This window comes from Prionailurus viverrinus, chromosome D4, assembly GCF_022837055.1.
Source record: "Prionailurus viverrinus isolate Anna chromosome D4, UM_Priviv_1.0, whole genome shotgun sequence".
NCBI lineage: Eukaryota > Metazoa > Chordata > Mammalia > Carnivora > Felidae > Prionailurus > Prionailurus viverrinus.
In genome coordinates this window covers 58,846,754-59,422,443 of record NC_062573.1, presented here as the reverse complement: position 1 = coordinate 59,422,443, position 575,690 = coordinate 58,846,754, and the positions used below count along the sequence as shown (strand labels likewise).

The 575,690-nt window shown below is 42.6% G+C and overlaps 5 protein-coding genes, 1 long non-coding RNA gene and 2 other non-coding genes across 16 annotated transcripts; 4 read left to right on the top strand and 4 right to left on the bottom strand.

The window, feature by feature from the left end:
* Window positions 1–1,587: 1,587 nt before the first annotated feature.
* On the bottom strand, window positions 1,588–5,060 carry LOC125150425 (procathepsin L). Of its 4 annotated transcripts, XM_047830367.1 has the most exons (8): window positions 4,935–5,060; window positions 4,894–4,896; window positions 4,514–4,633; window positions 4,217–4,363; window positions 3,586–3,810; window positions 2,963–3,125; window positions 2,175–2,292; window positions 1,588–1,687 (listed from the first exon to the last, which is right to left on the bottom strand). In XM_047830367.1, exons 1-8 carry the CDS (start codon window positions 5,058–5,060, stop codon window positions 1,588–1,590), a joined length of 1,002 nt encoding a protein of 333 aa, XP_047686323.1. The 4 variants fall into 4 exon arrangements, with proteins under 4 accessions (XP_047686323.1, XP_047686321.1, XP_047686322.1 ...); XM_047830365.1 differs by lacking the exon at window positions 4,894–4,896; XM_047830366.1 differs by lacking the exon at window positions 4,894–4,896 and having other exon boundaries at window positions 4,229–4,363.
* A 49,724-nt stretch (window positions 5,061–54,784) lies between these two features.
* Window positions 54,785–58,908, top strand: LOC125150348 (procathepsin L-like). The gene is made up of 8 exons (XM_047830147.1): window positions 54,785–54,959; window positions 55,268–55,403; window positions 55,700–55,822; window positions 55,924–56,070; window positions 56,247–56,471; window positions 57,156–57,318; window positions 57,955–58,072; window positions 58,548–58,908. The coding sequence occupies exons 2-8, from the start codon at window positions 55,278–55,280 to the stop codon at window positions 58,645–58,647; spliced, it is 1,002 nt and encodes a 333-aa protein (XP_047686103.1). The 5' UTR covers window positions 54,785–54,959; window positions 55,268–55,277; the 3' UTR covers window positions 58,648–58,908.
* Window positions 58,909–63,079: 4,171 nt separating this feature from the next.
* Window positions 63,080–91,357, bottom strand: FBP2 (fructose-bisphosphatase 2). Its single transcript, XM_047828919.1, has 7 exons — window positions 91,110–91,357; window positions 86,079–86,241; window positions 83,915–84,007; window positions 73,878–74,018; window positions 71,604–71,741; window positions 64,958–65,077; window positions 63,080–63,495 (listed from the first exon to the last, which is right to left on the bottom strand). The coding sequence occupies exons 1-7, from the start codon at window positions 91,277–91,279 to the stop codon at window positions 63,301–63,303; spliced, it is 1,020 nt and encodes a 339-aa protein (XP_047684875.1). The 5' UTR covers window positions 91,280–91,357; the 3' UTR covers window positions 63,080–63,300.
* A 9,272-nt stretch (window positions 91,358–100,629) lies between these two features.
* On the bottom strand, window positions 100,630–128,037 carry FBP1 (fructose-bisphosphatase 1). The gene is made up of 7 exons (XM_047830106.1): window positions 127,593–128,037; window positions 115,601–115,763; window positions 113,177–113,269; window positions 107,483–107,623; window positions 103,874–104,011; window positions 102,692–102,811; window positions 100,630–101,065 (listed from the first exon to the last, which is right to left on the bottom strand). The coding sequence occupies exons 1-7, from the start codon at window positions 127,760–127,762 to the stop codon at window positions 100,874–100,876; spliced, it is 1,017 nt and encodes a 338-aa protein (XP_047686062.1). The 5' UTR covers window positions 127,763–128,037; the 3' UTR covers window positions 100,630–100,873.
* Window positions 128,038–221,493: 93,456 nt separating this feature from the next.
* AOPEP (aminopeptidase O (putative)) lies at window positions 221,494–571,339 on the top strand. 6 transcript variants are annotated; one of them, XM_047829006.1, is made up of 20 exons: window positions 221,517–221,550; window positions 238,699–238,773; window positions 257,589–258,508; window positions 273,675–273,841; window positions 293,627–293,780; window positions 301,175–301,420; window positions 412,313–412,502; window positions 416,508–416,614; window positions 438,871–438,975; window positions 440,351–440,453; window positions 441,087–441,194; window positions 452,187–452,230; window positions 452,679–452,765; window positions 462,866–462,926; window positions 494,900–494,962; window positions 495,382–495,456; window positions 547,169–547,285; window positions 565,124–565,210; window positions 567,340–567,484; window positions 570,158–571,339. In XM_047829006.1, the coding sequence occupies exons 3-19, from the start codon at window positions 257,721–257,723 to the stop codon at window positions 567,478–567,480; spliced, it is 2,643 nt and encodes an 880-aa protein (XP_047684962.1). In that variant the 5' UTR covers window positions 221,517–221,550; window positions 238,699–238,773; window positions 257,589–257,720; the 3' UTR covers window positions 567,481–567,484; window positions 570,158–571,339. The 6 variants fall into 6 exon arrangements, with proteins under 6 accessions (XP_047684966.1, XP_047684967.1, XP_047684965.1 ...); XM_047829007.1 differs by lacking the exon at window positions 452,679–452,765 and having other exon boundaries at window positions 221,518–221,550; XM_047829008.1 differs by lacking the exons at window positions 438,871–438,975; window positions 452,679–452,765 and having other exon boundaries at window positions 221,520–221,550.
* LOC125151068 (U4 spliceosomal RNA) lies at window positions 230,766–230,910 on the top strand. Its single transcript, XR_007146619.1, has one exon. It is a non-coding gene; the product is annotated as a U4 spliceosomal RNA (small nuclear RNA).
* On the top strand, window positions 272,359–272,465 carry LOC125151077 (U6 spliceosomal RNA). The gene has a single exon (XR_007146624.1). It is a non-coding gene; the product is annotated as a U6 spliceosomal RNA (small nuclear RNA).
* On the bottom strand, window positions 358,964–364,159 carry LOC125149851 (uncharacterized). The gene is made up of 3 exons (XR_007146089.1): window positions 364,038–364,159; window positions 361,853–361,949; window positions 358,964–359,511 (listed from the first exon to the last, which is right to left on the bottom strand). It is a non-coding gene; the product is annotated as an uncharacterized LOC125149851 (long non-coding RNA).
* Window positions 571,340–575,690: the final 4,351 nt, after the last annotated feature.

Genomic DNA, 575,690 nt, shown 5'->3' with positions numbered 1-575,690 from the left:
TGTGGTATATATACAATGGAATATTACTCAGGCACAAAAAAGAATGAAATCTTGCCATTTGCAACCACATAGATGGAGCTAGAGACTATTATGCTAAGCAAAATAAGTCAGAGAAAGACCATATGATTTCAGTCTTATGTGGAATTTAAGAAACTAAACAAACAAAGGAAAAAAAGAGATACAGGGAAGGGGAGAGAGAGAGAGAGAGAGAGAGAGAGAGAGGAATCAAGAAACAGGGGGTCTTGTAGGCTTGAGACTGTCCTCCACCTCACGCACCCCTGAGGGCTTATGGGGTCTCTTAACTTCCACCTTCTCCTTATACTTCCTGAGTGGGAACTTGATACTTTTGAACACTCAGAGAGCAAATTAAACTATGTGCTTCTTTAGCCTGCAGACTGTAAGCAATTTGTCTTCTTTTAATAAATTCTGAGGTTAGGTAAATTCAACCTCAGATGATTACTTTGATGCCGTCACCTTTCTGCCACCTCTGAAACCCCAGAATTATTTCTGAATCCACCCCTCATGTCTAGGGGCTTACCCTCAATCCTTGTGGACCCACAACACAAATTCCTGGCAATCCGCTGTGTTCGGTCCTTCCTCACCTGCAAAGTACTGACGTAGTCTTCACTAGCAAGTGGGGACGATGTACCCAAAACTGACTCTATGACATCTGTCCTGTAACTTAGCTGGGTTGTAACCATCTAAGGTCAAATGACCATGATATCTAGTGCACTTTTTTATTTTGGAAATCCTATGTGTGTATTTACTTTTCTAAAATGTGAAGTTTTTTCCTTATTAAAATACTGTACCTTTGTCTTTATAGATCATTGGTCACGTTTTGTTCCATTTAAGGGTTGAATCAAACAGTGAAAGAGCAACTGACATGAGATGTGCATATTTACAACTGTAAGAGCCAGAGGCCACCCAGCCTTTCCCCTAGTGGACCCCTGGAAAGTTCAGTTATATCCCTAGAGCCCAATCACATTTTTGACTTTACAAAAAGTTATTAGAAACTTCCCCACTACCACTTTATTTTTAATTTTGCCTCAAAAGGTGACATTTATTCAAAGGAAAATAAAAAAGAAGAAATGATAAGATGTCCATCACTTGGCTCCCTTCCCTCCCCCCCTCCTCACTACTACTCAAGTGTCTGACTTCGGGTCCAGTCATGATCTCAAAGTTCATGAGTTCAAGCCCCATGTTGGGCTCTGTGCTAACACCTGCTTCCAGTTCTGTGTCTCCCTCTCTCTCTGCCCCTCCCCCACCCTTGCTCACGCTCTCTTTCTCTCTCTCTCAAAAATAAAGAAAGAAAAATTTTAATTGCTTTATTTTAAAAGGTAAAACTTTATACATCCTTTTAAAACAATAAAATTTCAACATATTAGACAAGTCAATCATACAAAGCTGTTTACGGCAGTAATAAGCAAAGTAGTAACATTTTACCAGTATAAAATACCACAGAATCAAATCACAACTTGTATCCTCAAAGGTTCAAGTGTTTTATCCCACATAATAAAGTGTGGTCAGCTTTAAAATTCATTTTCTGGATGTTTTGTTGCCAATCAAGGTCTTCTTCCCACCATCATCTCACACAGTAGGAAAGCTGGCCAAAGAGGCGATTCCACAATGGTTGTCCCGGTCTTTGGCCATCTTTATGTAGCCATCCATGCCCCAGTCTGTACCCCAGCTGAAAGAAGACAGCATTTGCCATTTTATTCAAATAAATCAAATACATTTGTCTTTATTAACAATGGGACTTGACACTGAGCAGTGCACCAGAGGCCAAGACAGATTCAGAAAGTATCAGGAGAGGCTGTTCTTGTTCATGGTTTACGTTCCAAACCTGCACAGAAAGCTATTCCCCCAACCTTTCACGAAACTGCAAAATGAGAGACAGGAAAAAGAAACTCTCAGGGCACGATGTATTTCAGAAATAAGAAAATTTTCAAGTTTAGAAATGCAGTGGTACCAAAACTATAGCAAGGACCTTAGCAAACTTGAGACAGTACCTTATTAGTATCATCCAATGAATATGTCTGTGTTCTCCCGTGTGGGGTAAAGACTTCTGCGACTTCAGCAGTGTGCTCAAGGGTTTGAGGACCTGCATCCAGACACTAATTCCAAAAAGGATTCCCTTTTCAATTTCAAAGATAAGTATTTTTGGCTTTTTATACCTATTTTTGATCATCCAGTATTTTTTGTTCTCTGTCTCTGTTCCATCAGCACCATAGCCAACCACCAGAACACCGTGATCCACGTCTTCACTGCTACAGCTTGGATCATAATAAATGCCTGGAAAAGTAAAATTCAATGCTGGGGTGACATGTGGCTTATCAACCATGCTGGTAGGCATATCAAACTTCATTAAATATTTAATATTTAAATTACATATTACATAAATTACATTAAATATTGAAATAACATAAATCCAGAGAGATTTTAAAAACAAGATTTTTTAATATGCTAGAGATTTAGGCCCTCATCTAATGCCACCAGAAATACAAGTTGGCACAAACTCTTTTCCAAATAACTTGCCAAGAAGCATAAATGACCGCTTATTGACCCCTTGTCATTCTACTTTTAGGATGTCAGCCTGGGGATACAGCACAAAATACAAAATTATGTGAGCCAAGAGTTTTTTTTTTTCTAGTTTCAATTATATTAATACAATTCCTTAGAAATTTCAAAAGGTCTGATAACTAAAAAAATGTAAATTGAGCTATACCAAATCAAATTCTGTAGCCATTTAAATATATTTATGACAAGCTTAAAATCATGAAGATATGATTCAAGTAATGTCACATAGAAACAACAGGCACAAATACTACATGTACAGAATGAACAACCATGTTAATCAACACACTCAAAATTCTACATTGTATTCTAAATACCTACTAGTCAATTATATGGTACGTCATGGTACCATTTTTCTACCTAAATTTCCATATGAACAAATGCTTACCTTCTTTATAGAAGCGGAAGGTATCCAGGCTTGCATCTATAGCAGCAGAGATGGGCCCCACAGCTGCCAATGTGATCATAAGTTCATTCTCCTTACTAGGGATGTCCCAGTAGTCAGTGACATTGGCAACAGAGTTCTCAGGCCTGTATTTGCAGGAGTCTCCCTTTCAAAGGTAAAGGGGAAGAGACTTGATTACTACCATCCACCTCCTGGGGAACATGAGTTCAAAACAGTTTGAAACTTACTGAATTCAAGACAAATTTGTTATAATGCATCCCAGGAGCTGAAATGCTATTTATTGGTTGTTTTGAAATTGAAAAATCGGCAGGTGTCTATTCAATGACACACTCTCGGTCTCCTTGTCCATAAGAAATTTTTCAATCTGGAGAAATCCATACCAGTATACAAAATGGTATACTGTACTTACCTCCACTTAACATAGAAGTAGGAGCAACTATATGGTAACCATCAAGGCAGAAAACTATGCCGGACTAATAAATTTTAATGACAGTTCTGACAGTCTGCAGATACAAAGTCTACAATCTAAAATGTGAATATAAATATGGTAGCTGTTGTCTTTGAACCTGTTCAACTTGGATAACAAGACAAGAAGCTCTCTTTACCTGTGCATGATATGGATAGGATTCCTCTGAGTCCAGGCCACCATTGTCCTTAACATACTGGAAGGCATTATTCATTAGGCCACCATTGCAACCCTCATTGCCTTCAGCCTGAGAGCAGTCCACCAGGTTCTGCTCACTCAATGAAACAAGTTTGCCAGTTTTCCGGAACATCTGTCCTTCAAGGGCACCAGTTGCACTAAAAGCCCAACAACAAAGACAATAACCCTGAAAACAAAATTGAAAAGCTCTTAGTCTACAAAATAAACAGTAAGAGTTTGACAACAGCCCATAGATCTAAAACTTCCTAAAACAACAAACTGCATATTCTTCCCCAACATCCATAGCAAGGACACTAATTCCTTTTGTCTTCTATTCTTTTTTTTTAATGTTGTGTTTAATTTTTGAGAGCGAGAGAGACAGAGACAGAGTACAAGCAGGGGAGGGGCAGAGAGGGAGGGAGACATAGAATCTGAAGCAAGCTCCAGGCTCTGATCTGTCAGCCCCATTGTGGGCCTCAAACTCACAAACCACGAGATCATGATCTCAGTCGAAGTTGGACGCTTAACCAACCGAGCCACCCAGGTGCCCCTGTCTTCTATTCTTGAGAGGGACCTGCTGAATATTGTCACACCTGATCCTTCACAGGAGTTACATAGCCTTTCTCTCTCCAGTCCACAGATGAGGGGATCTCAACAAAGAAAGGTGCTTGGAACACTTTCCACTTCTTGCGCTTCTGGATTTTAAGGCCATTCATCACCTGCCTGAATTCTTCATTGGTCTTCAAGGAAAAGGAAATAGAATGTTGACAAGCGTGAGATTCTTTTTTTTAAGTACTGTGAGGAAAATAAAAAATAAATAAATAAATAAATAAATAAATAATATTGTGAGGAGGACACACATAACATTCAGCAATCCATGCCACACTCACCATGTCACCAAAGGCATTCATTGCCATTGTGAAGGTGTGTTTCCCTTGACTGTGTTCCTGATTGTGCTGTTCAATCATTTTCATATTCCTCTCCCACACTGCTCTCCTCCATACTTCATCCTGGAGAAAAACAAGTATCTTATCATCTTGATTTCTATTTGAAAGCAAATCACCTGCACCAAGTGGATGTGCTCCCAGCAAGGAAGAGGAACCACAGCCAGGGATGGCCTGATGCTTCTGTGAGCTGTTCTCCAGCAACCACACAGCAGGACATATGCCCACGTTGTGTACAGTCAAGGTGCCCTGCTTACTGCCTTGGTAAGAGCTGGTAAGAGCAGACTCAAGCTACTCTGTGTTATGAACTCCCACCAGCGTGGAACATTCTCTGCAAGTTTCACTGGGCAGTTTAGATGTTACCAACCATGCCATATAGTTTCCCATGTGTTGCCTTCCACTGGGACCATCGTGCATCTAAGCTCTGATAGAGCTGTGGAGCAGCTGAGGCTACCCCCAAGCAAAGGCCAGCCAGGAAGAGTAAAGGATGCATGTTTCAAAAACCTGGGAAGGGAAAAGAAATGAGTATCTGATCAGGCCAAGCTGTCTGAAAAGCCAACCTCCTTTTTTCTGAGATGTAAAAGCCACCCCGGTGAAGTAAAAACATTGAATTTATCCTCCCGAGTATTTCCACAGAGCTGTGGAAGGAGGAAGGCTGAGGATGTGGGATGTGCGGGACACTGCCCTGCGACCTCCGCTTCTTCCGGGGGACTTGGATCTCAGGGCAGGGAGGGAGGGGGGAGGGCCCCGCAGCAAAACCTGCGGGGATCAGGGGGCCGCGGCTGGAGGGGCCAGACCTGCAGATAGAGCTTCCTGGGAGCCCCAAACTCCCGACTCCCAAGGCTGGAGGCCGCGCTGGTTCCGAGAGTGTCCCTCCCGACCCCCTGCTCAGGTCTTGCGCTGGAAAATCACCTGTGACAGGTGCAACTGTGCAGGTGCAGTCACAGGTGTGGGTCCGGGGGCTTCCCACCCTCCCCAGGGAGAAGAGTGCATCCTAGGTGCATTTAAGGCCTGGGACTCTGCCTGGAGGGCCCAGCCCCCACCACCTGCTCCCACCGCGATTGGTTGAGCCGATATGTGGGCGGGACCTCCGTGCTCTGGGACTCCAGTCTTGCTAGTGGCTGGGTTCATGCTTGACCTGCCTAGGGAGGTCTTAACGGTCTCAGTGGTATCCTGGCCAGGAGAGCTGGGGGACCAGGAACAGGACTGAGGAGGGAGGGCGGAGTGGTGGTGTATGGCGCCTGCCTGGGGACCCGAATGAACTAATTACACTGAATCCATGAGCTGGCTAGTGGCTCACGAAAAGTAGTTCATAAGGAAGCCTAAATGGGTTTTCAGCGTCACGCTGCATGTCCTTTAGTCACCGAATTTTTGGTAAAAATCTCCCAGAGGACTGAGAACAGGATAATCTAGTCTAGTGGTTCCTGTTTACTCCAGGCAAATGTGGGGCAGGTAGACGAAGTGGCTAATGCCCACCTTCGGATGTGTTATCACTGTTACAGGAAGGGATGCTCTTGAGTTTGGGAAGACTCTGGAGTGGACTGGAAATGAAAACTCGGGACGCAATTGGACAAGGCTCAAATCCTTGGACGAAAAAGGGGCAGACGGGAGGGGTGTCCAGGGAAGGCGTGGCATTTTGTAATGCTCCTGTCCTACCTCTGACTGTCAAGAATTCTTCTTCCCTCTCAAACCTTTCTCCAAACCAACAGTAACGTATTATTTATTAGGGGGGGAAATGGTTTAAAGAAATGGAGGAAAAGTAGAATCTAGAAACTACATTTACCTCTTCAGTATCCAACCTGGTTTCTTGAGATTTAAGAACTTTAAGAAAAATTAGCAAAACAGCGTTTATCAGGAAACCATGAATTTGCTGTCTGACGACCGGTTTTGCTCTCCTTAGAAACACGCTTCCGTAGGTCTACACTGCCTACTTCTCTGGACCTATGTCAATGATACACCCTAGTGACCTTCCTCACACATCTTCAGGACTTCTCTGCTCCCGGACAGCCATGGTCAAAGGGATTCTGAACACCACCTGGAGTCAGGGTTGGGCCAGCATGGCCATTCTGCAGCTCTCTCCGTGTGGGCCCCTCAGGCCCTGCAACACCCTCAGCCTGTTTCTTCAGTGAGGACATGAGGCAATAACTACATTTTACTCAGAGGATTAAATGAGATAATACATGTCAGGCATGAGCATAGAGTAGGGCTAATTTAATACTGCTTCCTTGTGAGGGCTGTTAAACAGAAATCCACAGGCCCAAAATGGTGTCACTTAGGTTAAGGGCCCAAGTCAGGAAACCAAGACTTAATACCTGACCCAACTGCAGGTTCAACCCCTAGCAAGGAAACCCTGAAAGAGTCAATTTCCTGGTCCACACTGGGGAATTTACTGAGAGCCTTTCTGCTGTCATTAGCAGGGCTACCTTGTCCAAACAATGAATTCTTTGCTAATAAATTCCATTCTTCTCTTTTGGCTATTCCCCTGCTTCTTATTTATTTTTAAGATTTTATTCTTAAGTAATCTCTGCACCCAATGTGGGCTCGAACTCACAACCTCGAGATCAAGAGTGGCATACTCTACTGACTGAGCCAGCCAGACTCCCCTGCCCTGTCTTTTAAAATCTTTCTTTGGTTTAGCTCAGCTGAGTTCCCTTCTACTTGCCAGATGGGATACTGCCTGATTTATGGGTTGTCTAATAAAGCCAATTACTTCTTCAGGTTTACTTGGCTGAATTGTGCAATTTAACAGATTTGGTGGCAGGAACAAGCTCTGGAGTAAACTTCTAGCAGCATTCAGGAAAAGGAGAAATACAAGGCATGGTTTCAAGGTCTTCCTTCTTTCCTAACACTATGGGTAAGCTCCTCTGGGTCAAAGGTCCATTCTGTTTGTCTCTAACTTTGCCTTGAAGCTCCTGATCCCATTAACCATCCATTACAGGTCAGGTCAGCTTGAGCTCCAGATGGTTATGCCAGGAGCCCAATGGTGCTGGTGTGTTTGCCAGGACTTCCACTGAGCTGACAGAAGGGTCTCCCTGAGGCAACCCCTGCCTTTCATGCCACATTCCTCAGCAAGAGGTTCCCAAGGGAATGGATGGTGGTGCTCATAGGGCCTTCCTAGTGACGAGACACAGTGCTGCTGATATATGAAGGAACAGGTTTGTCCTGTTTGTGTAAATAAAGGCTATTGCTAGCAAGATCTTGGAGGCCAAAAAGCCACAAACATTGGTAGGCAAGGGTCTAGCATTTAAAGGCTGCTAGAGCTCTGGCCACCTCAAGAAGGCTGCCATGATAGAATAAGTTGGTCATAGAATAGGTTAGATGGACACTAGGCCACCCTCCAGCTCAAGAAAACTTCCATGCAATAAAAATACACTGTAAAACACACACTATCCCCAGTCCTGTGGCACTTCCCTCTTAGGTATTAGTTCCCCTCTGAGAAAGCCAAATTGAAGGGATCCTTCAATTCTAAAGAGTCAGGTGTGCTAGCTTCCAGCACACCTGCTTATTTTGTGCCTAAAAACTATGGTCCCAGAAGTTATATCAGCAAGATATATAGCTTTCTAGATATCAGTAGATAGCAACAGATATCTAACAAAATGGAAAAAAAATTTTAAAAATAACCTAGAATTACAGTGGCCACCATGAGGAACCTTCCAGTTAGGCCAGATTGTTCATTTAAGAAGTGTACATGAAAGTCAGGCATCCCAATCTAAATAAACAGAGTGGGGTGCCTACTTTAATTCATATGCAGAAGCCTCCAAAAGGCTTCAAGATTATAAAATAGTTCCAGTGAAAGATTCACTACAAAAGGCTACTGAACAATTAGAAACACGAGAGGTGCTTAAGACCAAAGACTGTAAAACTGACTTATGTCCTCCACCTCCTCAGCCCTCCTTTCCCTGAATTCTGTGTCTGCCATTTTCCCATCCCAGGTGCCTTTCCACCTGAAGAGACACCCACCTTTTTTACAGGACACCACCTGAGGTTACAGGTGGTCCTCCTGAGAAGCCTTTCATCCTTGGTCAAAGACTGAACTAAGGCCCACAGTAAAACATTTCATAAACACAGCCAGGGTCCTCAAGAGTTTTCATTTGTTTGTTTATTTGTTTTATTCTTTTTTTTTTTTAATTTTTTTTTCAACATTTATTTTTGGGGCAGAGAGAGACAGAGCATGAACGGGGGAGGGGCAGAGAGAGAGGGAGACACAGAATTGGAAACAGGCTCCAGGCTCTGAGCCATCAGCCCAGAGCCCGACGCGGGGCTCGAACTCACGGACCGTGAGATCGTGACCTGGCTGAAGTCGGACGCTTAACCGACTGCGCCACCCAGGCGCCCCTATTTGTTTTATTCTTAAATAGATTCCCCCTGAGCCCAGGTGAGAGAAGGAAATAAAAATTCACATCATCCCTTCCTTTCCAACTCCAGACCTGTTGGCTATGAATCCTTCTTTCCTGGGAAAAACTATTTCCTTATTGTTCCTTTTGTTTTACATCGTAAGAACATGGTTTGGCTTTCCACTTGCCTCAGCTCTCTCTTTGGCCGTCTTTGGGAGTGGGTCTAGATTTTGTAAAAATAGTATCTTTTACACCCTCTTTGAGGATACCTCTTGGCTCCATGAAATCATTTAATACAATCAGAAATCTTTACTGTGTTTTGGCTAAAACCCAACAAAATACTTATTTTTAATTTAATAGCTTTATAATCAGAAATCTGGCCCAATTAAAAGCTGATATTCAGAGACTGGTAGATTTTTGTTTTTTAGCTTCTCCCTTAAGCAAAATGCACTCAGAGGAAAAAGAAGGCTTTCTACAGGCAGATGGGTGTGTCAGTCCTTTGATATTATTTAGGCAACAACCAATTGTTTGAGAAACTAAACACTGCTGTCCCTGTGAAACTGGGAAAAATACTAGCAGAGAATGGAACAGAAGGCAGATTTGTTAAGCTACACGTAAGTCACTATTGATCACTGTGGCAGAATTTTAGCTATGTGTTGTTTAAAATAATTGTAGTTATAAATAGAGAACACTTCCACAATCACGTAAGGTAACAAAATACTATCGATAAGATCACAGGACATATTGCCCCAGTACACTACATTTTATTAACTCACTGACGTACAATAGAGACGTTTTGCAGAGTTACAGTCTTTGAAGTAGAACAGACCCCCTCCCGATCAGACAGGGAAGCAAAGAATAGAAGACAGCATCTTAAGAATGTGATTTCATTCTCCAACAGTCCTTGAATGCCACTCCACCCGGAGACCCTGGCTGTAATTCTTGCCCTTAAAAATCCTCATTTGTAAACCAGGGGACAATTTGAGACCTTGAGCATTAGCTCCCTGCTCTCCTGGGTGACAACACACCAATAAATAGCCTATCTTTCTTCACTGCAACAGCTGGGTGTTCGTTTCTTTACTGGCTCGCAGTGCATTAGGCGGACAAACACTCTTTAGTTCCATTATACTTCTTTTATGAACCCAGGCTTTACAGGACCAGAGGTGTGCTTTCAAAAACAATTCAAAGACCACCAATCCTTTTTACCAATCCCAACACCTCCCTTATTTATTTTAAAAGGCTTATAAGTACTGTAAAGAAGAAACGTCCTTCTAGAAAGTGTTTGTATTTTTTTCCCAGTGCCTTTACAATGTAAATACTTAGCTTTCAGCCTGGTCTTCTCCAGGAACTCCTTATGGCCCATATCTTTAAGATAAAAATTCCAAGAAGATATTTCTTCTCAAGTAAAAACAAGGAGGAAAGGCCAATGAAAATTTGACCCTCCAAATAAAAATACAATTTTAAGTTTCTTCTCCACAAATTTTTTTCAAAAAATAGCTTTAGCCATCTAGACCAATAACCTTAACTTATTCCATCCACTAAAAAACCCAAACCCAGATCCAGCTTTTATAACTAGTAAATTTTGTACCTATTTTATGGCAGTAATTTTTAAACAGAAGGTGTAAGGTCTGTGTCTATATATTCAAGAAGCTGAGTGAAACTCAGACAAGATGAACTCTCTGTGCTCAGAGACTCACTCTTAGCCTCCCAGAATGGCAATGCATACCTACACGTCACCTCTTCTTGATGTATTCATCTACCAACTGACACTTAGGCTGCTTCCAAAATTTGGCTACTGTAAATAATGCTGCAATAAACACAGAGGTGAATATATCCTTTTGAATTAGTGTTTTTGTATGCTTTGGGTAAATACCGAGTAGTGCAATCACTTGGTCATATGGCAGTTTTATTTTTAATTTTTTGAGGAACCTCCATACTATTTTTCACAATGGCTATACCAGTTTGTATTCCCACCAACAGTGCATGCACTAGACTTCCTTTTTCTTCACATCTTCATCAATGCTTATCATTTTTTGTATTTTTTATTTTAGCCATTATGACAAGTGTGAAGAGATATCTCATTGTAGTTTTGATTTGCATTTCCTCCATGATGACTGATGTTAAGCATCTTTTCATGTGTCTGTTGGCCATCTGAATGTCCTTTTTGGAAAAATGTCTCTTTGCGTCTTCTTCCCTTCTCCCCCCCCCCTCCCTTTTTTAATTGGATTATTTGGGTTTCTAGGTGCTAAGTTTATCAGTTCTTTTTACATTTTGGATATTAATGTTTTATTGGATATGTCATTTACAAATATCTTCTCCTATTCAGTAGATTGTCTTTTAATTTTGTTGATTGTTTCTTTTTTTTATTTCTTTTTTTTAATATCTTCTCTCTGCCTTTTAAAATGTTTCTTTTGCTTAGTTCAGTGGAATTTCCCTCTATTTGCTAGGTGGAATGCTGCCCAATTCATGACTCATTTAATAAAGCCAACATAGATCTTCCAATTTACTTGGTTGAATTGTTATTTAAGAGGTCAAAGACAAAATCTTTCCAGAGGCCTTGCTTATTTCAGAAAACAGTTATTCAAGAATTTCATACACAGGCAATTCCTACTTACTTTTTACTTTCCACGAGCCAGGTCACAAGATTGGTGAAATGAACCATAAATTATAGTGGTAAGCAAGCTTATATGTTACAAGCCAAGATACAGGTAGTAATATTCTTAAATTTGGCTTCCGAAATGATATATTACTCATACATGTCTTAGGACTACACTCACAGAACCTAAAATAAAATTCATTGTCTTCTGTTTTACCCATCATGCTAGAGATAATGTTCTATTGTAAATTACAGATAGCTTTTCTTGCCTATTTGAATTTAGGAGGTCATTTGAGGGTGCTTAGGTGGCTCAAGTTTCCTTAAAAATGATGAGATTACAAGGAGATGACATTTCATACCCAGCAGAATGGATGAAATTGACAAGGGTGCAATACTAAGTGTGGGTGGAGATGTGGGACTGTAACTGAAATAACATGAGTTTGCTCCCTAGTGAATTACAGGTAGAGACTACAACAAGTGGAGTTGTTACCACAAAGAAAACTGTGCATCAAATACAGAGATCACAGGAAGTCTTTTTGTGAAGCCATGAGTCCCTAGGTGGGGATAAAAGGGTTTCTTTTATATAGGGTTAGGATGAGCATTCAGAAAAGAGAGTTTTGTTTTCCATGTAAAGGCAGGCAGATGGTTGCACAGGTGTACTTAAAATACCTATACATGTTATGTTAATGAAGCTTGGGTGGATATTTTAACATTATAATGAGGTAGAGGTAACTGCTGGACACCCCAAGGTCCATCCACACAGATATGAGTCTGCCATTGATCAAGCCCAAAGTGGTCTAGGCCAGCTAAAGCTCTTTCTGTTGTTTGCCTATAAAAGATTAACATGCCTGTGAAGAATGAGGGTGAGTGGGTGTCTGCAGGTGACAGTTTTAACTTTATAAACACTATGGGGCACAGTTTCAGAACCACAGGAACTCTCAGACATTACTAGTGAGCATAAAAGGTAAACCACTCTGGACAGGGGCTCATCAGCTTCTTATAAGGGTAATTATACACCTGCCCACCGGCTCAACAATTCCAGTGTTAGGATCTGCCCAAGTGAGAATGTTCACAGAAGGTTTACTCATAATAACTTCCAACTGGAAACACATGGAGAGGTGTCCATCCAAGGAGAGTGGGTAAACACATGGTAGTATATTAATACTCAACAATTTAAAAAGAACAAAGTATCTCTATGTGCAGCAACAAACATGAATCTCAAAAATACTATGTCAAGTAAAAGAAGGCACATATGAAAAGAACATAGTATATGAAGTTTGAGCAGGCAAAACCAATCTATGGTGATAGATATCAGAACAACAGTTACCTGCAAGGGAAATATTGACTGGAAAGGGGCACAAGAGAAGTTTCTAGAAGGATGGAGATTTCTATATTGTGATCCTGGGGATAGTTAACATGGGTGTAGATACTGGTCAAGATTGACCAGGCTATTCACTTAAGATATGTTAATTTTAATCTGTGTTAAATTCTACCTCAATAGAAACTGCATTACCATAAAATTCGTGAGATCAGGGCAAAAAAGGAAAGTTACATTGTAAAAAATAGAAATCTGTATCAGGATATTGAGCAGATTCCCACCTTTTCTATGAAAAAAAAAAAAAACTATGAAAAAGTAGCCAAGATCTTTCTATTGGCCCTAGAGCTATGCCCCAAGTAAGATTACTGTGCTTGTTGATGTGGTAGAAATAAGAGGTGACAGTAAGCCTCCCTCAGAAAAGCAGTTGGGAAAGGAAAGCCTGACCTCCAGCCTCTCCGGTCACCAGTGCCTGCAGCCTGGGTTCACCAGAAGCCACAGGGCAGCTGTCAGCAGACCCAGTGGTCCAAACTCAGGGTGAGCTCCTGGGAAGTCTGTCCACCCATCAGGCCTTTCTTCTTCTGTAAATTATTCTAAAATACTCAGCTGACACAGGATTTAAATACCATTCTTTCATCTTTAAAGCTGCAAGAGAACAATTAGTTACTGATTTCACATTTATTTGTAAAACAATAAAAATTTCCTCCAGATCCTTAGTCTGTGTTTCTAAAGTAGAGCATTAGAACATTTCCCAGGGAAGGATGCCTGGGTGGCTCAGTTAGTTGCGTGTCTGACTTTGGCTCAGGTCATGATCTCGCAGTTTGTGGGTTCAAGCCCTGCATTGGGCTCTGTGCTGCCAGCTCAGAGCCTGGAGCCTGCTTTGGATTCTGTGTCTCCCTCTCTCTCTGCCCCTCCCCTGCTCATGCTCTGTCTCTCAATAATAAATGAATGTTAAAAAAATTTTTAAAAAAAGAAAAAAAGAACATCTCCCAGGGAAACTAAGATGTGTGCACCTGCTGGGAAAGAGCAGAAGAGGGGGAGACACGGGAACTGACTTTCCTTCAGGGGGAAAGCTGTTTTTTCTTCTGTATTTGACTTTTCTGTTTGAAAAGTTTGTTTTTCTGCTCTGCTATGAGGGACCTCATCTCTACTAAGCTATATGCTCTAAATCATTCTATAGAAAATAAAAACTCTGCAATAGTGCTTGCTTTCAAAGATTTACAATATGTTTATGCATCTTGGGAAAAAATTTATTAGTCTAGCCAACCATTTATTGAGGGTAGTTGTCCAGTTCACTATTCCAAATTATTGGAAATTACAAGGCCTTTAAGCATTCACACTATTATTTTATATCACATCCATTATAGTTTCCAAATATTTCATATCTTTCTAGTAGCACCAGAATGATCCATTAATAGGGGGAAAAAATCACTTCCAGACAATTTAACAGTAACTGAAAAAGATATTCACAGTGAGCATTTGTGACTTTACTCTAGCAGGCGACTTCCCCCCAACCTCCGTAAGATATGGGCAGGAAATGTATTTTGACTGGTGTAAAGTCATAGCAGCTGGTTTTTCATTAATTGTTACTATCTGCATTCCAATGACCAGAAAATTACAAGTGTATCATTGACTTACTAAAATAACCACTTCACATTGGTTTCACTTTATCAGCAACAAGAACAAGTTACTTGCAACTTTTAATTCAGATATTCTACAATCATCATTATCATCACCACCTTGGTAGCATTTGTCAACACTTATGATATTCTAAGTATTGTTAAATAGTTAAAATATATCACTGCATTTGTTTCCATAGTAACTTCTCTGTGAGAGAGCCTCTGAACACTTGCTCCCTTTCCCAATAATCTAAATTTGGAGGGTGGTGGGGGGTATTCTAATTTAGTGTATGCAAAGAACAAAAAATCTTTGAGTTTGAGTTAGTGCTGAGTGAAACCTGAGTAACAGCTCAAGTGGTTGTGAGATCTCCTTGAAGACCACATGAAAGGTAAGCCGAACCAATTGAACTTCTTCTAAAAGGCATTTGGGAAGAGATATTGGGATGTTCACAGAATTGACCTTAGGCTGGAAAAACAGATGTCAGGACCAAAACAACCAGAATCCAGGGCAACAATGGCATCTGAGTTGCAGGAAATATTCAGCAGCGTTGTTAGGGCTCAGCTGTTGGAATGAATAGATTCACACTGTTTCTTCCATCCTGCATAACTGTGCTCAAGATTCAAGATCTGGAAGACATCCCATCTGCGTCTAGAGAAAGGCATGCCACCTTGATTATAGCCCTAGCAAGACTGCTTATAATGGAGAAATCATATAATGATTTCTCAAAAAGAAATTAGAAGAAGAGAAGAGAGGAGAGGAGAGGAGAAGAAGAGAAGAGAAGAGAAGAGAAGAGAAGAGAAGAGAAGAGAAGAGAGAAGAAATTGCATTGCTCCTACCAGGACAAGAGGAAATGGATGCTGGTGCCTAAGAAATAGCCTTTGTTCAACACAGCAACTGCTCCTTAGCTTTCCCAACATACAGAGAAACTTTTTCTTTCATTATTTTTCTTTTGAGATAATTATAGAGTCACATGGACTTGTAAAAATAATATAGAGAAATCCCATGTCCCTTTTGTTGGCATAAAAATAGACACAGATCAAGGGAAATAGAAATGGAATAGAAAGATGGAATGGAATAGATCAATGGAATAGAAGGCCTAGAAATAAACCCACGAATATATGGCCAATTAATTTACAACAAAGAAGGTGAGAATATACAATGGGGAAAGAATAATCTCCTCATAAATGCTGTTGGGAAAACTGGGCCACCACACCAGAAGAATGATACTGAACCACTTTCTTATACCATTAAAAAAATCTAACTCGAATGTAAGACCTAAGAGCATAAAACTTCCAGAAGAAAGCAGAGGCAGCAAGCTCTTTGACATAGGTGTCGGTGATGATTTTTTGAATCTGACTCCAAAAGCAGCAAAAGCAAAAACAAACAAGTGGGAAAACTATAGAAAACTAAAAAGCTTCCACTCAGCAGAGAAAACCATTAACAAAATGAAAAGCCAGCCTACCAAATGGGAGAAAATATTTACAAACCACACATCTGATAAGGGTTTAATATCCAAAATATACAGAGAACACATACAATTTAATAGCAAAAAAAAAAAAAAGGTTAAAAAATAGTCAGAAGATATGGACAGACATTTCTCCAAAGAAGACACACAGATGGCCAACAGACACATGAAAAGATGCTCATAATCATTAATTATCAGGAAATGCAAATGAAAACCACAATGAGCTATCACCTACACCTGTTAGAACAACTATTTTCAAAAGGACAATAATTAAGAATCATGGCAAGGATGTTGAGAAAAGGGAACTCTTGTGCATTGTTGGTGGCAAAGTAAACTGGTGCAGCCACTTTGGACCTGTGGAACACAGGGTGAGTTTTATAGTGTCAGGGGATAGAATCCACATGACCATGAAATATTTCATGGGAAGGGGCCTGTGGGGCTTTCTCCACACTTCTATACACAGTATAGAGCTTTGCCAGGACAAACAAAACAATAATAAACTTGAAAGCCATACTGCCCACAACTAAGTGGTCATTACTGCAGTGAAATATACAAATAATGACAAATGGATAGGTTTTTTTCTCAGATTAAACTATTCCTTTGAAAGAAATGTCCATTATCCTAAGACTCTAACTTTTCTATTTTTTCTTTTAAACTTTCTTTCTTTCTTTCCTTCTTTCTTTCTTTCTTTCTTTCTTTTCTCTTTTCTTTTCTTTTCTTTTCTTTTCTTTTCTTTTCTTTTCTTTTCTTTTCTTTATATTTAGAGAGAACATACCTCAATATAATAAAGGCCATATGTGACATACCCACAGCTAACATCACACTCAATGGTGAAAAGCTGAGGGCTTGTGCCTTGAGGTCATGAACAAGACAAGGATGTCCAATCTTGCCACTTTTATTCAGCATAGTTCTAGAAGTCCTAGCCACAGCAATCAGAGAAGAAAAATAAAAGACATTCAAATTGGAAAAGAAGAAATAAAACTCACTATTTTCAGATGACATGATACTATATATAGGTAACTCTAAAGACTCCACCAAAAAACCATTAGAACTAATACACAGATTCAGTCAAATTTCAAGATACAAAATTAATATACAGAAATTTGTCGCATTTCTATATACTAATAATGAAGTGCATTTCTATACACTAAAAATGAAAATTTTTAAGAAAAAATTCTATTTATAATTGCACTCCCCAAAAAATAAAATAAAATAAAATAAAATAAAATAAAATAAAATACCTAGGAATAAATTTAACCAAGGAGGTAAAAGACCTATACTCTAAAAACTATAAGACATTGATAAAGAAATTGAAGACAATACAAACAAATGGAAAGATATTCCATGCTCATGGGCTGGAAGAACAAATATTATTTAAATGTCCCTACTACCCAAACAAATCTACAGATTTAATACAATCCTTATCAAAATCTCAATAGTATTTTTCAGAGAACTAGAACAAATAATCCTAAACTTTATATGGAACCACAAGAACCTTAAATAGCCAAAGCAATATTGTAAAACAACAGAGCTAGAGGTATCATAATCCCAGATTTCAAGGTACACTACAAATGTAGAGTAATGAGAACAATATGGTACTGGCACAAATATAGACACAGAATTCAGTGGAACTGGATAGAAAGCCCAGAAATGCATATAGGGTCAATTAATCTATGACAAAAAAAGGCAAGAATATGCAATGAAGAAAGACAATCTCTTCAATAAATGGTGCTGGGAAAACTGGATAGCTACCTGAAAAAGAATGAAACTAGACCACTTTCATACACCATACACAAAAATAAACTCAAAATGAATTAAAGAACTAAATAGCTTTAAAGACGTGAAATCATAAAACTCCTGAAAGAAAACATAGGCAGTAATCTCTTGGACATCAGCCTTAGCAACACGTCTCTGGATATGTCTTTTCAGGCAAGGAAAACAAAAGCAAAAAGAAATTATTGTGACCACACCAAAATAAAAAGCTTTTTCACAGTGAATGAAACCATAAATAAAATGAAAAGGCAACCTACTTAATGTGAAAAAAAAGATTTGCAAATTAGATATCTGGTAAGAAGTTGGTACCCAAAACATGTAATGAATTCATACAACTGAACACCAAAAAACACACAAATAATCAGAATTAAAAAAGGACACAGGAACTGAATACACATTTTTGCAAGGAAGATACACAGATGGGCAACAGATACATGAAAAGGTGTTCAACATCTCTGATCATCAAGGAAATGCAAATCAAACCCACAATGAGATATGACCCCATACCAATCAAAATAGCTAATATCAAAAAGACAAGAAAGTATTGGTAAGAAAAGAAAACCCTCATGCACTGTTGGTGGCAATGAAAACTGGTGCAGCCGCTGTAGAAAACAGTATGGATGTTCCTCAAAAAATTAAAAATAGAAATATCATATGATCCAATAATTCCACTACTCGGTATTTACCCAAAGAAGATGAAAACATTAATTTAAAAAGATATATACACCCTTATGTTTATGGCAGCCTTATTTACAATAGCCAAGGTATGGAAGCAGCCCAAGTATCCACTGATGGATGAATGGAGAAAGAAGATGTGACATATACACAATGGAATATTAGTCAGCTATAAAAAGGAATAAGATATTGCCATTTGCAACAACATAGATGGACTTAGAAGGTATTATGCTAAGTGAAATCAGTCAGGCAGAGAAAGACAAATACCATATGATTTCATTTACGTGTGGAATCTAAAAAACAAAACAAATGAACAAACAAGCAAACCAAAAACCAAAACAGGCCCATAAATACAGAAAACAAGTCAGCCGTTGCTACAAAGGAGGAGGTGGGGGATGGGAAAAATAGATGAAAAGGATTAAGAGGCACAAACTCCCACTTACAAAATAAATACCTCACCACAACGGAAAGTACAGCACAGGAAATATAGCAATAATGTCGTATTAACTTTGTGTAGTGATAGGTGAAGTACACGTCCGATGGTGAGCATTGTATAATGTACAGTATGGTCAAATCACTATGTTACACACCTGAAACGAATATAACATTGTGTGTTAAAATTATAAATTTTTAAAAAACTGGATAGAGTTTCCCTAGATCGAAAAATAATCTTAAATATTTATATGGCACTACCAATAATGAGCTTTGGAGCTGAATGTTTTCAAAACTATCACTATATATTAACAATGATGATGGTGGAATAGTGATATTCTCAAAGTTGTTATATGTAGCAAAAAACTGTAGTGAGAGTATTATAAAGTGGGTCAACAGCTAATAAAATAATGTTTTTCCAGGGGGAAAAAAAACAGATCTAGAGAAACACACATGTAATTTTGTGCTGCTTCTCTCCTTGAATTTTAACTGTCTTGCGACAACCCATACACACAAAAAGAGTTCCATGTCCAATCAAAAATACAAAAAAGGAAATTGTGCAGATGGATGTTGATCCCATCTTTATTTATAACAGGGAAATATGCCTCAGTGTTTCCTGGTGGGGAACAGTTACGTGAATTGAGATAAGAAAACACCATTATCCTATGTGCCATAAAAACTGGTGTTTCTGGAGAGCTTCCAATAACATTGAAAAGTAGCTGTCATGGTGTCAGGTTTTAAAAAAAAGCGGTATATATAATCGTACATTTTGCATGATTTCAGTTATATGAAAATATGTCAGAAAAAAAAAGATAAAACTTTTTTTTATCTTGGATAAAACTTTCATTGCATCAAAGGGCCCCGAAAGACAAGGGTGTTGCCTGAGCTTCAGAGACGGCCAGTACTGAAAGACTTTGGTTTGCTGACTTGCAGAGGCGGGACTGTCACCAAAAATGCCTGGCCTCTCCTTTCCACGAGAGTACAGTCACGGATTCACATGATTCATCGGAGTCAGCACTGGCCTCGTTCTCGGGTGACTGGCCTTCCCTTCTTGGAAGACAGAAAGATTATCATCAGCACTGGATGTGATGCAACCCGAGGGCTCTGCAGGACCCCGTGGGGCTCACACAGGGGTGGGGATGCTGGGGAGCTGGGGGGAAGAAGACAGTCCTCACCTGCTCTGTGAGTCTCCCTAACTGTGGGGAACAGGCACTCGTGGATGGATCGGTGAGGGTCATGGCTCTTGGCCGGGAGAACAGGTCTTTAGGGACAGAGAATCCTTTACCTCATGAAAACACACACACACACACACACACACACACACACATTTATACACAGTACACACATCACACACATACATACACAAAAACACAAACATATATATATATATATAGGCACACATACCCTTACCTATAGGGACACACACACACAGTTCACATATGCACATGTGCATACACACATACACACACATACACATACTTAAGCACATAAGACACACATGCACACGTATGCATACTCAACTTTCACAGTATACACATATAAGTGTACACCCGTGACACACACATGCACACACACACTACTTTACCATATAAATACTTAGCACAGGAGAATAACAGGCCCCCAGGTGTGGGCAGATGGCCCGATACTTGGTGTGAATTGTTAGCAACTGATGGTACAGTTTTGTCTAAATCTCTTAAACCCTTTGTCTCCAGACCCCAAGACTGAGGTTGAAGCAAACCATCTGTAAGTCTCTTTCAGTTGTAAATTCTGTGATTTCAGGGGGACAAGGAACATCACCTACCCAGAGCTGGCCTCAGGCCTTTCACTGTGCCCCTGACAGGAGCATCACAGGCTGGAGTCACAGCCTTGGGCACCCAGCCAGGCCCCCTCACCAAATGTCAGCCCTGAGAGGGAGGGCACATCACAGCCCCATCTCAGGGGAACCTTTGCTGTAGAAACTTGTGCAACTTCTTTCCTGCCCCTCCTCCCTACGCCCACACTCTTCTTCATCCTTTCCATGCAAAGACTTGGCCCTGTGAACAATAGTCATGACCAGCAAGCATCTGAGGCTGGGGTTCTGGGAGATTAGCAGCTGTCCCCTGGGCCATTTCCCACTTCTGCTACATGGAGGTGCCCATGACAGGGGGCTGACCATTCCTTAAAATCCCCTACCAGGGGCTCCTCCCTGGCCCTCCTTTCCAGGATGTTCAGCAGGGACCTGTGCTCCCATCCTGGTCCTGACCCTTGTCTGGAAGCTGCTGAGTCCAGAGGGGTTTGAGGGGGTTGAGGCCCCAGCCTCTCAGAAGCACGTGACCTTTGGTTGCAAAGATGAAGTCTAATCTAACTCACCCAAAATATAGCTCCAATCTTGAAAATAACCCCCCAGAGCCAATTTTTCAGGTACTGTTGACTTGAGCCCAACGATGGGCCTGGGTAAACAGCCATATGGTTACCTGGCTTTGTACCCCTGTGCTCAGCAAAGGTCTGGGGGATAATGAATCAGATAACCTCACTCCTCATAAACAATTTGGCCTGATTAAGCCCTCAAGAATCTAAAGTCATGAAAGGACTATGGCATCATCTCATATATGGATTAAAACTGAAAAATAGAAAATTAAACAGCAAACAAAAGAGAAAAGAGCCAAACCTCGTCTCCCTATGATAACCACTTTAAATATTTTTTGAAATAACAAAATATCATGAAGATGCTTCCAGTTGCCATTTTCTGAATGCCTCCACTATGCCACTCTACCAAGTGCTTGAATAAACAAGGACTCATACAGTCTTCACAGATGAGTCTCAAAGAAATTTATTGATCCCTTCCCTAAACTGCATCTCAACAGGGCAGAAGCTGGTGTTCAAGTGACATGGGCCCAACTGCGGTTCCTGGGAGCTCGGAAGGTGCAGCACCAAGGATTCAGTGGTTGATGGCGATAGTAAACCTTCCCTGGTTAACATTTAAAGCTTCACCCCCTTGGAAATGATTGAGAGCACTTGAAATTTTGCCTGTGGAAAAAAACTGCCTGTGACTGTATCATAGCATCAGCCATGAGTGGAGATGTATTCAAGAATCACTCTTCTCATACTTGCATTTGTCAAACTTCTAATGGGATTATATTTTATAAGTTTTCTCATCCAAGTGGATGTTTGGCTCTGCCTAGAAAATGTATTGATTTACTCAGCAGTCATTTATTAAGCACCTCCTGTGTGCCTGGGGCTTTGCTAGGTGCCCAGGACAGCAGGGTGTCTGGTTTCACTAGGGGTATTGACCAGCCACGCTTCACTGGGTCATCGCAAGGTCATTTTGTGCCGCTCTTCCTCTGTCCTTCGTGGGGCTGTGACACATGCTGCGGGAGAGGCCCCCGGCGGGGGGGGGGGGGGGTGATTTACAGTCCGGGCAAAGGGACTCTGGGCGCGCTCCCCGGTGCGGTGGGTGGGCTACTGTACCGTTCAGATAGGCGTTCTGGATGTCGATGGCCTTGGTGGACTGGTCACCAGCCACGCAGTGCGGGTGTTGGGGCGGGGCCACCACCACCTCTAGGGTCCCCCTGGTGAGACCCGGCCCGAACATCATGCTGCAGCTCCTGATGGTCACATGCTCCCAGCCCGGGTACAGGTTGCTGACGCTCAAGGAGCCTGCAGGCGGAGAGGACACAGTGAGACCCCGCCCCACGGCGGCGTGTGTGTGTGTGTGTGTGTGTGTGTGCCCCTCCCACCTTGCCATGCCCTGTCCCTTCCCAGGACACTCTTGTCCCCACCCCTGCTACTTGGGGCTGGGCCTTGTGGACCCGTCACGTGTGCTGTCCAGAGTAGACTTCATCCTCAACAGAATCTTCTGTCACTGAGCCCCATGACCAAGTCTCCTTCAGCACTGCCTGAAGGACGCTGCTATACACCGTGACCCTGGCTGATAATCTGGCCTTCCTGAGCCTCATTTTATCAAGAATCTACTTCCAGATTCTTCCATATGTGGAAGATGAATACAGAGGATAAAATCTCACCCTCCTGGGAACCCACGTATCACTTGATGTGTAGCTGATTCAGTGTAACTCCTAGGCTTCTGGGGCATAATCTTCATACCCAATGAGGACTTAGAAAAAGTCCAGATCATAGATCTAAATAGATCTCTCTCCCTCTCCCCCACCTTCTGTGTGTGTGTGTGTGTGTGTGTGTGTGTATGTGACATACACACACACACACACACACACCATCTCATAACTGCCCCCCACCCCCACCTGTGGTTGGGCCTGGAGTTAACTTCAAAATTGACATTGTGTGAGAAACACTCTGAAGGCCTCTATTCTTATCTTTACAAAATGGAATTCCCTCACTAGGGGGATTCAGGAAAAATAACTTCCCAGGTGGCACAATTCCCTCTTGGTCCCTGTGGATGTTTCTTAGGCATCCATGGGCAACCCTGCAGTTCTGGATGTGAATCCACCCATAATTGTGTCTGCAGAAGGAGGGGAAGACAGCAAAGCCAGCCTCCCAGGCAGGCTCCATGCATGTGCATGGACCATTTGTGAAATCATTAAGGAGCCTTTCAAAACCACCAACCAATTTTGAGACGCCCAGGAACGTGCTTCCACAGGAACCCAACTGTGCTGCTCTCTGCTCTCAAGTCACCGGATGTGCCCAGAATTCCAAGAAGAAAGCCTAAGGGGAGGACCCATCCTGGGGCCAATATTGGGGATCTGTGCAATCTGGAAACTGTGCTGTCCAAGTTTGTTGTGTCTTCTGGGGGCCGAATCCCCAAGAAGAACCCAACACCATCTGCGATTGGCAACATTGCAATTTGGACCCTTGCGACTATGACCGTGATTTTGGTGAGGACTTGTCCTTGCTATTGCAGAGGCATCTTCGATTACAGGCCAAGAAGGGCCCGCTGTGGGGCTGACCACACCTAAGGCCACCAACGTATTGGGACCCAGGTGACATGAGCCAAGCAACCAACACAAAGCCAGCACTCCTCCCAGACTGTGCCAGGAGACAGCACAAAAACAAGCATGGAGTAGAGAGAAAGGAGCCAGGGAGGAGGCCCCTACTCGCCAGCTTGGATGATAGGGGTGAGGGCGGGAACCTTGTAGAGCTGGTAGAGGAGAGTCTGGGCCAGCATCTTCTGAAGAAGGTTTTCAGCAGCCCACACTTGAGAGATCCTCCCAGAGTGGTCTTCCCAGACCCCTAAGGGCCCAGCAGCTTCACTATGACTCAAGATTGGAGGTTCTATGTGGGTCTCAGCTGCTGGACGAAGGGTCCTCAGTATGTATCTTAAACACAGGTGACAGAGGGTGTATTACTCACAGAAAAAGAGAAGGCCCTTAGCAGATTGTCATTGCTGATTCTCATGTTTGGAATCCCTGGCTGCTTCCTTCCTGGTCTATAATTCTTTTTGTCTTTTTTTAAAGGTATTATTGACATATAACATTTTGTTTCAAATATGCAATATAATGATTCATAATTTGTATATATTGTGGAATTATCATCATAATAAGTCTAGTTTACATCTTTCACCACACATACTTAGAAACGTTTCTTCTCTTGTGATGAGAACTTTGGTGGTTTATGCTCTTAGCAACTTTCAAACGCGCGGCACAGTATTACCTGTAGTTCCCATGCTGTACATCACATCTCTAGACTTACTTGTTGTATTTATGAAGGTTTATACCCTGGTCTGCGATTATTACCCATGTTGCAGATATGTTCTATTCTGTCCCATTGCATCAAAAACAATTCATGCAAAGTGCACATAACAGGTAATTGACCATTTTAGCCATTTCAGGGTGGACGGAAGCTCTGAGGCTTTACTACACGCACAGTGTGTACACACAACACTGACTGGGTTCCAGAGCATTTCCATCCTCTAAGGAAGCTCCGTAGTATAACCAGTCATCCCCTCTCCCTGCCTGGCCCCTGGCAACCACCAATGTGCTCTCTGTCACCAGGGATGTGCCTGCGTCCAAAGTATTTTGATACACCAGGAATGGGCTGGAGGAACTCCCATGAAGCCCTCAATTTAAAAGGCACCCAGGGTCAGCCTGTCAGGGTAGCCCAGGGACACCTGCTCCTCTGTGTGGAGGGGTCCTGTTCTGTCATGACACCGTGATGGCACCAGATGCTCAGAAGAGGCATCAGGAAATACAAACACGAATGCTGTGGTGGGGCCAGGGACCCCATAAACTTCCCACTGTTTTCTCTCAGCCCTACAGGGAGAAGCAGGATAATTCATAGATTCACTTACTCACTCATTCTGTTCATAAGAGGCTCATGAGAATTATAGAGAGACTTGGAGAATCTGAACGCAATAGATTTTGATGCAGAAGTACAACAGAAGGTTCTGAAATCTCTTTCCCACTGCAGGTGGTGGCACAGGGACTGGTGGGGGCCCAGACCAGTGACCCAGGAAAGGTAACTGCCATCCACCTGACAGGTGTGCTCTCCAAGGTAGACTGTGGTTCTGATACAGAGAGGGCCTGAGGAAGACAGTGAAGTGCTCCCAGCTAACTCTGAAGGTGAGAGGCACCGATTTCTCTGGAGGGAGCACAAGTCCCTCTGTGGTCTCTACCTACCAGGAGATCCAAGACCACCTGTACCCTGGTGGCCAAAAAGCCCCTCCTGGTCAGACCTTCCTACAGTAAACCCAGAGAATGAGGAGCTGGGACTATGATGTTTCCTAAATTCTGCCTCTTGCCTTGAAATATTCCTCTGTGTGTCCCTGCTCCTCAAGGAGGCTGGTGTGACTGGAGGCAGACATGAGGCCTGGTGTGTCCATGGCTGTCCATGTTTAAAAGTGTACTTTTAAAATCCATAAATTTTAACCTTAGTCCGTCCTGACCACACATAAAATTCCTTTCCAAAGATTTCCCTTCACAAACATTCTACAACTTTCCTTTGTTGCATCCACACGACTCCTGAAACAGAATGCTATGGGCACCAGTGACAGTCACAATAAAGTTTATTACAATGAGAGGCAAGGCCGACCGATCGGGACCAACACTCTTGATAAGAGTGCAGCCTCGAACAGCCGGGGTACAGAGTTTTTAAAGCCAATCACATTGTTTTATCGTTATCTGGGAACAGAACAGAGAAACAATTCCCAGATGAGTCAGAAACAGTTACCAAATGAGTCAGAAACAGTTATCGAATGAGGTGATTATTTTAGACTTTCTGCCGCTAAGTTGCAACCAGTGGATCTCCTTGACCTTGTCTCTGATGCTCTTTTTTGAGCTTTTGTTTCCTTCATTGGTAAAGCCTGATTCACAAAAGTATGAAGCATGATTTACAAGAGTAAAAGCAAGGTTGTTATCTTTTGACCTTCAGTGTCAGAACAAAGTTGTTATCTTTCAAGCTAAGCGTTAGCCCTACAGTACAATTTAACCCTTACACCTTTGCATTTAGATCATGTCTCCAGCCATTCCTCTTCAAACAACCAGTCTCATTTAGCACAAAATTTTCTTTTACCTCCAATAAAAATGTATTTCCATTATATATGTACATATATGAACATATTTTTACATATCTACTTTTACATACAAAGTTGCTATTCTTATTTCCATTGTTATGCCCAGAATTCGTGATCCCCAAGGACCACCAGGGAGCCAAGTCTGATGCAAAAGCAAAGAGCCTTTATTCGAGCTAGCTCAAGCTCAATCCCCTACCTGCACCGACACAGCGGTGAGATACTGGAGAGAGAGAGTGAGTTTCAAAAGCACAAAGGTTTTATAGGGGTCTAGGGGTAGTCAGTGAGGTAGGTAATGGTGGTGGCCTTAGCCGATTGGCTGGGGAAGGGTCAGAGTCCCATAACACAGGTGCCGGGTGTGGTTTGATCGGGAAGTTACTCAAGGGGAGGAGGCATGGTCTGAGGTTTGAGCGGGAATTTCTTTCTGTGGCCATGTCGGGGACATAGTCACTCAAGATGGAGGACACAGAACAAAATGGAGTCGGCCGGCCTAGGTCTGCTCTTTCACCATCGGTCTTAACTGCATTTAGCAGAATTTTAATTCTTAGAAACCTTAGTCTCCAGTGAAAACTAAGTGGTTACCAATTGTGAACTATTACATCAGCGTTTTTTAAATGGCAAATTTATGGATCTATTAAGCACAAAGCATATTTACCAACAGACCCAAATGGCCTTAGTTTCTTTGCAATAAGAAATTAAAAACAAATCTATATTTGGTCATCAATGCTTTAGCATTTATCTCATTAGATATCCAATGAATTTAATCCCATTTATCATGCAAGCAAAACTTTAAAGTTTCAGACTATCAAAGACTTTGAAAGCGATCTTACAATTACTCATCCATAAAAATTTCGAGAAGCCATCATTTTAAGTCATCATTTTGCTAACAAATTGCAACAGAGATAACATGAGCTTATTTGACCTTCAGAAAACCTAGGTAATAAAACAAAAACATTAAGGCACCAAGGCAGCCATGAGTTCCTCAAGGAAGGTCACGTTCTGCATGTTTTCAGGTGTCTATCAGTGGGCTGCAAGCTATAATGAGACTTATTTAAGCTACATTTCTCCTGCCTTTGTTTTCCTCATCATTTTTCTCCCCAAGGGGGTCCTCTACTTCCCCCTTTCCTTTCAGTCATCTTCTCCACAGTAGTTACCATAATCTTTGCTTTCTGTTTTTGTCTCTCTTCATCCCTTTTATCTTTTGTGCCTCCCTGAGCAGTTCTTCTATCTGCTTCTCATTCCATCCATCCATCTTCTATAAATTTCTGGCAATATCAGGCCAACTTCTAGTGGCAAAATTAACCTTCAGGAGACCCTGCCCCATTGGACTTTCTGGATATGGACCTGAATATTTCCTCATGTGATCCATAAGCCTCTCTAAGAAAACATTTGGGGTTTCTTCCTTCTCTTGCTATATCTCAAAAAGCTTGCCAACATTCTGATATCTTGGAGCCGATTCCCTGATTTCTTTGATTATTAGCTCTCTTACATCCTGTATCTTAATCCTGTCCCCAGGATCATTATTGTCCTAATTAGGGTCTACATTGGGAAACTTTTATTCAGCTGGCTGACCAACCTAGCCAGGAAAGTAAGTCTCATATTTAATGCTGGTAACTCTAAATACATGTTTATCTTAATTAAACCAACAAACTTAAGTTAGTTTAAACATTGAATATATTCCACTTGCATCCACTTAAAAGTTAATCACTTGTTCCCCATTGTCAGTTTTTCCTGGGACACCCTTGGGGGAATCTGAAGTAGGCGGTCCAACTGGGTGCTCTTCCCTCCTTGACATCCAGGATGAGAGGAGCAGCCAATGGTGCCTGAGGCACAGAGGAGGGTATGGAATCAGTTATGCATGGCCACACCCTACGTGGTGCAGAAACAGGAGGAGGGGGAAGGGAAGGCAGAAGAGGTGAGGTGCTAGCAGAAAGCAGAGAAAGAAGATTCCCAGTTCTAAATCTTGTTAGCTCAGACAGAGGAGCAGACGCCATGTTTTTTACCTACCAAAGTGGAAATATGGCGTCTATGTCAGGCCAGAGAAGACAGGGAATTTCCCCAAAACAAAAGGAAGGAGTTTGGAAGCTGCTTGGGAATATTCCTTAAAGTCTCCCTCCTGAAGTAGACTAACTAGAGACAGTTGGCTCCAATTATCATAGTCATTAACCCAGGAAATGAATGAGGGAGAAGCCCCCACATACAGCTAGAATAACTTGAGTCTATCAGGAAGGAGGAACAGTGAGAGTATCAGAGTCCCCTTCATAAGGGATGCCCTGTGTTTACTCCAGCAACCTGGGTTTATTCAGAGGAGGCCTGTTTAGACAATCATAACCAGCAGAGAGCCCCTTTCCTCCAGTGTACTAGAACTTTTGTCATTCACATAAAGAACTAGAGCCTGATAGAATCAGTCTTCCTCTGAGCCAAAAAGCAGACTGCCCTTTAATTGGGTCTTTAGTCCAAACAAAGCAACAGAATTTGATTATTTTATGTTTGTTCTTGTTCCTTGTACAAGAAGCATCCTCCCAGTACTGTAACAATTGCCCCAGAGGACTCTCTGGGAGAATCTAAAGAGACCTGACCTCTTTCCATGTATCTCTTCCCTTACCCCTAGGCCTAGAATTTTTGTTCCCCATCTTCCACCAGGCTAGTTCCTGCTCCTGAGTTTCCCTCAACCCACCTTAATGGAGGTTTCTTGCATTCTCCAGAACCTGCTTCATCTGTCTCCAGCCATTTCCCTTGCAGGAGAAGGGAACTGCAAATCGAGACACTGCATTCCCTTCGTATCTAGGATACATCTCAGTCACACACACTCAGCCTGAGGATTTCCTGACCACAAAGGCACTACTTAGAGGCCAATTTTCCTACTTTGGTCTATGCACAGAGTTACCAGGTCGCTGCAGTGCCTGTCTTTTACCCTTTCCGCAGTGTCACTTATTCTGTCTCCAAAGGAAAAAAATCTCAAGCTCCACAGACCCCACAGAGGACAGGGCCCTCCCACGAAAGAACACCCAAACCGGGGTGGGATGTGTCTCTCCTCTAACAAGAGGACCTGGACACTGCAGGTCAAGGTCCATCCTGGTCAAGCCCCCAAATGTGAGAAATAAGCCCACTGACCCAATCAAAGGAGGGACACGAAGACCCAGAGCACAATGAAGCAAAGCTTTAATCAACATCTTGCAAGAGTGGGTGCCTCCTAGACAGGCACACTCAAGGCAGTTACAGCAGACAATTTATCTCCTAGCATGTAAGTCCCTCCCCTGGTTCCTCATTGGCTAAGGACTACAGAGGTTACAGCATTACCCAGACCTTGCCTATGCCCACGCAAGGCAAAAAGTAGTCTGATGAGAACAAATATACATTCCTTGAAGTGATGCAGAGACATCAGTTTTCTGGCGCATATTCATTGCAAAGCCTGAAAAATAAGCCCCTGAATTGGAGAGGGGAAGAACCAGGAAGTGAAGTGTCTAAGGGTTTGGGACTCCATTGTGGGGGAGTTCTGGGCAGGTTTGGGCAGCTGCATTGGCCTGGTCAGTTGAGGGGATGGTGGGGAGGCACAGGGCAGAGTTGGAGGGGCCGCTCCTTTTGTAAGAAGGTGGTTCCCACAACCCAAGGTGTGGCTGTGGGGCTCCTGAGCCCCCAGAGCAGCGGTGGGCTGCTTCGCCAGCTCACTAGGGGTGAACAAGCCTTGATTTGCAGCACCGGCTGCTTCCTGGGATGCAAATACTGCCACCACGGCTGATTCCAAGCCCCTAGTGTGAGGGCACTGAACACCCAGGTGGGAAGAGACGCGTGTGGTGGGCTCTGCAGGGGGCACCAGAGGCTCCCGCACACGGCTGCCCCCCAATCACTTCGTGGTGAACTGGGTCACAGCACACCTCGCCCAGCTCAGGCCTGTCCCGGCTTCTTCCTTCCCCCACAAGCTCTGGCCTGGCCACCCCCACCCCCAGCCCCACCCTGCCCAGATGCACTGGCTGCAAGGTCTCATCTCCCCAGGGTCAGCCCCCCTGAGCTGTCTCAGGACCCAAGTAGCCTCTCCCTGTGCTCTGGCCAGTCCTCTGCTGCCCCCTGCAGGTCAAGAAGAAGGGGTGTTTCTGTTGCTAATTTAGCCCACTTGGAAACCTATGTTATTAGCCACCCCCCTGCTTTGCAGATATAGACTTCTAGCATGAATGTGTTTAGGATCCACAAGAGGGGGTCTTACAGAGAGTAGCTCCCCCAAGGGGTGTCAGGAAATGTGTATAATCAGTTTTTGATTTCACAGTGAATGGCGGGGGGCTCTATGATTGGAGCTGCTTGGGGTCCTCATGTCTTATAAGGACAGAAAGCCCCACCCACCCCAAAATGCCCACTGCACCCTGGTGAGAAACACTGGGAATATCAAGAAAAAGTGACATGGAAAGGAAATAAGTATAAATTGCCCTCTGCCTTTCCCTTATCCGTGGTTACTGATTGTGATCACTCTCCTCTTCCAGATGGTCTGAGTTATAGCTGCAAATACATCTATTGTCTTGGCCTCTCTGCAGGTATGGTCTGCTCCTCATGACAAACTACCAGGGAGTTAGCACCTGGCCCAGGGGCACACAGTAGAGCAAGGCCAGAATGCAAACATTCAGCTCCTACTCTTTTTCTTCTTGGACAGAAAGCCAGGGAATTTGGGGGGAAATCTCAGCCCTCTTTTTCTATGTCTGACACTTTGCTGGTTCTTTCCACTCGGTTTTCTCTAATCTGCTCAAGTATGTGTGTTGTGAGGGTGTCTGTTTCCATCTTATGGGTGAAGAAGCCCAGGAGGCCGAGTGACTGCCACACAGCTGGTGAGGGGTACATTCAGGAGTTTGACCTACTCCTTCTGACTCCAAAATTCAAACTTTCCACTACACTGACCGGCCTTTCTTTTGGGAGCCTGAGTAGTGTCTCTTAGGGCACAGTGTTTTGCAAACTATAAAATGCTGGGCAAGTGGAGGTCATTTGGCTGATGTTGGCTTTCTTGTCATTGCAGAGGCTCCATGAAGGACCTTTGTCACTGAAGTTCCTCTGCCTGTGTACCATGCAGATCTTGGGTCTCCAAGAGAAATGTTATCACCAAAAACACCAAAAGACAACTTTAGTCAAGGCTCAGATTTTTTCAATGGGGACAGTGGTTCCCAAACTTTGCTGCACGATGGAATCACTTGGGAACACTTACAACCGCAGTGTCCAGGTGGCAACCAGACATAGAGAAGCAGAGTGTCCAGAGGGAGTGGACATGTGCAGGCACCAGGAGGTGCTAAGGACCCCAGCGATTCCAGTGTGCGGTCAGATTTGGGAACCACTAACCTGAAGCCTTTTCTTATGTCAGTAAGGATCTGGGCAGTTGGGCATGAATTCCTGGTTGGGCTGTGGTGTCCGACAAGATCCCTAATTGCCCCCAAAGCAAATGAGAAGCCCTCACCTGTCCGTTGGAGACACCTGGGGACTTTAAGGGAGAGAGAGAGATGGGTGGGAGACTGCCTCCCTGGAGCACCCATGTGAGCTTCCAGCTTCGGCCCAAGGCAGTGGTTCTCAACCGGGGCCATCTCGCACCACCCATGGAACGCTTGGCAATGTCTGAATGTTGTTACTGGACCCCCAAGACCAGGTTTTTGAGTCTCAACCCTAAACTTGAGAGAAAGTAGGCAGGCAGAACTTATTAGAGATAGCCTGTGTACGAGGGAGCCAACAAGCAGGAGGCATGTTGCTCCCAGAAGGGACAGCATGCAAGGCTTATAAAGGCACGTTTCCAAAGGGTGAGAGCAAGCAGTGGGGAAGCATCCTTCAGTCCCACAGTCATTATCTTGTGGTTGTTACTTTTTAGTGGATACAAGACAATCACAGGATGCCTTTCCCCATGTTCAACGTTCCTTTAGAACTCCTGGAAAACAGAAATACTTGTGCAAGGAGGCTTTAAATTGCTACTTCTAATTTTGCCCAGACCACCTTTACTCCCTAATGGCTCTTATCTCTCCCTTGTTCTCCCTTCCAGAAGGAGATTTTTGTCTCTAAGCCTATGGAAACATTTAACCCTTGCCTTAGACCAGTGGCTTTATAGTAGTTAGTCCCTTTTGCTTTCCCTATATTGTCTCATGAAGACACTGGGTTGTCACGTGTTTGGGAAGGCGATGCTGCTGGCATCTGATGCGGAAGCCAGAGATGCGCTAAGCATCCGGCATGCGCAGGACAGCCCCGCCCACACAGTAGAGATTGATCTGGTCCCAGAAGTCAACAGTGCTGAGGCTGAGAAACGCTGGTCTCATGAAACCCCACGCATGGCTCAGATTATGACTCGAGTTGAGAAATTCAAAGATGCGCTGTTAATCAGATTCGGGCGTCCGTGAGCTTCCGTGGGAATGGAACTTTAACTGTTAGTGATAAACATTGAGAGAGGGGCCGAGATGCTTCTAACTCTTGTTGAAAAGATACTGCTTGTATTTGCATGGAAATTGCAATTTCCTACTTTCGAATTTGTAATGACTTTAAAACTGCAGTCCCTAAGCCTCCATTTCCTCCTTGGGGGCACGTGAACAGCCTCCGTCCCTGCCTCCCCCAGGGCGACTCCGAGGGTCAGTGCAGGCACAGCCCCGAGAGCTGGACCAGGCGCATGATACCGGGAGGTGCTCCGTACATGTTAGCTGGTGTCGTGCTTATTCATGGCACAGAAATGGAAGTGAATTTGCTCGCTACGAAACTGCAGCCCTATGAAAATTCTCTAATTGAAAGGTGCTGCAGACTCTGATGTCCTCCTTTTATGTTCACTGAAACTCTTTAGGTCAAAATGGTCCGTAAAACTAAGCCTTTTCTTTGAAGTGCACAGTTATTACCAGTAACTAGCCTCAAATGAGTGCTGAGGTTTGTGAATACACAGAATCTAGGTGGGTCCTGGCTGGCTCAGGCTGTAGAGCGAGCGATTCTTGATCTCGAGGCTGTGCGATCAAGCCCCATGTTGGGTGTAGACACTACTTAAAAATAAAATCTTAAAAGAAAAAAAAAAAGCAGGTGGCTCAGTCGGTTAAGTGGCCAACTTCCCTCAAGTCATGATTTTGCTCTTCATGAGTTCGAGCCCCACATGGGACTCTGTGCTGACAGCTCAGAGCCTGGAGCCTGCTTCAGATTCTGTGTGTGTTCCTCTCTCTCTCTCTCTCTCTCTCTGCTCCTCCCCAACTCGTGCTCTGTCTCTGTCTCAAAAATAAATAAACATTAAGAAAAATTTTTTAAAAATCCAGGACACGCTCTGTCCACCTTCTTTGTTTCCAGCCCCCATTGCACTTGTTTCTGCCTCTGAAGGCAGAACTAGTGTGTGGAACAAGCAGCCCTTGTGCGAAGGAAAGAAACAAATCCTCTTTCTCCAAGAGAATGGGAAGACAGCGGAAGAGCTGGCTAAATCAGAACAGTATGAGCACGTAGCAGGTCTGCTTGCAAGGCAGAAATTCTGTTTATTGGTCTGAAATTGTTTTTACGTGAAAAATTCTTTTTCCTTGTAAACGATGAGATGAACAAAGTGAGGCATTGGACCCCCACCCCCACCCCTGTCCTGTGGTTTGCATACAGTTAGCGTCAACACATCAGCTACCTATCAGTTTCCTCTTCTATGTTTGGACATGGAAATCATGTGACCTCCTTACAGTTGCTATGCCTGGTTTCCCTCCTCCCACCCTCTCTGTAATAACCGTCCCCACAAAGTAGACAGGAAATGAGAAGGCTGACTGCTTCTTTCCTTCTTAATGTGTTGAGCTCCCAGATATCACATGATACACTCCAGTAGAGGAAACACTGTGACTCTAAGGTTTAAGGATACAGGACAGAAGTTAGTAAATGCAGGTGTGTCTTTCCCGCCCACATCATAGGAATGTGTATCAAGAGTCTTTAAAATAGTCACACCCTTTAAGCTAGGAACTCCATGTCTGGGACTCTTTCCTAAAGAAATGTAGGGGGAAAAAGTTTTATGTGCAAAGATATTCATTGCAGTGTTATTTATAATACGGTAACAAAAATTAAAAACATCAGATGACCAACAATAATGCCTAGTAAATTGTTATGCAGCTACAGGATAGAATGGTTTGGGAACATTAAAATATTGTTGAAGAGGTTTTAGCAGCAGGACTTTAATGCTTAGGTTGTTCCTGGCTTCAAAGCAGAAGATAATATTAAGGGCACATTATAATCCCACCTATGTTTTTTAAATAAGCATAGGGGGAGCCTGGGTGGCTCAGTCGGTTGAGCGTCAGACTTCCGCTCAGGTCATGATCTCGTGGTTTGTGAGTTCGAGCCCCGTGTTGGGCTCTGTGCTGACAGCTTGGAGCCTGGAGCCTGCTTCAGATTCTGTGTCTCCTCCTCTCTCTGCCCCTCCCTTGCTCATGCTCTGTCTCTCAGTAATAAATAAACGTTAAAAAAATTTTTTAAATAAGCATAGGAACAAAATGTTAACAGTGGTGTTTTGGGACTTTACTACTGTGATTAACACCTTCTTCTTTAAGTGGTAATGTATTTTTCCCAAATTTTCTCTAATACAGTTGACAGTTAAACAACATAGGTTTGACTGTGAGGACACACTTCCATGCGGGTTGATTTGTCTCTCAGTGCCCTTCAGTGGGCTCAGTGCTGATTCCTCGCCAGCCTTCCCCCGTGCTGAGCTCACATGCTGTGTGGTGAGCCACAGTCTCCTTCCAGGGGTCACCAGGTCCTGTTCCCTTTAGCAGAGTCTCCTGGACTCCGTGCTCACTGAGACCCATGATTTGTTTGCTACAGTCATTCCCTCAGAAGGTTCTAGACTCAGCTTCCTGATGAGCCGGAAAGGGAGGAGTTGGCTGCCACATTCTTAGTTTTTTTTAGTAAATAAGTCCCCAAATAAGTAAATGCTTGGGGCTTGGGGACACCCGGTCCAGGAATCTGGTTCTTGAAAGTGGTTGAGGGTCACAGGAGCGACCCTGGAGAATACGTCAGCAAGGACTTGTGGTAGATTGTCAGGAGGAGCAGGCAATAGAAGCCAAGGCAGAGAAGCCAAGACAGTAGATGAATTTGCAGTAAGTCTGGTCATCTGGAGGGGGAGAGTAATCACACTAGGAACCACGGATAAGGGAAAGGAAGAGGATAATTTCTACATAGGAGCATCTTGTCACCAATTTCCTTTCTTTTTTTTTTAATGTTTATTTATTATTGAGAGACAGAGACAGAGCACAAACATGGGAGGGACAGAGAGAGGAGGAGACACAGAACCCGAAGCAGGCTCCAGTCTCTGAGCTTTCAGCACAGAGTCTCACACGGGGCTCGAACTCACAACCGCGAGATCATGACCTGAGTTGAAGTCAGATGTTCAACCGACAGAACCACACAGGCGCCCCACAAATTTCCTTTCCGTGTCATTTCTTCCCAGTGTTTCTCACCAGGGTGCAGTGGGCATTTTGGGGTGAGTGGGACTCCCTGTCCTTGTAAGACATGAGGACCCCAAGAAGCTCCAGTCATAGTCCCCGCACCCATTCATTGAACTCAAAAACTGATTTTACACATTTCCTCTGTCAAGACCCCCTCCTGTGGATCCTAAACATATTCATGGGGAGAAGTCTGTATCTGCACAGCGGGTTTGTGGGGGGGTGGCCTTAAATTGCCTGACCATTCCATAGGTTTCCAAGTGGGCCAAATTAGCAACAGAAACACCCCCTTGTTTTCGCCTCTAATCACGTAGAAGAGCCAGGATTGTATCTTGTAAAAACATGGTTAAAGAAGCCATGGGCTTCCTGTTCCAGAAATACAACCTAAGTCATCTTGTTGACCTGCAGGGGGCAGCAGAGGACTGGCCAGAGCACAGGGAGAGGCTACTTGGGTCCTGAGACAGCTCAGGGGGGCTGACCCTGGGGAGATGAGACCTTGCAGCCAGTGCATCTGGGCAGGGTGGGGCTGGGGGTGGGGGTGGCCAGGCCAGAGCTTGTGGGGGAAGGAAGAAGCCGGGACAGGCCTGAGCTGGGCGAGGTGTGCTGTGACCCAGTTCACCACGAAGTGATTGGGGGGCAGCCGTGTGCGGGAGCCTCTGGTGCCCCCTGCAGAGCCCACCACACGCGTCTCTTCCCACCTGGGTGTTCAGTGCCCTCACACTAGGGGCTTGGAATCAGCCGTGGTGGCAGTATTTGCATCCCAGGAAGCAGCCGGTGCTGCAAATCAAGGCTTGTTCACCCCTAGTGAGCTGGCGAAGCAGCCCACCGCTGCTCTGGGGGCTCAGGAGCCCCACAGCCACACCTTGGGTTGTGGGAACCACCTTCTTACAAAAGGAGCGGCCCCTCCGACTCTGCCCTATGCCCCCCCCACAACTGACCAGGCCAATGCAGCTGCCCAGACCTGCCCAGAAGTGTGCTGTTGCTTAGACCAATTCTGCCTCCCAGGAAGACAAGGGGTGCTTATTAGGATGGCAAGGAGGGAGTACAGGTAGATGTCATGAGTGCATGTACTTTTACTATCACCACAGGTGCCCTTCCGATCTGATTTTAACATCCTAGTCTGAGGGATGGCTAGGAAGTTACCTTATTTTTATTTTTATTATTAGCCTCCTAATCAGATTGTTTGCAAGCTGATATTAGAGTAGTTACTTTCTCTAAGCCTAAGACAACACAGTGAAGAAAGGTGCCCAGGAAAATTTTGGAAAATGAGACAAGGTGTAGAGTTTGCCCCAAATTTAAAATTCAGCACAAATAAGCAGCATTTGCATCACTAAGAGTTGCTGCTCCTTCCATGCTGGGACCCATTGCATCCTGCCTTGTGGGGAAAGCAATGTAAGCTCTCCATGCTGTCCTCTGGCTTTCCCAGATACTGATGTCCATCTGCTGAGGTTCAGTCATCTTTGCTAATGAGAAAGTGGAGCTAAGTTGCCAGTGAGAAAAAGCACTGAAAGAAAAGAAAAGTAGAAGAAACAGATTCACCAGGGTTTCAAAGATAACCACAGTGTCTGCTATACGCCAACAACTGTTCCAGGCACAGGAGAGACCGTGGTGAGCACAGAGCACAGTGTCCACAGTGTGCAAGACTCAACTTGTAAACAAATAAGAAAACTGCCCAATGGGGGAAGTCAGGGGTGGGCAAAGAGTGGCCTATGAACCAAAGCTGGCCCACCACCTGTTTTTGTAAATAAGGTTTTATTGGAACAAAAACACCTGTTTCATTTCCTATTGTTTATGAGAGGTTTGGGAGATATGGCATTCACAATTGAGAACACCAGTCACTTTACAGAGAGGATTGCTGGCCTGGTGTAAGTGCACGGATTCAAACAGGGTGAAATAAGAGAAAGAGTTTGGGGCCATGGCTACTTTCCACTGACTGCCCATGGGACCCCTCTCCAAATGTGACATTTAAACCAACATGTGAAGGACAAGAAAGAAGAGGCACCCAGAGGAGGGGTTGGGGAAGGCAGAGAGATCAGTGAGTGCAAAGGGCCTGGGGCAGTAGGGAGTTGGGTGTCACCCAGGAAACAAACCAAAAGGAGGGTTGATGGGGGCTGGCACCAGGGCTTGAGCATGGTGGTCTGGGAGAAAGGTGCCTGAGGGGATCTAATCAGAAAGGTAGGGGGCCTTACATACCTAGGTAAGGAGATTGGGTTTGGTCCAGGAGGGTTTAGCAGATGGGCACAAGATCTGACTCTGGTTTTAAGAATTTCCCTTCCACTGCCCAGAGAGGCCAGGTAGAAGGTGATCTTGGAGGCCAGTGAGATATGAGGGCACTTGGATGGGGTTATCCAGGCTCAGATACTTTGTGAGCCGTGAGCAGGAGTGCAAAGGAAGCCCCCATCCCTGGGTAAATACGTAAAATACAAGGTTAGAGTGAACAAACAGGGAAATAGCTCATACTTTGACTCCCACTTACATAAATACACTATCTGACCACCTGGAAGGCAGGACTGGTTCAGAATTCTGATTCCTCGAGTTCCCTGCTGCTTCTTCCCTCACCCCCCAACTCTCCAGCTCTTCACAAGCCTGGCATCCTCCCCTGCAAGATGCCAACAGCCATGCACACCCCAGCCTCACCTCTGCATCTAGCCACACCTGCCTGCCTGGGGAAGGCAGTGGGGGAACACACAGGAGAATATTTCAAGGCAGGAGCCAGAATTTAGGAATAAAGACAATTTTCAATTTTTAAACTTTGTGGACCCTGCTTCTGGGCTCACAGAGAAGCTATACTGAGATTTACCAAGTCAAAGTGACTTAGCAAAACCTCAAAGCATAGGCTCTATTTCTGCCCCAAGCACACACCTGCCCCGAGCATATATCCTCTTTGCTAGCAAAATGACCAAAAAGAAGCATTCCGAACATGAAAATAAGAAAAAGAATAAAAATCCTGGTTCCCATAAGATTAAAATCATGCAGATTGGCATATGCTAAAAACATAAGATAAAGTCTGTAACTTTCTGGAATATCCTTCATCATGATAATTTGTAACTCTTTATGTAAATATATTTTATTATATGTATTTAACATATAAATATATATATTATTTTTATATATTATATATATAACCATATATATATGACCCTACACTAAATGTTCCTTTCTGGGAGCATTCTCTTCTTTGAGAAGATTGTGTCTCCTAGCAGTTGTCCTATCTTGGGCTCCAATAAAACTTGCTTTTTTTCCTTTAGAAATTCTAAAAGATTTGCTCATTTTGCGTAGACAACCATAGTCCCAGCTCCTCCCTTCCCAGGCGTTACTTCAGGAAGGTCTGACCAGACAAGGTTTTGTGACCACCAGGACACAGGTGGTCTTGGGGTTCCCGGGAGGTAGAGAGCACAGAGGAACTTGTGTTCTCCCTCCAAAAATCGGTGTTCTCCCACCTTCAGAGCTAGATGGGAGCAACTCGCACTCGCTTCTTCCTCAGACCCTCTCTGTATCAGAAACACAGCCAACCTTGGAGAGCACCCCTGTCGGGTGGATGGCAGCTGCCTTCCCTGGGACACTGCTCTGGGCCTGCCACTTGCCTTTGCATCATCATTTGGTGGTGACAAGTGAAAATGCACCCATCAGCCAGGGGGGAGAGATTTCAGAAACCTCCATGTGTACTTCTATATTAAAATTGGTCTCCGTGGAGACCCCACAGGCCCTGCACCCTTACTGTCGCCGCCACACCATGGAGGATGTTCAACACCTGGTGCCTGACAGCCACGTGGAGTAGCTGCTGCCGATCCTAGATGCCGTGGACATTTGTGCCTGGGACCTGAGAAGCAGGACCATGAGGGGCATCCCTAACCTGATCAAAACAGACAAACTACACCATTCCTGGATGGTGAAGGAGGATGAAGAGAGGGTCTACGGGTAAACAACTGCAAGACTGCCAATCGCAGGGCCGAGCTGCTGGTGCTCCTGGTCAACCACGGCCAGGGCATGGAGGTGCAGGAGCGAGGGCTGGAGACAGAAAAGATAAAGTGCTGCCTCCTCCTGGACTCTGTGTGCAGCACCATGGAGAACGTCATGGCCACCACTCTCCCAGGGTTGCTGACAGTGAAGCATTACCTGAGCCCCCAGCAGCTGAGGGAGCACCATGAGCCCGTCATGATCTACCAGCCATGGGACTTCTTCCGGGCGCAGACCTTGAAGGAGACCTCGCTGACTAACACCATGGGCGGGTACAAGGAAAGCTTCAGCAGCATCATGTGCTTTGGGTGTCACGACGTGTACTCACAGGCCAGCCTAGGGATGGACATCCATGCATCAGATCTGAATCTCCTGACCCGGAGGAAACTGTGTCGTCTGCTGGACCCGCCCGACCCCATGGGGAAGGACTGGTGCCTTCTGGCCATGAACTTGGGTCTCCCTGACCTTGTGGCAAAGTACAACACCAATAACGGGGCTTCCAAGGAGTTCCTCCCAAGCCCGGTCCACGCTCTGCTCCAGGAATGGGCCTCCTACCCTGAGAGCACAGTCGGCATCCTCATGTCCAAACTGCGGGAGCTGGGGCGTCGGGACGCAGCAGACTTTCTACTGAAGGCATCCTCAGTGTTCAAAATCAACCTCGATGGCAATGGCCAGGAGGCCTATGACTCCAGCTGTAACAGTGGCACATCTTATAATTCCATCAGCTCCGTCGTGTCCCGGTGAGGGCAGCCTTTGGCTTGGGCAGGGTGTCTTCGGACTGCAGAGCAGGGGGTGCAGCCCATAGTCCCGGCAGAAATTCCAGCATCCCTCCCTGTGCCCACATCCTGAAGGTCCCCGCCCTCCTTCCTGCTTCACCAGTTTCTCTGCCACTACCTCCCTCCTCCCACACATTCCACTGTGTGTGGACGGTCTTTGTAGTTGCAGGGCAGACCACAGCCTGTCCTTTGGCCAATTGAGAAGCCAGTATCCCTCCTCCCTGTGTCCTAGATCATCTCTCATCCACCAGCACCTTGCTTCTTACTGATAATTTTACTGGAATTCCTAACTTTCCAATGAGTTTTTTTTTTAACTACTGTATGAGTTGTCAAAAAAAAAAAAAAAAAAAAAAAAAGCACACTTATCCCAAATGTGTTTCTTATAGTCTTTTCCTTGTCAGGCCATGTCCTCGTCTTATCCCTTTGATATTTGTAGGACAGACTCCCATGTGTGGAATCCCACTGTCTGACTGACAAACAGACAACATGTGAGGCCTTTACAGAAGAGGCTGTGCCTGAGACCATCCAGGGAACGCTCCCTCTCTGTCCCTTGCTGTCTGCTGATCACCGCCTGAGGTGCTCCCCCCTGAGTTGTGGTTTTTCCAGAAATTTTTGTGTTTCATTTCACACGGAAAGGGGAGGAAGGAATCCTCTTCTAGAGTGATTTCACACACAGTGTTGTTTTCATGGTAAGACACGTCCTTGCTGCTCTTGTGTAAACGTCAACGTTGCACGTCCACGCGGAACCCGCAGAGTGTCCGCTGATCATTCCCGCTCATCTCAGGTAGAAGGTGACACAGCTGCAGGAAAGGAAGGTCTGCGGGAGGACTCAGCAGACCCCTGACTCCTGCTCGGTGGCAGTCTGCTGTCATTTGCGCGGAGCAGATGGTTTTCACATGTAGATCCTGGTTCCATGACTTCCTGTCTGTGAAGTCCGACAAAGAAGGAGAGGAAGCAAGATTTCCTGCAGTGGTTTTAAGTAGTGATGGAGTTTTAGGTTGAAGTGAGGGAACACGTCCTAATTCTTCTGTCCTGAGAAGCTTGTAATTTTAATGTTATAGCATCTATCACTTATCTATCTACATGCAGTATGTGTATATACATGTATTAATAAAGTTAAGTTTACTTAATCTATAAGATGTAGTCAATAAGTTGCTGATTTTTCTTTTTTGTTCTTTTTCCTTTTATTTCATTTTTTTATAAATAAAATGTCCCTTGTTTCATTAGTTTGTTGGAGTTTCATTCAAAAGGAATCCTTTTTCTCTCTTTTTTCTTCAATTGCCAAAACCCCACATGGCAGGGCAAACCAAACTGAAGTCCAGGAAGTCAGTTAACCTAAACTCCCATGTGGAAACACCAGGCTTATTTGGGGGGGGGGGGGGCATTAGTACTAAAACTGGGGATGGTAGGGGGAAGCGGGAAGAGCCCGGATGGTTTTCACACTGTTGTCACTTGAAGAAGGGAGTCCCTTCCGTTGTCCTTGGGTGACCCAACACCACTGGAGTCCTTGAGTGCCGGCCAGGCACATGGGGAGCTTTTTCTGCCTGTACAGAGGTGCGGGGACCAACCCACAGGAGCAAGAGAAAACCTACTGCCAAAGATTCGTATCTCCTGCCCTTCTTTCCAGACAGAGCCCGCGGCCCAGGCCATGTGCTGGAAATGCCAGCTTTGACTTGCATGGAAACGCTCAATGACAAAACCTGCATTTAGTAAAACCTAAAGACTGTTTAAAGAAAGGAAAAAGGATTGGAAGGAAAAATAAGATGGTAACGATGATTTTCTCCGTGGGGCTGGGAATACTGTTTATTTCTGTCTTGCCCAAATTGTCTGCAATAAAAATGGTCTGTCTATGTTATAATGAAAAAAAAAAACAAAAACGAATGAAATGATACTAAAAGCTGCACATTGACATGCCCGGCACTGAGATAGAAGCTTTGGTCACTCTAGAAGAGTGGACGATCTTTTTTTGTGTCGCCTCCAACCTGAAAGGTCACATCACTCTCTCCTCCTTCAAAAAGAGTGTCACAGGGGAGGAACATGGCACAAGGCCACTGGAACCCAGAGGCAAGGGGTTGGTCTCTGCCTTCATCTGTATGTAAAATCCCAGAGAAGGATCTGGTCCCACATGGGTCCTGGAGTAGCCTTGTGCAAAATGTGATGGCCTAGCCCTGGGACCATGGGTTGAGTTTGGGAAAGAAACCCAAGAAGGAATTTCTGTTAACAGGAAAAAGGGGACAGAGGGAGGATGCTGGGCAAATAAAAGCAAAAGAAAGCAAGAGTTTTTATACTTCTCTTTCATGCAGGTGCCTGGATTGGCAAGTGTTCACAAGGATGCAGAACCACTGGGATGCCTGAAGTGTTGAAGCCATAATAGGAATCATTACAACCCAATCCAAAGGTCTTAAAGACCACTGACCTCACTGTCCCATCCTGGGAAAGGCCATGAAGGCAGGCCAGGGAGCCTTTTGACATCTTTAGTGCATGAACTCAGGTGAAGCTGGAACTGTCTGGCAAAGTCTCACCATGGGAAGCCGGCTCCACCCCCTACAGGAGGGAAGAAACCAGAACACATCTCATTTCCTTCAGCCACAGTGAGACTCATAGGGTGCAAGTTCTTAGGAGCCAGAAAGCAAAGCCTCCTAGGATCTTTTTCTTAGTGTTGCCGTGAAATGCACTTGGGAACCTGCTCCTTGTCTCCTATGGGCGGTGCTGACCGTTGGCACAAAGTCCACCCTTAGGCTGCTCTCTGGTTCCTGTGGTCTCCTTTTGGACAGGAGATTCCCAGGGACCACAGCAGCTAGAGGACACTGTGGGAGTTCTGACTAGTTCCAAATCTGGATGGCACTGTAGGTGGAGATTCTGGTGGACAGTTTGCAGAAAGGGGGTTTTAATTTCAACTACAGGATTCCCTGAAATGTTGAAATTGACCGGCTCCCCTCGTGTGCTGAGTCCACACAGGTCTTACGAAACCCTGATGGGGTGACCCTGACAAGCCGCTCCAAAGCGAAGGGCTGACTTAGGTCTTCCTACATAAACAGCGGCTACATGCCTGTGAGGCAGTAAAATTGAGAGGGTGGTCAGAAGATCCGAGCTTGACAAGTGGAAGGCCTTCACAAAGGGTCAAACAGTAGATCCAGTTCTGAAGACGAAAAGAGTTCTGGGGACAGATGCTAGTGATGGTGCATGGCAATGTGCATGTGCTTGTAAATGTGGTTAAAATGAACAATTTTATATTCTATTTTACTACAATTTTTTTTAAATAGAGAAAATATATAAAGGTAGAACATTAAAAAAAAATCCAGGTAACAATAAGGCTTGCAGAGGGATGCAGAAGATTATCTGCTGTGTTTAGACCATCCAGCAAAGCAGGACTCCCAAAAAGAGGGATATAGAAAAAAAAAAAAAAGATAGATTTTGTTTTGGAAGAATTTCATGTGTGCTATTTCAAAAAAAATTCTTTAAGGGATGTCTGGGTGGCTCAGTCAATTAAGCATCTCACTCTTGATCTCAGCTCAGGTCTTGATCTCAGGGTCATGAGCTCAGGCCCAGCTCTGCACTGGGTGTGGAGCCTACTTAAAAAAAAAAAATTCTTTAAAGTGGTATCATGGGAAGAAGAAGTAAGAATTTAGTTTGGCTTCTTTTCTCTTTTTCTTTACTACTCAATTTTTTTTTCCTCAGTTTCAATTCATACATGGGATAATGCCATAGTCTTTTCAGGACATTGGGTTCTGGCCAAACTTTATGGGGAGTAATGTTGTCTGATTCATTATACCCCAGACCTTTGCTGAGCACCTACTATGGGTGCCAGCCCCGGGCTCACAACAGGGCACAGAGACAGGTGACCATGTGCCTGCTCACCCAGGCTCATCACAGGGATCCACTCCAAAGCTGCCTGAAAAGGTGGCTCTGAGGGGCTATTTCCAGAGACTGTAGCTATGCTTTGGGTGGCCACCTAAGGGTAGATCAGACTTCATCTTTGCAACCAAAGATTGTGCATTTCTGAGAGGCTGGAGCCTCAGACCCCTCTGAACTCAGCCGCTTCCAGACACGGGTCAGGATAGGGTTGGGAGTGCAGGTCCCTGCTGAACACCCTGGAGGAGGGAGCACCAGGGAGGAGTCCCTGGAAGGGGATTTTAAGGAGGTCAGTCCCCTGTCATGGGCACCTCTGGAAATATGTGTGGCAGGAGCAGGAAATGACCCAGCGGACAGCTGCTAATCTCCCAGAACCCCAGCCTTGGATGCTTGCTGGTCGTGACTATTGCTCACAGGGCCAAGTCTTTGCTTGGAAAAGATGACGAAGAGTGTAGGTGTAGGGAGGAGGGGCAGGAAAAAAGTTGCACAGGTTTCTACAGCAGAGGTTCCCCCGAGATGGGGCTGTGATGTGCCCTCCCTCTCAGGGCTGATGCTTGGTGAGCGGGCCTGGCCGGGTGCCCAAGGTTGTCACTCCAACCTGCGGGGCTCCTGTCAGGGCACAGAGAAGGTCCTGAGGCCAGCTCTGGGTAGATGATGTGTCTTGTCCCCCTTAAATCATGGAATTTTATAACTGAAAGAAATTTACAGATGGTTTTATTCAGCCACACTCTGTGGGGTCTAGAAACAAAGAGCTTAAGAGATTTAGACAAAATTGTACCATCAGTTATTAACAATTCAGACTAAGCATCAGGACATCTGACCACACCTGGGGATTCACTTTTCTCCTGTGCTAAATATTTATATTGTAATGAAGTATGTGTGTATTGTGCTGAGTGCATGTGTATATGTGTCTATTGTGTAACTGTCTATGCATATGTGTGCATCTGTATATATGTGCATAAGTGTATGTGCATAAGTATATGTGTCATGCATATCTGCAGGTGCATATGTGTAACTGTGTATTGTGCCTATAGGTAAATTGTATGTGGGTACATACATGCATAATGTGCGTGTGAGAGAGTATGCCTGTGTATATATGTGCATAAGTGTGTTTTCATGTGTGTGTACCTGTATAGTGTGTGTATTTTATATATGCTTGTGTATATGTGAGTGTGTGTTTCACAAATTAAAGGATTCTCTGTCCCTAAAGACCTGTTCTCCCGGCCAAGAGTCATGACCCTCACCAATCCATCCATGAGTGCCTGTTCCCCACAGTTAGGGAGGCTCACAGAGCAGGTGAGGACTGTCTTCTTCCCCCCAGCTCCCCACCATCCCCACCCCTGTGTGAGCCCCACAGGGTCCTGCAGAGCCCTCAGGTTGCATCACAGCCAGTACTGATAATCTTTCTGTCTTCCAAGAAGAGAAGGCCAGTCATCTTATAGTCATCTTATAGGGAGACAGGTGCTGACTCCTGTGAATCATGTGATTCTGTGACCAGCCCTCACATGGTACAGAGAAACGTGGAATTTATTGCTGACAATCCAGTGTACTAGAAGTCAGCGAAACAAAGTCCTTTGGTGCTGGCTCTCCCTGGAACTCAGGCAACAACCCTCTGGGATTTGAGGACAATTTGATGCAATGAAAGTTTTTATTCCCTTCAATTTTTTTCCTAGACATATTTTAATGTAACTGAAATCAGAAAATGTACAGTTTTACATCCTGCCTTTTTAAAATTATTTTTTAATGTTTATTTATTCATCTTAGAGAGAGAGAGAGAGCATAAGTGGGGGAGAGGCACAGAGAAGGAGAGGCAGAATCCCAAGCAGGCTCTCCACATTAGAACAGAGCCCGATGTGGGGCTGGAACTCACGACCTGAGATATCATGACGTGAGATCATGACGTGAGCCAAGATCAGGAGTCAGATGCTTAACTAACTGCGCCACCCAGGCGCCCCTACATCCTGCCTTTTTTCACCTAATGTGTCATAACAGCAATAATTCAATGTTATTAGAAGCTCTTCAGAAAGTACAGTGTTAATGGCTGCATACACTTACATGTTCCCTACCATGAAACACACATTTTTCCCTATTAGAAATAAAGCTGAGAGGGGTGCCTGAGTGGCTCAGGCAGTTAAGTGTCTAACTTTAGTTTTTGGCTCATGTCATGATCTCACAGTTCGTGGGTTTGAGCCCAACATTGGGCTCTGGGCTGACAGTGCAGAGCCTGCTTGAGATTCTCTTGTCTCCCTCTCTCTTTGCCCCTCCCCCACTCGCTCTTTATCTTTTCCTCTCAAAAATAAATAAATGAACATGAAAGAAAGAAAGAAAGAAAGAAAGAAAGAAAGAAAGAAAGCTGGGATAACCAAGTTCCTGAACTTTTCTTCTGTATTTTGGATTAGATATGAATTTTTTTTTTTTTTGCTTTGTCACATGACAATTAAAGTCCAAGGAGAGAAGCACTTCTTACTGAGGAGAGAAGCACTTCTTGTATTTATATGGCTGTTTCTCCGGTTTCCTTTTTCCCCAGAATGCATTACTATATGGATAGACTGTTGACACACCTCATTATGCTTTTAATACAGTTTTTGCTACATTTAACAGATTTCATAACAGCACTCTGACCAAAACAGAAAGATGATTCAAGCATTCCAACATGAGAAATGAAAATGATTTGTCAGTAATTATAGTTACTGATAGTTTAGAAAACTTTCAGTTTCAAAATGTATTCTTGGTACTACCATGCACATTTTTAGGATTATTTTCAAATCTGGGGAACCTCTATCATGTTGTATTTTTTTCTTATTGAAAGCTGTAGGCTTTTCTGATGAGGAGTTTTTTTTATCTAGTGACCTATTTTGAATGTTTCTTGACATTGAACTCTGGTTAACTAGTCTGTGGGGGTCATCGTCCTTCTCCGTCTGGTTTAAGGGGTTGAGTTCCTCTGCAGGCTCCCCTTGTTGGGGACACAGCCTTACTAGTGCTCTGGGTTCTTCTCTGTGAGAGTCTTCCCCTGCCACCTGGCCCAGGTCCCCACTTCTCCAGCCTCCTCACATCCCTGCTCCTGGAGGCCTGCCATCCAGCTGGGGGCCCTGCCCCCCTCCCATTGGGAAAGGACTGGGGGACCTTATCACTGTAAATGGTGAAGATGCCAAGAAAGACTCTTCTTTCATGTGGAGAACACTCAGCCCCAGGGCCAACATGCAAAAACGGTTATCTTCTAGAATGTTCTGATTTGTGGTCTTATCTGATTGCTTTCTCCTGCTGACACCTAACTTATCCTCCATAGTCGGGACAAAGGTGGACTTCAGGCCCGGTTAGGTTCTCATTCATCATTTTGGCAAGAATGCTGTCCTAAAAATAAGAAATAAAAATTAATTGTACTATTCTGTGTCCTCAAAGAGTGTAGCCTGAAGCTGTTTTCCAATGAAGGTAAGAAACTGTTTTCTCATCTACCGACTCCTCAACCCTGAGAAGCCCTACTGTGTGCCAGTGGTTCCCATACTTTGGGATTTTCATGAAATAGTAAAATTTCACGAAGAACATAGGGGCTGACACTTTCTTATACAAAGTAAGACCACTTAGAAACTGTTGTCACCAGTCATCACAAAAAATATATATTTTTTAAAGATTTTATTTTTAGGTAATCTCTACATGAGGTTCGAACTTACAACCCTGAGATTAAGAGTCACATGCTCCACTGGCTGAGCCAAACCAACCAAGCAACCCACTAAAATTTGTCTTTCATATGTAAAGACATCATAAAAGAAAGAGTAGATTTCAAAAATCAAAAAAGGTACAGTCTTGGAATATTGGATATTTATTTCAATTAAATAATTTAACCTTAAGAAAAAAATCACCCAGTGGTCCTTATTTCTCTACTTCACTAAACTATTGGACACATTGTTGTGGTTTTAAAAGGTTTACTGTATGGTTTGTTCTGTATTGTGTGTAGAAATGCAGGGAAAGCCCACAGGCCCCTTTCCATGTAATATTTCGTGGCCGCGTGGATCCCATCCCCTGACACTGTAAAACTCACCCTGTGTTCCACAGGCAGGGCCTCACTTTGGGAAGACCAGTGATTCTGGCTGCTCTTGAAACATGTAACAGATCTCAGTGTTAGGAGAAAACCTGGAGTCACACACATGTCAGACCATGGCCCTGTCATAAAACACAAGGGTTGACAGGTCTCTGCTCCAAAAAAGCCCAGGATAAGGAAAGGGAAAGTAGTTTTTAATTCATAAGTGTGCTGACACTTGCCTCCTGAATTTCCCATCCCTGTTCTGCCTCCAGGTTACATAGAAACCTTGATATCTGGGGCACTTGGGTGGCTCAGTCTGTTAATCGTCAGACTTTGGCTCAGGTCATGATCTCGAGGTTGTGAGTTGGAACACGGCCTCAGGCTTTGTGCTGACAGCTCAGAGCCTGGAGCCCGTTTGGGATTCTGTGTCTCCCTCTCTCTCTGCCCCTCCCCTGCTCACACTCTGTCTCTCTTTCAAATATAAGTAAATGTTAAGAAAAAAACTTTTTTAAATAGAAGAAACCTGGGTTCCACGTCTACAATAGCCACATAAATATTTGTTAAAATAGTGATTATGCTGCTTGCTATTGTTTTCAATCTCCTAAAGACATATATAGTGGAAGACAAAATGATCTTGAGTCAGGACAGCATAGGGTGCACAGCCTTTCATGAGTTTTTTTTTTTTTTTTGGCAATTGGTAGCACAGTGTCTCTCTCTTTATAAAGCCTGGGTTTATGTTGAAAGCCATGAGCTCAAAAATCTTGTTTTGAAAGTTAAAGACTGAACATGTGACTCTTTTTCCTATCATTTCATTTTAATAATCCTAAGACTTTCCAAGGCAATGCATAGCTCTGGCTGAATGAGGGGCGGGTTGCACACAAGAAAGTCAACAAGAAGTGAACGTTACCCTTTCAACCTTACCACCTGGGAGACTCAGGGGAGAGCAGGGCGTGCCTAGCTCCCTGGTGCTGTCCTGTGAGTGTGACCAGCCAGCCGGGACCCTGTGCTTCCCCCACCTGTCTAGATCATGAGCTCTGAGCAAGCAGGGGTTCAGCAGGCTGTGCATCTTCCCTAAGGCAGCGTATTTCCTGTCTGGCCCCTGCAAATGCTTGCACTCTTTGTAGACTGCTGCAGGGTGCCTGCAGGAGGGCGCAGTGGGGTCACATTTCACCTGTATTCAACCCAAGCCGCGTGCGCGCCTGGGGCGGGATCTCTTCCTGTGCAGGTGATCCTTAGCAGCACACCCTGACCTTTCTAGTATATCCATTTGGCACAGCCTGAATCTTGTTTGTGCCCGGACTGCCTGGAGCTCACCAAACACTCCAGTATGGAAATCATGGGGCATCAACTGAGGACAATTCCCTTTGCAACAGAAAAACACACAACTCAGGTGGAGGAGACTCAACTGGGAAGGAGTTCACCAGCCAGGAGGCACAGGCTGAGCGCACATGGCTGATGCGGCAAAAATGTCCTAACCCATTAGAGAGACTGTGGCATTTTCTCTGTTTGTCAACCTTCACCCTGTTAGTGGCTGAGTGGGACTAGAAGTTAGTGATTCCACTGCAATGATAGGAATGGCCTAAGAAGAAGCGGTAACCTTAATCCCCCACATTCCAGCAACCCTGTGCATTTCCTTTCATTTTTGGGGAAATGAGTCCCTTTCAGCTTTAACATGACTCCAACACTGCCCTTGGGGATAATCACTGTCCACACTGTCGAGAACTATCATATTCCTTTATTATTCTTAAAATGAATCTGACTTGGAACCATTCATGCAAAATCTAGCCTCTTTCATTCTTCAACAAGTGTCTCCTCATGGAGAGTGCAAAGGTCCTGGGGTCTTATGGGCAGTCTGTGTTTCCTACTCTTGGTCATTTCAAATATGTGACCTGTACCCCTCCTTGCCAAAGGCTGTGTTGGGAATCTTCCAGAGCCCACCAGCCACACATGAGTGTAAGCATGAGTGTAGGCAAGTGGTTCCCTTCAGAGCAGCCTCCTGCCCCTCTCCCAGTGTTAGGGAGACACCTCTCCCCTCTCCCACTCAATAGGCAAAGGACACTTATTCCTCCCTGCGATGACATTATGGGAGGTTTTCAGACTGGGCCTTAGGATTAGAAAATCTTTTTCTCTCTCTTTAAAGCCTGGCTTTCAGGCCCCTCCTGGGCTCAGGAATTCTAATTGGAATGTCAAGTGCTGAACAGTGACCCTTCTTTGCATTCCTGTTGTTAAAATTCTGATTGTCTATGAGACAAGGATGTCCCTGGTTGTAGAGTAGACCTGTCCCTAGAAATGGAACACAAACTGGAAAAGAATACAGACATTTCAGGCTGTATCACTCCCTGTGTCACACATGACACAGGTCTGCAGGCTACTACAGGGCCCCTCTGCATCTGATACAGTCTCCCTCAGCCCTGACAACTGTACCCTAAGACCTACTCTAGAAGAAATAACTCAGGGGTGGAGGATCTTCTTCTAGGAGAAGAGGGTGATGGTTCCTGCAGGGAGAAGGGAGGTTTCCCCATACACAGTCACAGACACAGGAGGCACTTTCCAGAAATATTGAGTGGACACAGTGACAGTGGTTAGTGACTGTGCCTGGGGTAATGATGTGGGGGCCCAGGGAAGACTGTGGTCCCTTGGTTGCTGTCCCCACACTGCAGCATAAAGTATTAGCCGTTGTCCTCTGCAATTCTCTTTAATGATCTTTATTGATGTCCAGCCTTCAATCCCGGGTCTGGTACAGCCCTGTGTGTTGCCTTGTCTGGAGTTACAGCTCCTGAGATCAAACCCTGACTCCCTGCTCACCAGCTGAGGAAGCTGCCAAGCCCCTCCAAGCTTCAGTTCATTCATCTGTAAGGTACGATAAGGGGTATTATGGTGAACAAAGGCCATCATCCAAACCAGAGCATTGGTGAGTGAGCCATACATCCCAGTTGTCTACTGGCTTTAAGAAGCCACAAAGACCAGAATTTTGGATGCATTTTTTCCCCTTTTTTTGCTTATCTTTACTTTTAAAGTTTTTCGTAATGACTGTTTTGTTTTTTTAGCAAAGAAAGGGGGGGAGGGGGGAAAGAAAAAGAAGAAGAAACAGAAGGAACCAAAGAAAAAAACAGAAAAAACTCCCAGAAGGACAATGGCCAAGGTCCCTCTGAGAGTCCCTGAAAACAGCCACTGCCAAGTTGTTCATAAAAACTCTAATGGGACGAGACAAGCCAGGGTGACAATGCACTTACTGTCCCATCCCTAGGGGCACAATATAAGGAATGTGTGACATTGTGGTTCATGAGCCAGGTAACTGGTTGGTTAATTGTTCCTCTTGGGAATAAAACAGCCACATACTCTATATTTACAAAAAAACCACTGCCTTTTCCATTAGATTACAAATAGGTCAGGACCTAGAGACTGAAATTTTAAGGCAACTGTTCACTCATATTTGTTGGCAAGTTCAGTTTGCCAGGACCAATTGGAGAGTGGATCCACTAGACATCTACAAAGTCATTTTTCACTTGCCTGTTATTTTTCTGAGAACATGCAAGAGAAGAGGGGGAAGAACACCAGATTCCCAGATGGATCACCGATGACCAAGGTTCACCAAGACGAGGCCTGGACTGAGCATTGCATTTTGCCAACAGTCTGCCCACAGTTAAACTATTTCAGTGCATCGTGCACATTTGGGGGCTCCACAAGCAGGGAAATGCTGGGGGGGAAGCCATGATGATGGAAGCTGGTTTGGTTGAGAGTGTCCAAGGTCACCTTAGTCCTTCACTCTCCATCCAGCCTTGAGCACAGAGCACACCGGAGGCAGCATGTTGGCATGGCTCCAGCTGAGACTTGTGGCCTCGTGTCCCTAATCCTCTGTCCACCTCTGCTGGGTCTGGTGACCTCAGGTGTTCGCCCCCTGCCCCACAGCCCTCAAGGGCTTATCATGTGTCCTATTATATCTGGACTGTCTGATATTCTAAAACTTTCAGTGATATATCTTAAGATATGACACCAACAAGGATGTTTTGATAAGAGCTCTCTTAAATTCCAGAACATCATTTAGCATAATAATAGTAGCTACATTCTAGGGATTGTATGCTGACCACCATATCCTCTATAATCCTTAGAAATAGACATTTTTTATTCCCTTTGACAGGTGAGAATATAGACCCTCCAAGGTGAAGTGTCTTACCAAAGTTACATGACTGTTGAGAAGCAGAATCAAAACTTGAAACTAAAACTGTTTTGCTTTAAAATCAATGGCCTGAATTAGTAAATATTTATTTACATATCATGTCTCTTGCCTGCCAACCACCATGTTCACCACTCACCTGATATATGATTGGCCTAAAATAAATATTTGTTGAATGAATGAATGCTATCTCCCCTCCAGACCTAGGGAATGGAGGCATAATCGTGGAATGACAGATCATTGTTTTGTTTTGCAGTTCATTGAACTATTAGGGCCAGTTGCCTATGGCTCCAAGGAGTCCAGCCAACTCCATGGTGCCTATAAAAGGGGGGATGCCTTGTTGCATTGCAGAAGTACTTTAGTTCAAAACTTCTGTAAGATTTCTTTTTTCTTTCTCTGCACTCTGCACGTTAGATTCATTAGCTCTAGCTGTTATAAATCCAAAAAATTCTGAATTAAGTAGAAAACATGAACAAAGAGGCGCCTGGGTGGCTCAGTGGGTCGAGCATCCGAGTTCAGCTTAGGTCATGATCTTGCAGTTCCTGAGTTTAAGCCCCGCGTCAGGATCTGTGCTGACATCTCAGAGCCTAGAGCCTGCTTCGGATTCTGTGTCTCCCTCTCTCTCTGCCCCTCCCCTGCTCACGCTCTCTCTTAAAAATAAACTTTAGGGGCGCCTGGGTGGCGCAGTCGGTTAAGCGTCCGACTTCAGCCAGGTCACGATCTCGCGGCCCGTGAGTTCGAGCCCCGCGTCAGGCTCTGGGCTGATGGCTCAGAGCCTGGAGCCTGTTTCGGATTCTGTGTCTCCCTCTCTCTCTGCCCCTCCCCCGTTCATGCTCTGTCTCTCTCTGTCCCAAAAATAAAATAAAAAACGTTGAAAAAAAAATTTAAAAAAAAAAATAAATAAACTTTAAAAAAAAATAAAAAGAAACCATAAACAAAATGATTTTCAAAAGGGAAAAAACTAACTCTAGCTCAAATGGAAATTCCTTGCCCAAAATATCACTTCCTCTAAAAAATATGGCTAGCTTTGTTTAAGGTCATCCGTGGATTGCTGACAACTTTCTAGAAAGGTTTTTGAATGTTTCTTTTGGCCACTGGGGACAGAACTGCTGAAGCACCAGGGAGCATAAAGGAAATGGTCAGATGGAGGAGGCTGAGGGAAGCGGAGGGCCCAGCGGTGACCCCTCAGGGCTGTGTCAGCATGATGAGAAGGCGGGACCCACATGCCCCAGGCAGCAGGGCCTGTCCCTCCGACCCCACGTCATGGGAGAAGGACTTGACTTTCTCCCACAGATGAGAGTCATTATTAATTACATTGGAAGTGCAGGATGCACTTCTGCCCCTTTCTCCACCCAACCTCCCACAAATAGAAGCCTCCGGTAATAGTAGCTTGCCCTGATACCAGGAGCTAGTTCAGTCAAATGTATTTTTAATTTCAACATCTCCTGAAAATCCTGGCACATTCCCCAGCTAGTTACGTTTCCAGTTGTGTTTCTTAAACGCTTAGTTACATAAATTAATATTCATATATAAACATATTTTCCTCCATTGAAAATATTCTTACAAACTGCCATGGAAATCCTGGCATTACATGTAAATTAAAGTAATAACCACCGAAGTAAAACTCATTCAAGCAAATTTCTTAAATCTAAAGAAAAACATGTCGGATACTGAGGAACATAATACTCCATAACACAGAGAGTGGGAAAGAAAAAGCAGTTTCTACATTTTGCCTTTCTTTTATTAAGCCAAATTTTTCTGTAAATGACACGTTTCTGTCAGTTCTGAGAAAGACTTAAGAGGGAAGTAGAATCCCTGCCTGGGGGAGGCAGGACAGGAGCCTTACCAAATGCCACGCCTTCCCCGGACACCCCTCCCCGTCTGCCCCTTTCCCTGAAAGGACTTGAGCCTTGCCCAGCGCATGCCCCGTGTGGGGCATTGTCAGCCCTCTCCAGATTCTTCCATAACCCAGGGGCATCCCATCCTGACACAATGATAACACCTCCTCCTGTGGGCTCTGCATCCTCCGCCAGCCCTCCAGGAGATTTTAACCCAAAACGCTAGAACTAAAGGACCGGAAGGGTGACGCTGAAAATCCACTTGGGGCTCCCTGTGAGGTTCTTTACGTGAAACACCTGCCAACACATAAATTCGTGGTAATTAGCTGATCCGGGTCCCCAGGGAGACGCCGGACCCTTCCACGGGGCTGTCACTGGTCCTCCGGCTCACCTCCCCCGGGGCCACTGAAGCAGGTATGGCCTCCTCTCTGGGACAATTGATCCTGGCAACTTACTCCCCGGGCGCGCAGAGCTCCAGGGCACAGAGGCCCCGCCCACAGGCTGGCTCAGCCACTCGCAGCCTGAGCAAGGCGAGCAGGGCGGGGCTGGCCGGGCCGAATCCTAGGTCTTAAACGGGCGGCTGCGGGCCCAGTGCAGGGCCTTCTGGACCCCCCGACCTGCACCTGTGACTGAGATTGCTCAGCTGCACCTACCACAGCTGGTCTGCCCCCGCCAAACCTGAGCAGGGGGGCCATCCGAGGAACCAGCGAGGCCACCTGCCTTGGGGGTCGGAGGTTCGTGGCTCCCAGGAGGCGCTGTCCCCGGGCCTGACCTCTCCTTACGCGGCAGCCTGAGCCTCCGACGCCGCGCTGCGAGGCCCTCCCCTCCCTGCGCCAAGATCGAAATCCCTTGCAAAGTGGGAGGCGGGTCTCAGGGAGGGGAGCAGGGCAGCAGGCCCCCAGCACATCCCACATCCTCAGGCTTCCTTCCCAGCCCTGTGCAAACACTCGGGAGGATAAATTCAATTCCACCTTAGTGGCTCTAACATCTCAGAAGAAAGGAGGATGGCTTGGTCTAATTAGAAACTCATTTCCCTTTCTAGGTTTTGAAGCATGCATCCTTCTCTCTTCCTGGCTGCCCTTTGCTTGGGAATAGCCTCAGCTGTTCCGCAACTCAACCAGAGCTTAGATGAACTATGGTCCCAGTGGAAAGCAACACACGGGAAGCTATATGGCATGGTTGGTAACATTTAAGCTGCACAGAGGGACCCCCGCAGAGAACAGTCTGTGCTGGTGGGAGTTCGTAGCAGGGAGTAGCTTCTTGAGGCTGCTCTTACCAAGGCAGTAAGCGGGGCACCTTGACTGTACACAACGTGGGCATATGTCCTGCTGTGTGGTTGCTGGAGAACAGCTCGCAGAAGCATCAGGCCATTCCTGGCTGTGGTTTATCCTCCTGTCTGTGAGCACACCCGCTTGGTGCAGGTGAGTTGGTTTTAAATAGAAATAAAGATGATGAATTATATGTTTGTCTCCAGGATGAAGAAGGATGGAGGAGAGAGGTGTGGAAGAAGAATATGAAAATGATCAGACAGCACAATTGGGAACACAGCCAAGGGAAACACAGCTTCACGGTGGCAATGAATGGCTTTGGTGACATGGTGAGTGTGGCATGGATTGCTGACTTTTTGTGCTTCCTCTCCCCAATACTTTACCAAAACATCTCATGTTTGTCAAACATTGTATTCCCTTTTCCTTGAAGACCAATGAAGAATTCAAGCAGGTGATGAATGGCCTTCAAATGCAGAAGCACAAGAAGGGGAAAGTGTTCCAAGCACCTCTCTTTGCTAAGATCCCTTCATCTGTGGACTGGAGAGAGAAAGGCTATGTAACTCCCGTGAAGGATCAGGTGGGACAATGTTCAGCAGGTCCCTCTCAAGAGTAAAGGCTAAAGGAATCAGTATCCTTGCTGTGGTAGACTGAGAATGTGCAGTTCGCCATGTTTTAAGAGTTTTCAAATCTGTGGGCTGTTGTCAAATCTTGATATTTGTTTTGTAGACTGAGAGCTTTATGATTTGTTTTCAGGGTCCGTGTGGTTCTTGTTGGGCTTTTAGTGCAACTGGTGCTCTTGAAGGACAGATGTTCCGGAAAACTGGCAAACTTGTTTCACTGAGTGAGCAGAACCTGGTGGACTGCTCTCAGGCTGAAGGCAATGAGGGTTGCAATGGTGGCCTAATGAATAATGCCTTCCAGTATGTTAAGGACAACGGAGGCCTGGACTCAGAGGAATCCTATCCATATCATGCACAGGTAAGTGGAGCTCTTTACCTGTCATTCCAGTTCTGTTTTTTAGAGTTAAATACATTTGAAGAAAACAGATACCACATTTAATATGTGCATTTCATTTTTAACGTTTATTTATTTTTGAGAAAGAGAGAGAGAGAAAGTAGAGGAGAGGCAGAGAGAGAAGGAGACACAGAATCTGAAGCAGGCTCCAGGCTCTGAGCTCTCAGCACAGAACCCAATGCGGGGCTCGAACTCACGAATCATGAGGTCATGACCCGAGCTGAAGTCAGACGCTTTAACCGCTTAACCGACTAAGCCACCCAGGCATCGCTTAATATGAATATGCACATTTTAAATTGTAGACTCTAGATCTGCAAACTGTCAGATCTGTTGTTAAATTGTATCGGCTGGGCACATTTCTCTGCTTAGATCGTTACCATATAGCTGTTCCTATTTCTATGTTATGTGGTGATATACATACCGTTCTATATATATTGCAAATTTCTTCAGAGCAACAAAATTCTTATGGACAGGTAGACTGAGAGTGTCTCATTAAATACACAGCAGCGAATATTTTCATTTCAAAACAACCAATAGCATTTCAGCGTTAACAAACCTGACTTGGAAATCTTTTACCTGTAAGCTGTCTTGAAGTCATGTTCCCAGTGGATGGTAGTAATCAAGTCTTTTCCCCTTCACCTTTGAAAGGATGAATCCTGCAAATACAAGCCCCAGGATTCTGCTGCCAATGACACTGGCTTCTTTGACATCCCTCAGCAGGAGAAGACCCTCATGGTGGCTGTAGCAACCAAGGGTCCCATCTCTGTTGGTATAGATGCAAGCCATTTTACCTTCCAGTTCTATCATGAAGGTAAGCTCTATGTAGAAATTTAGGCAGAAAAATGGGGAAACCACCATAAGGTACGGCAAGATTGACTCTTTGTTATGTAGAAGTCGATGTAGAATTTTGGAGGGTGTAGATTTAACATCATTCTGTACATGTAATTTTTGTGCCTGTTGTTTGTTTCACATGACTTGAACCACATCCCCACAATTTTAAGTACGCCATAAATATATTTAAATGGCTATATAGTTCAATTGGCATACTTTAATTTACTTTTTTCCAATTGTTAGACTATGAAACATTCCAAAGAATTTTACCACTGTTGTTGAGATGGGACAGAATCCCTTGGCTCAAGTAATTTAGTGTTCTGTGCTGTTTCCTTAAGCTGACATCCTAAAAGTCAAATCACAAGGTTTCAATGAGTGCTCTTTTAAGCCTCTTGACAGGTTGTTTTATGCTTCTTGCCAAATTGTCTTTCTGCCGGTACTAGATGAGAGCCTCAATCCCTAGCCTAGCTCAGAAAAGATCTGCTTTTAACTCTTATCTGGTGTGATGTCATTTCGCTGAAGGTTGAAATGCCTCCCTTACTCTGGTTGATAGGCTGGGTTGCTATCACATGTCACATGGGAATCCTCACCCTAGCATTGAGTTTCACTTTTCCAGGCATTTATTATGATCCAGACTGCAGCAGTGAAGACCTGGACCATGGTGTTCTGGTGATTGGCTATGGCACTGAAATAGGACAATCGATAAACAAAACATATTGGATTGTCAAGAACAGGTATAAGAAGCCAAAAATACTTATCTTTAAAATTGAAAAGGGAATCCTTTCCGAAATCAGTGTTTGGAGGCATGTTCTCAAACCCTTGAGCACACTTCTGAAATCACAGAAGTCTTTACCCTACGTAGGGGAAACACAGACATATTCATTTCATGATAACATGAAGACACTGTCTCAAGCTTGCTGAGGTAGTGCTATAGTTTTGGTACCACTGCATTTCTAAATTGGAAATGTTTCGTTATTTCAGAAACACATCTGATCCCAAGTGCTTTGGGGTCTCTCATTTTGCAGTCTGTGAAAGGTCTGGGGATAGAATTCTGTGCTGGGTTAGAATCCAATCATGAACAAGAATGGCCTCTCCTGATTCTTCCTGAATCTGCCGTAGCCTCTGGTGCACTGCTCAGTATCGGGTATTGTTGTTCATAAAGATAAATGTGTTTGTTTGTAATAAATGGAAAATGCTGTCTTCTTTCAGCTGGGGTGCAAATTGGGGCATAGATGGCTACATAAAGATGGCCAAAGACCGGAAAAACCACTGTGGAATCGCCACCATGGCCAGCTTTCCTGTTGTATGAGATGATCTCTGTAGAAGACCTTGATTGGGAACAGAATACTACGAAAAAGAATTTTATCTTACAACTGACCACACCTTATTGTGTGAAACAAAACACTTGGAGCTCGAACTTGTGATTTGATTCTGTGACATTTTATACCAGTAAAATGTCACTTCTTTAAATACTGCTTTGAACAGCTTTGTATGATTGATTTTCCTAATGACTTCTGAATTTTTATATTTTGTACTGATGTATAAAGTTTTACCTTTTAAAATAAAACCATTTCGAAGTAGAAGTGGGGTCATTTTTCAATATATTAACTTTCTGTAGAATAAGGCTGTTAAATAACAAAAACTCAACCAAGTAAATTATAAAGAGCTAATTGGTTCAATGAAGGATTTATGGTTCATGAAGGATTCATGAAGGATTTATGAATCAGGCAGCTTCTCATCTATCTAGCAAGTAGAAGACAGCTCCAAGAGCTACAGAAAAAGAAAGGTTTGTAAAGGTAGAGAGGGAACAGAAAAAAGGAAATTATTAGCAAAGAATCTTATTTTAGGCAAGATCACTTTCCTAAGAAGAGAAAGAGTCTATTGATGTATTTCCTAGTGCTGACCAGGACATTCCCATTACTGGTTAAAGGTTATATTTCAGTGGGAAGGGAGTTGAAACTGCAGTTAGGTTAGATATTGAGTCTTCATTTGCTGATTTGCTTCATTTACCTAAGTGCTACCACATTGGGCCTGTAGCTCAAAAGACCTAACAATGTGCCCATGGTCCACTAGGAGAATGCTGGATGGGGTCTGGCTCTTGTAGTTGTAAATAGGCACATGTCATCTCAGCTGCCCTTTGGCTGTGTCTGTCCCAACCCTTGAATGGAGCAAATAGGAAATACTTTTGAGGGCAGGAGGCAAAACTAGTGGAAGATGAGGGTTATTTAGGAATTGTGTCTGCACAGAGATGTGTTCAGTGCTGACTTCCAGCCTCCAGTGATCAGGATGTTCTCTTGCTGGAAACTTTCTCAGGGGAGAACACCTTTCTCAGGGAAATTTTATGACCTGCTTCTGGAAAGGGGATGTCAGAGATCCCTTCCTGCATCTATCTGCTGCTTCTCAAGTGCCTTCATCTCAAAATAACCAATATGCCACTGTGGCTTATTTTGGAGTAGCGTGTCCTGAACCCCTACATCCTTGTTGGGTCATTTGAAAGTCTTAGGAGCAAAACTGAGGTCTCCAAGGGAAGAAGGAATTCAGCCTCAAGACTGTGGCATAGGGTGTGTGTCTGTGTGTCTGTGTGTCTGTGTGTGTGTGTCAGGGCAGGAAGGCTTGAATCCTATTGGTTGTGTTTCTCTGGAGAACCCAGACTGGTACACAGACCCATCTTATAGACCCACCCACCATGTCCTACTTTCCTGCATATCTTTCTCATGCCTTTTCCCCTTCTTTGCAAATAATAATAATGATGATAGAAGGTGGTTAGATTTCATTACAGGAAGTAAATACAGAGAGTAAAGATGGTGTTGTCATCAGGTTAGGTGGAGCAAAAGGGCTTAGCATGGTGCCAATATATTTATTTCTTTCCACATTTGTCTATTGTGATGTCCCTTGAACTAGGGAAGGGATTTATTTCCATGTTCATAAAAGCTGGAGCGGGTTTCTAAGTAATTCGCAACTTTCTCAAACCACTGAAGAGCTTTCCACAGTCAACCATCTCCCTACTGCTGGACACTTCGATCCTTCCCATCTTTTTGCTCTTACAGACAATATGTAACTTTAGAAAGGCTCATCTAGGTTTTCCTGCTGACCCGCAGGTCAGAGGGCCTGCTTATCTAAACTTCTCAACGTCCACAGAGCTGCCACATTGCCATCCCGTGGCCGTCCTGTGATCTGTCTCTCCAGCAGACAGAAGAGGGCCGTGTCCCAGCACCTGAGGACATCTGAAAGGATCAGTCACTGCTGTTTATTGTGCATCTGCTAAGTGAGAACAGATGGGCCATGTTTTCTCATTTCCTGATCCTTAGGGAGTCTCACCATCTTCCCACTAGTTTATAGACTATTTGTATTTTTCTCTTCACAAACTGCAGTTTTATATCCTTAGTTTATCTCTCTGGGAGGGTGGTTTATCTTTTTTCTCTTAATATGTATGATCCTTAATGTACCTTTTATTACCTGTCACAAACATTTTCTCCTGCACTTTGGAGTGGCTTAACTTTGTGTGGGGGATGTTGTTAAATCGCATCTCTTTCCTTTACACATTTTTCTTGCTGTCTTTTGGTCCCGTTTAGGGTCATAAATATATCCCTTTCATACTTCCGTTTTTTATGTTTAATTCTGGAATCCATCTGTAATATGTTTTGCGAATCCACTTCTATTTTTTTCCCAGACGACTAGCTAATTATTCACCATTCTCTTCCCACTGATTTGAAACAGCATGCCTTTTTCTTATTTTTAAAAAACATCTATTAAAATAATCATATGGCTTTTCTCCTTGTGTTAATGGCTCTGCTTTCCAGTTGCTGAAGCCCATTTGCCCAGAGTACAATGCAAACCAGTGAATAGTCCCACCTTCCCCAAGTGGGGCCAGACCCATAAAGAGTACTTTGGGAAATGCTAGAGAATGGAAAGCAAACCAAGGGGCGCCTGGGTGGCTGAGTTGGTTAAGTGTCCAATGTCGGCACAGGTTATGATCTCATGGCTTGTGGGTTCGAGCCCTACATTGGGCTCTGTACTGACAGCTCAGAGCCTGGAGTCTGCTTCAGATTCTGTCTACAACTCTCTCTGCCCCTTCCTCTCTCTCTCTCTTACTCTCTCTCTCAAAAATAAACATTATTATTTTTTTTTTTTTAGAAAATGGAAAGAACACCTGGATTCCCCCTGAGACAGGCCCAAACATTTAACCTGGGAAGGCAATCAGGAGAGAATGAGAAACCAAGAAGAAAGGGATCCTCAGATCACTTAGACCAGAGATCCCACCAATAATTCTTCTGTCCCCTGCCTATGGAAGGACAGTCACTCAGGCACCATTCCACCAATTCCCTCCAATCTTTGATATGTGGCCTCTGAGAATGGACTGAGGGAGTCCCAAGCTCTTCCCAGCTCCTTGTTTCAGGATTTCACTTACAGGGACCCATGGTCTCAGCCTGAAGAAGGAGGCGTATGAATCGTGCATGGATCTTCTGAGCGTCCGCCACACTTATCAAAGCAACACACACCATGACCGAAGGTGCTGTCTCTCACCTCTGTTTCCAGCAAAACCTTCTCCTCATGGCTGTGCAGTCTTTAGACCAAGTGCTGTACGCTCACCAAATCAAAGTATTCCTAAGAGATTTTGAAGTGAAGACTTCAGTTGGGATCTTTGAGATATACATTTCAGATGAAGTCTATAATAAAGTAGCCCATTGCTTAAAATCAGAATGTTTCTTTAAAAAAGAAAATTGATGTGTCCTTTGGAGAGGCTGAAAGCATTTCAATTACACATTAAAATTTTGCCACTATTGTTACTGCTGCCAAGCCAAATTTAGCTGAGGAACAACGCTGAGTCCTGAATTATACACATGCTGACATCTGCACTGGGTTGTATGAACCACCCACCCAAAGCCACAGTGAGAAAGGAGAGCCTTGCTTCCGCCCATGGCTCCTCCTAGTCCCCACCTCCCCACCACCATTACCTAATGCATTACTTTAGTGGATTTTCTAATGTTGAGTCACTCTTGAATCCCTGGGTTAAGCCTGATGTTGTCCTGATGCACCTTTGTTTTAAGTACTTCTGGACTTGATTTGTCAATATTTCATTAAGGATTTTTGTCCTCTGGATCCATATACATATATAGTAATTCTTGTGAAAACAAGCTGAGGTTCCTGATGTATATGCCACCCCAATCCCAATGCTGACATAATTTTGAAAAATGATTGATATTTAACTATGCACTCTGGTCAGGCCCTAGGATAAATTAAAATCTTCTCCCCAAAATGAAAATTCAAAGTTAAGGGGTTGAGAAAAGTAGATATTAATTTTTAAATCTTAACTCTGTTTCATATGTGGCTTAGTCAACAGGTGACCACACCTTTCTGTTCAAACAATTATTGGTCATCCAAATCATCGCTCCCGAAAAAGGCTCAATCTGAAGCTTCAGAATTTAATAGACATAAGATTTCTAACTCAAAACTTATCCAAAGTAAGACAAAAGCTCTTCCGTAACTGCCAGCCATTTAAGTACATGTAAATATACATTTAAATATAGAATATATATTAAATACGTCTATCTCTTTCACAAGAAAGGAAATGAATCACTACAGGATAATACATTAGGTTCAAATTATAAGCCAACCAAGACAAATTCTTAGCTATCTCTGGACTTTTTGCCGCAAGTCGGTAGTTGCCAATTCCCTGGCTGGCAGACTTATAACTATATCTCTACTAGCTGCCGTCCATGAAAGAAGACAAATCAAAGTTGTTCTTTTCACACGTGGATTTTTATTTTGAGCCCTTTACACTGAGCACAGAACCGCCTCTAGCGTCTGGATCTGTGACAAGCAGTTCACTGCTGTTCTTCTGGATGTGACTCAGGAGCTTTGCCTTTTGTTACTCATCACCATTGTTTCCACTTATCGTTCATTTAGGGCCCTTAATAGAAGGGACAAGGCAAAGAGAAGACAGCTTGCAGGGTCAAACCCACTACCTGCCTGCCTGGCTTTTCTGTACACAGGTGAGGTATTCCTGCACATCATCCGGGGACCCTAGAATGAGGGGAACTCGTTGGTGAATGGACTCTGGCTTCACATCCAGCACAGGCTGGGTGCCTGTGGTCGCCATGCCTCCCGCCTGCTCTATGATGTAGGACACGGGATTGCACTCGTACAGGAGCCGGAGCTGTGGAGAAACAGAGTTAGGTGGACAAGCTTGGCAAGCTGCCAAAAGTCCCATGCCACACCCTTAAAGCTCAGTGAAGGAATTACAACTGCTGAACTTCTGTCTCATTAGCATGAGCACACTGGGCACCCCAGCAGAGTGGGCTTCCTGAGGTCAGGGCCCTCCAGAAGGCTGGGTGCATCAGACGTTGTTCATCATCACATCTTTGGGGCACTGCTGGTCAGTATCTACCCATCTTGTGACCTTTGTGTTCATAGGAGACCTGCCTCCTTGTCTGGAAGTATGAGATCTAGATACTAGTTTCTTACAGTTTGGCAATGAGACAAATTGACACTGAGGCCTGGTCAGGAGCCTCTGTACGTGAGGCCTTATGACTAGGAAGGAGTCCCACTTGGGTGGGATGGGAGGTCACCTGGAGAATACTAGGTAGCCTCTCAGGATAACCTCAGTGTCCAAGATCATATGGAGGAATTCCACATCTCAAGCATCAACTTGACGAGGTAGATTGCTAGTATTTAAATGGTCTTTTCTCTTAGCCCCCGAGACTGAATTAACTTCTACTGCTTGCACTCCAATAGCACGTCCCTCTTCATATATTTGTCACACTGAGCTCTGTTTAGTAACTGCCTTCCTCCTTATATGCTCGCCCTTGAAGGCAGGAACAGAGTCTGTCTTGGTTGGTCATTGGCTTTGAATCCAGCATTCCAAAATTCAAATTGCACACACTGGGAGACATATATACATGTGGCTAGTTGTTGCTGTGCCCCAAGAATACAGTAGACCTGTGTTTTGATGTGTCTACTTACCTATGATTTCTGTGATTGGCTAAAAAAGACATGTTTCCATGGGAGGGTCTATTCAAGACAGATGCACTTGGATCATAAGATTCCCACCTAATAATACAAGTATTTTGGGGTTTGTGTCATAAAGTAGCAGTAAGATCTTCCAGGAGCTATCTTTGTAGAAATATTGAATAAGTTCTGACCAGTTCTTATTCTCGAGTTTGGGAACTCTCTAGGGGCTTCATAGGTAGACTTCAGGTCATCTGTGAACCCCCTAAAAACCTATATAGTGTGTATGTTTATGTGCATTTTTTTTCTGGAAAGTGAGTCCATACTCTTCATTAGATTTTTAAAGGATCCTTAATCTAGAATCAGGTGGTGCTGAAGCTACAGTTCAGGCACAATATGTAGAAAGTGGTAGATGAACACAGTTGACTCATGGTGAGTTATGGGCATGAGGAAAAGGGGAAGTGAAGGCCAGTGAAAATTGACAACAACAACAATTTTCATCTCTCCCACAGCCTCAAATTCATTAATGGGAAATAACCCTCATTTCTCTTCCACATGCCCACTCACAAATGGACGTGAAAAGGACAGAGCAGTAACTAAAAAGCACACATGAAGAGAAAGGGAACTCCAACTGGCTTACTGACCAGAGCCAGTGGACAAAAGAGAATTACCTTGCCCTTAGGACTTTTCTGGTTCGCTGGGTATAGGAAGATCCCTCCATACACCAGGGTGCGGTGCACATCAGCCACCATGGAGCCCACGTATCTGGCCCCATAGGGAGCACTGCCATCCTAAAAGGCAGAGAGAGGAGATAAGATGCTCATCTGAATTACATACTCCGTTACCCAAGTATCCTGGTTTAGGAAGTGTGCAACGCACGGGAAATTAACTATTAAAGGCTTCTAAGGAAAGAGGGAGACCCCAAAAGCATTTAGGCTTGGATTAGACAGCAAGAGAAATTCACCCAACAAAACAAATTGAAATGCAATAAAAACAGGCACTGTAGGTGATTCCAAACCCTGAGTATTAGATCCAATGCAAAATCTGCAATATGCTCTCCTAGGTGACAACATGAGTAGCCATGTTCAGAAATCTTGTATAAACTCAGCTCAATAAATAATTTTCAGGGGCACCTGGGCAGCTCAGTCAGTTAAGTGCCCAAATCTTTATTTTGGCTCAAGTCATTATCTCACGGTTTATTAGACTGAGCCCCATGCTAACATGGGGCCTGCTTGGGATTTTCTCTCTCTCTCTCTCTCTCTCTCTCTCTCAAAATAAATAAATAAACATTAAAACAATTTTTTTTCAGCATCTTCTTTATGCCAGGCACCACACTGGGCCCCGAGGAGGCCAAAATTGGGAAGACAGTCCCAAGGAAATCACCAACTAAAGGGGGAGACTAGCATACATAAATGAATAAAAATAAATGAATTTACAATTCAATGGTAAGAAGGTGAATAATCCAATGTTACATAAAAACGAAAAGCTTACCTTATACCATATGACAAATTAACTCAAAGTGGATAGATGACCTAAACATAGGAACTAAGACTCTAAAACTCTTAGAAAATATCAAGACTTTTTGGGGAAGAAACTCGAAAGAAATGGCATTAAAATTATCTGCCAAAGTAAACCTGAACATTTATGAAAATGACGAACAAGAGAAACATATGTATTTCTACCAAATCTAAGAACATATAGTGAACTAACAATGCTTACATATTCAAAGAAGAAATGCAAACACCAAACAGTAGATCAGAATAGAGCGTGGTCCTGGGCCTAAAGATAGACAAGAAATTCATTTATGGTAAACATGACCTTCCAATCAACATGGAAGAACACTATATAGAGAGCAGCACTGGGCTAGCTGCTTAGAAAACAGGTGTGTAAGACTCCTACCCTCATTCTTGACAACCAAATTACTTCAAGATGGAGAGACACTTAAAAGGAGAAACTCACAAATAATTTAGAATAAGGCTGTCCAATGAAATTCTCTGTGATGATGAAAATACTTTTTATTACCACTGTTCAACATAGCAGCCCCTGACCACATGTGGCTGTTGAGCTCTGGCAATGAGACTAGTATAGATGAAAATGGAATTTTACATGTTATTTAATGGTAATTAATTTAAATTTAAATAGCCACATGTGGGTAGTAGCTATGTATTGGACAGCACAGAAAAAGGAAACATGAATACATTAATTTATAATTTGGTACACAAAATCCATTAGATATAACAAAAAATAAATATATAGAAAAGACCCTGAATAGCCAAAGCAATCTTGAAAAAGAAAACCAAAGCAGGAGGCATCACAATCCCAGACTTCAAGCTATACTACAAAGCTGTAACCATCAAGAAAGTATGGTACTGGCACAAGAACAGACACTCAGATCGATGGAACAGAACAGAGAACCCAGAAATGGACCCACAAATGTGTGGCCAACTAATCTTTGACAAAGCAGGAAAGAATATCCAACAGAATAAAGACAGTCTCTTCAGCAAATGGTGCTGGGAAAACTGGACAGCGACATGCAGAAGAATGAACCTGGACCACTTTGTTACACCATACACAAAAATAAACTCAAAATGGATGAAAGACCTCAATGTAAGACAGGAAGCCATCAAAATCCTTGAGGAGAAAGCAGGCAAAAACCTCTTTGATCTTGGCCGCAGCAACTTCTTACTCAACACATCTCTGGAGGCAAGGGAAACAAAAGCAAAATGAACTACTGGGACCTCATCAAAATAAAAAGCTTCTGCACAGCGAAGGAAACAATCAGCAAAACTAAAAGGCAACTGACAGAATGGGAGAAGATATTTTCAGATGACATATCAGATAAAGGATTAGTATCCAAAATCTATAAAGAACTTATCAAACTCAACACCCAAAAAACAAATAATCCAGTGAAGAAATGGGCAAAAGACATGAATAGACACTTCTCCAAAGAAGACATCCAGATGGCCAACTGACACATGAAAAAATGCTCAACATCACTCATCATCAGGGAAATACAAATCAAAACCACAATGAGATGCCACCTTACACCTGTCAGAATGGCTAACATTAACAACTCAGGCAACAACAGATATTGGTGAGGATGCGAAGAAAGAGGATCTCTTTTGCATTGTTGGTGGCAATGCAAGCTGGTGCAGCCAATCTGGAAAATAGTATGGACGTTCCTCAAAAAACTAAAAATAGAACTACCCTATACCCAGCAATTGCACTACCAGGCATTTATCCACAGGATACAGGTGTGCTGTTTCGAAGGGACACATGCACCCCCATGTTTATAACAGCACTATCAACAATAGCCAAAGTATGGAAAGAGCCCAAATGTCCATTAACGGATGAATGGATAAAGAAGATGTGGTATATATATACAATGGAGTATTACTCAGCAATCAAAAAGAATGAAATCTTGCCATTTGCAAGTATGTGGATGGAAGTGGAGGGTATTATGCTAAGTGAAATTAGTCAGAGAAGGACAAATATCATATGACTTCACTCATATGAGGACTTTAAGAGACAAAACAGATGAACCTAAGGGAAGGGAAACAAAAATAATATAAAAACAGGGAGGGGTACAAAACATAAGAGACTCATAAATATGGAGAACAAACTCAGGGTTACTGGAGGGATTGTGGGAGGGGAGATGGGCTAAATGGGTAAGGAGCACTAAGGAATCTACTCCTGAAATCATTCACTATATGATAACTAATTTGGATGTAAATTTTAAAAAATAAAAAATCAATAAATAAAATAAAAAATAAATAAATATAACATGAAATTGTAAGCATCTCTATAGGATCAAAAGTTGAAAGTCCCGATACATTTCTAATATGAATAACACACAAAGGCTATTTTCTTTCATTTACTAAGAGCTTATACAAAGCAACAAGAAAAAAATAATACTAATTAAATATTTGAAAAGATAGAAATAGGCAATTTACCAAGACAAAAGTAGATGCTCAATAAATACAAGGAAACATGTATGACATAAATCATAATTAATTACACACTAGTCAAGCCACAAGGTTCATTGTTTACCATCAGATGGACAGAAAGTTTTAAAGATTCACCATATCTAGCACCATCAGGGATGCAGGGAAACGGGTACTCTTTCATATGGCACCAGAGACTAAATTGATGCAATTTTTGTGGAAGAGTATTTGATAACATTAACATGTTAAGTGCTCATATACTTTGATCCAGTAACCCCAGTAAGCAATGTGCTGTGCACATCTACTTGCACAAGGTCATGAGTGGACACATTTGGGCATCTCCATTGCAGCTCTGGGTCTCCTGGTGGAAAATCAGAGGCAAGCAAAGCTTTTCTCCATAAGGAATTCGCTCATTCTGTCCTCTTAACACAAGGCTGGGCAGCCTCTTCAGTCAATGCCACAAATCTGTCTGTGCTTGTGTAGAACAATCTTCAAGTCATGAAAGAGAAAATCAGATGAGATTAATATGCTCTATCTGATCTTCTGAAGGGGTGAAGGGGTAGATATGGAGATGGATGTGCATAATCCCTCCTGCCATCCCAGCTCAAAGAATAGAAGCAACACTGAACAGTGGTCATCCCTGGAAAGAACAACTTGGCTGGGGGTATGGGAGGGGGGAGACTTTTGCTTTTAATTTTGTATATTTCTGTAAGTTTTACATTTCCTCATCTTAGATCACATTTTAAAATTGAAGTAAAATGCACATCAGATAAAATTAACAACTTTAAAGTGCATAATTCAGTGGTATTTAGTACACATTCATAATGTTGTGCAACAATGACTGTCAGGTTACAGAACATTTCCATCACCCAAAGGAAAACCCTACACCCATTAAGTAGTCCCTGCCATCCCCTCCCTCAGCCCCTGGCAACCACTAATCTGACTCTATACATTAACCTTGTCCTTGCATCTGGCTCCTTCTGCTCAGCATAAATGTTTCTGAGATTCACCCATGCTGTGGTATGCAACAGTACTTCACTCCTTTTTGTGACTGAATAATATTACCGTGTATGGATGTACCATCACTTATTCATCCATTCTTCAGTGGATGGACATTGAATTGTTTCCACCTTTGGTTATTATAAATAACGTTGCTATGAACATTTGTGTATAAGGTGGGGCTTTGTGTGTGTGTGTGTGTGTGTGTGTGTGTGTGTGTGTTTAAATACCTGTGTTCAGTTATCCGGGGTATATACATAAGAGCACAATTGTTGGGTCAAACCGCAATTCTATGTTTAACTTTTGAGATATATTACTTTTTAAATTTTGTTAACAAGAATAGAAATCAGAGTTTCAGTCAAGTAGAAACATTGCAAACTATTTATTGCCTTCTTCTTTGGACCTTTCTTTTTTGTTTTTGTTTTTGTTTTGTTTTTAATTTTTATTTCTTTACTTGGGGGGGGCATGAATGAGAGAGGGGCAGAGAGAGAGAGAATCCCACGAGGGGCAGAGAGAGAAAGAGAGCAGGAGAGAGAAGAAAATCCCATGCTGACAGCACAGAGCCCAAAGCGGGGCTTGAGCTCACCTGATGAGGGGCTGTAGCTCATGAGATCATGACCTGAGATGAAGTTGGATGCTTAACTGACTGAGCCACTCAGGTAACCCTGGGCCTTCCTTTATTTAAAAATAGTGAGAAGTACTTAATAAAATAAAGCAACAGCTTCAAGCCGACGCCCATCAGGCCAACCTCTCCTGCTTTCATCTCTGCCCCTCTCTCTTCACAGAGAATTTTTGAGGAAGGGGGCACAGATTATTTTCCCTAATTTTCTTTTAATTTCTTTAAGGGATCACTGCAAACCTCCACTACAGCCAGGAGGATGCCCACCACCCTGTTGAGTGTATTCCCATTTGTCCAAAGTCAAAATTCCTTTTTGTATATTTAGGTAGAAATTCTGGGATCCAACTCTAGGTTTCATTCTGTTCTTCTGATCAGTCAGAATTGGACGCTCCCAACACCATCCGGCACTTGAGTCAAAATGATCATTGTTTTTACATCCAGAAGAAAGTACCTCCCTGGACTCTCAAGCATTGCCTGAGAAAATTATCAAGCATTCACACTAGTTTCCAGCCATTGCATGTAGACCAAACTTTCTGAAGCCAGAAAGCGACTTTCCCTAACAACTAATCCCTAGTCTTCAGTTTATGGAACTTGTAAGGGATTTTATGTAAAAGTAAGCAAGCAAAACCAAAACTTCCTATAGGCAAAACAATGCCTTTTATGCTAAGAACAGATACATAGTAAATCTCAGGTTTCACATTAAAGGGCAACTGGAGGATTCTGGAGATTTGCTTTATATTGGGGAATAGGTACCTTCCTTTGTTGTTTAAAAGGGTCTCATCTTTGAATCCGTATAGAAATATTGGTTAATATGTTGGGCTCAGCAGTCTACCATTTCTGTGATAAGTGAACACTGACTTTTTAATTCCAATGACATGCCCTAGAGTTTGGTGAGAGAGGGTTCCACTTGTAAACAAGCTTGAGCCCCTCTTCCAACTTAGACCAGAATTTACACTTCTGGTCTAGAAATTCTTTGACTCTGCTCCCATGCCTGTCTTAAAAGCTCTCTTAGTATGGTGGACATACTGACTGGAGTGTTTGGGCTGCATTAACAGCCACATGAAGTCTAGAACGTGGTAATCCCTTTGAGAGCAAAAAACGTCCTAAAGCTTGCAGTAAACACAAGGCCCTGATATTAGGGCATATGAATGGGACTTTCAAATAGAATTAATTATTCCATCTAAAATGGAATGACCTTGGGGCGCCTGGGTGGCGCAGTCGGTTAAGCGTCCGACTTCAACCAGGTCACGATCTTGCGGTCTGTGGGTTCGAGCCCCGCATCAGGCTCTGGGCTGATGGCTCAGAGCCTGGAGCCTGTTTCCAATTCTGTGTCTCCCTCTCTCTCTGCCCCTCCCCCGTTCATGCTCTGTCTCTCTCTGTCCCAAAAAAATAAATAAACGTTGAAAAAAAAAATTTTAAATGGAATGACCAGAATCTACATAGGTGGTAGCTCAGTAAACAAATGACTTGAGAAGTTCAGGCCTGAATCCTGAATTTTGAAAATGTAGTCTGTCCTCTTCATAAACAATGTCTCCTTAAAAAACTAACTGGGGAATATTATCTTGAGTAGGTAACTTTAGCTGTAAAAGACTTTGGTCATTTATGAAGAAAGGCAGAGTCAGTCATTCTCATACCAACCAGAGCCATAATCAGTGGCACCAGCCTCTGTCAGCCAGGCTCCCAAAGCCACCACCCAAACAGGGATCCAGTGAGGCAGCATTCTCCCTGCTACTGTGTTAGGCTTCCTTCACTCACCTCTGGAAATTTCTTCTTCTGCACATATTCCGAAGTGGCAGCATCAAAATACTTGGCATAGCCCTCATTGAGACTGAAAATCTTTCCTTTCTTTTTTATCTTGACATCTTTTTCCACCAGGATAAATTCACCGAGAGCCTAGAAAGATGAAGAGAAACACCTGGAAGAAGAGAGAAACCAGGAAACAGAAGCCCACAGCACACTGCCGAACAATCAGAGAGCATCAGAAAATGTGGGACTGCTGGAGAAAATGTGGGACTGCTGGAGAACATTCCTTGGTAATGTTCACTGCCTGCCCAGTTACTCATTTATAGGGAAGCTTGCAGTATTTATCCCCCCAAGTTCTCATCCCCAGTTAATTCCTAATGTTTCAAGGGAGTTTTGGGCCATAGACAATGAGAGGAAGAAGTTTCATGGATTGGGTTTGTCATAAGGGTGGGCGATGCAGTTCCCCTACCAATGGGTGGTCCATTTATGTAAATGACTCAGTCTTAGAAACCATTAAAAGTTCCTGATATCCCAGTGACTCTTACACAAGTTAAGGAGGAAATCCTTCCATCAGAAACTGTATTCACTTGGCATAAGGAGTAAAATGGATAAAAAATTTTAAAATCTTCAGAATCATTAATAAAAATGTGGCAGTGCCCCCACTGTGGTTGCTCTGCGGGATATCCCCAGTGTACCCCTTTATCTGAGTGCTGGTATTATAAGGACATCCCTCAGGTACCTGTTTATCTGAGTACTTATGGATGTGATTAGGTGGTTGCAGGTATCACTTTGAAAGGCTAGATATCTCTCTAAGTCACTAAGAGGAAAACCAGGCTTGGAAATGTAATCAGCTTTAATGAACTTCAAAGACTAAGAAAGTGAAAATCCCCCACGATGACAGCTCACAGCTGGCAGCTAGATTAGAAGGTTCCTAATAAACATAGGAATTTACCTTCCAAGAGTATAAAGAGGCAAGACCATGTTGACCATGTCTGAAATAAGACAATGATAAGAATACTCAACAGCCACAAAAGTAACTAAGCATCCCTCTCTTCTGTATGTGATGACTGCTTTCCCAATGAATCTCTACCCTCACTTTAATCTTCCCACCTCCTAGATAAAAATTATTGATATACAATCATTAATTGTGCACACTTCTAGACAACTCCCAAACCAGAACTAACCCTCTCTTTCTTGAATCCTCCTGAGATCAAGCAAAAGCCCACTTGCTATATAGTTAAGTCCATCCCAACTCCCTCCTACCACAACACTCTACTGTTCCTCTAGAACACATCCTCCCTTGTTCAGTAAACCCAACTTCTTTTTATTAGAGGAAAGTTCTTGGTGGTTTTTAGTTCATGAAATTTAGTAACTTGCTGTGGACATTTGTTGCTTTGGAACAGCCCAGTGTGGAGTAATACTTCCTAAAAGCAGCCTGACTCCCTTTGAAGAACTAACTCTCCTCAGTGGATGCCAGTCTAGGAAGACTAGACTGAGCCTCCTCTAGCTCAGTTCATGCATTTGACTTATCTTGGCAAATTAAATTCTCCTCCCTGGCAAGTGAACCTGGAGTGAGAGACACAGAATCAGAGATGGTGTCCAAAACAGACTGGCCAAGCTGCAAGCCCATTCCTGTGACTCCTGCTTCCTGGTCCTCAAGACCTGCCCATTTAAGCTTGCGTTTTGAGCTTTACCATTAATGCAGTAACATCCTTTACTTAATTGGGAAGAACATGTATGTTAGAGGCAGTCCTACAAACCCAGCTGTCCAATAGGGAAGTCACTTAAGTTAATTAAAATAAAATAAAATTTAAAACCTAGTTTCTTAATCACACTAATCACGTTACAAGTATTCAATAGCCACATGGGGCCAGTGGCTGCCAAATTGGAGAGCACAGATTATAGAACATATCCATGGTCACAGAAAGTTCTATTGGATGGTGCTGCTCTAAAAAGTCCATGTTACTGTCCAGACATTGGCAACATTATGATTTTTTAAATCATTGTATTCCCATAAGCCAAAAAGGTTTAACACATTTTTAGATTAGAAACTCCTTAAGGACAGGGTCTGGGTTGATAGGACACACCCCTAAGAACCCTTCAAATGCCCTCCATTACACAAAAGTCTTTAACGTTTTTTGATGTTGGTGTTGGCTCACCAACTAGACTCTCTGGCCCCAAAAAGCAAGTATTAAGAATGACCAGAAAATTATCCCAGGGGACTGGAATTAAAGCACAGAGGCACATGGAGTCCTAAGTACTGATGCTGCCATATTGGGTACCTACAGGGTCAAGCATGAAGAGGTCCACTCCCTGCCCAGTGGAAAGAGCCACGAGGGTTGCACTGCCATAGAGGGCATAGCCCGCAGCCACAATATTTCGGCCTGGCTGCAAAGCATCCTTTTCGGAAGGCTCGTCGTCTGAGGTCTGCAGAAGAGAAAAGAGGAACATGGTGTGTTATTGTCTCTGGACAGAACCCTTTGCCAGAGGCCGCTGGCACTGAAGGAAGCGCAGTTCTCAGCATTTTGAGCTGAAGCACATGCACCTGGAGGGAATGAGCTGCCATATTAATGAACGGTTCTACCTGAGTCATTTTGCAAAGGCCATTCTTGGACTTCTCCCTGGTTTCTGAACACATTCGTCTACATCCTGCCAAGAAATCACTCAAGATGCTAAAACCACAGCCTCTCATCATAGTCATAAGCAAGAGGGAAAAATCTTTATCAACTCCATTGTGTAAATGAAGCACTCAGAATCTAAATGTTTGGATAACTCACCTGACATCAAGAAGCCTCAGAGGTGGAGTCAAACCCAGGCAGCCTGGCCCAGGGCTCTTCCCTGTTCCATGTGCTGTACCTTGAAGGCCTAGTCCTTGCCTGCCCCCCACCTCCATCCCCACACCACAATGAGCCCATGTCTATAGTTCGGAACATTTTCTTCAGGAAGCCTCCCCCTTTGCCATGGCAGCAATGCAGGTGTGAGTGAGAATTCAGAGACAGGACAGGTGGGGATGCCAAGGAAGAAGCAACAAATATTCTTGATGGAGGGACAGAGCTGCAGCTGAGACTCTATTTCATAACCCAGTTTCCCCCATACCTCTCGAAGGTTCCTTCCCTCCCCACGTCCTTATGCTCTAAAAGGCAAGTTTATCAAAACTTATGAGTTTGGTGGGGCATCTGGGTGGCTCAGTCGGTTAAGTGTCCAACTTCAGCTCAGGTCATGATCTCATGGTTGGTAAGTTTAGGCCCTGCATTGGGCTCTGTGCTGACAGCTCAGAGCCTGGAGCCTGCTTCAGATTCTCTCTCTCTCTCTCTCTCTCTCTCTCTTTCTCTCTCTCTCTCTCTCAAAAATAAACATTTAAAAAATATCTTAAAAATAAAATAAAAGAGAAGAGATGGAGGTCAAGAGAGGTACCCACACAACATCTTGAAACCAGTGAGTGATAAAGCTGGGACAGACCCACATCTCCCAATGCTAAGCCAGCATCCTTCATCCTTCAACACTGTCACAGAACATGGGGCTAGTCTGACCTTTACAAACAATATCCTAACAACTTGATTATAATTACCAAACCTTACCCTTCTTTAAAAATGGCATGTTCCTTTTAATAATTTTTCCTTTTCCCATCTTACATTCTTTCAAATAACTTTTTTTTTTTTTGCAAATAATTACATTTCCATCTGACTGGGACACATATTCAATAAATTGGCCTTACTTCCAGATTTACTGGTCACATACAGATTCTGAGAACCAGACCCCAGAGCAGATTCTCAAAGTGGAACAGCAGCATCAGTATCCCCAGGGATCTTGTTAGGAGAGCAAATATTTGTCCCCCTCCTCCCCCAATCTGGCTAGGCCCACAGAATCAGAAACTCTGGGCCTCCAGAGTCAAGCTTCCAGGTGATTCTGAAACATGCTAGTTTGGGAACCACAGCTTTAAAGAATGAGCTCTAAAGACTTTCCAGAAAATTGAAAGGTTTTTAATTAAAACTTTTAGTCTTCACAATTGATGCTCCTAAAACACCTCCATTCGGCCATCAGAAGGACCACATTTTCTGTGTATGAAACTAGGGTTCCTTCCCACTGATTTTTCCCTGACCAGAGGCTGTTCTATCTTTGAGCTGTGATCCTGTAGCCCCTGCACAGGGTAGCACCCTCTCCGTGGCCCTCTGGCCTCTTCCCCATGGCTGGAGGAGAACCACTCCTTCCCCCTGGCTTCACTAGCTTTTAATAACAGGCAGAACTCTCTGGTCTAAAGAAATAACAAAAAAGGGACGCCTGGGTGGCTTGGTCGGTTAAGTGTCCGACTTCGGCTCAGGTCATGATCTCACGGTCCATGGGTTCAAGCCCTGCGTCGGGCTCTGTGCTGACAGCTCAGAGCCTGGAGCCTGTTTCAGATTCTGTGTCTCCCCCTCTCTCTGACCCTCCCCTGTTCATGCTCTGTCTCTCTCTGTCTCAAAAATAAATAAACGTTAAAAAAAAATTTAAGAAATAACAAAAAATACATTCCAGATCCCAAAACTTCCCTCTAGCCATTGCCCTATCTCTGTCTTCATGTAGATCCTGGAGTCTGAAATGCCTGTCTACAGTAGCTGTCGTTCTTCTGCTACCACCGCAGGCTACCAGCTGTCCACTCTATCAGGAGCACACTGTCCAGTCCTCCTGACCCTACCCCTGGGCAATGTTGGGTCCCTTGACTACTGTCACCTTCTTAGGTGAGAGACATGGGTCTCTCCTAAGCATCTGTCCACTTCCCTCTTTTCTGGACTGCAATATTGTGATTTATAAGAAATATGTATTTGCTCCTTCAGATGACCAAAATGCATTTCTCCTATATATTTGGTTTTTGCCCACAGTCCCTGGCTCACAACTTCCAAAACACTCAGACTTTCCTAAGTGTTGAGAGTGATGAAGGTGTCTTTGTCATGATGATGAGTGACTTTGGGACAGCACCTAAGGAGGAGGGCTGGTTGCCCAGAGAATCAACCACGTGATCACGTGATTAGAAGGCTGGAACTTTCTTCTTCACCCTCTGACCTCCTGGAGAGGTGAGGAGATGGAGATTGAATCAATTGCCAATGGCCAGTGATTTAATCAACCATGCCTATGTAACGAAGCCTCCATAAAACCTGAAAAGGACAAGGTTTGAAGAACTTCTGGATTGGTAAACATCTGGAGATACAAGGAAAGTGGTGTACCTGGAGAGGACAGGGAAGTTCTGTACCCTTTCCCGCTTACCCTGCCCTAGGGATCTCTTCCATCTGGCTGTTCCTGAGTTATATCCTTTAATAATAAACTGGTGATCTAACATGTTTCTCTGAGTTCTGTGGGCTGCTCTAGCAAATTAATCAAACCTGAGGAAGGGGTCTTGGGAACCTCTGATTTGTAACCAGTCAGAAGCACAGGAAAAACCTGGGCTCTCGACTGGTGTCTGAATTGAGTTGCCGGCAGGGGCGGCGGGGAGAGTCATTGGAACTTTCAATCTATAGCATGTTGGTCAGAAGTACAGGCTTGCCTTGTAGGACTGAGCCCTTAAACCCTGGAATCTGATGCTATCTCCGGATAGATAGTGTCAGAATCGAGTTGATTTCTTGGGCACCTGCTGGTGTCTGAGAATTGCTTGATGGTATGTGGGGACCCCATGGCATCCCCATGTTGGAATTGGGTCCAGGAACCTTTCATGGACTTCTTTTGAACTCTCTAGCTGTGCCTTCTCATTTGTTTTTGCCATCCCCTATTCTTCCAATCCCTTAATGCAGGTACTCCTCCTGGTTCTCCGCAGTGCAAAATGGACTTTCTTAACTGCCACCCTATCCAATGTGGAGACTCTGAATTGCTGTGAGACAGAAAAATTTAATGAGGTCTGGGGTAGATGCCTGACCCAAACTGCCCCAATCACAGTCTACCCAGAAATCCAGATTTGGGGCTAGAACACTCTGGTTTATGTCAACTTGGGAGCTGTGGGATGGCACCTTTCTTCTGCCATTGGCCAAAGAAGCAGAGAAAACTTGGTCCACAGAGAGAAGGAGTGAACTGGCCACGTGGCAGGAAGGCAAGATAAGAGACTCTTTTCTGGTCCTAGCTTTCCCTGAGGCTGGCCATATTCCTACCTTGGAGTTTCCTAATCCATTCCTGCCATTCCTGCCATTCCTGCCATTTACACCAGAGCCCTAACTAATAAAGCTCTCTTCTTAGTCTACACACTGCTCGGTAATCTCACCCACAACCAGAGTTCAAAGCCCTACACACACTCCCAGTCCTCCATCTTCATCTCCCCTGAGAGCCCAGCCTTGGAGTCACCTGCCCACCAGATATCCCTAGTCAGGTATCCCACAGGTACCCCAAACTCAGTATCATCTAAGATGGAATTTGTCTGCCCCATCTCAACCCCAAAATCCCTGCTCTTCTGCCATTGCTTCCTGTATCAGCAAATGGCACTGTCATTTGCCCAGTAGAAACCTCAGGGTCACCTGCCCCTCCCGTTCACTGACCACCCTCCTTGCCATTACCCCATGTCCTCCACTCAGTCACTGAGCCCAGTCTCTCCTTGCACCTACTCTTCACAACTCCATGGCCTCCTCTCCATCCTTACCATCACCGCTTGGCCCCAAGTAACCTTTACCTCCTTCCTGATCCCCCAACTCCACCCTTGCCCCACTCTGATCCATGTCACTTCTCGCTTAAAACACGTTATTGACTTCCCACTGCCTCAACGTCTGATATTCTTAACTCATTTTACCAGGTCTTCCATGATCTGTCCCCCATTGGTTGACCAGCCTTGTCCAACACCATCCTCCACCCCACACCCAGGCCCCCACCGCAAAAATACCGAGCTTCTGAGCTCCAAGAATCTGTATATGACCTTCTTTCTAGCCAGCATGGCCCAATCTTTTCTCCTCACACCTTCTGCCTGAGGAACTCATAGTTAACCTTCACATCCCAGGTGAAGCATCATCTTTCCATGGAGGCCTTCTCTGACCTCTTGGTTAGTCTTCCAGGTACTTAGTGCTTCTCCTGGGAAGCTCCCAACACACCTTCACTAGTGCTGTTTAATGTCTGCCTTCCTAAATAGACTGTAAGCTGCATGGTGGCAGGTGCCAATTGTCTTGTTCAGGCCTGTTTTCCCACCATGACGTGCAATCTGGCACATGGTTATGGCATTCAGTTGATTCACACATGCAAACATCCATGCAAGTTAATACATGTGCATATATATGCATGCATACATACATTTTCAGGAGCATGCTGGACAGGCAATTGCAAGGCATTCCCAAATTTCATCAACCTCTTATATAAATTTAGATTTTCCTGAATTTTAACCTTTTATTTTAAAATAATTAAAGATTCACTGGAAGTTGCACAGATAGTACAGAGATCCCATGTACCTTTCATCCAACTTCCTTCAATAGTTGCACTGTAAATATTTTGCTACAGTACAATATCAAAACCAGGAAATTGGCATTGGTATTAAGTCTGTGTACCACTCTGTGCCATCTTGTCACATGTGTAGACACCATATAAAGACACAGAACTATACCATCAGGCACAGAAGTCTCCCTCATGCTACCCCTTTATGGTCATTCCCACACTCCGCCCCTCCCTGCTATCCCTAACCCCTGCGACCACTGATCTTTCAACAGCTCTATAAGTATGCTTTTTAGAGAATATCACATAAATGGGATCATAAAGTTTGTGAACTTCTTAAATTTTTTACTCAGCGTGAAACCCATGAGATCCATCAAAGTTGTTACATGTATTGATAGTTTATTCCATCTTATTGCTGAGTGGTTCCCCATGGTATGAATGTATCACTATTCAACCATTCATCTGTTGTAGGACATTTGGGTTATTTTCAGCTGTGGGCTATTACAAATAAAGCTGCCATGAGCAATCACGTGCAGGTTTTTGTGTGGACATAAATCTTCAATTCTCTGGGAAAAATGCAAAAACTGCCAAACTTTTCCTGAGTGGCTGTGTCACTTCACATTTCCACTAACAATGCATGCCCTTGTAGCAGTTGGTATTGTCACTGTTTTCTATTTCAGGTGTTCTATTAGGTATGTAGTGATGACTCATCATGGTCTTACTTTGCATTTCCCTAATGGCTAGTGATGTTGAACATCTTTTATGTGCTTCTTTGCCAAGGAACTTCTTTTCACCTGTTTGGTGACATGTCTCTTTATGTTTTATGTTCTAATTGGATTGTTTTGAGTTTTTTACTGTTGAGTTTTGAGTCCTTTGTCAAACTCTCATTCTGTAGCTTGTGCGCTCATCCTCTTTACAGAGTGTGCTTTTTGAGGAATTGCTCATCTAACTTGTCCAATTTATGCAGGTAGAGGTAAAGTTAGTGACAATTGCAAAGACTCAATGTGTTGGTGGTAGAGGGTATGGAAAAGTAGACTATTTTTCTTTTTGTTGAGGTATAACTTAAACATAGCAAAGCACACAAATCTGAATTGTTCAGTTCAATGAATTTTTATATATGTGTAGTATATATTCATGTAACTACTGAGATTAGCTTGCAGAATATTTCCAGGGCACCTGGGTGGCTCAGTCGGTTACACATCTGGCTCTTAACTTCAGCTCAGGTCATGATCTCACAGTTTGTGGGTTTGAGCCCTATATTGGCTCTGCATTGACAGTACAGAGCCTGCTTGGCATTCTCTCTCTCTTCCTCTCTCTCTGCCCCTCCCCTGCTCTTGTCACTGTCCCTCTCTCTCTCTCTTTCAAAATAAATACACTTTAATTAAAAAAAAAAATTACAGAACATCTCCAACAACCTAGCAGTCTCTGGGTACCTCTTCAGTCATTATCACAGCCTCCAAAGGTATCATGTGGACATCAAAAGGATAATTACCTTTGCCTGTTTTCATATAAATGAAATTACAAAGCATGTGTTCTTTTGTATCTGCTTATGTTTCACAACATTACGTCTTTGCAATTTTATCTATGTCTTTGCATTCAGAAACTTCTTGTTCTTTTTCATTGCTATGTAGTTTTCTGTTATATGAATATATCACAATTATTTATCCATTCTAATGTTGATACACACTTGGGCTTTGTTTTCTAGTTAGGGGCTAGTATGAATAATTTGTGCATGTCTTTGGGCAGTCACAAGTGCTCGCTTATCCTGGGTGCGTACCAGCAGTAGACTTGCTGGGCCACAATGTATTACTACATGTTTATCATCACAGGTTCCATGCCAACTTTTCCAAAGTATTTGTATTACTTTTTACTGCCGTCAACAATGTACAATTCCAGTTTCTTCATCAACACTTGGTATACATTTTTCATTTGAGCCATTCTTGTGGGGATGAATGATGTCTCATTGTTTAACATCCATTTCCCAGATGACTAACGACTTCGAGCATCTTCCTTGTGCTTATTAACCAGTTGTGTGGAAAATATCTCTTTAGTGAAGTGCTTATTCAAGCTTTTGCCCATCCCTTTGATTATACTGATGGTATTTTTTTATTGATTTGTAGAAGTCCTTGATTTATTCTGCATAGGCGTTCCTTGTTGGAAATATGTATTGAAAATCTTTTCTGCCAGTCTTTTCACTTATCTTGTCTTATGATGAATGAAAGTTCTTAATCTTAATGAACTACAGTTTATTAGCCTTTTTTTTCATGGTTAGTGCTTTCTGTGTCCTATTTAAGAAATATTTACCTTCCCCAAAGTCAGGAAGATATTGTCCTATGTTTTTTTCTAGAAACATATTGGTAGTTGCCAGAAGCAGGGGTGGAAGGGTGAGGGGGAAATGAGTGAAGGTAGTCAAAGGGTACAAACTTCCAGTTAATAGATGAATAAATCCTAAGGATGTAATGTACAGTGTGGCGACTATAGTTAACAATACTGATTGTATGCTTGAAAGTTGCTATGACAGTAGATATTAAAAGCTCTCATCACCAGACAAAAATTTTGTTTAACTATGGTGATGGATGTTCACCAAACTTACTGTGGTTATCATATATATATATTATATATATATATATATAATATATATCAAATCATTATGTTGTTCACCTATTCTAATACAATGCTATACATCAATTAGATCTCAGTAAAATTGGGAGTGGGGGCAAGGAGCTATTAAGAGCCATGATGGCAGAGTTGGAGAGCCTGTTTGAATTCTTGTCCTTCACGTACCAACTGGTGATTTTAGTTGAGTTACTTAACTTCTCTGTGCTTCAATTTGTTCCCCAGTTAAAAAAAAAAAAATTGGTAGCAGTGTGTGCACCTGCTTCATGGGCTGAGGTGATGAGTGACCCAGGAGCACTGTGCTTGTAGGTGGGCAGAAGAGTTCCTGACTCATGCTCAGCAGTTAACAGTATTGGCCACAATGAAAAAGCCAATGTTGAAAGCCACCTCAAAGATACAACTGGTGTCTTTTTTCAGAATCTCATAAAGATCATACCACCTATCTCTTTATTTTTATTTCCAAGCTTTACTTCAAAAAGAGAAGTAACGTTCCTTTATACACCTATCTCATTTTGGCTTAACCTTCAAACATCATATTAGTCTTTCACTTTCTCAAACACCAGAGAAAGTGTCTTGGGTCATTCTCTCCTGCTCCCTCAGCAAAATTCTCCTTTTCTCTCTTCACAAGAAAAAAAGAAAGAGAGAGAGAGAGAGAGAGAGAAACACCAATTGGGAAACATTCTCAGAGTATTCCTCTAGCCTGGGCTGGCTTGGCTTACATTTGGTTCTCCAAAACAGAAGTAACAGAGCCCCCATCCTGCTCCTTGATTTTCTTCACAGAAAGAAAGCTTAGGCTAATTCACATATTCTGCTAAGGTTAGGTTTCTGCTAAGCTTTTGCCCCTGAAAATCAAATTCTGGCCTCTTTCTTTGGACAACCATCAGCCAAGCACAAATAATCTTGCAATATCAATATCTACAGACAACACACTGGGTGACATGGGATGTACCCAATCCTCCCCCACATTTATAATCTAAGAGCATGAAGGAAAACACTCATAGAAAGTTAATTACATACACATTACATGATTAGTGCCAAATTGGTAGCATAGAAATCAGTGATGCCTGTGTGTGTTTGATCATAGTTTAGTGGAAAGAATGTGTGCTGTGGAGCCAGAGGTATGGGCCTCTAAGACCAGCCCAGAGGGCAGATTACCCAACCGAACAATCCTTAAGACCATCCAGAGCCTGTAGTGTCCCTTCGGCCTGACAGCCCCCCTGGGGAAAAGGCCCAGCCATTCTGATTAGAGTGAGGACTGATCTCAAACTGAGATATACTGTGGACTATGTTGTGTGACATGAAGTTTCTGGTAATACTGGGTGGTCGCAAACCCACCCATAAAATCCTCTGTTGGCAGGTATGTGGTGTATACACGAAATGGCCCCAAACAGGTCCTAATGCCCAGAGTCTGTGACTAGGTTGCATTACATGGCACAAGGGACTTTGCAGATGCAATTAGGGTCACTAATTTAAAATAGAGAGGTATCATTGTGGATTTTCCAGATGGGCCCAATCTAATCAAACGAGCCCTTAAAAGCAGAGAACTTTCTGTGGCTGAGGGCAGGGGAGACAAGGCAAAGTGGGGATATCAGAGAGATTAGAAGCCTGAACAAGACTTGGCCTGCCTTCACTGCCTTGGAGGAGAAAGGAAGCACAAGCCTGGGAATATAGGAAGCCTCTAGAAGCTGAGAATGACCCCAGTACCAGCCAGAAAAAAAAAAAAAAAAACAAAAAAACCCAAGGACCTCCATCCTGCAACAGAATGGAACTGAATTCTGCCAACAACCTAAAAGAGCCTGGAAGCTAATTCCCCACCCCCCAGCCTTTCGATAGGAAGCCAGGCTGGCTGACACCCAGATTTTGGCCTTATGAGACCCTGAGCAGAGAACTCAGTCATGCCTTTCAGACTTCTGACCTACAGAATGGTAGATACTAAATGGGGGTTATTTTAAGCCTCCAAATGTGTGGTTAATTGTTACAGCAGCAATAGAAAACTAATGCAATAAGATTTGAGAAACATAAAGAAGAAACAGAGGAGTCCTCAAATGCCACCTGGAACCTAATACTCTATCTGATATTTGTGTCACTCCCATTTTCTTAAAACCAAGACTCATCTGTCCTCTTATTTTACCTTCCCATCCATGCAGTGAAGAAGGCAGATGGAAAATTACCATATCAGCTCTTCCAATGAGGAGCCCGAGGCCAGAGTGAGTTATGGTTTGCTTACAATGGTGGGTCTGGTCAGTGGGAAGATAGAGGCTAGAACTCCAAACTTGTGGCTCCCAGGCCAGGAACCTTCCAGAAGCCACCAAGAGGGAAAAGGCATTAAAGATCAGACTCACCTTTCTGTAGATGGCAAAGATGGTTCCAATGGAGGCCAGGCAGTCGATGTTAGAAGATCCATCCAGTGGGTCAAAGCAGACCACGTACTTCCCCTAAATGCACAGAGAGAAGAACCACCTGATTGGTGCCCTTCCAACCAATACACTCTGTGAAGTGGCAGTGCATGGTCGGTACCACTACATCAAAAGTGACCTAGAGCAAAGGGATATCCTTACCAAAAACTGCAATTACTTAAGGAGGGCAAAGTATCCCTTAAGGAGGGATTCAGCATCTATGAATCCTGAGCTCGGGGCCAATGTGCCCATAGACAGATGAGTCAATGCCCACATGGGGCGACGGAAATCCCATCCACCTCCGTGCCTCCTCTGGCTCTGCCCTTCCCTCCAGGGTGGGCCCATGGGGGCCTCATAGCAGTGGAGGGTGTGAGAGGAAACCATGTCTGAAACTGGCACCTGGCCGGGAAGAGGTAGAGGAGCCGAAGATAAACCTGAGCGAGCTCTACCCATATCCACAGTAAAGTCAGTAAAGTCAGTTATGGATTTATTCATGATTCTTTCTGAACCTCTATGCAGACAGGCTTTTCTCACTGGGGAGCAATTTTGCCAAAAGACTTCAGAAAATCTCAGAACAATGTCCCAGGGCCTCTGGATCTGTCTTATTAAGAGAGCTGGCATGTATACATACATCAGGAGAATAAAAATACTGTCCCAGGTTTTGCTGCATCCAACCCACCTGTCCTGTGTGAAGGCCAGAAGACAGATCTGGATCTTTCCAGCCCACACACACCGCTCTCACAGGCTGCTCCAGCCAACATTCCATGGGAAGAAATCATCAGATACTTTTTACAGACCTCCTATGTGCAAGGTTCTGGGAGAGCTGTAGTGATGGGGACCAGAGTTTCCTGGCTAATTAGGCTAATTAAATACTGGTAATATAACATCAAGTAAGATGGAAGTCATTTCTCCCACCACTAAAATTACTTTTCCCTGAGTTTCTGGTGACTTAATGCCCTAGCTTAAGCTGTTTTTTTTTTTTTCCCTCTCTCACTGGGGGTGGAGATGGGCTAAAAAATGGGATAATCCATAAGTTTGGAAATTTCCCATTCTCCCTGTGGATAATTCAACTGAACCCATTCAATCATTCATGCATTCATTCAACAGATATCTTTTGAACATCTAGCATATGCTGGAAAATATTCAAAGAACTGGTGTGGAAGTAGGCATAGAATATTCAAGAACCAGCACTAAGACCTGTATAGATCAGGCCAGATGGGGAAGAAAACAATAGATTAGATAGGAGAGATGATTGAGAGGCATGTAACAGTGGGAACTGAAAGTTGAAAATAATAAGTATGATTTAGCTTAAATTGTGTGAGACAACAAGAGTAAAGTGCTTTGCACAGTCTCTGGTATAAGGTAGATGTTTCATACATTTGCTTTTACCTTTTTCATCCTCTCAGCTAATTATGAAGAAATGGTCTCCAACACCCAATATATAAAACAAGGCCCAGTCCCAGTATTTACTTTGTATCACAGCTGGACATGGGTTGAATTTTTGGCCACTAGCAAACCTCTGGCTTTAATGAACTGTTTTTGTGAAACCAGAGTAGCTACAGACCCTGCCTGGTCATGCCCTGCACTAACCAAGTTTGCCATTGTATTAAGGCAAGAGAGCACGATCTTTACGGTTTCTTTTCTATATTGGCTAACAGTTTGTCAGGAATGAAGAAATCTCTGATGAAACCAGAGCCCCTTGGAGAAGTGTGTGTTGGGGAGAGGGAGAATAGAAGTGGGGATGGGAAGAGTACAGGTCTGCTCTTCCCAGGAGCTCTAGTTTTTACTGGACTCGATGGTTTTGAAACCACAAAAAATGCAGCACTTGTTCCTGGCAAATGAAGACAAAACCCCACCCACTGAGGCATTTTCAGGAAATTACTCTTTACCCTGAATGAATCACCCCCCTGTTGTGGATTTTTTTTCCACTAGACAGCATAAGACTTCTAACTAAAAAAGTATGCAATCTTCCCCCCCCCTCCCCAAAAATAAAAGTTAAGGAATAGGAATATCCCAGGAACTAAAGAAAAGTAAAGCAACCAGATTCTTCCCAACTCAGTAGCACCATCTACTGGTGTCTAGGGGAACTGCATCCCGTCCCCACACGCACCCTCTTCTCCTTGGGGGTGATAATCGCGTCTTTATTCTCCTCAGAGACCAGGACACAGGTGCCGTAGGAGGACTGGAGCATGTTGATCACCAGAGAATTGGATAACACGTCCAATTTCTTCACCTCATCCCCGGTCACGTTCACGCTTCCCGCAATTCCATACCTAAGAAGACGAAAGACTGAATGAAATGGTTAAGGGAATCCAAAACTCCACCAGAGAAGCCCAGATTGGGGGGGGGGGGGGGGGGGGGGGGAGGGGGCGCACCAGGGTGGCTCAGTTGGTTAAGCATCCCACTTCTGCTCAGGTCATGATCTCACGGTTTGTGCGTTCGAGCCCCACATCAGGCTCTTTGCTCTCAGCACAGAGCCTGCTTCATTCAGATCCTCTGTCCCCCCTCTCTCTGCCCCACCCCTGCTTGCACTTTCTTTCTCTCTCCCTCTCTCTCTCTCTCAATCTCTCTCTCTCAAAATAAATAAACTTTAAAAAAAAAAGGCCCAGACACCATTATTATAAGCCACTTTTCCCTTCATTGCTGCCAAATCTCCAATTTATACAGACCAAGTGCAACATTTCTCAAAGCTGTGATTCTCAACCTTGCTTCCTTTACACCGTGAGGATATTGTCATAGCCCCGTATTCTCCCAACAACGCTAACTGGAATTCAATCTTATAAAAACACAAACCTGCAATGGGCAGTGGGAGGTGAAGGGAAAGAGCCAATTCATAAAGTCAGACATGTCGCCATCATTACTAACCCCAAAACTAAAGGACCATGGCTTCCCAGCACAGGAATTTCAAGTATTTGTTGATCACCCTCAAATAATGGCCTGGTGGACTGAATGAGAAATTTGCCCTGTGGTGGCTTTGCATTACTTAAGATGGAAATTTGGGGACAGACTTAACTAATTTAATTTTGTTCTTCATTACCATTTCAAGCGACGTAAGAAAAATTCTATCTAGCTTTATGTTTTAGAATATCAGTATGCAAAGGTCTCCTAACTTCCACCATCATGGGCAGGGTCCTTCTAAAATACCAACAAGATCACTCTGGTCTCACCCAGAATCTCCAAGTTCCCCATGGTGGACTTCAGGCCTCACCAAGGAAGCCCTGTTCCCATGCTGGCATTGCCTCTTGTCCCACTGACCTCACTCAGCCAGTCTCAGCCTCTGGAATCCACTAGGCACACACTTGTCTTACACGGACCCCTCGGTTGGCTGCCCCATCCCCGCACTCTTCCCGCCAAGAGTGGCATGGCTATACCCACTCAAGCCTTTTTTTTTTTTTTAATTTTTTTTTTCAACGTTTATTTTTGGGACAGAGAGACACAGAGCATGAAGGGGGGAGGGTCAGAGAGAGAGGGAGACACAGAATTGGAAACAGGCTCCAGGCTCTGAGCCATCAGCCCAGAGCCTGACGCGGGGCTCGAACTCACGGACCGCGAGATCGTGACCTGGCTGAAGTCGGACGCTTAACCGACTGCGCCACCCAGGCGCCCCAAGCCTTTTTCATCTCAACAGCCACAAAAGTCCTGTGGCCACCAGCACCCAGCAAGATGCTCCTCTCTTTTTCACCCTCACTTATGGTGTTCACTCCACAGGAATGCTGTCTGCCTACCATGAGCTTCTCCCTACTCTCCCTCCTGATCCATTCCAAAGGCTTCCTTGGCCCCAACACCACCAGGCACACCCCTGTCATCCTTCCACAGCAGTTTGTGATCTGTTCATGGGAATACCTTTCCTGGTAGATTATCTGCTCACTGAAGGCTAGAACGGTGGCTTATTGTACTGGTTTCCACAGCACCCAAGGATGTGGTAAATGCTCAATATACGTTCACTGAATTATGAAGAAAGCATGGCAGGAAAATAATTTCTCTACATCCCCACCCCTTTTTTAAAGCCATGTATTTGCTGAAGGAATCCTCAGGTGGCTCTAACAGGTAGCCCAGTTGAGAACCACTGATGTACCCTAAGCAGGGGACAATTCACTTCCCACCCTCTTCCTTGACTGACAACCTTCCTCCAGGTGCCATTTGCCCTTAACCCCCATTAGCACCCCTCCTTCCAGAAAGAATGGAAGCACATTCATAATGAGATCTGTCTGACACCTGCTCCAAGTTAGATCATGGATACAGCAGAGCTTTATAATCCACAGGACAATATCTTTTACTATTTTTTGAAAGCTTTACTGATAATTTTTGAATGGGATGTTCTACCACTTTGGCAGAAACCCATGAAGATGCTTCCAGGAGAAGGATTCTAGCATTCCCTTCTTCCTACAGCAATGAACAGACAAAAGAGAAGAAAAAGCATGAACATTTTTTTATCACGTTTGCATTCATTGAGCTTGTGCCTAAAATGTCTTCCCCAAAAAAGGAAGCAAAGAATGAGGGGCTTGAGGCTCCCTAGATGAGAAAAGGGGCAGGAGCATGTGAAAATCCTATTTTCAGGAGAATTGTTCCAGGACAGAGAATGACCTTTTAGCAATATGAGAAGCAATTCCAGGGTCCTCTTAAAATAACCTCAGCATTTTGTTACAAAGAAGGAATTTCCAGGCAATGGGCATCTCACACTGCCACTTTGGTGTTTCAGTGAGGGGTCAGGAGAAGGATGACATCTGAATTGGCAGAATGTGGGGCTTCTGCCAGCCTGAGGACCCCTGCCTCAGCCTCTGAGAAAATAGTGGATCCTGAAGTCTTGATTCCATGGGCTACACCTGCCACCTAGTGGACATTCAGCAGCATGGACCAGCCAGCGGGCAAATTTCCCCAGATCTGGGCTTGGACCCACTGTAATAATGAGAATTTACTGAGCCATTTATTATGGATCTGGCACTGTTGAAGTTATCATCACATGGATTCACTAAGCTTTACAACAACCCTATAATAGGGGCTATTCCCATCCCCTCTGTTTTACAAATGGGAAACTGAGGTCCTAACAAGAGTAGACAGTCACATGGAAGGCAGCCAAGTTAAATGAACACCTTATTAACCAGTTCCTGAGTCTACTTCATCTGGACACTCGACAGGCACAAAGTTAGAGTTCTGAAGCCGCGTAGTACAACTGTACCACCGCATCCACTGCCTAGCTAAGCGTCCTGCACAGAGGACGAGCACATTAAGGCGGGTAAATAATACTGAAAAGCAGTGGAGATGCCCAGAAAATGGCTCTAAGCATAGCAGAGCCATATGCAGGGACAGGTAAAGTCACTACTTAGTGTCACTCAGCACAGCCCATCACCTGGTGGGATCAGGACAGAGGCAAATGGCTGCACCTCGCATTCATGAAGATTGTTACAAGTAAAGATTGGCCATTATTGGTCTATGAGGCAATACAGTTATAGCAATACACAGAGATCAGGGAGGGCCGATCATAATGCGTCTTTAAACTGGATGTCATTACTGAGTTACAAAACCTTATCCGTTATAAATAAATCCTATAGTTATCTTGTGAGAATTACATCTTGTGATATAACGCTATCAAATTTTGGGTTCAAAAGTACTAAATGGTTAAGAATTACTATCTTAAATATTAGACTTTATTTCTTCATTTGGGGGAATAATAATAATGGGCCCCTTCACCTTTGGAGAGGACCTTTGCTACAAAAAAAAAAAAATGGAAGTGCAAAGAAAGTCAGCTTCTTTTCAGCACAGACTTAAACTGGACTCTTGGCCGTGTGAACGTTAAGGAAAACCTCACTAAAATTGAGTCGGGAGGCCAGAAGGGGGAGCCCTCACACTGTAGCACTGGAGGTCATTGCAGGAAGTGTCAATTCCAGACTAACACAAAAATCCTCCGGGGAAAGAATCATCAGTTATGGGCTCCTAGAAGGAAGGATGTACATTGCCTCTCCTGCAAGAAATTGACTTGCCAACTCAGCCAATAAGAAACCATTATGGCCCTGAACTCTTGCTTTTCACCAATGGACTTTTGTTCAAAACAGCTCCTGCCAATGTCCTCCTTCATAAAATAACCTTCTTCTCCTTTGTTAAACCAGCCTATGGTTTTTGGCGTAGCTCACTTGTCCCATATTGTAATTCTCTTACTATTCCCAAATAAACTCATTTGGGGGGGAGGGTAAAATAACTGACTTATTGGGGTATCCGGGTGGCTCAGTCCGTTAAGCTCAGATCATGATTTCAGGGTCATGAGATTGGAACCCCACATTGGATTCTGCACTGGGCTTGGAGCCTGCTTAAGATTCACTCTCTGCTTCTCCCTCTGCCCCTCCTCCTGTGCTCTCTCTCTCCTCCTCTCTCTTACAGTAAAATAAAATAAAATAAAATAAAATAAAATAAAATAAAATAAAATAACTGGCTTATTTTTTAAGGTCAGCAGCTGTGACATTCAGCAGCCATAGTATGAACTTGGCCTTCTTCTGTGCTTGGATAAAGTACTGAAGAGAACAAAGTGGAAGAATGCTCTTCATTTCCTCCTCCTGGACCCAGAACCTCCCAGCTTCCTGCACACCAAGTAGAGAAAAAGATAATGAGTCTCAGAGAAGAAATAAAAAATTGTTTTGAAAGCAAAAGACTCCTTCCCTCAGTAAGGACAGAGACGCAGGGCAGGAAGTCATTTTGTAAATGATTGCTAGCTCCTAACACACTGGCAAAGTTCATGGCAATAAAATGATACTACCTGCAAAGATCATAAAGCAAAATCTCAAGTCCTATTCGCTGTTTCTTTCTGCCATAAGAAACAAGCCGGGATAATACAATCTATGTTTTTAATGCAACCAGCCACTGAGCTTCTCATCGTTATAATACATGGCAACTGGAAAAATTATATATTTTTTTCTTCATACCACATATCCAAGTATTTCGTTCCTTTCTGGAAACAAGTCAAAGGCCCCTTTATCAACAGACAGAAACTTTAAAAGCGCCTTCCCTCCAGAGCACAGAGGCAAATAGCTTTTGACATGGTCGCCTGCCCAAGTGACCTGTACCTGCGGCTTTGCCCACGCCCCACCTGGGCCCGAATCCCTCTACATCAGGGGCAGGTCTGTGCACCCACACCTACTCCCCCAGGACTCACAGGTGGGCCAGGCCGGCCTTGCGCACAGCTGAGGATATGGCTTTGATGGCTGTCAGCATGGAGTTCAGCAGCTGTGTGAGCTCCCCGGTCCCTTTGGCCTGACGCCCCTTTTCCATAACGTAGCGAGTCAGGGTGAGCATGTCCGTTTCAAAGGGGCTGCTGTCCGACATGGTGGCGGATAAGTGTTCAAAATCTTCTTCTCCTGGAAAGCCTTGTTTATCTCTGAAGTCTGTGGCTCTTTGGTATCAGAGCTGGTTTGCACTAGCCCTGCCAGGACCTTTAACGAAAAAGTGCCCCAACCCACGTGATTAAGATAACTGGGCAAACCCTCAAGGAAATCTCTCTGGCAAGGTTGATGTTGAAGGCTGCCAAGGCACCATAAGCAAGCTGCTGTAAATAGAATCAGGCAGCCCAGAAACACACCTACTTTCTTTTGATGAACCTTTTTATTTAAAGATCCTAAGAAGGAGCCATTTAGAAACTGGTGGAAGATGAGAAATCCAGCCACTAAAAAATGATCCCTAGAACCCTCTCATTCAAGGACTCAGAAGGATTTTTTGCATATATCTACTGTAGAATCCAGTTCCCCAATGACTCTAAGAGGCAGACTGGCAGATCTTACCTAGGGTATAGGTCACACAATAAAATATGGCAATCCTGGGACCTCTCAGCCCGGGGTCTTTTATATACTTTTGCAAAGGATGCTTTTTATTTCCAAAAAGACATATGCCTGAGTGAGTATCCTTAAAAGCCACCCAAATCTAGAAGAAAAAAAAATTACATTCCTAGCACAGTGCCTAGCATCAGGTTATTTTATTAATTCCTTTAGATTCGCACATCTAATTCAAAAATACTACTTTCTTGGGATGCCTGGGTGGCTGAATAGGTTAAATGTCCAACTTTAGCTCAGGTCATGATCTCGCAGTTTATGAGTTCAAGACCTGCGTCGGACTCTGTGCTGACAGCTCAGAGCCTAGAGCCTGCTTTGGATTCTGTGTCTCCCTCTCTCTCTGCCCCTCCCCCACTAGTGTTCTCTCTCTCTCTCTCTCTCTCTCTTTCTCTCTCTCTCTCTCTCTGTCTCTCAAAAATAAACATAAAAAATTTTTAGATACTACTTTCTTACTGAAAAGGAAACACTACAGAAGTATATAAAAGAAAAAGTGAGAGTCTTCACCACCAGCCCATCCCCCAGCCAACTCTCTAGAAATAACTGAGCTGGTGGGGGTCTGTACTGGTATTAGGCACTGGCAGGGGCCTGGGTAGCATAGACCAAGACCTTTCTCTAGGGGCGCATAGACCTGGCACTGAGTCCCAACCTAATTATCTGCTAGTTGTCCTGGGAAAGTTCCTGAAGCCTCAGTTTCCTCTCCTATAAATGGGAATAGAAGTAAAACATCTATGTTATAGAGTGGTTTTCAGGATTAAAAGTGATAAGATGTGCCTGGCACAGAGCAGGTTCCCAGTACTTGGTAGTTATTACTACCCTTCCAAATTTTTGATGCATATATAATTATTATGTATACATATATAACTCCACTTTATAAAATAGAGGAATATGCACGCTGCTTTGTAGAATACATACATTGGTCTGCAATATGATTTTTCTTTTGATGGTTATTTCAATCAGAATGTGTTCAGCTGCAAGTAAGAGAAAACTCAGATGAAATAAATATTGTAGGGGGTTATTGTTCTCATATTTTCTCATGCGTTCACGAGGAGGTGGCTGCTGGCATTTATTTAGCTCTTTTGAAGGGCTCCATTTTAGGGGCCCCTCTGTCTCTTCTGTTACCCTGGGTCAGCTGGCTTCTGCCTCCAAGCTGAAACATCTTATGAGCACAAAATGGCAACCACCATTCTGCCCATCTAGCCCACACTGAAGGCCCAAAGAGGGGAGAAGGGCACTCTAATCACATCAGTTCCCTTTTATTAGAAAAGAAATATTTCCTCAGAACACCCTTCCCCCCACACACACACACACGCACCAGTAGATTTCCACTTCCATAGCTTCGGCCAGATTTGTTTCACATGGTGACCCCTCATTGCAAGAGTTGGGCACTGGTATTGGATCAACCAATCTAAGGTGGCTGCCATAGCCTACCATCTTGGAAATACACATCCATGTTGGTACATAGAAGTATGCTGCATTCTAGTGTGTGAACAATTAATTTACTTTGGAAATGTGCATCCTTGAGATAATGCTTCCACAAGCTTCCTTATCTTTGTGCATGCTCTTGTGCGAGGCCTTCAGTCAGAACATTTTCATGTTGACATCACCAGGATTTAAACCAGAAAGCTCTCATTCTTTTTGGAAAGGTTCAGGGAACTGTAAGAACTATAGAAGGGAACTTTCTTTGATCCTGATGTGTCATGTTGCCATTAACAAATAACTAAGCTTTGTCTTTCAAGTGAGAGATCAACAATGATTCTTCTGACATAATTATAGGAAGACCAGTGGCTGCATGTTAGGAGTTCTGGGCCAGTAAGTGAATATAAGAGAAGAGGGTGTCCTGCTTGTAGGTTTCCAGGTTTCCTTTGAAGTACAACATTGTCTTCAAAGGATTTGAAGGTGAACATTGGATTTGAAGGATTTCAAATCCTTTGTACTTCAAAGGATTTGAAGTACAACATTGTCTTCAAAGGATTTGAGAATGAAAAACAATGCCAGTTGCAGTGGACCTTTACATCTTTCCTAAAGAAATGATTATGTATATTCACACAAACACCCATTCACAAATATTAATAGCAGCTCTATTTATGTGAGAGACTGCAACCCCAAATGCTCTTCAGTGAATGGATAAGCAAACTGGGGTAGATCCATAAAATGAACTACTATTCAGCAAGAAAAAAGAACAACCTTGCTACACGCAGCACTAGAATGAATCTCAAAGACATCGTGCTAAGTGAAAGAAGCCAGTCAAGGTGGCCGGGGTGGCTCAGTTGGTTGAGCATCCAACTCTCAACTTCAGCTCAGGTCATGATCCCAGGATCGTGGGATCGTGCTCTGCATCAGGCTCCATGCATAACATGGAGCCTGCTTAAAATTATCTCTCTCTTTCCCCTGCCCCTCCTCCTGGCTCATGCTCTCTCTCTCTCTAAAATAAATGAAAAGAATTTTTAAAGAAAGAAGCCAGTCTCAAAGATTATATATGGTATGATTCCATTTATATTTTGAAAATACAAAATTATATACAAAGAGAACAATTCTGTGGCTATGTGGGGAGGGTCAGGACAAGGGAGGGTTTTTTGGCCTGATGGAACTGTTCTATATCCTAATTATGAAAATTTGAATCTAAAACCCAAATAATTCTACATTTTTTAAAAAATTCATTTTACTGTAAAACAAAATGCAAGGTGGATCATGGACAGTCTGCAAACTGTACTAGGCCATGACAAAGTTAGTAGAAAAATTGGCAGTATTTAGAAATTTCTATAGCAACTTCTCTGTGTTACATTTGCTCTGACTATATTAAAATGCAATTTAAATCTAGCAATAAAATGTCATTTAAATTTAAATGAAGTTACAACCTAACACTAAACAGTTGGGGCTTGCCTTTTGTAGGTAATTGTTTTTTATTTCATTTTTCCAGGTTTTCTTTTTTGACCATTTTAGCCATTTTTAAGCATACAGTGCAATGTCATTAAGTACATTCACAGTGTTGTGCGACCATCACCACCATCCATCTCCAGAACTTTTTCATCTCCCCCAGCTGAAACTCTGCTTAAACAATAACTCTCATTCTTGGCCTTTCCTTTAATTCTTTATATTACATTTTATAAAGTATCTGTTAACAAGAGATTGGAAGTGAAACCAACCAATCAGTGCTTCAGCACTACTCCCTGGAGAAGCTCTGGGCCCAGCACACTACAGATGCTAAGAGTAGGCAGAAGACTGGAGAATTTGGAGACGAGGAAGGAGAAGTATTGGCTAGTGTCATTTATAAGCGGTCAATTACTCATCTTAAAGGGAACTGGGGAGGGTCTGCTATTTTTGCCACTGTCTGGCTTAGGCTGGCAGCTGGGTACAGCAATCATACCCTTTTGCAGCTACATTTAAATGTTAGGAGTTCGAGTTACCCAATGGTCTAAAATTGCAACTGATGACCTTTCAGCAAATGCCAAAGTTCTTTCAGGGCACACGACAGGGTGGAAACATAGAACAGCCGTGGAGAAAGCCTGGAGAAAAGGAGAGAGCATCCAGCTTACATTTATTTCAGGGCCACTGATACACCGGGGACCTCAAAGCTCTCTATGGCCTTGCTCCACTTTGGGAAAGATGCTCACAGACCTGAGTCAAAGTGAGTAAGGGCAAGCAGACCTTCCTGATAGTTGAGACAATCTTGCTCTTGCATCAGATCTGAAGACAAAAGCAGGGATCTAAAATGTGACTTAGGGTATCAATGGAGGGACCATTCTTTGTTAGCCAAACTCTACTGAGATAGTTTACGTACACTCTCTCAGGCAATGTCAACATATGGGGGTTTTTTTTTTGTTTTTTTTTTTTAGTTTTCACTCAGAAAAGATTTTATTCTAAGAATGATGCCATCAGGTAAAAATGAAAAGCAATGCAGTTGTGGCACAATGTTTAAAAATATCTATACATCTTTCCTCGTAGGACTGCAGTGTTTCCTATGTACCTGAGCATGGAACACGGAGCGCCCTTATAAGCTGCTCCACATGGGGAATCTGATTCCTTGCAGGTCAACCTACTTTTCCTCATGTACTAATGAAATCGGCTTAAGCCTCAACTTTGTAGGATTAACAGAACACAAAGATGGAAAATAAAGAATCCAATTTCTACTTTCCTGTAATATGGTTATACCAAGTCCAGTCTTCACTGTATAAAAAATACATAGGAAAGTGCTGTATACATTCTTCACATGGAAAAAACAAAGTTAAAGCAGAGCTGACCTATGTCAGACCTGTATTTTAGTTCTGTGTTGACCACTGTGCCTCATGCTATGCATTTAAAAAAAAATTAAGGCTTCGTTTTTTAGAGCAGATTAAGCTTATAACAAAATTGAGAGGAGATACAGAGATTTCACATTTCCTCCCACACCCACACATGCACAGCCTCCCCTGTGACCAACATCACTCACCAGAGTGATATGTGTGTGTGTGTGTGTGTGTGTGTGTGTGTGTATATATATATAAACAAATGATGAACACATCATTATCACCCAAAGTCCATAGTTTGCCTTAGGGTTTACTCTTGATGTTGTACATTCTATGGGTTTAGACAAATGTATAATGGCACACATGTATCATTATAACATCATATAGAGTATTGTCACTGCCCCAGAAATCCTCTGTGCTCTTCCTACTTATCTGTCCTCCCCCGCCTATCCCTAGTAACCACTGATCTTTTTACTGTCTCCATTGTATAACAGAAGGTCATATAGTTAGAATCATACACCCTGTAGCCTTTTCAGATTTGCTTCTTTCACTTAGAAATATACATCTGAGTTTCTTTCATGGCTTTTCATGATTTTTGAGTGCTGAATAATAGCCCATTGTCTAAGTGTACCACAATTTATTTATCTATTCACCCATGGAAGGGCATCCTGATCGCTTCCAATTTTTGGCAATTGTGAATAAAGCTGCTATAAATTACTTTCCGCAGATTTTTTGTACAGTGTAAGTTTTCAGCTCCCTTGGGTAAGTATCAAGTCCTGTGATTGCTGAATCATGTGGGGAGTATGTTTAATTTGTAAGAAACTGCCAAGCTGTCTTTCAGAGTGTCTGCACCACTTTGCACTCCCACCAGCAATGGATGGGAGGTCCCCGTTGCTCCACATCCTCGTCAGTATTTGGTGATGTCAGTGTTCTGGATTTTGGCCATTCTAAAAGGTATGTAGGGGTGTTGCTTTAATTTGCATTTCCCTGATGACATCTTCCCATATGCTTATTTGCCATTTTGCCATCTGTATATCTTCTTTGATGAGGTATCCGTTAAGGTCTGTGGCTCATTTTTTTTTTAATTTTTTTCAACCTTTTTTATTTATTTTTGGGACAGAGAGAGACAGAGCATGAACGGGGGAGGGGCAGAGAGAGAGGGAGACACAGAATCGGAAACAGACTCCAGGTTCCGAGCCATCAGCCCAGAGCCCGACGCGGGGCTCGAACTCACAGACCGCGAGATCGTGACCTGGCTGAAGTCGGACGCTTAACCGACTGCGCCACCCAGGCGCCCCCTGTGGCTCATTTTTTAATCAGCTGTTTTCTTATTGTTGAATTTTTAGAGAGTTCTTCATATATTTTGGATAACAGTCCTTTATCAGATATGTCTTTTTCAAATATTTTCTCCCAGTCTGTGACCTGTCTTCTCATCCTCTTGACACTGTCTTTCCCAAAGAAGCTTTTTATCTTAATGAAGTCCAGCCTATCAATCATTTCTTTCATGGACCATGTCTTTGGTGTCATATCTAAAAAGTCATTGCCACACCCAAGCTCATCTAGGTTTTCTCCTATATTACCTTCTAGGAGTTTCACATTTTATATTTGTATTTATATTGAGTTTAATTTTTGTGAGGGCTGTAAGTTCTGTGTCTGGATTCACTTTGTGCATGTGGATGTCTGGTTGTTCCAGCACCATTTGTTCAAGACACTATCTTCGCTCCATTGCATTGTCTTTATCAAATATCAGTTGACTATATTTATGGGGGTCTGCTTGTGGGCTCTCTATCCTGTTTCATTGGTTTATTTGTTTATTCTTTTACCAATACCACACAGTCTTAATTGCTATAGATTTATAGTACATCTTAAAGTCGGTAGCATCAGTCCTCCAGCTGTGTTCTTCTCCTTCAAAATTGTGTCAGCTATTCTGGGTCTTTTGCCTCTCCATATAAACTTTAGAATCAGTTTGTCAATATCCATAAAGTAACTTGCCGGGAAATTGGCTGGGATTGCACTGAATCTATAAATCAAGTTGGGAAGAACTGACATTTTGACAATATTGAGTCTTTCTATCCATGAACATAGAATAACTCTCCCTTAAGTTCATCTTTGAACTTTCATGCTTCAGAGTTTTGTAGATTTTATACATATTTTGATAGATTTATATCTAAGTATTTAATCGTGTTGGGTGCTTCACCTAGGGATGAATCCTTCTTTGGCTTCTCCAGCTTCTGGTGGCTATTGGCATTCTTTGGTTTCTTTGGCTTGTGGAGACTCTAGTCTCTGCTTCCATCTTCACATTGCATTCTCTGTGTGTCTCTTCTAAAAACACATTTCATTGGATTTTGGACCCACCCAGGTAATTCAGGATGATCTTATCTCAAATCCCTTAATTAAATCTGCAAAGACCCTCTTCCTAAATAAGTTCATATTCACAGGTTCCAGAGGTTTGGATGTGGACATGTGGTGGGTTTTTTTGGTTTTTTGTTTGTTTGTTTGTTTGTTTGTTTTGATGAGGGTGGGCAAAGGGACACCATTCAACCTGCTATAGTAATCTTGAAATTATTTCCAATTCTGAAGCTGGGGACCACAGTCGCTCTGAGAATTTTGAGAAACAGTGATTTTCATCCGCGGTTTCTACTCTTTTCCTGGTCGGTCACAGGGTGTCCTGTCGAAAGCCCAGTAGCATAGTATGGTGGCAAACCACGGCAGATAGGTGCTTCAAGTCAAACTGGACTTAGCTTTGGGTGAAAGACACAAAGCAGCAAGTATATCATTGTGGAGAAACTTCTCTATTGATTTACTTTAAAATATTTAGAATTTAGGTTTAACTCCAGGAATGGTTTCAACTTGGAACATGGGGAGTAAGGCTATGGAAACTCTAGGTACCAAAGTCAGACCTGTAGGTGGCAGCAGGGAGGCGTGGGGACCTCTACCAATCCTGCTAATGATGTTACTGAGGAACCTAAGAGAAAATCCCTAGCAGTCAAATATTTGAGTGGTTAAAGGGGATGCTTTCCTTTGCAAAGAGAACATTATGTGTTTTGATTAGGAGAGAGCTCCCATTTTAGGGACAGCATGACATGTGGAGCCTGAGAACCAGCAGACCTGAGTTCCTGCCAAGTCTCTACATAATGCACCACAAACACCATCCCTTCGCCCTTATCCGTGAAGGGCATCTCAGGGTTTCCAAGGTCAAATCCAACTTTGAGATTCCATGGATCTTCAGAGGAGAATCACTGTTCATGCTGCTGATTCTGTGTCTGTCTTCCTTTCTCAGAGAAAAAGAGACTCAATGCATCCATAGCAGAAAACAGGCACCAGATGAAAACCCTTAGTTAAATAAGCCAACGGCCCCATCGAAAGACACCATACAGAACATAAAACAAAAACAGGGAGAAGGTATCTTTTTGTGATTTTGCTTGGCTTCCTCACGGCAGCGGGGTAGGAGACTATTATTTCCCATCTAGCTGTCTTTATAGTAGGAAATGGCTCCCAGACCACCACATCTCCCTCAGTGCTTCGAGAACCAGAAGTTACAAGACCTAAGCTACAAGGTTAAAAATCAAAAGGTCCTTTGTGAGTTCAGGAGACTTCCCTGAGAGGTCCAGCCACAGCTGGAGTGGGAAAAATACTAGCTTTGGGTCTAGTCAGTGGACAAAAGCGGACCCAATGCTTAAACTCAAACTAAGTTCCTTGTTGGAAAACATGAAATTGGCAGGGATTATTTGGAGGGAAAAGAGCAGGATTTAGAGACACATATTTAAACTTACAAGTAAAAATATATATATATTTATCTATTACATATCTATATTTTGTTAATACATTAAATATATTAAGTATTTAAAATATTAAATATTTTAATTAATATGGTAAAAATGTTTGATAAAATATTTTAATATATCAATATAATTATGGATTCATATAGCAAATAACATTTATTATATATTAACATATCTGTTTAAGTCTAGAGCTCAAGAAAGCCCACAGATGTTTTTTAACATATAACTTGCCATGATCTGGGAATTCTAGTCCAGGGTCAGCTAAGGGAGACACTGTTTATACAGTGAGCCTAGTGAGAAATAGACTTGCTTACAATAAATTGTATTTCCTTAAATTACGTTTTATGATGAATCTTTTTACTTAAGGTAATTAGACCTTAGGAATTATTAGGCTTTGTTGTTCGATAGAGTGCTATGTTTTTATTGAAAAGTCACCACCGAGTGGCAACATAAGTCTTCAGACTCAGAAGGTTAGGTCATAGACGGGTGGCCCCCTAACTTTTCACCTGTCCAGTTCCCAGGAAGGCATAAACAGCTCTGCTCAGGTTAGTTCTGCGCACTCAGACCTGAACGGGCAACACAAAGAACAAGGGACACATTAACTCTAAGTTCAGTGGCCAGAGTACCTGGGTTTGTATCCCAGCGCTGCCGCGCATCGGTTGGAGACCTTGGGCAAATTACTTCACCTCTCTGTTCATTCCATCACCTGTGAAATGGGTCATTTATAGATGGTGCCTAGTTGGTAAGGTTGTGAAGATTAAATCAGCTATCTAATTTCTATGCATTCACTGTTATTGTTATAATTATCACTACTACTATTGTTTGACACAAAGCAAGGACGACTCTTTTTTTAGAAATAGAAAGAAGATGTTTATTTCTCTCCTATCCACTCAAAACATGCCATCCATAGCATTACTGAGATAGTAAGGCAGCACCAAGCACTACACAGCATTTGACAGTGAAAATATGCATGCTTTTTATTTCTGCTGTTTAGGAATGTATGATGCGCAGTCAGAAAGGGGTAGCACCGTGTGGGATAGAAGATCCAGGTAAATGGCACTTCTTTCTGGTGTGGGCAAGGCCACTTCTTCATTTGGCAGCGTGCTTCTTATAGATCTCCAGGAACTCCTTCACGTCTTCAGGCGACCCCAAGATGATTGGCGCCCTCTGGTGGATCTCAGTGGGAACAATGTCCAGTACAGCTTCCTTGCCAGTGGTAGCCAATCCTCCAGCCTTCTCCATGACGTAGGCCATTGGGTTACATTCGTATAGCAGTCTCAACTGAAAAAAAGAGCCAAGAGCAGCGCCCTCACACCAGAAAATATTACATAGAAAAGGGATTCGTTCTATACCAAACTAATACAGAGCTAGTGGGAGTTTCCAAGGTAACATGTAACTCTCCCTTTCCTTCTATGAGGTTGTAATAGCCCCCACCCCCAAGGCTGCCTCTAAGACCAAATGGTTAACTTAACCATTTGGTTAAATTAAGCCATTCATCAAGCCAGAGCCAGAGCCAGCAATAGATGGCCTGATGCAAATGGGAGACAGACCACCTGGACTCAGGACTGAATGACATTTTGGCAGAACTGATGGTTCCCTTCTCTTTATAGCACGGAAACTGGACCTAATGAGTGACTCGGTGTGTGTTTTGGATGGAGCTTTGCCTATTCTAAAAGCATTAAACATCCATGGTAGTGTCTGGCTGCAGACATCTGGAAAGCAGACTGGCTCCTCCAAACAGTATGATATTGTTTGCAACGCTGTGCACGTTCCTTTTACAATTCTCCAAAGGCTTCAGGGTTGGGATTTAGTATGTTATACATCTTGGCATTTACTTTTAAATATTAACTTTTTTATTGTGTTCATTTTCATGCAGTCTGCCTATTGAGCAGACAGCTTTTTGCAGGTGTTTCCTGACTCTATTTCCATACAGGTGTCATGGCCAGAGTTGCAAAATTGAGGGGGAAAAAAGGAGGCACTTCAATATCTGTGTTCAGAAACAATTTTTTGAGGCATTAAAGAAAAGTGCTATGGAGCAGGCTAATCACACAGGCTGAGATGCCTGATGTGGCTGTGGCAAGGGCGCTGTTTTAAGCAAATAAGAATACCTTCAGCAAACTGGACACCACCAGCTGTAAACAGAGATCTGAACATATCTGGAACATATACACTTCTAACTATCTTAAGGGGATTATTGTTCCCATTCCTTCTCTTGCATTAAAAAAAAAAAAAAAGACAGTCTGTCTATCGGGGAAAACAAAGGGACAATACTTGGGAAGGAAACACACTGTCACTGTGTAGAAGAAAAGCGGGGCATCCCTCAGCCAGTGTTAAGCAAGCACAGCTCACCCCATGGCTTCGGGACTCTGCGGGCATTAGACCAGTGCAGTCAGTGGTAACGGCTTCCCTGAAAGCTCTAGGTTTCCCCAGAGAGTCTTTCTTTCCCTAGGAAGGTTTCATTTTCCAAGCAGCCAATGTCAGCTCATTAGTTATTTCTATTTTATGCCTCTTGAAAGCAATCAAAGGAAACCTTTACTTGGATACATATTCGATTTTTCTGCCTTGGCAATGAAGCTGAACTGTTTCATTTCACATTATGAATGGCATTCATTTTTCCCAGGCCAAACCACGCACCCACTGGAAGCACCCGTCCTCACCATGACACTATTACTTATCTTTAGCGATGGAAGGGCTCTCAAGAGACCATTTTGAGCTGATATCACCTGGCTTTAATGAGGACAACCTTTAATCTAGGAAAGAAGATGCCACACATATCCTCAGCATCCTACTGCGGGGCACAATGGCAATATAATAGCTACTGTCATCTTTCTTTCTTCCGAAGTCAAATTCCCTGGGCTGCAAAGGAACTCCACTGCCTCTCAATCACCTTTCAGGGGATTTGTTTACCTTTCCATTGGGGCTCTTCTTGTTAGCTGGGTACAGAAAGATCCCTCCATAGACCAGGGTGCGGTGGACATCAGCCACCATGGAGCCCACGTACCTGGCGCCATAGGGCGCTGTGTTGTCCTGCAAGGTTAAGATTAACAATAATTAGGGTTGCCGCAAAGAAAATGAGTTCTGTGTCCTCTATGCTCATCTGATTCAACAGTCATTTAATGAACACCTACGAGGCGCTTATTTGGGGCTGTGATAGGCAATGTGAGGAATATCCTGTTCCCAAGGAGCAGAAACAAATAGCCCCATTCTTACACATCTCACAATAGGTCAAATTACCTGCAGAAGCCCCAACCGGGGATGGGTTGATTCTGGTTATGGGGTTGGGACGGCCATCACAAAATCATACGTTTTAACGGGACATTGCAGGCTGAGAAGGATTTTACCAAGCTAAGGAGCTGGGCAAGGGGGGAAGGGAACCACCCAAGCAAATATGGCAACACAGAGAAGCCAAATGCAAATGCTGTCCACCAGGGGTCTGGGGAGGACCCTGGTGCAGTGCGTGTGTGCAGGCTTCAGGGGTGGGAGGGGAATCCAGGGTAAGGTGGAGAGATAGTAAAGCTGGAAAGAGAGCCAGCTCTGAGGCCCTGAATGCCAAACAGTATCTGGGCTTCCTCCTCAGTGGCATTTAAGTAGGAGTATGACAAAACTGGATATTCCTGCATAGAACCAGCTCTATAAACAGCCATTCCTTCTCTTTGTATTTGGTAATTTGTAACCTCTTCAGAAAGATGCCAAGATGGACACTCTTAATCTTGAGATGGTGGATAGAAATCCATCGGACACCACAAGGTGGCCACCTGGGTACGAGAACCACATTCTGTGCCATCTGAGATCAGGGACTACAGAAGTGAAATGTTTTACTGCCATTAACGAACTCATTCATCCGGCGACTTTATTATCCTAATTTTCTTCTGCCAAGAGAAAGTAGCAAAGGCTGACACGGACCCTCGGACTTTGACTTCTGAGGGCAGGGGTTCCAGTGCCCAGGACTAGGTGGGAATTTCGTCATGGGGTCAGTGCACAGTGGAATCCAAGGCCCTGTGATCCCTGCCACCTTTAGCCTCCAGGCTAAATCATGAACCAACAGATCTGTGCATAACTCACGGGCCCTTGCCCAGAGCCCTCACTTACCGGGGGGAACTTCTTCCTCTGGACATACTCAGTGACAGCAGGGTCGAATTCCTTGGCATAGCCCTCATTGAGGCTGAAGATATTTCCTTTCTTTTTGATTTTCACGTCCCTGTCCACCAAAATGAACTCTCCAATGGCCTGGAAACAGGAAGGAGAGGGAGAGGTGATGAGCTGCCTCCTCCAGGGGCCTGTGTGAGGGCTGGGCTGGGCTGGGCTGGGCTGGGCTGGGCTGAGCTGGACTGAGCTGGGCTGGGGGTCCTGAGGCTGGGGGGCACAGGATGCTTCTCCTGGAGCTGGGACACTATGTCCCCAGCCTGCCACTTCAGTAATAGCGAACAGGACAAGGGAAGAGTCTGTGGGCGAAAAGGAAAGAAGAGAAGAGGCTGCCGCAGATGTTGTTAGGGGATCAAAATTTTTGGGTTTGCTTTCAAATGGTTTCAGTAAAACAAGAGAGAAACCATACAAAAACAGGGAGGGCAGAAATAGGTAAAACAGCAGCAAAACCTGAGGGAGATTAAGAATTGTGTGTCCACTCATATGTGGAATTTAAGAAACAAAACAAATGAGCAAAGGAAAAAAGAAGAGAGAGAGAAAGACAAAACCAAGAACCAAACTCTTAACTACAAAGAACAAACTGATGGTTACCAGAGGGGAGTTCAGTGAGGAGATGGGGTCTGCAAAGTGTTTCTCAGAACTCAGTCCTGCCACCAAGTCCCAGTGCTGAGTTGATGCCTTTAGGGCTGAGGTACTTTAGAGGAGATGGCAATCTGGAAGGAAAGTGTCACCTAACTCCCACTGCTCTGGACTGAGGGTTGTTTGGGGCTCCTACATGTCCTGAGAAGAGGGCGCTTGAAGACCTGTCCTGTGGGGAGGGGGCTGTTCCACGGAGGTGAGAGGGAAGAAAGGAGGTATCAATACACCTGTCTCCAGCCGTTTACCTCCCCCCCAGCAGAGAGTGGTTCCTGCAGACAGGGAGTGTGTCTGACCTAGAAAGAGAGGAATAGAAGGAGGGAGGGAAGGCAGAATGGAAGGAGAACAGGAAGGATGAGGAAAAGGAGAAAAAGAGACTGGAATTAACAGTGGTCATTGAAAGGCTTCATTGTGAGTGATTCTTCTTTTTTCCTTTTATGCTTTTTTTTTCCCCAAAAATTCTGACCACAGTTATGTAGAAACATTCTTTTATAATCAGAAAACTAAATAAATAAATAACTATATTTAGAAAAGAATTCTTGAGGGGCGCCTGAGTGACTCAGTCAGTGAGTGACTGGCTCTTGATCTCAACTCAGGTCAGGATCTCATGTTCACGGGATTGAGCCCCGAGTTGGGCTCTGCATGGAGAGCATAGAGCCTATTTAGGATTCTTTCCCCCTCTCTCTGCCCTTCCCCCTCCCTCCCCCTCTCTCTCTTTCTCTCAAAATAAATAAACATTTTTTTTAAAGCATTTTAAGGGGCGCCTGGGTGGCGCAGTCGGTTAAGCGTCTGACTTCAGCCAGGTCACGATCTCGCGGTCCGTGAGTTCGAGCCCTGCGTCAGGCTCTGGGCTGATGGCTCGGAGCCTGGAGCCTCTTTCCGATTCTGTGTCTCCCTCTCTCTCTGCCCCTCCCCCATTCATGCTCTGTCTCTCTCTGTCCCAAAAATAAATAAACTTGAAGAAAAAAAAAAAGCATTTTAAAAAAGAAAAAAAAAGTCTTGAAAACAAATCCATCACACAACAGGTGCCGAGAGCTCATGAAGCCATGCTTCCAGATGCCCTGCCCTGGTACCTGGCCAGAGCATGCGAGACATGAAGGAGCAAAGTCTCTTGCAAGTGCAGACAAGAGACTAAAAAGCCTTCTGAAAGTTAAAGCCTGCTGGAAACGCAGAGAGAGCTGTCTCAGTATTTTTAGCAGAAACCATCAGCCAAAATGAAAAGAAAGCGCTAAGGGGGTCCGAGGTTCGCCCCGCAGGCACCAGAGAGCAGTGGGTTAATGAGATGGTGTCCCCAGCAGGGGACCATTACAGCAGGCATGCACCATTCTTCCAGACACTGAGGGGCCATTAGGTCTCAGGATGGCAAAAGACTATCAAATACACAGAAACTTACTCCCAGAGACACCGGTCTACGATCTGGAAACAAGAAAAGATTTCATTTTTTCTACACGTCCACCAACTCAAAGGTAACAGAGAAGTCACCAGAAGAATGTCTGGGGGAAGCAGTACATCTCTGGCAAAACAGTAAATCTGCAAACATCAGTGATTCCAGAAACTGTCCGCTGGGCTCCGGGTGAACTTTGCTCTGGTTCTGCCACTATTTTCCCCTGAGGTCACCTCATTTGGAGGCTTAATCTGGTATTGTTCCCTTAGCCTTGTTTATCTATTAAGCACCGGTTCTTCCAAGGAGGCAAAGTCCAGTTGTGCAAGATTGTAGGGGGCCAAGGCAGCCTACGTTCTCATTTATACCATCTGCCATGCACAGAGTCCAGGGCCTCACCAGGAACAAACTGTCTCCCACCAGGTGCCAGCCAGGCATCTATACCTTGTGTTCAGTGCGTCAACAAAAAGCACCAAATAGATGAAGTTTCGTTACTGTCATAGGAGGACTCGTCGAAAACTAAAAGGTATTTATAAGCCCAGTTCTTTTCCCTTTGGGGCACTGTATCAAATGCACAATGAACGTGCCAACCTACTGAATTCTACATTCAACAGTAGGTTTTAAGTGGGCCAGATATTTAGAGAGATTTCTTTCCCCAATTCATCTGCTTTGTTGAAACCGTCATCTACCTGAATAAAGAGATAATTCCAATTAACAGGCATGTGGAAGGAATTACCAACAAATTAAAACTGTTAATATTTTCACGGCACCCTGGACTCCTCTTTGTGAGGTAGCTTTTCTCTATAAGGTGGCAGGAGGAATTATCTTCATTGCCTTCTTTAAGTTCTCTTCCTTGAGTTTTTCAAAGCCTTATCAAAACTTCAAGGGTTCACAGAAGGTGTGCATGCATGAGCACAACATCAAATGAATTAGGTAGCTATTTTTGAAAAAATGTAAGCCACTGCATTGGGACACCCATTCACCTCTGCAAAACAAGCTAGTTAACGGAGATACTGAGTGGCAAACAGACCATCTACAGGCCCTATCTGGTCCATAAATGTGTTTTAGTTGGCTAGCACATACATTTTTTAAATCCAGTGTTTCTTGAAACATTGGAAGCCTTGGCAAGACTGGACCCCTATTCCCAAATAGTAACAATTGCTAGACCTCTCCAGCTAGCTTTCCCCATTCCCCACCATTGCCCCAGTCTTCCTTCCCCAGCACACTGCATTCACTTACGTGGCCTGCCTGGACTTGGTGGACATTTGAATCCATTTGGTAATGTCTGTTCTAAAGAATTAATCTTGGAACAAAGTCCCCCGCTTATGCTCTGGACAAATATTATTTCTCACCTCAGTAGGCTTCTCACGATATACACAGTGCCCCTCCATCTCCCTCACTCTTTCCCCACTCCATCGTCTCTGCCCCACTGTGGGCCTCATTTCCCACCTCTACATAACCCCCCTTCACCCTCCCACACAAATAACAGACATTTGCAGTCACCAGCCAAGCACCTAACTTCACACAGTGTCTCTCACCGGGTCCAGCATGAAGCAGTTGACGCCATTCGCCATGGCCAGGACCAACATGGTGGCACTGCCATAGAGGGCATAGCCGGCAGCCACCAGTTTCCTGCCTGGCTGCAAAGCGTCCTTCTCAGAAGGCTCATCAGCTGAACTCTGGGATAAGAAAGAAAACACAACATGTTTTTGTTTTGTTTTATGTTTCCTTTTTCCAGTTCAATCATTAGCAAGATGCATTATCAAGGTACTCTCCTAATACAACAGGGCATCTTCCTAGAAGGGCCTTCCTCCACACATCAGTAATATCCTGATTACATTACCACAGCAGCCTTCCCCCATACTGCAGATTTCCTGCATCTGGATCCTTCTTTCCAGTCAGGGGCCTCCTCCAATTTTACTAATTTGATATTCCCTCATTTCTCCATTATCACTTTCGAAAAAGAGCATGCCTCCTTGCCAGCTCCCACTAATTTAATCTTATTACATGCATCAATGTCTTTCACCTGCCTACTCCATCTTTATTTAAACATATTAAGCCTGAGCTGCAGGACTGTTAGTCTGGCGAGGAAATCAATTTTGTGGGCTTTGGCCAGTTGCTGCGCGTGCCTTAGTGGGCAGTGTGGCCTATTGCCTCACACACCCAAGCAATTCTCAGAAATACGGGAATTTAGAAGATCTCTCCAGAGTCATTCCAGGATAGGGCAGTTGCTTTCCATTTTGTTGACCACACCCCACAGTAAAAAAATACACTCACACCACAAACCAGTACCAACACACGTGCACATGCACACACGACTACACAAATTTAATAAAGCAATACTCACACTTAGAACATTACATGCACCCTAATCTTTTCGTTTTTCATTAAAAACATAGCCCACTGGGTCATGTGACCATAGTTTGATACTAAGGAAGGGGACGTCTTAAGGGGATCTTCTTTATTAACACCTGATTGGCTTCTTCAGTCCTCAAAATAGCTCCAAACAAATTTTTCAGCTCGAATACTCTCTACTTGGATTCAAACAGAATAAAAAATGAGCAATTTCTGCCAATTTCATTTATTCCTTCCCCAATCAGAGATTCCAGTAGCTGAAAATAAGTACACACATCTGTATCACAATGCCGGAGATGGAAGTCATCCCAGCAAAAACATCCCTGGTAATTTTTCCCTGTAACTTTTGACACTGTGGCCCAGAGGCCATCTGCATCAGAATCACTCAGTATGCCTATTAAAAATGTGTATTCTGGGGGTGCAGCCTAAGCTTACTAAGCCAGACTTTCTAAGGGGGAATCTGTATTTTACTGTGCACCATACATGACTCTTGCACTGTAGTTTATAAAAAAGGAAGAGTCCAAAAGCCATTTTTTCTCCTTTTTCCCCTCATTCCCACTCCTGTGTCTAATAAATGGTTTTCACTAAGGCGGTTTGTTGGTTTTTTGGCTGGATTGGGTCATGTTATTTGATTTAGTTTGGTTTGTGTTCATAGAGCAGTGCATTGCATCTAAACACAGACCAATCACGCTATCAAGATTTTGAGTTGTTTTCCCAAACTCCAAATTTTGCCAGTGTCCAACCTGAAAAAAAGAACCAGCTTTCTTCAAATCCAATGACATAGGGGAGGACTCAGTCCTCCAATTTTCCTCTATCACAACTACTTAACCCTGCCAATGCAGTGAGAAATCAGGTAACAGCAATATGTAAACGAATGAGTTGACTGGGAGCCACTAAAGTCTTGAAATAATCAGTTCTCCAGTAAGAAAAGTCCCTCAAAGATCCATCTCACCCGGAACCATCTGTGCCTGCCTGTGCCAACAGTGCAAGAGTAAAGAGCTTTTCCTGAAATGTCGCCACCTGAAAAACTTACCCTCTGACTTCCATAGAATAAGAAATGGTCACGTTGTCTATGATCCACACACTCAGAGAAAATAATGCCATGGAATCATGGATTAGGAGGAATTCTTTCCTAGCCTGATCTTTCTAATGCATGGGTTCCCTCCTTCAAACCCCAGCAGTGAAGGCCTTTGTTCCAAGGGATCCATCACATTCCCATGCAGATGCTCATGGACCCACCGATGAGCCCTAGGCAAAATTAGAGAAAGTCTCTAGACCCTCCCTTTCACTACCTATCCCAGGCCCCCACCTGCTGCAGGTATGGGTTTGTTTTACTCCACACCACTTCATGAGGAAGACATCATGGAGTCTGGAGACTTAAGGCAGTGGAAGAGAATATCAGGCAAGAGTGGAGCTATGCTATCTTGTCACTTATCTGGTCTTCCCTCAGAGGGGCAGCCAAACCCTCCTTGGAAGGGCTCACAGGCATTTGAGAGTCCCCCATAACTCAGCCAATATTGTTCATTTACTATTACACTAGACAACCTAGCCTACAAAAAATAGATAAAACAAAGCCCCTGCCCTCAAGGGGTTTATAATCACTAGTGAACATGGGTAAGTTTTGCCTGGTCAGCAACCACAATCCTTCTGATAACTGCACTCACTGTTAATCTCCTTAACATACTCCCGGGCCCTCAGCTCTCAGGGGGGGCACATGACCCTGGCCTGGCCAACAAAATCATCACATGCCTCAAGCCATAGTGATTGGTTGAGGGATGGCCAGGTGATCAAAGCCAAGCCAATCAGACCCAATGAGATGACATTCTTATTGCAATTGTTGGAAAAGAGGCTTCCATCTTCTGCTCGACTTAATTGAGAGGAATGGGTGTGAGCCTGGATTTGCTAAGCGCTGTTTTGCCACCAGAGAGGAGGAGCGCAGTAGAGATGGAGAGGACGCGTCTCCTGGTTGCATGGTCTGAGTCCTTGAATGCAGCTGCACGTGAAGCAAATCTATCCACTGGGCTTTCTACTTATGAGAACCAATAATTTTCTTCTACTTTCCTTCCTTCCCTCACTCCCTCCCTTTTTTCATTCCGTTCTTTAGTTTGAGTTCTGATACTTTCCATTGAATGTTCACATAAAAACCAAGTAATATTAATAGCTAACATTTATCAAACACTTTTTTGTGCCAGATACTATTTTTGGGGCATTATTTTTAAGTTTCAGTACCTCCCCTTTACAGATAAGGAAACAAGAGGTACAGAGAGTTAGTTACTTTGCCCAAGGTCCTATAGAACTGGTAAGTGTCAGTGTTAGGAAGCTGCATTCCATATGGCTATTAATTAATAAGTCTCCCTGTGCTCAAAGGACTTGAATTGGATTCTGAAACTGCCCGAGCACTTGTGAAACTACATTTAGTTGTGGGGACTGGATATTTCCAAAACCATCTCATATGAAACACGTTTAGCTTAAAAACATTTTTTTTTAAAGGAAAGGAGGACAGGGCAGGGCAGGAAAGCCATTTCCAAACATGTAAAACAAAAACAACCTTATTTTCTGATGCTTTAAAAGGCCAAATGAGGGGCACCTGGGTGGCTCAGTTGGTTAAATGTCCGACTTCAGCTCAGGTCATGATCTTACAGTTGGTGAGTTTGAGCCCCCCATCAGGCTCTGGGCTGACAGCTCACATTGACAGCAGTAAATGTGTCACTTGAAGTATCAGACACGTGGATGTTTACCCCCCACCCCAAGCCCTCAAATGGTTTCAAAGAATCAATAAGATGTTTGAAAATTGAAATGACATAAAGGCAGGTGTCACTCTCTTCTTTTTTTTCTTTTCTTTTCTTTTTTTTTTTTTTTTTTTTTTGGCTTTTAAGAGAGCCACTTCAGGTTTCTTAAGAGCATGGAGACCTGTTGTTGAGTTTTAGCATTCATCATTCAAGCTGCTGTTGCAAGCTGCTTTGATATATATATATATATATATATATATATATATTTTTTTTTTTTTTTTTTTTTTTTTTTTGGTTGATAGCTAGTTTTCTGGCTCTCAGTTTTCTAGGGATTTTTTCTTTCCTTAAAAGAGTCTTTATTTAGGGTTTTGAGATAGAGACTGTGGCTGGCAAACATCAACACTCCTTTAGTTTTGGTGAAGTCATTAACCAGGAAGGAGTCTACCATCATAGGAAGAATTTTGCAGAAACCTCTCTTGCTCTACTGTGGATTCGATACTTGATAGGTAAAAACTACCTCCCTCCATGTCTATAATAGGAATGTGTGTTTCATGGTATGACTTGGAAAATAACTGAGTTGTTGCCTTTGCCTTTTTGTTATGAGCATTAGAATCCTCTATTACCCAAACTGATTTTGATGTGGATCTGCCTCTCAGCCAAGACAGAAAACCAAAATCCACACCAATGATGAAAGAAAACCATCCCACGGTGGTCCTACTTTCCATGTGTTCAAAAGGAGATTATGTGCAACACCAGACAAATCACTCTGAGAAATAAGGTGCAAACTGTGGTCCTGCCTCTCAAGCTGTGGCCTCCCTCTGTCTCCCGAACAGGAAAGCTGGGAGGAAACTCAGAGGTCAGCTGAATGAAGCTGCCTCATCCACTGAGATGAAGGAATGGGCTCAGGCTTTACAAAGGTTTTATTTCTAAAATAAACAAGAGGGGCAGAAGTCAAGATGACATACTTTAGATTTCATAATGTTTATGATGGGCAATGGGGACCCATTCTATTTTTTACCAGTCTGTGTACTTGAGTTATTACACACACACACACACACACACACACACACACACACACACCAAAAAAGAAGGAAAGAGAGGCTCTGGAGGTAGAGTTACCCACCCAGTTCACATAAGCGAGAGACCCAGGCCAGGAGTCTGGGGCCCCATGCTGTACCAGTGTGCAGCAAACCCTCCACAGAGGGACAGAGGGTAAACATTCTAGGCTTCACCATCACAATCGCCATCACAACTACTTTACCCTGCTGGTGCAGCTCAAAATCAGCCAAGGGCAATATGTGAGCAAACGAGTTGACCATATGCCATTAAAACTTTATTTATGGACAGTGAAAACTAAATTTTATATGAATGTCATGGGTCACAAAATGTTTAGATTTTTTTTTCAGCCATTTAAAAATGCAAAAGGGGCTAGGGTGCCTGGGTGGCTCAGTCTGTTAAGGGTCTGGTTCTTGGTTTCAGCTCAGGTCATGATCTCACAGCTTTGTGGGTTCGATCCCCACGTGGGGCTCTGTGCTGGCAGTGCAGAGCCTGCTTGTGATTCTCTTTCCCTCTCTTGCTGCCCCTCCCCCACTCGTGCTATCTCTGTCTCTCTCAAAATAAATAAATAAACTTAAAAATTTTTTTTAAATAAAATAAAAATGCAAAGGGGCATTTTCTTCTCACAGGCCATACAAATCAGGCAATGAGCTGGATTTGGCCCCAGGGAGTCATGGTTTGCAGACTCCTGATTCAGGGTCTTTAAAGGACAATTTTGACATAACTATTACTTTATTGTTGTATATATAATTCTCAGTTCACATAGTATGATCACTGTGACAAATCTATATTGATCCTTATTTTTATTCTCATTTTCCCTCATAAAAGAAAGCAAGATATAGCTAAAAGAGAGAAATAGCTTTCTCTCCCCACCCACCCATGTTTTCCTATATTTTCTTTTAAACGACTTAATGGATCATCATCAAGACGTTAATGCTGGAAAAGTGGGAACTTGAGATACAAACCCATTTCAAGCCTCCCAGTTTCATGATATACATTCTGACAGCTTCACCCATAGAAAAATAGTACTGGGTGCTCAACCTTAACTTTTCTTTTTATCTCAACCAAGGGGCTTGACATATTACATGTTACCTTTTTGTAGATGCCAAAAATTGTTCCAATGGACACAAGGCAGTCAATATTGGAAGATCCATCGAGGGGATCAAAACAGACCACATATTTACCCTGAGCAGAGAAAAAGGAAATACAACTTTACTTTTAAAATTATAGCAAAACAACAAGAATACACTAAGGGGATAAAACAAGGGACTCTAGGGGAAAGTTCAAGAAATGTGAGTCATTTATCCTCTGTCATGGAAGGGATAAGGTGGCATACAGAATGAAAACAACAACAAAGTATACATCCCAAAAGATCATTAGGCAAAGAAAACACAGAATAACAGGTCTAGATGAAAATGATGAAATACAGATAAATAAGTCAAAAATTCCTACACTGTTGATACAGATGGATCATGATTTTGGTTTGAGTTTCCTGGCAGCCAGAGGAAAAAAAGAAACAAGGTTAGTCACTTATTTTTCTTTATTCATAAGGGGGAAAAACGTAACAATTCCTTAGGTGAAGCAAAGACAGAATTAAGATCTGTAAAAAATCTTCTCGTGCAGATAAATAATGATACTTGAGGTTATAGCGCACAGAGCTCTCAGCAATATCCCTACTGTGATTCCCAAAGGGCATAACTCTCTGTGGTAGTTGGACTATCAAAATGTCACTCTTTGAACTGGATTTTCAGCGGTGTGCTGGAGCTGGTCCCTATGGGTGCCCAAGAGCTAATGGTGCACATCTCTTCCCAACTGTGCTTTCAGTGATGTCATGTTGGTAGCTTGAAATAAACTATGGGAGTATTGACACAGTTGAAATTGGCATGTGCTACACATCAGAGATTTTTTTTTTTTTTTTTAAGAGAGAGAGGGGCGCCTGGGTGGCTCTGTCAGTTAAGCGTCCAACTTCGGCTCAGGTCATGATCTTGCGGTTTATGAGTTCAAGCCCTGCATCAGGCTCTGTGCTGACAGCTCAGAGCCTGGAGCCTGCTTCTGATTCTGTGTCTCCCTCTCTCTCTGCCCCTCCCCTGTTCACACTCTGTCTCTCAATAATAAATAAATGTTAAAAAAAAAAATTTGTTTTTAAAAGAGAGAGAGAGAGGGAGGGAGAAAGTTTACCAGTACACCACTGGGGATTTTCCATCTCCAAATCCACCACTTTAAGATGTGGTTTTTAAACGTTCTGCATCAAATTAAGAGGTTTCTCTGATTCCCTGACCTATTGCTCTTAACAAATCACCCTGGCTGATGCAGAGGAAGCTGTCATCTGGAAAACAGAAACATGCCTATTATCAAGGCATGTTACAGTCAGGGAAGTTTGAGGTAACTGATAGAGGATATTAAACACAAAATTCAATCCACATGCCTAAAACTGCCAAGTACCTTGAGAAGCCCAGCAGAGAAAAACATGAACTTTGAATCTGACATGAAGTGGTATTTTAGGAATGATGTAAAACAAGTTAATCCGATATGGCTTCCCACCCCTCTTATAAAGGTCAAAACTGGGTAGCAGCCAACCTCTTTAAATTAATCCTCCAGTTGCTTTTTTCTAATGCTACTCCTTCCTGTCGCCAGTTCATCTCAAACAGGGAAAGACAGAAAGCCCATATAAGTGCACATCACATCTCAAAAGGTTTTTTTTCAAATCATGATTGCTGTTCTTCAAAAACTGGCTATACTCTTTCATTCACTTCTTCAACAACAATTTATTGTTGAGCCCCTACAAGCTGCCAGGCAAGATGCTGGGATACATAAAAGAATATAACCCATCAATGCCTTCAAGAAGCAATCAAATCAATGGGATCCAAATAGATTATAATGCATAAATCAGCGATAGGAATTGAAAGCAGTTTTTTTTAAGTGTATTTATTTTGAGACAGAGTGCACAAGTGGGAGAAGGGCAGAGAGAGAGAGAGAGAGAGAGAGAGAGAGAGAGAGAGAGAATCCCAAGCAGGCCCCATGCTGTCAGCATGGAGCCCCACACGGGGCTTGATCCCACGAACTGTGAGATCATGACCTAAGCTGAAATCAAGAGTCAGACACTTAACTGACTGAGCCACCCAGGCAACCTGAGCAGTTTAAATTGGCAAGAAAGGTGAGTGTGAAGGTTGGCTATTTGGTGGGTGGAGATGAAGCAAAAGAGGTAGTTAACAGAAGCCAGACTTTGAAGAGCCTTGAACATGACAACAAAAATTTAGGGTTGGGGATGAGTAGGAGTACATAAGAGTCTCTCCAATGTATGAGTTCAGTGGTGGGGTGGTATTGGCATGAACTAGGGTGTAGACAGTAAATTTCAGATACAGAAGTGAGGTGCAGTCTGTGAATGATGACTGATGGTTTGAGAAGAAGATAGGATGATTCCTAGGAATCCACCTTGGCTGAACAAGTGGAGCCATTTATAAAGCTAGGAAGAAAATGGTTACATTGAACCCCTCAACAGTAGAAATGCAGACCCACCCTTTTTTCAGGCTCTACTATAATGGCATGCTTATCTTCCTCTGACACAAGAACACAGGTGGCAAAGGATGACTTTAACATGTTAATAACCAGGTCATTGGAGAGGACATCCAGCTTCTTCACTTGGTCACCTGTCACGTTGGTAGAGCCAGCAATTCCATAGCTAGAGGAAAGAAAAGCCACAAAAATATAAGCCATGACCACCAGAATATGCTAATGCACCTATAAACCCATTGGAAACGGGTATTAGTAGGATTTAGAAGACAGGAAGGAAGACACATGGTTTGGGAGGAAAAAAAAAAAAAACAAAAAACAAGAAGAACGGTCATCTCCCTGGATTATTCATCTGTCCAGTACCTATCAAGTTTCCCAGCACACGTTTGTGGTTACATCCATGTTTCTCAACCGTTTTTTAATGGCCCCTAAGAAGGCTTTTTAGCTTTTTTTCCTAATCACACTCCTCCATGAAATTTTAATTTGAATACTACAAATATAGTGTATATCTGTGCTTTATATATTAAAAAGACTGATCTTTCTCACTTCCCCCCAAAACCAATCTTTACCTCCTGGAAGCACAGGTTTAATGCAGAATGAATCTGCTGAGAGGTACAGCAGGCAAGGGAAACTTCGGGGGGGGGGGGAGGGGCAGGGAGCCTTAGATATGTGCAAAGACAAGGGATGCTATGATTTTAGAGCTGTAAAGCTCCTGAAAGAAAATATTGACTGGTCGCATCACCTCATTTTATAGAGAAGGAAGCTCACACCCAGACAGCAACAGGCTTGTCTGAACCAGAGAAGCAGAGCAGAAGTGAGAAGCTGCAGGAAGTGGAAAATCTGGAGTTTCTACTTTATTTTCAAGGTACCTGTAAGTCAGTAATTGCAGAATTCCAGAAGCGGAGTGGCTTGTGCAAAATGCAGCCTAGTTTGCTAGAATGAAGTAAGAGGAAGGTTGTTCTAGCCCGGTGTTGAGCAGGAACACTGAGAAGAGGGAAACGTTTTGGAGAAAATGCACAGTCCAAGAGAAGAGATTGCGTGTGGGGAGGGCAAGTAGGAGCATTGAAGACACCACCAAACAGCTGAGAGTGGGTGACAAGGGACACAGTGGCAGCCCTTGCTGAGGCTGCCAGGAGCACTTGCCTGGGAACCGGTGGTCCCAGGAGCCCCTGCTTCAACTCATGCAAATGCGTTTTCTCTAAACAGAACTCACATGTCTCTGGCTGGACGGACAAACCTGAGCCAACACTGGGAACCGTGCCACCCAAAACGCCTGGCCTGGCCTGACCTGGCCTGACCGTCTCCAGAAGGTAACTCCGGCTTCCCAGCAAGCCCACCATTAGTGCCGCCTCAATGTCATTCACCTGCCCACCTGGGGATGGTGTCTCATCCCACCAGCCCTCTGCCCACTGCCACCCTTCCCACCGTGTCGCTCCTCATTCATGAGTCAAAGACCGAGGGATCTGTCAGACCCACAGCTGTAGCCCGTGGTCCAGGCGTTGGGTCCTCTCCCCACATAATCTTTCTCTCACCTCAACGGTGAGGCCGATGCTGCTGGAGACAGAAGGCAGCCAGATTCTGGGTGGAATGAGAGGGGCTTGGCAGGGCCACCAACCCAAATACACCTCCCTCCCTAGCCCCACTGGCCCTCACTGCTGCTCCTTCTAAAGTCACTATGAATTCAGGCAGGGAAACAGGCTGTGGAAAGGAACCTGAGCTCTCTAACAGAGACCCAGCTCACACCTCACCTCTGCAAGTCGCTTTCCTCTCTGTGCCTCCTTTGGTGCATGAGCCCACTGAGGACAGTGATACCTTGTGCGGTGCTAGAGGATTCCATGAGATGAGGCACACAAAGGGCTTAGCACAGCCTTTGGCATGTAGTAGTAAGAAAAAATGTTAATTATCTTGGTTGCTCTCTCAAGGGAGCCCTCATTAGGGATCTGCACCTGCTGAGGGGAAGCGGGGGGGTTTCGGAGAGCCCCCAGGCTTCATCCCCCATCATGTTAGCATGGATGGTTTATCCTTCACTCCTGTGAGGAGGACGACAGGGGTATGTTTTCCTCCATTGTGTCCCGGCTTCCAGCACATAGTAGGTCCTCAATAAACACTTGCTGCATGAATGAATGGCATACACCCAGGAGAGCAGAAACCTGAGCCTGAAGGAATGAGTATAGGAGCAATGGACTTTCAAGGTCATTCCACGCCTTAGAATGCCGGGGAAAGCCACTGGCACGGTCTCCAGAGGGGCAGGCCTATGGGGACAGCTCCACAGAGGCCTGGAAGCCTGGGGCAGAGGGACGAGGCACCTGAGGTAGGCATGGGAAAGGCCTATTTCACACTTCGGCCTATGTCCCACCTGCTCAGGTACCTCGTCCAGCAGTATGGGGGAAGAAGAGTCAGACTCCAAGGCTTCCTAGAGGTTCGTGTGAGTGTCCATTCATTTCACAATATTTATCATGCCCCCAGGAGATGTTCTGAGTGCTGGGGGTACAGTGTGGAGCAAGACAGATGAGACCACTGCCCTCATAGAGCTTATATTCAAGTGAGTGAGACAAACAAGAAACAGTAAGTGCTCTGGGATGGTCAAGACCACCAGCCTGGTTCCTCACTGCTGCCCCGAGTGTTAAGCTCCTGCTCTGGGTCACAGCGGGTGACACCACCTCTCTGTAATGGGTGTCAGGTACGCCATATAACACTCTGGGGACACGTGCTACACCTGGCACTGAAATGGCCATGTTCCCTGCCAAACCAGTGCAGGTAACTGGCCACCTCTCTGGCTCCAACTCCCTGCAAGGTTGGGTGGTTACCTTTCCCTTTCTCCTCTTTACGCCATCGAGGGTCCCTCCTCTGTTCTAACGAGAAGGACCCTTTCCCAACTATCCTCCAGTTGCTTGTGAAACATGAAAACAAAATATATGGAGATATAATGTTCTAGGCCCCTCAAACTCAAAATTCAGGTACTTTACAACTTTCTTAGGTCATCTTGTGGCAGGGTTTCCCCTGGTGACACCTGGTGTTTAAGAAAGTCTTTTATAAAGGCATAGGAAAGTGATTCTGAGGTAGAATCAGGGCTCAGGATAATGAGTTCCCAGACTGCCGCTTTGATAGTAATTACAACCAAGTTCATATCCTATCACTGGGTGTTCTTTGCGTTTTGTCTTAGCACACAAAGTTACCCTGACTTGTGTTTGTCCCCTGCATTATTCCGCTCAGGGATGATAAGCCAGGCAGGACAAATGCTCAGTCGGGCTTCTCCCCAACACACCACAGGGGGGGGCCCTCAGAAGAGCTGCAAGATGTCCCTGAGGGAACACATTTCCACAGCCCAATGAAAAGCCAGAAGCATGCAGGGCTCCTGCAACTCTGACAGAGGAGAAACGTCCTCAGAAATACCCTCAAGGAACTAATTAGCTGAACAACACATGGAGCTTATTTTCTCCCAAGTTTTCAGAAACCCTCTTGAAACAAGAAATGTCTGCCTTCTGATCAGTCATCATTCCTCAAAGGCCCCAAAGGATAGATGACAAAGAGCCTTCACTGTGTATTCCGATGGCCACAAGGAGAGAGCAGCGTCCCCCGCCTTTGGGATGGACAGCAGATGTGGGCCTTGGCTTCTAGTGAGGCGGCCCATGCCTCTGCCCGGCCACTTTAACTAGGGCTTGGAAAGTGAATCAACTGTGTTCCCCAAACCAGAATTCTAGACAGGTTCCAGAAGAGCCCAGCAGAGGCCAGAAGCCTAGCCTGGTGTAGAAGCAACTTTCGTGCTAGCTGTTGTGAACAGGAGGGCATGGAACCAACTACCCTTTCACACACCACCAGGCTCTTTCTTACATCAGTTCCCAATATGCAGTTCCCTGGGGCCAGAATCAGGCAGCAAATGAGGCTGCAAGGTTGTGGGGAAACTATAATACAACTCTGTCAAAAAAAGCCTTCCAGAGTCCAACTATGCCTTATGATCAGTGGAGAAAGAGAATCAAGCCAAAAGGTGAAAAAATGGGTTGCCCTAAGCAAGCTGTAAACCTCTAGGCTGAGCTCCACCCTTCACCCCACACAGAGGACTCAGTTGGGCACTGATCATGCAGAGATGGGGTCATCAGTTGTGACCGAGCTAGTCATTTGATCTGCCAAAGAAGCTTTTCCTAAATGCAAGTTATCACAGAGGGAAAGGGAACACATCATGGGCTTTAACTCCACGTGATGAGGGAGCATAAGTCAAGCTGAGGGGCAAGCACCAAGTAGCATTACCCCTGCCTTCCCCAGGCAGGATATGTGTAACATTCCTCAGACAATCCTGGCTGCCCAACAACAAAGGAAAGGACAGAAAACAGATGGCTGGACTGGTCAGAGTCTCCATCAGTTTACAAATCTCTTAGTCAATTACAAGAAAAAGGCAATTTTATCAATAGCCTAAATCTCCAGAAACCTATAGACTCCCTTTCCTGGAACCCCAACACCACCCTCTCCTCCATAGTGATGTGGGAGAACAAAGGAAGGAAGAAAATGGCAGATAAAATTGAATCTCCATATAACCTACAGCCCATTGACAGATACTTGAGGCAGGCAGAGTAAAACTTTCTCCAGGAACTCCCTACTGGTCTCAATGTTAACACTTTGCTAGAGGGAAGAACAACCTTGGCCTGACAATAGCTAGGCCTCCAGTAATCTGTGAGTCTTTAGCATATGAAAATCTCTTTGGAAACTTCCCTTTTGACATAACCTCGCCCAGCCCCAAAGTATATAAAAAGCCACTCTTCACAGCCTTAGTGCAGCTTTCTGCCCACAGGTCCTGTCCTCATGCTTTAATAAAATCACCTTTTTTGCACCAAAGATGTCTTCAAGAATTCTTTCTTAACCGTCAGCTCCGAACCCCACCGTCACCCCAAAACCTCATCACACAGGCTAGGACTCTAGATTACTGGAGTTCAGGTCCTGGCTCTGTCACAGGCTAAGGCAGCCAAGGAAAGTCACTTAAAATCTAACCTTTGGTTCATCTGTAAAAATGAAAATTAAGTACATCTACTTGGTAATATATGGGGGAAGCAAGGGTCAATGAATTGATATAGGCTTAGAATAGAGCCTGGCATATATAGGTGAGTGAGCAAGAATTGGTATCATTCCATTCTCATCCCTAATTTTCCTTGGAAATAATACACCCACGCTAAGAACCAAGGTGGGTCCTGGCAAGAACACTGCACCAGAGACACCTGGGTCCAAATTCTGTCTCTGCTTCTGAGTATTTATCAAGGTGCCTCAATTCCCTGATGGATTGTTTCTGCTTCTACATTTTGTAAGGACGAGGGTTAATCCACCAATGCACCTGGTTCACAGCAGCCAAACGGCAGCCATGATGTTCTCAAGCAAGCCCCACAGGCGTCCACTGAGTAAATGTTAGTTGATGATGGGGGAGGGGCAACCATGACCTCTAAACCAGTTTTGCCGGCAACTTTTGAGAAGTCAGCCAGTGCAGAACTGTGTTACAGGTAACTGGCAACAAAAGAAAGTGCTCAAAAGTTTGCATTTGAAGAGTCTTAATGGGGATAGTATTGCATTTGAAATACCTTCAAATGCACTCCATTTTTATTCAAATTGTTGGCCTTGCAGTCTAAGTAATTCAAGGGTGGGAAGCATCCTGTCAGGGTTTGAGTCCTTGTGAATTGTTCCTTTTTAAAGGCCTAGACACATAAGAGTTCTCTTTTTGGAGGTTGGGGAACAAAAATCAACTTGAAAAGTATCTGCTTTCACTGGCACTGTAAACCTCCCTGAAAATTTGAAAAAGCTACATTGCTTTAATTCATATAATAGGGAACTCCTTAAAAGGATAGGTTAAATTTGGCCAGTATTTTAAAAGCCTTAGACATTTGGATTAAATATTAGCATTGTGTTTCAAATTTACACATGACTTCTAGAATGGATGTGCCATTTCGCAGCCATAAAGTTTGTGATTTATGATGATCAGGGGAAAGCCGCCTTTAGCAACATTTCTGTAGCACAGCCCGAGAGACCAGGATTGGAGCCAACACCCCTCTCAGGGAAGAACTCTCCAGAGCATTTCTTCCTGACGTCAACAGGACAGCAGACAGCAAGCAAAAGAACCAAATGAAAGAGCTCATTTTCAGAACACCCACCTGAAGAGAAAGGAAGACAGATTACTATTTACACCTTATCACTGCAGTGGAACGTAATAAGACCTGTTATTGATTGATTCTGAGGTAAATGACCAACTGTTCACCCACACAGGGATATCCAAGGGTCACATCGGAAGTTTGTTGAAAGGGCGCCTGAGTGGCTCAGTCGGTTAACTGACTTCGGCTCAGGTCATGATCTCGGGGTCTGTGAGTTCAAGCCCCACATCAAGCTCTGTGCTGACAGCTTGGAGCCTGGAGCCTGCTTGGGATTCTGTGTCTCCCTCTTTTTCTCTCCGCCCCTCCCCCCGCCTCAAAAATAAACATTAAAAAAAAAAAAAAACTTTGACACAAATGCTTGGAGCAAAAAAAAGAAAAAGAAAAAGAAATTCGTTGAAGAAGAGATGCCAACCAGAACAGCGTTCAAAAGTCGCAAACCCCAACCTTCGCTTGGGTTCCTGCCAGTCAAAAGCAGACAAATAGGATTCCCTGTGACTGGCTGTGCTTCTGGTATGGAAAGGAAGTTACAGTTCACTCTCTGGTAATAAGGAGAAGATAATTTAAGAAATATAAAATAAATCTGATAAAGTTTGAAAAATTCAATATCATAAATTCTGCAAATTTGAAAATAAACATGTTAACAGATCTGTAATTCCAAAATTAAAACTGAAGTTCCTTATTATTTTTTTCCATCAAACAACCAAGAGAACCCCATATATAAAAGCAACTTTTATGGGGCACCTGGGTAGCTCAGTTGGTTGAGCGTCCAACTTTGGCTCAGGTCATGATCTCAGGGTTTGTGGGTTCGAGGCCCGCATCAGGCTCTGTGCTGCCAGCTCAGAGCCTGGAGCATGCTTTGGGTTCTGTGTCTCCCTCTCTCTGCCCCTCCCCCACTCGTGCTCTGTATCTCTTTCTCTCAAAAATAAAAACATTAAAAAAAAATTTTTTTTTAAGTCCTATTGGGGCACCTGGGTGGCTCACTCGGTTAAGTGTACGACTTTGGCTCAGGTCATGATCTCACAGTTTGTGGGTTCAAGCCCCACATCGGGCTCTGTGCTGACCGCTCAGAGCCTGGAGCCTGCTTTGAAGTCTGTGTCCCCTCTCTCTCTGTTCCTCTCCTGCTTGTGCTCTTTCTCTCTCTCAAAAATAAACATTAAGAAAAAATTTTTTTAAAGCAACTTTTCTGGGTACCACATGAGCAGTATAGGAGGTTTCCTGTAATCGACCTGATGGTGCAACGTTGCTCTAATATATAACGTTCCATCCTGAAATACATGCCTGGGAATGTATGAGTGCACATGGGTAACTACTATGGATTGAAAGGCAAAACAGAAAGACATACCAGTTTATAACAAAAATAATAATAATCTTCAGCCTAACAAAGTAATGACAATATTGGTACCTGTTTAATGAACTCAATTCATCCTTACACAACGTTCTGAGGTTGAAGAAAAACAGTGGTCTCCATCTTATAAGTGGGAAAACTGAGGCTCTGAGATATTCCATCAATTGCCCAAATCCTCACAGAAATTGAATAGCACAGCAGGACTCCAAGCCCAACTCCACTGCTCCCCAAAACATGCTCTGAACTCCTGCATGTTCTGTTAAATCCAGTCCTGATTTTCTTCCCCTCTTCCTCTCTGCCTCAGGGCAAAGGTGCCAAAATCCAGTGGCCAAACCATGAGGCAGGATTTCTTGCCCTAATCCCACACAGCCCATCCAACAGCAGGCTGAACAACACCTCCAACTGGATAGCGCTCCAACATAACAAGTTTAACGTTTCCAAAATGTTGAAATCACCTTCTCATCCATCCCCAGCCTCTAAAACCAGCTTCTGCTTTGGAATTCTGTTTTGGGGTTTTGTTTTGCTTTGTTTTTGGATGGCATGGCCCTACTCTCAATTGCTAGAAACTTCTCTTTGAGAACCTCACTGCCCTTTCTCACCCAATCCACACTCAAGACTTCCCTGGGGTCTCTCTCCACTCCCCTCCAATGCTCCAGCTCAGCTCAGTGCTTTCCTCACTCCCCACCCTCAATGGCTTTTCCCAATATTTCAGCTGCCTTCCAAGTCTAGACTTCCAGCCATATCTTCCCCAGATTAATTGCTAATCATGCCACTGACCCACTCAACAACTTGTACTCACTCTCTCCCCTTTGCATACACCTGCAAAATATATTCACCCCTGCCATTGGATGCTCCCAACACACTCAAATTTAACATCCACAAATGCCCCACCACATGTGCTCCTTGCTTTAGTCAAACTAAATGAGCACATTCTCCAGAAATATCTTCCCACCACTGCTTACCTTCCCTCACACAACTGCTCACCTCAAAATGCTCTCTAGCCATCAGGACTTGGGATCATCTTTCCCTGCTCACTGCCAATGCCCATCTCAGTGACCCACAATCCTTTGCATCCATCCACATTGTATTTTTGGCATCTCTATGAAAGCATCTTTCAGGAACTCTATTGTGTTTTGTAACTAATTCTATACTTGTCTTACAGCATAAACTCTCTGTTGTTCTCATCCCTCAATCTCTCCTAGAATTCTGCACATTGTGGGTGTTCAATAACGTTCTGTTGAATTAAACAGAACCAGCGAATTCTTCAGGCAATGATTTGGAAACACGTACAAAGGGAAATCAACTTCATATGCCTTAAGCAAAAGCCTAAACCACTGGAGAACCACTTTCTCCCAAAGGAGTGAAAACAAAGACAAGAGCAATCACTTCAGTTTGAACCATAAATTCATCAGATCCACTTACAGGCTGACTGTTCTCCTTGGGAGAACAGAAGGTGGGTTGCCCCTTGTATGAATGTCATTACCTTCCCTCCAGAGAATGGATGGAGGGGAGGCAGAAGCACAGAGATAAGCCTTCAAGAACAGGTTTTCTAGAAGCACAATGGCTTCTTGAGGTACAATTCTTAATTTGCATCAAAAATAAAATTAATGGGTAAGGTTTAGAGTCAGATGAGCTTTAACTGACTTGGGGAAAATAAAGTCAGAGACACGTGGTAAAAAGACTCCCAGCCTGGGCAACAGGTCTATGCACCTCACCCTCAGCCCTCAGCCCTCCCCTTCCCACTCCCCCCCCCCCCTCAGGGCCCTCATCTGTACAAAGAGGGGCTAGACTAGGTGACTTGAGTCTTTCAAAACTCTGTGATTCTATGAATGTCTTATCAACTACAATGAAGCTGGCTACAACAGCAACTATCAGTTGAAAGAGAGAGAGACAGACAAAGAGAGAGAGCAAGAGAGATATCGCACTCCAGGCTCTACTTTTAAACTGATGTGTCCCTGGTGAGACATGACTGAGCTCTATAAAATGGTTTCTGTGAGGTTCCTGCAAATTTGCAATCATGTTATTCCTCTGGGTACATGCCCTCCTAAAGGCAAGTCTTCAGCAGTAACAAGTTATTTGCAGGCACGGCCTTTTCATCAAAGCCTATAATGAATGTAATTTGGAGGCCTGGCTTGAGATCTTGTCTTACTGCTGCCTGCCCAACTGACCATGTCATACCAAGTTCTTATTTTCCCACAGGGGTTCAGAAGTGTCCAAGTTCCTGGTCCTCCCCTGTCAACTACCCACACAACCAGGCATCAACCCCTATTCCATAGGTACAACACTGCTTGAAACAAAGACCTGTGTAATGCCCTACCATAGAGGAAGGGTTAAATAGCCCATGATACACTAAATAGCTCATGAAACACTACACAACAGGTAAAAAGAAGGAGGTGGATTTATATGTCCTGACATTGAAGGCTTTTCATTATATATGTTAAATGATGGGAGCAAACTACAGAAGAATATATTAAGTGTGATGCCATTTTGTTTGCTATATTACATATATATATATATATGTAAATACATATCTATATATAAAATTGTATGAGTATAAAGAAGTATCTGGGAAGATAACCAGTAAATTATTAATAGTTGATACCCCAAGAAATGGATATGAGATGGGTTTCACTTTTTCCCTTGTGTTCTTTTGAGTGATTTGAAGTTTTGTCAAGGAGTACAACTTATTAGGTAGCTTATAGTAATAACAGCAATATATTTTTTTCAAGTATGTTTCACGCCTGACGCAGAGCCCAATGTGGGGCATGAACTCACAACCCTGAGATCAAGACCGGAACTGAGATCAAGAGTTGAACGCTCAACAGACTGAGCCATCCAGGCGCCCCACAACAGCAATATTTTTTTAAATCTGGTATTTACAACTATCTGGTCTAAAATACACACTCTAGGGGCGCCTGGGTGGTTCAGTCGGTTAAGCGTCCGACTTTGTCTCAGGTCATGATCTCGCGTTTGTGAGTTCGAGCCCCGCCTCGGGCTCTGTGCTGACAGCTCAGAGCCTGGAGCCTGCTTCCGATTCTGTGTCCCTGCTCATACTCTGTGTCTGTCTCAATGATAAATGAACGTTAAAAAAAATTTTTTTAAATATACACTCTTATCTAGCACCCTTTTGTCCAGGTCCCTCTAAGGCTGAGGCTATTTTAAAGGTGAGAAAGATACACATCAGAGCACATCTTGGGTTTCTGAGTCTTTTGAGGATTTTGAAAGGTACTGACATGTTTTTTAAATAATACAAGAAATGCCAAGCACCCTTTTTCACAAAGCTCCCTGGTCCTCAAAGGCAAGAAAGGTGGTGAGGGCACCTATACTTGTAAATTAAATCTGAACGAAGATGTTAACTGAGTATTTCCTAAAACAAAGGCTCCTTAGAAACATATTAAGAGTGGCTGTAGGTGAAATAGTAATGGAACCACCACCTTCCTAACATACTTGTTCCAATCCCAGCAAGGCCCGTCTCTGCTTATCATCTGAATAAATGTGATCGACACACACCCCCCCCCCTTTTTTTTAAGAATTAGCTCTGCCAACCCACTGTATGGGACCAAAGCCAAACAGCTCACTAGAAAAGGAATCCAGGTCGTCCACATTATATTTTTTCAGATCAGCTATGAGCATCATACACATTTTTACAGTATTCCTAAGTGTAGGAAACATTAGGAAGCAGTGTGGGCAGTCTGAAAACCCAGGGACATCTCAGCTAAGGCAAGGACCAATCTAAATATAAAGTACCTGTGCACACCAGAGTAAACCGAAGGGTATCTGTGTTACTTACAAAAGCCTCATAAAAAGGCGCCCTTTGAATCCCATGTCCCATGATTCCTCTGCTACACACACAACATGATGTGCAGATTCTCAGCATCTGCACCACCTACCGCAGAGCTTCTTGGAAATGCAGACTCTCAGACACCCCAGACCTATAGCAGCCCTTTGCTCACAATCATTGCTACTCTTGGGAGCTCTGGGCATGCAGGCTTCCTCCCAGCCTACCTTGGGTTTCCTTTCTTCCTAACGGGACTTGTTTAGGGTCAGGGAGGTACTACTAAATCAGAAACCTGAGCTTGGGACCCCAATTCCAGAGGAAGTGAAGGAGGTCAAAGAAGACAAAGGGAAAGGAGGCACTCGCGCCAGCACTCTCCTGTAGGAGGCCCGGTTGGGTATGGTGGGCAGGCCAGGTGCTCAGCCTGGCTAGCCAGTTTCACCAGGGAGAGGCGGAGAGTGGGCGCAAAGGCAGGTTGCTCAGCCCAGAGGAGAGGGCTGCAGAATGGAGACGGCTGTGGACTGTGAGCCAGGTCCCCCCCACCTTGGGGCACCCCCAAGCTCAAGGGAGGGAAGCCAGGGCATAAGTGCAGTTGGACAGGCTTTGGGAGAAAGAGGCTACCAGGAAAAGGGAAAGAGAGAGACAGACTCCCATATGTCAGACAGACAGGCAGGCTGGCATTAGGAGGAAGGGGACCACACATCCCCAGCGGAACAGACAGGACGCTGCTGCCCGATGGCCAGAGGCCTGACTCACAGGTGCGCAATGCCCGCTTTGCGCACGGCGGTGGAGATGGCTTTGACCGCAGTACAGAGCGAGTTGAGCAGCTGGGTCATCTCGCCTGTGCCGCGGGCCTTCCTGCCCTCTTCCATGACGAAGCGGGTCAGGGTGACGATATCCGTGTCGAAGGCCGCCCGGTCCGTCATGCTGAGGCCGGGCTGCGGCGGGGTGGGCAGCAGGTGCAGGCAGCAGGTGCGTACGGCTGGGCGCCGTGAGAGGAGTGAGCAACCGCGCAGCGTGTCGGCACCACTCGGAGCGTAACTGGCCAAGGCCAGGTTCAGGCGGTGTGTCCTAGGGGAGCCTATAGACACAGATTGCCGCCTCCCGCCCCCGGGAACACCTCCGCGCCCGGGCCTCCGCCCTGCTCAGATTGCGGCTCCGCCCACGCCGACCGGCGGCTGACGTCCGGGATCCCGGCCGCAGGCTCTGCCTCCAGGCGCCACCACCTGTCCTTCCTCCGCCGTCGCCTCACCACGCTTGCGCGCCGCCTGCCCTAGGCCTCCGACATTGCGGAGCGGGGCTCAGGGCCACCTGCACGATCTCCGCGAGTCCCCGCAACGACCCTGCCACGAGGTACAGCCCTGAACACCCCTCCCCTCGTTATAAAACGGAAGTTCGGCAGGTTACGTTAGTGCTCCCTGCGGCGGGCTGGTGGGTGCGCGCTCTAGGCCACTTGCGGGTGTCTGCGCTCGCGCTCCTACCGGCTGCCGCTCGCCGCCCCACTTGCCCCCTGGTTGCCAACCTGCCCCCTGCCCTCTACCAACCTGCTGGGCCTGTGATCTGGCTCTTCTCACCAACCTCCAGAGAAGTGGCTTCCCTGTGCCTCACTTGCCTGATGGCCCTGGCTAGTTCCTTCATTCGGGCTTTGAGGAGTTCTATAATCCCAGAGCTACCGGCAGACTACAGTTTTCAGTGTCTGCGTGTGGCAGAAAAAAACAGTCGCCGACACAGGGAAATGCCTCCTGAATGCCCCCCACTGAGGCCAGAGACTCAGTAGACCACATCCTGATCTCTTTGTAGCCACGAGCTTTTGTCTTCAGTCAGTTCATACGCTGATTCGTGGAACAACATTTATTGGACACCTACCATGTGCCAGGCACTGTCCTGTGCTGCACTGGGGACAGAGCCTAAACAAAACAGACAAGACTCCTGCCTTTTTTTGACCTTACATTTTAACAGCGACGATAAAACATAAACAATAGATGGGTATGTTAGATGAGCCATAGGAGCTGTAGAGAAAAATGAAATAGGAAACCAAGACAGGGAATGTTGAGGGTGAAGGGTTAGAGTAGCGAAGGAAGCCTTCACTGAGAAAAAAGGCTGGGAAGCGAAATACTTAAATATAATATCTGAAACGTAACGACTAATTCTTTGGCCTAGAAATCAGCTATAGCAGCTCCATTCAAGGGTTTGCGGGGTTCTGTGTCAGAAACTTAGCCCCCGGGACATCTCACGTTAACTAGGACCCCAGAAGTCAGCTGGTCCAATCCAGTGCCTCCGATGTTTAATCCTTTGGAAACTGGCCCAGGTGAGTGCTCGAGAACTCTGGATTGGGGTAGTCAGGCCTGCTGGATTCCCAGCTCCAGCCTCACCAGCCCAGAGACCTAGGCCAGTTACCCAATCTCTTTAATTCCAGTATATTTGCCTGGTAAGCGAGATGACCATTTTAGCTGGCAGGGGTGTCAGGAGCATGACGTGAGACGCTGTTGCCAGAGTGCTCAGCTCCAAGCCAGACACAGGGGATACACTAAATACACGCCAGAGAAGGATTTTTTACTGCAATACCCAGTGTTCGTTGTCTCGCTACTTGGACGAATGACGAGGTGGGCACCAAATGAGCAGCAGGCACAAGTTTATTAGAGTATAAGATCAGAAAGGAAGAATAGTATGAAAGCTCTCTTTACAGAGAGGGCATTCGAAAGTGAATGCTTGAGGACTGTAGGCGAGGGTCCTTGTTTCATAAGGTTCTGGTCATGTCCCCTTCCCTTCCCCCTTTTTTTTTCTCAGGTCCTACCCTTACTGACTGGAAGCTCTCGGTACTGGGTTGTCCATTCCTGATTGGCTCGTTTGAGTGTGGGGGGGGCATCTGTGGCCGTCCATTCCTGATTGGCTCATTCTCATCGTGAGGACCGTTCCTTGTGGGTCGTACGTTTTAAGGTCTACTTGTTTTCAGTTAGGTCTTTCGTCAAATTCCTGAGGGAACGTGAGGGGGAGTAGGTGGTGTCTGTTACATTCTTAAGGGGAACCTGACGCCCGAGGGGGTTTGCTGTGGTCAGACCCTCCCAGCATTGTTCCAAACTATGTGTTTTTCCCCACCCAGGGACCTCAGGTCTGTCCTTTCCCTCTCTGCCTACTGAATCGTATCTTTTCCTATCAGACTGTCACCACAGTGACGGGAAGCCCACCGTGGACAAGGCAAACCATCCCCCTTAGACATAGGCCCGTTTGCATGGCTATCGAGTACGCACTCTGGAGCCAGACCGTCTGGGTTACCGTCCTGGCCTTGCCCGTCGCCGGTGGCATAAGCCTGTGCAAGTTCCTAACCTCGCTGAGGAGCATTTCACTCATCTGTAAATGGGGGGTAATGATGCTGGCCACCGCATAGGATTATACAAGCGACGCTGGTGAAGTGCTGCAGAACCATGCCCAGGCTGCCGTGAGTGCATGCCGTGTAGGTGTTTCCTTCTTTATATGGATAGTGTCAGCTGCTGTTGTCATCTGAACAGAAGAAAGACATTTCCCTTGCCGTCACAAAGGGGCAGAAGGGACATAGAGATGATAGCCTCAGCCTGTATTTACGTATTGTGCAATAGTGTCCCCTCTGTCACGTTGGCTGACTGTGACCAGCTCTTTTCTGGGTCAGGATGCATAAACCCGTCACCTGCGTGTTAGCCAGAGGAAGGAAGGTGCAGGACCAGCAAAAGGTGGGCTCCTCTACACACAGGACCTCTCCCTCCCGGTTCCACCCACCCCCCGTGGCAGAGCTGCTCCCAGCAGGACCCCAGCTTTCTCCTGCTGCCTCATCACAAAACACACTCAGCTTCACACAGTAGCGCAGATTGGAGTAACGTGTGCCATATTGGGACTCTTGTAACAGCTAGAAGTCCTGCGAAGAAACCGCTCACTGTTTCCTCACCTGGCTCCAACCCCAGGAGATCAGCTCTGGTTTGTGTCAGTGGCAGGAAATGGACAAGTTACAGTCTAGATGGTAACTCACGACCCCCACCCCCACCCCTGAACCCAGGGAACTTCTGCTTGCTTCTTCCGGCCCCCAGGGCAGTTAGTGTGACAGGGAACATAATATCAGCTGGTTGCCTGGGAAGGGATTGTGGCAGCACGGTCCCCATGTGAGTCCCCAGCTCTTGTGGCCTCATGGAGGTAATGGCAGTAGGACCAGTAATCTCGAAGCAACAGAAACTGAACAGCCAAACTGCAGAGCTAACATCTATTGAGCACTTGCTAAGTGCCCAGCACTCACTGAGGGCTTCCTAAGTTTAGTCATCCCAGTGCCCCTAGGCAGTGGCTTCAGCTCGTACTCCTATCCTTACAGATGAGAGAACTGAGGCTTTTCAAGGTCAAGGAACCTGTCCGAGGCTTGTGGCCAGCTGGGAAGTGGCAGAGCCAAGATGTACACCCTGATCTATCTGACTGCAAACCCCACATTCCCAGTGGCCTACTGGTTCCCTGCTAAGTGACATTCACCTCCATGGTGAGGCTTTGAGCCTGCCAGCTACAGCTTCAAAAGTCTGCTCTACAGATTGTCCACCTCTCAGCTCTAGAGCTACTTTTGAAGCCTGTGCTCATTCATTATTTTACTCAACAAATAGTTATGAGCACCTGTCATGTGCCAAAAACATACCACATGCTTTAGGTACAGTGGTGAAGAGGACAGACATATCTCTTTTCATGTCAGGTTTGCATTCTCTATGAGAGATGGTCAGGAGACAGAATCACATAAGAAGCAAAGATGCAAAACCATCTCAGGAAGCAAAGAGTCCTAGGAAGGACACAAAAGAGGGCAATGAGGTAGGGACTGAACAAAACAGGGAAAGGAGTGAATAAAGAGCTCATAGAAGAACAGCCAAAGACAGCAGCTGGTGCACAGATCCTGAAGTAGCAATTGGCTGGTGTAGCAAAACCATCTCAGGAAGCAAAGAGTCCTAGGAAGGACACAAAACATGGCAATGAAGTAGGAACTAGTTAAGGGAATATTTCTTACAAAATAACCTTTGGTTCAAGACTGAACAAAACAGGGAAAGGAGTGAATAAAGAGCTCATAGAAGAACAGCCAAAGAGAGCAGCTGGTGCAAAGGTCCTGAGGTAGCAATGGGCTGGTGTATTCAGCGAACAGCAAAAAGAAGGCCAGTGCAGCTAGAAGAGTAAGTGAGGGGAAGATACAGTAGAGATAAGGTGGGAAAGTGAAAGCAAGAACCAGATTAGGAAAGGCCTCCAGGTCATTGAAAAGACCCTTGTGTTCTATAAATAGTATGCCAAGTGGCTTCTGGGTAGCCCAGTTGGTTAAGCATCTGACTCTTGATTTCAGCTTAGGTCGTGATCTCGCAGTTGTGAGATCGAGCTCCATGTCAGGCTCTGTGCTGGGAGCCTGCTTGAAGATTCTCTTCCTGCCTCTCCCCTGCTCAGGTTCTCCCTCTCCTTCTCTCTCTCTCTCTCTCTCTCTCTCCATCTCTCTCAAAGGAATAAAAAAGAGTATAAATAGTATGGTGAAAAGCCACTGGAGGATTTTCAGCTGGAGAGCGATATGACCTGATCTGAATGTGTGGGAATGAACTGTAGAGGGTCAAAGGGAAGACCCAGCAGAAGGGTTTGATCCAGCCCCTACTTGATTGCCTGTAAGTATGTGAAGAATGCAGTCATAATCTTCCCAAATCTCTCCTTCTCTACCAAATATTTTCACTTCCTTCACCTGTTTCTCCTGTGGCAAGGTCTTGAAGTTCTCCCCATCCTGCTTTGGACCCACTGACTTCTTGAAACTCCTTCCCAAACCATGTTCTAGTTCTGTGGTTCCTCCTCTTCTCCAAATCTGCTCCACCCCATACCCCAGTGGTCCATTCTCCTATGTAAAGCAATTAGCCCTATTTCCTCACCCCTCCTGAGAATATTAGCAACAGGCTGGTTACCGCAGCACCAGGGTGGGCAGAGGGGAGAAGCTGAGCCACGGTGCAGTTGCAGTAAGGAGCCCAGCAGGCCCTGCCTAGAGCTCTAAGCTGGGATGACCCTTCAGAGTTGTCCTGGGTTGGGGGCAAGAGGGCCAGCAATTACATCCCCAGGTCAACCCATCATTAGCTATAGGCTGCCCTGGAAAGGGGCATGACACAGGATAGGTGGCTCTCTTCTGCCAGGGCAACAGTGCCAGGGGCTGGAGAACAAGTTTTTTGTCCTCAGTGAAGAACCGGGTGGCATATCCCAGCATCCACTAGAATAAGCAAAGAAGACCAGGACTGGAGGCAGGGGCTGCCCCTGCATCGCTCAGCTTCCCTCTCCTCTGTGTGTTACCACTTTCAGACATCCGTCCCCTTACAGTAGCGCGTATGACCACAGGCATTTCCAGACCCAAGTTCTATCAGCTGAGCTCTTCCCCCAATTTTGCTCTTCCAGCAAAAATTGGTGTTGAACTCTTACTGGCCCAGATAGGTGACCATTCCTCAGCCGATGATTGTTGTTAGAGCGAGAACCCTGGATCTGCTCTGATTTATAAAAGATGTTACAAATGTTAGTAACTACCTGTTACACAGATTCAGTGAAATCGTGAGTAAAAGCACCGGGCCTGCAAATTAGGAAATCCTCAATCTACATCTGCTGCTGCTGCTGTTAGAATTTAAAAGGCATCAAGGGTTGGTAGCCAGGATGGAACATTCTAGGGCCAGGGGAACATGAAATAGCCTGAGAAAGCTGAAGATGAATCTGAAGGACAGTGAGCAAGCCAGATTGACATGGTGGAGTGTGTCAATGAGAGACCAATGGCCAGCAAGCCTGGAGAGCAGTTTGCCTGAGACTACAGAGGGTTTGAACAAGAGGATAAGGAGTTGGAATGTTGTCCTGTAGACCATTGCCACTGTGGGTGGCAGTGACTTTGCTCTGCAAAGTCGCCTGTCCACCCATAACAAATACAGAAACTGAGCGCAAAAAGCCATAGCAATTTGGCAGAATAAATTTATGTCTATTGAATCTGATAATAAATATTTGGGATGTATATTTTACATCTTTTTAATTTCATTTTTCTGGAAATTAACTTTTAGGGTATTTTATGAAAACAATGACCCATGATGGACTGGAAATGTTTTTTAAAACTGGTCCTTCACCCCAGATAGTTTGAGAAGCAACACGGAGGCCGGCAGAGGGCCATCAAAGTTTTATGATGAGTAACATGTGCAGGATACTACTTTTCCTAGTCGTAACACGTAGGGTAGATTGAAGTGGAGAGAAAATGGAGCAAGAAACGACAAGCAGGAGGCTCCCGTGACCGTCTGGGTTAGAGTCTGTACCGGCCAGTGGCAGCAGAGACCTTGGGGAGGAAGGAATCAGGGCGGGGACTCCTTCTCTACCAGGGTCTTGACTGCATGGAGCCTTTATGTGCAAGGAGAATTATAATCTTCATAGGTACTGACCTACCTAGAGGCCCCCACACTCCAGACACCATGTGGAGTAAACCTGGGACTCCGAGCAGGACCTTTGGACAAGATGACATTGCCACCTGTCTGATCACACAGACCCGCAACCTCAGTGGAGTCTTGACCCTGCTGTATTCCTGGGCCCCACACCCAATCAGGCCACATTTGCTCTGCTTCTGAAACAGCTCTCCCATCCCCCTACTTCTCTCCAGTCTCCTTTCTGTCATCGTCCATCTCTGCCCTTAATGCTTTATCTCCCCTGAAGGCGCTCAAATCTTGTCACTCCCTCACTCCAGAATCTTATGGCCCCCCACTGTCTGGGAAAAACAAACCCAGCTCTTGAGCAGGACGTGTAAGACCACCACTGCATGTCACCAAACCCCACAATTCCTTCCAGTGAACTCCCTCTTCTCCCTCTCCCAGTGTTCCAGCTGCTGCAGAACAGCTTCCTGCCCTTTCCCCCTTCCTCCTACATCTCACTCAGCGGCAATGAATTTGTACCTACTACATTGAACCAACTCCAAGGCCACTCCCCGAACCAAAGGATGCATAGGGAAATTTGACCATTTCATGGTCTGCCGGGGTGCTCACCTGAGACCTGGCTTCTGTGTGACGGCTTCATCATTTTAGCTAATGAGAAGAAAGGTCACAAAGGAGGCATAAGGAAGTTGCCTTGGCTGGGTTTCTTGCTGATGTCCTAGCTGCCTGTCATCTAGTTTAATCCCTTCTTGAAAAGGAGGGGATCAGGGCAGAGCCTCCTTTTTTACCAGGATTTTGGCTATGTAAGACTTTCAACATATAAGGAGAATTATGATGAATTGGGTACATAGGTGCTGATCTACTCAGGAGGTTCCCACAACGTAATGAGGTGTTTAACCCGATTTATAGCAGAAGTTTAGACAGGTTTACTGTGGTGTCTAATACCATGGAGTAGTAAGTAGCAGAGTGGGGATTCGAACCCAAACACTATACATGTTGCTTCTTTATCATCAGATGAGACTGAGAAAGGAAACACCCAGATTCCAGGACCGGCTCTGCCAGAAACCAGCTTGCCTTAGGAATGTCACTTAGTATCTTTTATCAGAGTGGGGATTTGAGCCCAAGCACTAAGCATATTGCTTCTTTATCATCAGATGAGACTGAGAAAGTGAACACCCAGATTCCAGGACCGGCTCGTCTAGAAACCAACTCACTTTAGGAATGTCACTTAATTTCTTTGAAAAATAAGGAGGTAGAACTACAAGTTTTTGCAAGATTCCTTCCTTCTCTTACATTCTTTGACCCTGTGTAATAATAATAGCTGCTATTTGTTGAGTGTGTTTTACACGCCTAGCATCATGCTAAGTGTGCTTTCAAACCAATTATCTCATTTGATCCCACAAGGCCTTGTGACTAAGTGCAGCTGTGATTGCCCTTTGACAAAGGAGGAGATTGTGGTTTGGAGAAGTTAAGTCGCTCTCCCAAGGTCACACAGTTAATAAGCAGGGGAACCAGGTTCTAACTCAGACGGGCTGACTCCAGAGCCCATGCCCAGCCTGTCTGGCTCCCAGACTCTCCAAATCCAGGTCTCGTGTGAGGCTTGGCTCTCTCCAGCCTCAAGGCTGGACCACCCGCTGCCTCCTCACTGAAACCGTCCACCCACCTCCACCAGCTCACTAGTCGTTGGTAATTTCCTTCCACCAGACCGGTCTCCAGAGGCCCAGCCCCTGTGCTGGTCAGCTACCCTCTTGTGGTCCCTCCTGCTGCCTGGATCTCCTCCATTATTTTCTTCCTACTCTGCCCTTTCCCTTCTGCCCTCCACACTGGGCTATAAGATCCAAGGACGGCAGGAACTGCCTTTGCTTCTCCAGGGCATGGAACAACACACTGTACCGTGAAAGAAAATGTGTTCACTTAAGAGCAGGACTTGCTGAGGAGATAGCAAAACTGAATGCTGCTTCCCCTCAACTGGTTCTCACCGGCTGATGTGACCCTAGACGCTAGGCCCATAATGGCAGTCACTGAAGACTCCTTTGTGACCAAAGAACAATAGGACTTTTTCTAAACCATCCTATCCAGGGTACTATTGTCAATCTTTAATTAGCATAGCCACTTTGAAACTGGTTTTTCCTTTCTTTTTTTTTTTTAAAGGAGAGGATGATTTTTTTTTTTTTAATGTTTTTATTTATTTTTTAAGGAGAGAGAGACAGAGCATCAGCGGGAGCGGAGCAGAGAGAGAGGGAGACATAGAATTTGAAGGAGGCTGCAGGCTCTAAGCTGTCAGCACAGAGCCCAATGCGGGGCTCGAACTCATGAACTGTGAGATCATGAACTGAGCCGAAGTCAGACGCTTAACCGACTGAGCTACCAGGTGCCCCTGATTTTTTTTTTTTAAAGCTTATTTATTTATTTTGAGAGAGAGAGAGAGAGAGAGAGAGAGAGAATGAGTAGGGGAAGGGCAAAGAGAGAGGGTGACAAAGAATCCCAAGCAGGCTCTGGCACAGACCTGGGTGCGGGGCTCGATCTCACAAACCGTGGGATCATGACCTGATCCGAAATCGAGAGTTGGACACTTAACTGACTGAGCCACCCAGGTGCCCCTGTTTTTCCTAATTCTTTTTTTAATTTTTTTTAAACGTTTTTTATTTATTTTTGAGACAAAGAGAGACAGAGCATGAACGGGGGAGGGGCAGAGAGAGAGGGAGACACAGAATCGGAAACAGGCTCCAGGCTCTGAGCCATCAACCCAGAGCCCGACGCGGGGCTCGAACTCACAGACCGCGAGATCGTGACCTGAGCTGAAGTTGGACGCTTAACCGCCTGAGCCACCCAGGCGCCCCTGTTTTTCCTAATTCTTAAAACACAAACCCCAAGTTTCCTCCTCCCAGAAACCATGTCAGTGAATTTCTTCACTGGTGTGTTCCCTTGCCTGGCAAGTAAAAAACTCAGCATTATTATGACTTATGGTTATGACTAATCATTCTATTTATGAATGGCTCTGATAACTCTGCTTTAGTCTTTGGCAGCATGTAGTAGGTTCAGCAAAGTTTTGTTGAGCATCATAAACACAAACAACCACTGCCTTGGGTGAGGGGTAATATCTCCATGGATGCCTGAAGAACAGGGGGGCATCCCGGCGAGAATCTCTTCTCCCCAAGACAACTGGGGAAACATTCACAGAGCGAGTGAACTCAGGTTTGCTCGTCATCTTTTAATTTTTCCTAATCCAGTTCTTTGTTCCAGCCTTCCTTTTCCAGCATAGATCCCAAAAGGCATCAATGCAGCGTCCTTCTTGGCAATATTCTCAATGCCTTACCTTCCTGTCTTCCATCACCTCCCCCTAGATACGCTCAACCATCTGCTCTCCCCACTGGGCACCGCTGGAGGTCACACCAACTGGATACCTGGAGTTCACCATAAATTCATAAGGCGACACTTTTCTCTCAACACTGTTGGACATGTCTCCACCCAGTTCACTCACCTATTCTAAAACTTCCAGCCACTCACCTCGTCCTTCACTGATTTACTAAAAAAAAGCCTCAGCTAGAAATCTAACTATATCTGCCCCAACCAATTCTTTAACTTCTCCTGCCTCAGCTAGAAATCTAACTACATCTTCTGCAATCAGTTCTCCTTCCCTCATTGTAAAGCCCGTTCTACATCTGAGTTTTGGAGCCCATCCACTGACCTTCTCAGTACACTCTGCCCCACCTCCCCTTTCTCCTTCTTGCATATTCACCTACCTCCTCTCAGATGGATCCCTCTCATTATCAGTTAAATATGTTCAAATCCTTCACATCTTAAAAGGAAACCAAAATCCTTCTCTCTCTCTCTCTCTCTCTCTCTCTCTCTCTCTCTCTCTTTTTTCTTTAGTAATCTCTACATCCAGCATGGAGCTCAAACTCACAACCCAAGATCGAGAGTCCTATGTTCTATGGACTGAACCAGCCAGGCACCCTTCACAATCCTTCTCTTAACCCCCTTACTCCTCTCCAGCTACAGTTGCACGGTCAAATCTCTTGAGAAAATGGAAAAAGGTTACTTTCACTTCTATTCGCCCATTGAAAGAACTCTTGCCAGGGTCATGTCACTGATGACTTCCATGTTACTAAACTTAACAGATAATTTTCAGTTCTCCTCTTGACTTCTTAGGAACACATACCCGACATACACCCTTTTTCTTGCAACTCTCGGAGTTTGTCACACCCTCCCCTGCTTTTCCTGTTACCTCTCGAGTTCTTCATGGACCCTCTCAGTGGGTGGTCTCCCAAGGCTAGCTCATGATCTTAATTACCATCTGTTTTCTTATGGCTTCTAAATCCAGTCTCCATCTTACATCTCCCCTTAGAGCTCCAGATCCATATATCCAATTTCTCCCCTGTTTTGCTAAGCCTATATCTTAGAGCTGTGTTAAGATCACAACAAAATTGACAGGAAGGTATAGAAATTTCCCATATACCCTATTCCCCACACGTGCATAGCCTATCCCATTATCAGCATCACTCACCAGAACAGTACATTTGTTACCAAGGATGTACCTACATATACACATCGTAATCACTCAAAGTCCTTAGTTTACCTTAGGGTTCATTTTTGGTATTGTACATCTCATGGTTTGGACAAATGAATAATGACATATATCCATCATTACAGTATCACATAGAGAATTATCACTGCCCTAAAAATCCTCTGTGTTCTGCCTATTCATCCCTCCCCCCAACAATTGATCCCTGATAACAACCAATCTCTTTTACTGTCTCCACAGTTTTGCCTTTTCCAGAATGCCATATAATTAGAGTCATATGTATGTAGCCATATCAGATTGGCTTCTTTACTTAGTAATATTCATCTAAGCTTCCTCCATTTCTTTTCATGGCTTGATAGCTCTTTTCTTTTTAGTGCCAAATAATATTGCATTGTCAGGAAGTAGCACAGTTTATTTATCCATTCACCTACTAAAGGACATGTTGATTGCTTCAAAGTTTTGGCAATTATGAATAAAGTTGCCATAAATGTCCTTGTGCAGATTTTTGGGTGGACCTAAGTTTTCAACTCCTTTGAATAAATACCAAGGAGTGTAAATGCTAAATTACAGGGTAAGAGTATGTATAGTTTTGTGAGAAATCACCAAACTGCCCTCCAAAGTGGCTGTGCCATTTTGCATTCCCACTAGCTACACATGAGAGTTCCTATGGTTTCACATCTTGTCAGCATTTGGTGTCATCAGCTCCAACTGCTTCTTGACTTCCCTACCTAGATGCCTACCTTGATCAAACCCAAGACTGTACTCATGGTCTTCCCACCCCCTCCACACCAAACCAGATCTTCAGCCCAATATTTTATCTCTTGGATGATGACATGACCAACAAACAGAAACCTAAGTTTCTTCTTTGATACCCTCCTCCCTCATTCTCTATATTCAATCCACCCTCAATTTTCTTACTCATTTTATCTTCATCATGCCTTTTGGATTGGTCCAGTTCTCTTCAGCTCCTCTGGTGCCAGTCCAGCCCAAGCTACCATCTTTCATCCAGGCTATGGCAAAAACCCCTAACTGGTCTTCTTCTATCTACCCTATTCCCTGTGTGGCATCCAAAGTGATGTTTCCAAAACCTTGAAATGATCACGAAACTGCCTTGTACCTAGTGGGAGCTTAGTAAATCTTGGTAGGACTGAACTGAATTGAATTGATGCTCCATACTATTAATCAGAGTGCCATACCAACTCCACTCTGAAATATGTCTTGGGCTGTCATTTACTGAGCAGAGAACTATGTGCTCATTATTATGCTGAGTGATTTTCATGTGTTACCCGATTTAATCCTGAAGACATTATGAGATGGATATTATTTTATTTAATTTTTATAAATGAAGGGGCTGCATCAGTTCAGATCTCTATGGAGAAAGATGGCACACTCAACTCAGGGTGATTTCAGAAGAATTACATAAAGGGACTCTTGACAAGGCTTTGTGCAGGGGAAAAGTAAGACACAAGAGAGGATGCAATACTCTAGGGCAAGTAAGGACTGGAAGGACTTCATTACTATTCCTAGGCCTGAAGGTTACCCGGGCCTCCTTACCACAAAGAGGGCAGGGTGGAGGAGGCTGCCAGTCAGGAGCTGAGACCAGGGGTGGAGGGATGACAGTGACCCTGAAGGAAGATGAATAAAATGCCCCAACATTACTTTCCTCCCTCTCTCTGTGAGACTACATTGGCTGAACCCAACTGGAAGCCAGAGAGCAAGGGAATCCTTGATGCTGTATTATAGTTCAGCTTCCCAAGGCCTACAGCATCTGGGGAAGGATGGAGAATAGAGCTGGAGATGCAAAACTAGAAACATGCAGCACGAGTCCCAAGAGCACAGCCCTCAGAGACAGAGCTCTCTTCCCCCTAAGGTCTAGGCTGCCCACCTCCAGAGCCCTCAGAAAACATAGACTCGTTGTGCACGTAACCACCTTCTTGGAATGGAGATCAGAGAAGTTGAGTTCTTCTGCCAGCCAAGTAATGATGAGTTGATATTCTGAGACTGAGTCATTAACTGGGACAGCATGGGCAGTGGTCCAGGAGATATAGGAAGTACAGAGAGGACATATCAGGGTGGTCACCAACCCAGCAATTTCCCAGTATCCATGTCTAGGGGGATCCAGAGGAAGGGAGGAAAGAAGAGTCTATCCTGACCTTATTCATCCACAGGGTGGAGGGAATATGAAATCCAGCCACTTTTATGACTCATGCTATGGATCCAATCCTATACTTTAAAACAGGTCATTTGAGAACTCACCTAATGTCCATTTTGCCCTGATTTAAATCTGGCCACTGTGGTTCTTATGACACATCCCATATCCTTAGACTTCCCCAGTGTCTCACTCTCCAAAATGAGCATCAGCGAACATGGGGACATCACACACTTGCATAATTCTAATGACCATCTGCAAAGGAAGTACAGTGAGCTGTTACTATCTATTATGAGCATTCTTTCCAACATCTTCCTCTTTCTATTTTCAACGGAAACTTTTTTTTCAGAACATTATTTATTTATTTATTTTGAGAGAGAGAGAGAGAGAATGGGAGAGGGACAAAGAGAGAAGTGAGAGAAAGAATCCCAAGCAGGCCCCACACTGTCAGCACAGAGCCCAATGCGGGGCTTGAACCCATGAACCGTGGGTCATGAAACCAGGAGTCAGATGCTTAACTGCCTGAGCCACCCAGGCTCCCCTCCACAGAAGCTTTTAAGACTAGTAGACATCAACCAGCTGAAGGAGAAATACAAAAGTTATTAACCAAGAGGCACCAATTCTGGCAAACTTGGCTCAGTGCTGACAGTTGCTCCTTCTACTTCCTTAATAATTGAATACAACTCCTGCTGGCCACACATTTTGTTGTTGTTGTTGTTATGGTGCCACAGGCTGCTTGAAAGTTTTACTTCCTTGTCCAGTTTGCATAAATTTGTCATCAATAAATTTTTGTTCTCAACATAGCCCCTCCTCCCACCATAGCAAATTATTGGATGCATTTTTTACATGGCTATGTTGAAGAAACGTATTTTCAGACAATATGAAAATGTCAAAATTCATCATAGCTTTTATGCTACTCAATAGACAACTTGAACTTGTTGAAGCTTGACCAAATGTTGACATCCAGACCAAAATATGAGGACAATAGCACTAAAGAGGAATGTAGTGGGTTGAATGGTGGCTCCCTCCAAAAGATATGTCCACCCAGAACCTCTGAATGCGGCCTTATTTGGAAAAAGGTTCTCTGTAGATGTATTTAAGGATGTTGAGATGAGTTCACCCAGGATTACCCAGGTGGGCCCTAATGCAAGGACAAGTGCCCCTTCAGGAGAAAGGCGGAAAGAGATTTGAGACACACAGAGAAGAAGGTGATATGAAGAGAGAGGCAAAACCTGGAATGATGGGGCCACCAAACTGAGGAGCATGCAGAGCTGACTCCTTCCAGGAAAGGTTCTCCCCTGGAGCCATTAAAGGAACCGCAGCCCTGCTGACACCTTGATTTTCAGATTTAGTCTCCACAAATGTGAGGAAATACATTTCTGTCGGTACCTAGGCCATGGTACCTTGTGATGGCAGCTACAGAAACTAACACAGGGACTCTTCAAATCCCCTGATTGAATTCCTTTGTTACAGATGAGGAAAATAACAGCATTCACAAGTATGAAATGTTTCACATAACTGATCATGTTCAGTCTCTCTAGCAGCTCCGTGAGGTGGCCATTCCTGCTCAAGAGGGAACTTAAGCCCAAAGAAGTTCAATGATTCATGCAAGAAGAAGTTAACTGGGCAACAGTCACAGCAGGTGGGTTCTTCCTGCAAAGCTGATACTTTTCCCACAGAACTTCCATGATTGGGGTTCAGAGATGTGCAGCAACATGTCCATATAACACAGGGGATGAGAAATTGTCTAGAACACAGATCTTTTTTTTTTTTTTTCTCCCCATGGCTGCTGTAGGGGGTCTACCCAGGTATGACAGTTGCATCTTAAGGTCAAAACTGTTGAACAGTAAGTTAATTTGATTAAATGGGATGACTTCAAAGCTCATTGCTTAGATCCTGGGGCTCAATAAAAATTGATGCCTCCAAATGCAGGGGTAGTAAGCCACCAGTTATTTGAATGGGTGGTACAGGCTGTTCATTTGTTCATGAAATATGCTTTAAGATTCTCCAAACACTCATAAAATCAACATAATCAACAGCTCCCCAAGGACAAGCTGGTTTGGGTGACCCTGCCTTCTGGTTTGTCTTATAAAATGCTTTATTTATGTGCTACAAGGGCCCCACTTCAAAGTCTCAGTGGTTCCAATGGTAATGAGTGAATAATCCAGTTGAGCAAGTAATCAACGAACAATAACAATTGTTCTAACCATAAAGCCCCCAGTTTGCAATTACTTAGCAGTTTAAATTCACTTCATTTAGAAAATTTTGCCTCTGAGGCAGGCTGAGACTCTCATTCAGAGGCCAATTAGATTAAATTAGGAGTGACACGTTAGCTGGGGAGACTTAATTCATTTTGGGTTATTTGTAGCTTTAATTATAATCCAGACACAGCCAGAGCCACATTTTGGAACATTTTCTTGCCTCTGTGGGTGCTGGAGGTGATTGGATCCCTGGGAGAGATGTTCCAGGTGGCATGTGGCCAGCCAAGTGACCGAAGCCTGCTTTGTCATCAGACTCTGCTCTAGACCTATTCTCCCAGCTGCTGTTGAAGACTCACAGGAAGTGAGCTTGTCTACAAGATCTTCCTTTTTAAAAAGTAGCTTTATTAAGATATAATTAACAAAACAAACACATTTAAAATACACAATTTGATAAGTTTGACACATGTATATACCTGTTTAATTATTCTCACAATCAAACTAAATAAACATATCCGTTGCTCTCCTAAATTGCCCCATATCCCTTTGTAATCTCTCCCACCTTGACCCCACACACTCAGGCAAACACTGGTCTGTTTTTTGTCACGATAATTTGTATTTTCCAGGATTTCACATAAACAGAATCATACGATAGGTACTCTTGTTCTTTCACAGAGCATGATTACTTTGACATTTGCCTAAGTTGTTTCTAGTATCAATAATTGATCCTTTTTTATTGTTCCATAGCATTCCATTGAATTGCTATACCACAGACTGTCTCTCTATTCAGATGTTGAGAAATGTGGGCTGTTTCCAGGTTGGGGTTGCTACAGACAAAGATGCTACACAATTTATGTGCATATGTTTTCATTTCTCTTGGCAAAATACATAGGAATAGAATGGCTGGCTCATATGAGAGCTTTATGGTTTGTTTTTCAGAAGCCACCAAACTGTTTTCCAAGCCATTGTACCATTTTACATTGCCATCAGCATTGTGTGGAAAGTTCCAGTTGATCTGCATTCTCACCAGCACTTGCTATAGTTAATCATTTCAATTTTGCTTCTTCTTTTTTTTTTTCTTTTGAGAGAGAAAGGGGGAGGGGCCAGAAGAGAGAGAGAGAGAGAGAGAGAGAAGCTTAAGCAGGCTTCATGCTCAGCACAGAGCCCGACACAGGGCTTGATCCCTCAATCCTGGGGTCACAACCTGAGGCAAAATCAAAAGTCAGATGTTCAACTGGCTGAGCCATCAGGGCACCCCTCAATTGTAGTCATTCTAATAGTGGTATCTCACTGTAATTTTAACTTGCATTTCAATTATGATAATGATATTGAATATCTATCTTTTCATATGCTTATTTGTCAACATGTGTCTTCCTCTCCCAAGTGTCTGCTCAAATCTCTTGCTCATTTTTAAAATTTAGCTGTGTTCTTACTGAATTTTGAAAGTTCTTTACATATTATGCATACAAGTGTTTTTATCAAATATATGATTTGCAAATATTTTCTCCCAGACTGTGGTTTGTCTTTCCATTCTCTTAACAGTATCTTTTGAAGGGTTGAAGTTTTTAATTTTGGTGAAGTTCTGTTGACCAAGTTTGGTTTTTTTGTTTGTTTTGTTTTTTATGGATTGTGTTTTGGTGTCCTATCTAAGAAAATCTTTGCCTAGCCTAAGCTTGCAAAATTGTCTCCTATGTTTTCTTCTACATGTTTTACAATTTCAGGTGTGCCTTTAGGCCTGCTACATTTTGAGTTAATTTTTCTTTTTGGTGCAAGGTAGAGATCCAAGTTGAAATTTTGGCATGTGGAAATCCAGTGGTTTTGTACCTTCCCTTCTCCACTGAACTGCCTTTGCAACTTTGTGAGAAAAAAGTTATCTGTATATATGTGCATCTCATTTCTGGACTCTATATTCTGTTCCATTGATCTGTTTGTCTGTCTTATAGCAATACCATATGTTTTGAATATTGTATCATTAAAATAAGTCTCGAAGTCAGGTAGTGTTAGTCTTCCAACTTTGTTCTTCTCTTTAAAAGCTGTTTGGGCTATTCTAGGTCCTTGCAATTCCATATGAATTTTAGTTTATCAATTTCTACAAAATCCCACAAGAATTTTTTTTTTTTTTTTTTTTTTTGAGAGACAGAGAGAGAGATAGCGTGAACAGGGAAGGGGCAGAGAGAGAGAAGCAGGCTCCAGGCTCTGAGCTGTCAGCACAGAGCCTGATGTGGGGCTTGAACCCATGAACCATGAGATCATGACCTGAGCTGAAGTTGGATGCTTAACCAACTGAGCCACCCAGGCATCCCACAAGATCCCCCAAGAATTTTGATTGACATTTTGACCCACAATTACAGCAGCATGTGTCTTGATTTATCTAGCTATTCTTTCATTTCTGTCAGCAGTGTTTTGTAGTTTTCAGGTTACCTGATTTGTTCATCTTTTGTCATATGTAGTCCTATTTTATAATTTGATGTTATAATAAATAGCATGGTTTTTTGTTTTAATTCAACCTCTGGTACTTCATTGCTAGTATATGTAGAGGGAAAAACTGATATAATGTTGTGTCTGACCACCTGTTGTTTTGTCCAGCCTTTTCCAGGTATTTCCAGGTATATTCCCCGTTATTCCCTGTTATTCCCTGTTGGCTCAGAAGTCCTCTTTGAAAGTTCCTAATTAGAATTTGGATTTCTTTATTCTCTTACATGGCTGTATCCCTTTCCATTCCTAGCACCTGACTGCCTTTTTATTATATCATAATTATTATCATTACCATTATGATTATTAAGCTTCAAACTGCATTGTAATTTCTCATTTGCTGTAATTACACCCCAGAACCAGAACAGATGTCAGGCAGTTGAGAAGGAACTTTTGCACCAGGGTAAAGGCTTGATTCTCCATTGTTTTAAATCTCCTGTTACTGAAAATTCCCATAGGGTAGCTTTCCTCAAATTCTGGTGTGCATCAGAATCATCAAAGGAGCATATTTTTAAAATATAGATTCCCAGCAGAACTTCTGCCCCACCCAAGGAAGCTGAATCCAGGAAATCTGTATTTTTAAGCCACTACACAGGAGAATCTGTTATATACCAAAGTGTAGGCACCTCTGTTACAGCCAAGTCTTGTGAACCACCCGGTTCAGCCACTTGGAAAACCACTAAGCTGTAAAACTTGTCTCCTCGGTGTTCCTATTCTTCATTTTTTTCTCTACTCAGGCTCTTTGGTTTCTCAGTTCTCTCTCTAGCAAAGCAGACTTCGGCAAATTATTTTCAAGTGTTGTTCTAAGGATATCATATTGGCATGCTTTCTCACACTTCCTTCCAAGAGAAGTTACACAGTCAACAGCCCCTCCTGCCTAGGAGGCCCTGTGACCTGGCCTCAGCCCAGTCCCCCACCATCCACAGCTTATTGGTTCAGGGTAAAGTAAACTGGAACAGTGGCTGGTGCTGGTCTCCTGCAAGGGCAGTGTCTAAGCTGGGCCGGAGCAATTCCTGCATTCCCTGCCCAAATGTCCAGAATGGGTAAATCCATAGAGACGGAAATCAGATGGTGGTTGCCGGGGGCTGTGGGAGAGGGGTGGGGTGTGGCTGCTCAGGGTTATGGGGTTTCTTTGGGGGCAATGACAATGTTTTGGAACTAGATAGAGGTGATGGTCACACAACATTATGATTGTACTAAACGCCACTGAATCGTTTACTTTTGAATAGTGTATTTCCACCAAAGAACAAAAGTCTGAGCAGTGGGTGCTGGGGTGGTGATGTGAGCACCCCAGAGCTCCCAGAGGTCATGTTCCTCAGGAGATCCTAGAGGATTCACCTTCTGTGTCAGGGATGGTGAGGGACACCAGGATCACTCAGAAGTTCTATGTGATCACCTCTGCAGGCAGGGCCGAGGGTAGGAGAGAAGGTCATGGAGCTTGGCTCTCTCAGAGCAGTGGGGCTTGCACCTTAGACTGGAAGCAAGAGGTCAAATGGCAGGGCCCCAGGTAGATGGGAAAGGGAAATTCTGTCTCTGTGCCTTCTTTTCCTTGGCCCGGATTTTGAAGAGTTAGGCTAGTTAACAACATCCCTGAATGATAAGGAAAATGGTTCCAGCCATGTGGGGGGCAGGCCAGCAGCCAGGTCCAGAGGCTTCCCTGTGAGGCAGTAGGTCCCAAATGTGGGTGTGTATCAGAATCTACTGGAAGCTTCAAAATATTATACCTACCCCAGGGCTTCACTCCCAGAAAAGTTTCATTTCAGAAGGTGGAAGAGAGGAAGGGCAGGCGGGAATCATATTTTCAAACATCAATCCAGGGGAATTTAAGGCATATTCCCCAGAAAAGAGCAACTGCTAGGAACCCTCGGGTGCCACTGAAGATGAGTAAAACACAGACCAGCATGAACAGAGTCCTGGGTGGTGGAGAGCAATGCAGAGCCACAGTAAAGGGTTTAGATTTTATCCCATTTGCAAAAGAAGACATTGGAGCATTACAACTGGGAAATGATAGGATCTGACTCACACTTCAAAAATTATTATCTCAGAGCAATTAAAATAACATGATACTAAAGGGTTGATCTTATCCACTTGTAGAAGAAAGGCAAATTGTAAGCTTTTAGGGTCATGCAGGGTAACTTCCCTTCATATCTCCGCTGTCTGCCGAGTTTTATCTAAAGCAAGTGTGAGTTGGTAATTCTAACATTTTACCAAGGAATTCAAAAAATATTGGCTTGGCAAAGACCTCAAGAGAACATGTGGTCTAACCTGCAGACTTCCAGGTAGGTCCAGACATAAATCATCTCAGAGAGATAAATACCCAAATCACATGCCAATGCTGATCCTGAGAACCAGCTTCCCATCTTCTCTGGTCTGACAAGGACACTCATCACCACTGATTAGAGGTTTGAAAATGTTCTCCTTGTTCTAAAGAAATTAAACAACAAGAAAAACAGGAAACTAAAAAAACGTGGGATACCTTTAGATGCTCAGAATCTGGTTTCTTCATATCCCCCCTCAGACCACTGCAATCTACCATTTGACTTTTTCCGTTGAATGCATTGATTCAATTCACATCCAGTCCTCAAATGTTGGTGGAGCACCCAGTAACTGCGTGGTCCTCGGAGGACACAGGATGGTCACTGACACCTAAGACAGGTCCTAAAAAAGGCAAATTCGACCTCTTAAAAATCACATGAAAAGTGATATTTATAAGCATGGACACATGATCTCTGTATGTTAGTATGTGAAAATAGTAATGCAAATGTAAACAATATTGTAAATTTTAAAAAAGAGGGAAAGACTGGAATAATTTTCTTTTTAATATTTATTTGTTTTTGAGAGAGAGAGAGCACGAGCTGGGGAGGGGCAGAGAGAGGGGGACAGAGGATCCCAAGTGGGCTCTGTCACTGACAGCAGCGAGCCTGATGCGGGGCTCGAACTCTCAAGCCACGAGATCATATCCTGAGCCGAAGACGGCCGTTCAACCGACTGAGCCACCCAGGTGCCCCTAGAATAATTTTCAAGTTACAAGCTTAAAAGAAAAACAGTAATAAAATGTATGACTGTATGCGCAGCATTCTTCAGCTTGTGTTTTAAAAGCTGTATATAAGTGATTGGAAAATCATATCACAGGACTTCTTGTTTAAATCACTTGCTATTATAAGAAAAGGCAACATAATAAAGAGCAAAACAAAACAAAAAATAAAATAAGGCTGCTTGTGGTATGACAGGAGGCAAAAAGAAACACTGGAAAAAATCTGCCAAGATCCACATCATCCTGATGTTCTCCGTTGTTTTCAGATACCCTCCCAGCAGTTTTGCTGTTTCGGGCACATATCGACACACGCCGGTAATGGGAGCATATTAGAGCAGCAGTACTCTGAGGAATCCGTCCGGCTTTTAAATGTGGTTCCATTATGGCATTACACGGCGCCTCCGAGTCCCATGGCCACGTACAGAGGATAAGAGACGTGACCCAAGGAACTCGGGCAAAATGACAAAGGAGACCAGTCAGGCTCTGTGGCAGCAGATAACATTTTCTTCTTCCAACAAACCACAGAGCCTTTTAAAAAACAAATAGAATAATGATGTGGGCGAGAAGTACCCCTCCCTGGGATCAGCAGATGGAGAGGAAGAAAGTAGAAAACAGGTGAATTGCCAAAGAAAAGGCAGGAAAGTGAAAAACATTAAAATTTCAGAGTTAATTATATACCACTGCTCAAGAAATGAGAGATAAGAAGCCAGAAAAATACTAATTTAGTGAAGGTTGAACAAACAATTCTTCTCCCAGAGGCAAAGAAAGGAAGGAGCAAGCATTTCTAAACTCTGGCGATTATACAGATGGCAGAAAGAATAAAGACGAAATTTCATTGACGACGCAAGCCCACATAATAAGGGAGAGTATTAGGAAGACAACAGCAGTCTGAAGTGTTTACAGTGTTGAGTGCAGCAACAGCTCAGCAAGCACGTAGAACGCATTATCTGAGTTGTGAAAAATTACCCTCAGAAATCATGGAAATTAATCCAGAAGTTAAACATTTATTAAAAACAAGATTAGAGATTACAGGAGAAAGGTCGAGTCTGAAGGGTCAACGAGAGCTGCATCAGCTGGTTTCTGCACCGCCCGCCAAGTGGGTTGTGTTTGGGAGCGCAAGGTCCAGATGGAAGTGGAGCTTCTGGGGGCCCCATCCTCTCGGGGGGCCACCAGTCTGCGCACGGGGAAATCGCCATTGGTGTCAGCCGTTCTTGCAAAAAGCGGATGATGCAACGAGGACCCCTGACCCCTGATCCCTCCGTGACGTTCGTAACCTGGGAAGGGAAGTCAGCCTCTGTGTGTGATTAACTGCGTGGCTTGAGTACTGGACAACATTCAAAATTGAACCCAGCCCCTTCCAGCACTTGGCTGCCAAGGTGTTGACTCCAATGCCCAGGTGAATGAAGCACTTTGCTGTGGGTGGCAGAGTTTTTCCTCCCATCCTTTTTTGTCAAAAGCGTCAAGCAAACAGGAAAGATCATTTGAATAGACAAGGGAGAGTCTGTCTGATGTGTTTCTTAGCACAGCACTGGAAACGAGGGATGTTGCAGGAATGTGCACAGAGCCATTCTGTGGGTGCAGGTGAAGAAGAGGTTTTCTTGATGACTAATGAGTTTGTACCATACACCCCTCTGCGTGTGAGTTCTTTCGACGCCAAGAGTGAGATTCACCTAGTGTCAGGTCCTCTTGAAACTCTGCAAAAATGTGAATGGCCCAGAATCCTCAGGTAGTCAAGAGAGAAACAAAAAGGAAAATTTCCTGTCCTTCTACTTTGGTCTAATTTATTTTCTTGTGGGTATGCATTACTGGCTCCTTCCCCCTAGAACTCCATGAACTTAGACATATATAAAAATTTTACATGACCCAAATTTTCATCAGGAAAAGAAATAAGATTCAAAAGAAAAAAAAAAAATCCATCCCCTTAACACCCTTTAGTTACATTAGAATTTGCAGCCCACAGCCTGAACTTCTCAAAACTCCGTGAAACCCTATTCTCTCCAGCAGGTGCTATTTTGGGAGACAAAGTTGGAATGGTTATGAACTTGGGGGTCAAAAATGTCTAGGTTTTCAAATGCTAGATTTGTCAGTTACCAGTTGTGTGACCATGAAGGTGTTCAATCTCAGTGTCATCAGTTGTAAAATGGGAACAATAACATCTACCCTATGGAAACATCCAATGCATGAGATAAAAGGCGTTTTAGCACAGTGACTGGAGCATAGGAAGATGTCAGTAAATGGCAGTCATTGTTGCTCTTACTATTATCATTATTATTAAAATAAGCTAGAATTTTGGAATAAATTTTTTCTCTAAATGATTAACTTCAAACCATTACATGGACTTTAATACAAACCACTTTCTGGGCCAAATGTGCCATATGAATAAATGCATGCTATACTGTGACATAGCAAGAAAGTACTCAGCATTAGAAATATCTCATGGTGCACCTGGGTGGCTCAGTCAGTTGACCATCCCACCGGCTCAGGTCATGATCTTGCAGTATGTGAGTTCGAGCCCCACGTCAGGCTCTGTGCTGACAGCTCAGAGCCTGGAGCCTGCTTCGGATTCTGTGTCTCCCTCTCCCTCTGCCCTGCCCCTGCCTGTGCTCTCTTTCTCTCAGAAATAAATAAACATTTAAAAAAAATTAGAAATATCTCATACAAATATTAAGAAGAAAAAAATTAAATGTTCTATCCTCCAGTAACTCTTCTTGAGTCAGGTGTGTTTGTTCTTTTGCCAGGCACCCTAATTTCAAACTGAATGAAACCTCTGGTATTTCTCCTGATGCCTAAAGTTTTGAGATGTGACAATGTTTGTATTCCAGTATCCTACAGTTCCAGGATGTTTAGGTGATGACGTAATATAAATTCTAAAATAAGAATACATTGTGAAAAATGTGTTTCAAATAATGTGCATTCATATTCAGAGAGAAAAGGAGAAAAATGGGTCTTCACAGAGCTCCTCCTGACCATGATTAATTGTGAATATATGGCTCACACTTAGGAGAGTGAAATGTATCAGCAGCAGAAAATAGAAGTGCCCTGGGCACTTGAAGCACAAAAGGATTTAATGTTATGTGAGTTATGTGTTTACCAAATTATCAGAAAGGTAGGAGGAATCGCCTTCCAGGAGCTGTTTCTTGCCTCACCATCGTCAGAAAGGTTGGGAATCGAGAAGCTGCCTTCTGGGGTATCTTTGATGCGGGTCAGGGATCAGAAAGCCTCGTGGTCTCAACTGTTTCCCCAGAACCACACCTCTTGTCCTCCATCTGCACTGGCAAGGGTGAGTGTCCTTCGCCTCTTGATTCCCACGTGGCTGTGCTGTAGCGTCTCACCTCCATCCCCAGGTTTGCCAACGGAAAGAGTAGAAATGTGCTCTGTGATAACTTCCACTTTCAGACATCCTGGGAGCACATCTACTCCAAGTAACCCCAACTGTATCCAGAACCCAACTATAGGAGTGTCTGGAGAGGAGCTTTCTTACTTCTGAAGGAGGTGCAGGTGAAGGTGTGAAGGAAGGTTTGCTAGAAGGGGCTGGAAATGATGATGAGTAGTATAACCACCCTCACATCCCATGTGGTGTGGAACGGGACTGGGTCTGGAAACTGAAGAGCCACACATGACCCCCGACTCTGCCCTTGCCAATAGCTGTGTGGTTGCGGTGAAAGCTTTTGGTTCCCTCACAGGTAAAACAAGGAGGTTGGGCTACACCCTTTCTAAGAACCCTGTCAGTTCTTGAAGCAAAAATGCACTTCTATAAAAAGCATGAGGAGAAACCATCTCCTCTCACCATCCTCCTGCCCTTACTTCCCAAATGTAGCATTGTTTTTGTCTTCGTGGTTCTTGTCTTTTCTTGGAAGCTGATAGTGGCAGCTGGAACTCAGCTGTTCTCTGCTTAGAAGATTCCTCTAGAAGTCCTCCAACAGATCCCACCTTGGAACTTTACAATATGATGGAGTTGGGTGTAGGTAGAAGTAGGAATAGAGCAAGAAAAAAAGTTGGCAAGGCCGAAGTTCTCTGATCTCACACCTGAATTTCCAAGAGTCCCTAGATAGCCTCTGCCATCAGCCAATATTCTTTGAGCCACTTTCGTGAACAGAACTGAGCTGAAGACCTGTTTCAGGGCCCATAGGTTTGGCATTGGGCCTCCACACAGCCTAAGACAAATCTTTCTTCTTAAGAAACTCTCAGAGCACTGCTTCTCAGACTTCCATGTGTATTCAGAGCCTTGGGATCTTGTGAAAATGCAGATCCTGAGCCAGTGTGTGTGAGGAGGGGCCGGAGATTACACATGTCTGACAAATTCAGGTTCCACGACCACTGCTTGGTAGACCGTGCTTTGAGTGGCAAGGTTTAGGTTTGCACGCACCACACTCCCACCAGCCTCACCCCACGTGGGCTGATTTAAATGCAAATATCTGGGATAGACTGTCATAAATTGAGGATTCTGTAAAGAACCCTGAAGATAAGGAGCTGAGGGATTTTTTTCCCCAGTAAATATTAAGTACCGATCCTGATGTAATAGGCACCACACAATGTGTTGCTCAGAGACACATAGACAAATAGGTCTGGTCTAACAGTTGCTCCCCTTCCCATATCATAACTTTTTCCTTGCCCACCCTTTCTTCTGAATCTAGCTCTCTGGGTTTGGGCCTCAGTTTCCTCATCTATAAAATGGGATAGAAATATCTACCTATAGAACTGGTCAGAAGAATAAGTAAGATACTACATGCCAAGAGCACTTGGTATATTACTAGGAGCTTTGAAATGTTACTTGTTCCCTCATCATTATGGGTGTCATTGCCTAATCCTGCTTCACCCTGGCACCTCTCTTCCCTCAGGTGTAAAGAAAGATACTACTCACAGTTGTTTGTCTCATCTTCATAGCATGGAAAATCTGCCATTCACTCTCAAAGGATAAGGGGGAATATTGATTGAATGGTATGAAACAGAGTTGTAAAAGCTTGAAAAAAAATATCTTAAGTTTGTTTATTTATTTATTATGAGAGAGAGAGAGTGAGCAAGCAAGCAGGGGAGGGGCAGAGAAAGAGGGAGAGAGAGAGTCCCAAGCAGACTCTGCACTGTCAGCACAGAGCCTGGTGTGGAGCTCAAGCCCACAAACTGTGAGATCATGAGCTGAGCCAAAACCAAGAGTCTGATGCTTAACCAACTGAGTCACCCAGGAGCCCCCAAAAGCTTGAAAATTTTTATTCTAAAGTGTTACCCTGTGAATTTATAGAACTGCTTGGGTTAGTAAGTAAGGGTAAGAAAAACAGAAAAAAGAAAGTGACAAAAAAGAAGAAATTGAGCAAATGATCAAAATATAGGCATAAATTAAGAATGAGGATGTTCATGGCAGCTTTGTATCTAATGACAAAGAAATTAGAAACAACCTAAATGCCCAGCATTCCAGATACGGGTGTGTAAAACACTGCATATCTGTACACAGAATATTGCATAGCCTTTAATGTTTACTTTAGATTTTTAGAGGCATGAAAAAGGCTTTTGACATGATGTTTGGAGTAAGAAGAAAATCAAGCTACAAATTTGTATATGCCAAATGAAAACATACAGAGAAAAAAGGGAAGAAGGAAACATGCTATAGTGTAAATCGTGGTTGCATCTGAGCGGCTGTGGTTTTGTTTGTCTCCTTGTACTTCTCATACTTCTGAAACCCTCAGTAAAGTAACCACAGTGTATTATGAGCACAAGTGGTGGAGCCAGATTGTGGCTGTACTGGTGTTTTACCCTCTTTGCCACCTACCAGCTGGGCTAGTCACTGCACACAGTTCTCTCCATGTCTCTATTTCCTCATCAGTAAACTGGGGATAGTAATAACATTTAACTGTTGGAATCCTGTCAGGATGAAATGAGTGAACATGTATGAAGTACTTAGAGCAGTGGCTTACACAAAATAAGTGCTTTGCAAGTATTAGCTCTCATTATGTTCATTGTTATTCATATCATCAAAAGAAAATCAGCAAAAACTGAAAGAAAGATCAAGAATTAGAGAAAGATCTATAAATATTAGCATGAGATCTGTTTTAAGTTGACATTTTATTTTGAACTAATTTTAGATTAATAGAAAAGTTGCAAAGAGTTCAGAAAGACCCCATGTATCTCTCACCCAATTTCCTTGATTGCTAACGTTTTACATTAGTATAGTTTAGGCATCAAAACTGTGGCATTATCATTGGTACATTACTATTAACTGAAACCCAGCTTTTGTTTGAAATTCACCTATTTTTCCATTTATGTACTTTTTCTGTTCTGGAAGGGTAAAGTTTCTGAATTCTGACTAATGTGGTTGGGTTGGTTTTAATTGTGAAGCATACATAAAATCTTATAAAACAAAAATGCAGTGTTTAAAAGAAACAAGAAATAGAACACCACTAGTACCTTTGAACCTCACTTGGTATCTTTTCTCCATCACATTTTCCCTCCACCTTTCCACCCCAGAGATAATTATCACCCTGAATTTTGTGGCAATAATATCCTTGCTTTCCTTTATAATGTTACCATCCAGCTGTGAATATCCCAATAAAATATTTTTGCTTCTTTTTGAACTTTATATACGTGAAATCATACTGTATATACTCTTTCATTCAACATTATTTTGTGGTTGGGTTTTGTGTGTGTCTATGGCTCATTCAGTTTCATTGCTATGTGATACTCAACTAATGTGTTTTTTGTTATTTCCTTCTGCTCCCTACCCTTCCCTGATCAAATAGACCTTCTGCTTTCATGCCCTAAGGATGGCAATAAAACAACAGAAAATCAGATTAAAATGCTTTTTAAAAAATTATTACTTCAAAAGCCCAGATCTTCAAAGATTTAAAGCTTAAACAATAGATTTACTATAGGATTTCTCTGCCTCCACCTTATAGACATTTTAGTCCAGATAATTCTTTGTTGTGGGAGTTGTCCTGTGCATTGTAAAATGTTTAGCAACATCCCTGGTTTCTATCTACTAGATGTTTGTAGTACCTACTTCATCCCCAGTTGTGACAACAAAAAAATATCTTCAGACATTGCCAACATCCCTGAGACACAACTGAGAACCACCAGTTTCGAAGACTAAGGAAAGAGCCCATGTAAACTGCTTGAATCACATGAAAATTCTCTAGATGGGAAATTAAGAGAGTGAGAAAGGAATACAGGAGCATGGAATGAGATGCCTGTGAGATGGGCTCCATAGTCAGTCCCACCCCATGACCAGATCCTGGGATACAGGGTCAAATGACCAAAGCTCCATGTTTACTGGGGACTCCAAAGGAATTCATATTCACCATGTCCAGGAAGAGCCCAGGGTACATGTTCTCCTGTTGCCCATCAGGGCGAGAGAGCAATGTTATGTTTAAGCAGACAGATCTAAGACAGTCTCAACAGAGTTTCCTGCAACCAGAGAAACTTGGGAGCTACTGAATGTTTTGTGAGTACCCAAGGGCTATAACAAGGTAGCACAGAGAGCTAGAAATCTGAGAAGGCCAACAGCTTGGGCCAGGAAGGACAAAGCAGTGCTCTCCACGCATCAAGGGCTGAACACTCAATAGAAACAGGAATGAAGTTGGCACCAAGGACCAGCCACTGCTCTCCTCTATTGATAACTTAATTCCGTATAAGCTTCCTAAGAAATTAGGCACAAGTCCAGAAAATGCACAGCAGATCCAAATTGATAATTATGATTCCATGGCTTGGCAAAATAGAAGCTTAAGAGGAAATTATTGTTTAAAAATAAAGTAAATCCAGGCTAATTAGACAAGAAAAAGAAATAAAAGACATCTATACTGGTAAAGAAGAAGTAAAACCATCTGTAATCACAGATCACATGATTTTATATATAGAAAATCCTAAGGAACACACACACACACACACACACACAACCTATTAGGACTAATAAACAAGTATATCAAGTTTGCAGGATATAGGTTCAATATACAAAAATCAATTGTATTTCTAAACGCTAGTAGTGAACAATCCAAAAAATAAGGTAAGAAAATTTATAATTTAACAATTAACAAAATTCACAATTCAATTTACAGCAGCATCAAAAAGAGTAATTATTTAGGAATAAACTTAACAAAAGAAGTGTTGTAAGACTTGTATACTGAAAACTACTGTTAAAGAAACTAAAGACCTAAATAAATAGAAAGACATTCTATGTTCATAGATCAGAAGATTTCATATTGGTAAAGTGGCTATTTTTTTCAAATTGTTATACAGATTCAACACAAACTATCAAAACCTCAGCTTCCCTTTTTGCATAAATTGAAAAGTTGATACTAAAATTTATGTAGAAATGCAAGAGATCCAAAATTACCTAAATAAGCCTGAAAAAGAACGAAGTAGAGGAACTCACACTTCTACTATGAAGCTACAATTATCAAGACAATAGTATTGGCATAAGGATAGACATATTGTATAAATCAATATAATAGAATTGAAAGTCCAGAAATAAGCCATTCATTTATGGCCAACTGCTTTCCAACAAACGACAATATAATTCAATGAGGAAAGGACAATCTTTTCAACAAATGATGCTCAGACACCCATATATCCATGAGCAAAAGAATGCAGTTGGACTCCTACCTCACACCACATATGAAAACTAATTCAAAATAGATCAAAGACCTACATGTAAGAGCTAAAACCATAAAACTCTTAGAAAATGTAAGTGTAAATCTTTGATTTTAAATTAGGCATTAGATATTACCCCAAAACACAAGCAATTTTTTAAAAAAATTATAAATTCAACTTCATCAAAATTTTAGTACTTTTTTTCTATAAAAGTCATAATTTAAAAAGTAAAAAGAATGCATAGGATGGGAGAAAATAATTGTAAATCATACATTTGATAAGGGACTTGTATCAAAAGTATACAAAGAACTCTTACAACTCAACAGTAAAAGAGCAAATAACCCTCCCACTAAATAGACAAAGGGTTTGAAAGACCTTTCACCAAAGAAGACATACAAATGGCCAATAAGCACAAGAAAAGATGGTCAACATCATTAGTCACTAGGGAAATGGCAACTTAAAACCACAATGAGATAACACTTTACACAAATCAGGATAATTATAATAATAAAATAGTAACTGTTACCAAGGTTGTGGAAACAACAGTGGTAATGACAGTTACTCAAAAAGTTAAACAGGGTTACCATATGACCCAATAATTCCTCTCCTAGGTATATACCCAAAAGAGATGAAAACATATAGCCACTTAAAAACTTTTACACAAATGTTCATTGCAGCATTATTTTATTTATTTATTCTTAATAAAGAGTCTTTTTTTTAATGATTCATTTATTTTGAGAGAGCAAGAGAGAGAGAGAGAGTTGGGAGAGGGGCAGAGAGAGGAGAGAAAAAGAATCCCAAACTGACAGCACAGAGCCAAACACGGGGCTCAATCCCACGAACTGTGAGGTCATGACCTGAGCTGAAACCAAGAGTCTGACACCCAAGAGCCACCCAGGCATCCCACACCATTATTTTAAATAGCCAAAGACTCCACTGATTGATGGATGGATAAACAAATGTAATGTATCTATGTAATGGAATATTATTCAGCAATAAAAAGGTATGAAGTACTTATTTATGCAACAATATGGAGAACACTTGAAAACACTGTGCTAAGTGAAAGGAGCCAGTCACAAAAGGTCACGTATTATATGATTCCATTTAAATGAAATGCCCAGAATAGGCAAATCCATAGAGACAGAAAGTGATTAATAGTTGCCAAGTGCTCGATGAAATGGAGTGACCCTTAAGGACTATGAGATTTCTCTTTGGGGGGAGGAAAATGTTCAGGAATTAAATAGTGGTAATGGTTGTACAACTTTGTAAATATGTAAAAACCTCTGAATTATACACTTTAGGAGAGTGATTTCTATTGTATATAAATCATATTTCAATTATTCTTCCAAAAAATGTTTCTCAGATTAAGCATTAATAGTAAATAAACCACAAAAGCAAAAAATTAATTGACTAATTAAATATGTCCTATTTCTTGCAGACCTGAGTTTGTAGCCTGAATACTATACTGGCCACAACTATCTGAGACATCTCCTATTTTAATTTTTTGTCTTTTTTTCTTAGAGAGTGAGCATGAATTGGGGAGAGGGGCAGAGGGACAGGGAGAGAGAAAGAGAGAGAGACTCTTAAGCAGACTCCATGCTCAGTGTGGAACCCAGTGCAGGGCTTGATCCCACGACCCTGGGGATCATGACCTGAGCCGAAATCAGGAGTTGGACACTTGACCAACTGCGCCACCCAGGTGCCCCTCCCCTATTTTAATTTTGAAATTTGCTCTCTCAGTGGTCTTAGCTGCCCTGCGCATCCTCAGGGTTCGTGTGTCCGCCACAGTCTCCCCACACATCTTCATCTCTGGGGCCCCCTGAGACTGTGCCAAAAGCACCTTGGAGATGCCACATGATGAGCTTTGTGGATTGTGGTATTTTATATAAATATAAACTCTCTATTTGTGACCCTCTTTGTGACAAAAGAGCAACCCTACCCTTACTCATCTCTTTGCCAAGATTCTAAAACCTGTATTTCCATCCCTGACCTTGGAGTCTTCAATTGTCCACAGGGGCATTCACAATTAGCTATTCTACCATCACTTCCTCTATCCAGGTGGATACTTCATATTTCATAAAACCAAGTGGTGAGGAGAGCCTCTCTTCTCTCTTTCTGTCTGTCACTATTAACAGCCTGTATTTCCACTTTGATGGAAGTTTAGTGTGTACTCTCATACAACCTCCTTGCACTCACAAGACCTTTGTGAGGTTGCTCTTACTGCTCTTTCCATTTTACACACGAGGAAACTGAGACTTCAAAGAGGTGAAGGAAGTGGCAAATCCAGGACAACCAACCCAGGTCTCAAATGTCCACACCTATGAGGAAACATTCTGTCCTCCATTTCTTCTAGCCCTCCACAGCCATTCAGCAAGGTGTAGCCTGTGTGAGCCAAGGACTGACTGAGTGGACAGAAAAATTTAGCACTGATTCATCCTTCATAACATTTCACCAGGTGGCCCTCTCCATCCCTACTTCCACTGCTAGATGGTTCTCAGGCTCCATCATTGTCTGGAGGGCCTGTTAAAACACAGATTGCTGGGCCCCATCCCCAGAGTTTCTGATTCAGTAGGTCTGGAGTACAGCCTGAGAGTTGGCATTTCTAACCCCATGGATGGCGCTGCATTTCCCTGCTCTGATCCATCCTGCACACCACCATCCTATTGACTTGCCATCTTGTCTTTCTTCCCAACTAGACTGTGAGCCTGAGGAATGAGGCTCATTCCTCTTTGTCTCTTTTCTGCCTCACCCATTACCCTGCACAGGCCTGGCATGTAAGGCTCCTCCTAGTCTCACCTGAGCCCTCATCCTGAATTCAAAATCCTGCCTGTGGATAATTCCTTGACCCTGGAAAGTCACTCAGCCTTTTCAAAGACAGTGTCTACCTCTGTAAAAATGAGATGATAAGAATGCCTATATGTGGGGTTATTGAAAGATTTAATGAGAATAATGTTGAAGGGCTTAGCACAACCAAATGGACTGTAGGTGCTCAATAAACACTATTATTTCCCATTCTGCCCCTTGACCATGGCATGCACATTACCCCTCTATACCTTTACTCATAACTCTCTTCTAGCCTAGAATATTAGCTCTCTTCAGCCCCTTTTCTCCACCTAGGCTCTTTCCATCCTTTCAAATTCTGCCTCCACCCTATGCCTCCATTGATTTGTCCAACATGTGGGGTTCTCTCTTGTAAATTTGGAGCCCGTAGCTATCTTTATCCCTCACTAGTCCAGACTCTCAGACTGCCTTATACCATCCTTTTCACAATTGTACTGGTTAATTGTCACATATTTGCAACTAAATTGTAGGAAGCTCATGCAATGCTTGCATATTAATGTCCATAGCCCCAACCCCAAATCTCAAGGAGTATTTGTGGAATGAAAAGTTCTGTTCTTAATGGACTCGACAGAGAATTAAGGCATCCAGTTGTATGCCATGTAAAGAAGTAACAAGCAACATGAGAATACCAATTTTTAAATGTTTTGGCTTCAAGGTTTAATTCAGCTGTTAGCACTGGATCTGTTTTCATTGTGGCTTGGAATATTTTTTTCTTAAACGTGAGTTTCTTGGCTGAAATGCAGTGTGTTGCCGCTCTGTAGTGAAACTTGCAACCATTCAATATAAGTGAATGTTGAGGGGAAAAGTCAAGAGCCTGCTCTGGGAACTTTGATGCTCTTATCTCCCAAATTTAAAAGAACAACCCTGCCCCAGTGAGACAACAGATGGAGGTGTGAACTTTTGCTCTAGGTCTACATGATATTTTTTTTAAAGGTAGAAACAAGGTGGAGTAAATATTTCCAGCATTCTCTGAATTCCTGAAGCAATGTTGAAATAGACATTTTCCTGAGGAGCTGTTAGAAGCTATTGTGTTTGACTACTACAGAGTTGAGTCTTTTCCATCCAAAGTTATTTAATTCTTGCTTATTATTATTCTGCAGAAATATTTTTGGATCCCATCCTATCCCACCACTTTCATGAATATAGTCATAACAGCTGCACATCACTGTTGGACCAGGATCCAAGTCTGTCACCACATCCAAGTGTCTGCCCTGTTTCCTTGTGACCTACTGATCACAGGTTCCTCATCATTTCATAGATGATTAGGAGCTCTCTGGTCAATGGCTGAGCACTTAGGAGTTCGCATCATCTCTTCCCTTAGCAACCATTTATTTGAATACTAAGGTTTTTAATTCATTATCCTGTTTCATCCTCAAAACAGCTCATGAGCATGTTGTATAATTGTGTTCATCTGACCAAAGAACAGAAATGAGACTCAGAAACCACCAAAGAGCTAGACGGCACAACCCGGAAGTAATGGGCATATGGACGTCTAGGGATGACCACTGAGATGCAAGAGACAAGATGGAGTTGGGAAGTGGGTAGGTTCTACCTCTGCCATGGAGTTGTAACCCTTCCAGAAAATCCCCCTTGGACAGTGGATGTGCCTGCCTGCTGTACAGTCTGCTGGTTCTCTTCGTGGGTCATTGTGATGCCATCACGTCTTTTCTTTCCTTATAGCTCCCTTTTCTCTACCCCTGCTGCCCTAGGTCTGCACCTCCCAAATGACATATCAGCACTTTCATCCTTGACTCAGGCTTCACTTTCTTGAGGACCCGGGTTAAGACAATTATGTTCTACTCCCAATTTAAAAAGTTAGGTTATTGTTTTAAAATGGTTCAGTTAGGGGCGCCTGGGTGGCTCAGTCGGTTAAGCGTCCGACTTCAGCTCAGGTCACGAGCTCGCGGTCCCTGAGTTCGAGCCCCGCGTCGGGCACTGGGCTGATGGCTCAAAGCCTGGAGCCTGCTTCTGATTCTGTGTCTCCCTCTCTCTCTGCCCCTGCCCCGTTCATGCTCTGTCTCTCTCTGTCTCAAAAATAAATAAACGTTAAAAAAATTTTTTTTTAAAGTCCCATTTGGGGGAGACTTAAAAAAAAAAAATGGTTCAGTGAAGCCTGGATAGAAAATGGAACACAGTATCATAAACTACAGTTCAGAAAAGCATCTCAAATAGAAGCAGTGGGTAGGACTCCCTTGTGAATATGGAATATGAATCTGCGTAGATCAGACAAGTGATTACTTCACATAAAAGTAAAAGTCAAGTTGAACACGTATTGTCTTCTTTGAGGCTTTGTCAAACTTTTGCTTTATGTTCACATAAAACATTCTGGGCTCTCTAGTAGAACAACTGAGTTTTTCTAGAATGAGTACAAGACAATGCTTTCCAGTATGCAATTTTGTTGCTAAGGCCTAAGAAGAGACAAAAACCATAGAGACATCATTTGAACTCCCACTCCTTTTTAGTAAAAACAAGTAGTTTGCTTCTCTGCCAAGATTATTATGAAACCAGCCCCAAATTTACAAATGTTATGCCAGGAGAAAAAGCAGAAAAATTTATTCATAAATTTCCTATATAAAACATCTCTATGGACATCACATAAAATTCAATGGCATAAAATGTGGAAAAGCCATTACTATCGTATGTGTATGAGCAGATATTTTACTTTATAGCTGGATAAAAATGCTCATGTCCAAAGTATGAGTCAACTTTTGGCCTACATACAAGCCAAGTTAGACTGGACTACATGGAGCAACAAATAAACCCTGAAACCACGCCTTTATAAAGTCTGATGCAGCTGGGTGATCCCCTCTTGTATTGTAGCTGGGCCATGTAGAACGAGGGTCTTCCAAGATCATTGCAGCATGGAAAGAGTTGGCAAAGGCACACCAGCTCTTAAATACACTGGCCTGGAAATGACACCATGGGAAATGCTGGGAGGAAACAATGTGGGGACATCATAACACTGTCCTTGCCATAGTATTTGTATGAGGGAGAAAAATTAATGACTTTATCACTGCTGATTACCAATAAGAATCCATGCTATGGGGAAATGATGTGTGTGTGTGTGTGTGTGTGTGTGTGTGTGTGTGATTAAATAACCTGAGCAATGTCATGTGACCTGGAAGAGCAGTCATGTGATCAGTACTGATGGGGTGTGAGTCTTATGTCCACAAGAGGGGCCATTACTAGGTAAAGAGAAGAGAAATGGATAAATTCCTAGAAACACATTACCTCCCAAAACTGAAGCAGAAAGAGATAGAACATTTTGATAGACTGATTACCAGCAATGAAATTAGATCAGAAATGAAAAAACTCCCAACAAACAAAAGTCCAGGACCAGATGGCTTCACAGGTGCATTTTACCAAACATTTGAAGAAGAATTAATACCTCTTCTTCTCAAACTATTCCAAAAACATAGAAAAGAAAAGTTCCAAATTCATTTTATGAGGCCAGTGTGAACCTGACAACAAAACCAGATAAAGACACTACAAAAAAAAAAACAAAACTGTAGGCCAATATCTCTAATGAACATAGAAGCAAAAATGCTCAACAAAATATTAGCAAACAATACATTCCAACAATACATTAGAAAAATCATACACCACAATCAAGTGGGATTTATTCCCAGGATGCAAGGGTGATTCAATATTTGCAACACAACCAATGTAATCCATCACATCAATAAAAGAAAGGATAAAAACCATATGATCATTTCAGTAGATGCAGAAAAAGTTTTTGACCAATGTGAGACCTGAAGGCATAAAAATCCTTGAAGAGAGCACAAGCAGTAATTTCTCTGACATCAGCCATAACAACATTTTTCTAAATATGTCTCCTGAGGCAAAGGAAATAAAAGCAAAAATAAACTATCGGGACTGATCAAAATAAAAAGCTTCCACACAGCAAAGGAAACAATCAACAAAACTAAAAGGCAACTTATGGAATTGGAGAAGATATTTGCAAATGACGTCTGATAAAGGATTTCTATGCAAAATATATAAAGAACTTATATAACTCAAAAACCCCAAATAATCAAATTTAAAAATAGGCAGAAGGCATGGACATTTTTCCAAAGAAGACATACAAATGACCAACAGACACATGAAAAGATGTTCAATATCAGTCTTCTTCAGGGAAATGCAAATCAAAATGACAATGAGATATCACCTCACACTTGTCAGAATGGCTAAAATAAAATTAAAAAATCCACGAAACAGCAAGTGTTGGCATGGATATCGAGAAAAAGGAACCTTCATGCACTGCTGGTGGGGATGCAAACTGGTGCAGCCACTGTGGAATACAGTATGGAAGTTCCTCAAAAAATTAAAAATAGAACTACTCTACAATCCAGGAATTGCACTAGTGGGTATTTACCCCCGAAATACAAAAACACCTATTCAAAGGGATGCATATATCTGTACATTTATTGCAGCATTATTCACAATACCCAAGATACAGAAGCAGCCCAAGTGTTCATCAATAGATGAATGGATAAAGAAGATATGGTATACACACACACACACACACACACACACACACACACACAAATGGGAATATTATGTAGTCATAAAAAGGAATGAAATCTTGCCATTTGCAATGACATGGATGGAGATAAAGAGTATAATGCTAAACAAAATAAGTCAGAGAAAGACAAATACCATATAATCTCACTCATGTGTGGAATTTAAAAACTGACACAAATGAGCAAAGGATAAAAAGGGAGAGACAGACCAAGAAACAGGCTCTTAACTATAGAGAACAAACTGGTTACTAGAGGGGAAATGGGTGGGGAGATTAAAGAGTATCATGATGAAAAAAATAAAGAAAATAAAACAAAGAAAAGAGGCTACATATGAATGCCAATCCACACTCAGCGTTATCCCCAGAGAACAGCCAGTAGTCGATAGCATATTCCTGATCTTGAATCAGTATTTAAGAAAATGGAGAAAATTCCACCTGTAATCCAAATGCATGAACCTTTTTTTCAGTACGTATGTTTCAATTATAGATGCAATTTCCACTGTGGCAAGAAACAAGCAGCAAATACGAGACATTGCTTTTCCAAAATGAATTATGACAGCTGTCAAAGTAAAGAAGGCTCACATGAGGTTTTGAAGTGAAGGATGATAATTTCAGCAAAGATCATTTCTGTGATTTCAGAAAGATTATTCAAGGGACATCTGGCAGCAAACTTTTCAGTATCTTGAAAGACCTGAATCAATCACTTCAGGCCCAAACTAGAAAAATTCTTAGCATTGAGAATAGGCTATCCAGACTTCATTAAGACAACCAAGCCGAATTGCAAACAACTTAGTCCCTGAGAGCTGGACTGTTCTCAACTCTAGGTGATTTCCTTCACTTATCGGTGGAGTAGATTGATGGCATATTGTTGGGCATACTTAAAAATTCAAGCCCAAATGTTGTGACAGAACATGAAGAAATTATTTCTAGGAATATATGCAACCCAAGAATGGATTAGGTACCCAAGCATTCAGGACTACCTTCCAGGCTGAAACATTCCATCTTTCAGCTTCCTGTCAATATCACAACTGCAGGGTACTATGAGGTGTCCTAAGGAGAAATCTCCTCATAAAGAAACTCTGACAAAGTCACCACACATTTGCCATTCTCAATGACCTATGCCCTTGAGATAGGATGCTCTAGAAATACGGAATAAGAAAATAACAAGTGGGGGGGGGGTGCTCATCTATGCACAAATCCATTTTCCTCCTAGCCAGATACATATTTTTGGTGAAATAGTATAAAAATATTATCCTTGTCACTAATATGAAATATATTATCTAAAATGTTAACTGCTTTTATTTAAAATCATGATGAATCTTTTAAGTTTTCCTGAAATTGCCTGAGTATGCATTGCATATCATTAAATGGCTCATAAATGAAAAGATGTTCCAGGAATATTCTTAGCTGCTCCTGTGAATAGCCTTTGAGGAGTCAGTAGAAGTGTAGGGCTTATCTTCTGGCTTCTGTTAACTTCTAGGCCCCAGGGGAGGCTGGGCCAAGAGGAAGTCATAGTCCCTGACTCCCTGGTGGTCTTTTTACCTGCTTCTGTTCCCTTTGTCTCCTGGTCCACAGGTCTGAGCAGGGATGTCCAAACACTTAAGATCCAGATGGTGAAATTCCATCCAGATATGAGGAGACAGTCACTAAAGGCCTGGAGACAAATAGCAGCTACTGGCCAATGGAAAAGGTCTCTACTCCATGACCTTGAGCACTGGGAAAGCAGGAAGGTTTTGCTGATGTTGCAGGCTGTCTATTATCATGGTGTTTCTCAACTTTTTTTTTTTGCCTACATTTTTTGGTAAGAAATATAAATGTATATAATATATAACTATATATATAATGGAAACAGAAATTTCCTAAATCAATATTTTCCCCTCCCCTTTGAAATATGCTTATTTTCTCTCATTTTCTATTCTGCTCTATTCTATTTCATTTCTAAAATGTCGCTCAGATGGAAAACAAATCTGTGGTTTCCAGGGGTTATGAACAGTATGCCTGGCAGGAGGAGACAGTGACTATAAAAAGGTAATTTTGCCTTTCGTGGTGAGGGAGAGTTTTGTATCTTGATTATGGTGGCAGTGATCATACACGTATATATGTATGACAGAATTGCACACACACATAAAGGTGTGCTCGTAATAATGGGAAATCTGAGTAAGGCCACTAGTCTGTAGTAGGTAAATGTACTGGGCCAGTGTCAGTTTCCTGGTTTTGATAAGGTGCTATAGTCAGCTAAGATGTCTATTGGGTGAAGCTGGGCGATGGGTACACGGGACCCCTCTGAACTACTTTTGCAACTTCTTGTGCATGTCTATTTCAAAACAAAAATGTTTTGAATATTACTCAAGACCCATTAAATTACTCAAGGTCACAATCCGTAGTTTAAAAATGAAACCCTGGTTCACCAAGAGTGGATGTTGGATCAGCAGCAACTGTGCCTACATAAACTGATTTGTCTGAAGAGATATATCGACCTGTGCAGACCTGTATTTGAACTGGCTGGGACTCCACAACCTTAAGTCTCACTAGCCCCCGCCTCAACCCCTGCCAGTGGACGGGGAAGCTAGGGGTTGCACAGAGTAGACAGACTTTTATTTCATTTTCTTTGTGTGTCATCCTCTAAATGTCCCTACCCTATCCTTCCCCCATTTTTTTTTAAACACTTGATCCTGGGTCACCTGGGTTAAGAGTAGACTTTGGCTTAGGAGTCAGACTTTGGCTCAGGTCATGATCTGACAGTTCCTGGAACCCTGCGATAGGCTCTGTGCTGACAGCTCAGAGCCTGGAAACTTCTTCGGCTTCTGTGTCTCCCTCTCTCTCTGCCCCTGCCTCGCTCATACTCTTTCTTCCTCTCGCTCAGAAATAAAAAATAAAAAAGTTAAAAGACACTGATCCTCATTCCACTGCTCGGACATTAGAGCACTGTTTCTCAAAGCGCCTCGTTGGCCCCCTGCCTCACTTAAGGCTATGAATGCAGATTCCTGCTACTCACTGAAACTCACTTAATTAGATTCTTTGGAGGCGGTGTTCAGAAATATACACTTTTAAACAAGCTTGCCAGAGGTTTTTATGTGCACCACGTTGGCTTGAGAAGCTTGTTGAAACCCGATCCGTGAATATGCAGGACGTCAATTACAACACTGGAAGTGAATTTGAGTTAAAAAGTTCCTCTGTTGTGAAGATAGGATTTCCGAGGTTAGCTTTCGTTCCAACTTATATGATCTTTGAGCAATAAAGTTTCCAATGTTGACATAAGCCATGTTTCCTGCCTTTGATGACAAAAACATTACTTTGGTGACTCAGTTTCTCCAAATGGGAGGACAAAAATTCCAGTAATCTCCCTAATTCACAGCACTTCCGTAGATAATGACCGTTTGTTCTCAGATGGAAGTAATTTCATTAGCATAAGTGGATGCATATTTTATAAACACAGACGCATGTGTTTCATATTCTTCTCATATTTATTTACACATTCTGTAAACACATGTATACACAGAGCCACATGGACATTTTTAGAAGAGCACATGGAACATTTTGCACATGTAAATACCACAGTTGATGCCTCTGGGGCTTTTTTTCTCAGGTGGCAAATCGGTTACCACTCAGAGGCTCTCAGTTACTACTTTTCCCAAATAAAAATACACCCAGGTCAGCCTCTGGACTCTTCTCAATCTCCCTCCTCCTCTCGGAATGTCCTGGCCTCTAGAGCGTCTAATTTATTGGGGAACTGATGCATCCTAAAATGGTAATGATTTCTAGTAAGTCAATATCATGGTTTCCAGATAACATCTCTAAATGTACCCAGCCTTAAAGAAGAGAAGTTAGATTGACGAGGTGCCTACTTTCCGCCAAGAAGATTTTATAGCTCCCTCCTATGAACACCAAAGGTCTTGGACATACTTGGAGTCAAGTTAAAGTGAACCTTGTCCTGGAAATTCAGGCCCACACAGAGCTCAGTGGTGGAACGCGTGGAATGGCAAAGGTGGCAAAGGTACTCTTAGATGTTAAGATATTTTCTTTCGGGGCACCTGCCTGGCTCAGTTGGAAGAGCATGCAACTCTTGATCTCTGGGTTGTAATTTCCAGCCCCTCGTTGGGTGTAGAGATTACTTAAAATGAATACATTTTTAAAATAATAAAATAAAATGAATAAATAAATTTTGGAGCGCCTGGGTGGCTCAGTGGGTTAAGTGTCTGACTTCGGCTCAGATCATGATCTCACCGTCCATGAATTTGAGCCCCACATCAGGCTCTGTGCCAACAGCTCAGAGCCTGGAGCCTGCTTTGGATTCTGTGTCTCACTATCTCTCTGCCTCTCCCCCTGGTTGCACTCTGTCTCTCTGTCTCTCTGTCTCTCTCAAAAATAAAATAAAAACATAAAAAATAAATAAAAAATAAAATTTGAAAATAATAATAAAATAAATGAATAAATAAATTAAAACTTAAAAAAAATAGTTTCTCTCTACTGAGCCTCTTACACGAGGCTGAAATAGACCCAAATGTTATCTCTTGCATCAGAAGCACTCAGTTAACTACAATCCAGTGTCTCTTGAACTAAATTTTATTTTTTTCCAGATACTAAATACAATGTGAGAGGGAAAAGAATGTTAGGTAGAAATGGTGCTCTACCAATGTTCTCTTGATTTAAACAGTGTGTTTTGGTCCAGAGACCGTGTGATCCTGTTTTCCCCCCTCTTTAAATTTGTTAAGTTTTGTTTGGCTTTTTTTCTGATAGTGAAGGCAAAAATAATAACTGTCGCCTGCTAAGGGTTTACGTTGCACCAGGAACATCCTAAACCTTTTACATTCATCCTTGCAAAAGGGCTAGGGGGTTAGTGTTCTTGTCCTCATTTTATAGGTGAGAAAATGGATGCTCAGAAAGAGCCAATGGCTTGTTCAAGATTACACAGCTAATTAGTAACTGATTAATAAAAAGATGTGAATCTAACACCCATGTGCTGGGTTGGATAGTGTTTCCCCAAGTTCACCTATTTCCCAGAACTTCAGAATGTGACCTTATTTGGAAATAGGGTCATCACAAACATAATTAGTTAAAGTCATAGTGGAGTAGGGTGGGCCCCTACCCCAATATGGTGGTGTCTATAAAAAGAGAAGAAACACAGAGCTCCAGAATGCCACGTGATGACAGAAGAGGCAGAGACTGGGGTGATGAGGATGGCTGGTAACACGTGAAGCTGAGAGAAAGACACGGAACAGATTTTCTCCTAGAGGCTTCAGGGAGGACATGACCCTATTGACAAGTTGCTTACCGACTTTCAGTTTCCAGAAGTGTGAGACAATAAAATTTTTGTTGTTTCAAGCCACCCATTGTGTGGTACTGTGCTACGGTGGCCCTTGGAAACTAATACAGCCCATGACATACTCTCCAACCTGTTTACTGTTGAAATTTTGGAAAATTTCAAAGAGAATTTACTTGATCTCAAGTTCCAGAGCCAACCACTGTGGATTGTTACATTTCAGGCTCCCTTTACTTCCTCCCCACGTCCATTCCACCCATTTCTATGTTTAAAAATAGTACCAGCACTATTGTGTATTTTCTTCTCCTTTGTTGTTTGGTCAGCTGTATTCTTTACGGGATGTTCCTTTAAGATAGTGAAAACAGCTGTGAACGCCAGCATCCTCTGTGTTCTATCATCATCATCAACAACCTCATCCTCATCATTTCAGTTCCTGGAAATTGGTCTGGTTGAGATGATGGTGGGACCCATCTGTGATGTGGAACATTGGCACAAACAATGGAACAACTGGCTATGCGTGAGGTCCCCAGAAGATGGCAGTGTGCATCATAAAACCATGCCATCCACATTTGGCCACTTAGCCACCAGCCTGTGAATCCTGGTAGATGGCAGGTGACAGGCCTTAGGCTCCAGGAAGGACCTTTGTGAAGGATACTGGAAACAGCAATCAGATCGCTAATTAGCCTGAGAGGCCACTTGGAGTGAATATTTTCAGGCTTTGCAAGGTCTTTCTTGTTTTGTTTTGTTTTTTTATAATTAAATTGTTTTGTTTACTTTTTAAGTTTATTTATTTTGAGAGAGAGAGAAAAAATGAGGAGGGGAGGGGCAAAAAGAGGGGGGGGACAGATAATCTGAGGCAGGTTCTTTGCTGACAGCAGAGAGCCCAATGTGGGGCCTGAACCCACAAACTGTAAGATCATGACCTGAACTGAAAGTCAGATGCTTAACCGACTGAGCCACCCAGGTGCCCTGCAAGGTCTTTCTTGGTAAAGAGAGAAACTGAACTGCCACTCTAAGCCCTTCGCTTGAAGAAATTTCCCATTCAGACATTGGAGATTGTTGTCACTAATATTTTGACGTATCAGCTACAATCTCTATAATCTGTCCCTTACTGATCTAAGGGTTTAAGGCAGGCATCTCAGTTCCCATGTATATAGACTGTGCATAAAAGAAGGGACGGTTCAGCAAGTATGAAGCAGGGAAAGCTTGGAAGGAGCAAGGAGACAGAACACCAGGACACTATTTCTTCAGTGTTTACTAGCTGTGTGATTCTGGGGTTCTCACTTAACCTGTCTGAGCCTAAGTATCCTCTTGTTCTGTTTTTATTTTGTTTTTCATAGGCAGAATGTCTGCTCTGCTGATCCTGCACTGTCATAGCATAGCTCAAATGAGAAATGACTATTAAAGCTATAAAATATTTTTGTTATCAATTATTTTCATAGCAGTAATTCTCAAACATTATCTTAGATTAGAAACACGGGCACAGCTTACTAAACAATGGATTGCTGGGCCCTGCCCCAGAGTTTCTTTTTCTTTCTTCTTTCTTTCTTTCTTTCTTTCCTTCTTCCTTCCTTTCTTTCGAGAGTGAGCATGAACAGGGGAGGGGCAAAGAGGGAGGGTGACAGAGAATCCGAAGCAGGCTCCGTACTGTCAGTGAGCAGCCCAACATGGGGCTCGAACACACAAACCACGAGATAATGACCTGAGCCGAAACCAAGAGTCGGACACTTAACCAACTGAGTCACCCAGGCACCCCACCAGAGTTTCTGATTCAGTAAGTCTGGGTGGGCCGGAGAATTTGCAGCCCAGACAAATCCCGGGGGGATACTAATGCTGCTGTCAAGGAGGACACCTCGAGAGCTCTCGAGGACACCTCTAGGTTACTTCTTAATGCAAATTAAAGAAATTATTTTCAAAACATTGGGAAATGGTGTCCTAGCCTTTATCCTGTGTGTATGTGTGGTCAATACCTAGATGTAGTCAAATATGTAACTATCTTTTAGATTATGTCTCTTCTGCTGGTCTATAATTTGTAAGAGCAGGTGTTTTTGCCTTATGGTATCTGCCATAGTCCACCCACCATGGCTGCCACCACCAGCTAATGGTTGCTGCATGCCTAGTGGGACCAATGTGGCCCTCAGGGTTCCCTCAAAGGCCAGAAGGGAAGCTCAGTGAAGACAAACACCTATCTTGGGAATGCTACCAGAAGTGGTTGGAAGTGTTTGGGTCACTGCTGGCTCTCCAGCCCCTTACCCTGCTCTATTTTCACCATAGTACCCCAAGTCTTATAATACAATTTTCTCTTGTTTCTTAGGTTTATTTCTTGTTTACCATCTTTCTCTCTGCCCCCAGATATAAGGAGCAAGAGTTTTGTTTACTTCAGTATGTCCCGAGAGCAGTGGCCAGTGAATAAGAGGTGCACAAACATTGCCCTGAATGAATGGATAAATGCTGGCCATGCCCTGCCTTTTCCAGTCACTCCTGATTCCACAAAGCACACATGAGCCTACTTACCGCCTTCCAGGATGACCACAAGGACTGTGGCATTGTTTTAGGGAAACACACACTAACCACAATGAACTATAAAACCCAGGTACTCAGTTCACGTTTAGAGCATGAGGTGGGGTTTACTGTATTTAGATTTTACCAAAAATGACAGTGCTGCTGCATTTTCTACATTTTATGGATTCTGAGGTCAAGGCTAGGTAGCTATTATTACCAGTTTGAGATTCTGTTTTTTCTGATCCTATAACTTGTGATTTGGGTTTTGGGATGGAACTGATCATAAGGTTGGTTCAAGATGATGATTAAGATTCTGCACTAAGAGCCTGAATAGACTAGGAAGTTGTAAAGAGAAGGCTCAGAGGAACCAGAAGCTCAGAGAAAGTATAACCTGAAGAAAAAAGATATGCACACCCAAATAAATGCTCCTGAAGTCCAGTTAAAAGGCAGTACTATGGGGCACCTGGGTGGCTCAGTCGGTTATGCATCTGACTCTTGATTTCGGCTCTGGTCATGATCTCACAGTTTGTGAGATTGAGCCCCGCGTTGGGCTCTGTGCTGACAGTGTGGAACCTGCTTGGGATTCTCTCTCTCTCTGTCCCTTCCCTGCTTGAGTGTGTGCTCTCTCTCTCTCAAAATAAATAAATAAACTTTTTTTTCTTTTAAAGGCAGTATTAGTGGAACTAGCAACCATTGAACACTGACAACGTTGCAGGTGGCAAGCCGAGTGCTTAGTCTTCAGGAACGTTTAATTCCCTACCCTATAAAGTATACGCTAGGCTGTACCATATGAAGTTGTCATTTTTATAAGTCAAAAAAAGGTTGAGCACAGCAATATCATTTGCTTAAACTAAAAATTATCATTCCCATCTTATAGATAAGGAAAATGAGCTTCAGAGGGGATAAATAACCTGTCATCAAGCATTTGGCTAGAAAACTATGGAGTAAAAGATTTTGAACCCAGATCTGGTAGTCTCCAAAGACCGCTCCCTTCCCACTATATTATGAGGCTCTTGAAAGAAGATGAAGCTTAGGAAAAGCCATAAAAAGCCAGTTTGTATTGTACTGGTCAACATTTCTTTTAATAACTTATAGTTCTTTACTCTTCCTTTATAGTCATAAATAATGCACTTCAGGAGAACTGTATGTACAACGTTGAAGGAGCCTGAGTACTGAAAGAACCACAAATGGCTGTTTTCAGGTTATCAAATTTTAATAACATTATTTTGTTGCAATACTGCATCGAGCCTTTTAAAGAGAATGTTCCAAGAACTCATCATGTGATTATAAAATAATAAGCCTGTTTTTACAGAGTGATGAACAAGAGCCAGTCCCTCCTTGTGACAATATTCAGAATGCCCTAAATTTTTTAAAATCCTAAGCACATAATCCTCAAGCAAGAGTAGATAAAGCACAAAGTAATATAAGCAGAGAACTAAACAAAACGTGATCAAAATTAATCTGGTACATATTAAGGACACTCTTTTTTTAATGTTTTTATTCATTTTTGAGAGGCAAAGCACGAACGGAGGAGAGGCAGAGAGAGAGGAAGACACAGAACATGAAGCTGGTGCCAGGCTCTGAGCTGTCAGCACAGAGCCTGATGTGGGGCTCAAACCCACTAATCACGAGATTATGATGTGAGCCAAAATCAGACGCTTAACTGACTGAGTCACCCAGGCGCCCTGTGACACTCTTGATCATATCTCTGAATGATAATAGTCTAGACGTTGGTGATTTTTCAGTTAACTGTGATGGGAATCTTTGGGGTCTTGTCTTCAGTGTTCTGGTTTCATTGTTGTAAGTCTTCCCTTCTAGTGTGTTGTTTCATCCTAAACGCACACATTTTCGTGGCACTACTTAGAAGCTTAATAAATATGGCACAAGTAAGTGATGTTGAAAGACGAACATCTTGGTATCATTTTTTCAGGCAGGTGGTAACCACTGTGCTAAACACCAGGATGAAAATAAAGCAGCATTAGACATGTTTCTGGCTGCTCACATTGTATGTCTCAAGATGAAACTTCTGTGATCCGACACTGATTGGTGGATGAACAGAACAGAAACAGTTTTGGACTTCACGAGATTTTGACACTACAGCAGTAAGAGGGGTAAAAACGTGAGTTGGTCAGTTTAGACATCCTCATTCACATGCAATGGGTAGAAATCCTGCCATTTCCACAGTATTAATAGCCACTCTCCAATAACTGGCTTTTTCTAATTGTGACAAGTTGTAACAAGACAAGATGGAGGCACACAAGTAGCTGTGCCAGAGGGTTAAATGTATAAGGAATGGGGTAAACGGATTATAATGGGGATTCTTATGTCCAACTTCACTTAATGAAGGATCCTGATCAGAATCAAATACATATGATGCTTCATGGTATCAGTGGTGTCCAGTGTCACCTCGTTTAAGATAAAATCTGTTGGGGCACCTGGGTGGCTCAGACGGTTGAGCATCTGGCTTTGGCTCAGGTCATGATCTCACAGTTTTTGAGTTCGAGCCCCGCGTCGGGCTCTGTGCGGACAGCTCAGAGCCTGGAGCCTGTTTCAGATTCTGTGTCTCCCTCTCTCTCTGCTCCTCCCCTGCTCGTGCTTGCTCTCTCTCTCTCTCTCTCAAAAATAAACATTAAAAAAAATGAGAAAAAAAAGATAAAAACTTGTTTTCCAGAATCTCCTCTTTGTGTGGTTCCAGGTTAGATTAGCTCAAAAGAGGAATTTACATGAGGACGTGAAGCAACAGCCATACCTTTTGGAAGGTCACGGTGGTTAGATGCAGTGACAGACATTCTTACAGGTGCTGGAAGATTCCAGATTGTTCTGTCTCCTGTGCTCCATATCTCACTCTTCTTCCTGGCTTCCGGCCCCACTGACCAATGGCAGCCCCCAGGGCCATCATCAGATGCCTAGCTGTGTAGCCCCAAACACAACAGTTTCTCCTCCAGCTGCTTCTTGGTGATCCCATCTGGGGGGTCTGGATGTGCTTGGCTTCTGGGACTGATGATGCCAGACTCCTGTGATCCCCTGATCTTCCTTTTAAGCCTTCACTTCTCAACACCTCCCACCATTTTGTAAGGCCAAATTCCTGTAACAGAACCTGCCTTTCATAACGCAAGGTGGTTCCCTTTTCCTCATTGGACCCTGACAGAAATGGCAACAATTTAATTTGTAATAGCTCTGTTGTTTGAAATTGAATACACACTCATAATCTAAAAAGTTGAGCAATATACAAAAGTATAAGGAAGAAAGCAAAGAAATAACCCCAAATCCCATTTACTTAGTCTCACTAACCAGAAATAGATTCGGTGTTAATTTTCCACCAATTTACCTTCTATCCATCCACAGAAAAAAGGAGAAAATTGTTGTAATGGATCTGGGTAAATAATTAAGTTTCATGCCATTGCCAGCCTGAATCCTATATGTGGATTATTTTTTGGATTGAAAAATAGATGTGCTTGGGGCGCCTGGGTGGCGCAGTCGGTTAAGCGTCCTACTTCAGCCAGGTCACGATCTCGCGGTTCGGGAGTTCGAGCCCCGCGTCGGGCTCTGGGCTGATGGCTCAGAGCCTGGAGCCTGTTTCCGATTCTGTGTCTCCCTCTCTCTCTGCCCCTCCCCCGTTCATGCTCTGTCTCTCTCTGTCCCAAAAATAAATAAACGTTGAAAAAAAAATTAAAAAAAAAAAAAGAAAAGAAAAATAGATGTGCTTATTTCTCATTCTACGAGCCTGCTTCATAAGCATATATGTGAAAGAAAATTTTAAGTGGCATTTCTCCCTCATTTTAATTAGGCTCCATATATAAGACATTTTTGTTCCAATCGTAACTATAACTACAAATACCTCCCTTCCTCAACCCAAAGAAGCAGAGTTGAGTGTAATTTGTGGCACACTCCATTTCTAACTTGAGTATCATTGCATTTTTTCCCAGAAGAGCAATCTCTTGGGAAAAGAGTCAGGATACTTTGGGTAAGATGTCATAGCAACAGCTTAAATGGAGAAAAGATTGTGGAAATATATCTTCCCACACTTTCCAAACCCAGACTTATGCTCCATTCATGCTTTTAACCATGAAAGACCCAAATAAAGCATGAGAAATTGAAATCATTTTTTTTCTTTAAAAGCACCCCTTAATTTCCCCTCCAGAAAACAGGTTGGAAGAGAATATTTGGCCCTTGGCCCTTTGCCATAGATAGATCCCAAGACCTTCCAACTCTGCAAACCCTCCAGCATGTACCACAGGATGGAACAATGGGATTGAGCTGAGCTGTGGTTGATGGACAAGGGGACAGCCTCACTCACTAGTTTGGGGGCTCCCTCCTACAGACCAGCTTCCCAGAACAGAGGATTCAAGGCTCACATTGTATGCCAAGGCATAAGTGTCAAGCTACCGCTCCACTTGAAATAGCTCAAAGCTCAAATATTGAATCTGCAACAACTAAGAGTAATGCAGTAATACATTTCACTTATGGTCTGAAGATCCAAAGTTTAGCTCCAGCTCGGACACACATGTGATCTTATGTAAATTACCCAACCTCTCTGTTGTACAAGGTGAAGATAAAAATGACATAATGTCCGAAAACATTTTGTGAATTGTAAAATGCCATGTGCACTTTATAGAGTGTATCATGGCAATCCGAGTGACTGGTATGAGGAGGGACCATTCACTCCAAAGCATTTCCTGAATCTTCCACAAATTCTCCAGGCTCTGTATTCTCAGTGTCATCCCTGGCTTCATCCAAGAAGCCTGTCATTCCTTCTGCTTCCTCTGAGTCCCACTTCTGTATCATTTCAGATTCCCTATTTGCTGTTCCTGCACCATAATGTGGCAACCCAGATGTGGAATTCAGGTCCTTTCCTCAGTTTTTCCCCCCAAACTTCACACAAGGCCTGTGCTCATAGCAGACTTTGCTAAAGTTTTTAAGGAAACAAAGTGGGTTTGCAGAAACTCCAAACAACGTAAAACTGAGTCACTGAGTGAAGTTTTCCTCCCTGCTCTTTGATCTATTTCCCTCACAAAACCAACATTGCTGACACTCTTCCTGGTCTCTTGCTACACTGCCTAAGAGACCTCCTCCTCCGTATTTAACCGTGCTCCCTGCACTCAATCCAGGCAAGTCGCCATCACCAGGTGTCTCCCTTTCTTTTTCTTCACCCCCAGTCTTTGCAGGGGAAAGGGAGCGATAAAGAAATTTTATCTTCTCCTGGAGGGTAAAGTATGTGAAAATCACCCCTCCCCCTTAGAAGACAGAAGTAGCTATATAGTCCATTTGTTTTTAACAATTTTTTTCAATTGTTCATTCATTCAATGAGTATTGAATTCCTTCAATGTGCCAGATCCTGTTCTAGATGCTGAGATGCAGCCACAACAGACAAAAATCCTGCCATTGTGGAGCTTCTACTCTAGAGCAGGGGGCAGGGGAGACAATAAACAAACGCACAATTAAAAGGAATGTATCCAGGTATGAGAAGTAGACAAAGATAAAGCAAGATAGGGCAATAGGAAGAAATGATGGTGGGAAGGTAGCTTGCAATTTTATGCTAAGGAGTCAAGAAAGGCCTCTTTGAGAAGGAGCCTTTTTAGCAAAGACCAGCAACATGCTTGGGAATGGATCGTGAGATCATGGGGGGATGATGTTGCAGGCAGAAGAATGAGCCTGTGTAAAGACCCCCAGGCAGCTTGCTATCACAACTGTATTCTATCTCCATGAAAGATAAGATTTCACTTTTAGCTTAGCTCAATGTTAAGAGTTCCTTTAGGGTCCCAGAAGTTCCTCAAATTTATCCTTACCTTCCTTTTGTATATCCTTTTGGTTGTACCTCCTAAATATATCTTGAGTCTATCCTTTCCTCTCAATCTGACTTACCACTGCATTCATGGGTTCTCCCCTGAATTACAGACATTGCTTCCCAACTGGAGAGTCCAGCCAGCTTCAGTCCCCATCTGAGTGATTTAGAATTTAAATACAAACGCATTGCTCTGCTGCACTAAATAGCTCAACCAACTCCCTCCAACCCCCATACACTTACAGTAAAATCCCACCCTCTCAGCATGGCTGCAGCAAAGATTATCAGGGCCCTACTCCTATCCGCTAGCACTGGCTGTTCCAGGTTATGCCCAGAGCATCTTACTGTAAGCACCTGCTGCTCTTCACTTGAGGGAGTTCTTAGTTTGAGCAATGGAGCATAAGTGCCAGGAAATTAATGCTCCTGGGCAGCAGGCTTCAGTCAATGATAAATGGGAACTGAAGGATGAATTCTCCATCTTCCTGGCCCCTGGGGCAGGGAAGCAGGGGAAGAGGGAGAGAATAACTGAGGTATTGTCCATGATATCTCCCAGATTTTCCCAGTGGAATCGACCCCAATGGCCCACAGGAGCAGTCTGCTCCATAATGCACATTATTTTTGCTTCCTTCCCTTTTCTGTCTTGCTTCCCCACTCCTCCACCAGTGCTTCATAGAATCACCTCTCCCAAATAAATTACTTGTACTCAAAACTTTGTGCTTTTGTTATTGTTGTAAGTTGAATTGTGTTTCCCAAAATCATATGTTGAGTTCCTAACTCCCAGCTACCTGTGTATATGACCTTATTTCTTTATAGATGTAATTAAGATGAGGTCACACTTGATCAGGGTGGGCCCTAATCCATCCAATATGATGTGTGTTCTTGTGTGCATTTGTGTGTGTGCGTGTGTGTGTGTGTGTGTGTGTGTGTGTGTTTAGTTACTTTAAGACAGAGTACGAGCAGGGGAGGGGCAGCGAGACAGGGAGAGAAAGAATCCCAAGCAGGCTCTGCGCTGTCAGCTCAATCCCACAAACCGTGAGATCATGATCTGAGCTGAAATCAAGAGCTGGTCACCCAACCAACTGAGACACCCAGGCATCCCAAAGTGTGTTCTTTTAAGAAGAGGGGAGACACGCACAGGGAGGAGAAGGCCATGTGAGGGGAAGGCCATGTGTGACAACAACACAGGGAGAATGCCATGTGACAAAGGCAGAGGTTGGAGCAATACATCTACAAGCCAAGGAATTCCAAGGATTGCCAGGAACACCACAAGCTAAGAGAAAAGCAAGGAACAGATTCCTCCATAGAGCCATCAAAGAGAGCATGCCAACACATTGGTTTCTGACTTCTGGCCTCCAGAACTATGAGATAGTAAATTTCTGTTGTTTTAAGCCACCCAGTGTGTGGTACTTTGTCATGGCAACCCTAGGGACATCAATGCAGTTATCTATTGCTATGCATAACAACTGCCTCAGAACTCAGTGACAAAAACAACGGCCATTTTGTTTTATCTCACAACTTCCTGGGTCAGGAATTTGAGAAGGACTCAGCACAGTCTTCTGTCCCATGTGCTGTTGACTGAAGTTACTCACTGGTATTCAACTAATAACAGGGCAAGTCCAGAGTATCCAAGACAGCTCGTTCATGTGTCTGGCACTTGGGTAGGGATTTCAGGGATAGAAGGCTGGACTCAGCTGGGACAGTTGTCCGGAAGGTCTCCACATGGTCTCTTTAACATGGCTATCTTAGGGTTGTCACGGTCCATATGTGGCAGCTCAGGGCTCCCAGAGAAAAGGTGTTCCATGAGACCCAGGACGAAGATGCAAGCTTTCTGTGACTTGACGTCAAAAGTCCCAGAAGGTCGCAAATGAATAAATAAACAAAAAGCAGAATCAGACCTATAAGTACAGAGAACAGACTGACGGTTGCCAAAGGGGAGAGTGATGGGGGGATGGGCAGAATGGGTAAAGGGGAGTGGGAGATACAGGTTTCCAGTTGTAGAACGAGTAAGTCACAGGGATAAAGGCACAGCATAGGGAATATAGTCAATGCTATTGTAATAGTGCTGTAAGGTGACAGATGGTAGCTACACTTGCAAATATAGCACAAGCTATAAACTTGTCGAATCACTTCGTTGTACACTTGAAACTAATGTAACAATGTGTGTCAACTGCACTAGAATTAAAAAAAATTTTTTTAAAGGATGGCACTTCTAACGCATTCTATTGTTCAAGAGGGTCACTAAATTCAGTCCAGATTCAAAGTGTTGGGAATAAGATTCCCCCTGTCTCAGTGGGGGAAGTAGCAAATCTACTCACCTGTCTCACCTGTCTCAGCGTCTGCTGCTGGGGAACCCAACCTGACACAACAGCCTACAAGAGCCTTTAGCATCTGGCCCCTGATCATCTCTAGGGGCATCTCTGGCCCTCACATTCACCTTTGGTACCTGATATGCCAGATTCCTCACTCTTTTCTAACACCCCAAGTTTTTGTCTTGCTTCCATGCCTTTACTTCATTTTTTTATACACAAAGTAAAAAATATATATACACAATAGTCATTCTTGCTCTTCTCTGCCCAAAATGTCTTTCCCCCTGATTTTTGCTCACCAGGCAAGTGAACTCCTCCTTCAAGACCTAGATTACTGGACATCACCTTCTCCATCCCAGCAAGGTCACATATCTCTCTTCTTGCTTCTGTCTCAACTGCTGGGTAAATATCTGTTTGCTTGTCACTGAGTTCCTCAGGAGAATGGACTCTTCTACTCTCTATTTCTGTACACGCATGTCTGTTGATGGATGAATGATCTGTGGGCCCTAAGAACCCCAGGGTAAGTATCCAATCAATTAAGCAGATTGCTGAAGTTTTACATCAGTGTTATGCCAATTCTTGAGTGATCTTCTTGATTTCAACCAGCTCAGTGTAGGAGATGGTCCTCAAGCTGTCATAGGAAAAAGAGACATAGGTGAGAAGACAAATCAGAGAAGATGGGCGGGGGGGGGGGTGATGAAAGAGGTGATGGGGATTAAAGAAGTCACTTGTGATGAACATTGGATGATGTATGGAAGTGTTGAATCACTACAGTGCACACCCGAAACTAATATTACATTGTATGTTAAGTATACTGGAATGAAAATTAGAAAAATAAAAATAAAATAATGGGACAGCACATGCACTGGATTGTCTCTACACCACCATTTAATTCTCCTTGTTCCTTAATAGGCTTTGTTGACATCTTAAGAGAGTTGTCTCTTTCTTGTCCCATGTCCAGTATAAAAGAAGTCACAAGTGCTCCCAACAGGGAAACTTTTGTTTATAGATTCAGTCAGTCCTACTGAATATAAGCTGGAATAAACCACAAAGGCAGTACAGGCATTGGTAAAATCTTTCTACATAGGGATTAATAGTAAATATTTCAGACTTTGTGTGCCAAGAGGCAAAATTGAGAATATTTTGTGTAGATGCATATATAACCAATTTAAACGCAACCTTTGAAACATTTTTTAAAAACATCCTTGAGCTGGCAGTCAGTGGGCCAGATTTGGACCATGGGTCACGGTTTGCCAAGCCAGGGTGTAGCAAATTGGGAGCAAGATTTGAGGCAAGGAGAGCTGGGCTCAAGCCCATACCTGGTCACTTATCACATGATCCTCGGCAGCCTCCTCTAGTGCAGAAGGCCCCATGGAGATTCTACAATATAGAGTCTCTGCTTCTGAGAGGATGGAGTAGAGTTAGGAATCCTGGCTGACCTCCCATGTTCCAGGGCCAAAGGGAGCTCCAGATACTTGATCCTAGCAGAGCAATAGAGAAAAGGAATATACTTAGAGCATTGAACCCCAGGGAACAAACTGTGAGCTTAAACCCCACCCTAACACCATGTTGAAGGCCTAGTGATACTGGGCCATGGATTATGTAAAGGGACCTATATGGTGGACCTCAAGCCAATGCAGTGACAGTGGTTCCAAGCAGAGGTCCCCACCCAACATCCAATCCATTTGCATGAAGGCCCAAACACGCCTCTCACAATCCTGGATCCAGTTCTTTTGTTAGTTAGGGATTAACTTATACTCAAGTCCCATTATCCAGGAATTCAGTAAGCCCAAGTGTTCTCAGCCAAGGGTTGTAGTGTCCTGCAGCATCTGCAAATGTGCAAAGGTGTTTCTGGTCAGCCCATTGGCCTTTAGGGAAGCACATTTGCCAGAGATGATACACATTCTACAATTCATGGAACAGACCCACACAATGAAGACATGTCCTGACCAAATGCCATTAACACTTCCATTGAGAAACATGGCTACTGAGGCACTCCAGCATCTCTTGGCTGTTGGAATGGGGATAGGCGAGACATCCTCTTTATCTTTAACTCCAACGAACTTCACCTTTCTCATCTAAGCTCACAGATGCTTGCAAGAATCAAGACATTATGCATATGAGAGACTTTTGTAGAATGGCAAATGTTAAAAATCTATCAACCATTGTTATTATTATGAACAACAGTGTTCTCAGGTAGCTTCTAAATGTGATGCCCTTTTTGAAAAAGTAGATGAGATATAACCTACATGCAGTATTGTGGACAAATCTTAAGGTATAGCTCAATGACTTCTCACAGGTGTGCATACACTTCTTTACCACCCAGATCAAGATATAAGATGTTCCCACCACCGCTAGAAAGTTCCCTCATGCCACTTTTCAGTCAATACCCGCCCCCAGAGGCAACCACTCTTTTGAACTCTCTATAGATTACTTTGCATATTCTTGAACTTCGTATAAATGGAATTACACCGCATACACTCTTTTGTGCCTTCTTTTGAGACTCAGCCATGTTACATTGCTTGTATCAGCAGTTTATCCCTTTTTATTGCTGTGTCATGACATATATCTTTTTTGGGTTGAAAGGAATTTTTTAACCTCACACTTAGAGCAGAAGCAACAAAAAATCATTTCCTTCCCAGCACGGCTTCTGATCCTGGTCTCTTTACCAGCCTTGCTCCCATGCTTGGGGAATTATAAAGTCAATTAGCTTTCAGCTGCATTAGATTCAGACCACACTGTCATCCCTAACAACGACAAGGTCCTAGAGGGGAAAAGGATCTGTTAGCTTAACATTCATTAATCTGTTTATCTGTCCTTCCAATCAAAATTTGTTTGTCCCATAATTAACTGTTTTATTTACACAGAAATAAGAGAGACAGACTACTCTCTCAATTTGGGAACATGGTGCCTTAACACAAAAAGTACACATGCTGCAAACAAGACATGGGGAGTGGAATGGAAAACTCCACTGAGTGCTTTCCTGGCTTCTTGCCATTCTGTGACTACTTAATGATATATATATATATATATATATATTTTTTTTTTTTTTTAAGCCAACTGGTCTCACATTTAGGCCAATTTTTCTTTTACTAACATGGTCTTTTTTGTCTTTGATCCAAAACAGATTGAGAATCAAGGAAGATATATTCTATCCACAGTTTTATTTAAATAGTCTGTTCAATTTCCACTAATGACAATCATTTATATATCTTTGAATATAATATTGGTGCTAAAGAACACAAGGCAAAGGCAACATTCGGAGCCCAAGTTGAGTAAGAATTTCACAGAGATGCAGGTGAGGTGGGGTTTTATCAGATTGGTCAATTTGGTCTGCTAATGCCCCTTGCTGGAAACGAGTGCCCCTCAAGGAAACGAGTGAGCCCATAGGGAAGTGTCTGTCAACAGTCTACGGGTTTACGTATATGGTGCCTAACACATATCGTCAATGGTGCCATATTAAGTTGAATCTGGACTCCCTTCAAGGCTGAAAAGAAACTCAGGGAGAAATGACCTTACATTACCCCTGCCCCCACTTCTTGTCACTGACATCACTGCCCCAATCAATATTGCCAGTATGAGTCTTTGTATTTCATTGCTCTGTCCCAGGGCTCACCCCAGTTTGGTTCCTCAACTAACCCAAGAGGTGATTAGGAAAATGTTATTGCCACACTGAGAAGTTTATGGGGCTAAATGAAGCCTGTAAATAATGTAGTTAGCAAGTGGAGGCGGTTCTGCCCCTTTTCCTCTTCTGCCTCCAGGTCATTCAAGCTGCCCTAAGGAAAGCATCAGAATAAGCCCTTCAGAATATTTCATAAAGGCTAATTAAAAGACAGACTCCCTATTTTCATGTAATTAAATAGAAATCTTGCCTGTAGAATCAGAATAAAGTTGCTTCATTTGTCCCACTGAACTGACCAAAAATAATCAGGTGTTCTGACTTACTGTCTGTCTTCTCTCCCACCACTAAAAAATAAGCTCAAATAGGACAGTGACTTTGTTCAGTTCACCATTATATGCCTGGTGCCTAGACCAGCGCCCAACACATAGTAGATAGACTACACCTACTTGTTAAATAAATGAGGGGTTGTAGAAAAGAAAGAGGAAGGAAGGAAGGAAGGAAGGAAGGAAGGAAGGAAGGAAAGAAAGTAAAACTGAGATAGGTGAAGTGGCTTGCCCAAGGCCCTGTAACCACAGTAACCTGGGTATTGAAGAAAGATTGACTGTAAATATCACCTCTTTGTTAAATCTTTTCATTTCCTTCTTCATATCTATTGGCAGTATTCATGGTCTTTAGAGGGGATAAAAGAGGAGAAGAGTTGTCACTTTTCTAGATAAACCCTTGTAATGAGTCATCAGAGTTACTGTATATCATACATGAGAAAAAGAGCAATAAAGATGCTTTGGGAGTGAATACTGGTGACTGGCTAGGCCCAACAACCAGCCAGTAACTTGCTGACTTACAGCATACGATTCAAATCCACAGGTCACAACATATCCGAGATCTTAGCCAGGCTAAGACTGCTGTAATTGCATGGGTATTAAAGGTCTGGGTAGTTAGTTGCCCCAAGGGTCTTCTATTCAATCTACTTTTTTTTTTTTAACCATGTAACCTAAGATTCTTGTATATCACAAGACATGCCCATAGAAAAGGTAGAGTTGAGAGCTGATGCTCTTTTTCTTCATGCTTAGGGTATACGAAAGAAATATATCTGTTCACAAATATGCAAATAATTGACTTAAAGTCCAACTGATTTGTAAGAAAATTCTTGAATCACCTCCTGGTGTTCTAGGAATTCAGTATTTCTCAGTGCAAATATCAGACTCCTACTCAGATACACCAAATGGAGACTTGGCTGCTTTTGAAGCATCTATTTACTTAGAAGAATAAAGCCCACACTTAAGAGAAAATGTGCCTTATTTTATTTGATGTTCCAAATGCTTCTTTGCTTAAGGATTACTCCACAGAGATGCCAGCACAGACAATGCAGCTTTATAGTGAAAAGTAGATCCAATCCAGCTCAATATTACCTATTCATATTTCACAAAATTACAAGGCTCACAGCAAGGAGAAGGAGGAACCAACACAGAGAGAAAGTGCTCCTGCTTCCTGGAAAAAAGGAGATGCCAATATGGGGATGGTACCACATAGCATGCCTTAATGCCTTTTTAAAAATTTATGTGTGTACCTTTCTCCTTCTAGTATGTGTTCTCAAGATAGAGAGCAAATCTGTGGCTTTCCAATGTTTTCTACCAGCAGAAAAATCACAGTAACCAAGCATACCTGAAAGCTCATAATTTTCCTGGCCAGCCATCTTTAGGTTTATTCCTTTCATTGCATTAGAAACGGAGTCTAATTAAGGCAACTGGGGAGAGAGCAAGCCAAATTGGATTTTTCTTATAGCTTTCCCTTCATCTCACAGAATGATGTCATTAAATGTTCAGACTATGAAATGCCAAGGAGAGCCTATTTCCTATGGGTCATGCTGGAATGCCAGGGAAATATGCCACAGAATGTCATAAAGCTTTACAGCGCTACAATAAAACCTACACGGAGGCCAAGCAGAGTTTGGGCATTTACTTCTCTTTGTAAACAGACTCCATGAAGCCAGAAGGAACCTAGGTGGGAAGCAATGCAGGAAATAATGAAGTGAACAGCATTGCATTGCCACTCTGCAGGGTTTTTGGTCTGGAGGCCTCTTGAATGACTCAAAGGCTTTACGTAGAACTGAGGATTGGGACTACCAAATCACACACCTTCTTGGCAGATATACTTGACCACAGGTGGCTCTTGAGTTATAGGGCTCTATTACGTGGCCCCTTGATACCTTTTTATAATTGAGCAAGCTCCAGTGGGCTTTCATAATTGAGGTATATTAGTCAAATCGGTTTACCTCATTTGTTTGCATGAACCCTGTGATTTGAAGAGTTAAGAGTTAGGTTATAATCCACTAACCAAGTTTGCTTCATACAATTGATTTCCTTAAATTAGGATAGCTTGATTTCATTCTCAGGTGAAAATTATGTAGTCAGACTCCTCTGCTTTTATTGTTTTCATGTGTCTAAGCAGTAGTTGAGTCCAGATATAACCATTTGTGTTGATGTTGATCAAAACATGTGACTATTACCAACTACCCAGCCCATATTACTAACCTGTACTGTGTGTAAGGCATGGCTCTAAGTGCTAGGAGATAGCCATTAATCCAAAAGCAATAACACCTGCTCACAAAAAAATAAACTAAACACACATCAAGATGATTAATAACATAAGCCTATGAAAAGGGCAGAGAAATGCGGCAGTTTAAATTAATAACTGGAAGAACATGAATGGAAACAAGGTCAAAAGAGGTAAATATAGCTTATGAAGATCAGGGAAGATGTAAAATTTAAGGGCGGTGACCTGTAAGGATGGTTAAGCAGAGAAAAGGAACAAACAAGTGGAAACTGTTACCAGACATCTGACTAGAATAAAAGGTTGGTTATGTTCCTCTTATGGACTATCTCAACTGCAAAGCTGAGGAATTTAAGCTTGTTTTTATAGACAATGGGGAGATATAGAAGTTTCTTAACAAGGGACTTATATTATCTGGGACTATTTTATCATGAGCAACAGAGAAGCCAAGTTGACCTGGCCCAAACAATACAGTGACTTTGTTGGCTTACAGAATGGAAATATCCACAGGTGATACTGGCCTCCAGTGAGGCTTGATCTAGCAGTCCCAACAAGGACATCAGGGGACTCCTCTATGTCATCTCCATCCTCACATGCCATATTGTCCCTCCTTCCCATCCCATCTGCCTCACTGGCAGCTCCAGGCTACTTGTGGTAGCAAAATGGCTGTAGCAATCCCAGACCCCAGATCCCCTCCCACATCTTCCAGAGGAAGAATGAATATCTTTTCTGGTAGCACCTGTGTAAGATAGAGGTCTCAATGTCTCCTTGTGCCTTGATGGATCTGACTGGGTTACTGGCATATCTGGGAACCAGTGAAAGAAGTAAGATAAATGAAAAAAGCTGAGTCTAAGCCAGGAGAAGTAGGTGGGGTCTATCCCCTCTAAACCATAAGGCTCAAAATGAGGAAGGAGAGATTTCATAAAGGAATATCCAGGTACTGTTAGGAAGAAAGAATGGCTACTGGGTGGCTAGAAAGTGACAGATGTCCACTAGAGGGAATAACACAATAAAAGAAGCATTATGTGATAGGCAAGACCAGTCTACCAAGGTGGTGATTTCAGACCAGACCCAAGGGTGATTTCTCAAGTAGAAAGAATTATTAACATTTTTATTTGGAAATAAAGGAATTATCTTTCTAGAGATGTCAGCATTATTCAGAAATCATATCCATAGTTTTCAAGTTTATTCTGGACACTGACCAGCCAAGAGAAGGCAGTGGGCATTCAGAATGCATGAGAAAAGCATGGTCGGCCTTGAAAACTGCCTTTTTGTGTGTGTGTTCCTTTTTTTAAACTATTGGGCTCAGCCCTTTGGCCCTCACAAAAGCAAATTTTGACACTGACTTCAATAGAAGAAGGAAGCCACATTTTCAATAGAAGGGCATTTTTTTTGTCTGGCTTCAGTCACTGCAGCCGGAACCCATTGTGAACTACAAAGCTATCTGCGCACAAATTAGGAGCACACCCACCAGGCCTTGCCAGCTGTTCTGCCTTCTTCAATGAAGTCACAACTGTCGTTGCCACCATAGTTCAATGCCACAGCAACAATTGTGAGGGCTTAGTGTCTGTATTTCTCAAAGTTTCTGGGGGTGGGGGAGAGAGACAGGTGTCCCCCACCTGGCTTCCTACAACAGAGGCTCACACTCCCCCCAACACTTACTTATCTGCTCTTTGCAAACGAATGCAGTCCCAGGTCCCAGGAGAGTGTGAAACTAAGCAGTGCTGGGAGAAAATCCTTGAATGAGAAGGGTTGACTGAAGGAAGGACAGCGAATTCTAAAGAAGACAATTTAATGGTGATTGGAGATGTGTCCCTTATCAAGTGCATCTGAGCTTGACATGATTCTCTAACCCTAAGAGGAACTCCTTTATGTATGGAAGGCTTTTAATTCACACGAACAGGCTGAACCATCACAGCTCTTGATTGGGAAGGAAAATGCAAGTTCAAGTCAGAAAGAAAAATGAGGAGTGAAGCAAGAGTCTTCCACTCCCAGCCTAGGCTTGTTGGTACTCATTGAACAGCTGGACAGAGAGGGATTTATTCTTATCCTCTCTGGCAGTAAACACACTCAGAATAAGGAACGCTGATTTGATGCTAAGACCAAAGGCTCCAGGTTTAAAAAAAAAAAAAGTCGTCTTCCCCATGCAGATGGCGCGCCCTTCTTAAACACAGCAGCTGATAAATGACCCATTGAAGATAATACTGTGTGTCTGAAAAAATCTGATACCGATGAAAAGTGAAGAGAAATGAACATCTGCAAATTGCTTAGTGCCAAATAAACAGGGCCTAGGTATAGAGAGGCAGAGAATGAGAACAAGAGGAAGCCAGGAGGCCCGGGATGGGTGACACATGATAGAATGTTTTTCCCCAAGTGTATCAAGCACTTGGTCAGTACTAAGGTTTTTGACATTTAAAGCTAGTGGGAGCTATTTCCACTACTGATGGTACCAAGGAAGTGGCCTTGGACTTGTTTCTTCCCTTTCCTTCTCTCCCCCTTGTTCCCTATTCTAAAATATCTCTTTGCTAAGTAGCTTGAGCTTTGCCAACTAGTTTCTAAGGGCCTTGAGGCACAAAACAAATGCAAACAACTCTAATTCAATTTTCTGAAAGCTCACCAAGCAGATGCCACTGACGACATTGCTCACTTTTGCCTAAAGAGAACAGGACAACCACATCTTTGTGCCACAACAGCAACATCTTTTTCTTGACTTTTTATCAGTCTGTGCCCATGACAGTGAGTGACACAGAGCAGCTCCTGATAAAATCAGTAGTCTTCCCCACAGCCCCCCTCATTCTGCTCCAGTCATTGAAAAAATAAAGTGATATTTCTGTGTTTAGTTCTTCTGGCGCTTTCTATCACAACTCCGTATTTTATGCTTATTTCTCAATTTCTTGACTTTAACATGAGACTTTTTTACTAACTCTGGTAAGAAAGATGATGTTTCAGTTGACTTTTGTCTCCCCCATCACTTCTTTCTACTTCTTTAGTGCTTGAGAGTTAGATGGTGATTATTAGATCTTCTACGAGTGATTGTTTAACTATAAATAATATACTATACTTAAATATTATTATAAGATAATAAATAGTATACTTGAATCTCTAGTTATTCCAGCAACTTCCTCTTTTATAAGATGAGGATGTTGCCTAATTGGGGCTTGTCTCCTTTTCTCCCCACTTCTTGCTCTCTGCCTTCTGTTGGCTACAGACTTTCCATTATATCACCAAGATGTGGCCTAAACCTCCACCATGTCTTCTGTGCTTTGACTGAGACTAGTTCTCGAACTGGAAATCCAATGCACAGAGGTGACCACTCTTTTACTCTTGGTCCCTGCCAAAGAGATGTATTCCTTTCCAAAGTCAACTATATTACCAAGCACCAGCTCAAAGAGGCACCTATTTGATTGGGGGAGACAATCATAACAGAGACTTTTAGCATCCTACTCATTTTCCTGAGAGTTTCAGGAAACTCTCATTTGCCTGAGAGTTTCAAGATATAACCTTGAACCTTGCTTCTTCAATCATTGTTTTTGTGTAAATTAACACCACTTCACCTGCCAAACAAACCCACCACCCAAGGTTTTCTGATGCAGGGAACAAAGCACCAAACTACAAACACACAGAACTTTTGGCAGTCAAATGCCCCATTTTAATTGTTAATGGTCTCCAAGTGTATTCATCAACATTTAATGGTGCCCCTTGAGCAAGCTTCTAAATATGTAGAACTCAAACACACCTCTTTCCAGTAATGGAGATCTAAACGTGACTAGGGTTAATAGGAATAAATTTGCTTTTTAAAATATAAGCTGGAAAAATTTCCATTGCAACCCAATGTTTCTTGATAATTGACAGAAAACAATCTTCATATGTTACTTGAAGTTTAAAGTAAGTGCAATAGTATAGCAGTACTTAACTTTTTCTGAGCAGCTGCTAAGATGGCCAACTGTCCTAGTTTGCCTGGAACTTCCTCAGGTTTAACACTGAAAGGCCCACATCCCAGGGAAGCCCTGAATCCTGGAAAAGTCTGAGATGGTTGATGCCCCTGCATATGGTAACAATGATGACAGTCATATTATTTGTGTTCATTATGGGCCAGGTGCTATGGTAAGTGATTTAGATCGTTTTCAATATTAACCTTCATAATAACCATGCAAAGTAGGCATTACTAGTATCCCCATTTTAGAGTTGGGAAAACTACAGCCTGACAAAGTCAAATTACTTCCCAAGCTTGCAGAACTAAGTGGCTGAACTAAGATTCAAACCCAGGTTATCTGAGTCCATATTCGCTCCCATATTAAAACAAATTCCATCGCATTTTAGATTAAGGTTGTCAGATAAAATACGAGGCACCAAATCAAATTCAAATTTCAGAAAGGCAACAAGTAATTTTGTAATGTGTTCCCAACTGCATGGGACATACTGATCCTAAAAAATTATTCATTGTTTAACAGAAATTCAAATTTAACTGGACAACTTATAATTTATTTGCTAAATCTGATGGTCGTAGTTTGGGGCAATCACCTGTTCCAATAAAAATAAATTTTTATTGATGCTTTATGTGGCCCAGTATATTTATGGGCTGGTGAGATCTAGCGAGACAGGTTTCAAATTAAATGAAACCAAATAAATTAGAGCAAAAATACATCCACGTATTGTTTTATTTGAGCAACCTGGTTGATCTACATAGCCTCTTTCTGAGATAGAGTCGTAATTCTGATATATTTGGCTATGAGAATGGAATGAAAGTAGGGGACATTTACCCATTCATTCATTCATTCACCGTGTGTTGAGTGCCTACTATGTTCCAGGCACTATTCCAGATATTAGGTTACAGCCAAATAAAACCAACTCCTAGTTCTCCTAGAGCTTACATTTTCTAGGGGGGAAATGGGCACTCAATAGATACACTAGCAAGTAACATGTTTTCTGGGAGTGGTATAAACCATGAAAAAGAATACAGCAGGTTAGGAGGCCAAAATGAAGTGAGGTGTTGCAATAGCTATAGTCAAGAGAAAGTATCCAGTAAGGAATAAAATCCTGAATGAAGAAACTGAAGCCCTGTGTATATGTGGGAAGAAAGATGTTAAGTAGAAGAAAGAGCGAGCGCTAAGACCCAGAGGTGAGAATGTGCTGGGCAGGTCAAAGGCATAGCACAGAGGCTGCAGACAATTAGGTAAATTGCAGAGTAGGAGGCAATGAAGCTAGAGAGAAAGAGGCAGGGGTTAGTCACGTAGGGCCCATTGGCTGTGGTGATAACCTTGGATTTTATTCTAAGTGTGAAAGATTGTGAGCAGGATGTTAAGTGATCAGGTTTATACTTCAGATTCACTGTGGGTGCTGTGCCAATAGAGATACTGTTGCAGAAGTAGAGGAGAGAGATGCTAGTAGCCTGAATTAAGATGGGAGCAGTAGAGAAGGGGACTGTCACATTTAGGCTATATCCAGACGGTGTGACCCAGGCAAATGTGACATTTAAAATCATTACCGGTGTCGTCACAAGGGAATCTCCAAGATTAAGGAGCACTGCTACTTTACATTATGATGAGTCATTTGGACTATTAGTTCAGAGTTTTTCAATGTGGTTGCACTTTGTAAGCACCCAGGGGACTTAAAAAATACTAACGCTTTGGTCCCATCCTTTGAGATTATGGGAGCACAGGCCTGGACACTGGGTTTTTGTTGGTTTGTTTTTTATTTATTTTTAGAGAGAGAGTGAGAGCCCACAGGGGAGAGGGGCAGAGAGAATCTTAAGCAGGCTCCGGGCTAAGCATGGAGCCCAATGCGGGGCTCAGTTCCACAATCCTGGGATCGTGACCTGAGCCAAAAGGAAGAGTTGGATGCTCAACTGACTAAGCCACCCAGGAGCCCGACATTAATTTTAAAGTCTCCTTTAGAGAATAGTGGGAACGCTGGGGTGCGAAGAGATAACATTTCAGGGCATGGGGCAGGAAAGGAACAAGAGTAGATAAATGAGGGCAAGGAATTCATCAACAAAGCTTTGTTGTTAAAGCAAGTCCTATTAAAAACACGCAGAGATGAAAAAAGGATGGGGAAGGCGCCTGGGTGGCTCAGTCGATTAAGCGTCTGACTTTGGCTCAGGCCATGATCTTGCAGTTTGTGAGTTTGAGCCCCGTGTCAGGCTCTGTGCTGATAGCTCAGAGCCTGGAGCCTGCTTCAGATTCTGTGTCTCCCCCTCTCTCTGCCCCTCCCCTGCTTGTGCTCTGTCTCTGTCTCTTAATAATAAATAAGTGTTAAAAAAAATTAAAACACTCAGAGATGGCTATAACCATGTATGGTTCCAAAGCCTCTGGCTCTGGAGAGATAGGACAAGTGTTCTGCATGACTACAAACTTTGGGGCTGCCACAGCCTCCCCCACTTCCTGCTTCCCTTTCCCATATACACTCAGAAGCAGATCTGGTCAGCAGTAATTATTGTTGCCTTGCCCTCAAAGCCTGCCATGGCCAGGTGGTGACCTAACTTGCAAGTGTCATCTCCTTCATCAATTTTTGCCTAGGCCAATTCAGTTTCCATGGGACTTCAAGGTCTTAGAGATTGCAAGATAAATTGGGAGGTGACCAGACCGCAGTTCTCTTTTGTTCCTTTCCAGGGAAGGCATATGGCGACCATTCTCCTATACTCTCAGGAGCAGGCCTGAAATTCCCTTGCCATTGATGGGAAAACTCAAACAAAAATCAAAGTAATAATCAATGTCACTTAGTGAATTAGTGATGGAGACAGGAACAGAATCCAGACTTTCTAACTTGGGGATCTCCCGCTTTTAAGTCTAAATGCTTTTTATTTTAATCCAGCTGTGCTGAGTTAATAAGACTTTGACGAAATCCAGCCCTGTATTTTGTAGAGTTAACATATTTGATATTTACCTCAGCTATTTGTTGTCTGTTTAATAAGTTTTGTTTGTCTTCCCAGATGCACACTATTTGGCAGTGTATAATCACATACAATTGTTTACACCATTTACTGTTTGCTTTCAAGTCTTGCCAAGCAGGACTTGGTGTAAACTAGCTGTCTGCAGCAGCCACACTAAGTTAAGCCTTTAAAAGGGTCTAATCGGGCCTATATAAATAAACAAAATGGTATGGAAAATAAGTCCATACAAATTTACTCTGTGCCTGGCCAGCTGGTAAATATTCAGACCTTTTCTCCTACGGAACAGATGGGATTAAATCTTACTCAGGACAGTACAGTCCCTTTGTAATGATTACAGATAGCTATTTAAGTTTTAATTTAGAGCTATAGCCAAACCCTACATGCACACACACAAACACATACACGAGAAATCCTTTCTGTGGAAATAAATTTCAGTCATGGGATTAGCAAAGCTTCACTCTTTTATTTTCAGAGAAAATGGTCAGGGAAGCAAATTTCATAGCTGCTCATTAGAAGGCCAATGGGCAGGTCATGACAGGTGGGGAAGCACAGACAGTTTGATCATCTTTCAAACTAATAAAGGAGATCAGCAAAAATTACCCAACTAACTGCTTAGGCTTCTGAAGGAACTCCGAGTCTAAGGAGAGCAGTTTCTTTCTGAAAGTGTCCAGTGCAATCCATCCCTTATTGTAAAATAGCTCAATGCTTACTTCTTCCCAGTAGTGGTTGCAGGGGTCCTATGGCATAGTCTTTGTGTATGAAAACAATGCAATATCACATAGGAGTTTTCGAACTGGCTGAGAGTTAATATTAATAGTCCCTTGGGTAAAAAGTGAATTTTACATTCATTTCTTCAGTAAATGTTAGTTGAATAGCCACTGCATGTCGGGCACTGTGCTAGGTGTCACAGGCCAGGGCAGCAGATTTGCAAAGATGGAAGGCCTAGTCTTTGCTCTTGAAGAATAAATAATTTAGGAGATTTTGTCTTATTTTTTTAAAATTTTTTTAACGTTTTTATTTTTGAAAGAGAGAGAGACACAGCACAGGCAGGGAAAGGGGCAGAGAGAAAGGGAGACAAGGAGTCTGAAGCAGGCTCCAGGCTCTGGGCTGTCAGCACAGAGCCCCACGCAGGGCTGGAACTCATGAACTGCAAGATCATGACCTGAGCCGAAGTCGGATACTTAACCGACTGAGTCACCCAGGCACCCCAGATTTTGTCTTCTTTATGCCTTTGTTCACGCTCCTTCCTCCAGTGAAAAGCCCTCTTCTGCTACTTCAGAAGAGGCACAGATCCTTCAGAACTCTTTGATTGCTCAAGCTACGTGTACACTCATTCACGCCTGGTTCCTCCTGCTTTGAGTCACATGTACTTGGATGTAAACCTGTATACTCCATAGGCCTCAAGGGCAAAGGTCAGATCTTGTCGATCTTGGTATCCTGCATCTAGCAAGATGAGCATTCAAAAAATACCCGTTGAATCAATGAGTAAGTGAACAATAGTAATATTTCTTTGAAAAATGGCAAGCTATTTGAATAGTTGATTGGTGTGCTTGAATTTACCTCCCCTGAAGTGGTAACAGAATGGTATTTGAGCTTGTCCACATTGTGTAATTAATACCAGAAAGGTTTCTTCTGGCTAAAATCCTGGGAGAGCATTTCTATTTCATCCAGCAAATTTTATTTAAAGTGCCTTTTTTGGAATTGCTGTTGATTTTGGAGCGTGTGTGATGAGGGCATTGTGGTTATGTTTAAAAGGGAGAGTCCTTGTATGTCAGAAGTACATACTGAAATATTCACAGATGAAATTAGGTGATGTCTGGAATTTGCTTCACAATAACTGGGGAGGGATAAAGAGTAGGAATTAAAATGAAGAAAGACCAGCCACGAGTTGATTGTTGTTGGGACGATGGATACATGAAGGTTTGTTAAACTATTCCCTTTACTTTTGTATGTTTTAAATTTTCCACATATAATTAAATTTTTTCTTTACATTACAAAAAAGAATAATCCTTTTTAAAAAAATGTTTATTTATTTGGAGGTGGGGAGAGATTGCATAGGGGAGGGACAGAGAGTGAGAGAGAGAGAGAGAGAGAGAGAGAGAGAGAGAGAGAATCCTAAGCAGTCTCCATGCTGTCATAGCAGAGCCTGATGTGCGGCTTGATCTCACAGACCATGACATCACGACCTAAGCTGACATCAACAGTTGGATGCTTAACTGACTGAGCCACCCAGGAGCTCCCAGAAGAGAATAATCTGATGTAAGGGTCACAACTGGACAACAAGATGTAAAACCACAGATCAAAGTTGCTTTTGCTCAGAACACCCACAATGCTGTAGTTTTGGGATGAAGTAAAAAAAAAAACAAAACAAAGAAAGAAAGAGGGAAAGAAAGAAAGAAAGAAAGAAAGAAAGAAAGAAATGTACACTTCACTTCTTTAAAATATTTTTTTTAATGTTTATTTTTGAGAGACAGAGACAGAGTGTGAGCAGGGAAGGGTCAGAGAGAGAGGGAGACACAGCATCCGAAGCAGGCTCCAGGCTCTGAGCTGTCAGCACAGAGCCTGAGCACAGAGCCTGAGCCTGGGACGCTCAACCACCTGAGCCACTCAGGCGCCCCTACACTTGCTTCACTTCTGACCATGCCATTTCTTGACCCTCAGAAGTTGTCACTTTTCTGAGGGCCAAGATTCATTTTTCAAGGATTACAACCTGACCATTTCCTCTTATAAGCACATTTGCTATAATTATTTATGGCACACTCTGAGAACCTGTGTAGACAAAGGAAAGAAGTGTATGGTGATGCCAGGATCTCACCCCAGAAATACGTTGAGCTCAACTCTGGAACACCTCCACTGAGGATGAGTAAATGAAAAATCTTCCACCTCCTACCCCCATGCTGTGCTCCACTCTAGCAATTTTCGTGAACCACGTATTTCTTGGATAGCGTTGTTAGATAAAATACATGATGGCAAGTTAAATTTGAATTTCGGGTAAACATTAAATAATCCTTTATTAAATAGAATTTTGTCTCAAATACCCACGTGGGACATATTCATTTTTGTTTGCTAAATCTGACAACCCTATTCTTGGGGTTTATATGGTGCTTATAGCTCCAATAGTTAGATTAGTTGATTAATTAATTAAAGGATGATTTTCCATATTCAGTTGGTTTAATTATCCTGAAAAGCCTTTCAGCCCTGCCCTTCAGTAAAACAATGAACTGAAAAAGGCCCAACTTTACTCAAAACCACCAAACTGTGTAGAATACCTGTATTTTCAAATCTATCTTTATTTTAAGCAAAGAACATATATACATTGTTAAAATCAAATAACACTAAAAGGCTGATAATAAAAAAAATATTAGGCTTCTGCCATGCCCTCTTCTGAACCCTAGATCCACTCACTCCTTAGAACCAAGAGTAAGGTGAAGTCATCAGTCCAGTGGCTACCTTCATATCACTAAAAAATAGCCATATAATGTTATTTCAGTTTTTGGCATTATATATTGAGTTTCCTTTTAGTAAGTAGGGATTTCACTTCTTTCCCACTATTCTCATTCTGTCCTTCTGGTTTTATTACCACTTTAGGGAAATCAATAATCACATGCTTGCATCATTGTCATTACTTCTATGGAATGAATCATGTCCTTCAACATCATATGTTGTAACCCTAACCTCCAATGTGATGGTATTTGGAAACAGGGGCCTTGGGAAGTACTTAGGTTTAGATGAGGTCATGAAGGTGGGGCCCCACATGGGGTTAGTGCCCTTACAGGAAAAGGAAGAGAGACCAGACTGCTCATTCTCTTCTGTTTCCATGTCTGTCTCTCTCTCCCTACCCCCCTTTTCTCTCCCTCTCCCCCTTTTTCTCATCATGTGAGGACACAGTGAGAAAGCAGCAGTGTACAAGATGGGAAAAGAGCTCTTACCAAGAACAGAGTCTACTGGCACCTTGATGTTAGACTTCCTAGCCTCCAGAACTTTGAGAAATAAATATATTTGCTAAAGCTATCCACTCTGTGGTATTTTGTTATAGCAGCCTGAGTAGACTGATGTAACCATACATATACTCACTGCAGAGCCAAATAATGTATTATGATTACATTTTATTTCTTTTATTAATTTTTTAGATAAGATTTTCTTTGTTTTTTTTCTAGCTTTATATCCTTAATTATTTGCATACATTCTATTATAGTGCAATTCAAAGTATGGCCCCACAGACCAACAATCAATACCATGTGGGAACTTATCTAAAATGCCTAAGATATTAGATATCCACATGCAAAAAAATATATTTAAAAAAATTGTCCAACTGTTTTTCAAAGTAGTTATACCATTTTAAATGCCAACAATAGTGTATAAGAATTCTAGTTCCTCTACATCCTTGCCAACATTTGGTATGGTCAGGTTTTTAAAAATTTTAGCCATTTCAGTAAATTTGTAGTGGTACAATGTTGTGATTTAATTTGCATATCTGTAATGATGTCAAGCGTAATGATATCAAAATTGACTAATGATATCAAACATATTTTCATGCACATATTTTCCATCCATATATCTTCTTTGGTGAAGTGTCTGTTGAAATTTTTTTCCCATTTTCTCTTTGTTGTTGTTTATTTATTTTGAGAGAGAATGAAAGAGAGATAGAGAGCAGGGGAGGGGCAGAGAGGCTCACCACTGTCAGCACAGAGCCCAACACAAGGCTTAATCCCATGAACCATGAGTGAGATCATGACCTGAGCGAAAATCAAAAGTCAGATACTCAACCAACTGAGTCACCCAAGAGCCCCTGAAATCTTTTGCCAATTTTCTGTTGGCTTGTTTCCTTATTACTGAGCACTTTTTATATATTCTTGCATAAGTCTTTATCACGTATATTCTTTGAAAATATTTCTCTAGTGTATGACTTGTCTTTTCACTATTGTAAAGTGTTTTTCAAACAGTGTAAGTTCTTTTTTTTTTTTTTTAATTTTTTTTTTCAACGTTTTTATTTATTTTTGGGACAGAGAGAGACAGAGCATGAATGGGGGAGGGGCAGAGAGAGAGGGAGACACAGTATCGGAAACAGGCTCCAGGCTCTGAGCCATCAGCCCAGAGCCCGACGCGGGGCTCGAACTCCCGGACAGCAAGATCGTGACCTGGCTGAAGTCGGACGCTTAACCGACTGCGCCACCCAGGCGCCCCTAAAACAGTGTAAGTTCTTAAATTGATAAAATCCAATTTGTCAATTTTATTTTGTCTAACAGGTCATGTTTTTGTCTTTAAAAATTAAACACATGATACAGGCATCCCATTTCTAGGTATTTACCCAAAAGAAATGAAAGTGTATGTCTACACAAAGACTTGTACATAAATGTTTGTCACAGCCTTATTTGTAATAACTAATAACTGACAACAATGCAATGTCCATTAATAGGTGAATGGATAAACAGATTGTGGCATATCCATTCAATGGAATTCTATGTAGTAATAAAGAGAAATGAATTACAGTTTACCCTTGAATAACAGGGGTTTGAACTGTATTGGTCCACTTACATGCGGATTTTATATATATATATATATATATATATATATATATATATATATATATACAGTACCATACCATAAATGTATTTTCTCTTCCTTATGATTTTCTTAATAACATTGTCTTTTCTCTAGCTTAACTTTATTTTAAGAACATAGAATATAACGCATAAAATATACAAAATATGTGTGAATCAACTGTTTATGTTGTCAGTAATGCTTCCAATCAACAGTAGGGTATTAGTACTTAAGGTTTTGGGGAATCAGTTCCCATAACCCCTGAATTGTTCAAAGGTCAACTCTCCTGACACACACTACAACATGGCTGAATCTCAAAATAATTATGCTGTCAAAGAAACCAGATCGAGAAAGAATACATACTGTAGGATTACATTTATGTGAAATTCTAGAAAATGCACACAATCTATAGTGACAAAGAAAAAAAGATCAGTGGTTGCCTAGGAAGGTAGAGGAGTGCGAGAGAAGAGAGGATCACAAAGGGACAAGATGAACTTTCTGGGATGACAGGACGTCTCAGGTATGCAAATTATCAAAAAAATACCAAATTGTACACTTTAAATATGTGTGCAGTTTGTCATATGTCAATTATGCCTTGATAAAGCTGTTAAAAAATACTGACTGATAATCATGGTGTTATGTGAGTTGAGGGGAAATGTGGGGGGTGCTTTTCTTGGGCAGCTTCACAGCAAAGGAGATTGTTTTTGTAACTCCTAGAAGCATGATGGTACTGTCAAGAAACTAAAGTATCAAAATAAGTTCATGGAAAGGGCAACGCACACTGAGAAATGTTAGCTGCTGATGCAGTGGGTCTACAACAATGCAAAAACTGCAAACTTTTCATCAAGGTAGAAAACAATGCCATGAGCTGTTCATGTGTTCGGTTGGCGGTGACAGTCTTGCTGTCTATGTGACCCAGTCCACCCCTCCTTTAGTATTGATTTGTAGGTGCATGTTGCCACTTACACAGTTTTCCATCTCTTAGTGTGTGGTTTTTCATCCCTTTTTGGTTGTTTAAAAATTTCAACCATGATCATGTGTAGTTTCTTTCTTGGAAACGTCAGTCAGTTGAGTATGATATCAGCAAAGAATTATTCCTTGAAATCTTTCAGTGCCCCTACCTCTCCAGTATCTCTGCGAATTATCTTTGCCTCTCCTCTTTTCTATCATTACCTCTGCCCTCAAATTGTTGAGGATATCTAGAAGTTTCCCTTGGCTGGTTCAGGACCACTGAACCTGTGATTTTATAACCTTGTCCCACCCTGCCTTTCATGCAATTTTTTCTTGTGACTCAAGACTGCCTAGTTTCACCCTAGGTTTGCTGCAATATAAATTGATTCCAGAAAAAGTCTCTCCAGGGTGGTCGCAAGTGATCTGGATCCTCATGGGACATTAAACATTCTGAAGACTCTCTTCTCTTACAATTGGTATTTTGTACTAGTTGGAGTCGACAACAGTTTTGGAGTAGTTTAAGGTGACCATAGTTTTTTTCCACTTCCAGGTACCTTAAAAGCCTCCCTCCCCTAAGTAAAAGAATTCCTTCCCTAGGACCCCAGCACACTAGGAATGGTAACAATATGCTGGGACATTCTAGAGTTCTGTGTGTTCACACACAGACAAAATTACACAGATGCTCCTTTAATTAAAGCCATGGGGGCTTATTTGAACAAAGTTCAGAAGTCAGTGGAAATCCAAGACTGGAATAGTCAAGGTGTCTTCAATCAACTGTGCAGTAAACTCTACTCCTTTCTGGAAGCTGGCATGGCTCAAGCCAAGCCATCTGCTGTTCCCTCTAAGAACGACTAAAGCCACCCTCACTGTGTCTGCAAAAGTAAAGTAGATTTGCAAACCTTATGAAAGATTCAAGTAGGACACTATATTGTGCCATTGGATAGGTACTTTTAGAAAAGCCACCAAATGCATACCACTTTCAAAGACTGGAGTTCATGCTCAAATTATAATTTGAGGCATAAAGCCCACCCATGACATGTTTGCCAATATATGGTCTTTTAAATAGAAAATGTGAAATAAAAGATGGTGAAATTATTTATGACTGTAGCTAGAGATTTGGCAAGCTTTACTTCATATCTTGATAAATCATCCAAACACTGAATAGCATTTGTGTTCAATGGAGATAGAACTAGAATTAATAGGGTAATGTCATCGAAGAGTGTATATTATTAATTCTTAATGGTGTGACATTATTTTCACTGATGGAGATATTTAATGTCCTGGAATCAGAGCAAAGAGGAATATATTAGAAAATAAGTACTATTGCTGTATCATACCCCCATATATGGCCACCTACATGCAAAATTGTCATCTTTCTCTTTCCATCATTTGTTTCTGTTCCTTCTTTGAAGTTGTCACCTTCTACCCAAAGTAATGGACCCATTAGGAGTCATAAATGGCTCCTTTGTACCCATTGGTACAGGGCCATGTACTCATTAAAGTCTCATTAAATTGATCTCAAAATAAGGGAAGTTTTTGGAAATTCTCCAACTGCTATTAAGACAGGCATAGACTGTACTCATTATGAGTTGTCTTAATTTGGGTTCCCCCAACAACAGACCCTGAGACAGGGATTTAAGTGCAAGTAACTTATACCAAAGCTGATCAAGTACTGAGGGAGAATTAAGGAGGGAGGAAGGCCAATAAAAGGTAAATTACTGATCAACTTATCTCTGTGGGCAAGTAAGGCTAATTTCTACCGGGGATCCTCTGAGAGACTTTGCACAGCATACCTCAGAATCACCTGAGTGAGGGGTGAGGAAGCTGACCTTTTCATTTACCAATTCTTGTCCTCACTGGTTGAGTGTCACTTCTATGAATTAAATCTCTGTGCACAGGTCAAGTGGGTGCCAGTAACCAGAGAAGACCCTCATGCAGAGATATCCAAGAAGCCTGTGGGGCATAGAGGGAGACTCTTTGCAGGTGACCTCCCAGGTGGGTGTGTGGGGGCTGACTGAAGGGGGCCTCAGAGGTGGGTGTGAGGGGGGTCATCTGCAGGTACCCTCCTGGTGGGCCAAGGGGGTATTGGTGGAGCACCAATCACATCTGCTACAAGAACTCTGGTCAGGCCGACCTCGATTCAAAGCCTCACTCTGAAACTTACTAGCTGTTTGGTCCTGACTAAGGTGGTTCATCTCTCTCAGCCTTGATTTCTTCATCTGGGAGGATAATAATAGTGCACACCTAGTGGCAGTTCCAGATCCCAGGGTGTTAGGAAGGAGTGCTTAAGGACTTGTCTAGAAGCTGCATTTCCATTGTAAGCACACTGTTGCATTATAAGAATACATGTTTATTTGGGGTGCTTGGTAAAGATTACAAGGTTGCTAAGCTTCCCTAAAGCTAGTTCCATTGTACTTACCTTAGAGAAATACTGTAAAGATAAAATGCCTATAGGGCAAATATGATTGCATCACTCCCCTATTTAAAACTCCTCAATGGCTTTGCATTACCTTCAGGAAATGCCTTTTTTTTTTTTTTTTAGGGAAAAGACCAACACAAGGCACAAGACCATGTAAACCTGACACCCTCCCTATTAACTCAAATCTTCTTTCCTACCTTTGTCCTCCTCTCTTCTGTAAGTTTCTTGGATGTACCTGTCTGCCACAGGATCTTTGCATATACTGTCCCTCCTGGAATGCTCTTCAGCCCTCACATCCTTAGGCTAACCTGAACTTTCACCACTTAACTCTTCTTCTCACTCTTCTCCTTGCTTGGGCCAGCTCTGCCTCGACCCCACACTACCCTGGCTCTCCCATCACCCATTATCATCACTGGATGGCAGGGGGATAATTTCCAGGCACCTTAAACTTCAGCTTTCCAAGAGAAAATCCATTCTAAGGCTAGGGAGATAAAATGCAGAAAACGAAGACTTCTTGGGATGGGGAAAGACAGCTACTCCCCACTCATTCCTACAGCACTAAGAACAGACCCCAAATTAATATCCTACCATAATCATCTCATCAAAAGCTGGTTTCATATCTTACCCATATCCATTCATTATTAATGTAGGAAGAAAAATTGCTTACTGCTTGAAGTTCCTTTTATACACATTATCTTTTCAAAATATTACTATATTTCCCCGTAATGAGGAACTTCACAGTCAACAGCTGCTTTGACCATTGGCCTTTTCTGAGTACATTTCAGTCAATGAAAATACTTACTCATGTCTGCTTTTCTTTTAATTTAGCCAGAAAAAAATATTGAATTATCAGTTTCTCTGGATGAAAACCAAAAACACTGATGGAGAATAGGAGATATGGTGGAACATATTAATGTGGTTTTTTCCCTGTGTTCAAAAGAATCTCTCAAGAGCCTCTGCAGTGTGACTCTGTCCCTGGATTCCTGCTCTCTAAAACTTAGTAATAGAAAGCTACATTTTTTTTTTTTAAATCTATAAACACCGCCAACCAGAACAGTGAATGTTCACGTTGTCCCACATGCAACTTCATCACAGGGTATCTTCCTCTGAAAAGGCTAAAGGTAGGTAGAGAAAGAATGGTTGTGATTCTCCTCAACTGATTCTATCTTTTCCATTCTTGAGAATTAAAAAAAAAATTTCCTCTGAAATTAGGTTTTAATAACTTAAAAGAGACTGAAGCTTATGAGAAAGAACATAGAAATAGGCCAGACCGTATAATCTCTATTGATCTCCGTGATGTGATTAATCACGTTAGTTTTCTGGCAGCAAAAGTAAAACAGTGCTCAGTGCAAGAAATTTTTCTGAAATTCTTGTGCTATTGTTGGTCTTATTTACAATGAACACCACTGTTATACAGCCCAAGGGGTATGCAAGCATTTAACTTGGGATCTTATCTGGTGACCTGCAGATTTTAGTCAAGCTTTTCCGGGGGTGCAGTGAGGGATAGGAGGCAGCAATACTGTCCAGCTGCCAAGATTTATCTTTGTCCTCTCTGTAAGCCAACATTCTCATATTGCTATACGATAGGCCAATGATTACCTAGAGCCGGGTGTCTAAATTTTATCTAAAAATTTGCATGATTAGCAGAGGAATTTGCTTCATCTGCTGGGTGGGGTATTTTCACACTCCTGGCAATTAAACATGAGACTTGGGGATCTCTCTCCCCCCATCCTCTTCCAGAGAAGGCCACTCAGCAGCGATGTTTGTGTTCCCTGGCCAGAGATGAGTGGATTAGGCATACACACTTGACCTAAAATGGTCTTAATCATGCTCTTTCTTTCAGTGATTTGGAATTGGAATTAAGAGATCTGCTATCTCTTAGAAGGAAGAGATATAAACTTGAGTATTCTGAGATGACCATCTTTGCTTATTACATGGCTACAGAGCAAGAAAAAGTGTATCTAAGAAGAAAAAAAAGAGTAAAGCAGAAATACTTGAAAACAAGAGAAGAGAGAAGACAGCTCTACAGGCTTCCCATGGTTCCTCTGACCCAGATACATTCCTGCCTTTGGGTTCTGTGAGTCACTACTGTGTTTTTATAAGAAATTCCCTTATATGATACTTGAAACCAGAGTCACAACTAATACAAGCATCCAGCCAGTGGTAACCTTTTGTTACAAGACAAGAGATTAGTGTTTATCAATCCTTTTATGGAAGTGTTTATATTTTAAGTGGGTTTGAAAACCAGTTATTACTGACAGTAATGGAACTAGAAAAAATTAGTGACTTTTGAAGGGCTTTCAATCAAGTTGAATCCTACAGATTCTTAGGAATATATCTCTCTAGGTTGAGACAAATAGCAAGTTTTTGCATTCAGATAGAGTGTGAATGTGGGATGCGCAGATAGAGAGGGGGATACAGAAACTGAAGCAGGCTCCAGGCTCCGAGCTGTCAGCACAGAGCCCAACACGGGGCTTGAACTCACAAACCATGAGATCATGATCTGAGCCAAAGTTGGACACTTAACAGACTGAGCCACCCAGGTGCCCCTGCCCATTCTTTTAATAAATAAACATATTGAGCACCTTCTGGATGAGTCAGAACTGGGTGTTGAGATCAGCTGCTCACACTAGCCTGAGGCTGGCAAACCACTTAGTCTCTCCCATTCTGTCAACCACAACCACAACCACAAAAACCATCCTAGGGCCACGCAGGCTATCTTCCTTTGGCTTCTTGCACTCAATCTGTCTTCAGCTTTTTTAAAAAATATAATTTATTGTCAAATTGGCTAACATACAGTGTGTAAAGTGAGCTCTTGGTTTTCGGGGTAGATTCCAATGATTCATGGTTTACATACAACACCCAGTGCTCAACCCAGCAAGTGCCCTCCTCAGTGCCCATCACCCATTTTCCCCTCTCCACCACACCCCCAACAAACCTCAGTTTGTTTTCTGTAATTAAGAGTCTCTTATGGTTTGCCTTCCTCCCTCTCTGTTTGAAACTATTTTTTCCCCTTCCCTTCTCCCATGGTCTTCTGTTGTTTCTCAAGATCCACATATGAGTGAAAGCATATGATATCTTTCTCTGACTGACTTATTTCACTCAGCAAAATACCTTCCAGTTCCATCCAGGTTGCTGCAAATGGCATGATTTCATTCTTTCTTATTGCCAAGTAGTATTCCATCATATATATAAACCACATCTTCTTTATCCATTCATCAGTTGATGGACATTTAGGCTCTTTCCATAATTTAGCTATTGTTGAAAGTGCTGCTATAAACATTGGGGTACAGGTGCTCCTATGAATCAGCACTCCTGTATCGTTTGGATAAATTCCTAGCAGTGCTATTGCTGGATCCTTGGGTAGTTCTATTTTTAAATTTCTGAGGAACCTCCACACTGTTTTCCAGAGTGGCTACACCAGTTTGCATTCCCACCAACAGTGGTTCCTGTTTCTCCACATCCTCTCCAGCATCTGTTGTTTCCTGAGTTGTTAATTTTAGCCACTCTGACCGGTGTGAAGTGGTATCTTAGTGTGGTTTTGATTTGTATTTCCCTGATGATGAGTGACGTTGAGCATCTTTTCATGTGTCTGTTGGCCATTTGTATGTCTTCTTTGGAAAAATGTCTATTCATGTCTTCTGCCCATTTTTTTCCACTGGATTATTTGTTTTTCATGTGTGAGTTTGGTAAGTTCTTTATAGATTTTTGGATACTAACCCTTTATCCATTATGTCATATGCAAATATCTTTTCCCATTCTGTCAGCTGCCTTAGTTTTGTTGATTGTTTCCTTTGCAGTGCAGAAGCTTTTTATCTTGATGAGGTCCCAATAATTTAATTTGCTTTTAATTCCCTTGCCTTTGGAGATGTGTCAAGCAAGAAATTGCCTGCTTTCACCTCTAGGGTTTTGATGGCTTCCTGTCTCACATTTAGGTCTTTCATCCACTTTGAGTTTATTTTGTGTATGGTGTAAGAAAGTGGTCTAGTTTCATTCTTCTGCATGTTGCTACCCAGTTCTCCCAGCACCATTTGCTAAAGAGGCTGTCTTCTTCCATTGAACACTCTTTTCTGCTTTGTCAAAGATTAGTTGGCCATACTTTTGTGGGTCTAATTCTTGAGTTTCTATTCTATTCCATCGGTCTATGTGTCTGTTTTTTGTACCAATACCATGCTGTGTTGATGATTACAACTTTGTAGTAGCGGCTAAAGTCTGTGATTGTGATGCCTCCTGCTTTGATTTTCTTATTCAATATTACTTTGGCTATTTAGGGTCTTTTGTGGTTCCATAAAAATTTTAGAATTGTTTGTTCTAGTTTTGAGAAGAATGCTGGTGCAATTTTGATTGGGATTGCATTGAATGTGTAGATTTCTTTAAATAGTATTGACATTTTAACAATATTTATTCTTCCAATCCATCAGCATGGAATGTTTTTCCATTTCTTTGTGTCTTCTTCAATTTCCTTCATAAGCTTTCTATAGTTTTCAGCATACAGATCTTTTACATCCTTGGTTAGGTTTATTCCTAGGTATTTTATGGGTTTGGTGCAATTGTAAATGGAATCAATTTCCTGATTTCTCTTTCTGTTGCTTCATTATTGGTGTATAGAAATTCAACTGATTTCTGTATCTTGATTTTCTACCCTGCAACTTTGCTGAATTCACATATCAGTTCTAGCAGACTTTTGGTGGAGTATTTTGGGTTTTACATGTAGAGTATCATGTTATCTGCGAAAAGTGAAAGTTTGACTTCTTTGCCAATTTTGATGCATTTGATTTCATTTTGTTGTCTGTTGCTGATGCTAGGACTTCCAACACTATGTTAAACAACAGTGGTGAGAGTGGACATCTTGTTCGTGCTCCTGATCTCAGGGGGAAAGATCTCAGGCTTTCCCCATTGAGGATGATATTAGCTGTGGGTTTTTCATATATAGCTTTTATGATGTTGAGGTATGTTCCTTCTATCCCAACTTTCTTGAGGGTTTTTATTAGGAAAGAATGCTGTATTTTGTCAAATGCTTTTTCTGCATTTGAACCAGCCCTGAAGCCCAGGAATGAATCCCACCTGATCGTGGTGAATAATTCTTTTGATATGCTGTTGAATTTGATTTGCTAGTATCTTGTTGAGAATTTTTGCATCCATGTTCATCAGGGATATTGGCCTGTAATTCTCCTTTTTTGTGGGGTCTCTGTCTGGTTTTGGAATCAAGGTATTGCTGGCTTCATAGAATGAATCTGGAAGTTTTCCTTCCATTTCTATTTTTTGGAACAGCTTGAGAAGGATAGGTATTAACTCTGCTTTAAATGTCTGGTAGAATTCCCCTGGGAGGCCATCTGGCTCGGGACTATTATTTCTTGGGAGGTTTTTGATAACTGATTCAATTTCTTCATTAGTTATGGGTCTGTTCAAATTTTCTATTTCTTCCTGTTTGAGTTTTGGTAGCATGTGGGTGTCTAGGAATTTGTCCTTTTCTTTCAGGTTGTCCAGTTTGTTGGCATATAATTTTTCATAGTATTCTCTGATAATTGCTTGTATTTCTGAGGGATTAGTTGTGATAAGTCCATTTTCATTCATGATTTTATCTATTTGGGCTCCCTCTCTTTTCTTTTGGAGAAGTCTGGCTACGCGTATATCAATTTTATTGAATTTTTAAAAAAACCAGCTCCTAGTTTCATTGATCTGTTCTACTGTTTTTTTGTTTTGTTTTGTTTTGTTTTTGGATTCTATATTGTTTATTTCTCCTCTGATCTTTATTATTTCTCTTCTTCTGCTAGCCTTGAGGTTTATTTGTTTTTCTGCTTCTAGTGCCTTTAGGTGTGCTGTTAGATTGTGTATTGGTGATTTTTCTTGTTTCTTGAGATAGGCCTGGATTGCAATGTATTTTCCTCTTAGGACTGCCTTTGCTGCATCCCAAAGCATTTAGACTGTTGTGTTTTCAATTCATTTGTTTCCATATATTTTTTAATTTCTTCTTTAGCTGGCTGGTTGACCCATTCATTCTTTAGTAAAATGTTCTTTAACCTCCATGTATTTGGAGGTTTTCCAAACTTTTTCCTGTGGTTGATTTCAAGTTTCATAGCATTGTGATCCAAAAGTGTGCATGGTACTGTCTCAATTCTTTTATATTTATTGAGGGCTGTTTTGTGACTCCGTATGTGATCTGTCTTGGAGAAAGTTCCATGTGCACTTGAGAAGAATGTGTACTCTGCTGTTTTAGGATGAAAAGTTCTGAATATATCTGTCAAGTCCATCTGGTCCAGTGTATCATTCAGGGCCATTGTTTCTTTATTGATTTTCTATCTAGGTGATCTGTCCATTGTTTTTAGTGGAGTATTAAATTCCCCTGAAGTTACCACATTCTTACCAGTAAGATTGCTTATGTTTGTGATTAATTATTTTATATATTTGGGTGCCAACAAATTCGGTGCATAGACATTTATAATAGTTAGCTCTTCTTGATGGATAGACCCAATAATTATGATATAATGCCCTTCTTCACCTCTTGTTATAGGCTTTAGTTTAAAAAAATGTTTTAACGTTTATTTATCTTTGAGACAGAGAGAGACAGAGCATGAACGGGGGAGGAGCAGAGAGAGAGGGAGACACAGAATCGGAGCAGGCTCCAGGCTCCGAGCCATCAGCCCAGAGCCCGATGTGGGGCTCGAACTCACAGACCGCGACATCGTGACCTGAGTCGAAGTTGGATGTGTAACCGACTGAGCCACCCAGGCGCCCGACAGCCTTTAGTTTAAAATCTAGTTTGTCTGATATAAGTATGGGTACTCCAGCTTTCTTTTGACTTCCAGTAGCATGATAGATAGTTCTCCATCCCCTCACTTTCAATCTGAAGGCGTCCTCAGGTCTAAAATAGGTCTCTTGTAGACAGCAAATAGATGGGTCTTTTTTTTTTTTTTTTATCCATTCTTATACCCTATGTCTTTTGATTGCAGCATTTAGTCCATTTATATTCAGTGTTATTATTGAACTATTTATATTCATTGTGTTATCTGTAGGTTTCATCCTTGTAGTGATGTCTCTGGTCCTTTGTGGTCTTTGCAACATTCCACTCACAGAGTTCCCCTTAGGATCTCTTGTAAGGCTGATTTAGTGGTGATGAATTCCTTCAGTTTTTGTTTGTCTGGGAAAACCTTTATTTCTCCTTCTATTCTGAATGACAGGCTTGCTCGGTAAGGGAGATTCTTGGCTGCATATTTTTCCTATTCAGCACATTGAAAATTTCCTGCCACTCCTTTCTGGCCTGCCCAGTTTCAGTAGATAGGTCTGCTACTACTCCTATGTGTCTACCCTTGTAGGTCAAATCCTGTTTGTCCCTAGCTGCTTTCAGAATTCTCTCTTTATCTCTGTATTTTGCCAGTTTCACTATGATATGTCATGCAGAAGATTGATTCAAGTTACATCTGAAGGGAGTTCTCTGTGCCTCCTGTATTTCAATGTCTGTTTCCTTCCCCGAACTGGGGAAGTTGTCAGCTATGATTTGTTCAAGTACATCTTCTGCCCCTTTCTCTCTCTCTTGTTTTTCTGGAACTCTTATGATACGTATATTATTATGTTTCATTGAATCACTTACTTTTCTAATTCTATCCTCATGGTCCAGAATTTTTTTATTTCTTTTTCTCAGCTTCATATTTTCCCATAATTTTATCTTCTATTTCACCTATTCTCCCCTCTATCTCGTCAATCCTCACTGTCACTGCTTCTATTTTGTGCCTCACTTACAGTATTTTTTAATGGATCATGACTATTTTTAGGTTCCTTGATCTCTGTAGCAATAGATTCTTTGCTGTCTTCTATGTTTTTTTCAAGCCCAGTGATTAATCTTATGACTATTATTCTAAATTCTTGTTCAGTTATATTGTATATATCTGTTTTGATCAATTCTTTAGCTGCGATTTCTTCCTGGAATTTCTTTTGAGGAGAATTCTTCCATTTTGTCATTTGGCTAGTTTTCTGTCCCTTATGTGTTTTACAAGCTTGTTATGTGCCCTGCACCTGTGAGCACTACTATATTAAAGAGGGGTCATACACTGTCCAGGGCCTGGCCCTTCAGGAGGTGTTTTTTGGAGAATGTTATTTGCTCTCTGTTTTTGTGACTTGGATGACTTTATCTCCCTACTCATAGTGATGTTTTGGACCTTTCACCAGGTGTGCTTTGATTTGTTCGCTGAAGTAGCCTTGGAAAGGAAAACAAACAAAAAATAAACAAAAACAAAAACACACACACAAACGAAAAACCCAAAAACAAAAAACCAGAAACACCAGCTACAAGTAAACAGCAGGCTGGGGGTGGTGCTGATGGAAGAGGTCTTATCCCATACAAAGATAGAAATGACAGAGGCAAGGAAAAATAAAATAAAATAAAACTGACCAGACAGAGAAACTATACGACTTAATCCAGAGAGTGAGAAAGGAAAATAAAGAATGGGGTGTAGAACAGGTATAAAGAGAATAGATTAAATATGTCTGCTTAAATAAACCAACAACCTGAATAACCAGACTAGAGGAGAGGAGAGATAATAAGGAGAAAAGGAAGGAATAAATGTATATATATATATATTATATATATATGTATATATATATAATATATATAATATAATAGAACATAGTAAATATATTATATTAAATTATATATTATATCATTGCATATTATATTTTATATATGTAATATAATATAATATAATATTATATTATATTAAAATATAATATAAATATATTATATTAAAATATAGAATATAAATATATTATATTAAAATATAATATAATATAAAAGATATATAATATTATATATATATAAGAATTGTCTGAGAATGAAATCAGGCAATGCAAAACTGCTGGGTGCCTTGGAACCCGTGGCAGTGCTGGTCTGGCTCGGAGGAAGGGCTGTCCGGTTCCTCAGCATCAATCCTGCTCTCTTAGATGCAGAGTTACAAGGTGCAAAGGGGCGTGGTTTGGTGCAGGTGGGTACGGCCTCCCCTGTGGGTCCCCTGTCCCAGGCCCATCTTGTTGGTGATGGGGAGAAAAATGGAGACACCCAAGTCTCTCCTCCACAGACTGGGTGTCCAAACCACTGTGTTCATCCCATTCTCACTGCGCCTCAGGCACCAATGAGGCGGTTTTTCCTGCTCCACCGACTCCCACGCCTCCTTGGTGCTTGGCTGGAATTTAAACCCCGATGTCTTAAAGGGACGCACTTGCGGGTGCAGACAGTCTTTGTCCTTTGAATGGTTATATACTTCTTCCCACAGCACTCCAGGGAGGGGATTGCTTTCTCCTACTGTGGATTACGCCTCTGAACTAGTTACTGAGCCCAGGGCTGGCTCCCTTCCTCCCCAGGTGTGGGAACAGGGCAGCCAGTCCCAGTCCAGAGATAGCCTCCCAGTTAGAGATTGGGTCTATCTCCAATTCCCATCTGTGGTTTTTCTCTTGTCCAGATACAGTCCTACGCTTTCAACCTTTCTTTCTCTTCCCTTTGTCTCTCTGCGGAAGGGCATCCTTCCCCTCTGTTCCTCCGCCGCCCATTTTATGTCTCCCGCTTCGCAGTCACACTGCCATGGCCTGTCATGTTGTCCCACTGGGTCCCTGGAGGCGTCCCTCTCACTTTGCTGCCCAGACTCTTGGAGTTCAAGGTCCTTTGGCCTCAACACCGCTATGTTTGAGGGACAGGGGAACTTTGGTTCCGTACTTCTCTGCCATGTTGGATTGTCTTCAGCTTTCTTGGTTCCTCAATATCCATCTCCCTTGCCCAATTTTATCTTCATGTCCTGGTTTGTCTTTTTCACCATCCTGGATTTGCTATTCAGAACCCACCTAGGACACAATACCAGAGCTCTGATCTCTAATGAAATAGACCCCTTTTATCTCCACAATAGCCTGGAAGTTCTTTGATGTCAGGGACATATTTTTCATCTTTGTATCCTCAGACCCCAGAAATGTACCCAATATATGGCAGCACTCAGGAAATGTTGCTAAAAGAAAAAGAATGAATGTGGCTATATGACACAGGTCCAGTTAGCAAGGAATGTATCAATCTTATGTCTCACATATCCTCTTCTCCATTGAACATACTCCTGCGTTAGAGAAGAAAAGAGAGACCAGAGATGAGTGTAGAAGGACTTTCTTTTCTAGAAGCCAGAGGCTCTGTGCCATCTATGGCTGAGCCACGTTAGTGTTTGCTTTCGCTGGAATCCTCTGAAAACTGTTGTTTCCTTCTCTGGTAAAAATAAATATTTTATCATGAGTGCCACTCTCTTTCTTTCTAGGAATCACTGTATTCCATCCATTTTGACAATACTTTGATGGCTTCCTGTGCCTTTTTTTTCTTACTTTTAGTAAAAGGATCATCATTTTCAGTTTTAGTGCTCTTGGAAATGACCCTGTCACTCTAAGCCACAGGATCTCTTCTGTGTTTACTTTTCACATCAGCCTCAATGTGGCAATAAGATCTGTGGTCTAAACTGCTATATGAGTATAAAGTTAACCCTTAAACAACTTGGGGGTTAGGGGCACTGACCCCCTCCCAACCCTGTGCCGTCAAAAAATACACATATAACTTTTGACTCTGCCAAAACTTAGCTACTAATAGCCTACTGTTTACCCGAAGCCTTACCAATAACATAAATTGGTTTTATTGATATATATTTATATGTTATATGTAATACATACTGTAATCTTCCAATAAAGTAAGCTAGAGAAAAGAAAATGTTATCAAGAAAATCATAAGGAAGAGAAAATACACTTCTTACATTACTGAACTGTATTTATCAAAGAAAAAATCTGTGGTAAAAGGACCCACACAGCTCAAATCCCTGTTGTTCGAGGATTGACTGTATATAAAATCTATAGTAATCTCTTCAATCTATATTGACCAAGTCACTGAGATGACCTGTGGCCCATGTTGGCTAGGCCAATCATATTCAACTTTCATTTACCAACCATCCTTCTCTGGTATGATTTTCCTTTTAAAAACTTGCAAATATTTCATATCCTGAATTTATATTTTGACACATTCACCCCACCTGTCTCTCATCAATCCATAGGGATTTTTAGAGAGAATTCTTTTTGCCACAACTCCTGCCTTAGGAAATGATGGCATGCAACCCATGCTGGGTTCTAACATGCTCACTCCCTTTGGTGTGACATGTGGCTGGACTATGGTGACATTAAATGGGCCAGAGACATGGCACACAGGCTTTAGGCTAATTTCCTTATTCTTTGAGAATTTTTTTTAATGTTTATTTATCATTTTTGAGAGAGAGAGAGACAGTGTGAGCAGGGGAGCAGCAGAGGGAGAGGGAGACACAGAATCCAAAGCAGGCTTCAGGCTCTGAGCTGTCAGCACAGAGCCCGAGGCAGGGCTTGAACTCACAGACTGCAAGATCATGACCCAAGCCAAAGTCAGACGCTTAACCAACTGAGCCACCCAGGCGCCCCTAATTTCTTATTCTTAAGGAAATTCTATTAAGAGTTTAGAGGATTATGTAACTATGTTTGGTAGTTAGGGGAAGTTAGAAAAGTAGAAATTTGAAATTAAGAAAAAATGACAACAAGCATGAAATCATTTAGTGACATTTTCTCATTATACAAATGAAGAAAATGCAAGCTCAGACAAGATGAGTAAGTTGCTGGGGCCATGCAGATAGTGACAGAATCAGAGATAATTATGAATTTTCCTTTAGTGAATGGGAATTTAGTAGACCACTCATACCAGAAATCCTGGGGCCTCTTATAACAAGGCAAAGCACAAACTTTATCTTCTAGAGAACACGAAGACCCATTTCCTTTCTGTGAACTCTTTATGGTTCATCCTAAAATAGTGGTAATGGCTTATCAAAAACCGCACTGGTATTAGAGCTAGGCAAAAGGGTATTGTAAAGATTGTTTAAATCTAGTATACAGAAGAGTAAATTGTGGATAAGTGTTTATTTAGCACATTCAAAGAGTAAGATGGTAGCAGTGACAAAAACAAAAACAAAAACAGAACAGGAGAGGGGCACCTGGTGGCTCAGTCGGTTAAGCGTCTGACTCTTGGTTTTGGCTTAGGTCATTGTCTTACAACTCACGAGTTCAAGCTCTGCATCGGGCTCTGAGCTGATGGCACGGAGCCCTGCTTGCAATTCTCTGTCTCCGTCTCTCTCTGTCCCTCCCTTGCTCATGCTCTCTGTCTCTCTCAAAAATAAATAAATACATTAAAAAAAAAAAGCAAGAACAACTATAACAGCAGAACCATCAGCACGGAGTACTATTTAAACATGGAAGAGAAGGCTTGGTATAGAAAAGAGTGAAGAGGTAAATCCACAACCCCCCAAATGCTGGAATTATCCCCCTCTTTATTTTCTTTAAAAACATTTTTTTAACATTTATTTATTATCGAGAGACAGAAATAGAGCATGAGCATGGGAGGGGCAGAGAGAGGGGAGACACAGAATCTGAAGCAGGCTCCAGGCTCTGAACTGTCAGCACAGAGTCCAATGCAGGGCTCGAACTCATGAACTGAGAGATCATGACCCAAGCCAAAATCAGACGCTTAACAGACTGAGCCACCCAGGCACCCCTAAGCCCCCTTTTTAATTGCACACAACATAAAATTAATTGCAACTAGCAGCAGCAACAACAACAAACCTTACTAACGGGCAAAAACCAGAAACAGTATTGTTTACTAAGAAGTCCAAAGAGATATCAGGGTCAGCATCTCAATGTCAGCAATGACTCAGGATCCACTCTCTTTCTCCTCCTCCTTTGTCAGCACATTGACTTTTCATCCTTTCTTACCTTTTTTTTAAGTGTATTTATTTAGTTTGAGAAAGAGAGGGCACGAGTTGGGTAGGGACAGAGAGAGAGGAGAGAGAATTCCAAGCAGGCTCCGTGTTGTCAGCGCAGAGTCTGATGCGGGGCTTAGACTTACGAACTGTGAGATCGTGACCTGAGCCGAGATCAAGGGTTGGATGCTTAACTGACTGAGCCACCCAGGCTCCCACCTTTTCTTCCTTAGGCTTACCATCCAAGGTCAAGATGGCTGCCACACTCCAGCATCTTTGCCCTCAGGCCAGCTAGCTCTTCTTTTATGACTATCTTTTTGTTAGAAAGGTAAAATCTGTCCCGGGAGCACTTAGCAGTCTTCCCCTTCCTTTTCATTGCCCAGATGGTCCCACATGGCCTAACTTAGCTGTAAGGAAAGCTGGGACCATGAGGAAGGGCAAAGAGGAACCGGATTCCGTAACCAGTTTAGATTTGTAACTGTTCATCATTGGGACTGAAGGAGGGGCCTACCTTCTTTGAGGTCAATGGATTTTCTTCTACAAAATCAGGGTTCTGTAACCGGGGGAAATGAGGGATATTACGTAGGACACGAGTGAGGCTACAAGAGGGAAGTACCTGATTTATCAAGAAACTGAATTTAGGAGTTAATGCCTTCAGACAGGATCTCTTACAGGCCTCTGTTATGTTCTCTCAGGGGCTTGGGGTTACAAAAGTGAGCCTCCACTTCCTCTGAGAGGATTTTTCTTTTTGGTACTCAGGTCTACATTAAATCCACAAATGCCTTTACTGTATATTTTTCTTTTGACCCCTAGTCCTCATATCAGTTAGTTTTAGTAGAAGAAACAAACCCAAAATAAAGTGACTTTAAAAAGAAAGCAGCCTATTTCTCTTGGTACAAGTGCAGAGATGGATAGTTTAGAGCTGGTATGGTGGTTCTGTCCACAAAGTCCTCAGGGGTCTGGACTTCCATCTTGGAGCTTTTCCTTAAGATTCTGAAGATTGAATTATAACCCAAGATAGCTACTGTGGGAATAACCAAGGCGCCTGGGTGGCTCAGTTGGTTAGCATCTGACTTCCGCCCAGGTCATGATCTCATGGTTCGTGAGTTTGAGTCCCACATTGGGTGAGCTTGAGCCCTGCTTCTGGTGGTTCAAGCCCAGGTTTGGGGGAGTCCCGCTTCTCTCTCTCTCTCTTTCCCTCACTCACTTGCACCCTCTCTCTCTCTCAAAAAAAAAGGAATAACTAACACATCTGTGTTCCAATCAATGGACAGGAGGATGGGAAGAACACAAACTATGTCCCATCTGTTTTGAATTTTTTTATGTTTTCTTATCTATGAGAGGGAGAGAGAAAGAGACAGAGCATGAGTGGCGGGGGGTGCAAAAGAGAGGGAGACATAGAATCTAAAGCAGGCTCCAGGTTCTTAGCTGTCAGTACAAAGCCTGACACGGGGCTTGAACTCATGAACCATGAGATCATGACCTGAGTCAAAGTCAGATGCTTAACTGACTGAGCCATCCAGGTGCCCCTGTCCCATCTGTTTTGAAAGGATGGTTGCTACATTATACTTACTCTTACTGCCATTATCCAGCACTTAGTTACAGAGCCACATCTAGCTGGAAGGGAGGCTGAAAGGTAGTCTAGATACTTTTTTTTAATACTTATTTATTTTTGAGAAAGAGAGATAGAGTGTGAGCAGGGAAGGGGCAGAGAGAGGGGGAGACACAGAATCTAAAGCAGGCTCCAGGCTCTGAGCTGTCAGTACAGAGCCTGACGTGGGTCTTGAATGCACAAACCGAGAGATCATGACCTGAGCCAAAGTCGGACACTTAACCCACTGAGCCACCCAGCTGCCCCAGAACTGTCTTTATGTTGAGTGGCCATGTGTCTGGCTAAGATAGGATTTTCTATTATTTAAAATTTGAGGGTTCTATTATTATGAAAAAAAGAGATTAGATATTGAGGAATAGCCAGCAGTCTCTGTCTTCCCCTCCTCTATTGTACAGAGTTCACCTGAGCCAAGCCAGAAATTCCCTTGAAAATGTTCCAGTGCACTAAATTGCAGTGGATATCAACAGATTTCATGGGCTGATAGCCTCAAGGGGAAAAACAGTCATTAATGAAAAGCATATCTGCTATATGTACTCCAATTATTCCAGAACTTAGGAAATACCTCTGCTTGCTGCATGAATAAATACTCATAAATGTGAGTTTTAGAATTGAAAGACCAGCTACAGATTTTTAAGAGTTACTGAATAAATATAAGATGTTGACTCTGTCATTTTGATTCTGTGGGGTGATGATTTTGTATATGTGATCATAAACATTTAAATCAAAATTATACCTACATCAACAATTTTAAAGAAAAACAGTGTTTTCTAGAAAACTGTTTTTTAAATGGATTATGGCAGCATTCAAAATAAACTTCCTGAACCCTCTTGGACCCAATCAAAATACTTGCTTTTTGTGAGAAATTTCTTGAGAGACCTTTGAGATTTATCTTTAAGAAATAACACACAAGTTGGGTACCTGAGTGGCTCCGTTGGTTAAGCATTGACCTCAGCTCAGGTCATGATCTCATGGTTCGTGAGTTCGAGCCCCATGTCAGGTTCTGTGCTGATAGCTTGGAGCCTGGAGCCTGCTTTGGATTCTGTGTCTCCCTCTTTCTCTGCCCCTCCATGACTCATGCTCTGTCTCTCTCTCTCTCTCTCAAAAATAAAGAAACATAAAAAAAAAAAAAAAAGAAGTAACATGCAAGTTAAGGTAAGCCAAAAGCAGGGATGGGTGGACTTCTGCAGTTTGGTGGCCTGGATGCTTCAGCTTTACAAGCTGAGGGATTCTTTTCCATCAAAAGACAAATACCGTATTTTAAAATATCTAAAGACTGAAGCTACAAATGTAGAACTAGGGACAGAGTGTTTAAAAAGGCAGTGAGTTTGATTCTTTAAATATTCATTTTTAATCTATGTTTGTGTGAAGAGTGAAAATTTGTTGACATTTACAAAATCGTATTTGAAAGAAAACATTTATCACATAGCTGTTTGTGTATGAAGAATATAAAGTGACTTAAAAATATCTTTGTCTATGTATTTTGAGATATGAGAAATTGACACAAAAATATTTGGACTTTTTAATGTTTCAGATTTAAATGCATCTTCTGTATAGGAAAGATGGCACTTATGTAATTATAGTCTTAACTGTTGTGCAAAAAGTCTTCACAGAACATACCCATTTGACATAGGCCAGAGTCAAATCCTAGAAATCTATTCCTTTAAAAAAAAGATTCCATTTTTTCATAATGTTACTTTGTAAAATATAATTTATCCTATATAAACATGAGAAACAGGTGGGAAGAAAAAAGACAGTGGAAGGGGACCTTTATCCTTATTCTTACGAGTAACAAACAACAATATAATTGGTAATGCATGAATAACTTAGAAAAACAAGATAGCTTTTACCATGTGGTTTGTTGTCTTGGCTATAGTTGTTGGTTAGCTGCCATACACAGAGTTTTAAGTGAGTACTTGTCCACTTTTCTGAGTTCTTTTTACTCTGAATCATCAAAATGAGAAAACTCTTTTTTTCCCCTTTTTTTTAGATGGGTGGGGGAAGGAGGGGCAGCGAAGAGGGAGAGAGAGAGAGAGAGAGAGAGAGAGAGAGAGAGAGAGAGAATCCCAAGCAGGCTCCATGCCCAGTGCAGAGCCCAATGCAGGGCTCAATCCCAGGACCATGAGATCATGACCTGAGCTGAAACTAAGAGTTGAATGCTCAATTAACTGAGCCACCCAGGCATCCCAAAATGAAAAAATTTTGCATGTAAACCAACTTTTAATGACTGTTAATATCAGAAATCACCATACTCTCAACTTCAACTCCAGGTTTTAAAATTCTACTCAAAATCTTTAAAATCAGATATTAAATTCTTTAGAATAAAAAAAGGGCAAATTTCATCATGCTTTTGAAATGCCATGTTCAATTTTATATAAAATTTGTTTCTTGTTTTTCCATTGTACCAAAATTATTTTTACTGGAATCAGTTTCAGTTTTTTTACATATAAACTTTACACTAAAGTTAAAATTCAGTATTTTTTTTTCTTCATGAAAAATTATAGCCATTAGAGCTTCTGGTATTACAAACTTTCTTTTGCGGTTAATTAACCAAGACAGATTTTTTTTTCTGCACAAACCTTGTAGATTTAAATTTTGTCAAGAATATTTGTTTTCCCATCAACATTTAATAAAAGAGAAATTGTATTTGCCATGTCTGTTTTTCTCAATTTTTCCAGTTTTCAATATTACCAACCAGTAATTTCTTTCATTTTTTATTCTATAACAAAACTGTGAGTAGTTTTAGCTATTTGTTAATTTCATTTTGTATTGCTTATTTTAATCAAGTCCTTTTTTTCCCTGTTAACCTATTCACAATATCTTTGGTATTAAAACAGCCAGGCAAAAACCACAAAAAAATTCTAGGCAGTGATTGTGATATGTTTGGTGGCTTTAGAAGACAGAATTTTACAAATGGAACAGATCTTAGAAATCAACTAGCTCAATCCTCTCATTTTACAAGTGAAAAAACAGAGGCGCAGAAAGGTTATGTGACTTTCCCAAAAAGAGATACAAATGCTTCATCAAAGGCAGTAGTCAGTTAAGAATGGAGGTGATGGGCAGATGTGATAAATATTGAGAAGAGCAAGGTCAGCACATGTTTAGTTGGACTGTGGGATAAGGGAGAGATACGAGTCTGGGATCATCCTGGATTTTAGGCTTGGGTGACTTGGTGGATGTTGATACTGTTAACAGAGACAGAGAATAACTAAGTAGGTTGGGTTTGAGGGTGAGGGTAGATGATGAGTTCAGTTTTAAATGTCAAGTTTGAGATGAGAACTGGATGTCTAGGTGAAGTTTGAGTATTTCGATAGGAAATTTTAGAAAGGCCTGGGTGGAGAAACAGACTTGGGAGTTATAAGCTTACAAGTTGTAGTCCCACAAGAGTAGATGAAGTCACCCTGCTGGGAAAATATCCACCAAGGAGGCAAAGTTGTAGCCTGCAGATGTGTTTTGTTTGGTCCAAAATAAAAATTTAACAAAATTTGAATTAGTGACTAACATTTAAAATTTAAGAAATTTTATGTAAGTATCTGTATATTTATCCGTATATCAATTTATCTTTAAAAATGAGAGGATCTGACATCACCAAGCCAGCACTCCTGGTTGGCAAAAATCATCTAGAGCTAAGTAGGGACCATGAACTCCATTTCTCCATAGTCTCTATTCGCGAGATGGCCCATAATTTAGGAGTAATTTTTGACACCTTTCTTTCCCTTTATCGCCTTATGTAATCCATCTCCAAGGCTGTCATCTCTAGCCCCAAATTATTAAATTTGTCAACTTTCCTCCATCATTCCTTACACCATCACTGCAAAAGCAATTGTCTCTTTGCATCTTTTCTTGTCTTCCAACGAGCTACTATACACAATATCGTTCATTGTATACACAACAGCTAGGGCGGTTTTATAAAATCAGATCCTGTTACTTGCATGTCTAAACCTCTTCACTGTCTACCCATTACACTTCAAATAAAACCCATGCCACTTATGATAACCCAGAAAGGCTCTGCAATATCAGGACTCTCCTTGCCTTGTTGTTCTCCGGTTTTTTTTCCCTACCCTTACTATCTCACTTTCTCAAGGGCACCACATTTTATTCCCTCCTCATAGCTTGCGAACATGTCAACACTTCTCTTGGTTGTTCTTCCTCCAGATCTTGACAGAGCTGGCTTCTTCTCAGTTCAACAAGTCTCTACAGAGTTACTTCCTTAACATCTCAAACTAATAGGGCACTCTCTGTCCTTTAGTTTCTGCGGCAACTTTTTCCCTCCACACACTTCTGATCTCTACGAATGCATGTAGATTTGTTGAGTTACTCAATATGTACTTTCTCAACTAGAAAGGAATCTCCACAAAGAGATTACTGTTTTGTGCACTGCCGTACCCCAGACTGCTTGCCGGGCACATAGTTGGATTTTAATAAATTGTGGTGGAGTGAATATGTACACTACACTCATATATAACAGAGGCCGAAAAAACATAAGGAAAAAAAGTGCACTACTGTAATTCAGTAACTTTTCCTTTCCTAAATACTTGTAAGACTTTGCAATTAGAAATAATCGAGAAACAAGGGCAACCCCACACTTCCCAAAACCAGCCGAACATTCCCTACCAGCCCACGCTCGCCGCAGCTCTGCGCTTGCGCAGACCTCCCCTCGAAGACTCCGCCCAGTCTTCCTGAAGGGGTGGGCCGGGCCGGCAGCGGCCCGGGCGCGCGTGGATGACGTCACTCGACGCGGCCGGGGTAGCCCGTGGTAACCCAGAGTCTGCGGAAGTGGAGACCGGTGGGCAGGCGACTGAGACAGGTAACCTGTACGCTCCCAGTTGGGTCCTTGCCTTCCTCTCCTTTCGCGCCGCGATGGCGGCGGGGACAGCAGCATCCTGTTCTAGAGGCGACCGGGAACTCTCCTCAATCCTCATCTTCCGTCGGTGGGGTCCCTATCCCCTCTGAGTCGTCTCAGACTCCTGAGGCTGAACCCGTCCTGGGGACTTGGGCTGAGCTGCCACTTCTCTCCGCCTCAGCTCTTGGGGTGGCGATGGGCACTGACCTCTCCTCTCCCCACTGGCACAGACCCTTCTTCAGCCTGCATTTGTCTCCTTCTTTTGCCTCCAGGCCCACTTCACCCCCCCCCCCCCCCGCTCCTAGCTCCACAGGACTCATCTCCAGTCGTGTTTAAGGAGACAAAAACAGTTTACAGTTCTCTTAATTTCCACTTGCAGTGAAGCCCAACCACCTTCCCTGCCCCCCAACCCTGTACCACCCCCAACACCCGCCCCAAGAATCCTTACTGAGATCACCAAGCTTTGAATTTGGGTGTCCCTAAAGAGCATTCTTTCTGTTAGTCAGTTTTACTCCTTAACGCACGTATTTGTTGAATAAGGGAATGGCGAAGGAATGTGAAAATCTAGTGTGATAATAAATGATCCACATGGGATCCAATCAACTGCTGAGATGGATGGAACAGTTACAGCATCTCATTAAAATATTCCTTATTCCTAGTTTTCTTTTTGGTTTTCAAGCGGTGGTGACAAGTACCTTTGCAAAGTTAGTCAGCAAAATAAGTATCAGAACCCCACTGGGAATGTGTAGACAGCAAAAAAAAAAAAAAAAAAAAAAAAAATTCATATTGTTGATAGCGGGACACCGGTTGTTACAAAACCAACCAGAATAGATATGGGAGGAAAGGCAGGATTCTGAAATCTATGATCTGGTGATGGTTTGGTTTTGTGTTTGTCTTTAAGTATGTTCCATTTTTGAATAGGGCATATCTTCATATAATTTTGAGAAGCCTGCCAATTACTTGCTAATTGGTAAGATTAGATTCTTCTAATATTCAGGGGGCAAAGTAGAATAAGGTTATAGAATAATAATAGTCACTCATTGTTAACCATCTGCTGTGTCTCAGGGACTTCATTTGACACTTTGCATATGTTTTCTTCTTAGCTCACACAACAACCTTGTGTGAGTTAGGAATTACTAATCCTAAATTTACAGAGAAGGAAACGAGCTCAGGTATGTGAGGTTAACTTGCCAAAAACTCTAACTAAATGCTGGAGCCAGGCTTTAAGTTCAGGTCCGTGTATGACTTCAAAGCATATACCTTTTTTTTGTTTGTTTGTTTTTAAATGACTCTACTATAAATGATAAAATTCCAGCCTTTTCACAGTAGTCACATCTAATTGTGTGAGTTTATTCACTCATCTATCTAAATGATTTGACACTTTGTAATATCTTTAGTATTAAGTTCTTATATACCTGGAATTAAAATGCCTGGAAAGCTTAATTTATGATTCCCCCTAGACATACACACACACACACACACACACACAATCCTTAAGAATGAGATAAGTGGGAAGCAAGATTGCTCAGTACAACCCTTCTTCCTTCTTTTTAGACCCCTCAGGGAATGTGTAATTCATGATTTTGGAAAGTTTTACCCCTTTAAGAATTGAAAATCCTATTGACTATTTTGGATAGAAAAATTTTTAATGTCCTAAACAATTCCTTGCCTTCTTAAATACTAAGTATACTGATGTATTTTAATCTTTTCTTAATGTCTTAGAGCAGTCATTTTATTTATTTATTCTTTAATATTTATTTATTTTGGAGAGAGTTCAAGCAGGGGAGGGGCACAGTGAGGGGGACAGAGGATCTGAAGTGGGCTCTGTGCTAACAACAGAGAGCCCAATGTGGGACTTGAACTCACAAACCATGAGATCATGACCTGAGCTGAAGTCTGACGTTCAACTAACTGAACCACCCTGATGCTGCTCAGAGCAGTCATTTTATTTTTTTAATTAAAAATTTTTAAATTTATTTTTTATTTTTATTTATTTATAATATAATTTATTGTCAAATTGGCTAACATACAGTGTGTGAAACGTGCTTTTGGTTTTTGGGGTAGATTCCTGTGGTTCATCGTTTACATGCAACATCCAGTGCTCATCCCAAGTGCCCTCTTACTGTCCTGTGTTATAATTTGGTAATTTCTTCAGAGATTTTATTATATTTGACCACCCAAACTGCTTTGCATTTGGAGTTTACCTATACTTTATGTATTCCATTCCTCACTGTCACCAAGAGATAGTAAACCATAGTGATTAACCATAGGGATGAGGTTGGGGGGAGCGTGGGGTGGCTCCTGGGTGGCTGTCATGATCTCACGGTTTGTGAGTTAAGGCCCCTCGTTGGGCTCTGCGCTGGCTGCGTGGAGCCTGCTTGGGATTTTTTTCTCCCTCTGCCTCTGCCTCTCCCTCTGCCCTTTGCCTTCTCTCTCTCTCTCTCTCTCTCTCTCTCTCTCTCCCAAAATAAATAAATAAACATTAAAAAAATAAAAAACATTCAGGGACTGGGGAACCACACTTCCATTATTCAGGTCCTAGCTCTGTCACTTACTAGCAGCTCAGTGAGCCCAGACAGGACAGTTGACCCCTCTACACCTCAATTTGCTCATTTGTAAAATGGGAATAATAAGATACTTTTTATCAGAAGATGTTGTGAGGATAAAGTGAGTTAGTTTATGAAAAGAGCTTAGAACAAATCAGGCATATTGGAAGAGCCATGTAAGTGTTTGCTAATATTATTAGTCTAGTTTGGGCCTTAGGTTCTTTGAAAATTGCATTCTAGTTCTCTGGAAATTGTTATTCTTTGAATGATATTTGATATATAATATTTATGAGTTTACTGGAGAATTAAATTATCCTAACTAGAGTGCCTTAACCTTAGCCATTCTGGGAAAATGCTAATTTATTAAATTTACTTTCATTTTGTCTTTGAAATGCAATATGCTTTTTGGTTGCACTGTTTGGAGTGAAGACTTCAAATATTTCATGTTATTATATGTATCAAAATAATAGACTTTTAATTTCTGTTTTGAATTTGGGGGATATTTCAGTGGTTTAAATTATGGTTTACCAATATATGGGAACCCACTCTACTTTTGAATTGAATACCAGTTGATTTATACATCTGTTTATTGTGCTCTGCACAGGTATGCTGTTGCTCTCATGTTATGATTCTATGTGGATAAATACCTCCTCATAGAACTACCATTATGCATTGGTCACATATAAAGCTACCTTCTCAGTGTAATTCTCTTTTTTCTGTCTTCAATGAGCTAAAAAAAATTGACTATAAGCAAAATGAAATAATGTTCCTTATTGAATTTACAAAGTGTGTACCCATTTTCAAGCATGTATTTTAAACCAAGTTCAAGCTAGGAGTTGATATTGACTCCTTTGGTATCCCTAGTCAGGAACTTGAGAATAAGTGATCTACTTTTTTAATTTTAGTACCATTAAAGCTGATAATCATGTTAAAACTTCCTGTTGAAAATGTAGGTTGTATGTTTTAAAGATTTTGATTGTGGTGAAATATTCATGATATAAAATTAACTATTTTAACCATTTTTAAGCATATAATTCATTGCAATTAAGCACATTTGTAGTATTGTTTAATTATCACCATTATCCATGTCCATATTTTTTTCATCATTCCAAACAGAAACTCTATACCCATGAAAAAATGATTCCCTATTCCCCTCTCCCCCTCCCCCCAGCCCCTGGTAACCTCTATTCTACTTTCTGTTTCTATGAATTTACCTATTCTAGGTGGAGTCATACACTATCCTTTTGTATCTGGTTTATTTCACTTCATATATTTTCAGTGTTCACCCATGTTGTAGTAGAGTTCATCTATGTGGTAGCATCTATCAGAATTTCATTCCTTTTATGGCTGAGTAACATTCCATTGTATGTGTATAGCATATACTATACTTTTGATGCATATTGAATCATGCTATTATAGACTTCTCATTCCATATAGTATGAATTTAATACTTGGTGATTTGGTTTGTGAACTTCTAGAGGATGGGAATGGAAATACTTGAAATAATGTTATTGAACAGTAAACAAAATGCCTGTTAATAGTGTTAAACTGGAGCTTGAGCATGCATTATAGTGTAATTTTTCTTCTCACCTGTTATTTAGTCTAAATATAATAAGGGAAATAATAATCATGATAACATTACATAGTATTTCTATAGTGTTTACAGCATGCCTGGCATTATTCCAAGCACTTTACCTGTGAAGTAGGTACTATCACCATTCTCTTTTATAGATGAAGAAACCAGGCACAGAGAAAAGTAATTGAATTGTTAAAATTGCAAGGCTGGCAAAGTGGTGAAATTGGGATTTGAACTCAGGCTGGGTGGCTCCAGAGTTGATTTATCCTATGTTTTGTGTTGACATTTGGCTCACTACCAGTTTTGCAAGGTAAATTCTCTTGCCTGCCACACTCTTCCTCTACCTTCTCTTTTTATACCATTTTTAAAATAGAACATTACTTCTGAGCTCAGTAGGTAACAGAAGAGCCTCTGAGCCCAAATTGTCAAAAGGATGACAGGTGCTTCTTCTTTGGCTGGGCGATAACATTTGAATGGCATTCAAACTGCATTTTCAAAGCTTAGTTCATATTATCTTTCTCTGAGAGCCTGTCTTTGAAAAAACAGATTTTGAAACGTTTTAAGATCTCATATTGCATATATATTTTGTTGGCATTTGACTTTAGATGTCGCACAATTCCCGCACTCTTTTTCTGTGTGTAAAAAGAGTTTTTTGTTTATAACGTTACTGTCAGGATGGTTTATGGCACATTCATTTTGTTGCTAACTCATTACTCTGCATGGTTTGATTCCTGAAGAAATTATCTTCAGATAACATTTTTATATATATAATCAATTTCATTATAATTTTTTCTTGGCTTTTTCCTTTGTTTACATTTTATTTCTTTGACACTTGCAGTTGAAGGTTTGGTTTTTGAAACTGATGGGAATTGGGATATGCTTGATAGATTTTGGCAGCAAAAGAGAGATATATCAGCCTATTTCATTTGCAGTAATAATGTTTTGCATATGTAGCAAGTATGGTGCATATTTGGAGGTATCAACTGTCTGTCTGAGTAATGTCTGGCGGAAATAGAATTATAGAATGAATGTTAAGGGTGCAAAGGGTCCTTAGATATTTCTCTCATACCCTTCATTCAGCAGTTGGGAATCTGAAGCCTGGGATGCTTAAATGATTTCCCTATATTCAAATGGTATTAGAATCCATTTTTTAAAAAAGAGTTCCAATGTTCTGTGTTCTTTTTAATCATACCTCATTGTATGTATGTAGCATCCTTACTTGTAAGAGGGACTCCCATTTTTACTCATATATACTTAATCTTATAATACGTTCTAGGTGAGAGAGAATGACTTGAATTGGATAGGTTGCCAAGAGAATGAATTGATATGATGGATTCAAGAGATATTCAAGTTAAATCAGTAAGACTTTGCAATTGTTTACGTGTGGCTGAGAGTAAGAAATCTGGGGTACTTGGGTTACTGAGTAGATAGTGGTGTTGTTCACTAGGAAAACTTAGAGGAGATCAGGACTGGGTGTATGAGGTCAGAGTGAATAGAGCATGGATTGCACATGAGAAAAACTGAAGCTAGAGCTGGAGGACACACCAGCATCTACGAAGGGGGAGAAGGAAGCACCAAATTGGCAGGAAGGGATAGAGGAGAATAGTATCACAAATACCAAAAGAGGAGAGAAGTTTAAGGAGGGTACGGTCATGTGTGTTAATGCTCCAGAATTCAGGACTGGAAGAACCTACTGCAGTTGATAAATAGGAAGTCATTTGCCTCCACTGTGGAATTTTTGTGGCACGGTAGGATGTAAGCAGTGGACTGGAAGGGAGACGGAATAATGGGGGTGGGGAGTGAAGACAGTCCTTTTTAGGAATTTGGCTGTGAGGGGAGAGAGAGAGAAGAGCTGGAGTGGAATGTGGGAGTAAGGAAGGGTTTTTGTTCATGTTCCCCCCCCCCCCCCCCCCCAAGAAGAGGTTGGAACAATCACTTATTTCTGAGATGTAAAGGGTGGAGAGAGAGAGGATGAAGTTGAGGGAGGGGCCTTAGGGGCTGGATGACTGATGAAGCAGGGTTCCAGAGAAGGCCAGTGGGAGAGGATGTCACAGGCTGTGATCGGGGAGTCCTGGGACAGGAAGGACACTTACTCCACCTTCCTGGAAGGGACTGCTTGGGAAAGGGTGGGGATAAATGTGAATAAGTTTGTAGGTGGGGAGGGAATATGGGAAAATTCTTGTCTGATGGTAGCAAACTTTCCTAAATGAAGCAGGTAAATTTGCTGATATTGAGTGCTGATTCGGTGGAGGATTGGGGATAGAGGTAAAAGTTTAGAGTAGTCACTGAGGGGAAAGAACAGGAGTTGAGGGGGCAACTAGAGAGAGACACATGAAAGGTTGCCTGCCTGGTAATGCTGGGGGTCTCATTGAGGTTGGAATCTGTGAATATGTGGCATCCACCTTTTGCATGGTCGTGTGATATTTATTTAATTATTTCTTTAGCTTTGGTTGAGTTCAGTACACTGACTTTAGAAGTAGAAAACTTGGGTGTTCAGTTGGTTGAAAGGTTTTATAGAATAGGTATCAGAAGGATGAAAGAGCAAGAGAATTGAGGTTAAAATGTTCTAAGAGTGATTGAAGAAAGGAACCACATTATCTAAAGAAGACCACAGAGTAGAGATTCTCAACTTCAGAAATGTAGAAGCTGTGGGGCTGTTTTGTGCGGTGTAGGATGTTTAGCCTTCTTGGCCTCTACCTACTATATGCCTTCCCCTCTAGTTGTGACCATCAAAAATGTCTCCAAACATTGCCAGATACCCTCTGAGGGGCAAAATCACTCCCCGATTGGAGCCTCTGTCCTAGAACCAGAGGGAACAGATGCATTGAAGATAATGGAAAAGCTGAGGGACTGGAGTTTCAATATAATAAGAGTTGGTGAATAATTGAGAGAAAGAATAGGGAGAATAGGAGGCCATGCTCTGATATAAGATTATGGAAATGAAGTATTTAAGTGATGGAACTGTTCCAAGTAGTGAAAATGTCAAGAATAGACCATTGGTTCACCGAATGGAGTGAAGGCAAAGGTTGTTGGCACTGAGTAGGTAATTTGGGGAGAGAGAGAAAGCCTATAGTTACAGAACAAGCTGGGAAAGCAGCTGCCAGAATTGATTTTTTGGATGTTTGTTTCTTTACTCTATCCATTAAGTGTTTCTCAGTTCTTTTTCTAACATTATCAATTCCCTGACCATGAACCTTCCTTCTGTAGTGTTTTAAAAAGTCATGGTGGGGGCGGGGGGGGGGGGGCACGTGGGTGGCTCAGTATCCGATTTCAGCTCAGATCATGATCTCATGGTTTGTGGGTTCTGGCCCCTCATCAGGCTCTGTGCTGACAGCTTAGAGCCTGGAACCTACTTCAGATTCTGTCTCCTTCTCTCTCTGCCCCTCCACAACTCATGCTCTGTCTCTCTCTCTGTCTTTCAAAAATGAATAAATATAAAAAAAATATTTTTAAAAAAGTCATGGAATTTATTCAGCTTGGTTTTTGTAGTATTTTTTAGGTGAGGAGTTCTTTTTTGTTTCTTTTTCAATATTTTCTTGATCTGATTTTGTGATCCTTTACTTATAACTATATTACTTTTCAATAAGCCCAGGTTCTGTGCTGTGTGACCTAATTTCAGGGTATTTCTTTTGCATTTGGGCACCTCATTATGAAGTCTGCTATCTTTGGCAGAAGACGTATCAACATATTCTTAAATCTTACAACCTCTTAGAGATGTTCTTCTTTTCCCTTGCCTTCCCCCACCCCATTGTTTTCTCTTTTGCTCTTTATTATTTTATATTTATTATTTAAAAAAAAATTTTAATGTTTATTTTTGAGAGAGAGAGAGAGGGACACAGAGTGTGAGCAGGGGAGGGGCAGAGAGAGAGGGAGACACAGAATCTGAAGCAGGCTCCAGGCTCTGAGCTGTCAGCACAGATCCCTACGTGGGGCGCGAACCCACAAGCTGTGAGATCATGACCTGAGCCGAAGTCGGACACCCAACCGACTGAGCCACCCAGGCGCCCCTGTTTCATATTTATTTTTAAGCTGTGATTATATGTATGTGTGGTGTTGATTGAGAAGTAATTACAGTGGACTCAGTAAGCTGGACATATTCATGGAATATACCTTTAGATGCTTTTTCCTATGTAATAATGCTTACTTTGCATTATTCATCAAGAAAGAGTGCAATAACTCCCACCTCTTTTACAAGGCATTAAAAAAAAACTTATCCACAGATATCAGCTGATGTAGGTTTTATTGTAATATCCCAAGCATTGTCTTGCCAAATAGGAAGTAAGTAGGTGGCATTAAAAGCCTTGACATTTTTACTTGATTCTTACATGAATTATTTTTTGTGAGTGCTGATCTATTTGATCAGTATTATACTATATTTGATCTAGTATAATAAGTAGCTCTGTCTAGGAATATCCTATTATGGCTAAATCGCCTAATGGTGATGAAGTGATTTTTTATGACCTTATTTCTATACTTAAATATGAGGATTTCCAAGAAAAAGATTAATCTGTTACTTCAATAAAGAACGATGACCAGTTTTTCTTGAGGACTTAATTTTGGTATTTAGGATCTAACACCTCAAAGGAGAAATGAGTTGTTCTCTCCAAACCACGAAAATGGACATTCATCCTAAGTACAAAAGCAGGCCAGAAACATTTTATTGCAGAAGTTGTGCTTTAAAAAGCAGCAGCATTACATCCCCATCGGTTGTTCTCTAGCGGTGGATGACACTTGACGATTTTTGTGCTCAGTCTGCAACCACACTCAGTATTGGACAAATATAAGATTCTTCAGTGATGGCATTCGAACACACGTTTGCCCAAGGACTTTGTTGTTAGTAACAAATCATTTTGATTCTGAACATGGTTTAATGACTTTTCTAATAGAGTGTTTTAGGTTCTGGAAATATCATGGTCATAGAATATGTTTTGTTTAGTCATTTTCTTACAATGATTTAAGAAAGTCATATTTTTCACACTCCTTGGTAAATTGTTAATGTTATGCAGTATTTGCAGCATTTAACCAGTTTATGGCTAACATTTTAAAAATATCCTTCCAGCTTTGCGCAGTGGCAGTATCGTAGCCAATGAGGTTTATCTGAGGCGCGATTATTGCTAATTGAAAACTTTCCTAAAAATATCCTTCCCTGTTGGGGCACCTCGGTGGTTCAGTTGGTTGAGCATTTGACTTTGGCTCAGGTCATGATCTCGCAGATTGTGGGTTCGAGCCCCGTGTCTGGCTCTGTGCTGACAGCTCAGAGCCTGGAGCCTGCTTTGGCTCCTTCTCTCTCTGCCCCTAACCCACTTGGATTCTGTCAGTGTCTGTCTCAAAAATAAATAAACATTAAAAAAATTTTTTTTTTAATATCCTTCCCTGTTGCTATTGTTCTGTATCATTCTCCAGGTCTACACTTTTTCCTTAAGCATATATCGAAGTCTCAAAGAAAAATAAATTGTTTTTTTTAATTCTTTTTTTTTAACGTTTATTTATTATTGCAAAACGGAGAGAAACAGAGCAAGAGCATGGGAGGGGCAGAGAGAAGGGGAGACACAGAATCTGAGGCAGACTCCAGGCTCTGAGCTGTCAGCACAGAGCCCGACGCAGGACTTGAACTCACAAACCGCAAGATCATTGACCTGAGCCGAAGTTGGATGCTTAACTGAGCCACCCAGGCGCCCTGAAAAATAAACTGTTTAACCTGCCTTTTAAATCATCCTAATTAATTTTAACATGGTCTCCAATTACATATGTTCAGTTGTATATTCAAATTGAAAAGATAGTGGAGATCCTGGAGATCTTCTAAGATATTGAAGCTATATCAAATATGTTTTCTTTCTTATCTTTCTCCCAAATGCTTTTCAGTTTCTAGGAATTAGTTGAAATCTCTTTTCTTGGGAAGGATGAACTGCATATATGTTCAGTTCACCACTGAGACCGTGATAATCACTAGGAGTATATTTTAAACCTCAGTGAGATGGATTTGAAAGCCATTTACAGAGAATGGGACACCTATTTGTAGTGTGTAAATTGTGGACCTATCTCTCAATGGAGAAATCTGTTATATATTTATTCCCATGGAAGAGCAGAGTGTAAATATTGAGATCTGAATGCTATTTCTAAAGAATCTAATTTTGTCAAATTTTGCCTTTGGGTACAGTACTCGTTTCCTTGTCCTTGGTTGTCTGTAGCTGTAGCCCTGTGACAATCACCAAATAAATCACTAAGTAGAGGGAGTCTGTCTTGATTTCTGGCTAAAGGAAATGTAGTTTCCTAAGAGGAACAGAGTGACCTCTTGCCCTTCCTACAGCTTTCCTGCTGTAGGAAGTATGGTTTCCTATAGAGGACAGAAGGTTGTCCACGCAGGGTAGGAAGTGGGGGCTGTAAGGTCAGACAGAGTCCAGGAAGTAGGGGAGGGATGTGAAGGGTATTTATCCCTGCAGATGCCAAGAAAGGACAAACTTTTCACCCATACTACAAGTTCTGAATGATGGAAACTTCTTGAAGATACTGAGAAGAGTCTTACACAAGAAGCCCTATGGAAAGTGGTTAGAGAATTTGCCAAGTGGAGCCATTTTTTAGCATCATTGAACTCCACAGTGAATCCTAAACAGTGTTGATTGGGAAGAGACCAGAGTTAGATTAAGCCAGTGGTTCTCAAAGTCTGGTTGCTAGACCAGCAGCATCAATATGGAATTTGTTAGAAATGCACATTCTTGGAGCTCACTAGTTGGTATTTTAACGAGATCTTATTATTTTTTTTTTTTTAAGTTTCTTTATTTTGAGTAAGAGCACATGAGCAGGGCAAGGGCAGAGAGAGGGAGAGAGACAACCCCAAGTAGGTTCTGTGCTGTCCTTGCAGAGCATGACACGGGGCTTGACCCCACCATGATCATGAGATCATGACCTATGCCAAAATCAAGAGTCAGATGCTTAATGGATTGAGCCACCCAGGTGCCCCGCACCAGATCATTCTTATGCATGTGATCCTCAGCCTACGCTTTGAGAAACACTGTGCTAGATCTTTGAGAAAAGCAGTAATTTATTGGATTACAATTTTATCCTTGAGGAGTTCTAAGATACAGATGTGTTCCTGAATTGCTGAAGATATTTACAGATATGAATCTTAATTGCTAGCAGTGAAGCTCCCTGAATATTTAATACTCACTGGTAAATTGTATAGAGATGCTTGGGATAAAGTTCTAGAAATCATGAGTTTCCTTCCTAGGTTAAAGATGCCCCCCAAAGGCCAGTTGGACAGTATAACATTATAACACAAAACCAGTCAGATTTAAAAATTTGTTGTTATATAGTTCATGTTTTCCAAATAGTCTTTAGGAAGCCTATGTTTATAGTTATGGGGCTACATATTAAAACTTTATACAGAAAAGGAATGGATTTAATTGAGAAAATACTGGAAAAGTATATCTTTTTGCAGTCTCCAAGCCATGTGTTAGAAGCCAAAAAGGGATCAATAGTATTAAGAAAATACTGTGTCAGTGTGCCTATAGGCTAGTACCCTAAGTTCACTGTTGGGGCAGGAGTAGATTTATCTAAAATGATGTATGATTTTTTACTGCATAGAATTATATAAAAATTATTTTATCTAGTTACCAGAAAAATGATTCGAGAACAAAAATTGGGGCAGGAAGCATCTCTCTCTCTCTCTCTCTCTCTCTCTCTCTCACCCTGCCCTCTTCCCTCTCCCAGTTCTCTTTGGAGACAGCCTCAGTTACCAGCTTTCTCTATGCCTCACTACCTAGGACTCAGTTAGGGCTTCTTGAAATGAATAAGAATAAAGGCAGTGACTTGTAATTGTGTCACCTACTTAGGATAGATAACTACAAAAAGAGGTAGTCCTCTTTGCAGTGTGAAAAGGAAGTGAAAAAAAAAGTGGTTAAATATCCAGTGTCTTCAGGGTGTTTTTTTTTTTTTGAGGGGTGTGAGGGCATGGTATCATGACATCCCCCATCAGGAATGGGGGTAAGCTCCTTTCAGGAAGCTGTTTCAAACCACCTACAGTGCTAATATTTCAGAATGAAATCTAACCCATATTTCTTCTCGATGGGAGGAACAGGTGTGGTAGAGCCCAGACTCTTTCTTTGCCCTAGAGTACTACTTTAGGAGTGGGCCCTTCTGCAGGCTTTCAGTACTGGTGTTGGCAGGAAGGAAGCAGGATAAATAAAAAGCCCTGCCCACCTGTCCATTAGGCAGTTGGTCTTCTGCCAAGTTCAGCTCTGTTTGATAAGCAGAGCATGGCTGTAGCAAGAACCCAAGAATTTGTAAAGAGGACCTAGCATCCTTGTTCTTTCAGCTGCTTCCCTCATGGAGGCCTACTGCCTGCCATCTTTCTGTACCATCCACTCCAGTGTTACTCTCAAATACGTTTTCTTGGCTGAATGCCAGCCCTGTGGCTCCCACTGATAATGTGCCTTCATAGAGTAGGACAGTCCTAAATTTTGCTGCAAAGTGGCTTTTGAACATTCTGATTTCCTTAACAGTTTTTAAAGTGTAGATACAGATATGTTACCAGGCTCAGCTGATTTTTTAAAACCAGTGTTTTCTTGACTTGTGTGCAAGATGATTTAAAGTGGTACATGGATAAGCATCTTTTGAATTTTAATAGTTATGTGTCCATTTTAATATACGGTGGAAAATTGTAAATTAGCCAGTCAAACCCATGATTTCATGGATATTATAAAAGTTGAGTCAGGGGTAAAGTGGATTCAAGAAAAAGTATTTAATAAATAACAAGGTGGTATGAAGATGGCAAAAATACCGAAGGTGGTACATACACGACCGAAGTTTGGGAGATACTCAGGGCTTACACTTTTTGAAATAGTCTTTAAAGCAATATACAAAATAAATTCTGAGGTTGAAATGCCATGCCATGTTGGAAGATGTGCACTGGGTGTAGCATAGATCTTTAACTACAAGTTCCTATTCAAGTCAATGTACATCTCTTTTATTTAAAAAAATTTTTTTTAACGTTTATTCATTTTTTGAGAGAGAGAGACAGAGCATGAGTGGGGGAGGGGCAGAGAGAGAGGGAGACATGGGATCCGAAGAAGGCTCCAGGCTCTGAACTGACAGCACAGAGCCCGACATGGGGCTCAAACTCACAGACTATGAGATCTTGACCTGAGCCGAAGTCGGATACTTAACCGACTGAGCCACCCAGGTGCCCCAATGTACATCTCTTTTAAATGGCCCTTTTAAAACATGAAGCTTATACTAATCCTTGCTAATATCATTGATACGTTTTTACTGAGTCTTTTCTAAATTATGTAAGATTTTCTATCTTTTGTAGGACATGGGTAAGAAAACCACTGTAAGACTTTGTTGAAACAGTTTGCTGTTCTTTTTTGCCACTTTTAAAAATAATAGCTTTGGGGCACCTGGCTGGCTCTATTGGTAGACAATGCAACTTTTGATTTCCGGGTCATGAGTTCAAACCCTAAATTGGGTGTAGAGCCTACTTAAACAAAGAGCTTTGTTGAGATGTAATTTACATACCATAAAATTTAGCCTCTAAAACTGTATAATTCAGTGGCTTTTAGGATATTCACAGAGTTGTGCAGCCATCTCCTCTGTCTAATTTTCAGGTATTATCATCACTCCAAAAGATATTTTGGACTCCTAAACAATATTTTAAAATACCTGAGGTCTTTTGGGCACTTGGGTAGCTCAGTTGGTTAAGTGTCTAACTCTTGATCTTGACCCCGATCATGACCTCCCAGTTCATGGGTTCGAGCCCCATATTGGGCTCTGTGCTGACAGTGCAGAGCCTAGTTGGGATTCTCTTTCTTCTCTTTCTCTGCCCCGATCCCACTCTCACTCTCTCTTGAAATAAACTTTTAAAAAATTAAAAAAAAAAATAAATTGAAATACCTGGAATCTCTGAATAGCTACTAGATGACTCTGTCGGTGTGTTGTAGAGGAGCCTCGTGCAGTGAGTGGGAACTGAATTTTGAGTCTCTTGTTGTCATGGATTCAAGGAGTCTGTATCTGTCATCTGTTTTTGCTAGTAAAATGTATTTTCCTATGAGCCAGAGCAGTGACTTTTTCTCCGTAGCAGAATGTTCATTAATAAACTATTTTCACAATACCTCTTTAAGTACTGAGTTTCCAAAATAGTTTCTATTTAAAAATAGTGTTTTTCAACAATCCTAGAAGAGGAAATCTTACGGAAAAAGCTGATATTTTTGTCTATATTTTCTTTTCCGATTTCTTTATTTTTACCCTACTGAACTCTGTAACCCAGCTCTATTAATCTAGATCTTGTTTCCACTCTATGAATATTTATAGATAATAATAAATTATATTAATTCTGTTAATGGAGTTTGAAAAGTTTTGTTAACTTTTATCCTAGCACAAAAATTCCTGGGTGGTCTGATAAAACCCTCATCTTTATTAAATATTAAGCCAGTTCTTTTAATTAATTATTATTATTTTTTTTGAGAGAGAGAGAGAGAAGGTGCAGTGAGGGGCAGAGAGAGAGAGAGAGAATCCCAAGAGGGGCAGAGAGGGAGAGAGAGAAGCGGGGCTCGCCCAAAGCAGTGCTCCAGTTCACCCACTGTGGGGCTCGAGGTCACCAACTGTGAGATCATGACCTGAGGTGAAGTTTGATGCTTAACTGACTGGGCCACCCAGGTGGCTTTTTATGTTTAAAGGCTGTATTAACTGAATTATGTCTATTAAAATGTTCAATAGTTATTTATCTTGGACCTGTAGTGTACAAAGCACTTCATGGAATAATAGCCCTTCCTTTTGCTTCTGCTGAAGTCCTACCTGATTTCAACCATTGTACTCAAATTCTGCAGTGAGGACAGCGAATGAATTTGAGCATGAGCTGGGATTATGAAGGTTTTAGAACCATTGTCGGGTGAGTGGCAGGTGAAAGAACTGAGCTTGGAAGAGAAGACTTGGGCAGTATCATAAGGGCTCTCCCAGCCATTCCGAGTTTGTCTTGTTCTGGAGAGTGGTGGGGGAAGTTGGCGTGAAAGATGCATATGTCAACAAGGCTGGTACTTCTGCCAGCTGAGGAGGCCTACAACATGGGTTTGTGTTCTTGTGTTCTAATTTCCATCCTTAAATACCTTTCCACCATCTTCCAGTTCCTAGAATATCTTGTCCAGTGTCTGATGGTAAGAATGGTTTCTGGACAGTATTTTGGCTATTCGTGGATATATGGAATGTTACATTATTACATGAATGCATGATTTTATCTTCAACACATAGAATACAAACATGTAGCATTGTTTGGTATAATGCAGTTTTATGTAGTTGTGTTATTAGGTCAGGATTTAAATTTACTTTGCATTTGGTGTATGAGGAAGATTTTGTTGTTCCTTGAAATGTAGGATCTATAGAATAGTATAAACCCCCTTGCCCATAAACAACAGAATATGGTGTTGTTTAAGAGTGGTGGGGAAGACTCTGGTAACAGTGGGTGTCCATGTTTGTATGGGGATATGGGGATAGTTCTTGACCTGTTTCACTGTTGCTTGTGTCATTCAACTTACAGGGTTAGGATCCAATGAGCTTTGCTGCGCTTGAAATGGGTATTTTTGATCTAGGCTTGGACTGTACTTGAGGTAATACAGTGTAGTGCTGATCTGGGGTCTAGAGCCAGACCATAAGAATCTAAATTTCAACTATGGCATCTAATAACTGTGAACTTAGGGAAGTTATCTTAACCTCTCTGGGCTTCAGTTTACTCAGCTGTAAAATGGAGATAATGGACCTCACTGGATAGTGAGGAGTAAATGAAATTATGTATTTAATATGCCTTGCTTATCTCATAGCAAGCACCCAATAGATGTTAGATGCAGTTGCTAATTGTTATTCATACCGGGATATAAAGGTCAAGTTCCTTCTCAAAGATTTCTAAATAGTCCAGATGAGTTCTGAATTGACTGAGTCCCCAAAGGAAAAAGACTCTGGTCTTCTTGGTCTTTCCAAGGACTTTTAGATTCATGTTGCTTGTTTGGGACCAACACATTCTAGGGAAGTTTTGGGTGAATGGCATTCTCCTGGCTGGCAATAATCTGGATATCTTCCACACTTTGTTCCTGGAACCTCTGAAACATGGAGCATTTGTGGGATGGGAGTTTCTCTGGCATTTTTTCAAAGTCCATGGCTGAATGTGCAGATACTCCAAGGAAATATTGCAAGAACACTTTGAAATATATCAGAGCACTTTGAAAAATTGTACCACCTTATGCTACAGGAGAAAAGCAGTATATTTGTCTCAAGGGAGATATAGTAAAGGACACAAAGAGTTTAAGTTAATAGGATGACAAAGTGTACTATATCTAAATCTTCATGAGTGTCATAAAACTATACTCAATTTTATAAGATTGAGGTATTCATTCAACAAGTGTCGATTAAGCACTTATTCATACTGGTTAGCTTTGAGTGTTAGTTAGCTAGGAGAGTGTTAGGAAACCCGTTGGAGTCCTAGTTAGCTAGGAGAGTGTTAGGAAACCCCTTGGCTTTTGTTGCTAAGACTGCTTCTCAAATCAAGGTAGGATCTTCATGCTCTTTTCCTGGTGGCAGGTTTCAGGGGCTTATCCTGGTTTTCTCTCTCAGAACTGCCTCCACCCACTCCTTTCCTGGGATTTTATTTTTCCCAAGACTGGCTGCAGATAGGCTACACTATCCTTAGCTTTCACCTTTCCTTGTTGCCCCTATGGTTATCTTCGGATCCTTGTGGGATTCAGGATTTTACTGCTCATCCTTATGGAAAAAATAGAAGGCGGCTAACAAATGCAGAGTCATTTAAAGATTTGGTGTTTTTACAATTATAATTACCAATTCAGTGCTAAGATAATAACTGTTACAATTAAGAGTGAAAGACAATTAAAAAATAACTGGGGCTTCTTCTCTTTTCCTTATGCTGAACATGAAGCTCACCAAATATATTCTATTCTATATTATTTGTCTCTTCTACCCCCTTGAAAATCCTTTTTCTATCTCTTCTATCCCCAGTGAAAATCCTTCTTTCCAACAACACAGAGATTGATGGAATCAAGAGAGAGACTTAAGAATCCTCCCTGATATCAAGTATGTAGTTTGCATTCCCAAAGAGCTCCTGATAGGATGATAACATGTTTTAACATGGACCCGGCATTTGTTTTAATCAGGTATGATCAGGTGACAGACATGAGACGAGTTGTCTTTGAAAGAATAGTTTCTTATTTACAGTTCCCAAGAGGAGGGGGCATACCCCTAAGGCCACACATGGGAGCACCAGGGTTGGTCATTAGGCAGAAGAGCAAGGGTAGAGCAGGAGCCTGAGCCTTTATTGTGGTTTCTGGGGAAGACCAGGCAGGGCAAAGTCAGCAGACTTAGGACTGGCTAGTTTGAGTCCTTTTGGAGGGGTCTGGGCTTTTGGGGTGGTCCCTAGTCCTTGATAGCTTGCCCTGGGAAGAATTGGGGCTGGGGGAATATTGGCTTGGTGTGTGAGTATTAAAGGAGGTGGTTGGGAGCAACTTCTTACTCAACATGTCTCCAAAGGGAAGGGAAATAAAAGCAAAAATGAACTATTGGGACTTCATCAAGATAAAAAGCTTCTGCACTGCAAAGGAAACAATCAAAAAAACTAAAAGGCAGCCGACAGGATGGGAGAAGACACTTGCAAACATATCGGATAAAGGGTTATTATCCAAAGATCTATAAAAAACTAACCAAACTCAACACACGAAAAACAAATAATCCAGTGAAGAAATGGGCAGAAGACATGAATAGACACTTTTCCAAAGAAGACAGCCAGATGGCCAACTGACACATGAAAAAACGCTCAACATCACTCATCATCAGGGAAATACAAATCAAAACCACCTTGAGATACCACCTCACACCGGTCAGAGTGGCTAAAATTAACTCAGGAAACAGCACATGCTAGTGAGGATGTGGAGAAATGAGAGCCCTCTTGCACTGTTGGGAATGCAAACTGGTGTAGCCGCTCTGGAAAACAGTGTGGAGATTCCTCAAAAAATTAAAAATAGAACTACCTTACAACCCAGCAATTGCACTATTAGGAATTTATCCAAAGGATACAGGAGTGCTGATTCATAGGGGCACGTATACCCCCAATGTTTATAGCAGCACTTTGAACAATAGCCAAATCATGGAAAGAGCCCAAATGTCCATCAACTGATGAATGGATAAAGAAGATGTGGTTTATATATATCCTGCCATTTGCAATGACGTGGATGGAACTGGAAGGTATTCTGCTGAGTGAAATAAGTCAGTCAGAGAAAGATATCCTATATTTTCACTCATATGTGGAACTTGAGAAACTGAACAGAAGACCATGGGGGAAGAGAAGGGGAAATAAATAGTTTCAAACAGAGAGGGAGGCAAACCCATAAAAGACTCTTAAATACAGAGAACAAACTGAAGGTTGATGGGGGCTGGGGAGAGGGGAAAATGGGCGATGCGCACTGAGGAGGGCACTTGTTGGGATGAGCACTGGGTGTTGTATGTAAGCGATGAATCATGGGAATCTACCTCCGAAACCAAGAGCATACTGTATGCAATGTGTGTTAGCTAACTTGACCATAAATTATATTAAGAAAAATAAAATAAAGAGAAAATTAAAAAGATAAAAATAAAAAGAGGTGGTTGGGGATGTGAATTCTGGATTGGTTGATTTGCATATCGGCTAGCCCTGGAAAGACTTGTCTGTCTGGGGGCAGCAGGGCCCCAAGATGTCAAAGCATCATCAAATACAAAAAATGAAAACCATGATTAACAGATCTCCTGTCTGGTAGACCTGTGCTTTTATCACAGAAGGGACTCTCAGCAGCGTTTTACTGAGTGATACAAAACATGGTGACGTGGCTCCCTGACCTTCAGGAACTTACAGTCTAGCTTAATAGAGAAAGCCTGCACGCATCAGTGACTGGTCATGCAGGGCACAAGGTTATGTACTGGGGAGATCTCCAGAGTGTCCTGGAAGTTCAGTGGAAGGGGAGACAGAGTGTCCTGGAAGCAGTAGAGGGCAGTGGTTAGGAGGATGGGCTGCTGGGTTCATCCGGCTTTGTCATTTATTCGCTGTGTGGTTTTGAGCGAGTTACTTAATCCACATGTTTTAGTTTCCTCATCTGTAAAATGAGTTTAATAATAATAGTACTCATCTCATAGAGTTACTTGAGGAGTAAATTAGTTAATACATGACAAATGCTTAGAACAAAACCTAGCACTTAACAAGTATTCAGTGTTAGCTGTTGGTAGAGCTGTGGGGGAAAGTTTGAGTAGATAGAATTGATTATTTACCATAAAGAGAAGAGAGAAGGGAAGTGTTCCTTTTTTGGGGGCGTGGGTTGGTGGGTGACTGGAAGGGAGCCTGACAGTTCAGGAAATGAGAGGTTATAGTCTGGTAGGATAAGACTGAAAAAATAGGTTGGTAAGAATTTTGAATGCCAAGGAGTTTGCATTTTTCTTTAATAGAAATTCATTCAAGGTGCTTTTTTTTTTTTTTTTAGTAGAGCCAGGATATTAAATTCACACTTCAAGAATCAGTCGTGGTAAGTATGGTTTTAGAGAGAGGAGAGGCTTGGTACAGAGTGTATGAGTCAGAATAGGCTAAGTTAGCATAGTAACAAATAACTCTAAAATCTTTGTGGTTTTAACAAGGTAAAGGTATGTTTCCTGCTAATGCTGCATGTCTATCACAGCTCAACTGGGGACTCTACTTATAATCATCCAGGCTGACAGAATAGCCACCCTCTCATGTTTTGTTTGCCCAAAGAGAGAAGAGAGCACTCTGGAAGGTCATGCACTAGCAATTAAATATTAGGCCTGGAAGTGACACTCATGCTTCCATTTATAACTTATTGGCTAGAACTAGATGGCAGTCACAGGCTACCAGAAATTGCAGTCCTTGTATGTATGAGGATTAGGGACTGGGGAAGAAGAACTGGAAATATTTGTAAATAGCACTAATGACTGCTCACCACCCATGGAGACTCATTTAGAGGGTTGTTGTATAATAGTTCAAGTGTGTGGTCTTAGTGTATGGATTAGAGTTGTCCCAGGCAATGTGGAGAAGAGCTGGATAAAAGAAAGAATTTGAAGGAGTAGAATTTAAAGGTTGATAATTGATTGGGTAGAGTTACAAAGGAGGGAGGAGTCAAGATGAGGCAGAACTCTTAGACCCAGTGGAAGGTGATGCTGCCATAGCAGACAGAAGTGTGGAAGTTGGTATGTGTTAGGGAATGGTAGGGGCCCAGTCCATGCCCTGCAGGCCTCTGGAGCGATACTCCTTAAGGAGTATTCTGCCAGCCAGTGTTCAAATAGAGAGTAATCATTTAAAAACTATTATAGTGGGGTGCCTGGGTGGCTCAGTCAGTTGAGTGTCCCACTCTTGATTTCAACTCAGGTCATGATTTCATGGTCCTGAGATTGAGCCCCATGTCAACACGGATGCTGCTTGGATTTCTCTCTCTCCCTCTCTCTCTGCCCTTCCCCCTCTCGTTCTCTCTCTCTCTCTCTCTCTCTCTCTCTCTCTCTCTCAATAAATAAACATTTAAAAAACTATTATAGTAATTATTTTCTTCTTTCCCATGTTATGGTTTATTCTGGTTGTGCTTATGTTAAATCCGATGATAAAATAATCAGGGCTTGTGTTTTGTAGGTTTTTTTTCTTTTTGTGATTTGTTTTCATTATGTTTTACAAAAGTGTTGACCTGTAATGGGAAAAAATAACTAGCCCTTCGCCACAGATAGTTTGAGAAGTATTGCTTTGAAGGTAAGGACAGGGACTTAAAGACAGAGCTGGAGGTAAGGAGCTGAGTCCTTTCCATAGGGAGGTTAGTTGAGTACCAGAGATGTGAGCAAAAGACAGATTCCGGAATGAGAAGAGGGCCCAGGACTGTGAGCCTGGGGGACATCCAATGTCTGAGAGCAGAGATGTAAGAGGGGGTGTAGACAGTATAGTCTCCTAGGAATCATTGGAGGTGATGGGAGATTAGTAGTGACAGATGCCACAGAGAGTCAAGGAAAAGGACTGAGGTCAAGCTAGATTTGACAAGAAGAAAATCCCTGTGAATGTTTAAAAATAAACTTTTAGTGAAGTGGTATGGTCAGATACCAGATTTCAACATTGTAAGAAATGTGTGATCATAAAATAGAAGAGGGTATGGGCTATTGGCTGGGAAAGTTTGATAGTAAGACAGAGGCAAAAGCTAGAATGGTACTGTTGGGCCAAGTAAGGGAAAACATATTTTGCTGTTACTGTTTTTTGTTATTGTTGTTGTTGTTTTGTTTTATTTTGTTTGCTGTAGGAGAACCTGAGCAGCTTTAAAGGCTCCTATCAGCTGGGAGGTGGGAGAGTAGATGTGGGAAAGAAGGAGGTGGTGGCCGTGTTCATGGCAGGAGCAGGAGTGGAGAGCAGAGGTCATGAGTGAGGCTGGGGGGTGGGAATGGGCTCTGCCTGAACAGGAATGGAGAATAACCCAGTAACTGCTGGTAGATGGCAAACTGAGGGTGGTTAGCAGGAGAAATGGATGGGAACTCGCAAGTCTCTGTGGCTTCAAAACCGGAAAATGCATGGTAGGGCATTACAGGGGTGAAACACTGATGTGGTCTGAGTTCAGTGAGCAGGGACTCAGAAGCCCTGGTGAGAGCATTGGTGAAATGGCTCAAAACAGCATGGGTCCAGCCTGGGAAATTCAGCTTCATAGTCCAATCACTGCTCAGTAAATAGGAGCTACTGAGAGACAGAGTCCTGGGGAGATGGGGAGTGGGTGTCGTATAATCCCCAACATGGTTCAAAGAAGAATAAAAATGTGGTAAGAAATGGACTTAACATAAAATTATTTAATTAAACTTACATCTGATATTTAGAAACACAATTGTTATTCATTAAAAGTATGAAAAAATACAAGTATGTTTTAGGTAAACATTATAATATTTGAAATGCACCTTAAAACCCTCTACCTGTCAAAATCATCTGTTAATTAATTTCTCATTTTCATGGACTTCTCTCTTCTTTTAAGTATTAGAATGGGGGAGGGGCGCCTGGGTGGCTCAGTTGGCTCAAGTGGCTCTTGATTTGGCTCAGGTCGTGATCTCATGGTTTGTGGGTTCGAGCTCCACAACAGGCTCTGTGCTGCCAGCACAGAGCCTGCTTGGGATTCTCTCTCTCTATTCCTCCCCTGCTTGTGCTCTCTCTCTCTCTCTCTCAAAAAAAAAAACCCCAAAACAAAACAAAAAACACAACAACACCAAAAACAACAACAACAACAACAAAAACAACTTAAAAAAAAGTATTAGAACGGGACAAGAGCTGGGCAGAGATGCAGTGTCTGTTGTTTGTCCTCACCCCTCCCTTCCCTGACTTAATTTTGCTCCCTTCGTACTCCTGTACCCAGTTCTAGGTTTTCCCCTCACCTTTGCGGTTTTCTATGATGGGCTTCTGTTTGGTTTTACCTGTGACATTAACACATGGTGGCATGCTGTGGTTACTCTGTAGGATTGCCCTGCAGTAGAGGGCAAGAACACTCTGGAGTCCAACTACTTGAGTTCAAATCTTGGTAATCTTGGACACTTAGCTTCTCCCCACATCATTTCCTCATCTGTAAAAGGGGATAGTAAGAATAAAAAAGATTGCCAGGGATTAGGAGAGTGTCAGATACATAGTAAGTACTCAGTAAACATCAATTATTTCTTCTTCTAGATAGATTGTCTCTAACAGATGTTTTCATTGCTTTTCGCTAGTGTCCAGTTTTTCATAAAGGCACTTAAAAAAAAACCTGACAAATCATGGTCTTTGCCTCTGGATAATGGAGAGTTGTCAGTATATGTTAGTAGGTCTTGTGCCATCAGCAAGACGGCAAAGAGCACGGGAAAGGGGAAGGATAAAGGGATTCTGTGAGGACAAAGTCAGCTTGTCTGGAGAGGCGTATCCACAACAGGCCACGCTATGATTGATGAGTTCTTTGTTGTGTTCTATTGACATGTCTAACAGTTTTGACACAGAAAAGCTGTTTTCTAGTTTTAAAGTTTAGATGTTTATATGAAACCTTTAATTGTTGTTAGTGCCAGGAACAAATCAGTGTTGATGAAGATACATCTCCTAAGGAGGAATGAGATGTTCAGCAGGTAAAGAACTTTTCCAGTGCCTTTGCTGGTCAGTATGACTTCTTCAAAAAGGAGTAGAAAAGTGAGATTTCCATTTTCTGTAACTGTAATGTGTTCTCCTAGGAATCCTTTTGCGATCACTCTGCTATAATTTAGTTTAAGTGGCACTTTTAGAAAACTGGAACAAGTTCTACTTTGCAAGCAAGTAGCAATCAAAGGGATAAATTCTTTTCTCTTTGAAAATAGAGTGAAATCACTTCCAATCTGATCTTTGCAACCCAATGCCTGCTGATACTGTGAGCATAAACACATTAGGCACCAGAGAGGAATGGCATCTGGATGCTGAGATGGGATCAGAATAGCCAGAATAAACACAAGCTGCCATCAGGGAAGCTGAATTCCATCATATCACATCATGTTCAAACATAATTCAGGGTAGTCATATACTGATGTGAGTAAAATCAGTTTTTGTTTTCTGTTTTCACATGTTAGACCTCTCCCCCCCCCCCCCCCCCCCCCCCCGCTCCCCCGCCCCGACTGGTTATAATATATAAATCAAGCCACAGCTGACAGTGATTTGCTTTCTTTATCTGGAAAAAGGCCTTTGACTCTAGTTCTGACTTGGCCTCACTGCGCTGATCTTCATCACAGGCACTTTCTTTAATTCCCACAACAACATTAACTCCAGTTGTTGTGTTTTTTTCCCCACATATACATATCACAATAGCTCTTTCATTGCAGGATCACAAATTATATGCAGTCACCCTTATATGCTTCATGAAAGCAGTAAATTTAAAGAAAAGAGAGTCTATTTAAAACTTGAGACCAGAGACCATAGTTTATCTTATTTACAGTTTGGTTTAAAGATTGGTATTTAATCTTTATTAAATCATACATATCATACCACATGGTAATCCTGAAAAGTGCTACATATTTTTATTTATAGTTAAGGGAATAAAGCAAAATCCCCTTTTCAGTATGTTATCTTGCATTATTTACTCAGTGATAAATGACATTGCCTCACAGGTATGAGTTTTGCAATGAAAGACCCTATTGTAGCATATATTTATACCGCGGGCGGGGTGGGGGTGCAGTGCAGGCTGTTAGAATTAGGGTTCCAGAGGGAATTTAAACTCTGAATATCCTGGTACTTTGTTCAGTTAAAACATATAGCTTAATGTTGTTTTAACACTGCATTTTTACTTGAAGTAGAAAAAAATAAAAAGAAATGAACAAAAGGGGAAAGCTTAATGTTAAAACGCTGGAAACCAAATAAAGTGACTGAAGGCATATTGGCATATCCTAAACTCAAAGATCAAAACTGTACCAGAGATAATGGTGATTATCTGATTGGCTTGTTTCTGCTGTTTAAAAATAACTTCAACTTTGAAAGTTTATTAACTGTTTAAGGCATCAGTGAACCATTGCTATCAAAGGTATTAAAATGAGCAGCTGAAAGAAGAGTTCTGAGGGGCCAGACACTTTAATAGCTACTCAAACTTTTGGGTAGAAAACCTGCTCCATGCTATGTCAACTTGTCTGTGATTCATGAGCATTTCTACTGAGGAAGGAAAGAGCCAGACATTTTGGAGAGAGGGTTAGTCTTTTAGAGTATACATTTGTCTTTAAATACAAAGAATTAAAAATTTAAAAGTAAATAAGAGGAAATACCAATTTTAAATAAAGTAGAAATTGGTCCAGGCCCCCTTTATTCAGAAGTTTGGATAATTTAAGCGGAAATGGGCTGCCGTCATGCTAAGCACAAAAACAAGAGCTTCCTAGCAAATTGTTCTTATAAATAGTATTTTAGGACTAATATATTTGAGGCAATTGTGCTTCCCCAAATTCATTAAACACTTACAAGATATCATTCCATTGTTTTCTGAGCTACCATGATTTCTGATAAGTGTTATTCTGATGAGAGGCCAGATGTCATTTGTGTCATTTTCCTCCTGTATGTAATATCATTTTGTTCTGGCTAGTTTCAAGATTTGTTTCCTTATTTTTGGTTTTTAGCAGTTTGTGTCACACCTAGCTGTGGTTTCCTTTGCATTTATCTTGCTTGAGTTCTCAGATTCTTGAATCCTTAGATTTATATCTCTCACCAAATTTGGAAAATTTTAACTATTCTAAAAATAAATGGTTTCTTTTTTGATACTTTCAGATTTACCAGAAGATTTGCAAAGATACTATAGAGTTCCCATATATGTATCACCCAGCTTCCCATAATCTTACATAATCATGGTGTATTTGTTAAATTATAAAAGTAAATTGGCACAATGCCACTAATAACTACAGTTTTCCCACTAGTGTCCTTTTTTATTTTCTTCTTTTCCTGTTTTGGGATCCAGTCTAAGATACTACATTACATTTTATCATCATACCCTAAGCCTCCTTCAATCTGTAACAGTTTTTCAGATTTTACTCACTTTTCATTGTGTTGACAATTTTGAAGAATACTGGACAAATATTTTTTAGAATGTCCTTCAGTGTGGCTTTGTCAGATGTTTTATAATACTTAAACTGAGCTTATGGATTTGGGGAAGAATACTACAGAGGTCAGGTACCCTTCTCAATGATTGAATCATAGGATGGGATAATGATACCAGAATGACTTATCACTGGTGATACTAACCTCGATAATGTGGTTAAGTTTATGTCTGCCACATTTCTCTACTCTAAACTTTGTAGTTCTTCTTTTCCATTCTCTATTCTTTGGAAGTGAGTCACTAAGCGGAGTTCATACTCAAGGGGAAGGAAATTAAGCCTTACCCCTGCCTTTTGGAAGAGGTAGTATCAATTTCTGTTATTTGGAATTATTTAAGGAAGATGTTCCCTTCTTCTCCATTTATCAATCATTTGTTTTTATCAGAATTGAGTTATAGGTGTTTATTTTATTCTTTGGGTTCTAATCCAATACTGTCATTATTTATTTTCCTGCTCAGGTTGTTCTACTTTTGGCTATTGGAAGCTCCTGCAGTTAGTTCCTGTGTCCTTTTGAGATGCCCATTCTCCCCCACCCACTGCCTTTTTTTTTAAGCTTTCTTTCTTTTTTTTTTTTTTTTTAATTTTTTTTTCAACGTTTATTTATTTTTGGGACAGAGAGAGAGCATGAACGGGGGAGGGGCAGAGAGAGAGGGAGACACAGAATCGGAAACAGGCTCCAGGCTCTGAGCCATCAGCCCAGAGCCTGACGCGGGGCTCGAACTCACGGACCGCGAGATCATGACCTAGCTGAAGTCGGACACTTAACCAACTGCGCCACCCAGGCACCCCTTTTTTTTAAGCTTTCTTACTTTTGGGATCTATATGATGCTGTAGGCTCATCTTCTGTTTTTCCTGCCCCAGTCCTAGAATCAGCCCTTCCTCCTAGGAGTTCCTTTCATTGGAAAATGGTATTTAGGAACCGTAATCTGGGGGCTGGTTGTTGTCACTGCTCATTATTTTTTAATGTATTCTTTGCTGCAGCATTCTTATTCACCTGTTCTTCTTGGACTTCAGTTCTATATATGTTAAATCTTTGACCCAAAGTACCTGGGACTTTGTTCACTGGTTCATATTTTTTCTCCCTGGTCTTCAGATTGCTAATAATAATATTTGCTATATAAATATTGCCATATAAATATTTTTGCTATATAAATATTTTCAAGATTACTTATTCTTCTATAATCTCTGTTAAACTTCAGTGGATTTTTTATTTCAGATATAGTATTTTTCAGTTCTTAGAATTTCCTTTTTTTTTTTTTTTAAGTAATTTCTTTTTCTCTGCTGAGTGTACCTTAGTTCATTCATTATGGTATTTGTGTCCTTAATTATGATACTAATAACTGCTTTAAAGTCCTTGTTTGCTGTTTCTAGCATTCTAATATTTGGGTCCACTCATGTCAGTTTCCATTTGATTGCTTTTTAAGTGTGGGTCATATTTTTCTGTTTCTTTTTGTGTTTAATAATTTTGGATTTTATCTTGGACATTGTGATTGATACTTTAGTAGAAACTGGATTTATGTTCCTCTGAAGAGTATTAATGTTTTGTATTTGTATTAGGAGGCAATTAACTTGGCTGAACTTAAACTTTCGACTTTGCCTTCCCTGAAGTGGGCAGCAGCAGAAATCTTACTTCAGTTCATTTAGCCATACTTGGACTATTTGGTCTGCCTCTAAATGCATGGTTCAGGGGTTCCATAGAAAATTAGGCAGTATATATGCAGAATATGGGCCTCATACCTTTTCTGAAGTTTTCCTTCTTTACTTTCCAGGTACTGAGTCAGTCCTGAACTCTGTTTTCTGATTTTTTAGCCAGTAAGGTTGCAGGTTTCAGTCTGAATTTTAGTAGTATAGTGCCAACTAGGGCCTGCCCTCAGATGAAAAGCAATAACCCAGGAAACTGAGTGCCATTCCCTTCTCCCAAGTGTTAACGCCCTACAGTTTCTGCCAGCTTTCTGTTCATTCTCATGTACCTTCAGATTTTTATTGTTGTTGTCTAGAGTTTACAAGTGCTATCAATAAGAGGATTGGTTTGATACAAGCTACTCTGCTATTACCAGAAGTGGTACTCTCTTTCATTTAAGAGGAAGAACAATATTAATTAAACAATCAAACAAAAAATGTAAAATGAAAACTATAGTGCTATAAAGAAGTATACAGTGCTATGAGATCTAATAATAGGGAAATTGACTTAATCGGTGAGGTCTGGAAAGTTTTCCTTGAGGACATGGTTGGGAGAGAGAAAAAGTTAATAAAGAGAATAGAAGAGGATTCCACATAGTTGTTGAATGAATGAGCAATATACTCCAGCGTTCTTTGCATCTTGGCTTCTTTCTTTGCATGTATTCTTATCCCCTCAGTCTTTAATCATCTCTCTAGGCTTCTGTGATGATGAAAGGGAATCTGTCGCTATGGTGCCTAGAAAGTTATACAGCAAACCATGGCCTGCATGAAAACTTCTTAAGCCAGGGGACTTGTGGCTGTGTACCATTTAATTGGTAAAGTGGATTTCGTGGGTTTCTGGTCAGTATGTTGAACTGAATTATGAAGAATCCCCCCCCCCCCTTCAAGTATTTAGAAATGCTGGGGGCATCTGAGTGGCTCAGTTGGTTAAGCGTACGACTCTTTATCTGAGCTCAGGTTGTGATCTCAGGGTTGTGAGTTCAAGCCCCGTGTTGGGCTTCATACTGGGTGTGGAGCCTACTTAAAAAACAACAATAACAAACAAAAAACTTACCAAGTATTTAGAAATGCTGGACAAAGTATAACAACACACACACACACACACACACACACACACACACACACACACATGCAGATTCACAACCAAGAAAGAGTTATCCTAGTTAACCAAAATGGAGAGGGAAAGTGTAGGCTTAATCACAAGGGGGTTGGATCCTGATATATACCAAGGAAGAGGTGCTTGGCCATAGACCTAGTACCTGTGGAGAACTGAAACTGAGATACCTGTATAAAGCCAGAAGCCATGAAGGGGCAAATGGAGAAAGAAAATTCCATTACACTGTCTCAATAGAGAGGCAAGGAAAATTTGTGTCTACTTGGCATTATACATGGAAAGAATTCCTCAGACTAAAGGAGCACACTGAATCTTGAGCAAGCCATATAAAAATAAATTCACATTTAAATACATCAAATGAGACAATAGAACATCAAAGATAATGAAAAAGTATAAAAGCTACTAGGGAGAAAAAAACAGATGCATATCAAGAAATGCAGATTAATATCAAATGCCTTATCAGCACAAAGAAATGTCAGAATATAGTATAGTAATATGTTCAAAGTACTAAGTGAAAATAACTATCAGCCTAAAATCTACACTTAGTTAAGTGATCATTCAATAGTGAGGATATAATAATGACATTTTCAAACATATGGATGTTGAAAGTTTACTACTCATGGACTGCTGAAAGAATTACTAAAGACATACTTAAGTAACAAGGAAATTGTGGCAGAGTGTATTTTCCCAAAATGGCCATAACAGTGTCTACCTTCTCACAGGCCACTCTGCAGTATGACCTAGCCACTCTCCCATCAAGACATGAAGTTGAGTTCCCTCTCCTTGAATCTGGACTAGCTTAGCTATACAACTCTTTTTGAAACCAATAGGATATGGTAGAGTGATACCACAGTGACTTTTGAGGCTAGGTCAGAAAAGGTCATTCAGCTTTCAACTGGTCCTTTGGGACATGTGCTCTGAGGCCCACCAGTTGCCATATAAGTTGTCCAGCTCTTCTGAAACCTCTATGTTAGATGGGCTGTGTATGACTGCTCCTGATCATCAGAGCCCCCAGATGAGCCATCCTCTTACCACTGAGTGCTGTAGTCATTTTCATAAGATACAGAAAATGGCCCAGCTGAGTGTTACCCAAATTCCTGACCCACAGAACAGAATCAAATGGTTGCTTTTTGAAGCCACAAAGTCTTGAGTTAATTTTTCAGGTAGCAATAGCAACTGGGACAAAATTGAACCCTGACAGGATGAATGGAATGCATAAATCAGTCATGAGTAAGGAATCTGGTAAACACAAGTATTAACTTTTTTTTTTTTTTTTCTAAGTTGGATGAGGGTTGTTAAAGATGTGATATTGGGCTGCCTGGGTGGTTCATTCAGTTAAGTGTCTGACTCTTGACTTCACTTCAGGTCATGATCTCATAGTTCATGAGTTTGAGCCCAATGTTGGGTTCTGCACTGGTAGTACTGAGGCTGCTTGGTATTTTCCCTTGCCTCCCAGTCTCTCTCTGCCCCTCCCCCTCTTGCGTGTATGCCCTCTCAAAATAAATAAACTTAAAAAAAACCCACAATGTGATATTAAGACATTAGCAACAATAATGTGGAAGCTGATAGAGAGTGGGGAAGAGGAGAGACTGAGGGTAAAACTTTCTAGGGTCTTATTATTTAGAAGACTACTAGAGATTGACTTTAAGTAGGCATGTTAAAGAAATAGATTGTATAACTTATGAAACAGTAGAGGGAAAAATATTTCAGAAAAAATGCAGCAAAAAGCAGAAAGTAAAAGCTAAGTAGCAAAGAAATCATGGTAGATAGAAGACACAAAATAGGGGCGCCTGGGTGGCTCAGTCAGTTAAGCCTCTGGCTTTGGCTCAGGTCATGATCTCACAGTTCGTGAGTTCGAGTCCTGTGTCATGCTCTGTGCTGACCGCTCAGAGCCTGGAGCCTGCTTGGGATTTTGTGTCTTCCTCTGTCTCTGCCCCTCCCATGCTCACGATCTGTTTCTCTCTCTCTCTCAAAAATAAATAAACATTTAAAAAAGAAAGAAAGAAAGAAAGAAAGAAAGAAAGAAAGAAAGAAAGAAAACACAAAATAAATTGGTTGAGATGAGATCAGTGCTGTTATAGCAGTAATCATGATAAATGTAAGTAAATTAACCTCAGTTATTAAAAATGATAATTATATGTTTTAAATACAGCCAACTGTTGCCTTAAAAGGATACTCAAGGGGTGCCTGGGTGGCGCAGTCGGTTAAGCGTCCTACTTCAGCCAGGTCACGATCTCGCAGTCCGTGAGTTCGAGCCCCGCGTCAGGCTCTGGGCTGATGGCTCAGAGCCTGGAGCCTGTTTCCGATTCTGTGTCTCCCTCTCTCTCTGCCCCTCCCCCGTTCATGCTCTGTCTCTCTCTGTCCCAAAAATAAATAAACGTTGAAAAAAAAAATCTTTAAAAGGATATTCAAGGCAAAACAACCCAGAGCAGTTAACAATAAAAATAAAGAGATAGAAAAGATGTATCAGTTAAAAACAAACCAAAAGAAAGTTGGTGTGACAATACTAATCTGAGGCCAAATGGAATTTCTAGGTGTTTCACCCAGGGAACACTTGCAGCAGGAGACCTATATAGGGATGTTCATTGTAGCATGGTGTATAATAATGACAAATTTAAAAGGATTTAAGTATCAGTAGGGAAATGTGTAGATAAATTATAGAATATTCATATAGGGACACTAAGCAGCATTTACAAGACATGAGCCAGATTTATGTGCATCTACATGGCTGTATTTCAAAACCACTGAGTGAAAGAAATAAGTTACAGAGTAATATGTCAGTGTGACATTTCTGAATACAAAATAATACATTTGTGCTTCTAAGATTCCTTCTAATTCTGAAATTATTTTATCAAATTTCACAGCAATAAGCTATGTTCCTATGATTATATGCATTTGAGTGTCTGAGGAACTGTGCCCAGAAACAGTATACTTCAGCAAGTAAACTGGCTGTTATTAAGAGCAATCACTGTATTCTACAGAAGGAACACACTTGGAATAGCAGAAAGCTATCTTCCTCTGAACAAGTAGTCTGTAGAATGAAATATTTTGTAACCACTCATAGTGTGCTCAGTGGTACACGGTAAATTTTTCCTTTTCCCTTGACTTGCTTACAAGGAAAGAGATGTGGCATAAAGAGGGACAGGTATGAGAAGAAAAAGTGAGAACCATTTGGAGAAAGATGTTTTTTAAGCCATAACTTTCTCCTAGAACCTATGCAAGCCAGAATCCCTGCTCTGTAGATAGCTAGACATAGAAGTCATAAATGACCTCAGATGTCAATTCCACAGATATTTGCTGAGAACCTACTGTGTACGTTCTACTCAACGTGGCCATGCATACAAAGATGAATCAGGAATCTCTAGTTGTTTTTAGACCATGGAAGGGTAGAGGTAACTGCAGAATGAGGCAGGATAAGGGAAGGGTCATGAGAATCACACATGTGGCTTTGTAGCTTGAAAGGAGAGTGAAATTATTTTCTTTAGAGGTATCTGGAATGGCTCTACAGAGGCTATTTTACACATTTGTAGGTGTGTGCACTTCTGTTTGGCGAGTGAAAGTGGCAGGGCAGTTTCTTCAGTGTGCCATAACTGTTTAGTATTTGATCCTCTCTTTTGCCCCCTCCTCCCACCTTGCTCAAGAAAAATATTGCTGTATGTTAATCCTTTTGAAGCCTTTAATGGTGTTGCTAAGACAATCATTTAAGCGTTTAAAATACATACCACGCAGTACACTTATTTTAGAGGCAGCAGTGGTTAGCCACTGGAAACTAACCATTGGGTTTGATAAAGGGGGGAATTTTATATGTTATGGCTTATGACAGAGAATGGAAAAATGCTTCAGTGAGACAAACTGGCATTTTAAATTGGAGCACAATAATAGCAAAAAGTGCTGAAGTCAACAGACTGCTTAGAAATATGGTTACTATTTGCTGAGAGAAGCCTTACAAGGTGGCCACGTACTCGCATTTGCAACCACAGTTAGTTCAGTTCTTCCCTGAATGTGGGGCTGTGACCCTGATTGACATCAGTGAGAGTTGTGAACTTGTCGAGAAAGGAGATTCAGGTCATCTAAGAATCCAAGGCAAGGAGGAAATAGGTGTAATAAGCAGCGAGTTTAACGGACTTACATACCTATTGTACACAGCTTAGGTTGGAAACCATGCAGAGGTGACCGTGATCTTCTGAATCTTCTGGGGCTGGCCTAAAAATTCTCCTTTCCCCACAAAGCTATTACGGTATGAAATGAGTCTAGTCCATATGACTTGAAGGATAGGAAAGGGAGCATGGGAATACAGAAGACAGTCTTAGGAGGTGACATTTGATTTATGACTTGGACAACATAAAGAAAATGGCCACAAGAGCTGGAGGATGAGAATTGCAAGGGAAAGAATTGGCAAGGGAAAAGCATCAGAAATGAGTGACCTTGGCACATTGCTTTACCTCTCTGGGCCTCATTGTCATGATTTGTAGAACTAGACAGTTGCACTAAGCCCTAAGGAATCTGTCAGTTCCAGAATGCAAAGAAATAAAAACTTAGTTAACATAGGCAGCAGGGTCGAATGTTTTTGTTTGTTTTTATTTTTTTCCAGTTTAATTGATGTGATTGACATACCACATTGTGTTAGGTTAAGGTGTATAACATAGTGCTTTGATATGGATATATTGCAATGTTTGTTTTTGAAGATGGCAGCCCCTGGGAGTGTTTGAAACATTGGGAATAGGATAGAAACACTGAGAGGAAGAAGATGTTGGCGAGAGAAAAACATTTTTTGTCAAATGTAAGAAGATTCCAAATTAGTAGGAGGAGATAGAGTTTGAGGGAAAACTTCTTATTTCTGATATTTCCTGTCTTGTGAAGGGTGCTTAATTACTGTAAAATTCTTGATCACTTTACTCCTTCCCTCTTAAAGGAGGTGGAGCGGGAAGAAGAAATCGAGCATGTTCTGTTCCTTTGAGTTCCTCCCTTTTGCTTTTGGGCCAGCAGTCCTGACCTTGGAGGGCTATTCTCCTTACTTCTCCAGGCCCTAATTCTTACCTGGAGAGGGTACCTTTTGTGGGAGCTTTGACCTGATCCAGTGTTTCCTGTGACCGTGGGGGTAAATCTGTTGAATTTTGGGATTGAGTTTTCAGGTACCTTTGGCTCCCACATTAAACCGTATTCTCCAGTTTAACCTCCACCTGTAATAATAGTGATATTTTGGTATCCCTCTGCCATATCCTCATCTTATATTTCAGTGTGTTCAGAATTTGAGTGGGCAAGAAGAGTGCTATTCATTTGGCCCTTTCATACCCCAGAAGCTAGGATTCAAGGGGAAAGGAATTAGCTTTGGGGAGAAGGGATACTGTTGTTTTCTTTGAGTCAAAAAGGAGAAGGCGATAGTTGTGGTGAAGAACTACAGATACTTGAGCCATGAGGGAGTTTCAGAGATTTGAAATAATCTCAGTAAAGTGGGAGGCCAAATAATTAGCCGAGAATGAGTCAGCAGGCATGGAACTGGAAAGTTAAAAGAAGAAAAGATTTAGAACTGCAGGTATGGGGAGTGTACTCAAGAATCCATGGAAGAGAAGCAAATGATTCCAGTTAGGGTGACAAGGTGATGTTAACAGGCTTGGATGGATGGGATTCTCAGGCTGCCTTATTATCGGCCACCAGGGACAAAAGTGGTGACAACTGCTCTATAGAATACATTTTATTCTTAAATTATATTAATTTTTACAAGTAAATGAAAGGATCTATTAGGGTTAGACTATGAATTATTCTTTACATGACAAGTTCAATTGCTTTCATGCAGAAAAGAAAACACTGTCTTCCTCCTTTGGCCTATTGATTCTTCTAGAGCCCAGGCGAGTGCCAACTTCTTTATAAAGTAATCTCAAAATATTCTTTGCATCCCTGATTTCTCTCAGTTCCTATTACTTTTAAAGTCAAACTGTATATTGCCACATACAGTTTGGTGAAGAGTGGGAGAATAGAGAGTAAGGAAGGATTTCAGGAGGTGATTGCACTTGAACTGGGTGTGGAGACAGAATGGAATTTGGCAGGTGGCTATGGGAACACTCCAGGTATGGCCACTGCCTAGTCGAAAGAGCAGGTCATATTTAGGGACAGACTGTTGAGCAGGCCCTTTGGCTAGAGGACACGGATGCAAAGGGAGTATGGTCTCCGTGCCGGGAAAATAGCTTGAAACCAGATTGGACAAGGATGCAGGAAGCCAGGTTTTCCACCCCCCTCCCTGCTTAGGGTAGGTAGGATTTTCCTGAGGAAGTAGCCTGTGGAGAGGTAGAAAATGAAAATTCAATAGGTTTGATTTCTGGAATGAGATTCTAAAAGGAAGGAAATAAGAGTCTAGTAGACAGGCAGATAAAATCTGAGGGGAAGTGAGGAGGAGTTAAACAGAATAAAAAGGGAGGGTTCAGTTTTACTTGAAAAGTCAAGCAAGCAATGTTGTTTTGTAGTTGATACAAGAATACCTCCTGATATGTAGAAATACAAAGATTATTTTAAATATATCTACCCTGTCAGAGTTGTTATTTCTTTCCCCCGTTTTCATTTTTGGTAAAAGAATAAAAAATAAAGAACAGCATACGCTGAAAGAAATTAGGTACACAACAGGGACTGAAATAATTTCAAATAATTTTTCTTGTAGCCGGATTGCTATTATAAAATAAGAATACATTTTGATTCAGAACTTTTATGAAGAACTTGGGCATTTTATTACAACATCTGTTTCTACATTTTAATTTCTCTTTTTCCTTTTATAGGTATTTGCATACTATTTTTTTTTCAAATGAGAAGACCTTTTTGTTTGCCACAAGAAGGCTATTATCCAGAATGTTAATGGGTTTTCAGCTATTAAGATGTAATGATATACCTTGAGTATTTAACTATAAATTTGAAAAATCTCCATGAACAATCTCAAAGGAATACTTAGAATGCACTCCTGGTAAATTGGCTCATTTTCCTGTAATTTACTGGAAGTGCTGATATGAGAGCAGGCCTAATGTGAAAAGTACATTAATCCCTGGAGTTACATTTTATGTATTAAATTATTACTCTCAAAGAATAAAATGTATGAGGCCATTTAGCCTTCGTTCACATTTGTTACTTAGAATCACAGTAGAGAAACAATCACTTATCTTTGATGCACAAAATTAGAAATGATGCATTTAATATCTTTTAAAACAAGAGGCGCAGTGATGCTCAGTTATGCTTTTGCATAACAATTGCTCTTTCGCAGAACAAGGACTGTTCTAGTTAAGAGCAAGAATCTTCAGGCTTTGTGGAGGCCCCTTTCATTCCATTGGTAATTGAAATATTTTTAGAAACCCATAATGCAGCCTTCTTTGATGTCAGTCAGAAAGATTAGTCTGCCTTCTAGCCATGAGCTTCTACCACATTGGGGGATTATTTAAGGAGGGAGTCAGTTTGCTGAAGTGAAGCAGTGGTTGTAGGAACATTTAGGGTCTTGTTTGGAATTTTGTCTAATGGTGTTTTTCTTCTTTGCCAGGGGACTGAAAGAGCCATAATTGTGACATCAGGTGTTTTTTTGGTAAGCGGCCATTTATGATTCCGGAAGATTAAGGCAGCTAGGAAGCCCCTTCTGAGATTTTAACAAAGCTCTCGAACAACAACCAACTCCATGGACACAGAGCTGGACCCTTCCCGGGATGACCTACCTCTCATGGCCAACACCAGCCACATACTTGTGAAGCACTATGTACTGGATTTAGATGTGGACTTTGAAAGTCAAATCATCGAGGGCACCATAGTGCTTTTCTTTGAGTCTGGAAAGAAACAGAGTGGGTCCACCAAGGAACCCTGCCGATCAGAGTCAAACGAAGCCTGCAGATTTAGGATGCCTGAACCCTGCCATAGTCCTGTGACAGATACAAGGACCTTCTCCTCTAAAACAAGATCTAATGATTTTACAATCTGTGGTAAAGGTGAAAAAGATACTTCTGGTAAAGATGGTAACCATGACAACCGGGAACAGGCTTCTGGGATTTCTAGCTCAAAGTACTGCTGTGACACAGGGAATCATGGGAGTGAGGATTTTTTGCTAGTGTTGGACTGCTGTGATTTATCTGTGTTAAAGGTTGAGGAGGTGGATGTTGCTGCTGTGCCAGGTATTGAAAAATTGACAAGGTCTCCCAAGCTCACAGTTGTTTCTGAGGAGCTCAGGAATCAGATTGTGTGTGAACTTGTGACTCTGCCTGCAGATCGTTGGAGGGAGCAGTTAGACTATTATGCTCGTTGCAGCCAGGCTCCTGGCTATGGGGAACTCCTGTTTGACACTGACACTTGGAGCTTGCAGATCAGGAAGACAGGGGCTCAGACAGCTACTGACTTTCCTCACGCCATAAGGATACGGTACAGCACCAAACCCCAGGGGCGATCAGTTACCTGGACTTCAGACCAGAGTGGCAGGTAGGTTATCTGGGCGCCCCACAGCCCCCTGCCCTTTCATCTCACACACTGGGAGAGAAGCCTTTGCAGGGACACTCTCAGACAGGGGACCGTCTCTGCAAAGATGCTCCTCTTTATTCTGTGGCATTACCCATCTAGCCTCAAATCCCTAGACCCACGGTGAGGCAGGTAAATTCCCAGGCATGCTCAACTCTTAATGGGATTATTTCCCTTAAGTCAGGATGAAAAGATTACTTTATTAAGCCCCTGTATTTCTGAGTTAGGAGATTGAAAGGCAAGCCTAATGATTAAATCCCGAGCCTACCTCTCTGTTGGGATCTCTGCTGGCGACTTGAGTGCTGTAGATGGAAGCGATATGTGGCTCTGAGCAAATACTTTCTCAAAGTTCCTTCAGATTCCCCCTGAGGGAACAAACTGCCGCCAAGTTTTGTTGGTGTGAGGCCTGCTAAAGTGGTTCCAAATAACGCCAGCTCTGCTTGGGGACTTTTCTTACTGTACCTGTGTCTTGGCAGCTGTGCCTCCCAGACTGTCAGTTGTCAGGTAGCATGAACCCCCACAACACTGGAATGGTGTGTTTCTGTGGGGTGTGGCAGTCCTGCTGAGACTGCACACTTGCTCCTTTGGCGCTGATTCTTCCTATTTGACACCAGGAGCCTCTGGGTTTTTCGTGTGGAGAGAAGGAATTGATGAAGCATCAATTTCCAAGGGCACGTTAGATTAGGCAGCCATTTGTTCTGTTCTTCTTGCCCTTCCTCCCACAATTGTTCGAGGTTTTTAGAATTTGAGAATTTTTAAATCAAACTTTTTTGATTCCTCATTATTTTACCTATTTCTTTGTGCTAATGTACTGCAAATCGATAGGAATGCTGATCTCCATAATCTTGTTTTGAGCGCCTTCTTTTATGGCATCAGACTCCCTTGACAGAAGTGGTCGTCTCTGGAAATTGCTTAGATCTCTTCCCTAACCCCCTTCCCCCTCAAACCTTTTAGATTTGCTTTTTTTAAAGCATCACTTTAATTTTGGGCTCTAATTATCCGATTCCTTGCCTCCAATCTTACCTCTCTGCTCTGGTCTCCCACTCTACTTACAATGAGTTCAGTTCTTGTCTTATTTCTGTTGGAGTCTGAGACAGTCTTTGGGAAATTGCAGGGTTGGTACAAACTTACACCAGTACAAAAGCATACTGATTTATGTATAGAATAACTTATTGGATATTCTTGGGAAACCAGGAGAGAAAGAAACAAGTGTTCTTTCTTTTTTTTTTTTTTTCTTTTTTAAGTTTATTTATTTTGAGACAGAGGGAGAGCGCCAGCAGGGGAGGGGCAGGGAGAGAGGGAGAGAAAGAATCCCAAGCAGGCTCCGTGCTGTCAGTACAGAGCCTGACGCGGGGCTCAATCTCACAAACCGGGAGGTCGTGACCTGAGGAGAAATCAAAAGCTGGACGCTTAACTGACGGAGCCACCCAGGCTCAAAGAAACAGGTGTTCTAATTGTATCTTTAAAATTTTTTGAAATTATTAAGGATAGGGTTTTCAATGAGATTTAACAACATATGGTCTCTGAATACTTGATTAGGAAATTGGTTTTTAATACTCCTAGATATTTCATTTTTGAAATAAAATAATGGGGAAGAAGAATCTATTAATAGTAATTGGAAGAAATATTCATTAATGGCCTCACACATGGCTTCCTTCTCAGTGCTCACTACACAGAAAGAGATTAGATTTTTTTTTTTTTAATTTTTTTTTTCCAACGTTTATTTATTTTTGTGACAGAGAGAGACAGAGCATGAATGGGGGAGGGGCAGAGAGAGAGGGAGACACAGAATCGGAAACAAGCTCCAGGCTCCGAGCCATCAGCCCAGAGCCTGACGCGGGGCTCGAACTCAACCGACCGCGAGATCGTGACCTGGCTGAAGTCGGACGCTTAACCGACTGCACCACCCAGGCGCCCCTAGAGATTAGATTTTTGAATTACGTTCCATGTCAGGTGTGAATTACGTATGGATAAATGCTGCTTTCTGTAAAGGAACTGAAGGGGTGCTTGGGCACATCTTGTTCCTGCAAAGGTTGTCTTGGCAAATTTACTTGTAATGTTTCCTCTTCTGATAATTCAATAAAATGCATGATCATAGCAGGAGTTTAAACTGTATCCTTGGAAATTTGTGATTATCTGTTAGTAAATAAATGGCATTTATGCAGCCTTACGAGGATAATAAATATTGTTTTAAAAAAGAAATCCTCAAAAGATGTTTCCTCTCCCTTTTGTCTTTTTTTGGGTAATTTATGGCCACTAAATCTTTTTAAACTCTCCCACATGCTTAAGAATAAATCTAAGTGTATATTGGTAACTGTTTGGATAGTTTAAGGACTTTAAAATGCCTAAGGATCCCAGGTTGCTAGACAGAAAAAATTCCTCAGTGATAAGTTGTTAATCATCATCAGGGTTACTAGGCTTTATGAATATGATTGTATGAAAATAGAAAATTTTACTATTGTATGAAAAATATAATTGGGTAGAGCTTATTTTCTCCAAGGCATAGAGTCTGCTTTTATTAAAACTAACATTTTATCCTTGAGTGGCAGAATACTATCTGCATACCTACCACAAATTCTTAGTCCTGGATAAGAAATGTTTTATTCTCATTTTACAATTAGGAAAATTGGATAAAGTTACTGAAAGCTTCTAGAAAAATCCATGTTTCAATTATAAGAGGGAACTATGTTTCTTACTTTTGATCTTTACCATGTCCATTTTTATGTGCAAAGATTTCAATATGTTTAAAAAATAATTACATTAGTTTTCAATAAATTTCTATTTTTAATCAGATAGTAGAAACTTAAGAAAATCTCTAAATTGTTAATACCTTCCCTTTTGAGTTCCATCAGTACCTTCTCCCCTTGTCACCCTCCCCCTGCCCCATGTTGAAAATAAAACTTAAATTATTTAATTTGATAATATATAAATAATTATCATTTAGGAGATCAGAGGATCCCAGGCTGGAATGCACATTGTGACCAAACAGTCTAACTGTATTAAAAATGTATGAAACAACCTCGCTGGCGGGGGTTGGGGGAGAAGGTGCTGACCTGTCACTTTGGAAATGAGGGGAGTCTGTAAAACTAAAGGCAAAAGGCAGTGCACCTCAGTACTGTGCTGTAGTTGATTAAGGTATTTCCCATGGGGATACAGGTTAACAAGTCCAGGACCACTATACATGTCTACTGGAATTGAGCAATTCAGTCAATTATGTAAACCTGGGAACCAGGTTTCCTACTTTTGAAGTGGGAGGTTACAGAGAGCCAGGGGAGGACCCTAGAATGATCTATGTGCTGATAGATTAGAATTGGAGGCATCACTGTAAACTTATGTTTGGCTTAAGAGGGATACAGATGGTTGTATGTAGAAATACTGTAATTATAAGTAGGTGTTTTCCAAGGGTTAGCATGAAAGCATAAATTTCCTTGCTTGTCAGCCAAGAGGGTCTAAAAGCACAGTGCCTGGATCTTGGTTTTTACCATTCTCCAGTAAGGAAACCAGGGCTTCTTGGAGGAATGGCTAGGACTGGAGGAAATAGACAAGATGAGCCCTGGACACCTTGTAGTGCCAGAAAATAAGGAAGTGCTCAAACAGCAGCAGTAGTAGCCTGCAATTGCGAGTATATGCCCAAGGTCCAAGGAGCCATCTGAAAGAACTCCTAATGAACAAAGCTGGGCAACAGTGTAAAATAGTTTTGGATGATGACCTAAAGTATAAAATAAATATCCATGAGTTCACATTGATATAAACATTTGAATAAACAAATGGAGGCGAACAGACAAATCTAAGGTATAGAAGTTGTCCAAATAATGTAGATACTCTATCCTCAAGGAGATGGAACATAACTCCTGGCTCCTTACCAAGTATGGACTGAGAAAAATGAGTAACTTTACATTAGAAAAACCTGACAATCATGACCTGTCAGTGAGGAGGTCAAAATTAACATCAGTAGTGATGAGTCATGTTGATAGTGTGTACCCTTGGTATGATGTGATGAAATGACATCTTTGTGATTGTCCTCTCTCCAAACCCATCATCCCAATGGAACCAAGAGAAAAACATCAGATAAATCCCAGTTGAGGGACATTCAAAAAATACCCAACCTGTACTCCTCAAAACTCTCAGGGCTAACATAAACAAAGAAAAGGAAGTCTTAAACTGTCACAGTCCAGAGAAGCCTAAGGAGACATGAAGAAGATAAAAATAGTATATCCTGGAACAGAAAAAGGATATTAGGGAGAACCAAGGAAATCTGAATAAAATACAGACTTTAGTTAATAATGTATCAATACTGGTTTATCAGTTGTGACAAATATACTAACGGAAAATGTTAATAAAAGTGAGTATGGGGTAAATGGGAAATCTATGTATTATCTTTGCTCTTGTAAAAATAAATCTAAACCTGATCTAAAATAATGTTTATTAAAAAAATAAACTACAAATTTGGAAAGCAGTCACCATCTTTATACCTTAAAATCTCCTTTTTGTAAGGGAGATTTTTATCAAGTGACGGTGTTTTCTGGGGAACTGAAAATGTATTTGAAGCTATAATAGAGTATTTCTTCCAATAATTTTCAGTAATTTCTTCTTCCCCATTATTATTCTAGTTCTAAAGTGAGATATCTGGGGGTGCCTGTGTGGCTTGGTCGATTAAGTATCCGACTTCCGCTCAGGTCATGATCTCACCACTCGTGAGTTGGAGCCCTGCGTCAGGTTCTCTGCTGACATCTCAGAGCCTGGAGCCTGCTTCAGATTCTGTGTCTCTATCTCTCTCCCCTTCCCCCGCTCATGCGTTGTCTCTCTCTCTGTCTCTGTCTCTCTCTCTCAAAAGTGAATAAACATTTAAAAACATTAAAAAAAAATAAAGTGAGATATCTGGTAGTGTGAAAGCTACAGTTTCCTACCTAGGTTTAGCCATTGTGGGATTATGGAAGATCTTGAACTGAAATGCTCTTTCTTGCCTCAGTCATTACAGGTGACATTTAAAATGGGCTGCTGAAACAAACATGTATGTAACAATTCGATACAACATGCTTCTTGAAAACCCTGTTTACGTTGTGTAGTGTGAGTGTGTGTGCCCTCTAAAACTATTTTGAAGAACTATTTCAGAACAGGGACTGAGTCAAGAATGTGTTAAGGAGTTATTGTTAAGCTGGGAAGGAAGGGGACTTAATATCTTTTTGGTTCTAGATCCCTAGTGTACCTAAGAAAAAAACTTTTAGAAATGAAAATGTTTAAGGGTGGTGCCTGGCTGGCTCAGTTGGTTAAGTGTCAGACTCTTGATTTCAGGTCAGGTCATGATCCCATGGCCATGAGATCAAGCCTGAGTCCACTTAAGATTCATTCTCTCTCTCTCTCTCTGCCCCTCCCCTCTGGACCTCTGCCCCTCCCCTGCTGGAGCCCGTGCATGCTCTCTCTCTCAAAAAAAAAAAAAAAAGTCTTGGGGCGCCTGGGTGGCGCAGTCGGTTAAGCGTCTGACTTCAGCCAGGTCACGATCTCGCGGTCTATGAGTTCGAGCCCCGCGTCAGGCTCTGGGCTGATGGCTTGGAGCCTGGAGCCTGTTTCCGATTCTGTGTCTCCCTCTCTCTCTGCCCCTCCCCCGTTCATGCTCTGTCTCTCTCTGTCCCAAAAATAAATAAAAAAAACGTTGAAAAAAAAAATTGCTTTAAAAAAAAAAAAAGTCTTAAAAAAAAAATAAAGAAGAAGTGCCTGGGTGGCTCAGTCGGTTAAGCATCTGACTCTGGATTTCAGCTCAGGTCATGATCTCACAATTTCTTGAGTTCTAGTTCTACATGGGCTCAGTGCTGACAGTGTGGAGCCTGCTTGAGATTCTCCCTCTTTCTCTGCCCCTCCCCCACTGCACTCTCTCTGTCTCTCTCAAAATAAATAAATAAATTTAAGGGAAAAAAAAGAAATGGAAATCTTTAATTCAAAGTTTATGTACGTTTCCATTTACTTTTCTTTTCCACTGAATAAAATGTTACTTAAAACCAAAGCATTCTCTCTGGTAACCCATTCTCTTTTCCCTTAGGATCATTATAATAGTTGTGGAACCAGCCAAGTGGTGTAGATAATCTGGGTTTAAGCTGACGACATCACTGAACAGGAGTTGGAGTTGAAATTCAGTTAAATATAGGAAATTTATTTTTAAAGCCCCACTTACTTGGATCATCGTTAAAGATAAGGAAACTGATTAGGAAAATACACTATAATTTAAAGTAATATTAAAAGTTTTTAATTCCTTACATCACTGTGATGTTGTTTTAGACAAGACCAGAGTGAAGTTGACAAGATACTAAAGAGAATAATTTTTTTCAATTATGTTTATTATTTAGCTATTGGACCAAGGAAAATGTAGACTTCAGGAGTATTTTTAGTTTGATAGCAAAACCAGATGTTAAAACATGTTCCCCCTCCCCCACTGAAGTAGTTTCATTGTTTAATATCTCAGTATAAAGGAAAGATTTAAGAGAATTGAGCAGATCTTTTGGAAGAGATTTCAGGTCTGAAAGGAACATCTCTACAACTAATCCTTTTTTTTTCTTGCTTGTTTTAAGAAACCAATACAAAATTCAAGAGGACTGAGGTAGGGATGCACAATAATGCTGTGATACCATTGTAAGAGGAGGAAGTGATAGTCCCAAACTTAAAAGTTTGCAAGCGTTCTACTCTAGCCTCTTTCTCCCCTTGCTGACATTCTAGATCTATCACTGTTTCCTAGAATCCCAGGAGAAAAGGCAAGGATGGACTGTCTTAATTTACAAAAGTAACCCAAATGACTAACCAACCAAACAGAAAAACCCTGAATAACCAAACATCAGTAGAAAATAACAAATCACAATGACCTATACCAAAGAGCATAGTATGTTGGAAAGAAGCTGGAAAGTGAGAGCCAGGAGACCTGAGGACTTGTCCCTTGTCCGAGCCGTGCTGCCCATTAGCTGTTTGACTTCGGATAAGGCATTTTACTTCCCTGGAGCTTAATTTTCTCATGTGCTAAAAAGAGATTTCATTGTAGGATCTCCAGATAAGACTTCCAGATGAGAAATACTGTCTTTGCCTTTATAAACAACTTGCCTATTCTGTACCCAAAACACTTGTGCTGAAAAGTGGTGAGTTTCTGACTCAAAGCCACTTCCATTCAGTCCAGTTCATTTTGTACACAAAATCTGAGTCAAAGTAGCATTCTCCTTGCACCTGCCACATGTCCAGTATGATTGATGGATCCTGGTTTCAGTAATTATGCCATGAAGGAGAATATAATGAGGAAGGTGTGTGTGGAGAGTTGAGGGGAGAGAGTGAGTCATAGTTGACATTTCCTATTTTAGTAGTTCGGTTCTCGGTTTTTGTGGCACAAGAAAGCAAGAGGGTTGCTTGCCTATAACTTGGGTTTAAGGAGAACATGGAGTCTTACAAAAGATCAGGTGCTGGAAAGGGAAGAGATGGTAATGAACTGGAAGAGGCCTGATGACTTTGTCACCCTGGCAAGTTTATGAAAGAATCCGACCCACCGGCACTGTTAACATCTGCGGCCGCCTAGCCTCCAGTGACCAGATCAGTATCTCATTATGGGAAAATACCCCAACAAGCTACACTCATGGCAGCTTCAAGCTCATCACCTCCTGCCCGCTTCTTCTGAAGCAGCCCTCTCCCCAGTCACTGAACCAAGTCTCTGAAAACAGGTGATTTTATGGAAAGCGGTGGAATTTGAAATGTTATTTAAACTAAGAATAACCCCCTTTTCACACTGACTGCAAAAAGACAAATCATATAATCATCACCTGAAGAAAAAGAAAATATGTGGTTTGAATCAATCCCCTTCAAGTGTTCCTTCTATCTAGAAGTTTATCTTCTATCTATAAGGGGCTCCTTAAGACAATGAGCAAGCATGGGAGTGTTTGCCGACCTCTTACCTTGGAAGGCATAGGTCATAGTCCATTGGGCTACTATAACAAGATGCCACAAATTTATTTCCTACTGTTCTGGAGGCTGGGAGTCCAAGATCAGGGTGCCAGTGTGGTCAGGTTCTGATGAAGGCACTCTCCTGGGTTGCAGACTGCTGATTTCTAGCATGGGGGAAGGGGCTTAGGGGCTAATGGTATCAGTCACGTTCATGCAATCCTTGTCCTCATGTGACCTAAGCACCTCCCAAAGGCCCCACCTTATAATCCCATCAGTCACATTGGGCATTAGGATTTCAACATAGGAATTTGAGGGGACACATTCAGCCCATAGCACCATAGTGTGTCTCACCCTTGTTTGACCACTCCACGAACACAAACGTGTCAAACTGAAGTAGTAGCCATTCTGGCAAGTTCTTCCTCCACTTAGAAGTTCTCTTTATTTATTTATTTTATTTTTTAACGTTTATGTATTTTTGAGAGACAGAGAGTGACAGACAACGAGCAGGGGGAGGGGCAGAGAGAGGGAGACACAGAATCTGAAGGAGGCTCTGGGCTCCGAGCTGTCAGCACAGAGCCTGACGTGGGGCTTGAACCCACGAACTGTGAGATCATGACCTGAGCAAAGTCAGATGCCCAACCAACTGAGCCACCCAGGCACCCCCCAACTTAGAAGCTGTTTAATGGCAGCAAGTCATGGGGCCGCTCTCATGCTGTCTTACCCTGTTCTTTTTCTGATTTTCAGTGTCTTCCTCCACATTCCCACAACTCCTGTGCAGTTAACTGAGCTCTCCAGGAAGTCTTTCATTGGGTGGCTATCCCAGGGCATGTGGGATGAGCCCTGGTGTGGGAGAATTTTCCTTTGCATGCTAGAAGGAATTTTTCAGTCTGGAAATAATGAAGTTCTAAGCATTGGAGACTGGCGCCTGCACATCTGTCCCGTGAGCGTTTTAGCAACATGGCCGAGGTGCAAGGCTGTGCATGTTGAATAAACACAGCTGCATTTATTTCTGTGATTACACATCCAGATAGCTGCAGAGCATGTTTATAAATGCACATAGATTTTCCTCCCCTCTTGGGGCACCAGGGGTGGGGGACAGGAAATCAGCTGTCTGTAGTTCTTGTTTGTAGGTGTGCATGATGGGAGCCATCTTTACTCTTGAATCACTATGTGGGGAGTAAGATTTTGATGATTCAGTGAAGTCCCTACATTCACCCATTCTCCACTTTTTGTTGGATGCCCCAAATTCCACCATTAGAGTTTTATCCAGAGGTTAAAGTTTTCATCTCTGTTAAAATATAGTTACATAACTTTAAATTGTATTAGATATTTGCACTAGGGCATGTGACATGCATAAGGATACCAGGTTGTAAAAGCTCAAAGCGCCATTGCTTATAAAGTCCCTGGTGCTTGGTTTGGGCATGTTGGGAAGGAAGGAGAGAGGCTGCAACTGAGAAAGAAGAAAAGGCCAAGAAAGGAAGAGGCTGAGAGCACGAAGATAATCTGCGATTTCAAGAAATTTTGCCTAGGACCTCCCTCTTTGGTGATTATTTTCCTATTGGCGAAAACATTCCAATAAGAAAGCAATGAGGTCTTCTATCAGACGTGGCTATATTTATGGATGGGGCTTTTACACTTTCAGAGTTACTGCTCTGGAGACCAAGGGGAAAGTGTGGTGTTTCTCCTAATCAGATGGTGCGGGGGGGGGTCCCCAAATGTGGGGCGTCCTGATAGGGTGGGGGCAGGCAGCATGGGCAGTGAAAGAATTCACCAAAGGCAGAGCAAGGGAGATAGAAGTTTACTGAATACACTGCAAGGGAGCCCAAGGGAGGACAGCAAAGGACAGACTGTCTGCATCGAGGCTGTGGTTGGGGCTGTTTTTAAGGGGGAAGGTGAGGACATATGGGGACATAAGGAATTTTCCCCTTTTTTCGTACCTGCACCTGGTTGTAAGTAGCTCATAAGTCAGTTGGGGCCTGTGGATATTCTGAGGTTTGTCACCTGATGAGCCAGGTGGTTGCTGTGGGCCCTTTTGCCTTCCTCTACATTCCATTACTGAAGCCTGTTGCCTAAAAGTGGCCTCTACAGAAAATAGAAAACACATAGATTAAAGAAAAAAAATGTTTAATGTTTATTTTTGAGAGAGAGAGAGAGCAGGGAAGGGGCAGAGAGAGAGGGAGACACAGAATCCCAAGCAGGCTCTGTGCTGTTGGCGCAGAGCCTGATGCGGGGCTTGATCCCATAAACTATGAGATCATGACCTGAGCTGAAGTTGGGCGCTCAACTGACTGAGCCACCCAGGCTCCCCTAAAACACATAGATTCTAGCAGCAAGGATGCCCCCGCCCCCATGTAAAGAGAAGGTTGCAGAAGAGGATTGTGAGGACAGTGGGGGGGTGGGAGGCAAGAGCTTTCTGGGGGCCTGGCTGCGTAACTAATCTCCTTGATGGGAGAGTCCTGGAACCCAGTGACAATAGGACAGAAAGAGCCTTCAAGGGAGGTCAAGACAGAACTCTAGAATAAAGTATCTAGAACTAGACCATTTAGAGGGTAAATAATGGAGAATGGGAGAAGAAAGGATGGTGATAACAGTGCTTTTTAAAAATCCAGCCAGTGGGGGGCGCCTGGGTGGCTCAGTCGGTTGAGCGTCCGACTTCAGCTCAGGTCACGATCTCGCGGTCCGCGAGTTTGAGCCCCGCGTCAGGCTCTGGGCTGATGGCTCGGAGCCTGGAGCCTGCTTCCGATTCTGTGTCTCCCTCTCTCTCTGCCCCTCCCCAGTTCATGCTGTGTCTCTCTCTGTCTCAAAAATAAATAAATGTTAAAAAAAAAAAATCCAGCCAATGGAAGGATTTCCTTCCCCACACACTCCCTGATTTGTGGGTGGTACCCAGACTCAAATCTGCCAGCAGCATCAGTAGTTAGTTCATAAACCGATCATTCCTCAGTTTTCTAAGATCGGTCTGATTTCTAACAGTCCCATTGCTGAACACTGTACTGTTTGTGGTTAGAAAATCATGATCTCTGTGCCCATACAAGTGTCCTCTGCCATAGAGTCTGTAAAGCCCTGTACGGGCAAATTAATTAGGAATTCTTCTTCCTTGTCCCTTCCTGTGACCTTGCTTGTCATCTTGAGTTTCCTTTCTTGCTTAATAGCTTTGCAATCCATCTTATCACCTGAGCCAGAAACCTGAGAAAATTCTCTTATCTATTGCTGCATAACAAATTACCCCAAACTTAACAGCTTAAAAGAACAAACATTTATTATCTCACAGGGTTTCTGAGGGTTAAGATTCCAGGAGCAGCTTAATCGGGTGGTTCTGGCTCAGGATCTCTTACAAGGTTGCAGTCAGCTATCTGTCAGGGCCACAGGCATCTCAGCTGGACAATTCTCTTCCAAATTCATTTGCATGGTTATTGACAGACCTCAGGTCCTCCCTGACTGTACACCAGAGGTCTCTATATTCTAGCACATGGGCCCCTCCAGAGGCTGTGTGAGTACTGTCTTGACATGGCAGCTGGGTGCCCTCCAGAGCAAGTGATAGGGAGGGAGGCAGGCGGGGGGGTGGGAGGAAAGGAGGGAGAGAGAGACACTGAGAGACCCTAAAATGAAAGTCACAGATTTTTAAATTCTCTAATCTCAGAAATGACATCTCTTCTGCCATATCCTATTGGTCACACAGACCATCCCTGCTACAGTGTGGGAGGGGACTCCATAAGGGTATGAATACCAGGAGGCAAGGGTTATTGGGGGCCACTTGGAAGCAGCTATCTCTGAGCGGCTCCTTTCCTTCTTCTCCTTCAGCAGATCATTAAGTCCTTCTGATTCTTCCTCTACAGTGTTTTTCAGATATGACAGCATCTGAAATCTGTTTCTTCAGGGAAGAGGCATGGAGGCTGATGGAGGAAGCCTTGGGGACCACACACCTAAGGGCACAGGGGGAATATATAATACTATGCTCCAGCCCAAACTTATAGGGAGAAGGAGAGCATACCTCTTGGCAAGCCAGTCTTTTGGGGAGGATTCATTCCCTGTGCAGGGAAGGGGAGACATGTAACACTAGAGTCACCCTACAGAAACCAGGTGCTGAGCACAATAGCAAGTGAGCACGGGTGCTTTCAGACTTAACCAAAGCACCTAGGATTTAAGACCATAATATGAGGTCAGCTCCCCCTTTGCATGAGGCAGAGAAAGTCTTTTTATTTTTTTATTTTTTTTTAATGTTTATTTTTGACAGAGAGACAGAGACAGAGACAGAGACAGAGACAGAGAGACAGAGCATGAGCAGGGGAGAGGCAGAGAGAGAGGGAGACACAGAATCTGAAACAGGCTCTAGGCTCTGAGCTGTCAGCACAGAGCCCGACGCGGGGCTCGAACTCATGGACCGTGAGATCATGACCTGAGCCGAAGTCAGACACTCAGTCGACTGAGCCACCCAGGCGCCCCTTGGGCAGAGAAAGTCTTAGGAGATCTCCAGTCAAAGGTCTGTCACTTCCTTGTAAATATCACAAATAGGTTTAACTCCACATGTCTACTTAGATTGGAAGTGGCTTCCTAGAGCTCTTGAACTGAGAAAAGTTGTGGGATCCATTCTGCTTCAGTGAGGAAGAAAGCCTTGATTCTCAATGTCTACCATTGTCAGAGGAAATGAGTTTATACCTTCCATTTTGCTGGTGGGAATACACCCCATTTCCACTGATGATACCTTTCTTCCTTGAGACCCTCCTATAAGATGGGCTTTGGGGGAAAAAGCAAAACAGTTAGTAGAGTTTTCAGAAGTAGGCATACCTTGAACCCCAACTCCATGAGCTACTTGAGCTGCTACAGCGCTGTCCCACCATGCACCCACCACTACCAGCCCCACCTGGGAGGAAGCTGGGAGAACCTCATTAGGTTCTTCAACAGTCTAAAGCTGGATGGTTAACCAAGATTAAGTCAACTGACTAAGGGTCCAAGGAGGCCTAGGTGGGAGTTCAGAACTCGTTGGTGGGAGATTCTGGGCCTTCTATGAAAATTTACCTTTGTTCTTAGATTTATAAACTTGGGACCAGAATCATAAGTTTATGGCCCAGAATAGAGGTCGGCTCTGCCATCCATCGCCGTTTGACTTGGGACTCGGAGAGGTCAAGGGACTTTCTCACAGTCATTTGATAAGTTGGCCAGGACCATGGGCTCCATCATTTCTAATCTTTCCCTGCCCTGTGTTGGACATGTGAGCACAGTGGCATGCACACTGCCTGGACAGAGAGGCTGCAGCTGCCTGTTTGCTCTGACATCCAGTTTCTGCCCTCCTTGTGACCTCTGAATGACAAGGAACCTCATTTCCCAGGCTGCCTTGTCTTCTGCCTCCTACTAGGTTTGGCCCACGGTTTGGGGCACTGGTGGAAAATTTGAGAGCAGGAATTGGTGAGAAACAAGGTATTTCTTCCTCCCTCCCTGCTTTCTTTGGCATCTCCAGTAGTGACTGAGTCTCCCCTGGTCCCAGCACCCGTTGGACAGTCCCCACTGTGCCTCTGGCTTCTGCCACATGACCCCTTGAGCTGCAACCCAGTAATTCCCAGTAACACCAGCTCCCTCAGCCTGAGGACTCACTGCTGTTTACCCCTTCAGCTAATCCCCGGGTTGCCTCATTTTCCTCTGGCTTCTCAGCCCTTCTATTATTGGTATAGCCAGTTGCCTATGTTAAATTACTTATGTTTGGTAAGATCTAGACTGGTGTGTCCTTTACTTACTGGGCCCTGAATGATGGAGTAGGACCATCATTCTGTGTGTTCCCTCACATTATAGGAACACAATAAATGTTGAGTCATAATCATGTTAATGAAAAAGGAAAACCAGTTTACCCAAGAGAGTTAGTGCTCTGCTCTATTCCTTTACTCTATAAATCAAGCTGATTAAAACTACATCATGTTGTGCTCGCTTCGGCAGCACATATACTAAAATTGGAACGACACAGAGAAGATTAGCGTGGCCCCTGCGCAAGGATGACACGCAAATTCGTGAAGCATTCCATATTTTTGGGTAAGGGGCATCAAGGAATCTACCCCTGAAATCATTGTTTCACTATATGCTAACTAACTTGGATGCAAATTTTAAAAAGTAAAAAATAAAATTAAAAAAAAAACCCCTACATCATGTTTGTCATAATTCCTGAAAAGCAAAAAAGTGGAGACATTTTCTTAAGACATTTTCCTGAGGGTCAGTTGTGTGCCTTCAACTCTGGTGTCAAAAGAATTGATTTCTTTGATCTCCTGGATCTTTTCCATCTCTGTCCTCTGATTTAATCATGGAAAGGATCGTTCTTGGTATGGGTGGGTTTGTAATTTTTAATTGTTGCAGAACGAGCCCTAACGTCATACTATTTGGTTTCCTCCACTCGCTTTGGTAATGACTCTACTTGGCCTTCCCATCACAAGCTTGGTTGTTGTGACCTACAGTCCTGTTTATATGCCAACCCCTGTTCTTGGCCTCCACACAAGGATTCCCACAAGGGTTCCATTTGAGATGGTGGTTTCCAACATTGGAGATATCTGCCCGCCAGCAACTGGATTTGAGACCACCAGCTTGTTTTTCCAAACATTAATATCTCAGTGATCTCTAAACATATTTTCTTTTCCAGAATGTTTTCCAAAAGGTTTGTAAGAATGTCTCTAAACCTTTTTGTTTTCTTCTGAAGGTATTAAGGGCCTAAGGGGAGGGGCATGGGTAATATAAATTTTAAATTGGCAGAATAGTGGGGCACCTGGGTGGCCCATTCGGTTAAGCGTCCCACTTGGTTTCAGCTCAGGTCATGATCTCACAGTTTGTGAGTTCGAGCCCCACGTAGGGCTTCCTGCTTGGGATTCTCTCTCTCTCTCTCTCTCTCTCTCTCTGGCCCTTCTCTGTTTGTACTCTCTCTCTCAAAAATAGATATATAGATAAACTTAAAATAAATTGACAGAATGGTATTTAAAGCTATATCCAAAAATATATTCTTCCCTTAAAAAAAAAAACAACAACAATTCTCTTTACATATTTAAGTAATTCATTTGGGAGAAGTTACTATCCAGCTATTCACATAGCCAGCCCTTGGCAGTTTTAGTTCCAAATGCTTTGAAACCAGTCAACTACAAAGCCTCAAATGTTTTCTCTTTAAAAGCTCAACTTAACCTTCACTATGGCGGTGGTGAGAAAAGTGACAACTCATTTAAAGATTCTCCCCTTTTGTTTCTTTGTCTTTCTTCTGCAGGCCATGTGTTTATACTATGGGATCTCCCATAAACAACAGGGCCCTTTTTCCCTGCCAGGAGCCACCCGTTGCCATGTCAACATGGCAAGCTACAGTTCGAGCAGCTGCATCTTTTGTTGTTTTAATGAGTGGGGAAAATTCTGCCAAGCCAACACAGCTTCGGGAAGGTACCGTACATGTGTTCTGTGCTTCTTTCTGTATTGCGCACATGCTGGACCCAGGGATCCAGTACGCAATGTTTTTCTCAACTTTAAAGAGCTCCTTGATTAGTTGGGTTGGAATGAACCTACTAAAAACATTTTGCCAGAGAAAACAGCAGGGGATGGGGAGGGGCACTTGAGAGTCTGGACAAAGCATGCGGGGCTCTTCATGCCAGAGTTATCAATTCCTAGATTATTTTAGCAGTTGCTTTCACCTGGTGGTTTGTGGGCCATAAGCGGGTGGTCTCAGCTGAAGACTTTTGGGCAGGCAAATGTGTCACAGAAACACTGTTACAGTTGGGTTGTCTGGAGTTCAGTCGTGGAGCCTGTACCAGGTTATTCATTGCACTGAGCAATCGAACTCCTGTTGGCTGACCCACCGGAGATGCCCTGCTAAGGCATCTGTTCTACACACTGTTTGCCGATTCGGTTCTGAACCAAAGGTGTGTAAGAAAGATGGAAGGCAAGTGCTAACGCATCAACGTTTTGTCTGCGAGTCACGTGCCTATTGCACTGGCTAACATTTTCAGTTAAGATCCAGAGTGTGTTGACACCAGGTAAAACTTTTGTAATTATATTATATATTATTTCTTCATTTAAAATATGGTGTCTCCTCCTATGTACTTATTATAGAAACTTTAACACTTATAGAAAAGCAGAAGTAATACAAAATAACTTTAGAGAAAGTGGTTGCTAACATTTTGCTGCATTTCCCCCCAGTGTTTGAAATCAGTATGTATAATACGTGTTATCATTTCAAAATTGTCGTCGTAGCACGTAAGAGTTTTATATTCCACTCTTTTCCCTTGTACTGTATCTTGAATTTTTTTAGGCCACTAAGTATTTTTCAAAAATATGATTTTAATGTCTGCATAATAATTTTGTTGTATATATATCAGATTTTATTTAACGTTTCCACATTATCAGGCATTTTTATTATTTCCAGGGTGTTTTTCCTATTACGAATAAAGTTGCATTAAATTCCTGAGGAGCTAGTGTGTATAAAATGAGATAGATAGTGTGTATTGAGTCAAAAGTTTTGAACGTTTTTAAGGTTGTTGATACATATCTCAAGTTATTTTCCAGAAAGGTTGCACCAATTTCCATACCTATCTAGCTCTGAAGTTAACCTGGAGCTTCACCTGTCTGACAGGCAAGAGAAAGTCTCTCTTTAATTGGATCGCTTCGATTATCAGTGAGGTTGCACCTGTCCTTGTAGGTTTCTTAGCCATTTTCATTACCTATTCACTTCCTTTGCCCATTTTTATTCTAATAAATAAGCCTTAGTGAAGCTTTTCGAAAGTTTGTTTCACCTTTTAATTTGATTGGGTCTTTAAAAAATAAAGACACTGGAGCCTTCAAGTTGGTAAACGTGAAGATGCAGGGAGAGGCATGGATGTTTTGTGCATCTTCCCACGTCTCTTCTCATATGTGTCTCTTCCATCTAGCTGTTCCTGAGTTGTCTACTCTTCATCAAACGTAGCAGAGAAGTACACTGGCTGAGGGTTTCTTTGGCTGTTTCCTTATGGGGCCCCCTCATCACATAAAACTTATATTAAACAAATCTGTAAGCTCATCTCCTATATAAAAGAATAAAATAAAATAAAATAAAATAAAATAAAATAAAATAAAATAAAATAAAATAAAATAAAATAATTAATCACTTATGATATTTGTGGAAAGTATTTTTCCCAGTTTATAATATGCCTTTTAATTTCATATAATGTTTTTGACCTAGAGGAGATTTTAATTTTTATGTAGTCAAATCTGTCAAGTTTCTCTTAGAAAGTCTTTTGTTGCTCTGAGATTCATCTGCTTTGTTCTAATATTTTTACTTAAATTTTAGTTTAATTTTTGTAATTTAATCTGTTGGCAGTTTATTCTGGTCAGCTGTATGAAATGAGAACTAAACTTTTTTTTTTTCCCAAATAGGAAGCCAGTTGCTCCAAGATCATTTATTAGATTTTGCTGACTTGTAGTATCTCCTTTTTTAAAACAAAAAAATTATCTTTATTTTTGAGAGGGAGGGAGGGAGGGAGGGGGAGAGAGAGAGAGAGAGAGAGAGAGAGACGGAGAGGGAGAGTGGGGGAGGAGCAGAGAGACAGACAGACAGACAGACAGACAGACAGACATAGAATCTGAGGCAGTCTCCAAGCTCTGAGCTGTCAGCACAGAGCCCCACGTGGGGCTCAAACTCAGGAACCATGAGATCATGACCTGAGCCAAAGTTGGACGTTCAACGGACTGAGCCACTCAGGCTCACCCCTCTCCTTTTTTTAAATTAAGTTTTTTATTTTAACTCCAGTATAGTTAACATACAGTGTTACATTGGTTTCAGGTGTAAAATCTAGCGATTCAACAATTCTGTGCAGTACTCAGTGCTCATCATGACAAGTGTTATCTTTTGATTTGTGAGATCTCCTGTGTCAGAAACTAGTTTTATGCATGTACTGGAGGGTTCAGTGACTGTTTACTTGATTCCCAAGGTCAAAGCCAAACAAAACAAGCAATATATTTAAAAATTTTATTTTTGAGGCAACTGGGTGGTTCAGTCGGTTGAGCATCTGACTTTGGCTCAGGTCACAATCTCGCAGTTTGTGAGTTCAAGCCCCACGTTGGGCTCTGTATAGAGAGCACAGAGCCCACTTCTGATCCTCTGTCCCCCTCTTTCTCTGCCCCCTCGCAGCTCACGTTCTCTCTCTCTCAAAAATAATAATAAAAATAATTATAATTTTAATTTAAAAAATAGTAAATTTTTACTTTTAAAAATTGGTCACATTTACGTGGCTCATTTGGAAATGAACAAAGGACCGGGGTGCCTGGGTGGCTCCTTTGGTTAAGTGTCCTACTTCGGCTCAGGTTAGGATCTCACAGTTTGTGAGTTCGAGCCCCACATCAGGCTCTGTGCTGACAGTTCAGAGCCTGGAGCCTGCTTCAGATTCTGTGTCTCCCTCTCTCTCTGCCCCTCCCCCACTCACACTCTGTTGCTCTCTCTCTCTCTCTCTCAAAAATAAATGTTAAAAAAATTAGAAAATTTTTTAAACAAATGAACAAAGGACAAGAAAATTGCAGTAAAGTTACCTTTTTTGCTCCTAATTTCCACCTACCCAGTAATTGTCCCCCAAGGCAATCAAGGTGACCAATTTTCTTTGTGGATGGTATAGTTTCTCCTCTTTTGTTGCACAAATCATAACATGCTATACACCTTTTTGTATTATGCTTCCTCCTCTAGAATAAATGTGTCTTATAGCTAATCTTATATCTGAACATAATAAAGAACTTCCTCATTATTTTTATGACTACAGAGTATTCTGTAAATGGATGTTTCACAATTTAGTTAACTGATAGCTCTTGACTTCACTCTTTATCAAATAATAAATTTAATGAGCATTTACTTCTCTCCTCTTCCCTCACCACATTCCCCAGTTTTAATTAATACAGTTTGTCGTTTGGGACTGATATTATCTTTATATTTTGTTTTTGTATTCTACCTCGTTCATTTAAGCCTTGTTCATGAGGTGTGACAAATATATATCTCTGTGTAATTAATCAGCCCCCCTATGAAGACGTAGACTCTTTCTGTTCCCCTGGAAATTCCCCATGCCTTTGCCATCTCTCCTTAAGTCATTTCTCCCCAGCCGCACACCAGTCTCCCACTGCTCTGATTTCCATATCTCTGCCTCTCCTGTGGATTCAGATAAATGGACTTATTCTTTCATGTTGGGCTGCTTTTGCTCTGCATGTTTGTGAGTTGCATCCATATTGTTGTTGGTGTCAATAGTTTACTTTTTTATTATTTTTTTTATTAAATTTTTTTTTAATCTTTATTTTTGAGAGAGAGACAGAGCGCAAGCAGGGGAGGAGCAGAGAGAGAGGGAGACACAGCATCCGAAGCAGGCTCCAGGCCCTGAGCTGTCAGCACAGAGCCTGACACGGGGCTTGAACTCACGAACTGTGAGATCATGACCTGAGCTGAAGTGACGCTCAACTGACTGAGCCACCCAGGCGCCCCAATAGTTTACTCTTTTAAGGAAATTGGTCGAGGGGGGGGGGGCTTGGCTGGCTCAGTCGGTGGAGCATATCTCTAATCTCAAGGTTGTGAGTTTGAGCCCCATGTCAGGGGTAGACTTTGCTTGGAACATTTTTGTTTTTTTAAATAAGATAATTGCTGGGGCGCCTGGGTGGCGCAGTCGGTTAAGCGTCCGACTTCAGCCAGGTCACGATCTCGCGGTCCGTGAGTTCGAGCCCCGCGTCGGGCTCTGGGCTGATGGCTCAGAGCCTGGAGCCTGTTTCCGATTCTGTGTCTCCCTCTCTCTCTGCCCCTCCCCCGTTCATGCTCTCTCTCTGTCCCAAAAATAAATAAACGTTAAATAAGATAATTGCTGAGTAGTCACCCATTATATGAATGAACTGCAGGGGTTTTTGTTTGTTTGTTTTTTGTTTTATCTGCCCACCTGGTGAGGGACATTTGAATTGTTTTTGACCATCACAGAGCATATGCTGTGGACATTCAATTATAAGTCTTTTTGCGGATATAGGTTTTTATTTCTGAGTAATCGTGGAGTGGAATTGTGGGATCATATATGTATATTTTAACTCTGTAAGTATCTGCCAGACTAGTTCCAAAGTGATGGAGTCATTTTCTGTTCCACCAGCAGAACACGTGGTGTTGTCAGTCCTTTTAATTTTAGCCCTCCAGCTGGTGGTAAAAAACTTCTCCTTGTGGCTTTAATTCACATTTCTCTGGCGGCTAATGATGGTGAGCAACTTTTCATGTGCTTTTTGTACATTCCTATATCTTCCTTTAAAAAAACATCTCTTCAACTCACTCATTTATTAAATGTGGGTTTTTGGTTGTTTTTATTATTAGATTGTGACAATACTTTATATACTCTAGATATAAGCCTTCTGTCCGATATATGTATTGCAAATACACTCTTCCAGTCTGTATGGCTTGCCTTTTCATTTTTTACTAGTAGTCTATAATATAACACTGATTTTCCTTAGAGACGTTTTGTTCTGTAGTAATTCCGTTACAGATTAAGTTGTTTCTGTAACAGTTTCTTGCAATCCTTCCTCATCTTTTTTATCTCATTACTTTGTTGTCTTTTGATCTCACTATGTTACACTGTCTCAGCCTGTTGCCTTCACGTGGTTTTTTACTATTTTTTTAATAGAAGTTATATCTTGTATCATAATTGGAATGCCAGTTTGCTGAACTTGTTTGGGGTCTAGTAAATTGACTTCCAAGGCTTGTTCTTCCTCTGAGTCCTTAGAACAATGTTTTCTTTGACCTTTATTTTGAGGTTTTTTGTTTTTTGTTTTTTGTTTTTTAATAGTGTTCATGGCTTTCCTCTCTGCTATGTACCAACAGACAGGATAAAGTCTATGGATTTCCCTGCATTCCATTCACTGTCTACTTATGTGCTGCCTAAAACCTTCTCTCTGTTAATCACAGGAGAGGTTACAAAGCACACCGCTCCTTTATCCAGGCTCTGGTGCCTTCTTGCAAGTTGTCTGATGAACTTCTGCTGGGCTCACACAGGATCTTTTTCTACCCTCCCTATGTGGTTCCGTGACATGCTGAATTGATTGAGTATATGAAATGCCACAGCCTCAAGCAGGCACTGATACCTGAACTCCTCCAGCCTCTGTGGCTGCCTTTTGTGGTTTACTTGTGATAACTACACTTCCTCAGATGCTGTGTGGCTCTCCCTCCTCCCACTTCACCAAGGCTACATACTTCCTCATTCATAATTTGGCTCTGCAGTTCAGATATAAAGGCTGTGTTTGGCAGTGTTTCTCAAACTTGAGTATTATTTGTCTTTTTAGAGGGGGAAAAAAAATCCCCTGATTCACTGGAGTTGACTTAAATTACTTGTTTTAGAATGATATTTTAGAAAGTATAAATGGAAGACTGGGTATAAACTTTTACATAATATATGTTATATTACATTATGGATATATTATTGATGATATATATTATTATGATATATGTGATATGGTCAGTATATTTATTATTATCTATTTCGATAATATTTGTTATATATGTTATTATTATGTAATAACTCTTACACATCCATAAAGCCAAAATCAAATATAAACTAAACATAGACCAAACTATTAAATCAATAAAATTCAAATTAGCAACTTAATTTAATGTAAAGATTATTATTTCGCTGAAATGAAATTGCCCCTCACTATAACTGTAGTGTGGACAGCTCCATGAAGGTTCTGTTGAGATTATTGTGCGTCTTCTACCCTGAGCCACACAAGGATCTTGTCCTCCACCGCTTTTCTTCCACATGTTGTAAAGCTTTTGTTTACACAGTATACTATTATGTCATCTAGTCCTTATTCACCAAAAACATCATCCTTATGTTCTTTTCTTGTTATCTTTCAATAATTAAAGCAGTTTTGCATGTGCCTGTGCAATCATATACACTAGTGCAGATGTAAACTGTGAAATTGTTTACCAGTACTCAGTTATATCTGGATGATCCAGCCTGCTTGCCAAATCTGGCCTGCTACCTGTTTTTGTAAATAAAGTTTTACTGAAACATGGCCATCGCCTATGGCTGCTTTCGTGCTACAATGGCAGAGCTGAACTGTTGTGATAAAGATGGTATGGCCTGCAAAGCCTAAAATGTTTATTAACTAGCTTATTACAGAAAAAAAGCCTTCTGACCCCTTTCGTATCTGTCTATAATTGTCTATTTGAAGATTATCAAAATTAGAACAAGAATTGATTTTAAAATTTTCATGGAAATTTTCCATGCCTGCAGGAATATATCTGAGAATCTTTTTTTTCAGAATTAACCAACTCAGGGCAGAATTGTAATAAAGGAGATGCCTACTGGGATTTGCTTATGTTCATACCACTTACACTTACGTGATATCATGGAGTAGACTTTACCAATTCAAACTGAGAAAGGATTGAGTGAGACAAGGAAAAATACTCATACTAATATCTAATACTGCAGTTCCCCTACAGACCACAGCTGAGGTTTTCCAAAGGACAACCGGAAAAGAGTACTAGCAAAGCTCTTTGCTAGTTCCAAAATGGCTACCTTGAGGATGGAATAATGCCTCCAAATTTCTGTGCGCTCCCTAGAGAAAAAGGGTATGTGGCTACAAGATGATACTACTTCCTTTCTAAGTTATGTTTTCTAGTTTGTAGAGTGGTCTCCTAGGTCCTCCACTTTGTTGTGCACAATGCCCTTTAAAACGACGAGCTCCCCTCAAAAACATGAGCGGAAAACTGGGCCCCCAAGTCACAGTTGCCATCACAATGACACATCAGCGTGATTAGCACATTTGGCAGGCACCAGCTGATTTCCCGAAAGAAGCAAAGCACCTGGGAGCAGCATAATGTAATGAGGCAGATAACAGCAACAGAAATGACAGCAGCCTTTGGGCAGGGGACAGACATCAGAAGATGGACCTCTGAGCCCTTGCTACAGGAGGGAAATCATTCCTCTTCGCTCTTTACAAAAAGAAGGCTAATGGTTTAGATTGCAGCATGATGACCATCATAAGAATTTTATTAGCTCAGAAGTCACTAGCCTTTTTTCAAGAAGGCTACATCAAAGCTATCGATTTAGATTGGCTGGTTTGGCCCCTTTATTATTTAACTTCCCCAGCATAATTTCATTTGGGCAGATAGAAATGTTAGCTTGTATGTTACGGTTGGCCTCTGTTGCCTGCCAAAATGTAGCTCAACTATTATGCACAGAGACCCATTGCCCCCCAAAAGTGCTTTGTATATAATAGGTGCTCAATACTTGCTTAAAAAAATGTGTTCTGTATAATCAGATATAAGTTCATGGAAGGAGCATTTAAAAGCACTACTGAATAGTAACAAAAACGATTTTGGGGTCATTTCTGTACTTATGCTTCTGTTTAGAGTTTATGCCTTTTTTCCTAGGCTCAATAGATAATAAAAGAAAAAAGAACTGGCACAACATTCTTATTTTTCCCTGTTCTGCAATTCTTTTGTTTAGTTTAGTTTTATTTTATTTTTGTAGAGTCTAATTTAGTTTTATTTTTGTAGAGTCTAATTTAGTGTATTCCTACTAACTAGATAAATAAAACATTCCACTTATTTTTCATGGAAAGCCTGATGTAAATGAATAAAACTAACCTAAGCTGCTTACACAAGTAGGAGAAGAAGCATATGAACAAGAGAAAGGTGTTAAAAACTCTGTGTGCCCTCGCATAGTATCTGATTTCATTTTTCTGTGCAAAAGTAAGAAACTGTAGACATTACTTCATCCTGGGCAAAATGCTACTCTGGCCTGCCCAATAGACTAAGTCTCTGACATTCTCTCTCTTGACTTTGTGTGTGGAAATTCCAGGAAAAAGCCAGGATTTCAGGGTCCAGACCCTCCTGTGTGCAATTGAAAGCCAACTTTCTTTCCTCTTGATGGCTCAAAATGAGCAATACTACTTAGACTGCTCCTACAGTATGCAACCAGGAATTACGTATAAGGAAATGACAAAGTAAAAGACGTTTAGGAATGGTTATGATTAAGAGTTTTCACCACAAAGAGAGAATGCAACGTAGAGAAAGCTCCTTGTTTCTAGAACTGAGGAAACTGTATTCTGAGCTGGCACACATACATATGTTTCAAGGGATAGGAGTACAGAGTGAATGCATTCACCTTTTTCTCTTTAGAAAGCTCCTGGTGATCGAGACAGTGTTGTGCTCTGTTACATCCCTCACTTTAAGGCCTCACATCATGTACTCAGCACTTTCTAAATCTTTGTCCATTCATTCTTTTCATTTGTGACTTGCTTCTGACTGGCTCTTGCTTGCCCTCCTAGTGCTGTACTTACCATATTTGGCATACAGGAAGTCATCATGATGTCTTTTGGGTAATGATGATTACAACAGGCATGGACCGATTCTTTTTGCTATGGATTTTTGTCTTAGGCTTGACATTCATGAATTTTCTCATGTGAATAAAGTTCTCAAGTGTACCTGTGACCATCTGGAGCAGTATGATTTGGTGCCTGGTTTGCTGACCCATTTTGTACTTAAGTTTAAGGGGAACTGGGTAATCTGTGTCACAGGTCAGAATGGTGGGTGAGATGTGGAATAACAAGCGTGGTGAAATGCGATGTATTCCTTTAGGTATTCATTAACCGCGAGGGAAAACCTCAAAACCAACGGAGGGACTTGTGTTCTCAGTTCAGTAGGTGGCGCTCTTTTACCTGGTTCACAAGAATGATCTTGAAGGTCATTCTCTTCGGGGAGTCCTGTGCCGCAGGCAGTACCATGTTGCGGGGAAGGAAACCCGAAGCCCTGCTGGGTGGCATCAGTGCCTGAGAAGTGGTGGCATGACCTGGCACTTGGCCCTGGTTAGGCAGTGCCGGTGCATACCAGCCCAGGGCATTCTTACTGTCTCCTTTGTTCTGGTGCCAGTTCCCGCCCTTGAGCAACAGCAGAGAAGAACTAACGAAAGACAGTCACGCCATGGGTATTCAAGAGGGTGGCATAGCTCATAAAACCAGAACGTGTAGACTCAGCAGCTCAAAAGTACTGAAAGAGAAAGGGCTGGGGTTTGCTGAAAGACCCAAGCACTGGACAGGCAAGCCAAGAGAGGAAGAGCAACCCAAACCGGGACCTTTCCCTCCTTTTTATGTATCTGTGATTATTAAAACAAACAAACAAACAAACAAAAAAAAAACACAACACGTATATAACCTGCGCATTGTGTATGGTGTGACTGTCTCTATACACGTAAAAATACACATTTTCCTTTATACACATGTTCCTATACACCTTGCTAAGCACCTTTAATTTGTAATACAAAGATACTGCAAAATCATAAAATAGCTTGATACATGGAATAATTTGGGCAGGAAATTCTGAAATTAAGAAGAGGGGCTGGAGAAAAAAAAATCAGTCGTGAGGTAGGAAACAAGCAGGGGCTACAGAAGAATTGAGGAAAGAAACCTGATATGTTAAGTAAAAGCATGTATCAATCTGATGTTTCCAAATGCTTCATGCTATTTGTCTAACCTACAGTGGAAGGGTTTAAAAGATAAAGTGAGAGCTTTTAATAGGAAGAATTTAAGTGCCTGTTTTAATTTTCAGGGAAAACAATAACTCCTCAAATAACAAAAAAATTCTGTGAGATGTTTAACTTTGCAAAGATAAATTATCTGCCTTTGCCTCTAGAAGCAGGGTAGTTGTGGATGGGGTGGCTGTATTTTTACAGTGTGTTTTGTATTTCCAAGACTCCCCTAAGAATAGGATAATGACTTTCCATATATTTTGTATTTAATTTACTATTAGTGGGCATAACTGATGTGTCACAATGACTACAGTATCTTAATTTTCTTCTGCTTTTCTTTTTATAAAAGTGATCTTCCCAAATAATGAGCAAGGTTTTTTACAGGCTTAGTGTAAAAAAGTTCTCTCTGCCTCCATGGGCTGATTCCATCAAATTCTTCCTTTTTCCTCTTTCCTCTTCCGACGGAGGAAGACTGAACCTTTAAAACTATTCGTAGGACGGTGTTTTAAAATGTGATAAATAAGAAAATAATTAAGGGAATTTTTTAACACTCCAGTTATAAGAATTTTTAAAACTAAATTTTGAACTGCCTCTTATGATTTAAAAAGTGACCTATTTCAAATCCTTATCATACCTACAAAAAATACAATCATCTTCAAAGAAAATTTCAATTCCGTTCTGGACACGAACAGGTCTATTTGGATCTTATAGCAGCTGCTATTGTGATCATAAGAACAATACTTGATATGATGTATCCGTCTTACCCGTGAGACCATCGGAGTATAAGAATTTTCCACCCTTAGTAAGTTCCAGTTTGAGGAGGTGGTGAAGGGGTATTCAGGAGCTTTCTGAGGAGGCCCAGAAGGGAGGCAAGATGGGTGGCTGCTCAAGCCTGCTTGGTTAGGGAGTGCCACTTCCTCTGGGCCCCTTCCTACCTCCCCCCTCCCTGTTAGTCTTGCTAATGAATCCGGCCTGGCCGTGAAATCATCCAGTGGTGTGATGGGCTTCTGGCCTTTGCAGAGGAAAAACTCTGGGTTAATTCAAGTACAGCGTGTTCTCTTTGTTTTGCAGCTGGTGTAGCAAGGGAGTCTAGGGCAAGTGGATTGAATCAAAAAGGAAAATGAAGGCATTCACTGTCTGTTTCATCGAGGATGGCTCATTTAAAGTAAACACCATTTAAATGGTCTCCAAATGGCCCATTCTATATGAAGTCATACAGGATGCCCCCTTTGGGCTGTCATTCTCCTTTAAATGGATCGCTTTGTGTGCACTGCGTTTTAATGCCATTCAACCTTAAACCCCCATATGTGGGCCTCATCAGGCCACAGGCTTTGGTGCACATGTGGCAGCCATACCTTCAACATTCTTTGTCTCTGTCTCCAGACAGTCAGCCCAAGCAACAGGGGGAGGTAGTTGTAAAGACAACAGCAGTTAACATTTCTTCAACACTTATTATGTGCCAATTACTATGTCGAGTGATTTCTATATATATTATCTAATTTAATCCTCACATAATCCTATGAGGCAGATACTATGATTATTCCCTTGTTATAGATGAGGAAACTGATGCATAGAGAGATTAAGCAATGTGCCCAAACTGGTAAGTGTGGCTCAGGGAGTTGGACCCCAGCAGTCAGATTCCAGAGCTGGAACTCAATCAATGGACATATTCAGAAAAAATAAGCTCTCATCAATTCTCTTTGCAAGGTAGGCTTATCCCAAACAATAGATAATCCAGAAATTATTTCTCTTTGTCTTTGGAATGCATGCTCTGCTTTCTGGGGCAGTATTTCCACCTTGTTACTTGCATTTTTTGCCGTTGGATTCGAAGATGAGATCAGGTATTCCTTGAGCAGCTAGCTCCCTGTGGCAGTGGGCAGTCTTCATACAAGATTGAGCTCAGTGGAATAATCCATTAACAGACAACCCCAATGAGACTTTTCTACCAGACATGCCCTCATAGTAAGAAACTAGTAAAAACCTCCCCCAGAGAACTGAAAGCGTTCAGTTGTCACAGCGGTCGCTCCAACATTCACCCAGGGTTGGGCAAGAAGCCCAGGGCTGGACAGCTTTGGGGAGCCTCTGTGAAGGGTCCAACGAGGGTCTTTGGGAAACGTGTTTCTAGCCAGTTTTTATTTGGCCCAGCGCATTGATCCGCCCCTGTTTAACCGTCACTTGGTAGCCTAGAGAAACTTTTTTGCTGTTAAGGCTCGAAATATGAAACAGTTTATTCTAAATGACCTCCACTAAGTAAAGGAACTTTAAGAATCTTAAAAAATGAAAAATCCTGAGGATCATATAGAAGAAAATCATCTTGAACATTTAAGATATGGGTTTGAGTGATATTTTCAATATATCCTGCCCCTGCCCCCCAAATCCTTTCTTTCCATTGTTTAACTTCAGAGAAGACTACAAGGGAGCAGTGGCAGTTTGGATATATTTTTGCTGGGCTTGACTGAGGTTCTGCTATCACTTTTGCTATCTCACTCCCAAACTTTAGGTCGTTTAAGGTTTCTGCCCGAAAAAAATAAAATAAAATAAAATAAAATAAAACAAACACATTGCTCTCTCCCTCTTCCCTGCCACATCTCTTTCTGGCTTCCAGTGCCCTCCCCACATCACCTCTAGGATACAGACATTCCAGTAAAGGCCCTGGGACAGGATGTGATTAGGCCCTCTCTGTGACCTTGTATAGGCATCTAGCAGAAACCACTTATTCCATTAGCACTGTTCTCTCTGGAAAGCAGTTCTAGTTCTTGCTGTTTCCAGAAGCCTCCTCTTGCCCATGTGCCAGCAGCAAACATCAGATCAAAACTTCAATGCAGCGTGTAGGGAGAAAGCCTGTTGTGTACACGGTTTCCTCTCTTTTCCCTCCCAGCTTTACTGAGATATAATTGACGTATAACATTGCTTAGGGTGTACAACGTCATGATTTGATATCTGTATATACTGCAAAATGATTACCACAATAATGTTAGTTAACACATCCATCACCCCATGTAAGTACATTTTTTTTTGTTTTAAGAACTTTTAAGATCCACTCTCTGATCAACTTTCACATATACAATACAGGATTGTTAACTGTAGTCACCTTGCTGTACATTACACCCTGTGAACTTATTTATCTTGTAACTGGAAGTTTGTTTCCTTTGACCACCTTCACCCATTTCTCTGCCACCTCCCCTGCCCCCCAACCCCTGGCAGCCACCAATTTATAATCTGTCTCTGTGAGTTTGACGATTTTTTTAGATTCCACAAATATGTGAGGTCATTCAGTATTTGTCTTTCTCTGATGTGTTTTACTTAGGATAATGCCTCCAAGGTCCACCCATGTTGTCAAAATGGCGGGATTTCCTTCTTTTTTTATGGCAAGTAGTGTTCCGTTGTGCGCATATACTTCACTTTCTTTATCCATTCGTGTGTCGATGGACACTTAGGTTGTTTCCATGCCTTGGCCTTTGTAAAGAACATTGCAATGAACATAGGAGTGTAGAAATCTCTTTGAGATGGTGATTTCATTTTCTTCAGGCACAAACCCAGAAGAGGAAGTGCTGGATCGTATGTTAGTTTTATTTTTAATTTTTTTGAGGAACCTCTATACTCTTTTCCACAGGGCTGCACCAATTTACACTCCCAGCAACAGTGCACAACAGGCCCCTTTCTCTGCTCCACATTCTCACCAAAACTTGTTGTTTCTTGACTTTTTGATAGTAGCCATTCTGGCAGGTGGGAGGTGATCTCTCACTGTTGTTTCGATTTGCATTTCCCTGATGACTAGTGATGTTGAGCGTGGTTTCATGTACCTGTTGGTGATTTGAATATCTTCTTTGGAAAAATGTCTATCCAGGTTCTTTACTCATTTTTAATCGTATTTTTTGCTGTTGAGTTGTAGGAGTTCCTTATATGTTTTGGATATTAATTCCTTATCAGATAGGTGGTTTGCAAATATTTTCTCCCATTCTGTAGGTTGCCCTTTGATTTTGTTGATGATTTTCGTGGGTTTTTTTTTTTTTTCTGTGCAGAAGCTTTTTAGTTTGATGTAGTCCTGCTTGTCTAGTTTTGCTTTTGTTGCTTGTGCTTTTCATGTCATATCCAAAGAGTCATTGCCAGTGCTTTATTCTTAGAAGGACTTTCTAATAGGTTAGTACCTCTTCCTTATCTCTAAATTGCCTCTTACTTCTGAGTTGTATGTTATCATTTCAGTATAACCTTAGGACCAAAAGTATTGTTCTTTTTTCATTAGTTGACTGATTATTTTTATTTTTTTTATACTAAAAAGGCACATATTCAAAGAGTGAAATAGTTCTATTGGGTTTACTATACTCCTCCCCAAAATACTTCTACTGTATTTCTTCTGTTTCAGAAGTAACCCCTTTCACATCTTTTAGCTGATTATCTGATATATATGTCCATGTTGTTCAGTAAGATGCAGGACTGTTCAGGGTTGATCTTCCCACTCTGGCAGGTGAGGATTTAGCTCTCTCCATGCCCTCGTAACACACATACCCCCTTCCCCAAATCCCATCGTCCCGATGTGATAAATTTCATAAGCTTGATTAGATCAGTGTTCTTCACATCATTATATCTATGTTCTTAGAAGCTGAGTCTTGTACAGCTTTGATTATGTTATTGTTTCTGTACAACATGTTAGTTTTTCATGGCGTTAATCATTGTTTTATTGTTTGTTTTTCCTATTTGCTTAGTATTTACCAACCCCAGAGGTGTTGAAAGTTGTTTCAATCTTCTAAGGTGCTCGAATACATCAAGTTGCCTATCAATTTCCTCCTGAAGCAGTCTTTCCCAGGGTCCTGGAATCTGCTGAAGAGCTGGGTTACCCTCTCTGCTGGGCACATAGCTGGCACCTGGGATCACCCTTCTCCATTAGTCTACAGATTCCCTGTGCTTCTCTCTTGTATTGGCTTGTCTGCCTTCCTCTTGGTTTACTATATCTTTGTGAAGCATATTTTACATACTTAAGTAGCTTCCAGAGAATAGGATACGTGGGAGGTGAATTTTTTGTGAAACTGCATGTCTGAAAATGTCCTTATTATATGTTGATTTTTTTTCCTTCTTTTTGGAAGCTTGTGGAATCTTGCCTTTGTCCCTAGGGTTCTAAATTTCAAAATGATGTATCTTGATGTAGATTGATTTGTATCTAGTGTCCTGGGTTATGTGCCCTTTCAATCTGGAAACTCATGGCCCCTTAAATTTGAGGAAATCTTCTCAAATTTTTTAACTGATGATTTTTTTCCCTTTCTCTTTTCTCTGTTGTCTTTTTCTGGAGCTTCTATTACTTGGATATTGGGCCTGCGGAACTGGTTTCTATTTTTCCCTCTTTTTTTTTTTTTTCTTCTTTCGCTACTTTTTGGGAGATTTCCTTAGCTTTCCATTCCATCTCACACCTTTATTGAATTTTTCTTTTCTTCTATCGTGGTTTTAATTCTCTTTACTTTGGAATGCTCCTTTTTTATATTATACTCTTCTTATTTCAGCACTGCAATACTTAGCAGTGTATACTTAGTGGGTATATGTTTGGTGTTCTTTGAAGTTTTCTTCTCCTCGCAAGACCACTGACCTTCAAGTTGCTCGTTTTCATCTCTGTTTCACATCAGAGGCTTTCTAGATGTCCTGGAGGTGCTTGATTTGTCTGTAGGCATTCAGGAGTAGGGACTAAAATACTGACCGGAAGCTCTGTGCCCACGTAGGGCTTCTCAGCTGTGAGCTAGCTTCACCATAGGCTGATCATAGGACACCTCCAACTTAAGTCTCCTTAGTTGCCTTCTCTTGGGCTGTTCAGCTTTTTCATTCCTCTGCCTGGAGGGTAAAAGACTGATTGCCTGCACTCTGGGAACCAAATGAGAAGCTGGCTGGTGGTCTCAGCATCTGATATGCATATGTTCATCTAATCCCATTCATTTGCCTTCAACTGTGCCGGTTTCCTCCCTTCTTCCCCACCCTCACCCACAGCCGCCCCCAGTCTAGAGGCCTTCTCTTACTCTCTATAGAAAACAAATCTCCAGTTATTTGCTGGGGTGTTGTGGGGGACAGTGTGGGGGGGAACTAGCACAGGTGTGTGGAGTAGGGGAGTCCATCTGGGGATCTAAGCCCTTCTTAGATGGTCATTCAGCCAGGCCTGCTTAGTTTTGTGCTTCTTCCACCCCCAGCTTTCTGGGGTTTCTAGAGGATAAAATGAGGTGGCTCTTGTCTTTCTCTGTTGCCAACTCAGGATTCAGATCGGCTGCGTCATTAGCCCTGCCTCCATCCGCATGGCAGCTTCCAGTATTTTGCAGCTACTGTCTCCTATTTTATTCTCCCTGTTCTTCTTGATGTATGGATTTTTTTTTTAAATCCTTTTACGGGGTGCCTGTCTGGCTCAGTCATTGGAGTGTGCGACTCTTGATCTTGACATTGTGAGTTCGAGCCCCATGTTGGGTGTAGAGATTACTTAAAAATTTTAAAAATCTTAAAAAAAAAAAAATCCTTTTACTGTCCTTTAATTGGGCTTTGGGAGGAGGCAAAAGTAGCTTCATGTGTTCAGTCTTCCATTTTTACCTGAAAGCCTCACCATTGCCATTTATCGAATGCCCAGTGTCTGAAGTTTTTAAAAGGAAAATTCAATGGCCCACGGTAAACACTGCAAAGTGTACGTCACAGAAAGCATGACCAGACCACAGCCCTTTGATTAAGAGAATTTTGTTAGTCAAGATTTTTCTTTTAAACTGAGGCTGTTCCAAAGATTTAGTTCCTCACCCACAACTCCTTTCCTCTTCTTTCATCTCCAGCCTCCCCTCAACCTCTCATCGTGTTCAGTCCAAACTGAAGGTCTTCATGGAGCAACCATGGGGCGGCATCAGGTTGCAGGGAATGAGGTAGTTAAGGGAAGGTAGGAAAACGAGGGAGGTGGGCTCAGTGCAGCGTGTCATGCTGAGTCCATGTCATGCTTTTATTAGGTCTGCTGTGACTGTCTCTACCCTCTTCTTACTGGCTGGGGATCAGAGCAGCTGTTCTCTTTAAAGCTGTGGCTTTCTTTCAAGCTGAGTAGAAGCTACACACATCACCGGATTGGCTCCAACATCACTGGATTTGGTTGTCTCTTTAAAGAGGAGTGTGCCTTCAGCTTCTTAGAGTGGCTGTTCTGACTCCAGAAGCAGGATGAACTTACAAACAGGTTTGGGAGCATGGCTGCCTCTGTGATGGGTTTCCAGTAGTTCTGAGTATGCCCTTCTATATTCTTTCATCAAATATCTCCTCCAGTGACTTCCAAACTTCATGTCCTATCATACTTATTCAAACTTGATATCATAGTTTTTCTTTATGTTTAAGCCTTTGTTCTCTGTTTAAATTTTTTTCTTAAGATTTTATTTTATTTTGGGGTGCCTGGGTGACTCAGTCGGTTAAGCATCTGACTTTGGCTTAGGTCATGAATCTCACGGTTCATGGTTTGAGCCCCTCATCGGGCTCTGTGCTGACAGCTCAGAGCCTGGAGCCTGCTTCAGATTCTGTGTCTCCCCCTCTCTCTCTGCCTTCCCCTGCTTGTGCTCTGTCTCTCTCTCTCAAAAATAAACAAACATTAAAAAAAAAGATTTTATTATTATTTTTTTAATGTTTATTTATTTCTGAGACAGAGCACGAGCAGGGGAGGGACAGAGAGAGAGGGAGACACAGAATCAGAAGCAGGCTCCAGGCTCTGAGCTGTCAGCACAGAGGCCAACACGGGGCTCAAACCATGAACCGTGAGATCATGACCTGAGCCGAAGTCGGTCGCTCGACTGAGCCACCCAGGCGCCCCAAGATTTTATGTTAAGTTTATTTTGAGAGAGAGCGGGCGTGTGCAAGTGGGAGGAGGGGCAGAGAGAGAGAGAGAGAGAGAGAGAGAGAGAGCTCTGCTGTTAGCACAGAGCCCAACGCAGGGCTTTATCCCACAAGCCATGAGATCATGACACAAGCCAAAATCAAGAGTTGGACATTTAACTGACTGAGCCACCCAGCTGGTCCAGATTTTATTTTTAAGTAATCTTTACACCCAACATGGGGCTTGAACTTACAACCCCAAGATCAAGAGTTCTGTGCTCCACTGACTGAGTCAACCAGGTGCCCCTAAAATTTTGTTTCTTTGGATCTAAGTTGGTAGTTTCAGGGGATAATAAATAATGACCCCTCTAGCTTTTGGAGTTTCAAATGAGTTGAGAGACAGAGAAGACAAGCATAGGGAGATCGAAATCTAACCTTTATTATTGATTTTTACAAGTAAAACACTTTGAAAAATGTCATGTTAGGTCTGCTGGCCAATGTGGGCATGTTACTATTTGACTCTGAATTTGACATCTTATCCACTCACTGATCATATTGGACAATCACAGGCCACTCCATGAGTGTATGGCCCTCTAAAACTTTTAACAAGAATGACAAAGGGGTGCCTGGGTGGCTCAGTTGGTTAAGTGTCCGACTTCGGCTCAGGTCATGATCTCACGGTCTGTGAGTTTGAGCCCCGCGTGGGGCTCTGTGCTGACAGCTCAGAGCCTGGAGCCTGTTTCAGATTCTGTGTCTCCCTCTCTCTCTGCCCCTCCAGTGTTCATGCTCTGTCTCTCTCTGTCTCAAAAATAAATAAACGTTAAAAAAAAATATATATTTACTTAAAAAAAAGAATGACAAGAATAGCTCCTGCAAAAGAATTAGTATGGGGCTGAAAGAGAGGCTAGGGCTATTTGAGTAATGGAAATTCCCTACATGGAACATGAGGAAAGGAGAAGTGTGTTCCACAACAAGAGGTGATATGAATTCTCCTTAAGCACATCATCAATTTATAGCAGATGCTCAGGAAAAAAAAAATACTGTATTAGATCAGGTTGTAGGGTGCATTCAGATATCAGAAACAGTGAAAGCATTTTCCCATCGTAGAAGTAAGAAGTATAGTGTTATAAGCTATCAGTCATTTGTTCTTTTTGTAAACACCTTCACTATGTTTTGGCCTAAGTGGAACGCACACCCTTGGCTGGGGTGGGGAGCCTCAGCTGAAATTCCAGGCCTGTTACAAACTAGCTGGGAGTCCTTGGCTCCCCTGAAACTCTCTAGGCCTGGTTTTCATCTGCTCCTTAAGGAATGGGGGAGCAGCCCAATACCTGAACAGATAAAAAGGATAAGGGATAAACCTAAGCTTCCACAGTTAATTAGTTTCAGAGTTGGGACTAAAACCCAGGTATCTTCCTTCCCTGGTCTCTCCATTCTCTAGTATATCCATTTTAGATGGACTTAAATTGAATTTAGACAAAATAGTTTAGCAACACAGTAGTGATCGTGCATGTGTTCATTTCTTCATCTGTGTATTCAGCAGAGCATCTTTTTTTTTATGCCAAACACTGCTCTAGGCAATATGTATGAACAAAAGATGTTCTTGTCTCTGTAGCAGCGTACAGCCTGTGCCCTTTATGTGTTTATAGCCCTTACGTGACCATCTCAAGTACTACCCTTTATTTATAGCCTCACTTGAAGTGCTTCAAACTGATCCCTGGTCTTTAAGGAGATACAAACTTCCTTAGCTGCCCTGAAACCGTCATCCCTCTAGGCTCTGCCTGAGAACTGCAGTGATGCCCCTTCAGTAGATATGACCCATCTCCAGGAGTAGCTCATGCCATCTTATCACACAAATTCTTTAAGTGCCTAAAGCGAAAAGGTACAGAGTGACGTCCAGAACCATTCATTGGCCTCATTATGGTTTTTCTCCTGTTTATAGGGTGCTCAAGCTGGCATTACTATGTAACCATGCCGATGCCGGCCTCCACCTTCACAATCGCAGTGGGATCCTGGACAGAAATGAAGCCAGAGACCTGCTCATCCAATGATCTGGCAGCAGAGAGATCTCTGTCACCTTCCGAGGCCGACTTCAGGTTGGTATTTGGGAACTTGCTGAAAAACAAACACTTAAGGGAGCAGTATGATGCATTTATTCCAAGCACTGGGAATGTGAGTCATCCCTGCTGAGAAACTAAACCAAAATATGATTAATCAAAGCAGGAAAACCCTACTGGGAGGGAAAGGGAGTTGAGAGGCAGAAATGTGGGCATATTGTTTATGCAGAAAGAAAGAAAAGAAAAGAAGTATATATGAAATCCGCTGTGAAGTCAGGTGAAATATTTTTATGTGTTTGGTTAAGTCAACACAATCCTCAGATTCAATGCCTTCCCTCCTTCTACACTTTTTAATTTTGGTTTTCAATGCCAATTTGGTCAAAAACACAATAAAGAGGAGTTGCTTGTCTGCTGGATTACTTTGTAGGCCACTCTACTGTTTTCGTTCCAAGGACTGCTGTTAGCAGTGCATTTGTAGGGGTGGCCCTCTGTCAGTGGGCTTGTCAGTCTGTTTTGGAGCACAGGACACAAGGTAGCTTGTCACAAGGTCATGGTTACAAGTAACCTCCTGGGTTAGGACTCCATTAACTTGAATAGTGATTCCTTCTTTTTCAAAGTGGATCAGAGAAAATCGGTTTAAAGTGTTTAAAAATCAGCATGGGCCATTGGACATTCACTTGCAGCTTCCCCAGACCTTCAACTGTTTCTAGCTTTGAGAACCAAAAGGGAGGAAGGGAATGGACATAGGAGGTACAAAGTGTCCAAATTGTGCATTATTGCATCATGCTTCATTCCTGGCACTTGTACACCCAGCTTAGTTTAACCACTTTTCCTGTTTATACACAGTCACTATGTCCAGTACCTTCTGGTAGAGAAAGCCCAGAGTAAACCAACCAAGATACGCTTTTAGTGCAAATTCCCTTGTGTTGGTTGTGTTTTGCCATGTTGTTCTCACTCTTACTGTAGTGGTTGCAGTGGTGGTTGGTACTGTTAGGACATAAAGCCATTGAGCCCTCTCCTATGACAGGCATGTCTTACCGCTTGCATTTTGCTTTTTGGAGGAATGGAAGGGATTTCCACTTCCTGCTTAGTAACTTGCCTATTTTGGACTAGTCTTCCCTGAGCTATACACAATATCCTAGTTTGCTTATTGGATTTTACTTATGCACTCTTGGGAAGAGGAGAGTTGTGGATAGAAGTGACACTATTACTTTCACGTGGGAATACTTACTTGCACGTGAGACCCTTTCCTGCCACTGAGCTCAGAGTAGGCCAATGTGGCCTACTCTGTTTTGGGTGGCAAAATTTCTGCATAGGGAGGACAGGTGCTCTAGAGAGTTAGTGCGATCCTCAGTGGACTTGTTAGGAGCAAGAAATAAACTTTTTTCTGTTGTTAAGCTACTGAAACACTGAGGATGTTTGTTATTGCAACATACCCTAGCCTATCCCAAAATGATAGAGAAGTCATTGGATGCTTGAAATCAGGAAAAGTCTTGACTTAAATGTCATCTTGATTAGTCCTGAGGATAAGCCTATAAGATAGATAGGCTTTATTATCTCCATTTTATAGATAAAGGTATTGAGGTTTTAGACAGCAATGTGTCCGTGTTCATATCTCTACTGAGTTACAACACCTGGATTCCCATCTGGGCTTGATCCCCCATAGACGTGATTCAGAATCTTTCCTGGGGAGTTTTAAAAACTGTGTATAATGTCCATGCCTTACTTGGAATCTGACCCACCTTCCCACCTGGAGAGTCACTGCCATGTCTGAGTCACTCTTATTGATTGGAATGAGTCGCCTTGGAACGGAAGACAGAAATTGAGAATTCTGCCTTTGAGCATGAGGGTGCTGTCCCTACTGGTTGGGTAGGTTTCCTGGGGCAAAGCTGTACTGTGCTGCTCTGTAGAATAAAGACTTTGCTTGGGGTTGTCAAATTCTTCATGATGAAGAAGCACTGTGCTCTTCACCTACAGCCTCAGGGCTGCTTGACTGTTAGAGGAGGTGTGCAGTTGAAAACCGTGCGCTGTAGTGCAAGGCAAAGAAAGACATTTGTTATTTTTTCCTTCTAGCCATATTCCCAGGGATACGAGGTTGGGGAGCGGGCAGGACCACTTCTTATGTGCTCTGTCTACTGCCCGTAGCAACGGAGATGGCTTTTCACTTTGTGCCCATGATTGTGAAGGAGGAAGCCATGGCCATTTCCATTGGGCATTCTGGGAAGAGATGGCATCTGAAATTCCCGTTGGGGTTCAGGGGAAGGGGATGTTGTCCTTTAGAGTTTATAGCCAGCTGAGACACCATAGAAGGAGAGCACAGTAAAGGTTTTGTTACTGACAGAAGCTGGACTTGGGAATACTCAGGTATACAGTCACAGTGGGCTTTCTAATACTCCATTTCCAAACTAGACAAACTTACCCGCCCAGTTACCTGCCTACCTGGACTGCTTCCGGCCTCCACAACACAGATACACGCAGCCTGGCACTTGGCCAAAAAGTACCCCGTCTGTGGGCAAGCAGATAGGAAAAGAGGCAGCCCAGAGTGGCCAAGCCAATCAGAGCAGCTGGAGAGAGGTCAGAGGTGCCACTCCAGGGGAGCATGTCCTTGTGTGGAGAGGCCTGAGGAACGGAGTCCTTCCCACACTCCCTTCCATGTCTGACATGCTATGACTAAGTTTTCCCTTCATTTATCACTGTGCTTGTCTATCAAAAATGTACTGCTGATAAAATAATAGCTTGCATTTGCTTAATCCTTCCCTGGCTGCGTGCTTCATGTGTGCTGTCTTTAGTCATCAGAGGGTAGCTTTGTGTTTTTATCCATTAAATCTCTGGCTCCATGCTACGTTTGCCAACAAAGGTACTCTGAAGTGCCAACTGCAACAGTGTTTTCGGTTATGTTCACATCTGGTCCCCTTGCTTTCCCCACCCCCCTCTTCTACTTCAAACCTTCCCAAGACCACCAGTTCAATGCACGTAAATGTAACTTTTATAGGGGCCTTATATACCACAGGCTTTCATTTACCTAAAGTGTTCATCTGGGTCCCAGAAATTTGGCCAAAGTATTGGTCACTGAACTTTTGATCATGTTCATGTGGGCTAAATTATAGGAAGAACATTCCCTCTTCCAGCTCAATTCCACACGTGCTCCAGCCCACTCTGGGTGAGCATTTTCATAAATACGTTAATTAGAAGGCACTTAGGTAAACCATTGAAAGTTTTATTAATTTTCTTCGGCTGCAATATAACTTTCTCTGGCCACAGAGGAATCTTTTTATTATGTTTAACCTCTGGAGGCCTTTGTTAAAGCATTGTCTTTGCTTTGGGCCCATACAATTTAAGCATGACACGGAAACTTGGATAAAGTCCAGAGAAACTCAGGAAAAATGATTAAAAGCGTGGAAAATAGGCACCACAAAGAAAAGGCATTGAGGTTGCTCATCCTAAAGAAGGGAAAGCTTGGGCGGGGGGCGGGGGGGAAGCAGTTTTCTTTAGAGTTGTGGAGTCTGTGGAAAGTTGCCTTGTGAACCTTGCAGGGTGAGGCCCTATTTCTGTGTCTTTGGAAGGCTAGGAAAGAACGAATGATATATAAATCATAGGGGAAGATGCCAATTTCCAGTACACGCTTTGCTGTAGAGAAGCCTTTCCAAATCTTCCTGGCTTGGTTTGATTTCTCCAGCTCTAGCTCCCTGGTATATTTCAGCTTTCTGGCTTTTATTGTACATCCTGCATTTTGCTTTGCATTATATGAGAATTCCCCTAGGAAATGCCTCCAGCTTTCAGATACGACTGCATCACTGCGTATGTATTGTCATCATTGCCAACAGCTCACTGGTGGCTGGTGGTGGCATTTTGAACACTTGTGATTTTTACGGTATGCAAGCATCTACTCTGCTTGCTAAAATATGTTAATAAATTGTCCAAACATCTTAGAGTGTCATTGTATGTACCAGAATTTTAAATTTTTTCTTCCATTAAAACTGTAAACTCTTCAAAGGTAGGGTCAGAAATTTATTCCTATGTGTATATGTGGCACACCTTTGGGGTGCCTCGAGTAGAGCAAGAATGCAGGAAATCATTACTAAATGATTGAGTTGAACTGTCAAAAAAGGACCTGCATCTCTAAGGGAAATTTTGGTGATTCCTTTTGAGCCTATGACAGGGAAATGTCTTTGTCAGCTAGTTTCCATACATCTCATTCTGGAAACAAGAGGAGGACCAGAGGAGAACCTCTGTAGGCAGTGTCCAATCTTGTGATTCTGAATAAAACCTGGTCACTCTTCTTCCTTGGAAAGACCTCATGTGAAATGATTTCAGCCCAGGAATCGCAGGAGAGGGAACCAGTGGTCTGGTTCCCATCATTTACCAACCTAACATTTATTTCACCAGTTCTTCCCACTCTTGGCAATATTAATGGGCAATATTGACAAGGAGGAGCAGGAAACCAGAGAACCACAGGGCAGCTGAGCTCAGCTTCTAGAAAAATCTAGGATCCAAATTTACTCAAGAAGATTAACGGAGTATGTGGGGAAGGAAGGTCGGGAGGGAGGAGCTTGTGATGACTCACGATGTGATGAAAAGAACAGTTCTTATTCCTCAGGAATGCTGTGTGGATTAATTGGGATAATGCACATGAAGTGTTCAGAACAGTTCTTGGCACACAGTGAATGTTCAATAGCAGTTGTGGTAGGAGTTATTGTTTACTATTCTTAATTCTCATCAGTATGGATTATTTATAAATAACAATCAAGCATTATTATTAATCTTTAACTATTAAAATGTTTACCCTGATTATGAGCCTGGGCACAGGGAATAGCTATTTACAAATGCTTGACTTGCTGATGATACTAAGAGTGGGTTGGAGCAGGCACAGCTATAGAAATGAACGGTCGAAGGTGAGTGTGAGAAAAGCATCTTTGAGTTCATACTGCTTTCATAGAGGACTATTCATGACTTCATAAATGTACAATATGAAGAGGGGCGAGGGCCTCATGTGGAGAGTTGTCAGAGAATCACAGTACCAGAAGAAACCTTGGAAGCCATTTTTTTTGTTTGTTTTTAACGAAAGTATAATTAACATAAAACAAAGTGCATAGATTTTAAGTCTGAGTTTTTGCCAATTGTTTACACCCTAAACTAATAGAGGACGTTCCAGCATCCAGTAGTTCCCTCACCTCCTTTCTGGTCAGTTCCTCCCCTCCCCCTGCAGCCATTTTCATGAGACCACATTAGAGATGAGAAAGGGGCCCTAGGCACTGAGTTGCTTGCCTCACATCACAGTTAGCCCGTGTGAGAACAGCCACTGAAGCCCAGCTTTCCTGATCCCGACGTTGGAACTTATGTGTGGCCTTCCCTGATGCCACATACATTTTTATTGGGAGAGCCTTAATAGTCTCATTTATCTATAGGTTGATTACCTTAAAGTCCTGCATTTTCTCCCAGGCTTTGATTATTAAAAAATGGTGCTAATACACACAACTGGAATAACCTTCATTCCCCCTGGCTAGTGCCGTTCATGTCCAGAGAGAATTTAACTCACCTTTTCTCTTCAACAAGTTGACTTTTTTTGATACCTCAAATTATTTTCTGATCTTTCTTGGCTGCAGGAAATAGTCTGGCCCCATGGTATGTGTCTAGATAGGCCAGTGGAATGCCTCGTTGCGAAATTGTGCTCTGACACATAGAATTTAAACTTGTACTGTAAACTTGTATTGTAAAATTTGTACTGAAGATGCCTCCGCACCTCCAGTTTCTCTATTATTTAATGTGCTCTGAAAGTTTTTCAGGAAGTGTAAGCTTTAATTATTATAGCCCGTTATATCCCTATGTAAATATCTTAGGTGGTTAACTCAATAAATGGCTTTCTTTTTTATTTTATTCATTTATTTATTTAGAGAGACAGAGAGCACGTGAGCAGGGGAAGGGGGTTGGAGAAAGAGAAAGAATCTTAAGCAGGCTCCATGCTCAGCGTGGAGCCCGGTGTGGGACTTGATCCTACTACCCTGGGATCATGATTTGAACTGAAATCAATAGTCAGACACTCAACCAACTGAGTCACCCAGGCACCCCTTAATAAATAGACTTCTTTACTTAATGAGACCTTTGAATGTATACACCAGTACAGTACTTGTCATTAGGTGGACATTTGAAGCCTTTTCAGGTAAATGTTTACCAACAGGCACCTTTAGTCACTTTCTCCATAAAGCAAGGTTATCAACCCAGGGGCTTTGGCTAGCATTCAATGTCAATAATTATATTCTCCCTATTGCCTTATCCTGGCAGAAGTGTTTATGGGTCTCCACCCATTTTTCTTACCCTCAACAGCGGTGAAATGTCACTGGTGCTGGAAGCTGTGTTCTATGCACCAGGCTGTGGGAGGGCAAGGCTCATCTCCATAGCTGTGTGGATCTCCTTGGGCAGTGCTGGCCTTGGATAAGTGAAAGCCTTCAGAAACTTGGAGAGGAATTATTGTTGTGGCCTGCCCCTATTGGGACATGCCAGCATTTTAAGGTTTTTCATTATTCACTGTGAATCCAACAAGCACCCATAGGTAAAATTATAATTTGTAAATTAAAATTAGAGGGGTTTTCCATTGTGTTTGAATAAAGGACGTGCTAACAGGCAAAAAAATAGAGTTCCCTTTGATGTGGGTTTCTTTGAGTAGATGAGTTCTCTCGAGGCCTGTGAGTCAAGTTCTAAGAATTCTTTTTCAGCTCCACCTTTGACAGAATAACTGGCAGCGATCAGATGGTACAGGCTGAGCTCTGATCTGTTTCCTTAAAAGGTTGATTCTGTTCAATTTGTATCAAAAGTGGATTGGGGAAAATAAAAAAGTGTCTCTGTATTCCATAAGAGCACAACTTCTGATGGCTTTTAACATGAGCATCTGGATTACTTTTTTAGTAAAATGGACTGTGTTCTTTTGGAAAGTCGAAACCTGTCCTGTCATTTGGTTCATTTTTTATTCTAGGAAATTCTAGAATGGGATCCTTAATTTGGCTTTGCACCATCCTTGCCTTTCTAAGTTATGAACTGTTTCTGATTTGGAGATTTTTTTTCCATGGTGATACTTGAAAAGCACATTTCTGAGGGGCAGAAATTTTGCTTTTTATTTTCGGGAGGGGGTTGTTTTGTTGTTTTGAGGCTTGGGAGGTTTTCCTTGTTTACTCTAAAATAAGTAGGAAAATCTACTTTCACTTAGTTTAGATTGAAGCTACTCGGTCAATTCAGCACATCAATAAGTATTTTGACCTATAGTTTTTCACTGCTGCAGAGAAACAGACAAGCCAAGAATTCCATTGAACTGTCTTGATCTTGAGCCCATCTGAAGTGCCGTCTTTAGAAGTTGTGCATGTCTGTGAGAGTTCCCCACCTCCATGGCAAGAATAAACCTGATTTACCATAAAGTGCATCTATTTATTTCGTGTTGTTCCCAGGAATGTTGGCATTTGTGGTCACATGGAATACCCCTGCCGCTTCCAGAATCCTTCCGCCACCACCCAGGAAATTATTCCTCATCGGGTCTTTGCCCCACTGTGCCTCAAGGGTGCCTGCCAAGAGACCCTTCTGCAACTGGTCCCTCCTTGCCTCTCAGCAGCACACCGTGTCCTGGGAACACACCCGTTCTCCAGGCTGGACATACTCATTGTCCCCAGCAATTTTCCGAGTCTGGGGATGGCCAGGTACGTTGTTCTATTGTGGCACTTGGATAACATGCTTTGGACATCCTTTGACTATTTCTTGCTTTCCCTGGGCTCTGTCAGGGCTCCATTAGGATGGAAGGGCCACAGTTGCTCATGCTTGGACATCTCATTGCTGCCTCGAGGGACAGTTTGTGTGTAGCCTCCACCATGCAGGAGCCTTTGGGTGTCGTGGGCTCAATCAGCTGCTCTGAAAATAACAAGCTCACATTGTTGCTTGGATTGAAAACACATTGTGCCCCCAGAGTGATGTATGTTGGATCGTGGCTGATGAGTGACTGGTTAGCTTGTGGTGAGAGCATAATGCTAATGGGCCCAAGGTCACATCTCTGGGCAGAGGAACACGACTTAGTTCCTGGGCCACAGGCTGCTCGCCTAATCCTGACCAGCTGTCTCATCCATTCTCGCCATTGGTCATAAGGGCAACGACTTGAGAGCCCCTGTGTCAGAGAGACTGTGGATGGATCAGTGTAAATCCATCACCACTGCTGGAAAAACAGCTCAAAGCAGATGGCTTACCGGGGGGTGGGGCAGTGGGGGGGGGGGTCACTTGTCTTGCTAATATTTTTAATGTAATAAATGCATTATTCTTACTGTTTTCTCACTTTAGTTCTCGTGAATAATCCAGGCCTGCAAGGTGAACCTTTCCCTATATATTATTGACACCTAAAACCCATTCGTTAATGCTATTGTTCCTTCAATAATAGGTACCTGTGTTCCACTCAGCATTTTACTTGTTACATACTCAGGATTTCACTTGGTTATATTTCTATGTGAAAATCTTAATCATTAGCAGTGAATATGCTTGACTGAAGATAGGAAAAATAAGCTCATCAAAACATGTGACTTTAAGTTTTTCCCTATTAGTCAAGGAAATTCCTGCTGCCAATTAATTTCCATGCTTTTGAACAGCTGTCATTTGTGGTGTTTTCCCTGAAAACTGCATACATTCTTAGTAAGACCCATGAGTAGAAAAGAACTGACCAGAACATTTGCTTTTGATCTTTACTACATACATATACTTTTTAAAGCTGGCTGGCTAGTCTTAATCCTTGAGGAGGTCTGAGAAAGTCATTTTGGCTGATTTTTATCCTGTATTTATGAAGATAATGAGAACGTAGAAACTAGGATAATTATATATATTTGGTTATGTGCATCAATATTGTTTTGGATGTCTATATATAGAATTTGTCTTAACAAGGGGGATTCTTTGGTCCCTTTGAAGAGTCTGCTGGACTTAATTTAAGCAGAATTATTGGCGAAGAAAGGGTTGTTCATTAAATGTTTCTCATTTGTACCTAGTTTTGAGGGGCTCTATTTATTTGGGAGTTTTTAGCACTTTATGAGAGTTGTAGCTTTTCAGGGCATGTTTGCTAACAGTTCCAAGTTCTGACGTGAGGGAACCAAAGGCAGAGTATTTTTCGTACAGAGGACCTCATTTTCTGTAGCTCCTTCCTGACAGCAGTCTGCCAAAACCAGAATTTGTTGACCTGCAGGCCATTCTGGAAAGCCTCTCTTTTCGAGTTTGCGTGCCTAAGCAGGTAGGCAGTGGGTTTGCTGCTCTTTGAGATATTTAAAGTGACTTAAACATGCTTTGCTCTGTATTTTGAAAGTAATAAGCCTAAGAACCCTAAGGCCAAATGGTACTGGGCACAAATGTCAGAAAATGTGATGGTTATAACTCAGCAGCAACAAGACCGTTTTTATGCTTTAAAAACAGGAGACCCGTACATTTAAAATTTTGTGGTTGGTTGTCAAATATCATTTTCCCCCCATTTTTTTCTTCCCTTTTAGACTGTGGAAGTAGTCTGCCCTGGTCTAGATGTTTTCCTGGGCTTAGTTACGGTTGCCCATATTTGAGCTGCGGAGGGGGGATTGTGTATCTTCCACTGCCAGCCAGGGGTGGGGGGAGCACTCTGTTTTTCCTAACTGTGGCCTAAATTGATTCCACTTGCTTGGCTTGACTCTCGCGGGATCCCAACACCTTGAGCCACATGCGAGTGAGTGGGGTTTATGACTCAGCTGGCTCCGGGGGCCCTGCTGCCTTATTTATGGTCAGGGCTTTGCTTGGGGCTCTGTAAAAGCAAAGCTGGAACAAAAAATGACAGTCTTGTAGGTCAACCCTGTACCCTAAACAGGAACAGAGAAATCCCAAGTGTAGTAGGAGCCATCCAAAAAGACCTCTGCACTGAAACTTGCCATTGTCCTGTTAATTGCAATGCACTAGAGATCAAAGGATTTCTTGGTAGATTAAATGGTTCTTTGCCGAGTCCACATTTATAAACATGTAAGCAAGATCATAAATTCCATACCTCTGGACTTCTCGAGTGATTAGGTCTTAATCATAATGAATACCATTTTTTACCATTGTAGTATTCTTTTTTGGTGAATGGCATTAAACATTCCCACATGAACTAAAATGGGTAAATTGTTGGTAACCATTTTCAAGAGTTTTCAAAAATTTTGGATGATATCCATAAAGATTCTACTATATTTCAAATATTACATATTGTAGTTTGTATGGAAAAATCTTAAAACTCTCCTCTCTGAGTCTGTTTGGAGCCTGATTCTGATATTTCAGTAAAGTAGGGAGAAACACACTTGTATAATATGATACTTTGAACATATGATAATGACAAATCAATTTATAAGAAGGCAAACGACACGTACACAGTGTTTTAGAATTTGGCGGGCTTTTCAAACATAGCAGTAACTAGAACATCTATCAAAACCGTACCTCAGAGGGGCACCTGGGTGGCTCAGTCAGTTGAGCGTCCAACTTCAGCTCAGGTCATGATCTCATGGCCTGTGGGTTCAAGCCCCACGTCAGGGTCTCTGCTGACAGCCCAGAGTCTGGAGCCTGCTTCGGATTCTGTGCCTCCCTCTCTCTCTGACCCTAACCCACCTGCATTCTGTCTCCGTCTCTCTCAAAAATAAATAAACATTAAAACAAAAATTAAAAAGAAAAAACTGCACCTCATTTTTTGGGTCACCTTTAATAGAATAGGAGCCATTACTTATCAACCTCCTTTTCTCAGTCACTGTTCCCGGGAGAGATGCTTTCATTCTCTTCTGATTCTGAGAAGAATCACCGGTTTGCCCCTGAGACACTACTGACTAGTCCCATTCCCTTAATTTTCTCACTTGGTGCGTGTACGCTTTCTGTTTGTTTCATTTTGCTTGTGCCTTCCATAGAGGTTGAATCTGCCATATAATGAGTATACCTTTCTTGGATTGAGTAATAGGGTGTCTAGCCAAAGACGTGAATGCATTTTAAGTGAATCTCCAATGTATAGATCCACTCTCTTTGTGTGGGTATAATTAGTGTTCTGCCATTTTCATTGTGTCCTCATGTTTTTCTCAGGTGTCTCAGCTAGAGATTGACGAGTAAGCCTCGTTTCCCAGGTATTGAGAAATACATGAAAGGAACTCATCATCGTGCTTACATACATTCTTTGTTATAATAATAATAATGTTAATGGAATAATATCCTGGAACCAGATTGATGACAGTTGCTTAAAAATTAACACCTCAGTCTTACCTCTTTGTGTGTTTATAATAAATGCTTTGCTTTGCCATTTGTCTTTCAGCGGTTCACAATTACATGTCACGGGGCATAATTAGGTTGGCAGAACTACCTTGCTGACATCCAAATACATTCTTTTTTTTCCTCCTCTATTTGAATTTCAAGAATCTTCTGCCATCATTTCAGAGCGGTTTTGTGTTTAGAGCACTGGAAAAAAAAAAAAAGCTGTGTTTTCTGTGAGTCTCCTTCTCAGATCTACTGTTTGCATGTAGCTTCACCCCTGGTTCGGCTTGGAAAATTGAAAAAAAAAATACGGTGGCATTGTGGTTGACCTTAGGTGACAATTCTGCTTTGACTTGTTTTTCCACTGGTTTCATAGCAGATTGTCTTGTTTGTCTGACCATTGTTTGCCTATTTATTTATCTAGTCATCCTTTCAGTAAATTTCTATTAGGCACATACTGTGTGCCAGGTAGGATTTAAGATGCTGAGTCTATGGGGGTGAACAAGATTGATGAGATCTCTGTCATTGCAGAACTTACATGCTGGTCAGGGGAGAAAATCGTATACTTAAAAACAAGAAACTAAGATGTGTGCTATGAAGAATGAAAACCAAGTAAGTGACAGGGTGATCGTTAGGGAGGGGAGACAAAGACTTCTTTAAAGAGTGATGTTTGCTATGAGACAGAAGAATAGAGGGGCGCCTGGGTGGCGCAGTCGGTTAAGCATCCGACTTCAGCCAGGTCACGATCTCGCGGTCCGTGAGTTCAAGCCCCGCATCAGGCTCTGGGCTGATGGCTCAGAGCCTGGAGCCTGTTTCCGATTCTGTGTCTCCCTCTCTCTCTGCCCCTCCCCCGTTCATGCTCTGTCTCTCTCTGTCCCCAAAATAAATAAACGTTGAAAAAAAAATTAAAAAAAAAAAAAAAAAAAAAAAAAAGAACAGAAAGGAGCCAGCCTGTGACGGTCTGGTGGAAAAGCAACCACCAGGCTGAGGTAGTGCAGGTCCAAAGGCCCCAAGATGAGAACCACTGAAATGGGCTGGAGGGGCAGAAAGAGAGCAGTGAGCTTTTAGAATGGCTTCTCTTAGCTCCTTCCATAAACTCATTTTGGGTGCCAGGAGATTCCATGGTCCCTCAGTGCTTGGGTCACCGAGCCACCTGCACACCCTCATGAGGAGCACTAGGAAGAGCGACCAAGAAATGGCAGAGATTGAGTGGGGATTGATGGTTCCAGGCAGTGAGGTGTTACGGGGAGAGAGCTGCAAGAGAAGTCAGATCTTTTCTCCGTTTTGTGAGGACCAACAGTGCCATACCATCTTGTGATTGGCTAGTTAGAACCTGACTTGGCTTAGCATTTGCTGTCCTTGAGCAGAATTCTCCATCGCGGGGCATCAGAACACCTGGAGCAAGGACTGGCAACTCTCCTCTTGTGGAGAAGAGAGAACACAGTCTCAGGCCACCACATGGCCTTTACCAGTGGCTGATTGATTCCTTCCAAGCTTTTTTGACACATTGGATCCAGGGAAGGAGGCTGTGTTTATATGCTCTCATCCTAATTTTATTTATTTATTTATTTATTTATTTATTTATTTATTTACTTACTTACTTACTTACTTTGAGGGGGAGAGGCAGAGGGAGAGGGAGGGAGAGGAAATCCCAAGCAAGCTCCACACTTGGCACAGAGCCTGACACAGGGCTCGATCCTACGAACCCATGAGATCATGACCCAAGCCGAAACCAAGAGTAGGACACTTAACCAACTGAGCCACTCAGGTGCCCCTACTCATCCTAATTTTTAAGTTTTTCAAAGACTGAACAAAAATAGGATCGAAAAAGAGCATAGAGAAATAATCACTAATTACTTAAATATCTTCAGTGCACTTCACAGCAGAGAAAAACTATAAAGCTCCCTATTATACATGGCTTATCCTAAAAGATGTGATTGTGCAATAAAAGGCTTCTGGGTGCTTATACTAGTTCCTGACTATTGCAGGCACAATTTTCTCAAGTACCTCAATTTGGGAATGAATGGTGTGCACATACATGCCCAAGAATGAACGTCACCAGCTTTCCCTCCGCCCCCTCCTCCTGGGGTTAGACAGGGTGTTGTCCTGTTTATTCTTATCTCCCAGCCAGTGTGTAATAGAATAAGCAAAACATAACATGCTGGTACAAAGGGCCTGTTGTTTTCAGCCTTCTAATTGTGCTCCTTTTTGCCGGGGAAGGAAGCAGTCATAAATTTCTGTCATTATCTTAAGTAGCAAGGTTTCACAGCTTTGGGAATTTTTCTTTGCTTGTTCTTTGTTGGCTTCTACTTGAATTTTTTCACCCCCTCCCCCCAAACCGAAACCGCCATATTTTTAAATAGCCCTTTAAATTTTAGGGGATGTGACCCCATGGTTTCAATGCAGGATGCAACTGTAGTGATTCTTCCATTCAGGAATCTGATTTGAGCTGTAAATGAGGGCACCTTTCTGTTCACCAAGGCTGCCAGCTCTTCCCCTCTCTCTGATGTGCTGAGGATTTGGGGGGTCTGTGTGTGGGTTTTGTTTCTTTGTTGTTGCTGTTTGTTTCCCAAACTCTCAAATTCTCAAATTTCTTTCTGAGTGGATTGGTTTTAAAAATGTCTTGAAGGGGCATTTCATTCCCGTGTTTTCCAGCATAACGCTTCTGTGTTTTTTCAAGTAGGTGGGTGTGAATGATAGAAAGCAGCTCGAACCATCCTTCTCTTTTTCCTGAAAGACTTTAATCCTGTGTTTACTGGCACGCCAGCCCTTGCCATAGTGATGAACAAGCAACATGTGGGTGAGTGGTGAGGTCCCACGCAAGAAGGCTTAGCTCACAAGTGTCCCCTTTGTGGCTTCCTTTGTGTTCATTCCTCCATTTCGTTTTTGATCTCCATTTTTCTTCTTGAGAAAATTATCTGACTTCTTTTCCATACTGTCTTACAGAGAAGGGTCTAACATGTTCTAGTTCTTCTGTTTTTCTTTCTTGAAATGGAAACTGGTATTCCTACAGTCACATTCTTCTGAGACCTTGAAAGCCCTTGGCCGTGATTATTTGGTTAGTTTTGACAATACGAGTTTATACTGAGTGGGGCAGGTAGTGAGAAGGTGTATGTGTGCTCCGTTCTTCATGGCGCAGGTGCAGGAGGATCTATGATGCCTCCAAGTCACTTAAAGCCAGCACGTCAGAGAGAGAAGTAAAACGGCCTCATTACGGGATGGCTGTCAGAGTCTGGGGTTCAGACTTAGGTGAGTGTTTTCTGGAACCCTCTCTGAGGTATATGTATTTGCTTCAGGGTCTCTCCCTGGGAATCCTAGTGTCATGGAGTCTACCTGAAGCTCAGCTTTCACCGTGGGCCCATTTTGAGGCAGCCACAGAGTCTGGGTAACCAGGCAGATTCCTGGATCACATGAGTAAGTTGGGGCCAGGCTCTCTCTCTCTCTCTTCTGTTGGAACAACAGCAGAGTGAACTCACAGCTTTTGGCTTAGCCAGAATCTTCTTCTTGCCATCAAACAGCTGTGCGGCTTGTCAGACCCAGAAGTAGCATTTTATCATCATTACGCCACGATTCCTCACCCTCTGAAAGATTAGGCTTAAGTGTTTTGTTTTCTTTGAACTGTTCTCCACACACATAGACTGACAGTCCTACCTTCACAGAACACTGCTGGGGCCATCCTTCAAGAGAAGTTGTCAGGCCTTTGAAAGGCCTTCCTGAAGCAATCATCCCTCTGCCTACATTTGTAATCTTCTTCTCTCCATAGGCCCCTAATCTCTTCCAGCCCTTGAGCCTGAGATGGCCAGTCGGCACTACCTTTCCATTTTTCCACTGCAAAGAAAAGGCTTTTATTTTTTCCCCCTCCCACTTATTTCTCCACAGAAGCGTCATTACTAAATAGAACATACACTCCCTGGCTGAAAAAGAACAATAGAATTCAGTGCGCAAAGTTGCCTGAGTTGGAATGTTCCCAACCTTGTGGGTTCTCCCTCCTCAGACCACTACACAGAGTGAGCAAATGCTACCAGCTTCTGGACTGTATTATATATGTATGTGGGCATAGAGTAGACTCCTTTGGGGGAAAACACCAACTCTGGAAACAGTCCTCAAGCAAGGCACAATGCATGAATAGCTCTGCTCGGTGGGAACATTGCCTCTGTTGTATTACAGCCAATATGCACCTGCAACCCCCCGACATCTGAGCCACAGAGGCCTGTGTGCATAAAGTGGGTGATTGTCACTTTACCCCACCACTGAAATGTAACTGGAAGAGTGTGCTAGCTACCTTTTATAAAAAGTAGTATTCACTTTAAAAGGCCAAAGATGTGATCCTTTCGAAAATGGATTACTTTTTAAGAAATTGATTGCTTTGTGGGACTTGCGGGTACAATGCAAAAGTTCACCCTGATTTAACCCAAGTGGAGCTCAGAGTAGAGCATGTTATATTTCTTAGTTAACTAACCATGCTATTTATAGAGGTGACTCCTCAGAAAGTCTAGACATTGTTCCGGGAAGACAGAATGCCAGATCTGCCCTTCACTTTCCCAGTTAGCTTGCTGAAAATAACCACCTCCCCTTCTCACCAGAAAATGGAAAACTTAGAATTCCATTTCAGGAAAGTGTGAATGATACTTGGGCTCCTCAGCCAGGATTTGGGATGGGCAAAGAAGAGGGGGTGCTCTTGTGATCCTGGGGGCCCATCACTGGGCCTTTATTCCTTAGAGGCCAGCTTGCTGAGTTGTGGGGACTGTGGTTGGCAGATCCTCATATTTGAGTTGGTCCACTCCAAGAAGAGACCCTGAGAACCTGCTTTGAGAATGAGCCAGCTGCAGTTCCTGGCTTTTATCACACATGTGCAATTTCTGAACATCCTATTGAAAGCTGGCAGGTGGAAAGGCCTGGATGGGCAAAGCCAAGAATTCATTCAGTAGATGCATATCAATGGACAGGTTGAATGCTGGTGATTCTGTGGCTGCAAGGAAGTAGGAGACCTTTAGTCTAAATTAGGGTTTTCTACAGTAGGTTCCAAGGAAGACTAGTTTTGTGGAATGTTAATAATGTGGGAAAAGGAACTGTGGCGTAATTAATTCAGGAAATGAATGGATTAAACAGAGTTAAAATGGGAGTCTTTGCTGGAGGACTTCTAAGAAAGCCTTTAATATCCTATTATCCTGATTTAATATCCTGGTGTATATGTGCCTACTGAAGATGGGCCAGAAGGTGCAGTATCCCTCCTTATGTGCCCAGGGATTCTCCTTTACAGTGTACATTCCTCTTATGGTCTCAAAAAAACCTCCTCAAAACAGAACTTTGAGAAGGGATTCTATTCCAAAATATCTTGGAGCCCACTGTACAGCTGGCTGTGGAATCCACCTTTCATTGTGTCAGTGTCAGTGTCAGTTGAGGACCTGCCATGTGTCAGGCACTGGTGAGAGCCTTGCTTTATCGCAGTGAGGAAGATGGGCTCACAGTTTAGTGCAGGAGGCCCTACACTTTTCTGATTCTACATCTCTTTTTGAACTGTCACCCGCACGAGGAATTTATAGGTGTTTATAAGTTATATACATTTCATACAGCATTAATATACTTGGGCACACTTTAAAATGCACACAAAAATGGAAATGAGATAGGATGAGAAAAATTTTAAGGAGTTTCTATTTCTCCTTGCATCTAGAGTGGGTTGGCTAGAGCCCTGGCATCCCTAGAACCTGGGTCCCACCACGGAGACTCAGATTCGGTGGGTTTGCAGTGGGGTCTTGCCATCAGCAAATTTAACACGTCCACACAGGTGATTCTGCTCAGGTGTTAGAGAGCAGTGTGTGCACTGGGGACTGTGCAGGGTTGGCAGGCATCTCTGGACAGGTTAAATTCTCCTGGGAAGCTCTGAGATTCCACACCCTGCCATCTTCTCTCAGGTGAGAATGTCAGACTGAGGAAAGAGGATAGCAGGGATGCTCCGTGGTAAGGCTCCCTGCTTGTCTGTTACTCGAAAGGAAGGGGTGTTCTGGAGGAGCTGAACCCAGTGACAGGCCAGGATCCCAGGAAAAAGGAAGGGGCCGATTTAGAATTGCCTGCAGAGTGTCTTAGAGCCCTAACCTTCATTGATTTAATTAGGTTTTTATGCTGAGTTTTTATGCTGAACAGGAGTGGAGGTGATTCAATTTCATTTAGCAATTTACATACACATATATTTTCTTTTTGATGTAAGAGCTAGTTAGTCATAAGCTTGGGATTTTCTTGTACTCCTTGGGCACCTAGGCAGCAGTGGGCGTTTAAATTTTAGGCCCGCAAGCAGAAGGTTCAGAAGGGGCCTCTCTTAGTCCTGGTTAATTGCAAAATAAACAGATCTCAAGGGCAAGGGCCCCTTCCTTTCATAATAACCGCCTCTGCTCAGCGCACCGTCAGTGCAAAACAGCGTTTCCAAATACCGCATCAGGAGCACGCTCCGTGGATAAAGGCCTTCATCCTCCAGCCCAGCCATTTACAACTGAGACCCCCTCCCCTCACCCCCTCTGAGATGGCAGCTAACTTGTTCCCCCCACCCCTTGTTTTTAGCCTCCAGATACCTCCATTTGCAAGCTAATAAGTTGCACGTACATATGTTTGAACAGTTGTCAGGCTTGTCTGCTGCTCAAACTGTGCTTTGGTTTAAAACAAACAACAACAGAGAACCCAGAGGAGGGGATGGATGAAGACATTTTAGTTGTACCTGCAGGTGGTGTTGTTTTGACCTTGACAGTCAGTTTTAAACGACCTGTCAAGCACCTTTGTGTGCTTCTGGGCACACCCACCTGGAAGATATTATATCCCCTAAGCTTTATGTGCCCCAGCAGGCCAGCCCCAGGTCCCTGGATTTTGTTTTCATCGATGGAGGGTTAATGCATGCATGGCAGGACTTTACTGAAAGGGGCCCAGCTACAGACACTGTTTTCATTTAATTCTGATTTCTCTTCTCCCTTGGCCTAACCCTCCCCACCCTCAGGCCCTCCCCACCCATCCCCTCCAGACTCCCTCCACCCCCAATCAGCCTTTCCTGCTCTCTCACCCCTCTGTTTGGCTTCAAACCATTTCTTCCTGGCTTTGATATCTTCTTGCAGAGCTGCAAGCAATCAAGAGATTATGGGCCCCAGAGCTCAGCAGGGCACACTGCCTGGTAGGGGGCTCAGGCCCCAGGCCACCGCAGGAAATCGGGCCCAGAAAGCCTGCCCGCCTCCAGGACCCTGCAGCCTGGCCCCCTTTCCCAGGGCAGGGGGCGGGGGCACCTCCTCAGCTTCAGTGCTATCTGGGGAGACATGTTTGGGAAGGAGTCTTACCTTACCTATGTGGTCCAGGGTCACCTCTGTTGGTATCTGTTTGAAATTTATCTTTTACAACTTCGAGTCTCCCCTCTGCTTCTGAGCTGTGCATGGTGGTGCTGGAACTTGGGGTGAGGAGAGTGAACGGACGAACAAAAGGAGCCCATTGGATCCAGCCTCGTGCCTGCCAGCACCGAGGTAGTTTCATGTTATTTGAGGATACAGATGATGGCTCTTCACCTGAGGAATGCCTCTACTGTGGCTTCCATGTCTGAGGCCCCAAGTTGTTGAAGGAAGTCTGTCCCCCTCCCAAAAAACGATGAAGAAGGCAGCAGAATAGAACCGCCAGACATTTTTGGTTCAGGTCAAATTCATTTCTAAAAGAAGAGATGACAAAGAAGGTGCTTGTTGTCAAGACTCAAGACCAAGTGTCTATCTTCTCGCTCTGTAATACTTCCTCCAGAGGCCCAGATCTAGACAGTCACCTAACCGGCATTGCCACCAGCACGATGTGTTCACAGAGGTGGCCAGAGGAGGGGGTCTCACCGAGGTCTGACTCAGGGTCTGAGAGGAGACTGGTGCTTGTCAGCCTGTCCTCCTCAGACCCCAGGAACCTTCCCAGGCCGTGGCTGTACCTCACAGTGCCTCCCTCCCACGGCCACGTGCTACTCATGTTCATAACTTCTCCCCCGAGGCACCTGTGTACTGGAACCTTAAGATGGGCATGAGTTCCTCCCTGGGATCTCCCAGTCGGGGATGAGGGGCAGAGGGGGCTGAGGAGTGTGTGGGGTGGGAGTGACCCGGCTGGGTCTCTGTTAGCAGGAGGAGCCTGGTCTCAGAATGGAAGAGGAGCAGAAATCTGGGCGAGAAATGGCATTCGTGTGTGTGCCCCTGCTCTTCCCGTGGGTCTGCAAACCTTCCCACGGGGCTCTGTTTGGTCCAAGCTGGTTGAGTTGGTTTTCTGTCATTTACAACCCAGGGCCCTGACGAATTTACAAGGGCTACTTCTTTTTCACATGTACAGACAAAGCATCATTAGACCTTAGGATTGCAAAGGTGAGTCAGTGGCTTTGAGCAACTTGGGATCCTTTCCCTTCCAATTCTTACATGGTAATACCATTGACCAACTCTTCCCAGCTTGCGGAGGGTCTTCGTGCATATATTCTGTCATTTGATCCTCACAGACAAGCTCTCAGCCCTGTGATGGCCCAGCTGTCACAGGCTCCCCGAAGCTACCTTCAGGACCAGCCCTGCCATGGCTCTCCTGATGGAATCCCTCCTACTCAGAGAGGCCTGTCTGCCCAGCGCCTGTCATGATTTTCCATTCTCCCCCCGCCCCCCGGCAGGGCAAGCTCTGCTTTCTGCTTGGCCCAGGAGTTTATCTTGTGGGGCGATGAGTCTCAGCAGGTGCCGACAGCCAGGATCAGGACCTGGGCTTCTGTCACTCTTAGCCTCTGAGGCATCGGGCAAGTGGATTCGTTCTTTCTTTTTTTTTTTTTTTAAATTTTTTTTTTTTAACATTTATTTATTATGGAGAGACAGAGAGACACAGAGTGTGAGCAGGGGAGGGGTAGAGAGACAGGGAGACACAGAATCCGAAGTAGGCTCCAGGCTCTGAGCTGTCAGCACAGAGCCTGACGTGGGCTCGAACTCACAGACTGCAAGATCATGACCTGAGCCGAAGTGGGTCGCTTAACCAACTGAGCCACCCAGGCGCCCCAAGGGCAAGTGGATTCTAATGGTGGGTTGTTTGCTTGAGGTGAGGAATAGAAACCTGTAGACCCATGCACAGACTGTGAGCTTAAGCAGGGGCAAGACGTGCACTTAATATCCTTTCCTGTGGTTTATTTCTCCTTGGTTAGCCTGTTGAACCATTGTGCTGTTACAGCACGTTTTTTTCAGAGCCTATATCAGTCCTTCCGTCCTTGGGACGTAGATGATGGAAGGAGACACAGATTTTGGAGTGAGGAAAGACTGTGTGTCATGCAGCTGTGCCACTGACTGTTGTGACACTCGGCCCAGTTAGTCGTTTGTAAAATCTCTGTGGCTGCTCACCTCCGGGACTCCCGTTTGCATCAGATAAGATCACGTGTAACAGCTGGTGCATAGTAGGCTCTTGGCAGATATCAGTCCCTTGCTTCGGTAGGCTTGGAGACATTTGGTAGTTTTATGGATCAGAAAGCACCTCTATGATTGGCTGCTTACTAGTATGAATCACAAAATTTAAGGTTCCCTACCAACCCAGGATGTCCATGATTCTCTGAAGTAATAGCTCCAGGGAAAAAATAAAAATAGGTGTGATAAGTTACCATGGTACTATGAAAACATGAATGGTTTGTTACAAAGAGTTATTGAGCCCAGATTACTCAGACCGTACAAATGGAATTTCTCAATTCAGTGGAGCATTTTAGAGTAGTGCCTACATTCTTGTTAGGTCTCCCTTCAAGGATGTAGCTGAACTTTAGTAGATCACATATTAACTTTTCTCCTCCTCCCCAAAAAAGTTGAAGATGGCAGCAGAATAAAACCAGCAGACATTTTTGATTCAGGTCACATTCATTTCTTAGTTCCTTTTCCACATCTAAAAGAAATCCTGAACTTCTGGGGATTTGGGATCCCACCCGGACTCAGCTGGACTGTCCGAGCCCCCTGGGGCTCTGGGTCCAGCAGTTGGAGAAAGCTCTGTGTCCTTGACCCCTTTTCCTGTGGCTTTTGGATCAGAGATGGAGCCCTGTCCACTCCTGAGGCAGCAGTGTCTTGTCCGTTCTCGGTGGTATCGGAGGCATTATCTGACCTATGTGAAAGGACTATGTGATGGAAACTTCCAAAAAAAACCTGTGTCACCACCCCGCCACTTCCAAATGGAGCCAGAGAGGCTCCGAATCAGGAAGAAGGCCAGGCTGGAGAGGGGCGAGCAGCGGCGGGGTGGGGTGATGTCCTGCTCTGCTCTGTTTTGAATGCCAGCCCTGCTCAGGCTGACTTCCCAAGGCCCCTCTCCCAGAAGCACACACAGCATTTTGTAAGTAGTACTCTCCTGTGTTGGTTGAGATAATCCTGTAGGCCAGAATGGGAATGGCTCAAGATACTTTTGCAAAGGAATCAACCTTAAAAGGCCTTTGAATAGTAAGTTTCTATAGTGAAATTGTTTTCTATTTTTGTTCCTAACCTCTGTTCCCATATACCTCATTCCTCATTCTTTAGGTACTTTTATTAGCTTTTTATATAACTTCCTGTGTCTCTTCATGCAAATGCAATAACACCCAGTAAAACTATATGGATATTACCACCCCTCCCTTTCCTTACACAAAAGGAGGCAGCACACACACACCCTGTTTACTCTGTGCTTTTTATCACTTCACATTACATCCTGGGCTGCTTTCTACCAGTAAGTCCTAGTAAGTTTTTTTTTTTTTCTCTCTCTCTCTTTTTTTAAACTTAGTGGCATTGGTGTTCTACTCTGAGGATGTTACCTTTTTATTTTTCCAAAATACAGATCTTCGAGCTTTCCCCCCAGTATTTGGCTGTTGTCAACAATGCTGCACTGAGTATTTGGTGCATTTTGAGGAGTCAGTAAATGCACAAAGATTCCATTAATTTGCCTGCTAGTTGTGGGAATTAGGGCTGTGCCTGCATCTTATTCATCCCCCACTACAGGTGGGACCACATGAAGTTTCAAAAGCAGTCAAATGTCAGCACTTTCGTGTGGCTCTCCAAAACTTGGAGGAACCTACATGCAATAAAGCAGGGATGGAAACGAGAATAATAATCTTCACCTCAAACCTAACATTCCATGGTGAGGTTCTTGTTCCTTTAGACCCAAGCCACAATGGATGATCCCTTCTCAGTGTTTGGTAATGATGTTGTTTTTCAGATTTCTTAATTTCAGCAATTTTAAAGATGTATTCATCCCATTCTCAGTAACTTGGGAAATTGAGAGAGAGCCTCTTTTTTAAAAATGAACGTACATGTTTGACATTTTTAAATAGCCCATTTAATAGCTATCTCTTTTCAACCGCATTAAGAAATGCCATTTATTTTTCTGGTTAAGAGAACTAAATATTGTTTATACAATTTGGACTGTTGGTTTTATTTATTTGGGTTGTGCCCTGGTGTTGAGTGAATGGTTGTAGCTGGTGGAGGGACCCACAGCTGGGCTCTCGGCAGCCGGGTGTTTACTCCAGAGACACGGAGGTGGGCAGGCAAGGGGCCGGGCTGAGCCCAGGCCAAAAGGTCAGCAACCCGTCTTATAAAATAGTGCTGCTGTGTAGGTTTCGAGTCAAAAAGTTTGAAAGAGGAAAAGGAGAAATATGCTTTTAACCTTGTAAGAGAGAAAAATAAAGGGGAAAGCCAATGCGGGCTCTTTTTTGTAAATAGGAGGATGTTGAGAAGACAGAGATTTTTAATGGTTTTAATCTTCAGACTTGGGCAGAAAGCCAAGCATGATCCGAAAACAGAAAAAGTGGAATGAAATGCCAGAAAGGGAAGTGGAAAGTAGTGGGATATGGAAACAACCAAACGTGTCCGAATTTCCCGGCTTCTCAAGGAATGGGTTGAATTGTGGCAGAGTTGCTGAGACATGTTTTTCTAAGTCCAGATGAATGTCCATATACCACCCCCCACATAATTCTAGAGCATGTCACCCAAAACTCAATTTTAAATAGTGAGCAGAGGCTAGGCAGCTACCCCATTATGGTTTCATGTTGGCTAGAATAATCTAATTTTTTTCAGTGACATCAACGGGAGGTAAGCAAGGGATGTGATTTATCTCAGCTTTAATAAGGCATGACACTGAAGAACAAATTCAGAAGATGTTCTTTATTAGCATAGCAAATACTTTTTTTTAATCTCTAAAGGGCAACCATCTTAGTGGATTCAAAATTGATACGAACTGCAGGCCTTTGTGCTGCGTGTGCGCAGACACACACACACACACACACACACACACACACACACACACAAGCATTCAGCCTGTTGACCTCCCTGGTACATATTTACCAGAGATACACAAAATACAGTGATCCTGGCTGGGCAGGACACTGTATTTTGTGTGTGACACTGTTAAGGACAGTCATCACTTGCGGGGAACAGACAAAGAGAGCCATCACAGAAAGGCTCGGAGGCTCGGAGAGCACGGTGAGGGGAGCTACTGGCCATTTGTGTTACTTTCCCTACCTGGCAGGACCCCTAGGCCCCTTTAGGGATGTGGTGATCTTGTTAGAAGCTGGAAGGTCATTTTTCCTATGCTCTCAAATGGATGTCTGGTTTGGTGAGAAATAGACTTGTGCTTGTGTGACTCTGAGGCCAAGGGAAATGACTCTTCATAAAAAGAAAATTATAAGCGAGTCCTTTTCTATAGCTAACCCTTGCTCCTCTTGCTGCAGCAACATACGTCCTACCGTGACCGAACTCCAGCAGCAGAACAGCTGGTCACCCCATGCTGAATAACGGGGTGCCTTACTGCTGTTTTGCTTTCTTGCTAAGCCTGTTCCAGCTTTTGCTTTGCCAGCCTAGATAATCCCAACAGTTTTACCGAGCTCCTTTTCGTAATTTTTGTTTTCCTTTTCTTTAATCATCTCACTTGCCTTCTTCTGGATCACTTTCTAGTTCTCTTCATTGCCCAGAAATTGGAAAGTCCAAACCAGGCCCAGGAAGCTACAAAAGTGTATCTCCTTGGTGAATATAGGATCCATTTATGGAGCACTTAATTCTAGGCCCAGCACTTGCTGGGGACATTTCATGTGTGTCTGTCTCATGTAAGCCTTACAACCGCTGCTGGGTGGAGGCTAGTATTATTGGCATTTGATAGATGAGGAAACCAAAAAGACTAGTTGGGTCTTGCTCAGTCTCCCAAGTTACAAGGCTGAAACTCAACCAGGGTATCTGACTGTGGAGGCTGCAGTTTGAGCCATGTCTCCCCGGTGCCGTGATTTCATTCACTAATCCCAGGTCCTTATGTTTGACAACTGTGCTGGGTAGCTGTCTTGCTTTCCATTTAAAGATTGTTATGGCCACCTTTTTCTACTTTATTAGCACATGGTTCATCATTCCTTACTTCAGACTGGTCTGCACATGTTCCTGGAAATTCATTTTATTTAACTACTTTTCTAAGCTCTTTGATGCTCCTTGAATTTGAATTCAAGCCTTTCAAGAAGCTGTTAACCTCTCTTAGCTCGATTGCCTGGAGGATCTAATGAAGTCTCTTACCTGGCGAGTGCCTTCTGGGAGTCTTGGGTGACCAGTGCCCTCCCTGATGTCACCCGCACACTTCCCTTGGTCCTTCCCTGGGTTTCCATGGCATATGGAACGGAAGGATGTGTAGCGTGAGCCACAGTGTGGGCTGCCCAGTACAAATTTGGGAGAATTTCACAGTAACTTCAGACCTGGGGAAAACTAACTTGCATTTTGTTTCAAGGCCAGGGTTATCATGCACTCATGGCTCTCACCGAGAACCTGGGGCACTGCCAAGATAGCATTTTGTGGAAGCCATGCCTTTGGAATGAAAAAATACCACCTATGAAAAATATTCACCTGACGTTGAATTGTATCACAGCCAGCACGCTACGCAGTACCAGGCGTATAGAGGACATTCAGTTGATTTATTTATTATTTATAAAGTGAAGGAAAGGGGCTCCTGGGTGGCTCAGTCGGTTAAGCGTCCGACTTCAGCTCAGGTCACGATCTCGCGGTATGTGAGTTCGAGCCCCGCGTCGGGCTCTGTGCTGACTGCTCAGAGCCTGGAGCCTGTTTCCGATTCTGTGTCTCCCTCTCTCTCTGCCCCTCCCCCGTTCATGCTCTGTCTCTCTCTGTCTCAAAAATAAATAAACGTTAAAAAAAAAATTAAAAAAAAAAAAGTGAAGGAAAGAATGAATGCCCGTAGGGATAGCAATAGTGATGAAGGTCGTTTTACTTTTGGCAAAGATAGCTAGGGTAATCTCCCCAGTGTCTGGACAGCAGTTTAAGCAAGAGAAGGCAAGACAGGAATCACCATTACAGTTATCTTCCAAATTACAATTAAAGTAAAAAAAGTTCTCGTGACACATATTTTAGGACTAGCAGCAGCAACAACAACACGTCAATGTTCCAGAATCTCCTCATGCCCCTGAAACAAGGATTTCGAGAGTCTCTGGTCTTCAGCTTTTCTTTCCTTCTCTCCTTCTCTGGTTTCTTGCCCAAAGATGTTAAAATCCGCCAAGGATGGTCTCCTGCAAATCGCTTGCAATTATACCCATCATTACAAGTACAGTGTGGTGTCTACTGCGTTTAAGAACTCAGAAGTACTTGGAAACACTGCTGGGAATAGTTGCTAACTTTCAAGTGGAACCAGAAAATAAACAATTTCTTTTTTTTTTTTAACGTTTATTTATTATTGAGAGACAGATGCAGAGCGTGAACAGGGGAGGGGTAGAGAGAGGGGGAGACACAGAATCCGAAGCAAGCTCCAGGCCCTGAACTGTCAGCACAGGGCCCGACACGGGGGCCTCACAAACTGTGAGATCATGACCTGAGCCGAAGTTGGTCGCCCAACCGACTGAGCCACCCAGGCGCCCCAACAACTTCTGCCTCCACGATTATGCTCTTCCAACTGTTTGTCACATTCAGCTCAGAGCAGGATCTTGAGTACAGAATATTTTTTCTGGTTGCCGCGTGGCTCACGGAATCTGTAAACCATGGGAGTGTGTTATTGAGAGCACTTTGCAGAAGGGTGGGACCAGGAGCTTGGGCTGGGAAGGCTTTTCGTTATTTACAGAGCAAGGCAGTGAACCCCGAGACTTGAGTTCCCTGTCTCCTCCAGGGAACTGAGGGTGCATTCCTTTACCTTGATGGAGGAAGAGAATTAAAAAGAGAAAACAACCATTCTTTTACATCTCTTTTTCCTCTTTCAATTTCACTGTCTAGTTTTTGTCATTTACCCTTCTCAAGTCTTGAAAATACAACTGCTTCCCATTTGGTAAGCTATTTTTTTTCCCCCTTTTCCATTTGGCAACAGCATTTTCCTGTGTTTTCAATGGCACCAAAATTAACATGGCTGTTTTTATTTAACAGGAACAACTTCAAGTTTTACATTACACGCCCAGCCAAAGAATCTTTGATTTTGCCCTGGCGTTTCCCAAGAAGTTATCGTGGCTTTGAGAACTGGGCTGCTTAACTGCTCTTGCAAATACAGTGGGGGCAGGAGGGCAGATTGGGGAGGCAGGAGGGAGAGAGAGAAGGGAGGAGATGAGGGAAGATTGGCCTCCCCCAAGTTGCTATTTTTAATGTTTGCTTGCCTACTGAATAGCTCGATTTACCAATCCTACTGGATATCGTTTTGACCTTCCCCAGTTTTCTTTCCTGTTGAAAGCGTGATGGATGCGTTGCTGGGACACAAACCATTTGTTCTGTAGATTTTGCCATGTGCCTGCTCCCTTATGAACACCAGACCCTCCACTCCCCTCAATATGGGATACCCACATGGTCAAAGGCATCATGCGTGCGGGAGGTATCCAAGCCCAGAATTTCCTAGGAGGTGGGATCTGAAACCCCAATTAGAAACACTCCAGGAAACACACATCTTTATTTGTTAAACAAATAGCCTTATGTGAGCCTTGGCAAAGACACTCACTTATTTTAAATAAGTGAAGTAAACATTACCGTGCAGGGGAGTGCCTCCTTGGGCAGACTGTGACTTTGAAGCCCAGTTTTAAGGTTTTAAGTTGGAACATGCACTGTTCTTTTTTTCCTTGGCTTGGGTTCTAGAAAATGTTGTTTCCTCATTTAGTAATTGGAGAGTTAATGGGGTTCTTTGTGATGCTACTGTAGAAGAGAGACTGTGTTTTATTCGATTCTGGGACTGTAATTAAAGTGGCGCCCATCGGCGTACTTAGAGTTAAGGTTGCTTCAGCTTTTCCAATATAAACTCTTATTTCAGGGGTTTATAACCCGCTATAAAAATTTGCTTCTAGCTACAGACCTGGCATATTCAATGTCAGCCTAGGAATAACCTTTACGCTTTAAAAAGTCTTAAAAAGGATAATTAAAAATTCAGTTTAGCTGTTTATAACTGTTAAGTTACAAGGATACAAGGAAATAAAAATAGCTTCTTTTTATTTTAGCAAAAAGTTGTGACCCATTTTTAAAAATGTGGGCAAGGTTCTTCGAGATTTGTTACGTCTTCAAAGGAAAATACGGCAAAATCTCTGTGAAAGATATTTTAAACGGATATTGTTTCAGTTTTCCTCATGGCGACAGGCGGGGCACTAGTAAATGCCTGCCTCGTCTTCCAAGACATGAGCCTCCCATAGGAGTCCTGGCAAAGCTGTTTTGCCATTGGACTTCAAGTCATTGGAACAGAACTCCTGGCTGAGGAGTGCACAGCAGCCTCTTGCTCGAGCACGTGGAAACACAGCCAGTCCTTCCGGTTACGAGGCCGGGGCTACTCTCGCATCCCACCCAGCCCTAGCCTTCTGGCCCCTGCATGTGGGGATACGGTGAGCAGCCCCGGTACAAAACCATGTTAGAGATCCACTTGGGGGCCTGAGAACCATCTCCCAGCCGTTGCTCTGTGAGTGTAGGGAAGGGGAAGAGGGAGATTGCCCCTCTGAGAATCTCTCTTAAGCTCACTGGCAGTTGCTTCGGCAAGTAGCTTTAGGTGGGGCCATTTTTGTTCCTGCTGAGAGATGGGTGTGATCCTGTTTGCACACGTGATTCAGAAGTCCACCAAATAGAACCTTCCTTAAGGCTTCATGCTAAACAGCTTTACCTTCAGTCATTCCTTCTTTAGTAGCTGGGGTTTTGATTGATGCCCTGTGGTGATAATGATGGTAGTGGTGGTTGTGATGGGGGAAGGTCCTGATGATTGGGTTGATGGTATTACTAGTGGAGGAGGCGATGGCCACAGTGGTTGTCATGGTGGTACCAACATTGCAGTGATGGTGGTGATGGCAACACCGGGAGTGACAAACTTCTGCCTGCCCAGGCTCTTTGCAAAGGCAGTGGCATTGGGAATCTGTTTGTTGTGCTTTCCCAACACGCAGTATGCCCAGTGGAGCCAACAACTGGCTTTTTGATAGATCTCGCCTTCCAGTGAACAATGAGTTTGGTTTGCAGGAGAGGTGATTACATGCCCTTTTTAAAGGGCAGGTCTCCCTTTGAGAGCCAGAGAACAACTCATCTTCTTTTCTGTGGCTCCCAGTTTAGGAACATGGTGATCTGAAGCTTTAGAACCCTAGACCTGTTACTAGAGACACAGCGGGACATAGGTAATATTTCTACCAAAATTGAATTGCTTGCTATGTCCCAGGAGCTACGCCCTGTGCTTTCCATGCATCATGTCTGTAAATCCTTTCAACAACTCTGTAAGGCAAGCTTTTATTATCTTTGTTTTGCAGCTTAGGAAAGTGAAGCGTGGCTCATAGGTAGCAAAACTGGGGCTTGAAAATGGTGACCTTTGTGACATCAAACCCTTTTTACTTCTTCCTCCACTGTGGCCGCAAGATAGCTTTTCAGTCCTCCTAGGACTTTCTGGAATATCTCTTATCTTTCCTTAGGTAAGGGTATGGGAAGAAATTCATAAGAGATTATTCTATATTTGGTTTTCTGCTGTAACTTACCATGAGTGCAGAGAACGTCTTTGCTCCCTACATATTTCCTTATACTCATCGTGTACTCAGATGACCCTGTTAAGATTCATATGGGAACTGTTTGGAGGCTCTTCCTGCATGTTTTCAAGGCTAGAACTGTGGAGTGATCTTTTCCTGACCTGGCTGGTCTTTGGCCAAATAGGACATTGGGCAAGCCAGAAACCAGGCCCAACAGAAAAAAGCAAATAGAGATAAATATTTATCCTCATCCCAGTGGGATCCCTCCATTTTCAGGATCAAAGGCCTACTTTGTGTGTGTCTGTTCGTGAGCCTTGGGTAAGTACACAGAAGCAGGCGACCTGTAGTATGGCAAAGACTCTGTGGTACCCAGGATCTTTAACCCTCAAACAAATTCCTGGTGATGTTAGGAAAAAAAGAAAAGAAAAGAAAAAAAGAAAAAAGAAAAGAAACACAAAAAACCAGAATCCTATTTATAAAAATAAAAATATAAATTGCATTCCCTAGACACAGAATAAGAAAAAGGAGGAACGGGGTGGGAGCAAAAAGAAAAGAAAGATGAGAAGAAATGGAAAAGACCAGAGACAGAAGGCTAGAAAAGAAATGATGGAGAATAGTGGTTTTGGAGTGGGTGCTGGGGAATATTTTTATAGGAAGCATGGAAGCAGGCGATAGATGTGTATTCCTCCTGTTGTGTGCGTTGTCTTCTCACTTGTCTTGATAATATCCTTTGAGGCATAAAGGTTTAGTTTTGATGAAGTCCAACATATCTGTTTCTTTCTTGGTTGCTCGTGCCCTTGGTGTCCCATCTGAGAAACCATGGCCCAATCCAAGGTCATGAAGATGTGCACCCGTGCTTTGTGATAGTGTTATAGCTTTAGCTCCTACATTTAGGGCTTTCATCCATTTTGAGTCAAGTGTTGTGTGTGGCATGAGAATGTCATCCCTTGCATGTAGATGCCCACTTGCCCTAGATTCTCATTCCTTCATATAACAAACAGGTATGACATACATATTGTGTGTGAGGCATTGTGAAAGATGCCTGCCAAGGAGAAAACCGTCAACAAAATAATCATCAATATCAGAGTGTTTCAGAACCTGGGGACAAAAAAGGCAGTTTAAGAAATTCGGGGGTGGGGCGCCTGGGTGGCGCAGTCGGTTAAGCGTCCGACTTCAGCCAGGTCACGATCTCACGGTCCGTGAGTTCGAGCCCCGCGTCTGGCTCTGGGCTGATGGCTCAGAGCCTGGAGCCTGTTTCAGATTCTGTGTCTCCCTCTCTCTCTGCCCCTCCCCCGTTCATGCTCTGTCTCTCTCTGTCCCAAAAATAAATAAACGTTGAAAAAAAAATTAAAAAAAAAAAAAAAGAAATTTGCGGGTAAGGTAGACTTTCAGAGGATTTAGACTTTTGAGCAGAGTTTGTTTTTGTTTTGTTTTATTTGGTTTTCCAAAAAAAACTGGGAAATGAGGAAACCTGCATTAGGATTACCTGGAATACTTGTCAGGAGAGCAGAGTGATTTTATATATATGTGATTCTTCTATGACTAGGTATAAGATACAGTGCTTTATTTTTTTAAATTTGTTTTAAACGTATGTTCATTTATTTGAGAAAGAGAGCGCTCATGCACACACATGGGGAAGGGCAGAGACAGAAGCCCAAGCAGGCTCCGTGCTGTCAGTGCAGAGGCCCATGCGGGGCTCAATTCCACGAACCGTGAGATCATGACCTGAGCTGAAATCAAGAGTTGGACACTCAACCTGACTGAGTCACCCAGGCGCCCCTAAGATACACTGCTTTATATTAGAAGCCAGCTAGGCCTGGTTATTATTTCCTCTTAGATTATTATCAAATATCTGAGTAACATTGATTTATATATTTTAACATTTAAAAAAATCAGATCTTTTTTGTGGTCTTATTTTGAAATCCAAAGAAGTGAGGCTATTGTCTAACCACATACCAGACTGCAGTTGTGGAAGTCATTCTCCTAAAAGCCTATTGATGAAGAAATGTTTTAGATGGGAAACATGATCTGTGTCTGGAAAGGGACGTTAGAAACTGTTCCCCGTTCCTAAATTGGATGCACTTCACAAAACAGGCCATGCCCATGATGCCAGGGCATTGGGCAGAGTTTCCCTGAGCAGCTGGCTGCAGCTGCTCATTCAACCAAAGTTCTTCTTTCTTCCACAAAAACACCCACAAAAGGACTGCACGAATACCCCCAACTCACCCTGGCCACTTGGCAGATCCCGATTGGCCCTAGGTAGAATTCATTATTCCCTTGCTCCTAGATTTCCTTTGCTGTTCATTCCCTGGATAGAGATGGAATAAAATGCCTTGACTCTAGCTCTCTCTTGGTATTTGAGGCCCTTGGTGGTTTGGATTTCACCTGACGTTATGACTGCAGGTGACACAGGGGAGCTCCGTAAAGGAAAACACAATGATACATTCACATGCATGTCTCTGTGCTTTGCCTGTACAATCCAAGGGATCATGCATGTGAAAGAACAGCATTACCAGAAAGACTACGTGAACTACATCAGACGTTTGACTTTTAAAATGAGAAATTAGTTGCTTACAACTTGTGAATTGATTGGATATAAGACTTTTTGTATATACTCTAAGGGCCTGAAGGCAAAAGGGTGAAGATCATTAAAAATATTGTGTTAAGTTCTAGAAGAAAAACACGAGTGAATTCCTTTTTTAACTTCAAGCTGAAGAAAACTTCTAGGTTCAAAAATAGAGAACCAATAAAACAAAACATTGATAAATTAGGGCACCTGAAAACAAAATGCTTTTGCATGTAAAAAAAAAAAAAAGGCAAAGCAAATGACTCATTGGGAAAAAAAAAAAAATCTGTACTTTATGCCATAGACAAATAAATAATGAGCTTCTAAAAATGAAAGAGGAAAAAAAAAACCCCAATAGCCATATAGAAAAATGAACTACAGATATAAACAAACAGTTCACAGAAAAGAAATCAAGTATCTCTTAAAGCTATGAGAAGACACTCAACTTTGCTCATCATAGAAGAAGTGTACATTAAAACCACTATCATTTCTTACCTATCAGGATAAGAGTCTGACAACATACACTGCTGTTGGAGCTGCAGGGAAACCGGCAATTTACATTGCTGGTAGAAATGCAAAACAGTTTAGCCTCCATGGAGGGGAATTTACATATCTAACAAAATTAGATAGTCCTTTTCTTCAACAGTCCAGCTTGTAAGAAATTATCTTACAGATACATTGGCAAAAACAGGAAAATACTCATGTAGAAGGTTATTTATTGGCACAGTAAAAGACCAGAAGCAGCCCAAATGCCCACCAATTTGACTGACTTAGAGAAACTATGGTACATTCACACAATGGAGCACTATGTGGCTATAAAAAAAAATTGCAGACTGTCTCAAAGGCCATTTAATCTTTATATATATTGTTACATGAAAAGAGCAAGGTAGAGAAAGTATGTACAGTATCAATTGTTAAATTGATACTAAACATCAATTCCTTTGATATTTAACAAGAACAATGGGAATATAAATGATAAAAGTTTTTAAAATGGTTACTTTTGGTGGAAGGGAATCAGATGATAGGGACAGAGATAGGAGCTAGAGTTCTTTTAACCACACCTTGTGTTGGAGACTCGACTTTGGTACTGAGAAAATATTATACATAATTGTAAACCTATGGTATTTTTTTAAGCAATCCCTAAAAATTGAAAGCAAAATGAAACAAATGAACTTAACTGTGTTTCAGATTGGCAGCATGACTATACAGAGTAACTATTCCAAGTACTTTAAAGTACAGTAGTTTGATTGTATACTTCCAGTGGAGTTACTCTGTTCTATTATATCATGAGTGGTAGTGATGATGTTAATTTGAGGCTGTTGTCTATTGTAGGATAAAGCAAATGAGTAATTACGTTGGGGTCTTTGAGGACTGAGATTTAAGCCATTGGAGAAAGAAGATCCAGATGTAAAATTGATGGAAGTTAAGTAAAAACTCCATAGTTATGAATTTGAAATGGAAGTGTTTATGGGCTTATCATGTAGTTCGTGTTGAGAAAAAAAAATTTCCTATATGTGTCAACTGGAAGGCCAAGGGATAGTGTAGCAGTGAGCATCTCTAGCACATAGTTTGTGGTTTCTAAATACCATTTCTCACTAAAGGGACCTGGGACTCCTAGTAGAAATTATTGTTTCCAAATTTGGGTCAGGAAATGTACAACTTGTGCCTGAAGGTTTTTGGGTTTGTTTGTTTGTTTGTTTGTTTGTTTGTTTTTGGTTTTTTTTCTTTTTTATCATACCAGAAAGCAAAGAAGCTGTCAAAGACAACTGGAGCCACAATCAAAGGACTTGAGAGCCAAACTGAAGACTTTGCCCACTGGGGCAATTTGAGCATTAATAGGATAGTAACTGCAATGGTTTAAAATACATCAAACATGTTTAGATCCATGAGTTAATAATAAACTCACATAATTGCTCACCCTCTAATGGTGCCAGAGAATGAATTCATTATTTTGAAAACAGATAAATAAAGAGAAAGAATCAAGCATTTATCCTGTCTTTCCTGCATGAGCTGTATCTCAGCATAATCAAATTGTTAAGAAAGGGAGTTTCTCTTTATAGAAGAATTCCAGCTCATAAATTAAGAAGTGATGATAGAATGGAGTATTACCATTTTGCAACCCCTGCTTAATTAATGGATGTAGGCAGTGATCATTTAGGCCTACTAATGTGGGGGACAAAGGCGCACACCTCTGTTGAAATTTTCTTAGCCAGCTAAAACCAACCTAAAGTTGCTCAAGCTTCTAGATGTGATTATCAATTTACAGGAAATACAGAGGACAGAGAAACAAATTAAATGACAGACACTACAGGCATATAATGAGCAAAATCCCGGCAATCTTAAAGACTAACAATCTGGTTTTTCACATAAATTGCAGAGAAGAGGGGCATTGGAATCTAAAAAGAAACTTAGAGAAATACCAACCAGTTCTAATTATGGACCTTATTTGGATTTCAGTATAGATAAACCCAACTGTAAACAAGCATTTATGAGATAATTAAGGAAGTTTTAACACTAGGTAGTTGATGATATTGATGTAAATACAATATTTAAGGTATAAGAATAGTATTGTAGCTTTGTTTTAAAATGAGTCCTTTTAGGGGTGTCTGGGTGGCTCAGTTGGTTAAACGTCTGACTCTTGGTTTTGGCTCAGGTCACCATTTCATGGTTTTGTGAGTTCGAGCCCCATGTCAGGCTCTGTGCTGACAATGCAGAGCCTGCCTGCTTGGGATTCTCTGTTCTTCCTCTCTTTCTACCCCTCCCCCACTCGCATTGTCTCTGTCTCTCTCAAAATAAACTTTAAGGAAAAAAATGAGTCCTTCTGGAGCTACATACTGAAATATTTATTTGAGGGACACAAAATGTACATCATGAAACAATTATAACGTGTTATACTGAATGGTATGAGAGAGCATATATTGAATTATTTTTGTCTGTTTACTTGATTCTTTCCTCACTAGTCTGTAAGTCTCTGGGCAATGACCCTTTATTTTCATTTCTGTCTCCTCGTGAGGTGCCTACCACCATGCTTTGCCATGGTAGAGCCTCAGTAGCTCTTTGGAAAGAATATTGAATCACATTTAAGGATGGAAGAGTATGATATTGGCATGTATTGTAAGTATAATGAGAACTATAGACAGTGAGAGAAGAAATCTTTTGATACATACAATTATCAAGGAATGCTTCATGGCTGGAGAAGAGCAGGCAATGTTTTAAGGATGGTAAGAGGAACATCCTAGGATGACAGGAAGAGTGGCATGGATCCCCAGGATGATAGGGCTGTGCTGATAATGCTGTATTCAGGGAATGGAATGCGGGGGGGGGGGCAGGGAGGTGGAGTTGAGGTAGGTCCAACTGAACCCAAAAGTTGTTGGAAGTACTTTGACTGTTAAGAATGGAAATTTTATACTTGTTTTGATGGACAATGAGGAGTCATTATAGATCCTTGAAAAAGGAAGAGACATGGTAAAGGACAGGGGACAGGGATGCTATAAGAAGACCCACAAATAGGGGCACCTGGTGGCTCAGTTCAGTTGAGCATCTGACTTTGGCTCGGGTCATGATCTCATGATTCATAAGTTTGAGCCCTGCATCAGGGTCGCTGCTGTCAGCACAGAGCCCGCTTTGTATCCTTTGTCTTCCTCTGTCTTTGCCCTTCCCCTGCTCGTGCTCTCTCTCTCTCAAAAAAAAAAAAAATAAATAAAACCTTAAAAAAAAAAAAGACCCACAAATATATGGTCAATTCATTTTTGACAGAGATGCTAGGTTACTTCATGTAGGATAAGACAATCTTTTCAACAAATAGTTCTGGAACAACCAGATAGCCTTTTTTTAAAAAATTAATTTTTTTCAGTAGAAAGCTTGGACTTTGTTTTTATTAAAACATTTTTTAATTGAGATATATAATTCACATATAACATTATATTAGTTTCAGGTATACAACATAATGATCAGATGTTTGTGTATATTGCAAAATGATCACCACAGTAAGTACACTTAACATCCATCACCATACATAGTTATAAAAATTTTTTTCCTGTGATGAGAACTTTTAATATCTACTCTCTTAGCAACTATCCAATATATAATACAGTATTATATATTAATTATAGTCACCATACTGTACATTACAACTGCAGGACTTTTTTTGTGTTTTATATAAATTTATATTTTATATTTATATATTTTACTATTTTACAGCTGGAAGTTTGTACTTTTTAACCCCCTTAACCCATTTGCCTTACCCCCACAACCCTAGATTACTGTACTAAAAATGAATAGTGGCCTTAACCTCATGCAATACACAAAAATTTACTTAAAACAGATCATAAACCTAAATTAAAGGTAACATAAAACTTCTACAAAAAAACAGAAGAGAAAATCTTCATGACCTTTGGATAGGAAAATATTTCTTAGGATACAAGATACATGAACCATAAAAGAAAATATTGATAAATAAGAATTCATCAAAATTGAAAATTTCTCCGACTTGAAAAATATAGTGAAGACAATTAAAAAGGCAAGCCAGAAGACTGGGAGAAAATATTCATAATACATATGTCTGACAAAGGACTTTTATTCACAATAAATATAATTCTTACAACTCAATAAGAAGATAATCCAATAAATGACAAGTATTTTTTAACAGATACTTTAGAAAAGTAGATATACAGATTGTCAACAAATACTTGAAAAGGGATCATGCAAATTGACCCCCCCAGTGATACCTCAGTTGACCTCTACATATTAGAATGGATAAAATTAAAAAGACTGACTGACAATATCAAGTTTGGCAAGGATACGGAGCAACTGAGATACTCCTACATTGTTGCTGGGAATGCAAAATTATAAATAACTCTAGAGAACAGTTTGGCAGTTTATAAGTTAAATATACATTTTCCAAATGACTCAACCATTCCACTCCTAGTTAGTTCCCCGAGAGAAATTAAAGTTGTAAATGTCCACACAATAACTTACACACCAGTATTCATTGCTGCTTAAACTGCAAACAACCAAATGTCCATCGTTATGTGCATGGATAAACAAATTTGGTATATCCATGCTATCCATATAATGGGAAACCTACTCAACAATAAAAAGAAATGATACATCTAGCAACATAGTTGTATCTCAAAAGCATTATGCTAAAAGAAGCCAGACATGAAAGAGTATATATGGTATAATTACATTCATATGAAACTCTAGAAAAGGTAAATCTTTAGTGACAGAGAGCAGATCAGATCTACTGAGTTGGGGCACAAGTCAACTTTTTGGCAAGATGGAAAATATTCTGTATCTTGACTATTGGGTGGTTATGTGGGTGTACATATTTGTTAGAACTTATCAAAATGTACCCTTTAAACCAGTGCATTTTATTGTATGTAATAGAGTGAGCAAAATAGATTGGATGGGTAAGAGTCCAGCTAGGGGAGTGCCACCACAGGATGTACAGGAGTGATTCTGTCCTCTGTCCCCCGCCCCCCACCCCAGCAATGTGTATTTAACTCTTTACTAAGGGTTCATGGAGTCAGAGTTTTTCTTTGGCTCAACTGTTGCCTGTTGTGCGGTCATCCTTGGTCTGTGCCTTCCTAGCTTTAGCCAATATTTTCCTTTAGTCTCTACATCACTAGAAACAACAGGACACTGGGGAGAATTTGGTGATTGATGGAAGAGAGCACAGAAAATATTCCACCATCAAATGAGCCTCTATTTTTTCTCCTTTAAAATTGGGGCACCTGAAACAAAACATTAAAAAGAATGTTTTTAAGGAGTGCCTGGGTGACCCAGTCAGTTAAGCGTCTGACTTTGGTTCAGGTCATGATCTTGCAGTTTGTGTGTTCAAGCCCTGCACTGGGCTCTGTGCTGACAGCTCAGAGCCTGGAGCCTGGTTCAGATTCTGTATCTCCCTTTCTCTCTGCCCCTCCCCTGCACACACTCCATCTCTCTCTGTCTCTCAGAAATAAGTAAAACGTTAAAAAAAAAAAAAAAAGCAGGGCGCCTGGGTGGCTCAGTCAGTTGAGCGTTTGACTTCGGCTCAAGTCATGATCTCATGGTTCGGTTTGTGAGTTTGAGCCCCACGTATGTCTTGCTGCTGTCAGCAAAGAGCCTGCTTTGTATCCTCTGTCTCCCTCTCTCTGCTCCTGTCCTGCTAGCGTGCCTGTACTTGCACTTGTTCTCTCAAAAATACATAAACAAACAAAAAAAAGTAGTCTAACTTACCCTCGTGGTCTCTAACTTAATTTCCTGCATTTCTCAGTGACTTAAATTAGAGGTATGAAACTTCACTAAGAAATGCATTAAGACTCCTGCTTATTTAAAAAAAAAATGTTTTTAATGTTTATTTATTTTTGAGAGAGAGGGAGACAGAGTGTACCCAGGGGAGGGGCAAAGAGAGAGGGAGACACAGAATCCGAAGTAGGCTCCAGGCTCTGAGCTGTCAGCACAGAGCCTGATGTGGAACTTGAACCCGGGAACCATGAGATCATGACTTGAACCGAAGTCGGATGCTTAACCAACTGAGCCACCCAGATGCACTGAGACTTAAGCTTATTTTTAAATTTTGGTCTATTAACCAGACAAGAGCAAAGACTTTAACACAGAGTTAGGTGAGTGCTTGAACTTTTTTTCTTTTTGCTTCAGTTGAAATGGTATCTATGTAAAATCCCAAAGAGCAGGTGAGTGGAGGGAGTAGACAGCCAAGGCAATTCTGTATTTATGACTAGTCCCAAGTGTGTCTTCCAAGTGATGAGTTCAGAGGCTCTGATGTTTTAGTGGGTTTTTCTTAATTCTTCTGTTGTTCCTTGTTTTTGCCTTTGTTCTCTTTGCATCCCCAAATCAGTCAATCCCAGTTGAGGGGATCTTGAACTCAGAGATGTAGTGGTGTAGGGGAGGGATGTGTAGCTGGACATGTTTATCTGCAGGAGAAAGCACCTTGATGAGATTGCACACATTTGGCTGACCATTTCCCCTCGTGGCTTGTGTGCGTGTGTGCACATATGTGTGTGCATACATGCATATTTGCAAGTGCATACCTTTTCCCAGGAAAAGGTAATTGCCACATAACTTAAGACATGCATAGAATTTCTACAAACATTCATATACAGGTTTTTGTAGGAGCATAAGTTTTGATTTCTCTAGAGTAGATACCTAGAAGCAGGATTGCTAGGTCATACGTTAAGTATATGTTTAACTTTTTAAGAAACTTCCTAACTTGTTTTTGCAGTATTACCTTCCCATTAGCAATGAACAGGTGTTCCCCTTGCTCCACATCCTGGCCAACACTTGGTATTGTCAGTTTAAAAAGTTTTAGTCATGGGTCGCCTGGGCAGATCAGTTGGTTAAGCGTCTGACTTCAGCACAGGTCATGATCTTGCGGTTTGTGAGTTCGAGCCCCCTGTTGGGCTCTGTGCTGACAGCTTAGAGCCTGGAGCTTGCTTCGGATTCTGTGTTTACCTCTCTCTCTCTGCCCCTCCCTGCTCATGCTCGCTCGCTCTCTCTCTCTCTCTCTCTCTCTCTCTCTCTCTCTCTCATAAATAACATTAAAAAATTTTTTAAAAATTTTTAGTCATTCTTTTAGGTAGATAGTGGTATCTTATTGTGATTTTCATTGCATTTCCCTACAGTTCATGATGTTAAACATTTTTTTATATGCTTATTTTCTTTGGTGTAATGTGTGTTCAGATATTTTACCTATTATTAATTGGATTGTTTTCCTACAGTTGAGTTTTGAGAGTTCATAATTTATTTTGAATAGAAGTCCTTTGTCAGATATGTGATGTGCTAATATTTTCTCCCGCTTGTAGCTTGTCTCTTCATTCCCTCATATTGTTCATGGATATTGTTAAAGTCTCTTTCAAAGAGAAAGTGATATTAATTTTGATGGAGTCTAATTTATCAATTTTTTCTTTATAGATTCTGTTTTGGTGTTATGTCTAGGAATTCTTTGTCTAACTCCAGGTCATGGAGATTTTCTATTATGTTTTTTTTAAAAAGTTAATAGGAGCACCTGGGTGGCTCAGTCGGTTGAGCATCTGATTTTAGCTCAGGTCTTGATCTCACGGTTCATGGGTTTGAGCCCCACATGGGGCTCAGTGCTGACAGCTCAGAGCCTGGAGCCTGCTTCAGATTCTGTGTGTGTGTGTGTGTGTGTCTCTCTCTGCCCTTACCTGCTCATGCTCTGTCTCTCTCTTTCTCTCAGAAACTAAATAAACATTAAAAAAAATTTTTTTAAGTTAATAGTTTTATGCTTCATGTTTAGATCTGCGATCAATTTGAGAAAAAATTTTTGGTGAGATGTAATGTGTAGGTCAAGGTTCATTTTTTTGCCTATGTGTGCCCAATGATGTTTTAACATCATTTGTTGAAATACTACTCTTTCTCCATTGGATTGCCTTTGCACCTTTGTCAAAAAATCAGTGACCATATTTTTGTGGTCTATTTCTGTACCTTCTAATCTCTTCCACTGATCTGTGTCTAATGGCATACCTGCTTTGATTCCTGAAGCTTCTTTATAATAATTCTTCAAATTGGGGAGTATGATTCCTCCAACTTCCTAATTCTTTTCAAAAATTGTTTTAGCTAGTATAATTCTTCTGGCCTTCCATATAAATTTTAGAATTAACTTATCTGTATCTGCAAAATATATACATATACTGGAATTTAGATCATTTTTGCATTAAATCCAGAGATAAATTTGGAGAGTTGACATCTTTACTGTGAGTCCTTACTTTGAGTCTTCCAATTCATGAACATGATGGTGTATCTCTCCATTTTTTTTAGGTCTTCTTTGATTTCTTTCATCAGTGTTTTGTACTTTATAGCATACAGATTCTATACTTGTTTTATTAGATCAAGTCCTAAGTGTTTCACTTTTTACAGTTACTATAACTGGTATTCTTTTTAAACTGTGGTTTTCAGTTTTCATAGCTAGTACATATACATACAATTGCATTGACTTTCTATTTGCGATCTTATTTCTTATTTATTAGTTCTAGGAGTCTGAGGAAAAGAGTGGTTCTATTTCTTGTGTACTTTGTGTGACTTTTTTTTTCTTGCCTTATTGCACACTTAGGACTTCCAATACAATGTTGAAAAGGACTGGTATGGGTAAACATCCTTGCCTTGTTCCTGATCTTCAGGAAAGTGCATTCAGTCTTTCACCATTAAGTGTGATATTACTTATGGGTTTTTGTACATGTCCTCTCCAGGTTGAGTATACTCTCTTCTGTTCCTAGTTTGCTGAGCAATTTTAACATGAATGGATGTTGAACTTTATCAGATGCTTTTTTCTGTGTTAGCTGATATGATTATCTGGGTTTTGTTCTTTTTTTTTTTAATTTTTTTTCTGGAATGTTTATTTATTTTTGAGAGAGAGAGCATGAGTGGGGGAGGGGCAGAGAGAGAGGGAGACACAGAATCCGAAGCAGGCTCCAGGCTCTGAGCTGACAGCACAGAGCCCGATGCAGGGCTCAAACTCACGAGGCATGAGATCATGACCTGAGCCGAAGTCGGAGGCTCAACGGACTGAGCCACTCAGGTGCCCCTGGGTTTTGTTCTTTAGGTTGTCAATATGGTGGATTACACTGACTGATTTTCAAATATTGAACCACCTTTGCATTTCCAGGACAAACCCACACTTGATTGTGGTGTATGGTTCTTTTTCTATACTGCTGGATTCAATTAATTGATATTTTGTTGAGGATTTTTGTATCTATGTTCATAAGCTATATTGGCCTACAGTTTTCTTATATTATCTTTGACTGGTTTTGATATCAGGGTTATTCTGGCTTTATCAAACTGAGCTGGGAAGTGTGGGAGGTTTTTTTGCTTGTTTTGTTTTGTTTTGTTGTTTTGTTTTCTTCTTCTGTTTTCTGCAAGAGATTATGTAGAATTGGTGTTATTTATTCTTTATACATTTGGTAGAAACCACCAGTGAAACCATCTGGGCCTAGAGAATTTCTTTCTTAGAAGTTTTCTAATTACGAATTCAGTTTTATTAAAGTTACAGTACTATTCAGGTTATTGGTTTCATCTTGGCAGTTTTGGATGTTTGTGGTTTTCATGCAATTGTTGTCTTTTATCTAAGTTGTTGAATTTTTGTGTGTAGAATTGCTGATAGTATTCCCTTACTGTCCTCTTAATGTCTGCAGAGTGCGTAATGATAATTTCATTCCTGATATTGGTAATTTGCTTCTTTCGTCTTTATTTGTTTGTTTGTTTATTTTGTCTTTCTGAGTAGAGATTTATCACTTTTATTGATCTTTTCCAAGAACGAACTTTTGGTTTCTTTGATTTTTCTCTCTTGTTGTTTTTTCTGTTTATAGTTTAATAGATTTCTGCCCTTATTTTTATTACTTCCTTCCTCTGCTTGCTTTGTATTTATTTTTCTCTTCTTTTTCTAATCTCTAAAGATAGAAACTTAGCTTGTTGATTTGAGACCTTTCTTTACTCATATAAACACTTTATGACATAAATTTCCCTTAGGCACTGCTTTAGCTGTATTCCACACATCTTGATATATTATGCTTTCATTTTTGTTCACTTCAATATTTTTTAATTTCCTTTGAGACTTTCTCTTTGACCCATGGGCTGTTTAGAAGGTGTTGATTGATTTCCAATTGTTTGGAGATTCTACTCTTTTATTATTGATATCTAGTTAATTCTGTTATTGTCAGAGACCAAATTTTTTGTGGTTTCAATTTTTTTTTTTTTTAATTTGAGGTTTTTATGACCCAGGATATGTTGTGTCTTGGTGAATGTTCCACATGCACTTCAAAAGAGTTTCTGTTCTGCTGTTATTAGACAGAGTTGTATAAGCGTTCCTTTACCTGTCTCTCTTGTGTTGTACTTGTCTTGTATATAACATCTGCAAAGATTGTAAATCTCACCAGACAGTGTTATATTTACTTCCAACTGTCAAACATATTTTAAAGAACTCAGTAAGAGAAGTATTATATTTATAGAGACATTTGCCATTTCTCTTGTTCTTCCTTCATTTCTAATATTCCAGATTTTCTTCTGGTGTCTTTTTTTATGTGTTTGAAGAACTTTCTTTTCCAATTTTAGAGCACATCTGCTAACAAGAAATTATCTTAATTTACCTTCATTTGAGTGTGTCATTATTTTATTTGAAGGATATTTTCACGTAGACTCCTGGGTATATCTTTTCTTTTAGCACTTTAAAAATACTGTTACTTCCTCTGGCTTCTTTAGTTTCTGATGAGAAATCCACAGTCATTCAAATCATTGTCCCCTTATAAGTGATTTTTCTGGATGCTTTCAGGAGTTTTTCGTCTATAGTTTTCAGCAGTCTGAGTCTGATTTGTTTTGGAATTGATTTGTTTCAGTTGATTTTGCTTAAACTTGCCCATCTTTTTGAATCTGTAGGTTTATATCTTTTGGCAGATTTGTGGGGTTGTCAGCCATCATGTCTTCAAATATTAAAAAAAAAAATTTTTTTAATGTTTATTTATTTTTGACAGGGAGAGAGACAGAGCAAGAGAGGGGCAGAGAGAGAGAGGGAGTCACAGAATTGGAAGCAGGCTTCAGGCTCTGAGCTGTCAGCACAGAGCCCAATGCGGGGCTCAAACTCACAAACTGTGAGATTGCGACCTGAACCAAAGTCGGTCACTTAACTGACTGAGCCACCAGTCACCCCTCAAGTATTTTTTCCTGCACTGCAGTCTCTCTTCTCTTTGGGACTTTAAATGACACAATGTTAACTTTTTTAGTGTTATTACACAGGCACCTGAAGCTTTGAGCATTTAAAAAAATTTTTTTTTTCCTCTTTGTTGTTCAGCTTGGATTCTATCACTATATCTTCAAGTTTACTGAATCTTTCCTTTGTCACTTTTAATCTGTTATTGAGCCTATCCAGTGAGGGTTTTTGTTTGTTTTTTTGCTTCGGCTTTGTATCTTCTATTTCTTTGCTGAAACTTTCTACCATTTTATTTCAAGAGTGTTCACCCTTACTTCCTTGAGCATTTTACAACTACTTTAAAGTCTTTCTCAGATAATTTTAACGTCTCTGTCATCTCTGCATTGTCATGCATTGACTGTCTTTTTCATGTGACTGACATCGTCTTGATTCTTCATGTGACAAATAATTTAGGATTATATTCAGGACATTTCAAATTTTAATGAGATTTGTGTCTTGTTTAAATCTATGAATAATTTCTTTTTTTTTTAAGCATGCAACCAGTGCAGTTAGGTTTAGGCTAGAAATTCTGACCAGTCGTTTGTAGATTATGGTTTCAATGTCTGCCCTGTTTTAGAAGTCTTTGCACTGCTGTTTGGATTTGTCCATCCTCTGTACCACCCTATGGGAAGCCTAGTGGTCTTTTGTGCAGTTCTCAAACTCTTTGGTATGCTGTTTATGGTCAGATCCCCACATACATGGCTTGGGTTGGGAGTAAACTCAGAAGTTTATAAACAGTGTTATTGGGTGCTGGGCCCTTCCGTCTCTGCAGTCTTCCTTTACTATCTGGTTACCTGGGTCTCCTTTTTTTTGGTCCTCTGACCAGAAAGCTGGGGCTTTAGTTGCCCCCTTATGTTATACACTGCCCACATCTGTGCCCTTGTCCAGGGTCAAACAGCAGAAGTATTGACATAGGAAAAAAAAAAAAAAAGCAATAGGTGTTTACCCCAGCCTTTTGGACCAAGGCTTCAAAGGAAGCTTACCTCCCTCAGTTTTAGGTGCTTTCCACCACCCCTCCTCCCCCCTGCTGTCTCCACTGCCTGTCACCACAGCCACTGTAGATTGCCTCGGGCTAGGGAGTGAGCAAACAGAGAAAAGAAAAGAAGAGGAAATGGGGAATTTGTCATCTGCCCCCCTCCCCGCATAGATCTTTAGTACCTTATCATTGCTTTGAGTCCAGCCTGGGGAATATTGCATGATAAATGGAGATTTCACTGGTTCCATAGTATTTTGAGTTCTAGTCTTTATCTACAACTTTTTCTGCTATTTCTTTTTCAGAGTCTTCAAATAGTCATTCCATGCATCTGTCAATATCTCAGATTTGCCTTCATTGGGAGAGAGGGGGTGATGGGAGCTTATTCCACCTGACTTGCAACCAGAAATCCTCTGGGCCTGTGTTCTTTTCATTAACATGTGGGGCCCCTGTGTGGACCAAGAGTTTTCCTCAAAGGACTTTATGGTATTCTTAACTTTTGCTTGTAGTTTGCATTGTAATGACACTAATAAGAACTTACTGAAATTGATTATAGTGGTAGTTTAGAAGGTTAACAATTTATTAATTCTTTTTTATTCACCAAAACTGGATAAAATTCCAAAATGTTTTCATATTATGACTGAAATGTTTATCTTATATGGAAGTAATAATACTGAAGAAGAAACAAACAGAGGTAGTAAGAAAATGTTGAAGTCTTCAAAAATTACATGCTTCCTTCCAAACAACTTACTCATGTGCCAGTAAACTTATTGCATTGTTTGAAGGCTGTGGGGAGCCAAGTCCTGTGGTTTTTCACTTTCTCTCAGCAGGTGAGGTCAACTATGTCACTTCTGCTTTATTTACTGTGACCTTTGTGTGGTGCAACAAGTATAGGGGCACAGTACCAGGGAAACAATGCCCTTGACCCTGTGAGACCAGATCTCTCCAGAGAGGCCACAGGCAGGGCTGTCCCACCTACTTTCTCCTCAGGCTGGCTCTGGAAGCTCCAGAGAACAACCCGAGTGTAATGGAGGCCCCACTGCCACGTTCCGGCCGAGGTGAGTGCATGGATGCACCAGTTCTTTAATAGTTGTCACCCTCCTACCTTCCGTCTTCCCCTCTTCTCTTTTGGTTAGTGGCGTTGCCATCCACTCAGTGACCGAGGTCACAAAGCCCCACATGAGTCTGAACTCTTGCTGACCTCCCACTCACTCCATCAGTCAGTCATCAGAGACGCTTCCTGCTTTTCCTCCAAAGTATTTCTGAGCCCTCTCTTCTCCCTTCTGAGGGTGTTTCCTGATTAGAAACCCTGTCATTTCAGTTGGCCTTTGAGGAAGCCTCCTCCTAGGTGCCCCTGCCTTTGGCCTTGCTCCCCTCAAAATCTGTTTTCTTCACCATAACGGAACCGTCCTCCTAAATCGCAAACCTGATTATCCAACCTGTCTGAAAAGTGACTAGAATTGGCTGCTGATCACCTTAGCACAGTATACAAGGCCCTTTCCTGCCTGCCTGTGCCCAGGTCATAACACGGCACCCCACAGAACCAGATTTCTTCTCAGCTCAGATTCCTCCCCCATCCAGGTTTTTTGGGCCTCTGCATCTTCTTACATCTTGTTCCTTGGGCCCAACTTGTCCCTGTTTCCCCACCCCCACCCCCTTTGCTGCCTGGCAAGCTTGTACTCATCTCTGAAAAGTTGCTTCAGGCGTATCGTCCTCAGTGGTCCATCTCTGATCCCTCAGCGCGAGTTCATCCCAGCCTCCTCTTTTCCCATGGTACATTCTACATGTTTCTATTACTGTACTTTTCATTCTTGTGTTGGTCTGTGTTCATGTTTACTTCCCATTGGCCCGGTTCTCAAGGAACTCACAGTCTACTGTGTCTTACTTGTACTTCTGTCCCCGGCGCCTGGCACAGTGTCTGGCATCTAGACGAGGCTCAACCGTGTATAACTAGTTTGTTATTGTTGCCATTCTTGCTCCTTCAGTCTCCTGGGTAAGTTGAGTACCAGACACAGAATGCCTGTGAGTCTTCGAAACCACGTTTTTTTTTGGAAATTATAGATAAAATTTATTCAATTTAACCAAGACTCTTTTTTTGCTTTGTCTGATATTGCTGTAATGATTATAGCTTTTGAATACTCTATTACTCTTCAGAACAGAAAAGATTATGTTGTTTCATAGTTTTGGTTTTTTTTTTTTGTCCCCCCCCCCCCCCCACAAGCCAAAGTTTAGATTTTACACTTGGCTTTTTATTTCCCTCCAGTATACCTTCCCTTCTTTTTTTATGTGCATCTCAGTGTTATTTTTTTCAACTATTACTATCTCAGTATTGGTAAGATCTATGCTATGGAAAATAATTTCTGATAAATCTAGGTACAGTATTGCTTTATCTCACCATAGCTGGGTTATTTATTTTTCCTCCCCAGAGTTGCCGAGTCATACCGGGCATATTATTTAAATCTGTAAACACGTAGTCAACAGCCACTTGGTGCCAGAAACCCTTAGCACAGGGGATGCAAGTTAATGCAGAAAATGTGCCCTGGAGGAACTCACGGTCCCCAAGGACAGATGGGTCTGCTCTGAGGGGCTAGGGTGGGGCTGCCTGTGGACGTGGAGTTCAGGGGGAATGGTGTGAAGCCTGTTAGGCAGGGCATAAGTTACCTGTGCCAGTCAGTGAATACCATGTAGAAACTTAAAAAGTGTCCATTTCAGAAAAACAGTAAAGAAGCCCAAGAATTTAGTCATCCATGCAGTCTGTCAATTAACAAATACTTGTTGAACACTTACTATGTAGTACATACTGTTCTACTTGTTCAAACCAGACAAAGTTCGTTCCTTTATGGAGCTTAAGTCCTGTTGGGGGAGACAAATAATAAATGAGTGCGTATGTGGGGAGATAATGAAAGTGCTAGGTAGAATAAAGCAGGGTAAGGGCACTAAGAGTATGGAACTTGCTCTTTTGCAAATGGTGGTGGTTCTACTTCTTCTTTTCCAATTTGGATGCCTTATATTTCTTTCTTATATTTTCCCTAATTGCTCTGGCCAGGACTTCCAATACTGTGTTGATACAGTGGTGTCGTGGGCATCCTTATCCTTGTCTTATTTTGATCTTTGAAGAAGAGCTTTCATCTTTTCACCATTGAGTATGATATTGGCTATGGGGGGAAATTGCTATTGTATATGGCCAGTTCAGGGGGAACTCTCTAATGATGTGATATTTGAGCACAGACTTGTTGGAAGCAGCTGAGCGGGCCAGGTGAAGCAGAGCCCCTGAAGTAGACATGTATTTAGCAAGTTGGAAAAACTGCCAAGAAGGCCAGGTTTCTTATGCTGAATGACTAAAGGGAAGAATGGCAGGAAGTATACATGGAGAAGCTGCTGAGGATCCAGTTGTGTAAGGCCTTCTAGGTTTTTCATTTTGCGTGGTAGGGGGAACCACCTGAAGGTTTTGTGTAGTTAGTAACATGATTTGATTTATACCTTGAAATGGTCATTCTGGATGGATGCCTGATATTTTGGTTTGGGGGATAGGGACGGGTAAGAGAAGAAGCAGGCAAACAAATTAGAAAGCAAATGGAAAAATCCATGTGAGAGAAAATGATAGCTTGGACTGGGGTAGTGGTAGTGAATGAGGTAAGAAGTGTTCATATTTGGGATATTTTGAAAATAGAGCTGATGAGATTTTGGAGAGGATTGTGTGTAAGACAGTAAAGAAAGAGGAGACTGGGACCACTTAAAGATTTGTGGCCTGAACAAAATGTTGATGCCATTTTGTTGAGATGGAAACAGCAGGGAAAGAATAAGATTGTAAGAGAAAATCAAGATTCGTTTTAAATTCATTGATTTTGAGATGTCTAAGTGGAACTGTCACTAGAATTCAAAGGGAAGCCCCTGACTGGAGATATACATTTGGAGACTGTTTAGGATGCAGATGGTATTTAAAGTCATGGGACTGGAAGAGCATGTTGTGGAAGGAGGTAGAAAGAGAGGATAAGAGGTGTGAACACTGAGATGTGGTGGGCAAGAGTGTGAGCCACTGAGAAGTGGATTACATGAGGACTGTGGGGTTTAGTCCAGTGGAGGTCACTGGTGACCTTGAAAAGAGCAATGGTGATGGAATGGTGGAAAAGGACGCTTACTTGCAGAGAGTTAAGGAGAGGATGGGGGCAGGAAGTTGAGACATGAGTACAGGAAGCTTGTTCAAAGAGTTCTGTTGTAAAGAGGACCAGAGGGCTGGGGAAGTTGCTGGGCAACCTGCGAAGTCCCGTGAATATGTTTCAAGGACAGACTGTATCAGAGCACACGTGTGTGCTGATGAGAATGATCTGAGTAAAGAGGAAGAAGTGATGAGAAAGGAGAGAAAGGATGGGTGATGGTGGCACATGCGTGGTGGTGGCACAAGGGATGGGGGTCCAGAGTTAGAGCAGAGTGGACCTTCGATGGGAGCAGAAGAGGCTCACCTCCCTGTCAGAGAAGAGGAGGCAAACATGGAGGTGGGTACAGGTAGGGTGGTAAATTTGGTGGTGAAAGAGCGAGGGAGTCCTGTGTCAATTGCTTCTGTTCCCCACATGGGACTAGGTGGAGAAAGCCTGGGGGCAGGAGGACATTCAGAGGCCATTGCTTGGAACAGGTGACATCTCTCTTTAGTTCTTTATGCTATTGATTTCTTGTTAACATCTACTTTTTTGAAATTGAATAGATTCTTATAGAAGATTGAAGAGAATGAAGTTCATTCAAAAAGTAATGAAGCAGAACTGTGTTATTAGGTGCCAGGCGAGGAGCTGATTTCTTTAATGGGTTGAATCATTAATGGGGTGGGAGATGGGGGCCTTCTGTGCGGTAAGAGAGGAAACAGATATGAGTGGGAGAAAATTTGAGTTATGTTGGAACCGAAACAATCTCATTAGTTACTCTTAATATCCTTAGACATTCTGTAGGGACAGTTGATATCCTTTAGCAGATGAAGAATGAGAGCCCAGGGCATTTCGGTAACTGCCCATAGCATCCAGCAAATTAGTGATAGATCCAGGAGTTAAGTGGTGTCCTTGAATTTCTAGTTCATCACTTGGTCCCTGGACTGAAGCAAAGTACTAAATCTTGACTGTAAACCACCTGCAGGATCGGGGACATATCCTCACTCTTTAACGTTCAGGCCCTCACTGCTTCACAATTATTCTTCACAATAATTTCTACAATTAAGATGGGAATTGTTTGGCTACTGGCTCCAGGGGAAATGTGATATTCCAACTAGTTGTTCAGTTCCCAATTTAAGGCCCTCTGTAGAAGAGAGCATCTCATCAGCATACATTTGGTTAATGAGGGTTAATGAGTAAAACATGGAGGCTGCCTCCATCATGGCTGTAACTGCTGTGTTTCCTTCTTTTTTTTTTTTTTAATTTTTTTTTGGATTTATTTATTTGTGATAGAGACAGAGCACAAGTTGGGGAGGGGCAGAGAGAGAAGGAGACAGAATCTGAAGCAGACTCCAGGCTCCGAACGGTCAGCACAGAGCCCAACATGGAGCTCGAACTCACCGTGAGATCATGACCTGAGCTGAAGTCGGACGCTTAACTGACTGAGCCACCCAGGCGCCCCCCTGTGTTTCCTTCTTTATGCAAGTGCACTTCCAAGATCATAACCAGGCAGATACATACGCGCGCACGCGCGCACACACACACACACACACACACACACACTCTAGTAAATATAAACATTGAATGTAAGATGCATTCTGATTTTAGCAATGTTAAAATAGGAGTAGGGAAGGGAGGCAGAAGAGAAAACATGTCTTAAAACTAGAAATTAGGTAGCTCAAGTTTTCATTTGATGTTGTACTGTGGAAACATTAACACTTTGAAGACAAATCTGTATTTTGTTTGAGGTTAGCTTTAAGACAGTTTCACTGGTAGCAATGCCTGGATGGCTCAGTCACTTGAGTGTCTCTTAGTTTCAGCTCAGGTCATGATCCCAGGGTCATGGGATCGAGCCCCCACATAGGGCTCTGTGCTGAGCATGGAGCCTGCTTGAGAGTCTCTCTCTCTCTCTCTCTCTCTCTCTCTCTTTCTCTCTCTCTTTCTCTCTCTCTCTCTCTCTCTCTCTCTCTCTCTCTCTCTCTCTCTGTCTCTCTCTCCCCTTCTGGCCCTGTATCCTGCTCACGCACTCTCTATCTTTCTCTAAAAAAAGAAGTATTTTACTGGCAAACCTGACTCCATGGATTGGTTTTAGGATTAAATGAGATAATGTATGTAAGGCATTGATAGCAGTCTCCAGCACATAGTAAAGGCTCAGTAAATACTCATTGTAAGTAGTAATAATTATTGTATTTCTCTTAATATATTTTTCAGTGAGCAATAGATTTTTTGAAGTATTTGTAATGGTAAAATGCTACTTTTAGTCAGTAACAGCTTTTCTAGCAATAAGAAGAACTGTACCTTTTGGGGTGCCTGGGTGGCTCAGTTGGTTAGGCATCTGACTTTGGCTCAGGTCATGATCTCACGGTTTGTGAGTTCAAGCCCTGTGTTGGGCTCTGTACTGACAGCTCAGAGCCTGGAGCCTGCTTTGAAATCAATATGTCCCTCTCTCTCCCTGTCCCTCCCCTGCTCATGCTCTGTCTGTCTGTCTGTCTCTCTCAAAAATACACAGTGAACATTTTTTTAAAAAAGAAGTTTACCGTTTAATTAAGTTATTAATATGCAAAAAATGCACAAATGAATTATTGAATGCCTAATTGAGCATGGTACTGGTCTCAGTACTCATCAGAGAGAAGTCTTCTCCCCTACAGATCTGGTCCCTGCCCATTAGCTGTTTATAATCTATGACAGATGCCTTGGAGGTGAAGATGACCACTAATGTTGATTAAGCCTTAATGTGTGCCAGAGTCTGTTCTAAGCACTATACATTTATTCCTGCCAGCAGCCCTCTTAGTTAGGGACTCTGGTTATTCCTTTTTCAGAGAGAAGAAACTAAAGGCTGCACATCCAGTTAGTCGATGGTCCAGTGGGATTTGAGCCCACTGCCTGACTCCCTTGGCCACTGTGCTCTATAGCCTGTTTCCAACATGAAGTAAGTACACTGAGGCTGACCCCATTGATTGCCTGCCTAAAATCCAGTTCCACTGTCTTGCTTGCTGGAAGAGCCTTGATTCTGTTTGGTTCTTTGCCCCTCTATGTTTCTCAGAGAAGATGAATCCTGTCCACATTTCCCTTAGTAAATCCTGCTTCATCTGAGCCAGTCATGGTGTCCTCTTTCCCCTTGTCAAGAATGTGGTTAGGCAGGGGCATTTTACAAGATTCTGGCCAAGGACTATGAGGGGTGGCTTTTTACATACTTCCGAGAAAGAGAAAGGGGTTTCTTCACTGAGAGAAATAGACACATAAGGAAGGACACCTCTCTTTTTCTCTTGACCTTTCTCGATCACATTTGGATGTGATACCTAGGAATGTGGCAGCCGTCTTGCCACTGACCTAAAAAGGAAGCCAATACCCAGAGTAAGGCACTGCAGAGACCGTGGCTGAGAAGCAGAACAGGACCTGACATTCTATACCTGGAGGCACTTAGCTCCTGCCTGTCTTGTTATATGAGAGAATAAGACCCCTCATTATTTAAGTTAGTTTGAATTGGCTTTCTGTTACTGGTAGCTAAAGGCATCCTCATTCGGAGCATCCCCACAGGTGTGCCATGGCATGCTGGTGTTCTGTAGATGTGTAACAGGTATGCTGAAATCTAGATGCCCTCAGCTTTCAGGTGGCCGGGAAGGACCAGGGGCAGCCGGAGTCCCAGACCTATTACCTTTAGCCACAGGCAAGCTTGGTGTTTAATCCAGAGAATTTACAGATATTTTCTATGTGTATCGTGGCATTGAAAAGGTTGGGAGGATGAAAAGATGCTCCACGTCACATGTCATCAGGGAAATGCAAATTAAAACAAAAATGAGGTGCATTATTAGGATGCCATTAGGAGGTGCACATCCCTATTAGGATGGCCAAACACTAGATGCTGGTGAGGCGGTGGAACAACGGGGACTCTCATTCATTACCAGTGGGAATGCAAAATGGCACAGCCACTTTGGAAGACAGTTTGGCAGTTTCTTACAAAACTAAACACACTCTTACCGTATGACCCAGCAATCACACTCTTTGGTATTGTAACCAAAGTTGAAAACATGTCCACATAACAACTTGCACACTGGTGTTTATAAAGGCTTTCTTCATATAATTGTCAAAAGTTGGAAGTAACCAAAAGGTCCGTTAGTGGGTGAATTGGATAAATAAATTGTGGTACATCCAGACAGTGGAGTGTCATTCGTCACCAAAAAGAAGTGAGCTATCAAGCCATGAAGACATGGAGAAACCTTAAATGCATATTACTAGGTGAAAGAAGCCAATTTACAGTATACTGTATGATTCTGACTACATGACATTCTGAAAAAGACAAAAAAAAAAAAAAACCATGGAGACAGTAAAAACATCGGTGGTTATTAGGGATTGAGGGTAGGGAGGGATGAATAGGAAAAGTGAAGAGAATTTTTAGGGCAGTGAAACTGTCCCATATGGTACTACAATGGTGGATACATATCATTTTACATTTGTCCAAACCCATAGTATATAACACCTGGGGTGAACCTTAATGTAGACTGTAGACTCTGTGTTATAATAGTGTATCGATGTAGGTTAATCAGTTGTAACAAATGTACCACTCTGGTGCAGGGAAGCTGATAATGGAGGAGGCTCCGCCTGTATAGGGTTAAGAGCTATAGGGGAAATCTCTGTACCTTCCATTTAATTTTGATGTGAATCTAACACTACTCTAAAAAATAAAGTCTATTTTAAAAAGTCAAAATACACAAAAAGCCTTAGAAGTAAGTTGAAAATGTACCTATGGCTGTGGCAGTTAGCTATATTGGTTGGAAAAAAAGGTTGGGAAACCCTGTCCTAAGTTATCAAAAATATATAATGAAAGTATTATGGGGGCACCTGGATGGCTTCGTTGGAAGACATGCGACTCTTGATCTTGGAGTCATGAGTTCGAGCCCCATGTTGGGTGTAGAGATTACTTAAGTAAATAAAAACTTAGGGGTGCCCAGATGGCTCAGTCACTTAAACATCGGACTTTTGGTTTTGGCTCAGGTCATGGTCTCACAGTTCGCTGGATCAAATCCCACAACAGGCTCTGTGCTGACCACAGAGTCTGCTTGGGATTGTCTCTCCTTCTCTCTTCTCTCTCCCTCTCGCTCTCTGCCCCTCCCCCTCTTGCTAGCTGCGTACGCTTGTGCACTCCCTCTCAAAATAAATAAACATTAAAAAAATAAAAACTTAAAAAATATATTCTGCATCAGTGTGTCAATAATAAAAATATATTTAAAAAAATTTGTTTGAGAATGAGTGGGGGAAGGGCAGAGAGAGGGGAGAGAGAAGCTTAACCGACTGAGCCACCCAGGCACCCCAAGAATAAAAGTATTTTAAAAGATAAACATATGTTTCTAAGAAAACATCCTTTTTCCCTTTTACTCTTCCAGTCTGATGACACCCTCAAGACCCCGTTCAAGTATAATTTCCTCCAAGAAGCCTTCCTCAGGCCTTTAATTGCTCCCTCCTCTGTGTCCTATAAAAGATTTTTCATATTTCCATTGTAGTACTGACATCACTGTGATTTAAAGATTGGTTTTTCAAGTCTGTCTCTGCCAGTAGGACTATAAGTTCTTGAGTGAAGAAATTTCCCTATTGAGAATGGCTGTCAGGAAGCCAGAACCGAGCTCAGTAGTCATTGCTAAATGAAACTAGACGTGGTCATAGAAAGATACTTCAGGTCCCACAGTATTGATTCTCAATCTGGGCTGCTTTTTAGCAACACTTGTGCCTGGTTCCCATCCCCAGAGGTGATGATGTATTGGGTGTGGGTTGCGGCCTGGATGCTGGTACTTGAAAGGCCCCAACGATTCCAAAGCGCAGTCAAGTTGAGAACCACCATCCTGGAGGGAGAGAAGAACAGCCAGAGGGAAAGATGATGAAGGCCGTTTGAGATCTGTGGCAACAATAGGTGTAAAAGGCACCAGCATCAGTAGATCCACTAGCCAGAGAATCCAGCAGGGGGCTTGTCACAGTAGCCCTGATGAGAGATGGTGATCCCAGCAGGTGGGTGAGAATATTCAGACATAGTAATGGAGGGGCCACTATGGGAGATGCCTTCAAGCAGTGCCACCTATGGCAGCGATTCTTATTCTGCCTACCCGTCAGAGTCATTGGGGAAGCTTTGTAAAAACATAAGTACTGGGGCCTCATCCCAGAGATTGTGGTCAAACTGATACGGAGTGGAGTCTAGGCAACGGTATTTTTAATCTTTTTAAAGCTCTCCAGGTGATTCTAATGAGTTGCCAAGATTGAGAACTACTGCCTTAGAGAAAGACCAATAGAATTTGACCACACTTCGATATGAGAAATTGAGCAGAGGTTATCCCAAGCTTCCTGACTTGAGATGTTGAGGGTAAGTTTGCATAGACCAGGGGTGGTAAGAGGGCTGGCTGGAAGTTGGACATAGGGTAAGGGATGAGGGGAAAAGATATGAAGATAACTTTTTCATGAGGTTCAGCTTGAGTTGACAGTGGGTCTGTTTTCGGTGACAGTTTTCGGTGGAGTGTTACATAGACCCAAGTCAAGCTGGAAGTCTGAGAGCAGTTTTTCAGTGTGGCTTATCTGGATCTCCCCACCCCCATTCCATTCCGTCAGGTGGTCTGCAGGTGCTTTGGCAGTTCTGGGGGATAAACCAATGAAGTCATTTTATTCATACACATTTTACTTATTAGAAATAATATTATTTTCATGGGAATCCTGTTCTTAATAATCTTTACCCTCTTAAAGATAGTATCTGTGCTAGAAAGACTGTCAGTCACTTTGTCTTAGACAATACTTGGTCAGCTGAATGAAGTTCATCTCAGTTGACATGTTTTTATTTCATCTGCCATTATTGTTCACATAAATTTTCATGTATCACAGCTATCCGCCAATTTGAAAAAAAAATGGCTCAATGGTGAAGGGAAAAAGTAGAATGGAATGAGTCATATTAGCACTCAGAGTAATGTTAGAACTTTAACAGTGAACAGGACACCAGTGGAAAATATAGAATATGTATCTGTAGCTGGTGGGACAAATGATTCCATGAGTAGGATGATTTAACGTAAGTGACCAAATAAGGATGAAAAGCATGCTGATGGATATCTAAAATTAGATTTTATTGAGACAGCCATCCCCTCAACCCTCCCTCATTGTAAACTGCCCTTTTTATCAAATAGTGGCTTTTCTGTCACTGACCAAGACAATATTCGGTGCCCCACTTCATGTAGAGAAAAGCAGGCACAAGTCACACTACTGTTAAAGAGTTCATAAGACTCTCTCCCAAGTTAGTGGCGAGTCTAATTCTCAAAGAAAGCAGACTAGGGAATTTGGCGAAATTCTCTTATGAAATGGAAATTGCAAAACATCATGGTAAAAATGTGTAAAAGCAGTTACTATTGGATGTACACGTTAGTAGATCTTTTACTTCACATTTGGGCAAAGCCAGTGATGTGCAGATTAAGAGACTCTTGGCATATATGCAGTACTTATATGAAAAGGAATTGCTTGAAGAGTTTTTGTTCATGAAAACCCATGTCACCAGAAAAGGTTTGCTTTGGTTAATGATAATATTGTGAGCCATGAAGGGCAATGAAAAAGGTAAGGAGGGACCAGTAGTGACAGATTCGGGAGGAAAAAGAACACTGCCACATGAATAAAAGAAGTTACACTAGAATGTGATAACATTATTTTATTCTCAGAGAACAGTTTGTGATCTGTAACATGCCTCTTGATCCTGATTACAGTTGAAAAAAAATAGCAAAAAGTGTGACAATTTCTCATAAATGAAGAAAATGGGCAGCATGTAGCATAGTGGAGGCAAAGGTCCCTCTCAAAAGATTTTAGAACATGATATGAGTTATAAGCATGTCTTCATGACTCTGATTAGTGTCTGTAAAAGCCATTTCTATTATTTAGGTGGCTTTTTCAAGTGATATGCTATTTGGGGGCTGAACATTAAGATATTTAATGTTAAGTACAAGAAATCCTGTTATCTTGTGGATATATGAGGACAGAGACCCTATCTTGTGACCCTAGTGCCCAGCAGTGTCCGCAGTAGCTCAATAAATATTTGATGAGTGAATGGATCTTTATTCCTCAGAGAAAGAACTAATGGTGTATTGTAAGTTACGCTTTAAAGCCATATCCAAATGCTGCTACATGCTTGCCAAATGCAACCAAAAAACAGATTTGACGTCTATCGGCTGCTCTCTGCCCTGATGGAACATTCAGCCCTATGTTCCAACTCTTGGATCTGATGTGCTCATCAGTTTGTGTTTACCAACCCAATTTATGTTTCCTTGGTGAGAAATCACCCCATAATTTTTAGGACAGTGCTGAATCTGAATATCCAAATGTATCTAACAGAGCTACCAAACACTTGTAGCCCTTTCTGACAGTCTCTACGTACAAGGATTCTGATTTAGTAGAAATACAGAATAAGAAACTACGTAGAAGACAGCTCAAACTATTTGTCATTTTATGTCTGACAAATTAGTTTGTCATTATAGATATAATGTCACATATACATTAGGTAAATACTTATATACCATATCATCCCTGTCACTGATGTGAACTAATTTAAAATAACTTTGTGGGGCTCAGTGGGTGGAGCATCCTTCTTTGGCTCAGGTCTGTGAGTTCAAGCCCCGCATCGGGCTCTGTGCTGACAGCTGAGCCTGGAGCCTTCTTCGATTCTGTGTCTCCCTCTCTGTTCCTCCCAAGCTTGCACTCTGTCTCCCTCTCTCTCTGTCTCTCAAAAATAAATAAATATTAAACAAAATTTTTTAAAAAATGATAATTTTGTAATATGCTTTAGTTTATCTTTAAAATTGTAATGAATCTTATTTTTTGTTGTTGTTGTTGTTTTTTTGAGAGAGAGAGAGAAAGCCGGGATCAGGGGCAAAGGGGGAGAGAGAGAGAGGGAGAGAGGGAGAGAGAGAGAGAGAGAGAGAGAGAGAGAGAGAGAGAGAGAGAGAGAATCTTAAGCAGGCTCCATGATCAGCATGGAGCCCAACATGGGGCTCAATCCCACAACCCTGGGATCATGGCCTGAGCCAAAATTAAGAGTTGAACGTTCAGCCAACTGAGCCACCCAGGCACCCTGGAACATTTTTTAAGAACAACATACATGAGAGTCTGGCGCTCAACTGACTGATCCACCCAGGGTCATGAGGAATTTTATTTTTCATATACCTAGAACTGTTGGTCGATGTGTGGGTCAAATGCCCATTATGTTTGATAAATAATGGCCTAGAGATAGATAAAAAGAATGTATTTGCAGTTTATCCTTATAAAAACTACATTATACAAAGTCACAGGTGTCCTCCTCTTGGACTCTGGCGTGAGACCCAAAGAATATATGACAAAGGAGAGACACTGTCTTGTCACCAGATGTTCATGAGTCATCACTGAAGAAGCATTAGAATATAAACCTGGCAAAGGGGCATCTACATGGGGTTCATACCTTAGGGTTACACACCAAAGTTCTTTCTACCAAAGGCCAAGAAGCAAGCTCCTGCTAGGGAGGCTGATGCCCTGGGCATCAGCTCTGGAGTAGGGGCACAGCAGCAGGGAGGTCAGTGCCCCTGAGCACTGCAGCTGGGCACACATCATCTAGTGATACGACTCAGGCCACATGCTCACAGACCAGTATGCACGAGCACACCCACCCAGCATCTGCTCCTGTCAACATAGGCTGCTGTCTTCAGGGTGGCTGATAATAACTCAGGTGTAAAAACTTGATCGTCTCAGTGAAAACAAGTTATTTGGCCAAGTAGCTATTTACCACCCAGGAGATTAAGGGGAGACCAAGGGTAAAGGAAGACGCAGGAAGATGACGAGATGCTACATCTGTTTGAACATCATATTGAAAAGAATTGATAAAAAGCAATCAGCTTGAAATAGCTCATTATAGAATAGGTCTACAGTGCTTAAATATCAATTTGCCTCTAGAAATAAAAGGTAATTTGTCATTATTTAAGCTAGCAGACGCACCTCTCACGTCTGAAATCAATGTGGAGGGGCAGAGCACACGGCACCATAGGAGGGTCGAACAGACCTGAGTTTGAGCCCCAGCTCGGCCACTTGATAGCAGACTGTCCTTGGGAAACCCTTGGTGGCTTCAGTTTCTCATATATAAAATGGGGCAGTTGAGCTAAATGATCTTCAGAGTTTTGTTTCGTTTTTTACTTTCAAAATCTCATGACAAGTGAAGTGCTTTATAATATATCTGACTGCTTCCCAAATAAGCTCTGGGCTCTGTGAGAATCATCTTTGCTGAGATTTTCTTACATTGAAATGTCCTCACCTTCCTGCCCTGCCCTCTGTCAAGACTCAGCAAACTTGAACCACTGCACCTAATTGTCTCAACCATATTTTCTCACTCCCTCTCATCTGGAGCTTTCTTTATGCTCTCTTACAGCAGTTCTTATGATCATCGTTTCTTCAACCAGATTTTAACTGCTGTGAATTCACCTCATGTATGTTCATCTTTAACTGCAGAGCCATATTGACAACAGCTTTGAAAATTTCCGATTTCCTTTGGCAGGATTAATTTCCAACGACTTAATATCCTTTTCCCATCTGGAAGCTCTGAACGGAATAATAGCAAGATGGCTGCTCCGGCAAGAGGGCTATTATCCCTGTCCTCTGGGTGGGAATATTGAGGGTATGTTAAAATGTATTTCTTCACAGTGTGTCTCACCTCATAAATATTATTTGACTTATTTTATAATGTTAAAATGAGTCATTGGAAATTTATATTTCTAGGCATCTTGTCTTACAAAATTGTAGATTGTCTTAAAGCAGCGTACGTTATCTGTCTGCCAAATCTGAACTAGTAATATATGAGGCAGGACCATGACCAAGAGGCAAGCCGAAGGACGAATCTGAAAGTACAAGGCCTTTACTTTCATGGAATTGAATTCTCAAGCTATTCTAAAGCAGTTGTTCATCTATTATAAATGTTTTACTGTATTATGTAGGTGAAAACAGAAGATCTTCATGGATCCTAAACATTTTGGAAGCAACACTAAGACATTGTTCACTTTGGTTTTTATACAAGTCCTCAGCTTTGAGGCATTTTTACCCCTAGTGGTCAGTGGTTTCTTCTGTCTTGCCTTACAGTTTTCTCATTCCTCACTGCTAATTCTTGACTTAGGGCGTGTGTGGTAGAGGTGGTGCCACGAGTGCCATGGTGGTGCCATGTTTACCTGTGACTGAACAGTGTATGGCACAGTACAGACGGGGGATGTTGGGAAGGGGTAAAACTTTTCCAGATGTAAACCGCTGCGTTTTAGCAAAGTAATGTTATGGACTGTGTACTAGTTTCCACGGTCTACTGTAACAAATTGTCCCAAACTTGGTGGCTTGAAACAATGGAAATTGATTCTCTTGTGGTTCTGGAGACCAGAAGTCTAAAATCTGTATGACTGGGCTGAAATCTAGCCGTTGTCAGGGTGACACTCTTCCCCCAAGTCTATAGAGAGAACCTGTTTCTTGCCTCTTTCAGCTTGTGTTGGTCACCAACATTCCTTGACTTGTGGCTACATCACTTCACCATTCAAGGCCAGCATCTTCAGATCCCTTTCTGCTCTATTTTCATATCCCCGTTTCTTCTGTGTGTCAAATCTCGCTCTGCTTCTCTCTTTTAAGGACAGTTGTGACTGTATCTAGGGCCTGTCTGGATAATCCAGGATCATTTCCTCATCTCAAGATTCTTAGCTTAATCACTTCTTAAAAGATCTTCCCCCTTATTCCTCCCTTCCCTTCCCTTCCCTTCCCTTCCCTTCCCTTCCCTTCCCTTCCCTTCCCTTCCTCTCTTTCTTTCTTATGTATTTGCCATATAAGTAAACATTCATAGACTTCAGGAATTAGGGCATGGATATCTCTTGGGGGGGGGGGGTCATTTTTTAGCCTATCCCAAACTCCATTTGTTCCAAGTGAATCAACTAACCTTCAAGGCTCCTATATCTTCTCTCTCTTCCCATGCAATCTGGTAAGTGTTAAAAGCAAACATATATTAATTCAAAACATATTTATTTAGGACCTACTATGTGCCTGCCACTAAATTCTTTGGCTACAATGATGAACAAATAGATGTGGTCCCTTTCCCTCATGGGGCTTATAGTCTGGTTGGGGAGATGGACATTAAACAAATACTTGAAAAAATACAGTACCACACACTGGTAAATGCTACACAGAAGGGGTAGCTTCTAGCAGGGTCCTGAGGAAGGTCCATCAGAGGAAGTAATGTTTAGGCTGAGATTTTGAAGGACAGTGAGAAGTAAGCCAGACTAGGAATAGAAAGGAGAGCATTTCATGCAAAGGGCCAGCCTATGGCTGGAAGGAACTTGGAGCTTTGGAGGAACTGAAAGAAGTGTTGGTAGAACTTACAAAGCTGTGGGAAGACTGGAGTGAAATGAGATTGGAGATGTCATCAGGGGTCAGACTAGCCAGGGCCTTCTAGAAATGTGAGCTTCATCCGAAGTGCACTAGGAAGACCGTAAGCTTAAATAGTGGCAGGGTGGGAACAGGTGGGCATGGCATGATCTTGTTTATGTTGTTACAGAATTACTCTGCCTTCTGGTTGGAGAATGGGTTGACAGGACGAGGGTGGTGGCAGTGGCATGGTGAGATCCAAGGTGTGACCATAGTTCCAGACAAGAGGCAAAGTTGGCGTGGACCAGGACTGGCAATATTGATGGTGGAGAACGTTGGAGAGATGCAAAATATGCCCCGGAGAAATGACAGGGGGGGTCTCAAAAACTCAAGAGTTTTATGTGAGAGAGTCATGAGGAAGAGGGAGGTGTCAAGGATGACTCCAGGCTCCTGGCATAAGCAGCTAGATGGATGAGGGGGTGCCATTTGATGAAAGCAGGAGGACATATGGAGGAGCAGATTTAGACAAAAGATCCTGAGTTCAAGTTTGTATATGCTAACCTTGAAGAAGTCAGTTGGCACAGTGCCTGGCACGGAGCACACTGGAAATAGGAGCTTCTATTTTAGTCATTTTCGAATCATAACTGGCCTTTAAGTCTGTACATTTAGGTTCTAGCCCTGGCTAGGCCACTTCAGATAAATAAACCTCTCTAGGCGTTAGTGTCCTCATCTATAAATTGGCAGTTGAACTGGATGCATTTTGTGGTCCCTTTCAGCTTTAATATGCCTACGATGCTATGAAATTCTTTGGTCTTGACCACCTGGACGCTGCTCTGGCCAGCTGGATCTGCTTCAGAGAGGCCGATGAACTAGAACCCTGCACATGGGTGGCAGTTTCTGGTGGAAGCTGACGCAGGGGGAGCCCTGGCCAAGGCAAACTGTGGCTAGTGAGGAGGCCTCATGACGAAGGGGAAGGATGTGGTTTGAGGAGACCAGCAGCTGCTGCTGTCACCAGACAAGCATGAAATTCGCTGAGCTGCAGAGGAGATTGTGGCCGAGGAGGGCTGCTTATTAATTGGCGAATTAATGTGATTTGGGGCATATGGAGAAATGGCGACGGGCAGAAAAGAAGATGAAGTCAGAAAGAAAATCTTATTTCCTTCTTTCCTGTGCACTCGTCTGTTCTTGGCAGAGTGGGTTTCAGGGATAGATCATCTCGAGTCCAACTCCTCATCACTGACAGATAAAGAAAGCAAGGTCAACACCAAGTTCCTCAGCCCCAGAACCATGCCCGCCCTCAAGTCTTTTCACACCTGGCCCGTGCTTTCCTGCCCCACCAGGATGCTAGGGATGGTTTCCAGGAGCCATTTTAGGCCCAATTTTGGAAAAAGGGTCAAGTTTGGTTTCATTTGTCTCAGAGCCCACCCCTTGAGAGATTATTCATTCCTCCACACCCCCAGATATAAAAACACTGTATGTAATTTGCTACACTTTGGGCTCCTCTCCTCAGTCAGTGCTTTATTACTCAAAGTAAACCTGGCTGGGCCCTGATTCCACAGGGCTCCTTCTGTTCAGCTGACCTCGTCTGGGCTCCTTGGTGGTCATAAGGGCACTTGCTCTCCTGAAACACATCCTGTGAGGGAAGCCTGTGTCCAGGTCTTCCATTAGCTTCGACAGCACCTTCCTTTTCCTCAGGTGTTGATTGGTTGATTTTTAAAAACTGAACAATGGCTTTGTTGATGAGGAACAGCTGAAAGGGAACTTATTAGGAAAGTTGCTGCCTCATCCTGTGATTGTGGTTAGCTTGTGAGTAATCTAATTCCCTGGCCTCTTCTTTGGAAGCAATGAGCGGTCAGTCTGTGGCTTTATTGTTATTTCACAACGTAGGAGGCACAGCACCCTACCCCTACCTAACAGTTTAATTTAAAACACCTCATCGGAGGATGTAAGCAAGACTTCAGATGGGTCTGTTGTATGGGAGGAAGCACATTTCTCTAGAAGTCACTACTGGGCTGAGGTCTGAGCAGGATCCTTAAAGAAAAGCAGGGGTCCTGGGCCTGAGGCATATTGTAGAGGAGGCTCAGGGGACTTGTAAGCAATATCAGGCATGTATTATATGCCAGGCAGGGAGAATCTGGAGCAGAGATTCCTCTCCTAAATGGGAGGAGGGGGGTGAATGGTGAGGTGAGCCATCCTTTACGAGATCCTCTTTAAGGCTGAGAGACCACATTCTGAGAAAAGGGAGGGCTCGGTTTCCAGAGGCCACACATCTGGTTGACCTCCTTCCAGTCTCCTTGAACATGTTGTGCTCATTACTGAAACAGAGGCTTCCCTGCTGTTGGTCCCCACCCTGGGGACACCCAGCCCATTTACACTGCTTCTGCAGGTTGCCCCTCTTGCAAGGCTCACCTCAAGGGCCAGTTCATCCCTGGAACCTTCGCCAAGAACCCTTGTCTTCACTGGCCCTTTGGTTTCTGCATTCTTTCCACAGTTGCAGGCTTAGCACATAGTTTCACTTTGTTTTTTGCTGCTGTGTGTTGTTTCCTCTGGGTGGCTGTCGGGAAGATGGGCAGGTTGTGGGTGTTCATTTTCACTGGCTAAATCACTGACATCTTAAGGGGAAGCGCTAAGTCTTGAATTACTCTGTATCCTCTGACAGTATCAGACTTAATTCTGAGGACAAAATACGTGCTCACAAGTACTTGCCTACTTGTTGGTTGTCAGTGTTTTTGTCAAGTAATAGATTTTTTTCAAGCCACGTGTAAAGTCTACCTGTGTCTCATTTTCCGAATTATTTTCAAAATCATATTGCTAAGATTTAATGTGGCTGCATGAGACAGAAAACTGGAAGTATGACTTAATTAAGATAGGACATTCTTTCTTTTTCCATGCGATGGAAGGGCAGAGGGAAGAGTCCAGGGTGGGTGGGACCCCACAGGGCAAGCACCTAGCCCTTAGCCTTCTCTTTCTTGCTGCTCTGCCCCATAACAAGTGATTTTTATTCTCAAGATCAACACATAATCTACAGTGGCTGATTGAGCTCCAACCATTTTAGGAGTACATTTTAGGCAGGAAGAGGGAGAGAGGGAGGAGGAGGAAAAAGGGACAAAAGGCTCACATCAGCTGCCTCCTAAGGAGCTTTCCCAGAAGCTGCTGCAGAATGCTTTTGTTTGCATCTTATTAGTTCAGACCTAGTGACACCTAGCTGCAAGGGAGGCTGGAAAATGTAGGCTTTATTCTAGGTGGCCATGTATTCAGTGGAAACTTGGGGGTATTAAGGAAGAAGGGGAAATACAGCTAGAGACTCTGACACATGCGACCAATTAGATAAAGTGAGGTACACAGGAATAACTGAGTCCTTTTAGCTTTGTCTCATCAGGCCGTTCAAGAATTCTCCAGTGCGCCACTCTTTGCATCCACTGTGTGCCTGTTACTATGCTGTGTGTTAACAGAGAAGAGAACAAGACAAATGTGGTCTTTACGTTCAGGAAGTTTACATTCAGGTTGGGGAGACAACAGTAAGCAGGAGAATAAATAAGTGAGCAATAAATAGTACTGAAAAGAAAAGAAAATCACATGGCCTTGGTTGGTTTTAAAAACTATCCATCCATTGGGTATGCTTAGAGTTGTTTACTACATGAAGGAAACAGTCTTCTGCAAAGCTATTTTGGTTTCTCTCTTGGATTGTGCTTCTAAATCTCTATGAGCTTTTTAGGTGAATAAATGTGTTAAAATTGCTTTACTAGACCAGTCATAGGAAGATTTATTTAGACTGGATAGTTTTAAGCTCACGTTTCTAAAAAGTTTATATCTGAGTATGTTTATATTAATTAGGGTTTTATTTATATAATGTAAATGCACATTTTCAGGAGTCATTTATTTAAACATGTAACGACCATTAAGCAAAGTGTTGTCAGTTCTAGAAGAGACTTCTGATGCTATGTGTTTAATAAAGCTGTGTAATTTATAAAATACTTAGAAAAATGTTAATGTTTTATACTTTTTTCCCCAAGGGAGGAATTTTTATTTCCCTATGTTCCAGACACAATGGTATATGATTAAGTTATTTAAATTTTATAATAGGTTGCCATCAGAGTTAGATATGTCTTTGCAAAGGATTTTTTTTTAATTTTTTTTTCAATGTTTTTATTTATTTTTGGGACAGAGAGAGACAGAGCATGAACGGGGGAGGGGCAGAGAGAGAGGGAGACACAGAATCGGAAACAGGCTCCAGGCTCCGAGCCATCAGCCCAGAGCCCGACGCGGGGCTCGAACTCACGGACCGCGAGATCGTGACCTGGCTGAAGTCGGACGCTTAACCGACTGCACAACCCAGACGCCCCTCAAAGGATTTTTTTTTAAGTGAATAAAACAAAACAAAACAAAAAGAGCCATCAGCAACAGTTGGGTGGCTTTGATTTGATGTGCTTTGTAGCAGTCCAAGCTGATTTCTCGAATCCTATGGTAAGATTGCTTAGGGTTAAAGAGACACTTTGTGAAACTTTCATTGTGTGACTCTTTTATTAACCCATACTTGAATAACTTTCTACTTTCTAATAGTAATTTTCAGCTATTTCAGGCCACGGTTTATCATCTTCTAATTATGGTCAACTCCTCAATCTGAAGAAGAAAGAGAACATCCACATTGTTTAGAGTATCTTTAAGTAAAAAGTCCTGGAGAGCAGTTCTGGACTGGACACGTAGGAATGTTAATCAGCAGCAGTAAACTGTGCGCTGAAGACGTGTTTAAAACAAACCAGGGCTTAGGGAAAAACAGGAAATTTGACCAAACAACTCTTCCTCGTAACAGGTTTTGTGTGTCTTTGTTAAGATCATCACAGCTTGTTTTAATTCTTCTTTAACTTCCTTTCCAACATGTGACGTTATGTTTCTTTGCAGTTTTATATACAGCTTTCATTTAATAAGCGCTCTTCCCTTCAGACGAACCAGGTTCCTATAACAGGAATTGCAAATGAAAGGAATCTATAATGAAATTGCAATGCTGCATATTAGTCCGTAGGCAAATTGGTGTTATAGACTGCTCATTAACCAGTCTTACGCTGGGATGGCGTTTAAACAGCCTTCCAGCCCAACTTATAAGTGATGACATTATCTGGCATTTGGAAGAATGGGAACACATTTTGCTTACCATTCCTAGCCTTATTCTTATATTCTTAATTTTAAACTTGACCCTTTGTTGTCATCGTAATGTAAGAAACCATTCCCATTTAATCTGGGACAGACAGCTGCAGATGTTTAGAGATTGTAATGCATAAGTTCTCACAGAAACCTGACCTAAAACGGACAGATGTTTGAACTCCTATGTAAAAATCTACTCTAAACATTCTGGGCTACTGCTAGACAGGAATGCCAAACATTCCCAACCACAAATTATACTTGATAATAACCACCTTGATAACAGAAAGCAGCAGACCCCCAGTTCCATTACATGATCTGGAGGAAGATAACAGGGCTTTGGCATTTTAGCTTGGCTTTGGTATATTTATAGATGATTAAGACCAGTGCAAATTGCATCGTTGTGAAAGTTAGGAACGATTAATTCATAAACAAAAATTCGCTGAGCACAAAAGGTGTAGACTGTCTTCTCCATGTAACTGGACGGGAGCAGCGAGTCAGTCCCTGACTGTGAAGCAGAAACAAGCCTAAAACCTGGCAGGCTGAGTACACAAAAAGCCATATGGCTCAAGAGAGGAAATGGCCACGCGTTCCCTTTTCAAGGTTCTGAAATCAATGTATTCCTGAAGAACCATTTAAATAAGCTCACCAGCATGTTTTATTTTATGAAACGTGGGGCGTGCCGGTTATGAAATGGGAAGCCTGAAATGTGATACATCCATCTTAACCAGCTCAGGGTTTTTATTCAATTCTTCAAGCTTTAATCCTATTAACTCTCATGCACAAAGGAAGTGCAGGGCTCCTCTCTGCCCAGGCCTGGTGGCATTTGTAAACCAAGTCTTGAATTTTACAAATAAAGCCTATTGGTTGATCAAAAATATAGCAAGCATCAGTGAAGCCACTTTTCAAAAAAAATTATCTTAGATTGTTTACTTTAAGAAAAACCCTTAGGAGAGATTGATGACTTCAATCAGTGTATAGATTTTGGATTATTTTGTTTTTAAAGCAGCTCACTTGGATATGCAGATTTTTGTGGCTTTTTTAAACCAAGTCTTTCGTTGATTTAGGAAAGCTCATTGGTTGATTAAAAATGTAAGCAGCATCAATGTAACCACTGTCCAAAAGGATTTTTTTCTTTAGACCTTTTACTTAAGGAGTTTTGAAGGATCTGGTGGTTCACAATCAGTTTATGAAATCAAGGATTGTTTTAGAAGCAACTTTACTTAAGTAAGTCAGAATTTTGGTGTGAAATGCATCATACTTACTTCTGGCTGTATGTCCTTTGGACATAGATCTAACCCAGCAAAATACCAAGATCTGATTATGATGCTGTTGGGAGCTAATCTCATTGTCGTGAACATGGGCTAATAACACATTAGTCCATATTATATTATACCCTTTCCAGCCTGTGGCCTGCTGTTTTGATTAAATTTGGTTCTTGCCATTCAGATTTGAAACCTCAAAGTCCTCCTGTTACCACCCATCCCGTTTATAAAGCCTTTCTCTAAAATTTTGAGCTATTTTCGATCTTCATTACTTACAAAATTGTATCCAACGTAGAATGTTATCACTAATGTAAAATCAGAGAGGGTATTTTCATCCATCCATCCCCTTTGTGTTCAGAAATACTTGCTATTTACAGGTGGCGGGTTGTCATTAGCACAGCCTGCCCTATGCTGTGGTGGCCTGGAATGTCTAGTCATTTTGGTTTACATAACAGTTTCACTGGGGTGTTTGCTTTCAGAGGTCACTTCAGTGTCAACCTCACAGGCACACACATAAGTCTGCCTGTTCCATGCAATTGGCCAAGGAAAAGAAAATATTTTATCCAAGCATTCCCCCCTACTTCATTTCCTTAACCTAAATTATTTGAATATACATTGAAAGAGTGATAAAATTCACCTCATATTCTGAAGAGTAGGTTTATTTTTCTGTCTGATTTCCTATCCTGTCTGACTCTTTTCCTGCCTGGGAGGCACCTGGCCTATTAGCTAGGACGGCTGACTGCTCCCTTTCCAAACACCTTGGCCTGAAGTTAGGAATGCCACTAGGTCAGTACCCCTTAAGACTGTCACCAGAGTCCTCCCAGCTCTGATAGGATCCATTCTGACTCAGAACACCAAGGAACATTCTCTTGGTGAATGAACCTGGGTACTTACGTGCTAGCGCATTGATTTTCCTATAGCTGGGTTTAAGCCAGTTGCCTTTCATTTCAAAAATGCCAAAGTATCACAGAAAGGTATGACATCAGACCAGCTAGGAAAATGAGAGTTAACATGTTATACATAATATAATATGATATGATATGATATATAATATAATATAATATAATATAATATAACATAACATAACATAACATAATATAATATAGTATAATATAAGTATATGTATGCATATACATATACATACATAATGTTTATATAAATCCTTCTTGTTTTCCCAATCGTTGGTTCCCTGGCTGTTTTCCATTTTGACAGTCAGAACACTCTCGAGATTTGCCTACAGACAGTGGCCACCAATTTAAGGATTTGTTGATTATTTATTAAGGAAAATTGCAAAGCTCAAATAAACAAACCCTTGCTGGGTGAAACAGTTGACCAAAATTAGCAATTCCCAAGATTCATTAGCATTAATGAGCATAACAGCCAGGGTGGGCAGGCCTTTGTGTCACTCAGTCCCCAGGAAAGCCACAAGTGGCTCCATCTTTTTTCCAGACCTAGCACAGTTCTGCAGTGTGGGCAGGGCAGTCTGCTGTAGTAAGAATACCTGCCGGTCCTTGATCTGGAGGACTGTGCTTTCTGCACTTGGAGAAAATGTTTCAAAACGTTGATTTTCCAGTCATTGCCATTACACATCACATGTCTCTCGGGCTTCTGAGCCATTTGAGGAATGTTTGTGAAATGCTTTAAGTAGGATAAATGAAGGTAAAACTAGGGGCCCTGATTCTTAGCTGGGAATCTGAGGAGGCGCCCGAGGGAGTTACCAGCAGCCCAGAACTAGGCCTCTAAGCCCCACTCTGCTGAGTGTGCACTTCTGAGTGTTCTTTCTCTCTCTTTCTCACCCTCCTCCTCTCCCTCTCCCTCCCTCCCTTTCCGTCTCTCTCACTCTCTCTCTCTCACACAGAGGTATTCAAGGTAGCTTCACCACAAAGTATGACCATGACTACTTAATGACATTTGGGGAAAAGGTGGTTCCAGAAGAGAATGTGATTAGCATTACCAAATAACATTAGGGAAGGAAGGATATATTCCAATTAGATTCTTGCCTTCTCTTTAAAATGGCAGACTCGGGCACCTGGCTGGCCTAGTGGAGCGTGTGACTCTTGATCTCAGGGTTGGAAGTTCAAGCCCCATGTTGGTTGTAGAGATTATTTAAAAATGTTTTTTAGGGGCGCCTGGGTGGCGCAGTCGGTTAAGCGTCCGACTTCAGCCAGGTCACGATCTCGCGGTCCGTGAGTTCGAGCCCCGCGTCGGGCTCTGGGCTGATGGCTCAGAGCCTGGAGCCTGTTTCCGATTCTGTGTCTCCCTCTCTCTCTGCCCCTCCCCCGTTCATGCTCTGTCTCTCTCTGTCCCAAAAATAAATAAACGTTGAAAAAAAAATGTTTTTTAAATCTTGAAAATGAATAAAATGGCTGACTTTTCTTTTTAATTTTGCTGTCTTTCAAAGCATGTATTCAAAACTTACACAGTCCAAGATGCTATTCAGGAGTTGCCCTTAAATACAGATACTATCAGTTAATTGCTCATTTGAGACTATTAGAAACCATACTTCTTTGGGACAGAAGTTGGTAGTTAAGTATTCCCTGGACTGGCTACATAATTGGTGGGGCTCGGTGCAGAATCAAAATTCAGGGCCCCTTATTCAAATGCCAGGAGAAAGGTATTAATATAGAGGACTTTTCCTTTTATTCCTCAGTCTTGGTCTCAACTTGTTCTATGTTTTATTTATTGCTTAATGTGATTTTTAAGTAAAGAAAAATTTTACAAATTTAATTATTATTACAACTCATCTTTATATTATGCAAAACCAATTTTAAAAGCTTTTTAAAAATTTTTATTTATTTTGAGAGAGACAGGGAGAGAGAGAATGAGCCCATGAGATCTGGGAGAGGCAGAGGGAGAGAGAGAGCAAGAATCCCGAGCAGGCTCCACACTGTCAGTATAGAGCCCTACAAGAGCTTGATCCCAGGAACTGTGAGATCGTGACCTGAGCCGAAATCAAGAGTTAGACTCAATCGACTGAACCACCCAAGCGTCCCTAACTGATTTTTAATGCAAATATAAGAACAGTCAACTCACATGCAAAGTCATTGAAATCACATAGTTCTTTGTAGCATATACATACCTAGATTTTCTTACCAGAAGTGGAAAGGCTGCAGAAAACTAGCTCACTCTTTTTTATTTCACTTCTCGATGCATACACATTCTACCAACACTGTCTACTTTTGACTTCCTGATGACTGAGGAAGAACTAAGAAGAAAATGAACTATAGCTCACCCTATTCTACCCTTTTCTTCTGTCCCATCATTTTCAGCATCTGTGGTTGGCTAATACAGGGAAGTAACAGGAGTAAAAATGATTAGCTGGGGTTTCTCAGTTGTTAGTGTTTCTTAGAACTCTTTTTGATTTCTGGCTTCTGAAATCTGGCTTCAGATTTTCCGAAGAAAATTCTGGCTCAAATGGAAAGCAGAGCCTCTTGGGCAATCCCACTTACTCAGTCTCAGCCATAGCACAGCTACCTTGTGCTCACTTTGAGTCTTCCTGAACTCCCATGCAGTGTGGGTCCACCAGAATTCTTTGTTCATGGGCATTGTGACTGCTCTGTGCGGATAGAGTGGCAGGGACCATAGTCAGACACATATGATGCACATAATAGCTTCTCTGCTCATGTGCATGCTCCATTGTCCCATTGTCTTGGCTTACAAAACACAAGTTCAAAGATAACATTATTTAAGAATTTCAAGACTGAGACATTAAACCAAGCACAGGGAACACAGGGCCCTGTGCACAGGTGGCACACCCATGAAGTTTGCCCTGAGTACTCCTGTGCTTTAGCTGACTTCCAGTGTAGACCAAGATCCTAAAAGGTGTAAGGCTTCATGCTTCACCGGTCTCATTTTTTTTTTTTTTTCTTTCCTGATGGGAAGGCCTCGAGAACAAGAAGATGCCAGAGGCTGATGCCCCAACCTGACCCAGGTTGCCCCCATCAACAAGTGATCCAACGGGGGGGGGGGGGGAGCATCAGGGGGGTCTTATTCCCTTTAGCTCAGCTCTTATCAAACCTTCATCCAGTCTTACTCCCCACCCAACCTAGTGAAATGGAAATAAGAATTACAGGGGTCCATTTTATTATCACTAAGAGCTTACAGATATTATCAGACTTTATTTCTCTCCTAGGTCAACAGCTTCCCACCATGGAATTATTTTTATTTTTTGTATTTTCTTAGCATGAAATATTTCAGAAATAGAAAAAGATTTAGAGAATTACGTAAGTATCCAGGGGCACCCATCATCCGAATGAGACCTGAGACGTTACAAATACAACAGAAGTTCCCTGTGTTACCTTCCCCAATTTCATTTCTCTCCATGCCCCTCCCTCCAGCAACCCCTATTCTTTCTCATTCTCCTTCATTTCTCTACAATTTTACTTCATATGTATATACTTTTAAAACATTTATTTAGTATTTCTTGTCATGTTTTAAAGCTTAACATGAATGTGAATTCAGTTCCTATCCGACAGCTTGTTTTTTACCCTCAAAAACTGTATGTTTTTGAAATGTGTCCATGTTGCTGTGGCAGCCTTTGTGTCCAGTTTAATTTTATGTTTCCGAAGTTCCAAGTTTTTGATCTTGTACAGGGTTGTTGATTGTTAGTGAATGCCGTATTTCTAGCTTGGGTGGATTGCATCTAGTGATTAGCCTTTGAAACTTTATGTAACCAAAAATTTGTTTGGAGGCTTGAATCATCAACTCTTATCTGTTCCATTGAGTTTTCCATTCAGCCTATTGTCTGGGCAAAATATGTGTTGGAAAAGTTTACTAGTATCTCTTGGCAGTCGTTTGCTGTGGATGGCACAGCCGTGTAGAATGAGCTGGGTAATTTTTTTTTAATCACACCATTTACCTTTAAATTAGATTGAATTAGTATAAAAGGAAGCATGTCGAGATACAGAATCCAAGCCAGATAAGACTCATCTCACCTAAAAGCAGAATGAATGATTACTCATCTATAGAGTGCCATTTGGGGACAGCCTATCTGCTGTGACTATCTCTCCACAGATTACTCTTTTATGTAATCATTGCCCAATACCATTATATGCATTGCTTTTTAAAGTCTGTAATATTGAGCATCGTCCTTTGATATGAGTAACATTATCAAATTGATTTCTCTCCTGACAGGAAAGATAGAGCACGATAAGGGCACTCAGCACTTGGGCAGGAGAAATCCATGAATGTTTTTTAAAGGGAGACGAAATGGTCAAAACACAATTTTTTTTTTTAATTTTTAAATTATTTATTTTTTTACAGTTTTTTTAAAGGACAAGAGTACAGTGAGTTGGTAATAATTTTTCCATTTCTAGAGTACCAATTACATGCCCAGCACATACTAAGTGTTTTACATGCATTCAAATTCCACTTAGTCCTCACAATGACCCTGCAGAATAAATACGTGTTTCATCATTTGATAAATGAAAAAAGTTCAAAAACATTAAGACAGTTCCCTCCAAGTCCCAGAATTGGTAATGGGAGGGCCAGAATTGGACCCGGATGTATGTGTCCACAGAGGCAGGGCTCTTTCCACACGCCAGTAAACCAAGCTTGCTGATGCCACAGTTTAGCAACAACCCAGCCCTGCCTTAGGCAGGAATCACCACTGGTGCCTGGCACAGCACGATGACTGCATGTATGCCGTGTCTCTTGTGGATCAGGAATATATAAGTTGGATGTGTGTCCTCTCAGTGGGAAAAGAAGTAGAATGTTAGTGGTTATGTGGTTTCCAAGGAAGAGCCAGAAAAACTAAAAAGTCACTGTGATTTGGGTTTTTACAGACCCGCCTTTGGCCTGGAAGGATCCCTGCCCTACTTGAGGTCTGTCTCAAGTAGCTGGCTGGATTCTGAAGGGTGGTCGAGCCATCACCCGCCTCTCTCTGCCTGCATTGGGTTAGGCCAGTATCCACTGCTCCAGCAGAAATAATGGCCAGCCGTTCCTCTTACTCTCCATCCCTCTCTCGGCCTTCTGCCCCAACTCTTGAAACCTGGGAGTAACTTCCAATTCCATTCTCTAAAAAGGTCTGTACGCTGGAGTACATTCTGGTGCCCCACCCTGACATCATATTTTTGAGCCTGTGTCAGCAACTTTTCTACTCACTCTCATTATAGCTCTTTCATATGACCTTGATTCATCTTGCTATCTTTAGCTTTTCTCTCTTAACCATAGCCACAGGTAATGCTGCGACTCAAGCGATCACAGGATCTCTGCGCCATGGGTGCTTTTCGGCCTTTCTGTTTTAAATGTGTCTTTCATTTATCATCCACCCAGGAACCTCTCTGCGTTGATGGCATAATTTTCAGACTTCCTGACATCTGAATGCGGCACGTACACACCCTCCTTAATGTTGCCTGATTTCAATCTTCTAGGCCACAATAAATCTGACACATACCTCAAGCCAATGGCATGCTTGTCTTGATATTTTGATCCTTTTTGCTTTACCACAGTGATTGCTTGATTTAAGAAAGTAGCTCTGGCATGTACTATTTTTACTAACATTGATGTGTCAAGTTGGGCTTGAATTTCTGCAACCCCTTACCAACCTGATCATTCCAGACTTAAAAGTATTTTGCCTATCTGATATTTGCTAGTATGACAATTAGGTTTTTTCCTTGTCTTGTATCTCATAGAATAATAAGAAATATGATGAGTTGAAGTTTTTTTTACTAGTTTTTTATAGTCCAACAAGATAGGAACTAAATGGTTCTACGACAGTAAAAAGTAGACTCTAGAATTTTCATATGTCTTTTCATCCTCTCTTCTCCAGGTCTTGTTTGGGTGGCATATCTTTGCGTATCTGAAAAGGTGGTCCTCCGAATGGGGCATATGTTTAGATAGATTACACTATTCCGATAAAAATTGAAACGGGGGTACTGATTCTTTAGTCTTGGTTTTGTTTTTTTTTTTTTTTTGGCTTGTTTGGTTTTTAAATGTCATCTATCCAACTCCCTCATTTTACAGAGGAGAAAACCAAAGCCAAGAAAGGTTGACCTACTCATGGTTTTTCATATAACTCATAGCAGAAATGAGCTCAAACCCAGGGCTCATGAGTTCATACATGCAGAACTTCTAGGAGAAATTTTGAAACCTCACTTCCACATAATATTGGGTCACTAACTGATGAAGCAATAGAAATGCCTCTTTGAGGCCAGAGTTCTATACTCTTATTATTTATCCTCATAGCTATGTGTTTCCTATATTCTCAAGTAAAAGAGTTTAAATATCTAAAATTCATTTAACCTCAAATCCTGTTACCCCCAAAGAGGCCATCACTTATTTCCATGAGATATGTTCACTGTCCTACTCAATCAGTGACCATTTGTTCAAGTGATACTGCGTGTTTTCTGAGACTTAGCTGTACTATTCCCTGTGCTTGAGCGGAAAGAAGAGACAAAAAAGATTATAATTTGGAAATGCTCATTTGGAAAGAAAAGACACAAAAGATTATCTAGCAGTAATAAAGTGCTAATTGTGTGGTACTAATCATTAGTGCCATGCAACTTTAAGGGAAATGAAAATCACTGCAAGTTGGAGCAGTCAGGGGAGGCTTCCGGAGCGGTTTCTCACTTGCAGGATAGTTAAGCTTTCCACAGGGAAGTTAAGCAGCAAGACAGGAAGATTTGTCAAAGAGGAACCCACAGGTCAGGAGAGGCAACAAGAACAGAAAATATATCCAAGGGGGTAGTGAGTTATAACACAAATAAATAGATCAAGAAGGATAGCAGAGGTATGGACGATCCAAAGAAAAAACCAACAAGGAAGGGTGGGAAAAGGAAACGGGGAAAAAAATGGGGAAGAAAAAAAAGATGAAAATGAATCACCTAATTAATGGGTGGGAATGCTGGCTGATGGTTTCCAGGGCCACTGTTTCCAGGCCAATTATCTGTCAAAAATGCTTTGGTTTGGTGGCCAAAGGAAACCGAGGCGAAAACTCCCTGCGAAAATACTTGAATGCTTTCCCCAAACCTCGACTTTTATTTCTCTGATTTGAAAGAAGGCGTTATACTATTTGCCCAAGAATATGACTTGAAAGTTCTGATTCTAGAATTCTTTGGAATTAACATACGTGTGGTGTGGTCTTTATCTCATCACTTCGGGAAGCACCTGATGTCTTTGGAGCCAAAGCATAACTTAATAAATTACAGTTGCCTGGGTGGTTAGGAGGTAACTCTGCGAAGGAGCTAGGGACTTTGGCCAAGTTGGAAGAAGGAACAAAGAGGAGGGGAAATTGCTGCTCTTCATTTCACTTTTCTCTCCCATATTTGGTTCGTTCACAAGAATTCACCAACTCGCAGAACCTAGAGCAATTACTTGGGGACCATCAAAAATTTTTTTGTTTTCTTTATTCTGTTTGTTTGACTTACATGTGTTATACACTAACTTAATAAAGGCTGAGAAAATGCTTAGTATAATTGTTTTCAAACTGCTTCTTTGAAACAGTAATATCTTCTCTGTTTCACCAGCATGGCTATAAAACGTTGTAGGTAGTAAATGCTAAATTCCTGACATAATTCAGTGTAGTCCCGGCCACTGTGCTCAGTGAAGTGATGAGATAACATGCCCTGCTCTCAGTGGAGGGTGAGTAAACCATTAGTAGTTGACTGAGGACATTCCGTCTTGTGTGCGGCCTCGACGAGGAACACAGCTTCTCTTCAAAAACAGAAGGTACAGCCCGGAGCATGTAAAGAATATGAGAGAATTATGTTCGATTTTGTGACCATGGAGAAATATGGGTTCTCTCTAAAACTAAATAGAAAAAAGGTGGAAAACTGTGATTAGAAAATTACTTGTTAAAGGTCATTGATATGATTATTAAAAAATTTTGAGTGTGTTATACAATTCTCCAGTGTTCCCATCCTGGCATTCTCAAAGGCATTGCTCAACCACCTACTCCCTTTTTTTTAATCCTAGAAAAGTACTGATGATTTAATGTTCTTCTACAAGAATATCCTCCTTTTGGTGGTTTTTATTATTTTTTTTAATTGGTTATAAACAGCAACCAAAAGAACATTCTTGTTTAAAGAAAAAAATAACCACAGGAAAATAGAGTTATTTTTATAATGATAATACTTTATACAGATCTGTGGTCTTTCATCTCAAAACGTTCAAGCACTTTTCAAATGTTGACTCATCACTTAGAAGATTGGGCAGTAATTCTGCTTCCATTTGATTTCAAAGAACTCACTGTGTCCTAAGACATGTGGACTCTCTTTTTTCTTTTTTTTCCTTTCATCCTCCCTTCCTCCCTCCCCTTTTCCTTCCTTCCTTCCTTCCTTCCCTCCCTCCCTTCCTCTCTCTCTCTCTTTCTTTTGTTCATTTGTTTGTTAAAGCCAGAAGAAATGTGGCTTTATCCCAACCCACTAGGCACTCTGTGGATGAAGGAAGGAGCCATAGAAAAGCTCTTCGAAATTCTCAATAACACATGCTACAACTTAAAAACCAGAGATGGAAATCTCTACACGTTTTTGAAGGTCCAGAAAGGCATTCAGGAGATTTCGAGGCCTGAATTACTCCAAGATTCAGAAAGCAGACTGCTTTGCTGAATTGACTTTTAATGAGTATGTTTCTTATTTATTTTTTAATAGGGCAGTTATGTTATTTCTCATAATCCTGCCAAACATGAATTTATGCCTTTCACCTGTGTAGGGAAAGATAATCAAGGATGGATTCTTGGCTGAAGAATATTGTAAATATTGTAAATATTTCTCAGGCCAAGGATAGGAAAATAAGCTACCAATAATTAAAAGGCTTATGAAGTATACATTAAGATTTTGTTGACTAACAGTCTCAAGATTTAGCCTTTATTGTCTTACTGATTTCCTGTGGTAGGTAGATTTCAATGGCCCGTCTAGCTACTTGTGAGTTGTTAAAGTAGAAGACTAGGTTGGGGGCTCTTTTTCAACTCAGGGTCCATAGTTTTTCACCCACATGCTTTTTAACTCCTCCACTTCCAGTTCAAGAATAGTATGAAAATATTTTTATGAGTATGGATCATTAGTATGAGAATAATAAAGTAATGGGAATAAGGTAGTTACTTCTAAGTATCAGAAAAATATGTTTCTCTCTCGTCTATGTGTCTAGCATAAGTATACTCCTATGAAATAATTTAGGTCAGTGGCAGAAGATATTAGTTAAAAATTTTAAACGTGAATTGAGGGTTGAGATAGAGATCAGATTAATATTGTCTGACATACTAGAGACCATATAGAGAAAGTGAGAGGAGAGACCCCACAGAATGATGGGTATTTGAGACCTCCATCCCAGGCACAGGCTCTGAAAGCTGGGACCTAGGGCAGCCTTCTGGCCACCACTTTATTTCTCAGAACTATACCCGAAGATGGAGGCACTCAAGGCTTAGAATTTCATGAGGAGCATCACTAACTCATGGTCATCTGCTTTGGGATGCAAATTGCCACCTGGATCTTCCTTGGGGGTCTCTGTCTTCATCGCACTAAGCAGACCACAAGCCCAGGAAAAAGCCCTTCCCCTCTTGGTCTGGAGAGAGATGGAGAAAGGAAGAAACCAAAGAAACCATAAAATCCCTTTTAATGCTGCTGTTTACTTCTTCCTTTGTCTCAGATTTCCCCCCATATATTAGCAGGTAATATTGCTAAATAAAGATGCTTCAATGAGGCTTTGAAATCCATGCCCAAGATAAGCTGTTTTACCAACTAAACAATGAATTCTTGGGGCGCCTGGGTGGCGTAGTCGGTTAAGCCTCCGACTTCAGCCAGGTCACGATCTCGCGGTCCGTGAGTTCGAGCCCCGCATCAGGCTCTGGGCTGATGGCTTGGAGCCTGGAGCCTGTTTCCGATTCTGTGTCTCCCTCTCTCTCTGCCCCTCCCCCGTTCATGCTCTGTCTCTCTCTGTCCCAAAAATAAATAAAAAACGTTGAGAAAAAAAAAATTAAAAAAAAAAAAAAGAATGAATTCTTAAGGAATTGGCTGTGGCACCCCAACTTGACTTCTAGGAAAGCTGAAGATGAGATTCTCTTAGGCAGTTAGGGCTTTCAGACTGGACACATATTTAGGCTAACCTTGAATTATCACAAAATATGAGACATGTGTTAGCAATTCAAAAAGAATTAGACTGAGCACAGACACTGGAGTTGGAACTTCAGGGTGCTGACCTCAGCCCTGCCATTTGTGTGATCTTAGGGAAGTCACTTAATCTCCGTGCATCTCAGTTTCCTCATCTGAGAAGTGGGGACAATAGTACCTATCTCACAGGGTTGTCACGATGAAAGAAATTAATGCATGTATAGCTCTACAATCAGGGACTGGCACAAAGTAGATGCTATAATAATATTTGCTGCTGTTACTATTGTCATTGTTGTTTTGTATAGATAGATAGATAGATAGATAGATAGATAGATAGATAGATAGGTTATACTAGTTATCTACTGACATTCAGATCGTTGAAGGGGAAAGAGCATGGAGTATACACAGGAAGCTTTTATGAGTTGAGCCCTGGTCATGGCGAACATCACTCCCTATTCATATTCCGCTGGCTACAACTCAGTCACATGGCCACAGCTAACTCCCTGGGAAGCTAGAAAATATAGCCTAACATTGAGAGTCCAGTAACAAGTGGATTTTGGTGAAGAGAATCCTCTGCCACAACCCTAAAGCCCATCAGTAATCCCCTAGCTTTTTTTGCTTTTTCAAGAGATCAAGTGCGTAAATTACATGTGATACATGTAATAAAACATGTATTTTGCTAACTAAACATTGAAATATGTGGCTTAAATTTTTTACTTGAAAAGTCTTACAAAATCATCAAAATTAAATTAGTTTGGTTTCATATTTAAAGAGTTATGTTAATTGAAAAGGGTATCAATGTGTGAAATCAAAGCAGTGCCAGAAGATGTGAAACACATTCTTTTTTCGGTAACAACTGACCCACCATTATAATAAAATCTACATTCACTCCATTGGCTCCATGGCCAGGGTCAATGTCAGTACAATCTGAGGTTAGTGCAGTTGAAACCAGAAAGTATTGGTGAAAATTAAAACCACAAAGCATTGTGGAAAATTGAGAGATCTGGATGGAATACAAAGGTCAGAACGGTAGAAAATTGTCTGATGAAAAAGCTAACCCCAAAGAAAAGCAAAAGTAATGTGCATCTGACAGGTGGTAGGCAATGGAGTTTCTTTGGCAGTTATTAAAGCATACAAATAAAATATAGCCAAGGGCCAGATGTGCTTTGCTGGGTGTATAAACACTTTTGAGAAGATGTCTATAAACTGCATTTGTAGAAATCCAGTTTTAATGCTTTAAAAAAGATACCTATGGGGCACCTGGTAGCTCAGTCGGTAAGCATCCGACTTCAGCTCAGGTCATGATCTCATGGTTCATGGGTTCAAGCCCCGCATTGGACTCTGTGCTGACAGCTCAGAGCCTGGAGTCTGCTTCGGATTCTGTATCTCCCTCTTTCTCTGCCCTTCCCCTGCTCGTGCGCATGCTCTTGCTCTCTCTCTCTCTCTCTCTCTCTCTCTCTCTCTCAAATGAATAAACATTTAAAAATTTTTTTAAATAATAAAAAAGATATCTATGTAATCAAGTCCTACAAAAAAGGCTAAACCTTTTATTTCCATGGTCTATTAGCCTAAGTAGTTACTCATTTTTTGAAGTAGGTCATCCTATCAGGTCACGTTATATGTGTATGAAAGCAAACTTGTGATAATTTAAAAAATCTGGAATAGACATGGCCTGACTTCATGCTTTTTTCTTTTCAAATATATCAGTTTTAAAAGAAAAGTAAAAAAGAAGGTGATATCATGCAAAATTTCTTTAAAAAATGGCTTTAGACTGATTTCCTACAGTGGGATTGTTCTTTGCTCCTTAGTATTGTTGTAATTTGTGGGACAGTACGGTCAGTTTTCGACAGGGTTAATACAACACTTTATATTAAGTTTTGTAAGTCCCAATATTTGAAATTATCTTTAAAATGCCTTAAAACATCCATAAAATATACTATATGTAGATATGTTTATATAATCTATCATGTAATAGGAATGTATAATGCAGATTAGTATACGGTGATGAAATACACTTGCACGTATTATCTCATGGTACTATTTAAATTATTAGTGTCTGTTTTTTCTTATGTGTGGGTGTGGTTTAATCCATGTAAATTAAATCCTCATGATGGAGTTCCATGGTGTAGAGGAACAAATACTGGACTTGAGTTGGAAGTCCTGACATTTTATGACCTTGGGCAGGTCATTTGCTCTTTCTAAGCCTTACCTCTGTTGCCTGTAACATGAGGCTACTACTTATTTCGTAAGTTGTATTAAAGATCAAATGAAATGGTATGTAAACTCTAATGGGCTATACATATCAAGAGGTCCCTACTAGATTGAGAGTATCAGAAAGGCAAGCACCATGTCAGTCTTACTGCTAGTGAATTTTCATGAGTCTGTGCTGGAAGTTATGTTGGATGACCAAACCAGGGAAGTAGTTCAGTCCTGTGTTTTCTGCCCAGGAACAGACATAATCAGATGGACTTATGCACAGAACAGTGTTAACATATCTGAAGTAATGAGGGCAAACTAGACTCTTTTCTTGAACTTCAGCCTGTACAAAGAGAAGCTAGAGCTATTCATGTTTAAGTGAAATAAGTCCATAGAGAAATCCAGTATAAACACTGGAAGTTTCCCTCATTAGGCTGTGAGCAGTGGGTTTTATTGGGAACGGATTTGTCATGCTGAAAGTTTTCTAATCATAAGGCCATTGTTTGCCTTGACGGACTGTTAAAAATATGTCTGTTCACCAGACTTTCACCTTTTTTCCAATATTACATCTTAAAAAGAGGATTACTTTAATTATAGTAGCATATAATTAATGACAAGGAAAGGAGTAAAAATGAAGGTGGACAAAAAATCTATTATTAACAGCTGAGGTGACAGTGTCAACCAATTAGAATTTTATTCCCTTCTCCATAAAATGAGACTTTAAGCATTTTTGGCCATGACGCGTATGTAAAGTTAATCCATCATAGAATAAATTGAGATGAAGCACGTGTGTGTGTGTGTGTGTGTGTGTGTGTGTGTTTTATTTTGAAATAATTATGGAGTCACAGAAAATTGCAAAGAAATGTACAGGGATGTCCTATGTATGTATCACTCAGCCTTCTCCAGTGTTAACATCTTGCCTAACTGTAGAAAAAACTAGGAAGTTGACATTGATACATTACACAGTTTATCCAGATTTTAGCAGTTAGACAATTGCCCCTTGAACAATGTGGGAGTTGAGGGCACTGACTCCACACAGTCAAAAATCCACATGTAACTCTTGACTCCCCAAAAACTTTACTAATAGCCTGCTGTTGACTGGAAACCTTACAGATAACATAATTAGGTGATTAACACATATTTTGTCTGTTATATGTATTATATACTGTATTCTTAAAGTAAGCTAGAAAAAGAGAATATTACTAAGAAAATCATAAAGAAGAGAAAAATATATTTACAATACTGTATTTACTGAAAAGAATCCACATATAAGTGGACCCACACAGTTCAAACCTGTGCTATTCAAGGATCGGCTGTACATACATTTATTTCTCTCTACATTTGTGTGTGTGTTTGTAGCTCTCTGCAATTACATTCTGTATGTAGTTTCCACCATGTGTAACCACCATCACAATCAAGGTACTTAAGTACACCATTACCACAAGGCTCCATTGGTGTTTCTTTATAATAATGTGTCATTTCTCTCTGACTTTTTTCAAGATTTTTTCTTTCTCTTTGCTTTTCAGAAAGTTAATTATGATGTGTTTGTGGGTTTCTTTGGCTTTCTTATTTGGAATTTACTTAGCTTCTTGAAGCTATAGATTTATGTCTTTCACCAAATTTGGGGAATGTTCAATCATTATTTCTATGAATATTTATTTTTTAAATATTTTTTCAGTCCCACACTCTTCCCCCTCTGCTTCTGAGGCTTTGATGATATAAATGTTAGAACTTTTGTTATTTTCCCATGGAGCCCCAAAGTTCTATAGTTTTATTTTTCTATCTGTTTTCTAACTGTTCAAATTGAGTAAATTTTATTGATCTACCCTTCAAGTTTACTGATTCTGTCTTCCATTATCTCCAATTACTGTCAAGTCCATCCAGTGAGTTATTGCGTTATTGTGTTTAACATTTTAGTTATTGGGGTTTTTTTTCAACTCTATAATTTCCATTTATTTATAACTCCTCTTCCTTTGCTCAGATTTTCTATTTTTTCCCATTTATTTCAAGAGAATTTTTAATTAATTATTGAAGCATTGTTTTATGACAGCTGCTTTAAAATCCTCGTGAGATAATTCCAGCATCTGATTTTTCTTGGAACTGAGGGGAAATTAATGATCCCAACCTCAAAACATTTTAAAGTCAGTGGTGCACTGAATCAAACTAAAATAGCAACAAAACAAAGCTGCAGTTAGACTACAGGGTGTATTGATTTAGCCTGACAAAGAAAGGGGAATAGCTTTCCCTGGAATAAATATTATCTACTTAAGTTTTTACTTTTCTTATACTCTCAGTTGAGTATACAGTAAAAAATAAAATTATGGGAAGGAAGGAAGGAAGGAAGGAAGGAAGGAAGGAAGGAAGGGGAATAAGAAATCAGTCATTAGAAGCAGACCACAGAACAGCCAGATGTTGGGTTAGCAGACAAGGACATTAAAATGACTGGATAAATATGTTAAAGGATCTCATAGAAAAGGTAGACAATGTGAATGAATAGATGGGGAATATCAACGACAACAACAAAGGACACTTTAAGAAAGAACTAAATGGAATCTCCAAAAATTAAAAATATCATAAGTGACACATTTATATAATGGAGTAAAGAATAGACTACACACAGAGGAAAAAGGATGAATGAACTTAGGAACAAATCAGTAGATTTTATCTGAAATAAGATGAAACATTTTTTTCATTTTATGAATGGAGCATCTTAGAACTGTATAGAACATTATTAAATGGTCTGACACATGTGTAGTTGAAGTTGCAGAATGCTAAGAGAGACAGAATGAAGAAACAAAATATTTGAAGCAGTAAGGGCCAAAAATATTATAAAACTTATCCAAGAAATTAACCCACATATCTACTAAGATGTTCAGCAGATCCCAAGCAGGATAACAAACTACAAACAAAACTGCATCTAAGTATATCATGTCAAAATGCTAAATATCAAAGATAAATAGAATATCTAAAATGCAGTCAGATTAAAAAGAATTATCACATTCAGAGGAACAACATTAAAAATGATGACAGACCTCTTCTTAGAAACAATGGAAACTGAACACAGGGCAGTATTGCTGTAAGGATGACAGATGAGTGGAGCAGAATACAGAATCTAGAAACTGACCCATACACATATGGTCACTTTGTTTTTCACAAAAATGCCAAGGGAAATCAGTGGGGAAGTGGGCTGAAAAAACTAGATATCACTATAGAAACAAATGAATATAAACCCTTCCCTCACCCCAGAAACAAATATTAATTTGAGTTGGATCAAAAACTGCATATGAAAATTAGAGTCCTAACTCTTCTAGAAGAAAATATAACATATTCCTGTGACATTGGAATACAAACAGATTTCTTAGGACATAAAAGTGCTAACAATAAATGATAAAATTAATAAACTTAACAATTCTAATTATGAATATTTGGAAATGAACAGGTTAGCCATAGACTGGGACACAATTATTCACATTATAAAGGGCTTATATTCAGAATATATAAGGAAGACAACTCACTTTAAAATATGATAAAAGGCTTGAATAGTCACCACCCACACATACACAAATTAGAAATGGTCAAAAGGACATGAAAACATATAAAAAAAAAATCGTCACTCATCAGGAAAATGCAAATTCAAGCCATTATGAGATAACATTTATACCCACAAGAATGACTAATGGGTGGATAGGATTATGTTAGCAAGTATGTGGAACATCTGAAATCCTTATCCATTGCCTATAGAATTGTAAAATGATACAGCCACTTTAAAAAACTTTTTGGTACTTTCTTACAAAGTTAAAAACACACCTACCATATGACCTAGCAATCCTGCTCTGAAGAACTTATAAAAAGAAATGAAAATGTATTTACAAAAAGACTTGTACAAAAATATTTATAGCAGCCTAATACTTGATAGCCCCAAACTGGAAGCAACCCAAATGCCTCCTAAGAAGAGAATGAGTTGGGGCGCCTGAGTGGCGCAGTCGGTTAAGCGTCCGACTTCAGCCAGGTCACGATCTCGCGGTCTGGGAGTTCAAGCCCCGCGTCGGGTTCTGGGCTGATGGCTCGGAGCCTGGAGCCTGTTTCCGATTCTGTGTCTCCCTCTCTCTCTGCCCCCCCCCCCCCATTCATGCTCTGTCTCTCTCTGTCCCAAAAATAAAAAATAAACGTTGAAAAAAAAAAAAAAAGAGAATGAGTGAACAAATTATGGTATGTTAGTACAATGAAGTACTACTCATCAAGAGAACATGGATGTCAAAAACATTCTGCGGCACCTGGGTGGCTCAGCTGGTTAAGCGTCCAACTCTTGATTTTGGCTCTTTTCATGATCTCGTGGTTCCATGGCACACCACATCAGGCTCTGTGCTGACAACATACAGCCTGCTTGGGATTCTCTTCCCCTCTTTGTCTTCCCACCCCCTCTTTCTCTCTCTCTCAAAATAAATAAATAAACTTTTTTTTAACCTTTATTTATTTATTTGATAGAGACAGAACATGAGCAGGGGAGGGGCAGAGACAGAGGGAGATGTGGGGCTCGAACCCACAAACTGTAAGATCATGACCTGAGCCAAAGTTGGACACTTAACTGACTGAGCCACTCAGGTGTCCCAAAATAAATAAACTTAAAAAAAAATTCTGGTGAGCAAAATCCAGTTACTAACGAACGCATATTATATGACCACTTATATGAAATTCAAGAACAGAGAAAATTAATCTAGGCACTGGAGCTCAGTAGTTATCTTTGGGGAGGGGGTGAGATTGACTGGAGCAAGGCATGAAGGAACTTTTGGGGTAATGGGAATATTCTAAATTTTGATTTGGGTGGTTGTTACTTGTGTGTATTCAATTATCAGAAATCATCAAACTGTTTAAGATCTGTTCATTCTATTGTATATAAAATTTAATTCAATTTAAAAAAAAAAAAACCCAAAGCTCACTAAATATCTCAGAGAGACCCGAGTTCTAGGCTTCACCTCTACCATTTACTAACAGTTGCTCTTTCAGCAAGGTATTTAACCTCTCTGAGATTTGTGTCCTCCTCTAAAAAGTGGGCATTAAAGCAGTATCTACCCTATAAGGCTGCTTGAGGTTTAAAGTGGTTTAATACATATAGATCATTTAGCATAGTACCTGGCAGATAAAAAATATTCATTAAGTGTTAGTCATTATTTTCTATTGTCCTTTTCTTTTTTTTTTTCCCAGTTGTAAAAACAGAATGGTTCACTACTTTGCCCAGGGACACCGGTTGTATATTTAACAGGTGGCGAATTAATCCAAACAGGTTCATTCCAGAGTGAAATTTGTATATCAAATTGTTTTAGAAGAACATGGAGAATTACTTGTGATTGATTGTTTCATTGGTTGGTTGATTGGTTAATTAAGCCAACACAGAGACATGATAGGCAGTTAATCAATGTCATCATATTGAACTGTACGGTAGGAAGATTAATCTGGCAGTGTTGCATATGATTGATTGGCTCATACAGAAACTGGTGAGTTATGAAGCAATTAGAGTTGCCCTGAGAAGTGGGTGGTGCAAGCCTCAGTAAGGTGGTAACAAAGGGAATAGAAATGAAAGCATGGATTCTAGACGGTGGAGAGGTAGATTCTTGATGACATGACAATTGATTGAATATGGGAGTTGAGGGATAGGATAGAACCAAAGAGGACTCTGAGAAGGATGGTAGGGGCATTAAAACAAGTAGGAACATCAGGGAAAGGAATTGGTTATGGGTTGGGGGATAGGGGAGTCAAAATATGAGCTTCTGTGAAATGAATGTGCGCAACCAGCACAACACCCAGATACATTGTGTATCTGTCAGCATAATGCCTGATAATTGGATGTCTGTGGCTGCTCTGGAGAGGTGGGCCCAGAGGGAGCACATTTTAGAGACACATGTTAGTGACAGTTGACATTCTGTGAGTGAGTGGAGCAAGAAGGAGGAGTGAAAGCTGAGGAGGGCCTCGGTGGAAGAGCAGAGTAGAAACAAACTATGGAACAGGGTGGTTTTTGACGTCTGTGTAGAGCAATGGTGTTATTGTTGCTTGACCAACTGGATGCATGTTTTATGCTGTTTCCTTCATGTGATTGCCTCTCTTTCTCCTTCATAGAATCAAACATATGACAAAAATGATTGCGTTTCTTAAGCTTTGAAAGGGCTTTAGTGTGCCCTTTTAGAAAACTGAGCTCCAGAGATGTAAAATTAAATAGCTGAAGTCACAAGAACGTGATATGGTAGAATGTCAACCAAAGTACTAGTTTCTCTGAACTTTTCTCTTGTTGATACAGCAGGTGTTTACTGAACATTCTTCTGGGTACACTGAAGGATAGAAAGGAATGTAAGATTCTCAAGGAGCTTTTTGTTTTACCAGGAAGACAAGAGAGATAATAAACAGCTGGATAACAGTACAGAGCCCTTTAAATCACATGCCAAAATGATTCTAGTCAATGAAAGTCACAAGACTAGAGACTCAGTAAACTCAGATGGCCTGATTTCATGTATGAGTGAAGACTTGAGCCTTAAAAGATGAGTATAAAATGAGCAGAAGAGAAGACATTTAAGAAACAAGAAGAGTATACAACTAGGTTTTTAACAACCTACATACCAAATCCTGTTTTAACCTTTTTATTGACACATTTTACCATGGATAGCTATGAAGCAAATGGCTTAGTAGTCAGTCAGTCTTGTATTGGTGTGAAGAGAAACTGTCTAGAGCCAGTTAACCCCAGAAAAATAAGCTCACTGAATACAGGCAGCATTCATTCATTAATTCAATAATTCAACACTTACGGAACAACTATGTACCGAGCATAGTACCGGGTGTTAGAGATACAAACATGAATCACATAGGTCTCCTGCTCTAAAGAAACCAGTCATACAGAAACAACTCTATGCTGTTCTTAGACAGAAAAATGTGAAGTGTATAATTGTTTGCTTTATTTTATTTATTTATTTTAAGTAGGATACATGCCCAGTGTGGAGTTTGAACTCACAACCCTGAGATCAAGACCTGAGGTGAGATCAAGAGTTGGACACTTAACCAACTGAGCCACCCAGGTGCACTTATAATTGTCTGCTTTAAAAAGTGTTCCTAGTTCATGGAACATTTATAGAAACTAATCATATTGGGACTTACTAAAAATGTTGATCAGTTCTTCAAAAGAAATAAGACTATCTCTGATCCCAATGCAATAAAATAATAAATTAGGAAACCAGAAAAGAGGACCAATATCTCTCTCCCCTAAAATCTTCTTTCTGGGGCGCCTGGGTGGCACAGTCGGTTAAGCGTCCGACTTCAGCCAGGTCACGATCTCGCGGTCCGGGAGTTCGAGCCCCGTGTCGAGCTCTGGGCTGATGGCTCAGAGCCTGGAGCCTGTTTCCGATTCCGTGTCTCCCTCTCTCTCTGCCCCTTCCCCGTTCATGCTCTGTCTCTCTCTGTCCCAAAAATAAATAAACGTTGAAAAAAAAATAAAAAAAATAAAATCTTCTTTCTTCACCTTTGCATCAAAGAAGAAATTAAAACCTAAACTGCAGAGAATATCTAGAAATCACATGAAACACCATCTAGCCCAATTTAAGGGATGCCACTAAAATTGTTCTTGGTGAAAAATTTGTAGCCCAAATCACTCCTTAAGAGTTTAGAAAACAGTGATAAAGTCAACCTAAAGAACACAGAAGAGGCAAGGGTCAAAGCAGACACGAATTAGAAAGCATGAAAAAGAAAACCAAAATTAATGAATGCATCCAAAAGTTGCTTTTTTGTCAACACCAATAAAGCAAAGATAACATTGTCTAGCTTACTTAAGAGGAGAAAGGGAGGAACTAACACAGAAGATTAGAAATGAAAAATGGCAAACAACAACAGATGGCAAGGAAATTTTTTTAAAAATCATATAGTACTCTCTGAACTTTTCAGCAAATAATTTTGACAATCTGGGTGAAAGAAATGATTTTCTAAGAACAAATGAATCACCAAAAATTGGTATCAGAATAACTATCACTAGACAATATCCATGGAAGAAATAGAGAAAGTTACCTGAGATTTCCCTGGGAAAAACACTAGACCCACTTGGGTTTCATACATGAATTTGCTCAGATTTTCAATAAACTGGTAAGTCCTAGTCATAAAAATATTTCCATAGAAAAGAAGTCTTTTAAATTATATATATGAAGCCAGCAAAATACTAGAACCATAATCTGACAATTTAAAATAATCATATACTATGAACTGTTCTTATTTGTGAATATGGATGTAAAAATCATACACAGACTATTAGCAAGTGTAATGGAGTAATACATAATATTTCAAAAGCATGATAAACCAAAACCAGGTGAACTTTATACCAAAAGTATAAGAATGGTTACATCTGAAGAAACATATTAACATAACTTACTGTATTTATAGGTCAAAGACATCAAAGCTCAGTAGTTGCAAAAAAAAGAAAGGCAGTTAACAAAATTCAACAATATTCCTAATAAATACTCTTAGAGAAAATAGGGCAAGGTGGATTTTGTAAACATTATTTAAACTATGTGTACGTATAGTGTGTATTTGTGATCAGATGCTAGCATTATGCTTAATAGTAAAACAGAAGAATGTGCTGTTTATTTTTTTTTATTTTTTTTTAATGTTTATTTATTTTTGAGACAGAGAGAGACAGAGCATGAACGGGGGAGGGTCAGAGAGAGGGAGACACAGAATCTGAAACAGGCTCCAGGCTCTGAGCTGTCAGCACAGAGCCCGACGCGGGGCTCGAACTCACAGACCGTGAGATCATGACCTGAGCCGAAGTCGGCCGCCCAACCGACTGAGCCACCCAGGTGCCCCAAGAATGTGCTGTTTAAAATGAAGATTAAGACAAGGAAAGGTTCCCACCATCACCATCATTATGTAACATAATTTGTATTCTAGGGCAGTGGTCAATAAATTATACCACCTGTGTACCAACTGCCTGTTGTGAATAAAATTTTATTGGTAAACAGTACTGCCCATTCATTAACATTTTGTTTCTGGCTGACTTCACGCTACAATTCTAGAATTGAACAGATGTGACAGAGGGTACATGTGATAAAGCGCACAATATTCACTATCTAGCTCTTCATAGAAAAAATTTTCTCATCTCTGTTCTAGATAATACAAATAGATAAGACCAAGTGATATATAAATATTGCAAGGGGGAAGCAAAACTATCATTATTTGCAAAAGATACATATAAAACCCAAAACGATCATCTGAACAGAAAATAAATATAATAGGAAAATTCAACAGGACGGATGGTTACAAAGTAAGTTTCTTGAAAATCATTGCTTTACAAACAATAAAAAGTTACAATGGAAGAAGAGCTTTAGAAAATCACAGAAAAAAATATTTTTGGAATATGGAAACATGTGAAGGAAAACCAAAACTTTCTTGAGGATCAGAACAAAAGAAAAAGGATAGAAAGACTTATAAAAATATTTCTCATTGTCACTTATTTTACATTAGCCTTTTATAAAAAAACAAAAACAAAAAAACCCAGCCCCAAGTCATCTGTAAATTCAATTTGATACCAATTAAAGTATCAGTAGGTTTTGGGTTGAACTGATGGGGGAAGAGGGACTTTTAAATGATATTAAATATTATGATACAGATGGGTGCATATGGAAATATGTACATATACATGGATTAGTATGCACACTTCCATTTCATGGTTCTGTCAGCTCATAGGACCTAGAAGCCAAGAAAACCCCAGCAGGAAAAATCATAGTCAGCATAGATTTGGGCATTAGTAATAACATTTTCCTGGAGCGCCTGGGTGGCTCAGTCAGTTAAGCGTCTGACTTCAGCTCAAGTCATGATCTTGTGGCTTGTGGGTTCAAGCCCTGCGTTGGGTTCTGTGCTGACAGCTCAGAGCCTGGAGCTTGCTTCAGATTCTGTGTCTCCCTCTGTTGCTGTAACTCCCCTGCTCATGCTCTGTCTCTCTCTCTCTCAAAAATAAATAAACATTAAAAAAATATGGGGCGCCTGGGTGGCGCAGTTGGTTAAGCGTCCGACTTCAGCCAGGTCACGATCTCGCGGTCCGTGAGTTCGAGCCCCGCGTCGGGCTCTGGGCTGATGGCTCGGAGCCTGGAGCCTGTTTCCGATTCTGTGTCTCCCTCTCTCTCTGCCCCTCCCCTGTTCATGCTCTGTCTCTCTCTGTCCCAAAAATAAATAAAACGTTGAAAAAAAAAACTTTAAAAAAAATAAAATAAAAATTTAAAAATGTATATTTTCCAGTAAAAGGAGCCATATTCCTCAGGGAGAAATGGCTGATTCTAGGGCTAGGACCGGGAATATATAAGATAAACCTATAGAAACCTATAGAATGCCACAAACTAAGGAAGTACTGAAAACATCAAAGCCCCTAACAGTGATGTGGTTATGTCAGTGGGACGCAGGAGCCAACTGAAAGAAGTCTCACTGTCCAAATCTGGAATAATTTGAGCAATAAACAAATAATGCAGTATTAGATTATAACCCAAAGTACAAAATAAATACCTTTAAGTCTGCACTGATATAAATAAATGATTGAACAAATAAACGAGGGAGGAAAGACATCTTCTGTGCAGAATTCCAAATACCTTATACTTTAAGTAGATGGATCATAATGCCCCACATCTTAAGTGTGGACTGTGCATGGTGACTTCCTTCCAAAATATCACATGGCAAGAGGCAAGAAGGAAGTTTACAGTGGAGAGACCTGACAGATTGTCCTACCACTTCAACCTTGTGATCAAGGCCAATGTCAACAGTGATAACTCATGTTGATATCGCATCCTTTGATATGGTGTGATGAGAACAGCACTTTACAGCTATGGTCTTCCTCTGCAAAACCTGTAACCTCTCTCTAACTATGAGGAAAACATCACACAAACCCAGTTGAAGGACATTCTTTAAAATACCTGACCACTCAGAATTGTCAAGTTCTTGAAAACCAAGCAGTCTGAGAAACTGTCACAATAAAGGAGGCCAAGGAGAGATGACAGCTAAATGTAATGTGCCCTTGAATAGGATCCTACAAAAAAAGAAAAAAGGGGGGACATTCAATAAAAGCTAAGTTTGTTCAGTCTGTGTGAATTATGGACTTTAATGATAATGTATTAAGATTGGTTCATGGTACTAGTATACAATTGGACCAATACCTTTACAACTGCGTATACATTTTGACAAATGTACTAATGTAAGACGTTAACAATAGGGCAAACTGGATGGGGGTTCTACTGTCTCCCCAACTTTTCCATAAATCAAACAACTCTAAAATAAAAAGTATAAATAAAAAAGTATACAAATTGAATGTAAGAAATAATAAGGTATGTAGCTCAGCCTCAATAAATTTCCCATGAAAATAATATTTTTAAAAAGAAAAGGAAGAAAAACACTAAAAGTCATCTGAAAAAATAAACGTGAGAATGAATGGGGAAACATTTTTTAAAGATTAATAAAGGGTTCTAGTTCTATCAAACATGAAAACATGTTACCAAGATACATTAGTCAGAACAGTCTGTTACTGAGATGGAACTAAACACTTGAAATGTGATAGAATAGCACTAGGAACTAGATTCAAATACATTGAGAACTATTTTTATGTGAGAAAGGTAGCGTTTCAAATCAGCAAGGAAAAGATGGATTGATCAGTAAATGTTAGTGAAATAACTTATAAGCAATTTGGAAGTTTAGCTGCACACCATATTTTCTTTCACAAAAATCCAGACCAAACATCAAATGGAAGCAAATAAATGAACAAACCACATCAATATACAAACATGACTATTTATGCTCTTAAAATGTGGGAATCCTTTTATAGTCAAATGATAAAACCCAGAAACCATAAAGAAATGGTGATAAATATGTTTACATCAAAATTTTAAACTTCTTTATTGAAAGAAATGCCATAAACAAGACTGGAAGAAATAAAACAAAAGGGGGGGGGGGAATATATAACGCATGACAAATAAAGGGCTGGATTCCTTATTTTTTAAAGTATTCTAACAAGTACTTTAAAAATCTCTCTCCCCAAAATGAAAATCTAATGTAACCCAAAAGAAAACTGGGCACATGAACTTGGCATTGACTTTTTTTTTTTTTTTTTTTTTTTTTTTGTGGGAGGAGAAATTGCTGTAATTACTTTTAAGGCAATTTGGCAATATTTACCAAACTTTCAAAACCATATTCTCTTTGACTCAGCACCTCCACTGCTAGGAATTTCACCAAAGAATGGGTGGGTGAATGGGCGAGAATGTTCAGTTTAGTATTGCTGGTGAAAACAAAACTCTATAAGCCATCCAAGTGTCCATTAGTAGGGCCAGGATAAGTGCATGCTGCCACACCATTCAGTGGACTTTTCTGTAGCCTTCCAAGGAATAAGGTAGAAGAACTACAGTGGGAGAAGCTCCAAAACACGATATCATCTTAAGAAGCAAGATGCAGGAGGCATTATGATTTGTCCTATACACCTGAACATATTTTCTGGAAAGATTCACAATAAGTTTTTAACACTTCGTCTTGGAGAAGAAAGACTCAAAGGGGAGGACTGATGAGAATTTTCCTCATCGTTTTTTAATTTTTTACACTGAGATCTTTTTACGGTGCACATGTTATTCATTATTAAAATTACAAAAACAAAAAATAGAAACAAATTACAGACAACCGTTTTCGGTAAGTATCACAGTGTTAAAACTTACATTGCTTGAGTCCCAAATTACTATCTAACTAGAATTAACAGAGTTAAAATAAATTTAACGAAAAGCAGAGACTTGGCACTTGAATCTGTGTTGTTTTTTTTCTTTTTTTTTTCTTTTTACCTCCAGCAAATATATGGATTCATTTGAATCTGAATATAGTTTCATTTGAAATATTGAACATAGTTTATTCCCATGGACTTACAGGAGTCACAGGGGTCTGGGGAACCCAGGATGGGAACTGCTATTATAATATGAAGAGCACTGGACAGGGAGTCAGGACAATGAATGCCACCACTAACTACTAATTGCGACCAGCTTGCTCACTGTGGGACTTTAACAGGCACCTTATCCTTTCTGAGGCTCTTTTTTCCTTTGTAAAATGAAACCCCTGGGTAAAAGGTGGTGGCAAAAGTCCCTTCCAGTTATCAAATTCTGTGGTGTATGTACATTCCACTCTGTAAACTTTTAATGTCCCCAAAGCGATTGTGATGACTACATTAGCTAGCTAATTATTCTTCAAAGTGCCCCTTTCTTGGGTTTGAGCCCTATGTCTGGCTCTGCAATGACAGTGCAGAGCCTGCTTGGGATTCTCTGTCTCACCCTCTCTCTCTGCCCCTCCCTGACTCCCGTTTTCTCTCTCAAAATAAATAAACTTTCGAAACAAACAAAAAGACACATGCACAAAAAAGCAAAGTGCACCTTTAACGGACAAAAACAATAGTATCCCTAGACCCTTGCTGGTATCTTACGGAGGGCTGGTGGTTCTTCACACCTCATGAAGGGGAGTACAGAGGTCCCTTTTCTTACATTTCTGGGCCTTTCAGGACTTCCCTGTGCTTTCCTCCCTCTCCAGAGAATCTCTTGTGTTGTTATCATCTTCTTCCCCATTTCTCACTGCACTTGCCCCAGATTGCACTAGGAAAGTATTTTATGGTACTTGGATAGAAGATAATCATGGGACACAAGCTATCACTTCTGTCATAGTATTCAGTACTGATAATTCTTTGAAACATTTTTCTCTGCATATCTGTATCTTCATCAACTTTCAGGTTTCTCCCTAAGAGAAGAGAATGGGGAGTGTTGATCATCCAAATGTCATCTATATTTGGCTTCAGAGTGTTTTCTACTTAGCTTCCAGTTCTGGATATATCTGAGATTCTGGGAACTGACTTTAAACAAAATCACGAAGCTTCGCTGTGAGGATACATCTGACTCACAAGTTAAGTGGGATGCTTCCCAGGTGCCCCGTTTCTTAGACCTTGCTCAAGTCTTTCCTACAATAACTCCATACTTGGATTAGCTCACTTTTTCTCAGATCTTGGCAAAACTGACCTTTCTGTATTCCTTAATGTCAGGAGGTGGGTACCATTTGGGCTTCTATTTCTAATCCACTCAAAGTTGAGTAACTAGTACAAAATATCACTTCACTAAGTGGTTAGATGGGAGATATCATCAAAACAATTAAGTAGAATGTGGTACTCACGGTCAACAAGCAGGAAGTCAAATGTTATAATCTTCCCTGACTCGTGTGGAGTTGGCTTGTATTTATGGCAAATTCTACCTTTTAATGGGCACTGACAAAAAATAGAGTATTTGGATTTGCTCAGATTAAAAAAGAATTGATTGCTTCCTCCTCTGGGCCCCCATACCTCTCAATACATTCTTTCATTCTTTCAATTCATTAGCAATTTTAATAACCTAACCTAGTATAGTGTAGTGTAGTAAATGTTAGTTTTGTTTTTCATTTTTAACTGAAATATGATTGGCATATAACATATTAGTTTCAAGTGTACAACCTGATGATTCAGTATTTGTATATATTGTGAAATGATCACTGTAATAAGTCTATTTAACATCCATCACCATATATAGTTTTTTTCTTGTGATGTAAGTTTTTTCTTGTGATGAGAACTTTTAAGATGTACTCTTATAGTAGCTTTCAAATATACAATACTATTAATTATAGTCCCATGCTGTACATTATATCCCCAGGACTTATTTATTTTATAACTAAAAGTTTGTAGCTATTGACCACCTTCACCCTTTTGGTGATCCCCCCACCCCTTGCTTCTAACAACTACCAATCTGTTCTCTGTATCTATGAGTTCAGTTTTTTTCTTTTAGATTCCACATGTAAGTAAGATCATAAAGTATTTGTCTTTCTCTAACTTATTTCGCTTAGCCTACTATTCCCAAGGTCCATCCCCATTGTCACTAATGGCAGGATTAATTTTTATGACTGAATAATATTCCATTTGTGTTATGTACACCACATTTGCTTTATCCATTCATCCTTCATGAATGTTAGGTTATCTTAGGTAGTTTCTGTCTGGGCTATTGTAAATAGTGCTGCAATGAACATGGGGGTACAGATATATTTTTGAGTTATTGTTTTCATTTCCTTTGGATAAATACCCAGAAGTGTTATTACTGGGTCATATGGTATCTTTTTTTTTTTTTTTTTGATCATATGGTATTTCTTTTTTTAAGTTTTTGAATAACTTCCATAGTACCTGCACCAATTTACATGTCTTTCAACAGAGCATAAGGGTTCTCTTTTCTCCACATTCTTGCCAACACTTGTTATTTCTTGTCTTTTTTTTATAATAGCCATCCTATACAGGTGTGGATTGATATCTCATTGTGATTTTGATTTGCATTTTCCTGATTATTAATTATGTTTATTAGCACATTTTCACATACCTGTTGGCCATCTGTTGGTTAAGTGTCTGACTTTGGCTCAGGTCACGATCTCATGGATCGTGAGTTCGAGCCCCACGCTGGGCTCTGTGCTGATAGCTCAGAGCCTGGAGCCTGCTTTAGATTCTGTGTCTCCCTCTCTTTCTGCCCCTCCCCTACTCATGCTCTGTCTCTGTCTCTGTCTCTCTCAAAAATAAATACACATTAAAAAATTAAAAATATAAAAGAAGAAAGAAGAAAGCTCTACTTTCTTAAGATTTCTTTGGCTATTTGGAGTCTTTTATGGTTTCATACGAATTTTAGGATTATTTGTTCTATTTCTGTGAAATATGCCATTGGAATTTTAGTAGGGATTGTATTGTATGTAGATCACCTTGGGTAATATGGACATTTTAACAGTATTAGGTTTTATCATCCATGATAATGGAATGTCTTTCCATTTATTTGTGTCTTCAGTTTCTTTCATTAATATCTTACAGTTTTCAGTGTGTAGTTATTTAACCTTCTTGAATAATTTATTCATAGGCCCAAAGCAATTTTGAAAAAGAAAAACAAAACTCCAGACTTCAAAACAATTCCAGACTTCAAGTTATATTACAAGGCATTAAAAAGTATGATACAGGCATAAAAATAGACACATAGATCAATGGAATAGAACAACAACAACAAAAACAGAAATACACCCACAATTATATGGTCAATTAAACTTTTAACAAAGGAGGAATGAATATACAGTGGGGAAAAAGACAGTCTTTTCAACAAATGGTGTTGGAAAACCTGGACAGCTACATGCCAAAAAGTGTAACTGGACCACTTTCTGTCACCATACACAAAAATAAACTCAAAATGGATTAAAGACCTAAATGTGAGACCTGGAATCATAAAAATCCTTGAAGAGAGCACAGGCAGTAATGTCTCTGACATCAGCTATAATAACATTTTTCTAGATATGTCTCCTGAGGCAAGGGAAATAAAAGCAAAAATAAACCATTCAAACTACATCAATATAAATAGCTTTTGCACAGCAAAGGAAACAATCAACAAAACTGACATACAACCTGGGGTGCCTGGGTAGCTGACAGTGTGGAGCCTGCTTGGGATTCTCTCTCCCCTCCTTTCTGTCCTTCCCTTGCATGTGTGCTCACTCTCTCTCTCTCCCCTTCTCTCTCTCAGAATAAATAAACATTTATTTAAAAAACTAAAACACAACCTACTAAGGGGAGAAGATATTTGCAAATGATGTATCCCAATAAAGGGTTAGTATCCATAATACATAAAGAACATATACAGCTCACCACCCCAAAACCAAATAATCCAGTTAAAAAATAGGCAGAAGACATGAACAGACATTTCTCCAAAAAAGACATTCAGATGGCCGACAGACACATGAAAAGATGATCAACACCACTCATCATCAGGGAAATACAAATCAAACCACAATGAGATATCACCTTATACCTGTCACAATGGCTAAAATCAAAAACACAAGAAACAAGTGTTGGTGAGGATGTGGAGAAAAAGGAATCATCAAGCACTATTGATGGGAATGCAGATTGGTGCAGCCATTGTGGAAAATGGAATGGAAGTTCCTCAAAAAACTAAAAATAGAACTGCCCTATGATCCAGGAATTGCGCTACTGGGCATTTACCCAAAGAATACAAATACACTAATTCAAAGGGATATATGCATCCCTACGTTTATTGCAGCATTATTTACAATAGCCAAACTGTGAAAGCAACCCAAATGTCCATCAATAGATGAATGGATAATTGCCATTTGCAACAACAGGGATGGAACTAAAGAGTATAACGCTAAGCAAAATAAGTCAGCCAGAGAAAGACAAATATCATGTGATCTCAGTCATGTAGAATTTAAGAAGCAAAACAAATGAGCAAAGGAAAAAGAGAAAGAGAGACAAACCAAGAAACAGATTCTTAAGTATAGAGAATAAATTGGTGGTTACCAGAGGGTAAGTTGGGGGGAGGGAATGGGGGAAATAGAGGATAGGAATTAAAGAGTACCCTTATCATGATGAAAAAAATAAAATGATTTAAAAAAAAATTATTCCTAGCTGTTTTATTTTTTTCCAATATAGTTGTAAATGGGATTGTTTTCTTAATTTCTCTTTCTGATAGTTTGTTTTTGGTATATAGAAATGCAATTTATTTTTGTATATTAATTTTGTATCCTGCAACTGTACTGAGTTTATTTATTAGCTCTACTAGTTTTTTGGTGGAATCTTTTAGATTTTCTTTATATAATATGTCATCCGCAGTGACAGTTTTACTTCTTCCTGTCCAATTTGCATTTCTTTTTCTTACTTAATTGCTTTGTTTAGGACTTGTAATATTATTAGAAGTCTAGGACTCCTAATATTGACCAAAGTTGTATTTTTGTGTTTTTCCTGATCTCAGAGGTAAAGCTTTCAGCTTTTCACTGTAGACTGTGATTTTAGTTGTGGGCTTGTCATATAATGGCCTTTATTATGTTGAGGATATAGTGAGTGTTTTAAATGGAAGGACAGACCCTATACATATCATCCTTAAACCCCTTCCACTTGGCTCAGTGTTCCATATGTGGCCGGTATTCCTCTGATTGCTAAATGTGAGTTTTATCTTTTGAATGTGGGATTAACCCTGAGTCCTTAGGACTAACCCCCACCCCCTCCAGTGTCTCACACCCATATTGCTATCCATAAGAGAATGAAAAAAAAAATCTGACTTCTTCAATTGATTTCACTTAAAACACATGCACTTTTCACTTAGGAAAGTGCTTCTAAAATTTTAATATGTGTATAAATCCACTGGGGATCATGTTTAAAATGCAGATCCTGATTTGGCAGTGCTGAGATAGGTACAAGATTCTTCATTTCTAGTAAGCTCCCAGGAGATGTTGATGGTCCTCGTTCCAGACCACATTTTGAGTGTCAAAGTGTTGCAGTTGAACTTGTGTGTGCTGTTAATTGTTTAATCAGGAAAGAAAGTCATGTTTCAATTTCCAGTGAGTATGTCATTTATTGTTTCTTACACACACATAAATGAAAAGGGGTGAAAAAGGGTGAATAGGGTTACGTGTGAATGATGCTCAGAAAGTGAGAAAAAAAATAATGAAGCTGGCTAGATTTTGCTTTGTGTGTTGTTGCTTCAGCTCCTGAGGAAGGTGAGCGGGTCAGCTGCCAAAACACAGGTTAGTGCGTGGGCAAAACACAGCAGCTGCTCAGTGTTTTCCCCAACAGCATGCCCCCTTTTAGGAGTGGAAGCATAGACAGGTATTGTATCCAAAAGAAATGACAAGGAATGGGACTTTAAACAGGCAGGTGGCAATTGCCCAGTTGGGAATTTACCCAACACATTAGTGGTGTGATTTGTGTAACTTATCTTCTACAAAGATATGTTTGTCTACCTCTTTCATCACAGTTTAGGCACATTTTCTGGCCCTGAGCTTGCTACAATTTTCTTAATGTGTATGTATGCGCACGTGTACACACACTCCATTTAGGGAAGAAAATTGGAAGCTCATTTTTATCTTTCTGTGATAACTTTTCATATTTCTGTTTCTTGAAGTAGTTCTGCTTGTTTGCTTCTGTTTTAAAGATTGTAAAAGGGCAGCAGGCCCCAGTGCTGGGGGAGAATGGTAGCAAATGGATCTGTGGTCATACACAGCAGGTGTCATCCTTACCCTGTCTTTATGGTAATTGAATTGGTTGAAGATACATGGAAATCCAAACTAGATACACTTTTTAAAATATCAGTAAAACACTTGAGATTGCCATGTGATTGCCATTTGCTGCGATTTGACTGCACACCATAACTACACAGTTTAGCCTTCTTCTTGTCCAAAATGGTGCTCTTTGCTATATCTTCAGTTGAGTGCCCACAAGCCCAACTAAATTAATCTCTCTGAAAGTAAAGGGGGTAAAATGAAACGATTTGAGGGAAGTCTGGCCAAGACATTCATGTATCAATATTGTACATGACTTTGGAAATCCTTACAGCTTCCCTGCCAAGGTGGGTGTGATGTCCATTTTAGAGATAAGAAACTGCAGCCCAGAGAGGTAAAGAACTTGGCCTGAAGTCACACGCTTGTCATGCACTTGAACCAGGATTTGTACTCAAGTTCTGTCTGGCCTCGAAGCCTGCCAGACCCACTAGCTCTTTGACTACTTCACTGAGAGTCCTCTAGGGCACTGGGCATCATCTGAAGCTGTTTTTTAAAAAAATCATAGGAAACGTCAATGGCTCTCTCTCTCTCTCTCTCTCACTAAGTATAGAGCCCCACCTCTCAGCATCACCCATCCCCTTTTCTCTTCTGGCTTTTCTTTTTAAAATCTGCCATAATGCGGAATATGACAACCTCAGTTGAAATATCCATTTTATCAGGGCATCTGGGTGCCTCAGTTGGTTGTGTCTGACTCTTGATATCAGCTCAGGTCATGATCTCATGGTTTGTGGGTTCAAGCCCCACATCGCTGAACAGTGTGGAGACTGTTTGGGACTCTCTCTCTCCTTGCCCCTCACTTGCTTATACTCTTTCTCTCACTCTCAAAATAAATAAATAAACTAAAAAAAAAAAGGAACAAATTAAAAAGTACATGTCCTTTTATCATGATCAACAATAAAAATCAGGAAGATCCTTCCATTGTACATTTCAGACCTTTAAGAATTTCATTTTGCTCCAAGTGGTCTTGTTGAACTGAGTTCTAAGTCTTCCCTATGACTTCCATTTTATTTTTCAAATTTCTTTTTTTATCCACGAGGAATCCATGTATTTGGGTCATGTACACCACCACTCTTTACTACAAATAGGTGTCTTCATGGAAATTCTGATAGTTTGGAAGCAGTTGAATGTACTAAAATCATAGCCAGTATTTCAGCTGCTATTAGCATTCTAGCTAAGGAGAGTTTATTGTTCCAGTTTTAGTCATTATAATACAGTCCTGTTTAATATTGCATGATCTGTGGGTTGCCATAAACTTGGTACAAATTGGAGTGCTGATATAACATGAAATGAAGCGCCTTGTCTGAATGTTGCTTTTGTTTTGCATTTAACAAATTAGTATGTTGACATTTGTCACTGATGGATTTCATTATTTGCTGAAAGGGTTTTAGGGGGTTTGACAGCATGAATGGTTTGTCCTACAGACTTTTGAGAATTGATAAAAGCATCTTTGTTCTTTGTACAAAAGCACAACAGATATCTTATTGATGGGTACACAAAAAGGGATGGCTTGTGTAGCTGCAACATAAAATAAACCAAGAAAATAATTTTTGAGTTGCTACTTATGCTTTTATGTGCTGTTTTCCCTCTCATCCTTTTTTCCCCCCCTGATTAAAGAATGCATTTCATTCACCACAGGAACAAGCTCCAGAGCGATCAGTGATCTTTTAGTAAATTTAAAATATTGGTTTCTTTATGCTCCACTTACATATTGTTTAAGAAAAGTGGTTTTAAAATGTTATAAAAGCAGTTATTATGTAGGGATTGCATTAAATAACTGTCCTAACCCCTCCAATAATAGAGGTAAGAGGAAGGAGCCAGCCTGTGTGGATCAAGAAACTAAGAGTTGCATATAGAAAAGAAAAAAGATAAAAATTTGACTTAAAAGTCTAGTTTAATCAAAACAGTAAAAACACATGTTCTTCTGTCATCTCTTTTCTATAGTTACATGTACAGGGATAACCTTGTTCAAATGCACCTTCTGTCTATGCATCATCGAGCCCTTATTGGAAAGTTGCTCACCTCACACTTTTGCCCCAACCATTTTAAAACTTACCATAAAATGTATTCTGGGAAACACACACACACACACACACACACACACACACACTTCCAGTAAATGCCATGATAGAAAGCTACACATGATGAAATCTATCAGTGATCAGATAATAATGTCCATCACTAACAACTGCCACCACTCAAACTAAAGCAGTCAGACACTGTGCAGAACCATCCATCACCACTGTCATTTCCACAGGGAGTGGAGATCAGGGCCTCTGAGGGGAGGGCTACAGAGGCCCTTGAGCAAGCAGAACATAAAGCAGGTGGGGGGGGCGGTGCAGATCTGATTTTGCACCACAAAAAACACAAACCAAGGGAGGGAAAGTAAGTACCACTTACTGAATGTCTCCCCTGCTAGACTGTGATCTCTCTGACCACCCCAGCCTCTGCCCCTTTTGTTCATGAATGTATCCCAGGCACCCAGCACAGAGCCTGACACTTAGCAGGCTCTCAGTAAACATCTGCTGAGTGAATGGATGGATCAGCACCAGTGTCCACCCTATGTGTCCTGTTTGTGCAACCCAGTATTGGACCAAGAATTTCTGTTCCCTGAGTGAATTCACTTTGTAGACCATGGAACCAACGCTGGTCCTACTGCACACATGTCCAGAGTCCAGTTAGAAAGAAGAGCTGGGCTTGAGTTCCAGCTCCTACCCATGAGCTTGCTGTTTCAGGTCAGTCTTTTCCTCTCTCTGAGCCTTCATTTTCTCCCCCAAAGGGAAAAAATCCACAATCCTCACTAAGCTGTTAAGGTTCAGTTAAAAAGAGAAAGAACAGATGGATGTGAATGGCCTTTTAAAATTATAAGGATATTGCGATTTATTAATTGAAGAATGTCTCTTTTGGGAAGTCACTAATGGGAGAGTTAATTTACTAAAGAAAATACAAACACATTTGTGAGCAACATAATGGTATTTTTAAATCGGGCTTATTGATTTCCCAACACACAGAGTAAAGCTGAACTTGCAGCCTCGTGTGGAATGTGTGGACAATGCTGCTTGGTGACTTTTGCATGCTGCTTCCCAGTCGTCCCTTAGCTGTCATCTCAGGGTCCTTTCTGCAAAGGAGAAAGCTGAAGATCTGAGAGATCTGGTGGTTGGCCCCGGTTCCCACGCAGTATGGTTTCCCAGAGTTTCAGGGTGCAGGGGCCACTGCAAAGTGTGCTCAACCCCACACATCACGTTGTTATGGGCAAAGGTGTGCCCCTTACACACACACATCCCAGCCTCTCCAGAGCTTCTTCCCAAGCAAGATCTTGGGCCTCAGAGTATCAGTGGGACAGCACATTTCCCCCTTCAGTCATCCATGAACTTCTATTGAAACGATCCCTCTGCAAACTGGAGTGCAAGGTATTTTCTCCTTTGAGCCACTCACAAAGGTGTAGGTAGGCAGCTGTCTTTGTGACAGTCTGGAGAAGGAGCTGCCCTGGACATCCAGAAGCCAAGACTCAGTCCCCAACCTGCTCTGAGCCTCAGTTTCCTTCCTTGCTGTTTGGAAGTGGTAGTTGCCCCAAATGACCATTAAGTGCCTTTCCAGCACTAAGACTCTTTGAACTCCAGGTTTCTTCCTTTCCAACTTATGGAAATTATTTTCCCCTCTTTTCCTGAGAGGGGAAGTATAGACCCCAGGCTGTCTCTGACGACTGCCAAAGCGGCTGGTTTTTAATGGAAAGTCAGCTTCCTTCTCAGGTTGCTTAACATAGCAGAAGCTTCTCGAGAACAGAGAAGCCCAATGTTTCCCTCTAGCTTTTTGACGTCATTTGCCTGTGGGTGGGTTCCCGTCCGCCGCCACCTCTCCAACCACACCAAATTTTATTGCACAGATTTAAAAAACACACCTCGGTGTGGCAGGCCACCTCAAGAAGCAGTTTAGCTCAGGAACCCCTGCCGCTAAGCTGTGACCGAGAGAGCTAGTTTCAGTCCAGCCGTGGACTGTGCCAGCATCCCGTCTGGAGGAGTAAATTAGCCATCCTCTCCCTCTGGGCCCCCCGCCAATAAAAGCGGACTGTTCACTTTACACTATCTCATGGGGGATTTGAAGAATCAATTCTAAACACGGACTTGAAAGCACTTAGCGGTCTAAGAGACAGCATAAGAAGGAGGGACTAACATTTGTGGCAAGTTTTCTGTGTGCCGGTACTGAGGTAGGCACTTGACTCTTATTCTTTATTTAACTCAGCTAAATAATCATCATATACAAAACTGTCAAAACAGTTGCTTTTTAGGCCACTATGAACCTAAAACTTTTCAGGAAGACAGTGGAAAGAGGGAGAAAAGGAGAAACCAGACCTACCATAAGCCCCCGAGAAGCTGAATGTGTTTGCCGTACGTTAACACCATCCACACAGAATTAAAAAATCTAGTTATGTTCATTCGCAACTCCCACATATGAGGCATTGGAAATACATCCACTAACACAAATATTTTGCCCTCTTTGTGCTTTCAAATGTCAGAGGGTTCAGCTGAGTGATTGCATCTCTAGCCACTGATAAATCACCAGGAGACATTCATCTTATTCCAATATTTTCCTTTTTAAGTTGAAAATAATTTTGCCAACCCTCCTGGTATATGTTTAGGTGATTAGTCTTAAATGTGCACTAGGTGGTAAATTCAGGAGAACTGAACTTGGTCGCCAAAATAAGCAACGTTGCCCATGACATTATGGAATAAAAACACACACTCGACTTGGTCTCTCCTGCTTTGAGGCTTCAATCGCCTGGTAACGTGAGCAGTGTTCACGGTGAGGCTCGTGTGGAAATCACGCCACACAAAAACTGTGAGTCAGGTCTGTTCTCAGAAGAACTGAGGTAATGGCTATTAATATTTTATTTCATACGTTACAGTGTTTGCTTTTGCAAACACTGTAGTTAAGGTTACCTGCCTTGACGCTCCATCATAACCCAGTTTTTCTTTACGCCAGGCTTTCTTTTCATAGATGTGTTCAACCCAAAGGTCAGTTTGCAGAGCCTTAAAAAAATGAATTAAAGAACGAGAGAGAAAATTTGAAAACAGTTAAGTAAACCGTTAGTTACACACTGAAGGTATGACACCTTTTATACCAAGAAAATAGCATGAAGTGTTCTCTTTTTCTTGTTTGTTGTTCTTTTCCTCCTATGTGAAACTGGTGAGCGGAAAAAAAAAAAAAACCCAACAGACAAAAACAATGTGGTTGAAGCTTTCCTTCAGGGTAGCCCTCTGTCAGTAGGAGAAAAAGCCAAATCTTACCAGAGGGCGCATCCCAGTAATCAGTGGCTGTTAGGTGGGTAACATCCATCTCAGAAGCATTTTGTGACCATGGCTAGAGAAGATGGCGTCCACCAATGTCTGCCCTCAGTCGCCACGAGCTTTGAGTGAGACACCAGTCTCAGGCAAGGGGGCTCCGCTGGTTCTGCTGTAACTGGGATTTTGTGAAACACTTTAGAATAAAATGTCTGGCAGAATTGGGTCTGACATGAATTAGCTGTGGCACAGGCAGCTCTCACCATGTGGAATGAATGAGCTCACTCTCTGGGTCTTTGTGTTCTCATATGTAGAATGGGGAGGGGCAGGTCTCTAAGATCGCTTTTGGATGTACTGTCCAGGGATTCCAGAACCAGTCTCATACCTTCCCCAGCTTCAGTGTTAGCTCATCTCCCTGCCCCAGCCCATCTCCCACCTGTGAGCCAGATTCTACCCAGGCCTTTGAATCCCGTGTTCCTGCCCTGGATCTGCTCCTCTTACTCACCCCCATGACCCCCATGGGCTGAGTTTTTCTCCTTGACAGTGCTCCCTGTGCTCACCTCTCCTCCCCACCTCCAGTCCTCCATCAAAATGAACCTGTTCTCTTTCCCAGAGCCCTTCCTGGCAGCTGGCTAAACAAATATCGCGTGCATGTTCATCCTGTGCACAGTGGCTATGAAACAGTGTGCTGTCTATCTCCCCCTGGGCCCTGGGACCATGTAATACCTGAATCCATGGGGGCTGACTCTATTACGGAAGGGTCAGGTGTCTTTGTGAGGCTGGGTCACTAAAATCACACCACTCGGTTGCCATTCCAGCTTCTCTGCCATGACACCCCAGCCTCATTGCCTCTGGCTTCCGGACATGGGTCTTAGGTGGCCGTTAGGCACCCAGCGCATCAGCTGCGGATACACTCGGCTTCCCTCAGGGCGTGGGAGTGATCGCTGCTCCAGTCTCCCTGTTCTGGCCCACTCCTGCTTTTGCTTTTGACTTCAGGATCTGCTCCTGACCTGAGATGCCCAGCTTCACACTGAGTTGGCCTTGGCCAGAGAGGGCTCTGATCTGGGGCACTGACCTAGGCAGGGTCCACCTCTTTCTGAGGACAACGCAGTGTCATTTGCCCAGGATCTGTCATCTGCACTTTTCCGCAGTGGGATGCAACAGTGTTTCTAATTCCCTGCTGCTTGAGAAGTATGGGAATTTTCCCAGATCTCGTGGCAGCTCCTGACATTGCTGCAGAGCAGGATCTTGGGTGGGGGAGGGACAGTCGATAGGATGAGCCATATGAGATCGCTCATCTTTGGACGTTGAGAATGGTCAAATATCAGCAGTTTCATGTGGTTCGTCCCAAAAGTTGTAAAGATGGAGGAGAGTCAGGGCCTTGTCCTGTTTTTATTTGCCTAATCAGCATGCTGGGTTTTGCTTGGAGTGTTACGTTACAGAAATGTCAGTATTCTACATCGAAGGATGTTAGTGTAGGTTCTACTACTACTGCTACTCCTTATGCTATTATTATGATGACCACTACTGGAGGTCACTTGAGAAACAATTGATAGCAGTAGAGGGAATGCTAACCCACCCCCTAAGAGTCACTGCGGGCATGGCCTCAGCCCCTGGTCTTTTGCCTTTGGAACTAGTTATTTAAAACGAACTTTCTCCTAGTCCCGTTCTTGTCTTGTTTGGCCAGTGTGGTTAGTTATGGCGATAGGGGACGTTGGGTGATCAATGGCCTCCGACAGTGTGGCTGCCACAGTTTCATTTTCAAAATGTCATGGCAATAAAAAAGTCACTTGCTAATAAAAGGTGGGATTCATTGCGAGTGGCGTTCACATCCATGCTGTCACTGCCTCACCCAGATTTCTCAGAGCGGCCGCTGGCTGAGTGTCATAGCTGTATGATGTCATTTCAATCATAACGTAATTTTCCAGCTGGCCAGGATGGAAAAGGGGCTTATTATTGTGGCATGTTTTCCACTGTGTCTGAAAGAAAATGAAGCAGACATGGATATATGGCAGTATCAGTTCTGTTTTTACAGGTGTGTCTGAAGGATACAAGGTACCTTTTACTTGTAATAGAAATGTGACTCTATGGCAAAAGAAATTTAAAAAAAAAGTTTTCTCAAGAGATTTAAAGTATATACATAACTAGTGTTGGAAACTGGCCTGGACTACGTTCAGCTCAAAGAACTAGGGGAAGGCTTCCCAGTCTCTGGTCTCGTTCCTGTCCCTACTGATGGGACTCTGGCTTAATCTTTGCCTTGATTTTTCCGAGAAGAAAATGGAGACAGCTCCCCCCAAGATATTTGTCTGCTTGTTTTTAACCTTTCACTGAAGGACAACACATTGCAGAAAAGTGCACAGCTTAAGTGTACAGCTCATCGAGCATTCACAAACTGAATATAGCTTTGTAACTAGCACCCTGATCAAGAAGCAGAATGCGACCAATGCCCCAGAAGAACCCATGCCCCCCCTCCTTCCAGTCACCTCCCTCCTGACACACACAAGGCCCAATGTCCTGACTTCTAAAAGCAGTGAGACCCATGTCAGACTTCTGACCTGAAGAATGGTAAAATGGAGATCTGTGTTGTTTTAAGCCTCTAAATTTGTAGTGATTTGTTATAGCAGCAACAGGAAACTGATACAGTGTTGCAGCTGGTAAATGGGAGAACCATGAGTTAAACCCATGGCTCTGTCCCCAAAGCTTGAGTTCTTAAAAATCACCATAATATATAGATAGCATTACCTTTAGCTTGAATGGGTTTCAGTCTTCTGTGGAGGATAAGAAGGTAAAATAAGAGTCCAGATGTCAGCCAGCATCAGGGTAAGTTGGGAAATAGGTAGAATATGGCTTTGAAGTACATACTGTTGCCCATCCTGCAGTCCCTGCGTTCAAACTGCCTCCTGTCTAGAAAAATATGAGATACATTACTAACACTTAAGGGTGAATTCTTTTAGCACAGTAGCTCTTCTGGAAGTATTTGCATTCTAAGAGACCCAAGGAGTGGCTCTTTAACATCTATGAGAAGGACCGGCTGAACTCGGGTGCTGTGGCTGGCCCTACATCTATATGCAAACCCCTTCTTCCTGCCCACCTCTGCCATGGAATCAGAAAAAGCCAAAGAGACTCTTCCCCATGCTGCTTTACAGCCTTGGGTAACCAGTGAGAGGAAATCTGCTCTGGGCTTTCTGGAGCAAGTTTTGCTTTCTTGATGAAAGCAATAGATATTGCTGGCACAGCACCCCTTTTCTCCTGCCTTTTTGTTTTATGTTGAACATGAATGTGATGCCTGGAGCTGCGGTAGCCAACTTGAGACCATGAGATGGCAGGTGTGAGGACGAAAGTGAAAATAGGAAGGATGGCTGGCAGAATGGGATGATAGAAAGATCTAGAGCTCTGACTGGCATTGCTGAGTCACTGAACCAACCCCAGCAACCACCCTCTTCTGGACGTCTTGTTATAGGAAAGAAGAGAACCCCTCTTCGTGTGTACCAGTGTGAGTTGTCTTTTCTGTTAAATGAAAAGCTTAGTTAAAAACCAGAAGACTGAAGAGTGAAACCTTTTATTTGTTTATTTTTCGTTTCTGGTGCACTTTATTACCTTTTAAAGGGAAATGCTGTTAAGTTCAAAACCTCTGAGAATGACCCTCTGCCCCATACTTTCTAGGACCACCCTGGAAAATATGAGGCATATTGTCTGTTTATATCCTCAAGCATGCTGTTAGTCTATTTGTGGAGTCAAATAAAGATTAGGGAATATGGCTATTGTTCTTAAAAGCAAAGTTATTTATGAACCTCCAACAGTCAGGTGATCCCTTGTCCTTAATGGCACTTACTGATGCAGATGAGTACTTTCAAAAACTCAGAGAGACATTTACTTCCTGAGCAATTACTAAGAAGATCCCTGACCGGATAAAGACAACTTGAGCAGGCTAATCCTTTCAGCAAAGGTGGTGATATATATTGTGGCAGCTGAATGCTTTTTTACAGCCTAAAGAGAACAATCAGCGAATTCATTCATTTAATTCATGAATTTCCCTTCTATTTACACTTTAAACAAACATGCCAGTTGTTTGCTTAGCTAACAAGCTCTGCCTTCATTATAAGCCATTAGTGACTAGTAATAATTGAAACTGTGTTTGGATTTCAAAAATACAATCAACCTGATTAATTCCACTCTTAGTAATATGGAATTTGTAGTGAATGGCTTGAGCGAGGCAGGAGTTTGTGTCTTTGTCCTCTCCACGAAGCAAGAGTCTGCTAAACTGTTTTATAGACACCAACAAGTTTGACAGTAGAATGTTTCATGAAAAACTAAGAGATTAAATCCACATGCTTATAAGGAGTGAGGCAGCAGATGAAAATGAGTGCATGGCAGAGGATTCCCTAGAACACTTCGTCTTCTCTGCCTACTTTTAATAGAGACGCAGGTAGAAGAAATATTTCACTTTGCCCTTACTCCTGCTGTAAGAAAGGGGGAGAAAAAACACACAAGTGGACTCAGCCAGTGGTGGGGAGACAGAAAGGAGTGGTGGGGAGCTGGGGTCTGAGGGCCCAGGCTCCCACTCAAAGGGTCACCTGCTATTCAGCTGCAGTTGCTACATGGGAATATGGGTTTAGTGTGGCCAAATCTTTCAAATTTTCAGTATAATTAGAAAATCTGGATCTCAAGGTGAAATACTCCCACTTAGAAACTTTGACGGTGGATTTTTTTTTTTTTTTTTTTTTTTTTTAATTAGAGCAATACAGCCACCACAATGTAAATCAGTGGCTCTCCGAGTGTGATCCCTGGACCAGCAACATCAGCATCACCTGGGAACTCATAGAAATGTAGAATCTCAGACCCCAACCAGGCCTGTGAGTCAGACTCTGGAGGTGGGGGCCCGATGATCTATTCTAACGAGCCCTCCAGGTAGGGTTGCCAGGTTTAGCAGATAATGCACGGGGCATGACATACCCTAAAAAATTATTCATTGTTTATCTGAAATCCACATTTAACTGGGTGTCTTGTATTTATCTAGCAACCCTACCTCTGGATGATTCTGAAACACACTGGTGTTGATCAAGCAAAACACATACATAAGCCAGGCTGCCTGTGTTTGAGTCAGATTTGACATCTGCTATGGGGTCTTGGACCAGCGATGTAACTTCTTTGTGGCTTGGTTTATTTGTGTGTAAAATGGGGGATAGTAATATCTCCCTCACGGGATTGTTAGAATTGAACGGGTTAGTGAATGTAAAGTATTTAGAACCATGCCTGGGTGAGAGTAAGCAAGGTCTTCAGAGTTTACCATCATCATTATTTTGTTTTTCCTCTCATTTTTCTCCACTACCGCCACCACCATTGGACCAACCAGCAGGGAGTACTTGAACTCAGCTTCCTTTAATTCTGTCTTCCTGGATCTACCTTTGATTTAGTTAGAGATCTGAGTTACCTCATACCCTAAGGTAGCTCTGGTGCTTGTTCCTACACAGAGTACCCTAGTGCTTTGGAAGCTAGCTGACAGTGTGGCTGTCTGGCAGGAGGACCCTGTGCCTTCTGCATAGATCTGCTTCCAGGAGTCATTCTATCAGTTTGCAGCACCCTGCTGTGTTCAGGCCTATCGCTGTCCAGACCCACCTTTTTGCCCCCTGTATGCTTTCATCAGCCCCCTGCACAGCACTTAAACATATTCCTAAGTACATCTTGAGGTTTCAGATTCCCAGAGTGCCTCTCAGTGGTGGAAGCAACTGATGACCTCCCCTCCACCCCAGTTAAATTTCTGAGTACTCTTGGGGAAATTCCCGCAATTTCTTTCTCTAGACAAGGAACATGGGAGGACGTGGTTTGTGGATCCAAAGAGTGCTCACACCGTATTTCAAGGGAAACCCATAACCATGTGGTTCTTACTGAGGGTGGTGCAAACTGCCTGAACATATTCCTTCATCGAAGCAGCTTTCCAGGCTTCCACCTGGCCACGAATGACAGACCTGTACACGCAGCAAAAACCGACTGGATGAGATATTATGGTGCTGAGTTGCGCCATTTTGTTGCTAATATGAGAATGAAGCAAAATGCATTATTTTATTAAATAAAATTTCCCCTGTATCACAGGGGAAGCTAATTTTATTAGCTCTTTTTATGGGAACAAACATCATCACCCTGGTTGGGGAGGACGGGAGCAGGGGGTGAAGGAGTGGAATCACATTTTGTCATCCGTGTGCTTTTGTGGAGGCTGCCAACATGTTTTAATTGGTAATTACTTACCAGGAGAGTTCTCCAGATCCTGCAGGACACAGCTCTTGGTTCATAAGTAATTTAGTGATTTCAAAAGACATGCTCAACTACAATAAATATTGTTCATGTAGTTTTGGTATGGGTAGGTCCCCGGTGTCCAAAACATCAGAGTGTTCAGTAACTTCAAAAAAACCTGTTTCTTGGGGCACCTGGGTGGCTCAGTTGGTTAAGTGTTCGACTCTTGGTTTTGGCTCTGGCCATGATCTCACGATCTCACGGTCTGAGCCCACGTGGGGCCCTGCACTGATAGCAGGGGGTCTACTTGGGATCTTCTCTGTCCTTCTCTCTCTGCCCCACTCAAGCTCATGTGCTCTCTCCCTGTCTCTCTCAAAATAAATAAATAAACTTAAAAAAAAAAAAAAAAAAGCTCTTTCTTTGTTTTCGTCTGTGAAAATCCAAAGACTCCTTAGGTAGACATTGCACATTAGGATTCAGAAGGAAAGGAGTCCAAATCTGGTTGGATAATTCAAATACTAGTTCTACCTATGATTCTTAAGCTTCACTTGTGGCTTTATTTAGCTTTTTAGATCAGCATAACCACGAGATACCAACCGCCACCGCCTTCCTCAGGCAGGGTAGCCCCAGTTAGATGTAGCCAACTCCTGATAGCTCATTGCTAGCACTGTCTCCACTTTTCATTCAGGGCTGAGGTCTAGACAGCATTCCCAATGGACTGATTGCCCAGCGGTGCAGGAGTACGGTGTCTATTGCTCTGCTTTTTGACAGCTAAGCACTCTGCCAAAGAAAATCTCTGTTTTCTCAAGTCGGAAGTGATCTTTGTGTTTGCTAGAACGAGAGGTGGTCTCTGCGTTTTGTTGCTGCCATGCTATGATTTTTTCCATTAGCAAGAGGCCAAGGCCAACACTAAACAAAGTTGTGAAGTGGGCAAAAATGTTTTGGTGTCCCCAGCGCCAGCCCTTTTTCCCTCCTTGTGCCTCACTTGGAACCCCATCTCTCCTCCCAGCTGTCATCTGTGCTCAGCTATTGAGCCTTTCTCTGTCCGCCATGAGCCCCATACTGAACCCTGGTAGGATGCACACCTCAGTGTGCAATGAAACCATGAGCTTCTTCACCTAAGGTTACTGCTTTAAACCAGAGAGGAGAAAGATTGTAGCCCCTGTCCATAGGTTTATTTGCTTTGACCTGGGGTTTGAAAAAATTGCTGCCTATTTCCCCCTATTGTTTTCTACTTCCATCTTGTAGTTACCTATTTCCCTATATTATTATCACCCTCTAATCTACTTCCTTCATCTTGTTATTTGCTTCCCATCTTGTTGTCTATTTCCTCCTTCCTTTTGTAATCTGCTTTTCTCATTTGATCTGTTTCCCCCTCTCCTTGACTGCTTCCCCCTCTCCTTGTCTATTTCTCTGTCTCCTTGTGTGCTCCTCCCATCTTTTTGTCTACTCCCCTTATCTTTTTATCCATTTCCCCCATCTCTGCATCCCTCATTGTATTATGTTCTTGGCTCCTGTAAACCTTTGAGCTTGCGACCTGCTTTAAACCATCTCTTCTTGAAAAAAATTTCAGAGGATTGTTGCAGGCAGTGAACCTACTCTGTGTGATGCTATAATGGTGGTTACATGTCATACATTTGTCCAAACCCATAGAAAATGCCCCACACCAACAGTGAAACTAATGTAAACTGTAGACTGTGAAAATGATGCATCAAGGTAGATTCATCAATTACAATAACAAATGCACCATTTTGGTGGGGGATGTTGATAGTAGGGGAGGTTATACATTTGTGGGCAGAGGGGTATATAGAACTCTCTGTTCCCTGCTGCTCCGTTTTGCAGAACCTAAGTTTTGAACCTAAGACAGCTCTAAAAAATAAAGTCTATTTAGGAAAAGGAACATCAGGAGTTAGCAAAAATGGGTGGGAGATAGAAGGCAGGGAGAGTCTGGCATGTTCCTGGCCTCCTAGGGATGGGCCTAAGCACCTTTGCACCTGCTTGTCTAAGCATCCCCTTGTGGTGGTCCATGAGGGACTCCTGTAGGACAGGGTTAGAAAGAATGAGGTGCTACATTCAGGAATTTAGGCCCTTTGAAGGCATCAGAAGTGGAGTGGTAATGTTTTCCTCGCTTTGCCCCCTGTCCCTTCCATCCTCACCTGCTTTCCCACAAGGAAGAGGCTGAAGGTCTACCGATCAAAAGTCTGGTAACCCTGGCCGGTTCTGGCTGTGACATACATTTAGGGAACAGAGGTCCCAGGGCATGGCTGGTGGCTTCCCTTGGGTGGACTCTGAAGATGGGGCTCCATCAAGGACATTATTGCACCACTGGGCTTGAGCTAGCACAGGGGATGGGAGCCCAGAAATTGCAGATCTAAACCAAATGACCCTGGGCAGAGTTGGGCAGAGTAAGGCTTCAGGGTCAAGACTGTATGAATAGAAATACTCCATAAGTCACTTTACCTTTTTCTACCTCACTTTTAGAATCTGTAAAATGGGGATAATAATAAAATCTATCTCCTGAGGTCATGAGATAGATCAGATTATATATATATATATATATATATATATATATATATATATATATATCATATAGTGCCCAGCACATAGCAAGCACTCAAGCAATATGAATCTTTAGAAGGAAGATTTGCTTTTGGTAGAAGCCTCTGGAATGTGGTCTGGGGATCCTCTTAGTCACTCTCTGCTGTAGTTATTTGGTAGTTTCAGCCAAAATCCATTTAGGTAGGGGTGCCTGGGTGGCTCAGTTGGTTGAGCGTCTGACTCTTGGTTTTGGCTCATTTCATGATCTCACAGTTCATAAGTTCAAGCCCCATATCAGGCTCTGCGCTGACAGCAGAGTCTGCTTAGGATTCTTTCTCTCTCCCTCTCCCTCTCTCTCTCAAAATAAATAAATAAAAACTTAAAAACCTGAATTCATTTAGGAAAATGAGTAGATGTTTTGCCACCTGTTTGCTATTCAGAATTTTTAAAGGAAAACTTATGCTAATGTTAGCCTTTTCTCCCAAACCTAGATCTCAGTGTTGATCAGATGTAGTAGGTTTTCTTCAAGGTTTTAGAGCTGGTTTCTACCCCAAGCTCCTGAAAGTCCCATATCCCTGAAAGAACATTCCCTCATCTCCTACAGCTCCAGTGTAAAAACTACCTTGTGTGACCACAGTGGGATGCCAGATGGGGCAAATGAAGCATAACTAGTTCCTACTGAGCAGTCTCGGAGCCAGATGGGAGCAGGGGCTCTCCAGGTCATCTGGGCCACCCCTTTGCCTTTGGGACCACAGATGCCTCCCCTACATCAGACTGCATGCCAGAGATAGGGACTACAGGATTTCATTGCAGAGAAGAGGGGCTCCAGATTGAGCATTTTTGTTTGTAAACACATTGGTTGAAGGGCTTGACATGTATCACGCTAACCTTAAGGATGAAAGAGAAAACACATTCTGAATCTTAGGGAGTGGTAACTAAGATTTGGTCTCCCTTGCAGATTGCCCCAGGCTACTATGAATTTACTTTTAGCTGTCCAAATTAAATTAGCAAGTAATTAAGTCATGCAAGCAAAAGCTGCTTTCACATGATTATGAGACCCTTAAAACTATCCAGGTTGACTTTGCAGGGAAAAGAGCCTCTTTCCTGGTTTCTTCCTTCCTCCCCATAATGGGACATTGGAGTCCACGTATTGTTGAGATTGTGAAAAACTGAACCGCTAAGAAGTTCAAGCTCGAAGGCTATAAATCTGTTTCCTGGATGCCCCTCCCAAGGATCTGTAGAAAAAGTGAATCTGCTCCTCCTCCCCCCACCCCCCCACCCCGGGGGAATTGGGATCAGCTCCAGTATGATGGGAGGGGTGGCCTTAACCAAAAGCCATTTCCTGTCTCGGTCCCACCAGCAGCCTGCTCTGACCCGCTGGGCGGCAACGTGGAGCTGGAGCCCCTAAGTGCTGTACCTCTCCCTGGGCAGCAAGATGGGCCACACTGGTCACGTCTCCCTGGACAAAGCTGAAATAAATCACACACCAGCCCCTGCTTAAGATCTGATGAAATTCTCCATTTCCGTTCCAAATTGAATTCCTCCCGAAGGATTGGAGCAGCTCTTGAGAGTAATGAAGGCACTCCTTCCTCCTCTGCTAGAAGCATGTTTTACATTAACAGACACAGCCTTCTAATCTGGATGGAGAGGTAGCTTTTAGGAACAGTCCTGGGAAGCTGTTTTCAGGCCAGAAATGATATTTTTAATCTCGAGGGGCAAGGCAGCAGACATCCACCACCACGTGGCCTCTGTCGGGAGCAGCCCTGCTGGTGGTCCCCTGGGAAAGAATGGGAACACGTGTCCTGCTGTCGCTCTGTGCCGCCCCCCTCCTCTGCCCCCTGTCCTCCTCCGACCACTTGTAGCAAGGGAGAATTTATGATACAACCCAGGAGGCTTCTGCTTTTTGAGAGTTGGAAGTATTACTTTTCTGCCCATCTCTTATTTGGGAAAAGTGATAAATTCTGTGAATTTAAAAAGAAAACAGTTTTTAGGATGAAGATATCATTGAAGTGATTATCTTCATCCTTTGCAGTGATGAATCGACAATTTGGCATATTGTAGAGGCAGCTGACACAGGCCCTTTTAGGGGGAAACAAGACAACCTGTTTTCAAATGGGCCTTGTCAGAGTGAAGACAGATGACCCACTGGCTGATTAGGACCATGAATAAGGTTCTGAGAATGCGGGAATGTGTGAGGAGCCCAGGGGTGAAACTTATAAATCAAGGTTAAGGTAGAAGTAGAAAATTCTAAACATCCATCCTGTTTTGAAGGTGGGCAGGAAGTAGATTATCTGCCAGTAAAGGAGTATTTAATATTACTCCTTAAAGTGAGTTTAAGAGCATTATACTTTTCCTCACTCACTGTTGAAAAAAAAAAACAGGGTAAAAATCATACGTAACATGAGCAATTCTGACATTTAGGGTCGACAGGAGGAAATTCTCCTTAAAAGTAAATTCTATTGGTCCTTTTGTGTCAGAATTTTGTTAATAACCCTTGAGAAAGATTATCAAAACCTTACTCCATTTTTAATCCATGTTTTTAATTTAGTTTTAAGAAAGAAGCCATTTTCTTCATAGGGAAATACCACCCCAGAGTCGCCCACAGGTAAAAAGCCAAGCTCAGAGTGCAGACTCCACTGCAGGAGGATTTGGGGTCTGGTTCTCAACTGGAAAATTGCTTTTCAGGGAGAAGGTCATGTTTTCCACTGATAATAGGGTCACTTATATCAAATGAAACACCCTTCCTTCCGGCCCAGGAGGATATTTAAGCTTTGATCTTTCTCCGAAGACAGTAGGAAATCCTTATATTCCTGGCTAGGAAGAAGGGCCTGGGGATGGGAAGTGGGAATGTAGGATTCCAGCCACGCTGGTCCCGTCCTGAGCCCGGCCAAGACGCACGGAGGCCAGGCCGGGTGGAGTCTCCACAGCACTGGCAGGTGGGGAGGGAGGTCTGGCGGAGACAACAAAGGCCGTTGGAGGGAAAAGATTAAAGGGCAGGAAAGCGCACAGCCACCCCTCACCCCCCACGCAGCTGCTTTTGTGCATTCCTTCAGGCTCTCTAGACTTTGATATTTGCATAAATGGGCCTTGGCTGGACTTCCACGTTGGGACAGAACAGGGAGCCATCACCGAGGACGGGGCAGGCATTTTCTTCGTGGACAGTCTGGCCGTGACTTCACAGTCATCAGCTTGTGTAACCTTCGTGGGTTGAGTGGACTGGTCAGTCGTCCAGTCTCTGTAACTACGTGCGCACCGTCTGTGTCTCTGGCCAGCAGACCCTTCCGATGCAGACTCCTCTTTGAGCCTGTTTACAAGGCCTGCAGTTACTTCTGTTTTGTTTTAGCCAAAAGGGCCAAGCGCTGCCAGCAGTATGTCTGGAATGTTATTTACTTGGTACATTTCTGTGGCTTTCCTTTGTAGCGCTGCACATGCCAGAGCAAGGGGTCATTTACTCGAAAATGCCAGGTTTCACAGTTTGTCTTCTCTATGGGGTGACTTTCTCAGTAAGAAGGTTAGCTCCTGTGCCTGTCAGTTCCTTCCTCCCTTGCTTCCATCGGCCCTCCTGTCCTCCCTTCTTCCCTGCCTTCCTTTTTTGTTTTCTGATTCTGTCCTCTGAACTACTGCTGGTGGCTGCTGCATTGCCCCCCTCCCCCACCCGCCGCATCCTAAATGCCCCAACCACACGTTTTAATTCCTGGGGTTTCTGGTGGACTCTGCTGAGGGCCTGGCAGACACTTCATTTGCGTGCTTGCCCTGTTATTATTTCACATGAAAGCTGTCTATTTTGGCACACGTGGCTCCTACGATTTCAGTGGAGCTCTCCGAGCTGAATGGGAGATGTTGTGCAAGGGAAATACAGGTGGGGTTTTCTCTACTGGTGGCCGTGGGGGCGGAGGACAAATCTGCAAGCAGTCCCGGCTTGTGCAGAGCCGGCGTGGTAGCAAACAAATGGCTTTTGAAGGAGGGAACCCGTGTGTACAGTTTCTTAATTTGGGAGGTTTCCCAACTGTTCTTGTTCAAATGAAGGAGGAGGGATTTTTTTTTTTTTTAAGGCAAATTCTTCATTAATAAAAGTGTAAACAAGTCCTGGATAAATGAAAAATGTGGAAGGTGGAAGCAGAGGAGGTTTTCTATCTGCCTCTTCTTTTTTTCAGCCTCCCTTCCTCCCATTTGTCTATGCAATCTAATCATGGTATTTGGGGTTTTAAAACAAGGTATGGAAAATGAGATTAGATAAATCTCCCCAGCTGGGGCCAGCCCTGGGGCCATTTGCACACCTGGGTGTGTTGGCTCCCCCCACCCCCTGCCTAATTTTGTTATGTCATGTGAATGTATAAGCAGCTACAGATAGGAGATGATACCTTTGAAAATCTTTGCCTTACAGAGACTGGGCCTTCATCTGAGTCTCTCAGAAACCTCACCCATCCACGGCACCTGTTAGTGTGTTAACTCCATAACCAGCCCCAGTCCGAAATGGAAAATTTTTGGTTCCATTCTTCTCGGCCTTTCCTGTCCTTCTGCATGACTTCTCAATTTGCGTGTAAGCTGCTCGGATTTTTGGCTGAAGGGGCTTCTTTGATCACTCTGTTGACAGCATGGGCTTCACAGTCTCACACCTGCTCTTCTTTTACAGTCCAGATTTCAGAGTAAATGCTTCCATTGCCTTGTAATTTCTTCGGCATAAAACTTTGGTGCAGGTTACTCATTACAGGTAATAGCCGTTGGGTGACGGAGACGACTGCTTGGCACAAACGGCCACCTGAACCGCTGCCAGAAACGTAAACTGCCACTTTATTTGTTTCTGAAAGCATCTAAGCTGCAAGCCTATCCGTCATGATCTGGCATGCACATGATAATAACAGGCTCGCCAGGCTGAGAAAGCCGCCCCATGGGGCAACCACGAGGGCAGGCTCTAACAAGACTCCGTGTGTTTTCTCCCCCATTATCCACAGCCCACACATCATCTTCCTCTCTCAGAGCGTCTTGACGGGAAACAGCCATCTCTGTGGGACCCGTCTCTGCCATGAAATCGCTCACGCCTGGTTTGGCCTAGCCATCGGGGCCCGGGACTGGACGGAGGAGTGGCTGAGCGAAGGGTTCGCCACTCACTTGGAAGATGTGTTCTGGGCCAAAGCACAGCAGGTAGGTTTACAGTGACCCTAAGCATTTCCCCACCCAGAGTCAGATTCTCTTCACAGGCATCTGTTCATTCAACAGATATGTAGAGGGCTTATTGTGCACCAGGACTGTGCTGCTTGCTGGGGAGAGAGCTGTGTAAACAGAGAAAAGTCCCTGAGCCCTGGGGGTTCTCAATGCAGGGATAGGAGAGAGAATGGGGAAACAGACAAACACATCTGTAACACGTCAGGTGGTGAGGACTGGAAGGCAGATGAAGCCAGAGAGAGTGGTGGGAAGCTGAGTTTTAGAAGGCACTAGAGGGCTCTCTGATAGTGGACATTTGAGCAAAGACTAGGAGCTCAGGTCAGGCTGTGGCATACCCAGGCACTCCCTTGTGGTTATGGTTGTGGTGATGTTGACTGTGTATGGTTTTGGTTCTTTACTAATAAGATAAAAATTTAAATCGGGATTTGTCATCTCAGATGTCTGCTGGCAACTAATGAAGACTGAAACGCGGCTGGTGTAATAGGTTAGGGAGGGGTGAGGCCTCAGGCCAACTGGGAGCTGCGCATCAGTGAGGGCCAATTGTCATCGTGTGGACGGGAGGGCTCGGGGGAGCCTGGACTCGTAGTTGTTTAAAGGAAGTTCTCAATCTGGATTTTTATGTGAAATTTAGTAATTTAAAGAATACTATGCCAAGCAAACATACCCAGAGGTATGGGCAACACTTTCCCAGTTTACAACCTCTGCTTTAAAGAATTGGATGCCAGTGCTAATGAGGATATGGCAGCTAAACTGGTTCCTGCTTATGTTTTAGTTCCAAATATTTGGTCACTTCTCTTCCCTGCCATCCCCACCCTTTACACGCTTACTGGACTAGTTAACATTTTCTGAAATCTTCAAGTTTGTGCATACCTGTGTGGTTTTGTTCGAGTTCCTTCTGCCTGTTGAAATCCTGTTTATTTTTCACTAACCAGCTCAAGATCACCTACTCTGAATAGCCCAGACTGATCAGTCCACTCCCAATTCAATACTTACTCTTCTAGAAGCTTTGAACTCCCCCCAGTATTTGGTACCTGCCTCTTTTCCCTCACTTTTTTCTTTTTCCCTCAAACCTCGCAACTAGACTGTGACCTCTTCCCGAATGGAGCTAAATCTTACTCGCCCTCCCACCCTCTCTGCCCCTTGGCCTGCAGCATGCACCCTGTGTCCCCTGCCACACAGTGAAGAGCAGCCACGTGGCAGGTTTGGGAAAGGTGGCTGGGTTTGGAGTCAGACCAGGTGTGGAATCCCACCTCTGCTGTTCACCAGCTCTGTAAGTGTGGGTAATTTATGTAGCCTCCCTGAGCCTCAGTTTCCTCATTTGGAAAATGGGTATAAGAATAAACATTTGCACTGTGAATGGGAAAATTATGAATGACACATGGAGCTTGTGCAAGAAATACCAGTTCTCCTTTTCTGCTCTCTTTCTCTTTGTATTTTCCACCATATGACGCACAGTAGACATTTAGCAAGGGTTAAATAGGCTAATATCAATGAGCCTCTGTCAACATCCCTTTTCTCAGGTGCTTCTGTCCTGAGACAATCAGATTTGTGCTATTCTTGATAAGTGTGAAATTTATTTCAGGCATGTAATGATGATCTCTCTGTTCATCATCTCCATCCCCACGAAGCGCTCCTCCTTTGGCTTTGCCCCTGCCCATAGTTTCAGGGGATCACGCCTGAGTCTCATTGCATAGGTCCTGCCTCTTACTGCCCTGAATATGTTCATCTCCACTAGCAGAGACATGAAGCCAGTCTGGCCTCATCTCACAGCTGCATACCTTCTGTGTGTCCATCTGTGTTAGACCTGTAGAGATAATAAGATGGGTAAGACACAACCCTGCTCTGAAAGAGGTCATAGTTGAACTGTGAAGATAAGAAAAGCACACAGTAGACAATAAGTTAGAAGAGAGAGGTAAACACCGAATATTGTATGGCTTCAAAGGTGGGAGAGGTCAGGTCTGAGCTGATCCAGAAAGTCTTCTTGGAGGAGGTGACTTCTGACATGGGCCTCAAAGGGAAAGCAGGAGTTGAGGTTTCTTTATCCCTCCTTTCCCCTTAACCTGGCGCAGGAGACAACCCACCTCATCATCCTTTACTCTCTGGGCAATAACTCTTCTATATGTGAAAACACTTTGGTCTGAAATAAAGTGGCCATTCCAGATTTTAGCACAAAGTTTGGAAACATTTCCAGAGCACGTGGATCACTGTAGCTCCTTCCTTGAAGGGAGGTCTGAGTGTGTGCAGCAGACCTCCCAAGCATGAGAGGAGGGCTCTTTGGGGCAGGGAAGGGTGCACCGGCTCACAGGACTCTCCTGGCCAGCAGTGGATGTCACCAGGGAAGAGGTCATGAGGCACACTGGCCACTTGGCTGCCCAGATGACTGTGCTGTGCAGCACTGAACATTAGCAAGCAGGGCAAAGTGGGGAGGGGGAAGTCACTGAATGAGGAGATACAAAGTGGCATTCCATAGGGAGAAGTGAATTGAGTTAGCTGCAAGATTGTATCATATAACTTGTCATCAACCCTGATAAAAATCTAAACTCCTTCACAGGTGTCTTAGCTCAGGCTGCCATAACACAATGCCACAGACTGGGAGGCTTAAACAACACTTGTTTTCTCATAGTTCTGGAGGCTAAAAATCCAAGGTCAATGTGCTGATAGGCTTGAGTTCTGGGGAGACCTTTCTCTCCTAGCTTGGTGATGGTCACCTCTCACTATGTCCTTCCATGGCCTCTCCTCTGCACATGTGGAGAGAGAGCTCTGGCGTGTCTTCCTCTACTTGTAGGGACCCCATTCCTGTTGGACCAGGGCCCATCCTAATAACCTCATTAACCTTAATTACCTACTTAAAGGTCCCGTCTCCAAATAGAGTCACATTGGAGGTTAGGGCTTCAACATACGAATTTTCCATAGCAACAGAGCACACAGAACCTATTGATCATCTGGCCTCTGCTGGCTACTTGACACCTCCCCAATAATAGCATGCTCCCAGCCTGACCATATCCTTCACCATTCTGTAAACACATCACACTCTTTCTAGGCCCCATGAACCTTGCACATGCTTTCCCTCTGCCTGAAATTCCTCCTCCCCTGGCTGACTCCTCCTGTCCCTGGGGATCAGCACAGGCCCCAGCACCTCCTCAGGAAAGCCTTCTGACTCACCTGGCTGGCCAGAGGGCATCTAGATTCTTCCTTAACCTCTACCATGACTGCACTCTAATGGCTGGTGTTCTTATCAGTCTTCCTGGAGTACAGACTGTGTCCGTAATGTACCCAGGGCCTGGCAGAGACTCAGTAAATATCTGTTGAATGAGCCATTAAGGCTCTTTAGTTTCCAGAAATGCCTGTTGATACTGACATTTCCCTCCCTAGTGGATGTTCTGCTGCCGTCCCTTACAGAGACTTTAGCCGAAGGGCCTCATGAGCCCAGTGACAGCTGCCCGATTCTCACTAGCAGGGCAGGGAGTGATGGTGCTCCCCTCCCCCAGACTCAGTCCAGGCAGTACACTCTTTCTGGTTATATGCAGACAGAATCATCTGGGCTGCATTAGCAGGCTCCACTGTAAACAGCCCTTAACAAAACTGAGGGCTGGGAAAAGTAGGAGGTAAATGGAGGGGACCTGCCCCACCCTGTGCAGAAAGACAAAGCAGGAAAGGTCTGGATGGAATCAGAGTGGAAATGGCCCCCTAGGGAAGCCTGCTCTCTTGGGGCCAGGGTTGTGTGAAGGGTGGGTCTAGGACCAGGGGGCGCCTTCCAAACAGCCAGGCCCAGCTCTGTCACCAGCAGAAGAGTGAGCAGCTGGCTCTTTGAGGACCCGCCAGACCCCCTCTGCCCTCTGACTTTTCTGGTGGGGCACAAGGCACGGTGGAGAGACCATCACCCTGAAACTGAGCAAGCTGCTGCTTTGGGCGGCTGTGACCCACACAAGGACAACAGTGACCGTGTTTTGTGCACATGTGTTTGTGTGTCTGTGGCCCAAGCAGCTGGACCCCCACGAGGCCCAGGAGCAGCAGGAGCTGAAGGCTTGTCTACGCTGGTGTCGTCTCCAGGACGAGGTGCGGAACTCCCCGGAGGAGATGCAGGTGTTGAGGTAAAGCGCCAGGTGATCTCTTTACCTTCTCATCCTCTGCCTGCCACCTCCTTCCTTCTCTCCTTCCAGCCACCTCCTGGCCATCTGTGAAATCTGCTGCGTTTCCTTTTTAAATCAAATTGGGTTAGGTCACCACCACCCTCCCCATCCCAGGGATGTGATTGTTGTTTTGCGTCTTTCAGGGCTTTGCCTTCTGACATTTTTCTGGTGTCTCTGGCCAGGAAAAAACTAACACAAGGCCGTTTCCAGGACCAAATTCTTCATTTGACGTTCTAAGAGTCACTTTATGTGGTGGCTGAGGACTCAGACAAGGTTGGGGTCTGATGACCTGACAAAATAATAAGTAAATAAATAAATAAATAAATAAATAAATAAATAATAAAAGCCAAAAAAAAAAAAAAAAAACTTTAGGAAAAACTTGATTCCTAAGTGTTTAGTAATAACAGATGTTTGTGTCAATGGGGCCTTTTGTTTCCCGTCTTCCCAGCAGGAGGCCGCTCCTGTGCCTGGGGAAGATTCTACTCCTAGCTCCTGAGTTTTGTTTTCAGAGTGTGACTTGTAGTACTTACTTGTAGGATTACTTCTTGCGCTTTTTCTGCTTTTTGCCCCTCTCTGCTTTGCTCATTTCCTTCACTTCTCTAAATAGTTGTTATTCTGAAACCCGAAGCCTAGGCCCTAGGAACGCCACGATTGCTATGACAACAGAAGCTTTCATCCTGCTAGAGCCAAGCATGTGGAATCCTCAGTCTGACAGGTGGGAAGGCAGCCATCCAGCAATAGCCCCTCATTTTTGATAACGACCCTGAAGGCCAGTCCGCCTCCCCAGCAGGGCCGGCCTGAAATGGTTCAGTTGTTGTTGTTTTTAAATGAACACCCCCACTCCACAGTTAGTGTCCACTGAGGCTAAGTCTGAGGGAAATGCATGGGGCCCAGCCCGACCCCAGGGAGGCTGGCTGGTGCTTTTGAGCAGCACTGCAGCCTGGGCGTGGCCACTCTTCCCACAGACAAGTCCCCCCAGCTCGCACGCAAACCTCTGCGGTCCGCTGACTCATCCATTGTTTAGGAGAGCCAGAGCCAGAGCCAAAGCCAGAGCCAGGAGCCCCGCGTCCCCCACCCAACACCACTGTTTGTACACCTCTGCGCTCAGCCAGTGGGACGGCTATACCTCCCGTGGGACTGATATGGACAGCGTCCCTGATCTCATGGAGCTTCGACTTAGCGGGACTCTGTCATATTCACAGCTAGTTATGCTGAGAAGTGGCACGAAGGGAAGGTGTCTCCGAGGACCATGAAGGCTTGAAGTAGGAAAGGGCCTGACATGCTGGTGCCAGAGGGATGGTGGGGCCAGATGGGCAGAGAGAGGCAGGCAGGAGTCAGGTCAGCAAGCCTTACTCCAAGTGCCTGCAGCAGGGAAGGGTCATGATCTGTCTTGTGTTTTCAGTGCTGCTCTGGCAGTTGGGGGGCGGTGGGCTACAGGCAGCAGAGGGATGGCAAGGAGAAGGGTTAGAACTTGCAGTTATCCATGCAGGAGATCCTGGGGGTGGGGGGCAGATGCAAGGAATAGACCCATTTGAGACAGGTTTGGGTGGTGGAGCTGCCGGATCTTTGGTCATTGAATGTGGAGAAGAGGGAGATGGGAGTGTCCAGAATGATTCCAGGCTTTTGACTTGAGCAGCTGGGTAGACGGTGAGGCCATTTGATGAGACAACCGAGATACCGGAAGGAAAAATAAAAATCCCAGTTTTGTATGTGTTAAGTTTGGGATGCCAAATAGATACTCAATATTGAGAACTCAGTGGGGTCTACAAGTCAGCAGCTCACTGGAGAGATTGGAACATTCAGACTATAAATACTTAAAACTGAGCACATTGAAATCACCAGGGAGAGAGGACGGCAAGGGAGGAGGTTGGAGGAAGGTGGGGAGCCAGCAGAGGAACTCTAGAAATCAGTGTGGAAGGGGGTTGGGGCATCGTAATGAACGTGAGTTGATGAAATGTGCTCCCAATTTATAAGCAGGCCAACCGCACACAGAGAAGTCATCACACACATGAGGAGAGCCTTATCTCTGCACTCCATGGGGCTGTGATCAATCCAGCCTCTGAGGGCCAAGAGCTTTTCCTGTGTGTATAGAGCCAGGAGAAGAAATACACTATATTTAGACCCTTGTGCTGGAAAGCTTATTATGGCATTTGTTTTTGTCTTAGTATTCAGAAATCGTGTTTGCCTAAATTTAGGCAAACCATGAAATGGCTGCATTTGAAAGATTTGTTGCACATCAGTATAGAAACCAGGGCTATCAGATGCGCTTACGGTGGAGATGAGATGTTTCTGAACCTGCCCCGAGTTACATAGTCTAGGTTTAGTTTACTCCCATCCTGTGGAATTCTCCCTTAAATGGGAACGGAGAGCCTAGAAATAACTGAAAGTGAAAAAGAAAAAAAGAATCAGAGTTATGAGAATTTGTTCTCAGGTTTTATTTTAGTTTAATATGCAAAGAAATCGCTTAAGACAAGACCATAATCAAAGACGCTATCTTTCTCCTCCCTCTCTTTCAAGATACCCCATGGTCTTGAAATGATGGACCAACAACAATTTAGAAGTTTGGTTTGTGTCTTGCTACGTTCCTCATTCCTTGGTGTTGACAGACAAAATGGAAACTTTTCTTACTCATCTTTGCAGTAGCTTTCAACATGGTTGACCACTCCCTCCTTCTAAAACCACTTTCTGCACTTGGCTTCTGTGTGTCACACTCTCCCTGATTTCCTTCTGCTCTGATGCCAGCCCTTCCCCACCCCTCCTGCTGGCTATTCAACATCTTCACTTAGATGACTCACAGCTCAGAAAGAGAGATTAAGGTGTCCAACATCATACAGCTGATAAAGAGCAGAGCAGAGATTGAAACCTAGGGATGGAAACGACCCTCTTTTCCCTAGTCTCTCTCTCTCTCTGCTTTCAAGGAACTCGGTATAGCATTTAGTTGCATTTTTAAAAAAAGACAAAAAACAAAAAACAAACCCTGAAGGTATCTTGAACCATGGAAGGATACGAAGGTTAGGGTTAAAAAAATTATCATTAGGGGCGCCTAGGTGGCTGAATTGGTTAAGCATCTGACTGTTGATTTCGGCTCAGGTCATGACCTCACTGTTGGTGAGTTTGAGCCCCGTGTTGGACTCTGCACTGACAGCGTGGAGCCTGCTTGCGATTCTCTCCCTCCCTCTCTCTCTGCCCTTCCCCTGCGTTCTCTCTCTCTTTTTCAAAATAAATAAAAAACTTAAAAGAAAAAAGTATCCTTGGGCCAAGCATCTTTGTCTTTTACACATGAATGCATGTGTCTGATTATTTCAGTAGCTATAAGAAAAAAAAAAACCTCAACATTGTGTTGATTATAGATATTGGAGTATTAACAGAGTGAGAAGAGAAAAACTAAAATTGTATTTGGCTCTGACGTGCTAATGTTATAACTGTTTCCCAATTGTGTCTTCCATACACCCGGTGTTGAACATGGCTCTCATCGGATATGTCCTGGATTGACTTGGTTGTAAGATTTCATTTGGTTACAACAGTTCCTGTGTTTTCCTTCTCAGCGTTCCTTGGCTGGGGAGCCTGTAATGTGGCGGCAGGCTCTTGCGGCATGACGATTTGCTCATAGTTTCAAAATGCTAGGGGTCACATTACTCATTCCATGTCTTTTCTCATTTGTTAATTATTAAAGATGCTTTTCCCATAGATGAGAGCCTGGCGACTCTCCCCAGACCCCCCCCCCCCCGCCTCATCTGTCCACTGACCCTGGACAGAACTGTACGAGGCAAAGCTGATCTTACTGCTGTCCTACTCTGCCTGGCCGCCACCACTCTGCTCTCCTGTTGTTTCCACCCCCGCCCCACTCTTGACTGTGCAGCAGTCGTGACTCTTGCCAGGGAAGATGCGAAGGGCCTTCTGTAAGACTCCCATGCCTTTGGTCCCTGGGGTGCTGCTGGATTCTGGCATTCTCTCTCTAAAGAGCTTTACCCTGTGAGTGTTAGTATACTCTGACAGGTCTGCGGGACGGAAGAGCTACAGTGGCAGGGTCAGGAGAAATCTCTGTTGGTTTTTATTGTTTGTGATTTATTATCACTTCCCCTCTTTTCTGGATTCATTGTTAAAGTCAAGCTCATGCTGAGAAAAACGTGAAAATATGTCATGTTGAGAAGGCGCTGACAGGCCCAGAGTCTGATGTGGCTCTTTCTCCTAGCTGCTGCTTCCACAGACGATATAATTCTAGAGAAACACCAATATCTTTTCCTACTTTCCTCATAAATGTCTCATTCCCTGGTCGAAAAGACATCCCATAATAATGGGGGGAACCCCACGTATGCAGCTCTCCACAGCCAAGACGAAGTGTGCGTGCCATGCCGTTGGTTCTGTGGGTTTGTGTGACACCTGAACACTGGATGTTCCATTTAAAACAGTAAGACTTTGGGGGCACCTGGGTGGCTCGGTGGGTTAAGCGTCCAACTTTGGCTCAGGTCATGATCAAACGGTTCTCGCGGCTCTCACAGTGAGTTCGACCCCTGCCATCGGGCTCTGTGCTGACAGGTCAGAGCCTGGAGCCTGCTTCAGATTCTGTCTCCCTCTCTCTCTGCTCCTCCCTGCTTGCTCTCTGTCTTTTCTCTCTCTCTCTCTCTCTCTCTCTCTCTCTCTCTCTCTCTCTCACTCAAAAATAAGTAAACATTAAAAAAAATAATAATAAAACAGTAAGACTTTTGAAATCAGTCTATGTGTACACCTCTGGTATGCATGAAGCTTTTGCCTTTAAAGTTTTTCTCAAAATTTTTATTTCTGATCCTTGAAGAACACAGCAGTCTTTTCCCACCCACATGTGGGAACTCAGCCACTCGTAGCCACACAAAGCTGCCTCATGGGAAAGCTCCCGTCCTTCCAGAGTCCCTTGTTGCCGTCACGCACCCACCTCCAGCCCAGAGGCTCAGCCTCCGCCGCTCCTCCATCCTGGGGCCAAGACTCCCAGCGTGCCCACCTCAGTCTCCACCAGCCCCACAGCCTGGGAACAAATCTGTTCACTCTTTCCTGGGCAGCTCCCTTCCCCATGGTCTTCAGTGTTTATTCCAGACCTTTCCTGCTCTCTCTTCTCTTGCCTCCTGTTCCCCAGGGAAAACTGAAGCCATCAGCCATGTTCTCCCTTCAATTCTATAAATGCATCAACATCCATTTCTCCCTGACCTCTCAGATGCCTGAAGGCAACCTGTCAGTCTTAATACAGTTACAGACAAATTTCTAGTTCCAGAGGTAGAAGTGGAAATGCATGTGCATCGACACAAGTCTAGAACTTGCATATACCTAGGTGAGCTTTAAACCTTCTGCCCATAAGGAAGAAGGGAAGGGGGGAGGGGATCCATATATGAAGGGAGAATGAAGTTGCCATCACTTTGGGCCATGGGCTGGGGTCATGAGTCTAGGGAAACTTTTTTCCTAAGGCCATTTTGCCCTTAAGACCACCAGATTCTGTAAATGTATTCCGGTCTTTATATTATTGGAACTCCTCTGCTTTGTTTGATACTATTGATAACTCTTGCCTTCTGGGGATCTCAGTTGCCTGGCTTACCTCTTCTGGCTCTTCTTCAGAGTTCTTGTTTTCTTGGGGGCTCCACTCTTAGAGTAGTCTCATTCCTCTGGAGTAGTCTCATCTACACCCCCTGCCTTAGGTGGGATTCCCCAGAAGCAGACCCTGAGACAAGATTCATGGGGAAGAGATTTATTAGGAAGTGTTCCCAGGAGGGGAAGTAGAAGTGAGGAGAAGGAAAGGAGGCCAAGCCAGGATATCAAGTCAAGTCACATAGGATTGCTGTGGAGGCAGTGCAGGTCAGTCTCAGAGTTGTCCCCACCAGGGTGTGGCTCAGCGTGTGTACATCCCTTTGCCTGTCCTCATTGCTTGGACAGATGTACATCCCGAGGTACTTCTGTCTCTTGTGTTTACAGGTAGAAGAACCTCAGGCAACCAGAGAGCCACATCTGACAGAGTCATGGAGAGCAGGACAAGAGCTAATGTGCACACAGATAATAAAAAGGCCCCACAGAATGTGAGTGGGGCATGGGCACTGCTGACTATACCTCCTCTCTGTGCTGGAGGCTCACACATCCCCAGGCCAGCCCCACTCTCTCTTAAAGATCACATGTGACTGCTTAGCTGCCCACTTGACATCCTCTTTTCCTGCTGGCCCTACAGCCATCTCACACTGGTAACCCTGTCCCATGGGCCCCATCTGCTCACCTCCTATGGTGGTGAGCCCATCAGTGGTGGCTCAGGTTCTCACGTTCATCCCAGGTCGAAAATGGGGGTCTTCCAATTCCTCCCTCCTCTCTCCTCCTTGCCCTGGGAGGGTTTAAGTCATCACTATGAACTTCTCTCACAAGTGTTCTCAGTTGGGCCCTTCTCCACTCCTAATACTGCTGTCTCCCTGGTTAGAACTTAACTCGCTGGCACCAATCCAACAGCTCCCGAATTGTTCTTTCTGTCTCTAGTCGTCAAGTCCGCCTTCCTCACTGCCACCGTGGAGCTTTCCCTGAAACACCTTCTAATTCCACCACCTCCTTACTTAAAACTCTCCAAAAGCTTCCCTTCACCTCCTGGAAAAACTTCCAAGTTCCTTAATACAGCGGGCACAGCCCTGCATGCCACCACTCCTACCTGTTTTTTACAGTCCCTTCTCTTGCCATTTTTTGCTTCACCCCAGCCCCCTCACTGAGGTCATATAGAACCCTACAGTATTAGTTTGCCAGAGCTTCCATAACAAAATATCACAGACTGGTATGTGGAAATTTATTTCTTATGCTTCTGGAGGCTAGAAGTCCAAGATCAAAGTGTTAGCAGGTGTGGCTTCTTCTGCAACCTCTCCTCTCTGAGCCCACACATGGTCTTTCCTTTGTGTGCCTGCATTCCTGGTGTCTCTCTGTGTGTCCTAATCTCCTCTCCTTGTAAAGGGTACCAACCAAATGCCTCATTTTAACTTAACTAGCCCTTTAAAGGCCCTGTGTCTAAATCTAGTTGCATTCTGAAGTAGGGCGGGTTAGGGCTTCAACATAAAAATTTTGGAGAAATGTAATGCAGCCCATAACATCTACTGTCTGCCTGTTCTTTCTTAACCTCCTTGCCTTGTTTTCATGTGGTCTCTATTAGAATGTCCTCCCCTTATTGTATGACCCCAAATCATCATGATTCAACACAGATATCACCACATTCCAAAAGTCTCAGGCTCTCTCCTGACAATATAAGCATGTGACCCTCATCTGTACCCCCTAAATGCTCTGGTTGTATCTCCATCCCTCATCTTACTACATTATTTGATAATTAAATTCAGAATGAGCCATGCTATATTGCCAATTATCAACCCTTTTTAACCTACAAACACATTAGTTTCATATGGTCCAACCTAATGCAACTTTCTTCTGAGTCATGAGCCTTGTGAATCCAGGGACTTCTTCACCTCTGTATACCACAGGGTTTGGCACTAAATGGATACTCAATAAATGTTGAAGAAATGAATGTCCTAGACAACAATGATCTCTGTCCCTGAGGTTCTTTCTATATTATTTGCAGCGTTGAAATATTGGTCAGAAGACAGTAGATAGAAAAACCCTAGGCTGTATCCTCAGAGTTCTAAGGACTGGGAGATTACTGTTGGCAGGTTTAGCTAGAAAGGGTGGCTGGGAAGATGTGAGGTTTGAACTGGGATGGAAAGAAAGGCTAACATTGAGACTGGGAAAGAGCTGGAAGGAAGGGAACTCAAGGAGCAAAGCATGGCAGGCATAAACAGTGAATTAATTGTGGAAATGGACATTAAAGTGAGAATGAGCTTCCTGGAAAGGATAGCCATCAGGAACCCCATGAGACTGAAGGGGGCCAGGGAAGGACAGGCTAAGTAATGGAGTTCCTTAGATGCCAGATTCAAAAGTTTGCACGTGACCATCCAGGCATTGGGGAGCTATTTTCAGTTCCAAGAATGACATAATGAAAATGAGAGTTCTGGGAAGATTACCCAGCCTGTGAGATCACACATGATCAGAGAGACAGAGACTAGAAGCCATTTCAGGAACCCACACCTGAATTTAGAAGAGCTTAGGATCCTCTTCCTGGTTGGCCTAGGGCTCTAAGTGGCTCATTTGGGGCTATTCAAAACTGGTTGGAGAGTCCATACAACTTCAGAGAAGGCTCCTAATAATAGGATGTAAAGCTTTCTCTGATTGCAGATAAGGATTGGATTGACCCACTAAAGGAAGTGGTTGAATATGTGGGCTTTGTGAAGTTTGTTATGACTTTAACAGAGTGAAAGGCAATAGTCCCAGCTCCTTATTGACCAAAGCCTGGTCTGTCCTGCCTCATTTTAGAGAAACAACAGCTGCAAATGAAGGTCTGGACCCTCTCCAGAGCTTGTCAGTCTTCAGGTCTCAACCCCAGAGAGTAGTCTAGGGTTTAGGAAGCCAGAGTGCCTGGATTTGTGTCCTGTTCTGACTCTTCCACTTGCTGAGTGACCTTGACAGAGGTACACAGCATAATAAGCTTTGGTCTCCTCACTCTAACATGGGGATGATAACACAATGGTTTCTACTTTATAGATGAGTAAGAGGGATAATGTGATGAATATGTACAAATCACTTAGAACACATATATTGGGTTGAGTCACAGAGAATTGCCATTTTGGTAGATCTAAAATGGCTCAGTAGTGTCAGTTTCCAATGATTCAACCTACAGTAAACACTCAACACATGTTAGGTACTGTCATATAGACCCTCTGACACTTGGTCAATATTTACCCAACGAGTGACGGAGGGCACAAGGGCACAGCCCTCGCAGCCAGCCCCACTCTCTCTCCTGGTTTGTTCTGGTTTCTGTCTCTTCTCTCACTGCTGCTGTCCTCCTCTGGCAAACACAAAGGCACTCTTCTCCTGTCTCTTTAGCAACTGGAGCCTGGAAACACTACTTTTCCTCTTGATTAACTTGGAATTGGCAAGAATGTTCAAAAAGTTAATTTATAAACTTAAATTTTTTTCATTATTTATTTTTGAGAGAAAGAGACAGAGCAGGGGAGGGGCAGAATCTGAGAATCTGAAGCAGGCTCCAGGCTCTGAGCTGTCAGTGCAGAGCCCAACATGGGGCCTGAACTCGCAAACCACGAGATCACGACCTGAGCTGAAGTCGGATGCTTAACCGACTGAGCCACCCAGGCACCCCGAAAAGTTAATTGTATTAAGAAGTTAAGAGGATTTTAAAAAAAATTTTTTTAATGTTTATTTATTTTTGAGAGAGTCAGAGACAGAATGCGAGTGGGTTGGGGCAGAGAGAGAGGGAGGCACAGAATCTGAAGCAGGCTGCAGGCTCCAGGCTCCGAGCTGTCAGCACAGAGCCTGACGCGGGGCTCCAACTCACGAGCTGTGAGCTCATGATCTGAGCCGAAGTCGGACACTCAACTGACTGAGCCACCCAGGTGCCCCAAGAAGTTAAGAGGATGTTTAAAGAGGGGGTGGGGGAGTAAGAATGCCTGGTTACCAATGAAAAAGATGGGATTAAAAACAAAAACAAACCCCCCCAAAAAGTTTGAACATTAAACAAAGATGCTTAAACTAATAGCTTGAGGCAAGAATTATCTCGGCAATGCTTCTAAGACAAATGGAATCTTCATACCTTCCTGGAACCTACTTTTGGTCTCATCTGTACATCAGGGCCACACTGGTGTCCCCTCTGGTGCTGCTCGCTTGGTACAGTTCCCCTGGCATTCTGTGCAGAATCTGACCACAGCCCTGAGGAGAAAACAATTCTGGCCTCTATGGCTTCAAGCGTTCTTACCTGAGTTCTGACCGCTGGCACTGGCCTGTGCACTTCCTGGGATCTCTACATACATACCTTGGAACTCCTACCCTCCACTCCATCCTCAAGCCCGGGACCCCCTTCACCCCATTTTTTCTGTCTTGTTCTCTTTTTTTGAGCTGCGCACACTAGCAAGCTAGCTGTATAGACGGTTTCTACCCTTTCGTGACAGGATGGTGCTGTACCTGTGCCAGCATTTTCTGAAAAACCTTAAGGCTCTTAGCTAGCCAGAAACAGACTCTGCCCTTTCCTGTCTCAAAGGCCAGCTCCCTCCCCCTGAGCTGCCCACTCAGTTCCTGTTTCCTGTTGGAGGGACACCCTCAGTTCACACTTCTTTTACCCGGCAAAGATGATAGACATGTCCTGAATATTTGAACTCAAATAGCACTCCCTGTTCATTTTTCTGAACCATTCCCTGGTTACTCATCACTCAGGTATTTCTAAGGGAGGGATAGAATTCTCCTTGATAGGCCCCTAATTACATATTTACTGTACATCGTGTTTCATTTTTACAATTACATTTAGTAGGGTTTTTTAAATATAGAAAAACTTAAAGAAGAAATAAAGCAGTTCATAATCACTGCTTAGTTAACCATGGTGTGGGGGTGGGTTTGTTTTGTTTTGTTTTTGTAATAAAAGTACTAAGAGGAAAACCCAGACAGTTTAGAAAGGTGTTAATTCCATCCCCACCATTGCAGTCTTCATTCACCCTACGATAATCTCTGCTAGCATTTTCTTGTGAATCCTTCCAAAAATAAATTTTGTAAGTATACACGCATACTTCTGTATTGCTCCCCCGTGTGCGACTGATTCATTATAACACTATTTGCCTGTGAAATATTTTCCTAAAACATAATACTAGTCCTGTATAATAATAATTCATGTATATAAACCAGTCTATAATAATTCACTCTTATTTTGCCTCTGAGGATATCTCACGCACTCAGCCAATCCTAGCATGATGTACACTACATTTATGGCTAGTGAGTGTTAGTTGCCCGCTCAGAAAAACTCTCATCCTCCCTGTACACTTCCCCCCAACACCATCATTTAGTTTGTGTTTTGGCCAATAGTTTTGACCAAGAATGGCTGACAACCAATATAGGTATTTGACTGGACTGCTGCAAGGACACATAAAAAGAATCTTCTATGTGTTAAGTTTTATAAGGGCTTCTTCCTCTTTCAAGTCAGTGGTGGAGGAGATAAAGAATAAAAAAGAGGGATTATACTTGTGTTCAAGATTGCACTGGAGGTTCTAGCCAAGGCAGTTAGGTAAAAAAGTGAAATAGAAGGCATCCAGATTGGAAAGGAAGAAATAAAACTATCTCTTTTTGCAGGCAAAATTATTTTATATATAGGAAATCCTAAGGAATTTTCTCTCCAAAAAACTGGCAGAACTAATAAACAAGTTCAATAAGGTTGCGGGATACAAGATCAATGTACACAAGTCCATTGTGTTTCTATACACTAGCTATAAATGATCTGAAAATGAAATTAAGAAAACATTCATTTGCAATAACATCAAAAGTAATGAAACAGTAATAAATTTAACAAAAGAAGTGCAATAAAGTGGAAACTACAAAACATTGTTGAAGGAAACTGAAGAATGAAGTAAATGGAAAAATATCTTGTCTTCATGAATTGGAAGACTTAAGATTGTTAAAATGGCAATGCTCAGTGTCAAAATTCCAGCTGCCTTTTTTTTTTTTCAGAAATGGACAAGCTGATCCTAAAGTTCATATGGAAATTCAAGGGACCCAGAATAACCAAAATGATCTTGATAAAGATTGAGGACTCATACTTCTCAATTTCAGTACTTACCACAAAGCTACAGTAATCAACACAGTGTGACACTGGCATAAGGACAGACATATAGATCAATGGAATAAAATTGAGAGTCTGGAAACAAACTGTTCTTTCTGTTTATGATCAGCTGGTTTTTGACAAGGGTGCCAAGACCATTCAATGGGAGAAAGAATAGTCTTTTCAACAAATGGCCATGGGGTAACTGGATAGCCACATGCACAAAATGAAGTTAGACCCTCTGCTTCATACCACATACAAAAATTAACTCAACATGGATCAAACCCCTAAATGTAAGAGCTAAAAACATAGGTATAGATCTTCATGGCCTTGGATTAAGCAACTGTTTCTTAAACTAAAGAACAAGTGACCAAAGGGGAAAAAAATCAATAAATTGGACTTCATAAAAATTAAAAACTTTTGTGTTTCAAAGGACTCCATCAAGAAACTAAAAAGACAACCCACAGAATGGGAGAAAATATTTGTGAATCATATATGAGGGACTAGTATTCAGTATATATAAAGAACTCCTATAACTCTTATAACTCAAAAGACAACTCAAATTAAAAATGGGCAAAAAGGGGCACCTGGGTGGCTCAGTCAGTTGAGCATCTGACTCTTGATTTTGCCTCAGGTCATGATCCCAGGGTCATGGGATCAAGCCCCGTGTCAGGCTCCATGCTGAGTGTGGAGTCTGCTTGGGATTCTCCCTCTCTTTCCTTCTGCCCCTCTCCCCCATTCATGTGCGTTCTCTCTCTCTCTCTCTCTCTCTCTCTCTCTCTCTCTCTCTCTCTGTCAAATGATTTTTTTAATGGGCAAAGGATTTAAATAGACATTTCTCCAAAGAAGATATACAAATGGCTAATAAGCACATAAAAAAATGTGACATTATTAGCCATCAGGGAAGTGCAAATTGAAACTTCAGTGAGGTATCACTTCATACCTACTAGGACAGCTATCCTGAAAAGTCAGATAGGAACAAGTGCCACAGAGGATTTGGAGAAATTAGAACCCTTGTACATTGTTGGTGGGATTGTGAATTGGTGCAGCTCCTTTAGAAAGCAGTCTAGTAGATCCTCAGAATGTAGCACATAGGGTTCTCATACAACCCTGCAACTCTACTCCTAAGTATTTACCCAAGAAAAGTGAAAACATAAGTCCAGCCAAAAACGTGTACACAAATGTTCATAGAAACATTGTCCTTAATAGCAAAAGTAGGAACAACCCTAATGTCCATCAGCAGATGAATGGATAAATAAAGTGTGTTATATTCATGCAATGGAATATCATTCAACCATAGAAAGGAATGAAGTACTGTTATGTGCTACAAAAATAGATGACTCTTGAAAACATTATGTTAAGTGAAAGAAGCCAGTCACAAAAGGCCATGTGCTGTATGATTTCATTTATTGGAAATAGTTGGAGTAGGCAAATGGATAGAGACAAGAAGTAAATTAATGGTTGTCAGGGACTGGAGTGAAGGGAAAAATGGAAAACCACTGCTAGTGGGTGTGGGATCTTTTTTGGGGGTGATGCAAATATTCTGCAATTAGGTACTGGTGATGGTTACACAACCTTATGAATATACTAAAACCAGTGAATTATACTTGTTTTTAGTTTTTTTTTTTAATGTTTAATTTTGAGAGAGAACACAAGTGGGGGAGGGGCAGAGAGAGGGAGCAGAGGATCTGAAGCGGACTCTGTGCTGACAGCAGCAAGCCCGATGTGGGGCTCGAACTCACAAACCATGAGATCATGACCTGAGCCCAAGTTGGCCACTTAACTGTACTGAGCCACTCAGATGCCCCTGAACTTTTTTTAAATGGTGAATTTTATGATATGTGAATTATATCTCAATTTTTTTTAAGAGAGGGATTGATGGAAATCATTGCATATTTTATAACATTTCATAACATCATTTCAGCCTTAGCAGGGTTGACCATCAGTGTCTGAAGGAGAGATGGAAGATGAAGTTATGGCAGAAGGCAACTGATTTCCTCAGGGCATTGGATGAGCCCCAAGGAGCCATATCTAGCACTGGATGCCTGGAAGATTATCTCCATGGGGCTTGTGGTATAACAACCCCACCTAGAGATGAGTCACTTCCAAGAAAGCATCCCTCAAGTACAAGTATATACACATGAGTGAGTGTGCGTGTCAATTTGTTTCCACCACATACCGTCCCTTCCATTGTTCTCTTAATAACCTGAGGTGCCTGGGTGGCTCAGTTGGTTGAGCATCCAACTCGATTTCAGCTTAGGTCATGATCCCAGGGTCATGGGATCAAGCCCTGCATAGGGCTCCATGCTGAGTGTGGAGCCTGCTTAAGATTCCCTCTCTCTCTCTCTCTCTCTCTCTCTCTCTCTCTCTCTCTCTCTGTGTGTGTGTGTGTGTGTGTGTGTGTGTGTGTGTCTTCCTCTCTCCCTCCCTCTGCCCCTCTCCCCTGCTCACACACTCTATCAAATTAATAACCACAATAAAAACTAAAAAAATAATAATAATATAGTCCTGACTCTAGTTCTATTATCAACACATGTAGGTTTTGTTTTTTTTTTTTTTAACTACTGCAGAATATTCCAGGATATGAGTGTCCCACAACCAACTAACCACTTGTCAACCACTGGACATTTTGGTGATTTCTAGCTTTCTGCTTTTCCAAACAATACTGTGGTGAATGGTCTTACTGTTAATGCACAAACAATACTGTGGTGAATGGTCTTACTGTTAATGCACAGCATGTTAAATATAAGACCTAAATAGTACTCAGTTGCCCGCAAGGCTGAGAAGAGAGCTCTTCTCCCAACTACTCATCTTGTTTTACATCCTGGTGCATACTGGGCTTCAAACCCATGCAAGCCCTCCACCCCCCTGTGGCTACCAGTCCTCAGCTCTGTGCCATTCTCCACCAAGGAGGGAAAGTCCTTCTCCAGCTCCCACAGACCATCTGCTCCTCTTTGAGTCATAAGATGAGACGAATCTTCCCACCATCTCAGCACACAGCAGCACACATGCTGTTGGTGTTCAAAAAGTGCTTCCAGCCCCCCTTACAAAATGAAGCCAGTGTTTGTCTCATTTGTCTCTTTCTGGGATAGTGTCATGGGTTTTTTTTTTTTTTTTGATGCAGTACAAAAAAGTTTTCCCTTATTACCTTTTCTCCTGAAATCACCTCCTGTAATTTCCAAGTTCTCTGTATTCCTATGTTCTGAATGTGTATAGCTGATGGACAGCTTGCCTTTCGTCATGATCACCCTAGCCCTGAATAGAGTATGCGGCTCCTTTTAACCTGGATTCTGAGGATTCCAGTTCAGGTTTACTGCATATGCACCTCTCTTGCCTTCGCCCTCTCTCCTAGACTACAACTCTGTAAAAAATATAATGAAAGCCTCTTATGCTTGGATCATATACTCTTACGCTACATCTATCCCCAAATATATGTGGTTGAATAAAATTAAGTTTCTTCTAATTCATTTACGTGTGTGTGTGTGTGTGTGTATGTGTGTGAAGTTTATTTATTTATTTTGATAAAGAGAGAGAGCAGGGGAGGGGCACAAAGGGAGGGAGAGAGAGAATCCGAAACAGATTCCACACTATCAGCACAGAGCCCAACACAGGGCTTGAACTCAAGAAATGTGAGATCACGACCTGAGCCCAAGTCAGATGCTTAACTGACTGAACCACCAAGCTCCTTGTGTGCTTGTTTTAATCAGAATTTTTAATCAGAATCACCCTTGATGCTGATTTGGCATGACCAAGGCTACATAGCAAACCTGTTGACTCCACTATAGTGGATGAATAATGTTTTACATCTAAATACTGCAGCTTAAATAATTCTGGGTTATTTTATCTCCTAAAATCCTAAAACATTAGGGTCAGAAAGGACCTTGAAAGTGATTCTGCCTAACCTTCTGTATCCCTGACAGACAGCTACCCAGCTTCTACCAAAGGATTTCCAGGAGACAATTCTCTGGCAAGCAGCAATTTCCCTGTGGGTATGCCCATCTTAAAATGGCCTTCCTCAGACTGGGCTGGAACTGCCTCCTTTTAAGTTCTGCCAGGTCATCTTATTTACCTCCAGAGTTGCATAGGATTTGCCTTGTTCTCACCCAAACAAATCCACATGTGTGAAGACCATTGTCTTTCCTTTCCTGGTCACTAGGTCCCAAGATTTGGAAATCTGTCATACCTAATGCAAGGTTGGGAGAACCCTTGCCTTCCTGGGCTTGGTCCTTTGTTGTTGTCTTCATTGACAGTGACTTTCTCCAGATACGACACCTGAACTGAACACAGTGCTGTTTGCAGTTACACCTTTGAAGAATTCAGTGGGACTATTCCTGCTTCTCTTGTCCGGCTAGGCCAGAAAAGAATGGACAAGTACTGATCAAGTTGGATGCACTCACATATATATCATATTTCATTTTTAAGCCAGTATCCTACACCTTCTAATGGTGGTCCTGCCATTCCAATCCCCACACATTTTTCTCTCCTCAGTAACGTTCATTGAGTGCTTCCGATGTGCCAAACACTTTTCTAAGCACTCTATGTACATGATCTCATTTTGTCCTCAAAATGGCCCTATGAGATGGGTTCTGGTACCATCTTCCTTCCCACGTGAGAGATGAGGAAACCAATGCATAGGGGTGTTAAGCAGTTGGCCACTTTTCTACAGCCAGTAGGTGGCAAGCCGGGATGCAAGTAGAGGAAAGTCTGGCTCCAGAGCTCAGCTCTTGACCACTGCTCTGGACGCTGTCTGATGCCCTCCCCAGCAGTACTTCCAACTACCTTCTCGTTGCTCCTGTTGAGCCCACCTACCAGCGTGGTTATTATTTTGGAAGTCACATCAATCGCTGTTGAGTTTATGGGGAAAGACTTATTCTTTCAAACCGCTTTGTTCTTATTAACTATTGTCTTATTAATTTTGGATCTTCATGTCAGCATGTGCTTGCTGTTCTTGCCTGTGGATGCTGTCAATCAACCAGCTAGACTCCCAGCTTGGACTAAAATGCAAATCTGTTACACCAGTACATCGTCATTCCTGGGGCTCAGCCTAAGTAGTACTCCCTCCTGGTTCTAGCCAGTAATTAATCAACAGCCTTGAGTTCTGTTTTTTAACCTAAAAGGCATGAAACAACCACTATGCACTCACCACTGCTACATCCATTCTGCCAGCTGACTTCTGTCAGGATGCCTGATGCCCGCAGTGAATTTCTGGAAGTGGCCCTCCAGATTCTATGTTCACTCCTATAGTTCCTCATTTTCTGTTCTAAGAGCTCACAAGCTCTGTGTGAGTCACAGTCACGAATTTCGTCTTTCCTCCTCTTAACCCCTCTTCCTTAGCAAATGAGAATAACATTTGTCTGTCCCCACCAGTCCCTTTCCTGTTGTCTCCGTTGGTGATGTCCCCAGAGGTCTATGATTGCCAATGGAAGCTTTCAGAGTTGTGACATGTCCCTTACTGGGGCCTGGCGTCAGAACTCTTCAAGGAGGAGGGAGCCCCCGTCACCTGTCCCAGGCATCAGTTCCCACAGAACAATGCTGTTCTGCCATGTGCAATTTGAAAATCATTCTCCTTGGCAGGAAAGTTGAAGCAAAGTGGGAGTTCAAGTACTTCTGTTGGTTCCGTTGCATCTTCACACCTGGTCTTTTTTATGCTCCAAACAATCCCGCTAAAGCCCCTTTTGTTGTCCTAAACATTCTCCGTTAACATCAGCTCCTTCTGAATTTTTGCCTTCCTGACAAAGATTTTATAGTTTCTGGGCTCTTATATTTAGCTTTGGTTTTTTTCTCTCTCCAGCATCCCCCGCTTTCATCTTTCGAATATGGCCTCTGAAAATTCACCTCATCGGAAACCTCCTAGGCAGCCATCTTGGTGTCTTTGCTCTCTGTTGTCTTCCTTATGTCCTTTGAAGACATGTCCAAATTACCTCTGGCTATGTTGTGGTGATATACGGCTCAGACCATTGTATTAATCTCTATTTTATTTTTTTTCCTCTGGGATTTTGTTTCCTAGGGAGTTCTGATTTATGGGCCCTCAAAACCTGAGGACTATTTTGGTTTTGTACTGATGCTCATTGCTTCCCACTTTTCGAAATTTCATCCTTCATTTTCCTACCCTGCTTTTCAGAGCTGGTGGACTTTGTATTTTCTACAGTTCCGCTAACTACAGATCTTTCCTTGGTCACCTTCAGCAACTGACCTCTCTTCTGACCACTGGCTCCTTTCACCATCAGGGGTTACAACATACGTCTGCACTTTTCTCTGGATCCTTGGAGGGAAGCTTCCTTCTGTCTTAAATCATCTTAGCAATTGCCTTTTTCAACACCAGAGTAATATCCTGCTGTGTCTGCTACAGGATAATGGTCCCTGATGGGGAAGAGAACCTTCAGGCTGGATAACTGTTAAATCCATTGTGAAAAGCACACAGATAATCAAACTTGCCAAACGGTAGCTCTGACACAATACAACTTCATTAGTTAAAGGTGTGCACAACTTTCTGTCCACTTCTCTCTGGTAGCACAGTCCAAAGTCAGGTCGGTGGCAAGGATGCACATTTTATAGATGGGAAAGTTGCTGCACAAACAAATGGAGAATATAAGATTCCTGTACTTTGAATTATTTCCACCTTCATTTTTTACCCAGGATTTTAGAAATCTTCTCACGGAGTGGTGTAGACTATGGGCTTGTGTGTCAGAAATATGCCCAGACCTAGCTCACAAGAACTTTAGGCAACACCTGAAATTTGTTGTTTTTTATTCGTTTTCTGCTGATTCTTCAAGGAGCAGATTTAAAGACTGTCCCCTGCAGGGTTTACACTCAAAATTGGGTTTCTCAAAGGGAAGGTGTAAGTCCTCATTAATGTGCTGTATCTTCTTTAAAATACTTTTTATTTTGCAATAATTTTAGACTCACACGAAGTTATTAAAACAAGAGGTTCTGTGTACCCTTCGCCCAGCTTCCCCTAATGATAACGTGTAGGACCACAGAGTGAGGTCTTTTGTTAATGCCTTTGCCTGTCATAGGCGGGGTCAGCTGGTGTTCCCTGAACTCCAGTCAGAATGCATTATGCCGATGACAGCATTCATGCTGTGCTTACAAAATGCCAACAGGAATTCTGGCTAAGTGCTACTAGATGCTACAACAGCCTGATGAGGTGTCATGGTCACGATCGCTGTCCCCTTTTTTACAGATGAAAGAACAGGCTTCATGGGGTTGCTTGACTTGCGTGGTTCTTAAGCGGCAGAGTTAAAATTCACACCCAAACTCTTACCCAGTGTTTACACTGCTTCCTCTGTAGGTCCCACATGCGCATGTGGGGCTCAGATAAGTACAAGGAGGCCAGTTTCTGGACAAAGGTAGTGTTTAACTTCCTCCATTGTGGGGGCATGAGTGAGGCCCAACTCCCGGCCTTTCACACCTGGCAGGTCAGCTGTGATGGATAGACAGATAGGCATGTTGAAAAACTAACGGCCTGTGGTCTCATTTCTTTCTCTCTCATTACTGGGATGCTTAGTTTCTGGCTCAGGCACAACAGTGGAGAATTTATAGATGAAGATATCTCGTGGCTCTCACTTCTACTGCCAAGGGGTAAGAGATGGAGAAGGCTGGCAGACGGCCCGTCTGGGTGGTGGCAGAACAGGAGGTGTTCAGACCCAAGCTGACACGCCTGAGCACCTTTCAGAGGCATTTTCCCAAATCCCACCTTTGGTGATACTCCTACAGAATCGGTCCTTTCTTCGGGAGGTTTGAGTCTAAGTGAAATCACTGTGTTATCAAATATCACTGCTATCTGACAGTTCTTTCAATGTCCATATTGCTTCTGAGCACAGCGGAAAAGGAAGGAGGCAAGGGAGGGAAAGGTCATGCTAATCTCAGTTGTTGCATTTGGTGCCAGGTCCAACAGAGACCAAGGACATTTAAGCCCAAACGACCTTGGTAACTTGATCTCCCACATTCCATGTATTCCAGCCAAGGAAATAAACACTGGTGTGTCATGTTAGAGAGATGCTTAACACTTTTATGTTCACAAAGTGCCTTCATGTTATCTGAGCGTCATCACGCTCTGGATAGGTGAGGAAACTGAGCTTCAGGGAGGGTAAGCCACCTGTCCCAGTTTCTCCACTTCTATTTGGCGCATCCACCACGGGGGCCTGGATCTTGGGGACACCTCAGAGTTCAGCAAGGACTTCAGTGTTCCAGCCTCAACTCTGCCACTAACTGGCTTTGTGGTCTCACTTTCCAGCACTTTAAATGGACATAATCATAGTACCTGTCCCAGCAGGTTCTTGTGAGGGTAGAAGGACGTCATATGTAAGAAGAACTCTGCAGAGTACCTGGCACAGGAAATGGTAGCTGTTAGTATTAGTTCCATTTTCCATCCATTAGGAATGAATCTGGCTACAATTAATAGAATAGTAAAGCGATTTTGGCTTCAACAAATGAGGGTTCTTTTTCTCAGACAATAAAAAGTTTGAAGGCAGTCAGTATCGGGCTGGGCAGCAGCTGAATGATACCATTAAAGACTATTTACGTTATTTCTTTGGTTGCTGCCTCCAGGTTGCAAGGTGGCTGCTGTACCTCCATCTTCCAGTATATTTCCCTCTTTTGTAAGGAAAGCAAAAGCCACAGTAGACATCTGCTTTTGTCTCATTGACCTGGACCGTGTCTTCTGACTATTCATAGCTGCCAGGACACTTGGAAAGTGAGCATTTAACTTTTCAGATTTAATTGTATAAGAGGCAGGAGAGAAGGTGGATGAGAATGGGATTGAGCCAAATTATATTTGCCACAGCTCTTCCTGCCTCTCACAGTGTCGTTTGAAAAACATACTGCAGGGGCACCTGGGTGGCTCAGTTGGTTGAGCCGCCAACTCTGGATTTCGGCTTAAGTCATGATCTCGCAGTTCGTGAGATCAAGCCCTGAGTTGGGCTCTGCACCGACAACACGAAGCCTGCTTGGGATTCTCTCTCTTCCTCTTTCTCTGCCCTTCCCTCCCTCTCTCTCTCTCTAAATATGTAACTAAACATTAAAAAAAATTAAAATAAAGAAAAACATACTTCATTGGTCCTCAGGTGTAGAGGGCTTCGTTAATGCTAGTCATGTGTTCTCAGCACATGAACAGCAAACTCCCTTTCTACACAGATTCCCTTTTATTCTCACAGAATGTGTACTGCTTCACGTGCGTCTCTTTTTTCTTAACTTTCTAACTGAAATGTAACATGCATGAAGCACACAGATACTTCTAGATGGCTCAGTATATTTTTACCTATGTATCCTTGTGAAAGTACCACTGAGATCAATATATAGAATGTTCCCAGCATCTCAGAGACCCTCCTCTTTTTCCCTGCTCTGTCAGTACTTGCTCCCAAGGGTAACCATTGTTCTGATCTCCATTCTCACAGGTCTGTTTTGCCTGTTCTTTGACTACAATTATTTAAATGCAATCATACATTGGCATGTGCTCTTTTTAGGTGTGCCTCCTGTCACTCACCCAGGAGAGTCATCTGTTTTTGCATGGAATGGTAGTTCCTTTGTTTCCTGCTTTCTCTCTGTGCTTTGTCTCTCTGCACAGACCTGGGGGTAAATGGCATCATGAGAACCAAAGTAGGACAGCAGAGCAAGTCACCTTCTTCCCGCTCATGGAGTATCTTTTCCTTGTAAAAACCACTCCCTTTGATTTCTCACAAAGCTTGCCTGCACACTGCTCTCTCTGCCACAACGTCTACTTTAAAAGGAACCTCTTGGGGACGTGTACGTTTGCCTTGGATGCTGTGAGCATAAAAGAATTTTCTTGAACACCTCTTCATTTGGAGAAGGTGGAAGAACAAAGTAAGAGAGGGACGCTTTCTGGAAAGACATTTTTAGGCAAAGGAAAAAAGAAGCACCAACTAAAGGCATCATCAGGGGCACCTGGGTGGCTCAGTCGGTTGAGCGTCCGACTTTGGCTCAGGTCATGATCTCACGGTCTGTGGGTTCGAGACCCGCATCGGGCTGTGTGCTGACAGCTCAGAGCCTGGAACCTGCTTCAGATTCTGTGTCTCCCTCTCTCTCTGCCCCTCCCCTGCTCACTCTCTCTCTCTCTCTCTCTCTCTCTCTCAAAAATAAATAAACTTTAAAAATAAATAAAATAAAATAAAATAAAATAAAATAAAATAAAATAAAATAAAATGAAGGTGTCGTCAGGAACTTGAGCTAGAAGGCAACCTTCAGAGCAGACATTTACATTGGTCTTCTGTGTCCCTCCCCTTCTGATAGTCTCAGTTTAAAGTTTAAGGCCTAAGACACTCACAGCCAAGTCTGCCTCTCTTGGGGCTGGGAAAGCTGGTTTGAATTCAAGCCGACTCTGAGAAGCCTTCCTCCTGCCAAGGCTGTGGGTGGTGGGCTTTCCCTATCAAAGCCAGTGCGGCTTTCTTTATAAAAACGCTCAATCCCAGGACAAACTTGAGAGCAGGAATAAAGCCGATGCGTTTCAATGGAGTCTTAAATGAAGATGAAAGAGACTAGTTATAGCCGCAAGTATGGTCATGTATGTTAGTCAGGGATCAAGCACAAAAATGGAAACTATGCAGTTAGCTCCATCGGCCAGTTGTTGTCTCTCCTTTAGGAATCTGCTGGTCCCGTGCCTTGTGTCTGCCGGGATAAAATACTGGAATATTCAGCAGAGACTTAATCAGAGGTTCTGGCTTGGCAGCTTGAACACACTGCAAAGGTACTGACTGGCAAGCTGGGCCATCCTCAGATACTTCCATTTGGGTACAGCGTCCTTACACCCTTGTGTCTGTGAGCATATGGATTGCATGGGTGAGCCACTGAAATCCATTGCCTCTAATATCAGATGATCAACCTTGAATTTAGCAGTATTTGTTGCTTTCAAATATTTTATTAAGTTGATTAATTTTTGTAAATTTTTTTTTTGTAAATTTTTGTAAATTTTGTATCCCTGGCCCTTGCTAGGGGCTTTGCATGTATTTTCTCAATTATTCTCCATAGGACCTGGGGAGTTAGGTAGGATTAGTCCTGGTTTGCAGATGAGTAAATTGAAGACAAGAGAATTTAAGTAATCTGCCAGTAATTAACAAGTAGTAAGAAGTGGGGTTGAGATTCGACACCAGGTCTCTCAGATTAAAGGCCATGGACCTTGAAACACCACACTACTTTTGAAAAATAAGCACCCCCCGTCTGATATGTCAGCCCTCTGGTCAGCCCTTCCCTCCCCTCACCCCAAATCATGCTCTTCAGTGTGTCCAATAAGTGACTGGTTTTAGAACAGCTGAAGGCTGCAAATACCTTGCCACTTATTTTGATTTTAGCTAGTTGTTGAAGCTTCTTTGTTATGCACTTATATTTTTAAAGGGATTTTTAAAACATACTTGACACTGTAGAGCAAAATGAAAAGCACCCTGATAGATAATAAGCAGACATTGGTCTCAATGCTGATATCACCACAAGTCGAAACAAGCTGGGAGATTGGGGATGCAGACTTAATTTCGGTGTACCTCAGTTTCCCTCATTTGTGAAGCAAGAAAGTTAACATGTAGGATGTTAATGTCTTCCAGTTCTAAAAACGTGGGCTTCTACAACTTCTGTTTTTGTTTTTGAGATTGTAAAATCGCCTCAGAGTACAAACATTTCTTAAGCCTTGAACTACTTAAATGCAAATTAAGAGAAGTGGATAACATTGGGGCTTTCAGAATTTTTTGAAAATGATATTAATTCTTTATCCTTCCAAGTAAAGCTGCATTTTCCATTGCATTTCCCAGTTCATCACTCCCACTGAAAGAAAAGCCCATCAGTTCTTAAATAATTCATATTGGAGCTCAGATTCCTTGAGGGTCTGGCAAGCTTTAATCTTGGATAAGATGATGTAAAATATTGCCAATAGCCAACCTCAGGTTGCCAACCCAAATATAAATCCCTCCTTGTTTAGTACATGGATTTATAATATAAACTGTTTTAAATTATACCTGGTACAATTGAACAGAACTCAGACACTATTGAGCAACTTTGAAAATAAGAAATAAGATGATGTTACGGTTTAATTAGTTCAGAATGTGCATACCTAAAATTTTTCTGCATCATTTTAGACCCAATAAAGAGAAGACTGGCCATGTGAGTGACTCAGGATCATCTGTCGTCAAACATGGGCTCAATCCTGAGAAGGTCTTCATGCAGGTTCATTATTTAAAGGTACGTGTAGCTAGTGGCAGAGGCCAGTTGTTACGGGGCAGCACTTTTTAGGTTATACATGTAAACAGGGAAGACTAATCACATGGCTGGTGCCAAACAAAAGCATTATCCACATTGTAATGTCACTTGACTGGGCAGATATCTTGATTGTCGCATAATTAAACATGTCATACCCCCCAAATGAGACATGAATCAAATTCCCTACCCTGCGCTTCCCTTCTCTCTGCTTCCTGTCACTTTTGAAGAAAAGAATCTTGAAATTGCTGTTAGGTTTGAAGTAGAAGACAGGAGTAATAAGTAAGTATTTTACATTGCAAAGGCTTTTCCTCATAGCTGAGGGTGGCAGGAGCTGGGCCCCTCTTCACTTTTGGTCCATGATGGACATCAGGCTTCATGTAAACAAAGGAAAAACAAGATGGTGATACCATTAACCGAAGAGTTGCAAGCAAAGTAGGCCTTCCTTAATTTCCAGGGCCCGCCTTACTGGTAAGGGTATGGAAGGCAGCCCAGGATAGGTCAGAAAGAACACTTTACATGTGCATAAAGCACTGGTGGGTGAGTTAGAGTTGGCTGTGTTTTCTCACAAACCCATGACAGGCGTCTTTTTTTTCCCCCCCCCCTCCTTTCTTCTAGGGCTATTTCCTTCTCCGGTTCCTTGCCCAAAGACTTGGAGATGACACCTATTTTGCATTTTTAAGAAAATTTGTGCACACCTTTCATGGGCAGCTGATTCTTTCTCAGGTAATTTATGAGTCATCATGAGTCCATGATATATGGAGGGAGTGTGGTATGTAGGGACTAGGTTATGTGAGTATTAAAAAGTAGGGGAAAGATTTACGATTTAATGCAGTAAGAAAAATAGGAAGTTAACGAAGTGGACACAGGGCAGTGTTGTTTCAGGGAGGCTGACCTCCCTATAGCTTTGGGACAGGCTGTAACCCAAAGCTGTTCCTGTGCACAGTGGTGTGGATAGTTGCACCTTAAGTGACCCTAAAAGCAGAAACAGCGCAGTCCCTCTCTTCTCTCTACCTGGAATGATCTTTGCAAGCGAAGGTGCACCCACCGTGTTATTCTTTCCCCTTTGTCCTTATCATAACCTTCGTTGTCATTCCCATTATTTATCATTATATTTTCATTTGTGGGTCCATTTGCTTTTTTCTGTCTCCTCCACTCTGCGTATAAGTTCAACAAGGCCAGGCCATGCTCTTTACGTCACCAGTACCTAATATACAGTTGGTACGGTACATGTGCCATATATATTTTATAAACAAATAGATTAATAAAAAGATACACTGACATAGTCAGATAGCCTGGCCACAAAACTATCAGAGAAAGACACTGTCAGCTTATACTGGCATGAGGCCGGGCTGCACATAGCAAGAAAGTTAACAAAGAGGGAGAGGCTCTGAAAACAGCACTCATAACTGATAGAGAATAGAAGATGCAGCCTCAGCACAGATTGGTCTGATGGGTATTTTTGCTATTTGACAGTGGTGCTCATACACAGTCTTGAAGTCACATTGCCCACAGTGTTAGATGTAACAGATGTGCATGCACAGTCTAAACACTTGTGGAGGGAATAGCATGATGTGACAAGACTGGATGGCTGTTCCTTGCCTCTACGTTCTTTTTTTTCTTTTGGTTGCGGGGGAAAGGAAGGTGTTCCTAAGCATATATTTGGAAAGACATCTCGAAAAGGGGCTCAGAAGTCTTATATGCTTGGTTGACTGATTAGCCCAAACTCCTACTGCTTAAAACCACTTCTCACCAAGATTCTGCATTGTTAAATGAGTGCCTCACATTTACCGTGACTTCAGAGGTTCCGATTTCAACTTCCCGTGAAATACTTAGTGCCCCCCTCCACCAAATTGCTCGGTTTTTCTGTTGTTTATCTTCTGTGAACAACAGCTTTATTGTTTTCACATAACAGCTTTATTGAGATATAATTCACATACCATAAATTTCACCCTTTTAAAGTGTACAAGTCGGTGGTTTTAGTATATTCACAAGATCGTGCAACCATCACCACGCTGTAATTTCAGAACATTTTCATCACCCCCAAAAGAAGCCTCCAATCCATTAGCAGCCACTGCCCCGTTTCCATCTACCCCCAGTGCTAGGCAACCACTAACCTACTTTCTGTCTCCATGGATTTGCCTGTTCTGGGCCTTCCGTGAAAATGGAGTCATATCATATGTGGCCTTTTGCGCCGGATTCTTTCATGTAGTACAGTGTGTTCAAGGTTCGTGTTGTAGCACGTAGCAGTACTTCATCTTTCTTTTTTAATTTTAGTTTTTACCCTTTAAACTTGGGTAAAATGTACATAACAACATTTACCATTGGAACCATTTTGAAATGTGTAGTTCGGTGCCATAAGTACATCCACATTGTTGTGCAGCTGTCACCGCCATCCATCTCTAGAATGTTTTGATCTTCCCAGATTGAAACTTGTATCCATTAAACAGTAACTCCACATTCTTTTCTTCCCCCAGCCCCTGGCCACCATCATTCTACTTTCCATCTCTATGAGTTTGACTACGCATGAGTTTGAATCGTACGATACTTATTCTTTTATGTCTGACTTATTTCACTCAGCATAATGTCTTCAAGGTTTATCCATGTTGGAGCACATGTCAGAATTTCCCTCCTTTTTATGACTCAATATTCCATTGTATGTATCTAACCACATTTTGTTCTTCCATCCATCTGTTGATGGATGCTTGGGTTATTTACACCTTCTGGTTCTTGTCAATAATGCTGCTTTGAACATTAGTATACAAATATCTGTTTGACTCCCTGCCTTCTCCCTGCCTGCATTTTTTAAAGTGGCTCCACTCTCAAGACTTGAACTCATGACCCTGAGATCAAGAGACTGGTGTTCTACCCACTGAGCCAGCAAGGCACCCCAATATTGAGCATCTTTTCATGGCCTTTTGTGTATCTCCATTGGAGAAATGTCTGTTTATATTTTTTGCCAATTTTTCATTTGGGTTGTCTCTTATTTTTGAGTTTTAAGAATACTTAGTATATTCTAGATTCAGGTCCCTTTTCAAATATGTGATTTGCAAATGTTCTTTCTCATTTAATGGACTGTCTTTTCACTTTCATGATAGTGTCCTTTGTAGCACAAAAACTTTTAATTTTGATGAAGTCCAATTTATCTTTTTTATCTTGGATGCTTATACATTAGCTATGATATGTAAGAAACCATTACCTAATTGAAAGTTGTGAAGATTGACTCTTATGTTTTCTTCTAAGTGTTTTATAGCTTTAGCTCTTACATTTAGGTCTCTTATCCATTTGAGTTAATTTTTATATATGGTGTGAGGTAGGGATGTAACTCCATTCTTTTGCATGTGAATATTCAGTTGTCTCATGACCATTTGTTGAAAAGATTATTCTTTCCCTCCATTGAATTGTCTTGGCATCCTTGCTGAAAGTCAGTTGACTTTATTTTATCTACAGTTTATTTCTGGACTATTAATTCCATTCGTCAATCTCTATTTCTGCCAGTACCACAATAAGTTTGGAAATTATGGCTTTTTCACTGACACATACTCATTATAAAAAAAAAATTCAAGCAATACATAAAAGTACAAAGAAGAATGTGAAATAATATTTAAAATCCCACCACCTATAAATACCCATAATGAATATTAGGTGAACTTCATTCCAGGAATTACACTCTCTATTTCTCCCTTTCTATATGTTATGGATGATATGTATACATGTATCTGGATGTATATCTGTATATAGTGTATATATGTGTGCATATGTGTGTACACATGTATAGACACAAAGATATATTTTAAAATAATTTTATAGGGGCGCCTGGGTGTCTCAGTCGGTTAAGCCTCCGACTTCGGCTCATGTCATGATCTCGCAGTTCGTGAGTTCAAGCCCCGCGTCGGGCTCTGTGCTGACAGCTCAGAGCCTGGAGCCTGTTTCGGATTCTGTGTCTCCCTCTCTCTCTCTGACCCTCCCCCGTTCATGCTCTGTCTCTCTCTGTCTCAAAAATAAATAAACGTTAAAAAAAATTAAAAATAAAATAAAATAAAATAATTTTATAAAAATAGGATTATATTGTATGTGCTTTTTAATGAAGTGTTTTCAACTTTATTTTACTTGAATTTAACAAATGAAAAAGAAACTAGTGAATACAAAAAACTTTCCTGAACTTCAGATACATGTAAGAGAGAAAAGAGTCTTCTATAGTTAAGAAGGATGATTACAAAAAAGTCTTTGAGGTTGAAATTATTTTTTCTCTTTAGCTATTTATTTTCTTTTTAGAAAGCATTTGTTTATTCACTTCTGTAAAAGCTGAAGAAATTAGCAGTTATGTATTTATACTACTTTTCCCCCAATTTGAAACTTTTCTTAGTGAATATTTTCACATAGTTAAGGTTTATATCCTTTACAGTATGTGCTGTAGCCATACTTTTCACAGTTGTATAGTCTTAGCTCTGAATGTAAAGGACTTCACTTTCACCCCCTGTCACTGTTTCATGCTTATGTATTTAGGAGTGCCATATTTTGATTTGACTTTTTGTTGGCTGGACTTGTTATCAAATTGATGTTCAAGTTGAAGACTCACTGCTTCTGTGATTTTTGAGTTCATATGTGCTTGAGAATGTTTGTTGCCTTCATAGTTGAATTACAAACTGGATTGGTATAAGATTCTCGGGTCACATTTTCATTTCCTCAGAACTTTGTGGATATTGCTTAACCTGCCTCCTGACATTAATAAAGCTGTAGAAACTACTTTTTCCTCTATATACCACTCAGATGAAAGAAGGATTCTTTTTCTTTTATCTGTGACATTTAGTAATTGACTCAGAAAATAGCTCGGTGTCTATGAGTCTGCATCAGTTTTATGTTTTTGTTTTTCCCTAGAAAGGAGTGTGCACTTCCAGTTTTACCTTCTGTTCTTCCTTCTTTTAGTAAAATTGTCTTAGCTGTATGTTTGAACACATTTGGGTTTTTTTCCCTTGAAGGGTCCTGAATTTCAAGGTTACCAGTTATCCTTATGTTACATCATCTTTGTTTTGTTTTTTGGGAGAGAGGATGCAAGTGAGCGAGGGCAGAGAGAGAGAGAAAGAGAAAGAGAGAGAGAGAGAGAGAAGCGGGCCTCTCCTGAAGGTGGGGCTTGTGTTCACCCAAAGCGGGGCTTAAGATCACCTGATGTGGGGACTTGAACCCACAAACCATGAGATCATGACCTGAGCTGAAGTCAGATGCTTAACAACTGAGCCACCCAGGCACCTGCCTCTATTTTATATCATCTTTGGCTTCCATATCTTTTATTTTCTAATTGCTTTTGTCTTTTTGTTCTTGATGGCCTGTGTTTATCTCAAATGATATTATTTTTGTTATTAATGTTGTTATAACATTATAGCAATTTTTTTTCTTTAATGTCTGTTTTTATTGCTGTTTCTGTATTATTGATGCTCCTGTACTGGTATTATTTTGGTCCTTAATTTATTTTCTTTGCTTAGAAATCTCTCTTTTCATCTCATTTCATTGGTTTGTCATCTTGTGTCTGAGCTTTCATTTTACTGACTTTATGTTCTTATTATAATCTTTAGATTATTTTATAGTGTAAATGTTCATAGAGAATTTTCTTCTGTTCCTTAGATTAGGTTTTTTTCAAGACTGGAGTCTTTGTCTTTTATTTTATGTTTCTCAGTTCTTTCTCTCTCTTTATGTGGGTTTTTGTTGCATTAATTTGCATAGTTGCCATACTTTTCTTCTTGCTCATTCTCAGTATAAGAAGCCCTGTCCTGACCTTTTATTTATTCTCATATGTATTAGAACTTTGTTCTTGATTTCTTTCCCAACTTGTCATAGACATGTTTTCTTTCCCTCTGAGCTATAGTTTAAACCTTGGGTGTTAATGCACGGAGAGAGTGAAGGGCAAGAGCTCCACTTGGAGCTACATACAGCTTTTGTTGCAAAAATTTGGCTGCACTAACTCTTGAAATTCTGTTAAATGTCCCCAGCAAAGATTCTCATCACCTAATTTGGGTGCAGCTTTTTCCCACTGCAGGTACTCTCTCAATAGTGTTCCTGCAGTTCTGCTTGGATCTCTAGAAGCTATACAGTCCATCAAAGAGCATCCTCCTCAGTTGTTTATTTCCCAGGTTTTGCTTATCTCTCTCTAGTAAACATTTCTAGTCCCTTCATGGTCAAAAAGATATATAAAATAAAAAATAAATAAAAAGAAGAAGAAGGAGGAAGAGGACTCAGTGGTGGTGGTGGTAGAGGAAAGGTAAAGATAGTCCTGTTTCTTTCCAAATGTGTGGGTATCTGTGAGAATTTTCAGGGTTTGGACAATTTACCAGTCCCACTACTGCTAAGCATGAGGTTGCGTGGTGCAGAGGGAGGGCTTAAGGCTGTGTTGGATTCTTATGTTTCTTTCCTTAGTATTGTCTCCTTTTCAAATTTATGCTGTGACGCTGTACGTCTTTCCTTGTTTGGATGCTGCCGGTGCCATTTTTTGTCTTTTTTTTTTTTAATTTTTATTTTTTGATGGTTTTTTGTTTTTTGGGTTTTTTTTACTTGTTAATGATGAGTAAGGCTGTGATCCAGGTTCTTTGCTCAGAAGTCCTTCAGGGGTACCTGGGTGGCTCAGTCGGTAAAGCGTCTGGCTTCGGCTCAGGTCATGATATCGCCCTCTGTGAGTTCGAGCCTCACGTCGGGCTCTGTGCTGACAGCTCGGAGCCTGGAGCCTGCTTCGGATTCTGTGTCTCCCTCTCTCTCTGCCCCTCCCCCTGCTCATGCTCTGTCTCTGTCTGTCTCAAAAACAAATAAAAACATTTAAAAAAATTAAAAAGAAGAAGTCCTTCAATTTCTTCTTTTTCCAGTTTACTTCTTAATCATATCCCTTGTGAAACCCCACCTGTCCAATATTTTATGGTATTACCATCTTCCCAGTCCCCACTACATGTTAACAATGACTTCTTGCTGACCAGTTCATTTCTCAGTTCTTACCCTGCCAACCCTGTCCTTGCTTAAATTATTTGGTTATTTGTTTTGCCTCTCCTACCTCCCTCTCCCCATGACCATGGTAATTATTCATAAAACATCTGAAAGAAATCACTAGTCCTGTGCAATTATCAAGCCATTGTCAGTTTGTCTGGTAGAATATATGTATACCTGCTTTTTATTGAATATTTTTACCAGGCCTTAAAAAAAAAAAAAAGAAATTACTAAATTAGCCTTGTGCCAAAAATTAGTGTATATTTTTTAATCATGCCTAATTCACTGTTATTAGGTATTAATCAAACTAAGCTATCTGGGACTGACCTGATTATATAGGTTATTACAAGAGTAGGAATATAGATTATTATGACAGTAGGAAATGACAAAATATTCACAAGGAATGTATTTTTTGATTGGGATGAGGGCTTGTAACAATTTCCAAGGATCCAGATAAAAGTTTATCCTAGCCCACTGTCAAAACAACAGGGGTTTTGGGTTTTGGGTTTGGTTTGGTTTGCCTTTGGTTTTAATCTTTTTTTCAGGCATACTGTAGAGGTGACAAACTGGGACTCTGGCATTTGTTGTTAGCTAACTTTGTCAATGATCCTAGAATCAGGCTTTAAGGAAAGTCCTCCTTGTCCAGTTAAGATTTGTAACTTAAAATTCAGCCAACATGTTGAAGAGAAGAAAGAAGCTGGATGGAAGAATTGAAAAGAGGTAGTGAAGGAAAGAATAACCATAGGAGACATTTTTCCTTTTATGTCTTCCTGTTGTGAGAAGAGGGGGAAAGCTTCTATCATGAGTCCACTCTGGGGTATATGCCAATTTCCAAAAAGAGCCAGGAAAACTAGCAGGTTGTGGTTAATGATTAGGTCTATAAAAGGAGTAAGAAGGACCAGCAGGGTTGATTCCATTGATACAGCAATGGGGACAAGAATGTCTTTGGATTGGATGGATCTAGCACTGTGGATGGCATTCACACAGCCCATGGGAATACAGGCACCATGACTTAGAGATGCTCGAGGTGTTGGGGTTTTGTGATCCATCGTGATCCTCTAGACCTGTTGTCCCCAGCATTGGTTGGAAGCCACCAGCAAGCTGCCATGTGACCTGCAGGTCTCAACCCTAAGGCAGGATGAGGCAGATGACCACCTGCTTTCTTAAAAATGAAGCAAGGTTTCTTGGAGACCTCCTATACTTTTCCTATATTCACACAAAATTCTGGAACATTGTGTTCCATAGTCCTATAAAGAAAGATCCAATTGTGATTGAAAAATGCAAAAGGGAAGAATTAAAGTTAACTCTGAATTACCTGCTTCTCCTGCAGTTAAATTCTCCTCCTTGTCATTAACGTCACTTTCTCTCCTATATAATTGAGCATAAATTACTGAACGAATATGGAATGAGTCAGTATGGACTATAAGGAGATGATGAAGCAAACTTAGTAAATTATAATTATGGCACTCAGATTTAAAAAATTTTTTTAATGTTTATTTATTTTTGAGAGAGAGAGTGTGAGTAGGGGAGGGGAAGAGAGACAGAGGGAGACACAGAATACAAAGCAGGCTCCAGGCTCTGAGCTGTCAGCACAGAGCCCGACGTGGGACTTGAAACCACAAGCTGTGAGATCATGATCTGAGCTGAAGTCTGATGCTCAACTGACTGAGCCACCCAGGCATGCCTCAGCACTCAGATTTTTAAGAAGCAAGAATACTATCAGTAAGCCAATGAAAGAAATATTTGCAAAGTAATCAGTATACCAGATTGTGACAAATTAATTTCTAAATTAACTTTTTTACAAAATAATTATTTAAATTATAAAACTTTGGCTCAGGCCATGATCTCATGGTTCACAGGTTTGAGCCTGCATTGGGCTCTGTACTGCTGGCTCGGAGCCTGCTTGGGATTCTGTGTCTCCCTCTCTCTCTGCCCCTTCCCTGCTTGTTCTCGTTCTCTCTCTCTCTCTCTCTCTCTCTCTCTCTCTCTCTCTCTCTCAAAAATAAATAAACATTTAAAAAAATTAAATTATAAAAATAATGACTTTAAGAACCTCAAACAAAAATAATTCCTCACAGGGGCACCTGGGTGGTTCAGTCGGTAAGTGTCCAACTTCAGCTCAGGCAGTGATCTCACAGTTCATGAGTTCGAGCCCCGCATCGGGCTCTGTGCTGACAGCTCAGAGCCTAGAGCCTGCTTCAGAGTCTGTGTCTTCCTCTCTGTCTGCTCCTCCCCCACTCACACTCTGTCTCTCTCTCTCAAAAATAAATATACATTAAAAAATTTTTTTAAATAATAATTCCTCACATTCTAGATATTATTCATTTCCTCTTTTTTCTCCATATATCTACTGAAGGTGCTAGGAAGGACTTTAGATGTGAGGCATTATTCTGTTTGGAGTTGTCCTTTTCCATTCTGACTACACAATACATTTTTTAAAAATTAGTTTTGTTGCTCTTTGTATCATTTATTGTAGGTGAAGCAGCAGTAGACAAATAATAACTTGGAAGGAGAAGGGAGGTTAGGAGAAATAAACCTTTCATTAGTATTCCAACTAGAGAGACTTTGCCTGTGGAAGAAATGGCCTTAACCACCTGTAAACACACAGAAAGGGATGGCGGCTATGCTTGGTGCCATGATGGAGAGAGAACACCTTGTCATACAAATTGTTTGCAGATTTCCATTCCTCTGCAGTTCCATCTGTTTGTAATATGAAGGTCAGTGCTGCTTCCATCTTGCACCGTGACTTAGATGGATCTCATCAGAGCTCCGAGCTGACCCTGGATCTGAAGACTTGGTTCTTGGGGCTGGGGCAGAGGGTGGGGCTTCTTTCTGAAGAGAGTCATTTGGTGGTGTCTTATTTGATCAGTTGGGCTCACACACAGGTCCCTCTTTAAAGGACCTATTTTAAAAGGTTGTTTTCAATTTATTAAAAGAAAAACTTCATGCGTAGACCTTGTTTATTGTTCAGTATCAAGCCCCTAGAAACTTTAATATTCATCTTCTCTCTTTCATATTCTACATTTATCCAGACTGAGTATTATCAAACCCTGCAGATAACTTAGGGTTAACACTAGTCTGGGGTCACTCAGCAAATAAAAATGTATAACATCCACTTACATTCAAATTTCAGATAAACAGCAAATAATTTTTTAGTGTAAGTATGCCCCCAATCTAACTGATCATCCTGTATTTTATCTGACAAACCTAGTTGAGACCAAATCGAGATTCTAGAATTAGATGGGCTGAAAAGATTGGTCACAGTACTTAAGGTGCCAATTAAATATAAATGTAACTTTAAACATTTATATGTGAAATTTTTAGGCCTATGGTATTGTGATTATGTTTTTATTTTTATTTTTTTAATGTGTGTTTATTTATTTATTTTGAGAGAGAGAGAGAGAGAGAGAGAGAGAAAGCGAGCTCCTGCCTGAGAGCAGGGGAAGGGCAGAAAGGGATAGAGAATCCCAGACAGGCTCCGTGCTATCAGCGAGGAGCCTGACGAGGGGCTTCATCCCATGAGTTGTGAGATCATGACCTGAGCCAAGATCAAGAGTTGGCCACTTAACCGACTGACACTCAGGTGCCCCATGGCTATTTTTTTTTTTTAATGTTTATTTATTTTTGACAGAGACAAAGACAGAATGCGAGTGGGTTAGGGGCAGAGAGAGAGGGAGACACAGAAGCAGAAGCAGGCTCCAGGCTCTGAGCTGTCAGCACAGAGCCCGACGCGGGGCTCGAACTCACGAGCTCTGAGATCATGACCTGAGCCGAAGTCGGACGCTCAACCGACTGAGCCACCCAGGCGCCCCATGGCTATTTTTTTTTAAAGAGTCCTTATCTTTTAGATAATTTATTGAAACATTGATTGATGCAGTTGTGTAACATTTGGGATTCACTTCTGAATAATACAGGAGGCAGGTAAGAGGTTAAGGCGGATTGGCCATGGGTTGATGGGTACATGAAGGTTAATTATACTCTTCTCTACTTTTGAGTGTGTTTGAAATTTTCCATCATAAAGGGAAAAATGAGTGTGTCGTAAGTCATACCTTTAGTTTAGAAAAATCTATTAGTGAAAGATCCTAAATGTGAAATAATTGACGTTTTCACAGCAGCATGGAAGAGGCTGCAGGTGGAGGCATGGGCCCATGAAACATTTTGTAATTGTGACATCTTTGTTCTTCCACTGGGGTATTAATTGTCTTGATTTTTGTCTTCATCTTTTTTTTTTTTTTAAGTAATCTTTACACCCAACGTGGGTCTCGAACTCACAACCTTGAGATCAAAAGTCACATGTTCCACCAACTGAGCGAGCCAGGTGCCTGTCTTTATCTTTCCTTAGAGTAATGCAAGAATGTTGCAAGTTAGTCACTAGCCCCTTGGCCTTGTGATTGTCCAGTTGTAACAGGATCTCTAGGAAAAGCTCATGACGAGAACGTGGTTGAGTAGGGAGAGGATGGTGCCTTTTGAAAATAGTTAAACATGAAATAAAATAAACTGGCGGTTTAGGTCAAAATAACAAACAGTACATTTTTCAATTTGTTTGTGGGTTTTACAAAACAAATCTCTTTAACTGATTGGATTGAAGCCCTGGTAAATTAATAAATACAATATATCATATAATAAGTCAACATAGGCCTGGCTTCCCTACCAGGTAAGCTGTCAGCAGCTGGGAGCACCCAGTCTCTGGCATGATTCCGGACAGAGTTATTTATTGATGGACATCTTTAATGGTTTGCTTTTTTCTTATTCCAGGATTTCCTTCAAATGCTGTTGGAGAACATCCCAGAAGAAAAAAGGTGAGGACCAATTTAGGAATTAAGAGCCCGGTTTTACTTTTAATGTTAAAAAAGGATCCTGTCATTGTTTGGCTTGTTACAATCTAGAAAATTCAATCTTCCTCCCTTAACTAACTCCCTCCCAGGCGGAGGTAGTCCCAGGACAGTCAACCAGACCGAGAGTGAGGCCCGGGTGGGTGTTGGGAGTTAGGGCATGCAGCCTTGGGAGGGCCCAGAATAGATGAGCCCTGAAAGTAGTGTAAGAGGCAAGCCAAGGACACTTTGTGGCCTTAGTTACTGTGAAAAAGAATGGAGGAGAGGAGAGTTCTAGGTTAGGGTTCTCTAGTTAATGTAGCTTAATATAAGGAAATACTGTTTAATTGAAGGTAAAAGCATAGTGTAGTAATAAGAGCCTGGGATTTGAAGTCAAGTTCTCCTAGGTTCTTACATCACTGTGGCTCCTTCCTAGATCTGAGCTTCGGAGCACGTTACTTCATGCCTCCAAATTTCGATTTTTCACCCTTGGGAGGATTAAAGGATATAATACCTGTGAAAAGTAGGTGTTCAATCAATGATTGATACAGTTAAAACAATAGTCATGTTCCGTGCATCAGTCACTGTATATAGGATCTATATATAGTAAGTCATTTAATCCTTATTACAGTCCTCCACCACCACCATCATCATAATGGCTAATTTTTTTTTATTTTTTTAATTTTGTTTTAGAGAAAGAGCAAGCAGGGGAGTGGGGCAGAGAGAGGGAGAGAGAGAATCTTAAGCAGGCTCCATGCTCAGCACAGAGCTCAACGTGGGGCTCAATCCCACAACCATGAGATCACTACCAGAGCCAAAATCAAGAGTCGGATGCTCAACTGGCTGAGCCACCCAGGCGCCCCATCATAGTGGTTATTGTGAGCCAGCACTCATTGGAAGGTTTCTATATGCAGACACTCAGTTAACCTTCCATCCAACACCGTTTGGTGCATTACACGCCTGCCCCTATTTTACCAGTAAGAGGATTGAGGCACGAGGAGCTGACCACGTACAGGAGGAGGAGGTTTAGGACCTACATCAAAGTTTAGACTAGGTTCATTCCAACCCTCTCCTTCTAATTTCCTGACTTCATTTAGACAGTAAAAGTGAATAAAGTGAATACCCTGAAACATAATTTCTAATAGCAAAATTGGTATTTAACCTTAAAGGGGGGCATCTTGAGAAATCAAACATTTCTTTGAAGTGGAGCCAATGTTCCTCTCGTTTCTGACCCACAGATTTAACTATGTTTTTATGCTCACACTGGGTCTCCAAATGTGGAAATGAATTCTTTCACACAGACACTACTTGGACCCACACAAGGTCGTCTTCCATGTAGGTGGGCCAGTCTTACAGGCAGTCCAGATGAATGTCTTAAAGGGAAGGTGGCAGGGTTTATGCCACCAGAAGATGACATATAGTTTCAGGGGAGTTTCCAGGGGCTGTGAAGACATGAAGATTTTTTTCTAAGTGTTAGATTTTTGCCTGCCCTTTTGTCTTAACTCCCATCTTTCACCTTCTAATTCCAATTCCAATTCTACTTCTAATTCCAATTAGCCACTTACTTTTAAAAATTAGATGTGGGGGTGCCTGGGTGGCTTATTTGGTTAAGCGTCTGACTGTTGGTTTTGGCTCAGGTCATGATCGTGCGGTTCGTGGGTTTGAGGCCCGCATTGGGCTCCGTGCTGTTAGTGCAGGGCCTGCTTGGGACTCTCTGTCTTACTCTCTCTCTCTGCCCCTCCCCTACTAACTCACTCTGTCTCTCTCTCTCAAAATAAATAAACTTTAAAAATAAAATAAAATTAGATGTGAACACACACACATAAAGCAAACCAGTGCACCATACAGAATGAACATACCTCTATTATTTGATAAATTCCTTTATTTCTACCTCTTCATGTTCATGCCTTTTGATGCTGTAGGAAGTCTTATACGGGGAGATTGCATGGAGCTTAGTAATTGGCCAAGATAATTAGCTTTTCAGGAGGCTGCTCCTGAAGGAAGTGTGGTTTGTTTTGGAAAGTCTAAAATGTTTCAGATTTACAATCCTTTCTTTTAAAGCAGAGATATGGGTTTTCTTTATGCAAAAATCACATCAGATGTGGCCATTATTCCTAAGGTCAAGAACAACAGTATATATATATATATATATATATATATATATATATATATATATGTGTGTGTGTGTGTGTGTGTATGTGTGTATTTTTTTTTCTTTTCTTCTGTACCTCCCTGAAATAAGTTTTCATGCCCTCTGGTAGAATTAAGCAGTTTCCTTAGAAGCTAATGCAAGAAAAAAAAGAAAAGAAAATTAATAGAAATGGTCTATTGCTGTTACCGAAGTCTGTTACTATGCATTCTTTCAGAAGAACCTCTTAGGGCACAAATACAGCAAATTTCATGGAAGCAACAAAGTGCATTTTTGGTTTGGGAGGTCTTTCTTTTCATCCTCTTGCTACTGAGGTTATGAAGTTCATTTGGATGGCCCAGAGCCCTCTGGCTCCAGGGGACCTGGATTTTATCATTGTGAATATTTATTGAGGGACATTCTGTTGGACCCATCAAGAGACTTTTGTTGCGATTGTGGAAGAGCCCCGTCTGTTTGATAGTGGCCACCGACCACCAACCTTCACCATTGGAGAGGATGCCTCTCCCGGTTAGGATCATGTGTTGGCTAGCAGGTTTAAGCTTCTTTGTGAAAGTCCCCTTAAAAGTTAACATCATTTCCTCCCTACAAGGAATTTGTTTCAGCAAGTATACCAGAATAGTTTTTGAGACTCAAACATCTTTCCTGCTAACTAAACTGAGAATCTAATTCAGCTATTAAAACAGACCGTTTGCCCTTTTACCTATGCAGCATATTGTACCAATTTTATCTGGGTCTCTGAAGGCCCCACACCTACCCCCAGAGCTTCTAATCTGTGGCTCTGCTGCAAACTGATCCCTGGGCACATCTGTTAGGCATGTGAGCCATTCTGATCGGGACAAGGTTCTTCAGATTAGACCAGTTAGTGTTCAGGAGCCAGCATCCTGTGTGTCATAGTGCTTTTGCGTTGTTCTTTTGCTTTGATTAATTTAACATTATCTCTTGAGCACCTCCCATACCAAGCTTTATATAAAGGCTGGACACTAGGGGATGGGAAGGAATAGATTCCATGCCCAGCCCGCAGGGATCTCCTAATCCACTGCTGAAGACACACGTGAAACAGATCATTATGACTCCTGGGAGTGCTCCTGGGAGTTTCAGACTCCTTGGTATCCAGGGAAAGGCCCCCCATGTCCTAGCCTCGAGCCTGGAGGCAAGGAAGTACCTCTGAAGGTTTAAAGTAGGAGAGTGCCATCAGCAGGTTTGAAAGATACTGGGGCGGGGGGTGGGGGGGAATTGCTGTGGAAGATAGATGTGGGTGGGAGGGACTGGAAGTCCACCAATGAGAAACCAAGACAGTTGTTCACCCAGCAAGATCTAGAGCTGGAACCCAGCAGGGGTTGTGGCAGGAGGGTTTGAGAATAATGAGCAGATCTGCGGGATATTCCAGGGGGGCCACAGGTAAGACTTGGTTGGTTGTTTTTGGAGTTATAGGGAGGAGTCCAGCACGACCTGACCTACCTTTCTTGGCCACTCAGTTATTCTCTGAGGTAGCGCTGGAAACATAGCTCGGGGAGGGGAGATTTGTCTCAGGAACCAGTATGGGGCAGAGGGAGTGAAAGGGAGAGGATTTGAAGGTGGAGGGAGGAAGGTGAGGAGCTGTGTTTCACACATCTTCAACGTGAGATTTCTGTTTAAATGCTAATGTTTTATGAGACCAAGGGAAGAAAAAGCTGAAAGGGCTTAGAAGGAAATCCAAACGGATCCTAGGTGCCAACCAGCCCTGGTACAAGAGCACCCTGCCCACCTGATACTGCAGCCATATCAACAGTGGGTCTCATCAATTATTATGTCTGTGTGTGCATGTTCCTATGTTTGGTTTAATTCACTACCCTTCCTCCCCCACAGAGCTAGGGAGTACTTGCTTATAAATGTGACTTCAGCAATCTTCATTATCTACCCGAGCACAAATGACTCCTTTTGATCAAGAAACAAGTAACCATGTGCACGGTTCTGAGATGCACACTATTTGTATCTACCGTAGAGAGAAAACTTAAAGACAAATTATCGGGGTAACTGGGTGGTTCCATTGGTTGGGCGTCCAACTCTTGACTTCAGCTCAGGTCATGATCCCAGGTTTGCAGAACTGAGCCCTGCATTGGGCTCTGTGCGGACAATGTGGAGCCTTCTTGGGATTCTCTCTCTCCCTCTGCCCCTCTGCCCTGCTCACGCTCCCTGTCTCTCTAAAATAAAAAAATTTTTAAAAACCAGAACATAAATTACTAAAATTTGAAAATCCATGCAGAATGTCAGTCATGTGCCAAACAAGGGCATTTCCATTTTAGACTAGAGCACTGAGGGTCCCGGTGCTTGAGTGCATCTAGTACCTGCACTTCCAAAGTCCATCCCATCTGTAGTTTAGTTCACGTGAAATTTGCAAGGGGCTTTAGAAAGTTGTGCAACTTGTGCTTTCCTTTAGAGATATGGAGAGTGTGTGATCTTTGGAACCTCAAGAGGCTGCAGGTGGGAGCCAGAGTGATAAAGACATCTCTTCTGGTCAGCAACAAGCTGAGAGGCACAAGTGGCAGAAACAGCTGATGGTCAGCCCACCCAGCCTCGTCACTCCGCCCTCAGATATCAACTGAACAAGCAATACCACAAGTGCAATACCATTTTCACACAAGCCTGGGTCTATTTCTATGCATGTTAACCTCACAGAGAGAAGAGTGAGCCATTGCCTTTAAACTTTCTCAGCTTTAAACACAGCTTATTTCTTTAGCCAGCATTATGCCAGGGCGTCCAGCATATTCTTTCCCCTGCCGTGTTAACTATGTGTGACCACATTTATAGCTCAGAGGGACTGGAGACAGACTCCTGAAATGCAGAGTTGCCTTACAGGATGTAGGAGTACAGAGAGGGAACTCTCCCAGCCGGAGGGTGAAACAACGTGCTGTTCCAGATATCCAGGAGGCCTGGGTAATGAGGCAGAAGTACCGCTCGCTAGTACAAATATGGGGGCATGCATCGTGGGCCTGTGTACTTTTAGCTATCTGTATAAAATCAATTTCCATAGTGATCAGACATGCAGAAGAGTAATTTCCTGTAAGTCCTGGGTCCCAGCAAAGTGGAAATGCTTCTGCTTGTTGTTGTGATGCTTTAAGCCACATGATCTCAGAGGGGAAACATTCACCACTGGCTTAGACTCAGTGTCTTGATTTGAAAAAGCCAACTTTTGCTTTACCATGGCTGTATATCCAAGTCCAGACCTAAAAATTCACCGGCACTGTCACCTCAATAATTATGACAAAACAGCAAAAACTACGTAATTGTCACTTTTTCCCTCCAAAGATGCAGTCCATTTCTTCCTTGCAAATGAAACATTATTGGGGCACCTGGCTGGCTCAGTCGGTAGATCTCTTGATCTTGGGGTTGTGAGTTCAAGCCCCATGTTGGGCAGTGAGCCTACTTAAAAAAAAGTAGGCATTAATCACACATCCCTTATAACTTCTTTGGGAGGGAAAGCCACTTCTAGTACCTTAAAAAAATAATGGTTTTTTTTAGCAGCTGGAGTTACTGCTTTCATCTTCCTCTCATAGTTCAGAGTCCCATTCCCCATTAGCAATTCCCAAATATGCATCAGTGCGGTTTGACATCTGCATGGCACTGGGAGTCGAGAAACCTGGGTCTTTTCTTTGGCCCTTTGGCCCAACTTTGGCCAGTCTTCTCATGCTGCAGTTTCTCCATCTGCTACAAGCCACACACAACAATTGACACCCACTTCACAAGGATATTATGAGGAATGAAGTGATAATGGTTATAAGATGCTTTGAACCTTTCCAAAGGAAAGTGATCTGAAAACACATGTTCTTTTCATTCAAGGAAGAGTGTCTTTTGCCCCTGGATACAGCTGAACAATGAACTCTCCTGCCCTCGCACTTTTGCCCCTCCTAAGGGTCTCTCCATCTCTTTAGAACTGAAATCGAAGGGCAGACAAACAGGGTGACTACAGCAGGGGCCAGGCCACCTTCAGCAGGAGAGACATGAGCAAGAAGGCAGGAGTGTTGGGAGCAAGCACAGGCCCTTCTTTTCCACAGATTTGCCTGCACCGAAAGTCACGACCAACATATCACGATGCCTAGGTTCAGCATAGAAAGAAAAGCGGGGGCTTTGTAGCCAGGCAGCATAGACTTGGATCCCAGCTCTTCAAGTACCATCTGTGTGGCCTTGGATAAATCCCTTAACTTCTTGGAATTTGTATTTTCTCATCTCTGAGATGGGGATAATACTACTGGTCTTGCACAAATGTTGTAAAGTGTAAATGAGATTTTCGCTACAGTGCCTGGTACATAGTAGGTGTTCAATAAATAGTAGCTGCTACTTTTATGCCTTTACTTGATAGTGGACAGAGGAGTTCTTATTTGCTTTGTTTTTGGTGCCATGGTAGAGTAGTACCTGTGTGTGCAAATACTAAATATGGCAAAGCAAAATTTGCCTTAATACTTTCCAACAGAATAACCCACACAGTTGGCCTGGTCCATTGTTCAGGTTGTAGACCATAGCACAAATTGTTCACCAGCATGTATATTCATTCCATGGGGAATCATCCTGCAGAGAGCGATGGGGCCCAGTGTCTGCACATGGTCTCTCACTCATCCAGTGCCACCCTCCACATCCATCCCCGGCACACCACGTCTGTCTAATCCTCCTCACATAGCCTCTCATGTGAACACATTCACAGCCTCCACTTTGGTCTCCCTGCCTCCAGCCTCTTTTCCCTCAGGTACTCTTCCTCGACTCCATTTTGTTTGTGCCATTCTGCAGCCATATTCAGTGCCTCTTTGATGAAGCCCAGGCCCAGGGACAGGGTTTCAGCGTTCTCACAGGTTACCCCTTTTGTTCCCTCACCTCATTCCGTGTGCCAGCCCAGGTGACCATGGCTTTGCGCTTTCCTGCTTCAGCTCCCTTTACCTGCATGCACTTTCCTTCTCTTTTACTGGTCCTGCTCCATCACTGGGCACAGCACAGCCTTCCTCCATGACGTGGTCCAAGCTTTGCTTCCTTTAGGAAGACTCCTGGCATGCCTGAGTGGTGCAGTCAGTTAAATCAAACTCTTTATTTCGTCATGATCTCACGGTTTGTGGGATCGAGCCCCGTGTAGGGCTCTGCACTGACAGCACAGAGCCTGCTTGGGACTCTCTCTTTCCCTCTCTCTCTGCCAGCAGCCTGCTTGCATGAGCATACTCTGTCTCTCAATATAAATAAATAAGCTTCAAAAAAAAGGCTCCCCTAACACACCTCCCACTGTCCTCCTTCTAGCTGTCGCACCTGATGCAGCTCGTGCCCCTTCCACACATAGTCCCACCTCTCCGCGCAGGCCCTGGCAGCACGGTGACTATGTCTGTTGTGTGTCCCTACCAGACAGGCCCCAGGGTTTCCAATCTGAGCCTTCCCCAGAAACCTGTGCCCTATAGATCTATGCAGGGAATGAACGCCCGCAGGCAGGAGGCACTGCCTGTTCTTCAGTTTTCTCTGGTGAAGACTGGGCCTTGTTCAGTAGCATTCCAGGACTCAACTCCTCAGCCCCTCCCCATGCCACCCCTAACAACGTGTTTTTAAGCTAAAATTCCCTGAAGGAAATTTATGTCCGTGCTCTTACTCCTCCACGGGGAGGCACAACAGCTGTTCGCCATCTTTTGTAAAATCACTCAAAAATGGCCATGAAGTCACTCCCAGACTTCTCTTCTTCAGGACATTTAATCCCAGTTCCCTTGACCTCCCTTGCGGATCCAATGCACTCGGCCCTTTGATCCTCACTACCACTCTTGTCTAAATCCTTTCTAAATTCCCTGTCTTCCTCTCAAGTTGTGCAAGGTTTAAGAATGCCTGTTTTTCTAGAATGCCACAGCACAACAGAGCTCAGGTCAGAGTGAGCCTCTTGCTTTGGCTTTCCTGAGTTCGCTGGAAGGATGGCGACAGGAGCTTTTGGCCCCAGGGCTCCTGACCCAGGAAAGGAAGCAGATGAATGGGCGGCTTAGGAGAAGCTTCAGCAAAGCTTCTGGGAAGGAAGGACAGGAAGAAAGCAGGCATGCCTCTCAATCAGGACAGACAACTTAGAGCACCAGCAGATCCCCCTCCACAGTTGTTGAGGCCCCAGGGCAGGAACCCAGCACCACCAAATGACCCGCCCTCCTGAGTGCCAGACAAGGTGGGAATGGTCTGCATTTGTTCCAAACTAGCAGGCCTTGCATGGAGCACCTTGTCTTCAGTGGAAATTATACAGTCTCTGCCTTTGCAGCCCCTCACATTTCCTTAGAAAATAAGACCACTTTGAGTTTCCTCAGATACTTCTCCAAGAGGCCCCTTCAGCCCTGCCTACTCCCCCCAGCAGATCAATCAGGCCTGTTACAGGCATTTCCAGCACTGCTCCGTGCCACCAACCAAGCTCAAAAAGAAACAGTGACCTGGATTTAAGGTGTTCTGGGAGCCACCTCCTCTCGTCCAGTCATCCACCCACCCCTGCCCCATGTGCTGCACACACACACACAGGCACATGAGTGCACACGTGCATGCACACACATCTCTACACTCTCATGGTCATGAGGGGGAGCTTGGCCACTCACACCTGGATTGATGTGGCTAACTGGCCACAAAGAGGTGGGGCAAGGCTCGGGGACAGTGGCACCCGGTGGTACCTGCACACGAGGCACATCCAATAATTCCACTGAGTCTGGGAACCTGGATGAGCCCAGGGTGAGCAGCCTTGGGAGGTCGTCACTCTCCCCTTCTCCACCGCTGGCCTCTCCCCTTCTCCTGCTGTTCATCCCACAGATGGACATCAGCCTGAAAACGAATCCAAACTGCTTTGTCTGTGTAGTCCCTCTTGCCCCCTGTTTTGTTTGGAAATACCAACAGCTGAGCCCTTCGGCAACCTTGGCTTTTGCCCTGGCCCCGGGAAGACCAAGGCACCCAGCGACTTGCTTCTCACTGGGGAAGAAAAAAGAAGTGAAAATATCAGTCCGGCCCCCTCTTCCCCACCCCCACCCACTTTTCCCTCCTCCCTTTCCCACCACTTCCCAGCCTGGGAGGTGAAAGGAGCGCTGGCCTTCAGTACCTTCACAATGCAGACAGCACTGTATCTTTCCACAGCTTCTCTGCAAGCCCTAAGGGGAGGGAGGAAAGGGATATTCTATATATATACAGTTTTTTAACGTTTTGGAGACTAACACCTTGGGAATCTCTTACTGGGAAAGGTAATTTTTAAATTAAAAGGGAATATTTTTTATTGAGTCCACTGTGAAATGTGTTTTCACTCATTCCAATAAAAAATACCAGTGGGAATCGTCTTACACCAGGAACTGGTCTCCGTTCTGGATTTAGAGAAGTGAGTAAAACAGACATTAGACCCTGATCTCAGAGAGCTTCAACCCAGCGAGGGGACAGGTAAAGGGCAAGTGGTTAAATAAATGACAGTTACAAACTGATGAATGCTGTGGCGCAGGGGACAGGGAGCACCGTGGGTGTCACACACAGCCTGGGAGAGGGCTTGGGAAAGGCCTCTGCGAGCAGAGATACGGGGCGTGAGTGGGAGTTATCTAGAAGTGGGCTGGGGTTGCTTTAAACGTCATTAGCCCAGGAAGACAGGAAGACACAACCTAAGGTCTCTTGACCCTAAATATACTGGATATTTCACAAATGTAAGGAGTATTCAAATCAGCAGGACCTGAAACCAAAAGAATTTCAGCTGGGGCGCCTGGGTGGCTCAGTCGGTTGAGCGGCCGACTTCAGCTCAGGTCATGATCTCACGGTCCGTGAGTTCGAGCCCTGCGTCGGGCTCTGTGCTGACAGCTTGGAGCCTGGAGCCTGTTTCAGATTCTGTGTCTCCCTCTCTCTCTGCTCCTCCCTCGCTCATTCTCTTTCTCTCTCCATCTCTGAAAAATGAATAAACGTAAAAAAAAAAAAAAAAGAATTTCAGCTGACTTTGGGTCAGACTTAACAAGCAACTGTAATGTTTCAAATAAAGCAGAATGTGGGCCTGCTTAAAACAGAGGCGTGGAAACCGTGTGCACTCCTGCAGCCAAGCCCATCTGTGCTCTGACGGTGAATTGCACCATTTATGCCTGTCACAGCCCCTCGTCACGATAAAGTTCAAATGTCACTTTGGTGTACTTAGTGCTACAGCATTCGGATTTCACTGTGCCGTCAGCTCTGGGGGAAGTGGTCACGCCTGATGTGTCCTGTGGACATGCCCTATCGTCCCTGAATCGGTACTCCCAACCAAACAGTTCCTGCCAAGGCATTGAGAGCACCTACAATGGTGTGCCTCTGATGTTTAGATTTCATGGTGCACCTTCCTATTGACTGAAGCTGTCCTGAGTGTGGCTGGGTACCCCCCTGCACTTTAACCTGGGACAGCGTTGCTTTCTCCAGAGAGCAGCTACCTCTCTGGAAGACAGATGCTGTGAGGTACCATAGAAACGTGCTATATAATAAGTGCTCTGTACCTTTTTAATCCTTTCCTTTTCATTTTATTTTTAAAGGCTTGAGTTGTCTGTGGAGAACATCTTCCGAGACTGGCTTGAGAGTTCTGGAATACCCCAGGTGCGCCCAACATTGCTGCTCAGGAGAGTCTGTGGAGGATAGTAAAGCTTGCTGCTTGGTGTATTGCTTAGGACAGTGATTTACTTATGTGTGTAAATATAAAATTAATCATCTGGCTGAGTTGGAGTATACCTGAGTCGGGAAAATGACAGTCTCCCACCCTTGTCGGCCTGCCATCATGACGTGTGCCTCTGGCCTCTGCCTCAAGTGGTGCTGTAGGAGGGCGCCTGGTTGACCTTGAGCAGTGTGTTAAATGAGATCTTGGAAAGTGTGGTGTATGTTTTGGGTGCTGTCACCAGGCAGCACTTCGAGGCTACTAGTGGGTTGAGCAGGTGGCCTCCAGCTCTGCTCTTTGGACACAGCCGGATGAATGAGTGAGCTGGCTCGCCTGCAGCTCTCCTCTGACCTGTTGTGCCCTCATTCCCCATCATTTCCCCGGTGCAGCTAGCTCCTCAGCTTCCTCCTCTGGCTCTGCATCCCTGCCTCAAGCTGGTCCTATTTGCATGTGCTATTTAGATTCATCTCTCTGTCTTAGGGACCAGGACCTGCCCCTCCTGAAGGTTTTGCTGTCTCCTCCTCTTTCGGCCCATGGGCACCTCTGTGGGAGAGACGTTCCCACCCAGCCTCGGCTCCACAGGAACTACCTGGCTTGAGGCCTCCTCTCTCTCCACTCTTCCCAGGTCCTGTGCTTCCTGGAGCCTGAAGGGCAGCCCCCGAGTGCTGACCCTCACTAGAGCATGGGCCCTGGGAAGTCGAGGGAGGCATCCTGCGTGGGGCTGGTCAAAGGACTCTGCAGGCCTGGAGCTTCCCAATCTGGGCTGGTCCCCCGAGCAGCTGCAGACCCATCACAGTGGGCCCTAGTGTCTGGGAGTGGACCCCCATGGCTGTGAGAAACTCTGCCCTGGGTCCAGGCAAGCAGCCCCCTTAGCTTGCTCGTTTCTGGTTTCATGGCTGGTTATATGAGCTTCCCCTTGGGAGTGTCTGAATGTCAATGAATGTCTGTGAACCATGAAATTAAGGAACAGGAGGGGCTGCTCTCCATTACCTTTTCATCCTCTCTTTGCATCTTTGTCCTTTCTGTCCCACGGGGGGAGATGTCGGCCACCAGCCACCATGAACTCATTCCTAAAAAGGACGCATTGCCTTCTGTTCGGGGATGCGTGGCACCTGTTAAAAGTTATTTGTTTGGCCCAGTCCTTGGGAGCAGAAAAGAATAAAATCCTGAGGTCTAAAAAAGCGAAACAAAACAGGGGTGGATAAGGCAGCACCTTGTCCCGGGAGCCAGTGCTCTCACCTCCTAGGTATTGTAAGGAGGTTCTGTGACTTCCACCACGGTGGTGGAAGTCATTTGCCAAAGTCATTGCCAGGCCATTTGCCGACTAGAAAAATCTCAAAAACAAAGTTAAGGATTGTCTGATCCCAACTAGCCAAGCACTGCCTTCTTGTTTTAGATGGGGGCAGAGGGCATTCGCCAAAGCTGCATGCCTTGTGCTCTGAGGCCAGGCGGTTGCAAGGCGCCCAGACATTCTTTCCGCGGCCTGGCAGCTGGGAAGAGTGGGGAGCTCAGAGAGCAGAATCCTGAAATTTCCTGGCTCCGAACAACAAGGCCGCTGTATTCAGCAGTTAGCCCTCAGGGAAGAGGAAAGAAAGAGTCCTTAATCGGGTGCCCAGAAGCAGGCGCACCCCGCTTGGGTTGTAACACTGGGGCTGACCCTCTTGGTCCCAGGAGGTTCCCTGATTTCCCCTGAAGAGAAGGAGGCTGTGCCACCAGCAGGAGGCTTTTGCTTTTCATTAAAAGTGGGAGGGGTGCGGCGAAAGGGAGATTTGCCTCTGAGTGGTACATTTTTTCCAAGGTCTAGTTGCGTTTGTGACAGCTTATAGTGTAGACAAGAATTTCTGCTATAAACTGACGAAACCTGCTGTCAAAACACAGCCAGGTGCAATGAGGCCAACCCAGCTATAAATTGTCTTTAAGACCCAACTGGTATTTCCTTGGGCGCTTAACTGTTCAGTAAAAACAACAGCGTCAGACAGAAAAGACCCTGATTTAGTGCACATCTTTCCATTGGTGAATGATCAGACGACATCGTTTCATCTCTGTACCCATTCTCTGCCATTATGTATATGGTTGATGCTGATTTACTTGCTCACAGCCCTTTTTGTGCTCCTTGAGAGTTCCTTCTCCCTTCCACCTCAGTGAAAGGTTCTGCAAAGGCCCGGGACCCTCTGGTTGCAGGAGCCTGGCAGTGAATGGGACACCTTGTTCTTTGTCCTCATCGTTATAATATAAAGTTACTAGTGTGCTTGGCCTGGATTGACAACCAGGGCACTGAAATCGCTTCGATGCTCTTTGTTCTCGTTAAAAATTTCTGTCCACCAGCAATTGAAGTCATTCATGACAAAAGAGTCACGTTCTCCTGGTAAAGTTTTCATTCCACAGGTTACAGAGGCTTTTTGTCTCCTCTCAGGAAGGCTTGCCTTGTGGTTGGCCTCGATTTTCCTTTTTGGCCACACTGAATGGAAATCATTAAAAAAAATGTGGAAATCACTTCAGCAGCAATAAAAGTAAGCATGAGCCCCAAAGAAGTAAAAGAAATTGGATCCAAACCTCTTTAAAGAACACCCAACCCTGTAACCTTTGGCTTTGCAAACAGATTTAAAATTGATTGTACCATTGGTATTATAGGTTATTTCCTTTTATGACTTTTTTTCTAATTATAGAAGTATTACATATTTATTTTAGAATATAAAAAAAATTGTAATAAGTAAATTAAAATGGCCCAGAGATAATTTTTTGGGATAAATCCCTTCAGTCATTTTTTTTTGATGTATGAATACATAGTTTGACCTTTGTCTACCTTTTTATTGTTGTTTTTGTTTTGTTTTGTTTTGTTTCTGAGAGAGAGAGAGAGAGAGTGCATGTGTGAGAAGGAGAGAGGGGCAGAGAGGGAGAGAGAGAATCTTAAGCAGGCTCCACACTCAGTGTGGAGTCCAACATGGGTCTCAATCCCATGACCCCAGGATCACAACCTGAGCCCAAATCAAGAGTTGGATGCTCAACCAACTGAGCCACCCGGGTACCCTGTCTCCCTTTTTAAAACTCAAAATAAGATGTTCTCTGTAGCAAGTTTAAGCAGTAGCAAAATATAAAAAGCAAAAGCCCTTGCCCCCTCAGTCTTACTCCCCAGAGCTCATCCATGCTTGCTAACCACTTAGTATGAGTCCTTCCACACATTTTATGTGATATACAGAATGTAGGTGCATATCTTTAAAAAAAAATGTTTATTTATTTATTTTGAGAGAGAGAGAAAGAGAGAAAGAGCGAGGGAGCAGCAGAGAAAAAGGGAGAGAAAGAATCCCAAGTAGGTTCTGTGCTGTCAGTGCAGGGCTCTATCTAACAAATCACAAGATCATGACCTGAGCCAAAATCAAGAGTTGGAGGCTTAACCAACTGACCCTCCCAGGCATCCCTAGGTGCATACCTTTTTAAAATAAAATTGGAATCTTTTAATTCAAACTGAAAGTTCTCATTTAAAAGTATATATTAAGCAGTTTTCCATATCCTTTGATATAATTTAAGAGCCATAATTTTTAACAGCTGCATAACTTTCTCTTTTTTTTAATTTTTTAAGTTTTGAGAGAGAAAAAGAGTGTGAGTGGGGGAGGGGCAGAGAAGGAGACACAGAATCTGAAGCAGGCTCTAAGCTTTGAGCTGTCAGCACAGAGCATTGACGCAGGGCTCGAACCCACGGTCTGTGAGATCATGACCTGAGCTGAAGTCAGAGGCTTAACCGACTGAGCCACCCAGGTGCCCCTGCAGCTGCATAGCTTTCTAACAAATGGTACTGTGATTTAATTTACTCAGATTCCCTCCTCATCCCCACTGTTGGAATAGTATACATTATTTCTTAGAAAGTCACCCATTCTGCTAATTTGGCCATTCTATAAATAGATTTTGATTTCTTTTCATGTCTGCCCAAAGGTCTCCTCCCGCCCCCTACCAGCCCATATGTACACATATTCCAATCTCCTTTTAAAACATTTATATGCAGATGCATTAGAAATAACTTTTCCCATCCAGTCTTTCATCTCTACTTCCTTATTTTAGCTGCTACAGAATTCTCCGACTCCTCTTTTTCTTTGAATTCCTGGCCACATTGCCAAGTCCTGGTATCCTTATGTACATATTTATTAAATTTTGAATTTTCTTTCCTTTCCTAGCACCTCCCCCATTGTTTCATTGTATTTTGCTTGGACTGGTTCAGTAACTAATTGGTTTTTTAGCCACCAAACCATCCCCCATCTATTGCTGCATCAATACCAAGTGAATCTTTCCAAAAGACTCATCCTCACCAGGAACTTTTTTCCCCACTGACAGTGGATTGAGAACAAACTCTTTGGCCTGCTATTTGAGGCTATCAGCAGAACTGCCCCAGGCTGTCTTTTTAAACTTTAATTTCTACCCTCCTAGGCAATTTCCAATCTCTACATGATCGTTTCTTTGCCCCCAGCCTTCCTTTGCGCATGCCTTTTTCTCTCCCTGCAATGCCTTCCTTTCTGTGTCCTTAGCAAGTGTGGTAGCCTGCCTTACATTGTTGCTGTTTGCGTTGTGCCTCATCCACAGGCTGCCCAACCCCCCCGCCCCCCGCCCCCCGCCAGAGGAAACAAGGGCTGTGTCTGACTCATCCTTGCCTTACCTGCTGTGATGCACATAGTAGGTGCTCAGGGTCTATGGCAATATGGCAGCTGCTAGCTACATGCAGTTATTAGTGCTTGAAAAATATTTAGTGTACCTGAAGAGCTGAATTTTTAATTGAATCTAAATCTAAAGTTAAAAGAATAATTCAGTTTTTGTTTGGAACAACTTTGGGTATGTGAATGAATCTACTTTTTTTTTTTTAATGTTTATTTTTGAGAGAGAGAGACCGAGTATAAGCTGGGAAGGGGCAGAGAGAGACGGAGACAGAATCTGAAGCAGGCTCCAGGCTTTGAGCTGTCAGCACAGAGCCTGACGTGGGGCTCAAACTCACGAACCGTGAGATCATGACCTGAGCCGAGGTCGGACACTTAACCGACTGAGCCACCCCAGCGCCCTAATGAATCTACTTTTTAAACTAAATTTTATGAAATCTAAATACAGTTCAAGCATTTCTGGTTAAAATTTAGCACTTGAGGTGGACTGTGAAAACTCATCAGATTTAGATTTAATATAAAAAAATGAAGGGTAAATATCTCTTTAATGTTTTTTAAAATATTGTTTACATGTCAAAATGATACTATTTTGGCTACATCATAACCCAATGCATATACACCCAGTAAAAAATACTATTAAAATTAATTGTAGCTGTTACATGTTACTTTTTAAATTCAGCAACTAGAAATTTTTAAATGACAAATGTGGCTTGCGTATATTCCTATTGAACAGTGCTGCTCTAAAGCTATTAGTTGAATTAAAATCTGAGTGCACCATGCCTTAAAATCCCCCACCAAATAAATGTAAGTGAAAACATCTATATTTTTGTCAGATGTATGGATAAAGATACAGCTTGACCAACCCATACACGCCCTTCAATCTGCTCTGACGGCACAGATGATTATAATGCATGGATGGGAGCGCTTATTCACAGTGGACATCCAGAAGGGCATGAACTAATTACCAGCCTCACTTCAGCTCTTCATTTCAACTCCCAGGCAACCTGTTTCCCGAGGTACTATTAAGTAGCACACAGATGCCAGAGCGCCTCACGGCCCATCTCTGGCTCTGTCTGCTCTGGGGGAAGTGCTCAGCACATGTGAAATGGCAAAATCACAGGCAGCAGTGGCACTGATGAGGATAGAGAAGATGGGGGAGAGCTGATCACATCGAGTGTCTGGGAAATAGGCAGGAAGCAGCTCAAGCTCCCAGACTTGCTCCTGCATCCCAGAAGTTACAACAGCAGACTATTGTGTTGTCTTGGAAAACACCACTTCTTTTTAAGCACACATCTACAAGTTGCCAAAGGCCACACAAGCAAATGATGGAAAACTCAAGTCTCCTAGGGAAAGTGTGCCGGTTACAAAACAGGAAATTTGATAAGATGTGGTGCTTGTAGCACAAAGAAAGTCAGTGGTTCATTAGGCGAATAACTTGTAAGCTTGTTTTTGCACGGTTTAGGTAATAACACCAACATTATTTTTTGTTTGTTTGTTTAATTTTGTTTTTTATTTTTTAAAATTTACATCCTAATTAGTTAGCATATAGTGAAACGATGATTTCAGGAGTAGATTCCTTAATACCCCTTCCCCATTTAGCCCATCCCCCCTCCTACAACCCCTCCAGTAACCCTCAGTTTGTTCTCCATATTTAAGAGTCTCTTGTTTTGTCCTTCTCTCTGTTTATGTTATTTTTGTTTCCCTTCCCTTACGTTCATCTGTTTTGTCTCTTAAAGTCCTCATATGAGTGAAGTCATATGATTTTTGTCTTTCTCTAATTTCACTTAGCATAACACCCTCCAGTTCCATCCACGTAGTTGCAAATGGCAAGATGTTATTCTTTTTAATTGCCGAGTAGTACTCCATTGTATATATACATACCACATCTTCTTTATCCATTCATCCATCGATGGACATTTGGGCTCTTTCCATACTTAGGCTATTGTTGATAGTGCTGCTATAAACATGGGGGTGCATGTGTCCCTTCGAAACAGCACACCTGTATCCTGTGGATAAATGCCTAGTAGTGCAATTGCTGGGTCGTAGGGTAGTTCTATTTTTAGTTTTTTGAGGAACCTCCATACTGTTTTCCAGAGTGGCTGCGCCAGCTTGCATTCCCACCAACAATGCAAAACAGACCCTCTTTCTCCGCATCCTCACCAACATCTGTTGTTGCCTGAGTTGTTATTGTTAGACATTCTGACAGGTGTAAGGTGGTATCTCATTGTGGTTTTGATTTGTATTTCCCTGATGATGAGTGATGTGGAGCATTTTTTCATGTGTCGGTTGGCCATCTGGATGTCTTCCTTGGAGAAGTGTCTATTCATGTCTTTTGCCCATTTCTTCACTGGATTATTTGTTTTTTGGGTGTTGATTTGATAAGTTCTTTATAGATTTTGGATACTAACCCTTTATCTGATATGTCATTTGCAAATATCTTCTCCCATTCTGTCAGTTGCCTTTTAGTTTTGCTGATTGTTTCCTTTGCTGTGCAGAAAAAAGCTTTCTATTTTGATGAGGTCCCAATAGTTCATTTTTGCTTTTGTTTCCCTTGCTTCCGGAGACGTGTTGAGTAAGAAGTTGCTTCGGGCAAGATCAAAGAGGTTTTTGCCTGCTTTCTCCTCGAGGATTTTGATGGCTTCCTGTCTTACATTGAGGTCTTTCATCCATTTTTTTATTTTTGTGTATGGTGTAAGAAAGTGGTCCAGGTTCACTCTTCTGCATGTCGCTGTCCAGTTTTCTCAGTACCGCTTGCTGAAGAGACTGTCTTTATTCCATTGGATATTCTTTCCTGCTTTGTCAAAGATTAGTTGGCCATACGTTTGTGGTTCCATTTCTGAGTTCTCTATTCTGTTCCATTGATCTGAGTGTCTGTTCTTGTGCCATAACACCAACATTATTTTAAGGCCCGTTGGGATACTCCATCTCAGTGGTGTCTATAAGAATTCTACATTTAAATTCTTTTAATGTTTATTTTTGAGAGAAAGAGAGAGAGAGAGAAACAGAGCATGAGTGGGGGGAGGGGCAGAAAGAAAGGGAGACATAGAATCCGAAGCAGACTCCAGGCTCTGAGCCACCAGCATAGAGCCTGATGCAGGGCTCGAACTCGTGAACTGCAAGATCATGACCTGAGCTGAAGTTGGACGCTTAATCAACTTAGCCACCGAGGCGCCCCAAGAATTCTACATTTAATGGTCATTCAAGAAAACCGAGACCGGTTGGTTTGTTTTTTACAAATTCCAGAGAAATTGTATTAGTTCTTTTTTTTTTTTTTTTATCAATAATAGCATTTACCATTATGAGGTGAGCTTTGGGGGCTCCTAATAATTTTGCTGTCATTTTTGTCCAGTGGTTCGACTCATGTTTTCTAAGTGAGTAGACATCTTGTAAGGGGTACTTTGAGATACATTGACTAGATTCTCTGGCCTCAGTTTGGGCAGGGCCTGTAATGTTGAGTCACCATGGTTTATCGAATAAACCCCTCAGAGTGATACACTGCTCCACAGTCACAAGAGATGGAGAGTTTTTGTTTGTAGCCTCATTTTACATGAAGGCGTCTGTGCCTTCATGCTCGTATCAGTTCAGGCTGCCACAACAAAATCCCACAGACTGGGAGGCTTAAGCAACAGACATTTATCATCTCATGGTTTGGGAGGCCGGAAGTGCAAGATCAAGGTGTGGGCAGGTTTGGTTTCTCCTCAGGCCTCTTTCCTTGCTTACATACAGCCGCCTTTTCGCTTTGTCCTCACATGGTCTCTTCTGTGTTCGTACAGATCTCTGTCCTAATCTTCTCTTCTTATAAGGACACCAGTTGGATTATATTAGAGCCTACTAATGTGATCTCATTTTACCTTAATCACTTTTTAAAGGCCCTATCTCCAACACAATCACATTCTGAGGTATTAAGGGTTAGGGCTTCAACATGCGAATTTGGGGAGAAAACTTCAGTACTTAGCAATGTTTATTCCCAACACTTCCCTGATTAGTTCCACATTTCTTGTGAATCCCTTCAAAATGGCCAATAAAAATCACTCAAGTCAACCTCACTATATTTTATTCCCCTAGGGATGTATATTTTGGGTGTCTATAGTTTTGGGGGGGGTCCCAAATGACATTCTGTCTTGTGGAATGAGAGAGAAAGAAATATGGGAAGGAAGGGTCTGTTCTCCCAGAGAGTACTAGGCAACTGAAGGTCTGTGCTGGGCATTGTGTGTTAGTGGGGGCATCTGATCTGACACTGTCTAAATGCATAAGGCACCATGAGGAAACAGGAGGCATTTCCCTTTGGTGTGCCAATGAAAGCTCTGTATCCTTCCTTCTTTTCTCTCCCTTTCAAAACCCGATTTCCAGAAAGAATTTGAATCTCATTCACAAGAGTCTAAGAGGAGACTCCAAGGGAATAATAAGGATGAAAAGTGTCTCCTCTCCCTTGAAGATTTCCTTTGTAACTGTTGGAGCCTAGGCTTCTACAGAGCTGTGAAGCATTCCAGGCCAGATGGATGAGATTTGTGAGAGGAATCTTCCAGGGTCTGAAATCATACCTACTCCAGTGCCTTCCCTCTGTCCCCTCCCTTCTTCCCACAAATAAAGCCTGTACGGCTGTCCTTTATGAGGGACTGTGGATGACTCAAAGATGAGAGAACATAGGCTTTGCCCTCAACATGCTTAATAATTCAGTAGGGAAAACAGATACACAAATAACCAACCTAAGGCAGAAAGCAGTAACTTGTGAAAAATGAACTAAAGTTTAGCATTTGGAAGAAAGAGGTCATTTCCCATGTGTGGAAGCGGGGAGGGCTGAAGTACCATTTGAAGGCAATCTTGAAGGACACGTAGGAGAGAAGGCCATTCCAGGCAGGAGGAGAGCCATAACCAGCATCTGGTGGTGGAAAACTGAGCATGTATGTTGGAGTCAGAGCTCTATGATGGGGAGGCGGGGCTGAGGAACCAGTTTGTCATAAGCATGATTAAGGCTCGGTGGGTAGTGCCCAGAGGAATGGAGGAATGGAGGCAGTATCCCAGAGGAATGGAGGCAGTATCCTGATGGAAGGGAGGGGGGAAAGCAGCTTCCTAGCCAGACTCACTGTCACTCCCTGCTCCCTCCCAGCCTCTGCCACATTCTAAACAAGGTCATTCTGCCCGCAGTAATAGAAGGGTCAGTGCATTTTTTTTTTGTAGCGATAAAAAAATATAATTGGTGAATGCATTTTTTTCTTTTTAGAGAGACAGTGTGCAAAAGCAGGGGAGAGGGGCAGAAGGAGAGAGAATCTTAAGCAGGCTCCATGCTCAGTGTGGAGCCTGACACAGGGCTCAATCCCATGACCCTGAGCTGAAATCAAGAGAGTCAGACACTTAACCAGCTGAGCCACCCAGGGGCTCTAGGTGAATGCATTTTGGCCACGGTTTGGAATAGTGATCTTTCCCCCTTCCATTTCCCTTGTCAGAGACGGGTTTATTGTTGCTTGCTTTTCGTGGAGAGTGGGATCTGCAAAGGGCATTGATTAGTTAGGCAGGACCCTGCCAGACTGCACAGGAACTTGGATGTGATGCTGGAGGGTTCCCACAAGATTCAAGAGCCACTGAGGGCCGCCAGAGGCTTGCAGATGTGCAAGCAGCCTGGCTAAAAGGAAGACTCCCGGATGAAAGGCCAAGCCTCACTCCTCCATTCAGGTTCTAGGGAGTTTCGCGAAGTGAGAGGAACAGTGAGGGAGTGACTTTCACCCCATGGTTTTTAACTTCGAACTCTTATGTCCAGGAACTGTTCATTCACATGGATGCTTTTTAAAAGCATCATTCCGTATCTGGATGGCCAATGGTGTCTCCCCAGAAAGCACATGCAGTGGGCCAACAGATAGAGAAATAAGTAAGAAGCCATGTGAAACAGGCACAAGTTCATGTAATGCAGATAACATGCCTGAATCCTGCTAAGTGATGAGGGAGAACACTGAGGATATTGACCTAGACGGAGGCCTGCATCCTTTAGGATCTCAGATTGGGCATCTATTTTTATTTTTTTTTAAGTCTATTTATTTATTTTGAGAGAGAGTGCACACATCTGCATGAGCAGGGGAGGGACAGAGAAAGGGAGAGAGAGAATCCCAACCCTCCCCTGCCAAACTGTGAGATCATGACCTGAGCTGAGATCAAGGGTCGGACACTTAACAGACTGAGCCACCCAGGTGCCCTGGACACCTATTTTTAAAGTGAGCTCAGGAAGGCATATGGGAATGGCTGTCTCAGGGGGGTAAAGAGCATTTAATAACTTGTTTCTTTAAAAAGAATAAAAACTGGGGGGGTTGCGGCAAGATGGCGGCTTAGGAGGACGCTGGGCTCACCGCACGTCCTGCTGATCACTTAGATTCCATCTACACCTGCCTAAATAACCCAGAAAACCGCCAGAGGATTAGCAGAACAGAGTCGCCGGAGCCAAACGCAGACGAGAGGCCCACGGAAGAGGGTAGGAAGGGCGGCGAGGCGGTGCGCGCTCCACGGACTGGCGGGAGGGAGCCGGGGCGGAGGGGCGGCTCGCCGGCCAAGCAGAGCCCCCGAGTCTGGCTTGCAAAAGCGGAGGGGCCGGGCGGACTGTGTTCCGACAGCAAGCGCGACTTAGCGTCTGGGAGGTCATAAATTAACAGCTCTGCTCGGAAAGCGGGAAGGCTGGAGGACAAAGGGAGGGAGAGCTGCTGAGCCCCCTGACAACAGAGCTCAGTTTGGTGGGGAACAAAGGCGCTCGCCAGCGCCATTTCCCCCGCCCATCCCCCAGCCGAAATCCCGAAGGGAACCGGTTCCTGCCAGGGAACTTGCTCGCTCCGCGCAAACACCCAACTCTGCGCTTCGGTGGAGCCAAACCTCCAGCAGCGGATCTGACTCCCTCCCGCTGCCACAGGGCCCCTCCTGAAGTGGATCACCTAAGGAGAAGCGATCTAAGCCTGCCCCTCCTGCCCCCGAGCACCTTGCCTACCCACCCCAGCTAATACACCAGATCCCCAGCATCACAAGCGTGGCAGGGTGCAAGTAGCCCAGATGAGCCACACCACCCCACAGTGAATCCCACCCCTAGGAGAGGGGAAGAGAAGGCACAAACCAGTCTGACTGTGGCCCCAGCGGTGGGCTGGGGGCAGACATCAGGTCTGACTGCGGCCCCGCCCACCAACTCCAGTTATACACCACAGCACAGGGGAAGTGCCCTGCAGGTCCTCACCACGCCAGGGACTATCCAAAATGACCAAGCGGAAGAACTCCCCTCAGAAGAATCTCCAGGAAATAACAACAGCTAATGAGCTGATCAAAAAGGATTTAAATAATATAACAGAAAGTGAATTTAGAATAATAGTCATAAAATTAATCGCTGGGCTTGAAAACAGTATAGAGGACAGCAGAGAATCTCTTGCTACAGAGAACAAGGGACTAAGGAACAGTCACGAGGAGCTGAAAAACGCTTTAAACGAAATGCATAACAAAATGGAAACCACCACAGCTCGGCTTGAAGAGGCAGAGGAGAGAATAGGTGAACTAGAAGATAAAGTTATGGAAAAAGAGGAAGCTGAGAAAAAGAGAGATAAAAAAATCCAGGAGTATGAGGGGAAAATTAGAGAATTAAGTGATACACTAAAAAGAAATAATATACGCATAATTGGTATCCCAGAGGAGGAAGAGAGAGGGAAAGGTGCTGAAGGGGTACTTGAAGAAATAATAGCTGAGAACTTCCCTGAACTGGGGAAGGAAAAAGGCATTGAAATCTAAGAGGCACAGAGAACTCCCTTCAGACGTAACTTGAATCGATCTTCTGCACAACATATCATAGTGAAACTGGCAAAATACAAGGATAAAGAGAAAATTCTGAAAGCAGCAAGGGGTAAACGTGCCCTCACATATAAAGGGAGACCTATAAGACTCGTGACTGATCTCTCTTTTGAAACTTGGCAGGCCAGAAAGAATTGGCACGAGATTTTCAGGGTGCTAGACAGAAAAAATATGCAGCCAAGAATCCTTTATCCAGCAAGTCTGTCATTTAGAATAGAAGGAGAGATAAAGGTCTTCTCAAACAAACAAAAACTGAAGGAATTTGTCACCACTAAACCAGCCCTACAAGAGATCCTAAGGGGGACCCTGTGAGACAAAGTCCCAGAGACATCACTATAAGCATAAAACATACAGACATCACAATGACTCTAAACCCGTATCTTTCTATAATAACACTGAATGTAAATGGATTAAATGTGCCAACCAAAAGACATAGGGTATCAGAATGGATAAAAAAACAAGACCCATCTATTTGCTGTCTACAAGAGACTCATTTTAGACCTGAGGACACCTTTAGATTGAGAGTGAGGGGATGGAGAACTATTTATCATGCGACTGGAAGCCAAAAGAAAGCTGGAGTAGCCATACTTATATCAGACAAACTAGACTTTAAATTAAAGGCTGTAACAAGAGATGAAGAAGGACATTATATAATAGTTACAGGGTCTATCCATCAGGAAGAGCTAACAATTATAAATGTTTATGCACCGAATACCGGAGCCCCCAAATATATAAAACAATTACTCATAAACATAAGCAACCTTATTGATAAGAATGTGGTAATTGCAGGGGACTTTAATACACCACTTACAGAAATGGATAGATCATCTAGACACACGGTCAATAAAGAAACAAGGGCCCTGAATGAGACATTGGATCAGATGGACTTGACAGATATATTTAGAACTCTGCATCCCAAAGCAACAGAATATACTTTCTTCTCGAGTGCACATGGAACATTCTCCAAGATAGATCATATACTGGGTCACAAAACAGCCCTTCATAAGTTTACAAGAATTGAAATTATACCATGCTTACTTTCAGACCACAATGCTATGAAGCTTGAAATCAACCACAGAAAAAAGTCTGGAAAACCTCCAAAAGCATGGAGGTTAAAGAACACCCTACTAACGAATGAGTGGGTCAACCAGGCAATTAGAGAAGAAATTAAAAAATATATGGAAACAAACGAAAATGAAAATACAACAATCCAAACGCTTTGGGACGCAGCGAAGGCAGTCCTGAGAGGAAAATACATTGCAATCCAGGCCTATCTCAAGAAACAAGAAAAATCCCAAATACAAAATCTAAGAGCACACCTAAAGGAACTAGAAGCAGAACAGCAAAGGCAGCCTAAGCCCAGCAGAAGAAGAGAAATAATAAAGATCAGAGCAGAAATAAACAATATAGAAACTAAAAAAACTGTAGAGCAGATCAACAAAACCAAGAGTTGGTTTTTTGAAAAAATAAACAAAATTGACAAACCTCTAGCCAGGCTTCTCAAAAAGAAAAGGGAGATGACCCAAATAGATAAAATCATGAATGAAAATGGAATTATTACAACCAATCCCTCAGAGATACAAACAATTATCAGGGAATACTATGAAAACTTATATGCCAACAAATTGGTCAACCTGGAAGAAATGGACAAATTCCTGAACACCCACACTCTTCCAAAACTCAATCAGGAGGAAATAGAAAGCTTGAACAGACCCATAACCAGCGAAGAAATTGAATCGGTTATCAAAAATCTCCCAACAAATAAGAGTCCAGGACCAGATGGCTTCCCAGGGGAGTTCTACCAGACGTTTAAAGCAGAGATAATACCTATCCTTCTCAAGCTATTCCAAGAAATAGAAAGGGAAGGAAAACTCCCAGACTCATTCTATGAAGCCAGTATTACTTTGATTCCTAAACCAGACAGAGACCCAGTAAAAAAAGAGAACTACAGGCCAATATCCCTGATGAATATGGATGCAAAAATTCTCAATAAGATACTAGCAAATCGAATTCAACGGCATATAAAAAGAATTATTCACCATGATCAAGTGGGATTCATTCCTGGGATGCAGGGCTGGTTCAACATTCGCAAATCAATCAACGTGATACATCACATTAACAAAAAAAGAGAGAAGAACCATATGATCCTGTCAATCGATGCAGAAAAGGCCTTCGACAAAATCCAGCACCCTTTCTTAATAAAAACCCTTGAGAAAGTCGGGATAGATGGAACATACTTAAAGATCATAAAAGCCATTTATGAAAAGCCCACAGCTAACATCATCCTCAACGGGGAAAAACAGAGCTTTTTCCCTGAGATCAGGAACACGACAAGGATGCCCACTCTCACCGCTGCTGTTTAACATAGTGCTGGAAGTTCTAGCATCAGCAATCAGACAACAAAAGGAAATCAAAGGCATCAAAATTGGCAAAGATGAAGTCAAGCTTTCGCTTTTTGCAGATGACATGATATTATACATGGAAAATCCGATAGACTCCACCAAAAGTCTGCTAGAACTGATCCAGGAATTCAGCAAAGTTGCAGGATACAAAATCAATGTACAGAAATCAGTTGCATTCTTATACACTAACAATGAAGCAACAGAAAGACAAATAAAGAAACTGATCCCATTCACAATTGCACCAAGAAGCATAAAATACCTAGGAATAAATCTAACCAAAGATGTAAAGGATCTGTATGCTGAAAACTATAGAAAGCTTATGAAGGAAATTGAAGAAGATTTAAAGAAATGGAAAGACATTCCCTGCTCATGGATTGGAAAAATAAATATTGTCAAAATGTCAATACTACCCAAAGCTATCTACACATTCAATGCAATCCCAATCAAAATTGCACCAGCATTCTTCTCAAAACTAGAACAAGCAATCCTAAAATTCATATGGAACCACAAAAGGCCCCGAATAGCCAAAGGAATTTTGAAGAAGAAGACCAAAGCAGGAGGCATCACAATCCCAGACTTTAGCCTCTACTACAAAGCTGTCATCATCAAGACAGCATGGTATTGGCACAAAAACAGACACATAGACCAATGGAATAGAATAGAAACCCCAGAACTAGACCCACAAACGTATGGCCAACTCATCTTTGACAAAGCAGGAAAGAACATCCAATGGAAAAAAGACAGCCTCTTTAACAAATGGTGCTGGGAGAACTGGACAGCAACATGCAGAAGGTTGAAACTAGACCACTTTCTCACACCATTCACAAAAATAAACTCAAAATGGATAAAGGAACTAAATGTGAGACAGGAAACCATCAAAACCTTAGAGGAGAAAGCAGGAAAAGACCTCTCTGACCTCAGCCGTAGCAATCTCTTACTCGACACATCCCCAAAGGCAAGGGAATTAAAAGCAAAAGTGAATTACTGGGACCTTATGAAGATAAAAAGCTTCTGCACAGCAAAGGAAACAACCAACAAAACTAAAAGGCAACCAACGGAATGGGAAAAGATATTCGCAAATGACATATCGGACAAAGGGCTAGTATCCAAAATCTATAAAGAGCTCACCAAACTCCACACCCAAAAAACAAATAACCCAGTGAAGAAATGGGCAGAAAACATGAATAGACACTTCTCTCAAGAAGACATCCGGATGGCCAACAGGCACATGAAAAGATGTTCAGCGTCGCTCCTTATCAGGGAAATACAAATCAAAACCACACTCAGGTATCACCTCACGCCAGTCAGAGTGGCCAAAATGAACAAATCAGGAGACTATAGATGCTGGAGAGGATGTGGAGAAACGGGAACCCTCTTGCACTGTTGGTGGGAATGCAAATTGGTGCAGCCACTCTGGAAAGCAGTGTGGAGGTTCCTCAGAAAATTAAAAATAGACCTACCCTATGACCCAGCAATAGCACTGCTAGGAATTTATCCAAGGGATACAGGAGCACTGATGCATAGGGCCACTTGTACCCCAATGTTCATAGCAGCACTCTCAACAATAGCCAAATTATGGAAAGAGCCTAAATGTCCATCAACTGATGAATGGATAAAGAAATTGTGGTTTATATACACAATGGAATATTACGTGGCAATGAGAAAAAATGAAATATGGCCTTTTGTAGCAACGTGGATGGAACTGGAGAGTGTGATGCTAAGTGAAATAAGCCATACAGAGAAAGACAGATACCATATGGTTTCACTCTTATGTGGATCCTGAGAAACTTAACAGGAACCCATGGGGGAGGGGAAGGAAAAAAAAAAAAAAAGAGGTTAGAGTGGGAGAGAGCCAAAGCATAAGAGACTGTTAAAAACTGAGAACAAACTGAGGGTTGATGGGGGGTGGGAGGGAGGAGAGGGTGGGTGGGGAGAGGGTGGGTGATGGGTATTGAGGAGGGCACCTTTTGGGATGAGCACTGGGTGTTGTATGGAAACCAATTTGTCAATAAATTTCAGAAAAAAATAAAAATAAAAAAAATAAAAATAAAAAGAATAAAAACTCTGGGGGTGTCTGGGTGGTCAGTCTATTAAGCATCCAACTCTGGCTCAGGTCATGACCTCACAGTCCGATCTGTGAGTTCAAGCCCCATGTTGGGCTCTGTGCTGACAGCTCAGATCCTGGAGCCTGCTTCAGAGTCTGTGTCTCCCTCTCTCTCTGCCCCTCTCTCCCACTCATACTCTGTCTCTCTCTCTCTCTCTCTCTCTCTGAAAAATAAATGGTGAAAAACAATTTAAAAAAAAAGAGTAAAAATTCTGAACTGGCCCAGAGGGACACTAACATGATCAGGGTATGACACTATGGAGAGAAAAACAATATTTGCTTCCTTTTGAATCAGAAGGAAAAGGAAGCAGGAGCCACTAGCTTTGAAAAGTCTATTTGGCTTCATCCAGTTGATAGAGACAGTTGGTAGGGGCTTGTGTACACACATGGTTTTTAATAAAGAGATAAGTGTGGGTATTTTCTAGAACCATAGCTTTGTAGGCTTGGGTTAGAGATCCACAAGTCCACGAAGCCCAGTCGTGCTGAGACCTGGTTATCAGAATCATCCAGGAAGCTGTTTAAAACTACGGACCCTGGAATCAGACCCTACCTAGTGAATGATGCTCTCCATAAGGAGGGCTGGGACCAAATGGGACAGAATCCATAATTAGGTCATATTCTGGAATGTATTGAATCAAAAGAAGTTTTCTTATTCACTGAGTATAATCTAAGCTCTTAGGATCCTTTAGTCTTACATTCCTCCTGGGCAATCCAATTATTTGGCAGTATGGTTCGGGTTTATTTGTTCAACCATTATGCCACGCATTGTGCTAGACAGTGGGCTTATGGAGCGGAAAGGACACAGCTCTGCTCATGAGCCCATGGCCCATGGGGGCATCTACAAACCAACCATTTTTTCCAGGTGTGCAAAAGGGTTAGGGTTAGGGTTAGGGGAATCAAAGAGGTTGACTTCTTTGCCACATTCAGCTAGGAGACTAAGTCCATTGGAAGACTGCATGCCTGGAGGCAGGAGACTCAGCCAGCTCATGTGCAAGGGAGCCAGTATGACTGGCCTCAAGGTATAAAGTCTGGTAGTCCATGTTTGGATCTACAGGTGTTACTTGTTTTTCAGGCTCATATATACTGTGTACCCATGAGAGAGATTCACCTAAATAAGGACATCGAAGCAATCGTAGTGATAACCACTTATCAGGACTTCATTGTAATGGTGCTTTATCTATTTCATAGAGAGACATCGCTGGAAAGAAGGAGCAATGTAAACTCAAAGAATTAGCACAAAGATATCAGCTTTAGGTTGTAAACCTTTATGTCAATAGAAAAGCATTTGATTCTACTTTTGAAGAACTGCCCCTATTCTCTGTTTTATTAGCCTGAAGGCATATTCTTGTAGACTCTTTATCAAAGGCTGGTTATTCTGTATTTGCCTTGTACTCTTCCCACATCTGGGGAAAGCCCTGAGACCCAGTAGTGTGGTGACTTGTGCACTTGTTGCACACACACACACCCACACACACACAGGGCCCCTTGGCACTTTGACATTGCACAGCATTGTTGCACATACTGATGATCAGCTCTGCATCCCATGCCTCTGGGCAGCGGCTCTGATGGTGGCCCTCCACGATGCTCACAGGGACTTCCACCAGCACCTGCCACCAGAGCACCTGCTGACAAGGAAAGCTATTAGGAACACTCGGCTGATTTTAGGCCACAGGCCTTTTTTTCCCCTTCTCTTTTGTGGAAAGACATTATGTCGTATGAAATAGGTGTATATTTACTATGCGCGTGGTATGTGCTTCTTGGGTGTGGCCTCTATTGCTTCCTGGTTAAATATTAGTCTTTTCTGGTGTTGCACAGCCTTCAGTCTGCTTTAGAATCCTAGACAGGAGCAAGTCTTGGTGAGGACCTCATTTTTTCTCCTATGGGGGAGCTGCACCCCAGGAGTGGTGGCCTGATCTGCCCAAGCTGATAGCTCTTGTGGATGACAGTGCCACAGCTCAGCTCTAGGACCCTTAATCATCTGTCCATCCAAGTAAGGTATTTTGTGTTTTTAGCAGGGTTACTTTTAATCCAAATCAGCTTGATCCCATCCTTGTCTTCAGTTTTACAAGACTTATGAAGAGATAACAAATGAATACAGCAGGGAGCTCTGAGCGGTGGTGATTTTTAATGTAATTAATGACAGCTCCTTTTCCTAAATCTGTTCTTTATTCTTTAGTGGGCAAAAATGTGCCTTGTGCATGCAGTAATATGAACCTTACTTTCCAGGGCTTTTCGTAAGTGTGTGCCATGGTGTATATACATCCTTCTTCCAATGGATGTTTCTAAATAGTAGCCCTGTGTATCTGACTGACTACTTTGCATGGGAAATTTATGGCTTTATGGCATTTTTTGGTGTGAAAAATAGGAGTGTGTGTAGAGATGAGTTTAGGTCTTTGCCTTTAGAAAGACCTAGCTATTCCTCCCTTGAAATGGCAACTAAATTAGGTAATAAATATCAGGTCACCAAGGTAACAAATGAGAAAAAGCAATTGGTCTAACAAAAATGTGTGCTTATGTACTTTCTAAAGCATTTAAGGGATGCATCCTTTATCTTCTTACTTGCATTCAAAAGCAAATTCCAACTAGAGTCCCTGGCTTTTGCCCTCATTTTGTCCCCTCCACTTCCCCAGAGCAGGAGAGCATTGGGGTGCACGGCCCGATGGTGACCCACCAGCAAGTGTATCGCAGGTCAGGATAATAGTTCATGATTGTCAAACTTCCCAAATCCAAATACGTGTTTAAAACAGGACAGCATGTCACACACATATCTCTGTATGGCAGTTGTCTGTGATTTATTGGCACTTGGCAGTGGGTGTGTTCGGCTCATTCAACAGAAGACCCTGTCCTTCCAGGTCGGCCTTCCAGCTTGGGCCTTCACAGGCTCAGTGTTTCTGCTGCTGGTCCTATTTATAACTACCACCACCATATCTAAGTGGGGTCCAGACAATTTGATGCATAAAATGCAAGGCTGCATTATTTTGAGGTTAAGGAGCAGGAACAGAGGCTGGGTGGGAGAGGAGAGTCAGTTGTGTTGTATCCAATTTGCTATTTTCACAAAGCACGCTGTAGTGAATTTTTGTTCTGCAAACTTAATCCTATATTGGATGCAGGAGGCAACTGATACATTAGATGCAGCTTTGCAAGCAGTCCTGTACTGCACTAAGCTGTGTGGCCTTGGGTGAACCACTTGCCTTCTCTGAGCCCTTCCTGCTTCTTTGGGGAATGGGGGGCACTGGCTTGGGTGAAGGCCAGAGCCACTTTTTTACCGTATGCTGTGCCCAGTACCTGGCTGAGCTGTGAGCTCCAGATGAGCCTGGTGGCCTATGAGAGGAACAAAGGTGGGATTTGCTTTTCCTCTAAGCATCTTCCTTTCTTACCTGGGAATCTGTGAAATTGCCCTTAGTTTGGAGTGGTATTGGGAGAGTTTTCGTATGTTTCCTCCTGAGTGGTGTTTTACAAAGGTATACTCTCAAGAAATCTCGTGTGTGCATTTCTTTGCTCTTCAGTTGGCAAATTGCTATTTGAAATGATTATTAGGAGAAATCATAGGTAATAATCAATCTGCAAGAGTGTTTAGGCTGGCTGATCATTGAAGAATAGGCATTTACTTCTATTGCAAATCAGTTATTCACAGACCTGTTTGGCCAGCAGGAGGTGAAAAAAAAATTTTTGCCAGGGTTGTCGATGTCTTGAAATGCCTGCAGATCAATAAAAGCTGCAGGTGAGTTTACCTTAGACAGAGGCAACTATTATTTCTAGGACACATTTTGAGCCATAAAAATAAGTATTCACTTATGTCTGTTGTCCAGATGACCTTGGGGGGAAAAATGTCCAGTGAGTTCTGGGAGAGGAAGACATTGGGGCCAAATGGTCCAGAAGGAGCATCTCATTTTTTATGCTGCTTTTATATTTAAATCTGTAGATTATTTACCACTTTAAAAAATAAAACCAAGCAGAGCCAGTAATGAAATGTTTATGAGAAATTGCTACAGTGATCTCTGAGCTTGTAACAGAATGTTGCAATATTCCTTATATTGACAAAGTAGAACCTATTTGGCATCGAGGTATAACAAGAAATGATCAAACCCAGATGCTTTCCTAAAATTATATTTTCAGTGCATTTATATGTCTGTTACAAAGTGTGCTACATGCTAAAAATGTTTTCCTTTGTAGGCTAAGGGAATTTCAAACCACATTGAGAGCTACATAGATCAGATGGTTTTTCTTAAAGAGCATTTAGGGCATCCTGGTTGTCATTAGTCCTGACCTTGCAATACGACATTATTTATGCCAGGAACCTTCACAATTCACTTCTTAATCTCAGCAACTTTATTGGCATGAAAATGCATGGAAGGGAGACCAGAGTCAATACATCAGACTTGGGGGCTAAGACTCCAGGGCAACAAGTGATAATTGGGTTGAACTGGAGAGAAAGGCCCTCACTCCCATGGCCTGTTTATGGGGAGAGGTTGTCTTCCGTGTTGGCAGCTCCTCTGGTCTTCATCTCCTTTGCTCTGTATTCTCTTCCTTTTTCCTCAGTTGTGTGTGCAGTCACTTTTCATATTCCTTGTGGCCAGGCAAAGATACATTCTCTGTTTAAGACTCTTCCTGGTTATACTTATTGGAAAGTTGGCTTCTCCAGAGTTCTTGCTGAGTTTCTCCTCCTCAGATTGTATTTCTTCATTGCTGTCGGTGATTTTGTGACTGAAAGATGTCTGCCTGAGTTTTGTATAAATGCATCTAGTGAATGAAAGTGTAAATGGGGGCGCCTGGGTGACTCAGTTGGTTAAGTGTCTGACTCTTGATTTCAGCTCAGGTAACGATCTCACGGTTTGTGAGGTGGAGCTGTGTGTCGGGCTCTGTGCTAACAGTGCAGAGCCTGATGGGACTCTCCCTTCTCTCTCCACCCCTCCCCTGCTCACTTTCTCGCTCTCAAAATAAATAAGTAAATAAACATTAAAAAAAAACTGTAAATGGGTAAATCCAAGAACATGTAGGTTAGATAGCTCTGTGTAGAATTGTATTTATCAATTTAATCTTTCTCTCTTCTTAATTATTACATTAGCTTTAAATGCACGTAGCTACTATCAGGATTTTAGATGTTTTTGCATCTAACACCTGATCATATTGGTACCTTCAGAGAACAATTTGGAAATATCAAATTTCATTTTACAATATTCTTAGAACAACAGTGGGCTTATTGTTTTTGAGAGAGATGGGACCAGAAACAGAATGATCCCCTTTATAATAAGGCACATGAGAAAGAGAACTTGCTTCCTCACGTCCACCAGTCCTTTGGGAAGGGACAGGCACTTGTTGGTTGTAGCTCAGCCGTGCCATATCACCGTAGGCCCCATCAGTGGCATCACATCTGTGCGGTGGTCAGGTGAGGCTTTGTATCATGATGTCACATCTCATTGATTTGATACCTTTGAAAGTTTACTTAAGTTCAGAATATCAGACATAAGGCCCAGGCTTTTGTTCTGGGGCTGGGGGGTGGGAGGAAGAGGAAGGGAATTAGCATCTACCAGCCCATCTTGTGCCTCTTGCTTTATGGGCTATTTCATTTCATCCTCAGCTCTGCAAGACAGCATAATCTCCTAGAGGTCATGTGACAGGCCCGAGGTTACACAGCTTCTAGCTGGCAAGGATGGAGGTCGCTGAGGTCTAAATTCTGAACTGTATATTTCTTATTACACATGGCTTTGTTCAAAGATTGTTAAGCCACATTCATAAGACAGCACTTAAAAGCAACAACAGCATATCTAGTGGTATATTAGCCTGGTTTCCAATGCTCTTGGACCTCAGAGAGCAAGGCAGTGAGGTAAGAAATGTTCAGATGGAAGGCAAAACTAAAGCAGACCTCAGTATTTATGGTGTAAATTGAAATCCATAATTGTAAAGACAGAAATGACCAGCAGATTGTTAGGTTTAAGAGAATCTAACATACGTAATATTAATATGAATATGATTTCCCTGGGTAGATTCTTAAATTCTGCATATTAGGTGCTTATGATGAGGCTAATAAAGCTTTAATGTTCTTTGTGGTTCTTTTTCATCTCTCCTACTACTGAGCACAAAAGCTGTGTTGTATGCAGAATGGCTGGGTTGATCCCTAGTAGAGAGAAGTTATGTTTGGTATCTAAAGAACAATGAGAGTTTGCTGCTTGGCTGATCAATGCTGGATCAAGTTCACATTCTCTGGCTCCTACTCTCCCACCTACACAGGCAGGGGGGTGGAAGCGGAGCAAAGGAGGGAGGCTGGGTCCTTTCTTCACTGAGAAAGAGATGTGAGCTTGGGCTTTCCTAATATGGACACAGCTGAGCCTGTGTAGCATTAAACATTGATTTAATCCACTGCTGGAGGAAACATCCTACAAAAAGTGAAGAGATTAGCAGCCAATTAATTCCGGCCCTTCCCGTTGTTTTCCTGGAACACCTCTTCTATGGATCTAAATGTTTGGTGAACAAACAGTCTGGAAAATAGCTTTGTCTCATGTATTATTTATATTTGGGACAGCCATCCTACCCACCCTCCCATTGTGATGGATTTTACTTTCCTTACTCTGTGTGTGGTGTGTGTGTGTGTGTGTGTGTGTGTGTGTGTGTGTGTGTGTTCTTACTTCTGAACAGAGGTGGGATGATTTAGGCCCATTGTGCTTGTTTGCAAATTGTGACTTCATTGGGTTCTCTTGGGAGGCCAGGTGAGAGGCAAGCCAGTCTGAGTGCCAATGTTTTTAAAAATAGACATTCTGGGGCCCCAGACTCCCAATGCATAGCCTCCTTTAAAGGTACCATGAAGCACAAGGCACTCCCAGTGCAAATATTTACAGGTACCACACCCACTCCATCTTAGGGAATAACCAAAGGGACCTAGGCATGAGCATTTGCTTTTCAAGCTACTGAAATATTAACATATATGTTTATGCTTTTAAAAAATAGTAACTGATATCTTCTGTAAGGCTTGTTGCCAGAGTAGTTTTCCTATAGCATCATTGTAGTGTGTTTTTCTAAATAAGGAAGCCTATCTGGTAAGAGGATGGTGTCCAACACTAAGCAGGATCAACCTGGGTTGCTTCCTGTGCAGAACAGTAGCTTTTGCACATAACGAAGGGTCTTTTCCATTGGTTCACACTGACCCTTAATCATGGCCAGAAATCTTCCAAATGCAAGATATTTGTTTCCAGGGAATAGGTGGCAGCCATCGACATAATTAGAACATTGTCTACAGGGGATGAGTGGGGAAATAACCACCTCATATATACAGCTTTCCAGGTTCCCTGAAAGGCAAGGATCTATGCTGCCTTCACTCAGGATCCAGAATTGTATTAACTGCGAACCTGGAAAAAATTCTGAAAAGCCAAATACCCATCCATTCTTGCCTCCCTTCTGGTTAGTGTTGAGATCTTCCATTTCTTTTCAATCTTTTGTCTATGTGTGTACTTAACTAATCTTGCTGAGAAGTTCATCCCTATGTGTAAACTATAGGAAATGCTACGCTGGGTCAGGCTGACAGCATTGTGTCTGCTGACTACCCAGAGACTTATTGAAATAGAACTTAATAGATGGCTGTCCTCTGTGGCACTGACCTTGAAATTTAGATGTCTCCCAAACATCTGGAATTTCTTAATAGTAACTTGTTAGAGATAGGTCATCATTAAAATGATCTAAACCAGGGGTTCTCACCACTGGCAGTACAGTGGAATCACGGGGGAGGCATGGGGGTGGGGAAGGCTTTAAAAATGACTGATGCCAGGGTTCCACTCTCAGGATGTGAATTTAAGTGGTCTGGAGTGCCACCTGGGCATTGGGGTTTGTAAACCCTCCTGGTGATTCTAAGAAGCAGTCAGGGACCCACTGATCTAAAGCCACACCTAAATAACTTTATATTTCACCTGTGAAACTCTTTAAGGTCAAAGTGTCCGTGAATGTTAAGCTTCTGTAAAGAATTGCAGTCATACAGGTGCTGAAGGGGTATACAATATCTGTTTTCTGAAATGGCCGTTTCAATGGATTTTTATGGTATGGGATAATATTTTATGGGCTGTGTTTTGATCTGACGTTGATCGGATCCACATAATAAGCAACTATTTTAAAGTAAGACAGTCATGCTAGATGTTCCTTAAGCTCTCATGCTAGAGTAGAAAGAGTACTACATTTACAGCCAGGAGATCTAAGGGCCACACAATATTAAGTACTAAATACAGGAAAATTTAGGGCACCTGGCTGGCTCAGTTGGTAGAGCATGTAATTCTTGATCTTGGAGTTGTAAGCTCGAGTCCCACGTTGGGTGTAGAGATTGCTTAAAAATAAAATCTTAAAAAAAAAAAAGATACAGGGGCACCTGGGTGGCTGAGTCAGTTAAGTGTCCAACTCGATCTCAGCTCAGGTCATGATCTCAGGGTTCATGAGATCAAGCCCCATGTTGGGCTCTGCACTGACAGCATGGAGCCTGCTTGGGATTCTCTCTCTCTCTCTCTCTCTCTCTCTCTCTCTCTCTCTCTCTCCCTCTCTCTCTCTCTGCCCCTCCCCTACTCTCTCTCTCTCCCTCTCTCTCTCTCTCTCTCTCTCTCTCTCTCTCTGCCCCTCCCCTACTCTCTCTCTCTCTCTTAGAAATAAATAAACACGAAAAAAAATTTTTTTAAGGTCCAAAAATTCCCCAAGACTCAGTTTCTTCATCCTGGAAATGGGACTGTGTGGGAAACAAACAGAATGGCCTCCATGTGGAAGCACTTTGCAAACCTTACAAAATTGACCACCCTGGTTCTTTCTACCAGTTCTGAGGTTCCGTCATCTCTGATATACGTAGCAGTTCAGTACTTTTTGTGTCTTAAGGTCTCTTCTGTCCAGCTTCTAGCGATGTTGTACTCTTAGTTTTAACAGTCTAGAATTTGATAAATAACAACTGCACATCACATGTGTCTCTCGATTTTCACAACTCTCTAAGAAAGGAGGCTTAGACCTCACACGATGGATATATGGCAGAGCCTGGATTCAAAGGCTGTCTGCATGCTCCTTCTACCATGCCGTGTCACTGCCTGGTCACATGTGTGTCCTGAGGTGAGGGACCGTGTCTTACTCATCTCTGTGTTCACAATCTAGTGTTCTGTTTTGCAGTAGGCTCTCAGTACATTTGTTAAGTGACTAACCTGTCCATATGTCCAGTCTACATTCTTCTTCTGGAGGTCAGAGCTCATTTCCTCTGGTTTTGATATCAAAAAAGATAAAATGGTTGGTTAACATTTTTATAGTATTTCAGTGTGATGTCTGTATAGCATTGTATTTACTTTTGTTTTATATTTTAACAGTTTTTTCCCTTGAATTTTATGACTATAATCATACATCCTTACCTTTTGTACTTCACTTCTAAGTGTTTTTAATGGAGAGAAATATTAGAACCATAACATTTTTTCCAGACCCCCTTCCTTTCCCAGAAAAGAAAAAGAAAATTAAAGAAAGAAAATATAAACCAAGAATATTTTATTTATTCTTATTCCTCCTTGCCCAAAGCGGAGTTAAGACAGCTTCCAAAGCAAAATACAACATGATAAAAATAAATTAAAATATTAAAAATGAAGCAATGTGAAAATAATGGCAAGAAAATAAGATGGGGCCAGGAATTAAATTAGCATACAGTATGCACTCCCTGCAGTTCCTATGCTTGGTTTAGTGTAAGGTCACAGAATTTTCTAGAAGAGGGAAAAGGGATCAATTTGCAGTGTTCATGAGGTAAAACAAACCAGGTGCCTCAGTCCAGCTATTCCTGATGTTGATACCAGGGAGAAGTTTTTCCTGTGGGTCCTCTCAGAAAATTACTCTTTAATGTAATAAACAATCCTCTGAAACCATCCTTACGGTAAACATTGTGATGGATTTTATGGGGCTGTTTCTTATAATGCGCCTCAATAAAGGTTGATGGCTTCTTACCAGAACATAATGCGATAAAAGGAATTTCACAGAGCACCAGTAAGATGTAGTCCTGCGCCAGCTGTATGGTGGTCTGCTCTAATCCAAAAGGATCTTAGAGTATCTAGGGTAAGGGTTTGGGCAATCAGAAAAATCTATAAACCTTCTGACAATTGATGTGTGTGGAGGAAGTGGGTAGGGGACCGTGTGTGTTGTAGGGGTATTTTTTTTCCTAGGGTGCCAACAGCTGATAGCTAATGCTTCAGATTCTCAGAGGGGATCTACCAATGCAAGAACCAAGCATGTTCCCTCAGGCACGTTCCGTAAAAGTTTCTAACAGTTTGGGGTTATGATAGCTGAGAGGAAGAGGTTCTGTGAGCCCGTTCACTGCAGAACAAATGTGGGAAGGATTTCCTTTTTTGAAAACCATGCTTTATAAGGATTCCACTAAGAGGTCCATTGGGCAGGGCCAAAATCCTTGTGAGAGAGAATTAGGCATTCATTCTTACAGACACAAAATGGGCAATAATAGAAATTATAGCTTTTCTAAAATCAAACAAAAGATATCATAAAGGAATGCTACATTCTAAAATGGTAGAGCAAAGTTTAAAGACATAGACATATGAGAACTTTGACCCCAATCAGGATTACTTCCTTGTTGTTATTTGCAACTTAAACTAGCCTTGATTTTATTTCCAGTTTTGTGTAGATGCTTACTTTTCCATTTACCTTCGATATATGTTGGCTATAGATCCCTTCTGAAACCAGCAAAAGCTTCTGGACCTCTCTACCTTGTTTGGTATTAAAAGGTCTTTTGACTTCTTACAGTAGATAGTTTTTCCTCTGCTGTGCCCAAGGGAGTGTAATTTGCCATCTGAGGCTGTTTGGACTAATTAAAGGGCTCCCCTTGTCTGCCCTTTCAGCCTTCTAGGTGACTAGGAAAGTGTGCTGCTGCTTCTCATTCCTCCGGACTATAGCTCTTCATGAAACAGAAGCACATATCCATCCTAACAACACGACATTGATATCACTATCTTATTACAGTGAAAGGAGTCATTTCCTCTTAACAACAACAACAACAACAACAACAACAACAAAACCAAAACAAAAACAAAAAAAAAAAAAACAGAAAAAGGTTTTCTCTCCAAAAGTAGTCTCCAGCCACTAGATTAAGTAATGCTTTTATTCTAAAGCAATGGCATTTTTCTCAGCCTCTGAAATTGTCTTCAGCTATTATAAACTGCATTGACAAGAAAGTTTCTTAGAACAACTTCCTTTCAAAACTTGCATCTCTACTAGACGAAACATTTTTCAAAACATAATTCAAATAGAAAACATCTGTTTTTAAAAGATAGCTTTAAAGTGCTTTCACCACTTTCGTAAAGATAGTTATTAGACTATCCATCCCTGACTACAGAATTCCAATTTTTAAAAAGTGGTCTTCTTCCAGTTTCTCCACACCTTACCTTTGTCAGGGTCAGCCCATGAAGAAAGAGAGATTCAGGTGGGCAAAAGGAGAAATGTGTGGAAGTTATATTGAACACAAAAAAAGAATTAAAATTTTTCTAATAATATTTTCCCAATAATTTTGAAATATGTTACTGTTTTATTCCAAATTAAATTCAGCTGCTAGCACCATTTTAGAATATAATTTTTATGATTAATATTAGGGAATTAGGAATCTTTATTTCTCATTTCTATTTTTATTTTCTTTTTGCTTTTCTGTTTTTATTTTTTTAAAGTCATTTTAGAAGTACCCTAGCAATGAACTGATGTCCATGGTCTTTCTCTTTAAAAAATGCACAATTTTGTGCTCTTTACAAAACAAAGTATTTTAGTGGAAAAACAAACAGGAGCTAATTAGAAAGATCTTCATCTTGAGACTCTTCCCCTTGAAATTTCATACGCTATTCATTTAGCCATTTGTTCCTATGTCTTCCACTCACTTACTTAACATATGTATTTCGTATCTACTATGTGCCAGCAGTGTTTTTATTGACTGGACAAAAATCAACAACAAAAGAGACAGTATCTCTTTCTTCCTGGACTTTATTTTTTTTTTCTTCCTGGACTTTAAAGCCAGTTTGGGAGATAGACATTCAACAAATTAATAAAAAATAGCTCTAATAGAATGTGCAACACAGAGCGAGCCCTAATGTAAACCATGGGCTGTAGTTACTAATGATGGATCAAATATTGGTTCATGAATTGTAACATGCAGCACAGTAATGCAAGATGTTAGTAACAGAGAAAACTGTGTGTTATGTTGGCATATGAAAACTCTGCTTTCTGCATAAATTTTTCTGTTAAGTGCTCTAAAAAATAAAGTCTTAATTAAAAATAAAAAAAATTTAATAGCTCTAAAAGATAAGCAATTTAAAAGAAATAAACAGGATGCTATTAGAAGGAATAGCAGGGGTGACATAATTTGGATCGGGGAATAAGGAAAGACCTTTCTGGAGTTGTTTAAGGTCAGAACTAGAGAATAAGTAGGAGCCAGCCAGGCAGAGAAGAGAAAGAAGTACATTCTTGGTGAAGCAAAGTGATATCATTTGAACTACCTTTGGAAATATTCTTCTGGCTTCTCCATGGAGGATGGATCATGGGTGTGGTCATGAGGGTGCATGAGTACAAAGGAGACAAGTTAGGAGGAACTTAGAATGGACCATAGCTTTTATCTACTTAAAGTAGTAGTAGAACAGAATGACAGTAGGATTCTTTCCTTTGCTCAGCTTATGCCAGAAGCCATTAGGTTCTCCATGAGCCACAGGCTAGGAAGACAGAAGACTGTTAACTGGCAGCAAGACGGGGTTCCCAGGTCTCCATTCCTAAGATCTTTCCAGCAGCTCAGTGGGATTTTTAGAATGAGGAACAACCGTGTGTGTGTGTGTGTGTGTGTGTGTGTGTGTGTGTGTATTTGAGACTACAATAAGATGAGAATTATAAGGGAAAACAAGCCTTCAAGTACTAACTATCCAGCTGTAATAACAGACTTTCATAGAAATCTGTGTCGGATTTAATTTTCAATAGTTATCCATTCCTGCTACTGGATTGTTGGAATTTATTTTGTTTTTTGTTTCTTTTAAGGCTATGTGTCAAAAATTTTTTGATAAGTCAACAAAAAGGATACTTAAGGAAGGTCCACTTTAGGCAGGGTGCTGTTTTAATACGTCAGTGTTGAACGATTTGTAGCAGAGTTCTTAGGGATAGTGAATTCCCAAGGAAAAAAATTCTAGTGAGTAAAGGGAAGTGTTTACCAGTATATAGATTTCTATTGATTCTGGAACTGTAATTAGCAGCGTGGAAGCTCAAATAGTTCAAGGTTTTGTTTCCATTTAAAATTAAGCAGCTCTGCATATACATAATCCACTTCATCATTTGTAACTTTTATCTGCCTATACGTGTACTGTGTACTGGAAATTTGCAAGACATTCACTATTTTTATGCATTTCTTTTACAGTGAAAAATTGTATATGATAGTTGTACATTACATAAGGATTCACTACCACTTTGAAAAATCTTTACCAAATGAGCACGCATTTCATAGTACTTAGCTAATAATGATACAAAATGGCTAATATGCCTATCTAACTCTATAGAGTGACTTTTTTTTTCTTTGTATTCCTGGAAGCACAAACACTTAAGAATCCCCCATTTGAGCAGACCTGTTGTTTATTTTAGGACATATAAGTGCATCATCAATGTAATTTTAAGTAGTCCAGTTATGAATATGGGATGAAGGGATAAAATAAAGTTTTCCACTCTGATGTGTCCATTAAGAAGCTCCTCTTTGTGTAAAATACTCCGTGGCAAAGTTGCTTCTATTTAAAGTAGTGAGTTTGATCTTGGCTTTGATCTAAAGCTTTTGATCTTGAAAGAAGGATGGGGTAGCAATAAAGAGAGGGCAAGACAGATTTTCTTTAAAGAAATGCGATAAAGTTAAAGGGATGGTCAAGATCAACAAACAGAAATGCTACCCGACTCCTCTCCCCAAGCGCTCACCCCCATTCTGGTTCAGCCAACTTCTGATGCGGATGGGAAGAAAGTCTTTTGGGGGTCGGCGGAAAAACTTGGAGTATCTCAGACTTTTACAAACTAAGGGGAAACTTTCCCCTAATAAGGAATACAGAATGTCCCCCTTTAAATTCTCCCCCTGTGGCTGGCGGGGGTGGGGTGGAGGTGGGGTTCCATGGGCAGAGCGCGTGCGGTGCCTACTGCGCTTAACCGGAGCGTGTAGGCTCCGTCGAAGCGTGGGCGGTGCGCGGGGCTCGCCTTTACGCGCTCCCGGTTTCTCCCTGGGGAGGTCACCTGCCACAGCCCCGGAGTCCGGAGGGGCCACTGAAAAATGTCTACTTAATGGTGTCTAATCCATTCCCGGAAAAAAAAAAGTCCACTAGGAAAGTTCCTTTCCGCTCCGCATAGGCCATCTGGACACTTAGGTTTCTGACCGGAGAAGCGAGGTGGCCTGGCCGCGGGGGTGGGGGCACTTCTCAAGCTAAGCCCTTTCTCCTGCGGCCGGGCCGCGCTCCGGCACGCTCAGCGGCTGAGAAACCCTTTCGCGGGTCCCCCGGAGCCCGCGGGGGTGGGGGCTGGAAAGGTAAGGCGTGCGCGCCCGGGTCGGTCCGCGCGTGGGAGGACGCGGGAGCGCGGGCGCGGGCGGGACTCGCGGAGAAGAAGAAAGACGTTCGCAAAGAGAACAATAAAATAGGGACGCGCCGGCGGGGGCGGGGGCGGGCGCGACCTGCGGGGAGGCCGGCCCGGCCGCCTATACCTTTAAGGCAGGCCCCGCCTCCGCCCCAGCGCCCGCCCTCCGCCCGCGCCGCCGCCCCGGCCCCGCGCCGCCCGCCGCCCGCGCTGCGCCTTAGGTGTTGCGGGCCCCGCGCGCCCGCTGCTCTCGAGCGGGCTGGCCGGGCGGCGGGCGCTGGGCGCGGGCGGCGGGGTCCCGGCTCCCACCCTCACCTTCCGCGGTCGAGGTAGTGGGTCAGCGCGCCGAGTTGGTGGGGCGCGGGGGAGGGAGGCTGGGGCGGCTCCCGGGGTAAACTTGACTCTGTCCCCTTCCCCCGCAGCCGCTGCAGAGGGAACGCCAGGCCGGGGCGGAGTGCGGGCTTGCGCGGCAAGTGAGCGTCGAGGTGAGTGCGGGGGGCGCGCTCCCCGCGCTCCCCTCCTTCCTCTCCCTCCCTGGGGCGGTGGGTCCGGCGCCGCATCCCCGCCGCGGAGTCCCCGCGGCGCGACGCGCGACCGCGGTGGGTAATATGGCCCCGTTCGGGGGGCTCCGGCGCGCACCGGCGCGGGGGCGGGCAGCCGGGCCCGTTGACCGGAGGGAGCGGCCCGGGCGAAGGTCACGGCCTGGGTGCGTCGCACCCCCGCGCGCCTCCCGGGCCCCCGGCGCTGAGGCCGCCCAGTGGGCCCGGAAGGTGCCCGTGGCTTCCCCAGGTGAAGCGCAGGAAGGCTGCGTCGCGAGGCGGTCGATCGTTTCTTTCTCACGCCGAGGAAGGGCCCTGACGACCCGTCGTCCTGTTTGAAATGCTCTGTGGTTTTTGAACTTCAGGTCGAGAAATGGATTCGAATGAACCGGAGACCCCGAAAACGGAAGCGAAGGGAGACCGAAGAAGTGTTTGAAAAGGTAGGGCCCCCGAGAGAGAGCACCGGGTGGAGTTCTTGAGAAAGCTCCCTGTCCGCCCCAGAGGACTTGGTCACAACAATAGAGTAGCGTTTGTTTTTTTTTTTTTTTTTAAGTTTTAATTAAATTTACAGTAGGCTGTAAATTAACGTGGATAGTTACACAGAAAAATTGGTTGACAGTGCTAATGATTATGGACGTACTGTGTTGTCAGGAAGAGGATGACCCCGGATGGAGCTATGTTTTCATGTCCATTAAATAGAGCAATGGGACATAAGCGGGTTCCGTTATTATGTTAGACCAGTAGTAGTTATTATGGCAGTTGTTAAGGTACTTCTAGACGGGCGGGGGGGGGGGGGCGTTCTGAATAAATTGCCCACAATATCGGGTTTCTCTGTTCGGTTGTGATAGACACAGCACACTCACTTAGCTTTGGGACTTTAAATTAGAGTAATCTTAAAAATGGAGGGAGATGATGGATTTCTTTTGAAACCCTAGGAGGGATTTTATTTACTGTAAAGCACATGAAAAACTTGTTTTTCTAAATTTAGAATTTCAATATGTTACTTTGCAGAAGTTTGGACTACCTATTTTCTCCTGAAATTATATTAAATTAAAACTTGATTTGTCATTGTAATAAGTAGTATGAAATAAGGTAAGTATAGTCTGTTGTTTTCTGAGTGACTTTTATTGAAAGCTCTTAAAAGTGAATAACGTTTTCACAAATGTTATAGCAGATACAATTTTTGTTGCGCCTACTTAATTACTGTACTGTTTTTTGATTCTTGATAGCACCAGGGGATTAAAATAGATGTGTGTTGTTTTTCTGCTGCTAGAATGTATGATGAATCACTCCTGGTTCTGAAGCCAAGTTCTTGCTGATAGCATTGCTGCTGACTTCTGTGATGTGTTGCCTTAGTATGGGCATTGCAGCGTCCGAGAATGTGCACAAAGCACATCATAATGAAGGTGATCCCAGACTTCCAGAGTGCATGTAAGGATACCAAGGCCAGCTTCTAAGAGAATGGGGAAAAGAACTGGCCTAGGATCCTGGTCATTTGTAGGGAGACATCCAGTGTGTGAAAAGTAGCACCCCAGCCCTAACCCTTTTAAACAGAGTCATATCTGTCAGTTCAGTTAAACAATAATAGAAAAAGGTGTCATTTTGAAGAGACTTGAGTTTTCTGACCATACCTCGGCATGCTGTGGTAGGTTGTGTTTGTTTAACTTTCATGCTTTAGGTGTTTTAAAAAATGTAAGGTGATGAATCTGATCATAAAATGTCCAAAGAAGGGAAAAGTTTTATGGCTTGCTTAGTATTGCAAAAAAAAATTTCCAGCTATGATTTTTTTAAGCCAAAATAAGATTACTCAAGTAGACCGTATGCCAGGCGTGAATGAAGGGAAGCCGTTACCTTTGTGGATTACTAGGTACCATCACTCCCCAAATCTGAACTTGAAGTATTGTGACGCCTTCAGAGAATGAGAAGGGGGTGCTGAGGATTTCACCTACCAAGAAAATGGGGTTCTTTGCTGAGCCTTCTCGGCTCCGTAGAGGCTGTGTATTAGAGCTTATGGGCAAGGTGCACGTTTGACTTTTCTTACAAAACGTGGGCAACAGTTTTAAAGAGGATACGAAAATGAAGTAGGTTGGGATCAACACACTGAACTTCATTTCAAAGAATGAAGCTGAAAGCTGAAGCTTTGAGGGAGGAGGTAGAGAGGTCAGAAGATGGGAGATTTCAGAGAATATTAATTATCAGCGTGTCCAGTCTTTCTTCCTGGCTCTGCGAGGCAGCCGAGCCCTTTGCCCACTGTTTTGCCTGTGTTACAGCCAGGAGAGGGTTTGGAGCTCCCTGAGGCAAAGCCTGCAATATTTTCAAGGGCAAGGTGAAATGGAGTGCGATCAGTGACCAAGGGCATCAGAGCAAGTTCTGAAAGGCACAGAGGCCACCCTGCAGCTGGAAGCCAGGGTGCCGTCCCCTGATTGCCTGAGTGTCTATTCTGAAGTACAGATCAAATTCTGTGTGGTAATGAGTATTTAAACCGAGGTCATGTGTTAACCTTTTGCTACGATTTGAACCTGTTAGTAGGAATCTCAGTAGTTAACTCTCTGTTGAGTTTAGTAAGGGTTTTTAAATGTCTGCCACACGACAAGTAGAGGCACGTTAGCCAGTTTCTCCTTTTTCCTGCATCCACTGTCTATTTCTACAACATTCAAGTAACACTGTGGTATTTTTAGCTTTTATTCATTTTATATTACTGTAAAATATGAAAACGAGTGGTAGTCATTTCTGGTAGGCATAATTTTCAGTCTACCCATCGCTTTTATTTGCCTACTTTGTTTTCTTTGCCCCGTCTCTCCCCCACGCCGCCCTTCCTCCATCCCCCAAGTCTGTATTTACATCTTCCAGGCTCACGTGGGACTCAGCCCAGATCTGACTGAACTTGGTTAACTAGTCTGTGTTTTACTGTGCTAGGGTCGGAACATTTCTCCTGCAGTGTTTACTGACTTGTGGAGAGCAGAGTCTCCTGACCTGCCCGCGGAAGGAAAACCGAGCAGCAGTGCGAGGCCACAGTCTGGAAGCGGGCAGCGGGCGAGGAATTATAGGTGGCGAATGTAATCTTACAGGAGGTATTTGTCCCCCTCACCCCACCCCCCGTAAAGAAAATCACGAAGGTGCTAAGTGGTAGGCACGGCCTGATCTAGGAGTTGAGTTTTTCAGTGAACTCAGAAGGGGAAGCAAAACAAACTTACCCTGTTCTCAGCTGTGGGTTAAAATAACGAATAATGAAATAAAGTAAACTGGGTGAGTGAGAGGTTCTACCGGGAGAAGTGATTTAAAATGCTCTCCTGGCCTTTCCAGGCTGTTCTCCTTCCTGTGCGAGTCCTTGAGTCCTTCCCTCCCACCCAGCCACCGGAGGCCCAGTGCTGTCTTACAGGTTTCGCTTCTCCTCTTCCTGAAGCTCATAGTGCTGTCTTACGCGTCTTCTGTCTTCCCTGATACTTACTTTCATTTTATTTTCTCTTCATACTTTAGCCCCCTTCCCACTAGGTGCAGCTCAGATCCTTTATACTGTTCTCTGTCTTCTTCATTTTAAATTACAAACTCACCTCTCTTTTGCTTCTGGTCCTCAGGTGTTTTCTCCTTACATTATGATGTTCTTCCTTTTATGTTATTTCAAGTTCCTTTTATTTAGTTTCAATAATTTGTGCAGCAGAAAGGCAAGGAGAGCAGGAACAACTACACAAAGAACAATTAGGGAGAATGGTTCAGCTCTGCAAGGGGCAGTGAAACAATGGTGGTTGCAAAAGTGAACTGTATGTGTATTTTTTTAAATAATGTTAATAGATTTTTCTAAATAGCTGTTGGTTTTGGAAGAGGAACATTTTTTTCCCTGCTTTTATCTTTCACTGATTCAAAAATTCAAATTATCCATCACATTCAAAGATTAAGGAAAAATATACTTTTATAAATATATGTGAAATATAAAGATTTTAAATAGTGTTTTTTTTTTAATTTTAAGGGTTAGTAATACTATACTACACAATAATAAATAGTATATTGAGGAGAAGAATGTGTGAATGACGTATGATTCCTTTAGAAGAAGAAAATGCCAATTTTCAGATTGCAGAGAAGCACCTGAAATCATGTTTTATACGTACCTGATAATGTACAGAGGATAAATTTTAAGATATTCATTTCTGGTCATCATCGAGTATGTATAATGTCACAGGTATTCATTGGCAGACTTTCAGAACATTGAAAATTCAGTGATACTAAGGTTGGCTATTATTATTAACAAGCTATCTTTTATGTGTATTTGTTTCCAAGCTAGTGGTCTTGGCGAGGCTGAGTGTCTGGCCTGTGTTACGATTAGTCATAAGGAACACGAGGTGCAAATGGTTTCTAACAAAAGCACCCTTTAAGGTTACCTTAATTGTTCTTTCCTGCCAGAACCCTAAAAACAATACTCCAGAGCATAAGATTGTTAAAAATGTGGTGAAATTTTCCTTGAAATATCGAGTGAAACATAAAGATCTAGAGAGATGGTTGTGAAAATGTGGATTTTATAGTATTTAGTCGCCATCTCAGAGTCTTTGAGAAGAGAAAATGCGGACAGTTTTCTTTGTGATCTGGAGCATTTTCCCTCAGTTTTACTTCATGTGTTCTTTCCTCACATTTGATTCTGAACTGCAGTGATTATCTTGGTATGAATAATAATTTACAGATTAAAAAATGTGTATAGAACCCATTTTGGCTTATGCATTTTGCCACATTTATTGCTCCTTTTAAAATTTTATATGTTCTAAGAAAATGCGTTTATTACAATTCTAATATTGAAATATTCAACACGTTAAAGGTAGGTACAAATTTTAAACTATTTAACAAAGTGCTTTACTGCTGTTTGCCTTTTGTGACAAAAGTCTGTTTTATATTAAGTTTATGATTTCTGGAAAACTATTTAAGACTAATAAAAATTATCTGGCTCTTTCTTGGACCTGTAACAGCAGACGGTGACCGTGTTAGGCTTGACTCTGGAGTGATCAGGATACAAAGCTTGAGAAAATGGCACAAGACGAATTTAAAGAGTGCTGAACCAAGGGTCCCTTCACTTTACAGGAGCTACCCCACATTTAGCAAAATGGTAGGCTGCAGGCAGCCACTCTTATGCAACTGAGGCAGCATTGGTGTTGAGTGGTTTCCCAGGCATCGGTGCCCTTGCCTCTTTTCGAAAATGTTCCTGCCCTGTGAGAATTCATAACTAGTCTACATTTATATAGCTGTAATCTCTTACAATAGCTTCATTGATACTTGATCTCCATAGAAAAGCTTTATGGGTTCTAATGAGTCACTGCTCTTGAGGCACCAGCCGCCCTCCCTATCTGTGAGTGGCTTTGTGTCCTGTGTTGTACTGATTGTGCCTTTGGATGACAACTTACTTGAGTGATGGAGAGAGGCAGGGTAATTTATTAAAAGTAATTACAAAGAAACCTAACAAAAAGAGTAATTACAGCGCTGTTAATATGCAATTCGTTATTTTATTGCTGCAATATTTAGAACTGGGTCTTATTTGTGGGTCTCCCTTTTTTCCTTGTAAATCTCTGGCAAATACATAATTTATTAAATTCTCTATACCTAGGTCTCAAAGTAGATTTGGTTTTACAAAATCTTGGCTTTTTCTGCCTTTTTTTTTTTTTTTTTTAAACTGGACGGAGGAAGAATGGCTGAGAAAATGTATTTTTGGTAGCCTCGGGAAAGAAGGCTGATCTGCATAATTTTATGCCATTAAATTTTCATCTGTTCCATAGATTTATTTTTTTAAGAATCTGCACCTTTAAGAAAATGTTCTAAGAATTTTGAGTGTACTGAAATTCCTTCCATTTTCAACTAGCATAACGGAGAAAATTAAAGTACAGTCATCCACTTACCTCACGCACTTATTCACGTATTTTAAAAAGAATCTGTGAATGGGACTATTAATATAATAATAGCTGACACTTGTCATGTGTCAAGCTCTATTCTAAGTGCTTTGCATGTACCCGCTCATGTAAATGTACCATTACAGTAGTACCACCAACCAGCAATGTGCTATGAGGATGTTGTAGACGGGGGCAAACGCTTTGTGAAAGTAGGTGAGGTATAAACAAATCAAATAATTGCTGCAGAAAAGAATGCTTTGGGCAAGATTTAAACAAATTTTTTTAGCCCAGGCTATTGATAGCCCTAGACCATGAGCATAAAGGACGCATCTCTAAATGAGGAAAATCCTAGCCAGCGAATGTTTTGAAAACACATGAAAGTGTGCAGATAATTACACTATTGTTGATTTTAGCAGATCTGATGCCAGCAGCCAGCAACTCTTCTGTGCCATGAAAGATGAAAGCCATTTTAATATAAAACATGAGTGTGGCTGGAACAGGGAGGTGGGCAGAGAACAATCTCGTGCCTTTTTAGTTACTTTTATAGGAAGCATTAGTTACATTCCTGTGATAGAATGCTTTACTTGGCTATCATTCTCATCTCAGGCATTTTAATGATTGCTGTTTTGTGCCTAGCATCATACGACAGTAATAAGATGCATTATTTTAGTAGTACCTACTGATGTCAGTGTCATTTAGGACCTGTGAATGTTTCCATTCATCTTCTATTTCAGGAGGTGGACACTACTATGTGTCTTTAGGTATAGCTGACATGTATTTCACTTACGTTTCTGGGTCTCTGAGTGCAGCAGAACTGACACTCAAGCCTTTTATTTTATCTCCAGCACTTAGGAAGGACCTGATTACATGCAGCCTTGATTACTATTTGTTGAATGAGTTAGATGAATGATTCCCACACATGGCACTTACCTTCCTAAATCATACTTGGCGATTACATTTTGTAAAAATTGTAATGTCCCAGTTCTTGTTTAATTATTTTGATCTTTAATGACAGGTTTTCACGAAGGCACATTGGGGAGAGCTTTCCTGGTTGTCATGGGTCATCTTTTTCATCTCTTCTATAAAGAGAGCTCAGAGCCAGGAAGACCTGACCCTGGTCCCAACTCTGCCACCCAATCATGTGCTCCTTGAGTTTGTCACTTGACTTCTGCTTTCATCTGAAAATCCTTTCATTTAACAGGCCAGTTAGGCCAGTGTACCTTAATGATAAGATTAATGTGTGTGTTTGGCCTTGACTCTTTCTTATACTTTGATGATGTAATTTTTCTTTCGTCCATTTTTGGTATTTAGGAGGCTTATATTTTTGTTCTAGTGGTTACTTTGACATAATAATACATTTTGGTTTCTTTTCTTCACTTTATTTTTTTGCTCTTGTGTATTGATTTCCTGCTGTGAGCAGTAGTGAAATTAGATGTTAACCTTTTCTTGCCCCTCCTCTTTTGATCTTCTGTCATGTGACTTGAAATAATTGTTTTTTTGCTCCAGTTAAACACCTTTAACACAGCCAACAAGCTGACAGTATTTATACAGTCTTCCCATTTTCTCCTCTTTTTTTTTTTTGATAGTTGTACTAGATTTACAGTGTCAGCGCATGTAGACATAGTATACCATATGCTTTATAAAATCACATATTATCATATATCACATTTAATTCTGCAAGTAAATTTATAATGCTCATCAGCTGCCCTTATATAACTGATCTTCAGCAATTGGGATTTTTTGAAGCTAGTTCCAGAGTGGATTTCTCAGGAAGAGCTTGGGGCAACTATATTTCCTGAGGTCTTGCATTTTAATAAGTTTGTGCTCTTTCCATGTGAGGGTCAGTTCAACTAGACACAAAATTTTGGATTCATGTTTTCTTTGTTTAAGTGTCTTGAGTATGTTACTCCATTGTCTTGCATAAAGTCTTCTGCTGGTCTCAATTCTTCCCCTCAGAGTGACCTGGTCTTTTCTCTTGGACATCCAGATCATTTCTTCTTTAAATTCCAAAAATGTTACTTGGGTATGTCTTGTTGTGGGCTAGTTTTCACAGTTGTCCATTGGCTTTTGAGCTTTATTTGCCTCATTTGTAAAATGAGAATAATGGTAACTTTTTTTTTTTTGCTACTCAAGAAAGTGGATTTGAAGACCACCTAAGATACTGTATATAAAGTGCTTTACATTTATTTTAGTTTCTGTGACTCTTCAAAGTCCCCTGTTGTTAGGAACTTTATTTATTTATTTATTTATTTAAAAAAATTTTTTTTTTCAACGTTTATTTATTTTTAGGACAGAGAGAGACAGAGCATGAACAGGCAAGGGGCAGAGAGAGAGGGAGACACAGAATCGGAAACAGGCTCCAGGCTCTGAGCCATCAGCCCAGAGCCTGACGTGGGGCTCGAACTCACGGACTGCGAGATCGTGACCTGGCTGAAGTCGGACGCTTAACTGACTGCGCCATCCAGGCACCCCAGGAACTTTAAAATTTAGAGTATTTTATGGGCATTTGTACTTGAGTTGGCTTTATATTTGGGATAAATCTAAAGTGGATTCTCTGAAGTCTTTTGTCTGCATTTTAGCGATGTATAAATGCATGCCGACTCCTTGTGGTAAGCAGGTGTTCTGTGCCCATGCGTGGAGAACTTCTGGCCTAAAAACAGTGGTGCTTTTTGAAGGAATCTCACGTAGAAAACACTTCCTCCATTATATTCTACTCACACTCTTCTCACACTTAGTTTCCCACATAAAACTGGGTTTACATGACCGTGGTCTACGTGTAGAACAATACACAGGAAAAAAAAAATTTTTGTTTTTCAAATAATGAGGGCTGAAAACTCAAGTCAGTTCTTATCAGCCAACATGTTTTCTTGGATTTGCTGTACATAAGTCCTATGTAAGAAGCTGCTGGAAAATACCAGAGACACGGGAGATGTCATTTCTGGCCATGGGAGATAAAACACACACATATCAAAGATCATTTACAAAGCAGCATGTGATAAATAAATTCAAACCAGTGTGGCACAAACTAAGGACATGAGTATATGATGCATTTTACCTGAGGCTACCCTGGACTCGAGTTTCCACGCCTGGGCCTTGTTTTGATAAAGCAACCTTTACACATGCAGCCTGGAAGTTGCGGTGGGAAATTGGGTAACTGAATTAACTGAATCCATTTTAATGCTTTTACATGATTTGTAAGCACAGATAGGGGTTTGATTGACGTACATGTAAATAGTGTTAGTGTCTTTATTTGAAAATGTGATTCTTAAAAATAAATTCATCCATGTTTTGCAAGTAAGGCTGGAACCTATCATAGAAATTCTGCTGACACTTATGAACCAGAATCATTCAAAAACCCAAGGCTAGAAATATAATACTGCCTATAATTCCATGTTTAACACATTCCTTATTAAATTCTATTTTTATTTGAACCATTTATTTACTGACTTAACTGCATATCCATAGCACACAAAACCCCGAATAAGGAGTATGCATAAATACAGAGATGAATGGAAAACAGGCCTCAACTAGTTTACAGTTTGGTGTGAAAACCTATACAAAGTGGGAAACAGAACTGAATCAAACGTCTGTGAGTGGTAACGCAGGTATGTGCACAGAATAGTTTGGATCTCTGTAAGGAAAGGGAACCCTCTCACTTTGGGCATTTTGCGTTATCCGTAAGTCTGGTCCCGGATGATAGCAGGGTATAAATATTTGTTCGAGTTTATTCAGCTTTTGTTATTTTGTAGAATTGAGGGTACCAGCATTTCGGTTCTCAAGATTCTGATGGTCTTCCCGAGAACATACTGACGCTGCAGTTAGCACTTCCCTTCGGCTTTTGCAAAGTGCCACCGCCAGGTCATGCTATCTCTGGGCTTGAAGACGTCAGGTTTTCAGTCTGTTTCACTCTATTTTTGCCCTTTTATTTGCATCGTTAAGTTTTGGAGTTTTTTCCTTCCCTAAACTTTCGGTTTCAGAATCAGGGATGGTGACTGCAAGCTCTAGAGCCCGTTTCCTCTTGTGATTCTTGAACGTTGGATCGTGTTATTCACAAAGCATCGCACTTGTTTCAGCACCAGAAATATAGCATGACCTTTAAAAAAAAAGAAAAGTATTAAGGAAATAATTCTATGCCCCTTTTACCTTTCTGACGATGAGCACAGACTCATCGAACGAGCCACTGAATGGCATTAAGTGCACATCCAAATCATTAACATTTTAAATGTCTCTCTACAAATCAAGAAAGGTTTGTTTTTCAGAGTGTTAAATTCTAAATCATGGGTACGTGAAGGTTCAGACTTCATAGACACGAAGCGGGAAAACAACCTGATCTGCAGTGGTTAATACCAAGGAAACTATGTAAAGTGGGAAAAGATGGTCTTAGAATATGTTTGTACTTCTCTGGCATTTTCGCAGAAAACAGGAACAGTAGCCCTCTTAGGCAGCCGCCTTTATAACTGAAAGAAAGCTTATGCTGTTCGCTTTCTGTGACCATTTTCATTTGATGTCCAAGGAAAGAAATTCATGGTCTCCATGAGGAGCAGGAGAAGTCAAAAAGGAACAGCACAAATCTAGAAGAGAAGCAGGTCACAGCTCTGGACTGAGTTCGTGTACAATTTGGTTTCTCACTTTTTCTCCTTTACTGTCAGCCACACAAACTCTAGTTTTCAGTGTCGAAGGTATGGTGTGAGCATTTATTCCTGACGCTAATGGTAAAGGATGCTGAGTGCTTCCACAGACAACAGAAGATTATGGTTCTGATTCTCTCTTTTAACCATTTTAATCATTGAATTTAATGTCCTGTGTCTTTTATATGATATAAAATTCACCCACATACAGTTTGTTGGGTTTTAAGACACTTACACGGTTGTGCAGCCATCATCACAATCTAGTTTTAGAACATTTCCATCACCAAAACGTTCCCTTGTATCCATTTGTGGTTAATCCCCATCCTGACCCCTAGCCCCAGGGAACTACCAATTTGCTTTCTGTCTTTAGTTTTGCATCTTACACAAATTTCATATAAATGGAATCATACACACTTTAGTCTTTTGGACCTGGCTACTTCCATTTATCATCCTGTTTTGAGTATCAGAAGTATTGCGTATATTTGTGTTTGTTCCTTTTCATTATCAAGTAGTATTCCATTGTGTGGGTGGACTGCATTTTGTTTATCTGTTTACTGCTTGATAGATATTTGGGTTTTTTGCAGTTTTGGCTTATTATGAATAGTGTTTAAGTGTCTTTATGTAGACCTACTTCTTTTGGGCATGGCTTGGCCATAGGGTAAGGGTATGTTTAACTTTTCAAGAAACTGCTAAACTGTTTTTCCAAAGTGGCTGCAGCATATTTCCACCAGTAGTGTTTAAGGTTCCCAGTTTTGTGTGTGTGTGTGTGTGTGTGTGTGTGTGTGTGTGTGGTTTTTTGGGTTGTTTTTTTTTTTATAGAGAGTGAGTGCAAGCTGGGGAGAGGGGCAGAGAGAGAATCTTAAGCAGGCTCCATGCTCAGCGTGGAGCCTGATGCAGGGCTCAATCCCACAACCCTGGAATCATGACCTGAGCCAATCAAGAGTCGATGCTCAACCAACTGAGCCACCCAGGCGCTCCTAAGGTTCCCAGTTTCTCTGTCTCCTCATCAGCCCTTGGAATTGTCAGACGTCTTTATTTTAACCATTCTCATGGGAGTTGAACTATGCTTTCTATACTTTTATTTCTTGTGAGGATCTCAAAGTATCTGTATACCCCAATATGCTTGTGTCCCGCATTTTACAGATCAGAAGGCAGTAGAGCAGTACCTGGAGAATCTAAATGTCTCACCCAAGATCCCCAAATGAATCACTGAGCTTAGAGTCCTCATGTAGCAGTTGGGGACACAGCAGCCTGTTTTCCAACTCATGGCTCCCTGTGACTCAGGGCCTTCTTTGTCCTCATAGCTTTGTTGGGTGTGGCTTGCTTTTGATCTTTGTAGAATGATCCATTCTTACCCTCTCTGGAATTTTGTCTGATGAAATCCAGTTGTTTTCTGCAGAGATGTGCTAGTGTCTTGGAGAGGTGCTCCTTAGCTGCAGTACACAGGCTTGTGTGGCTCAGGCCTGGCTCCCAAGGTGGGCCCTGTGGACTGTGCCACCACGTGTCATCCTGTCAAAGGGGGTAGATGCTTGCCTCACCAGAGCCTTGTGGGAGTCAAGTGAGGTGACTTATCGAAAACAGCTGGCATGTACTAAATATTTAATACATTTTACAGCACCTCTTCAGATGACTGTGAAGGGCTGATTATCTTGTGGTGTGTGGATGGTAACACCAGTCATATGGGGTTTTTTTTGTCTGTACAGTGAGGCAGGAAAACATTCTTAAATTTATTTACTAATTAAAAAAATCAGCCATAGTTTCTTATTGTTCTTTGGTCTGCAGCAAATGTAGCAAGCAGTAGTACTTTTATAAGTTTGTATGTTTAGTCCCTGTCTTTTGGCTTCACTCAAGAAGACTAATCCTACTTCTCAGAGCTACTGGATCAATTCATGTGGGTCTCTCTTCGGTTTGTCCACTCTGGTAGAATAAGGTGTTGTTGTTCGTGTTCCAAGTTGAAGTGCTCAAAGTGTTCTTTAGGCTATAAGATCTGTGTTCTAGCAAAGTTCGGCTTTAGATCAGTCTATAATCATTTCTTACACTCAACGTGTCATTGCTTTTGTTTCTTTGGACCAAAATGTTCTGATATGAAGTTCCTTTGAAGGCTGGTGGGGTTTATACAAATACCCAGCTAATGAAAAGCACTTAAATATGGGGCACACCTCCCCACTCCATTGTCACTTTGCAGGTCATGTTGAAGAGAAGGTTCCAGTTAACCTCTGTTGCCTTTTGCTGACCAGAGTTGTAGTGTTTATTTCATGACAAAAAGTGAATTCTAGATAGTTTTCTGTGAGATGATGATTTTCTCTGAAATGACTCTTGGTCACGTTGAGTTTCTAAGTGTTAAAAGGGAACGTGGTTTTTGGATCTGTGAAAAATTTCATCTTGGTCTCTGGCTGCTGCACAGAACGGGCTAAAAGGTTGAGAACTTCAGAAACTAGCCTCCCCACCCCTGGAGCTGTCTAAAATGACTGGAGGAGCGTGCGCGGGGCTGTAATGTTATGAGAGCTACTGGAGGTCCTAAGCGCGCAGGACCATGAGGGGGGAAATGGAGGGGAATGTCCCATGGAAAGTTGAACAACTCCGGTTTCACATCACTTTATTTGGGAGGCCATATGGGATGGAGCTGTTAGACACAGGGAAGACCTTACAGCTTCTCCAAGGCCAGCCTTTCTACATGTGAAAACATGGGGGCCTTGAGAACATTTCGGTCCCAGGCTGGAGTGCCCGCCTGGAACCAGAGCCCGCGTCTGTCCCCATTTTTGCTGTCTTCACCTGGGTACTTCCCCCAAAGCAGGGTATGGGGGCAGAGCGGCTTTGGACTCCAGGTGAGAAGTGGGTCCCGCTGGTCTTTGTTTTGTTGTAGGGCATGGACAGCTGAGGGAGGCCTGGAATGAAGGTCTGGGGGACTCAGAATGTCCCTACAAGGCCACTCCTTGTCACCTAGAAACACATCCAGAGTGAGGGCCCTTTCCTAGCATACAGAGGCTTGGATAGGCACGGGCCAGGTCTGATTTTGAGGGCTCAGTCATGTCCGAACGCAGAGAAAGACTTCATGGTGAGACAACTGGGTGTCTGCAAGGGTGGACGTGAACATTTGCTTTTCATAATAAATGAGTGAATTTTACAAGGCACAGATTATTTGAAGTTTTTGTGATGCTTATCACAGGCCAGGCAACTGCAACACGAAAATGTTGTTGGGGTAGTTTTTTTAATCAGACATAAGTGTGACCAGATTACTAGGCATTTTATTTTGGAATGTGGTAAAGGCACACCCACAAATGCCTTTTCTTCAGTCTGTGCAGATATCTTCAATGTTTATTCTAAAATGCAAGGCTGCTTTCTGTGTTTCTACATATTCCTACCTCGATGTATCGCACGTTTAGAGTTATGTTTTTCTTCAGTGTCTCTGACTTGGCTCGTGGCTTACAGGCCAAATCAAACCACCTCCACCTCCAAAACAGTATTGCTAAAACCAGTGCTGAACTTGGATTATGAAAGGTTTAGTTCCCAGAACTTGCTGTACTGTTGGCAGGGCAAAGTGAGTAGGAATATTATGATCTAGGGGAAAAACTGCTTGTGTTTTATCTGCAACACAGCTGGCAGATACAGAAGGATAGTGCCCCAAATGGGCAGACGAAAAGGGGGAGTGGGTACTGAGCTGCCTCAGACTTGCAGAAGGCACCCTGTCCCCTCACTCCAGCAAAATGAAATGGGCTGGAGAGAAGGCACGGGATGAGATTCCTGCACTGCTGATCTGGTATACTTTGAGTCTTCTTTGGAGATCAAGTCTCTGGCTTGGTCAACAGTAGCATTACCCAGTCCTAGAGCACCAGATTATCATAAGACAAATTTCGATGATGCTGAACTGTCCTTCAACAAAGGATTACTGCTGCATCCGCACGCACATATAACTTGGTTGGTATGCATGCAGACGCACACACGCATGTGCACACACATTTACCTGTTCCATCGACCTCTGGCTTCCAAGCAGGAGAGGTTAGGTCTGAGGCCTGCTGTTGTGACCACTGTCTCCCATCTCAGAGGGAAGCTGCAGGCTCTGTTTCCACAGCTGGCACTGTTTGAGTCTGACTCATGCTCCCTGTGCGTAATGCAAAGTCATTGTCATTGTGAGCCATCTGAGGGAGAGGTTTGGTGGAAAAAGTGACGGTGGAGCAAAGCAAGCTCCAGAACAGGGGGTGAAAGATATGTTTTTTGTTTAGTTTCGCTGAACTTCATAGTCACTTTTCTGAGAACTGCCGTCATCCTGCTAGAGTTGGAGATGCTAGAAGAGAGATCTGGCTTATTGCTGCAGGACTCCTCACTCTTGTGTTCGCATTCTTAAAACAGGAGGAGGGGAGGAGAGTAAACTAAGTGATTGTTGTAGATTTTGAACATGTATCCATAATTTCTCAGTTTCCAGTTTTTTGTATCGAGCCTGTTTTGTGATCGTGTACTGTTGCAGAGAAGAGAAGGGGATGTACTATAAATATGTGCAAACTTCAGTGTTCAAATTATTTGTATTCAAAAGGAACTTCCAATAATCGGGAGGGTGAGGCATGTCATTTACAAGAGGGTTAAGAATAAAGAAGTTATCTCTATGCTATTTTTGATGGGACTTTTTCCTATGAAAAACAGTTACCAGCATATATGGAAACACTTCCTCGTTTTTTAAAGACCATTCATTTTAGTATCAGAAATAGTTGAAAATCAAAATAAAGTGGTTATTTTAATAATAGCTCAGTAGAAAGAGTTCATGTGTCAAGAGCATTTACCTCCCAAACAGTTTTCTGACTCTAGTTTTCTTAGCAAGAAAAATGTTAATCTGTTGTGGATGGACACTTTTTTTTCCCCTCTTCTCAGAACATGTGTGGTTTCCATTAACTTCTTTCTCCACAGAACTTTGGAGATGGCCACCACTGATGCCTATGGGTCATCTGCGCTCCTAGAATTGAATTGAAATGGTACAGTACATTTCTCCCCCTCTATTGTCCTTCACAACATGGAATTCATAGTCAGATAGATGAATTGAAATCCCATCTTTATCCCTTACTAGCTGTCTTACCCTGGACAAACTAGCCAGTGTAAGCCTCAATTTCCTCATCCGTAAAATGGTTACTGTAAAGCATTTAGCAAAGAGCTGCCACTAGATCATTGTTCACTGATACTAGTTATTAGCGTTATTGTTGATAGGCTTTTCCAATACCATCGTCAGGGGTGAAAGGCATTTATCATATGTGGTGTATTAAGAGAGCAGAAGGAGCCCTGAGAAGCAGTAGGATAGATCAAGAAATGTAGCCACAGAAGAATGGCCACGTTGGGAACATCAGCCTGGTATCTTTGGACCAGCTGGAGTGTCCCCAGCATTAAGACCAGGGAGGCAGCCCAGTGACTTCTGTGGCAGGTCTCAGCTATGCCTAAATGTGCACCTCTCTCCCAAGCTGACCCAGGAGTCTGCTCTGTGGGGCCACTCTACTTTAGACAAATGCTGCTTTGGGTTCTGTTGGAAGTTTCCACTAGGCTCCTCCGAGACAGTTTTAGTTGGAAGTCCTCAGAGAGGTTTTATTGATTTGGGTTGAGGTCTTAATTAAAGTCATCTCAATCATCAAAAGGTCTGGCTATCCAGAAATACAGTGCTGGTGTCTGAGCACTGTAGAATTCCAGGAAGTTATCAAAAATAAGCGTTGAGATACCCCCGCCCCCCAGCAACCATAGAGGTCTGAGTTTACAATAACTATTATTCTTATGTAGAGCTGGCTCCGAATAGTGAGTTTCCCCAGGCGCAGACTTACTAATAGAAACCCACTTAGACACTGAAGAAATGGGCCCAGTGTTTTTCTCAACTATAAGTAATGTATTATGCATGATTTAAAAAGGCTTCTCAGAATGTCCTTGCTTATGTAAATCAAGAATCAATATTTTTTAGAAAGAAGTTTTTATAGATAAGCCATCACATTATTTGATAATCAGACATCATTTTCAAGTAGTTAAAAGGGTCATTGGACAAAACCCAGTGGACTGACTTTGCTCCCTAATTGCTAAGGATTGAAACTCCACATACCCTCTAAATTATGAACAGGCTTGAATTTTTTATGGGAAAGAAATTATTTTTTTATGTAGGATAATTTTCATGTCAACGTTATATTAGCCAGCTAGCTCTATCAGGTTATGCACGTTGCTGCTTTTACTCACCTGATCCCTACTTTTCCTCTGTGAAGTTTATTTTAAATAAGAGATTCAAGAATGAGAGAGAAAGTAGGTTTGGAATGAGGGGAATGAATCATGGGAAAACACTGCTGGTCCTTTTCATTCGTCCTTGGCATTCTTGGAATATTCTTACCTCTGTTGACAGAGAGCAGCAGTTCAGCTGCAGGCTTGCTAGCAGTAAGGGGCCTTGTGGGGCCCCCTGAGGAGGCAGTCGCCTGAACATTGTCCCCGTTTTCTCCCAAGCAGTGCCTTACCTCTCTGTGAGGGCGAGAGCCACTGGAAGGATTTCATGGGGGGTGGGGCGGGGTGGGGGGAGCTCAGCAGAGGGCAGCACTGTGACCCCGTGTGAGCGCTGACTGCCCCAGAGATGGCATGTTCCTATACTCTGGGCCAAGTGGGGGCCCTGCCGGCCAGTGTGTCTCCGAGTACAGGCAGATTGCTGGTAGGGGGAACAGTTTTATTGGTTTTATTGCTTCTGAAAATAGAGGAAATACTCAAGAGTGGTGGGAGAGAGGAGGATAAATATAGCGTTTCCGTTTTCCTGCTCATTCTACTGTTCTTCACAGCATTTCATTTTTCTTAAGATGGATTTTTATCCTTCCAACTTCAACAGAAGATAATTGTCTACCATTTCTATCAGATTGGCCCTCTCATCACTTGTGTACTTACCGTTGTTTGTTTATTTTTCCTACTCAGAAACTTTTGTACAAGGTGGTCCTGAAGGTGCTTGTCCGTAGATGTGGCACAGGTATCGTGGGTTGCGGCGGGACCTCCCGTGAGTAGATGGCAGGAGCAGTCTTGGTGTCCTAGCTATGAATGGTCAGAGATTCTGGATACTGACTACCTTGTCCTTGTCCTTGTTTCTTCCATGACCCATTTCCTAGAGGGCTATTCCATGTGCTTGTCACCCTGCCCCTTCCATCAGCCCACAGTGCCCAGAACCTGTTCCTTGTGCACAGGAACGGTGCCGGATGCCATCCAGTGTGTTACCTTGCTGTGAAGGCAGCTAGCACCCTGGCTGCGAGGCCCTGCCCAGCTGAGCAAAGCAGTGAGTGTATTTAGGAGGTGCTTGGCAAAAGTGGACTTGGTAGGAGATGGGAGGGGAAGGCAGGCTAGGTCGTCTTAGGGCATTGTACACGGTGTGCCTGTTTACCAGACTGAAGTTTGTCGTTACGTAAAATTATTAAGTAGGTACCCATTTTAACAAATAAAACTAACTTTGAGGTTTGGGAGGTAAGTGGCTTGTGTTAGATTTTCGGCACATAAACTGAATATAAGCATTTCCCTAGTTTCTCATTTCTTAATTGTTCAGAGTGTCCATTAGCATGCTTATCCTAGTGCCTGGCCTAGGTTTGCCCATTACAAAGGTCCTATGTTCATAGGGCAGTGGACTCTGCGTTCCCAGGCCCCAGCACAGTCCCCGCCGGCAGTGTGCAGTAATAAGTAAGCTACTCGTAGTTACCGGCTAATAGGGCCATGACCCGGTTTGAACTCCATAATGAGGAAAGAGCAGATTTATTTGCTCCCCCTGTGCGCCTCCCTCCCTGCCATGCTCCTTTATTATCTTTAAGAGGAAATTGAATAGCAAAATTCTGCATTCTCATAATGTTAATGGCCTGATGTCATCTTTTCCAGTCTGGAATCAAGAGAGAGGGATGACCAAAACACAGATTTAACATTTCATAGCTGTCCAGAGCTTCAGCTGTAGGCTCTATGGGTATATGTGTGTATATGTTTTCAACAGCTTGTGTAAGGTGTAATGTAAATAGTGTGAAATTCAGTGTGTAATTCATTGGTTTCTAATAATTTTGCCAAGTTGTGCAGTCATCACCAGACTCCAGTGTTAGAACATTTCCGTCATCCTTGAAAGATCCTTGGTGCCCATTAGCAGTGGCTCCCTCCCCATTTCCCCCCACCCCTGCTCCCCAGCCATGGGCAACCAGTCATCTACTTGCTCTTCATACAGATTGGCCTTTCTGGACATTTCCTATCAGTGGAATCAATGTGGTTTTAATACATTTGCCTTCTTTCACTTAACATAACGTTTTTGGGGTTCACCCATATTATAGCATGTATCAGTAGTTTGTTCCTTTTTATTCCTGAGTAGTATTCTGTTGGATGGATATACCACATTTTGTCTGTCTCTTCACTCTTTGATAGACATTCGGGTTGTTTCTAGTTTGGGGCTATCATAGATGCTGCTGCTATAAAGACTCACACAACTTTTTGTGTGGACGTGTGTTTTCGGTTCTTTTGGGTAGGTGCCTAGGAGTATTACAGTAAATTTATGTGTAACTTATTAAGAAACTTCCAGATTGTTTTCCAAAAAAACTATATCCTGTTACATTCCCAGAAGTGAGTGATGTATGAGGGTTCTAGTTTCTCCACACCCTAACCACAGGCTATATTTAAGGAATAACCTTAATTTTTAACTTTTATTTGATATTCTATGCATAAAAGAAAGGTAGAAACTGTTTTAGTGTTTTTGCAATTTTTCAAGCATTGTTAACACAATTTAACCGAAATTGTAGTCCTTGGTACTCTGTCTTCTCTAATCTCCGGGGTCTACCACCAGTCAGTGGTGCAATAATTTGCAGTAGTTTTACAGTGTTCCATTTAATTATGTTTTGTGTGTGTGTGTGTGTGTGTGTGTGTGTGTGTGTGTGTGTGTGTGTGTGGACTTGATATGAAGTATGCAGGGTATGTGTGTATGTGTGCTGTGAATTGTCTCAACATTAAATTAGTTTACTTTGAGAAGGGATTTTATTTTATGGACTTTTTAGTTTCTCTGTTCAGACAAAAGGTTATAAGTTTATATTTCTTTTTTTTTTTTAAGTTTATTTATTTTGAGAGAGAGTACACACAACTGGGGGAGGGGCAGAGAGAGAGGGAGGGAGAGAGAATCCCAAGCAGGCTCCACGCTGTCAGCACAGAGCCTGACTCGGGGTTCGAACCCATGAACCGTGAGACCATGACCTGAGCAGAAGTCAGGAGTCAGATGCTTAACCGACTGAGCTACCTAAGCGCCCCAAGTTTATATTTCTAACTATATAGATTGTCTTAATATAGAGTAGACACATGTGTTGTAGAACCATGTTTTATGGTACTTTAAATAATCAAATGGTAAGTTTCTAGTTTATAGAATTAGGTAGCTTTTAAGCATTTTTTGTTAAAAATGCAAGTAGAGGTTTTTGTATGAATCTGGGCCATTTCCAGAGGCATCACAAAAGTTGTGCAGGAATAATTTATCACATAATTTGACATGGCAGGTATTTCTGTGCACTTTCAAGACCAAGTGGTAAAAGTTGCGTATTATTTTTGTGTACTCTAGGATTTTCAGGTGTGTTTTATTCTGGCAGTGAGCTTATCAAATAAGCATTTTCTAAGCACGTCCTAGTCACAGCCAAGCTTCCTGGGTGATGTCTGTGGCTGCTCCATGGGTGCCTCGGGACACCTGCAGGCCTGCTTGTCTTTTGAATCTGTGCTTGTCCAGAGTTGGCTTTAGCAGTGACTGGATAAAGATAACGGTTTTTCAGGGATGAGAGCACCTGACCTCCCAAGAAGAAAGGATGAGAGGGGTACCCGAGTGCCAAGTGACAGAAGTCCATGGGAAGGAAACAGCAGCAGAGATGTTCTCCTGTGTCCTGATGGCTGAAGAGACCACCGCAGCTGAACACAATTGGCATGAACTGTCCTAGTCTCCATATCTGTTCTGGCACTTTGACATGTGGGAGCAGTTTGGTATAAAGGAGTAGTTCTCAAGGGGCAGAATTGCCCCCATGAGGATGATGTGGTTATCACGGCAGTTGGGGGGCACTGTGGCCATTAGTGGGCTGCATCCAGGAACCGTGTACCTACAGTCGTAGTTCTTCTCAGGGTGGTGAGGAATCAGCTGCTTTCCTCAGCGTCTAGGTGCCTGCTGGAGAGTTACACAGGTGAAAATCCTGGCTCTAATCTAACTCTCTGGTATGCACAGTTTTAATATTTACCAGTTTTCTCTAGGAATGTGACTGCCAAGTAAATCTGTGAGGATTGTATGTTGTTGAATTTTCCCCAAAGTGCTTGCCATTTCAGAAAACTTTGTCCTCAGTGGGAATGCTTTTGTGTCTGAGTAACTACACAGCATGCTTGATTCAGTTTGCGTTAATAGCTGTGTGTGTATGGGGATTCTTCAGGCCTCTCAGTGCTTCATTATGTCTTTTAGGGTTCACGGGTTTGTAAATACCGCAGTGCACATTACTACATTTGGACCTGCTTTCCTTTGACTTCTCCTTTATGTTACAGATGGGGCATTCTGTTAAGTTCTCCCTCCCATTATTTGTGGTATGTGTGTTAGGCTATCTAAAGATTTCTCTTTGAGTTAGTTTTAAAAGCAAGGCATTGTTTCTGATACCATGAGAGCCGTTGGCTCCACGTTCCAATTGGCTTCCAGTCTATGTTACAGGTGTGTGTGGAAGGGGGTGTCCCAGGTGATGGGAGGTGCAGGGGGAGCTGAGTTTGCAGATACCTGTGGAGGGCGGGGTGCTGCATGTCACTGAGCTGCATGTTTACTTTGCTGTAAATGGATTCTCCTGTGGGCTCTGTAGTACTCCCTGGGACTACTTGCTGTCTCCTCCAGTGCAGAACCCTCCCCTCAGTAGGGAAGGGGGGCGGGGGGATGGTCACGAGGCTAGTCACATATTTCTGAGAAGAGATGCAGAGTGGAGAGTGAAGAACTGAGCTGTCAGGCTTCATGATGACATTACCTAATTCCTTAGGGGCGCTGCATAGACGCACACATTAAATCATCTTACCAGTCTCAGTTTTCACAGCCTTGGCCCTTCTGTCTGTGTGTGTTCCTGACAAGGAGCTGTGCCCCCTGATACACACTGGAGCAGCCCCTTCGGGCCTGTGTTTTCCTAGCAGGGCAGTTACTCGGAGCCCTCACCTGCAAGTGTCCTTCTCCCTGTGAGTGACGGTTTCCCCTCCTGGGCCCTCAGACACCTGCCAGCCTGTCATCACTCTGGGCCACTTTGTGCCATGCCAGTCCCTCTTCATCCCTGGGTTTTCGAGACGTGATATTTGACCAGCTCCTAACGATCTTAACACTGATTCAAGTTTGCAGATTTTCCGATACTAATTATTCTCCTTCTAATTGTTACTGATATTTTGGGCATTTCAGTGCTTATAAGTGCCTTCTCCAACAGCTTATTAGGGACACAAGGAAGGAAAAAATTAATTCAGCTTTTTCATGGAAGCTCCTGAGAAAGATTTACTGGGGCAGGGACTTGGAATTAATTTTAATTTAGTTTATTTGTAATAACCCAAGTCCACTGTTAATAGAACAACTTGAGTTTCCAGTAAGCCATGCATAGGCCTTTGAGAGTTTCTTGGTAAAATCTGAATGACACTGCAGGGTAGCCTGGGCCACAGTATGCCCGCCCCACGGGGCTGATTGGGTGGGCTCTCTGGGGATCCAGTTTATGTTGCTCGAATTGTTGGACATCTAGATCGAGTGCTGAGCTAACTGGTGCAGAGTGGTATGTCCCCAGTTTCTACACAAAGTAACTTCAGTTTGTTCTCCTGTGTGGCACCTTTCCTGTATTTTTACTTCAGCATGTTTAGCTCTGTTTCCCGTTTCAAACCAACGTGAGCCAAGAAAATCAACATTTTTTTGTTGCAAAAGTGGTATACTGTCAATTAGAGAAGACTTAGGAAATACAGGAAAGGATCAAGAAGAGGGTTGAAAACTGACAGTAATCCAGTCACCCGGAGAGCTACTTACTCTTAACATTTTGGTGTTTGTCTTTTAAGTCTCTTAGTGAAAAACTTATTGAAAAAGAATGGGAGTGTGTTTTGTGTTTATGACTTCAAAGGTGGTTCATTCAGGCTACTTTTTATTTTTTCCTAATTGACTGAATTCAGTGATTTTGAAATTCTGCCTTTTTGGAAAGGTCTGTTTTATACCTTTCATAAAAAGTTAACTTGCTTGACAGTGAATGCTGGAATCCTGGCTTTCCCAGGGACTTGTGTACCTTAACTAAATCCGTGTGGAAATGACCCTGTGTGTAGTAGAGTAAACCTTTGTAAACGCAATGTCACGATCTCACGAATGGATGGCAGGAGTGGGTGTCCAGCGCTTGTGGGTTACTCCTTTTACCTTTGACTTTCTGCGTGTGGCCGCTGGTGTAAACAGTGGCAGCAACTTGCTGTGTGTCTCTGCTTCCTCTCTCGATGTGAATCAGACAGACATCCATTTCAGGATCTGAGGGTATGCTACCAGCTCGCCTCATGACTTGTGGGTCAAGCTTGCAGTCACAGTATGGGAACTATGGAAGATGAGCCTCTGTTCAGCAGTTAAATATGGGGCTATTTCTGTTCCACTTCAGGAGTTATGCTGAAATTGATACTCCCATCTTGTTTCTAAGGAATATGCAGTTACACAGCCATCTTGTCTTTTCTGGCTTCTATTAAAATGCAAATAGTCTTAACTTCAAAGTAGTATAATTGAGTCCTGAACAGGGGTATAACTGATGCCGTGCCTCTGTTTTTGTTGTTGTTGTTGTTGTTGTTGTTGTTTTTGCAGCCAGGCTGGCTTTTCTGGCTATCTTGCTCTCCACATTGGTGAAAACCCCTCCCAGAGAGGCTTCGTCCCAGGCTAGTGGAAAGTCTGGCATGTGCATTGCCCATTTCATCCTTGGGATGTGCAGGTACACACGTGTGCGCAAACACACACACATCGTCACGGGCCTGGTAGTGTTACCACACAAAGTGAATGTCATACACAAATCTGTGTGGGTGAATAGTGGCGATTATTTTGGCAATGAATGGATTTTTCAGTATTTATCAATATTGGCTTAAATGGAGGCAGTGTGTCTGTCTGCTTTTGCTCTTGGTGCATCTACTCTTTTTAGTTTAAAAAGAGTGTCATGAGTCTTAGGTAGGCTCTCTTTTGTTGCAGGACTTATTCTGGTTAGGCACGGCCCACATGTTCCCAGCATGCCAGAATGTGATGTCCAGTAGGTCTTCATTTTAACATGAGAAGAAAGCAAGTCCCTTAGAAAAATTTTACAGCAGCTGATACCTGCCGAGTCGTGGCTCTCCGTGAAAGGTCAGGTGCACAGCTCCTTGGCAATGCCCTAACAGTGCCAGCTGGTGGAGCATGATGTCAGAGCTGCACAGTCATGAAAATGAAAGGGGCCACTGGGGTTTAGTCCCCCGAGGAACCAAAGAATTGCAGAAGCTTCCCTGTGCATCTTGAATACTCTTCCCAGCCCAGCTCCCAGAGGGTGGCAGAATTAAAACACGAGCTTCCTAAACTGTTACTCGATCATGTCATTGAGGGTCATTTTTGGAAATGTATCTCCATTCTAACAGGCAAATGCTATCTGCTCCCCCATCTTTCAACTTGTCCCCAATATTTGGAGGATTATCCTGTTTGTGGACCTTGTGCCACCCTGAGGGGCTTTGGTGTTCCACAGCCCCCACCCTTTCTTTTGATTACATGTGTTTCTGCTAAAGACATCTTTTTCCAGTGCTTATAGGGGGCATGAATAAGTTGCTCAGTCCCCTGTAGTTTTTTGTACTTTGTGGTTTCTCTCATCCTGTTGTGTTAACCATAACATGGAAAGGGGCCTGATCAGAAGGCACAAGTCCAAGGATATCAGACTCATGTGTAGTGGCCCAGAAAACACACTTTGTTGTGTATGTCTGAGAAAGCCCAATTGGTCCTGACCAACCAGGGCCAAATGCTTCCGGTAGTGTGGCTTTCCTTTTTGGGTCACCCCTCTTGGAGCTGTAGGTGCAAGTCCTGGCCCCCCTGGGGCCCTGGGGTTGACCAGGTATTCCTCAGGTGCGGAGGAGCTGTTCCACACCCAGCAGTCTGTGGGGCCTTGTGGCTCATCAGAAAGCCTATCCCTTCTGGAGCAGAGTGGGCTTTTGCCTCCAGGGAAACAAGAGGGTCCCATAGCCCTGTTTTTAAAACATGCCTCGTGGGTATGTTCTCAGTTAAGTACGGTCTGCCGTTCTGCCATTCAGAGGTATTTCTATTGACACAGAAGCCACTGGCTAAAATCTGGAGATGTTTTTCTCTGTCCTTGGAAAGACAGCAGTGTTCGCTGTTCACCCTCACCTTGGGTGTCCAGTGGGACTGGTGAGAAGAGTTGATGTTCCTCCAGCATACTCTCTGCTCTGTAGGTCTTTCTGAGGCACGGGATTCAGTCGTGGCACATTTCAGGAGTGCCAGAGGCTAGTTTTTGTAACCAGTAAACAGTAGGTGCTATTGAGGAATAGAGACACATTCTCTGAAACAAATCGGTAAATACATGACTGAATAAAGTCAGGGCAGGGTGATTTCTTGTACCCAGTTGTGTGCTGTGATGAAATAGCCTTTACTCTATGATAAAATAGCCTTCTCGCTGATTTTATAGGCTGTGCTGCCCTGAAAGATTCCCAGAGGTCTTTACTGACTGTGGATGTACGTGTGCATGTGTGTGTATAATGGGGACGGGCTTTCCTGATACTGTGCCAAGTGCTGGAAGACCCGAGTTCGTTTTAGAATGGCTGTGTTTTAGAGCACCAGTGTAGTTTCTGAGGAGATTTCAGTTAGAAACAGTGGAGTCAGAGGAACGCCTTACGTGGTTTGAGGGCAGGTACCTGCAACTCTAGTCAGCACAGATCGCTAAGAATAGCCCTGCTACCATGTGCTGTTAATCTCAGAGGCAGTTCTCTCCTACTGGGTCACAGAGGCTGGAGGGTGGCACGTCCAAGGTGTCCACCTAGTGTGTCCTCGTTTCACCCCTTCTTTTGATACCCTTGTTCCCCTTTCTGGTGCTAGCCTCTCCCCCCACCTGTTGATTTGGGTGGCTCGTCCCCTCAGGGTGCCCAGCATTCCTCTCTCCATTCTCCTCTCTTATCCCCGCTCCCCTGCACCCCACATGGTGACTCCTTCCGTCCTGCGGAATCTACTTGTCCGGTTTCCCTCTCCTTCCACCCAGTCATGTTCCACCAGATGGCCTCTCCACCACAGGTGACGTGTTAACCCAGTAGCACTGATGGGCTTACGTGTGTGTGGTCCTCTCTGTATCGGTCAGTGACTCTTCGTGTTAACTCCATAACTCAGTTTCCCCTCTTTGAAAATGAAATACTAGGTTAATTATCTGACACTAATTAATAATAAATTTAGTCTACTTAATATTCCTTTCACCAGAAGGATCCCGTTGGGAATATTTGACATTTAGGAATATGAGCTTTATGTTGAATCTGGCAGGATTCAGTGAATCACAGTGCTGTTTTTTGTATTTATTTTGTGCCATATCAGAAATGGGACTAGAGTATGAGTTACATAACAATTTAATATACAGAAATGATAAAAATCATATAGCCAGAAGTCAAATGTCCAAAGTTCTTTGTGTTGGGCATTAAATTTAGTATACTATACATAGCAGTTTATAATGTCAAACCGCATCATTTGCTTAATCAAGTAGGGGTTCTAACATGTTGTATGTTCTCTGCCCATTTTGCTGTCACCTGTGTTAGTGCAGTTCTGTCCCCTAAATTAAGAGACTTGCTTTCTATGTGACCTGTTGGTGACACGTGTCCCTGCTTTGTCTTCTGTTTAGAGATTTGGTTCCGAGTCCTGGCATTCATGTTGTTTTCTCTTTAGGGTGCATATTTGAAAACCAGGGGTTTTCAGTTATATTTGAAACTTAATCGTACTTTTATTTCTTGTTCAAAGCCAAAATGTAAGTAGTGATTACTTCATCTTTATTCTTATTACACTTTTGAATAAGAGCTTAGGTATCTTCATAAAGTGGATCCTTCACAAAGGAGAATGGGTTCAGACAACCACTAAAACATACTTTTTCACCCCCATTTTCTCCCTCCTGGTAATATAGGTTGATTTGAAAAATAACATCAAGATATAAGAAAGGGCAAAACTGGTAAATACAAATTGAGTTTTCTGACACAGATCACAGAGGTGAGAGAATTTGAGACCATGTTCCTTACAGTTTGAGACAATAAATGGGGCAGAAATGGCATAAAGGGTGAGGGTGAAACAGTTGAACAGTAAAGATGAGCTAGTATTGAAACTGTACTTGGGCATTAATAATTTCTCCCTTAAACCATGCACTGTGGCCTGTGAGGCCTCCACAGGCTCATCAGTTTTTATGTGGGCTAAAGGCACTTGTTTGGAAGATGTAAATATCCTCATGTTTTTTTAATGGAGAAAGGTTGGAACGATTATGCCTTCAATTCTGATCAACTGATGGTCCTTGATTTCACATGAGCCACACTGAGAGAAAGCACATACTGTTTCGGTGATGTAATACACATCTCTAGAAAGAGAAGCTTGACAGGCAGGCCTTGCTGTGATTCTTGCTAAAGGCTAGATTGGATTGATTGATATGTTTCTGGTTTTGTTATGAACCTGGGAGGGAAGTGGGAAGACATCCTATACATCTAGCATTTCGTTTAATAATTTGGAAGAAAAACATTTCTAACAGTAGTCACACTTCATTTTTTCCCTGAAACTGGACATTAATTGTTGGCATATTTGAAAAATCTGCCCCAAAGATGCATCCTATGGGAGCAGTCAGAAACTAACTCAGGTTGAGGACCAGTTGGAACACCTTGAAGATCTAAGCAGTAGTAACTCTCTAAGGAATTTCCTTTGAACTGGTGCCTTGCTATTTTTAAAAATGAATCCCGTTGACACCAGATTCACACAATATATATATTTTAATTTTTTTAATGTTTATTTATTTGAGAGAGAGAGAAAGAGTGTGAGCAGGGGAGAGGCAGAGAGCAAAGGAGACAATCCGAAGGAGGCTCCAGGCTCTGAGTGGTCAGCACAGAGCCTGATACGGGGATCAAACTCATGAACCACAAGGTCATGACCTGAGCTGAAGTCGGACGCTTAACTGACTGAGCCACCCAGCCGCCCAACAATATTTTCTAAAAGAAATCAGTGCATAGCATAGCTTGTCTGTCAGTAAGAGCAGGCACTGCCCTTTCATCATTCATTGACCCAGACTCGCCCCCTACACCACATGCTTTCAGATGCTTCATCCAGAAAATGAAAATGAGAGACTGCAGACCCCGGGGAGAGGCTCCTGTGACGTTGGTCACACTGAACTCTCTTGAATACAAAAGACTGTACAAATACTCGTGTTTTAAATCTCCCCAGATTTTTGCTATCTCGTAATTGAGGTGTCTTTTAAGAATTCCTGCTGTGTTTAAGGGTTCCTTTATGAGGATGCACCTGTGATTTTGTGTGTGCACATTTCCTGTAAGCCTAAGCTTCTCTAAGCTTGAGGGCAGTTGGAATCTTCCAGTGAGCTTGCTTGCTTTTGCAAGATCTTACTGGTTTCTCTGAAGGACATTTTTTGTAATTTAATTATTTGAAAGTATGAAAATACAATCTTTTGATTTTATTATCTGAGGTTGTAATTCTTGAAGATGGAATTTGGTAGGCTTCACTTGATTTTTTTTTTTTTAATGTTTGTTTATTTTTGAGAGAGAGAGAACACAAGTGGGGGAGGGAAAGAGAGGGAGGGAGACAGAGAATCCCAAGCAGGCCCCGCCCTGCCAGGGCAGAGCCGAAACCAAGAATCCGACGCTTAACCGACTGAGCCACCCAGGTTCCAAGGTCCTTGCTTTTGTCACCTATGGAAAAAAATCCTAAATTTTAAATAACTTTCTAAGGGTAGCAACCCTTAAAATGACAGGAATCATAATGGAGGGTGGGGGAATGTCCTTCATCCCTTATAAAGATATTTAATCTTTTTGTAAAAAATCTTTCCTTGCTCCCTAATTAGCTTAATATGTAATTGGCCATAAAACGTGTGTATTTACTTGCTCTTAAAAACCAGAAGTGTGGTGTTGTATTCCTTTCAGCAGCTACCAGAATGGTGGGGATTTTTTTGTTTTAAGCAGGGAGAACACTAGTTTGTTGCAGACGTCACCAGGCGTGACACAACGGAGAAGTGGAGGAAACCTGGCCCCGGAGCTCCAGGTCTGACCTGGAGACCACAGGGCTGGAAGTCAGCCGGGGTGGGGGCAGGGCTGTGGCTCTGAGAGCCCTTTGGCCTCCTTGTCCCAGCCTGGCCACAGCTCACTTTAGCAGTCCGGGCCCTGAATGTCCCTCTCTTGCCAACTCAACTGTTAGGGGATCAGATACTCACTGCGTTTGGGCAGGTTGCGCATTCTGAATGCGCTACTTGCAGAAAGTGGTAGCATCTGTTAAACTTTTCATTTGAAACCTGGATGCCACTGTTCTGTTGGAACATCACACATGTGTGAGGTGTCTCCAGCCTTACTGTGGGCATGAAGATTGTAGAGAGCCTACAGAGGCTTTTGAAGTTTTTTACCAGCATGACCTCAGAACGGTATTGGTAGTTTGGTTATGAATAACTGTTTTATGATGTTTCAGGAAAAATGTATTTATTTTTTCATCTTTGTATTTTTTTGTTCGCCTTTAAGTTGGGGAAAAAAAAGAAAGGATTTTCTTTTATCAGTGTCTATTTTATCTTAAGAATTTTTTCTGAAGTCATCCTTTGCTTATTTTACCCAAAAGCTGATTAGAGTTCATTGATAGAAAATAATAGGCTATACAAGTAACTACAGAAAATATTTGTGTCCTTAGGACATATAAGTCATCAGAAGTATTGCCACATTCGGTCGTAAAGGTTGTACAGGGTTTTATTGTTTGAGATTATAGTATAAAAAATAACACCGTATCTTGGGCACCAGAGCTTGATGAATTCCGGTGTGCTACAGAAATTTAACTTGCATTTTTCCCTAGAATATTCACCTTCCTTCTCCACCTCTCAGTTTGTGGAGTAAATAAGGCATCATCTTTGTTCTGGGCATAGTGCCTCCAGGAGATGGCTGAGGGACGGGGACAGGATGGAAAATCGTCCAGTTTGCTAAACTAGAAAGGAAAAGCCCGTAAGTGCTGTTTATTTCTCTTCAGCTGCTCTCTGCAGGCCTTCAGACGCTCCTGGAGAAGGAAGTGCTTAGTCCTGAAAACTATGGCAACATTATAAGTGATTTATCTGTATAGTGTAGCCCATTACCTGGCAGACAAGCTCATAAATTCCTGAACGTTTATCTGGCTTCACTTGCTGATTCATCGTGATCCTGAGCAGCATTATTACTGGGCCCCTACTTACCGAATGTGACCAGGAGTATGGTGCCATGGTGGGGAATGTTGGCACCTCCAATGTGTACAGAATACATGGAGCTCTTTCAGTGAAAGTTGCTTGGCGTGAAGAATGCTTTCAGTGTGAGAAACCATCCATCCATCCACCCACCCACCCACCCATCCACCCATCCTCACTCTGTGCAAGCCCTGTATCTCTCAAAAGTAAAGCTACATGTATGTACTGTCCTGAGACAGGAGAAGGAACGGAAGTTTCCTAAAGAATAAAGTACATTCAAGCAAGGTGGAAAACAACACTGATTCCTGTCATTATACCAAAGGTGATGGTATAAACTAAACCAAACGCCCTGGAAAACTAGATCCCATCAACCTTGAATGACAGAGCTGGATAGGAATGAGCCCAGCCCAGAGTGTAGTTGGGAGAACATGCTGTTTCCAGCAGCTGCAATTTCACATACATCAGACTGTGAATTCTTCTGTGCTTTGGTTTCTAGGCAACTTGCACAAATTTTAAATCTGAATATAAACATATAAACTCTCCCCTCCCCTCCCCAACCAAAAAAAAAACCCTCCTGAATACAATGATAGAAAGCCTAATGACATAACCCCTGTTTGCCACAACTCTTGGTAACTACAGCAAACAAATCCAGGCCACTACCTGGCTATTTAGAGATTCTGGTGGTTAAATCTAGGAAGTGAAGACAAAGCAGCTGTAAATAACTCCTTTTGTTGCAAAATGATTAATATTTCTATGGTACGAACAAATCGTGGGTATTCTGCTTCCAGGATCCCCTGTAAGAGAAGGGATCTCCTCATGGAAATGGTTTCTTTCATTAAGGGAGATTTCTTTTCCTGTATTTTTAATTTGTCCTGTGTTAAGATTGTTAGAAGTCGTAGATCTCTTTATTGACAGCAGCATGTTTTGTCCATGAAGGGGTACTGGATGGTTTCTTGAATACTGGCTTATCTTACCTTTTCCTGTAGCGGCTCTCAGGACTCACAGAGTCCTGTTTGGATGGATCAGGGCCTACACTGCCACAGGGAGGGAAATGATAGGAGCAGTCCCTGAATCACTGTGGCTGACTGTTGGTGTTGGGGATTTGGACTTCAAGATAACTGTGGCGAGTTTATAGGTGAGGCAGGTTTAATAAAGTTGCCAGTAAATGTGGCAGTCGCAGTGATCTTAGTAGACCAGGCACTGTTTAGATTCATGTGGGAAACTCCCAGCCCTAGGTTTGAAAGCAGGGTTATTGTGGATCCACTGGGCAGACAGAAGTTGAATGGGACACCTGTGGGGATTTGCCCAGTGCCTCTAAATATTTAATAGTGTAATGGCTGGGAGGGGATCAGACAGTATGCTTTATGCACTTTGGGGGTCTGCATCTCGAGGAGTGTGGATCAGTTGGGAAAGGTCCAAAGAGAGGTAATATTAGAGAATAAACATTAAGATCTATGAGGAGAGTTTTTCTGTCTAGTAGCAGCAATGTTTGAGGCTTTGGGGATGAACTGCCAGCAGGGTTCTAGCTTTTGTGCCTCTGGACAAGTCACTGAGTGCCTCTCAAAACTCTCCTGTAGTGAGGAAGCCAGACATCCTGCCATCTTTGTATTTTGTCCTGTATTCAAAGGATGTGTCCACAAGATAATCTTTATTTTCACAGGACAAAAATGAAGTGATTTAAACTGCACTGGCAGGTTTAAGAGTCCTATTTTTGCAAATTATAAATCAATATACTGTGTTACTAATAGAAACGGTTAATAAATTCATATTTTTACACAGCTGTATCTTGATCTTAGCTCAGATGTTGATCTCAGGGTCATGGGTTCGAGCCCTGCACTGGGCTCCACACTAGGCTTGAAACCTACTTAAAAACAAAAAGAAAACCCACAACATTTTACTTAATAATACTTCTAAAGTCTTTAGGGCAGGCTATACAATAGAAACAATTTAAGAGTTTACTAATTTGTTTACCCCTGCTATGGACATCATGTTTGTTTATTGTCATTCCTTCATTTTTCATGTTATTAATTTTTAAGTCTTTAAAGTGGCCCCTGGTGTTATTTAACTTCAAGAACAGTGACTTGTAATGGCAGACTAAGATTGCTGACATTATTTTTTATTTCTCAGAGTTTGTAAAAACTTTTCAGGATGTTAAATTTCTTAAGTTAGTACATGATTGATATATTTCCTTTTCCCACAGAACTAAAGCATGTTAAGGATGCTATTTTAATTTAATTTAATTTAATTCTGGGAATATAATAAGAATAGCATTAGGGGGTTGTAGGAAGGGCTAGAAGAGGAAGCACGGGTCTTGTTAGCCCTCCTCGAACACAAGCAGCACCAGGTGGAGACGGTTTCTCCTCAGTTCCAGAGGACCTCAGGAGGGGAGGGGAGCACAGGGGTCAGGTGGCTTTGAGGCCACAGCTTCACCAGAGGGCCCTGCTTCCCTAAGCCCTTCCCATAGGCTTGTGTCTACATTGATAGGAATAACCGTCCACACATAATCAAACATCAGTTACTTTCCTGTGCTTTGTAAAATTTAATGCCCGGCCTCTTTTTCCTGTGGGTTTTTTCCCCCTTTAGAATTACATTGCTATCAGGAATGGTTTTCTGAGAACTAGGGACGAAGGAGGGCTGTATTTCACAGTGTGCAATTCTGCTAATAAAAATGGATGGTCAAACACAAAGCCAAGTTTAGCTTCCAGCTAAATGCTTCCAGCATTTAGACCATTGTACAGCCACATGATAAGCACTTTTTTCTAAAGAAAAATGTCAAGGCCCAGGTCCAAGTGTGTTTCATCTTGGGCTGCTTCCCAGTGCCTGAGGTTCCACATTTTCCAGTTCTTCTCCAGAACTTGCCTCCATCCCTGGGATTAAAGAGCAGGGAGATCTGACTCCTTTGCTCATTTCTGACCAAGTGCTCCAAGAGACACCTACTGGTAAGGATGCTTTCCCCCTCCCTCCGGTTGAGTGTTCATGGAGGTGAGGCCATTCGTGACAGAACTACTCCTCCCTGCTCAGCCTTCCTCTCTTGCAGGAGGGAGGGTCTTAATTTGGAATGATTCCACTCCTCTCCTGCTGGTTTAGCTTCACAGACCAAGTAATGCCAAAAGTATTAAAAAAAAAAACCACTGATCCAAGTGAGGTATGATTGGAAACAATTGCTTTTCTAATATAGGACATGACAAAGAATTACACTTCTTCCCTCAGTGAAGAGTTTACCTGGAAAGATACGGCTCATTAATTCTCTTTGGAAAACATAAAGTGTGAAATTTGGAAAACATAATTGGGCAGTTCCGTGATAAAGTCTGTATACCATAAAAAAAAGAAATTAATGGCACTGATCTTGTGGACATGTAGATTGCTCCGTCCTCTTAACCTGTTCCTTTATAGCTCAGGCATTTTGTCTGGCTTCTGCAACCACACAGTGTCAGGCTATTCAGGAACTTGGCCAGGTTTAGCACACCTGAGTGAAACATCTGGGGCAAAGGAAAACCCCTTCAACAGCAGCTTTGTTCCCTTTGAACAGTGGAAGAAATGGCCTTAGGAAAAGATTGATTTGTGCTAGAAAAATAGAAACCATGGGGATCTATTCAAAAATAAGTTTGTGTTTTAAATCAATTATGTACTAAAAATTTGATACGGGCCAATTGTAATTGCAGTGCTGTGTATTCAGATTCCTCGATTGTGTGTATATATGTTTTGGGGGGAGGGCGAGTGAACATTTCAAAAAACTATAATAAACTGGGCTGTGATCTCACCATATGTGTTGAATTGAACACAACTCTTCTGCTTTTAATGAAGACTTTAGCCTTTAGGGGTAAATAAAACATCACTAAACAGGGATGGCCTGAATATTTTTTACTGGCTGTAATAATTAAAGCCATGAAAAAGGTGGTGGGGTTATGTTACTTATTAACTTGAATCACTCTTAGATTTGATCAAGACGTGGTTGCCCATGGCGTTTTGTTTCATGTTTGTCCTTTGTTTCATTGACATGCTCTGCCCTGGCCTCCATGGCACTAGAAAAGCAGTGAAGCAGTTAGGAACCAGACCCTAAAGGGCTTTTAGACCCCCTATCCAGCTTTCTTCTCATCTCAGCCCACCGACTCCAGCAAACTTCTCAGCCACTAGAGTCAAGCCTGAGATTCCCTATGAAGCTGTGTCCTTGGGGATGAGGGGAGGGCCCAGGAAGGAATCCTCCCTCTTAGGAGGAAACTGATCAGAGTGCAGGTGTAGCTGAGAGCCTTTAAAGAATGTTTTTTATCTTCCTCACATATTGAGCCAAACACAAACCAGCAGTGAGGTTGATTCTAAGAGGAACTTAGAACCCACATGTATTAGTTTCCTGTTGCCGTTGTAACAGATTACCACAAATTCTGTGACTTATAACAACACAGATTTATTACCTACAGTATCTGGAGGTAAGATGTCCAAAATCATTCTCATTGGGCGAAGTTCAGGGTGTCAGTAGGCCTTTCTGGAGGCTCTGGGAGAATCCACTTCCTTTCCTTTTCCAGTTTCTAGAGGTCCCTGCAGTCCTTGGTTCATGGTCTCTTCCTCCATCTTCAAAACCAGCAAGGCCCGGCCAGTCTTTCTCACGCTGCTGTCTCTCTGGTTCTCTCTTCCTTGCCTGTCTTCTTCACTTCTAAGGACCTTGTGATTACATCAGGTTCACTCGGTAATCCAGGATCATCCCATCTCTAAATCGGCTGATTAGCAACCTTAACTCTCCCTTGCCGGGCAACCTAAAGTACTCACTGGTTCCAGGGATCAGGGTGTGGCCATTATCTTGTTTACCACACTAGAGAGTATTGATAATGTAAGAGATTAGTGAATTAGGAGTTCATAGAGTTGGATAGTAGATACAGGCTGTGTGGTATTAGAAGTGGGTTTTCATAGCTTCTTACTAAGGTTTCTTATAACTACTATCTGGAAAAATTATATATGTACATGAACACATGGTATGTAACACCAATAAATAAAAAGATGTTTATTTTTAGCTTGAGTGGGTTTCTATTTTACTGTAATATCTAATGTCAACTAGTAAATATAAAGACACTTTAAGTGTGACATACACATATTTATAATTTTAGTTTGGGGGGAAATGGCATTTCTCTATTCAAAAGAATGATCCAATTATAGTTTCATTGACTTGCGAATAATTGAATTAATGTTTTGTCTTGTGAATTTTTTGTGTTATAATTTGTCATTAACACCCCACTTCATAGGAGAATGTCCAATAAAAATGATACTCTTATTTAAAAAACAAAGATACTCTATTTTTAGCACTATAAAGATCCTTTTTGGTGCTCACATCTGTAAAAGTTTTACATAGTTTTAAGCACTGTGTGCATTTCTTGTGTGTAAGTGGCTTGACTTTTCTGTGGGCCCTTGCCCCAGTCATCTCTTTTGAAGGCCCTGGGTGGTGTGAGCCCATGTCTGCAAGGCCATGGCAAAATCAACTGAGATAGCAGATGTGTGAAGTTCTCTGGGAGAAAAGCACCATCTGTATTTGCATAAAGCAGAGCTGCAGTGGTTAAGCTGTCAACAGCTTCCGAGTAGAAAATGTCCCTGAAGTAGATATGACATTTACCTGTAATGGCTTTCTTTGCCTGTGAAATTAATGGTGTAAGGCTTCAAAAAAGAAAAAAAAATTATCTTTGAATTTCTGTTTTAAAGTTGATCCTGTTTTAACAAATGTTCGTCATTTTAGTTGCTAAAATCAGTGCTAATGGGCACAAGATTGAAACTTTGATCTTGCTGCAAGACAGGTTACATTAATTCCGAATCATGCAAATTGGCTGTGCTGGGTGCTGAGGGTGGGGCCACTGAAAGAAAAGACCTCCGGGGGCCCTTCCAGGAGCTCAGAAGCTCCGTGTGTGCACAGCAGCACTGACAGTTCTGTTATACGTTAGAGCGGGACTACCCACGTGGGAATAGGTGAGAGAATAAAACCCAGGAAGCACAAACTGTTTCTGGAAGGGTTCTTGAAAAAGGTAGCCCCTGAAAAGTGATTAGGGGGATCCGAGGGCATTCCAGGCAGAGGGACTGGTTATTAGCAATTCATATCAGTTTGCAAAAAAAGCTTGACCGGCTGAGAGGATTGGAACTGGAAATGAACGTATTGAATGACACACATTGGGGCATACAGGTCACTGTGTCAGAGAACAGAGAGAAGAGGCGGCCAGAATCAGAGTTGTGCGTAAGCGACACTCACCTGCCCGGTGGGGTTGGGCAACATGGGTTTATAATCCAGATCCATGCCGTCACGCAGGCCTGACGAGGCCCTGGGGCCCGCACAACGGGAGGCGCTACAAACCACGGAGGGAGGGAGAATGAAGAGCTGCTTTGGTTTACGTTTGGTGGTTAACTTTGGTAGAGTCACCGGTTTCACTCCGTGCTCTACGCTCCTTGTCTCCTTGTGGGCACAATTGGTTCTTGGGGAGCATGAGGGAGGAGGGTGGGCCGTTGTAAATTCACGCCAAGGACCAAAGTGGGTCACGAGCCCAGAAGTACGCTGGCCAGTATTTCTTGACACCCTTAAGAGTTGGGTAGAGTTTTTGGGGATGCGAGAATGGAACTCGCAGTTTGCGCCCAAGGTCATTAGGCAAGTAGACCCGGGTTCTGACTCGCCCGCTGAAGGCGCCCCTACTGCCTGCTGTTTGTGTTCGGAGGAAAAGGACGCTCGTGTTTAAAGAGAGGCAAGGCAGTCTTACCGCCTGCACCAGGCGAGAGCCGCCCCTCTCCCCCGTCCCGCCCGGTGCAGCCAGGTGCGGGAGGGTGCCGCGGCCGGGTAGACACCTGCAGGCCTGGGGGGGGGGGGGGGGAGGCTGGGCGGGGCCGGAGCGGAACCAGGACTCCGCCCCCTCCGTGAGAGCCCCGGCAGCCCGCCCACCACCCGCTCCCTCGGTAGGTTGACCCCTGCGGCGCATGGGCCCACTCTCGGGCTGCGAGGCCGCCCCGACACTGGCGCGGGAGCGGACTTTATCTGGGCTTGGCGATTCGTGTCGCGTGAGGGTCCGGGTCGGGGAAGACGAACCGCGGCCGGTGGGGCACCAGAGCCAACACGACTTGCTTTGGTTGAAACCTTCTTGTATTAGGGGTGCTCCCGGCTTCGGATCCAGGCATTTGGGCACCCCAGAGATTCCCTAAATCCCTTTTGTTCTTCTTCCCTGCGGGGACCGACTGCGCCTTCCTGGTGGACGCTGGGTGCTCCGTTCTCCTGGCGAAAAGGCTTCTGTGCGTATCGTGGAGGCACCCGGCGTGCTCACCCAGGGTCTCGGCTTCGTAACCGGAGAGCGTTATTCGCGCATTGATTCTACGCAACAGCCGTAGGCGCCTAGGAGCTAGGTACTTTAATTTTGTGCCCCCCTCCACCCTTCATAATTTGTTGTCCCCTGCTTTCTAACTTAGGTCATTCTTTGCTTCAGAGACAAATGTGCTCGGGGACAGATGTCAGTGTAGTCCTACCTCGTTTTAAACTTAGGTGAAGTTGGTTGACAGCGTGGAGCGAGACGTGTAGAATTCGGGCAGCATCGTCCAGCGGGACCTGTGGAATTGATACTGGCGTTTGGGGACTTGCTTTTGAAAAGCCTTGGAGAGGTGTCACCCCCACTCCCACCCCACCCCGCTTTGAAGAGAGGTGGGAGCGCAGGGTGCTGCGCAGGTGGTTTCGCAGTGCTGGCCCTCAGAGGACAGCGCTCTGCTTAGGAGGGGGGGTGGCAAACGTTTCCTAAATACTGCTCCCCCCCCCCCAAATAAATAACAATTTCATGGAGTAGGGCTATTGATTTGGCTTCCAAAGGGAGAAATGGTAATTATAATAATAGCTTGAGCAAATAGTTTTGGAATCAACGAGAAATGAAATCTCTGATGTTGAGAACTCTGCCTTAAGTGGAGATACTTTCAGGACGGTATGTGGTATTTTATTTTAACTCTTGCTCTTTACCTTGCAATGTAATGTAAAGCAAAATTGCAGCTTTGACCAATAGCTTAATCGACAGTAGCTTTTTGCTTTTAAAAGTAAATGTTAAAATAAGTTTGTGTCAGTGATGAGGCTGATAGCATGGGTACTTGGCTGTTACGGGTTTGCTTTTATGAGTCATTTTGGTATATTTTGTAAAAATTCTTTATTCTTTTCTGTCTCTTATTGCGGAATATTTATGTTTATTATTTGAAGGAAAATAACATGGATTTTTCAAACAAACTTTTAAAAAAGTGTTATATTGAATGATTTTTACGTTCTTACACTTTTGAAAAGCATATTAATGTTCTTAACTAATTTAAAGGAGGCTGTCCTGTCTTGTATGCAAAGAGATTGGCTTAGCTAAGGAAGACTTTAAAGCCATTTAAATATTTAGATGTTGGCTCAGTGGGGAATTTTGGAAGGATAAGTTTTGGGGGAAATATTTTTTTTTCTGAAAGAGGTTTCTCCCTGTGTTGGTTCTCAGTTGCCCACTATATTTATTTCATCTGCAGAACAAGTGTTGGGAAGTCCTTTCTATGTATTTCGCAAGCACCTGATCTACTTTAAGTGTTTAATTAAGAATCTTATCTTATATTCAGGGCTTTATCCTTTTAAACGGGGTAGGCACATTAGCATTTGAAAGTGTTTCCATTTGGTTTTAGTTGTTTCTTTGTTTTAACTTGGAATTAGTTGTTTTCCTTGTTAAAAGAGATTAACTTTTTAAATGATTACTGCAATGAAACTAAGTTGTGTTTAGGTATTTGTCTTAATTAACATCTAGAGAGGCAAACAGCTGCTAAACAAAAATCACATTTTGTAACAAACTAAGGCACTAAATTAGTGTTTCATAATGTGAACAGTTAAGATTTCCTTCATTTAAAAATGGAGAAACTTTCAGGCATATCCTGGTAAATGCATGGAGTGGAACTGAAAATTGTACTTATGCCTAAAATTTTGAAAAAGTTAAAATCTGTGTTTGGGAAAAAAAAAGTAATGAAAGGGAAAGACTTGAGACATATACACTATTTTGTGCAACATTTTTGTAGTGGTTGCTTTTATTTCTCCAGTAGTTCATTGCCTTTTTTTTTTTAATCATTCATGTAAACTTCTACGTTGTTGAGTAATTCTTCTAAAATGGATGCACATTGCTTTAAAGATCAAATTAGTACTGGAAAGTAAAGTAAGAAAGGCTTTTTTGTTTTTGATGTTTTTTAAAGTCTTTCTAACACATACTTTACGGTTATAATTTTACTCGTCCTGAAAATTCCAGTGTACATTTAAGCTAGCACAAAGAGTTTAATACCCAGAAGAGCTGTGAATGGGCTATTATAATTTTCTAGGGAAAACAGGCCTGATCGCATCCCTTCCTGAGAGTTCCTTGGGTTTGGGGCCATATTATCTTTTTGACTTTATTGTGAAGTATATCTCTCTTTGAGAAATGCCTTATTCTTGATAAATACATTTCTCCCAATCTTTGAAATAGTTACTGTAGTTGATGGTAGTTGCAGTGTTTGATTTTGTTGTTGGAATCTGTTCTGGTGACCTTTATCTACTGGGATTGCTATAAGATTGGAAACAAGACTGGCCTCTTGTGTGCTGTTGAAATATTCTGGTTGTTTCTGGCGAACATGCCAGTCATTAGGCATTAAAGCTTGTTGCTCTTGCACCCAGGAAACAATCCTGTGGTGTTTTCCTCCCTTGGATAGGAAGGTAGCCACTCTGCCGATATTAGTATGAACAGTTAGCAACCTTCACCGGTACTAGTAAAGAATTGTGCAGATTGCTTGCTAGAAAGATGCCCCGGGTAGTTTGTTTCCCTTTCATTCATATAATCTATAAACTGTTAGAAAAACAGTCCTTCCACGTCTCTGTACATCTTACATATTTCCAAGTGATCCAAGAACGTTGGTTCTGCAGGAGGGATCAAACTTACAAGTTTAATATTCATTTGTTTCTTTTTCTTTTGTTACATGTAGCTGGTATGTGCTGGTGTTTTTCCACAGAAATGCTGATATCTTTGTGAAAGGGCATGTATACCAGAGGTTAAACTTTTTTTTTTTTTTTAAGTATAACGTTCAGAGAGAGAAAGTCTTCACATTCTATAAATTAGGGGAAAAATTGCTACAGCTATGATTGTCTTTGTTCTCAAAGCCACTTGAATTGCAGGCTGTGTTGGGACTGGTTCGTACATTGTTTAACTGCTGAGACTAAGACTTCTAATTAGAGTAATTACCGGGCGGGAGCGGACTGGCGGGGCGGGGCGGGGGCCAGGGGTGTGGCCGGGCCGGGGCGCTGCGCGCCGGGAGCCGGGCCCGGACTGGCGGCGCGAGGCGGGGCGGGGCAGGGCAGGGCGGGGCGCGGCGGCCGGCCTCTCCGGGGATTGGCCGCAGAGGCGGAGGCGGTGCGCGGGGCGGCCGCGGGAGATATCAGCCGGCGCCGGGACCCGTCTGAGCGGACTCCAGGCTCCGGCCCACGTCCCGACAGGAGCCTCAGTAAGTAAGACGTTTTCCCCCCGGCAGGTCGGCGGCCCCGCCCGCCGCAGCCCGGCCCGTCTGACAGCTGCGGGGGCCCGGGCCGTCAAGTGGTGTTCGTTAGGAGAATTAGAGTGGTTTCTTCTCCTCCTACCAAATCCCTTCTTGCTTGCCTCTTTTTAACCTCAGTCTTTCCACCAGATGAGCTTTAGCGGGAAAGGAAGCCAAGTTTTCTTTACTGTTACTCGTTCTGCTTCATAATCGTGCCCTTATTTGCTGACAGCTAGCAGCCCATTCTGTGGAGTTTGCATTCCCACCACCATGGTGATAGCGTTCCGTGTGAATGGGAGCTCTCCTTTGCCTTCAGAAATGCTGTAGGGGGCTTCTGACGGGCTGTTTGTTGCCTTTGTTATCCTGCCTTTGTAGTCGCTGTAAACATTTTAACTTTCAGAGCGTGTTCCATGGCCTCTGCGTCGGTGTTGTAATTTTTGGTGTGTTATATTCACCAAGCCTTCAAGGAAAAAAGACCAGGTAAACAAGTGTGTTCGGATGCACACAAGAAAACTCATTTAAAGGACAAATCCATCAGGAAAGGAGTAACAAAAATTACTGCTTCTGGCGGGAGCCTTCTTTAGAAATGTTCTACAGGGTAACTTTAGTCTCTAGAGAACTGTTCTCCTTTTTCTTCTTCTGTCAAGGGTGTGTGCTGATCCAGAGGGGTTCTGGTCTTTGAATTCCTAGGAGGCATTCTTGGATGGAAATGTAGACTTAATGCTGGGCAGCTGACCACAAACAATTTTTAAAAACCTGCGTTTTAAATATTGACTCTAAGGAGAAGTTTGTTTGGGTTGCCCAGGAAGGAGCAACCTGTTTTTTATTTGTGTCTCAACTATTCCTTAACAAAGTTCTGAGATGAGACCCTACGTTGTGAAATCAGCGGAGAAATGGTTCTCAACCTGTAAGGTTGCATTTAGTCATTAAAAAAAAGTATGTGTATCCATTTTTCTTTTTCATTTTGGGGGGAATCTGTGAGGACTTTTTTCAAATTAATTTATTTTAAATAAGTCAAGCTTCACTTTGATATAGAACGTGTAGATTATGATTGGTGTGTTGTAACTTTGATATAATGACAGCAAAAATTGTGTTAAAATGTTGAGAGTAAATATTTTTTAAGTTCTTTTTAGTTTTAATTCTGTAAGAAAAAATTTTTGAAAATCTTTTTTTTTTTTTTTTTTTTTTTTTGTAGAGATAAATTCCAAGTTAACTTATACAGATAATTTAGGATACTAGGGGGAAGGGAAAGTTTGCTTTTCCAGTGGACTATTTTCCACTGAAATTAAATAAACAGAAAACTTAGAAATGTCTTAACATGTTCTGTAACTTCCAAGAGTTGTTCTGTGCTATTAAAATGTATTACTCCAGTAAAATAATACTGATATTTTTTTTACATGAGCACATTATACATAAATAAAGGAAAATCTAAAACAATTTTTATGAAATTTCTTTAGGAATCTATTAGGGATAACTCGCACATCCTTGAGATTTTAGATTGCCACTAGAAAGCACGTTGTGGGGTTTAACCATGTTCGTGCCAACACGCATTAGAAAGGTCTCTGACCTACCAGGATTTTAGATCCATGGTTAGTATCTGTTTGCATCTTTGAAGACTTACTTCTGTTGGATTGACTTTCCAGTACTTGAATTCAGATGAGAACATATTTCCATGGCAGGAAACAGGGCCGCATTTCAGATTTCCTGTTCCCATATCAGCTTCAGGCTGCAACCCCCCCCCCCCTCAGGGGTGGCGAGCCTCAAGTCCCAGCTGGAGCTCACAGTAGATTTAAGATTATAGTGTGTGAACTCTCCTAGTGATAAAGTGGATATTTTGCTCCAAAAGAACATTTTTATTAAGCTTACTATTTTAATCTACTTGTTCAGTTGGGAATAGTTTCTGCTGTGATGAGAAGTACATTAATTTGTGAATTACTTGACCATTTGTACAGAGCATGCAACTTGGTGTGAACAAATCTGGCATCGATGGTGTCCGTGTGGTTTTATTGTTGTTTCCCATTCACTGTTTCACCTTCTTACATGATGTGCAACCACAAAACATCCCCTTCTCTTTATATAGAGCTCTGACCTCTAGGGGTGTCGCTTCCCTCAGGTGTTAATATGGAGGAGGGGGAAAAGAAGTTAAAAATGAAGTAAACATTTCTTGAAAGTATGTGAAACTTGTTCTCTACCTTTCTTTCTCTTGAAGTTCTTAAGTCCACATCTTTTTCAAGAATACGAATTGCTGTAAGTGTCAAAGTGACCCTTAACCAGTTCATCCTTTATTCTTCATAAAACTTTTCAGTTAGTCGTGGATATAAAATGTCTGGACTTGAATCCAGAAGTATACAGAATTTGAGTGAAATCTGATTCGTGTGCTTTATATACATTCTGTGAAATAACCCTGAGACATTGGACAGTCCATTGAACTGTACTCTCAACGCATTTTTAGTAGGTAAAAATAACTTTTTGTTTTATTGCCCCAGAGTCATTCACGCAGTCTGGCTCCCCACCCTTGTCTGCCTCCCACTGCCACAATGCCTCCTTACTTGTGGTTGGCTATACGTATATTTAGGGATATGTGTCATGTCAACTTCATGACAGAAACCGCAACACATTGTAGGCATGTGGCTAAATTCATGCTTAGTTTGAATTTGGTAGAAAATATAGAAAGACCATTAGAAAATAAAGTATTTAAAATAAAAGATATTTCTGTTGTTTTGACTACATGCCTGGGAAGAAGAAAGGGCAGGAACTAGCAGTAATGGAATGTGAGCATTCTAGACCAGAATAAACACCCAAAGATGAAATTGGTTTATAAATTACGTTCTGCACTTTAAAAACACCAATGTGTGTGTCCCTCTGTGCCTGAGTCGGTTTGTAAGCTGAGGCCAGTGGTTGACTTGGTTTCTCCCTCATCCTGTTTCTTGTTTTCTTTCTCACCTTAAAGTCTTGTTCATATGTGTCATTGTCTCTAAAATGATTTTGTGACTTACTTTCTTTTTGGCAGGTAATTTTCTAATTTGAAAAAAATCTTGAATAGCAAGTTTTAACAAGGAGACTGGAAAGCAAAAGGCAGGTTTCTCTTAGAGATGCTATCAAGTTTTTGCACGTAGAGCAGAACGGGTTATTGCAATTCCTCATACAGCGTAACTTACTTTTTAGCTCTTTAAGAACATTACAGAGCCATCATTTCACTGAATACAGTCGATTACAGTTGAAGAGGCATTTCTACCCTTTAAGAATCCTCTACCACGTCTATTATTATACAGAATGCTTAAAAAAAAAAAACTCTTTAAATTGATGTATTTGAATGTCTGTATTTTTTGGATTTGTTTTAGGTTAGACATGAGAATCACTCCTGGCTAGAATTTTCATTTGTAGCTGTAAGTTTTTTTGTAATAGATTTAAATCACCAAATCGTTGACTGACAACCATTCTTGCCATCATTTTTACTATATTACTCCACCTACTACATTGTACATTAAGTCCTTTGTTTAAATTTGATAAACATGTGCATGTCAGGCCTGGGGTAGATGGCGCAATAAATGAGCACTGTCGGTTCCAGCCTGAAAGGAGTTGCCTTATTAGACTTTTTACGGAAATTAAAATATAGTTTTGTTTGGACTCGGCTATTCTTTGATTAAACTTATAAGGATCTTATTTTTGTCCATAAAATACTGAAGAGAATATTTTCAGTAACTTAAGTTTCCCCCCCCTCCCCCATTTGCTAACTACTTGTTTAGAGGATAAAGTATGTTTTTAGACTGAATGTTCCTAAGGGTTACATATTTGTACTTATGAACACCTTTTGTGCATGTTACATAGATCGATCACTCTTTACCAGGAACATAGGGCTGAAATATATGCAACCAAATGTTACAAAGAGGCATTAAAGTTGATAGTTATTATTTACTAAAGTATTTAATTTGTAATAAATAATGTTCCACAGACTATCTGATTTTGACATTTGAGGGGTAATGCAGGAAGTTAGAGAAAGATGGGAAGAAAATTCTCGGTTTGAATGAAATTACTGTTTGCTTTTTTCTCTTGGAAAAACTGAACGTATTTGATAGTTCATCTGTGTTGTAAATGACAACATAAAAATCTGAGCGTGCAGCTGTTTGATGCAATGCTTTATATACAGAAAGCATTTCAAGGTTGTAGAATTCTAGCCGTTTGCTTGCACAGAACTAACGTCTTATATTTAACGGTGCTAGCATTCATCTTTATATAGTAACGTTGAAATCAGAACTTTTGAGATCTGGGTTATTTTCAAATATTGTTGTTATGACTAAGAGTAGAGGGTTGCCAACAGGTTTCTTGTGACACTAGTGCTAGAGATTCTGCCTGTACTGACTGAACCTCTTCACAGAAGCCCCCAGTTTCCAGGTGCAGGCTTTGTTAGAGCACGTGCTTCAATCGTTTATGCATTTCAGTGCTTAGATTAGATTGCGGTATTGAATTTCTTCATAAAGTAGATCTTCTCTTTATTAAGTAAATTGGGAAATGTTTTTTGACTTAAGAAAAAGTCAAAATGTACAAAGCTGGAGGCAGAAAAAAGGGAAAAGACCAAGACCAGGCAGTTCATGTACTGTACTTTTGAGTCATGGGTGGGGTCGTACCTCCAAAAGTGACCCCACAGAGACTAAAACAGACACCATCATTAGCAAATAAATAGTATCTGATATAATTTACTGGCGTAAGTCAGTCTCATGTGTACACATTATATAAGAGTCACATTTTCATGTGCTAACTTAATGTCACCAACTTTTATCAAAGTATTATCCAGGCTATATGCTGACATAAAGCCTGTTATTTAAATTACATAAAATGCAATCCTCTCACAGCTTTTATAAACATGTACGTTAATGATTTATGGCATTATATATTTTGGAAAAGAAATCTTTGTAAACACTCAATGTTGAAAATTACCAGAATTTTACCAGAGTGCTTAGGAGTTTTTATGTCTGTTTCCCCTACCCAGGAACCTGCCAAATCAGTAACAAAGGGGCCACAGGGTGACCATTCCTGATCTGAATTTTAGGCTTCTCAAAAAAATCCTCACTCGTGAAGAAGAAACTATAAATTCCTAAGTGATGCAGTCTATTCACTCTGGCATGACAACAGTGGCATGCTCAGTATAGGGCTTCATAAAGCTTTCTAAAGAATTTGGAACACTTGAAAGTATCAGAGGATACTTCTAACTTTTCTTGCATTTGCAGTTTTTTTTTTTTTAACAGAAATCTTTTTGTTTCCTTGGAATTAATTGTCTCACTTAAATTAATAATGTTGTATTGAATAACTGATGTCTTTGTCTTGAATAAGTGCATGTGTTTTATGAGCTAGAGTGCCTAACTTGTACATAGTAATAGCTTCTAACTCAAAATTCTAGTTGCATATGATTTTATGACCCCCTAAAGTCCAGCATGCAAGTACCTTTATCATGAGAACTGTCAGCTGGTTTTGTACATCAGATTGTGGCCATGGTATATAACCACATAATGGAGTAGTATGCAGCTGTTAAAAAGAATAAGATGGAACTGTTCCCGTAATGTGGTAAGATGGCATGAAATGTGTATGAGGGGAGTTACTGTATTTTTGTTTTGTAGTAAATACGCTTTTTTTTCGGTGTGAAATGAATTATATGAACAGTTGCTTCTGCTTAAATTTTCTTATTAAAATTTGACCACAGACCTACTCCCAAAAGATGTTTGACAATCAAAACTGTGCTATATGAATTTTTATTTATAGATAGATTGCTTTCTTATTTTGAAGGAAATTATTTTTGCTTTTAATTATTTGGTGATTTTCATTTGTTGGTAAATCAAGTTCATGTCCCCAATATTATATGAACTATGACTTCTTTTCTTAAATTTGGCAGTTCTTTAAAATGTATTCAGTTTTTGCTTTAGCATGTAGGGGATGGTTTTTCTTTTGTAGGCTTTGTTTTTAGTTTTTCAGCAGAAATTCAAGCCAATTGTTTTTCCTCTACAGAAGTTACCAGTTTAAACTAGAAATATTTTAATTCTATCATGATACTTTAGTTGATAAAAGCTCTTAGGCAGAGACTTTCCTGTGTAAATGTTATTACATAATTCATTTTTGTCAGCTAACAACGTTTATCATTAAGAAAGTGACGCAGGGGCGCCTGAGTGGCTCAGTCATTTGGGTATCTGCTGTTGATCTCGGCTCAGGTTATGATCTTACAGTTCATGGGATCAAGACCTGTGTCAGGCTCTGCGTTGACAGTATGGAACTTACTTGGAATTCTCTCTGTCTCTCTGCCCCTCCCCTGCTCGCGCACGCGCACACACGCACTCACACGTGCGCGCCCTTTCTCTCTCTCAAATAAATAAACTGGAAAAAAAAAAAAAGTGACAGATGAAGGAAGATTATATACTAATGATGTGAAGACCATAGTCCTGCCCAGTGTCTGGAGTCTATAAGGTCAACTTCACCAAGGTTCTGATACTCTTACGATTTTGTGTGTCTTTTGGGGTTGTAGAGAAGGAGCATTTATGGTTTGAGGATTTTTTTTTTTTTTTAGTATATCTTAATCTTACCCATTTCCAAAAATCATCTTACAAAAATTTATACAACTTAGAGATTTTTATTTATTTTGTTTCATTTGGGGTCAGAGCACCGTCTGAAAGCTGACTTAAGTCTCCATCTTTGTGTCCTGTAGTCAGTCCCTTGTTGCCCTTAGAAAATTGCATGAAGGGGCACTGTTGTTCTCGCTCTGGACTGTGGGGACACCTGAGGCTATGTAGTGTGGTGTGAGTTTTCTGGGAAGAATGGAAAGGAATTTGGTGGACTTGTGGAGAAATCTTACAAAAATGACTTTTTATATCTATGAGTTACCTTTTTAATCCAAAGGCCAGAGAACTGCTGTCTCTATTGTGCCCCTACACCCCAGAGCCTGTGACTTTGAAAGGTCAACAGCTTCAATTCTGGTTGGACCCTGCTTCTGTTGAATTTCAGCCAGCAAGTCTCCAGCATACAGGAGAATTTGAGATTTTTCTCCCTCCCCCATTTCTTCTGTTTTTGTTCAGTGTAAACAGTTCCTGCCGTAGTAACATAGACAAATATAGCAGAGAATGCTTTTCTGGAAGAAGAATGCTCCCTAAGCATTTTTTAACCATTTTTGGGAAGAATTGATCTTTCTGTGTATTTCAGACACACTGAAGGAGGGAGGTTGTTGCTGTAAATTGAAGTGACATCATATGTATTGCCCCCATTGATCCGCTTTTAGTCTCCAGCCAGGATAAAAGGAAATGGCAGCAGGGAGGAAGCATGCTTCATTTAGGCACAGATCCAGAGTGATAATGGGGTAATAATAGAACTCACGCCACTGTCAGTCGGTGGCTGCCTTAGTCCCAGGCTCATTCCCTGCCTGGGAGCCTCTCAGAGACTTCCTTCGTGTGCGGCTGCAACCTGGCCAGCTGGGCCGGGAGGGGAGGTCCCTTCCTTTTGAAGGGGTGCAGGCGGTGCGACTTGGACGTTGGTGGCACCGGGTTCCTTGTGTCGGTTCCTGCCTCTGGAAGGTCAGTAGTGAGACGCATTGGTGACATTTTCTGATCTAGGAGGCAAGCTGGCCTTTTCTGCATCCTGCTAATGGAAGAAATGGTGGAGGGGCTCAGTTGCGTGGGTGGTCCTCTGGGAGCCAGGAGTGAGTGATGTCCCTGTGACAGCAGTAAGGGGCTTCTGGAAGAGTCAGGGTTTGTTTGCTTTGTGCTGCTTGTAGACTAGGAGGGTGGGTTAGGAAAATTCATATTTTCTTTCCAAGAGCCTGTGTGGAAACTCTTTAAAACCATTCCGAGTTGTGTGGCTTGCCTCAGTTCTTAAGTTGACTGGGAAAATACCAGGTAGACTCCTTTTTTCTTTGTACGTTTCTGGGTAATTAGCAACTATGGAATCCTTTCTCTTTAAAATACGAACACAGACTTTTAAATCCTTAACAAACAGCATTTGTGTTGACTGACCCCCCTTTACCGTTTTATTTTTTGTATTTGAGTAAGTTTGACAGTGCTGCGAAGTTCTGTTTCGCACACAAAGTACGCACATGACTCGGGCACCCCATAGTCTTATTTTGTCGGAGTTTCTGTGGCAGATGAATTTTTAAAATACCGAGCCAGTTTCCCTATGGAAAAAATAATTACCCCGTCGTGAATTCCTTGTTTGTGCAAAAGGAAAGGACCTTCTATTCTTGTCACTGTTGAACTGTAGGTGTAAGCACCATTAGACCCTCAGAAGTAAAGGCAAGTTCTTTTCAGAATGTTTAGAGGAGCTGCTTTCTCAGGAGATAACGCCCTGAAACACGTACTTTATTTTTCTTAATTACTTCGTAGTGCAACGGAAGCTCTCAGCACTGCTGCGTTAAAGCACAGTCGGCCTAGAAATCACGTGAAATCTGATTTGATTTGTACGTAGGTGGAAGTGGAGTGACCCACGCCACGTTTCCCAGTGCTCCCGTGCCAGCTGCCGGGCCAGTGGTGCCCAGCACTGCACTGGCTGGTGTGTGAGCTCTGAACTGCTGTGCAAAACATTTCGCTTTATTACGTAGTACTTCTTTCTCATTGTAGGGTGGCTTTACGGGGAATAAATGTTGATTTTACAATGGGAAATGTACTGTATTAAAGTGAACAACTTACCACATCTTTGCTTTAATATCGTCGCTTCAGTGTCTGTAATGTCATGTAAAAAAATTATGTCACGTTTACTTGTGAATGAAAGACCTTTGATCAGTTTTATTGTCTGTGTACTAAAGTAGCATTTGATTACTGAGTTTTCTCTAGTTTTCCCATTGTTTAGAAACTACAGTTTTCCTGGTGAATTAGAAGAGCTGCAGCTGAAAGCCAGACTCGGCTTAGTAAACAGGTTGTTTACTAAGGGAGAGTCATCTAGAAGAGTCCATCCCGAAGCGTAGGACTCGCAGATCTCCCTGTATTAGGAATGGTCTCAAGTCTCTGTGTGGGCCCTCGTTGCCTGCTCTCTCATCAGTAGGGGCCAGAGGCAGGGGGCGCTCCCTGGCGGGGTGTGCAGCTTGCTCTGTGCCTCTCCCCAGTTAGAGGAAATGAAACGTGTTAGAGAGCCCTGAAGGTTTCACACACACACCTCTCCCTAATCCATCTCCGCCGTCTGTCTTAAAGCAGGGGGCTTGGCTTTAAATATTTTTCCATTGAGGAAAATTTGGAGAGGACAAAAGCTTTCAGTGATCCTTGTGGTTTTGTTTCTGTGTGGATGTGTGACCTTTCTGCTCAGAAGAAAACTGCGAGAGATATAAAAGTGTGAATCCAGGTATCTTGATAGATTCACGTTAGTAATTCTTCATTTGTAAATTGGAGTTGTGTTTGTTGGTTAAACCCAGTTAGGGGTAAGTTAAGGACCAAGCGACTCGTCTTACTCAAGGGTTTTTTCCTCCGTGGGTCTCTGTACTTTAAACCAAATCCCAGACTTGAGTTGTAACAATAGGCCTCTTTGTACGTGTGTGCACATAATAAGGAGATGCTTTCTTTCTTTCTCTTTCCTTCTCTGTAACTCTGCAAATTGGCAGGCTAGTTTCTGCTGTATTTAGTTAGCTAACAAATCCCACACCCCCAGCTGATGAGTAGTGTTCTATGCTGTATCAGGTGGGCCCCTCCCCAGAAGCCCTCTTCCTGTATCCAGAGTGGCCTCGACACGAAGCCATTGCTCCTGGTGTTGGCCAGCTGTGGAAGTGCTGTGGACCAGTTTTGAGAGTGCCTTTTGGGGGGAGGGAGTGTAGGGCTGGATGGGCCCCTGAGTCAGTCTGGGGCTCTCCCCTCCACAGCCCCCACAGAGTCAGATGCCAGGCTAGGTCACCGCCAGGTGGGGGCCACTGGGGCACACTTTGTAAAGGAAGGTAGTGAGGGGGTGGGAACCCTGATGGGGCAGAAAGGCCAGCTGTCTGAAGAGGGTTCAAATGCAGGAGGACAATTGAGGAGTTGACCTAAGGCGACTTGAGGGGTTGTACTCAAGGCCAGTGCTGAAGGATTAGCCTCCACTAGGGAAGAGCCCTTCTTAGAATGGGGGAAGGAAGGATCCAGAGAGGGAGCTGCAGCATGGTGTGGGTGGGAAGGAGGGCTGACAGAGCCTGGGTACATGCAGGGCCTAAGGAAATTGTTCATGGTGTGAACTGGTGGGTGAGGAGGCTCCCTAGAGGCTGGTGGTCCTGGATTTGGGCTGTTTTAGAAACAAATTTTTTGAAAATATAGAAGTCTCGTGTCTGAAACTATAAAAAATGAAAAACTGGCGTTTTTACTTCTTGTTGTTACATAGTGATTTGATCCCTTGGAACATCTTAAAGGCACATGATTTAATAATGAAAGAAAATGAAGTGTTAGCTATTCTTTGAGTCTTCCTACAGGACCTCACAGGTCAGTGAGAATAGTAACCCTCTATTCTTGCTGAAGGCACCTTGTTCTGATCCTGTCAGCCTGAGAGAGGATCCACAGCATGACTCTAAGGTAGATGAAGTGCTGCTGTAAAATACAAATGCCAAGGAATCAAGTGATGTGCTTCTGTGTCTATCTGTAGGAAAAGTGGGAGTTTTATTATCACTTAGATGGGCATAGTGAGAAAATACAAGAAATGCTTTCCTTGTGGAATTGCCTGGTGAATGTTATGCTTGCAAAGCTGCTTGATGTTCTTCCACGTACATTTTGGGCAAGTGTATGTGGTGTTTGGGAGTGAGGGTAGGGCGGAGTGCCACTTGGGAACAAAAAAGCAGAAAGGTAGCTAGAGAAGCCAATGATTTTTAAATTTTCTTCTAAAGTAACAGAAAGTGGGGATTAACATCCAGGTGGTGGTATGAACATGCTGTTGATCTAGCATTGACTTGCACACTGACAAGATCGAGTTTGCTGACAGGGATTATCTGGGTGCAAGCAAGGAGGGAGGGCAGTTTAATGTGGAGAATAATGGAATTCATAATAGTTTTAAAACCTTGACTTTAGAATGGATATTTTTCAGTTCCTATAAGATGTATCTGAGATTAATTTTTCCTCCTTTGTTTGAGTGCTGCTCTTTGATAGAGGCTGATCTAGGCATTGCGTGCGGTTCAGTTTTGAATAAAGACATTTTTCCTTGGATTTCACAAATATCATTTGCTCACAAATTAGTTTTTGTTGCTTTTATGTTGCATAAAAACATTCTCTCCTTGCCTTTAAGTATTAAACACCATTCTTTTGACCCATCCTTATGAAAAACTCAGGAATAAGGGTGACCTTGTGTGTGTATGTGTGTGTACATACATACGTACATCCATGTGTAAAATCACGTGTACAATCATTTTAAAATTTTGATGGAATAATAAACTTACAACTTTTATAATGGAGGATTGTGAGATATGGTTCTCCATTATGTGCTTTTTATTTCTTGGTGTACATTTGCAATGTTTAGGGGATAACAAAGGAAATCTGAAAGCTGCTTTTTAATATCAGATGGCTTCTTGAATCTTTACCTAGGTTAAATGGCATTTTTTGGCATATGCCAAAAAGAAAGAGGTTTAATAAACCATGATATTGTTTTATTAAGATAAGTACAGTTTTTGTCATTTCAGAGTGTATATGTATATTGTCATGTTGCACACCTTTAAAAAAAATCACATTGTACAACCTAAAAATAAAAAGATAAACACCAGATCTTTTGATCTGCTCTAAATTTAGAACTGACATGAAAAGCCATGGAGAATAGGGCTTAATCAGGCCCCAGAATGCAGTGTCTTTGGGAACACAGTGTAAGCCCTGAGGTTTTACCAAGGTCAAGTTTGTAGTCTTTACACAAGCTTTTCGGTTTTGCCTTTAGCTCCTTCCAGACCAGCTTGTCTTACTTCTGGAGCATCTCTTGGAGCAGAAGACTTTGAACCCCCGGACTCTTCAAAGCCTTGAAAGGGCATATTGCCTTACCCAGCAGGATGCAGAGGTAACCAGGAGCGCTCTTGGAGCTTAGACGCTGGGCCCTCGCTGTTGGGGAAGAGAGGTGGTCCCATCGCCCCCATGCTGCTAAAGCTTCTGTTTCCATCAGCAGCATCCTTGCTGTGTGGTTATGATGAAGAGCAGGTACTTGGAGCCGAGCGTAAGCTGTTCCCCCGGTTGTGTTTGCTCCAGCAGGGGGCCTCTGCTCCTCATTTCACCAGAGTATCTTGCCGTCCTAAGTTTTCCCTTTTTACTTCTCAAATCATGAGGATGATTCGAATAAGTCTCCTAAAGGAATGAGCAGACAGGGTGCGGTGTTTCTGAATTATAACTCAGGCGGTCATTTTGTGCACGATGTGCACCATCCCGCAGCACGTTTAAGGAAACTTGGCTCAGATGTGCCACAGCTTCTCGGTCATGTTCAGTTAGGACAGGAAAGGAGCCATGTGTGAAGGAAATGAAAACTAAATCTAACAGCCGTGGTTTGAAAAGCAAAATCGGATGCTTGTGGAAAGCAATATGATGTGGTTCATAATATCTTCTAGTTTATTGTGAAGAATGCAGTGTGAATCCTAAGGTGAATTCCAGGAGTTTTTATATATAAAATAGTAAATAGTTATTGTAGTAAGTCATCTGAAGAAAAAAACAAGCACCCAATCAAAAAGAGAAAAGCTTTTTTATGTAAAACCCTTAAAATGCAAGTAAGTCTGGTTTGTGTCTGGTTGAAATAACTGAACATTTAAAAACCGTCCAGGCCAGCGTGGCAGCCTTCAGGCACGTGTGGCTCTTGAGTAATGGATACATGGCTGTCGTGAACTGAGACGTGCTGAGAGCGTGAGATGCACCCTGGATATTGAAGATGTAGTGTGTAAAAAAGCAAATTATCTCATTAATAATTTCTTCTTGTTTTATACAATGTCAAAATGATATTTTGGTACGTTGGGTTAAATAAAATATTATTAAAACTAATTACAGTCATTAAAATGGAGTAAATTGAGAAAAGCCCCCTCGTTATTAGATTAAAAGGACATTGTTATGCATTTTAAAGCCCCATAAATTCGGGAATTAATGGAAAACTCCAGAGAAGACCCATGTAGCTTTTTACCCACCTGAGCACAGATCAACGTGCAACGGTTGCTGTTTATTTCAGCTCTTATATTTTTGCTTATGGGAGTTTCCAAATGCCAGCGTGTTATTTTTAATTAGTATTTAAGACGTTTTTATTTATAGGCATGAGGTTATGTTTTAATCAGAACTGAATGCTGCTGAAATGCCAGGCCTCTGTGACCGGCAGCGGCCAAGGCAAGGGCAGGCGGATCACAGCAGGCGCCGGGCACCTGTCACTCTCTGCCCGGAAGCCAGGAGGTGGGAGACCCTGTTTTCCCCCTTCCTTTTGGCATAAAACACATCGTGTTCTTCACTTACAGCTCAACAAAGTTGTTACCTGTAACCTCTTAAACCTATGAGAAGTAGGGCAGGTTTAATTTGGTTACTTACAATATCTCACAAAACTTATAAACCAGGATACCTGAAGCCAGGGCAGTCTTTCCAGCTTGGGTCTCTGTTGGCGAGATCCTGGGGCCTGAGGCCTGCTTTAGTCCGTTTGTATAACTAGTGCAGTCCCTGTTGCTCTTTGCAGATACTTAGCTCTGCCAGGCACTAGGGTGACAGCAGTGGTCATGAGCAGTGAGGGTCACCGTTAGGAAGTTTATAGTCTTCTGGAAAGACAGCTCATAAGTAAATGAATAAGACCGTTTCAGGTAAGAACTATGCAAGAGATACACAGGATGAAGCCGGGCTAGGTGTCTCTAGATAGAGTACTCCAGAAAGGCCACGCAGAGAAAGTGACATTTGAGCCAGGACCTAAGGACAAGAAGGAACTGGCCATATCAAGCCCAAGGGCCAGGGGTGATTTCCATACAGGGGTGACCACAAGTACAAAGGTGTGAACTCGGCATGTGCTAGGATAGGGGTCAGCAAACTTTTTCTGTAAAGGAGATATTTAATATTTCAGGCCATACGCTTTCTTTTGCAGCTGTTCAACTTTGCTGTTGTAGTCCAAAAGCTGCCGTAGATGGCATGTAAACAAACGTGCCGTGCACGGGTAAAACTTTTTGTGAACCCTGAAGCTTGAATTTCATATAATTATCACATGTCCCAAGATACTCCTTTTGTTGTTGTTCTTTTTAAAAACCATTTAAAAGCATACACACCGCTCCTAGCTGCAGGCTGATCTGGCCTGCCTTATCCGGGGTTTGTTGACCCCTGTGCTGAGGCCTGCAGGGCTGAGGTCAGGGGTGGGCAGGGGCCAGATCAAGGAGGGCCTTGGGGCCGTGGTGCACGGTTGGGATTTTTTTCTAACAATGTGCCCTCGCCTCGCCCCCTCCCCAGGTTCTCTGAGGTCCTGGCATGTAGTTGGTTATGCTGACAGCTTGTCTCACTGTGAAGTTTCCTTGAAATGTCACTCAGAACCAGAAAAGCAACAGGATTTTGGCCAACCAGGGTGTTTTCTAGAAACTTCATTAGTTAAGTGTGATTTCTTGTGACATTGATTAGCAGGAATTTAGTTGAATAACCATCTGCCTTTATTTTAAATGACAGAACATTTCATGGGAGAAAGAATTGTTATTTGGTTGGAAGGGCTTGAGGATTCTGACTTTATTCTCAGTGTTTCTCCTTGACCTAGATCAATAAGGATAGTCCTCTTTGGTTGTTATTGGGGCTTTTAAACATGTAGTAAATAGCAGTTGGTGGAAAGCTGGCGGAACTTGAGTGTGGCAGGCTGTGTGTGGAGCACGCCTGTGGGAAAGGGTTCTGGATGGGCTTCCCCGGGAGCAGTGTAGGCTAAAGCCCCGTGATCCTTGTTCAGGGTGCTGTGACCTTGGGATCAAGACTTGAGCCCCAGGAACTGCCGGGCTCTATGGCCCACAGCAGGGAGTGTTATCCCCCATGTTTCCAAGGTGTCTCCCCTTATTCTTGAACAGGCCTATTTCCTGAAAGCGTATGTGTGAAGTCATCTTGGACAGGGGAGCCCACTTCCCCGGGCTTTGCTGCTACAGTGTTTCCACAGCTTGCGGCAGTGGGGTCTTCAGCTGTTCATGCCCCTGATCACTGCAACCCTCCTTTTTTGGCAGAACAGCACGTCCTTGATGCATCCCACCAGAAGATTCTCACCTATTTAAGGCGCCTGTCTTGCCGCGAATGGGACCCCTCTGTTCAGTAGCTGCTTCAGCTTCTTCGCTGTCACCCTCCTCGGCCCCTCCCTCCTTCCTTCCCTGTGTGTGGACAGCCTAGTGCAGGCCCACGAGGAAGTCTGTGTCTCATTGTTCTCTCCAGGTAGCTCAGTGTCGGTGCCTGTTGTGCAGCTTCTGTGTGTCAGCTGTGGTAGAGCGTCTGCTCTGTGTGTCAGGGTTTCCGAGCATGGTGCCGTCTGCTCACCAGGGTGTTGTGTGTCAGATTGGTGGGTGTCGGCCTTCTGACTTCCCTGTGCCCGTGTCACCTGTGGCGTGAATACACGGGTCTGCTCCCAGTCTTACAAGAAGAGCGCCGGAGTACAAATGCGATTGGAAGCTGGGCAGTCATGGGTGTCCTCCTACGCCACTTTGTGCCTTGCCTGCCCGCTCTCGTTGCCACCATCTGAAACGGGCACTGGTGGTGGGGGAATGTTTGCCTTCCTTAGCCTGGAAAGTATCGTTGAGTACAAGGGTCACCCATCTTTTACATCCTTAGCTACCGAAACTACTAACCTTATTGTGGGGCTGCTTTAACCAAGATGGAAAATGAGCTGAGGGAAAATTTAGTTCACAGAAATATGATGTCTACACTTTTTGACCATATTGGCCCAAATAAAGAGCTATGGAAGTTTACAAATACAAGTTTTAACTGATTCTTGAAACAAAAGATCTTTTCTAAGTTCCTTTCTAAGTGAAGACTTTCCTGCCCTCTTCAGCAGGTCCTTCAAAAGTGTAAAAATAGCTGCTGTGGTAGTGAGGTGAGGGTCCACGCAAGGTGGCTCTGGGACCTTTCTCCCCAAGAGCCCCACAACTGACCTGGAAGTTAACTTCTTTCTAAACAAGTGTTTTGGTTTTTAAAAAAAAAAATTTTAATGTTTATTTATTTTTGACAGAGACAGAGACAGAATGTAAGTGGGTTAGGGGCAGAGACAGAGGGAGGCACAGAATCTGAAGCAGGCTCCAGGCTCTGAGCTGTCAGCACAGAGCCTGACGCGGGGCTCAAACCCACGAGCTGTGACGTCATGACCTGAGCCGAAGTTGGACACCCAACCGACTGAGCCACCCAGGCGCCACAAAGTTAACTTCTTCCTACAGACTACAGCCAAGCACTTCAAAATTAGGGGCACACCTCCGATGAACTTTCAGGAAATTCAGAATCAGCAACTCAGTGTCTTATCTGTCTTAGGTAAGAGTGGGGGACGTTAGAAAGGTCCCCAAGGTGTCATGCCCTGCCCTGGTGCTTCAGTTGGTAGATTGAGCCAGAAAATTAATTCTTGCGAGAGGCCATGACCAGCATCAGCTCCCCCCATCATTGCGTTTGGGGAAGTACTGAAGGCTGAAAGGAGAGGTCTCCTGGGTTAGGTTGGAATGGGACAGCTGGGCGCTAGCCCTCAGTCTCCCTGGATGTGCTCCCATGACTGGCCACACGAAGGGAAGGATGGCGCCTGTTCCTGACCTCAGGAGCCACTCTCCATGCCATGATCTCCTCTTAACACCCCCGCAGAGCATCTGGTACTGGCCAAGACACTGACTTAGGAACGAGCTACACTCAAGTGCCAGGCCCCCAAGAGGCTGCTGACCACAGCCAAGTCGTCCCCCTGCTGGGTTCCGTCTTCGTGTCCGCACAGTTGTTGCCGGAACCAGACATCAGGTGTTCCCGCTTGAATGACCACAGCCAACTGGCAAAAAGAGTTTCACAAAACCAGTTTTACTCTTACATTGTCTATTAAAAAATTTCCTATTTTGTTTTCTTTTAAAACGTGCATTGTGATGCCGTAAACTTAGTTTATGACCCACCAAATGGGTGCCAGCCACAGTTTGAAAAATGCCGGATGAGGTGATGTCGGGGTCCTCACCAGCTCCCCTGCTTCCGCCCTGCGGACTGTGGACGACGATCCTGTGCCTCCACCTTCTCAGGATTAAAGTAGAGCCATGAACCCCTTCTTCATGGGACCGTCAGCAACATGCTGTGAGAAAACGTCTGTGAGCATCCATGGCTTTAACGTAATGTGTGTTCATGTAAGACTCACAGTCTCTCATTTGTTGTGAAATGGTCAAGTTATGTTATTTAGCTTGGACAACCTTTGTATTCTCTCCTTCCTTTAATCTGTCAGGGAGAAAGAAAAGAAACATAGGCTACCTAACTGCTGGGAGCCCTTAAGCATCTGGTCACAGAATTCTTGATCTGGGGGTATGGTGGGCTTGCGGGGTACAATGCCGGGGAGAACTGGCTCTGAATCACGGTTTGCCAACCTTCTGGACTGTGGTGGGGTGGCCGGGGCATTGCAGGAACTTTAGCATCCTTGGCCTTCACATGCTACCAGGTGTGCTGCCCACCCACCCCTGATCTGGCAGGCAGAAATGTCTCCAGACATACCCAAGTGTCTCCTGGGGGGCAGAGTCACCCCATTTAAGAACCCCATCTCTATAGCCCCAACTGATTCACAAAAGGCAATTTTTTCCTCTCATCTAATAAAGCGTCTGATGAGTGGTTACAACACAACATGGAGGAGCTAGAAAGATCGTTAACAACATATAAGGGCCATCCTGAGTCATCGTACTCATGAGGCTCCAAACAGTGTAACCTTGGGAGAGGTGAAAACAAAATCTCTTACAGGGAAGAAAAAAGAAGGAACTTATGACTAAAGTAGTAGTAGCAAATAAAGCCGAAGAAACAGATTAGCAAAGAAGGGCAAACCTGTTTTACCACTAGTGTGCAGAAAAAGCCCTGCCAGCATCTGTGGGCTCTGCTCTGAAAAGGATACATTCAAGGTTGATTGCAAATGGAAAAACATCCAACCTTGCAGGCCTTTCCCACACCGCTGCCTTTCCTCTCTTTCCCGATGAAGAGCCCTTGAACCCTCTCCCACGGTGGGCTTTGCCTATGCAGGGAGGGCACGTATTTGCATACATCGTTACTAAGAGAATTTTTCATTTGCTTGAACAGAAAACACGACAGGCTTTCTTTGAAGTCCAGAGGTAGACAGGATAATTCCAGGAATGCAAGGGTCTGACAGCTCTGGTGCCCATTTCTGATTTCGTTTGGGCCCAAAACATAGTTTCTATGAATTGAGAGAATTTCATGGTTCGGAGACCTTGACATGTTATAAAAGGGCAGAGAATAAAAGTTTAGTGTAAGGTGTTATATCTCTGAATTCTGAAATTGATCCATAGTTGTGACTCTGCCCATTCCTTTTAATGCTAACATTCCTTCCATTCAAGGTTACCATCTTCTTCTGCAGGGTGTTCTGGTCTGTTCCCTGTCATGCAGAGCTCCCAGTACCCCTTTCCTAGGCTGCTTGCTTTCCCACAGTATTCCAGCTACAAAATAAATAAAGCACTCCTATTTTGTTTTCCACACAGAACAGTTTAGAGGAGAGATTAGATGTGATCACTTAGGTCTTGTTGCCGCCTCAGGCTGCTCTGTCGGTTGCATTTGTTAAAATGCAATCCACTGAACTCCATGCCTCCTTCTGCTCTGGCTCCACGCACAATCTAAGCAGCACGAAGGCAGATGCTGTGGCCTTGCTGACATCTGGCCCCGTAGTCCTGGTGCCGTGTGAGAGCTGCATGGTGCAGGGACACTGGGCAGGACCAGTGCCGGGGCTCAGCATGCCCCAGACGCGCCTGCAGTGACACCCTTCCTACCCTCCCTCCCTCCCAGAGGCTGCTCTGCTGTACACGTACCCCAGGACGTCTCCAGGTCCTCAACCAGCATTGTCAAGAGGCACCATCCTGGCCCAGAGCCCCACGAGGCAGTTTTGGGATTAAACGTGAAAGAAGAGACCATTATGGAGAGTGAGAATGGTGTGGTAATAATTAGTGAGATGGTTTACCAGGGTAAGATATGGGGCGGGAGCTTCCAGAAAGGCAGGTTGGCATCTGCCATATCCAGCATTGGGCTTTTTGTCACAGTTTTTTTGCAGGGACAAGGGGTCTGGCTTGGTGGACCTTGATGTGGTTAAGCTCAGGTTGCAAATCAAGCGGTCAACTGCTAATGAACCCAAACTTTAGGATGTGAGCTATAAATAGTGTGAAATAATACCCACTTTTTAAAAAGCCAAGACCGTGCTTGTGGGGGGCACTCAGCTGCCCCTTTGACACAGCATCGTATTTCCTTTTCTAGTTTTCAGAGCTGGGTGGGGTACAAGTTGAAAAAAGAGATCAGGGTAATTTTCTTTAGTTGCTTTAGATATATACCTGTCTTTAAACTTTGTGCCTTTTATGATGTGGGAAAGAACAGAGCTCTTATATAATTCTTTAGTTATATTTTTTTCTTTGTTGTATTTGGTTTATGAAACAATGTTTTAGAATATTTCCTTCCAAGTCAGGAAGATCTCTCTAGGTCTTTCCTTCTTGGAGTTTTCTTGATTATTCAGTTCAGTGCCTCTAGAATTTTCCTGGGGAAATCTTGCAATGACTAGTTTCCCCTGCTATAGTGTGATAAAGGAACTTTTCAAAAAGTGATCTAAAGTGACAGAGTTGAAAGACTTTTATTTTTTAGATGAATATTCCTTTTTGTTTCTGAAGGCAGGGATTGTGTTTTATTTACCTTGAATTGTTACAGTATGTTGGGGCTGCTGAAATATGTGTTAAATGATGAAGATAAAGGAAAAAGTGAGCCACTTAATGGCATAGTCTCAGTTTTTCTTCTAAGGACCATTTAAATAAACACTTAACATCAGTTCATACTATTTATAATTTATCTGTAAATACAACAAAAAGGAAAGGAACATTTAATAGAGGGGTGGTTAGCCATAGGCTCAGCCAGACTTGATTAGAAAAGTTCCTGGTCTCTTCCTGTTCTTTGTTTTTGGCCATTTGGTGCTCAGCAGCAGGTCTTGTGGTATGGAAACTTTAAGGGGCATCATCTAATCTTGCTATATACCTCTCCACTCCCAATCTGTACAGATTTTCTCAGCAAGATGCAGAGATGAACACATTTTCTGGGGTTACAGATAACATTGCCCTAATGCTCTTTTGGTAGAGCCCAAAACCCAGCTACAGCTCATGTCGATTTTGTCTTTAAAGGGCTCATGAGTGAAATCACTGGTGGGTTTTGTTCGTTCTTCTGGGCTCTTTATACCTCCAGTAGTTTACATATTTTTATATTTCTGTGCTGAAATACACACCAAAAAAGCACTGTATTGTTTGTGAACACTGCCCTTTTTTTCCCCCACAACTATAAAATGAGCCATGTTCACACATAAAGTGTCCCATAAGTGCCCTAAAATAGAGGACTCACTTTTGCCACTTTCCAGATCGCTTTTCTTCCCTCCAGTGCCTTGCCTGGACACTTTCCTTGCTCTCTAGTTCCATGGCACATCAGGAGTTGAGGTTGGGTTAGTAGCCTTTGAGCTGTCAGTACCTATGCACCACACACAGAACACAGCCTCTCCTGGGGGTGTGTGTGCAGGGAGCCTTCCCCAGGACAGCTGCTGCAGGCAGGGGGCAGTGTTCTGTGGACCCCACACAGTTTCCTGGCAGCGTGTGCCTCTCACGTGCGAACGTTTGTGCCCGTACCTGATGGCAAAGAGAAGATGATATTGGATTTAAATTGTTTAAAAATTTAAGAGTCCTCGTTTATATGCAAATGATGGCATGGGTTTTGTGTGTGTGTGTGTGTGTGTGTGTGTGTGTGTGTGTGTGTGTGTGTGTGAAATTTAAAGATCAGCTAAACCTTATGGGGTGGCATTGTAACTGGTTCTTCTAAGCTACTTTGTCTGCATGTTGCTGCACTGCAGCCTTGAACCACGTGCACCCATGTTCGGTAGACCAACCGTCTCGCCCCTCTGTAGGGAGAAGCAGCCCACTGTGCTGAGCACAGGCGGAGCCTGCCATCCAGGAAGCAGTAGGCCAGAGCCGGCCCTGCCCCAGCCCTGCTGTCAGGACACCAGGTAGTTCCCTCAAGAAGAGACCCTGGGGGCACCTGGGTGGCTCAGTCAGTCGAGCTTCTGACTTCGGCTCAGGTCATGATCTCACAGTTGGTGGGTTCGAGCCCCACATCAGGCTCTGTGCTGACTGCTTGCTCAGAGCCTGGAGCCTTGCTTTGGATTCTGTGTCTTCTTCTCTCTCTGCCCCTCCCCCACTCACACTTTGTCTCACTCTGTTTCTCAAAAACAAATAAATGTAAAAAAAATTTTTTTTAAAAAGAAGAGACCCCATAGTAGTCCCCTTTGCTGAAACAGCCTTCCCCAGTTGGGCTCTTGAGTTGTTTTTAATAACAGCTCTGAGAAATAATATAATTTATAATACATAAATATAAAATATTTATTATTTATATATTATTTATGTGTATGTTTATTATTTATATGTTATATAAATAATATAATAATTTGCTCATTAAAGCAAATAGTATATCCACAGGAGAAGCAAGAAGGGTTAGAACTTGCCCGAGAGAACTCTGAATAGGGCTGCCTCCTTTATAATCCTTGATGTCTGTCATACATTTATCCTCCCTGTGGACGTGTCCAGTGTGGGGGTCCCCACAGCCATCTGAAGGATCTCTGTTTTGCAAGTTGCCTCAGCATAAGTTGTATTTGGCTGTAACCAGTTATGACTGGTTTTACATAACCAGAGCGTGACGGATGGTTGGTAGGAGCCCCGAGAAATTGCTGAGAGCCTCTGAGGCCTCCCGTGTTGCCTTTACCCTGGGCAGAGGGATCTGCCCACCTGGCTTTGTGACATCAAGTGCAGAAACTTTTCATTTCTTTTTGTTTCAAAAAATCGCGTAAAGACTTCTGCTCTTCAAGAGAAAAGGAGAAGTGCTAGGGGTCTTGATGTGAGGGCCACACGGCTGAAGGATCTTCCATGTTTCCTCGTGAGGGAGAGCGGACGAGGCGTGCCCAGCCCCAAACAGAACGCTGGTCGGAGATGCCGTCTGTCCCGGAGTCGCTGCAGAGGCTTTCCTGCCGTTGCACTGCTGGGCAGGCCTCCGTCACCAGCCGTAAAGCCACTTTAAAGCAAAGTTAAATCTAACTTCAGACACAAATGGAAAAAGCAGGTTCATTTATTGCAGTGTTAGACTTATTAACTCCCAAAAGCCATGGGCCTTCGTCTTTCTGTTTACAAATATAAAATGGAACTCTAAATGAGGTTTAATGGGCTTCCCAGATCATGTTCCCCAGACAGACTTTTTCCCCTTTAACAGTCAATTTTGAAATCAAAAGGACTGAGAAGAAAGGGGAGTACTTCCTGTCATAAATAGGATGGGTGGTATTCTTCACAGCGTTTTACAGCTTCCAACTGCGCCTTATAATTCCAAAGTCGTTGGGAAGCATTTGAGTCTTTAATAGTGATTCATTCATTCAGAACCGTTTATCAAGTGTGTACTGTGTGCCAGGCACTGAGATGAGGCCCAGGCCCCTGCTCTCACTGAGCTTGTACCCTGCATACACAGGCAAACAAGGAGATGCAACCTGTTCCATGAGGCACAACACCGAGTGGCCAGTGGTGGTGGAGTGCTGATGAACTTGGGCCACAGAGGCAAGGTCAGGGATGCACATGTACAAGATCCAAAGAGCAAACAGGTGTGCTGGGAAGAGTGGGACCACAGCAGGGCCGTCTAGTGTCACAGCAGAAGTCCTTGTCCCCTCCCCTCCTGTGTGCTGGCCTCTCACAGCCTGCTTGTTAAAAAGCCATAGTCTCTTAACATACTTTGGGACTTTCTGGGACACACTGAGACTTTACATTAGCAGGGGAGCATTCCCTGCCGTTGTTTTTAAGTGATGGTGTGCAGGCTGCACTCAGCGAGCAAACCCGACAGCGGCAGGTAGGGAAAAGGAGAAATGCAAAATAATATATCCATGTTGAATGCTGCTGTTAAGATCAGAAATGAATTTGGCTGAATGGCTAGAATTTCATGTTCATTGGGTTCTCCATTTGTGCAAACTTAACGTGTTTATAATTTTTAAACATTTAAAGATAAAGCAAGGGAAGCAGCTTCCTACAGGAGCCATAGGTGCCTGCTCAGGCTTGGATGTTGACGTGCATCAAACCAAACCCTGGCTCCCAAACCACAGCGACAGAAGCAACATGGTTGACTCTCTCTCTGACCTTGACTGATGTATGGTGTTGGTGACACAGTGGCTATCAGAGCCAAGTCTAAGGTATTAGCCAAGTTACTGGAACTAATCTCTTGTCTTACATATACAGCAGTCTCTGCTCATTCTGTGTGATTCCATTTATTTTTCAGGCACAGTAACTCCTCTGTGAGACTCTGTTTTTCAAACTCTTCCTGCAAGGCCCCACAGAGTTTACTGTTTAATTTAAAGGTGTTTCCTACCTGACACAGAGGTTCAGTCTGCTTGAAGAACCACTTAAATTCTTTTCTCAAACTGGTCTTTAGGAGGTTCCAGAGTACACCTTTTTTTTTTTTTTTTTTTTTTTTTTTTTTTGAGAGGGAGAGAGAAGAACATGCATGTGCAAGAGGCGCAGAGAGGGCAGAGAGCGAGAATCCCAAGCAGCCTCCTACTGTCAGCACAGAGCCCGTCACAGGGCTCAATCCCAAGAACCGTGAGATCATGAGCTGAGCTGAAATCAAGTCAGACCCTCAACTGAGTCACCCAGGTGCCCCAGAGTACACTTTTAATAAAAGTTAGAAAAACTACGTTTAAGAAAAGTTTAAAAATCACTTCAGAAAATTAGTCTGTTAGATAATAAGCAGGCTGTCAGGGAGCATTCCCATAGAAGAGTTTTTTGTTCTTTGAAATTAGCTTCATGGAAAACACTCAAATTGAAGTAAGAAAAGAAAGAAAATTAGGTAAAAGCTGTAAAAGAGCCTTGGGAATTGTGAAGCGTTAGCAAGCATGGGATCTGGGGTGTGTGGTGATTCACAGAGGGGAGCCCCGGCAGTGTGGGGAGACGAGCGAGCTGGTTGAGGGGATCACTCTTCCTAAAGACCTCATTTCCTCAGTGTCCTGTCACTCACCCATGTGTGATGCCTAACCATCCGCGTTTGTGCTGGGCCCACCGGCTCAAGAGACGCTCTATTTCAGAAGGAGTTTAACTCAGGCAAAATGGGACTCAGAAGCCCCACATTCAGGAACATCCTAGATTTCCGGGCAGGACCGGGCTGAAGCAGGCCTGAGCCAGCTCACAGGGACCTCCCAGCTCTGTGTTCTGTGACATGGTGCAGGTAGATTTGGAGGTTGAACATTTTACCAGCACACTTAGACCTTTCCTCACTCCAGGGGCCTGGGGTTTGGGCTTCCTTCTGTCCTAGAGCAGGTGACCAGTCTGTAGCATGTAGCCATGCCAACTCAGCCCACCCTGTTTTTGTAAATAAAGCTTTATCTGAAGATAGCAGATCTCACACCATGTATTTACATACTGTCCAGGCTGCTTTGGCAGTACAATGGCAGATGGGCTTTGAAAAGCCAAGAAACACTCACCCTCTGGCCCTTGACAGGAAAAATTTGCCAACTCTTGTTCAGAGTTCGATACAAAACTGGTTCTGGATGCATGAAAATTGTCAGGTTGAAAAGAGATTGGGGTTGTGGGGGGTGGGCTTCTTCTCCAGCAATCTCTCTTTGCTGTTTCCAGGAGAGAATAATTACATGAGAGGGAGCACCAGCACGTCCTAACAAAGGTCATGGTCATATCACAGGGAGGCCCCACTGGGTCATGGGACTTGTCCCCTTGAGTCTGAGACATGGATTGGGAATACAAATGACCCTGTGAGGCAGGTGCCAATTTTTGGGCACTGCTGGAAATCAGGGGAGCAGGCCAGAAGCAGTTCAGCTTGGCCAAGCCCTTTGGGTAGTAATAACTTTCTTGAAATGGCAGAAATGCCAGGGGGCTAGGGCACAGCTAAGGGTTTTGTTTTCACAGGTGGTTTGGGAAACTCCCAGGTGCCTGGCCCTTGGGTATACTTCGGGCAGGACTGAAGAGCCAGCTTCCCTGGGCCTCTCGGCCGCTCCCTGGTGGTGCCCCTGCTGCTTCTCCCAGGGGGAATCTCAGACTCCTGAATCCCCTCCCCAGCCCACCCGAGAGAGCCCAGCCCTCTCACACACCTGCCTTCCCTCACACACCTGCCTTCCCTCACACACCATCCAGGCTGCCCTCTCTACCTTCAGCACAGGCGCCTTGCTCTGTCATTTCACCAGTTAACAAACACTTCCTTGGAGATGATACTCCCAAGATTTCATAATTTCAATAAATAACTTCTGAAGTAGAAAAAGCCAGAAACTGGCACTCCAGCTAAAGTGACAGACAGTATATGGGACTCTTTGCTACTCACAGTGGGTGACCTCATTTTCACAATAGCCCAGAGGGGATGCACACTTACAACCTACCCACCCCCACCCCCCACCCCAGGGAGCAGGGCCAAGCTGACAGAGCTGCTGAGTGGCTTACCTGGGTCTCCAGCCTGGTGCCTCAGGCTCTGTGACTCAGGGCCCAGTGGGTCATGAAATCAATTGAGTACCAACTAGCATAAAGAAGAACAAAATACCTGAGTAGGGGAAAGGATTAAGAAAAGAACCATGTTTCTGTCTATGTGCATGTATATCCACATGTATACACATCACATGCAGGGGACTGTTTGGACACCTAGGCCACATGTCTACCACGTCCCCCAAGGCTCAGGCCTGTTGTCACAGACACAGCCCATCCTCTTGGAGAAGTCCCTGCTGAGGTTCAGGGATCCACCATCCTGGAGCAGTTATGTGGATTATTGGAGGGTTTTCATTCTCTGTCACCAAAAGTGGGTCTGATGAATCTGCTTCTGCACACCTACCCTTCATTGTCCCCCCCCCCCAACTCCCAATTCTAAGACCTGCCCATCTGGACCCAACCCCAAAGGACCAGTCACGTTGTTTGGCACTCTGGGGAGAACAATGATGTCTGTGCACTCATCATTGTTCGTGGGGGCTTTGGAAACCTGGAAACTTCTGGAATCCATTTCCATTGGTGCAGATTAGCCTGTGTTTTAAAACCCACCTGTGCACTGAAGCATCCACATCATTTTTCTGTTCAGAGTGTCCTTTGAGCAGAACTCTAGAAAGCAGATTTTCAGACTAATTTTTATCGGACCAAAGTATTTGTGGGCACACAACCGTATATGCATGTCTGTCTACCACAACTTCATTGCGACATTTCGGGAAGAACCTAAGTTCTCTTTTTCCATATCCTTCGTCAGTCCCGTGCCACATGCTCTGCTAAGTGCTCCGTGTGTGTGCTGGGAAACCCCTGCGTGGCCATTGTGGGGTGTGCCTGCTTGTCCCGGCACTGGTAGGGGAGGTGGGCCAGGACCCATCCTGAAAACGCAACGGTGGGGAGGTGGACACGTCCTTGGAAACAAGGCCTCCGGTACCCTCCCACACACACTCGGTCCCAGGCAGCCAGAGAGGGGGCACGGGCACTCAAGGTCCCTGGGACTCCCCTCTTTGCTGCCGTGGGCAGCTCTGTCCCTTTTCTCATTCTCTTCAGGTTCTTGGCCTTTCCTTCCCTCCCCACGTGGTCCTCACCCCTACTTCTCCATCCAGCCTGATCACATTGACGGTGTTCAGGGCTAACCTGTTGGCTGACTCCGGGTTTTCAGGTGATTCCTATGGGGCAGGACTGGGAGTGATGTGAATTTGAGTCTAGTTCAAAAGGTCATTAAAAGTTTTCATCTCTATTAGCATAACTGCGGTGTAATAAAACATGACTCTTTGAAGTGTAATTTGGTCAGTGTTGGCGTGTGTGTGCACCTGCAACATTGGAACTAAATGAGCAGAGTCGAGAAGCCACAGGTGCTGTGGGAGGGCTGCTGGGCCCGCACTGTCATGTACATGCACGATGTTTATTTTTCATCTCATGGAGGAAGTTAAAAGTCCAAGTGACCACTACCCCCATTAACTAATTAATTAGAAATAAGAGCAAATGTACAGGATGGACAGCTCTCTCCTCAGAGACCTGTTTGAAATTCTCTGGCTCTGGCTCCACAGCATGGAGAACCTCACTTTCCCCATTTCCAGAGGGGGCAGGAACTTAGTACGAGTATGTGACAGCCTCTGTCAAGGACTGTTCACGTTTCTCAGTGATCTGGAGAAGGACTATTCTGGCAGTGCCCACTATGGAAATAATTGCTAGGAAAAATTAAGATAGGTGTGACTTTGCTGCCAGCTTTTCAGCAAGACCCCCATTACGTGTGGTGGCAAGTGGCCATGCGAATTGGGTCCTCAAGTTTAGGGGATAAAAAGTGAGAGTTTTCTTTGTCAGCGAAATATGAAGAGAGGTAAAAACCCTGTGCGCAAGCAAGAAATGTGTCAGGCCCTTAGCCTCATGCAGCATGTCTGTGATGTCTTTTAAACATCCTGTCACTGAAATACTGAGATGCACTGAGTTCTTTTGTAAAGAAAAGGCTTGTTGTTTTTTCTGCTCTTAGAGGGGAGGGGAGGGGAGCCTGGGCTGTGCTTCCTGGATGCCATGTTGGCCCTCAGGGGTCAGAAGACTAGATCTCTTATTAATCGTGACAATAAACCCTTTTTAACAGTAAGAGAAGTGGCAATACTGACTTCATGTTGGTGTGAAGGAGCCTTCACTTGGGGCTCCTGGACCTTTACCCGGTGTGGTGGGACCACCCCACCTTCCGCCAGCCTGGGGGGTCTTACTTTACCAGGAAATAGGCCCTTGTTTAGGCCTTGTTATCTCTGTCTGTGTAGATTGGGAGAGGAGAGCACGGGAAGAGGAAATGAGAGGCTGAACCCTCCATTTCAAAATCAGGTCTAAAAAATACAGCCTCCCCAGGTGTTAGAGTGCAGAGAGGTATGGTGTGGGCACGTCACACACACCTAGGCGGTCAGGTCAGAGCACTTGGAAAGCCGACGGAGCTCTCCATCACCCCACCAAAAGCTGGTGCAAGCCTTCCAGTGTGCAGGTGTGAGAGGGGATTGCTCTTCCCCAGGGGGCATCCCACCAGGCCACACCGACTTGCCGGTTCTTCTCCTGACCTTGGGGAGCTGGCCCCCGCTTTCACCAAGCTCTCAAGATATGGCCAGCGGTATCTGAGGTGTTTAGGTTACCGTGATAGGGAGAAAACGGGGCGGGGGGGGAGGGGGTGGCGTCTAAGGGTGCTGGTCAGGTCCTCTCCAGGGCTCAGCCTGTGGTACTCGAACCAGAGTGTAGGAGCAGGGGTCTGGTGGTTCTGGTGGCTTCTGATTAGTGTAATGGGACGAGCTGGCTTGGAGCTCTGTTCAGTTGTCTTTTTTGTGAGACCGTTTTAGGGGCTGCCCTTCATGGTCTGTTCATTTCTATTGGCTGTATAGGAAAGAACATTCTGTGGAAGATGGAAAGATTGCCAAGACCAGTGCAGTCCAACCTCTTCCCATTTCTTGTGATGCTCTGAGGCTATTAGCTCATTTCCATTCGCCTCTGAAATTCCTTCGTAGATATAAATTCATTGGCATCCTGTCCTTAGAAGTTCAAAGGGCTCGGCTGCCCACAAGCAAAAAGCAGCACCACCAGATCCCCCGAGTTAACACCCAGTCTTGGAGAGGACTGTAGCCCAGGGGAAGGATTCTTCCCAGAAGATTTGTTTCTTCATACTTACTTGTTTGTGTGCAAATCTATTTATAGTAGATTAAAGGAGAGAGCCGGCCAGCAGTGGGTAATGATATAATTTACAGGGGCCCCAGTCAGAATGTTGAAATTGCTTACATTATCCCATTGCCACAAATGGATTACTATGCAGGGTCTCCTTTTTTCAAAGACAACGAAAAACAAAGAGGGAAGGAAGGAAGTTAGGTGCTTGTAATCACTTCCATGTATGGCTGATGTTGAGCCAGGAATGGAATAGAAAGTGGTGAACTCCTCACTGGGGATAATTGAGAGGGCTTTGAGGCATTGGCCTGCAACTAGATTCTGAAAACCAAATTCGGGTAGACTCTCTATCCAGCTAAAGAATGTGCCAGAAGTGCCAAGAGCTGGCTGGGGCTCTGCCTGCATCAGCAGAGCTAGCTAGTGTTGGGACTAGACCCCTATATTGTCTGTAGGGGCTGGAGCTCCTGGCAAGTGCGTTTTGGTAAACCTTTAGTCAAGTGGATCTGGACTGAACGACGCCCACATTTAGCTTGTTCATTGGCGGCAGGCTGCACAGACCTGCGGCACAGTGCCCTGTTCTCCTTCCTGTCCCCGGGCGCCCTCCCCAAATGCTGCCGAGGTGAGCTGTGCATCTTCTCGGGAATGTGGAGAGCAGTGTCTTCCTGAATTTACCGTGTTTATTGTTAACAGCAGCATTGAACCAGATTGGTTATTGCAGGAAATTAAGCAGTTGCGGTTTTAAAGGGAACCGTCACTGGCTGCACGCTGGAGGACAGAGCAGTCACCTGGCTGGGATGTGCACTTCATTTCCCACTTATGTTTTGCATTTATCTGTTTTGTCTTGCAGAATTTCACTTAAAAACATCAAAACACCTAACTAAAACGTGTATTTTGCGCTCCTAAAATTGACAGCCTTCCAGTGAGGGACATGGTTCCTTTCTTTGCAAAAGAAATTAAAATGAGATTTGGAACGAAGTATCATTAATATTCTTGAGAGTGTAACTTTTGCTAATACAAATTCTGTCATTAAGATGGGCTAAGGAAACCCACCAGCTTGTTGCTTATTGGATTTTCTCTCCTTCCTTAAGGTTCGCCATCGGTGGTGTGAACTCATCATAAAGCATAAATACACAAAAGCGTACAAAGATGTGGAGAGATTCCTCCAGGAGGATCAGGTAAGTTTCATTTTTCAGCAGATGGGAATTCTTTTAAATTTTTTTTTTCAACGTTTTTATTTATTTTTGGGACAGAGAGAGACAGAGCATGAACGGGGGAAGGGCAGAGAGAGAGGGAGACACAGAATCGGAAACAGGCTCCAGGCTCCGAGCCATCAGCCCAGAGCCCGACGCAGGGCTCGAACTCACGGACCGCGAGATCGTGACCTGGCTGAAGTCGGATGCTTAACCTACTGCGCCACCCAGGCGCCCCTGGGAATTCTTTTAATGCTGTCTCCTGACTGTCCAGTGCATTTACTAACACAGGGACCCAGGTCGTTAACATCTTCTTCATCACAAATACTTAAGCATTTTCCAAAGATTTTTAAGAAGTAGGTAGGAGCTTACCTAACACACTTTGGAGCTGATTCCCCGTCTCCCCCCACTTTGTCCCTCTAAAACATGAATTACACCTCTTAAAAGCTTTGGTGGTTTGACCCAGCTGTGGACCACTGTCATTACTAAATGACACACATGCAGACCTCACAGCATCCCCAAATCTCAGGCCGTGGCTTATCTGTCACGGTGTGTGTTCGTGTCTTTAGTGGCTCTAATTTAAAGTATGTGTGGACATGAGACTAGTCAGGGAGAGCCGGCCTGGCTAGGACAGTCTGGTCTATACCTGCACCAGCCACACCCTGCCACACCTCACTGTTCACCAGGGGAAGGCAGTCACCTTCCAAGGAGCCTGCAGGAAACATGTATGCGCACGAACGTGTTGGGGGGTGTCTGCCTTGCGTCCTCTGCACCACCCACGTCTGCCCCGCACAGCCGTGCATGGTGATGTGTGTTCTGTGGGTTCTGTCAGCTGCTGGAAGGCAGACTGCAGCTGGTTGCTGTTAGCGTGACCATTGTGAGCGAGCTTTCTGCCGGGTACTGTGGGCTAGAGAATGGAGCCATGCTTCAGTGGGGGTGGGGCAAACAAAGGGACTTTTGATAGGGCCTGAGTATGGGGGGCAGCCGGCAAGTAAGGGCTCGTTCTTCCCACAAAGAAAAGTACATGACTTTGTACTAGGAGAAATGTCACATTTGCACAGTTGGAGCAGAGGTGTTTGGAAACACAGACAACAAAGACAAAATATAAGAGCAACTTAAGGTCTGTTCTGAAAACCAGAAGTAACTCCTTTTTAGAGCCAAGACCGTTGCCAAATAAGGATGACCGTAACCCAGCTTTTTAAGGAAAGGATTTTTGAGCCCCATACTACCAAATTTTTATCTTGTGCTAAAAGGATCTTTTGAGATCCGCCCTCTAATTTGCTCCAACAGAATGTAACCCGTGGCATAAGTAAGCTTGGAATCAGAGAAAAGGCAGAACCAAAGGGTTCTTTTGGTCTTCCAGAACCTAACTGGCTGTTTGTAAAACTGTAGGAAAAATGCAGATGTGCATGTCTGTGGACCATTGTCAGTACCAAATGACTCACAGCATCCCCAAGTCTTGGGTCAGGCCGTGGCTTAGCTGTCACAGTATGTGTCCATGTCTTCAGTGGCTCTAATTTAAAGTATGTGTGGAGAACATTGTTTTGGGAACTGAAGAGGCGGTGTTTGCTGCCACGGCAGGGATGGTTGAGGGGCTCTGTCGGGCTGGGCTGACGCAGCGGACATATTTCCCTGGGTGGGGTGACGTTCTCCCTGCCGTGGTGCCATGTGACGTGCTGGTCTTCATTCCCCAGCCGCACCTCAGGGCGTACTTCCCTGAGAGAGGTCCTGCAACCCTGTGACACTCACACCATGCCTCGGAGGCCACTTTCAGCCACGCACGTTTCCGTGGTGGGCATTGTGGGGACCTCCCTGACTCTCCCTGGTGATCCCGACACAGTCATCCCTGGAGAAATGCTCGTGCATCATTCTGTCACCGATTAGATTGCCACCACAGTCCTGTTGATGGAATTGATTGTTAAGAATTCCAGGGGGCTTCAGTGTGAACAAGAAAGTGAAGGGATCGAAAACTGTTGGCTTCAGGAGGACAGCCACTCGGCCGTCTTCTCTAGGGTCTTTGTAGTTTCCACACGGGCAAGTGTGTGTTCCAGCAGCGCAGACCGTGTGCGTGTGGACGTGTCATTTCTTTCCCTTCCGTGCTCTGTGCCCCACAGGCCATGGGCATCTACCTCTACGGGGAGCTGATGGTGAGTGAGGACTCCCGGCAGCAGCAGGTTGCCCGCCGCTGCTTCGAGCTGACCAAGGAGCAGATGGACAGATCCTCAGCCCAGGTGGTGGCCGAGATGTTATTCTGAAGAGGTGATTCTCTCTCTTCCGTTTCTCCACTGTTCGGTTCTAACCAGAGATTCCTCGTAGGAGCCACGTGAGTCGATAAGGAGGCGCTGAGCCACGGTCCTCCACTCCTCAGTGGCTGGTGGCCTGGGAGTGCAGGCAGAACTCACTCCAGGCTGGCCAGGTTGGCCCCAGGAGCAGAGGCTGCCCACCCCGGCGGAATCACTTCCCTGGGCACTGCTTTGGCCACTTTAGGTTTTGTTACTTGTAGGGACAAAAACACAAGAGAGCATTTGGAATAGGTTTGGACGATGGAAGCACTGATCCAGTCTTCTGGTGAGGGCTCACACGGGAGCACGTTGCTGGGTTACCTCGAACCCTGAGCTCCGTGCAGGCGTCTGGGCCCATCCCCAGCCCACCATCTGTATGAGAACATGAGGGTTCTGACCAACTTGAGGGCCTCTTGCCAAGGTGTGCCATGTGCTCCTCGACCCCGCTGTGCCTGGTTTATTTCTCACCTCACGTTGGAGTGGAATCTCCTCCTGGTCTACGCTGCAGTGCAAGTCCTAAGTTATTTAAGCTGCTTCCTGTTAATTGTCTTGGAATTGACCTATTAGATGTACATTCTAGGAGTGTTTAACTGTGGGTTTCTGCATTTCACAAGTCACGTAGCAGGGGTATGTGCTGCTTTGTTAAGTACAGCTGTGGGGCTGTGGGTGTATTGTCATCATTTGTTACCTTCTCAGTGTTTCTTCACGGTTTCACATGATGTAATGGGGCCCGTCTAATTCTTTTTTTTTAATTTCACATCAGATCTCAAGCATTTTTCATGTTCTACAGCTTATCGACAGGTAGAATTCTTAATGGTTATTTAATATTTTATGTTGGTATTCTTAACCCAGTGTCAGATTTTGTTTGCTTCTGATGTTTTGCTGTATATTAAGACCATTTCTAACGTGTGTTAGTGTCTTAGTTATTTGAAAGAACTGTGATATGAAGGGGAGAAAAGGGATTTTTATTTATTTTTTTTTTTTTTAATTTTTTTTTTTCAACGTTTATTTTATTTTTGGGACAGAGAGAGACAGAGCATGAACGGGGGAGGGGCAGAGACAGAGGGAGACACAGAATCGGAAACAGGCTCCAGGCTCTGAGCCATCAGCCCAGAGCCTGACGCGGGGCTCGAACTCCCGGACCGCGAGATCGTGACCTGGCTGAAGTCAGACGCTTAACCGACTCCGCCACCCAGGCGCCCCTAGAAAAGGGATTTTTAAAGTAGGATCCTCTTTTTCCATAAGAGTGCAGGAACCACATTTCCCAGGAAACAGAGTAGTGGAAATGATTGCCATGGCTGTGCGTCCTGTATAGCGGGACCCAGACCTTTCCTTGGTGGCTTCGGGTCCTTCAGGGCCGGGCCAGTTGAGAGGGACCGGTTCCCTTGTGGTGGGCCCCCTGTAGTAAGAGTATAGATCATATTTCTCTTTAGATTTTTGGTTTCATGGAGAGTTTGGGATTCTTGAAGACTGAAACACAGTGGGGCGGGCTGTTCAGCCCACTGTCCCCTGTTCCAGCTTGTGGAGAACCACAGCGGGCACCATGGCTCTCCGTTCCTCGTCGTGAGTTTTCAGGGAGGTGGTCACGAGTCTGCTCCTTCCTGGGAACTCTTCCCGTTCCTGCCCCTTGTGGGTGAACGTGGGGGCCCCGTGCGTGCCCTGCCCCTCGGCCGTCCCTCAGCGACGACGGCACCTGCCGGCCCCGCGGGTGCAGACGGCAAACTGCGCAGGGGCAGCCGCTCGTTGCCTTTTTAATTTTGTGCTCCAAGGCTGCACAGAGCCCTTTCGATTTAAGACACTGGGCCTCTGGGACGCCAGGTAAACGTGCAACAAGGCGAAGTCAAGGCCACGCGGTAGCGGGCGGAGCGGTGTCGGCGCCTGGTGCGTGAGGAAGCCAGCGCGTGCGGTGCGGGCGGTGAGCAGGCGCGGCGCTGCCCCGAGTGCTCTGGCTGCTTGGGTTCCTGGCATGCTGATTTGTGACTTCAGATTAAAATCACATTGCCAGGGATTACCACGCAACCACGACCTTGGCTGCTCCTCCAGAAGCCATAGTTCTCTCTCTCTGCAGTTCGGAGAAGATGCTCATCTTGTAGCTCTTCTCCAGAAACGGAAGAAGCCGACGGCTGTGGAAGATGCTCGCCAGCCCCCCCCCCCCCAGTGTGCCCAGCCGACGACCTCTCTGACAAGGTGCAGAGCTTAGCTGATTGGTGAACAGTGACTGGTTTCCGCTTTGTTCACAGTGGCTAAGTTCTGCACCTGAAGAGAAGGTGAGATGGGGACAGTTAAGTTGGAGCTGCTGGGGCAGAGGCCGCCGCCGGGTGGTCCGCTCAGGCGCCGGGCGCCACTCCGGACGAGGCGACACCCGCGTGGCTCCGAGGATGCACTTTCTCCTGTCGTGAATGCACCAGTGTGCCAAAAGTCTGCGGAAATATCAGTCCACTGATTGGACACCTGTCTGAATGGTCAAATGTATTGAAAGCTGCAAAAATTCTTCTTACATACAAACTAAAGCTAAATGCGCCGGCAAAAAGTCCAGACAAAACTGTCAGCAGTTGGTTGCATGTGAGTAGGGCTGTTGCTTTCAGAGGAGACCCCTGGTTGTTGTCTCCCCCTCTTCCCGAGCATGGTAACCTCTCTTTTGTGTTCGCAGCCCCGTGGGCCGGCGCAGGAGCTCCCAGCTGAGGCACTGCTTCCGGGCTGTCGATTGGACCCGCCCTCCGGTGCCTACTGAGCTGATATCAGTTCTCATTTTACACACTGGCTCAGTTCAGCAGGAACAGGAGTCGAGCCCTAGAGCAAAAAGCCTTCCTGTGTGTAAGTGCCCGGAGGCTCCAGAGCTGGGACTGCGCTCACCGAAGACCGCGCGCCTGGACCCCCGGCAGCAGCGGCGCCCGTCTGTATGTGGCCCTGGGGTGTGGATGTTGGTGGCATCGTAGTGATATGTTGACACACAGGGGACGAGGGGACGGGCTTCCGCTCCTAAAGGCAGAACGCGGTTAGCGCTTCACGGGACCCAGGCCACGCTGCCTCCTTGTGCGCTGGGTTCAGGCTGCGGAAGCAGGTGCAAAGAATGGGGCCCGGGTTACGGTCGCTGGCTTTCACAGCCGTGTGTGAGCAGTGCGGCTGTGAACCCCACTGTGGGGTCGTGAGGTGCGGCGGGTCTCATCCCATCCTCTCAGTCTTGTCTCCAAAGTGGAGAGCGAAGGCACGCAGCGGTACTGGTTTACAAGAATTCCTCCGTTGTTACCAGGCTGTAAATTTTATTGCTGTTTCCTTTGCAGGAAAGATCACAGCGAGATTCTTTTTCATGCATCTACTCCTAGCCCTGGTGGGACCAGGATCGCATTGACCCTGGACATCAAAGGAAGGGTGTTGGGGCTGCTAAAGCCATCAGCCAGCAGCGTCCAGGCCTTGGTGCTTCTCTTTCCAGAGGCTGCTGTCCCTGGAGTTCACGGACCGCGTGGTGCCTTTGTCCCCCGCCCTGAACTTGCCACCCCAAGACACGGAATCTGAATTGGATCTCTTCTGTGAGGTCAAGGCAGTTCTTTCACACAAACGATGAAAGCTGTCTGAGAAAAAATCAGAAAAACTGCTGAACTTGTTGCATGGATCCTCTCAGCATATGGCTGCACTGGATGTTTTTTAGAATTCCAGGAAGTCAGATTCTGTATACTGGGATCAGTGAACACCATTTGGTATTCTTCTCTGGGTCATTTCAGAAAGATCCTACAGGATTGTCTTGATTGCTAGGTCTTGTTCTTTAGCTATTTCTGAAAGGGCAGGGTAAGAATCCAAGATGTGTTCATAATAAAACATGATTGCTGTTTTTGTATTCCTGCGTGCTTCTGAATTTCATACTTTTTATTATTTTTTAATACTGTTTAAAAAGAAAAATGACGTTACCCCAGGGGTATTCTCTGCAACCTGATACCGTCCCTCCTGTCCACTGGTTGGTCTGTCACCCTCCAGGTGGCCATGGGAGCGTGAAAGGTATGCTCCTGCTCTGATGGTGCACACGTACGCACACGGAAACCAAGCTTCCAGGCGCTGTTCTGGAGGGAGGGTGGTGTGAAACCGCGGGAAGCCCTAGTGGTTGGTACCATCCTGAGATTGTGCCAGAGCCCAAGCTGGACGAGAGCAGCCTCAAGTGCAGCTCCAGGCTGTGTTCACCCGGCTCTGCATCGGGCTTGTGGGAGGAAGCGTGGTTTTAACACATTCCTTCATTGAAAGCTCTTGGTCTCCAGAATTCTTTTAACGGTGACTGTTACTCTAGAAGGTTTCCTAGGGGTTTGCTCTTCTCTGTTACATGCGTTGCATATGATTGTATGTGCTTTGTTAGCCATAGTGGTACAAGATTCAAATTTTGGGGGCCCCCTGGGTGGCTCACTCGATTGAGCACCTGGCTCTTGAGTTCAGCTCAGGATCCCGGGGCCATAGGATCGAGCCCCTTGTTGGGCTCCATGCTGAGGGTGGAGCCTGCTTAAGATTCTCTCTCTCTCCCCCCGGCTTGCATGTTCTCTCCCTCAAAAAAGATTTTTATTTGTGAATTTGAATAAATGCAAGAACAAAGCTTCCTGGGAAGCATTGGGATAAATGACACTGTCTCCCTCTGGTCTGTGTGAGTGTTCGGCCGTCTCGGGTGGAGCGGGAAGAGACCCAGAGGCACCGACAGTGCTTGCCCACCTGGCTGTGTGCACAACAGCCACTCACTACCTCCTCGTGGGCTGTGGGCAACCAGCCGGCCCAGTGCTTAGCCTCTTCTTGTGAAAGCCTCCTTTGTCCTTAGAAACCACTGAGGCAGAGCTGAGCTACCGCATGCACGGGATTTTTCACCAAGACAGCTAATTGCCTTGCTCCCGTGATCCCAAGTCCTCTGGGGTTATCTGAACTGACGCCCCTGGTCACGGCTTCGGCTGAGTCCCGTGGGTTGTTTGCCTTCTCGGCTTGCAGACGCGGGCATCCTTACCTGTGTCGGGTGTGGTCCCCACAGGGACCACAGGGAAGGTGAGGGAGGAAGAGTGAGTGGGCCTGCACGGAGACCTCCTGTTGGTGCTCTGACCACACCCCGTTATCCACCCCTTCCGAGTTTCTTCAGAATCTCAAACAGGTTTTCCTAGCTTGCACCTCAGCATCTCCTAAGAGGACGGCAGCGAGGGTGCGGAGGAGGAGCCCGCGGTCAGAGCCTGGCGGGGCTGCTGGATTGCAGAGTGGCCGCCGTCAGCCAGGAGGCAGGTCTCTAAGGCCGGCATGCTACTTTTTTAAATGTTTCATCTGCTTGCAGAAAAAAGCTTCATGCTGGTAACCGTGGTGGGTCACCTAGGGCGTGTAGTAGGATTTGAGTTAGAAAGCACCCTGCCCTCCCTGGGCTGCTTTTCTTCACACGACCACGTGGCACCTCCCAAGAGTGGCCTCGGTCCAGGCCGGAGAATTCACAGAAGACCCAGGAGCCCTGGGGACAGAAGATGGGCTGTGGTGGAGACCAGGATCTGGGTGTGAGCCTGCCCTATCCTGGTTACCACTGTGGATCTCGCCTCGACGGGTTTAACAGGCCAGATCCCCGAGGTGTCCTACTAAGTGACAGGCAGCGTATGAATGTGGGTCCACATGCCTCAGGATTTTCCTCCCTGGGACTGCACGACATGCTGTGGCCTGTGCACTCAGTGCTGCACTTGTCAGGGACGGCCCACCTCTTCACAACGGGCTGAGGGTTGACAGGCCTCACTCTTCATCCCATTTGCTGTCAGAATGGGCCTGGGCCAGGGTGGGGTCAGGTGACTCCAGGTGACCTGCTTTGGGAAAATGGCAGCTTGAGTCAGATGCACTCAAGTCACCGTGGAGGTGTCACAAAAAAACTGCATGGCAGTCTGGCACACTTTCTCGGTGCCACAGTTTCTGCTGTCTGCTCCCCCGGACCCCATTTCTGGCCTTGGTGGTTCCCCTGACCCCTGCCATGATTCCCATGTGAAGCAAATGTGACGGGATGAACCATCCCCAGAATGAGCGTGGGAAGTAAACCAAGAGGAACAAGCCTCTTACCAGCAAGATCGCACATCCCCAACAGAGGGTCCCACAAATCCCCGTGGGTTCCCTGGTCTAGCAAAGCAAAGAAACACCTAGCAACCGTGGTGCCTGCCCCTTACAGCTTCCTTAAGTGGTAACTCTGACCCCGAAACACTCAGCCTTTACTGGCTGTCAGGAACCAGTCGCTTCATGGGGGCTGTTGGGGGATCCCCACCAGGAGTGGAGTCTGTAAGCAGTCTCCCTTCTTGGGAGGAGCCCAGGCCTGCCGAGCCCTTGCAAGGGATGTGGGGGACACTGCGGGAGCCTGCCACCGCCCCAGCCAGGCGGTCAAACACAGGACGGGTGGTGTTCTACCAGAAATTATCCAAGAAGCAGTCTTGTTCTCTGAGTTGACTGGTGCACTGCCAAACACCGTCCACCTCTCTAGAACCAGGGGCCTCCACCCCTCAGTGAGCAGACGCTGTGTCTTCCAAGAGCAAGTCAGGCTGGGGACAGGAGCCCATCTCCCCGGTTCACCTTGGCTTCCAGCATATTTGGCAGCGGCCAGCAGGCCTCTGGTGTCCCCTGGGTCCTCCACCCTGTGCTTGGGCTGGCTGGGGCCTGGCTGCCACCCCCTGGCCAGCCTGAGGTGGTCCTGTGCCCCCTCTTCTGCAGTTAGGCTGAGGGGCCGAGCTTCAGAAGGAGGAGGTGTGGGAGCCCCCATCCCACCCCAGGAGCCCCTGCTGCCTGTCCGGCTCCCACCACCCGGCTTTGGGCCTCAGCCAGGGCCGAAGTGCTGGGAGCTCTGTCTGTACCAGGACTGGAAATGGAGGTGGGGGAGGAGGCAGGGAAGAAATACAAGGGAAGATGTTTCAGTTCTCCCTCTTGGCCTCTATTTTAGGATTACAGGGTTTCAAAGCATTTATTTTTATTGGAATTTCAAATCAAAACATCGAAGTAATAGTCTCCATCCCAAATGAGGTACAGACATGTCACAATAGCAAGAAGAACCCGGTACCCCAAGTATAGGAACCAGAAATAGTAAACTGTGTCCCTAACCTTCCACCATCCCTTTAAAATGAAGAACAGAGCTCCAAAAGAGAGGCTTCAGACAGATGTTTCCAGTGCGTTCTGGCTTTCTTCCCTGGCCTGCCTGGTTCAGTGTGGACACTTGGCAAAGGGTGAGTGCAGGCTGCGCCTCGGCCTGGGTTGGAGCTGTGGGGAGCCGCGTGGGGCGGCCCATCTCACAGTGCCTGCCTCGGCCTCAGTCGGCCTCACTGAAGACACCTGAAACCCACCGGGCAGCTGGAAAGCAAAAGCTGAGTGAGCTGTGATCAAGGGCCAGTGCTTTTAGAGCTCTATGTTCTGGGCCAACCACTTGCTCATTCAGTAGATGAGCGGCCGGGTAGGAGAATGAGGGGCACGAAGGGGGTCTGCCCACCCCTTCAGCAGGGCAGACCTACACTGGTGAGTAGTCTGTCCCAGCGGGCCTCCTGCTTGACAGATCTCTGGGCACCCCAGGCCTGTGGCCTCTGCTAGCCAGCCTGCCTGGGGTGACAGGGCCCACCGCACCCCATTCCTGAGAAGTAAGAGAGGGGCTGCTGCAGCTGTCACAGGCAGGTGACAAAGTGCAGCTGCTTTGGGGTTAGATGGTCCATTGGAGTGCCCTCTCCTCAGGACACCTTGGGCTGAACCGGCTCCTGCTACAGAGGGGGAGGTGGGGGGGCTTCAGTGCGGGGTGGGGGCGGGGTGCCCAGCTATGGTAAAGACTCCATACCTAAGGGACCCTAGACTTCTGGAGCCCCTTCAGCCCAAGGTCGGGGCTGGGGGGGTAGAGAGAAGCCTGAGGGAGGTGTGGGTTTAAAGGGCTGTCTGGACCTCCCAGGGTGGTGCCCGAGGCCAAGCTCAGCGGGGAGGGCATGAACTCATGGCCCCCGCCCCAGGCCACTGTCCTGAGGACAATGACCTGGGCCTTCCCTGGCTGGGCCCTGGGGGTTTACAGGGTGGAATGGGAGGAGAGGCGGATCCGGGCTATTCATAGGCGGGGGTTTTATAGATCTTTTCCCACCCTTTGGTGCTGTCTGGGAGATTGATCGGCTAATAAGGCATTTCTGTTCCAGTCCAGAGGGTGTGAAAAAAGAAGGAGGCGGCCATCAGCCGAGCCCGGGGGCGGAAGGAAACTC

What these genes read in the sequence shown, in the direction of transcription:
- FBP2 (XM_047828919.1), bottom strand. Translation starts at nt 91,279, where the DNA reads ATGTCGGACAGCAGCCCCTTTGAAACGGACATGCTCACCCTGACTCGC. An exon ending in AGAAGAAGAAATTTCCAGAG is followed by an intron (nt 65,078 to 71,603) that starts GTGAGTGAAGGA and finishes TCTGCCTTTTAG; the next exon opens with GATGGCAGTGCTCCCTATGG. An exon ending in AGAAAAGTCCTAAGGGCAAG is followed by an intron (nt 63,496 to 64,957) that starts GTAATTCTCTTT and finishes GTTTCTCCACAG; the next exon opens with CTCCGGCTCCTGTACGAGTG.
- LOC125150425 (XM_047830367.1), bottom strand. Translation starts at nt 5,060, where the DNA reads ATGCATCCTTTACTCTTCCTGGCTGGCCTTTGCTTGGGGGTAGCCTCA. An exon ending in TGAATGCCTTTGGTGACATG is followed by an intron (nt 4,364 to 4,513) that starts GTGAGTGTGGCA and finishes TTTTCCTTGAAG; the next exon opens with ACCAATGAAGAATTCAGGCA. An exon ending in CTTCCGCTTCTATAAAGAAG is followed by an intron (nt 2,293 to 2,962) that starts GTAAGCATTTGT and finishes TTACTTTTCCAG; the next exon opens with GCATTTATTATGATCCAAGC.
- FBP1 (XM_047830106.1), bottom strand. Translation starts at nt 127,762, where the DNA reads ATGACGGACCGGGCGGCCTTCGACACGGATATCGTCACCCTGACCCGC. An exon ending in AAAGCGGGCATTGCGCACCT is followed by an intron (nt 115,764 to 127,592) that starts GTGAGTCAGGCC and finishes TCTTTCCTCTAG; the next exon opens with CTATGGAATTGCTGGCTCTA. An exon ending in AGAAGAGCCCCAATGGAAAG is followed by an intron (nt 101,066 to 102,691) that starts GTAAACAAATCC and finishes TCTTTTTTTCAG; the next exon opens with TTGAGACTGCTATACGAATG.
- AOPEP (XM_047829006.1), top strand. Translation starts at nt 257,721, where the DNA reads ATGGACACAGAGCTGGACCCTTCCCGGGATGACCTACCTCTCATGGCC. An exon ending in AACATCCCAGAAGAAAAAAG is followed by an intron (nt 452,231 to 452,678) that starts GTGAGGACCAAT and finishes GCTCCTTCCTAG; the next exon opens with ATCTGAGCTTCGGAGCACGT. An exon ending in GGATATAATACCTGTGAAAA is followed by an intron (nt 452,766 to 462,865) that starts GTAGGTGTTCAA and finishes TTATTTTTAAAG; the next exon opens with GCTTGAGTTGTCTGTGGAGA.
- LOC125150348 (XM_047830147.1), top strand. Translation starts at nt 55,278, where the DNA reads ATGCATCCTTCTCTCTTCCTGGCTGCCCTTTGCTTGGGAATAGCCTCA. An exon ending in CTTCCAGTTCTATCATGAAG is followed by an intron (nt 57,319 to 57,954) that starts GTAAGCTCTATG and finishes TCACTTTTCCAG; the next exon opens with GCATTTATTATGATCCAGAC. An exon ending in TATTGGATTGTCAAGAACAG is followed by an intron (nt 58,073 to 58,547) that starts GTATAAGAAGCC and finishes GTCTTCTTTCAG; the next exon opens with CTGGGGTGCAAATTGGGGCA.